This window comes from Ranitomeya variabilis, chromosome 2, assembly GCF_051348905.1.
Source record: "Ranitomeya variabilis isolate aRanVar5 chromosome 2, aRanVar5.hap1, whole genome shotgun sequence".
NCBI classification, from domain to species: domain Eukaryota; kingdom Metazoa; phylum Chordata; class Amphibia; order Anura; family Dendrobatidae; genus Ranitomeya; species Ranitomeya variabilis.
In genome coordinates this window covers 30,769,718-31,346,433 of record NC_135233.1, presented here as the reverse complement: position 1 = coordinate 31,346,433, position 576,716 = coordinate 30,769,718, and positions in this window count along the sequence as shown.

Below are 576,716 nucleotides of genomic sequence, written 5' to 3'. Positions count from 1 at the left end.
TTTTTGGTTTCCAAGGATAAAAAGGGGTGGGGTGTACATGATCTTGCCTATAAAATGTAATTTTTGTGTGTGTTTGGGTCAGGCGGGACCGTGGGCAGGACTAAGGCATCCCTGAATTGCCCAAAACCAATGTTGCTAACGGTGCACAGAGGATGTCGTATGGCGGATGCACGAGGCCCGACACATTAGTAATCGGAGATGGCTGTGTCGCCACCTGGTGTTCACAAGTCATACTGCAGGTCTTGTAGTAATTAAATAGGAACTTTCATAGTTTCTGAGTCATTGGTAAAAGTCCGTTCTGATGAGTGACAGCAGTCAGGAATCTTCAAGAATGTATATAGCAGATTTATATAAAGTTTCACAATAAAAAACAACATTTATTTGCAGAACATCTGTATGTAAAAGAATATCTCACCTTTATGATTCCACCCACAATAAGAAAAACAACCTTTATGATATTTAGGAGGAAGCCGTGCTCCCGATCCACAGTCAGAGGTATAGTAACATGCAAAAATCATTTTCGGACAGTTTCTCCGCTGTCAGCTTGATCCTGTCAGTCACACCTATTCCTGTGTATTATATAATGGCGAAGCAAGAGAAACATAATGAAGTCTTTCATTCCGCAGCGCAGGGAAATGGAAGCAGCTAATGTTCTTTCCACAATAAATGCAGCCAAAAAAAAATTGCACACCTTCCCATTATCCTCCGCGGGGACGTCACCGGCCTGCGAGCTGACAGAATTAAGAAAGACGGGCACCTCATTAGTTTTAATGGGATGTTAGAAATATAGTAATAAAAACTGTATATATGGAGCCCGCTGAGCAGTGACGTGGCCCAGATAGAAAAGAACGGAACATTCACTCTATCAATTGTGTGATCGATCTGTCTATTATATATCTATTATCTATCTATTATCTGTCTATTATCTATCTATTATCTATCTATCCATCTATCTATTATCTATCTATCTATCTATTATCTCTCTATCATCTATCTATCTATTATCTGTCTATCATCTATCTATCTATCTATTATCTGTCTATTATCTATCTATTTATCTATCTATTATCTATCTATCTATTTATCTGTTATCTATCTATGATCTATTATGTATCTATTTATTATCTATCATCTATCTATTATCTATCATCTATCTATTTATCTATTATCTATCTATTATCTATCTATTTATCTATTATATATCTATTATCCATCTATTATCTATCTATCTATCTATCTATCTATCTATCTATCTATCTATCATCTATCATCTCTCTATCTATTATCTATCTATCTATCTATCTATTATCTATTTATTATTATCTATCATCTATCATCAATCTATTATCTATCTATTTATCTATATATCTATTATCTATCTATCTATCTATCTATCTATCTATCTATCTATCCATCTTCCCTCCCTTTTCCTTTGGCCATTCCTCCTTTGCTAGTCCGCACTGGGTTACTGTGGTTGCCCGACTAGCACCACTGATATCATCATCATTCAGGAAACTCAGCACCTTGCTAACATGTAATTTTCCTGGAGGTTGCCTCATCTTCTAGCTGACATTGCTACAGCCAGGTATCTACCGTATTTTTCGGACCATAAGACGCACTTTTTTCCCCACTATCTTTTCAGCTACTCCTGTCTGGAGTTCAGTAACTGGCTACTACTTCCAAGCTCAGTCCTGAGGTTCCCAGTGTTATTCCACTCTACTTTCTACCCTGCTGAGTAATGTTATTAAGCTCATCTCTGCTATTCTGATGCTATGGACATTGGCTAATCTGCTATTCCTGTGAGAAACAGCATCTCTGCAAGCAAGTTATCAATTTGCTTCTTCTATGCCTTTATGTAACTGCTCTTCTACAAGCAAGATACCAGTGTGATTTACATCTCTGCTGCTTCTGTTCTATCCACACATCTGTTTCTGCTGCATCTAGTGCTTCCTGCTCAGCTTGTTCATCTGCAAACCTTTATGCTTTGCTGTACTGGTCTTTATTAATCCGTGCTATTCGGCAAGTCTAGATCAGCTGCATCATGGCCTCTGGTCTGTGCTGCTCGCCCTGACCTGCAGAGCAGAGAATCCACCTCACCAGCTAAGCCCATGTCTACCCTGGGCTACCATATGACTGAGCATAAAAAGGATTTTTTCATTACATGCACCCTCATTAGTGTAGCCCCAAAAATATCCAATGTACTCAACATATTTTTTCTCCTTCTTGAGCAATAGAGAAAACTTTGCAGAAGTAGATAATGGGAAATGTCCTCAAATAACATATTTTTCTATTGTTTTTGTGGTTATTGTAAAAATAATTGCATTTATAAGAATCCACCGCCCTGCTCATTGAGTAAGATATTACAGGAACGGCTATTATTACCATATGTCAGCTCAGCACTGAGAAACTATTGTTTCTGGCGGGAAGTTCCGTACAAATCTATTCAAACCCCTCATATAAATGTCACACAATGAATCGAGATTGTACTTTGATATATTAGATAAATGTTTCCATTGTCCAATCCAGTTTTTTAAATCAGAGTCTGATCAGAAGATTCTGCTCTCCTGGTTAGTCTAGCAGATTGTGGCCTATCAGGATGCAGGCATGTGATGATGTCATGATGACATCACTGTACTTTTTTGCATGGAGCTTCAGAGGGCCAACAAATAGATGTTTTCCAAATGTTTGCTATGGGAGAGAGAATTTGCTATCTACATTCCTGGTAGTCCCTAAAGGTCCAATGTAAATACATAACATTATAGTGGCAGATCCTTATTGCTTAAGGCCCCTGTTGTGAATTCCGTTCTCGGGCTCCCTCCTGTGGTCATGAGTGGTACTGTGTGAGTTTGTTCTTGGGCTCCCTCTGGTGGCCTTTAGCGATATGGCTGGGCTCAGCTGCTTCATTTCCTTCTATGCTGGGCCTATTTAACTCACCTGGACCTTCATTTGTTGCCTGCTGTCAGTGTATTCAGTCCTGATTCTGAGCTCTCCTGAAGATTCCTTGTGACCAGTCTCCTGCTGGAGAAGCTAAGTTTGCTTGTTCATTTTGCTCATTATTTCCTTGAAAACGTTTCTCAGTATATGATGAGTTCAGTCCAGCTTGCTTTTATGTGATTTTTTGCTTGCTGGTTAGTTCTGGGGTGCAGAGTGCGCCCCTCACATCGTGAGTCGGTGTGGGGGTTCTTGTATTCTCTGCGTGGTTTATTTTTGATAGTTTTTGTACTGACCGCACAGACTCCTATCTATTTTCTGTCTATCTAGTGTTAGCAGGCCTCATTTGCTTAACCTGTTTCATTTCTACGTTTGTCTTTTCCCCTTAACTCACCGTTATTATTTGTGGGGGGCTATCTAAAACTTTGGGGTTATTTCTCTGAGGCAAGTGAGGTCTTTGCTTTCTCTCTAGGGGTAGTCAGTTTCTCAGGCTGTGAAGAGGCGTCTAGGTTTTCAGGTAACGCTCCACAGCTGCCTTTAGTGTGTGTGGATAGGATCAGGATTGCGGTCAGTATAGCTTCCACATCCCCAGAACTTGTCCTACTATTCTGGTTATATGTGTCAGGTCAGTTTTTAGATCCTACCACCAGATCATAACAGCACAGCAGGCCACAAAGTGTTAATGCAGCAGAAGAGGGAGAAGAGAAATCCTAAGGTTATTATTTTTTTTTTTTCCTCTGCACTGTGTTTAGCCTCTCTCCTCCCCTTAATCTCTGGGTGGTTCTGAATGCAGTTGCAGATATGGACATTCAGAGTCTGTCTTCTAGTGTGGATCATCTCACTGCAAGAGTACAGGGCATTCAGGATTATGTAGTCCGCAGTCCTATGTCAGAGCCTAAAATACCAATTCCTGAGCTGTTCTCCGGAGATAGATCTAGGTTTTTGAACTTTAAGAATAATTGTAAGTTATTCCTTTCTCTGAGACCTCACTCATCTGGTGACTCTGTTCAGCAAGTTAAAATTGTTATTTCTTTGTTACGTGGTAACCCTCAAGATTGGGCATTCTCTCTGGCGCCAGGAGATCCTGCACTGCTAAATGTGGATGCGTTTTTTCTGGCGCTGGGATTGCTTTATGAGGAACCAAATCTGGTAGACCAAGCAGAGAAGGTTTTGCTGGCTCTTTCTCAGGGTCAGGATGAAGCAGAGATTTATTGCCAGAAGTTTAGGAAGTGGTCTGTGCTCACTCAGTGGAATGAGTGCGCCCTGGCGGCGATTTTCAGAAAGGGTCTTTCTGAAGCCCTTAAAGATGTTATGGTGGGGTTCCCCACGCCTGCGGGTCTGAATGAGTCAATAACTTTGGCCATTCAGATTGATTCGGCGTTTGCGGGAGCGCAAACCTGCGCACCATCTGGCGGTATTTTCTGAGCAGAAACCTGAGCCTATGCAGTGCGACAGGATTCTGACCAGAGTTGAACGGCAAAACCACAGACGTCAGAATGGGTTGTGCTTTTACTGTGGTGATTCTACTCATGTTATCTCAGAGTGTTCTAAGCGCACAAAAAGGTGCGCTAAGTCTGTCACCATTGGTACTGTACAGCCTAAATTTATTTTGTCTGTTACTTTGATTTGCTCCCTGTCATCCTACTCAGTTATGGCTTTTGTGGATTCAGGTGCTGCCCTGAATCTGATGGATTTGTCATTTGCCAGGCGCTGTGGTTTTATCTTGGATAAACCTCAGTACTGGACTCAAGTGACTATGTGTATGACTCCTGCACATCAGGAGGTTATTCGCTTTCTGGTGCTACATAATTTGCATGATGTTGTCGTGTTAGGTCTGCCATGGCTGCAGGCTCATAATCCAGTCCTGGATTGGAAAGTAATGTCTGTATCAAGTTGGGGTTGTCAGGGGATTCATGGCGATGCTCCTTCGGTGTCAATTGCTTCTTCTACTCCTTCTGAAGTCCCTGAATTTTTTTCAGACTACCAGGATGTATTTGATGAGCCCCTTTTTGGAAGTGCATCTGAACAGCAAGGTGGATTGCTGTTGAGGGGAGATAGAGAGAAAAAAAAAAAATCTATAAATCTTCAGCACAGCGAGTGTGAACGAGCTGAGTGTGACCTGAGTGTAAGTGTGAATGGCGGTAAGTGTGTGACTTGTGATTCAGTGACTTTGGAATCAGGGAGTTTCCAAGGAAGGAATTGCTTCTGTTTTTTTTTTTTAAAATTTTTATTAATACTTTGTATTTATTTTTAATTAACGTTTCTGTGTGGTGCAATCCCCATTAGGAAATGTGCTCCACAATTGTTAATGCCATCCAGTGCACATCTTGCCACATGTATGCAGTCCTTGATCAGCCGGTCGAGGGTGCATACTGCTGTGCGAGATGTGAGCACATTGTGCATTTGGAAGCCCAGATTCTGGATCTAAATGTGCAGCTGGCAACACTGAGATCCATAGACAATATGGAGAGGAGTCTTCTGCTCACAGAGCAGACGCTCAATGGGATAGATGAGGAGGGGGATGGTAGGATGGAGCTGCAGGACAGTGTGGCAGTTAGCTGGGTGACAGATAGAAGGCGGGGTAGAGGGAAGAGTGCCAGGGAGGCTAGTCCTGATCTGGCACACCCCAATAAGTTTGCTAAGTTGGCAGATGAGGGGGGTGTCAGTACAGGGGTAGCACTGCTGCAGCCAGGCATGTCCTCTGAAAGCCGGAGGAGTGACTGCTCCAGTAAGGGGGGAAATAGGAGAGCAGGGCAGGCCAGACAGGTGCTGGTAGTGGGGGACTCAATTATTAGGGGAACAGATAGGGCAATCTGTCACAAAGACAGGGATCGTCGGACGGTGTGCTGCCTACCTGGCGCTCGAGTCCGACACATCGCTGATCGGGTGGACAGATTACTGGGAGGGGCTGGTGAGGACCCAGCGGTCATGGTGCACATTGGCACAAATGACAAAGTTAGAGGTAGGTGGAAGGTCCTTAAAGATGATTTCAGGGAATTAGGCTGCAAGCTGAAAGCAAGGACCTCCAACGTGGTATTTTCCGAAATACTGCCTGTACCACGTGCCGCGCCAGAGAGGCAACGGGAGATTAGGGAGGTTAATAAGTGGCTCAAGAATTGGTGTAGGAAGGAGGGGTTTGGGTTCCTGCAGAACTGGGCCGACTTCTCAGTTGGCTACAGGCTCTACGCTAGGGACGGGCTGCACCTCAATGGGGAAGGTGCAGCTGTGCTGGGGGAGAAAATGGTTAGAAGGTTGGAGGAGTGTTTAAACTAGGGATTGGGGGGAGGGTATTCATTTTATAGGAGGGGAAGATAGTGCAGATAGAGACCTGGGCACAAATAAGGAAGTTGGGGGTGGCGGTGGCATGGGGGGTGGGGTTAGAACAGTTAATAATTTAAGAATAGAGGTACAGAGAGTAACATCAAGTGCATGTATACTAATGCCAGAAGCCTCGCCAACAAAATGGACGAATTAGAACTAATGTTGTTGGAACATAATTATGACATGGTGGGGATATCTGAAACATGGCTGGATGAGAGCCATGACTGGGCTGTTAACTTGCAGGGCTATAGCCTGTTCAGAAATGACCGTACAGATAAGCGAGGGGGAGGGGTGTGTCTGTATGTAAAATCGTCCTTAAAACCCATCCTGCGTGATAATATAGGTGAATCTAATGAAAATGTAGAGTCCCTGTGGCTGGAGATAAGGGGAGGGGGAAAAAATAATAAATTACTGATAGGGGTTTGTTATAAATCTCCAAAAATAATGGAAGCAATGGAGAATATCCTCGTAAAGCAAATAGATGAAGCTGCGACTCAAGGAGAAGTCATTATTATGGGGGACTTCAACTACCCTGAAATAGATTGGGAAACAGAAACCTGCAGTTCCAGCAAAGGTAATCGGTTTTTGACAACTATGAGAGACAATTACCTTTCACAACTGGTTCAGGACCCAACAAGAAGGGGGGCACTGCTAGACCTAATATTAACCAACAGGCCAGACCACATATCAAATATAAGGGTTGGGGGTCACTTGGGGAATAGTGATCACAAAATAATAAGTTTTCATGTCTCCTTTAATAAGATGGGTAGTAGGGGGGTTACACGGACACTAAACTTCAGGAGGGCAAATTTCCAACGGATGAGAGAGGATCTTGGTGCAATTAACTGGGACAATATCCTGAGACATAAAAATACACAAAGTAAATGGGAGACGTTTATTAGCATCCTGGATAGGACCTGTGCACAGTATATACCGTATGGGAATAAACATACTAGAAATAGGAGGAAACCAATATGGCTAAATAGAGCTGTAAGGGGCGCAATAAGGGACAAAAAGAAAGCATTTAGAGAATTAAAGGAAGTAGGTAACTGAGGAGGCATAAAATAAATACAGAAAATTAAATAAATTCTGTAAAAAGCAAATCAAGGCAGCAAAGATTGAGACAGAGAGACTCATTGCCAGAGAGAGTAAAAATAACCCCAAAATATTCTTTAACTACATAAATAGTAAGAAACTAAAAAATGATAGTGTTGGCCCCCTTAAAAATAGTCTGGGTGAAATGGTGGATGAGGATGAGGAAAAAGCCAATATGCTAAATGACTTTTTTTCATCAGTATTTACAAAAGAAAATCCCATGGCAGACAAAATGACTAGTGATAAAAATTCCCCATTAAATGTCACCTACTTAACCCAGCAGGAAGTACGGCGGCGTCTAAAAATCACAAAAATTGACAAATCTCCGGGCCCGGATGGGATCCACCCCCGAGTACTGCAGGAACTAAGTACAGTCATTGATAGACCGTTATTTTTAATCTTTAAAGAGTCCATAATAACAGGGTCTGTACCACAGGACTGGCGTATAGCAAATGTGGTGCCAATATTCAAAAAAGGGGACAAAAACTAAACTCTGTAATTATAGGCCAGTAAGCTTCACCTCTACTGTGGGTAAAATCCTGGAGGGCATTCTAAGGGATGCTATGCTGGAGTATCTGAAGAGGAATAACCTCATGACCCAGTATCAGCATGGGTTTACTAGGGACCGTTCATGTCAGACCAATTTGATCAGCTTCTATGAAGAGGTAAGTTCCGGACTGGACCAAGGGAACCCAGTGGACGTAGTGTATATGGACTTTTCCAAAGCTTTTGATACGGTGCCACACAAAAGGTTGTTACATAAAATGAGAGTAATGGGGATAGGGGAAAATATGTGCAAGTGGGTTGAGAGCTGGCTCAGGGATAGGAAACAAAGGGTGGTTATTAATGGAGCACACTCGGACTGGGTCGCGGTTAGCAGTGGGGTACCACAGGGGTCAGTATTGGGCCCTCTTCTTTTTAACATATTTATTAATGACCTTGTAGGGGGCATTCAGAGTAGAATTTCAATATTTGCAGATGACACTAAACTCTGCAGGGTAATCAATACAGGGGAGGACAATTTTATATTACAGGATGATTTATGTAAACTAGAAGCTTGGGCTGATAAATGGCAAATGAGCTTTAATGGGGATAAATGTAAGGTCATGCACTTGGGTAGAAGTAATAAGATGTATAACTATGTGCTTAATTCTAAAACTCTGGGCAAAACCATCAATGAAAAAGACCTGGGTGTATGGGTGGATGACAAACTCATATTTAGTGGCCAGTGTCAGGCAGCTGCTACAAAGGCAAATAAAATAATGGGATGCATTAAAAGAGGCATAGATGCTCATGAGGAGAACATAATTTTACCTCTATACAAGTCATGAACTACACACTTAGAATACTGTGCACAGTTCTGGTCTCCAGTGTATAAGAAAGACATAGCTGAACTGGAGCGGGTGCAGAGAAGAGCGACCAAGGTTATTAGAGGACTGGGGGGTCTGCAATACCAAGATAGGTTATTACACTTGGGGCTATTTAGTTTGGAAAAATGAAGACTAAGGGGTGATCTTATTTTGATGTATAAATATATGAGGGGACAGTACAAAGACCTTTCTGATGATCTTTTTAGACCTGAGACAGGGACAAGGGGGCATCCTCTACGTCTGGAGGAAAGAAGGTTTAAGCATAATAACAGACGCGGATTCTTTACTGTAAGAGCAGTGAGACTATGGAACTCTCTGCCGTATGATGTTGTAATGAGTGATTCATTAATTAAATTTAAGAGGGGACTGGATACCTTTCTGGAAAAGTATAATGTTACAGGGTATATACACTAGATTCCTTGATGAGGCGTTGATCCAGGGAACTAGTCTGATTGCCGTATGTGGGGTCGGGAAGGAATTTTTTTCCCCATGGTGGAGTTACTCTTTGCCACATGGGTTTTTTTTGCCTTCCTCTGGATCAACATGTTAGGGCATGTTAGGTTAGGCTATGGGTTGAACTAGATGGACTTACAGTCTTCCTTCAACCTTAATAACTATGTAACTATGTAACTAAATCCAGTGCCCTACCTCCTCATAGGGATTGTGATTGTGCTATAAATCTGATTCCTTGTAGTAAGTTCCCTAAGGGATGACTTTTTAATTTATCTGTACCAGAACATGCCGCTATGCGGAGTTATATAAGGGAGTCCTTGGAGAAGGGGCATATTCACCCGTCCTCGTCCCCTTTGGGTGCGGGGTTCTTTTTTGTGGCCAAGAAGGATGGTTCTTTGAGACCCTGTATTGATTATCGCCTTCTAAATAACATCACGGTCAAATATCAGTACCCCTTGCCACTGTTGTCCGATCTGTTTGCCCGGATTAGGGGGGCCAGTTGGTTCACCAAGATAGATCTTCAAGGAGCGTATAATCTTGTGCGCATAAAGCAGGGCGATGAATGGAAAACAGTATTTAATACGCCCGAAGGCCATTTTGAGTACTTGGTGATGCCTTTTGGGCTTTCTAATGCCCCCTCTGTGTTTCAGTCCTTCATGCACAACATCTTCCGAGAGTATCTGGATAGATTTATGATTGTGTACCTGGATGATATTTTGGTCTTTTCTGATGATTGGGAGTCTCATGTGAAGCAGGTCAGGATGGTATTTCAGGTCCTGCGTGCCAATGCCTTGTTTGTGAAGGGCTCTAAATGTCTCTTCGGAGTCCAGAAGGTTTCCTTTTTGGGCTTTATTTTTTCTCCTTCTACTATTGAGATGGATCCAGTCAAGGTCCAGGCTATTCATGACTGGACTCAACCTACATCTGTGAAGAGTCTTCAGAAGTTCTTGGGTTTTGCTAACTTTTACCGTCGCTTTATCACTAATTTTTCTAGTGTGGTTAAGCCTTTGACGGATTTGACCAAGAAGGGTTCTGATGTGACGAATTGGTCTCCTGCGGCCATGGAGGCCTTTCGGGAGCTGAAACGTCGGTTTTCTTCGGCTCCTGTCTTGCGCCAGCCCGATGTCTCTCTTCCCTTTCAGGTCGAGGTTGATGCTTCTGAGATTGGAGCAGGGGCTGTCTTGTCGCAGAGAAGCTCTGATTGCTCTGTGATGAGACCATGTGCTTTCTTTTCAAGAAAGTTTTCGCCTGCCGAGCGGAATTATGATGTTGGTAATCGAGAGTTGTTGGCAATGAAGTGGGCATTTGAGGAGTGGCGACATTGGCTTGAGGGAGCCAAGCATCGTGTGGTGGTCTTGACAGATCACAAGAATTTAACTTATCTCGAGTCTGCCAAACGGTTGAATCCGAGACAGGCTCGATGGTCGCTGTTTTTCTCTTGTTTCAATTTCGTGGTTTCATATCTTCCGGGTTCGAAAAACGTGAAGGCTGATGCCCTTTCTAGGAGTTTTGTACCTGACTCCCCGGAAGTTTCTGAGCCGACTGGTGTCCTCAAAGAGGGGGTGATTTTGTCTGCCATCTCTCCTGATCTGCGACGGGTGTTGCAGGAGTTTCAGGCCAATAGACCTGACCGTTGTCCACCGGAGAGACTGTTTGTCCCGGACAGATGGACCAGTAGAGTTATTTCCGAGGTTCATTCTTTGGTGTTGGCGGGTCATCCTGGGATTTTTGGTACCAGGGATTTGGTGGCAAGGTCCTTTTGGTGGCCTTCCTTGTTGCGGGATGTGTGTTCTTTTGTGCAGTCCTGTGGGATTTGTGCTCAGGCCAAGCCTTGCTGTTCTCGTGCCAGTGGATTGCTTTTGCCTTTGCCTGTCCCGAAGAGGCCTTGGACGCATATTTCCATGGATTTTATTTCGGATCTTCCGGTCTCTCAGAGGATGTCTGTCATCTGGGTGGTTTGTGATCGTTTTTCTAAAATGGTCCATTTGGTACCCTTGCCTAAGCTACCTTCCTCCTCCGATTTGGTTCCACTGTTTTTTCAGAATGTGGTTCGTTTACATGGTATTCCGGAGAACATTGTGTCTGACAGAGGATCCCAGTTTGTGTCCAGATTTTGGCGGTCCTTTTGTGCTAAGATGGGCATTGAATTGTCTTTTTCGTCGGCCTTCCATCCTCAGACGAATGGTCAAACCGAACGAACTAATCAGACCTTGGAAACTTATTTGAGATGTTTTGTTTCTGCTGATCAGGATGATTGGGTGACTTTATTGCCATTGGCTGATTTTGCCCTCAATAATCGGGCTAGTTCTGCTACTTTGGTTTCACCTTTCTTTTGCAATTCTGGTTTTCATCCTCGTTTTTCCTCGGGTCAGGTTGAGCCCTCTGACTGTCCTGGGGTGGATTCTGTGGTGGATAGGTTGCAGCAGATTTGGAACCATGTGGTGGACAATTTGACGTTGTCCCAAGAGAAGGCTCAGCCCTTTGCTAACCGCCGTCGCTGTGTGGGTCCCCGACTTCGTGTGGGGGATTTGGTATGGTTGTCTTCTCGTTATGTCCCGATGAAGGTTTCCTCTCCCAAGTTCAAGCCTCGTTTCATCGGTCCTTATAAGATTTTGGAAATCCTCAACCCTGTGTCATTTCGTTTGGACCTCCCAACATCGTTTGCCATTCATAATGTGTTCCATAGGTCATTGTTGCGGAGATATGTGGTGCCTGTGGTCCCTTCTGTTGATCCTCCTGCTCCGGTCTTGGTTGAGGGGGAGTTGGAGTATGTGGTGGAGAAGATCTTGGATTCTCGTATTTCAAGACGGAAGCTTCAGTACTTAGTGAAATGGAAGGGCTATGGTCAGGAGGATAATTCCTGGGTTGTCGCCTCCGATGTCCATGCGGCCGATTTGGTTCATGCCTTTCATTCGGCTCGTCCTGATCGGCCTGGGAGCTCTGGTGAGGGTTCGGTGACCCCTCCTCAAGGGGGGGTACTGTTGTGAATTCCGTTCTCGGGCTCCCTCCTGTGGTCATGAGTGATACTGTGTGAGTTTGTTCTTGGGCTCCCTCTGGTGGCCTTTAGCGATATGGCTGGTCTTGGCTGGGTTCAGCTGCTTCATTTCCTGCTATGCTGGGCCTATTTAATTCAGCTGGACCTTCATTTGTTGCCTGCTGTCGGTGTATTCAGTCTGGTTTCTGAGCACTCCTGAATATTCCTTGTGACCAGTCTCCTGCTGGAGAAGATAAGTTTGCTTGTTCATTTTGCTCATTATTTCCTTGAAAACGTTTCTCAGTATATGATGAGTTCAGTCCAGCTTGCTTTTATGTGATTTTTTGCTTGCTGGTTAGTTCTGGGGTGCAGAGTGCGCCCCTCACATCGTGAGTCGGTGTGGGGGTTCTTGTATTCTCTGTGTGGTTTATTTTTGATAGTTTTTGTACTGACCGCACAGACTCCTATCTATTTTCTGTCTATCTAGTGTTAGCGGGCCTCATTTGCTTAACCTGTTTTAATTTCTACGTTTGTATTTTCCCCTTAACTCACCGTTATTATTTGTGGGGGGCTATCTAAAACTTTGGGGTTATTTCTCTGAGGCAAGTGAGGTCTTTGCTTTCTCTCTAGGGGTAGTCAGTTTCTCAGGCTGTGAAGAGGCGTCTAGGTTTTCAGGTAACGCTCCACGGCTGCCTTTAGTGTGTGTGGATAGGATCAAGATTGCGGTCAGTATAGCTTCCACATCCCCAGAACTTGTCCTACTATTCTGGTTATATGTGTCAGGTCAGTTTTGAGATCCTACCACCGGATCATAACAGGCCCCCCACTGACCTAAAGGCACCAAAAAACATTAGATTTGATTCAGCAGAACCCACTTATATCGTCAATGTTGGTTGACAATTTATTGTGTGTGGGGACCCCCTGACTTACCTCCACCAAACTTGAATGTAAATGCTCTTCTCTTTGGCACTCTGGAGATGACAGGCTGCAGCTTTCTCTGTTTTTCCCTTTAAAAAATACATGAACTCTCAACTGAGCCAATCCTTCATGTATATATCAAGCCAATGTAATGCCTGCTGCAGCGCAGTAGCACACAACCTCCATCAGGGGGTGCAGGTGAAGGAAAACAAGTACACTCACAGAGAAATCACAGAGCAGCAGGCAGAAGCCACTAGGTGGCGAAAGAGTAGTCAGAAAAAGCCAGGTCAGCAACAGAGAGGAAACAAAGTACCAGAGGTCACCGCAATACTTGTGGTCAGAAACAAGCCAAAAAGTCAGAGCTGATCTGGAGCAGGAAAGCCAAAGACGCAAGACTGTAAAACAGGTCAGATGACAAGCCGAATACTAAGGGGTCACAACACGGAGAGCGAGGACTACAACGAGCAAAGTCACAGGGGAATACAGGAATGGGACTTAGGTAAACGGCAGAAGACAAATCTGAGTATGACGGGTCAACTGCTCAAGCCAGAGACAGGAACTATAACTGACACTGCTAGCAGTTAACAGCGGACTGAAATAGCCAGACAGATCCCAAAATGAGGCAAAGAAGATTAACACCCACCAGACCATCCCGGGGAGAGAATAATCAGAAACAAACCCCGGACTGGATCATAACAGCCAATCGGTATCACATGTGTGAACAATTTTTCTCCGACCTTGTTTATTAGAGAAGAACGGATCGATCCGCTGAGGATCAAGTTTGAGTGGAATTTTCTGAAATTCTTTGTTTCATGTCAATTCGAACAATTGTAGATGCAGTTCACAAAAAAATAAAACTTGCTGCGGAACAATCAGAGAGCAGCGAATGTCTTTTTAAATTGCTGCACGGCCTCTCCATAATGCCCTGCAGCTATGACATCTGGCAGATTATTATACCTTGTACAGTGGTGGTCAGTACCGGGGTCATCATAGATCAGGGGTTCCCACAGTTTGTACAGCAGTCATATTCCATCTCCAGAGTCACTGGGTATGTCTCTCCTGCAGTCTAGTGTAATCTCTTATGGTCAGCAGGGTTCTCTCTTTCCTGTAGAGTCGAAACTCTTATGGTCAGTGGGTTGATTTTTCCTCAAAAGTGTAAGTTCTTGTGGTCAGCAGAGTCCTCTTTCTCTTGCCTATAAAGTGTAAGCACTTATGATCAGTAGGGTCCTCTCTCGCTCCTGTAGAGTGTAAGCTCTTATGGTCAACAGGGTCCTCTCTCTCTCTCCTGTAGAGTGTAAGCTCTTATGGTCAGTGGGGTCCTCTCTCTCCTGTAGAGTGTAAGCTCTTATGGTCAACAGGGTCCTCTCTCTCTCCTGTAGAGTGTAAGCTCTTATCGTCAGTGGGGTCCTCTCTCTCCTGTAGAGTGTAAGCTCTTATGGTCAGCGGGGTCCTCTCTCTCGCCTGTAGCGTGTAAGCTCTTATGATCATCAGGGTCCTCTATTTCGTCTATAGAGTGTAAGCTCTTATGATCAGCGGGGTCCTCTCTCCTGTAGAGTGTAAGATCTTATAGACAGCAGGGTCCTCTCTCTCTCCTGTAGATTGTAAGTGTGACACTGAGTGTCACACTCAGTCAAAGAGTCCGAGGTCAAAAGCCAGGAGGTTACGTCATAAGCAGAGGGAAGAGACAAAGGTGTAGTCAGTTAATGGTCCGAGGTCAGGAGGAAAGTGTATCAGAGCAAAGGCAGGCAAAACAGATGGTTAGAATGATGTCCAAGGTCAGGCAGCAAAAGATCCATAAACAGAACACAAGGCACAGAGAGACAAACAACACAGGGCTGAATGTACGTCTGGTAGAGATCTGGGACTGACAGCCCAGCTAAGTATATGGGCAATCACCTGGGACACAGAACACCTGAAGGCAGCCCAGAATCTCTCAGTTTCTGATTGTCTGGCCGAGCTGTCAATCAAAACACGGACAGCTCAGCTTACCCCTGCACCAGACTGTACAACTGAGCTTTCAATCAAAGTACTGAGAGCTTCAGCACACCTCTGCACCAGATTGGACCTCTGAGCTTTCAGTAATTGCATCCAAGATGGTATTGTTACAGTAAGCTCTTATGATCAGTGGGGTTCTCAGTCTCTCTCCTCTTTTCTTCTCCCCATGTATTTTATTAGCCATTACAAGCTTTCCAGTATTGAAATCCACATGATAAGTATGTGTACAAGACTCCAGCACTTATCCATGGAGAACATGATGGCTGTTGCTCCCCAGCTCCCAGGGAGGTATGAAAATTCTGCTTATTCTCCTTGCCCTGTACCTAAATAACATGGTCAATGCAGAGTGACATGAAGGGGCTATCCAGCCCCTAGATTTGTCCTTGTAACCAGAGGCATATCTAGAAGTTCCTGGGCCTGAAAGTAAAATTTGCAGAAAGACCTCTAACTATTATAATCTTCATGTATAGTACTGCTTTCTTCATAAGGGGCAAAGAAACCGTGATAACCCAGGGTCCTGGTCGTCACAGTGGCATTGCTTTCCTCATGGGGAGAGTGATGTTACGCTTGGGAACGATGAAAGATCTTCTTTTTCAAGTACCACAATGCACACAACATGTTCACACTCCAGGCCAGAAGGGGGAGCTCTAAGCCTGGTTTAGGGTGAACTCCCCTATAAATACACTCTGATCTGGAGTGAAAGAGTTCAGTTCAGTCAGACTGTCAGAGACAGAGGAAGAGAGCAGACCGACATAGAGTGTCAGAAGGTCTGAAGGGGCCCTGTAGTTTGAGGTACTACAGCCCCTGGAGAAAGAGAACAGAAAAGGAAAGAACATCGTTCAGTGAGTGTGAAGGAGAGCGAGGCACAGGAGAGTGACATCAGGGGAGGACAGCTGCGAATGAGCCATCTCCCTCTGAAGCGCAGATAACCGGTAGCCGGAACACCAAGGTTGTGAGGGACTCTATGACTTAAGGTACCTTCACACTAAACGATATCGCTAGCGATCCGTGACATTGCAGCATCCTGGCTAGCGATATCGTTGAGTTTGACAGGCAGCAGCGATCAGGATCCTGCTGTGATATCGCTGGTCGTTGGTTAAAGTTCAGAACTTTATTTGGTCGTCAGATCGCCGTGTATCGTTGTGTTTGACAGCAAAAGCAACGATACCAGCGATGTTTTACAATGGTAACCAGGGTAAATATCGGGTTACTAAGTGCGGCCCTGCGCTTAGCAACCCGATGTTTACCCTGGTTACCCGGGGACCTCGGCATCGTTGGTCGCTGGAGAGCGGTCTGTGTGACAGCTCTCCAGCGACCAAACAGCGACGCTGCAGCGATCGGCATCGTTGTCTGTATCGCTGCAGCGTCGCTTAGTGTGAAGGTACCTTTACAGCAGAAACCAGCAGGACAGCTGAACTGCAAGTTACCTGTTCGCCTCAATACCCAGGAGACAAAGTGATGCAGACCCTGTAAAAAGGCTCGAGTCACCTGTCATACGGGTTTGTGTCCTAACCCATATGGGGGACAGAGAAGAACTGTGAGGACCTTATCAGAAGCCATAGGCAGTAAGGGACCACAACACCACCGCGATATAGGAAGGCTTTTAACTCCACCTGGTAAATGGGAACTCTGGATTCACTTCCAAGCTGGCCGGACCCTGCTTGTGCCTGTGATCTGGTGCCCTGGACTGTGGCTGCCTGCTACCATCAGTAAACCAAGTAAAGAGACTGCACCCCTGTGTCCTCTGTTCTTTACTGCAGCATTCACCATCTCCATCTACACACGAGAGCCCTGGAGACCTACTTCACCTGTGGGAAGTTATACCATCTAGCTGTCATACCATCACCCCAGAGGACCCCTTTAAGCAGCGTCGGTCCCTACTGACCGAATACCACAGGTGGCGTCACAAACAAACTCTATTCCTACAACCCCTTTAAAGACTTTCCCTTTACATGGGCGCCCAGGGCCACGGACTGGGTTGCCACCACCGTGACATCCCCCCGTGAGTAACGGACCCGGTACCGAGTACCCCACGGCCCAGGCGGGCGACTCAAAACCTTTCGAGTATGTCAGGATCCCGGACCTGGACTGGTAGGTCCCGGAGGGTAGTGACAGAGAATGGCATAACTAGAGTGGTTGCAGTCGCACCAGGGTCCTAGAGCCAAGAAGCACCCAAAAAGATGCATTTGGCCCATATGAGAGCAATACTGTTAAAGACCTACAATAATTAGTGGCCCTGTTGGAGATTTTGCATTGGGGCTCACAAGCAGGTGACAGACAAAAACAATGTCATCCTGATTTGAGCAGGGGGTTGGACCAGATGACCCAGGCGGTCCCTTCCAACTCTAACATTCTATGATTCTGTGAATGCCCTTTTTTGAACCACACCCCACCAAGACACATAAATGTGAATGCTCCATCCAATTACAGAGCATCCAGCCTCCCGCACAAGAATCCTTCAGGTAGCCCTCCTTTACGGGAGGTTTCTGATGCACAGGAAGGATGTCCTCACTCTTCCAAGAGTCTCTCTCCCCTCTTTCGGGAACATTCACAGGTCCTTAGTATGTATTTATTGACCCCGTCACCTACCACTGAGTCCCATTTTTCTATATGGTGCGTTTAGCATTAAAGGGCTATTCCAATCTTCATAAATGGGTATAGGCGGATACTTCTTGTAAAAACAAGCACTTTTGCAAGTTGCTGCTTAATAAAAATTTTCATCCGCTCTAATTATGTTGACCTTTTCTTTTGCTTACAGATCATTGTCTAGGAGACCGACCACCGCTGCTGCCTAGCTTGTAAATACTGTGCTGAACCTAGCCAGGACTAGGAGGTAACAGAGATCCTGGCCAGTTTCACAACAGTGCTTACACTATCTCAAGAACGGCTGAGAAATTTAATAAACTGGAAATTACAGAATTGCTTGCTTTAACAACTATCTGATAATTCCCATTCATAAAGATGAGAACAACTCTTTAAAACAAGAAGTAATTTTTTCAGTTTTTTTTTTTTTAGGATTTCTGGGATTACATCGTGTAATTACAGACTAGACTTTTCTGAGGTTCATTTAGATGTGTCAGTACAGTTACAATTTTTTTTTATCTATTAGGATGTTTACTTCATGTCCCCTGACTGTGACCGGGAAATCCCAGGAGATTGAAGCTTTTCCCGGGGGGGCAGTTGCTGATTAGGAATTATGCACTTTATACACTGAGGAAATCTGATAATTACAAATAATTAAAAAGAAGAAAAAAACACACTCACCTTGTAACTGGTGTAATAAAACGTATTTAATATTATTGTTGAATTCTATTTTTCATTTTTATTTTTCATTTAAGGGGTGTCTTTGGAAGAATTACTTTTGTGAACTACAACGAAACTTATTCATAGGGATTTCTTATCCGGCATTTGTCTCAAACGTCAAACTAGTGTCTTTTTTTTGTTAATTATATATATATATTTTTTACTATTCGTCCTGCATTTGCTTTTTCTGCTCGTACGGAGGGTGAAAAATAAAATCCCAATTCAGATGATGCAATCTTGTTTTATGTCCGTTTCAGGACTCAAGTTCACTGGAGTTTATTTTGTACATTTATGTATAAATGCTCTTTTAAACTCTATGTATGTCTACAGCCGGAGATCGAATGCTGGTTCTGATTGTTTGTGGGGCTGTGACTGGACAAAGGAATTGGAGGCTTCAGGTGGGCACTGGGCAGTCGAAGGGCACGCATACCAACTGATCCAAATTTGCTTGGACTGTCCTGATTTTGGGAAACAGGCAAATTTGAGGTATCTGGGCAAAAAGGGGTGAGGTTTACATAAAACCTGTCCAGAAATAGGTAATTCTGATGAGACTTGGGTGGTTCCAGTGGAGACAGGTATAGGACTAACACATTGGCTTTACCTTCATAAGGGATGCATGAAGAATTTGCTAGTCCCATTAGAAGTCCACTACAAACTGGGTAGTGCAGTGATGTAAATATGCTGCATTACCATGCTGTAGGTTGGGAGTTGGAGGCCATATTATGAGAAAATTTAGCCCCATTCTGGAAGTGTCTCTGCAGTTCACAATGTGAGGTGCTAGACCTTTGGTTGAGGAATGTTAAGTCAGGATGCTGGTTACTTGGAGTAACAAGAGTATCCCTGTGTGGTGAGACAGAAGATGGCTTGGAATTGTCGGACCCATGTGGAAGTGGTGAACCAGCGTGGAGGTGGTGGACAAGTGGAGAGGTGCTGTACTAGAGCGGAGGTGGTGGACCAATATAGAGGTGAACCAGTGAGGAGGTGATGGATCAGTGTAAAGGTGAAAGACCAGTGTGGAGGAGGTCGACCAGCGTAGAGGTGGTGGACCAGTGTGGAGATGGTGAACCAGAGTGGAGGTTGTGGACCGATGTGGATGTGATGGACCAGATTGGAGGTGATGGACCAGTAAGGAGGTGGTGGAACAGTGTGGAGGTGATGGACAAGTGCGGAGCTGGTGGATCAGTGTGAAGCTGGTGGATCAATGTAGAGGTGGTGTACCAGTGTAAAGGTGATAGACCAACATGGAGGAGGTGGACCAGCATGGAGGAGGTGGACAAGTGGGGAGATGGTGGACCAGCGGCGAGGAGGTGGACCAGTGTGGAGGTGGTGGACCAGAATGGAGGCGGTAGACCAAAGTGGAGGTGGTGTATCAGTGTAGAGGTGGTGAACAAGTGTAAAAGTGATAGACCAGTGTGGAGGAGGTCGACCAGAGTTGAGGTGGTGGATCAGTGTGGAGGTGGTGAATCAGTATGAAGCTAGTGGACCAGTGTGGAGGTGGTGGATCAGTGTAGAGGTGGTAAACCAGTGTAAAGGTAATAGGCCAACAAGGAGGTTGTGGACCAGCATGGTGGTGGTGGACAAGCGGGGAGATGATGGACCAGCAGGGAGGAGGCAGATCAGTGTAGAGGTGGTGAAAAAGTGTAAATGTGATAGATAAGCAGGGAGGAGGTCGACCAGCGTTGAGGTGGTAGACCAGTGTGGAGGCGGTGAATCAGTGTGAAGGTAGTGGACCAGTGTGGAGGTGGTGGACCAGCTTGGAGGTAGTGGACCAGTGTGGAGATGATGGACCATCTTGGAGGTGATGAATCAGCATGGAGGTGGTGGACCAGCATGGAGGTGATGGACAAGTGCGGACTGGTGGACCAGTGTGAAGCTGGTGGATCAGTGTAGAGGTGGTAAACCAGTGTAAAGGTGATAGATCAACATGGTTGTGGTGGACCAGCGTGGAGGTGCTGGACCTTTGTGGAGCTGGTGGACCAGTGTGGAGGTGATAGACGAGTGTGGAGGTGGTGAATCAGTGTGAAGCTGGTGGATTAGTATACAGGGGGTGAACCAGTGTGGAGGTGGTAGACCAGCTTGGGGGAGGTGGACCAGGGTGGAGTTTGTGTACCAGCATGGAGGAGGTGGACCAGTGTTAAGATGATGGACCAGTGTGGAGTGGGCAATAGCTTTTGTCATCATCACCAGTTTGGCTTTTATAATCTCACTTTAGATTATAAAAGCAAAGATTCGTATTTTTAATCCTTAGGACTAATTATTATGTATTGTATGCTTTGATAAATTTGGAACATTTTCCAGACGTTAAAGCCTAACTACTGTCTAATCATCAGCCAAGACCAGTACACCTGTCCCTTCTCCATGCCCCCTGTTCTTTGTGCAAGAAGAATCACTAATTTGACCATTGTTTTGTCTTTGAAGTACTATATTCCCTATTGCGTATATCAGTCTGCAAGGAATCATGATGATTCTACAACTGTATCCCAATCTATTACCACAAAAAGGTGTGACCGACCACATGAAATGATGAAATACCTATCCTAAGCTTTCCACCAGCTGCAGCCGCCTTCTGACAGCGCAGTCTTCTATAATCTTTTTCACAGTAATGTGTGGAGATGTGAAGGTTGCATCAATAACCTGAAACATCTATGAATGCAGTAACTCTCGCCTGACTTCTTTTATACCCGTTACAGGAAACCGATCACATACTACGGAGATTACTTAGAATTTTATCTGATTTTTTTTCTTTACGTTGTATAAACTAAAACCAGTTGTGTTCCGTCACCGAACACATCTACTTGGAACTAGTATTACAGAAGGTATATACTGTATGATGACTTCCATATCTAGAATGTTCTCCAGCATTGATACTTCCGTCTTGTAAATAAATTCCCCAGTCGAGGCAAGGTGGCCTGATGGCATCCCTATACAACCGAGTCACATACCCAACAAAACACACCAAAGCCATACACCTGCCATCTGTAGGGAGGCAGACTGCCTTGCTTGCTAAAGCTCACTGCAACTTCTTTTATTTCATCTGCATAGAACTGCTCTTAACAAAATACTTGTCTTGGGATATTGGATCATACAGCGATGATATAGCCTAGCATTGTATATGTGGTAATATCCTAAATCACTATATCCAAGCCCTGCCACTAGAAATGACTAGGAATGCTCCAAAAATACCTAGGAATTCCATAAAAATGGTCACTTTTGGCCAAGGTTAGCAGAAACCCCATCCCTTTTGCAGTTTGGTTTGCAGTATTGTCCTGGAAAAATGGAGACTGTTGGCACATATGTAATTGGAAACAGAGCTACAAAACCAGTTTTACATTTAAAGGGGCTCTCCACTACTATAAAGGTTAATTTTAAAGGGCCCAGTGTTACGGATCTGCAACATAGGACTAAGGTAGAAGGGGGAAAACTGACCCTGCATTATGACTAGGCTGAAACCCTACGATGGAGTGCGTGACCCATTCCTTGCGAATAGACCCACCAACGATCCTAGGTTAATCTCAAGCGAAGACCTATAGATAAGGGGAAGGGGTACCCTAAAAGAACTAAGGACTGGGTACAAAAACGGGTCACCTCCTAGTAGAAAATACAGAGAAGGCTGCAGAAACCAATAGAAAACAGAAGCTAAGGATAGCAGAACCAGAGGTACCAACACTGCTCTAATAACAAACACAGAACACTAAGCAAAGCACCAAGCTAGAGCTCAAGCAGATACACACTGTTGTCCAGCAAGAACTGGGAGGCAGGTGCTGGTTAATAAAGAGTGAAACAAACACCTGACCAAGGACAAACCCAGCACCAGAGGAAAAAGACCAGCAGCCAGAACTCCACAAGAATATGGCGGATAGTAACAAACTAAACAGATTCTAACACCCAGGATGGTGTATAAGTATAAAAACCATATATCTTCACACTCTGTACCTTTTCCCTCACCAGTCTCCTGGCATCAACTTCTGATGGGGGAGGGTGTGATTTAGGCTTGAATGGCCACTAATCAGCATCAGCCTTCACATTCTGTCAGTACAGAATGAAACTGTTGACCATGCAGCTGATTAGGAGCCACTGCCACATAGTGACAAGGGACTGTGAGCACCTACCGGATCCCTCAAACTAGGGGCACCCTAGGCTAACCTTGTCCCCCGAATTACACCCGGATGGTGGAGATGCTGGAGTCTTGTACCTTTCTATGCTCTTATCCTACCCTTATTTGTTCCCTCCACCACCCAGGGAGGTGTGAGGCTGAAGTGTATAGACAAACACTAACCAGGCAGAACAGACAGGGATAAAGGAAAATTATAATCATAGAAATATAAACACAAAACAACAAAGTGGGAAACAGGGGAACGATATGAAGGAAGGAACCAAATGGGAGAGGATAACCAACACCATGCAGCAATCTCCTGAAAAACTCTCCAACCACGTACTCCAAAACACTGAACTCTCTCCTTCAACTCCAAACCAGGTAGTAGTAACTATCACTGGTAAGGTTAAAAGCAAGGAGAAGGGTTCTTACACCTGCTGGGATTAACAAACTCAGAACAGCTGATACAACCCAAGATAGAGGACTCCAGGAGTCCAACTAAGCAGTATAACTTTAGCAGTACCAGAGCAAAGAAAGCCAGACCTGCTAATAGGATGATGAAGCCATTCTAACTACCGCAGGTGTATGTGTCACCAAAGGCTCTGATCATCTGATCGCACTCTGTCGTGGTATCCCCATGACAGCCACTTCGACAGTCATTTGGTGCTAGAAGTTGAGGCTCGGAGACCGGTAGAGTACACAGTATGGAGTGCAGAGGAGCAGCGCCAGTAGAGTAGGTGTGCGGATACGTTATGTCCTGAAGAAGTTGGATAACTTTGAAACGCATTGACATTGTAGCTACCTAATAAATATTGCTTTTTGAACTCTTTCATCAACTGATTCGATTCGTGGGATCCTACCAGCAGCTCAAGGAAAACTGCATTGTATCCACACAATTTTTCTGATGACCCAAGGCCTGCAGCAGCTAGTCCATGCCTAAAGATTGTTGCAATTGCAGCACTAACAGGTGAGCGAGCACTCGCTGTTTTAATTCATTCTTTATTTTGATAAAACCCTATTTTGTGCTCTCTTTGCTTTCCAGTCCCTTTTCATCAGTAGAGTAGGTAAGTATGGGATATTTTTTCATACACCACCCTTGGCCCATTAAGTTTACCTTTTATAGTAGAGGGAAACCACTTTAATACTATAGACAGAGGTCTACCCTGAAGTTTCTGGACCTCAAGCCAAAGTCAGTTACTGGGAACAAATGGTGGCATACAGGAGAGGGGACTTTGGTGGCCAGGTTCATCTATTGCATCTGCACCCCATATAGCTATGGAATATGGCTCCAGAGTTTCCACCACTTTTCAGGTAGCAGAACATCATAGAAGCTGTGATATTGCCATTTCCTGAATGTCTCTTGAGGAGTTGAATGAAGCCCATTGTTTGTTTCAATGGTAGAGTGGAATAAGTCAGACTCCTAAAATTCAATAAGACCAGACATTCTCCAACATGTACCTTTGGGGAAGAGTCAGGAGCTGCTAATCACAATGCCAGGATCATCAACACGTGGTGTGAGCGGTTGGCTCCATTGGAAACCAGGCTATTACTACCTAATTTTCTGGTGGCTTTTTAAATTTGTGCCATCTTGGACATTATCTCGTTGACTTCTATGACTTCCAGATGCTATGGGGCAGATTTATTTATAGACAATACAGGGTCAGTTTCTTACTCCAGCCTTGGGGGAAGTTGCTGCAGTAAGATGTGACTAGTTTATTAAGAGGTACAAACTCCTTTATGACTTGGCCTCAGTTTTTGGACTGCCTATGCTCCTGAATCTGAATTCTACTCCAATTATGAGCGGGCAGAAATTAAGTGAATCTGTTGGGCTGTGATTGACCAGGTTCCTCTGGTTCAGCCCCGTTTTCTTTTTGGAAAAAGCCCCGAAACAACCCAAAATTCAGAAAAATGTAATGCAACTGAATGTTGGGCAGAAATCATGACATCTTCCGAAATTGCCGTAAAATGGCCCAACGAATTTGCTCTTGTGACTTTTACTTATGCACCGAGCCTACACGGCTATGGGGAGTTCTTTACTTATAATTGTTGGCCAACGAGCATTTTGAAAGTCAATAGACGTCTCTTCTTGGCTCATATCTGACCATGGGTCAGTGATAAATGGAAGGCACACTTTATTGTGAAGTTTCATGTGAAACACGGTTTTCCTGCAGTCCACACATCTCCTTGCAGTGGCAGAACAAATGAAGCTTAATCTCGACATCTCATCACTCGTGCTCTTCATTAGGATCCGCATCCATCACGCTCTCTTGACACTCTCGATAAACATTTCATAAACATGGACGTGTGCCGCGGTGAGGTGACACTCTGCTGTTTTGGATTCTTTGTTCCGTGCTGCCCCATTATTTTCACTGTAGCAAGTAATTTTTTAGCTTAATTTCCTCTGTTGAAGTCTTGGTGTAAGCAGTAACCCGTTGGGGCTTATTTATTTAGCAGAATTTCGGCCGAGCTGGTGTCCATCACGACACAGGTTTATAGTATTCTTCAAAGAGAAATCTAACATGACAATAGGTAAAAACAGTAAGACTGGTAACATTTGGTGCCACCATATATGTCTTTGTTGTCACTGTGACGTGGACACAAGGACTTCTTGTTGGCCCTGTCTGATTTTTAGAAGATACAGCTGCTCTTCTAATCCATCGTCATTCTTCCTTCTTGGCAGGAAATGTAAATAAGAAATATCATCTACAGCCTATCATAATAATCTATAGCAGGGGTGGGCTGTCGAGACCATGACTGTTGTGGAGGGCCAAACCAATAGACTCAAATTAATTCTGCTCAATATTAATGTTAACATATTAATTGTAATTATTATTTTATATTTTTAATTGCATCACTTAATATTGAGCAGAAATAATTATGGAATGTTAACACCCCCCAATATACCCCTATAAGCCCACACACAGTCCCTAATATACAGTATGATTCCACACACAGCCCCCTTTATATGTTATGAACCCCCACATGGCTCCTACATACAGTATATGTCCCCAGATAGCACCCTACATACAGGATGAGCCCCTACATAGCTCCCTATATACAGTATGAGCCCCCCTACAGTCACCCTATATATAGTATGATCCCCCATATAGCCCCATATATACAGTATCAGCTCCCACATAACCCCTTATATGCAGTATGAGCCCCCACATAGCCCCCTATATACAGAATGAGCACTCAAATATCATCCCTATGTAGTATGTCCCCCCACATAGCCTCTTATATACACCATGAGCCTCCATATAGACTCCTATATACAGCACAAGCCCCCACACAACTCCCTCCATACAGTATATACCCAAATATAGCCCCCTACATACAGTATGATCCCCTACATAGCCTTCTATATACAATATGAGCACCCCAGTCACCCTTTATACATTATGAACCCCAACATAGCCCTCTATATACAGAATCAGCCCCAACATAGCCCCTTATTTACAGTATTATCCCCACATTCCTCCCTATATAAAGTATGAGCTCTCAAATAGTCTTCCTATGTACAGTATGAGCCCCCACATAGCCCCCTACATACAGTATCAGCCCTGAAATAGCCTCCTATATATATGTATAAGACCTCACAAAGCCCCTTTATATACAGTATGAGTCCCCTTATAGCCCCCTATGCAGGAACACATCCCATATACATATAGATATACAACAACACATACTCATCTTGCTCCCGTTCCTCCGGCGCTTCGCCCCGCTCCACTGACTGTCCGCACAGCAGATGTGATGCAGTGACATCTTCACGTCTGCTGTGGCAGTTGCGCATGCCGATTGCTGCAAAAAGGAGCCGGTGGCCCTGTCTTAAACCAGTGAATTCAGAGATGATATTGGGATGCGGGTGGCTGAAGGCATAGTGCGGCCCATGGGCCACTGTTTACATCCCTTCAGCTGGCCGGATTGGAAAAGCCAGAGGGCCGGATGTGGCCCATGAGCCACACTTTTTAGGTATGACCTAGAGTTATAGTGTAGATTTTATGGAACCCTGGCCTAGAAGCGTAATGGGCTTTCACCAGTGATGTGACACGGGACTTTACATATTTAAATATTTTTCATTTTCATTTTCAGTGCCTAGACAATAAATATAATCACACCATACATTGCTCAAGCATTATTTCCAAACAGTGCTCACACATGGTAATAAATACAATACACACACACACATTACAGTGGGGAAAATAAGTATTTTATACACTGCAGATTTTGCGAGTTTTCCCACCTACAAACAATGGACAGGTCTGTAATTTTTATCGTAGGTACATTTCAACTTTGAGAGACAGAATTTAAAAATTAAAATGCAGAAAATCACATTGTATGATTTTTACATAATTAATTGGCTTTTTATTTCATGAAATAAGTATTTGATACAAACTTAATATTTGGTGCAGAAACCTTTGTTTGCAATTACAGATATCAGATGTTTCCTGTAGTTCTTGACCATGTTTGCACACACTGCAGCAGGGATTTTGACCCACTCCTCCATACAGATCTTCTCCAGATCTTTCAGATTTCGGTGCGTCGCTGGGCAACATTGAGTTTCAGCTCCCTCCAAAGATTCTCTATTGAGCTCAGGGCTGGAGACTGGCTAGGCCACTACAGAACCTTGAAATGCTTCTTACGGAATGTAGTGCCATGGTAGCACACTTATGCAGTGATGAGGCAATGACCCAGCAAACTTCCAAACAAAAGTTTCTATAATGCGTTTACTTCACAACATTAATGTCCAACTCATATAAACACAGCACACGATATCCTCCAGATCGCAGCCAGGCACATATCCTCTGGATTTAAGTCACTAAACACACCTGTCCACCTCTGACCGGTTGCAGAGGGTGACTGCACTGCTGTATTAATGTGCTACTCACAGCTTTACATGGTACAAAATATCCTTCAGTTTACAGTCACTAAACACATCAGTCCTCCTCTTGAGACTAAACACGCCAGTCCTCCTGTTGAGATTAGTTGCCGTGAGTGACTGCATCACCGTGTTATTATTCTACTCACAGCATTACACAGTACACGATATCATTCAGTTTACAGTCACTAAACATGCCAGTCCTCCTCTTTAGACCAGTTACCGTGGGCTACTGCACCACCGTGTTAGTGTCTCTTTACTCACAGCAACACACAGTACACAGTATCCTCCAGATCACAGCCGGGAACCATGTCCTCCAGTTTACAGTCACTAAACACACCAGTCCTCCTTCAAGCACAGGACAGTCTATCTCCAGTTCACTGCCAGGCCCAAGATAGTCCACCTCCGAGACCAGTTACCGTGGGTGACTGCACTGCTGTGTACGCTGTGGGTGCCAGGCTTCTCAGGCTGCTTGGCTCTGCATGCCCAAACCCTATACTGCAGGGTTTGCAACCTGTGGCCTTGGGCCACATGGAAATCCCGAGCTGCGAATGAAATGGACTGCACCACTACCATACTGCACTGTTTCAAACACAAAAACCCAGAGCAGGTTTTCCCTAAATCTACCTTGGACAACTAGCATGTCCAAGACCTATACTCACTTTAGTCTGCATTGCAACCACAGCTACAGCTACGCCTGTGACTGCAATGCCCTCTTATGGCCTCAATACATCTCCGTGCACATCCAGGGGGGAACATACAGTGACCCCCTCCATGTAAAACCAGTCACTGCCTCACAGGAACCACTCCTTAGTTGCCCTGGCTGTGTGTTTCGGTTCATTGTCATGCTGGAAGACCCAGCCACTACCCATTTCAATGCTCTTACTGAGGGAAGGAGGTTGTTGGCCAAAATCTTGCGATACATGACCCCATCCATCCTCCCTTCAATAAGGTGCAGTAGTCCTGTCCACTTTGCAGAAAAGCACCACTAAAGTATGATGTTTCCCCACCATGCCTCACGGATGGGACAGTGCTCTTATGGTTGTACTCAACATCCTTCTTCTTCCTCCAAACACAGCAAGAGGAGTTGATATACCGATAAGCTCTATTTTGGTCTCATCTGACCACATGACCTTCTCCTATGCCTCCTCTGGATCATCCTGATGGTCATTGGTGACCTTCAAATAGGCTTGGGCATGAGCAGGAGACCTTGCGTGCCTTGCAGGATTTTATTCCATGATGACATAGTGTGTTACTAGCGGTAATGTTTAAGACTGTGGTCCCACCTCTTTTCAGGTCATTGACCTGGTCCTCCTGTGTAGTTCTGGGCTGATTCCTGACCTTTCTCACAATCATCCTTACCCAACAAAGCAAGGTCTTGCATGGAGCCCCAGACTGATTTTAATTGGCATTCACTTTGTGTTTCTTCCATTTTCTAATAATTGTGCCAACAGTTGTTGTCTTCTCACCAAGTTCCTTGTGTGACGCCCGGGGGACCGAGGTACCCAGCACCAGATCAATGAGGTCCGTCTCTTAAGGGGGATGTCACTAGTGGCTTGACCCGGTGCTGTGGCCTCAGGCGATGCACAGTGTAAGGGATATCATGAAGGAACAGACACTTACTTGGTCAGCAGCAGGTCCTCTTAGCTGTGATGGCCCCGATCCTGGACCGATGGCTATTGTCCAAATGAAAGACTGAGGCGTTGAAACGTTTAACCAATTTACTTCAACAAAAAGGGATTTGCTACCAATACTGTCACCGGAGTCTGTATAAGAACCCTGAATTACTTTGACCCTGTCAGGATTTCCACCTCTTATTATGCGCAGTTTCTGTATGGTCCTGCTGCTGTTTGTGAACTGGCTGCCGACCCAATCTGTCCCTTCTGTGCTCTGGTTCGACGGACAACCCGAGTCCCTTTTTGTCGGCTTACCCCCTCTGGGAGTACTGCTGAACTCTGTGTCTGTTGCTGCGTCTTACCCTGGAGAAGCTGATATCACCTCACTTCCTTCCGGTTGCTGTATTATATATAATGAATAAAGCCACGGATCCGGTATCCGTCTCTGCGCCTATTCTGGGTAGAGGTTATTGCTACCCGGTTCTCACAATGTCCTTTTTCTCTATTCCTCTTTTCTTACTATCGGTATTACGGGCCTATAATCCGTTATAGGGCTGTTAGGAGTTCAGTTATACGACCTCTCACTTTCAGCTCCTCAACCCAACTGCCAATCTTTTTCTCAGACCAGAATAGATCAAGGGGAATCTCTGGAGCTCCCCCTTCTGGCCGGAGATGGTAGTGCAGTCTTGCTATTTTAACATTTATTTGTGTCAATAACTATTTTTGTGGCAAATACCCCTAGAGGCGCCACATTCCCCCTTAGTTAAGAACAGTACTCCGGGACTGTGGGACGATAACATTTTGAAATAACAATTGATATATACAGAGTCTTAAAAATGAAAAGTTACAAAAACCACTCAAAGAAACAAAAAAAAAATGGAATTCTGTAAAAAGTCACTTCAAATAGCGTCCGTTAATACAGTTCTATCCTTGAAGGCACTAGGAAGCAAAGTTCACAAAGCAGTCTTTCCGGAGCTTTGATTTAGTGTTTCCGGGCTGATAAAAAGTTCAAGAATATGCAAGAAGTTCATACAGGTAAGTCTCTGTAGGTACTGGGCTTAAACGTTACAGAACAATAACAATGACTATAGTCTTATAGTTGGTAATCCGCATACCTGGCCAGTAATTGACCCCGGGTACTACGCTGGGATCTACGTAATAGCGGTGTCTCTTTATGTGGTGTACTACTGTCTACTGCGGATATAGTATCTGCCCTCTCTGCTAAAGATAATTCCCCCACTATGGGGTTGGCAAGTCCACCGTGAATGGGATCACTCTGATCAGGAATCTGTTCTTCCTGACCTGGAACCTCTTGTAGTACGGGGTCAGCCTCTTCCTGTCTTGGGACTTCTAATATTGGATTCGGTGTTGGATAAAAGGCCACCATGGGAACCACTACTGCACCATGGTATGTTAGTAAGGTTTTAGGAAAGTCTCCTATACAGGTGTGATACATTTCCTCCTCTTTTTCCTTTACTGGTTGAACCTGTATAGGTTGAATAACTTCTGATTCTGGCTGGACAACTTCTGGCTCTTTCAACGTTTCCGGACATAATTTAAGATTGTCTCTTGACACTAGTACAGATGTTAAACCTCCGTTTTTGCTAATGAGACACATTTTAGGATTATCCATTCTTGTTGGTAAAACTGTGTAGGGTACGGCTTCCCATTGATTATCCAGTTTATTGGTTCGACGATTCCTCTTGAGTACTTGGTCACCCGGTCTTAATGGAGTTGCTAGAGCATTCTGATTGAAAGTTCGCTCTTGTCTTTCTCTGGTTTGCTTGAGGCTTCTTTCCACACTCTCTTGCACTTGGCGATACTGCTTTTGCCGTACGACATCCCAATTGGAGTCTTGAACTTCTGCGTCTGGTTTCAGTATTCCCATTTCTAGATTGATTGGTAATTGGCCGGGTCTTGCACGCATAAGATAAGCTGGGGTGCAGTTGGTAGAGCTCACCGGGACATGATTATACAGATCCACCAAGTCAGGCAATTTCTCTGGCCATTGATTCCTTTCCGTTTCAGGTAAAGTCTTTAGTAGGTCTATCGCAATATGGTTCATCTTCTCACATAAGCCGTTTGTTTGCGGATGATAGGCCGTCGTCCGGATCTTTTTGCAACCATACATATTACAGAATTCTCTGAAGATCTCTGATTCAAAGGCTGTACCCTGGTCAGTGAGAACCTGTTCCGGATATCCATGGGGTCTACAAAAGTACGTTTGGAACGCTTTGGCTGCTGTTTTTACAGTCAGATCTTTTACAGGTACTACTACCAAGAAGCGCGAATAATGGTCCACGATGGTCAAGGCATAGACGTAACCGGACCGGCTCGGTGTCAACTTCACGTGGTCCATGGCTACCAGTTCGAGTGGTTGTTTGGTGATTATGGGCTGCAGTGGTGCTCTTTGGCTCTTTTGATCGTTCCTTCTGAGGTTGCACGGGCCACAGTTTCTACACCACTGTTCGATTGATTTTCTCATCCCGACCCAATAAAATCTCTCTCTCAGAAGTACTTCTAGCTTTTTCCAACCAAAGTGACCAGCACCATTGTGGTAAGCCTCGAGGACCATCCTCACATCTTGTTTAGGCACGATAATCTGCCAGACCAATTCATGTGTCTTCGGATTGGTGTATCTTCTACAGAGTTTCCCTTGATACAGGAACATTTTGCCTCTCTCTTTCCAGAGTTGATGCGTCTCTTCTGGGGCATCCTCATCGGGATATGCACTTTGCTCAATCAATAGTTCCTTCACTATCTTCACAGCCGGATTGCTATCTTGGGTGTCAGCCCATCTATGGTGTGCTAACGGATTAAAATTCACTTCTTGTTGTTTCTGATAGGTATTTGGCTGACGATGTTTTGCCTTGGGCTGATGAAAGGCTGGTAGTTCAATTTCTTCAAGCTCCCCTGTTTCTTCTTCTACATCTCTCAAGTGTGGCATCCGGGATAGGGCATCGGCATTTCCATTCTTGCGACCTGCTCGATACTTGATCACGAAGTTGTAATTAGATAACCGGGCTATCCATCGCTGTTCTAACGCACCTAATTTAGCCGTGTCTAGGTGGGTCAATGGATTGTTGTCAGTATAGACAATAAATTCTGCACCGGTCAAATAGTGTTTGAAACGTTCAGTCACAGCCCAAACTACTGCCAGTAGCTCCAATTTGAAGGAACTATAATTTTCAAAATTTCTTTCAGTAGGCCGGAGTTTTCTACTTGCAAAGGCGATGACTTTCTCCCGACCTTCTTGCTTTTGTGACAGCACCGCTCCCAATCCCACATTACTGGCATCGGTGTAGAGGATGAAAGGTTGATGGTAATCCGGGTACGCCAGAACTTCTTCTCCGGTTAGTGCCTTCTTTAGTTGTTCAAAGGAGTCTTCTCTTTCGTCGTTCCACTGAAAAGGAGGGTTTCGGTTTGAAGGTTTCTTCGTCTGCCCTATCAAAGTATCTTCCAAGGGCGCTGCCAATTTGGTAAATCCTTTTATAAATCTACGATAGTAACCCACTAATCCCAAGAATTGCCTCACTTCTTTTGTGTTGGTAGGTCTTGGCCAATCCCTTATGGCAGTTATTTTCTCGGGATCCGGTGCTACTCCCTCCGAACTCACGATGTGCCCTAAGTATTGTACCTTTGGCTTGAGAAGGTGACATTTGGATGGTTTAATTTTCATACCATACTTGGATAAGGCTTCGATCACCTCTGCCAGGTCTGTTAAGTGCTGTTCGTAAGTCTTTGAGTAGACGATCACATCATCTAGGTACAGGAGGACGGTCTCGAAGTTCTTGTGTCCGAGGCAACATTCCATCAGTCGCTGGAAAGTACCGGATGCGTTGCAGAGTCCGAACGGCATGCGATTAAATTCGCTTAAACCCATTGGTGTGGTGAATGCCGTTTTTTCTTTATCTCTCTCAGCCACAGGGACTTGCCAATACCCGCTTGTTAAGTCTAAGGTGGAAAAATAATTAGCAGATTTCAAAGCAGTCAAGGACTCTTCTATCCTAGGCAAGGGTTAGGCGTCTTTATGGGTGATGTTATTAATCCGCCGGTAGTCTACGCACATTCTCATGGTTCCGTCCTTTTTTTTGACAATCACCAGAGGGGCCGCCCAAGGGCTACAACTATCTCTTATTACCCCGGCCTGTTTCATCTCTCTCAGCATGTCCTTCGCGCATTGATAGTGAGCGGGCGGTATGGGCCTATATCTTTCTTTTATCGGGGGATGGTCACCGGTAGGGATTGTATGTTCCACCCCTTCTATCCGTCCGAAGTCCAATGGGTGTTTACTGAAGACCTGTTCATATTCGGTCACTAATCTATATACCCCTTGTCTTTGATGGGTAGGTGTTGAATCTACACCCACGTCTAGCTGTTGGCACCAATCCTCCGATTCTCCATCTGAGCCGTTATTTTCCACCTGACAGGTTGATTCTAAAGGCTCAACGGTTGTGATGGCATTGTTGTCAACAGTATATAACTTTGCCACTGTAGCGTACCTTGGCAAAGTGACCTCTTCCTCTCCACAGTTCAAAAGTCGTACCGGCACCCGTCCCCGGTGTACCTCGACCACCCCTCGTGCCGTGAGTATAGTGGGTCTGCTGTCAGTGTATGATGGTTCTATTAAGGCTTGATAGTCTCGTCCTTTAGTACCAATGGCCGCTCTACACCATACCAGCATTTCTGTTTTTGGTGGGATTACAATAGACGTTGGATCACTCACCCTCACACTGCCAATTTCTCCACCTGCAACTTCTATCTGTTGCCTTAACATTAATACTTTTATTTCCCTCCGGAGAACTCTCTGCTGGCAGGATCGGGTGGTTTCAGCAATTTGTTGTAAGACAGAAATAACTTCGGAAAAGCAGTTCTCTAACACATTCATTCCTATCAATACAGTTGGTTCACAGTTCTGCCGGTCAACATCAACGACAATTATACCCTGTTTCTTCAATTCTGCTTTACCAATCTTTATGGTCATCTCCCTGAATCCTAGTTTCGGTACCAACTTACCATTACTGGCCCATATATTTAGTTCAACATCAGAGGGTCGTTTATCAATATCTACCTCAGCCCAGTACCTCTTATAAAGGATATATGGTATAGATGAAATCTGGGAACCTGTATCCAGCAAAGCGTTGAGGGGAATTCCGTCCAGCACGATAGGGATGATAGGTCGTCCTCCGATGTACCTGTCGTGCCAGGGTGTTGGGCCTTGAAAATTCATTCCTGCGAAGCGGCCCGCATTCCCAGGGGATTCCCGTTTAAATCACAATTTCATGCGAAGTGGCCTGGCTGCTGGCAACGGCGGCAAATGGGCTGTCCATCCGGTTGGTAGCGGTCACGGGGTCGTCCTCTCCATGTCGGGTATCTCCGGGACCTCATCCATGGAACATCCTCTCTACGGTTTTCCAACTCCATCTTGGGTTCTCTCATCTCCTGCATGGTTTTAGCCATTGAAGCAACAACATCAGTTAAAGAGTCAAGCTTTTGCTGAAGAGCCTCATTAGTAATGGGCCCCAGGGACTTAGCACTGACACCGGACGTAGCTGATGTCACTGGCATTCCCCGTTGCTGAAGTGCATCTGCCATGGGTTGTGTGAGATCCTGATCCCGAGGTGCCTCTGCCAGCTGGAGATGTATAGCACTCTCATTTAATTGGGCAAATGTCAATTCACGGTTCTTAAAAACAAGCATACTCACATGCCCCCGGTGAGAAGGGGTGTAGAGTCCCTCAATAAATTGATCTCTTAGCAGTTTATCGGCTCCTGTGTTAAAAATGGGTTCAGCCAGTGTAAGTGATTTAAGGGCTTCCTGCAGGTTTAAGGCAAAATCTCTCACGCCCTCATTAACTTTTTGTTTGCAATTAAAGAATCGTACTTTAGCTTTGCTGCTGGCAGTGGTTTCAAATGTAGCTTTTAATCCAGCAAATATGCGTTCAACAGTACCTTTTAGATCAGTTGCCCATGCCGTGACTTCTCGCTTAGCATGGCCACTTAACTGCATCATCAGGAGACTAACACGCTGAGCTTCACCCACAGGGAACATATCAAAATGAGCCAGCATCTTTTCCCTGAAACCGTCAAGGGTATTAGGTTCACCTTCATACATTGGAAGCCACGGGCCACCCGGGGTATATGGCATCAACACCAGCATGATGGGCGCCACTCCTTGCACTGCTGCGCTGCCAGGCTCTCTATAGACACTCTGTCTTTCAGCTGCATTAGCGTCGCCGGGTGCTGCGGCGTCTCCGTGCTGCGACATACTGTACCCCCTTAGTTAATCCAGACCCCTCCGGTCCCAGCTTCCATCTAGTTAATGTAGATTCGTTCGTCTGTGCAGCAGGATGACAATGACATGCCCCCTGCTGCCTCTAACTGCCGCACGCTCTGTGATGGTGGATTTTGAAGTTTTTCAGTTAGACTGGGGCTTGGGTAATGACGTAACTCGATTAACAGTTTTGTGCCTGACAGTTATGAGATGATTACTTCAGGGGATGGCAGCCATTTTTACCCCATTATAACCAATGGAGAAAAGTCACTTTCAATAGTTTTCAATGGGGAACGGGATTTTCTTTAACAAAGTCAATTTCCAAGATTTTTCATCCAAATTTTCACAGTTTCAGACTCCAATTACGGCACACAATACCCGGTGTACGGGCTGGCTCTATCCTGTTCATGACGCCAGTTGTGACTCCCGGGGGACCGAGGTACCCAGCACCAGATCAATGAGGTCCGTCTCTTGAGGGGGATGTCACTAGTGGCTTGACCCGATGCTGTGGCCTCAGGCGATGCACAGTGTAAGGGATATCATGAAGGAACAGACACTTACTTGGTCAGCAGCAGGTCCTCTCAGCTGTGATGGCCCCGATCCTGGACCGATGGCTATTGTCCAAATGAAAGACTGAGGCGTTGAAACGTTTAACCAATTTACTTCAACAAAAAGGGATTTGCTACCAATACTGTCACCGGAGTCTGTATAAGAACCCTGAATTACTTTGACCCTGTCAGGATTTCCACCTCTTATTGTGCGCAGTTTCTGTATGGTCCTGCTGCTGTTTGTGAACTGGCTGCCGACCCAATCTGTCTCTTCTGTGCTCTGGTTCGACGGACAACCCGAGTCCCTTTTTGTCGGCTTACCCCCTCTGGGAGTACTGCTGAACTCTGTGTCTGTTGCTGCGTCTTACCCTGGTGAAGCTGATATCACCTCACTTCCTTCCGGTTGCTGTATTATATATAATGAATAAAGCCACGGATCCGGTATCCGTCTCTGCGCCTATTCTGGGTAGAGGTTATTGCTACCCGGTTCTCACAATGTCCTTTTTCTCTTTTCTTACTATCGGTATTACGGGCCTATAATCCGTCATAGGGCTGTTAGGAGCTCAGTTATACGACCTCTCACTTTCAGCTCCTCAACCCAACTGCCAATCTTTTTCTCAGACCAGAATAGATCAAGGGGAATCTCTGGAGCTCCCCCTTCTGGCCGGAGATGGTAGTGCAGTCTTGCTATTTTAACATTTATTTGTGTCAATAACTATTTTTGTGGCAAATACCCCTAGGGGCGCCACACTTGCCTATTGTCCTGTAGCTCATCCCAGCCTTGTGCAGGTCTACAATTTTGTCCCTGGTGTCCTTAGACAAGGATTTGGTCTTAGCCTTGGTGAAGAGGTTGGAGTGTGATTGAGGTTGTGGACAAGTGTCTTTTATACAGGTAACAAGATCAAATAGGTGCAATTAATACAGGTAATGAATGCAGAGTAGAAAAACTAACAGGACTGTGAAAGCCCAAATTCTTGCTGGTTGGTACGTGATCAAATACTTTTTTCATGAAATAAAATGCAATTTAATTATTTGAAAATCATCCAATGTGATTTCATGTTTTTTCTATTTTTAGATTCTGTCTTTCGCAGTTGAAGTGTACCTACAATACATTCTTTGTAGGTGGGAAAACTTGCAAAATCGTCAGTGTATCAAATACTTATTTTCCCCACTGTATGTTGCTATATATTGACATATTGTCATATTATGCCAAAAAATACTGCCACAAATACCCTAATGATATTACTGGGGTTGGACACCTTTAGGAACATTATTATGTTTACCCAAATACATATATTTTAGATTACAAATCGTTTTTGCAATTGAATAACATTGAAAATGTTGCACCATTTGGATTTTCCCTTCACATACAACTTTGATGTGGTCTGACAATCTGCCCCTAGAGCTTATTTTAAATAAAAGGGGTCATCATTACTAGTGTGAGCCATATACTGTAGATTAGGAGAGCAGACTGTCAGTCATTACATGTCTCATACTGGTAACTCCTCCTTTTATTTAAAATAAGCTCTGTAAGCGGAGTCTCAGGGATATCTATGTCCGGCCCATAGGTCTTAACAGTTAATTTACATATTAAGAAAAATGCGAACTACTTGGGAATAAAACATTGTATCTCAGATATCATTTTATTCAGCTTCCGATGTTGCCAATATAGACAGCTTAGGGAAGTTGATCTTACTTACAGATTTCCTTTGCTGACATTCACTATATGTTTTGGAGTTGTCCTGCTGCAGAATAAATTTGGAGGCAATCACATGCCTCCCTGATGGTATTGCATGATGGGTAAGAGTCTGCCTGTATTTCTCAGCATTGAAGACACCAAGGAATTGGCAACGTTGAGGACCGTAAATGCAATGGTTGGCCAAAGACACTTAGTGCAGCAGATGAAAGATGCTTCATGCTTACTTGCCTTCAAGATTGGAAGATGTACAGCAGTGCCATCAGCTCAGAACTGGTAGCAACCAGTGATACCAGCTGCACCCATCTACTGGTCAGAGAAGTCTGGCAAGAAGTCACCTTCATGGAAGAATTGCTGCCAAAACCCCTAGACCTTCTACATGGAGGCAAGGCTTAGGGACTCAACTATGCCCAAACACATAGCAATGGTACTCTGGACTGAAGAGTCAAAATGTGAAATATTTGACTGTAGCAGAAGGAAGTTTGTTCCCATAGATCTTGATAATGGCATGTTAATTAGTGTCTACAGAAACAGTGAAGCATGGAGGAAGGTCTTTTGCAAGTCTGGGGCTGCATTTCAGCAAATTAAGTTAAATAAGATAATTTGGTCAGAACTTTGGTAAAATTAATGTAATGTGCCACAAAGTTTGTATAGTCAATGTTTGGTTCAATGGAAGTGATTTCTCCTTGCTATTCTGCTTTTCACAGTCCCCCGGATCTTCATCCCATAAAGAACCTCTGAGACCACTGGCAGACACAGACAGAAAAGGGGCCCGTGGGCAAGAACATTTTGCACACCAAAGACTCATCATAATACACAATTCCACCTGCTTTGGAGCTAGTGGTGGCCTCTTACATCTTCAGCCCCTGTGTGGCTGTACAGGTTGCATCAATGATATGTCCGCCCCTGTTTGGGATGAGGTAGAACGGGTTGTTCTGAGCATCTAAGTTGCGGCAACTGCAAGAAGCTATCCTGCCAAAATTTGCCAATATTCCTGCAGACACTATTTCAAAATCTAGTGGAGCCTAGACCACGAAGAACTGCTGAAATTCTGATGACCAAAGGTGGTCCAATGGTCTACTAGATGGGAGTCTCTAATAAAGTGGCCATTCTGTGTAAGTATCATACCTCCGCCATACTCTGCATATCTAAGAAGAATGTTCCTCATGTTGGCGGCCGCCTATTGATAGAGATTCAGAATTGTTGACTAACTGGGGCTAATGGATTGTCTATTGAGCGGTGATAACCTCGGCTTGTGGACAATTAATTCTCGTAATAAAACAAGATGTTTCCTGTAACAGGCCATTTGTGGTGAAAGATAAAAAAAACTTAATGATTGTGATTCATCGCCGATCCTACTACACCCAAGGATGATTTTCATGAAATGTGTTGTCCTTATCAGAAGATCTTGTTAAAAAAAAATGTCTGCAGATCATCGGCTGGACAATGTGTGGAATGTATACATCCAAGTCCCATCAATGTAATGTAAACGTTTTAACACATGACAGAGTGCAAATCATTTTGGCATTAGGATACGTGAAGGAAAATGAAATAACTTAATGTGGTTTCAACCTTCTGAACCCGTCCATGACCTTCCGAAGCGCTACAGAAGTTGGAACGGTTAAGTGCTAACTAAGCAGTTTAATGTAGTGATAATCTCTTGTAGCTAATGGATATAGTGTTTACATTACCTCTCCGGTCAGGTATACATTGTGGCATCTACAAAGAAGAGCACTGTGTTATAAAGTTCACAGATAGCAACACAAAGACGTTGCTCCAAAAAGGTGATTTCTTCCAGAAATATGTCCAGAAATTCTCATATTAGAACATTCTCTGGTTGAAAGGGGTTGCCCAGAATAAGCGAAACATTGCTGCTCGCTTTCAAAATCAGCACCACCGCTGACCATGGGTTATACCTGGTATTGCAACTGAATTCCATTGAAGTGAGCATGCTTCTCTCATGGCTTATCTGTGAGCATACGTCTGTGAGCATACATCACAGAACTTCTCGGTGGGCGTTTGTTTCTTCTCTGTGCTGCAGGACAGTAAAATCATGGACGCAGCATGCAGGGGAAAAAGCACATAAAAGATCACCATTGCAGCCTGACTCCAGCAGCGCTGGAGAGTCGGAACACAGGACCCACCTGTGCTACAGCCAGTGCACCTGTGCTGTAGCTCTCTGGCGCTGCTGTTTTCCTATACTACTGTTCTTCAATCCTGCTGTTTTCCGGTGCTCCGGCTCTCCGATCCCGCTGTTTTCCAGTGCGCCGGCTCTCTGGCGCTACTGTTTTCCTGTGCTCCGGCTCTCCGATCCTGCTGTTTTCCGGTGCTCCGGCTCTCCGATCCTGCTGTTTTCCGGTGCTCCGGCTCTCTGGCGCTGCTGTTTTCCGGTGCTGGTTTCCTGACCTCCAACATGCCAATAGCAAGGAGGGACAAGAAATGAAAACACACTGAGCCAGTCTGCAGCTTTGACCTATTCTGTTTTATCCCCTCTATGATGTAACCATGCTTTGATTCAGGGCTGCCGTCACCACCCAGTGTACCCAGGTAAGAGCCGAGGCCCTGAGCATACTGGGTTCCACTCGCCATCAGCAGGGGCGTAACTACCGTGGTTGCCACTGTGACCGCCTGAGCCCAGCTGGTAAGGGGCCAGTTAACACCAGCATATAATTCAGCTGGATGTACATCCTGGGGCCGCACATTCAGCTGAAGTGTATTGCAGTGCAATACACGCTGCCAGTCAGTCAGAGGCCAGCAACTGATGTGACATCATGCGCTCCCATTGCTTGCACACTGAAGTTAGCTGCCAACTTCAGAAACGGACACTGCATGGCGGGGGAGCGGAGGGAACGTATTTATTTTTTTTATTTTTAAATCAGTGAGTGCACGTTGGCCACGATACTACATGCGTGACTATTGTGCATTATACTACATGGATGACTATGGGCTGGACACTATACTGTATGGAGGAATATGGGCTGCGCATTATATATGGAGGTGTATTATCCTACATGTAGGACTATGTGGGATGCATTATCTTATATGGAAGACTATGGACTGCATTTTACTATATGGAAGATTATGGGCTGTGCATTATACTATGTGGAGGACTGGACTATGGGATGCATTATATTACATGTATGGCATTGTAGAAATTACAATAGATATTATTCATGTAATTTACGAAGTTAAAATCTTTGGCATTGTACTACACCTATATTTCTCTGTCATATCTGTGCATCAAGAATCATAGTATGTGTTAAAGGGGCCCACTAAGACTAGTTCCCCCAAGGCCAATGAAAACATGGAGCCAGTCCAGTGTTGATTGGCTAGCATCAGATGAGAAGAAACAAACACCCTTACTTCTGATTACTTGTGATTTACCCTTACTTGTGATTTACACTCAATTGGTTGAGGGGACAATTTGCACCATTATTATCAAGGGGTGTAACTTTGGAATGGAGGGGCACAGAACAAAGAGGAAAATTATTCCAGAATTAATGAAGGAACAGAAACTGGGGAGTGTACTCATTTTAAAATAAAATACCCAGTGAAAAGACCTCTTTAAGTCAACCATTGAATGATCGTACATGAAGTTGTGAAGTTAATTGACCAGATATATTCAACGACTAATCATTTTGTTAAATTCCAAAAATATTTCTAATAAGTTGGATGCATGCATAAATAAATATTACCATTAATGGTCATTCTTCCCCATCAGCTCTTGCTAATTATCTCCTTTCTTAAGAAATTCTCCAGAAATCAGTGGCTAGGCACACACCATCACTTCCTTCCCTTTCAGCAGATGGGAGTTCTTTTCTTTGCATTAGAACATTTCATTAGAGGAGATGCAGAAATGTCTTGTTACTTTCTCCTTGAAATTCAAAGTAGTACTTTAGCTGGCCATGGACATTGCATTTTAGGTGGTAACTCAGTAGGCACCACTATGTCACCGAGGTTCTTCAAAGTCTAATGCTGTCCTTGCATGTTCTTCTCATTAGTTCATGGCTTTTCTCTGGGTTGTCCAATTTCCTTGCATATGCCAACATTTTATTGTTAGGTCAATTGGCTTCATCAAGCATGTATTTTTTTGCCGAGATTTTGGAGATTAGATTCTGAACCCCAATGGAGACATAGACCAATGTGAGGAGTACTCAATACTATCTCCAGGTGCTTGTAGGTACAAATTGTAGAAAAATACTGCGAAACAAAAAGAAGAGTAGGGTCTTATCTGATTGTTAAGGGCAATAAGAATCAGGGAATTGCTCATCTGGTACAGCTGTGTATCACGCAACACAAATGGAGCTTGAAATTGTCAGTCCTACCGGTTAAAAACCATTGCAATGGCAGAAGAGAGCAGATTAGGTGGTTCCTCTGTGCTGCTGCTGAAGATCCCAAAAAATAATCCAGGAGACAAAGGTGGATTTAGGCAGTTTTATTATCAACGCGTTTCAATTTTCAAAGTCAGCTGATATCTTCAGCATGATACAACCACACACTGATGAAGAAGTCAGATGACTTCAAAATGCGTTGATATAATACTGCATCAAGTCTATCTTGTGTCCTGGATCATTCTTTTGGATCTCCATCAGCAGAGCAGAGGACCCACCTAATTTGTTTATGCAGGTAATACATAGGCAATTGGCTGACCCCTTGGATTCAACCCATCAAGTAGGCATCATCTTAAGGGATGTAAATGCTCCTTTCCTCTTCCTCTGTAACCTTTGCCCATTCCATCCTTGGATGGCCATCCTTCATGTTTACAGCATTATGTTTTACTAATGTCCACCTCTACAAAAAGGTCTTCAGTGCCTATAGGTAAACTTGGTCATAAATGGGGTGAATAATGCAAAATAAATACTAAAGTTCACAGTCAATGAGACCTTTGACCCATGGACTTTCCATAAGAGAAAAAGAGAATATAACCTGACACTATTGTGTCCCAACCTTCTGCCTGGCAGCTTTAGAAGGCATCTGGCCATTGTCCAGCACCATCGTTCCATTGAAATTACATTAATTTATGAATGCACAAGCAAGGAATTGGGAAAATTGTGGCAGGGACCGTTAACTGTATGATTGCTGATTCGGTATCTTCCTTTGTCACGATTAAATTAAAAAAAGTAGAAAACAAAAAGTTGGGGTTTTGTAAATTTTGCTTAAAACCGTTGAATATAGCAATAACCATGTGACTCTTCGAACCCACCACCGTCCTATCCGCCCGGTTCATCAATGGGCTTCAGTTAAAATTAGAGCAGGAATAATTCATCTTATGAATCTATATAACAGCCGGGGAGATTTAAGAAATGCATCTAGCATCTATAAATTACCGTCCCATGCAAGAATTTATGTATCCTAAAAATGATGGATTCTCAAAATGGCTTGACGCCCAGTTTCTCTAATTTCACTAATTTCCATTTCGGGGTTGAGGTTGAGACTCATAAAAAAGAAAATGTGATGGATCATTGCAACATCTAGGTTCTTTTGTGCGACAGAAAGGGATTAGAGGAGATATTGGGATTTCAGTGAAATGCTTTAAAACACATCTTAAAATATTTAAATAAAAGTAAAAAAAATGTATATAAAATAAAAAGAATAAATATGCGACTCACATTACATCAAGACCTACAGTACGGTTCTATTGACTGGCCGTGTCTTTAACCGTTTTCTTTTTTGCCTATTAAGTCCCATAATTCCCCCGATTAAACATGTTATTCTTTTAGGAGAAGTCCTTTTTGATTTATTTAGAATGTGATTTGGACACATTTTTCTCTGGCTGCAGAGAATTCATAATTTCTGTTCTATGTCTGGAAAGGTTCCATCTTACTCGACTTCCAAACCAAATTAATGTCTTCCAGAATGACCTGTGGAATTAATGAGGTTTTGCTGTTGCTTCTCCCAAATGCAGGGTCAAGTAATTCATTTTTTGGCAGAGCGGGACCTTTTTTTTTATTTAAAAAAAAATAAAAAAAATTGTAATATTTTAACTCTATGTAAAATGATAACAAATGTTGACATCTTCTTTGAAAATACAACATCAATGTCACTCCTAAATATATCACTTGCCCTTTCTGCATCTCTTGCAGCCGCACCCTTTAATGGAGTCAGTCATAGCTGATGGATGGGGTATCTAGGAAATCAATACCCTGTTGGTTTCTTCGATTCCTGTGTGCTGATGTTTGCTACTTAAATTCTCATTTGCCATATATTAAATTATTGCTGTGGTCAATTTTCTTTGCTTTTCTTTTCTGTCTCTTTTGTATTTTTTCTTCTTCCGCTAAACAGCACAATAGTATAAGAAAATATTATTCTTCTAGAATTACAAAATTACTTCCCAAAACCAAATTTATTTTGGAGACAAATAACAGAATCTGGACCATCTCCTGGTCTTTAAGGGGCACAACCTACAATACTTTTATTATAGCTAGATCTTACATGAAAAGTACAGTCCAGGATTTTTTTTTAACCATGATTACAGTATATTCCGAGCTGCAGAGAGATAATCAGTAGGAGTCCTGGGTGTCGGACCGCCATGAATCTTGACCATTCGCCGATTCCTGACCTATTCTTCGGATAAATATTTAACCCCTTCCCAACACGTGCTGTATATGTACGGCTCTGTGGGAGCTGTGTTCCCGCAAACTGCTGTACATATACTTCCTAACAATCACGCAGGCACTCGCTGAGTGTCGCTGTGGTCAAGTGTGGATGTCAGCTCTATATGAGAACTGAAACCCTGCAGCAACACACACGATCGGTGCTTGCATCAATTGCATGCGTTTAACCCCTGTGATGCAGCTGTTAATAGTGATAGAAACATCAATGGGAATCGCAGAAGGAGGGAGCTCCCTCTCTGCCCCCATTTTCACAACACAATTGCAATTGCACTGTGCTGATGGTATCCATGGTGACCCCGGGGCTGAAAGGTGACTGTAGGGTCACCTAGGGATGGTGGCCTGTAAGCTCCTGCTCAGAGCAAGAGCTAACACTATTCTTTCCTGCCTGCGATGCACCGTTCGAATGCCCTGCAATGCAAAAGCATTGCAGAGTATTAGATAAGCGATAAGTCAGTATAAAGATAATGTCCCATCCTGGGACAATGTAAAAAAGTAAAAATAAAAGTTCAAAAAAATTGTAAAAATATATAAAAAAACAAAATAAAGACCCAAAAAAAGAAAAAATATTAATCCAATAATAAAATGTATTTATGTAAAAAACAAAAATAAACAAATAAGTACACATATTTGGTATTGCCGCGTCCTGAAAGACCCGACCTATAAAACTGTCCCACTAGTTAACCCTTTCAGTGAACACTAGAGATGGGCGGAAACCTGGATGTTCAGGTCCGGTGGGTTTGGCCATTTAAAAAAAGTATGGGTTCGGTGAGATCACCGGGAGAATTTCACTGTGATTAATTTGAACTGTGGTGAACTCACCTCTGCACCGTGAGACTTTTTCTCACTGTGCTAATGGTGATCTCGCTGGAGAGAGGTCACCTCAGTTCTTGGCTGGCGCAGATCTCCATTTGCGCATGCACTGCCCCAGCGGCTGTTTTCCCAGAGTCCACCGCAATGTATGGTAAACCATGGAAATGTGAGGGCTCCGGGCTTTCACAAAATGTCAGTGGAGCCACTGCACCACCGAATACCCAGAGAATTCGCACCTCTGAACACCCCTTCCTCTCAACCTGCCTCTGCCATCAGCGACACACTACACCGCAGCCGGTAAGGTATATTCAAATTAAAAGACGTACTCCCATTTTCCCCGCAAATTTTGGGAAAAATACAGTAACTATTTTTTCTTCACTGCCCAATGGTATAAAGTAGTAGTGTCAACTGTAGTGTCAATATGATCACTGCACCCCTAGATAAATTAATTGAGAGGTGTAGTTTGTAAAATGGGGTCACTTATGGGGGAGTTCTGCTGTTCAGGCACCTCAGGGGATGTGCTAATGTGACATGGCACTCTCAAACCAGTCCAACAAACTCTGAATTCTAATATTCCCATCAGAGCTTTGCACTGAGCGAAAGTAGTTTTCGACCACATATGGGGTATCAGTGTAATCAATAGAAATTGCACAACAAATTTTGGGGTCCATTTTCTCCTGCTATTTTTGTCAAAATGAAAAACGTCAAATGACGGTCCTTCCTTTGCGAGCCCTGCTGTGCGCGCAAACAGTAGTTTTCCTCCACATATCGGGTTTTTACGCACTCAGGAGAAATTGCTTGACAAATTGTATGGTGCATTTTCTCCTGTTACTCTTGTGAAAAGGCAAAATTTGTGGCTAAAAGAACATTTTTGTGGGAAAAATGAGATTTTTTTAAATTTTCATGGCTCTATGTTATAAGCTTTTATGAAGCACCTGGGGGTTCAAGGTGCTCACTAGACATTTATATACATTCCTGCAGGGTTCCAGTTTCCACTTGTGTCACTTGTGGGGGGTTTCCACTGTTTAGGAACATTCAAGGGGCTCTCCAAATGCGACATGGCATCCGCTAATTATTCCAGCAAATGGTGCATTTAAAACGTCAAAGGTGCATTTTCTCCTGTTACCCTTGTGAAAATAAAAAAATGTAGGTCTTAAGTAAAATTTTTGTAAAAAAAAAGTTAAATGTTCATTTTTTCCTTCCACATTCCATTAATTCACTTGAAGCATCTGGAGGGTTAATAAACTTCTTAGATGTGGTTGTGAGCACCTTGAGGGTGCAGTTTTTAGAATGGTGTACTTTTGGGTATTTTCTGTCGTATAGGCCCCTCAAAGTCACATCAAATGTGGTCATTAAAAAGTGTTTTTGTAAATATTGTTGTAAAAATTAGAAATCAATGGTCAACTTTTAAGAGAGAGTGGCATGAACGTGCATAGGGGATTAGGAAAGAATAGCAGTCGGTCAAATGAGTCTTCAGTTACCTGTTATTGATGGCATATGGGCACCTCTAGCCCCCAGTGAAATAAAGTGTTGGGTGGAGCGACCTCTTAAGAGGCTCTTACTGGCTATAGGTGCCGCCACTTGGCGCTGGTGGATCTAGATGCCGTTGATTTCACTAATTTCGCAACAATTGGCGATAATGTGCGCAGGTGTAAATCATTGGAATAAAAAACACTCTGCAAGGAATCTGAGACTCATCGCTGGGATCTTGGTTGAAAGAACGGAACGTCAAAAGCCAACTGAGCTGTAATCGTCGGCACAGATACAAAATCCCGAGATATTGATTGAAACACATAAAACTGCTCTTCACGAATGTATAATTACATTCCTCTCGCTGCAGCTTTTATTTACAGATGATACCGTTGGGCTGTAATGGTTTGCAGCTGCAAACGCTGATTTGGTCATTTTTTTATAGGTTAATAACTTTCCAGTATGGCTCATTATCCTAGTGGTATCCACAGGCAACGCAACGAATGTGGGTGATTTTAATACTTGGTGGGATTCTTTGCATTTAGCAATGTGGATTCCATTAAGGAACAAGTCACAAATATACATTCACCTATTATTACTATTAGTATTCTCGAGGTTTGTTTTCCACCTATCTATTATTAAAAGGGAATAGTAATTCAGGACCTTAAAACATGGTTTAAATAGTTCTCAAATTGATCAGAATGACTTCTATAATAGGTTTATCCCATAAAAGTTACCTAAATTAAGACTACTGCCAATTCAATTTTCTCCATCTTTTAATACCCTGTCATTTTTTATAACCAAAAGTATATTTACCAACTCTTCCGGAATGTATAATGAGACCTTCTGGATTCTAGAAAAAAAGGATGGCCTTCTGAATTCCTGGAAGAGTTTGAAACTCCCCTGAATTCACATCAAAAGTTTCTGAAACCTCAATGCTGTAAGGGTCTTTCCTAGTGTGGAGGACATGGCATGATAAATAAAGCATGATCATGGATGAAAAATGTACTATGGCGTTCCACACTCCTCTTGGAAAGTTGACAAGTATGGTGCAAATCAAGAAAATATAGCCTCCACTAGAGGGAGCTAAAGAGCATACTGCATACAGATTTCTTATTTCTCCTGGAGTGATCTTGTGAACCAATCAAGGTCACCTTTCGTTGAATAGTTATGGAAAACTTAACATTCTTAAATGAGCTTTCAATTAAATTAAATTGAAAGCTTATCTTTAGGAAACACCAACAAGATATGATTGGTTGACTTTCACCCAAATAACATTCACTTCCCTCTAATGCACTCCAATCTCTCAAAAAACCTTGATGCTGTAAAGTTCTTTTCTGGTGTGGAGAACATTGCCTGGAAAAGGAGGCATGACCATGGGTAAACATGTTCTGGTAGTGTCCAACACTCTTTCCTCCTGAAAGAAGTTAGAAAAAAGCTGTCAAGAATGGTTCATAAAAAGAAAAATACATTAGTCTCCATATAGCATCCACTAGGGGGAGCTAGAGAACATAATGTATACAGAATTTTTTTTATTTATCATGGATTGATCCTGTGAACCAATTATCATTTTTAAGTGAGTTTTCCAGGAAATTAAATTAAAAGCTTATCTTTCGGAAACTCCAACAAGATACGATTGGTTGGCTTTCACCCAAAGCAATTTAATTTCCTCGAATTAACACCAAAACCTTCAACGCTGTAAGGTTCTTTCCTGGTGTGGAGAACATTGGCTGAAAAAGAAGGCATGACATAGGCGAGCACCTTCTGGAAGCACTTAGAGAAAAGTTGGCAAATATGGTTTATATATATATATATATATATATATATATATATATATATATATATATATATATATATATATATATATATATATATATATATATATATATATGACTACATATAGCACCCACTAGAGGGAGCTAAGGAACTTACTGCATACAGATTTTTACGTTATCCTGCAGTGATCCTGTGAACCAATCAAGGTTGTCTTAGGTGGAAAAGTTATGGAAGACGCACAATTCTTATATGAGATTTCCAGGATATTTGATCCTTATCAGGCTGCTGCAATGCAGGTAGCAGATAGCTCTGTTAGGTGGCGATAGAGTGGAGAGAGGTCATGCACACAGATGAAGCAGACCTACTATGCAGCAGCGAAGCTACCACTAGATGGCAGCAGGCAAATCAAACAAGCCGGGTCAAATCCAAGACAGTAATGCAATACCAAAGGAATAAGCAAACTCAGGGTCAGAGACAAGCCAGGGGATCAGTAACGGTCAGGAGCAAATGTACCAAAGACAAGAGACAAAAGCAGGTCAGGGTCCAAGCCGAGTTCAAGTACCAAGATGTCCAGATACAAAGGGGACACACAGAGACAGGACAGGGAGCAGGGTATAACACAGACACGGGTCGAGTCAGGAATAACAGCAGGACAAGTCAGGGTATAACAGTCAGCTACTCATGCCGTTACAGAACTATGACTGACACCACCTGCAGGACTGCAGGATGCAGCAGCGATAAATAGCAAACCTGAACCCAGACTGAGGCTGAGAGAAGTTAACCCCGACATGACCAGACCGGGAAACGAGGAAGGCAGGACTCAAAAACAGGTCCGGATCATGACAATCCTTAGGAAACATAGGAAACAAAATATATGAACTCCTATTGTTCAGGAAAAAGAAGGGCTGCCAGCATTTACTGCAGAACTTAGCAGAATGACGTCCATATGGTGTTCCAGCTTGACCATGCTTAGCCCCATTCACTTGAATTAGCTGAGCTGCAGTACCAGGTACAGCCACACATCTATGGGTGGCACTATTCCGGAGTACTAAAATAAAGGCCACTTCAGTTGCAGATCTATGGGATCCTAGTGGTGGGATACCATTAATCCCAAGGACTTCAAAGTTATATACAAAGAAGCTCTTTTTCACCCACTCCTATCGGATATAGGATTCTGAAGTTTCATCACCCCATTATTATTTCCTATTTGTGACACTTTTATTTCCTATACTCTGCCCCGTTGTTTATCAGTGAAGCAATTATTATTACCAGTGAAATTACTGGATATTTTCTTTACATAATTTCACAATTCCAGATGTATCCCCTCGAGGCGCGTTGTGTTCCCACCCATATTCCATGAAGATATTATCCCACTGTGTAAAGGCTGCTACGTTCGTGATCACTTTTACACCTGTTCTGTTGTTTATGGGTTCCTGAAACATGTAGAAGAGAAGGACAATGCGTATTATTAGGATTATGGCTGTACAATTGACTTTTTCTAGTTATTTAATTGCATTTTAACAGATCACGAAGACTAGATAAAAGTGTGTTAGAATGTGATGGTCAGGAGAAATCTCACAGTGCGCACTGTGCGTGAGGATTCACAAGTCTGCAGTAACATGTAGTGACTGCAGACATGTACCCAAGGCCGGACAAACCTTCTTAACTTGAGAACAGAAATCGGAAACACTTTGTCAGTAGTTTCTCTAGCCTAACAAAAAACACTTTCTGGTTCTGCACTTTGGTTCTAAGGTCACGGTCACACTTGCGAGAAACTTGCGCGAGTCTCTCGCCTCAATACCCGGCACTGCTACAGGCACTTGGGACCGGAGCATGAGGCTGCATGTATTTCTATGCAGCTGAACGCTCCGGTCCCGAGTGCCGGCGACAGTGCCGGGTATTGAGGCGAGAGATTCGCGCGAGTTCTTCAATACCCGGCACAGCCGCAGGCACTTGGGACCGGAGCGTGCGGCTGCATGTACTTCTATGCAGCTGAACGCTCCGGTCCCGAGTGCCGGCGACAGTGCCGGGTATTGAGGCGAGAGATTCGCGCGAGTTTCTCGCATTGCACTCGCAAGTGTGACCCCGGCCTAAATATGCAGCTTCCAAGGAAAGTAATACAATTTAGAAAGTGACAGGTTCAGATTTTTATACTTAACATATTTTGCAATGTTTTTGAGACAATGTTATACTTGAAAAAAAAAATCCGGAAATATTCACGTTTCCATAGGCGACAATTAGTTCTCACACTGTGACACTTAGTTAATGTTTCCTGCTCTCTTTAAATCACTTGTCAGTTTTGCTGTGTAGACTGGGACTGCATGAGCAGAGACATCTCAATATCATTAGGGGGGGATCAATTTTAATCTACTCAGAAAAGGCAGAATAGAAACACTATACAAACAGAAAAATCTATCTGTGATACCCCTGTCGTTCCCTGTTTTTAGGGGTAGGGGCTATTTTCTTATCACTTCCTGTAACAATCTATGACACTTCCTGCTGTACAGTCTATGCAGGAAGGAAGAGTGTGCCTCAAATATGGCCGCCCCTGTGAGAGTTTTCTAAATGAAGGACAAAAAACTACAACATTTAAAGAAAGATGAAACAAACAATTTGTAATTTATATACTTAAATCTAAATAATAACCTTGAAATTAAATATATGGGAGATTCCCTTTAAATGTCGGGAATATTTCCCGATGACGTCACTAATCTAGTGTTGAGCGATACCGTCCGATACTTGAAAGTATCGGTATCGGAAAGTATCGGCCGATACCGGCAAAGTATCGGATCCAATCCGATACCGATACCCGATACCAATACAAGTCAATGGGACTCAAGTATCGGACGGTATTCCTGATGGTTCTCAGGGTCTGAAGGAGAGGAAACTCTCCCTCAGGCCCTGGGAACCATATTAATGTGTAAAATAAAGAATTAAAATAAAAAATATTGCTATACTCACCTCTCCGACGCAGCCTGAACCTCAGCGAGGGAACCGGCAGCGTTGTTTGCTTAAAATTCGCGCTTTTCTTTCCTTACGTGAAGTCCCGGCTTGTGATTGGTCGCGTGCCGCCCATGTGACCGCAACGCAACCAATCACAGCAAGCCGTGACGTAATTTCAGGTCATTCAGTATTTTAAAATTACGCTCCGGCTTTGTGATTGGTTGCGTCGCAGTCACATGGGCGACGCAACCAATCACAGCAAGCCGTGATGTAATTTCAGGTCCTTAAGGATTTTAAAATTACGTCCCAGCTTTGTGATTGGTTGCGTCGCAGTCACATGGGCGACGCAACCAATCACAAGCCGTGACGTCACGGGAGGCTGGACACGCGCGCATTTTAAAATGCGCGCGAGTCCAGCCTCCCGTGACGTCCCGGCTTGTGATTGGTTGCGTCGCTGTGAACCAATCACAAGCCGGGAAGCCATTTTAAAATGCGCGCGTGTCCAGCCTCCCGGCTTGTGATTGGTTGACCGCGACGCAACCAATCACAAGCCGGGACGTCACGGGAGGCTGGACTCGCGCGCATTTTAAAATGCGCGCGTGTCCAGCCTCCCGACTTGTGATTGGTTGACCGCGACGCAACCAATCACAAGCCGGGACGTCACGGGAGGCTGGACACGCGCGCATTTTAAAATGCGCGCGTGTCCAGCCTCCCGGCTTGTGATTGGTTGACCGCGACGCAACCAATCACAAGCTGTGACGTCACGGGATGCTGGACACGCGCGCATTTTAAAATCACGGCTTGTGATTGGTTGCGTCGCCCATGTGACTGCGACGCAACCAATCACAAAGCCGGAGCGTAATTTTAAAATACTGAATGACCTGAAATTACGTCACGGCTTGCTGTGATTGGTTGCGTTGCGGTCACATGGGCGGCACGCGACCAATCACAAGCCGGGACCTCACGTAAGGAAAGAAAAGCGCGAATTTTAAACAAAGAACGCTGCCGCTTCCCTCGGTAAGGTGCAGGCTGCGTCGGAGAGGTGAGTATAGCAATATTTTTTATTATTTTATTTTAATTCTCTCTTTTACACATTTTTACATTAATGTTGTTTCGATACCGATACCCGATACCACAAAAGTATCGGATCTCGGTATCGGAATTCCGATACAGCAAATATCGGCCGATACCCGATACTTGCGGTATCGGAATGCTCAACACTACTAATGACCCTTAATTGTGTATTTGGTTACCTTTGCACTTATCTCTCTGTGCCCATTACATTTCTGATCCTCTCTGGCGCTGTTATTATCTCTCTGCAGTTCTGATGTTTGTCCCTACGGTATACGTCTTCTATTAGCCAGGGAACTTCATCTCGGCTTATAAATCATCGTGAAACATGTCTCACACTGGACGGGACTAGGCAGCACGAGGTTATCTCTATGTAACTTTCATTTAAAGACTAATTGACCAATTTGTTTTCTCTTAACTAAAGATCAATTCCAGATGTGTTCTCTCCCTTTAAGTGGCCATAAAACAACAGTTGGAGAAAACCGAGGGTCCTACAATAAGGCGCTCATTAGAGTCCCAATGTTCAGCCTGCGAGCTCAATAACAAAAAAAAAAGAAAAACGTTTAGGAAATTATTATTATTTTTTTTAGGCTATTATTATATATGGCCTAGATTTACAGAGCAAATAAAAAGGGCGAGAAAAATGTGAAATTCGATTTAAAACAGAAGTTCCCACAATTCTATAACCCAAAAATGGATTTTCCTAAGTAAAATACTGCACAAATACACAGTTCATATGAAAAAAAAATACCCCTTAAATATATTTTCCACACATCGCAGTGTGGCAGCCAAGTGTGGAGAACGTCAGCCTTCTTCAATACTATGCATAAAAGGGCATCTGACAACCTGTCCAAACACATTTGTGGCATAGTGGTTGTCAGGTTTTCAGCCACCTGAGTTACAATCTAAACCAAGACTGCCCTACACACGGCCCACATGCGGCCCGCCAAGAGTTTTGTTGTGGCTCCGCTCGATCCGGGAGATGCTGGTTCCCTTTTTTGCTTCTTCCTATATTCAAATGTATTTGCCTCTTTCAGACTGAAGGGGACAGTGTGGGTGAGATAATATGGAAAAGGGCAGTTTGGGGGGCTATTTTGGAGAGGAGAAGTGTGGGTGGGGACATTATGGAGAGGGGCAGTGTGGGGAGGGACATTATGAAAAGGGACAGTGTGGGAGATATTTTGTGCAGGAAGCACGAGTGGCAATTATTTATTCAGGGGCACAGCATGGGAGACATTTATTGGGCATTTATTGTCAGGATGTGTTGCTGAAGATGGATAAGAAGTGTAGAGAGATGATCTGTGGGAGTGAAATCTCATCATGGAATCTGTACTACATGGAGACAAAAGGGATGGGAACAACTATAATCAGAAAAGATGTAATCTATAAGGTACCTACCGGGTTCTGTGGTTCCTGTATGGTCCACAATCTGATGATGGCCAACTCCCAGTATCTCCTTACCATTATTAAAGACTTACTGGGAATTGTTGGTTCATCGAATACAATTGTACATGGGGCTGACCTGACATTACAATTGATCACTGTGCTAAGCTTGGTGATGTATTCCTGTACTGACGGTGTTTCTGGTGCTGCATTCATGTACTAATAGTAGTTCTGGTGCTGCATTCATGTGCTGACATTAATTCTAGCACTGCATTCATGTACTGACAGTAATTCTGGTGCTGCATTCATGTACTAATAGTAGTTCTGGTGCTGCATTCATGTACTGACATTAATTCTAGCACTGCATTCATGTACTTTCTGTGCTAGTATGCATTAAGAGAATAAAGGCCTTCAGTAGCTTTTTTTTTAAAAAAATAAGGATATTTTCCCTGTAGTGTTTTTTCTAAGGAAAATGTTACCACTTAAAAGGAGCCTCTCACCAGCATATACTCTTATTAGTTAATAGCATTATTAATCTGTCTGTAATCACACCCCCAGCCCAGACTCTTAGCAAATTTCTGCTCCAAAAACTCAGCAAAAAAACTCAGTGTGAACACATCCATAGAGTTTTTTCTGCTGCAAAAAATGCCACAATCACTGAAAAACTATCCATTTTATTTCTGTTGAAAAACCTCTTTGATTTTAATATGAAGAGTTTTTTTGAGAGCTTTCTTCCGCTTCAGGTTTTGAAAAGTGGATGGTGGAAATATAGAAAGTGCAATTCCTTTCTACGAAGCAGATCCAAATTAGGCACTGTAAAACCAAACGCCTGCGAAAAATGCTCTATGAAAAGACTCTTCCAAAACACTTCAAAATTTGCTTCAGGAAATAAAAAAAGTCTTCTAAAAACTATTCAGAAAAGGAGCACTTTCTGAATTGTTTTCCACTGGAAAAAATAATAGTGTTTCAAAAAACCTTTGTCTGCATGTAGCCTTTAAGGGGTTTTCTGGGACTTTTTTTTCCTTATGAGGCAAATAACTTACTGCCATGTAATTGCTAACTACCTGCATGTTCTGCTTCGCGGCAATCTCTCCCAGCTCAGGCGGCGATTCTCTTGCTTGCTTTGACCTCACGACGATGGAGCATCTCCTCCTCTTCCGCTCTGCTCTGTCAACAGGGCGACACTGTTCACGTCATGGTGATTGTTAGCTGGCTCCAGACAATCAGCATGACATCGGTAGTGATGCCCCAGTGAAAGAACAGAGTGGAAGAGAAGGAGCTGCTTTGCCACAGGGAGCTGGAGAATTGTCGACAGGAGTGGTCGTTGTCTACTCTGAGCTGGGAGAGATCCTCACAGTTCTTAACCCCAAAAGGAAAAAAAATGTCCTGTATAACCTCTTTAAGAAAACTTCCCAAAAAATTGGGGAAAAACCCATTGGTCCTCCTCATTATTACAGTTAAAAGATGCCTCTAAATGAATTTGGTACAACTTACTCCGGTGGCCTCTGCATCGCGACTGGCAAACAAGTGCCACTCTTGAAGAATCGGTCAAAAAATTATTAAATTTTTTTAGGATTATTCAATATTTTATATTTTATATCTTATTTACTGTTTTCAAATTTAAATTTTTAATCTTCAGTTTTTATTCCATTCTGAAAACTTTACGAAATCCTCATGACTTTTAAAACTTTTCAAGTGATTCTACCTTACGATACTTTTCATGTAGAATTGAATTTTGATTTTTTTTATTTTACTCTTTTTAACCTTTCCAATTTTTGTCACAAAAATGTACAGAATTGTTCACGGCTTTCAAACTAAATCCTAAATTCATGGCCCAAAATGATTCTGCCTTATGTTATTCTTCATGTATTTTATGATGTCGCGTAGCCGTCATCCATCAATGTTACAAAATGTTCTCTTTCTCCCTGAATCTGCATTTTTTTTTACATTTTATGGTATCTGTCGGGAGGGTAAAAACACATATTTTTTTATTTGTTTTATTTGAAAAGCCGAGAGACCAACAAGCTAATAATTTGTTATATCCATGTCTGGCTTAATAGACAAATTGTCCGGTGCGAATAAAACTACGAGGCATAAAGTGCTATTCAGCATTTCAGCAGATCCTAAATATACTTCCCCGACCCACAAGAAAAGACGATTCCAGACAGTATTTAGAATATTTATGGACTTGAAACCGAAATATAGGAAGGCTGTGATTACTTCTTTTAACCACATCTTCTTTATTGGGCTATTACTAAATTCAAAATCACTTGCGCAGAGTGTTTGCCGTGCCAGAGCCTCTTTGTGTCCAATCTACGCAAAGAAATATGTACTTCAGGAGGGAAAAAAAAATTCTAGAAATGACTTCTTTGATAGGCGATGACAAGATTTTTTTTTTTTTTTGCCCGGAGACCACATGAATGCATCAAACTTCTCAGACATTGCTTTTTAAGTTAGAAATAAATGGTTTCGCTTACCAGAGAAACCAAACCAAACAAAATGCCCAGTAGGTTCCTGTAAATATTCATAGTACACGACCATAATTGCTGTAGAACATACAAAAATAAGATCCTTTTTATATTTTTCAGTTCTGGATGAAAAACAGCAGTTACTCTTCTATTTTTTTTTCTAACTTTTTTTGAATAGCGTTCTCACAAATGTGAACTTTTAGGAACCAATGTTGATTTACTTGGACATTTGGATTTTTATTTATTTATTTTTTTTTTTTGGTAAGTTATAAAATATTTCACATTTTTCTCAAATCATAAATAAGTAAAAATGCTAAATCAAATTAGTAATTTGCCTTTTAATAAAAAAATCTCTGTTTTATAGTTTTTGATAGGTTACCGGCTACTGGTGATGAGAGAACGTGCTTGGCCAAGGTGTTATCCGAGCATGCTTGTGTGCTAACCGAATGTCTTCGGCGTGCTTGAAAAATATGTTTGAGTCCCTCGGCTGCATGTCTCGTGGCTGATAAAAAAGAGCAACACATGCAGGGATTGCCTCTTTGTTAGGCAACCCCTACATGTGTTGAGCAGCAGCGAGATATGCAGCTGCTTGGACTCGAACATATTTTTGAAGCACGCTGAATACATTTGATTAGCACCCGAGCATGCTCGAATAACCCGTTATCCGAGCATGTTCGCTCATCACTACCGTCTACCTCTGCAGTTTATCAGGATGGCCAGTTTCCAAGGCAAGCTCTTATAGAACTTACAAGATCCAACCAACTTCTGTACTCATCTGAGAATTTGGACCAGCGACGTGACCAAACTGTGCCGCTGGTCCAAAATATCAATCTTCAGGTGCTCACCTCCCACTGTACCTGGCAAGCAGGAAGTCAGGAGGCAGGGGAGCTCTGTGCTTCGGAAGATAGAAGATGAAAATAAATCTATTTTATTTGCTTTTTCTTTAAGGGATGAATACTTTTACTTTTTCTGCTAGGGTGCACAGATCACAGCTGATCGCTGGAGATCTATTATTTTCTTTTCAACTTGATATTAAAATGCAAAAATAGAAAAATAAAGTAATGAATTAGGATGGATTTCCCCAAATGTTATAATATAAATAATTTAGGGTCATCAATTATGATGTTTTCTTCTATCATTTTTTTATTACTTTTTTTAAAAAAAAATCTTTGGCTAACATTATTAGAGATGAGCGAATATATAATAAAATTTAATATTACAAAAATCCGCAATGGCCGAAATGGAGAGTATTTATAATTAGCTTCCATGTGGATTCAGCAAAATGGCGTTCACTGACTGTCATTTTGCTGTACCATGACAGGCCATAAAAAAGCTTTAAAAAAAAACCTAAGAAATTATACTCACCTTACCGCTCACTTCTCCGGACCCTCCACTCCTTACCATCACCCATCTGGTCCTCGTTCCATTTCCTTATCTCCACTGGAAGCGCTAAATCACTGAGCCTCTTCATGCTAGGTTGAGACTTCCGGCAGTGATGAGGCTCACAATGGTTCTGCGCATGCGCGCTCACATGGTTATAGCATATGGCATGACATCATAATGCTGTGACCCCAAATGCACCCGCACAGAAGCGTGCTGCACCTCATTAGAGCTGGAAGTCTTGAAGATGCCAGGGAATTCAGCATGAGCGCCAGTGGTGAGAAGATGCGTTGAGGTCTAGACGTGTGGCAGTGAGGAGCAGAATGCCGGAGATGTGAGTGATAAGGTGAGTTTTTTTATTTTAAATCTTGCATTTATTATGATAAAATGGAGTTTAGAGAGACCGAAGAGCCTAATAAGGGACATTCAATTTGTAAAGAATAACTTCTCTGCAAATAGGAGTTCCCAAGAATATCTGCAAAAACATGTTCATTCGAATTTTGCCAGATCTGCTCATCTCCAAACATTATGAATTCCTAGTAGATCATAAAAGGCCTTTAGTGATCATTAAAACATATATTTTTACGATAACGATTTCCCATCGGGCTGACATGGGAGCCACATTACCAGCAGAAAAGGGCCACCTGTGTCGAAATTAGTCTTCCAAGGCCTAGAAGCCTGGCCATGCACAGGACACTTGGAGATCATGTGATCGAGAAGATATATGGAGAACCTTCACCCTGATGACAGCTGCTCTTCTGTCCTTGGGCCAACACTTGACCAGTGTATTTTTACAATAACGATTTCCCATCGGGCCGACATGGGAGCCACATTATCAGCAGAAAAGGGCCACCTGTATCGAAATTTGTCTACCAAGGCCTAGAAGCCTGGCCATGGATAGGACCTCGGAGATCATGTGGTCGAGATGATATATGGAGAACCTTCACCCTGATCACAGCTGTTCTTCTGTCCTTGGGCCAACACTTGACCAGTGTATTTTTACAATAACGATTTCCCATCGGGCCGACATGGGAGCCACATTATCAGCAGAAAAGGGCCACCTGTGTTGAAATTAGTCTACCAAGGCCTAGAAGCCAGGCCATGCATTGGACACTCGGAGATCATGTGGTCGAGATGATATATGGAAAACCTTCACCCTGATGACAGCTGCTCTTCTGTCCTTTGACCAACATCTCACTAGTGGCAGCATATGACCTGATACCTCAGTGAAATGGAAATATGTCTTCCCTCTCCTTTTAGTAGTATCTCAGAATAAATGAGTTCAGAAGCCATATTGTCTCGTACCTTTGATTTATGAAAAGTTATTTGAGACAACACTATTTACGTCTATCCATTTCTCCTTTACGACAGCTTAGTAGTGTTTTTATACTTTTTATATACTGTTTTTATGTTCATTATCATTACACATTAGGCGTGTTTTGCGCCTTTTAGTAAAAAAAAAATAAAAAGAGAAAGCTATATGTGCATATGATAATTATGAAGCAGGCCAGACGAAATGAGTTGCTTTTCTCAACGCCCCCACACTTTTTTTTTGGAAGCCAGAACCTCTTGAAGGAATTAGGCAACACAGCAGATGCTTTAAAATTATAAGAAATAATGATCTCTTTACCATGGTGACAAAACCACATAAAAGTTTTCTTGGACAACCGCTCGTTTCTACTTTAGGATCTCGAACGTGGGAAAGTGAAACATTTATAGGGAAACGCATGGACTCCTCGTCACCCACAGAATGACGACACTTTTAAGATCAATCAGGATGGAGTGGGCTCGAGTAAATTAAATTGATTTTCAACAAAACATTGTTAAAAAATAATAAAAATTGTAAAATGTTAAAAAAAGTAGGAATATTAGTTTATTTGTTTCATATATAAAGATTGCAAAATATAAAATATTGAGGAAATGTAGGTACACACAAGTCACATTAATCTTATTGACGTTCTTGACTCTCCGAGCCATTGCTCATATTTTTGTGCGGATGTTAATCCCCATCCATACGTATTGTTCTAGAAAATGGCTCGGATTTACTGTCTTCAAAAGTTGTGCTCCAATCTGTAGCAATTCTGCCACGTTTGAGCCTGGCCCAATCGTAAAATTGGCAGAATTGCTGGTAATTCCTCAGCTCCTCAGTTTCTACTGTTCCCTCCATCTGTGTCTTAAAGGGAACCTCTCGCCAGGTTTGACCGATATGAGATAAGGCCACCACCAGTCCTCATATACAGCATTCTATAATGCCCCCAACTTCACCTGTAGGCAGGGCCGGGCTGGCCATCTGGCAATTCTGGCAAATGCCTGTCTGGTCATGTGCTGCCTTATCTGCTACGTTGTTAACAGAGTCAGTGTTCTCAAGATACCCATACTGTTAAGAGTTGTGATGGAGCACAAAGTTGCTGACTCCGTCACTTACCCCAGTAGGCCATGGGTATCATTGGAAATATTGGTTTTGCAGAAAATCTTCCTTTCCTCCATCCAGGGTAATGTCAGTGATATATCCCATCTGGGTCATGGGGACGGGGACAACATGGGCCAGTGTGATTTCAAATGCCAGGGCTGAATTTCAGCCACAGTCCATACCTGCCTGTAGAAGAAGAAAAATAACTTTTATTATACTCACCTGCAGGGCGGTCCGGTTCAAGGGGTGTCGTTCTTCTTGGTCCGGCGAATCCCATCTTCTTGCAATGCCACCCTCCTACTGCTTGCTTTGTGTGGTTGACTGTTGTGAATTTGGATTCTGGGCTCCCCCGGTGGCTACTGGTGGAATTGAACTTGTGACATCATCTTCCCTGTTCACCTGTTCTGATTAGATCTGGGTGTCGCTATATAACCTGGCTTCTCTGTTAGATGCTTGCCGGTCAACAATGTTATCAGAAGCCTCTCTGTGCTTGTTCCTGCTCCCAGACATCTACTAGATAAGTTGGACATTCGTCCATGTTTTGTTTTTGTATTTTGGTTCCAGTTCACAGCTGCAGTTTCGTTACTGTGTCTGGAAAGCTCTTGTTGATCAGGAATTGCCACTCTGGTATTATGAGTTAATGCCAGAGTCCTAAAGTAATTTCTGGATGTGTTTTGTTAGGGTTTTCTACTGACCATGAAAGTATGCTTTCTGTCTTCTGCTATCTAGAAAGCGGACCTCAAATTTGCTAAAACTATTTTCCTGCTGCGTTTGTTGTTTCATCTCATATCACCGCCAATATATGTGGGGGGCCTCTGTCTCCTTTCTGGGCATTTCTCTAGAGGTGAGTCAGGTCTTATATTTCCCTCTGCTAGCATTATTTAGTTCTCCGGCCGGCGCTGGGCATATAGGGATAAAAAGTAGGACATGCTACCTGGCTACTTCTAGATGATGCGGTAGGTTTAGTTCATGGTCAGTACAGTTACATCTTCCAAGAGCTTGTTCCTATTGAGGCTTATGCTAGTTCTCTGGCCATGGAGATCATGACAGTTTGACCGGCCCACTAAAGGGTTAAAATCCTTGGCTGAGAAAGGAGAGAAATAAGAAGTCTGCTGAGAATTTTTTTTTTTTTTTTTTTTTTTTTCTCTAGTTGTGAGTGTGCTCTTAATTGGATCACTTGCCAGTCTGTCTATGCGGCAGTCTTTCTTTTTTTTCTCTCTCCTTCTAATCTTTGCATGGCTCTATGTTCACCTGTCTATAATGGATCTACAGAGTGTAACTGCAGGTTTGAATAATCTCGCCACGAAAGTACAAAGTTTGCAAGATTTTGTTGTTCATGCTCCGGTATCAGAGCCGAGAATTCCTTTGCCGGAATTCTTCTCAGGGAATAGATCTAGCTTTCAGAATTTTAGAAATAATTGTAAGTTATTTTTGTCCCTGAGATCTCGTTCTGCTGGAGACCCTGCACAGCAGGTTGGGATTGTGATTTCCTTGCTCCGCGGCGACCCTCAAGATTGGGCTTTTGCATTGGCACCAGGGGATCCTGCGTTGCGCAATGTGGATGCGTTTTTTCTGGCCTTGGGCTTGCTTTATGAGGAACCTCATTTGGAACTTCAGGCAGAAAAAACTTTGATGTCCCTATCGCAGGGGCAAGATGAAGCTGAAATTTACTGCCAAAGATTCCGTAAGTGGTCTGTGCTTACTCAGTGGAATGAGTGCGCCTTGGCGGCTACTTTCAGAGAGGGTCTTTCTGATGCCATTAAGGATGTTATGGTGGGGTTCCCTGTGCCTGCAAGTCTGAATGAGTCCATGACAATGGCCATTCAGATCGATAGGCGTCTGCGGGAGCGCAAACCAGTGCACCATCTGGCGGTGTCCACTGAGAAGACGCCAGAAAACATGCAGTGTGATAGAATTCTGTCCAGAAGCGAGCGGCAGAATTTTAGACGGAAAAATGGGTTGTGTTTCTATTGTGGGGATTCTACTCATGTTATATCAGCATGCTCTAAGCGTACTAAAAAGCTTGATAAATCCGTTCCCATTGGCACTTTACAGTCTAAATTTATTTTGTCTGTGACCCTGATTTGCTCTTTGTCATCTATTACTACGGACGCCTATATCGACTCTGGCGCCGCATTGAGTCTTATGGATTGGTCCTTTGCCAAACGTTGTGGGTATGATTTAGAGCCTTTGGAGACTCTTATTCCTCTGAAGGGGATTGACTCCACCCCATTGGCTAATAATAAACCACAATACTGGACACAAGTGACTATGTGTATTAATCCGGATCACCAGGAGACTATTCGTTTTCTGGTGCTGTATAATCTACATGATGATTTGGTGCTGGGATTGCCATGGCTGCAGTCTCACAACTCAGTCCTTGACTGGAGAGCTATGTCTGTGTTGAGCTGGGGATGTAAGGGGACTCATGGGGACGTACCTTTGGTGTCCATTTCATCATCTATTCCCTCTGAAATCCCTGAGTTCCTGTCTGATTATCGTGACGTCTTTGAAGAACCCAAGCTGGGTTCATTACCTCCGCACCGGGAGTGCGATTGTGCTATAGATTTAATTCCGGGTAGTAAATACCCAAAGGGTCGTTTATTTAATCTGTCTGTGCCTGAACATACTGCTATGCGAGAATATATAAAGGAGTCCTTGGAAAAGGGACATTTTCGTCCATCGTCATCTCCCTTAGGAGCCGGTTTTTTCTTTGTGTCAAAAAAAGACGGCTCTTTGAGACCATGTATTGATTATCGGCTTTTGAATAAAATCACGGTTAAATATCAATACCCATTGCCGTTGCTGACTGATTTGTTTGCTCGCATAAAGGGGGCCAAGTGGTTCTCTAAGATTGATCTCCGTGGGGCGTATAATTTGGTGCGGATCAGGCAGGGGGATGAGTGGAAAACCGCATTTAATACGCCCGAGGGCCACTTTGAGTATTTGGTGATGCCTTTTGGTCTTTCTAATGCCCCTTCAGTCTTCCAGTCCTTTATGCATGATATTTTCCGCGATTTTTTGGATAAATTTATGATAGTGTATCTGGATGATATTCTGATTTTTTCGGATGACTGGGACTCTCATGTCCGGCAAGTTAAGAGGGTTTTTCAGGTTTTGCGGTCTAATTCTCTGTGTGTCAAGGGTTCTAAGTGCGTTTTTGGGGTTCAGAGAATTTCCTTTTTGGGATATATTTTTTCTCCCTCTTCCATTGAGATGGATCCTGTCAAGGTTCAAGCTATTTGTGATTGGACGCAGCCCTCTTCTCTTAAAAGTCTTCAGAAATTTTTGGGCTTTGCCAACTTTTATCGTCGATTTATTTCTGGTTTTTCGGATGTCGTTAAGCCATTGACCGATTTGACTAGACAGGGTGCTGATGTTGCTAATTGGTCCCCTGATGCTGTGGAGGCCTTTCAGGAGCTTAAGCGCCGTTTTTCTTCTGCCCCTGTGTTGCGTCAGCCTGATGTGACTCTTCCTTTTCAGGTTGAGGTCGACGCTTCTGAGATCGGGGCTGGGGCAGTGTTGTCGCAGAAAAGTTCTGACTGCGCCGTGATGAGGCCTTGTGCCTTCTTTTCCCGTAAATTTTCGCCCGCTGAGCGGAATTATGATGTTGGGAATCGGGAGCTTTTGGCCATGAAGTGGGCGTTTGAGGAGTGGCGCCATTGGCTCGAGGGGGCCAGACATCAGGTGGTGGTATTGACTGACCACAAAAATTTGATCTATCTTGAGACCGCCAGGCGCCTGAATCCTAGACAGGCGCGCTGGTCATTATTTTTCTCTCGGTTTAATTTTGTGGTATCGTACCTACCGGGTTCTAAGAATGTTAAGGCGGATGCCCTTTCTAGGAGTTTTGAGCCTGATTCACCCGGCAACTCTGACCCCACAGGTATTCTTAAGGAGGGAGTTATCTTGTCAGCCGTTTCTCCAGACCTGCGGCGGGCCTTGCAGGAGTTTCAGGCGGATAGACCGGATCGTTGTCCGCCTGATAGGTTGTTTGTTCCTGATGATTGGACCAGTAGAGTCATCTCTGAGGTACATTCTTCTGCATTGGCAGGTCATCCTGGAATTTTTGGTACCAGGGATTTGGTGGCAAGATCCTTCTGGTGGCCTTCCCTGTCACGAGATGTGCGAGGCTTTGTGCAGTCTTGTGACGTTTGTGCTCGGGCCAAGCCTTGTTGTTCTCGGGCTAGTGGATTATTGTTGCCCTTGCCTATTCCTAAGAGGCCTTGGACACACATCTCGATGGATTTTATTTCAGATCTGCCTGTTTCTCAGAAGATGTCTGTCATCTGGGTGGTGTGTGACCGTTTTTCTAAGATGGTCCATTTGGTTCCCCTGCCCAAATTGCCTTCTTCTTCCGAGTTGGTGCCCCTGTTTTTTCAAAATGTTGTTCGTTTGCATGGTATTCCTGAGAATATCGTTTCTGACAGAGGAACCCAATTTGTGTCTAGATTTTGGCGGGCATTCTGTGCTAGGATGGGCATAGATTTGTCTTTTTCGTCTGCTTTTCACCCTCAGACTAATGGCCAGACCGAGCGGACTAATCAGACCCTGGAGACATATCTGAGGTGTTTTGTGTCTGCTGACCAGGATGATTGGGTTGCTTTTTTGCCATTGGCGGAGTTCGCCCTCAATAATCGGGCCAGCTCTGCCACTTTGGTGTCCCCGTTTTTCTGTAATTCGGGGTTCCACCCTCGATTTTCCTCCGGTCAGATGGAATCCTCGGATTGTCCTGGAGTGGATGCGGTGGTGGAGAGATTGCATCATATCTGGGGGCAGGTGATGGACAATTTAAAGTTGTCCCAGGAGAAGACTCAGCTTTTTGCCAACCGTCACCGTCGTGTTGGTCCTCGGCTTTGTGTTGGAGATTTGGTGTGGTTGTCTTCTCGTTTTGTCCCTATGAGGGTCTCATCTCCTAAGTTTAAGCCTCGGTTCATCGGTCCGTATAAAATATTGGAGATTCTTAACCCTGTTTCCTTCCGTTTGGACCTCCCTGCATCCTTTTCTATTCATAACGTTTTTCATCGGTCGTTATTGCGCAGGTATGAGGCACCGGTTGTGCCTTCCGTTGAGCCTCCTGCTCCGGTGTTGGTTGAGGGTGAGTTGGAGTACGTTGTGGAAAAAATCCTAGACTCCCGTGTTTCCAGACGGAGACTCCAGTATCTGGTCAAGTGGAAGGGATACGGCCAGGAGGATAATTCTTGGGTCACTGCATCTGATGTTCATGCCTCTGATCTGGTTCGTGCCTTCCATAGGGCCCATCCTGATCGCCCTGGTGGTTCTGGTGAGGGTTCGGTGCCCCCTCCTTGAGGGGGGGGTACTGTTGTGAATTTGGATTCTGGGCTCCCCCGGTGGCTACTGGTGGAATTGAACTTGTGACATCATCTTCCCTGTTCACCTGTTCTGATTAGATCTGGGTGTCGCTATATAACCTGGCTTCTCTGTTAGATGCTTGCCGGTCAACAATGTTATCAGAAGCCTCTCTGTGCTTGTTCCTGCTCCCAGACATCTACTAGATAAGTTGGACATTCGTCCATGTTTTGTTTTTGTATTTTGGTTCCAGTTCACAGCTGCAGTTTCGTTACTGTGTCTGGAAAGCTCTTGTTGATCAGGAATTGCCACTCTGGTATTATGAGTTAATGCCAGAGTCCTAAAGTAATTTCTGGATGTGTTTTGTTAGGGTTTTCTACTGACCATGAAAGTATGCTTTCTGTCTTCTGCTATCTAGAAAGCGGACCTCAAATTTGCTAAAACTATTTTCCTGCTGCGTTTGTTGTTTCATCTCATATCACCGCCAATATATGTGGGGGGCCTCTGTCTCCTTTCTGGGCATTTCTCTAGAGGTGAGTCAGGTCTTATATTTCCCTCTGCTAGCATTATTTAGTTCTCCGGCCGGCGCTGGGCATATAGGGATAAAAAGTAGGACATGCTACCTGGCTACTTCTAGATGATGCGGTAGGTTTAGTTCATGGTCAGTACAGTTACATCTTCCAAGAGCTTGTTCCTATTGAGGCTTATGCTAGTTCTCTGGCCATGGAGATCATGACAGTTGACGCAACCCTTCATCATCCACACAGTCTCTTCGGCAGGGAAGCACCATCCACAAGAAGCAAGAAGGAGGGTGGCAGTCGTAAGAAGATGGGAGGACCAAGAACATTGACACCCCTTGGTCCAGACCGGCCCACAGGTGAGTATAATTAAACTTATTTTTCTTGTCTTGCAGGTCAGGTTGGGGACAGATGTCCAGCATTATAGAATGCTGTATATCAGCCCTGAAAGGTGGTGGCAGTATCTCTTATCGGTCAAACCTGGTGACAGGTTCACTTTAAGATGCAGATACAGTTAAATATAATGGTGGAGCGGGAATCGTTAGCTCTCTGCTCCACCATTGACCTATGCCGTCTAAGGCTCAGCACAGGAGGCTCGATGACTGCATGGCTTAGCACCAAGTCAAGGTCCACTCCGCTCATCCTGAGAACTTTATGGGGGGCATCATTAAGTGTGATATGGGGAAATCCTACTGTGGGGGGGACACCGAGGGCATGTTAATGGGTTTGGGGGCAATGTGGTAGCATCATTGTGTCCAGAGATATTGTAAGGGCTTTATAATATGTAACGGAGGCATCATACTGTGGGGTCATTATAACGTGAAAGGAATAACTTGTGGGGGGCATCAGACTGTGTGGGAGGCTATTTACATATATGTGTGGCTTCAAAATGTCTAAGTGAGGCATTTTTGGGCACTGTGCTGTGGGGGTGCTTTGATCGTATCAAAATGTGTGTATTAGGGGCCACTGAGAGGACATCATTGAGTGCAGACAATATAAGGTAAAGGGTGACTCTAAGGCCACGTTCACACGTTCAGTATTTGGTCAGTATTTTACATCAGTATTTGTAAACCAAATCCAGGAGTGGGTGATAAATACAGAACTGGTGACGTGTTTCTATTACACTTTTATCAACAAAACTTTTTGCAATGGTTTTATACAAATTAGAAATCTTATAATTTTCACGCAGCTAACGGGATTTTTTAGACTAACTTTAGGTTCTGACAAGAAAGCAGCATGTGCATTAGCAGCAATAGACTGTCTCAGACCCTATCTTTTATATTTTAAGCGTCTAATAAGCGTGTGCAGAGGTCCTGTGGATCCTGTATTATCAGCTCTGAAGGAGGAGGTGAGCAGGGACATTGCGATTGGTGGATCCTGTGTGATCTACTGTATATAGAGGTGTTATCAGTCATTGTACAGGAGGAGGAGGGTGAGCTGTGACATCACCTATTGTGAATGGTGGATCCTGTGTTATCTACTGTATATAGAGGTGTTATCAGTCATTGTACCGGAGGAGGAGGTGAGCTGTGACATCACCTATTGTGAATGGTGGATCCTGTGTTATCTACTGTATATAGAGGTGTTATCAGTCATTGTACAGGAGGAGGAGGTGAGCTGTGATATCACCTATTGTGAATGGTGGATCCTGTGTTATCTACTGTATATATAGGTGTTATCAGTCATTGTACAGGAGGAGGAGGGTGAGCTGTGACATCACCTATTGTGAATGGTGGATCCTGTGTTTTCTACTGTATATAGAGGTGTTATCAGTCATTGTACAGGAGGCGGAGGTGAGCTGTGACATCACCTATTGTGAATGGTGGATCCTGTGTTATCTACTGTATATAGAGGTGTTATCCGTCATTGTACAGGAGGCGGAGGTGAGCTGTGACATCACCTATTGTGAATGGTGGATCCTGTGTTATCTACTCTATATAGAGATGCTACCTGTCATTGTAAAGGAGGAGGTGAGCTGTGACATCACCTATTGTGAATGGTGGATCCTGTGTTATCTACTGTATATAGAGGTGTTATCAGTCATTGTACAGGAGAAGGAGGAGGTGAGCTGTGACATCACCTATTGTGAATGGTGAATCCTGTTATGATCCTTAGTGGTTGAGGATCACAACTTACTCCAGCTAAGTAACAAACATAGGACAAGCTCTAGGGAGGTGGTAAACTGGACTGACCGCAAATCTGAACCTATCCAAACACACTAGAAGTAGCCGGTGAACGTGTCTAAAAATCCTAGACGTCTCGAGCCAGCCTGAGGAACTAACTACCCCTAGAGAGAAAGAAAGACCTCTCTTGCCTCCAGAGAAATAATCCCCAAAGATATAGAAGCCCCCAATATGTAATAACGGTGAGGTAAGAGGAAGGCACATACACAGGGGTGAAAACAGATTCAGCAAATGAGGCCCACTAATACTAGATAGCAGAAAATAGAAAAGGGGTCTGTGCGGTCAGTAAAAAACCCTTACAAAATATCCACACTGAGATTTCAAGAACCCCCGCACCAACTAACAGTGTGGGGGGAGAAACTCAGTCCCCTAGAGCAACCAGCAAGCGAGGAGATCACATTTTAGCAAGCTGGACAAGAAACATGATGAATGCTGATAATCAAAAAATGAACAAACAAAAACTTAGCTTGTCTTGGAGAGACTGGGAGCAAGGTAGTCACAAGGAATCTGAAGAGCACTGAATACATTGATAGCAGGCAAGGAACTGACTATCCAGGTGAGCTAAATAGGAAACCAACCAAGGATAATGAACCAGCTGATGCAGCCAACCTGCAGAAAGACAACACTACACAGTACCGCTTGTGACCACTAGAGGGAGCCTAAAAATAGAGTTCACAACAGTACCCCCCCCTTGAGGAGGGGTCACCGAACCCTCATCAAGACCCCCGGGCGATCAGGATGAGCCGCGTGGAAGGCACGAAACAAATCGGCCGCATGAACATCAGAGGCGACAACCCAGGAATTATCCTCCTGACCATAGCCCTTCCACTTAACCAAATACTGAAGCCTCCGTCTAGAGATACGAGAATCCAAAATCTTCTCCACCACGTACTCCAATTCGCCCTCGACCAGCACCGGAGCAGGAGGCTCAACAGAAGGAACCACAGGTACCACATACCTCCGCAACAAAGACCTATGGAACGCATTATGAATGGCAAACGATGCTGGGAGATCCAAACGAAAAGACACCGGGTTAAGGATTTCCAAGATCTTATAAGGACCGATGAAGCGAGGCTTGAATTTAGGAGAGGAGACCTTCATAGGAACATACCGAGAAGACAGCCATACCAAATCCCCAACACGAAGTCGGGGACCCACACCGCGGCGGCGGTTGGCAAAGCGCTGAGCCTTCTCCTATGACAACCTCAAATTGTCCACCACATGGTTCCAAATCTGCTGCAACCTATCCACCACAGAATCCACCCCAGGACAGTCGGAAGACTCAACCTGACCCGAGGAAAAACGAGGATGGAAACCAGAATTGCAGAAAAAAGGCGAAACCAAAGTAGCAGAACTAGCCCGATTATTAAGGGCAAACTCGGCCAATGGCAAAAAAGTCACCCAATCATCCTGATCAGCAGAAACAAAACATGTCAAATAAGTTTCCAACGTCTGATTAGTTCGCTCGGTTTGGCCATTAGTCTGAGGATGGAAGGCCGACGAAAAAGACAAATCAATGCCCATCTTAGCACAAAAAGTCCACCAAAACCTGGACACAAACTGGGATCCTCTATCAGACACAATATTTTCAGGAATGCCGTGCAAGCGAACCACATTCTGAAAAAATAGAGGAACCAAATCGGAGGAGGAAGGCAACTTAGGCAAGGGCACCAAATGGACCATCTTGGAAAAACGATCACACACCACCCAGATGACAGACATTTTCTGAGATACTGGAAGATCCGAAATAAAATCCATGGAAATGTGCATCCAAGGCCTTTTCGGGACAGGCAAAGGCAAAAGCAAACCGCTGGCACGAGAACAGAAAGGCTTAGCCCGAGCACAAATCCCACAAGACTGCACAAAGGAACGCACATCCTGCGACAAGGAAGGCCACCAGAAGGACCTAGCCACCAAATCTCTGGTACCAAAAATCCCAGGATGACCCGCCAACACCGAAGAATGAACCTCGGAAATAACTCTGCTGGTCCATCTATCCGGGACAAACAGTCTCTCTGGTGGACAACGGTCAGGTCTATCCGCCTGAAATTTCTGCAGCACTCGTCGCAAATCTGGGGAAATGGCAGACAAAATCACTCCCTCTCTGAGAATACCAGCCGGCTCAGAAACTCCCGGAGAGTCAGGCACAAAACTCCTAGAAAGTGCATCAGCCTTCACGTTCTTCGAACCAGGCAGGTATGAGACCACGAAGTTGAAACGGGAGAAAAACAACGACCAACGAGCCTGTCTAGGATTCAGGCGCTTGGCAGACTCGAGGTAAATCAGATTTTTGTGATCAGTCAAGACCACCACACGATGTTTAGTGTTGTGAATTAGACTTTTTGGCTCCCTCTTGTGGTTACTTGTGATATGACTCTGGGATTTTCTTCCCTCAGTTTGCACCCAGCTGCATCGTTAGTTCAGGGGTGTTGCTATATAAACCTCCTGGAACCTTAGTCCAGTGCCTGGCATCGTTGTAACCAGACACATTCTGTTTGCTCCTTTCTGCTGGTCCTGGTTCGTGCAAAATTAAGCTAAGTCTGCTTCTTGTTTTTTTGGGTTATTTGCTTGCTCTCATTTTTGTCCAGTTTATACTAAATGTGATTCCTGACCTTGCTGGAAGCTCTAGGGGGCTGGTGTTCTCCCCCCGGGCCGTTAGACGGTTCGGGGGTTCTTGAATTTCCAGTGTGGATATTTTTGATAGGATTTTTGCTGCTGACCATATAAGTTATCTTTCTATATTCTGCTATTTAGCTAGTGGGCCTCTCTTTGCTAAATATCTAGCTCATTCTTATGTTTGTCTTTTCCTCTTACCTCACCGTTATTATTTGTTGGGGGCTTCTATCCAACTTTCGGGGTATTTTCTCTGGAGGCAAGAAAGGTCTGTCTTTTCCCTTCTAGGGTTAGTTAGTTCTCCGGCTGGCGCGAGACGTCTAGGATCAACGTAGGCACGTTCCCCGGCTGCTGGTATTTGTGGTGCTAGGATTAGATATATGGTCAGCCCAGTTACCACTGCCCTATGAGCTGGTTTTCTATGTTTGCAGACTTAGTAATTATTCCTGAGACCCTCTGCCATTGGGGTCATAACAGTATGCCAGGCCCACATTGAATGTTTAATGCATTGCAGAAGTGGGATAATAAGAAAGGAAATTCTGAGTTTTTTTTTTTTTCCTTCCTCTCTTCCTCCCCTTTACCTTTGAGTGGCTTGTGCTTGCTGCAGACATGAATGTCCAGACCTTGATTACAAGTGTAGACCAGCTGGCAGCTCGTGTGCAGAGTATACAAGATTTTGTTACCAGTAGTCCTATGTCTGAACCTAAGATACCTATTTCGGAATTATTTTCTGGAGACCGATTTAGGTCTAGGAATTTCATGAATAATTGTAAATTGTTTCTTTCTCTGAGACCCCGTTCATCTGGAGATTCTGCTCAGCAAGTTAAAATTGTTATTTCTTTTTTGCGGGGCGACCCTCAGGATTGGGCTTTCTCGCTAGCGCCAGGAGATCCGGCATTGGCAAATATTGATGCGTTTTTTCTGGCGCTCGGATTGCTTTACGAGGAACCCAATCTTGAAATTCAGGCAGAAAAAGCCTTGCTGGCTATTTCTCAGGGTCAGGATGAAGCTGAAGTGTATTGCCAAAATTTTCGGAAATGGTCCGTGCTTACTCAGTGGAATGAGTGTGCTCTGGCCGCAAATTTCAGAAATGGCCTTTCTGAAGCCATTAAGAATGTGATGGTGGGTTTCCCCATTCCTACAAGTCTGAATGACTCTATGGCGCTTGCTATTCAAATTGACCGGCGTTTGCGGGAGCGCAAAACCGCTAATCCTCTGGTGGTGTTGTCTGAACAAACACCTGATTTAATGCAGACTAGAAATGAACGGAAAAATCATAGACGTCAGAATGGGTTGTGTTTTTACTGTGGTGATTCTACACATGTTATATCAGCATGCTCTAAACGCCTAACAAGGGTTGTTAGTCCTGTCACCATTGGTAATTTGCAACCTAAATTTATTTTGTCTGTGACTTTAATTTGCTCTTTGTCTTCTTACCCTGTTATGGCGTTTGTGGATTCAGGTGCTGCCCTGAGTCTTATGGATCTGTCATTTGCCAAGCGCTGTGGTTTTGTTCTTGAACCATTAGTAAATCCTATTCCTCTTAGAGGTATTGATGCTACGCCATTGGCGGAAAATAAACCGCAGTTTTGGACGCAGGTGACCATGTGCATGACTCCTGAACATCGGGAGGTGATTCGTTTTCTTGTTCTGCATAAAATGCATGATTTGGTCGTTTTGGGTCTGCCATGGTTACAGACCCACAATCCAGTCTTGGATTGGAAGGCAATGTCTGTGTCAAGTTGGGGCTGTCAGGGAATTCATGCTGATTCCCCGCCGGTGTCTATTGCTTCCTCTACTCCTTCGGAAGTTCCTGAGTATTTGTCTGATTATCAGGATGTATTCAGCGAGTCCAGATCCAGTGCTCTGCCTCCTCATAGGGACTGTGACTGCGCCATAGATTTGATTCAAGGTAGTAAATTTCCTAAGGGAAGATTATTTAATCTGTCTGTACCTGAGCATGCCGCAATGCGTTCGTATATCAAGGAGTCTCTGGAGAAGGGGCATATCCGTCCATCCTCTTCCCCTCTTGGTGCGGGATTCTTTTTTGTGGCCAAGAAAGACGGATCTTTGAGACCTTGTATTGACTATCGGCTTCTGAATAAAATCACTGTAAAATTTCAGTATCCTTTGCCTCTGTTGTTGGACTTGTTTGCCCGGATTAAAGGTGCCAAGTGGTTCATCAAGATAGATCTTCGTGGTGCGTACAACCTTGTGCGCATTAAGCAAGGTGATGAATGGAAGACTGCATTTAATACACCCGAAGGTCATTTTGAGTACTTGGTGATGCCTTTTGGGCTTTCTAATGCTCCCTCAGTGTTTCAGTCCTTTATGCATGATATTTTCCGGAAGTATCTGGATAAATTTATGACTGTTTATCTGGATGATATTCTGGTTTTCTCTGAAGATTGGGACTCACATGTGGAGCAGGTCAGGATGGTGTTTCAGGTCTTGCGTGAGAATGCTTTGTTTGTTAAAGGCTCAAAGTGCCTCTTTGGAGTACAGAAGGTTCCTTTTTTGGGGTTTATTTTTTCCCCTTCTGCTGTGGAGATGGACCCTGTCAAGGTCCGAGCTATTCATGAGTGGACTCAACCCACGTCAGTTAAGAGTCTTCAGAAGTTCTTGGGTTTTGCTAACTTCTACCGTCGTTTTATCGCTAATTTTTCTAGCGTTGTTAAACCTTTGATGGATATGACCAAGAAAGGTTCTGATGTTGCTAACTGGGCTCCTGCAGCCGTGGAGGCGTTCCAGGAGTTGAAGCGCCGGTTTACTTCGGCGCCTGTTTTGTGTCAGCCTGATGTCTCACTTCCCTTTCAGGTCGAGGTGGATGCTTCTGAGATTGGGGCAGGGGCCGTTTTGTCACAGAGAGGCCCTGGTTGCTCGGTAATGAGACCATGTGCTTTCTTCTCTAGGAAGTTTTCGCCTGCTGAGCGGAATTATGATGTTGGCAATCGGGAGTTACTGGCCATGAAGTGGGCATTTGAGGAGTGGCGTCATTGGCTCGAGGGTGCTAAGCATCGTGTGGTGGTCTTGACTGATCACAAAAATTTGATGTATCTCGAGTCTGCTAAACGCCTGAATCCTAGACAGGCCCGCTGGTCATTGTTTTTCTCCCGTTTTGACTTTGTGGTTTCATATTTACCAGGTTCAAAGAATGTGAAAGCTGATGCTCTTTCAAGGAGCTTTGTGCCTGACTCTCATGGAGTCACAGAACCTGTTGGTATTCTTAAAGAGGGAGTTATCCTGTCAGCCATTTCTCCTGATTTGCGACGTGTGTTGCAGAGATTTCAGGCTGGTAGACCTGACTCTTGTCCACCTGACAGACTGTTTGTTCCTGATAAGTGGACCAGCAGAGTCATTTCCGAGGTTCATTCCTCGGTGTTGGCAGGTCATCCGGGAATTTTTGGCACCAGAGATCTGGTGGCTAGGTCATTTTGGTGGCCTTCCTTGTCACGGGATGTACGGTCATTTGTGCAGTCCTGTGGGACTTGTGCTCGAGCTAAGCCTTGCTGTTCTCGTGCCAGCGGGTTGCTCTTGCCCTTGCCTGTCCCGAAGAGGCCTTGGACACATATTTCCATGGATTTCATTTCTGATCTCCCGGTGTCTCGGGGTATGTCTGTCATCTGGGTGGTATGTGATCGCTTTTCAAAAATGGTCCATTTGGTGCCTTTGCCTAAGCTGCCTTCCTCTTCCGATCTGGTTCCTGTGTTCCTTCAGAATGTGGTTCGTTTACACGGCATTCCTGAGAATATTGTGTCTGACAGAGGATCCCAGTTCGTTTCCAGGTTCTGGCGATCCTTTTGTGCTAGGATGGGCATTGATTTGTCGTTCTCGTCTGCCTTTCATCCTCAGACTAATGGACAAACTGAGCGAACTAATCAGACTCTGGAGGCTTACTTGAGGTGTTTTGTTTCGGCAGATCAGGATGATTGGGTGACCTTCTTGCCGTTGGCTGAGTTTGCCCTTAATAATCGGGCTAGTTCCGCTACTTTGGTTTCGCCTTTTTTTGCAACTCTGGTTTCCATCCTCGTTTTTCCTCGGGACATGTGGAGCCTTCTGACTGTCCTGGGGTGGATTCTGTGGTGGATAGGTTGCAGCGGATTTGGGATCATGTGGTGGACAACTTGAAGTTGTCACAGGAGAAGGCTCAGCGTTTTGCCAACCGCCGCCGCGGTGTGGGTCCCCGACTTCGCGTTGGGGATTTGGTGTGGCTGTCTTCTCGCTTTGTTCCTATGAAGGTCTCCTTTCCTAAATTTAAGCCTCGATTCATCAGTCCTTACAAGATATTGGAAATTCTTAATCCAGTGTCCTTTCGCTTGGATCTTCCGGTTTCGTTTGCCATTCACAACGTGTTCCATAGGTCTTTGTTACGACGCTACGTTGTGCCTGTGGTTCCTTCTGCTGAGCCTCCTGCTCCGGTGTTGGTTGAGGGCGAGTTGGAGTACGTGGTGGAGAAGATCTTGGATTCTCGTCTCTCCAGACGGAGGCTTCAGTATTTGGTCAAGTGGAAGGGCTATGGTCAGGAGGATAATTCCTGGGTGGTTGCCTCTGATGTGCATGCGGCCGATTTAGTTCGTGCCTTTCACGCTGCTCATCCTGATCGCCCTGGTGGTCTTGGTGAGGGTTCGGTGACCCCTCCTTAAGGGGGGGGTACTGTTGTGAATTAGACTTTTTGGCTCCCTCTTGTGGTTACTTGTGATATGACTCTGGGATTTTCTTCCCTCAGTTTGCACCCAGCTGCATCGTTAGTTCAGGGGTGTTGCTATATAAACCTCCTGGAACCTTAGTCCAGTGCCTGGCATCGTTGTAACCAGACACATTCTGTTTGCTCCTTTCTGCTGGTCCTGGTTCATGCAAAATTAAGCTAAGTCTGCTTCTTGTTTTTTTGGGTTATTTGCTTGCTCTCATTTTTGTCCAGTTTATACTAAATGTGATTCCTGACCTTGCTGGAAGCTCTAGGGGGCTGGTGTTCTCCCCCCGGGCCGTTAGACGGTTCGGGGGTTCTTGAATTTCCAGTGTGGATATTTTTGATAGGATTTTTGCTGCTGACCATATAAGTTATCTTTCTATATTCTGCTATTTAGCTAGTGGGCCTCTCTTTGCTAAATATCTAGCTCATTCTTATGTTTGTCTTTTCCTCTTACCTCACCGTTATTATTTGTTGGGGGCTTCTATCCAACTTTCGGGGTATTTTCTCTGGAGGCAAGAAAGGTCTGTCTTTTCCCTTCTAGGGTTAGTTAGTTCTCCGGCTGGCGCGAGACGTCTAGGATCAACGTAGGCACGTTCCCCGGCTGCTGGTATTTGTGGTGCTAGGATTAGATATATGGTCAGCCCAGTTACCACTGCCCTATGAGCTGGTTTTCTATGTTTGCAGACTTAGTAATTATTCCTGAGACCCTCTGCCATTGGGGTCATAACAGTTTAGCTCCTTCGAGCCAATGTCGCCACTCCTCAAATGCCCACTTCATAGCCAACAACTCCCGATTACCAACATCATAATTCCGCTCGGCAGGCGAAAATTTTCTTGAAAAGAAAGCACATGGCTTCATCACAGAGCCATCAGAGCTTCTCTGCGACAAAACAGCCCCTGCTCCAATCTCAGAAGCATCAACCTCGACCTGGAAGGGGAGAGAGACATCTGCCTGACATAAGACTGGAGCTGAAGAAAACCGGTGCTTCAGCTCCTGAAAGGCCTCCACGGCCGCAGGAGACCAATTAGTCACATCAGAACCCTTCTTGGTCAAATCCGTCAAAGGTTTAACCACGCTAGAAAAATTAGCGATGAAACGACGGTAAAAATTAGCAAAACCCAAGAACTTCTGAAGACTCTTAACAGACGTGGGCTGAGTCCAGTCATGAATAGACTGGACCTTGACTGGGTCCATCTCCACAGTAGAAGGGGAAAAAATAAAACCCAAAAAGGAGACCTTCTGTACTCCGAAGAGGCATTTTGAGCCCTTCACAAATAAAGCATTAGCACGCAGGACCTGAAACACCATCCTGACCTGCTTCACATGGGACTCCCAATCATCAGAAAAGACCAAAATGTCATCCAGATAAACAATCATAAATTTATCCAGATATTCTCGGAAGATGTCATGCATGAAGGCCTGAAACACAGAAGGAGCATTAGAGAGTCCAAAAGGCATCACCAAGTACTCAAAATGGCCTTTGGGCATATTAAATGCTGTTTTCCATTCATCTCCCTGCTTAATGCGCACCAGGTTATATGCACCACGGAGATCTATCTTGGTGAACCAACTGGCACCCTTAATCCGAGCAAACAAATCAGACAATAATGGCAGAGGATACTGAAATTTGACTGTGATTTTATTCAGAAGACGATAATCTATACAAGGTCTCAAAGAACCGTCCTTCTTGGCCACAAAAAAAAATCCTGCACCAAGAGGGGAAGAGGATGGGCGAATATGTCCCTTCTCCAAAGACTCCTTTATATAACTCCGCATCGCGGCATGCTCTGGTATAGACAAATTAAAAAGTCGTCCCTTAGGGAATTTACTACCAAGAATTAAATTTATAGCACAGTCACAATCCCTATGAGGGGGCAGGACACTGGACCTGGGCTCATCAAATACATCCTGGTAGTCAGACAAAAACTCAGGGACCTCAGAAGGAGTGGAAGAAGCAATAGACACCAACGGAGTATCGCCATGAATTCCCTGACAACCCCAACTTGACACAGACATAGCTTTCCAATCTAAAACTGGATTATGAGCCTGCAGCCATGGCAGACCCAAAACGACAACATCATGCAAATTATGCAAAACTAGAAAGCGAATCACCTCCTGATGTACGGGAGTCATGCACATGGTCATTTGCGTCCAATACTGAGGCTTATTCTCAGCCAATGGCGTAGCATCAATTCCCCTCAGAGGAATAGAAAATTCCAAAGGCTCCAGGACAAAACCACAGCGCCTGGCAAACGACAAATCCATCAGATTCAGGGCAGCACCCGAATCCACAAAAGCCATAACCGGGTAAGACGACAAAGAACAAATCAAAGTAACAGACAAAATAAATTTAGGCTGTATAGTACCAATGGTGACAGGTTTAGCGATTTTCTTTAAGCGTTTAGAGCATGCTGAGATAACATGAGTAGAATCACCACAGTAAAAGCACAACCCATTTTGACGTCTATGACTTTGTCGCTCAATTCTGGTCAGAGTTCGGTCACATTGCATAGACTCAGGTCTCTGTTCAGAAAATACCGCCAAAGGATGAGCAGATTTGCGCTCCCGCAAACGCCGATCAACCTGAATGGCTAAAGCCATAGAATCACTCAGACTTGTAGGGGTGGAAACCCCACCATAACATTCTTAATGGCTTCAGAAAGACCTTCTCTGAAATTTGCAGCCAGGGCACACTCATTCCATTGAGTAAGCACCGACCATTTCCGAAATTTTTGACAATACACCTCTGCTTCATCCTGACCTTGAGAGATAGCCAGCAACGCTTTTTCTGCCTGATTCTCAAGATTAGGCTCCTCATAAAGCAGTCCAAGAGCCAGAAAAAATGCATCTACATTAAGCAATGCAGGATCTCCTGGCGCCAGAGAGAAGGCCCAATCTTGAGGGTCGCCACGCAACAAGGAGATAACAATTTTAACTTGCTGAGCGGAATCACCAGAGGAACGAGGTCTCAGAGATAGAAATAACTTACAATTATTCTTAAAATTCATAAACCTAGATCTATCTACAGAAAACAACTCAGGAATGGGTATCTTTGGTTCTGACATAGGGCTATGAATAACAAAATCCTGAATACTTTGCACCCGTGCAGTAAGATGATCCACACTAGAAGTCATTGTCTGAATATTCATGTCTGCAGCTGAGCTCAAAACCACCCAGAGTTCAAGGGGATGAAAGAAGCTAAACAGACTGCAGCAAAGGAAAAGCGGGAGGAAAAAAGAAAATGTACTCAGGTCTTCTTTTTATCCCACTTCTGCGATGCATTAAACACTTTTTGGCCTGCTATACTGTTATGATCCTTAGTGGTTGAGGATCACAAATTACTCCAGCTAAGTAACATACATAGGACAAGCTCTAGGGAGGTGGTAAACTGGACTGACCGCAAATCTGAACCTATCCAAACACACTAGAAGTAGCTGGTGAACGTGTCTAAAAATCCTAGACATCTCGAGCCAGCCTGAGGAACTATCTACCCCTAGAGAGAAAGAAAGACCACTCTTGCCTACAGAGAAATAATCCCCAAAGATATAGAAGCCCCCAACATGTAATAACGGTGAGGTAAGAGGAAGGCACATACACAGGGGTGAAAACAGATTCAGCAAATGAGGCCCACTAATACTAGATAGCAGAAAATAGAAAAGGGGTCTGTGCGGTCAGTAAAAAACCCTTACAAAATATCTACACTGAGATTTCAAGAACCCCCGCACCAACTAACAGTGTGGGGGGAGAAACTCAGTCCCCTAGAGCAACCAGCAAGCGAGGAGATCACATTTTAGCAAGCTGGACAAGAAACACGATGAATGCTGATAATCAAAAAATGAACAAACAAAAACTTAGCTTGTCTTGGAGAGACTGGGAGCAAGGTAGTCACAAGGAATCTGAAGAGCACTGAATACATTGATAGCAGGCAAGGAACTGAGTATCCAGGTGAGCTAAATAGGAAACCAACCAAGGATAACGAACCAGCTGATGCAGCCAACCTGCAGAAAGACAACACTACAGGAGGAGGAGGGTGAGCTGTGACATCACCTATTGTGAATGATGGATCCTGTGTTATCTACTGTATATAGAGGTGTTATCAGTCATCGTACAGGAGGAGGAGGTGAGCTGTGACATCACCTATTGTGAATGGTGGATCCTGTGTTATCTACTGTGTATAGAGGTGTTATCAGTCATCGTACAGGAGGAGGAGGAGGTGAGCTGTGACATCACCTATTGTGAATAGTAGATCATGAGTTATTTCCTGTATATAGAGGTGTTATCAGTCATTGTACAGGAGGAGGTGAGCTGTGATATCACCTATTGTGAATGGTGGATCCTGTGTTATCTACTGTATATAGAGGTGTTATCAGTCATTGTACAGGAGGAGGTGAGCTGTGATATCACCTATTGTGAATGGTGGATCCTGTGTTATCTACTGTATATAGAGGTGTTATCAGTCATTGTACAGGAGGAGGTGAGCTGTGACATCACCTATTGTGAATAGTGGATCCTGTGTTATCTACTGTATATAGAGGTGTTATCAGTCATTGTACAGGAGGAGGAGGTGAGCTGTGACATCACCTATTGTGAATGGTGGATCCTGTGTGATCTACTGTATATAGAGGTGTTATCAGTCATTGTACAGGGGGAGGACAGTGAGCTGTGACATCACCTATTGTGAATGGTGGATCCTGTGTGATCTACTGTATATAGAGGTGTTATCAGTCATTGTACAGGAGGAGGAGGGTGAGCTGTGACATCACCTATTGTGAATGGTGGATCCTGTGTTATCTACTGTATATAGAGGTGTTATCAGTCATTGTACAGGAGGAGGAGGGTGAGCTGTGACATCACCTATTGTGAATGGTGGATCCTGTGTTATCTACTGTATATAGAGGTGTTATCAGTCATTGTACAGGAGGAGGAGGGTGAGCTGTGACATCACCTATTGTGAATGGTGGATCCTGTGTTATCTACTGTATATAGAGGTGTTATCAGTCATCGTACAGGAGGAGGAGGAGGAGAGCTGTGACATCACCTATTGTGAATGATGGATCCTGTGTTATCTATTGTATATAGAGGTGTTATCAGTCATCGTACAGGAGGAGGAGGTGAGCTGTGACATCACCTATTGTGAATGGTGGATCCTGTGTTATCTACTGTGTATAGAGGTGTTATCAGTCATCGTACAGGAGGAGGAGGAGGTGAGCTGTGACATCACCTATTGTGAATAGTAGATCATGAGTTATTTCCTGTATATAGAGGTGTTATCAGTCATTGTACAGGAGGAGGTGAGCTGTGATATCACCTATTGTGAATGGTGGATCCTGTGTTATCTACTGTATATAGAGGTGTTATCAGTCATTGTACAGGAGGAGGTGAGCTGTGATATCACCTATTGTGAATGGTGGATCCTGTGTTATCTACTGTATATAGAGGTGTTATCAGTCATTGTACAGGAGGAGGTGAGCTGTGACATCACCTATTGTGAATAGTGGATCCTGTGTTATCTACTGTATATAGAGGTGTTATCAGTCATTGCACAGGAGGAGGAGGTGAGCTGTGACATCACCTATTGTGAATGGTGGATCCTGTGTTATCTACTGTATATAGAGGTGTTATCAGTCATTGTACAGGAGGAGGTGAGCTGTGACATCACCTATTGTGAATAGTGGATCCTGTGTTATCTACTGTATATAGAGGTGTTATCAGTCATTGTACAGGAGGAGGAGGTGAGCTGTGACATCACCTATTGTGAATGGTGGATCCTGTGTTATCTACTGTATATAGAGGTGTTATCAGTCATTGTACAGGAGGAGGAGGTGAGCTGTGACATCACCTATTGTGAATGCTGGATCCTGTGTTATCTACTGTATATAGAGGTTATCAGTCATTGCACAGGAGGAGGAGGTGAGCTGTGACATCACCTATTGTGAATGGTGGATCCTGTGTTATCTACTGTATATAGAGGTGCTATCAGTCATTGTACAGGAGGAGGAGGTGAGCTGTGATATCACCTATTGTGAATGGTGGATCCTGTGTTATCTACTTACTGTGTATAGAGGTTTTATCAGTCATTGTACAGGAGGAGGAGGTGAGCTGTGACATCACCTATTGTGAATGGTGGATCCTGTGTTATCAGCTGTGCATAGAGGTGTTACCTGTCCTCGAAGTCTTGTCTTGGATGAAAAGGAGTCTGGTGAAACCTCTTCTTGAAAGTACAAGATGTATAAGCCTGAAAAAGCCCCAGGAGTCAGTGTGAAAATGGCAAGATTATTAAACACCTTTCAGATCGCAATGTATGTTATTCCTTTCATTGTGTAAACATCCAACTTTCCTTATGATCTAAAAGATATATGGGGCAAGGAATGATTAGAGGGACATGCTTGATTAAACGAAAAACTGATGCATATAATTGTTTTCTCATGAATATTTTGAAGTGTGAGCTAATGATGATATTCATGTGAGATACCTGGCGGTCTAGAGTGGTGCAGTGGTTAATTTCTAGTATCTCGGGTGGTCTAGTGGTTAACATACATGGTAATCTAGGATAGGCGTTGTTTACTCAATTTCCCTGGTGGGCTAGAGGGGTTAAGTAATTAGTATTAACACTTAATATTAGATATGAAACTCAGTGGGAACTTTTTATAGGTCTTAAATGTCCCCCAACTTTGCCAATGTCCCTGGTACATTGGTGGACAAGTCTGACCCTGTAAAAAAGTTTAACATTAGTGCGGATTGCAGAGATTACAAACCGTATTAGCCCTTGAATGGTTAAGGGCTGGTATCAGCAGGTTTTGCTTCCGCCGCTCTGGTTGGACTGGGAATGTTTGCATGTAAGTGTTGGGGTTTCTAGGGTAATATAGTTCTGAAACAAGATGATGTATCATTGGCATGTAATAAAACCATGTTGTCACACTCCCCCTAATCAACAGTCATTTAGTGCATGCCTAATGGAACCAGTGACAGATTAGTTCTCACCAGCTGAGGAATTCCGTAGCGCCGGGCTTTGATCTTTTGTCAGATTCGGGCTTTTATTCCGTGTGCTGCTTTCATTTTATGGCGTTTTGGCTCCGATCCCTGGATACTTTATAGATTTTTCTTAAACATTAATATAAGCAAACACCATGTGCGTGCCACGATTACCCGTCCTCCTGGCGTGACCTCATGTTGGTACCCACCAGGCAATGTTAGATCATTTTACTCCTCAGGTTCAGAAAATCAAGTTTCTGCAATTGTAACATAAAAATGTGCTAACAAAAATTGCAAAGGCTATCCTGAATCCATATCACTGCCCTGATACTGTCAGTCACTGTGACAATAAGAGTACCACTGGTCATATCAGACTCTCCTAGGGTTGCCCTTTCTGCATCCTTGTCAACCCGGCCAGGATGTCTGGTTACTATGATGGTTCCAGAAGAAGCGGAGACTTTCTGGACTCCCAGAATGTTTGGCATTTGATACTGTTAGTCACAATGACACCAAGAGTACCACCAGTCATATCAGATTCTAATAAGGTTGCCCTTTCTGCATCCTGCATCAACTCGGCCAGGATGTCTGGATACTTTGATGGTTCCAGAACAAGCGGAGTGTTGTGAATTCTGTTGTGGGTTCTGCTCTTAGGCTCCCTCCGGTGGTTATAAGTGGTAGTGCTGCTGTTTGACCTTCACAACAGTCATCAGCTGCTTCCACTTTGGACGGGGCTATTTAGTCTGGCTCCTTCCTTTAGTGAGTGCCAGTTGTCCATTGTTTTCTAGGGATCCACATCTCTGCTTGGTTTCTCCTTCTGGATTGTCCAATCATCAAAGATAAGTCCTGGCTGTTTTTGCAGCCCACATGCGGTGGACTTGATAGTTCTGTGAATTGCTATGTTTTTTCTTGTCCAGCTTTGTCTGTGTTAAGATTTACTCAGCCAAGTTGGAAGCTCTGGAGTCACAGAGTTACCCTCCATGCCTTTAGTTAGGTGTGGAGATTTTTGTATTCTCTGTGGTGGATTTTGTAGTATTTTTTATACTGACCACACAGTACTCTTTCCTGTCTTTTCTTTCTAGGTAGCGTGGCCTCCTTTGCTAAATTCTGTTTTCAGTCTGCGTTTGTAATTTCCCTCTCCTCTCACAGTCAATATTTGTGGGGGGCTGCCTTTCCTTTGGGAATTTTCTCTGAGGCAAGATAGTATTCCTGTTTCTTTCTTTAGGTGTAATTAGTCCTCCGGCTGTGACGAGGTGTCGAGGGAGTGACAGGAACATCCCACGGCTACTTCTAGTTGATGTGTTAAGTTCAGGGTCTGTGGTCAGTATAGAGGCCACCTACTCCAGAGCTCGTCCATGCTGCTCCTAGGCCACCAGTTCATAACAGTACAACTGGCCAACAATGAGTTAACCGCATCTCAAAAGAAGGGAAAGAAAGTGCTGAGCCATTTTTTTTTCTGTACTCTGTTGTGTTTTTTTTCCCCTCTTCACTTCTGGGTGGCTCAGGAGTTAGGCGCTGACATGGATGTTCAGGGACTTGCTTCTCGGGTGGATCAACTTGCTGCTAGAGTACAGGGTATTTCTGATTATATCGTGCAGACTCCTGTTTTAGAGCCTAGAATTCCTACCCTCGATCTGTTCTTCGGGGACAGGTTCAAATTTTTGAGCTTTAAAAATAACTGTAAACTGTTTTTTGCTCTTAAGCCCCGTTCCTCTGGTGATCCCATCCAGCAGGTAAAAATTGTCATTTCTCTGTTGCGCGGTGACCCGCAGGATTGGGCATTTTCCCTGGAATCTGGGAATCCGGCCTTGCTTAATGTAGACACCTTTTTCAGGCGCTTGGGTTATTGTATGATGAACCTAACTCTGTAGAGCATGCTGAGAAAACACTTTTGGCCCTGTGTCAGGGTCAAGAAGCGGCAGAGTCATATTGCCAGAAATTCAGAAAATGGTCTGTGCTTACTAAGTGGAATGAGGATGCTTTGGCGGCAATTTTCAGAAAGGGTCTTTCTGAATCTGTTAAAGATGTTATGGTGGGGTTCCCCACACCTGCAGGTCTGAGTGATTCTATGTCTCTGGCCATTCAAATTGATCGGCGCTTGCGTGAGCGCAGAGTTGTGAACACTATGGCGTTGTCTTCCGAGCGGAGTCCTGAGCCTATGCAGTGTGATAGGATTGTGTCTAGAGCTGAACGCCAAGGATTCAGACGTCAGAATAGGTTGTGCCTTTACTGCGGCGATTCTGCTCATGTTATTTCTGATTGCCCTAAGCGTGCCAAGAGAATCGCTAATTCCGTTACTATCAGTACTGTACAACCTAAATTTCTGTTATCTGTGACCCTGATCTGCTCATTATCGTCATTCTCTGTCATGGCATTTGTGGATTCAGGCGCCGCTTTAAATTTAATGGACTTAGAATTTGCCAGACGTTGTGGTTTTCCCTTACAGCCTTTGCAGAGTCCTATCCCTTTGAGGGGCATTGATGCTACACCATTGGCTAAAAATAAACCTCAGTTTTGGACACAGTTAAACATGTGCATGGCGCCAGCCCATCAGGAAGATTGTCGCTTCCTGGTGTTACATAATTTGCATGATGCTGTTGTGCTGGGGTTTCCATGGTTACAGGTACATAATCCGGTGTTGGATTGGAAATCTATGTCTGTGACTAGTTGGTGTTGTCAGGGGGTTCACGATGACGTTCCTCTGATGTCAATTTCCTCCTCCCCCTCTTCTGAAATTCCTGCGTTTCTGTCAGATTTCCAGGATGTTTTCGATGAGCCCAAGTCCAGTTCCCTTCCACCGCATAGGGACTGTGATTGTGCTATTGATTTGATTCCAGGCTGTAAGTTTCCTAAGGGCCGACTTTTCAACCTGTCTGTGCCTGAACATGCCGCCATGCGGAGCTATGTAAGGGAGTCTTTGGAGAAGGGGCATATTCGGCCATCTTCTTCTCCATTAGGAGCAGGTTTTTTTTTTGTTGCCAAGAAGGATGGCTCCTTGAGACCCTGTATTGATTATCGCCTCTTGAATAAGATCACGGTCAAATTCCAATACCCTTTGCCTTTGCTTTCTGATTTGTTTGCCAGAATTAAGGGGGCTAGTTGGTTTACTAAGATTGACCTTCGAGGGGCATATAATCTGGTTCGTATTAAGCAGGGTGACGAATGGAAAACTGCGTTTAATACGCCCGAGGGCCATTTTGAGTATCTTGTGATGCCATTTGGACTCTCTAATGCCCCATCTGTGTTTCAGTCCTTCATGCATGATATTTTTCGGAATTATCTTGATAAATTCATGATTGTATATTTGGATGATATTTTGATTTTTTCAGATGATTGGGAGTCTCATGTGAAACAAGTTAGGATGGTATTTCAGGTCCATCGTGACAATGCCTTGTTTGTGAAGGCGTCTAAGTGCCTCTTTGGAGTACAGAAGGTTTCTTTTTTGGGCTTCATTTTTTCTCCATCATCTATAGAAATGGATCCGGCTAAGGTTCAGGCCATTCATGATTGGATCCAGCCCACATCCGTGAAGAGCCTTCAGAAATTTTTGGGCTTTGCTAATTTTTATCGCCGTTTCATTGCCAACTTCTCCAGTGTGGTTAAACCCCTGACCGATTTGACTAGGAAGGGCGCTGATGTAGCTAATTGGTCCTCTGAGGCCGTTTCTGCCTTTCAGGAGCTTAAGCGCCGATTTACTTCTGCCCCTGTCTTGCGTCAGCCGGATGTTTCTCTTCCTTTTCAGGTTGAGGTTGACGCTTCTGAGATTGGGGCAGGGGCCGTATTGTCTCAGAGGAATTCTGATGGTTCCTTGATGAAACCGTGTGCCTTCTTTTCTCGAAAGTTTTCGCCTGCGGAACGCAATTATGATGTCGGCAATCGTGAGTTGTTGGCTATGAAGTGGGCATTTGAGGAGTGGCGACATTGGCTTGAAGGGGCCAAGCACCGTATTGTGGTCTTGACCGATCATAAGAATCTGATTTACCTCGAGTCTGCCAAACGGCTGAATCCTAGACAGGCCCGATGGTCCCTGTTTTTCTCCCATTTTGATTTTGTTGTCTCGTATCTTCCAGGTTCTAAGAATGTTAAGGCTGATGCCCTCTCTAGGAGTTTCTTGCCTGATTACCCTGGGATTCTTGAGCCGGTTGGTATTCTTAAGGAGGGGGTGATTCTTTCTGCCATCTCCCCTGATTTGCGATGGGCTCTTCAGGAGTTTCAGGCTGATAAACCTGATCGCTGTCCAGCGGGGAAACTGTTTGTTCCTGACAGATGGACTAGTAAAGTGATTTCTGAAGTTCACTGTTCTGTGTTGGCTGGCCATCCTGGGATTTTTGGTACCAGAGATTTGGTTAGTAGGTCCTTTTGGTGGCCTTCTTTGTCACGAGATGTGCGTTCTTTTGTGCAGTCCTGTGGGACTTGTGCGCGGGCCAAACCTTGCTGCTCCCGCGCCAGTGGGTTGCTTTTGCCTTTGCCGGTCCCTGAGAGGCCTTGGACGCATATTTCTATGGATTTTATTTCGGATCTTCCTGTTTCCCAGAGGATGTCTGTTATCTGGGTGGTCTGTGACTGGTTTTCTAAGATGGTTCATTTGGTACCTTTGCCTAAGTTGCCTTCCTCTTCTGAGTTGGTTCCGTTGTTTTTTCAGCATGTGGTTCGTTTGCATGGCATTCTGGAGAATATTGTGTCCGATAGAGGTTCCCAGTTTGTTTCTAGGTTTTGGCAGTCCTTTTATGCTAAGCTGGGCATTGATTTGTCTTTTTCTTCCGCATTTCATCCTCAGACAAACGGCCAAACCGAGCGAACTAACCAGACTTTGGAAACTTATTTGAGATGCTTTGTGTCTGCCGATCAGGATGATTGGGTGGCTTTCTTGCCATTGGCCGAGTTTGCCCTTAATAATCGGGCTAGTTCTGCTACCTTGGTGTCACCATTCTTTTGTAATTCTGGGTTTCATCCTCGTTTTTCTTCAGGGCAGGTTGAGTCTTCTGATTGTCCTGGGGTGGACTCTGTGGTTGACAGGTTGCAGCAGATTTGGGCTCATGTTGTGGACAATTTGGTGTTGTCTCAGGAGGAGGCTCAGCGTTTTGCCAACCGTCGTCGGCGTGTGGGTTCCCGGCTTCGGGTTGGGGATTTGGTCTGGTTGTCTTCTCGTCATGTTCCTATGAAGGTTTCTTCCCCGAAGTTCAAGCCTCGGTTTATTGGTCCGTATAGGATTTCTGAGATTATCTATCCAGTGTCTTTTCGTTTGGCCCTTCCAGCCTCTTTTTCCATCCATAATGTTTTTCATAGATCTTTGTTGCGGAAATATGTGGTGCCCGTGGTTCCCTCTGTTGATCCTCCTGCCCCGGTGTTGATTGATGGGGAGTTGGAGTATGTTGTGGAGAAGATCTTGGATTCTCGTTTTTCTAGACGGAGGCTTCAGTATCTTGTCAAGTGGAAGGGTTATGGCCAGGAGGATAATTCTTGGGTTGTTGCCTCCGATGTTCATGCTGACGATTTGGTTCGTGCCTTCCATTTGGCTCGTCCGGATCGGCCTGGGGGCTCTGGTGAGGGTTCGGTGACCCCTCCTCAAGGGGGGGTACTGTTGTGAATTCTGTTGTGGGTTCTGCTCTTAGGCTCCCTCCGGTGGTTATAATTGGTAGTGCTGCTGTTTGTCCTTCAAAACAGTCATCAGCTGCTTCCACTTTGGACGGGGCTATTTAGTCTGGCTCCTTCCTTTAGTGAGTGCCAGTTTTCCATTGTTTTCTAGGGATCCACATCTCTGCTTGGTTTCTCCTCCTGGATTGTCCAATCATCAAAGATAAGTCCTGGCTCTGTTTTTGCAGCCCACATGCGGTGGACTTGATAGTTCTGTGAATTGCTATGTTTTTTCTTGTCCTGCTTTGTCTGTGTTAAGATTTACTCAGCCAAGTTGGAAGCTCTGGAGTCACAGAGTTACCCTCCATGCCTTTAGTTAGGTGTGGAGATTTTTGTTTTCTCTGTGGTGGATTTTGTAGTATTTTTTATACTGACCGCACAGTACTTTTTCCTGTCTTTTCTTTTTAGGTAGCGTGGCCTCCTTTGCTAAATTCTGTTTTCAGTCTGCGCTTGTAATTTCCCTCTCCTCTTACAGTCAATATTTGTGGGGGGCTGCCTTTCCTTTGGGAATTTTCTCTGAGGAAAGATAGTATTCCTGTTTCTTTCTTTAGGTGTAATTAGTCCTCCGGCCGTGACGAGGTGTCTAGGGAGTGACAGGAACATCCCAAGGCTACTTCTAGTTGATGGTCTGCGGTCAGTATAGAGGCCACCTACTCCAGAGCTCGTCCATGCTGCTCCTAGGCCACCAATTCATAACAGCGGAGACCTTCTGGACTCCCAGAATGTTTGGCATTTGATACTGTCAGCCACAGTGACACCAAGAGTACCACCGGTCATATCAGACTCTCCTAGGGTTGCCTTTTCTGCATCCTTGTCAACCGGCCACGATGTCTGGATACTGTGAGGGTTCCAGAAGAAGCGGTGACCTTCTGGACTCCCAGAATGTTTGGCATTTGATACTGTCAGCCACAGTGACACCAAGAGTACCACCAGTCATATCAGACTCTCCTAGGGTTGCCTTTTCTGCATCCTTGTCAACCCGGCTAGGATGTCTGGATACTGTGAGGGTTCCAGAAGAAGCGGTGACCTTCTGGACTTCCAGAATGTTTGGCATTTGATACTGTCAGCCACAGTGACACGAAGAGTACCACCGGTCATATCAGACTCTCCTAGGGTTGCCTTTTCTGCATCCTTGTCAACCCGTCCAGGATTTCTGGATACTGTGATGGTTCCAGAAGAAGCGGAGACTTTCTGGACTCCCAGAATGTTTGAAATTTGATACTGTCATTCACAGTGACACCAAGAGTAGCACCGGTCATATGAGACTCTCATAGGGTTGCCTTTTCTGCATCCTTGCCAACCCGGCCAGGATGTCTGGATGCCATGAGGGTTCCAGAAGAAGTGGAGACATTCTGGACTTCCAGAAAGTTTGGCACTTGGCTAACTTCACATGCTCTGAAAAAGTTTCCTGAAATCTCCATATAAGCAGGTAAGCAGCACTTCCTGAAGGTTTCATGAATGTGCTGCTTGGATGTTATATCATTAGACTGAACCCTGGTGTCCAGTCGCAGTGAAAAGGTGGGAAATAGGGTGATGGAAAGTGTGACCTGTGAAATGGGGGCACGGTTTCTCAAAACATTTTTAGGTGGAGTATATCACTTGCTTTGCTCTCTAATCTCTATTTAAAACGGCACTTTACTTTCAATAAATTTTATATAAATCAATAGTGCAGGCAAATATAAGAAACTTTGTAATATATTTTATCAGAGAAATCTACTTTTTTTCACCACTTATAAGACACTTTTTCCTTTCTCCCTTGCTTCCTGAACTTGTCATCCACAAAGAAAGAGAAGTACAATAAGGTGTCAGATGAAACAGCCTATTATGTTCTATGTCAGTTGAGCACATGAAGAGGGGATAGGGAGCAAGAGTGAGGAGCAGGGTGAGGAAACAGGCAAAGGAAGACCTATTAAAATCGTGCTGAGCTTTCTAACAAGTCTCTTACCTTAACCTTCAGTTATATTCACATGCACACAGCTCAGTACTGCTGTATATTGTTACCCAAGGATGCTATATCTGAAGATGTGCTACATATAGAGAGGAGAGCAGAAATCCCTCAAGTCTAGGCATATTAAAATAGAGAGATGATGATTCTACGCATCCCTGTCCTCCTTTTTTTTCTGAATTTCACCAGTGGTCAACGGACTTGGATTCCATCTACTCCATCGAGAAGCAACCACCTATATATCACAGGGTGAGGCTATTTTTCACTTTTTATACTTTTTTCTATCATCTTGTCTCCCACCACTAACTCAGAATCAACTGCAAATTAAGAGGTAGATGAGCAGAGAGGAAAGCTGTTGAAAATGCAGGATACAAGTCATCATAATGGCCAGAAAGACTATTATTCTTCATGCACTCACACATGACATCCTATTCTGAAAACTAATATAAGGTACAGTTACCCTTTAAAAAAGTTGGCAAGTACTTTTTTTATTTGCCAACTGGTCAGGGAACCTGCTCTTCCTGTCTTTACTGGCAATCAATTACAATTTAAGAACTATGAGTCTCCATGTCTTCATCCTCCGCAGGGTCATTCTTAAAGGGCTATTCCGGTTTAAGCAACTTATCATCTGTCCATAGACTTGGTATATGATGGACCTACTGCTCAATTTAAGTCCTCCTGGTCACAATCTTGCAGCCCAGGGTCCAATGACTCTGATCACCTTCTTCTAAAAACAACCTGTCCAAAGGTTGTATGTGCAGTGCCCCAGAGTCCTGGTCGTTGCAGTAATGTCGCTCTGCCACTAAGGGGAGCGATGTTACGTCTGATTGCACTAAAGGAGTTCACCTGACCAGGTATCACAGTCACACATTACACTTCACACTCCGGCCACCAGGGGGAGCAAAAGGTTCTATGTATTAGGCCACTCCTCACACTCTGGTAAAACTGGGGGTTGGATAGGAAGTTAGGAAGAAGCTGACTGGGTTTTGCCCAGGTAACATCTAGTGAGAGAAGAGCGTTGCTTGGGAAGATCCAGGGGGGTCCCTGTCAGGGGTGGGATCCTGGCAGAGGCCTAGCGAAAAGGACAGATCGTTACTGAGCCGTGCCTGCACTTCATTGCGGCGGCATCTTAAGAAAGGACACGAAGCAAAGTATATTGTGGAGAAGTGAGAAATGAGATCACAGCACAAAGGCGATAGAACCAGTAGGAGTCGTGCCCCGAGATTGGCAACATTCTACTGAGGCGCGTAGCCGGTGGCCGGAACGCCGAGGAAGTATTGGGCTCTACGCATTACTTCAAACCAACGGCAGGGCAGTTAATTTTAGGTTGGCTGCCTCACCTTAATCACCTAATGAAGACAACGGAGGCAATTGTGGGAGAGGGGCGTCTCTAGGGTCCCTATAAAATAACTCCAGGCCTACCCCGTCATACGGGTGCGTCCTATCCATATCATCTGGGGGACGGAAAGAAAGAACAGAAACACACGACAGTTGTGAGGACTATCCCGTGGTGCTCAGCAGGGAGTTACTACAACACACAGGCACTAGAAGGTAGGCACTGATTTCCACCTGTAAAGGGAACTCTGGATGTGCCTTCGGACCGGCCGGTCTCAGCCAGCCCTGTTAGCAGTGCTCTGGATTGCGGATGCCGAAGCCTTCAGTAAAGAGGTAAAGAGACTGCAACCCTGTGTCCTTGTTATTCACTGCGACCTACACCACCACCTACACCTTTTATTGGGCGCCCCTTAGCAGGACCACGGACCGGGTCGGGCCACCGTGACATCCTCAGAACCGAGAGACCCGGATCCGAGTACCCCATTGTCCTGCGATTGGGGGCCGCTCCATATGCCATTTACTTCAATGACCCAGAGCTACAAGTCCAGACGCAACCCTTGGACAGGGATTGGTGCTGTTCTTGGAAGAAACACTTCCTTTTCTTGGTATTCTGAACAAACCCCTATATAATAAACACTGGATTTCCATGATTGGATTGTTGAGAAATCCAATCTTGAGAAAATGTAATTGCCATCAAACACACTTCTCTGCGCATTTAATGTCTTCCTTCCCGGAGAATCTACTGTTGGTTCAGCTGCAACATCTTAATTTCATCCTATTTTTACACTCGTTGGCCTCATGATATATTATAAAGTGCGATATAATAGGGGTCCCGGGTATTCGGGCAGTGGTGTCCTTCCATCACCATGCAGAATAACACGCGGGGAGCACAGTGCGCCTGTGTCTATTACAGCAAACCACAAGCTCTTAGCTTGATCTATGGCTGCAACGTGCTGCATGGGGCTCAGACCGTGATTTATTAACCCCTTTGTGGCCGTCCTGCATTACAGCTTGGGTTACAGGGGAATATTGTTTTCCGTTTTCTTAAAGCAAAGATCAAATTCTAAACTTCATTTTGCTTACATCGAGGAACTTTGCAAAAACTTAACCCACATTATATCTTCCACGCTCCGTTCATATGCAGAGCTGCATTCAAAATTCTTCCCCTTCCTCGCATTTCTTAGTAGCCCCTACCTGTTCAGCGTCTACAAAAAAATCTCAAGAAGAATTTGTATTATTATATCATTTAGTTGCCGACGTTTGTGTTGGTCATTTAAGGAGATTTTAGTTTCACACAAACCATTTTTGGCCAAGGTTTGTGCAAATCTGACCTCTTAATGCCCCGGGATGCCACAAATTTTCCAAGAATGTTTCTGAATATTTGGGTCAGTTGGCATCCATGGTTTACCTTTCATTACCATTTAGGAGTATGGTAGGAAACTGGAGAACCTCACATCAATACAGGAAGATACAAACTCCAGTCAGATATTGTCCTTGGTTGGATTCGAAACCCAGAAAACCAGTGCTGCAGTGGAACAGTCCTCACTACTGGGAACCAAACTGGGAGTGGGACGTTTACAACTGCTGGAGGCTAACAAGTTGAAGACAATGATGGTGGTCGGTGGTGTGAAAAGTGATACAAATGGCGGAACGAAAGAAGGGTCGCATGCTGTATTCTCTTTAAAAAAAAAACCATACCATAGGAAAATAGCCTCACCAAAACCTTGTCAAATGACAAATGCACTAGCAGGATGCAGCAGGCCCCCCTGATAAAGGCAGGGGCAGCACAGGTGCAAGCTACTAATGAGATCAACCACCCACTCACCTGGCAAATTATGGAGGGATTGGCTGCCTAGTAGCAAAATACACACAAATAGGGCTTGTATAGAACGCCAGTCACACAGGTAAGTGTGATGAAAAGTGTCTGGATAACAGTCTATTGATCATGCCCATAGTATTAGCAGGCGGGCTGCCCACCACTATAAATGCACCACACAGTGACAGACGCCCCAGTACACCAAGTCAACATAAAGGGGCCTAGCTGCTTCCTGCAAAAATTGATAAAAAGTGCAATAAAAGATAAAAAAATGCATATAATAAATAGATTAAATGAGGAATTGGTTAATATTCGCTGACCATAAGAGTTTACACTCTACAGGAGAGAGAGGACCCCACTGACCATAAGAGCCTACACTCTACAGGAGAGAACGGACCCTGCTGACCATAAGAGCTTACACTCTACAGGAGAGAGAGGACCCCACTGACCATAAGAGCTTACACTCTACAGGAGAGAGAGGACCCTGCTGATCATAAGAGCTTACACTCTACAGGAGAGAGAGGACCCCACTGACCATAAGAGCTTACACTCTACAGGAGAGAGGACCCCGCTGACCATAAGAGCTTACACTCTACAGGAGAGAGGACCCCGCTGACCATAAGAGCTTACACTCTACAGGAGAGAGAGAGGACCCCACTGATCATAAGAGCTTACACTCTACGGGAGAGAGAGGACCCCACTGACCAAAAGAGCTTACACTCTACAGGAGAGAGAGGACCCTGCTGACCATAAGAGCTTACACTCTACAGAAGAGAGAGGACCCTGCTGACCATAAGAGTTTACACTCTACAGCAGAGAGAGGACCCCGCTGATCATAAGAGCTTACACTCTACAGGAGAGAGAGGACCCCGCTGACCATAAGAGCTTACACTCTACAGGAGAGAGAGAGAGGACCTCACTGACCATAACAATTACACTCTACAGGAGAGGACCCCACTGACCATAAGACTTTACACTCTACAGGAGAGAGAGGACCTCGCTGACCATAAGGGCTTACACTCTACAGAAGAGAGAGGACCCTGCTGACCATAAGAGCTTATACTCTACGGGAGAGATAGGACCCCGCTGACCATAAGAACTTACACTCTACAGGAGAGAGAGGACCCCGCTGATCATAAGAGCTTACACTCTACAGGAGAGAGAGAGAGGACCCCACTGACCATAAGAGCTTACACTCTACAGGAGAGAGAGGACCCCGCTGACCATAAGAGCTTACACTCTACAGGAGAGAGAGGACCCCGCTGATCATAAGAGCTTACACTTTACAGGAGAGAGAGAGGACCCCACTGACCATAAGAGATTACACTCTACAGGAGAGAGAGGACCCCACTGACCATAAGAGCTTACACTCTATAGGAGAGAGAGAGGACCCCACTGACCATAAGAACTTACACTCTACAGGAGAGGGAGGACCCCACTGACCATAAGAGCTTACACTCTACAGGAGAGAGAGGACCCCACTAACCATAAGAGAATACACTCTACAGGAGAGAGAGGAGCCCACTGACAATAAGAGCTTACACTGTACAGGAGAGAGAGGACCCCACTGACCATAAGAGCTTACACTCTACAGGAGAAAGAGAAGACCCCGCTGACCATAAGAGCTTACACTCTACAGGAGAGAGAGGACTCCACTGACCATAAGAGCTTACACTCTACAGCAAAGAGAGGACCCCTCTGACCATAAGAGCTTACACTCTACAGGAGAGAGAGGACCCCTCTGACCATAAGAGCTTACACTCTACAGGAGAGAGAGGACCTCACTGACCATAAGAGCTTACACTCTACAGGAGAGAGAGGACCTCACTGACCATAAGAGCTTACACTCTACAGGAGAGAGAGGACCCTGTTGACCATAAGAGCTTACACTGTACAGGAGAGAGAGGACCCCACTGACCATAAGAGCTTACACTCTACAGCAGAGAGAGGACCCCTCTTACCATAAGAGCTTACACTCTACAGGAGAGAGAGGACCTCACTGACCATAAGAGCTTACACTCTACAGGAGAAACATCAGGGGACTTGCCTGCTTGGGAGATTAAAGTGCACGAGTGCTATAAGAAGGACAAAAGAAGAATAATACAGCAAGGAGGGTGGCAGGTTCTTTTGAGGCCTGCAAAGAAACGCGTCGGGACACTTCAATAGGGAGAGTGCAGGGCATGACTTTGCTCAGGGGTAGCTGTGGACTGCCCTTGTAAGGGCGGGAGTCTGGGACGCAGGTTTATTGATAGCCCAATAGGGATTGACAGGGTATTGTCTCCCGACATCGCTGACATATGGAACTCTCCGCTTCAGTGAATCATGGGCATCATTTACCTGGTCTGTGGCAATTGGTGAGATCATTCCTGTTTTAATTCTTATGATTTTCACTGTATCTTGTTTTCATCCCGCCTGTTTAAGTATTGAATGTTTGATACTTTTTTGATACTTGTTGATATCTATATAATAGGATTACCTGATTCGTTTTTGCACGTACTGATTATAGGTATCCTATATGTTGGGACAGTGTACGTCACAAGTAGAACTAAAGTTCCAATCATAATATATTAGTGCCATTAGTTGACACATTACCATACAGGCTGTATCAATTGGTACTTGTTTGAGGTGTTTTTGTTTTTTTGTGTTTTTTTGTTATTTTAAATCCCTTTAAAATAAAGGTTAAGTTTTAATTCCTACTATAGCTGTGTTCCTAAAACTGGGGGTTAGGCAGGAAGTTAGAGAGAACGCTGAATGGGTTGGAACCAGGCAACACCTTGTGGCAGAGGGTGTTGTAGGGGAAGATTCGGTAGGGTCCCTGTCAGGGGTGGGATCCTGACAGAGGCCTGGCAATCAGAGAGAAAGCTACGGGACCGCGCCTGCACTTCATAGCGGCGGTGCCCTAAGAAAGGACAAGAAGCGAGATTTATTGTGCTGAGTGAGAAACGAGATCAACGCAACAGGGAGAAATACCAGTAGGAGTCGTGCTGTTAGACCGAGGCAACATCCTACTGAGGCGTAAATAACCGGTGGCCGGAACGCCGAGGAAGTACAGAGCTCTAAGCATTACTTCAAACCAATGGCAGGACAGAGAGCTATAGGCTGGCTGTCTCACCTACATCACCTACGCAGACATAGGGGGCAACCTTTGGAGAGGGGCGACTCTAGGGTCCCGGAAGAGCTCCGAGCCTTCCCGTCATACGGGTGCGTCCTACCATAAGATCTGGGGGACGAGATTCAGAAGAACATCAGAATCGAGTTGTTGTGAGGGAACATGAGAAACAGACACAACAGTTGTGGGGTACTATCCCGTAAGCACAGCAGGGGAGGACCACAACACACAAGCGCTAGAAGGAAGGCACAGATTTCCACCTGCAACGGGAACTCTGGAGGTGCCATCGGACCGGCCGGACTTGCGCAGCCCGGTTAACCGTATTCCGGACTGAGGATACAGAAGCCTTCAGTAAAGAGGTAAAGAGACTGCAACCTGGTGTCCTCGTTATTTACTGCACCGCACCACTACCACCACTACCACCATCCACACCTATTATTTGGGCGCCCCTCAGCAGGGTCACGGACCGGGTCTAGCCACCGTGACAACCCCAGAGCAGAGACTCAGAGGCCCGGTACCGGGTACCCCTCGGCCCTGCGACAGTGGGGGCGCTGCAAACTTGGCGTCACGAACAGGATCTACTTAAGCCTGAAGAATCAGGTCATGTGTGCCTTGGAACTGTGCTTTATTGTACTTGGACTGTGACTTATTGCAAAGACTGTGTATTGCCATTTACCGCCAAAAGTTCCCGCCAAAAGTCGCCGCCATTGCAGCGCCACAGGGAGCGCAGAGGAAGAAGAAGGGCGTGCCATGGGAGGAGACTACCAAAGCGGCGCCAGAAGTAGCGACCGCCCCCTCCGACTCCTGCTGCGAGAGGACGACCTACCCAGCAACAGAGGAGAACCGCCCCCTGATTTGCAACGGCGGGAACGAGGTGAAGAGGGAGCTCGACCTCGGAGAAATGGCGGAGCCAGGTGCATGCGTTGCCGCCGAATGCCAGACAGCGACGATGAGCAGCAAGTGCCCGAGCGACGGCGAGGTGATCCTGGCTTGCCCTCACCCATCAGAGACGGACTCGCGTCCACCGCCGGTGAAGGACCTGAACTCCTTGGAGCCGCCAGTGGAGGAGCCGAACCTACCTATCCCAGCCACGGAGCCATGGAGGGCGGAGCCACATCAAGAGGCCACTCCGGAAGAGCCGCGGTCCGGGCTGCAGCCGATTCCAGTGTCCTCGTCAACGGAACAGATCGACATCGGTGGAATCACATCAGGCGCAGGTATGGACGGCACCCCTACTCCCCTGGCCGATCCGGCTCCCCTGACCGATCCGGCTCCCCTGACCGATCCCGCTCCTGTGACCGCTCCTCACCCCAGCAACAATAACTGCGCCTTTACGGTAGAATGGGTGGCCCTCACCCCCGACGTGATGGGGAAGCTGGTACCTCCCCTACCGACCAAGATGGGGGAACCCATAGATGTGGGCCCAGACGGGGTGATCCTCCGGTGGGACACTCCCTGGAACGAGCCGTATGGAGCTCCGGGGGAGAGCCTCACCCTTGCTGTGCTCACTTGGGAACAGTATAAACAATGTCTGATCCAACACTGGAAAAACCGAGACGAAACAGAACAATCTGATATGCCGAAAACGCAACGCAGGAAGCCTGCGCACAACAGGAAAGACGTGGTAAAGCGCGGGACTGTGCTAGCCTTCCACCTGAAGAGGGGTTGGGGCTCCATACAGGAACCGGGACTACCAACTGACGTCTTCGTTACTAGTTACAACGTAAAAACTCCCTGCTGCAGTCGAGATGGTGACCCATTGCAAAGGGGGGATCAGGTGACCTACACTCGCCGCCGGAATGCACAAGGATGGTGCGCTCGGAACGTCCACCGGTGTGAGCCTGAGGGAGCGTCACCTGTTGCCACGACCCCGATTGATCCAGATTTGACAGATCTCGTTACTATCACCACCGTCCGCCTTGTAGCAGCCACCGAGCTTGCAAGCAGGGTTAGCCTCCAAATCCAGACACCGGCTGATCTGGTGGCACCTGAAAGACCAACCACCAGCACAGACGTTGCATCGGCCGGGGACCAAAGACCACCCCCTGCACAACCACCATCAAAGTAAGCAAAAATGCTTTAATGATTGTAAATAGTTAACTGTTTCTCTGCTATTTTGCTGCTAAAACCCGTACGGGGTTAGTTAGTGAGTCCTCCTAGGAGCCATACAGAGATGGCTCAGTGATCTTAAACTGAAAGAAAAATGATATGTTCTATACTGTGTATAGTAGTGGAAGGACAGTAGGCCCGGGCGGAAAGGGGCGGTCCTGTAACAGAAAGGAGAGGCAGTAGGCCTGGAGCGGTTAGGACAGGCGGTCCCGCAGACTTAAAGTAGGAGAATGTAAAAATGTTCAATAACCTTATAATGTGATTATAAGAAGGTCTTTAGTGGATTCAGCAGGTACGTCCTTAATGGCAAAGTTGGATTAGTGTTCAAAAAATTTTGCACTTAGTAGAATACCCGGTTGGGTAAGAAAAGTTATTTATAGTAAAAGTTATTTAAAAGTATTTAACCATGTTTGTAATGTTCAAGTGTCCTCACCTCCCATAAAGGGAAGCTCTGTTAAAAAAAGTTTACTTGTACTTGCATTTTCAAAATTGTATGTCTTTTTGCTGACATGTATTGTTGTTTTCTTCCCAGTCCAGGAGTACTGGATTTAACCGGGGGGGGGGAGTGCAGCGCCCCAGAGTCCTGGTCGTTGCAGTACTGTGGCTCCTCCGCTAAGGGGGGCTATGGTACGTCTGATGGCACTGAAGGAGTTCATCTGACCAGGTATCACATACACCAATACATTTCACAGTCTGGCCTCCAGGGGAAGCTAAGGGTACTATTCATTAGGCCACTCCTCACAGTCTGGTAAAACTGGGGGTTAGGCAGGAAGTTAGAGAGAACGCTGACTGGGTTGGAACCAGGCAACACCTTGTGGCAGAGGGTGTTGTAGGGGAAGATTCGGTAGGGTCCCTGTCAGGGGTGGGATCCTGACAGAGGCCTGGCAATCAGAGAGAAAGCTACGGGACCGCGCCTGCACTTCATAGCGGCGGTGCCCTAAGAAAGGACAAGAAGCGAGATTTATTGTGCTGAGTGAGAAACGAGATCAACGCAACAGGGAGAAATACCAGTAGGAGTCGTGCTGTTAGACCGAGGCAACATCCTACTGAGGCGTAAATAACTGGTGGCCGGAACGCCGAGGAAGTACAGAGCTCTAAGCATTACTTCAAACCAACGGCAGGACAGAGAGCTATAGGCTGGCTGTCTCACCTACATCACCTACGCAGACATAGGGGGCAACCTTTGGAGAGGGGCGACTCTAGGGTCCCGGAAGAGCTCCGAGCCTTCCCGTCATACGGGTGCGTCCTACCATAAGATCTGGGGGATGAGATTCAGAAGAACATCAGAATCGAGTTGTTGTGAGGGAACATGAGAAACAGACACAACAGTTGTGGGGTACTATCCCGTAAGCACAGCAGGGGAGGACCACAACACACAAGCGCTAGAAGGAAGGCACAGATTTCCACCTGCAACGGGAACTCTGGAGGTGCCATCGGACCGGCCGGACTTGCGCAGCCCGGTTAACCGTATTCCGGACTGAGGATACAGAAGCCTTCAGTAAATAGGTAAAGAGACTGCAACCTGGTGTCCTCGTTATTTACTGCACCGCACCACTACCACCACTACCACCATCCACACCTATTATTTGGGCGCCCCTCAGCAGGGTCACGGACCGGGTCTAGCCACCGTGACAACCCCAGAGCAGAGACTCAGAGGCCCGGTACCGGGTACCCCTCGGCCCTGCGACAGTGGGGGCGCTGCACTTACACTCTACAGGAGAGAGAGGACCCCACTGACCATAAGAGTTTACTCTCTACAGGAGAGGACCCCACTGACCAAAGAGCTTACACTCTACAGGAGAGAGGACCCCGCTGACCATAAGAGCTTGCACTCTACAGGAGAGAGAGGACCCCACTGACCATAAAATCTTACACTCTACAGGAGAGAGACGACCCCACTGACCAAAGAGCTTACTATCTACAGGAGAGAGAGAGGACCCCACTAACCATAAGAGCTTACACTCTACAGGAGAGAGAGGACCCCGCTGACCATAAGAGCTTGCACTCTACAGGAGAGAGAGGACCCCACTGACTATAAGAGCTTACACTCTACAGGAGAGAGAGGACCCTGCTGACCATAAGAGCTTACACTCTACAGGAGAGAGAGGACCCCGCTGACCATAAGAGATTATACTCTATAGGAGAGAGAGAGAGGACCCTGCTGACCATAAGAGCTTACACTCTACAGGAGAGAGAGAGAGGACCCCGCTGACCATATGAGCTTACTCTCTACAGGAGAGAGAGGACCCCACTGACCAAAGAGCTTACTATCTACAGGAGAGAGAGAGGACCCCACTGACCATAAGAACTTACACTCTACAGGAGAGAGAGGACCCCGCTGACCATAAGAGCTTACACTCTACAGGAGAGAGAGGACCCCGCTGACCATAAGAGCTTACTCTCTACAGGAGAGAGAGGACCCCGCTGACCAAAGAGCTTACACTCTACAGAAGAGAGATTTAGGCAGTGACTCTATAGATGGAAAACGACTCTGCCGTACCAACTGTGCTCTACTTGGAACCACTGATCTGTGATGACCCCGGTACTGACCACCACTGTACACGGTGTGATAAGCCGCTAGATGTCATAGCTGCAGGGCATTATGAGGAGGCTCGCGAGGCCTCGTAAAATGACTCTTTGATAATTAAGCAGTGTAAGAAATGGCACCGGGCAAGTTTTTTTTGTGCGAACCCCAAATCAAATCTCAAAATATTCAAAACCTGAAACTGAGATTTTCAGGATCTTCGACAAGAATTTGATCCTTCGCTAATCAATCCGATAATTGGAGCGCCCCCACACCGCCGCAGGGCTGAGGGGTACCCGGAGCCGGGCCTCTGGGTCTCAGTCCTGGGGTTGTCACGGTGGCTAGACCCGGTCCGTGGCCCTGTCTGTCAGTGGGGGACGTCCGGTGCAATAAGTGGTGGTGTAGCGGTGCAGTTGTGGGGTGCAGGTCGCGGTAAATAGCGAGGACACCAGGTTGCAGTCTCTTTACCTCTTTACTGAAGATCTCTGAGTCCTCAGTCCAGAATACGGCTCACCAGGCTGCGCAAGTCCGGCCGGTCCAATGACACTTCCAGAGTTCTCTTCACAGGAGGAAATCTGTGCCTTCCCCCTAGCGCTATGTGTTGTAGTCCTTCCCTGCTGCGCTTACGGAAAGTACCCCACAACTGTTGTGTCTGTTTCTTAAGTTCCCTCACAACTCGACTAGATGATGTTCTGCTAATCCTCCGTCCCTCCCTGAGGTTCGGGTAGGAACGGCACCCGTTTGACGGGTAGGCCTGGAGTTCTTCCGGGACCCTAGAGACGCCCCTCTCCCACAATTGCCTCCCAAGACTTCATAGGTGATTTGAGTTAGACAGCCCGCCTGAGACTGACTGTCCTGCCGCTGTTTGGAGTATTGCTTGAAGCTGAATGTTATTCTACTCCCTCGGCGTTCCGGCCACCGGTAGTGCGCCTCAGTAGGATGTTGCTTCGGTCTTACAGCACGACTCCTACTGGTATTTCTCCTTTGCGTGATCCCGTTTCTCACTCAGCACAATCTATCTCTCTTCTAATCCTTTCTTGGGCACCGCCGCTACCCGGAGCAGGCACGGTCCCGTTACGTTCGTTCTCGTTGCCAAGCCTCTGTCAGGATCCCACCCCTGACAGAGACCCTACTGTATCTTCCCCTGCAACACCCTCTGCCACAAGGTGTTGCCTGGTTCCAACCCAGTCAGCTTTCTGATCTAACTTCCTGCCTGACCCCCAGTTTACCCACTATGGTGGGGAGTGGCCTAATGAATAGCACCCTTAGCTCCCCCCGGAGGCCCGGCTGTGAAATGTATTGGTGTCTGTGATACCTGATCAGATGAACTCCTTCAGTGCCATCGGACGCACCATCGCTCCCCATAGTGGCGGAGCCACAGTACTGCAACGACCAGGACTCTGGGGCGCTGCACTCCCCCCTGGTTAAACACAGTACTCCGGGACTGGGAAGAAAACAACAATACAAGTTTAGCAAAAAGACATACAATTTTGTTGAGTGCAATAACAATAAGTATACTTGAACAGGCTTCCCTTTATGGGAGGTAAGGACACTTGAACGTTACAAACATGGTTAAATAACATAGCAACATGCTATAAATAACTCTTCTTACCCAACCGGGTATTCTACTAAGTGCAAAAATTGCTGAACAATACTTTAACGTTGCCTTTAAGGACATACACTCCGTATCCACTAAAGACCTTCCTATAATCACATTATAAGGTAATCTAACTTTTTCATTCTCCTTCTTTAAATCTGCAGGACCGCCTATCCTATCGGCACCAGACCTATTGCCTCTCCTTTCTGTTACAGGACCGCCCCGTTCAGCCCGGGCCTACTGCCTTTTCAACTACTATACACAGTATAGAACATAACATTCTTTCAATTTAGGACCACTGAGCCATCTTCATATGGCTCCTAGGAGGACTCACCACCTAACCCCTACGGGTTCTGTTGTGAAATTGGATTTTGGGCTCCCCCGGTGGCCACTGGTGGAATTGAACTGGTGTGCATCATCCTCTCTGTTCACCTGTTTCCTTCAGGATGTGGGAGTCGCTATTTAGCCTTGCTCCTCTGTCACTTCCATGCCGGTCAACATTGTAATCAGAAGCCTTTCTGTGCATGTTCCTGCTGCTAGACAACTCCCAGCTAAGTTGGACTTTAGTCCTTGTTTGTTTTTGCATTTTGTTCCAGTTCACAGCTGTAGTTTCGTTTCTGTGTCTGGAAAGCTCTTGTGATCTGAAATTGCCACTCTGATGTTATGAGTTAATACTAGAGTCTTAAAGTAATTTCTGGATGGTGTTTTGATAGGGTTTTCAGCTGACCATGAAAGTGCCCTTTCTGTCTTCCTGCTATCTAGTAAGCGGACCTCAATTTTGCTAAACCTATTTTCATACTACGTTTGTCATTTCATCTAAAATCACCGCCAATATTTGTGGGGGCCTCTGTCTGCCTTTCGGGGAAATTTCTCTAGAGGTGAGCCAGGACTATATTTTCCTCTGCCAGGATTAGTTAGTCCTCCGGCCGGCGCTGGGCGTCTAGGGATAAAACGCAGGCTACACTACCCGGCTACTGTTAGTTGTGCGGCAGGTTTAGTTCATGGTCAGTTTAGTTTCCATCCTTCCAAGAGCTAGTTCTCATGTTTGCTGGGCTATGTTCTCTTGCCATTGAGAACCATAACAGTTTGACCGGCCGAAAAGGGTTAAATTAATTGACAGAGAAAGGAGAGAAAAGAGAAGTCTGCTGAAGATTTTTTTTTTTTTTTTTCCCTTCAGTTCTGAGTGTGCTTGTAATTGAATCTCTTGCAAGTCTGCCTATATTGCAGCCTTTCTCTCTCTCTCTCCTTCTAATCCTGGAATGGCTCTGTGTTCACCTGTTTAAAATGGATATTCAGAGTTTAGCTGCAGGTTTGAATAATCTCACCACGAAAGTTCAAAATTTACAAGATTTTGTTGTTCATGTTCCTATATCTGAACCTAGAATTCCTTTGCCTGAATTTTTCTCGGGGAATAGATCTTGCTTTCAAAATTTCAAAAATAATTGCAAGTTGTTTTTGTCCCTGAAATCTCGCTCTGCTGGAGATCCTGCTCAGCAGGTCAGGATTGTGATTTCCTTGCTCCGGGGCGACCCTCAGGATTGGGCTTTTGCATTGGCTCCAGGGGATCCTGCGTTGCTCAATGTGGATGCGTTTTTTCTGGCCTTGGGGTTGCTTTATGAGGAACCTCAGTTAGAACTTCAGGTGTAAAAGGCCTTGATGTCCCTATCTCAGGGGCAAGACGAAGCTGAAGTATACTGCCAGAAATTCCGTAAATGGGCTGTGCTTACTCAGTGGAATGAGTGCGCCCTGGCGGCGAATTTCAGAGAGGGTCTCTCTGATGCCATTAAGGATGTTATGGTGGGGTTCCCTGTGCCTGCGGGTCTGAATGAGTCCATGACAATGGCTATCCAGATCGATAGGCGTCTGCGGGAGCGCAAACCTGTGCACCATTTGGCGGTGTCTACTGAGAAGACGCCAGAGAATATGCAATGTGATAGAATTCTGTCCAGAAGTGAACGGCAGAATTTTAGACGAAAAAATGGGTTATGTTTCTATTGCGGTGATTCAACTCATGTTATATCAGCATGCTCTAAGCGTACTAAGAAGCTTGATAAGTCTGTTTCAATTGGCACTTTACAGTCTAAGTTTATTCTATCTGTGACCCTGATTTGTTCTTTATCATCTATTACCGCGGATGCCTATGTCGACTCTGGCGCCGCTTTGAGTCTTATGGATTGGTCCTTTGCCAAACGCTGTGGGTATGATTTGGAGCCTCTTGAAACTCCTATACCCCTGAAGGGGATTGACTCCACCCCATTGGCTAGCAATAAACCACAATACTGGACACAAGTAACTATGCGGATTAATCCGGATCACCAGGAGATTATTCGCTTTCTTGTGCTGTATAACCTACATGATGTGTTGGTGCTTGGATTGCCATGGCTGCAATCTCATAACCCAGTCCTTGACTGGAAAGCTATGTCTGTGTTAAGCTGGGGATGTAAGGGGACGCATGGGGACGTACCTGTGGTTTCCATTTCATCATCTATTCCCTCTGAGATTCCTGAATTCTTGACTGAATATCGTGACGTTTTTGAAGAACCTAAGCTTGGTTCATTACCTCCGCACCGGGAGTGCGATTGTGCCATAGATTTGATTCCGGGTAGTAAATACCCTAAGGGTCGTTTATTTAATCTGTCTGTGCCTGAACATGCTGCTATGCGAGAATATATAAAGGAGTCCTTGGAAAAGGGACATATTCGTCCTTCGTCATCTCCCTTAGGAGCCGGTTTTTTCTTTGTGGCTAAGAAAGATGGCTCTTTGAGGCCGTGCATTGATTATCGGCTTTTGAATAAAATCACGGTTAAATATCAATATCCGTTGCCACTGCTGACTGATTTGTTTGCTCGCATAAAGGGGGCCAAGTGGTTCTCTAAGATAGATCTCCGTGGGGCGTATAATTTGGTGCGAATTAAGCAGGGGGATGAGTGGAAAACCGCATTTAATACACCCGAGGGCCACTTTGAGTATTTGGTGATGCCTTTTGGTCTTTCAAATGCCCCTTCAGTCTTTCAGTCCTTTATGCATGACATTTTCCGTGATTATTTGGATAAATTTATGATTGTGTATCTGGATGATATTTTGATTTTTTCGGATGACTGGGACTCTCATGTCCAGCAGGTCAGGAGGGTTTTTCAGGTTTTGCGGTCTAATTCCTTGTGTGTGAAGGGTTCTAAGTGCGTTTTTGGGGTTCAAAAGATTTCCTTTTTGGGATATATTTTTTCCCCCTCTTCCATCGAGATGGATCCTGTCAAGGTTCAGGCTATTTGTGATTGGACGCAACCCTCTTCTCTTAAGAGTCTTCAGAAATTTTTGGGCTTTGCTAACTTTTATCGTCGATTTATTGCTGGTTTTTCTGATGTTGTTAAACCATTGACTGATTTGACTAAGAAGGGTGCTGATGTTGCTGATTGGTCCCCTGCTGCTGTGGAGGCCTTTCGGGAGCTTAAGCGCCGCTTTTCTTCCGCCCCTGTGTTGCGTCAGCCTGATGTTGCTCTTCCTTTTCAGGTTGAGGTCGACGCTTCTGAAATCGGAGCTGGGGCGGTTTTGTCGCAGAGAAGTTCCGATTGCTCCGTGATGAGACCTTGTGCTTTTTTCTCGCGTAAATTTTCGCCCGCCGAGTGGAATTATGATGTTGGGAATCGGGAGCTTTTGGCCATGAAGTGGGCTTTTGAGGAGTGGCGTCATTGGCTTGAGGGGGCTAGACATCAGGTGGTGGTATTGACTGACCACAAAAATCTAATTTATCTTGAGTCCGCCAGATGCCTGAATCCTAGACAGGCGCGCTGGTCGTTGTTTTTCTCTCGGTTTAATTTTGTGGTGTCTTACCTGCCGGGTTCTAAGAATGTTAAGGCGGATGCCCTTTCTAGGAGTTTTGAGCCTGACTCCCCTGGTAATTCTGAACCTACAGGTATCCTTAAGGATGGAGTGATATTGTCTGCCGTTTCTCCAGACCTGCGGCGGGCCTTGCAGGAGTTTCAGGCGGATAGACCTGATCGTTGCCCACCTGGTAGACTGTTTGTTCCTGATGATTGGACCAGTAAAGTCATTTCTGAGGTTCATTCTTCTGCGTTGGCAGGTCATCCTGGAATCTTTGGTACCAGGGATTTGGTGGCAAGGTCCTTCTGGTGGCCTTCCCTGTCTCGAGATGTGCGAGGCTTTGTGCAGTCTTGTGACGTTTGTGCTCGGGCCAAGCCTTGTTGTTCTCGGGCTAGTGGATTGTTGTTGCCCTTGCCTATCCCGAAGAGGCCCTGGACGCACATCTCGATGGATTTTATTTCGGATCTTCCTGTTTCTCAGAAGATGTCTGTCATCTGGGTGGTGTGTGATCGTTTCTCTAAGATGGTCCATTTGGTTCCCCTGCCTAAGTTGCCTTCTTCTTCCGAGTTGGTTCCTCTGTTTTTTCAAAATGTGGTCCGTTTGCATGGTATTCCGGAGAATATCGTTTCTGACAGAGGTACCCAATTCGTGTCTAGATTTTGGCGAGCATTCTGTGCTAGGATGGGCATAGATTTGTCTTTCTCGTCTGCTTTCCATCCTCAGACTAATGGCCAGACCGAGCGGACGAATCAGACCTTGGAGACAGGGGCGTAACAACAGTCCTGCGGGCCCCGGTGCGAACTTTTGAATGGGCCCCCCCCCCCCCCCCCCCAAAAAAAAAAAAATGATATACAGACACACGCATACAATGTTAAACTAAGAAGTAAATATCTATTGCAATTCCTTTATGTATGAGTGGTCGCCTATATACACTGCAGGGGCAGATAGTATAGAGCTTTATGTATGAGTGGTCACCTATATACACTGCAGGGCAGATAGTATAGAGCTTTGTGTGTGAGTGGTCACCTATATACACTGCAGGGGCAGATAGTATAGAGCTTTATGTATGAGTGGTCACCTATATACACTGCAGGGCAGATAGTATAGAGCTTTGTGTGTGAGTGGTCACCTATATACACTGCAGGGCAGATAGTATAGAGCTTTGTGTGTGAGTGGTCACCTATATACACTGCAGGGGCAGATAGTATAGAGCTTTGTGTGTGAGTGGTCACCTATATACACTGCAGGGGCAGATAGTATAGAGCTTTGTGTGTGAGTGGTCACCTATATACACTGCAGGGGCAGATAGTATAGAGCTTTGTGTGTGAGTGGTCACCTATATACACTGCAGGGGCCGAATATCTGAGCTGGAAGCAGTGCATTCTGGGTCTAACAGGGCCAAGGCCGGATATATAATACACGTGGGGCGTCTCCGACAGGGTAAACCAGCTGTAACCCATCCAAGCCCGGTCATCTGCCTGCAGCACAGCACGCCCCTTATGGAGCGGGGCGGACATCCGGCATAAGATGACTAGTAGCCCGTACCTGAGCTGCAGGCCCCTCTCTTCGTCCTCATGGCCGTTCAGGACCCTCCGCAGCTTATCCATGCCTCCCTCTGCACGACACCACGCTCCACCAGTGACAAACCGTACAGCTGGCCACCTTCACGTCCTGTCACGTGATGACAACAGCATGTGACTCGCTTGACGGCAATCTCAGCCTGGTGTACGGAACTGCGACGTGCATGGCCCCTCCCCCACAGCGTGTACGGAAGCCCGTGGGTTCAACCTAACACTGAATTTACAGGACGAAATGTGCAGCGTGCGCTCACGGAGATACCCTGACAAGTTGACCTCAGGTCGCAGAGGTCGCGGCGGCACCGGGCCCTCTTTTGGGCCCGGGCCCTGGTGCAGCCGCGACCTCTGCGACCCCGGTAGTTCCGCCCCTGCTTGGAGACATATTTGAGGTGTTTTGTGTCTGCAGATCAGGATGATTGGGTTGCTTTTTTGCCTTTAGCGGAGTTTGCCCTCAATAATCGGGCCAGCTCTGCCACCTTGGTGTCTCCCTTTTTCTGTAATTCGGGGTTTCATCCTCGATTTTCTTCTGGTCAGGTGGAATCTTCGGATTGTCCTGGAGTGGATGCTGTGGTGGAGAGGTTACATCAGATTTGGGGGCAGGTAGTGGACAATTTGAAGTTGTCCCAGGAGAAGACTCAGCTTTTTGCCAACCGCCGGCGTCGGGTTGGTCCTCGGCTTTGTGTTGGGGACTTGGTGTGGTTGTCTTCTCGTTTTGTCCCTATGAGGGTTTCTTCTCCCAAGTTTAAGCCTCGGTTCATCGGCCCGTACAAGATATTGGAGATTCTTAACCCTGTGTCCTTCCGTTTGGACCTCCCTGCATCTTTTTCTATTCATAATGTTTTTCATCGGTCATTATTGCGCAGGTATGAGGTACCGGTTGTGCCTTCCGTTGAGCCTCCTGCTCCGGTGTTGGTTGAGGGCGAGTTGGAGTACGTTGTGGAAAAAATCTTGGACTCCCGTGTTTCCAGACGGAAACTCCAGTATCTGGTCAAATGGAAGGGATACGGTCAGGAGGATAATTCTTGGGTGACTGCCTCTGATGTTCATGCCTCCGATTTGGTCCGTGCCTTTCATAGGGCTCATCCTGATCGCCCTGGTGGTTCTGGTGAGGGTTCGGTGCCCCCTCCTTGAGGGGGGGGTACTGTTGTGAAATTGGATTTTGGGCTCCCCCGGTGGCCACTGGTGGAATTGAACTGGTGTGCATCATCCTCTCTGTTCACCTGTTTCCTTCAGGATGTGGGAGTCGCTATTTAGCCTTGCTCCTCTGTCACTTCCATGCCGGTCAACATTGTAATCAGAAGCCTTTCTGTGCATGTTCCTGCTGCTAGACAACTCCCAGCTAAGTTGGACTTTAGTCCTTGTTTGTTTTTGCATTTTGTTCCAGTTCACAGCTGTAGTTTCGTTTCTGTGTCTGGAAAGCTCTTGTGATCTGAAATTGCCACTCTGATGTTATGAGTTAATACTAGAGTCTTAAAGTAATTTCTGGATGGTGTTTTGATAGGGTTTTCAGCTGACCATGAAAGTGCCCTTTCTGTCTTCCTGCTATCTAGTAAGCGGACCTCAATTTTGCTAAACCTATTTTCATACTACGTTTGTCATTTCATCTAAAATCACCGCCAATATTTGTGGGGGCCTCTGTCTGCCTTTCGGGGAAATTTCTCTAGAGGTGAGCCAGGACTATATTTTCCTCTGCCAGGATTAGTTAGTCCTCCGGCCGGCGCTGGGCGTCTAGGGATAAAACGCAGGCTACGCTACCCGGCTACTGTTAGATGTGCGGCAGGTTTAGTTCATGGTCAGTTTAGTTTCCATCCTTCCAAGAGCTAGTTCTCATGTTTGCTGGGCTATGTTCTCTTGCCATTGAGAACCATAACAGGGTTCACTTTCTGTCCTCTGTAACACATTATTAACTTTTTCTTTACAATAAACTAACTTTCTATGGAGGACTCAGGGTTTACCTTCTATCCCCACTTTCTATCAACATTATCAATCATTTCTTCACAATTAACTGGTTGGATACATATAACTTTCTCATGTACACATTATCATCACTTTCTTTCATCAAACATTATTGCTACCTGTCTTAAAGCAATATCACCGTTTAAGTGCAACAATTGAACATCCCCTTTAAGAAGGGACCAAGTCTCTATGAGGTAGCATTTCTTCTCAAGCTACCAGTCCTTACTCAGCAAAGGTTCCAGTGTGGTATCTTCACAAAGAGTCCTTCTTTAAGTAAAACCAGTAGGGAGCACCTTTAATAAGGTGCTAACTATTTACAAGAAAAAGTTTGTATCATGCACGGTCCATGATTACTGCAGTTCTGTAAACTTTTGTGCAAACTTGAGAACATAAACAAAACAACAAGGATCCCGGGTCAGCAGAGGGATCCATAAGGAATTAACCCTGGACGGGCTTAGCAGCAACAGTAAACAAACAGTTAAAGAGAGAACTATGTACATTTTCAAAGCATTCATGCTTACTCATTTGGCGCAGCAGGTGGTTTTCTTCCGGGCCTCACCAGGCCAACGGGCCGCGCTGCCTCACCAGGAAGTGGCTCTGGTCCCAGCAACGACAAGATCCCTCGCCGTGATGCTCTTCTCACCGAGGATCCTGCACGCCCCCACGGCACATGGTGGGTCCGGGTTCTCTGCTGCTCTGCCGGGTCAGGTTCTTTGGCCTTTTCGGCAGGAGGTTCATCATCAGATGTTTCAGCGGCGGCCTGGAGCGCAACGCATCGCTGGACGCCCCGTGCCATCCACCCAGCTTCGCCTGTTGCTCTCCTCCACCGGGTATAAGTCACGGCATCACCGGGCCCCAGGTCGCGGGCAAACCTTCCTCCGCAGTGCTCGACCTCCTTCCGGTCCACGTGGACTTGTAGCGGCTCCCCGATCTCCTGTATAACCCCTCGTCCATATCGGGGGTTGAAGGAGACCACTACACCCCAGTGGGACGATGGGACCTCCGCGACGGAGGTCAAATCAATCTGGGCTGCCGGTTGCGGTCGGTTCCGCCATGCAGCCATCAAGCGCCGCAGGTGCTCGGCCTCTGGCATAATCTTCAGGCCTTGTGTTTGCAGTGCACCTTCATCCGCGGCCGGGTCAGGAGGAGCCGGGGACACCGGAGTCAAACGGACCTCCGTGGGTTGGCCCAGCCGAGCGAGCACGCGGGCCTCGGCCTCCACGCGGCGCGCTAGCTGGCGGGTCTCGGCTGCAGCTACACACTCCGCCGACGGCGGCAAGGGGGATCGGCCCATCGGTAGCTCCGTAAGGGTCAGCTCCCGCAACGCTGGCGCATCTGGGGCTGTGTCGGGCGGTGCAGCCTCAGGCTGGATCGGGTCAGTCCCACGCGGTGCTCTCGGTGTCGCCATCTTTTCTCCTCCTTCGGTGTCCTCTTCCCGCGGTCTCTTTCGTGGGCGGCCCCGTCTCCATGGTCTCCACCCTCCAAACAGGATCAGGAGGCGGACCTCGGCCGTTGACGGACACGTCCTCAGGACCAGGAAATGTTTAGACTGGGCGGCCATTGCCCTTCGCGCTCTCTAGCTGGTCTACGCCTACTCCACGCCCCTCTTCTTCTCCTGCGCCTCTCCTCAGCGCTGCAATGGCGGCGGTTTTGGCGGTTAACAGCACAGCACAGTCCACTCAATAAAGTACAGTCCAAGCACAACAAATCACAGTTCCAAGGCACACATGACCTGATTCTTCAGGCTTAAGTAGATCCTGTTCATGACGCCAAGTTGGAGCGCCCCCACACCGCCGCAGGGCCGAGGGGTACCCGGAGCCGGGCCTCTGGGTCTCAGTCCTGGGGTTGTCACGGTGGCTAGACCCGGTCCGTGGCCCTGTCTGTCAGTGGGGGACGTCCGGTGCAATAAGTGGTGGTGTAGCGGTGCAGTTGTGGGGTGCAGGTCGCGGTAAATAACGAGGACACCAGGTTGCAGTCTCTTTACCTCTTTACTGAAGATCTCTGAGTCCTCAGTCCAGAATACGGCTCACCAGGCTGCGCAAGTCCGGCCGGTCCAATGACACTTCCAGAGTTCTCTTCACAGGAGGAAATCTGTGCCTTCCCCCTAGCGCTATGTGTTGTAGTCCTTCCCTGCTGCGCTTACGGAAAGTACCCCACAACTGTTGTGTCTGTTTCTTAAGTTCCCTCACAACTCGACTAGATGATGTTCTGCTAATCCTCCGTCCCTCCCTGAGGTGCGGGTAGGAACGGCACCCGTTTGACGGGTAGGCCTGGAGTTCTTCCGGGACCCTAGAGACGCCCCTCTCCCACAATTGCCTCCCAAGACTTCATAGGTGATTTGAGTTAGACAGCCCGCCTGAGACTGACTGTCCTGCCGCTGTTTGGAGTATTGCTTGAAGCTGAATGTTATTCTACTCCCTCGGCGTTCCGGCCACCGGTAGTGCGCCTCAGTAGGATGTTGCTTCGGTCTTACAGCATGACTCCTACTGGTATTTCTCCTTTGCGTGATCCCGTTTCTCACTCAGCACAATCTATCTCTCTTCTAATCCTTTCTTGGGCACCGCCGCTACTCGGAGCAGGCACGGTCCCGTTACGTTCGTTCTCGTTGCCAAGCCTCTGTCAGGATCCCACCCCTGACAGAGACCCTACTGTATCTTCCCCTGCAACACCCTCTGCCACAAGGTGTTGCCTGGTTCCAACCCAGTCAGCTTTCTGATCTAACTTCCTGCCTGACCCCCAGTTTACCCACTATGGTGGGGAGTGGCCTAATGAATAGCACCCTTAGCTCCCCCCGGAGGCCCGGCTGTGAAATGTATTGGTGTCTGTGATACCTGATCAGATGAACTCCTTCAGTGCCATCGGACGCACCATAGCTCCCCATAGTGGCGGAGCCACAGTACTGCAACGACCAGGACTCTGGGGCGCTGCACTATCACTATTCAGAACTCTTTAAAAGCCCATCTACACATTACATGACAGTGGATGAAGCTGCTGACTTTTTGACCTGCTGGTTGATTATCTAAAGTCTGATTGTTTCCCGACAGATCATGTTGGAGGAGATAAGTATCGAACAGTTTAAATTTCAACCACCTGATCCTTTTGTTTCTAAGGAAGATGAGTCGCTGCCATAGCTTTCTTGCAGTGGCTTTTTCCCCTCTGTCCATTGGAAACACATGAACTCTTGGATGTACTCGGCGTTAATGGGGGAGCCGGGCGAGATATCTGTCAGCCGAATATCCGATGCCTCACATGGATGGGCACCTTAAGAATAGTTTGCCCTTCTGTTTCTTATGTGAGTATGTAAAATTTGTACTTATATGCATATTCGGATGTTGCCTTATCCGACCTCTCGAGGTCCTGCAGTATTATCCCCTAATTTTTGGCTGGCGTTCAGGAGAGAGCCCATATTGACGGTGAGCAGAGGTTATACAATACTGACGATATCCACTCTCAGTAATTACCAGATTTTATTAATCAGCGGCTCAGTATTTAGGATAAGCTTTCGATCATGCACATAATACTTACATTCATTATGGGTTTCTGGAACTGTCAAGGTATAATGAATAGCAGCACCTATGTCTGATGAGAGTTGTATCCGTTACTGGCCTCCAGGGACGACTTATGAATTGAGCTGTAAGTAATATTATTAATGAGTGTCCTGGTGTTAGGACACATGTCATGCTGGCTAGAACATTTCATCTTTACAGTTATTATTTCTATCATTGTTATTATTAAGTCTGATTACAGCCAGATATGACATTTCTTTCATTTTCCTGCTATTCCATACTCTCATCAATAGGGGGCAGAACTACCGTAGTTAAAAGAGTTTGACAGCCATACTTGAACTAGAAAAGTGGTTAGAAAGGTTATTACTCCTTCTAACTCTTCCTGGCGACCTTTCCTGTTCTGTCAGATAGGAGCTGTTCTTCCAACACATGGACAGTTATTCAGTGTACGGAAAAGGTTTCGCCTGACAAGGCTTCATCTTTGCAAAATGAGATGTTTGCCAGGAATGGTGAGAAATGACCTACAGCAGTTTCTGCAAAGTTTTCCAGGATTTTACATTGATGGTCTATCCTTAGGATCAATGTGGGATGGTTTCCACTACCTCAACCAGTTAGCAGAACTTACTTGGCTGCTTGCTGTAGTTTTGATCAAATCACAGTTTTATCACCAGGAGTTTATCACAAGAGGTCTAGTAAACCTACTGCCATACCTCTATATTCATGAACTCTGTGTAACCCAGCCCCCACCACTGATTGGCATCTTTCTGCCTATGCACAGAGCAAAAAGAAAGCTGCCAATCAGTGGTGTGGGCAGGGTTACATAGGGCTCAGCATTCAGAGAACAGGTAGATTGGTAGCAGACAAAACTGCATCAAGCAGCCCAGTAAGTGACACATATCTGGAATCAGAAACTCTGCCCCTACATCATGCTGCTCTCAGATGGGGAAACAAAAACCTGGTGACATATTCCATTCAAGACTACCATAAATAATTGTGCAATCAATAGCTATTTCTCCTGACTCCTCCATACACATTAGATGGTCCGCCTATCCTGCCCGGAATCAGGGGTTTTAGATTACTTTTATCTAACGTGTATGGGGGCTTTAAGTTTTAATAGCTGATGGCTAAGAGATCAATTAACCAAATATCTATACTAAATACCCCCCATACAATGCATGCTCGGTTTGCCTGAGCATGCATATGTTTTCAATAGGGGAAGGGGTATAAGCCGCTGCCAAAGACAATAACTTATTGCCACTATACTGTATTTAGGCACTTAATTTCGGGGGCAGACCAAGACCACCAGTTGAAAGCCGCTATGTAGGACAGGCTGAGCTCATTTTCTCCTGAGATGGGAGGCTCCTTTGTCTCCCGGAGAAGCTCCATCATCACCAGATCTAATGATCATTTTCTGCTGTCAGTATAAGATACTTTTTGCTGCCCATCTGGTTAATAAGAAGTTATCAGAGATGACAAGGTATTCCACATTTTTTTCCGTTGGGTTTATTTCAGAAAATTTGTATTTCGCTCAGATTAAGGATGCAAACCCACAATTAGATGCATTTGGAAAATGTCTCATCTTAAGAGGATTAAACTGAAAAGATCATGTTAAAAAATCATTCTCATCACCGGTTGAGTTTCTTCCGTGAAGACTCTTGGGGTTGGTCATGTCTTCATATTACCAAGAGTTCAATAAATGTTTTATCTTACAGTCTTAGGCTAATAACCTCTACACATCACAATGACTTCGAATTTTCCGACCTAAAAAGACATTTTTTCTCCAAGGAACACTTATGTGTATGATGCATGGTTTGAAATGCTTCTATGAATACATAATTTCCAGAATATGAACATGAACTATGTCCTGTCATGTATCTTAACCTTTTCCTTAGTTATCCTTAGGACGTTGATTCTTTCCCGGTCTAGTCCAGTGATGGTGGAAAGATCAAGAGCAGATTTTACAAATACACAACTGTATACTATTTCTATATCCAACTATACCCAAATACTGGCATACAATGACAAATAATATACCCACACAACACTTTTATTCCCTAATTAATAATGTGATACCATGCCTATACTAAGTCCCACAATATCCAATAATGTAACTATATAGTGTCCACATAGTACAGTGACTATCAACTCATTCCTCAATAAAATTGCCATTCAGTGTTCAAATAATACTGCCTCTTGTCACTCCAGTGATTCGTCCTACTCACTATGTTCACCGCTCTGCTCCTCCCAGTGTCAGGTCGTCTTGCTGAGCTGCCTCTTGCAACATACCCATATCGGCTGCATCCTCTTGTTGCTGGCAACGTCTCTGTATTCACCCTCTGAGCTTAATCTTGTGCCTTTGACTTGTTAGGTCAGCTGCTTCATGTCCGGGCACTGCCCTGGAGTGGAACTTGGTGACTACCCTAATGACCAACCCTAGCCAACCCAGCTCCTCCATCCTTCATTGATTGACAGAGCCAGCTTCAGTTGGGCTTGAATCCTATGCTGTCAGGCCAATTGTTAGTTAATTCGCAAACCAAGCTTGCTCTTGAAGTTTGTCAACTCCCTACTTTGCTCTTCTGCCAATACCGGGCTTGTTGGCGCAACAAAGAATTTCAGGACAATTTGAAGACAGCACTATCAGCTAATGAAGGATGGATGAACTGGGTTGGCAAAAAGACTAAGTGAAGGTGCACCCAACTCAGCTACTCATTCCTTTAATGATAGATAGAGCTGGTTTCAGTTAGGCCAGAAATCCCATTTATGCACAAACAGACTAATTTTTGACTCATGTACAAAGCAAACTTAGTCCTAAAGATTCTTTGCAAGTGCCGATGCCAAACCTATCGTGCACTTGCTTGATTTATGGCCCAATTAACGCAAACGCTATCAATCAAGGAGGTAAGTGGTCAGAATGAAGAGAATGTGCACTGGCCCACAACTGTGCACCAAGCTGTTAATTAGCATATTCGGTAAAAGGTCGAGAGCTGAGAAAGCGAACCCCTTCTTTTCCAATACATGGCGGTTCTTCTCGCGGTAAGCTTCACAAAATGCTGATGAGGTTGGCTCAGGATGGATTTTGCCTAGCCAGATTAATGCCTACAACGTCCAAGGGTAAGACCCTACTAGATCCAAACTCTTGAGTGACACCGTTCAAGATCCATAGTCTAGGGGATGTCTCAATGACCATAAGTGTTAAAAAAAATTGAAAATCTTCATATATGAGAAAAAAACTTGTATAGTGTTTAATAATTGTCCGAAATGCTGATAATTTCCTTTATTTTATGCAATGTGTCTCTCATGAGATGTCAGCTTTTATTAGCTTTGCTCTCTTTCAAGACTGTCAAATTTGGCAGCCATTTTCCCTTGTAGGAAGTAACGAATTGCCTGCCAAATGACTGCTCGAATGTTAAAAGATTTCTAGGGAGAAACTGAAAAAATAAAATAGATGGCGAGGAGAACATTTTAAGAGCAGTGTGATTTCCTAGGAGCTTTGAACATAAATATATCACTTATATATGTTACGGGTGCATCAGCTGCGGCTCATGTGCGCCGGCCTCATATAAGGTCACATATAACCATGACACCATATTACTGAATGTTGTTATTATTGGACCGGTCACTTATGATTATATTGGAAAGTTTCCTTAAAAAAGAACTTCTATTGCATTAAGCAACAGTAAATGTGAACCTTATTTATCCCCTAAGCAAATGATGGAGTCCTTGCCCAAATCACATTATTTTTTTATTTGCTTTATTTGCTGCTTTTTATGGAATTTGCCCAAAATTTTCATATCTCTGGTTCTTCTTCATAGTGTGGCTAATGATTGGGGAAGATGAAATATTACGTGGCAAAGCCCATTGGATATCAACAGAATCTCGCCATTAGCTAGAGGGCATCAGGACAGTCCAACTGTGCCATACTGTCTAGCCTAAGTACTCGTGAGGGAGTGTCCAGAAATGCCAAGAAAACAATCAGAAATGCCTACTTTTGGACAGGATTTGCATAAAATACCACGTGTGCCAGTCCAGCAGTAGGCTTCTTTGGTCTGCATCATTTTTAAAGGATTTTACATTCTTAGGCTGCCGTGAACGTTAAAAACTGCGGAAAAACACAGAACCAGGGTCCTGCAGGGGACGTCTGTTGGTGCAATGCAATCACTTCATCTCCCCGCCTGCGCTGGGCTGCAAAAATGCAGAGGGCAAGAAAGATGCCACCACTGCTCATTGTAGGGGGGTTTATTTGTATTTTTTAGCACCAGGATCATTTAAAGAGGGATTATTATTGTATAGGAGAACAAAATAGACTCTTACTGTACCGGTGCTATTTCTAATATGTAGAATCACAGAGTAGGGCACTATTACTATATGGAGGCATAGAGGGGCAATAATACTATATGATGGGACATTGAGGGCACTATTACTATATAAAGGCAGAATGAGGGTGCTGTTTCCATATAGAGGCAATATTACTATGTGGAGGAACAGAGGGGACACTTGCACTAGAATGGGGAGGCAATATAGGAGCACTATTAATATATGGAGGCACATTGTGGACATTAATAGTAAATGGTGGCACTATTACTTTGTGGAAGCTCAATAGAAGTGCTATTACTATATGGTAGCACTATTAGTATATGGATGCATAAAGGGGGCATTATTACTATATGGAGGCATAAGTGGAGGCATTAGTACATGAGGAACAGCAGGGCGCCCCAATAATATGTGGAGGCACAGCAGGGGCACTATTACTATATGGAGGCACAGCAAGGACACTATTACTATATAGAGGTACAGAGGGGCTACTATTATTATATGGAGGCACAGAGGGGCCACTGTTACTACATGGAGGTACAAAAGGGGCACTATTACTATTTAGAAACAGAGAGGGGGCACTATTATTACATTTTGGTGGTAGTGGTGGAGTCCAGGTTCAATGTTGCCCTAGGATGACTATGACACTAGTTACTCCCTGATGTACCTTCTAATCTGCGTAGCTGCTAACCTTATCCCACTCAGTCTTGATCCAATCCTGTGCTCAGCACTGATTATGTCATGCATCATTTTGCCTTTGGAACAGGGCACCCTGGCATAGCCTTGGCCTATTAATCAAGAAAAAGAGGTCTAGGATAGATGTTGGAATTTCTGCTTCATCAGGTACCAGACGATCACTGCTTCTGGTTACCCGAACTCCTGCACTGGTTAGAAGTGGTTCACAGTCATACTAAACAGTGCAGGCTTTCTTTGTTCTGGCATTGCAAGGGTTAATCAATTCATGTGATCTCCTGGAGCTCTCCATCCTGGATTGCCTTAACTGTTCTGAGTTGGGCACTCCCCTCTGGTATATATGCTTGTTACTAGCATTTGGGAATTGCCAGTGATAGTTCATTTTGCCTGTTTGGAGTTGGAGGAGTTGTTCGGTGCTTGGAGTTGGCAGTTGAAGAGTTGTTCTGGCGATTTCTGCATGTAGTTTGCATGTTCATCCTCATCCTCTCCTATTTGGTTTCACCTATCTTGCCTTCCCTATATTACACCCAATTGTTTGGTCAGTGTATTTTGTATGATTGTAGTTTTTTTTTTTACCCCTTTCTGTCTACCCTTGTCTGTTTGATTAGTATAATCCTATACACTTTGGCCTCACACCATCCTTGGTGGGGGAGGGAACAAATAAGGGTAAGTCAGGAGCATAGCAAGGCATATGACTGCAGTGTCTCCACCTTCTGGGGTAATCCGGGGGACAGGTATAGACACAGGGGAGTGATAACATGGAAACAGACCTGACAAAGAAACAAGGACAATATAAATACTTTTTGAAAGCATTTCTTTAACTGAATTACATTATACAGGGCTGGTTAGGCAGGGTATTTTATCATACGTAGGTGAATGCAGCTGGATTGGAGGGCATGGGGGACCCAAAAGGTTCCCTTTAAAGCAATCCATTTAAAAATAAAATGACTATACAGTTAAGCTCCTATTCACACTAGAAAAAAGTCATCTTAAACCAACTATTTTGGTAGAATACAGCAGTCTGACTGCCATATATTTATTAAAAACTTCCAGCTTCTCCAGTGGTGGCTTATGCCTAGGAAAAGAAGAATTATGCCTTTTGGATTTCAACATACCCAAGTCTTTTTTGCCGGGACCCACAAGTCACCACCAGAGGAGTTTGGCCTCACATTTTTCCCATTGAAAAAACAAAACAAAACAAAAAAAACATGCACACTTGTTTAAGTTGAGCATGCATGTTTATCTTGGAGTAAGGAGTAAAAGTTATTTCACGCATATGGCCAGCCAAAAACCCAGGAAAAGTTTATAGGGAAAATACAGTAATAAGTGTTTAGGGACTTTAAAGAAGTTAACGCATAAAAAAACGAAGAAATGACATCAAAACTGATCTAAAAATTGGCTATAATAATGAATTACAGAACTATAAATAGGAATAATTAACAACAGTGTTTGGGGTAAAGGGTGTCTGCAGACGAACAGATCTTTCCTCAGTCGTACTCTCATCGTTCTATTCTTCTTCCTCTTTTATACGAGGGTGATGTCATCCTTGTTTTGAGGAAAAGCAGATTTTAGATTTTGGCCTCAGTAACTTTGTGATGCCTAATTACTGTCATGTTATGAGAAGTATAAAAAAGATCCAAATACAACATAAAATAGCTTTGATATAATAAATAATACTATCACTGTTTAAAAATGTTACAACTTTCCCCTTATAGTTTCCGAGAAAGATATTGTCCAGCACCACTGAACGCGCTTTGGTATTCCAATATTCGAGATAAGGAGGAACTGAAATTCTTCAGACTTAACTTGATGTAAATCATTTTAGCACAATGATAGCTTTGTGTTTTACATTTCGTCTGGTGATTACAATCATTATCCTCCTTGCGGGTCTTTAATTTTCTAGTGTAAAATGTCATAGATTATTAAGGGGAAAGTAAAGGAAGTCAACGTTTCGTTAGCCGTTGAGATCATTCACTTCTACTGCTTTACATAGATTTTTACAAAACATTACCATTCGGTTTCTGTCTCAACATTTCCTCTAAATTAATGGAGTTGTTTTTCTTGATTCATTTTTTTTGTTAGAATCGTCCACTAAAAATAAGATGATGACTCTCTGGCTCAAGAAACTTCCACCCATCAACTGGAATCTGTTGGTCAGAGTAGTGCACCAGAACGTTCATGCATTTCACGGGGACTGGGCTCTGGCAGCAGCCATCCGTAGCATGAACTGTAATACATGGAAGACATCCGTGGACTAGAACTAGCCATCCAGAACTGTCAAGTTGTAGAGAGGTGACAATTTACCTAGGCTGGATAATACTTTCTGGATGAGAAGTGCCTTGGCTGTTGGGAGAGTAGATCATAGTCAATAGCAAAAAATAGATGTCCGAAGCATCGGATGTTCCCCAAACATTTTCTTTATTGCATCGTCTTATAATAGGACAGGCATTGGTAACGTTCGATCATGACACACATCCAGTGACCATGTCCTACTGCCTAAATTGAAGAATAGCCGTGCCCTAGAAATAATGGATATGGTCCAAACAAAGATGCAGAAAACAATTTAATGTATGAATAGTTATTGATAGAAATGGTTTAGTTGAGTCATCACAATTGACATTCCCATCTCAGTGAGCTTCTTTCTTCTGCCAATTCTTCCACCGGCCACCCACGACCAAACCCCAAATTCAGCTAAAAAAAAAATACAATGATTTACAGGACTTACCTTATTCTGTCCTCTCCATACAAATCTAAACTAATCTCTAGATATCTCCCAGAATGTAATAGCTGTACCTTGTTCCTTACATTCATTCTTAATTTACTGACACCTCCCAACATGTATTCATCCGAGCACATCCCATCCCATCTATACATCCCTAACCTAATGTCTAAATCATAATTTATTTCCTCCTACATCTCTGAGCTAATCTCCCACTACTACCCAGCCATCACATAATCTTCAGTCCGTAACTTGTCTCTTCCACATCTCTGACATATTCATTGCTGCTTTCCCATAGATAGGCTTCAGTCTATATCCTGTCCCATTCTTATACCTCTGACATATCTCTTGCTACCTCCTCACAAATAATCTTTGGTCCAGAACTTGTCCCCTCCATACAACTATTCCCCTGATACTTCATCCTACATTAGTTCCAGTCCATAACATGCCCTCTCCATACATCTCTGCCCAAATCTTCCAATATATCTCCACATATAATCTCCAATCCACAACTTGATCACTCTCTACATCTCTGACCTAATGTCTCGCTACCTTCCCAAAAAATTTTTCTGGCCCGGAATTTACATCTCTGTCATAATCCTCTGATACTTCACGGAACATAATCTCCATTCCATAGCTCTTCCTCGCCATACATCTCTTTCCTGATCTCCTGATATGTCCCGACAAGGCAATCCTGCCAAGACCTCCTTCTTTGGCCTTCTCTTATTGGTACCTCACAAAACCATTTTCTCTTGTGCTTCCCCTATTCTCTGCAACTAACTGCCCCAACTGATCAAACACTTCTCCACACCTGCAAAAACTTCAAAAACAATCAACAATCCCATCTATTAAGAAAAGCTGACAACCTCAAATGACTCCGCTGCCATCACACTGCCATATGAGCAGCTTCTACCATCACCTACTGTCAGATCCTCCCTTCTTTGTAGATTTTACCCCTCGTGGGCAGGATCATTTATCCCTTTTGTACAAGTCATGGATATTGTACTTGCTTTCTAGCATATGTTATTATTAGAGATGAGAGGATCATTTGGCGCAACAGCGGGCCATGGTCCAGGTCAGTGTTCTCTGACATGTCAGGACTTGTGTAATGTCCTTACCCTCTCGAATAGATCTCAGGCTTATGATTGGCCATCTTACACAGATCATGTTACGGCACACCAAGCCATGAAATGAAACGCCGTGTCGGGGAATCGAGAAGCTCAAGAAATTTGCCCAGCTGCTGTCCACAGCCAGAGAACACTGACCTGGACAATGGACCAGGGTTATGATGAGGTCATCTCTAATTGTTATCACGGTATACCTATTATGTTATTATTACTATAAACCCTTTTTTTTTTCTTTTTACATTTTCTTGGATTAGAAGCACTGAAATTACAATATGGGCACTTTGAAACAAATAACAGTAATAAATAATAATAAAAACATTAACAAGTAAAAATCGTGGCATCTTTACAATCACTGAATCTTTTTTCTAATGCCTGCAAAGTACATAAAAATACCAATGAATCAGAGAAAAAATATGCACTGGTAAATGAGCCCGAGAGGATTTCACATATGACAAACACATTAAACATGAATAGGGTCATTTCTCTTTCCAGAATTAAGCTTCCATTGTTAGAGATATAATTGAAAATACACAAAAGAAATACGTAAGTAATCATCACGATGACGTTATTTACTACCAGCAGGAAGGTTACACAGAAATACAAGAAGCAATTCAATTGTATTGTATGATGTAAACTGTAAAATATGTAATAGAAATTCCTATGCAAAGATATAATGCATTCATACACAAGGAAAGGAATGTCATAGACATGTGTAAGGTGTGAAAACTGTCGAATATATACCATGTTGGCAGATTAGATGGTCCAGAAAAGGAGGAACTGGACTTCTGTGCCTCTGATTCCTCTACTCCTTTTCCTCTTCGAAGAGCCATCATCATGTTCTTATTTCATAGCCACTGATATTGTTGATCTTACTCTGTACAGGATGTTCAATGTACAAATGACTCTAGGGTAAAGTATAGAAGGGCCGAGATTATAGGTGCTGTTTTTTTTATATTTGGTTGTGGAGAGGTAAACTTACAAAAGAACAGTAGGATGACCCTACAGTACCCTCCTCAGCAAAGTATGGTGACCCCTACACAGTATGATGCCCCAACCATAACCCCAAAACAGCTCTTTACACAGTATAATGGCCCCAACACAGGCCTCCATAGAGTATAGTGACCCTCAATACAGTGTAATTGTTTACACACCCCTCCATACTAGAATATAGCTAATATAATATGGCCCCTATGTACAAGAATATAACTGCTATAATACTGCCCATATGTACAGGAATATACCTACTATAATACTGCTCCTTATGTACAATAATATAACTACTATAATACTACCCTATGTACAAGAATATAACTACTATAATACTGCCCCTATGTACAACAATATAACTACTATGATACTGCTCCTATGTACAAGAATATAACTACTATAATACTGCCCCCTATGTACAAGAATATAACTACTACAATACTGCTCCTTATGTACAAGAATATAACTACTATAATACTGACTCCTATGTACAAGAATAAAACTACTTTAATACTGCCTCTATGTACAAGAATATAACTACTATAATACTGTTCCTATGTACAATAACATAACTAATATAATACTGCCTCTATGTACAAGAATATAGCTACTACAATACTGCTCCTTATGTACAAGAATGTAACTACTATAATACTGCCCCTATGTACAAGAATATGACTACTATAATACTGCTCCTATGTACAAGAATATAACTACTATAATACTGCCCCTATGTACAAGAATATAACTACTATAAGACTGCCCCTATGTAAAAGAATAAAACTACTTTAATACTGCCTCTATGTACAATAATATAACTACTGTAATACTGTTCCTATGTACAAGAACATAACTACTATAATACTGCTCCTATGTGCAAGAATATAACTGCTATAATTTTGCCCTTATATACAGTAATATAACTACTATAATACTGCCCCCTATGTACAAGAATATAACTACTATAATACTGCCCCTATATGCAAGAAAAAAACTACTATAATACCACCCCTATGTACAGGAATATAACTACTATAATACTGCCCCTATGCACAAGAATATAACTACTATAAAACTGCTCATATGTACAATAATATAACTACTATCACACTGCCCTCTTTGTACAAAAATATAACTACTATAATACTGCCCCTATGTACAAAAATAAAACTACTATAATACTGTCCCTATGTACAAGAATATAACTACTATAATACTGCCTCCTATGTAAAGAATAAAACTACTATAATACTGTCCCTATGTACAAGAATTTAACTATTATAATACTGCCTCTATGTACAAGAATATAAATATTTAATACTGCTCCTGTGTACAAGAATAAAACTACTATAATGCTGCTCCTATGTACAAGAATATAACTACCATAATACTGCCCCTATGTTCAAGAATATAACTACTATAATACTGCCCCTATGTAAAAGAATAAAACTACTATAATACTGCCTCTATGTACAAGAATATACCTACTATAATACTGTTCCTATGTACAAGAACATAGCTACTATAATACTGCTCCTATGTACAAGAATATAACTGCTATAATACTGCCCCTATATACAGTAATATAGCTACTATAATACTGCCCCCTATGTACAGGAATATAACTACTATAATACTGCCCCTATATACAAGAATATAACTACTATAATACTACCCTTATGTACAAGAATATAGCTACTATAATACTGCTCATATGTACAAGAATATAACTACTATCATACTGCCTTCTATGTACAAAAATATAACTACTATAATACTGCCCCTTTGTACAAAAATAAAACTACAATAATACTGTCCCTATGTACAAGAATATAACTACTATAATACTGCCTCCTATGTAAAGAAAAAAACTACCATAATACTGTCCCTATGTACAAGAATTTAACTATTATAATACTGCCCCCTACGCACAAGAATATAATTACAATAATACTGCCCCTATGTACAAGAATATAACTATTATAATACTGCCCCTATGTTCAAGAATATAACTACTATAATACTGCTCCTATGTGCAAGAATATAACTACTATAATGCTGCTCGTATGTACAAGAATATAACTACTATAATACTGCCCCTATGTACAAGAATATAACTACTATAATACTGCCCCTATGTAAAAGAATAAAACTACTATAATACTGCCTCTATGTACAAGAATATAACTACTATAATACTGTTCCTATGTACAAGAACATAGCTACGATAATACTGCCTCTATGTACAAGAACATAACTACTATAATACTGCTCCTATGTTCAAGAATATAACTGCTATAATACTGCCCCTATATACAGTAATATAGCTACTATAATACTGCCCCCTATGTACAAGAATATAACTACTATAATACTGCCCCTATGTGCAAGAATAAAGCTACAATAATACCACCCCTATGTACAGGAATATAATTACTATAATACTGCCCCTATACACAAGAATATAACTACTATAATACTGCTCCTATGTACAAGAATATAACTACTATAATACTGCTCCTATGTACAAGAATATAACTACTATAATACTGTTCCTATGTACAAGAACATAACTACTATAATACTGCCCCTATGTACAAGAATATAACTACTATAAGACTGCCCCTATGTAAAAGAATAAAACTACTTTAATACTGCCTCTATGTACAATAATATAACTACTGTAATACTGTTCCTATGTACAAGAACATAACTACTATAATACTGCTCCTATGTGCAAGAATATAACTGCTATAATTTTGCCCTTATATACAGTAATATAACTACTATAATACTGCCCCCTATGTACAAGAATATAACTACTATAATACTGCCCCTATATGCAAGAAAAAAACTACTATAATACCACCCCTATGTACAGGAATATAACTACTATAATACTGCCCCTATGCACAAGAATATAACTACTATAAAACTGCTCATATGTACAATAATATAACTACTATCACACTGCCCTCTTTGTACAAAAATATAACTACTATAATACTGCCCCTATGTACAAAAATAAAACTACTATAATACTGTCCCTATGTACAAGAATATAACTACTATAATACTGCCTCCTATGTAAAGAATAAAACTACTATAATACTGTCCCTATGTACAAGAATTTAACTATTATAATACTGCCTCTATGTACAAGAATATAAATATTTAATACTGCTCCTGTGTACAAGAATAAAACTACTATAATGCTGCTCCTATGTACAAGAATATAACTACTATAATACTGCCCCTATGTTCAAGAATATAACTACTATAATACTGCCCCTATGTAAAAGAATAAAACTACTATAATACTGCCTCTATGTACAAGAATATACCTACTATAATACTGTTCCTATGTACAAGAACATAGCTACTATAATACTGCTCCTATGTACAAGAATATAACTGCTATAATACTGCCCCTATATACAGTAATATAGCTACTATAATACTGCCCCCTATGTACAGGAATATAACTACTATAATACTGCCCCTATATACAAGAATATAACTACTATAATACTACCCTTATGTACAAGAATATAGCTACTATAATACTGCTCATATGTACAAGAATATAACTACTATCATACTGCCTTCTATGTACAAAAATATAACTACTATAATACTGCCCCTTTGTACAAAAATAAAACTACAATAATACTGTCCCTATGTACAAGAATATAACTACTATAATACTGCCTCCTATGTAAAGAAAAAAACTACCATAATACTGTCCCTATGTACAAGAATTTAACTATTATAATACTGCCCCCTACGCACAAGAATATAATTACAATAATACTGCCCCTATGTACAAGAATATAACTATTATAATACTGCCCCTATGTTAAAGAATATAACTACTATAATACTGCTCCTATGTGCAAGAATATAACTACTATAATGCTGCTCGTATGTACAAGAATATAACTACTATAATACTGCCCCTATGTACAAGAATATAACTACTATAATACTGCCCCTATGTAAAAGAATAAAACTACTATAATACTGCCTCTATGTACAAGAATATAACTACTATAATACTGTTCCTATGTACAAGAACATAGCTACGATAATACTGCCTCTATGTACAAGAACATAACTACTATAATACTGCTCCTATGTTCAAGAATATAACTGCTATAATACTGCCCCTATATACAGTAATATAGCTACTATAATACTGCCCCCTATGTACAAGAATATAACTACTATAATACTGCCCCTATGTGCAAGAATAAAGCTACAATAATACCACCCCTATGTACAGGAATATAATTACTATAATACTGCCCCTATACACAAGAATATAACTACTATAATACTGCTCCTATGTACAAGAATATAACTACTATAATACTGCTCCTATGTACAAGAATATAACTACTATAATACTGTTCCTATGTACAAGAACATAACTACTATAATACTGCCCCTATGTACAAGAATATAACTACTATAAGACTGCCCCTATGTAAAAGAATAAAACTACTTTAATACTGCCTCTATGTACAATAATATAACTACTGTAATACTGTTCCTATGTACAAGAACATAACTACTATAATACTGCTCCTATGTGCAAGAATATAACTGCTATAATTTTGCCCTTATATACAGTAATATAACTACTATAATACTGCCCCCTATGTACAAGAATATAACTACTATAATACTGCCCCTATATGCAAGAAAAAAACTACTATAATACCACCCCTATGTACAGGAATATAACTACTATAATACTGCCCCTATGCACAAGAATATAACTACTATAAAACTGCTCATATGTACAATAATATAACTACTATCACACTGCCCTCTTTGTACAAAAATATAACTACTATAATACTGCCCCTATGTACAAAAATAAAACTACTATAATACTGTCCCTATGTACAAGAATATAACTACTATAATACTGCCTCCTATGTAAAGAATAAAACTACTATAATACTGTCCCTATGTACAAGAATTTAACTATTATAATACTGCCTCTATGTACAAGAATATAAATATTTAATACTGCTCCTGTGTACAAGAATAAAACTACTATAATGCTGCTCCTATGTACAAGAATATAACTACTATAATACTGCCCCTATGTTCAAGAATATAACTACTATAATACTGCCCCTATGTAAAAGAATAAAACTACTATAATACTGCCTCTATGTACAAGAATATACCTACTATAATACTGTTCCTATGTACAAGAACATAGCTACTATAATACTGCTCCTATGTACAGGAATATAACTACTATAATACTGCCCCTATATACAAGAATATAACTACTATAATACTACCCTTATGTACAAGAATATAGCTACTATAATACTGCTCATATGTACAAGAATATAACTACTATCATACTGCCTTCTATGTACAAAAATATAACTACTATAATACTGCCCCTTTGTACAAAAATAAAACTACAATAATACTGTCCCTATGTACAAGAATATAACTACTATAATATCTGCCTCCTATGTAAAGAAAAAAACTACCATAATACTGTCCCTATGTACAAGAATTTAACTATTATAATACTGCCCCCTACGCACAAGAATATAATTACAATAATACTGCCCCTATGTACAAGAATATAACTATTATAATACTGCCCCTATGTTCAAGAATATAACTACTATAATACTGCTCCTATGTGCAAGAATATAACTACTATAATGCTGCTCGTATGTACAAGAATATAACTACTATAATACTGCCCCTATGTACAAGAATATAACTACTATAATACTGCCCCTATGTAAAAGAATAAAACTACTATAATACTGCCTCTATGTACAAGAATATAACTACTATAATACTGTTCCTATGTACAAGAACATAGCTACGATAATACTGCCTCTATGTACAAGAACATAACTACTATAATACTGCTCCTATGTTCAAGAATATAACTGCTATAATACTGCCCCTATGTGCAAGAATAAAGCTACAATAATACCACCCCTATGTACAAGAATATAACTACTATAATACTGCCCCCTACATTAGAACACAGGTTGGGGATATGGTTATACGCTCCCAATATCTAGATTTCCCTGTATCTTATCAATGACCTCACTGACAACGTGCTGCTCTGCCGTGCAACAAGTGAGGCTACCACCCATTGTTTGACTCCAGGCCATTGTTTTTATGATACAGAAAACACATGTCTAATGAATCTTTCTCTGAGTTTGCTGTAAAAGTCCATACAATAAATAAGTCAGTGAAGCATGTGTTAATTAAGTCCAGGATAACGTCTTATAGACTGTAGATCTTGTAATAACGGCTTGGTGTCCCAACTCTGCCATAAATATTTGGTCAGTTGCCTCTGTTGGTGCTGAAGATTAGCAGCTGTCTGATGGAATGTGAGGACGAACCGAGTGCAATTTCCTATGAGACGTTTAATCTCCCATTTTATGAGCTCTGTTGTGCACACAGCGGCCATATTGAGGGGAATAAATTCTCTGCTTAGTTGATAATATGTTAACACTCTACATGATAAGATCAAGAAATATTCCAAATTCAAGATATTTCCACATAAAAAAGACTCATCTCATCTCATTTGATGGAAGTCTTAATTTTTTTTTTCAAAACCATCAATAATTCAGATAGAAGACCAGATTTACACTTTTCTACTTTGGTCTAGGTTTTAGAACACCACCTTGTTTTTTAAGGGTTTTCCAGGTTAAAGTGATTTATAAAAATAATTTTTCAACCCAATTAGGGAATTGTAAATTATTAGAAGGATCCCGCTTATCTGTCAGAACAGAGGCTGCAAAATAACCTCTCAATCTGGAGGACCCACCAAGTTAGGACATTACTCAGACAGCCCATAGATTTCAGTGAATACACTGTAATGCTTTATTTCCCCTGTGGGGGCACTGCAGGGAATCTGGTCTCTTCTTTCAAGGTTTTCACAAAGCTTACTTCTGGTTGACGGAGGTCAAGAGTTGGTTAACACTCTGGTCAGCCTATTTCCAGGGAGAGCTCCTGAAGTGGACGAGGGCAAGGCCGCCCATGCATATCCATGATCTGGCCCAGCAAAACTTCCACACTCAGATTCCACTTTAACAAACGTATCTTTACTGTTATACATTTTCTTAACACAGCGGAACACAATTGTAGACAATACAAAATATGCCTATTCACAGAATTAACGTGTAATAACAAACTGTCCCTCACTGTCCCTATCCACACGTTACCAGTTCCTTTACTCCAGGAGGTTATCTTCCCACGTCGCAGGCCTGTCTGTCACTGCAGGGAGACGCTCCAGCCAAAGAGGAAAACAACAGGGAGTAAACAAAACTCTGTCTCTCAGGTCCAGACTGTAATCCTTGGGGGGTCAGCAGGTAAGGGTGGTATGTTCGGCCTCTCAACAGAGGACCCGCTTACAGTTCATGGGCTCCAGGATCTGTGAGGATGTCACCGCTGGGTGCTCCGCAGTGTGGGAGCTGGGAACAATCTGGATGTCAGCTTCCAAGAGAGGGGAATCGTCCAGGCAATCTCCTATGTCGCATCTACAGGAGGGCGCCAGCATACACAGACTTCTCTCTGCACAGAGAAGTTTCCCGGGCTCTTTTTCTTCTTTCCCTCCTTCCTGGTCACATGACATAACAGGGGGGAGCTTAGCCAATACAGTTTGTTTCTCTGTAATCACATTCGGCATAGGTATAACTTCTGGCCACACGGGGGCAGTGTCTGTCACAGATTCTATGTCAATGATAACAGAACAGTCACAGCCGGCCAGCTCATTACACGCCCCCCCCACTTGAAGGTTGGCAGTCCCTGTCAACGTCTAACTCCAGGGCGGCGATGGCTGTGGAGGTTGTAGGACCCGGCTGTGAAAAGGGCCACACATATTGGTCTCTGTAGGACTGTCCCGGGGCACTCCTGCGGTGGTCCTCACTGTCCGCCTAACGGGTGCTAGTCTCTCTCCCCGATCAGTCACTCCACTCTCCGCCCCAGTCGGTAAGTCAGTCAAGGAGGTAAGGGTATCAGACGTGTCAGTCAGGCGAGCAGGGGTAGGTATGTCTTCTACCTCTACATCCCCTGTGTCGGTGTCTCCCACAGTATTAGTGATATCCATCTCTCTAGGTATCACAGGAGGGGAGTCAGGCTGAGAACGGCAGGGGCGCAACATGTTAAGGTGCAGGGTGTGGAGGCTGCCGCTGTCTTCGCCTTGTACTTGATAGACGGGGACATCAGGGTACGGGTGTACAATTATTCGATAGACTTCGGTCTCCCACTTGGGCCGGAGTTTTCCTTGCGGTTTCTTTATACGAACTAGGACTAGTTGACCCACACTCAGTAGGTCTTCTTGTACTGGAAGTGGATCAGTGTGGACCTGGTCCTGGATCTGCTGTTCCACCAGCTGGTATACAGTTTCCATCCTTTGACGGTGTGCTTGTAGCCAGGAAGGATAGGTACCACAGGTGTCTTCATCAGAGTTAGACAGGTGTAACTCATGGATGCCTTTGCCTGGGCGGCCAAAAAGGAGGGTGAAAGGCGTGTATCCGGTGACAGAATGGACTTGATTGTTATAGGCCCACAGCAGTTCTGGGAGGAATCGAGGCCAGTCGGGCTTTTTGTCTTCTGCTAAGGTTCGGATCAGTTGTAAGAGAGTCCAGTTGAAACGTTCACACGCGCCATTCCCTTGTGGATGATACGGGGTGGTCCTGGACTTCTTGATTCCATACATCTGCTGAAGTTCTTCAATGACTCGCCCTTCGAAACACGCCCCCTGATCCGAGTGAAGCCGCTCCGGACACCCGTAGACCCGAACGAAGTGTTGACAGATGGCCTGTGCAGCTGATTCGGCAGTCTGATCTTTGGTAGCAACAGCGACGGCGAATTTCGTGAAGTGGTCCACCATCACCAGACAGTACTGGTAGCCACCATTCGCCGTTCCGATCAACAGATAGTCCACCATCAACAACTCGAGGGGCCTGGATGTGCTAATGGTCTGGACGGGTGCACGCTGCTCAGTAGACTTGTGGAGTTCACATGTACGACAGCTTAGGCAGACGTTTTCAACCAGCTTACGGAGTCCTGGGCAAAAAATGAATTGCTGGGTCCACCGGAGGGTCTTGTCTATGCCGAAGTGGCCGTTCCTTCTGTGGGCTTCAGCCACCATCTCATGGACTAGCTGCACCGGGACGACAATCTGCAAACATTCTTCCAGCATATAGGATAAAAGGACCCTGCGATACAAGACTCCATCCTTCACGATCAGCCGATCCCATTGGGCAAGTAGGGCAGAGGCCCTGGTTGATAGTCGGGCTCTTACTTCGGAGGGTGGTTTTCTCTTGTGTCTTCACATACTGTTTCAGTAAGACGTGTTCCGGGTCTCGATCTTGAAGCTTGGCCCATTCTTGTTGGGACAGGGGGGACCCCACTACGGCTTTGATTCCACCTACAGCATACTGGCGGCTATCTTCTATTTGTTTAGCTAGCCGGGCAAAGTCGGGCAGTTCATCTCCCTCCAACTCTTCATCCCGGTCCCCCACTGGCGGGGATGATGTCACTCTGGAAAGGCTGTCAGCATTCTGATTCTCTGTCCCCGCTCTGTATTTAATTTTGTATTGGAATCTAGAGAGCCTTGCCATCCAGCGCTGTTCCATTGCCCCTAGTTTGGCATTTTCTAGGTGAGCAAGAGGATTGTTGTCTGTCACGACCAGCACCTCCGCTCCTGTCAGGTAGCCAGCAAATTTCTCTGTCATAGCCCAGGTCAGGACCAGGAGTTCCAGGCGGAAAGAGCTGTAGTTGACGGGGTTCTTTTCGGTGTCACGGAGGGATCTACTGGCATAGGCTATTACGCGTTCCTTGTTATCTTGGACTTGGGAGAGGACCGCCCCGAGACCTTGAAGGCTGGCGTCGGTGTATAACTGGAACGGCAAGGTGTAGTCTGCAAATGCCAGAATAGGGGGTGATGTCAGAGCAGCTTGAAGCGCCCGGAAGGATCTTTCTTGGTCGGGCCCCCAGCTGATGCGTCGTCCTCTGGGACTGTTCGCGGTCCCTCGGAGGGTCTCATGCAGTGGTTCCGCAAGCCGGGCAAAGTCCTTGACAAATCGGCGGTAATAGCCCGCTAGCCCCAGGAAAGCCTGGACCTCTTTGATGGTAGTTGGTTGTGGCCACTCTCGGACAGCTGCTATCTTCTCTGGAGAGGGTTGGACACCTTCGGCTGAGATCCGGTGTCCCAGGTAATCGATCTCCTGCTGGAATAGACGGCACTTGCTGGGCTTCAACTTCAAGCCGTGTTTCTTCAAGCGCTGGAACACCTTGCCAAGCTTGTGAAGATCATCCTCAAAGGTGGCGGAGTATACCACTATGTCATCAAGGTATATCAGCGTGAATTCGAAGTTAAAATCTCCCAGACAGCATTCCATCAGTCTCTGAAAGGTCCCTGGTGCGTTACTCAAGCCGAATGGCATCCGGTCAAACTCGTACAGGCCCATAGGAAGGATGAAGGCGGTCTTTTCTCTGTCTTTCTCACTCATGGGGACCTGCCAATATCCACTGGCCAAGTCTAGAGACGAAAAATATTTGGCCTTTTTCAGGGCGGTCAGTGACTCTTCGATCCGGGGGAGTGGGTAGGAGTCCCGGATCGTGCAAGCATTCAGCCGACGGTAGTCTACGCAAAATCTCAGGGATCCATCTTTCTTTTTGACTATCACCACGGGTGCAGCCCATGGGCTCTGGTTTTCCCGCACCACTCCGGCGTGTAGCATAGATTCTAAGAGGCTTTTCACCTCCTGGTATTGTTGAGGTGGTATTTGTCGGTACCTCTCGCGAATAGGGGCAGCATCACCCGTGGGAATCTCGTGTTGGATACTGGTGGTGTACCCGAAGTCAGTGTCATGCTTTGCAAAGGAGTCTTGGTGTTCTCGCAGTAGTTTCTCCATTTGAGACACTTCCTGTTTGGTGTACTGGGACGGGTCCAGTTGCACTTTTTCCAGTAGTTTTCACCCAATGTCTTCATCATCTGCTTGAGCATTTATGGCTGAGACAGTTACCGTCCGGCCATCTTCTGTAGACGGGGTGCATTGTAAGGGTCCCATGGGGTTCACTTCTGTGGGTAGAGCATATACTCGGGCAAGTTGCGTGCCAGCCTCGAGAGCTACACCTACGTCTGCGGTGTTGTTTAGCCTGACAGGGACTCTTCCGTTCCTCACGACGGCTAGGGTGCGGGCGACTAGTGGGTTTAGCTTACCCCCACTTGGAGCCCTCGGCTCGATTAACACTTCAACTCCTTCAAGCTGTCGGTTGGTGTTAAGAGGCAGGGAAATGACTGTCTCTTTTTCAGCGGGCAAAGTAATCCGAGTACAGCGGGGCACTTTAATGGCTGCTAGGGGTAGTTGTTCCTTTGCCATCTGTTGAAGTCCAACGGTCCGGATTACGCGCTGGAACGCCAGACGAGTCGGTTTATGTTTGGTAACTTTCTGCCAGTACTTGGGCCCTTTTCTTGTCAACAGCATAAGATCCAGGTCTTTCAAGATATTCATTCCAATTATTACTGGGGTCTCGGAGCCAAAGCCTTCCTTGACAATGACGATTCCTCGTTTCCCTAGGTCTTGTCCACAGGCCTTCGTATCCATCCAGGCGACTCCGGTTACTGGAATGGGTAGGTTATTAGCCGCAATTATCTTAATGGTGGTATCTGGATCACAAGCAGTTCTTGGTTTGAGGTACTTTTCATAAAACTGTTCAGAGATCGTGGTCACTTGCGACCCAGTGTCCATCAATCCTTGCACCGCAATTCCCTCCAGAATAACTTCAAGTATAGGACAACTCGAGGCAAGAGTACTCCGTTGCTGGTTCTGTTTTTCTACACCCCGTTCTCTGTCCCCCCCTGCTGCTCGAACCTCAGCTGCAGGGGTGTCTAGTTTAACGGCGGCCATTGTGGTGAGACCTGGCGTGGTGGCTCTGCTTGTGGATGTAGCCGATATTCTGTTCGTCGTGGTAACGGATGGTTTGTTCGTTGAGGACAACGATTCGCCCTGTGGCGAGGGTCACCACATGACCAACACGGTCCCGCGGGATGGCTAGGTCGTATCCGCTGGTCTCTCTGTCGTTCTAGTGTTAACTGTGACACCTGTTGCTGTAAATCTGCTACCATCTGTTTCAGCTCCTCGGTGTCACTGTTGGGCTGTTTACTGTTTAATATGGATCTGCACGCAGCGCTCTGAGTCCCCACATCCATGACGGGTCCCCTAGAACGTTCTATGGCTTCCTGCTTGACTTCAGCGAAGGTGAGAGTCGGCATCATCCGAATCAAGTCCTGTAGCGTACGGTTAAGATACTGGTCTCTCAGTCCTATAACGAATTGGTCTCTCAGTACCAGGTCACGAGGAGCCATAGTAGCCAGTTGTTCCCCTTTTGCACAGACTTGTTCAAGGAGTACCTGAAGGGCATTTGCATATTGGGGAATGTCTTCCCATTCAAGCTGTGTCCGTCTAAAGAACAGGTATCGCAGTGTTCCCTGGTACGTAGTAGGTCCATAGGTCTTTTCTAGCACCCGCACCAAATCCTCCAACACACGCTGCCCCCTGACCGTCTCCAGTCTGACTGTCGTCCATGCCTCCCCCTCTAGCGTCAGTACCGCCATTTCCGCCAAGGTCTTAGGGTCAATATTATACATTTCTCCCAGTATCCGCACTTGTTCCGCCCACTCTGGTACGGGGTAGTTTCGCCCGCCAAATTTCCTGACCTGGTTTACAATGGACACCGGCGGCGGTTTCTGACTGTATACTGGGCCTGGGTGGGAATCCTGCTGGGCACAGATCCTGCCGACTACGCCAGATGAAGTGGACGAGGGCAAGGCCGCCCATGCATATCCATGATCTGGCCCAGCAAAACTTCCACACTCAGATTCCACTTTAACAAATGTATCTTTACTGTTATACATTTTCTTAACACAGCGGAACACAATTGTAGACAATACAAAATATGCCTATTCACAGAATTAACGTGTAATAACAAACTGTCCCTCACTGTCCCTATCCACACGTTACCAGTTCCTTTACTCCAGGAGGTTATCTTCCCACGTCGCAGGCCTGTCTGTCACTGCAGGGAGACGCTCCAGCCAAAGAGGAAAACAACAGGGAGTAAACAAAACTCTGTCTCTCAGGTCCAGACTGTAATCCTTGGGGGGTCAGCAGGTAAGGGTGGTATGTTCGGCCTCTCAACAGAGGACCCGCTTACAGTTCATGGGCTCCAGGATCTGTGAGGATGTCACCGCTGGGTGCTCCGCAGTGTGGGAGCTGGGAACAATCTGGATGTCAGCTTCCAAGAGAGGGGAATCGTCCAGGCAATCTCCTATGTCGCATCTACAGGAGGGCACCAGCATACACAGACTTCTCTCTGCACAGAGAAGTTTCCCGGGCTCTTTTTCTTCTTTCCCTCCTTCCTGGTCACATGACATAACAGGGGGGAGCTTAGCCAATACAGTTTGTTTCTCTGTAATCACATTCGGCATAGGTATAACTTCTGGCCACACGGGGGCAGTGTCTGTCACAGATTCTTCTATGTCAATGATAACAGAACAGGCACAGCCGGCCAGCTCATTACACTCCCATCTCACAAAAGGGATTGTCGAAAACCCACAACTGTAGTAAAGGATTTTTTATAGAACCCCAGACAGAACCATTCACAATTATGAGGTCAATTTAGTCATTTTGGTCTACATCTGCCCTCCCAGCAATATCTGCCTTTTTTATATGTGCACAATTGCATTGTAGACTACTGTTTTGTGCACATCTAAGTAAGAAGGACATTGATGGGTCGGAGGTCAGAAGGAGTCCAAAATGACTCCATTTTGCTCCATCAGGGCTCTGTTTGGGTTTCTGTTGGAATCCTGTTTTTTTGGCAAACCCCAATGCTCCGTTGTGGGTCTGCTAGGGCTTCCGTTGATCTCCTGTTTTTCGGGAATTGCGATTGAAACCTCAACGTACCGTGTTGATCACTCATAAGTGTGAACATAGCCTTTCCCAACCCAGTTTAGCCATGAAGGCTGTAGACTTTCATAGTCAGATGGGAGGCAATTCTCAATATGGGAGAAAGTCATTTTTTAATGGAACACCATGAATAGATGTAAAATTCTTCTATATATATTGAGCTTTTTTTCTGACATATTTCTACCTCTATTTACAGATCTCAGTTCAGATCTGTCTGTCTGTAAGGCAACTATTCGTAGCAAGTAGCTCTACCCCACTTATGATTCAAATGCCCCATAAAGTATGATGCCAAAAAATTGGCCCAAAACCAAGTGAATTCCTCCGAAGTACCCTCCACAAGCACAGTATGATTACCCTACAGTACCCACCACTCCTTGCTCAGAAAAATATGGTGACCCTAACACAGTATTATGCCCCAAATGCAAACCCAACACAGCTCCCCATACAGTATAAAGGCCCAAACACAGACCTCCATACTGGCGTATAATGGCCCTCCATACAGTGTTATGGCAGCCCACCTGTCCGCACAGTATGATGGTCTCAACACAACCTTCCACACAGTATGATAGTCCCAACACCCTCCACACTGTATAATGGCCCCCACTAGCTTTTTAAACAGTAAAATGGCCCACACATACCCCTCCAAACAGTATAATGCCCCCACACATAGCCTTTCAAACAGTATAACGGCCCTAACATAGCCCTTCATATAGAACAATGGGCCCCATATAACTCTCCAAACTGCATAATGGGCCCCACATAGCTTTCCAAACAGTAAAATGACCCCCCATGTAGTCCTCCAAACAGTATAATGGCCCCCACATAGCCCTCCATATTGAAAAATAGGCCCCACATAGTCCTCAAGACTGTATAATGGGCAACACACAACTCTCCACACAGTTTAACGGCCATCATCTATATATATAATTGTCTAAGGGTTTTTCCGTCTGTCTGTCTGTCTGTCTTTCTGTCTGTCTGTCTTTCTGTCTGTCTGTCTGTCTTTCTGTCTGTCTGTCTTTCTGTCTGTCTGTCTGTCCTGGAAATCCCGCGTCTCTGATTGGTCGAGGCCGCCAGGCCTCGACCAATCAGAGACGGGCACAGCATGGGGACGATGATGTCATAAAGGTTGCCTCGACCAATCAGCGACGGGCACAGTCTTGTTGTGAATTAGACTTTTTGGCTCCCTCTTGTGGTTACTAGTGATATTACTCTGGGAGTTTCTTCCCTCAGTTTGCACCCACCTGGGCCGTTAGTCCAGGGGTGTTGCTATATAAACTTCCTGGATTCTTAGTCCAGTGCCTGGCATCGTTTTAATCAGATCCTTTCTGTTTGCTCCTATCTGCTGGTCCCGGTTCGTGCTAAATTAAGCTAAGTCCTGCTTCTTTGTTTTTTGGGTTATTTGCTTGCTCTCATTTTTGTCCAGCTTGTACTAAATGTGATTCCTGACCTTGCTGGAAGCTCTAGGGGGCTGGTGTTCTCCCCCCGGGCCGTTAGACGGTTCGGGGGTTCTTGAATTTCCAGCGTCGATATTTTTGATAGGGTTTTTGCTGACCATATAAGTTATCTTACTATATTCTGCTATTAGCTAGTGGGCCTCTCTTTGCTAAATACCTAGCTCATTCTTACGTTTGTCTTTTCCTCTTACCTCACCATTATTATTTGTTGGGGGCTTGTATCCAACTTTTGGGGTCTTTTCTCTGGAGGCAAGAAAGGTCTTTCTTTTCCCTTCTAGGGTTAGTTAGTTCTCCGGCTGGCGCGAGACGTCTAGAATCAACGTAGGCACGTTCCCTGGCTGCTGTTATTTGTGGTGCTAGGATTAGATATATGGTCAGCCCAGTTACCACTGCCCTATGAGCTGGTTCTAGTGTTTGCAGACTTAGTAAATATTTCTGAGACCCTCTGCCATTGGGGTCATAACAGTATGCCAGGCCAACATTGAATGTTTATGCATTGCAGAAGTGGGATAATAAGAAAGGAAATTCTGAGTTTTTTTTTTTCCTCTCTTTCTCCCCTTTACCTTTGAGTGGCTTGTGCTTGCTGCAGACATGAATGTCCAGACCTTGATTACAAGTATAGACCAGCTGCTGCTCGTGTGCAGGGCATACAAGATTTTGTTACCAGTAGTCCTATGTCTGAACCTAAAATACCTATTCCTGAACTGTTTTCTGGAGATCGATTTAGGTTTAGGAATTTCAAGAATAATTGTAAATTGTTTCTTTCTCTGAGATCCCGTTCATCTGGAGATTCAGCTCAGCAAGTTAAAATTGTTATTTCTTTTTTACGGGGCGACCCTCAGGATTGGGCTTTCTCGCTAGCGCCAGGAGATCCGGCATTGGCAAATATTGATGCGTTTTTTCTGGCGCTCGGATTGCTTTACGAGGAACCCAATCTTGAAGTTCAGGCAGAAAAAGCCTTGCTGGCTATTTCTCAGGGCCAGGATGAAGCTGAAGTGTATTGCCAAAAATTTCGGAAATGGTCTGTGCTTACTCAGTGGAATGAGTGTGCTCTGGCCGCAAATTTCAGAAATGGCCTTTCTGAAGCCATTAAGAATGTGATGGTGGGTTTCCCCATTCCTACAAGTCTGAATGATTCCATGGCGCTGGCTATTCAAATTGACCGGCGTTTGCGGGAGCGCAAAACCGCTAATCCTCTGGTGGTGTTGTCTGAACAAATACCTGATTTAATGCAATGTGATAGAATTCAGACTAGAAATGAGCGGAAAAATCATAGACGTCAGAATGGGTTGTGTTTTTACTGTGGTGATTCTACACATGTTATATCAGCATGCTCTAAACGCCTAACAAGGGTTGTTAGTCCTGTCGCCATTGGTAATTTGCAACCTAAATTTATTTTGTCTGTGACTTTAATTTGCTCATTGTCTTCTTACCCTGTTATGGCGTTTGTGGATTCAGGTGCTGCCCTGAGTCTTATGGATCTGTCATTTGCCAAGCGCTGTGGTTTTGTTCTTGAACCGTTGGTAAATCCTATTCCTCTTAGAGGTATTGATGCTACGCCATTGGCGGAAAATAAACCGCAGTTTTGGACGCAGGTAACCATGTGCATGACTCCTGAACATCGGGAGGTGATTCGTTTTCTTGTTCTGCATAAAATGCATGATTTGGTCGTTTTGGGGCTGCCATGGTTACAGACCCACAATCCAGTCTTGGATTGGAAGGCAATGTCTGTGTCAAGTTGGGGCTGTCAGGGAATTCATGCTGATTCCCCGCCGGTGTCTATTGCTTCCTCTACTCCTTCGGAAGTTCCTGAGTATTTGTCTGATTATCAGGATGTGTTCAGCGAGTCCAGATCCGGTGCTCTGCCTCCTCATAGGGACTGTGACTGCGCCATAGATTTGATTCCAGGTAGTAAATTTCCTAAGGGAAGATTATTTAATCTGTCTGTACCTGAGCATGCCGCAATGCGTTCGTATATCAAGGAGTCTCTGGAGAAGGGGCATATCCGTCCATCCTCTTCCCCTCTTGGTGCGGGATTCTTTTTTGTGGCCAAGAAGGACGGATCTTTGAGACCTTGTATTGACTATCGGCTTCTGAATAAAATCACTGTTAAATTTCAGTATCCTTTGCCTCTGTTGTCGGACTTGTTTGCCCGGATTAAAGGTGCCAAGTGGTTCACCAAGATAGATCTTCGTGGTGCGTACAACCTTGTGCGCATTAAGCAAGGAGATGAATGGAAGACTGCATTTAATACGCCCGAAGGTCATTTTGAGTACTTGGTGATGCCTTTTGGGCTCTCTAATGCTCCCTCAGTGTTTCAGTCCTTTATGCATGATATTTTCCAGAAGTATCTGGATAAATTTATGATTGTTTATCTGGATGATATTCTGGTTTTCTCTGAAGATTGGGACTCACATGTGGAGCAGGTCAGGATGGTGTTTCAGGTTTTGCGTGAGAATGCTTTGTTTGTTAAGGGCTCAAAGTGTCTCTTTGGAGTACAGAAGGTTCCCTTTTTGGGGTTTATTTTTTCCCCTTCTGCTGTGGAGATGGACCCAGTCAAGGTCCGAGCTATTCATGAGTGGACTCAACCCACGTCAGTTAAGAGTCTTCAGAAGTTCTTGGGTTTTGCTAACTTCTACCGTCGTTTTATCGCTAATTTTTCTAGCGTTATTAAACCTTTGACGGATATGACCAAGAAAGGTTCTGATGTTGCTAACTGGGCTCTTGCAGCCGTGGAGGCGTTCCAGGAGTTGAAACGCCGGTTTACTTCGGCGCCTGTTTTGTGCCAGCCTGATGTCTCACTTCCCTTTCAGGTCGAAGTGGATGCTTCTGAGATTGGGGCAGGGGCCGTTTTGTCACAGAGAGGCCCTGGTTGCTCGGTAATGAGACCATGTGCTTTCTTCTCTAGGAAGTTTTCGCCTGCTGAGCGGAATTATGATGTTGGCAATCGGGAGTTGCTGGCCATGAAGTGGGCATTTGAGGAGTGGCGTCATTGGCTCGAGGGTGCTAAGCATCGTGTGGTGGTCTTGACTGATCACAAAAATTTGATGTATCTCGAGTCTGCTAAACGCCTGAATCCTAGACAGGCCCGCTGGTCATTGTTTTTCTCCCGTTTTGACTTTGTGGTCTCGTATTTACCAGGTTCAAAGAATGTGAAGGCTGATGCTCTTTCAAGGAGCTTTGTGCCTGACTCTCCTGGAGTCGCAGAACCAGTTGGTATTCTTAAAGAGGGAGTTATTTTGTCAGCCATTTCTCCTGATTTGCGACGCGTGTTGCAGAGATTTCAGGCTGGTAGACCTGACTCTTGTCCACCTGACAGACTGTTTGTTCCTGATAAGTGGACCAGCAGAGTCATTTCCGAGGTTCATTCCTCGGTGTTGGCAGGTCATCCGGGAATTTTTGGCACCAGAGATCTGGTGGCTAGGTCCTTTTGGTGGCCTTCCTTGTCACGGGATGTGCGGTCATTTGTGCAGTCCTGTGGGACTTGTGCTCGAGCTAAGCCTTGCTGCTCTCGTGCCAGCGGGTTGCTCTTGCCCTTGCCTGTCCCGAAGAGGCCTTGGACACACATTTCCATGGATTTCATTTCTGATCTCCCGGTGTCTCAGGGTATGTCTGTCATCTGGGTGGTATGTGATCGCTTTTCAAAAATGGTCCATTTGGTGCCTTTGCCTAAGCTGCCTTCCTCTTCTGATCTGGTTCCTGTGTTCTTTCAGAATGTGGTTCGCTTACACGGCATTCCTGAGAATATTGTGTCTGACAGAGGATCCCAGTTTGTTTCCAGGTTCTGGCGATCCTTTTGTGCTAGGATGGGCATTGATTTGTCGTTCTCGTCTGCCTTTCATCCTCAGACTAATGGACAAACGGAGCGAACTAATCAGTGGAGGCTTATTTGAGGTGTTTTGTTTCGGCAGATCAGGATGATTGGGTGACCTTCTTGCCATTGGCTGAGTTTGCCCTTAATAATTGGGCTAGTTCCGCTACTTTGGTTTCGCCATTTTTCTGCAACTCTGGTTTCCATCCTCGTTTTTCCTCGGGACATGTGGAGCCTTCTGACTGTCCTGGGGTAGATTCTGTGGTGGATAGGTTGCAGCAGATCTGGAATCATGTGGTGGACAACTTAAAATTGTCACAGGAGAAGGCTCAGCGTTTTGCCAACTGCCGCCGCGGTGTGGGTCCCCGACTTCGTGTTGGGGATTTGGTGTGGCTGTCTTCTCGATTTGTTCCTATGAAGGTCTCCTCTCCTAAATTTAAGCCTCGCTTCATCGGTCCTTACAAGATATTGGAAATCCTTAATCCAGTGTCCTTTCCCTTGGATCTTCCGGTGTCGTTTGCCATTCACAACGTGTTCCATAGGTCCTTGTTGCGACACTACGTTGTGCCTGTGGTTCCTTCTGCTGAGCCTCCTGCTCCGGTGTTGGTTGAGGGCGAGTTGGAGTACATGGTGGAGAAGATCTTGGATTCTCGTCTCTCCAGACGGAGACTTCAGTATCTGGTCAAGTGGAAGGGCTATGGTCAGGAGGATAATTCCTGGGTGGTTGCCTCTGACGTGCATGCGGCCGATTTAGTTCGTGCCTTTCACGCTGCTCTTCCTGATCGCCCTGGTGGTCTTGGTGAGGGTTTGGTGACCCCTCCTTAAGGGGGGGGTACTGTTGTGAATTAGACTTTTTGGCTCCCTCTTGTGGTTACTAGTGATATTACTCTGGGAGTTTCTTCCCTCAGTTTGCACCCACCTGGGCCGTTAGTCCAGGGGTGTTGCTATATAAACTTCCTGGATTCTTAGTCCAGTGCCTGGCATCGTTGTAATCAGATCCTTTCTGTTTGCTCCTATCTGCTGGTCCCGGTTCGTGCTAAATTAAGCTAAGTCCTGCTTCTTTGTTTTTTGTGTTATTTGCTTGCTCTCATTTTTGTCCAGCTTGTAATAAATGTGATTCCTGACCTTGCTGGAAGCTCTAGGGGGCTGGTGTTCTCCCCCTGAGCCGTTAGACGGTTCGGGGGTTCTTGAATTTCCAGCGTGGATATTTTTGATAGGGTTTTTGCTGACCATATAAGTTATCTTACTATATTCTGCTATTAGCTAGTGGGCCTCTCTTTGCTAAATACCTAGCTCATTCTTACGTTTGTCTTTTCCTCTTACCTCACCGTTATTATTTGTTGGGGGCTTGTATCCAACTTTTGGGGTCTTTTCTCTGGAGGCAAGAAAGGTCTTTCTTTTCCCTTCTAGGGTTAGTTAGTTCTCCGGCTGGCGCGAGACGTCTAGAATCAACGTAGGCACGTTCCCTGGCTGCTGTTATTTGTGGTGCTAGGATTAGATATACAGTATGGTCAGCCCAGTTACCACTGCCCTATGAGCTGGTTCTTGTGTTTGCAGACTTAGTAAATATTTCTGAGACCCTCTGCCATTGGGGTCATAACACAGTCTGCCGCCAGGCCTCGACCAATCAGCGACGGGCACAGTATCGACGTAGATGTCATAATGGTTGCCATGGTGACGATGATGTCATAAAGGTTGCCTTGACCAATCAGCGACGGGCACAGTCTGCCGCGAATTCTGGAATCATCATTGTCCATATACTACGGGGACATGCATATTCTAGAATACCCGATGCGTTAGAATCGGGCCACAATCTAGTATAGTATAATGGCCCGCACACAGCCCTCCATATATGATAATGAGCTCCACATTGCACTCCATATAGTATAATGGACACCACATAGTCCTCAAAACTGTGTAAAGGACCCACATAGCCTTCTGTATTGTATGATGGGCCCATAATAGTTTTATACCATTGTCCTCCATTCAAAAAAACAGACTAAACATTCTAAGTCCCACCCCATAATGAAGTCCAACCCCCACTTAGCCATCTGCTAAACAAAACTGGAGGTTTTGAGTAGAAAAACTCAATAACATGAAGAAAGTGTAAAATGTTACAGAAATATTGACTTCTTATTAATTTTCACATTCCTGCAGTCAATTCTATACAAAATAAGCTTAAAGCATAGCATGGGAAATAATTTCTTTAAGACGCAGGGAAGTGACACATGGTATCTATGTTCTCTTCTGGTACGTGAAGTCCTATTCTCTCACACGTAATTGTTCATGAGTCTCGGGGTGAATCTCCGGTTAATATGCACTTTGGAAGCTGGCATGTAACTGAGCCCAGTGCCGAAAATCTGGAGAAATACATAAATATATGCAAAGTAGATAAAGCCGCTCATTTTCTGATATTGCAGCCATTCAACGAGAGATCTCTCCATCCATAAAACAAAGTTGTCATGGCACGTCAGGACAATGCACAGCCGAATGGTGAAAGTCAAAAAGTATAAAGTTAATGTGATTTTTCTCATAAGAAAGCAAGATAATGAAAATTTCAGAATGCAAAAATGTAATGGAAAAGAAAACATTTAGTAGACTGGCGAGAGTATTAGATGCTAATAGTTTTTTTTATAAGGCACAGTATCATAGAAGTTGTGTTTTTGCAAATAGACGGCAGTATTAAACTAGTTTTTATGGTCACCGATGGGCAGCATTAAAGCTGAACTGTCCCTGATTTCAAACATAGCTTACACCAGATACATGTACTTATTTCCTAAAGGGAACCTGTCATCTTCAGAAAAGCTGTTTACCTGCAGATATAGCGGTAATCTCCAGGTAAATAGCATTTAAATCAAGACTAGTGTTGAGCGATACCGTCCGATACTTGAAAGTATCGGTATCGGAAAGTATCGGCCGATACCGGCAAAGTATCGGATCTAATCCGATACCGATACCCGATACCAATACAAGTCAATGGGACTCAAGTATCGGATGGTATCCTGTATGGTTCCCAGGGTCTGAAGGAGAGGAAACTCTCCTTCAGGCCCTGGGATCCATATCAATGTGTAAAAGAAAGAATTAAAATAAAAAATAGGGATATACTCACCCTCCGACGCAGCCTGGACTTTACCGCCGTAACCGGGAGCCGTTGTACCTAAGAATGCGCGCTTGAAGGGCCTTAGATGACGTCACGGCGCTCTGATTGGTCCGTAGCGGTCGCGTGACCGCTACGCGACCAATCACAAAGCAGTGACGTCACCTAAGGTCTTTCAAGTGCTTGAAATACCTTAGAAGACGTCCGTATCTTCTGATTGATCACAAAGCAGTGACGTCACCTAAGGGTCTTTCAAGCGCTTGAAAGACCTTAGGTGACGTCACTGCTTTGTGATTGGTCGCGTAGCGGTCACGCGAACGCTATGGACCAATCAGAGCGCCGTGATGTCATCTAAGGCCCTTCATGCGCGCATTTTTAGGTACAACGGCTCCCGGTTACGGCGGTAAAGTCCAGGCTGCGTCGAAGAGGTGAGTATATCCCTATTTTTTATTTTAATTCTTTCTTTTACACATTGATATTAATCCCGATACCGATTCCCGATACCACAAAAGTATCGGATCTCGGTATCGGAATACTTGCGTTATTGGAATGCTCAACACTAATCAAGACTGCTTGCCTTACCGGAGCCCTTATATGCAGGGAAAAAATAAGTTATATTCTCCCTGCAGCTGATTACTTCCAGTCATCCATGCGGTGGAAAGAGCTTTAGCATTCACCGCTTGCTAAACAGCCATCACTCTCCTGCATATTGATGGACAGCCTGCCCTGCTCAAACACATGATGGAGAGCAGGCTGTCAAACATTGGGCCATTGGCTGGAAGTGAGTGGCTGCAGGGAGAATATAATTTAATTTTCTCCCTATAGCCGTGACTCCAGTAAACCAGTCAGACATTGTTTGCATATTATTTACGTACAGTTTACCACCAGATCTGCAAATAAACAATGTTTCTGGAGGTTATTCGTTCCCTTTAAATCCATATAAAATGGCTCAATAATCCTCTTTGAAGGTTTAAACACAATTGTTACCCACCTAGCCAAAATGATAATGCCTCAGAATCCCTCCTCCCTGCTGCTGAATCTCTGTCCACCTAGCCAGAATGGTACCCGGACCCAGACCCCAGACCTGATGAAAATCCGTTATTTGTCACGCTGTCACCTGCTAAATCGTAGTAAGATCACTACTTTCGGTCACAGAGCTGTGGTTCCTACACTGTCAGTTGACAGCGTGAGCCAGCAGCTGTTTATGGCAGTAAAAAATTTACCTCCAGTTACAAGCGTTGGCTGATAAGAGACTACTATTCCCATCAGCCTAGGCCTGCTGTCGCTGAAAAAAGCAAAAGCAGATGCCGCTGATGGCAATATCTATCAGACGGCGCCTGTGCTATAAATAAATAAATAATTTAAAAAAAATGACATGGGGTCTCTTCTATTTTTGATAACCAGCGTGGCAAAACTGACAGCTGCTGGCTGCAACCCTCAGCTGTCAGCTTTATCATGGCTGGTTATCAAGAATTGAGTGGTCACACACTGTTTTTTAAAATAATTTATTTAAAAAAAGGGTTGTGGTTCCCCCCCCATTTTTTGCAATCAGCCAAGCAAAAGCAGACAGCTGGGGGCTAATATTTTCAGGCTGACTTGACAATACAAAGGTGACATCAACTTCACAAATATGAACCCCACTTGTCACCGCTACAGGGCAAGTGGGAAGAGTCGGGCAAAGCGCCAGAATTGGCGCATCTAATAGATGCGCCTTTCCTGGGTGACTGCAGGCTGTTATTTTTAGGCTGGGGGACCAATGTCCTTGGCCGCTTACCAGCCTGAGAATACCAGCCCCCAGCTGTCTGCTTTAGCAAGGCTGGTTGTCAAAAATTTGGGGGGACCCCACTCTGTTTTTTTTAAATAATTTATTTAAATAATTAAAATAAACAGTGTTGGGACCCCTCTATTTTTGATAACCAGCCTTGCTGAAGCTGACAGCTGAGTGTTGCAGCCCTTAGCTGTCAGTTTTGCCTAGCTAGATACCAAAAATACAGTGGAACCCAAGCGGGGTTTTTTAACTATTTATTTAGAGCACAGGCGCTGGCTGATGAATACTCCCATCAGCCACATCCTCCTCTCTGTTTTTAGCACCAGCAGAAGGCTGATGGGAGCAGTAGTCTCATTAGCCTATGCTAGTGACCGAATGTAAACTTTATACGTCCGATCACAGCTGCGGGCTCACACTGTCATTTGACAAAGTGGAACCGCAGCTCTCTGGCTGGTGATAATGGTTTTACCACTGTTCAGAAGCAGTGTTTGCCGCGCTGTCATGCACATGACAGCATGGCAAACACTGGATGTTCGGGCCCCCCATTCAAGTGAATAGGGTACAGTTCGGAAAAAGTCCGTGTAGTGTTCTGGTACCGAAGCTTGAACTTTTTTTAACTATTCGGCTGAACTTCCAGGGGTCCAGCCATCTTTACGTAGGAGCAGTGTTATAGTGTTTATATTCTTGTACAGAGGTACAGTAATATAGTAGTTATATTCTTGTATATTCTTGCACATAGGAGCAGTATTATAGTAGTTATATTCTTGCACATAGGGGGCAGTATTATAGGGGTTATATTCTTGTACATAGGGGCAGTATTGTAGTAGTTATATTCTTGTACATAGGGGCAGTATTGTAGTAGTTATATTCTTGTACATGGGGCAGTATTATAGTAGTTATATTCTTGTACATAGGGGCAGTATTATAGTAGTTATATTCCTGTAAATAGGGGCAGTATTATAGTAGTTATATTCTTGTACATAGGAGCGGTATTATAGTAGCTATATTCTTGTACATAGGGGCAGTATTATAGTAGTTATATTATTGTATATAAGAGCAGTATTATAGTAGTTATATTCTTGTACATAGGAGCAGTATTATAGTAGTTATTTTCTTGTACATAGGGGGCAGTATTATAGTGGTTATATTCTTGTACATAGGGGCAGTATTATAGTAGTTATATTCTTGTACATAGGGGCAGTATTATAGTAGTTATATTACTGTACAAAGGAGCAGTATTATAGTAGTTATATTCTTGTACATAGGGGCAGTATTATAGTATTTATATTCTTGTACATAGGGGCAGTATTATAGTAGTTATATTCCTGTACATAGGAGCAGTATTATAGTAGCTATATTCTTATACATAGGAGCAGTATTATAGTAGTTATATCCTTGTACATAGGTGTAGTATTATAGTAGTTATATTCTTATACATAGGAGCAGTATTATAGTAGTTGTATTCCTGTAGATAGGGGCAGTATTATAGTAGTTATATTCTTGTACATAGGGGCAGTATTATAGTAGTTATATTCTTGTACATAGGAGCAGTATTACAGTAGTTATATTCTTGTACATAGGAGCAGTATTATAGTAGTTATATTCCTGTACATAGGAGCAGTATTATAGTAGCTATATTCTTATACATAGGAGCAGTATTATAGTAGTTATATCCTTGTACATAGGTGTAGTATTATAGTAGTTATATTCTTATACATAGGAGCAGTATTATAGTAGTTGTATTCCTGTAAATAGGGGCAGTATTATAGTAGTTATATTCTTGTACATAGGGGCAGTATTATAGTAGCTATATTCTTGTACATAGGGGCAGTATTATAGTAGTTATATTATTGTATATAAGAGCAGTATTATAGTAGTTATATTCTTGTACATAGGAGCAGTATTATAGTAGTTATTTTCTTGTACATAGGGGGCAGTATTATAGTGGTTATATTCTTGTACATAGGGGCAGTATTATAGTAGTTATATTCTTGTACATAGGGGCAGTATTATAGTAGTTATATTACTGTACAAAGGAGCAGTATTATAGTAGTTATATTCTTGTACATAGGGGCAGTATTATAGTAGTTATATTCTTGTACATAGGGGCAGTATTATAGTAGTTATATTTTTGTACATAAGAGCAGTATTATAATGGTTATATTATTGTACATAGGAGCAGTATTATAGTAGTTATATTCTTGTATGTAGTAGCAGTATTATAGTAGTTATATTCTTGTATGTAGTAGCAGTATTATAGTAGTTATATTCCTGTACATAGGGTCAGTATTATAGTAGTTATATTCTTGTACATAGGGGCAGTATTATAGTAGTTATATTCTTGTACATAGGAGCAGTATTACAGTAGTTATATTCTTGTACATAGGAGCAGTATTATAGTAGTTATATTCCTGTACATAGGGAGCAGTATTATAGTAGTTATATTCCTGTACATAGGGTCAGTATTAGAGTAGTTATATTCTTGTACATAGGAGCAGTATTATAGTAGCTATATTCTTATACATAGGAGCAGTATTATAGTAGTTATATCCTTGTACATAGGTGTAGTATTATAGTAGTTATATTCTTATACATAGGAGCAGTATTATAGTAGTTATATTCTTGTACATAAAGGCAGTATCATAGTTTTTTTCTTGTACATAGGATGCAGTATTATAGAAGTTATATTAATTTTCATTGATGGTTCCTACTAAAATCGTTTCATGATGTATTATAGTTTAATTGGGAACATACTGACACATTTCTAGTAGTTACTTCCCTTTTTCTACCCTTGCGATCACAGGATAAACTTATGTCATGGTTAAGATAGAAGCACAATACATAGCTGATGGTCCATACAGAAGAACAGTGACTACAATGATATTTTCCAATAACATTGGGATTTTTTATCATAAAGGATTTGTCCTTTAGCAGAATTCCAGGAACAGCGCAGCTCCTGTCCAGTGGCTGTTTTTATTATTGCATTCCAATTATGGTAAAGTAAATGTGAACGATTTGCTGAACCAGATACAACCAATGGACGAGCATGGAACTGTTTCAATAAAAGATCCTGTTTCTTGAGGAAAATACCAATGTTATTCCTGGACAACCCCTTTAAAATTAACTTGTGTAAACGCCAAAAAACACCAAGAAATCAATGATTTACAGAAGGATTTATTTTATCTAAGGACCATCATAAATTTTATAGATCTGAATACAAGATGTTATGTGAACTTTTATGAAAGGGTATTTTGTACAGATCCTAAATAAACTGTATAGACATAAAAGTGAAATGAACTTGAAATGTTTGACTTTGGTTTTCTAATGTCCAAGCTGCAGAAATACAAACTATGACTTTCATTTTCTTATAAAGGTCAATGAAAAAAATAATTTTAACTGTAGGAAAGTGCCTCGAAGAGCACCGTCATCGGCTGTTTGGTGGCTATGTTCAGGTGTAGACCAAAAGAAACTTGGCTATTGATAGTATATTGAAATTTATTTTATTTTGTGCTTTTTTTCCCTGTTTTCTCTGAGTTGGAAATGAAAATTGACGAAATATGCAAGTAGGCATCACTTTTATGCTGAAGGACTCACTGTGTACATACATTACATTACTGATCCTGAGTTACATCCTGTATTATACTCCAGAGCTGCACTCACTATTCTGCTGGTGCAGTCACTGTGTACATACATTACATTACTGATCCTGAGTTATATCCTGTATTATACTCCAGAGCTGCACTCACTATTCTGCTGGTGCAGTCACTGTGTACATACATTACATTACTGATCCTGAGTTACATCCTGTATTATACCCCAGAGCTGCACTCACTATTCTGCTGGTGCAGTCACTGTGTACATACATTACATTACTGATCCTGAGTTACATTCTGTATTATACTCCAGAGCTGCACTCACTATTCTGCTGGTGCACTCACTATTCTGCTGGTGCAGTCACTGTGTACATACATTACTGATCCTGAGTTACCTCCTGTATTATACCCCAGAGCTTCACTCACTATTCTGCTGGTGCAGTCACTGTGTACATACATTACATTACTGATCCCGAGTTACATCCTGTATTATACCCCCAGAGCTGCAGTCACTATTCTGCTGGTGCAGTCACTGTGTACATACATTACATTACTGATCCCGAGTTACATCCTGTATTATTCTCCAGAGCTGCGCTCACTATTCTGCTGGTGTAGTCACTGTGTACATACATTACATTACTGATCCTGTACTGATCCTGAGCTACACCCTGTGTTATACGCCAGAGCTGCGCTCACTATTCTGCTGGTGCAGTGGCTGTATACACTGTGTTCCAAATTATTATGCACATAGAGTTTCGGAGTGATAAGGTTAGAATTTTTTTGTTTGTCATTTAAACTCATTGATGGTGATGTGTGTCAGGGCTCTTTATATCACTGAAAGCAATTGCAGATACCTGTGCACATTAGTTTGGCAGGTGTGTCCAAATAAAGGCAAGACTACTTAAGAAGGCTGTTCCACATTATTAAGCAGCCTACATTTTTTGCCAAAATGGGAAAGAAAAAGGATGTGTCGGCTGCTGAGAAGCAACAAATTGTGGAGTATTTAGGTCAAGGCATGACTACAATCAACATTGCCAAGACACTTCATCGTGATCATCGCACAATCAAGAAGTATGTAGCTGATTCCCAGCACACACGTGTGCGCGCTGATAAGGAAAAATTGAGGACTCTTTCCAACAGGCAATTGTGTAAGGTTAAAAGAGCAGCTGCAAAACTACCTTGTCATAGCAGCAGACAAGTTTTTGAAGCTGCTGGTGCCTCCAACGTCCCCAGAACAACAAGATGCAGGGTCCTTCAGAGGTTTGCAGCTGTGCGTAAGCCATCCTGTCGACCACCTCTATCCACTGCACACAAGTAGAAACGGCTCCAGTGGGCCAAACGATACATGAAGACTGACTTCCAAACTGTTTTGTTCACCGATGAGTGCCGTGCAACGCTCGATGGTCCAGATGGATGTAGTGGAGGATGGCTGTTTGATGGACACCCCATGAAAACACGGCTAAGGTGCCAACAAGGAGGAGGTGGAGTAATGTTCTGGGCTGGAATCATGGGGAGAGAGATTGTCGGCCCCTTTATGATCCCTGAAGGGGTAAAGATGAACTCCATAATCTATGTGGAGTTTCTAAAACAACACTTCCTGCCATGGTTCAAGAGGAAGAACCGTGCTTTCCGCAGCAAGACCATTTTCATGCATGATAATGCACCGTCTCATGCTGCCAAAAAGACATCTGCATCTCTGGCTGCTATGGGCATAAAAGAGGACAAACTTATGGTGTGGCCACCATCTTCCCCTGACCTCAACCCCATTGAGAACCTCTGGAGCATCATCAAAAGGAAGTGTCTACGATGGCGGGAGGCAGTTCACATCTAAGCAACAGCTCTGGGAGGGGATTCTGTCCACATGCAAAACAACTGAAGCAGAAACCATCCAAAAACTGACAAATTCAATGGATGAGAGACTTCAGAAGCTTCTTTTGAACAAGGGGTCCTATGTGCAAATGTAACATCACCTAGAATAAAGTATTCACTTGAAAACTGTTTGATTTCATTTTGTAATAAGCTGACAATGCTTAGAACTTCACAATTGACCATTTTTTTGTTCAAAATAAAAAAAAAAGGTTGAGAACTCTGCTGTGCATAATAATTAGGAACATGCATTTTGAGCGTTTATTTTTTTTAAAAAAGATCCTGTTTTCATAGGCAGTTTGTTCCAAAACATTGCAATTATACTAGAATAGTAGATGACTGGAAAATAACAATGACTGCAATTCAGATAGGTAATTTAGAGAAAATATGAGGAAATATTATTTGCATAATAATTTGGAACACAGTGTACATACATTACTGATCCTGAGTTACCTCCTGTATTATACGCCAGAGCTGCGCTCACTATTCTGGTGCAGTCACTGTGTACATACATTACATTACTGATCCTGAGTTACATCCTGTATTATACTCCAGAGCTGCACTCACTATTCTGCTGGTGCAGTCACTGTGAACATACATTACATTACTGATCTTGAGTTACATCCTGTATTATACCCCAGAGCTGCACTCACTATTCTGCTGGTGCAGTCACTGTGTACATACATTACATTAATGATCCTGAGTTACATCCTGTATTATACCCCAGAGCTGCAGTCACTATTCTGCGGGTGCAGCCACTGTGTACATACATTACTGTTCCTGAGTTACATCCTGTATTATACTCCAGAGCTGAACTCGCTGTTCTGCTGGTGCAGTCACTGTGTACATACATTACATTACTGATCCTGAGTTACATCCTGTATTATACCCCAGAGCTGTACTCACTATTATGCTGATGCAGTCACAGTGTATATACATAACTTTACTGATCCTGAGTTACATCCTGTAATACTCCAGAGCTGCACTCATTATTCTGCTGGTGCAGTCACTGTGTACATACATTACTGATCCTGAGTTACATCCTGTATTATACTCCAGAGCTGCCCTCACTATTCTGCTGGTGCAGTCATTGTGTACATACATTACATTACTGATCCTGAGTTACATCCTGTATTATACTCCAGAGCTGCACTCACTATTCTGCTGGTGCAGTCACTGTGTACATACATTACATTACTGACCCTGAGTTACATCCTGTATTATACTCCAGAGCTGCACTCACTATTCTGCTGGTGCAGTCACTGTGTACATACATTACTGATCCTGAGTTACATCCTGTATTATACTCCAGAGCTGCACTCACTATTCTGCTGATGCAGATATTCTGTACATACATTACATTACTGATCCTGAGTTACCTCCTGTATTATACTCCAGAGCTGCACTCACTATTCTGCTGGTTCAGTCACTGTGTACATACATTACATTAATGATCCTGTACTGATCCTGAGTTACCTCCTGTTTTATACTCCAGAGCTGCACTCACTATTCTGCTGGTGGAGTCACTGTGCACATACATTACATTACTGATCCTAAGTTACCTCCTGTATTATACTCCAGAGCTGCAGTCACTATTCTGCTGGTGCAGTCACTGTGTACATACATTACATTACTGATCCTAAGTTACATCCTGTATTATACTCCAGAGCTGCATTCACTATTCTGCTGGTGTAGTCACTGTGTACATACATTACATTACGGATCCTGAGTTACATCCTGTATTATACTCCAGAGCTGCACTCACTATTCTGCGGGTGCAGTCACTGTGTACATACATTACTGTTCCTGAGTTACATCCTGTATTATACTCCAGAGCTGCACTTGCTGTTCTGCTGGTGCAGTCACTGTGTACATACATTACATTACTGATCCTGAGTTACATCCTGTATTATACCCCAGAGCTGTACTCACTATTCTGCTGGTGCAGTCACTACACACAGCACCAAAAACGCAGCTCCGAAACGTCCAGTAATTACAAATATAGAAAAACTTTATTAAAGAATAAAAACAGATAGGTATACAGCATGGCAGGAGACATCCCCTAAACAAACCCGCACACACTTGTCCCAAAAGGACCCGAGTGAGGTGCGTATCCGATATACATCACTGATAATGTAGGTAACAGTCCAAGATGGAAAATCCTAATATTGCTGATCATATAGAGCGGTACCGGTAATTATATACATATATAATATAAGGGAGGAAATACCCACCATAACAATCAATCCCGGCACCTACGCACGGCACTCGAGTCCACCCCGACGCGCGTTTCGGCGATTTGCCTTCCTCAGGGGGAAGATGCAAGAGGTAGCCATCAGCAAGCCCCATGGCCTTCTGTAGTTTTCTTACGTGAAGTTGCTCAATATTCTATTCAGTAATATTAATTTGTTTATGTGAAATTACTGTAAAAACACTATGGCTGCCATTGGTACAAGCATAGGGGTTGTCACTCAGTTTCCATGACTCATGTGCCAAGTGCTCCTAGTTCTACAGAAATACATATGAATAGATGAATCACTATCTATTAAACGTGGATTTTGGAAGAAGTTATAAATAAAAAGTTGAGTAACATAGTTAATGCGTTACCTCATCTATTATACTCCAGAGCTGCACTCACTATTCTGCTGGTGCAGTCACTGTGTACATACATTACATTACTGATCCTGAGTTACATCCTGTATTATACCCCAGAGCTGCACTCACTATTCTGCTGGTGCAGTCACTGTGTACATACATTACATTACTGATCCTGAGTTACATCCTGTATTATACCCCAGAGCTGCACTCACTATTCTGCTGGTGCAGTCACTGTGTACATACATTACATTACTGATCCTGAGTTACATCCTGTATTATACCCCAGAGCTGCACTCACTATTCTGCTGGTGCAGTCACTGTGTACATACATTACATTACTGATCCTGAGTTACATCCTGTATTATACCCAAGAGCTGCACTCACTATTCTGCTGGTGCAGTCACTGTGTACATACATTACCGTATTTTCCGGCGTACAAGACGACTTTTTAACCCCTGAAAATCTTCTTAAAAGTCGGGGGTCGTCTTGTACGCCGGGAATCGCCTTGTACGCCGGGTGTATATGGTGGGTGGGGGGGGGAGTGATCCTGATGACGACGAGGGGGCGTCTCACAGGAAAGTGAGTATCCCCCATTACCTTATCATAGCGCTGCAGCGTGGGGTCTCTGTGCTGGGAGCGGCGGCTGCTGTGCTGTGCTGTGCTGTGGCGGCTCCTCTTCTGCAGTGTGGGGCCTCTGGTGCTGTGGGGCGGTGGCAGCGGTGGCGTATCTTCATGCAGTCGGGGCTCCTCCGGCATCTCAAAGCCTAGAAGCCCCGCCGGCAACTCCATCGGTGTAATGCGCTGGCCTCCGGGAAAATGGCCGCTGCTTAGATTCAGATCTCGTGTCCCGAGATTTCGGGACGAGATCTGAATCTGAGCATGCACAGCCCCCAGCGGCCGGGCCACCGCATCGCACCTATTGAGCTGCCTCCGGGAAAATGGCCGCTGCTCAGATTCAGATCTCGTCTCCCGAGATCTCGGGACGAGATCTGAATCTGAGCAGCGGCCATTTTCCCGGAGGCCACCTGACCGCATTGTACCGATGGAGTTGCCGGCGGGGCTTCCAGGCTGAGATGCCGGAGGAGCCCCGACTGCATGAAGATACGCCGCCGCCACTGCCCCACAGCACCAGAGGCCCCACACTGCAGAAGAGGAGCCGCCACAGCACAGCAGCCGCCGCTCCCAGCACAGAGACCCCACGCTGCAGCGCTATGATAAGGTAATGGGGGATACTCACTTTCCTGTGAGACGCCCCCTCGTCCTTATCAGGATCACTCCCCCCCCCCCCCAAAAGGCACATATTCACCGGCCCTATAAGACGACATACGGTGTATAAGAAGACCCCCAACTTTTAAGAAGATTTTATTTTTTAACTGGTAAAGTTGGGGGGTCGTCTTATACGCCCAGTCGTCTTATACGCCGGAAAATACGGTACATTACTGATCCTGAGTTACATCCTGTGTTATACTCCAGAGCTGCACTCACTATTCTGTTTTCCTGTGTATGCAGTGCAGTGGGTGAGCCCCATGTGGTAGAGCCCTATGTTCACTTCCAGGTTGTTTCCTGGAGAAGATACTCCTCTTTGGTGCTTTATCACAAGTCTCTGTCCTGACTCTCCAGTCTCTGAATGAATTTGCAGCTTTGTTTCTGCAGGAGACCCGTCTGGGTAATCGCGCACCTTCTGCCATACAATGTTATGACACTTTTGTGAATTTATGTCACTATTACAGAATCTCTAGTTTTCGCGGGATTACGTCTGTTGCATAAACATAAATTTTTCGTTTGATCTTTGCATCATGTCTAAATGTAACGTGATATTCTGTTTACATAGGACTGCAGCTGAAACCTAGAGAAGTCTTCTATGTAGGGTGGGGAATGCCGAACATCACTTACCATGTACAGCTTAGATTCAAGCTGCATTCACCCTCCCAAATCCATATTCACATCTTTTTTCTCTCATGTGACATCTGTTTTGCCTTAAAATCAGTACCATTCAGTGCCCTAATAACACTACCGTACAGTGCCCCAATAACAGTACCATACACTGCCCCAATAACAATACCATACAGTGCCCCAATAACAGCACCATATAGTGCCCCAATAACAGTACCATAAACTGCCCCAATAACAGTACCATACAGTGCCCCAATAAGAGTACCATACAGTGCCCCAATAACAGCACCATACAGTGCCCCAATAACAGTACCATAAACTTCTCCAATAACACTACCGTACAGTGCCCCAATAACAGTACCATACACTGCCCCAATAACAATACCATACAGTGCCCCAATAATAGCACCATACAGTGCTCCAATAACACTACCATACAGTGCCCCAATAACAGTACCATACACTGCCCCAATAACAATACCATACAGTGCCCCAATAACAGCACCATACAGTGCCCCAATAACAGTACCATAAACTGCCCCAATAACAGTACCATAAAGTGCCCCAATAAGAGTACCATACAGTGCCCCAATAACAGCACCATAGAGTGCCCCAATAACAGTACCATAAACTTCTCCAATAACACTACCGTACAGTGCCCCAATAACAGTACCATACACTGCCCCAATAACAATACCATACAGTGCCCCAATAATAGCACCATACAGTGCTCCAATAACACTACCATACAGTGCCCCAATAACAGTACCATACACTGCCCCAATAACAATACCATACAGTGCCCCAATAACAGCACCATACAGTGCCCCAATAACAGTACCATAAACTTCCCCAATAACAGTACCATACAGTGCCCCAATAAGAGTACCATACAGTGCCCCAATAACAGCACCATACAGTGCCCCAATAACAGTACCATAAACTTCTCCAATAACACTACCGTACAGTGCCCCAATAACAGTACCATACACTGCCCCAATAACAATACCATACAGTGCCCCAATAATAGCACCATACAGTGCTCCAATAACACTACCATACAGTGCCCCAATAACAGTACCATAAACTGCCCCAATAACAGTACCATACAGTGCCGGAATAACACTACCATAGAGTGCCCCAATAACAGTACCATAAACTTCTCCAATAACACTACCATGCAGTGCCTGTTGTGAATTCTGTTGTGGGTTCTGCTCTTGGGCTCCCTCCGGTGGTTATAAGTGGTAGTGCTGCTGTTTGTCCTTCACAGCAGTCATCAGGTGCTTCCACTTTGGACGGGGCTATTTAGTCTGGCTTCACCCTTTAGGGAGTGCCAGTTATCCATTGTTTTTCTGGAGGATTCACTTCTCTGCTTGGTTTCTCCTGTTGGATTGTCCAAATCATCAAAGATAAGTCCTGGCTTTGTTTTTGCAGTCCACATGCGGTGGACTTTATAGTTCAGTGAATTGCTATGTTTTTTCTTGTCCAGCTTTGTCTGTGTAAGGATTTATTCAGCCAAGCTGGAAGCTCTGGAGTCGCAGAGTTACCCTCCATGCCTTTAGTTAGGTGTGGACATTTTTGTATTCTCTGTGGTGGATTTTTGTAGTATTTTAATACTGACCGCACAGTACTCTGTCCTGTCTTTTCTTTCTAGGTAGCGTGGCCTCCTTTGCTAAATTCTGTTTTCAGTCTGCGTTTGTAATTTCCCTCTCTTCTCACAGTCAATATTTGTGGGGGGCTGTCTTTCCTTTGGGGATTTTCTCTGAGGCAAGATAGTTTTCCTGTTTCTTTCTTTAGGGGTAATTAGTCCTCCGGCTGTGACGAGGTGTCGAGGGAGTGACAGGAACATCCCACGGCTACTTATAGTTGCGGTGTTAAGTTCAGGGTCTGCGGTCAGTATAGAGGCCACCTACTCCAGAGCTCGTCCATGCTGCTCCTAGGCCACCAGATCATAACAGTACAACTGGCCAACAATGAGTTAACCGCATCTCAAAAGAAGGGAAAGAAAGTGCTGAGCCATTTTTTTTTCTGTACTCTGTTGTGTTTTTTTTTCCCTCTTCACCTCTGGGTGGCTCAAGAGTGAGGCGCTGACATGGATGTTCAGGGACTTGCTTCTCGGGTGGATCAACTTGCTGCTAGAGTACAGGGTATTTGGGTGATTATATCGTGCAGACTCCTGTTTTAGAGCCTAGAATTAATACCCCCGAACTGTTTTTTGGGGACAGGTCCAAATTTTTGAGCTTTAAAAATAACTGTAAACTGTTTTTTGCTCTGAAGCCCCGTTCCTCTGGTGATCCCATCCAGCAGGTAAAAATTGTCATTTCTCTGTTGCGTGGCGACCCGCAGGATTGGGCATTTTCCCTGGAATCTGGGAATCCGGCCTTGCTTAATGTAGACACCTTTTTTCAGGCGCTTGGGTTATTGTATGATGAACCTAATTCTGTGGATCATGCTGAGAAAACCTTGTTGGCCCTGTGTCAGGGTCAAGAAGCGGCAGAATCATATTGCCAGAAATTTAGAAAATGGTCTGTGCTTACTAAGTGGAATGAGGATGCTTTGGCGGCAATTTTCAGAAAGGGTCTTTCTGAATATGTTAAAGATGTTATGGTGGGCTTCCCCACGCCTGCAGGTCTGAGTGATTCTATGTCTCTGGCCATTCAAATTGATCGGCGCTTGCATGAGCGCAGAGTTGTGCACACTATGGCATTGTCTTCCGAGCGGAGTCCTGAGCCTATGCAGTGTGATAGGATTGTGTCTAGAGCTGAATGCCAAGGATTCAGACGTCAGAATAGGTTGTGCTTTTACTGCGGCGATTCTGCTCATGTTATTTCTGATTGCCCTAAGCGTGCCAAGAGAATCACTAATTCCGTTACCATCAGTACTGTACAACCTAAATTTCTGTTATCTGTGACCCTGATCTGCTCATTATCGTCATTCTCTGTCATGGCATTTGTGGATTCAGGCGCCGCTTTAAATTTGATGGACTTAGAATTTGCCAGACGTTGTGGTTTTCCCTTACAGCCTTTGCGGAGTCCTATCCCTTTGAGGGGTATTGATGCTACACCATTGGCTAAAAATAAACCTCAGTTTTGGACACAGTTAACCATGTGCATGGCGCCAGCCCATCAGGAAGATTGTCATTTCCTGGTGTTGCATAATTTGCATGATGCTATTGTGCTGGGGTTTTCATGGTTACAGGTACATAATCCGGTGTTGGATTGGAAATCTATGTCTGTGACTAGTTGGGGTTGTCAGGGGGTTCATGGTGACGTTCCTCTGATGTCAATTTCCTCCTCTCCCTCTTCTGAAATTCCTGAGTTTCTGTCAGATTTCCAGGATGTTTTCGATGAGCCCAAGTCCAGTTCCCTTCCACCGCATAGGGACTGTGATTGTGCTATTGACTTGATTCCAGGGCTAAGTTTCCTAAGGGCCGACTTTTCAACCTGTCTGTGCCTGAACATGCCACCATGCGGAGCTATGTAAAGGAGTCTTTGGAGAAGGGGCATATTCGGCCATCTTCTTCTCCATTGGGAGCAGGTTTTTTTTTTGTTGCCAAGAAGGATGGCTCCTTGAGACCCTGTATTGATTATCGCCTCTTGAATAAGATCACGGTCAAATTCCAATACCCTTTGCCTTTGCTTTCTGATCTGTTTGCTAGGATTAAGGGGGCTATTTGGTTTACTAAGATTGACCTTCGAGGGGCATATAATCTTGTTCGTATTAAGCAGGGTGACGAATGGAAAACTGCGTTTAATATGCCCGAAGGCCATTTTGAATACCTTGTGATGCCATTCGGACTCTCTAATGCTCCATCTGTGTTTCAGTCCTTCATGCATGATATATTTCGGAATTATCTTGATAAATTCATGATTGTATATTTAGATGATATTTTGATTTTTTCAGATGATTGGGAGTCTCATGTGAAACAAGTCAGGATGGTATTTCAGGTCCTTCGTGATAATGCCTTGTTTGTGAAGGGGTCTAAGTGCCTCTTTGGAGTACAGAAGGTTTCTTTTTTGGGCTTCATTTTTTCTCCATCATCTATAGAAATGGATCCGGTTAAGGTTCAGGCCATTCATGATTGGATCCAGCCCACATCCGTGAAGAGCCTTCAGAAATTTTTGGGCTTTGCTAATTTTTATCGCCGTTTCATTGCCAACTTCTCCAGTGTGGTTAAACCCCTGACCGATTTGACGAGGAAGGGCGCTGATGTAGCTAATTGGTCCTCTGAGGCTGTTTCTGCCTTTCAGGAGCTTAAGCACCGATTTACTTCTGCCCCTGTGTTGCGTCAGCTGGATGTTTCTCTTCCTTTTCAGGTTGAGGTTGACGCTTCTGAGATTGGGGCAGGGGCCGTTTTTTCTCAGAGGAATTCTGATGGTTCCTTGATGAAACCGTGTGCCTTCTTTTCTCGAAAGTTTTCGCCTGCGGAACGCAATTATGATGTCGGCAATCGTGAGTTGTTGGCTATGAAGTGGGCATTTGAGGAGTGGCGACATTGGCTTGAGGGGGCCAAGCACCGTATTGTGGTCTTGACCGATCATAAGAATCTGATTTACCTCGAGTCTGCCAAACGGCTGAATCCTAGACAGGCCCGATGGTCCCTGTTTTTCTCCCGTTTTGATTTTGTTGTCTCGTATCTTCCGGGTTCTAAGAATGTTAAGGCTGATGCCCTCTCTAGGAGTTTTTTGCCTGATTCCCCTGGGATTCTTGAGCCGGTTGGTATTCTGAAGGAGGGGGTGATTCTTTCGGCCATCTCCCCTGATTTGCGACGGGTTCTTCAGGAGTTTCAGGCTGATAAACCTGATCGCTGTCCAGCGGGGAAACTGTTTGTTCCTGACAGATGGACTAGTAAAGTGATTTCTGAGGTTCACTGTTCTGTGTTGGCTGGCCATCCTGGGATTTTTGGTACCAGAGATTTGGCTAGTAGGTCCTTTTGGTGGCCTTTTTTGTCACGGGATGTTCATTCTTTTGTGCAGTCCTGTGGGACTTGTGCGCGGGCCAAACCTTGCTGCTCCCGCGCCAGTGGGTTGCTTTTGCCTTTGCCGGTCCCTGAGAGGCCTTGGACGCATATTTCTATGGATTTTATTTCGGATCTTCCTGTTTCCCAGAGGATGTCTGTTATCTGGGTGGTCTGTGACCGGTTTTCTAAGATGGTTCATTTGGTACCTTTGCCTAAATTGCCTTCCTCTTCTGAGTTGGTTCCGTTGTTTTTTCAGCATGTGGTTCGTTTGCATGGCATTCCGGAGAATATTGTGTCCGATAGAGGTTCCCAGTTTGTTTCTAGGTTTTGGCGGTCCTTTTGTGCTAAGCTGGGCATTGATTTGTCTTTTTCTTCCGCATTTCATCCTCAGACAAACGGCCAAACAGAGCGAACTAACCAGACTTTGGAAACTTATTTGAGATGCTTTGTGTCTGCCGATCAGGATGATTGGGTGGCTTTCTTGCCATTGGCCGAGTTTGCCCTTAATAATCGGGCTAGTTCGGCTACCTTGGTTTCACCATTCTTTTGTAATTCTGGGTTTCATCCTTGTTTTTCTTCAGGGCAGGTTGATTCTTCTGATTGTCCTGGGGTGGACTCTGTGGTTGACAGATTGCAGCTAGTGTTGAGCGATACCGTCCGATACTTGAAAGTATCGGTATCGGAAAGTATCGGCCGATACCGGCAAAGTATCGGATCTAATCCGATACCGATACCCGATACCAATACAAGTCAATGGGACTCAAGTATCGGACGGTATCCCTGATGGTTCCCAGGGTCTGAAGGAGAGGAAACTCTCCTTCAGGCCCTGGGATCCATATTAATGTGTAAAATAAAGAATTAAAATAAAAAATATTGATATACTCACCTCTCCAACGCAGCCTGCACCTTACCGAGGGAACCGGCAGCCTTCTTTGCTTAAAATGCGCGCGTTTACTGCCTTCCGTGACGTCACGGCTTCTGATTGGTCGCGTGCCGCCCATGTGACCGCGACGCGACCAATCACAAGCCGTGACGTAATTTTCAGGTCCTGAATGCCTAGAATTAGGCATTCAGGACCTGAAAATTACGTCACAGCTTGTTGTGATTGGTCGCGTCGCGGTCACATGGGCGGCACGCGACCAATCACAAGCCATGACGTAATTTTCAGGTCCTGAATGCCTAGAATTAGGCATTCAGGACCTGAAAATTACGTCACGGCTTGTGATTGGTCGCGTCGCGGTCACATGGGCGGCACGCGACCAATCAGAAGCTGTGACGTCACGGAAGGCAGTAGACGCGCGCATTTTAAGCAAAGAAGGCTGCCGGTTCCCTCGGTAAGGTGCAGGCTGCGTCGGAGAGGTGAGTGTATCAATATTTTTTATTTTAATTCTTTATTTTACACATTATATCGATCCCGATACCGATTCCCGATACAACAAAAGTATCGGATCTCGGTATCGGAATTCCGATACCGCAAATATCGGCCGATACCCGATACTTGCGGTATCGGAATGCTCAACACTAGTTGCAGCAGATTTGGGCTCATGTTGTGGACAATTTGGTGTTGTCTCAGGAGGAGGCTCAGCGTTTTGCCAACCGTCATCGACGTGTGGGTTCCCGGCTTCGGGTTGGGGATTTGGTCTGGTTGTCTTCTCGTCATGTTCCTATGAAGGTTTCTTCCCCGAAGTTCAAGCCTCGGTTTATTGGTCCTTATAGGATTTCTGAGATTATAAATCCAGTGTCTTTTCGTTTGGCCCTTCCAGCCTCTTTTTCCATCCATAATGTTTTTCATAGATCTTTGTTGCGGAAATATGTGGTGCCCGTGGTTCCCTCTGTTGATCCTCCTGCCCCGGTGTTGATTGATGGGGAGTTGGAGTATGTTGTGGAGAAGATCTTGGATTCTCGTTTTTCAAGACGGAGGCTTCAGTATCTTGTCAAGTGGAAGGGTTATGGCCAGGAGGATAATTCTTGGGTTGTTGCCTCCCATGTTCACGCTGACGATTTGGTTCGTGCCTTCCATTTGGCTCACCCGGATCGGCCTGGGGGCTCTGGTGAGGGTTCGGTGACCCCTCCTCAAGGGGGGGGGTACTGTTGTGAATTCTGTTGTGGGTTCTGCTCTTGGGCTCCCTCCGGTGGTTATAAGTGGTAGTGTTGCTGTTTGTCCTTCACAGCAGTCATCAGGTGCTTCCACTTTGGACGGGGCTATTTAGTCTGGCTTCACCCTTTAGGGAGTGCCAGTTGTCCATTGTTTTTCTGGAGGATTCACTTCTCTGCTTGGTTTCTCCTGCTGGATTGTCCAAATCATCAAAGATAAGTCCTGGCTTTGTTTTTGCAGTCCACATGCGGTGGACTTTATAGTTCAGTGAATTGCTATGTTTTTTCTTGTCCAGCTTTGTCTGTGTAAGGATTTATTCAGCCAAGCTTGAAGCTCTGGAGTTGCAGAGTTACCCTCCATGCCTTTAGTTAGGTGTGGAGATTTTTGTATTCTCTGTGGTGGATTTTTGTAGTATTTTAATACTGACCGCACAGTACTCTGTCCTGTCTTTTCTTTCTAGGTAGCGTGGCCTCCTTTGCTAAATTCTGTTTTCAGTCTGCGTTTGTAATTTCCCTCTCCTCTCACAGTCAATATTTGTGGGGGGCTGTCTTTCCTTTGGGGATTTTCTCTGAGGCAAGATAGTTTTCCTGTTTCTTTCTTTAGGGGTAATTAGTCCTCCGGCTGTGACGAGGTGTCGAGGGAGTGACAGGAACATCCCACGGCTACTTACAGTTGCGGTGTTAAGTTCAGGGTCTGCGGTCAGTATAGAGGCCACCTACTCCAGAGCTCGTCCATGCTGCTCCTAGGCCACCAGATCATAACAAGTGCCCCAATAACAGTACCATACACTGTCCCAATAACAGTACCATACAGTGCCCCAATATCAGTACCAAACAGGGCCCCAATAAAAGTACCATAAACTGCCCCAATAACACTACAATACAGTGTCCCAATAACAGTACCATAACCATCCCCAATAACAGTAGCATACAGTGCCCCAATAACACTATCATAAAGTGCCCCAATAACAGTACCATAAACTGCGCCAATAACACTGCCATACAGTGCCCAATAACAGTACCATACACTGCCCCACTAACAGTACCATACACTTCCCCAATAATAGTACCATAAACTGCCCCAATAACAGTCCCATACAGTGCTCCAATAACAATACCATACACTGCCCCAATAATAGTACGATACTGTGCCCTAATAACACTACCATACAATTCCCCAATAACAGTACCATACAGTGCCCCAATAACAGTACCATACACTGCCCCAATAACAGAACCATACAGTACCCCAATAACAGTCCCACAAAGTGCCCCAATAACAGTGCCATACAGTGCCCCAATAACACTACCATACACTGCCCCAATAACACTACCGTACACTGCCGCAATAGCACTTTCATACAGTGCCCCAATAACAGTACCATACAGTGCCCCAATAACACTACCATACACTTCCCCAATAACACTACCATACAGTGCCCCAATAACAGTACCATACAGTGCCCCATTAACAGTACCATAAACTGCCCCAATAACACTGCCATGCAGTGCCCCATTAACAGCACCATACACTGCCCCAATAACAGTACCATACAGTGCCCCAATAACACTACCATACAGTGCCCCATTAACAGTACCATAAACTGCCCCAATAACACTACCATACAGTGCCCCATTAACAGTACCATACACTGCCCCAATAACAGTACCATACAGTGCCCCAATAACACTACCATACAGTGCCCCAATAACAGTACCATACAGTGCCCCAGTAACAGTACCATACAATGCCCCAATAACACAACCATACAGTGCCCCAATAACAGTACCATACAGTGCCCCTATAACACTACCATACACTGCCCCAATAACAGTACCATACACTGCCCCAATAACGGTACCATAAACTGCTCCAATAACACTACCATACAGTTCCCCAATAACAGTACCCTACAGTGCCTTAATAACAGTACCATACAGTGCCCCAATAACAGTACCATAAACTGCCCCAATAACAGTACCATACAGTGCCCCAATAACAGTACCATACACTGCCCCAATAACAGTACTATACACTGCCCCAATAACGGTACCATAAACTGCTCCAATAACACTACCATACAGTTCCCCCATAACAGTACCATACAGTGCCTTAATAACAGTACCATACAGTTCCCCAATAACAGTACCATAAACTGCCCCAATAACAGTACCATACAGTGCCCCAATAACAGTACCATACACTGCCCCAATAACAGTACCATACACTGCCCCAATAACGGTACCATAAACTGCTCCAATAACACTACCATACAGTGCCCCAATAACAGTACCATACAGTGCCCCAATAACAGTACAATACAGTGCCATAATAACAGTACCATACACTGCCCTAATAACAGTACCATACACTGCCCCAATAACAGTACCATACAGTGCCATAATAACAGTATCATAAACTGCCCTAAAACAGTACCATACAGTGCCCCAATAACAGTACAATAAACTGCCCCAATAACAGTACCATACAGTGCCCCAATAACAGTACCATACACTGCCCCAATAACACTACCATACTGTGCCCCAATAACAGTACCATACACTGCCCCAATAACAGCATCATACACTGCCACAATAACAGTACCATACAGTGCCCCAATAACAGTACCATACAGTACCCCAATAACAGTACCATACAGTGCCATAATAACAGTACCATACATTGCCCCAATAGCACTATCATACAGTGCTCCAATAACAGTACCATACAATGCCCCAATAACACTACCATACAGTGCCCCAATAACAGTACCATAAAGTGCCCCTACAACACTACCATACATTGCCCCAATAACAGTACCATACACTGCCCCAATAACAGTACCATAAACTGCCCCAATAACACTACCATACAGTGCCCCAATAACAGTACCATACAGTGCCCCAATAACAGTACCATAAACTTCCCCAATAACAGTACCATACACTGCCCCAATAACAGTATCATACACTGCCATAATAACAGTACAATACAGTGCCCCAATAACAGTACCATACAGTACCCCAATAACAGTACCATACAGTGCCATAATAACAGTACCATACACTGCCCCAATAACAGTACCATACAGTGCCATAATAATAGTATCATAAACTGCCCTAAACACAATACCATACAGTGCCCAATAACAGTTCCATGCAGTGCCCCAATAACAGTACCATAAAATGCCCCAATAATAGTACCATGCAGTGCCGTAATAACAGTACCATACAGTGCCATAATAACAGTATCATACAGTGCCCCAATAACAGTATCTTACACTGCCATAATAACAGCACCAAACAGTGCCATAATAACAGTATCATACAGTGCCCCAATAACAGTACCATACACTGCCCCAATATTAGTACCATACAGTGCCCCAATAACAGTACCATACACTGCCCTAATATCAGTACCATACAATGCCTTAATAACAGTCCCATACTGTGCCCCAATAACAGTACCATACACTGCCCCAATAACACTACCATACAATGGCTTAATAACACTACCATACAGTGTCCTAATAATAGTTCCATACAGCACACTAGTAATAGATTGTAGATTGTGAGCCCTCGCGGGCAGGGTCCTCTCTCCTCCTGTTCCAGTTGTGACTTGTATTGTTCATCGCTGTCTCATACAGTGCACAAGCAGTTGTATGCCCATATAGTGCGAATAACGGTGCCACACAGGGTGCAACCATTATGCCCATGTAGTGCCCAAATAATAAACCTGTAGTGATCGCGGTATGTCTGGCCCCAGCTTTCTGTGCAATAGAATATAGTTTTCTATTGAGTCCCTTAGAGTTTGGGTTTGTTCTCCGGGTCGGTGGTCCTGCTCTCTAGTGTATAAGCGTTGCTGATTGTAGTGATAACACCATAATATAAGTTAATAATACTATGACCACTACTGGCTGAACCCATCCCAAAACCTCCGATCTGGGGTAAGATGGCGCCCTCTAGGGAGTCGTCTCACACAGATCTTTTAACCGCTCCCCCACCCAAAATAGATATTTCACTTTGAAACTATGAGAAACTCTTTAAAAATGTAGAGTTTTTCCGAGAGCGACCTTATCCAAACACAATATTTCACCCTCTGCAGATACATTTACTCAATACAGTATATCACAGAGATAAGTAAGGACTGGAGGTCCATTCATCACGACTAATGTTCCTTTTCCATGTGAGGATCTGGGCCAGCACTAAGCTGTAAAGTAGCCTGATACCAGGGGCTGTAATACTGATATATGGGGCAGCGTAAAGTACTGGGTGGAGAGTGCGGCACAATATATAATGAGGCAGGGAGTAAATCACTACCACTCTTATCTTTGGGTTTTATGTCTGGCTAAAGTTTGGAAACCATGTTATTTAAGACTTTCCTTCACTCTCATGTCAGGGATGTGGACTGTGTATTAGTCAAGGGTAATGTTTCCCAATTCCAGTCCTCAAGAGCCACCAGCAGATAATGTTTTTAGGATTTCCTTAGCATTGCAGAGATAATGAGATTATCACCTGGGCAATATACTAAGGAAATCCTGAAAACATGATGGGTTGGTGGCTCTTGAGGACTGGAGTTGAGCAACACTGGTCTAGGACTTCAACGAGAGTTCTGATCATATGACTGTCGTGGAAAACGTTTAATTTTACCTCTTGACAGTGATGAGCGAACGTGCTCAGATAACGTCTTATCCGAGCATGGTCGGGTGTTATCCAAGTTTCTTGGGCGTGCTCGTATATAATCCTATATTTCTAAAATCCAATCTTTATTGTGACGATTTAAAACATCTTTAGGGGTGTAGAACGGGAAGAAAAAATCGGACGACGTTTGTTTGGCGCTCCCTTGCGCTTCTTGGGTCCTGTTGTGCTTGTATATTATGTTTGAGTCACTGCGGCTGCATGATTTGTGGCTGTAGACAACCTCAACACATGTCGCGATCCTTTAACAAACAGGCAATCTCCACATGTGTTCAGGCTGTCTAACAACTGCAAATCATGCAGTCGCGGGGGCTCGAACATATTATACAAGCACTTCCAAGATACTTGGATAACATAAGACTTATCCGAGCATGTTCGTCCATCACTGCCCCTTGACCATTTATTGAGCAACCAAAAATCTCCTTCGAGCTTTGACTAAATTGTTTAGAAGAGTGAGTGCAGAAAAGGATCTGATATACTTATAAGTAAGTAAATAATACAAGTAATCTCTCAGGGGATGAATGAATGAGAAGACACACAGTAATGACTAAACTGAATGTCTGCAAGTGAATATTGCTATGTGCAGAAAAAGGTGATAAAGGAGAAGGCGGCAAGAACTACGTTAGTAGGAACTGAAGAAGGAAGTATATGTTCCTTGAGGGAAGAGATTGGCAGAGATGGCAGGTCAGGTGAAAGCTGTGGTGTAGTTAAAAATTCTAAAAGGCCTGGGAAGGCGGAAAAAGGGAGGAGTTGGCACCTGGACCTGAAGAAGGAGTATGCAGTGGAGTTGGCTTATAGCTGCCATTTAGGAGAGACAGACCCGAGTGAAGACCATATGGCTCAACTCCAATGACAGTGATCAGAAAGTTATCACCTATTTGGGACAAACCCTTTAATGATATGTCCAATGTGTCCAATGATAACATTAATTGTGAGCATGCACATGATGTGTATATATGTCAAGGATTGACCTAAAGAATGAACCAACATCTTCAATGGTTGGACCAAGGAACCTCAGTCCAATGTTGTCATGTCCTAAGTTCTGAGTAATTAAACAGGTTGATCCCGGTTGACAAAACAAGCGCATCATCTTTTATTCCAAATTGCCTTTTGTAGATCACAACTCAAACTTGGCAAATCAATTAGCTGTAAAGATATATCCAAGCCCAGAAGCTCAAGACAGTGTCCATCCTCCTATTTCTTTTTCTTAGTAGTAGATATGTCAGTTGTAACTTTGTTTTAACTATCACTTCATGGTTTTTTATGTTTGTTTTTGCTTAACCAAAATGTTTTGAAATTCTTCCAATAGAGGAAAACTATTTGCAAATGATTATAAAAAAAATCTTCTGCTCTTATTTCTAGTTATCATGTTAGAGCTGAGCCACAAGGAGAGAGAATAACTTCAACTTTTCTAAAAATAAAAAAACAAATCAGCAAATGCAAATCAGACTGAGGAGAAGCCAAAAAAAAGAAGTGACATTTTTAAGTATCGAATCGGGTGAAGTACAAAATTAGGACTTGAGGATCCGAGATCTAACTCTAATTGGCTATAGTACAAATATTTATGTTCCACTGTGGAAAGGACAAAGTCAAACTTCTTCTTTTACAGTACATTCTCACTAAAATGAGATTTTAATAGGCCATGGTTACCTATTTTCTCCAAAAAATTGGAGTTAAAGACTATACTATTTTGTTACCAGGACCTCCAACCATAAACCGATTTCAGTGTGTCTTACTGTATATCTGGAACTCCCAGTGATCATCAGCAATCTATGGTAAAATCCAGCAGCAAGTACTCAATTTCCCTTCAGCATCTCTACAGGTAAAATGAAGTACTACACCTTTCTATTTAATATCATGGGCTGCCTAGTAATGCATGGACACTAAGAGTTCTCCAGGCTGAAGATACTCCTCGCAGCTGCTCTTTGTAGAGTGGAAAGTAGTATGTGCCACGCAAAACTTCATGTAGGGATTCATCATTGAGTGTTATCACCTGCTGGGGATCAACTTCATTTCTCAACTTCTCAGTCTAATTTTTAGAGTAGCTTAAATGATCACTGTACAATACAACAATTCAACCTTAGTTGAAAAATAACTGTACAAACCAGAAAGTGATGTTGTTTTACACCCTAAAATTCACTCCAAAGTGCCGGCCACTAGGTGTTCCCCTCCTGTGTAACTTACTGTTCACTGCCTTTTATTAGAGGCAGTCTATTCTAGCAGCAGAGACAGCTCTTTGTCTCTCTACAGGAAGTAGGGATGGGTCTTTGTCTCCATACAGGAAGTGAGGATAGTTCTTTGTCTCCATACAGGAAGTGAGGACAGTTCTTTGTCTCTCTACAGGAAGTAGGGATGGGTCTTTGTCTCCATACAGGAAGTGAGGATAGTTCTTTGTCTCTCTACAGGAAAAAGGGACAGGTCTTTGTCTCCATACAGGAAGTGAGGACAGTTCTTTGTCTCTCTACAGGAAAAGGGACAGGTCTTTGTCTCCATACAGGAAGTGAGGACAGTTCTTTGTCTCTCTACAGGAAGCGAGGACAGTTCTTTGTCTCTCTACGGGAATAAGGGACAGGTCTTTGTCTCCATACAGGAAGGGAGGACAGTTCTTTGTCTCTCTACAGGAATAAGGGACAGGTCCTTGTCTCCATACAGGAAGGGAGGACAGTTCTTTGTCTCTCTACAGGAAGTAGGGATGGGTCTTTGTCTCCATACAGGAAGTGAGGATAGTTATTTGTCTCTCTACAGGAAGTAGGGATGGGTCTTTGTCTCCATACAGGAAGTGAGGATAGTTCTTTGTTGTGAATTCCGTTCTTGGGCCCCCTCCTGTGGTTGTGAATGGTACTTTTGTGAGTTCTGCCCTTGGGCTCCCTCTGGTGGTTTCGAGTGGAACTGCTGCTCCTTGAGTTTAGCTGTAGCAGCTGCTTTCACTGATCGTCTCTCCTGGCTTTGCTATTTAAACTGGCTCTGGTCTTCGGTGCATGCCAGCTGTCAATGTTTCTGGATTGGATTCAGATCTCTCCTTGGATTTCTCTTATGGCCTGTCCATTTCAGCAAAAGATAAGTTTTTGCTAGTTCTCTTGTTGTCCATTTGCTGTGGACTTATTGCTCTGCTCATGTTATGTTTCTTTTTGTCCAGCTTGTCATTATGATATATTCAGGCTAGCTGGAAACTCTGGTGAAGCAGATTTGCCCTCCACACCGTGAGTCGGTGTGGAGATCATTTTTGTAAACTCTGCATGGATTTTTAGTTTTTAATACTGACCGCACAGTATCCTTTCCTATTCTGTCTATTTAGATTAGTATTGGCCTCCTTTGCTAAAATCTGTTTTCATTTCTGTGTATGTCATTTCCCTCTCCACTCACAGTCAATATTTGTGGGGGGCTATCTTTCCTTTGGGGGTTTCCTCTGAGGCAAGATAGTTTTCTGTTTCCATCTTTAGGGGTAGTTAGTTCTCAGGCTGTGACGAGGTGTCTAGGGAGTGACAGGAACATCCCACGGCTATTTCTAGTGTTGGTGTTGGGATTAGGAACTGCTGTCAGTAGAGATACCACTTCATCAGAGCTCGTCCCATGTTGTTCTTTAACCACCAGGTCATATCAGTGTTGCTCCTTAACCACCAGGTCATAACAGTACAGCTGGCCCACAATGTGTTGAATGCATCTCAAAAGAGGGGAAAAAAAGTTCTGAGTCATTTTTTTTTCCTTTGCAGCCTGTTTTGTCTTTTTTTTCCCCTTAATCTCTGGGAGGTTCAGGATTCTGGTGCTGACATGGAGGTTCAGGGCCTGTCCTCGCATGTGGATCAACTCGCTGCAAGGGTACAGAGTATCCAAGATTATGTTGTTCAGACTCCGGTTTTAGAGCCTAGAATTCCTATTCCTGATTTAATTTCTGGGGATAGTTCTAAATTTTTGAACTTTAAAAATAACTGCAGATTGTTTTTTGCTCTGAGACCCCGTTCCTCTGGTGACCCCATTCAGCAGGTGAAGATTGTCATTTCTCTGCTGCGTGGAGACCCGCAGGACTGGGCATTCTCCCTTGAGCCAGGGAATCCTGCATTGCTCAATGTAGACGCATTTTTTCAAGCGCTCGGATTGCTATATGACGAACCTAATTCTGTGGATCAGGCAGAAAAAATCTTGCTGGCTCTGTGTCAGGGTCAGGAAGCAGCAGAAGTATACTGCCAGAAATTTAGAAAGTGGTCTGTGCTCACAAAATGGAATGAGTATGCCCTGGCAGCGATTTTCAGAAAGGGTCTTTCTGAAGCCCTTAAAGATGTTATGGTGGGGTTCCCCACGCCTGCTGGTTTGAACGAATCAATGTCTTTGGCCATTCAGATTGATCGGCGCCTGCGCGAGCGCAAGGTGGTGCACCATATGGCGGTGTCCTCTTGGCTGAGTCCTGAGCCTATGCAATGTGATAGGATTTTGACGAGAGCAGAACGGCAGGAATTCAGACGTCAGAATGGGCTGTGTTTTTACTGTGGTGACTCTACTCATGCTATTTCTGATTGCCCTAAGCGTACTAAGAGGGTCGCTAGGTCTGTTAAGTCTGTTAGTACTGTACAGCCTAAATTTCTCTTGTCTGTTACCCTGATTTGCTCATTGTCGTCCTTTTCTGTTATGGCGTTTGTGGATTCTGGCGCTGCCCTGAACTTAATGGACTTGGAATTTGCCAAACGTTGTGGCTTTTCCTTGGAGCCTTTGCAGAGCCCTATTCCCTTAAGGGGGATTGATGCTACGCCATTGGCCAAGAATAAACCTCAGTACTGGACACAGTTGACCATGTACATGGCTCCAGCACATCAGGAAAATATTCGCTTTTTGGTGTTGCATAATTTGCATGATGTTGTTGTGCTGGGTTTTCCATGGTTACAGGTACATAATCCAGTGCTGGATTGGAAATCTATGTCTGTGACTAGTTGGGGTTGTCAAGGGATACATAGTGATATTCCTTTGATGTCAATTTCCTCTTCCCCCTCTTCTGAAGTTCCTGAGTTTTTGTCGGATTTCCAGGATATATTTGATGAGCCCAAGTCCAGTTCCCTACCTCCTCATAGGGAATGTGATTGTGCTATTAACTTGATTCCTGGCTGTAAGTTCCCTAAGGGTCGACTTTTCAATTTGTCTGTGCCAGAACATGCCGCTATGCGGAGTTATGTAAAGGAGTCTTTGGAGAAGGGGCATATTCGGCCATCTTCTTCACCATTGGGAGCAGGTTTTTTTTTTGTTGCCCAGAAGGATGGCTCCTTGAGGCCCTGTATAGATTATTGCCTTCTCAATAAGATCACGGTCAAATTCCAGTACCCTTTACCTTTGCTTTCTGATTTGTTTGCTTGGATTAAGGGGGCTAGTTGGTTTACCAAGATTGACCTTCGAGGGGTGTATAATCTTGTTCGTATTAAACAGGGTGATGAATGGAAAACAGCATTTAATACGCCCGAAGGCCATTTTGAATACCTTGTGATGCCATTCAGGCTCTCTAATGCTCCATCTGTGTTTCAGTCCTTTATGCATGATATCTTCCGGAATTACTGTATCTGGATAAATTCATGATTGTATATTTGGATGATATTTTGGTTTTTTCCGATGATTGGGAGTCTCATGTGAAGCAGGTCAGGATGGTATTTCAGATCCTTCGTGCTAATGCGTTGTTTGTGAAGGGGTCTAAGTGCCTCTTTGGAGTTCAGAAGGTTTCTTTTTTGGGTTTCATTTTTTCTCCCTCAGCTATTGAAATGGACCCTGTTAAGGTCCAGGCCATTCATGATTGGACTCAACCGACATCTGTGAAGAGCCTTCAGAAATTTTTGGGCTTTGCTAATTTTTATCTCCGCTTCATTGCTAATTTTTCCAGTGTGGTTAAGCCTCTGACCGATTTGACGAAGAAAGGCGCTGATGTGATGAATTGGTCCTCTGCGTGTTATGGTTACCCCAATGACCATGGGAAAAAAATACAAAACGGACTAGCTCTCGGGTGATGGAAACTAAGGTCGACCGTGACCTGAACCTGACCCAACACTTACAGTAGCTGGGGGATGTACCTACGATGCCCTAGACACCACGCGCCAGCCGGAGATCTAACTACCCCTATAAGAGGAACATACAGGCCTGCCTTACCTCCAGTGAGGAACCCCAAAAGATGATAGTAGGCCCCCACAGATATTGACGGTGAGTTCAGAGGAAATGACATACGTAGGATGAACAGCAGATTTAGCACAGTGAGGTCCGCTTACTAGATAGCAGAAGGACAGGAAAGAGTTACTTCACGGTCGACCTAAAAATCACTATTCAAAAACACCATCCAGAAATTACTTTAAACTCCAGTGACAACTCATGCCACTGGAGTAGTAATTTTCTGTCCACAAGAGCTTCCAGCACTGAAGAGTCACATTGCAGATAGCTGGACAAAAATAGCAAAACAAGAAACAAAATTCAACTTAGCTGAACTGGAACTTGAGGCAGGTGAATGCAACAGAATGCTACTAGCACATTGTTGGCTGGCATGTGACTAACAGCCAAGCAGCCTTAAATAGGAAACTCCCCAAGAGGGTGGCGACAGGTAATCAGAGATGGAGGAAGGCACATAAGAGACACTACCATAACAGACCACCGGGGGAGCCCACAAACCGAATTCACAACAGTACCCCCCCCTTAAGGAGGGGGCACCGAACCCTCACCAGAACCACCAGGGCGACCTGGATGAGCACTATGAAATGCACGAACCAAATCGGGAGCATGAACATCGGATGCTGTCACCCAAGAATTATCCTCCTGGCCATAACCTTTCCACTTAACCAGATACTGAAGTTTCCGTCTGGAAACACGGGAGTCCAAGATCTTTTCCACCACATACTCCAATTCACCCTCAACCAACACAGGAGCAGGTGGATCAGCAGAAGGAACAACCGGTACCTCATACCTCCGCAATAATGACCGATGGAAAACATTATGGATATTAAAAGATGCTGGGAGGTCCAAACGAAAGGACACAGGATTAAGAACCTCCAGAATCCTATAAGGGCCGATAAACCGAGGCTTAAACTTAGGAGACGAGACCTTCATAGGAACAAATCGAGAAGACAGCCACACCAGGTCCCCAACACAAAGACGAGGACCAATACGCCGATGACGATTAGTGAACTGTTGAGTCTTCTCCTGGGACAACTTCAGATTGTCCACAACCTGTCCCCAAATCTGATGCATCCTATCAACCACAGCATCCACTCCAGGACAATCCGAAGACTCCAATTGACCGGACGAAAACCGAGGGTGAAACCCTGAATTACAAAAAAATGGAGAAACCAAAGTGGCAGAACTAGCCCGATTGTTAAGGGCAAACTCTGCCAATGGCAAAAAGTCAAGCCAATCATCCTGATCAGCGGACACAAAACACCTCAAGTAAGTCTCCAAGGTCTGATTAGTACGCTCAGTCTGGCCATTAGTCTGAGGATGGAATGCAGACGAAAAAGACAAATCGATACCCATCCTGGCACAGAACGTCCGCCAAAATCTAGACACAAACTGAGTACCCCTGTCAGACACTATATTCTCAGGAATACCATGCAAACGCACCACATTCTGAAAAAATAGAGGAACCAACTCAGAGGAGGAGGGCAATTTGGGTAAAGGTACCAAATGAACCATCTTGGAAAAACGGTCACAAATCACCCAGATGACAGACATCCTACGAGAAACCGGAAGGTCAGAAATAAAGTCCATAGAGATGTGCGTCCAAGGCCTCTTAGGAATAGGCAAGGGCAACAACAACCCACTGGCCCTAGAACAGCAGGGCTTGGCCCGAGCACAAACATCACAAGACTGCACAAACATGCGCACATCTCGAGACAAAGAAGGCCACCAGAAGGACCTAGACACCAAATCCCTGGTGCCAAAAATTCCAGGATGACCTGTCAACGCGGAAGAATGAACCTCCGAGATAACTCTACTGGTCCAATCATCAGGGACAAACAGTCTACCAGGCGGACAGCGATCAGGCCTATCCACCTGAAACTCCTGCAAAGAACGCCGCAGGTCTGGGGAGACAGCTGACAATATCACCCCATCCTTCAGGATGCCGGTAGGTTCGGAATCACCAGGCGAGTCAGGCTCAAAACTCCTAGAGAGGGCATCCGCCTTCACATTCTTGGACCCAGGCAGATATGACACCACAAAGTTAAATCGGGAGAAAAACAACGACCAGCGCGCCTGTCTAGGATTCAGACGCCTGGCCGACTCAAGATAAATTAGATTCTTGTGGTCAGTGAGGACCACCACCTGGTGTCTAGCACCCTCAAGCCAATGACGCCACTCCTCAAACGCCCACTTCATGGCCAGAAGTTCCCGATTTCCCACATCATAATTTCGCTCAGCGGGCGAAAATTTTCGGGAGAAAAACGCACATGGTCTCATTACTGAGCAGTCAGGATCTTTCTGCGACAAAACTGCACCTGCTCCGATCTCCGAAGCATCCACCTCAACCTGGAACGGAAGTAACACATCAGGTTGGCGCAACACAGGAGCGGAAGAAAAGCGGCGCTTAAGCTCTTGAAAGGCCTCCACAGCCGCAGAGGACCAATTAGCAACATCAGCACCCTTTTTGGTCAAATCAGTCAAAGGTTTAGCAATGGCAGAAAAACCCGCTATAAATCGGCGATAGAAATTAGCAAAACCCAAGAACTTTTGCAGACTCTTCAAAGAAGTAGGTTGCATCCAATCACAAATAGCCTGGACCTTGACAGGGTCCATCTCCATAGATGAAGGGGAAAAAATATATCCCAAAAAGGAAATTCTCTGAACTCCAAAACTACACTTTGAGCCCTTTACAAAAAGAGAATTAGCTCGCAAAACCTGAAAAACTCTCCTGACCTGTTGAACGTGAGATTCCCAGTCCTCCGAAAAAACAAGAATATCATCCAAATACACAATCATAAACTTATCCAGATATTCACGGAAAATATCGTGCATAAAGGACTGAAAAACGGAAGGGGCATTTGCGAGACCGAAAGGCATTACCAAATACTCAAAATGGCCTTCAGGCGTATTAAATGCGGTCTTCCACTCATCCCCCTGCTTAATCCGCACCAAATTATACGCACCACGTAGATCGATCTTAGTGAACCACTTAGCCCCCTTTATACGAGCAAACAGATCAGTCAGTAAAGGTAACGGGTACTGGTATTTAACTGTAATCTTATTCAAAAGTCGATAGTCGATACAAGGTCTCAATGAACCATCCTTTTTACCTACAAAGAAAAATCCTGCCCCTAGTGGAGACAACGAGGGGCGAATATGACCCTTTTCCAAGGATTCTCTGATATACTCCCGCATAGCAGTATGTTCAGGTACAGACAAATTAAACAAGCGACCCTTAGGAAACTTACTACCGGGGATCAATTCAATAGCGCAGTCACACTCTCTGTGGGGAGGGAGAGAATCAACTTTAGGCTCTTGAAAGACATCATAAAAATCTGACAGAAATGCTGGGATCTCAGAGGGAGTAGATGAAGAAATAGGAACCAAAGGTGCATCCCCATGAATACCCCGACATCCCCAGCTCAACACAGACATAGATTTCCAGTCCAAGACGGGATTATGAATCTGTAACCATGGTAATCCAAGCACTAAGACATCATGTAGGTTATATAATACAAGGAAACGAATAATCTCCTGATGGTCTGGGGTAAGACGCATAGTCACTTGTGTCCAATATTGTGGTTTATTGCTAGCCAAAGGTGTAGAATCAATACCCTTCAGGGGAATAGAAACTTCCAACGGCTCCAAATCAAACCCACAACGCTTGGCAAAGGACCAATCCATGAGACTCAGAGCGGCGCCAGAATCCACATAAGCATTCACAGTCACAGATGATAAGGTACAAATCAATGTCACGGACAAAAGAAATTTTGACTGCAAGGTACCTGTAGAAAAAGATTTATCAACCTTTTTATCAACCTTATTTATACGTTTAGAGCATGCTGATATAACATGAGCTGGATCTCCACAGTAGAAGCACAATCCATTTTTGCGCCTGTAATTTTGACGTTCGCCTCTAGACAAAACAAGATCGCATTGCATATGCTCCAATGCCTTTTCAGAGGTCACCGCCAAATGGTGCACAGGTCTTTGCTCAGAAGACACCGCCATATGGTGCACAGGTTTTTGCTCAGAAGATACCGCCATATGGTGCACAGATTCTTCCTCAGAAGATACCGCCATATGGTGCACAGATTTTTCCTCGGAAGACACCGCCATATGGTGCACAGATTTGCGCTCCCGCAAACGCCGATCAATCTGGATAGCCAATTTCATGGCATCATTCAGACCTGTAGGCACAGGGAACCCCACCATGACATCCTTCACGGCATCAGAGAGACCTTCTCTGAAATTAGCTGCTAAAGCGCACTCATTCCATCTAGTAAGCACCGACCATTTACGGAATTTCTGGCAGTATATCTCAGCTTCATCTTGCCCTTGGGAAAGAGCTATCAAGGCTTTCTCAGCTAAAATCTCCAAATTAGGTTCTTCATAAAGCAACCCCAAAGCCTGAAAAAACGCATCTACATTTAACAACGCAGGATCCCCTGGCGATAATGCAAATGCCCAACTTTGTGGGTCGCCGCGCAGTAGAGAGATAACAATTTTAACTTGTTGAGTCTGATCACCAGCAGAGTGAGATCTCAGAGACAAAAACAATTTGCAATTTTCTCTGAAACTCAAAAACCGGGATCTGTCTCCGGTAAAGTATTCAGGCAGAGGAATCTTAGGTTCAGACATTGGAGCACGTATAACAAAATCTTGTAGGTTCTGTACTTTTGTCGCAAGGTTATTCAAACCCGCAACTAAACTCTGTGGATCCATGTTTCAAATGGGTGTAACCCAAGCATTCAGAGGTTAAGAGGAGAGGAGAAAAAAAAAGGCTGAAGACTGCAGTTTAAGCAAGGAATACAAATGATCAAACTAAGGTGCACTTTCAAACACAGAAAAAAAAAAAAACCTTTTCTTCTCCTTCCTACTTTAGTGCATATTTTAACACATAGATTTTTTACGGGCCGGCCAAACTGTTATGGTTACCCCAATGACCATGGGAAAAAAATACAAAACGGACTAGCTCTCGGGTGATGGAAACTAAGGTCGACCGTGACCTGAACCTGACCCAACACTTACAGTAGCCGGGGGATGTACCTACGATGCCCTAGACACCACGCGCCAGCCGGAGATCTAACTACCCCTATAAGAGGAACATACAGGCCTGCCTTACCTCCAGTGAGGAACCCCAAAAGATGATAGTAGGCCCCCACAGATATTGACGGTGAGTTCAGAGGAAATGACATACGTAGGATGAACAGCAGATTTAGCACAGTGAGGTCCGCTTACTAGATAGCAGAAGGACAGGAAAGAGTTACTTCACGGTCGACCTAAAAATCACTATTCAAAAACACCATCCAGAAATTACTTTAAACTCCAGTGACAACTCATGCCACTGGAGTAGTAATTTTCTGTCCACAAGAGCTTCCAGCACTGAAGAGTCACATTGCAGATAGCTGGACAAAAATAGCAAAACAAGAAACAAAATTCAACTTAGCTGAACTGGAACTTGAGGCAGGTGAATGCAACAGAATGCTACTAGCACATTGTTGGCCGGCATGTGACTAACAGCCAAGCAGCCTTAAATAGGAAACTCCCCAAGAGGGTGGCGACAGGTAATCAGAGATGGAGGAAGGCACATAAGAGACACTACCATAACAGACCACCGGGGGAGCCCACAAACCGAATTCACAACACTGCGGCTGTTGAGGCCTTTCAGGAGCTTAAACGTCGTTTTACTTCTGCCCCTGTGTTGAGTCAGCCAGATGTTTCTCTCCCTTTTCAGGTTGAGGTTGACGCTTCTGAGATTGGGGCAGGGGCCGTTTTGTCTCAGAGAAGTTCTGATGGCTCTTTGATGAAACCGTGTGCTTTCTTCTCCAGAAAGTTTTCGCCTGCTGAGCGTAATTATGATGTCGGCAATCGGGAGTTGTTGGCTATGAAGTGGGCATTTGAGGAGTGGCGACATTGGCTTGAGGGAGCCAAGCATCGCGTTGTGGTCTTGACCGATCATAAGAATCTGATTTACCTTGAGTCTGCCAAGCGGTTGAATCCTAGACAAGCTCGATGGTCTCTGTTTTTCTCCCGTTTTGATTTTTTTGTCTTGTATCTTCCGGGATCTAAGAATGTGAAGGCTGATGCCCTTTCTAGGAGTTTTTTGCCTGATTCTCCGGGAGTCCTTGAGCCGGCTGGTATTCTCAAGGAGGGGGTGATTCTTTCTGCCATCTCCCCTGATTTGCGGCGGGTGCTTCGGGAGTTTCAGGCTGATAAACCTGACCGCTGTCTAGTGGGGAAACTGTTTGTTCCTGATAGATGGACTACTAAGGTAATTTTTGAGGTTCATTGTTCAGTATTGGCTGGTCATCCTGGGATTTTTGGTACCAGAGATTTGGTTGCTAGGTCCTTTTGGTGGCCTTCCTTGTCGCGGGATGTGCGTTCTTTTGTGCAGTCCTGTGGGACTTGTGCCCGGGCCAAGCCTTGCTGTTCCCGTGCTAGTGGGTTGCTTTTGCCTTTGCCGGTCCCTGAGAGGCCCTGGACGCATATTTCCATGGATTTTATTTCTGATCTTCCTGTTTCTCAGAAGATGTCTGTCATCTGGGTGGTTTGTGACCGGTTTTCTAAGATGGTCCATTTGGTACCTTTGCCTAAGTTGCCTTCCTCCTCTGATTTGGTTCCATTATTTTTTCAGCATGTGGTTCGTTTGCATGGCATTCCGGAGAATATTGTGTCTGACAGAGGTTCCCAGTTTGTTTCTAGGTTTTGGCGGTCCTTTTGTGCTAGAATGGGCATTTCATCCTCAGACAAATGGCCAAATGGAGCGAACCAATCAGACCTTGGAAACCTATTTGAGATGCTTTGTGTCTGGTGATCAGGATGATTGGGTGACCTTCTTGCCGTTGGCCGAGTTTGCCCTTAATAATCGGGCTAGTTCGGCTACCTTGGTTTCGCCTTTCTTCTGTAACTTTGGTTTTCATCCTCGTTTTTCTTCGGGGTAGGTTGAGCCTTCGGACTGTTCTGGTGTGGATTCTGTGGTGGACAGGTTACAGCAGATTTGGACTCATGTGGTGGACAATTTAACGTTGTCTCAAGAAAAGGCTCAACGTTTTGCTAACCGTCGTCGGTGTGTTGGTCCCCGGCTTCGTGTTGGGGATTTGGTCTGGTTGTCTTCTCGTCATGTTCCTATGAAGGTTTCTTCCCCTAAGTTCAAGCCTCGCTTTATTGGTCCTTATAAGATTTCTGAACTTATCAATCCGGTGTCTTTTCGTTTGGCCCTTCCAGCTTCTTTTTCCATTCATAATGTGTTCCATAGATCTTTGTTGCGGAGATATGTGGTGCCCATGGTTCCCTCCGTTGATCCTCCTGCTCCGGTGTTGGTTGAGGGGGAGTTGGAATATGTGGTGGAGAAGATTTTGGATTCTCGTTTTTCGAGGCGGAAGCTTCAGTATCTGGTCAAGTGGAAGGGTTATGGCCAGGAGGATAATTCTTGGGTTGTTGCCTCCGATGTCCATGCTGCCGATTTGGTTCGTGCTTGTCACTTGGCTCGTCCTGATCGGCCTGGGGGCTCTGGTGAGGGTTCGGCGACCCCTCCTCAAGGGGGGGTACTGTTGTGAATTCCGTTTTTGGGCCCCCTCCTGTGGTTGTGAATGGTACTTTTGTGAGTTCTGCTCTTGGGCTCCCTCTGGTGGTTTCGAGTGGAACTGCTGCTCCTTGAGTTTAGCTGTAGCAGCTGCTTTCACTGATCGTCTCTCCTGGCTTTGCTATTTAACCTGGCTCTAGTCTTCAGTTCATGCCAGCTGTCAATGTTTCTGGATTGGATTCAGATCTCTCCTTGGATTTCTCTTATGGCCTGTCCATTTCAGCAAAAGATAAGTTTTTGCTAGTTCTCTTGTTGTCCATTTGCTGTGGACTTATTGCTCTGCTCATGTTATGTTTCTTTTTGTCCAGCTTGTCATTATGATATATTCAGGCTAGCTGGAAGCTCTGGGGAAGCAGATTTGCCCTCCACACCGTGAGTCGGTGTGGAGATAATTTTTGTAAACTCTGCGTGGATTTTTAGTTTTTAATACTGACCGCACAGTATCCTTTCCTATTCTGTCTATTTAGATTAGTATTGGCCTCCTTTGCTAAAATCTGTTTTCATTTCTGTGTATGTCATTTCCCTCTCCACTCACAGTCAATATTTGTGGGGGGCTATCTTTCCTTTGGGGGTTTTCTCTGAGGCAAGATAGTTTTCTGTTTCCATCTTTAGGGGTAGTTAGTTCTCAGGCTGTGACGAGGTGTCTAGGGAGTGACAGGAACATCCCACGGCTATTTCTAGTGTTGGTGTTAGGATTAGGAACTGCGGTCAGTAGAGATACCACTTCCTCAGAGCTCGTCCCATGTTCTTTAACCACCAGGTCATATCAGTGTTGCTCCTTAACCACCAGGTCATAACAGTTCTTTGTCTCTCAACAGGAAATAGGGATGGGTATTTGTCTCCATACAGAAAGTGAGGACAGTTCTTTGTCTCTCTACAGGAAAAAGGGACAGGTCTTTGTCTCCATACAGGAAGTGAGGACAGTTCTTTGTCTCTCTACAGTAAATGAGGGAAGGTCTTTGTCTCTCTACAGGATATAGGGTCAGGTCTTTATTTCTTTTCAGGAAGTGGGGATGCATCTTTATCAGAGCCACCCCTATCTCCTGTTAAGAGACCAAGACTAGAGTGGATCAATTCGTGGGACACCGGCCCAGCATCCAAGTCAGTGGTACTTTGCTGCTAGACAAGAGATTCATGAAGCTTGTCCCCAGCATGGCATTTGGTTCGACTTGTCAGGGCTGGCACAATGTTTTCTGTGTGACGTGATGCACAGATGATGTCACCCCAGCCCTTCATAATCAAAAGCCACTGTGGGATGCCAGAAGATAAGAGATTCACAATTCTCCAATCTAGCAGCCAAGTACCACTGACCTGGACACTGGACCAGAGTCCAATGAATTTATTTGCTCAACTCTAGTCTTTACCGCTCAACAGGAAGTGGGGGCTGTTCTATGTCACTATACAGGAAATTGGGGCGGGTCTTTGTTTTTCTACAGGAAGTGGAGGTGAGTCTTTATCTCTCTTCAAGAAGTGTGAGAGATGGTATTTCTCTCTACAGGAAGTGGGTGCAGCTCTTTGTCAAACCTCATTCACAAATATCAGAGAGCTGGTCTTTCGTCTCAGTGATGGCAAGCCATTGATCAATGGTAGGCACCATGTATTCTGGAATATGAAGGAAAAAAATTTCCCCCGAATAGTGCTGGCAGAATGCTGATAAAAAAGCACAGCATTCAAAAAGAGTGAATGGTAAGTTATTAATGTATGAGGGCAGCAATTTCATGTTTTTCTATTGATTTTGTGTGAAAGAACAGCTAAGAGTATGTAAGCTTATACAAGTAACTCTTATAAAATAAACCCTTTATATTTTTCATATATGCATGTTGCAGTTTCAATCATTTTATATTTTGATAGATTGGACTTTTTTGGACACGGTAATAGCAAATATGTTTATTTATTTATTTTTTTAATGGAGGTAAAAGGGGGTGATTTGAATGTTTGCTTATACAACACATTTTTTATTACTTTTTTAATCAATTTACTTTGTTTTTACTTTATTTGTAAGTCCTCTTACAGATCTTGAACATGCGATCACACTATATTTTACAATACCATTGTATTACATAGCAGTACAGTATATATAGAAATCGTGGTTTCCCTCAACTGCAGGCTGAGCGTCACTGGAGGACAAAGATGGCAGTTTTGGGATCTTCATCAGTGCCCCCAGCTGCCATCAGTGCCCCCAGATCCATAAGCATTGGATCCTTCAAGCTGCGGGGGCTGATGGGACCCAATCAGGTATGGACTGGGGCTGAAATTCAGCCCTGGCATTTGAAATCACACAGGCCCATGTTGCCCCATCCCCAATCACCAGATGGGATATATCACTAATATTACCCTGGATGGAGGAAAGGAAGATTTTCTACGAGACCAATATTTCTAATGATACCCGTGGCTGCTGGGGTAAGTGACGGAGTCAGCGACTTTGTGCTCCATCACAACTCTTAACAGTATGGGTATCTTGAGAACACCAATTCTGTTAACTACATAACAGACAAGGTGGCCCATGACCAGACAGGCCCTTCTAGCATTTGCCAGAATTGCCAGATGGCCAGTCCGGCCCTGGAGCCGATGCATGCAGTGTTTAAATGGTAAAACTGCCACAATCGGTGCTCAGCTACACAGTAGTTACACCCAGCATCTGTCTTACATGAAGCAGGCCCAGGTCCTGAGCCAGCATCATACCTTCCTTAACGACCTATTTACATCAACGGTCATTAACTTGTGAAAAATTATTTTAAAAGTCATTTTTATTTTCATTTCCCCTTTCTAAAAAAGTCATATTGCTGATATGGTTATCCAAAAATGATACCAAAAATATATCACTTACCCGGCCATAACAGAAGACCTCAAAAAGTTAATTAGTCATAGAAAAAAATAACAATATGGCTGAAAACTGTAAAAAATGTTCTTGGTCTTTGAAGGGAACCTCCAGTTAGGAGGTCAGTATCTATACCGCATGATTTCCTACTGTTCCCATCCTCAGATCTTGTTCTTTGCCTGTTTTTTTTCCAAGCTCTGTTTTATTAAAGTAGAGCTGAAATCTATGACTCCAGCTTAGCTACAATGCCTATAGGGAGTCTAAGGTAGTCTGAGTCACACTCCTTCTATTAGCATTGGTGCAAGCCATTGGCAAAATTGGCTCGGTTCTTACGTGGATAAAGGTTTATTAAGAAAACAATCGGCAAATAATTTTGATCATCTTTGAAATGATGTCTTTCACGAATGTAAAACTTTATGGAAAAGTAACACTTTATAAAACTGGCCAAAATCTAAATTGTATTTTTTTTTTTATTACGCCTGAAGTTTCATTTTACAAAAACGTAAATTTATTTAACAGAAAATTATCTCCTATGCTCGAATGATCCCAGTTTTTACAGTTATAGCATTAAATTACTATTTATTTTCCGCTCCTTCTCCAATAATCAAAAAAACTTTCATTCACCAGACACTTTCCATTGCCAAAAATAAAAAAAAGAATGTACAAAAAAAAATAAATAAAAAGAACAATAAGCTAATAAAACCTGCAAGGCTTATTTTTTATGTATTCTGACTATTAAAATATATTGTAGGTTTGGCCTCCGGGTCGATGTTTGTGCTTCAGTTCATAAAAGTTGGAAAATTCTAATATTTGACGGAGGCGTAATGGCTTTAATCGCTTTTTCAGTGGCGCTCTGCAGAGCCCACAACCACCAGTATGACCCGTAACCATGAAGATGATGGAAAATATAAGTGAGATTAATGCCGATTGTTGTCACAGAGGATATCCCAACAAAGCCGCACAATTTCGCTGTGTTGTACATACCGGGTGTATGGTTACAGATGGATTTTCCAGGATGTCTCTAGTTCCTCTATTATTTTTCTAATAGTGATAAAGTAAGAATTGTGGAAGAACAAATGCGATTTCCTCTTTTAAAATGCTATTTGTCATCTAAGCTGCATTGTAGCAATTTTTGACAGAAACCTTGGGCCGATCTGCCTCGTATTGGTCTAAAAACAGAATGAGATGGATGCTTAGGACTAAATTAATTGCTATCATGTGTATCATAGGAAGCTTGGCTTGGTTAATCCCTACAGCCAGTAAAGTAATTAGAAGAAAAGTCAAGTTATTAAAGATGTCTGTATTATTAGTATAAATCAAGTTGATTAAGTAAAAATGTAAAGAGCTTCTCCACTTTTGGAGGACCTCCATGGTCACACAACTCCAATTCTGGGAACAGCACTACCTAACTCTTGCTCTACTGGGTGACATGACCCTCAGGTCTACTTTCACTCTTGCTCTACTGGGTGGCATGACCCTCAGGTCTACACTCGCTCTTCGTCTACTGGGTGGTATGACCCTCAGGTCTACTCTCACTCTTGCTCTACTGGGTGGCATGACCCTCAGGTCTACTCTCACTCTTGCTCTACTGGGTGGCATGACTCTCAGGTCTACTTTCACTCTTGCTCTACTGGGTGGCATGACCCTCAGATCTACTCTCACTCTTGGTCTACTGGGTGGCACGACCCTCAGGTTTACTCTCACTCTTGCTCTACTGGGTGGCATGACCCTCAGGTCTACACTCACTCTTCGTCTTCTGGGTGGCATGACCCTCAGGTCTACTCTCACTCTTGCTCTACTGGGTGGCATGACCCTCAGGTCTACACTCGCTCTTCGTCTACTGGGTGGTATGACCCTCAGGTCTACTCTCACTCTTGCTCTACTGGGTGGCATGACCCTCAGGTCTACTCTCACTCTTGCTCTACTGGGTGGCATGACTCTCAGGTCTACTTTCGCTCTTGCTCTACTGGGTGGCATGACCCTCAGATCTACTCTCACTCTTGGTCTACTGGGTGGCACAACCCTCAGGTTTACTCTCACTCTTGCTCTACTGGGTGGCATGACCCTCAGGTCTACACTCACTCTTCGTCTTCTGGGTGGCATGACCCTCAGGTCTACTCTCACTCTTGCTCTACTGGGTGGCATGACCCTCAGGTCTACTCTCACCTCCTCATCTTAATTTTCTAATCTTTCAGTGCTTTAATGGAAGAGGTCCACACAGGTCCATAGCACCATGAGGAGATAGGATGACGCAAAGTAGTCAGTAAAAAGAAAGCGTGTAAGAAGCTGCTCAGATGAGAACTGTCTGAGCACAGAACCTGCTCCACCTCACTAGTGAAGCATCTGGTGGCCACTACCATGTTATGTCACACCATAAAGATGCAGAATAACAGTTGTTATCTTATTATATACTGGACCTTTAAGAAAATGAGTTACTAAGTGAGCCTGTATATACAACCAATATTATTGATGCTGATGTTGTATTCTAGAAATCTTGGAAGTGTTTTAATTTTTATTTTTATACTATGCCTTTATGGCTATTGTATATGGCTAGTCCTGGGCATGCCAATTGGCACAAGAGGTTCGAGATCAGATTCAGAGGTCATGTCTGGATACTGAGAATTGTGCCACACAGGATCTGTTCCAGGTGGGAACAGAATACGATAGAGGAGCTTGTAGCATCTGGTGGACAGACTGGAGATGACCCGTCAATGAGCCAGAGGGTGTGTATTGGGCAGAGTGCAGCTATTCTGCACCTGTATTGAGTTAGTGGAACAGGAGGATCCAGATTTGGAGATGGGTCAACTATGAGGTGACATCCCTAATATCATACAGGTTGTTTATGGACCACAGCCTATGTCATCAATCTGCTCTACACTACTGTATATTTGGCCTTGTTGCAGTATACACTCCGAGTTTATAAGTGGCCTTGAACGTTGCAAGTGGCATACGCTGTGCTGTACAACAATAGACTGTTTCTGTTGCTGAAGGCTATCTCCTGCTCTTGCTACCATAAGTAACCGACAAGCTCTCTACCATAAGTATTATGTGTAACCATGAAGCTCTGTGCCTCAACTCTGATGTGTAACTGCCAATCTCTATGTCTCAACTCTGATGTGTAACTACTAAGCTCTGTACCTAAGCTCTGATGTGTAACTGCCTATCTCTGTACCTCAACCCTGATGTGCAATCGCCAAGCTCTGTGTCTCAACTCTGATGGGCAACTGCCATGGTAATTGCCTCAATGCTGATGTGTAACTGCCAAGCTCTTAACCTCAACTCTAATGTATAACTGCCAAGCTCTGTACCTCAAATCTGATGTATAACTGCCAAGCTCTGTACCTCAAATCTGATGTATAACTGCCAAGCTCTGTACCTCAACTATGATGTATAACTGCCAAGCTCTGTACTTCACCTCTGATGTGTAACTGCCAAGTTCTGTACCTCAACTCTGATGTGTAACTGGCAAGCTCTGTACCTCAACTCTGATGTGTAACTGCCAAGCTCTGTACCTCAACTCTGATGTGTAACTGCCAAGCTCTGTACCTCAACCCTGATGTGTAACTGCCAAGCTCTGTGACTCAAATATGATGTGTAACCCCCAAACACTGTCCCTCAAGGCTGTGTTTGTACCCTCATTAAGAGGGTAACTGCTATACAAGTACCATCAGTTCAAACAAACATCTGCTTGCTGTTCCCTGCCAGTTAATGCACCATCGTCGATTAAGGTACCATCATAAGGGTCAAAACCAATACAACCCTAACTGACCTTTTTTTCTTACATGTTGTAACAAAGTAATTATCTGTCACAAATTCTAAATGGCTAACAATCCAACATGGAACAGGTTAGAGAAGAGAAATAATGTATAGTGTCCTAATCCAATCAATATTATAACATACATTATCTTAAAGGGAACCTGTCACCCCGTTTTTTCCGTATGAGATAAAAATACTGTTAAATAGGGCCTGAGCTGTGCATTGCAATAGTGTATTTTGTGGACCCCGATTCCCCACCTATGCTGCCGAAATACGTTACCAAAGTAGTCGTTTTCGCCTGTCAATCAGGCTGGTCTGGTCAGATGGGCATGGTGTCTTCCCCCAGATCTTGCTTATTTTTCCGTTGGTGGCGTAGTGGTTTGCGCATGCCCAAGGTCCCGAATCCACTGCACAGGGGAGGGAAAAGAGCACGATCTGCGCTATTTCCCTGGTGATCGGTGGGGGCGGCCATCTTCCTGTGGCCGCGCGTGCGCAGATGGAGCGCTCTGCTGCCCGCGGCTTCAGGAAAATGGCCGCGTGATGCCGCTCGTGCGCAGATGGAGATCGCCCCCACCGATCACCAGGGAAATAGCGCAGATCGCGCTCTTTTCACTCCCCTGTGCAGTGGATTCGGGACTTGGGCATGCGCAAAGCACTACGCCACCAACGGAAAACTACGCAAGATCTGGGGGAAGACACCACGCCCATCTGACCAGACCAGCCTGATTGACAGGCGAAAACGGCTACTTTGGTAACGTATTTTGGCAGCATAGGTGGGGAATCGGGGTCCACAAAATACACTATTGTAATGCACAGCTCAGGCCCTATTTAACAGTATCTTTATCTCATACGGAAAAAACGGGGTGACATGTTCCCTTTAAGGAGAGCAGGACTCTGCCTAAAAAATATTGTTCTTGGGTTTTACATACTGTAAAGGTGTGTTGGTTCCTGTTCTGTTTGATATAGACCTGATTTGCAATTTTGACCACATCTTCATGACTGCTACCCATCTTGACTTTGATTTGTCTACCATTTATGGAAGAACTTTGCCTATCTTGACCCGTGCACTGTGTGTCTGTGATTTCTGCCTTGATACTATGACTTGGTGTCTGTATATACCGTATTTTGCGGATTATAAGACGCACCAGATTATAAAACACACACCAAATTTTGAGGAGAAAAATAGGAAAAAAACTTTTTTTATATAAAATGGTGGTGCTTCTTATAATCCATGCGTCTGATTGCATACCAGGGGTGTTGGCTGCGGTGAAGCGGGGTCCCAGGGTCGCTGCTGGAGGAGGCAAGAGTGGAGCGTTGCTGCATGGCCGCAGGCTGGGATGAGGGGGTGTTCAGATGTGTGGCGCGCCGCTGCAGGTTTCAGTGCTGCCGGGGTTCTGCTGACATTTTGTGAAAGCCTAGAGCCCCCGCACTTACATGGCTTCCTATGCGGTGGACTCTGGGAAAATGGCTGTCCGGGGCCGCACATGCGCAGATGGAGATCTCAGCACCAAGATCTTGAGAGTTGAGATCTCAGAGTTGAGATTTTCACAGTAAGCATACCAGGCTCAGCAGTTCTAAGAAATCCATTAACTAATGTGTTTGCAGCTTATAGTGTAAAATCAGGAAATTTCCATACCATTTATACAGTAATCTCATTATCTTAACTACTGAGCCAGTTATAAAGGACAAGTTCACTTTAAATCATTTTAAATTGCAGAAAATGAGATTCTGGTACCAATAACAAGATTTTCTTTTAATTCCACATATTCCAACAAATAAATGCCCCTGACAGTATTTCTCAGGTCCAGCAACTCTGCACAAATTCACAGGTTTTTACAGAAACATTTATTTTCGTGCCAAACATGCTATTTTAATGTCGATTGTAGGAAGCCAAACATCTGCAGGTTTATTGGAAGTCAAAGATGCATTTGTGAGGGGTTTGTAACCCGCAGACACAGGTTATATAAAGTGCTCTGCTGTGTGCGCTCAGCTGGACAACGTCACTAAGTGCTTAGAAGCTGCGAAGTACAAGAAAGGTTTTTTCCCCTAAAATATCCCAAATTTCAAGTTGCTAAAAAGTAATTTCACCCAACCTGTTGAGCAAGCAAAAGAGTGAAAACTAACAAGTTGGGTCTATGATTAGGGGGGCTTTGATTCGAGAAACACATCCGATCTTTGTCTTTTTTATGGCTTGCTAAATAAAATCTTTGTTTTTTTTGCAAGAGGATTTGCTCAATAATATTTATTCCCTTTTTTTTGGTAGTCTTACAGTAAAAAATTCCAGAACACCAACATAATCCATGATGGTCGTGATTAAAAGGATGGTGTTTCAGATGGCCGTGCCAATGTGTGGACTTAAAATGTTCACTTTTTTTCCTCCACATTGTCCATATAAATTTCACAATGCATAACAGCTTATATCTTACAATGATTTGTATAGGGTAGATCCAATGTGTTGATGTCACAAAGATGTTGTGACTTTGGGCGCTAACCAGATCCCTAGAACTAGGGGCGCCCTGGTCTATCCCTGTCCCCTGGATTACTCCTGAAGATGCAGATGTCATGATATGTACTTTTGCCCTGACCTGTATTTGAATAGTATGCCATTTGATGTATATAACTGTTCTCTGGTTTCTATTAGCTGTAATATATGTATTTTCTTGTGCCTTGAGTTAATCTGTAACAAAATGTCTCCTTCCCCCAATACTTGCAGCCCTAAGCTATAATGTAATTAAGCTTTGTCAACATCACTAGGAAGGAATAGCCATTCTTCCTCACAGCAGGTGGCTAGTCAAATGTACATACTATGGAGTCGACTAGTCTGGAATCTTCTGGTGGACTCAGCCATAGAATAGAATGTGTGACCCCTACCCCCCTTCATGGGTGGATCCCAGGAGCTCAGACAATCCATTCTTATTTTAAGTTCAGATGTGAGTTGATGCTGGAAGGAGAAGGAGTGGGGATTCTTAGCTGAGGCAAGACCCCACGTACATCTGTGACTGCGGAAGCGAACGGGACAAGACTTGAGCTGAGGACATATCTCGTCGTTCGTGAGATTGTTTGGGATCTCTTGGACTAATTGTGGACTCTGTAGATCTACCTGCATGTGTTGTTCCAGCGTTCTTGATAATAAATCTGTGGAATCATCCCTTGGCCTGTTGTCCCTTCTTGCTCTGCCGTACACCCCGTCACAAACTGGTGGCAAGCAGCGGGATCAGAGCAGAAGGAATGGAGGACAATGGCCCAACATCGGGAACCAGCACCGCAGAGTACAAGAACTGGAGTTTGGGGAGCCTACAATCAAAGGCCCGTGAAGTAGGAGTCCATTTTAAAGGACTCTCCAAGGAGCAGCTAATTGAGGCTTTGGAAGGAGTTCGCCTGCAAGATGACGCTGAGGAAGGATCCTCGCAGCAAATGGAGGAAAGACTGCAGCCGGAGGTAAATACCCAAAAGAGTCAGTGGGTTGTGTGGTACGAGGAGGAGTTGGCATTGCTGGGAGAGGAGGCCACAATAGATGATAAGAGAGAGGCCATTCACAGAGCTCAGGAGAGGGAGAGGGAGGCCATTCACAGAGCCGAGGAGAGAGAGAGGGAGGCCATTCACAGAGCTCAGGAGATGGCATTGCTGGAGAGGCAGATCGCTTTGGAAGCAGCTAGAAGCTCCAGACAGACTATAACCCCAGCACCCACCATGAGGGAACTCCCCAGAGTGTCCCGCAAAGACTTCAAGCCGTTTAATGAGGCTGCAGGCGACATTGAGAGCTTCTTCCAGGACTTTGAGCATCAGTGTCGATTAATGGAAGTCCCGGACAGGGAGCGAGTCCGACATCTGGTGGGGCTCTTAGAGGGTGGAGCTGCCGCAGCCTATAGAGCTATGGGCCCTCGAGAGAACTGTGAGTATGCGGAGATTAAACTGACTATTCTAGAACATTATGCTGTGATGCCAGACACTTACAGGACTCAGTTCCGTACTTTAGCCTGCAATGAGGAAGTGTCTTTCAAGATGTATGCCCACAGACTCAAACAAATATGTAATCGCTGGCTGGAAGCAGAGGAGGCCTTAACCTGGGAGACCTTTCTCCAGGTTATCCTAAAAGAGCAGTTATACTTCAAGTGCCCTGCTGAGATCCGGGAATGGGTGCGTGAGAGGAGACCAGCCACTGTGGAGGAAGCTGCAGCTCTAGCTGATGAGGTTCTCACCATCAAGCCTCAGTGGAGGGTTCTGTTAGAGGATCGAGAGAGGCCTACCAGCCCCACAACCCCGGTGGCCCCCAGTTCTTCTGTCCCCATTGTTCCCCGTTCCTCTAAGCCACCACCTCATGCTGATACCCGTGTAAATGTCCCTCCAGTTGCTTCTACTGCGTTTTCTGGAATACGACGAGGAGAGGAAGTAGCAGAGCGCAGGTGTTATGGCTGTGGGCATCCGGGGCATCTGCAGGCCTCATGCCCAGCCAGCTCATGGAGGAGTCCTCAAACCCCTACAGCACCTTCAGGTGGGGGCCGGCCTCCAGGTTCCCTTACCCCTCACCCAAGAGGACGCCTTGGATGGAGTGAGACCCAGCACAGATGCTATCGATGTGGGCAGCCGGGGCATCTGCAAGCCTCCGGCCCAGCTGTTCCAATGAGGATTGATCCTGTACCCAGTCATATTATTAATTATGTACAGCCAAGTGCCATGGAGGAAGACGTGTTACCACTACGTGAGGACCGGCCTAGTGCCTCACCCACCCATGTTGCACCATTAGGAGTTTATGGTGTGCGACCTGCAGCTATGATGACGTCTGCTCATCGAGGTAAGCACTTGCAGGAGGTCGTGCTGGATGGACAGAGACTTATTGGATTTTGTGACTCGGGGGCTTTCCTCACACTGGCTGATCCCCGAGTGGTTCGGCCTGAGGCAATCCATAGAGGACCTGGGATTGTTATTGAACTGGCTGGTGGACATTGGAGGACTATTCCCACAACCACTGTGGATCTGAACTTTGGTTTTGGGGTCAGGTGATGTGTGGTTGGGTGTTATGGTTCTCAATGGCAAGAGAACATAGCCCAGCATACATAGGAACTAGCTCTTGGAAGGATGGAAACTTAAACTGACCATGAACTAAACCTGCCGCACAACTAACAGTAGCCGGGTAGCGTAGCCTGCGTTTTATCCCTAGACGCCCAGCGCCGGCCGGAGGACTAACTAATCCTGGCAGAGGAAAATATAGTCCTGGCTCACCTCTAGAGAAATTTCCCCGAAAGGCAGACAGAGGCCCCCACATATATTGGCGGTGATTTAAGATGAAAATGACAAACGTAGTATGAAAATTGGTTTAGCAAAATCGAGGTCCGCTTACTAGATAGCAGGAAGACAGAAAGGGTACTTTCATGGTCAGCTGAAAACCCTATCAATACACCATCCTGAAATTACTTTAAGACTCTAGTATTAACTCATAACATCAGAGTGGCAATTTCAGATCACAAGAGCTTTCCAGACACAGAAACGAAACTGCAGCTGTGAACTGGAACAAAATGCAAAAAACAAACAAGGACAAAAGTCCGACTTAGCTGGAAGTTGTCTGGTAGCAGGAACATGCACAGAAAGGCTTCTGATTACAATGTTGACCGGCATGGAAGTGACAGAGGAGCAAGGTTAAATAGCGACTCCCACATCCTGATGGGAACAGGTGAACAGAGGGGATGATGCACACAAGTTCAATTCCACCAGTGGCCACCGGGGGAGCCCAAAATCCAATTTCACAACAGTTGGGGTGATGGGAGGTCTGCCTGCAGATGTTCTCCTGGGCAATGATGTGGGAGAGCTACGATGCCAATTCGTGGCTGCATGAAGCCACCTGTACGTTACGCTCTGCCTCTGTGTACTTAACCAGCGACCTGTAGAGGTCCCTGGTACGTACACAAATTGGGAGGGGAAGGGATTGTCATGATATGTACTTTTGCCCTGACCTGTATTTGAATAGTATGCCATTTGATGTATATAATTGTTCTCTGGTTTCTATTAGCTGTAATATATGTATTTTCTTCTGCTTTGAGTTAATCTGTAACAAAATGTCTCCTTCCCCCAATACTTGCAGCCCTAAGCTATAATGTAATTAAGCTTTGTCAACATCACTAGGAAGGAATAGCCATTCTTCCTCACAGCAGGTGGCTAGTCAAATGTACATACTACGGAGTCGACTAGTCTGGAATCTTCTGTTGGACCCAGCCATTGAATAGAAGGTGTGACCCCTACCCCCCTTCATGGGTGGATCCCAGGAGCTCAGACAATCCATTCTTATTTTGAGTTCAGATGTGAGTTGATGCTGGAAGGAGAAGGAGTGGGGATTCTTAGCTGAGGCAAGACCCCACGTACATCTGTGACTGCGGAAGCGAACGGGACGAGACTTGAGCTGAGGACATATCTCATCGTTCGTGAGATTGTTTGGGATCTCTTGGACTAATTGTGGACTCTGTAGATCTACCTGCATGTGTTGTTCCAGCGTTCTTGATAATAAATCTGTGGAATCATCCCTTGGCCTGTTGTCCCTTCTTGCTCTGCCGTACACCCCGTCACAGCAGATGCCGGGTTCTTGTGCCTTGCTATGTTCCAATATCTACCCTGATCTGTCCCCTTCACCACTCAGGGTAGTGGGAAGCAGAAGTGTTTAAGAACACACAAACCAGATAAACAATGGAAGACGTAGAGGGATTAATGAAAATTCCAACCATACAAAATACACACACCAAATAAGGCTACGTTCACATTTGCGTTGTGCGCCACAGCGTCGGCGCCGCAACGCACAATGCAAACAAAACCGCAGCAAAACCCATGCACAACGCTGCGTTTTGCGCCGCATGCGTCCTTTTTTTGATTGATTTTGGACGCAGCAAAAATGCAACTTGCTGCGTCCTCTGCGCCCGGACGCGGGCGCCGCAGGGATGCATGCGGCGCAAAACGCAAGTGCGACGCATGTCCATGCACCCCCATGTTAAATATAGGGGCGCATGACGCATGCGGCGACGCTGCGGCGCCCGACGCTGCGGCGCAGACCGCAAATGTGAACGTAGCCTAACAGAGTGGGACACAGGGAAGATTAAAGGAAGGAGATACCAAATAGAGAGGATGAGGATGTGCACACAGAGAAAACTCCAAGCAACAATCTCCTGAATATTTTCCAAACACTAATGTCAACCACGAACTACACCTCCAACTCCAGAACCAGGCAGCAAGAACTTACAATAGGAATCACTAAGAGATGAGTATATATAGCAGAGGGGAGTGTCCAACACTGAACAGCTGATCCAATCCAAGTAGGAAAGTGTCACCCTGTGACGGTGTTAGGTAGGGGAGGGAGGCCTCAAACTGTCTCTGGAACTGGGACCCTAACTATCCCTATCCCATGGGTACTCTTAATGGTAGAGAGGGTCGAGTCTTCGACCTCACTATGCTCTTGTTAATCCTTGGTCTGTCCCCTCCCCTACCTCATGGAGCCTGAAACAGAAATTTAATGTGAACAAGACACAAAAGACAAAACAGGGATAGCAGAGACCCTCTGTCGTGCAAAAGCACAAACCAACAATAGGAAGAAGGCTAGAGACAGGGAGGAATAAACTAAACAGAAAACAGGGTCCAGGAGATAAACACACATGTACTACAGAACACCTCAACAACAACTTCTCTCCAAAACACTTAGCTTAAGCACAGGAAGACAAATCTCCAATAGCAATAATAAACTCTTTTTCAGCACAGTCTCTCCTGAGAGCAAGGAAGCAAAGCTTTCAGTGGCAAAACAGAGAGAGTCTGGCCAGATTTTATAGGAAAAGTTAAGGACCAGATGAGAAGCAGCTAAAATGGAGTTGCATGCTTCTGACCAGCATAGAAAGGGTCATTAACCTCTTCAGCACCAAAGGAAACCAAATTCATTTAATATGGAATCCAAACACACAGGTAAATGGAAGATGTGCAATATACTGTACAATATGTAGTGATCTTCTACCCCCAGATCTCCCAGGTTGGCGTGACATACTCTTGACAAAAGCTCCAGGAGCTTCAACTGAATAGATTAACCCTTGCACTGCCAGCAAGGAAAAAACCTGCAGTGTTTAATACGATGGTGAAGTACTTTCAACCAGTGCAGGAGTGGATGAAACCTGACACCGTGGTCTTCTGGACCTTCCCTATCTCAGTATCCTTGTGACAGGTGAGTTATTGTGGACGCCTTATGGCTTCATTGAGAAGTGGACCCACCAAGGCATTAATGGGCTTGGCTTATGGCTAAACGAAAGGGTGAAGTCTACGGAATTGTGAGTTATCTACACTTCTCAAATAGCTGCGATCTTCCCTCAAGAAAGCCCCAGGTTTCTTGGACTAGAGTAGTCTCATATAGAAATGACTGACATAGTTGGGCAAAAGACACCAATACTTAGTATCATGGCAGGTTAGGCAAAAATCAAAGACCTGGAGTCACAGGTCAGAGCAAGAAGGGCCACTTTAAAAAGTTGGGTGTCAGTGTATGCTTGATACAGGAAAGATAAATATCTTGGTACCGTGTTATTAGCCAGTAGATAGAAAAATATTTAGAATTGAGAGTCCTCAGTGGTTGATACCTTTTAATGGCTAACTGAAAAGATGGTAACAAATTGCAAGCTTTCGAGACTACACAGGTCTCTTCATCAGGCATAGACTAAAGCAAATTCTGAAGAATCACATGTGTATAAATATGTGATTCTTCAGAATTTGCTTTAGTCTATGCCTGATGAAGAGACCTGTGTAGTCTCGAAAGCTTGCAATTTGTTACCATCTTTTCAGTTAGCCATTAAAAGGTATCAACCACTGAGGACTCTCCATTCTAAATATTTTTCTAGTGTATGCTTGAGACATTGTGGACCTGAACAGGAGAGTGAAAGTGTCTGGGAGTGAGAAGCTGATCTTGGGAGGATGAGAACAGGTGGGACACAACCCAGGTGAGAAGACAGACAATGGTGGAGTCGAACAAATCACGAGCCATGAAGCAAAGTGAGCTGATGGGAAGTGATTTCATGCAAACTCCATGTATAATAATGCGATATCGTAAGAGGGCTCAATAATGTAGTGGAATTGTGTGTAAGGTTCCTAAGAAAGAACAATGGGAATATTACTCACCTGTTCAGTAATCCTCTGTAAAGGTAGAGACTTTCTTGAACATTCAGATAATCTTGTAAATTCTACGTTTTCGTTTTTATAATCCAAAATTGTTGAGATTTAATAACCTAATAACCTTTTCTCTCGACACTAAAGCTCAACATTTGGTCAATTGATTGTTCTGTTTTGATGTTTTCTGTCTTAGAGATCTATAAAAAAAATGAACTCCAGTGGTAAACAGAACGTTGAATTCCAGACAAGTATACTAGCCTAACTCATAAATGAATTCCTCCACGCCGCCTTGTGCCAAAAACATTCAACCTCTCAAAACCACTTGGCAGCAACGATGAGATGAAAATTCGTACAGATTGTTTTATTTAGTTTGCATTTAAAACATTACTGAAAGTCAAATTCTTTACACAAAAGTTTTCTTTGAAATTTTAGGACACGGGATGGAAGCATCTATAGACAGATTGTGGGATGATTGGTAAAAGAAACCAAAGGAAACATTCTGGCTTCATGGTTGAATCATTAGTTTGTCCACAGTAGACATTTTCATTTCCAGGTATTTTACAATTATGTTCCTGTAGGTCTCAAGATGAGAATTGTATTATGTAAGTTAGTGGAATTTCAGTTCTTGGAAATAAAATCTTCTTACATAGGCTACAGGAAGAATGTTGGACTTTATGGACCATTGAAAGATTGACCTACAAAAGTCATCCAACTTTCCAAAGAAACCTTTTAAGAAATTTAACAATTACGTTACAGACACGTTAGGGTTCCGTTTCGCTTTCATCCATATTTAGAATGTCCAGTCTCAGCTTCAAACTAGCAAATAGAGTTATATCACTATTTTTGTTCCTGGATTAGTGCAAATTCCTCCATAAAACAAAGATCAAGTTGACAAGCTTGATGAACCTTGATGAACCATGTTTCAGCTACATGCACATATTTATATAGCAATGAATTGGGCAGATTGTTAAATGAGAGTGGTTGAAAATTCCTGCACAGGGGCCCACCAGAGGATTCACCTGCTCTGTGGTGGGCCAGTCCAAGCCTATCCATGCACACTGCATTGAATGTTTAGGATCTAAAATGACTTCCAGCGACATAAATTATGTAGCTGTAACTAAAATTTCCTAATAAGAGCACACTCTGATGATGTACAATATGTGGGTGTTTACTGTGCCTACCATAACTTTTGACTTAGAGGTTTCAACTTGTACCTCCAATGAAGTAACTAAAAGTGCTATTGGGGAATGTGTCTTGGGGTTGGATGCCAAAAAGTAATTATGCGTCTTTGGGATAGCTGAGCTTTTGACCTTAGTGAATTTTCACCTAGCTATACCTTTAAATGCCTCCTTTACATAAAAAAGGGGTAAGCGCCAAATATAGGAACTAGCTTGGCCACTATGATAAGACTTAGGCTGGGGCTACATGCAACCAAAGATTGCTATGTGTAGCTGCAAGTGGATAGGGTCGCATTGCGACACCTAAGGAAGTCACAAAAAATCCGACCCGGTTGGAGTTTTTCCACCTGCTTACTGAGGCCACAGAACCCAGACGTCGCAAACCAACGCAAGTCACTTGTATAGAGCAGTGATGTCCCAATTACACATAGCAATCCTTGGCTGCACTACCTGTGTCACGGCCAAAGTCATAATGTAGCCCTTGCCTTACTCCTGTACCACCTCCTCTTCAATAATGGGCTTTTAGTTGTGTAGTCCCTTGGTAAGTCAGATGTGCTCCTTCCTTCATTTGGAGGTAGTACTTTGTTATGAACCTCCTTTTAAACATTGTGCAAAATTCTCATTTTGCAGTTTGTGGAGTCATAATCGGGCACAGATGGCATCCACTAACTGAACTTTCTCTTTTAGATTTGGAAAAACTTACTCTTTTACTAGAATTAAAAAAAAGTGTGCTCTGTGTGTAGTTATTAGTTACTTGGCATGGCATCCCCCTGTAAGGACAGAGCTCATTATCGCACATGCTCAGAAGCACAGTCCTATAACCCAGATCTTTGTGTATACCGGCAGTGACTGATAAGTGTCTTCCCTTGTAACCTTCATCTTTCTAATGAGTTTTCTCATCAAGTAGTGATTTATCATTAAACGCATCCGCCGTGGTGAACCTTGCCATTAACATAGCACTATTGGGAAGGGCACCCACTGTATCTTCAGAACAGAATCATCCTGTGGATATACTGCACATTTCTGTGACTATGTCTTTTAATATAAAACAGTATCTTCATGTTGGTATCACAACACCTAGGAAATGAACCCGTCCATACATCCTTCTTAGTGGCTAAGTATTGACTTTATTTTTGTATTATTAAAATGTTTTCCAAAAATGGGATCTTGAAGACCTATCATCAGGATAGTCCATCAATATGAGATCCGAGTGGGTTGGACTTCCAGCACCTCCACCAATCAGCTATTAGCTTTACCCAGATGTACAGTGGGTACGGAAAGTATTCAGACCCCTTTAAATTTTTCACTCTTTGTTTCATTGCAGCCATTTGGTAAATTCAAACAAGTTCATTTTTTTCTCATTAATGTACACTCTGCACCCCACCTTGACTGAAAAAAACAGAAATGCAGTAATTTTTGTAAATTTATTAAATAAAAACTGAAATCTCACATGGTCATAAGTATCCAGACCCTTTGCTCAGTATTGAGTAGAAGCACCTTTTGAGCTAGTACAGCCATGAGTCTTCTTGGGAATGATGCAACAAATTTTTCACACCTGGATTTGGGGATCCTCGGCCATTCCTCCTTGCAGATCCTCTCCAGTTCCGTCAGGTTGGATGGTGAACATTGGTGGACGGCCATTTTCAGGTCTCTCCAGAGATGCTCAATTGGGTTTAGGTCAGGACTCTGGCTGGGCCAGTCAAGAATGGTCACAGAGTTGTTCTGAAGCCACTCCTTTGTTATTTTAGCTGTGTGCTTAGGGTCATTGTTTGTTGGAAGATGAACCTTCGGCCAAGTCTGAGGTCCAGAGCACTCTGGAAGAGGTTTTCATCCAGGATATCTCTGTACTTGGCCGCATTCATGTTTCCTTCAATGATAACCAGTCATCCTGTCCCTGCAGCTGAAAAACATCTCCATAGCATGATGCTGCCACCACCATAGTTACATAGTTACATAGTTATTAAGGTTGAAGGGAGACTGTAAGTCCATCTAGTTCAACCCATAGCCTAACCTAACATGCCCTAACATGTTGATCCAGGGGAAGGCAAAAAAACCCCATGTGGCAAAGAGTAACTCCACCATGGGGAAAAAAATTCCTTCCCGACTCCACATACGGCAATCAGACTAGTTCCCTGGATCAACGCCTTATCAAGGAATCTAGTGTATATACCCTGTAACATTATACTTTTCCAGAAAGGTATCCAGTCCCCTCTTAAATTTAATTAATGAATCACTCATTACAACATCATACGGCAGAGAGTTCCATAGTCTCACTGCTCTTACAGTAAAGAATCCGCGTCTGTTATTATGCTTAAACCTTCTTTCCTCCAGACGTAGAGGATGCCCCCTTGTCCCTGTCTCAGGTCTATGATTAAAAAGATCATCAGAAAGGTCTTTGTACTGTCCCCTCATATATTTATACATTAAAATAAGATCACCCCTTAGTCTTCGTTTTTCCAAACTAAATAGCCCCAAGTGTAATAACCTATCTTGGTATTGCAGACCCCCCAGTCCTCTAATAACCTTGGTCGCTCTTCTCTGCACCCGCTCCAGTTCAGCTATGTCTTTCTTATACACCGGAGACCAGAACTGTGCACAGTATTCTAAGTGTGGTCGCACTAGTGACTTGTATAGAGGTAAAATTATGTTCTCCTCATGAGCATCTATGCCTCTTTTAATACATCCCATTATTTTATTTGCCTTTGTAGCAGCTGCCTGACACTGGCCACTGAATATGAGTTTGTCATCCACCCATACACCCAGGTCTTTTTCATTGACGGTTTTGCCCAGAGTTTTAGAATTAAGCACATAGTTATACATCTTATTACTTCTACCCAAGTGCATGACCTTACATTTATCCCCATTAAAGCTCATTTGCCATTTATCAGCCCAAGCTTCTAGTTTACATAAATCATCCTGTAATATAAAATTGTCCTCCCCTGTATTGATTACCCTGCAGAGTTTAGTGTCATCTGCAAATATTGAAATTCTACTCTGAATGCCCCCTACAAGGTCATTAATAAATATGTTAAAAAGAAGAGGGCCCAATACTGACCCCTGTGGTACCCCACTGCTAACCGTGACCCAGTCCAAGTGTGCTCCATTAATAACCACCCTTTGTTTCCTATCCCTGAGCCAGCTCTCAACCCACTTACACATATTTTCCCCTATCCCCATTTCTCTCATTTTATGTAACAACCTTTTGTGTGGCACCGTATCAAAAGCTTTGGAAAAGTCCATATATACTACGTCCACTGGGTTCCCTTGGTCCAGTCTGGAACTTACCTCTTCATAGAAGCTGATCAAATTAGTCTGACATGAACGGTCCCTAGTAAACCCGTGCTGATACTGGGTCATGAGGTTATTCCTCTTCAGATACTCCAGCATAGCATCCCTTAGAATGCCCTCCAGGATTTTACCCACAGTAGAGGTTAAGCTTACTGGCCTATAATTACCGAGTTCAGTTTTTGCCCCTTTTTTGAATATTGGCACCACATTTGCTATACGCCAGTCCTGTGGTACAGACCCTGTTATTATGGAGTCTTTAAAGATTAAAAATAATGGTCTATCAATGACTGTACTTAGTTCCTGCAGTACTCGGGGGTGTATCCCATCCGGGCCCGGAGATTTGTCAATTTTAGTTATTTTTAGACGCCGCTGTACTTCCTGCTGGGTTAAGCAGGTGACATTTAATGGGGAATTTTTATCACTAGTCATTTTGGCTGCCATGGGATTTTCTTTTGTAAATACTGATGAAAAAAAGTCATTTAGCATATTGGCTTTTTCCTCATCCTCATCCACCATTTCACCCAGACTATTTTTAAGGGGGCCAACACTGTCATTTTTTAGTTTCTTACTATTTATATAGTTAAAGAATATTTTGGGGTTATTTTTACTCTCTCTGGCAATGAGTCTCTCTGTCTCAATCTTTGCTGCCTTGATTTGCTTTTTACAGAATTTATTTAATTTTCTGTATTTATTTAATGCCTCCTCACTACCTACTTCCTTTAATTCTCTAAATGCTTTCTTTTTGTCCCTTATTGCGCCCCTTACAGCTCTATTTAGCCATATTGGTTTCCTCCTATTTCTAGTATGTTTATTCCCATACGGTATATACTGTGCACAGGTCCTATCCAGGATGCTAATAAACGTCTCCCATTTTCTTTGTGTATTTTTGTGTCTCAGGATATCGTCCCAGTTAATTGCACCAAGATCCTCTCTCATCCGTTGGAAATTTGCCCTCCTGAACTTTAGTGTCCTTGTCACCCCCCTACTACCCATCTTATTAAAGGTTACATGAAAACTTATTATTTTGTGATCACTATTCCCCAAGTGACCCCCAACCCTTATATATGCTATGCGGTCTGGCCTGTTGGTTAATATTAGGTCTAGCAGTGCCCCCCTCCTTGTTGGGTCCTGAACCAGTTGTGAAAGGTAATTGTCTCTCATAGTTGTCAAAAACCGATTACCTTTGCTGGTGTTTCACTGTTGGGCGTGTATTTGGCAGGTGATGAGCAGTGCCTGGTTTTCTCCACACATACTGCTTAGAATTATCACCAAAAAGCCTATATTCGTCTCATTAGACCAGAAAATCTTATTTCTCATAGTCTGGGAGTCCTTCATGTGTTTTTTAGCAAACTCTATGCGGCTTTCATATGTCTTGAACTGAGGAGAGGCTTCCGTCGGGCCACTCTGCCATAAAGACCTGACTGGTGGATGGCTGCAGTGATAGTTGACTTTGTGGAAGATTCTCCCATCTCCCTACTGCATCTCTGGAGCTCAGCCACAGTGATCTTTGGGTTCTTCTTTACCTATCTCACCAAGGCTTTTCTCCCACGATTGCTCAGTTTGGCTGGACGGCCAGGTCTAGGAAGACTTCTGGTGGTCCCCAACTTCTTCCATTTAAGGATTATAGAGGCCACTGTGCTCTTAGGGACCTTGAGTACTGCAGAAATTCTGTTGTAACCTTGGCCAGATCTGTGCCTTGACACAATTCTGTCTCTGAGCTCCTTGGCCAGTTCCTTTGACCTCATGATTCTCATTTGGTCTGACATGCACTGTGGGCTGTGAGGTCTTATATAAACAGGTGTGCGCCTTTCCAAATCAAGTCCTATCAGTTTAATTAAACACAGCTTGCCTCCAATGAAGGAGGATCACAAGGAAATAGACAGCATGTGACTTAAATATGAGTATCTGACCAAAGGGTCTGAATACTTATGACCGGTTTTTCTTTTTTATTAAATTAGCAAAAATTTCTACATTTCTGTTTTTTTCAGTCAAGATGGGGTGCTGAGTGTACATTAATAAGAAAAAAAAATGAACTTTTTTGAATTTACCAAATGGCTGCAATGAAGTAAAGAGTGGAAAATTTTAAGGGGTCTGAATACATTCCGTACCCACTGTAACAGAGTCCTGAGTGGAACATCACAGCTCCATACACTATCTAGTGGCCATTCTCAGGTACTGTGGCTAAGATCCATCCTTATCAAAATAAGTTGATCAGAGCTGTAGTATCGAGAATGGCAGCTACACAGTGTTAGGAGCTGCAATGTTTCTGGTTTGAACGTTGAGTATATATAGCTAGTGAAGGACCGGCAAGAAGGTAATTGTGGGGTTGTAAGACCCACATGGATCTGATATTGATTACCTATCCAAAGGTATAATCTGATTTGGATGACCTATCCAAAGGATAGGTCATCAATACCGGAGACCTGGAAAACCAATTTAGAATATAATTTTATTAGTCATTTCACAACTACAACCATTGAGTTGGGTTCTACATCTTGTAACACAATTCTAAGTATCGAGTTATAATAAATTTGACCTTTTGATATTTGATATTTTTTGGGCTATGAGGACTCAAAAACCCCAAATGAGACAACGTCTGAGAAGTCTCATAAAGTGAAGAAAAACACAAGAGAGGAGCATATAGTCGTATCCAGTTTCTGTGTTATTACACCAGAGTGACAAGTTCACAAATTAGATTGGGAGCATTTAGCACATGTTGAGACGTTCCTCTCCATAGAGCTGATACATATCCCGGGGTAGGAATGCGAAATGTTTGCAGCCATTGCACTGAGTGGAGAATAAGTAAATCGTGAAGTCATCTCAGATTAGGAAAGGTCCAACCTGACATAGACAAGCACCATAAAATCGATGTATGTCAGGAAATTGGACTGTCGAATGTTAACTCTTTGATATTTCCCTACGGTGACGTGAGAACACAAACATTTATCCAGCGGTTAAAGGGTGACTGTTAGCTAAAACCGATCAGACGCTGTTATATTTTGTTCATATGAGTAAAAAGTGGCCGATAATGTGACATTAATGTGACTATGAAGATTCACTTAGCGTTAGGTGATGATGGGCAAACCTGGTTCCCATTATGGTGCCCATTATTACACATAAGCAAATATATGTGCTCCAAATAATAATCAGTTCTTGTCCGACTTCTCTTATATCTACCAAACTATATTGTATGGCATGGGAGACACTATTCTCTTTTTTTTCAACATTAGTTGGTATTCTGCTTGGAAAAACCATACAAGTCTTTTAGAGATGACCAAGGAAAACTGAATTTGCCTGTAATTAAAAAAAAAAAAAAAAAAAAAAATCACCCAAATCCAATTTTTTTGTGTGACATGCTTGGCAAATCCAGCTAAATTAGCAGCCACCGGTGCCAAGATCTCAATCAGGGTATCTCTATTTGCAGAAGGCCACTGCATTGCAGCAATGGATATGCGGGAGCTCCAAGCTTTCACAAAATGTTTGCAGATCCCCTGTGCCACCGAGCACTGCCAAACCTGCCGCACCAGTCTGGGATAGGAGTCATATCATCGCCGGACCACCGAACGTCCCCTGTGACCCCACTCCACCAGCGCTGCCGATCCCTCGGTAAGCTGAATTCAGACTGTAAGACGGACCCCCATTTGACGCATTAATTTTTTTCCCTTATTTCCTTCTGAAAATTTGGAGTGCATCTTATGATCCGGAAAATACGTTTGTCAAAACTGAAAAGATACAAAAATAGCCCGCTCCCTACATCTCAACTTTTTCAATTTCAATGTGTTTCCTGTATCATGAAGTTGACTTCCTTTTTCTTGTGCTGCAATATCCTAATGTTCTATATTATTTCTAGGAGGTTTTTATTGTGTAAAGGTGAAAAAAAAACCTCAGAAGGAATTGGGCAGAAAATGTAACTTTGGGGTTACAACAGTCTTATAACATTGCCACAACCTCCTGCCAAAAATATTTGCGACCCTGGGTCATTGATTATAACAAAACCGTTAAGACCAATCCTGAATCTGAGCAACCATTTACTTCCACCTCCACCACCTTGATTGTTACCACTATAGCTTGTATGGGGGTGATTGTGTTGCAGACAATAGTATCAGGCAGGTCGAAATCTAGTAATTGCACAAAGTTGTAGAATATATCACCATTACTTCTCCATGGATCTGTTCTTTACAAATCAGTTCCCTTGCTCTCTCCATGCTTGGACGCGTCATACTCACCGTGTGCAAACACTCCTACTCCTCTTCCTTCCCCTATGCACTCTGCACTGTCTTCTGGCCATGCGTCTAATGCGGGCGCTCTTAAAACGGTAGCATGGGCACCTGCAAAAATTCCCCCAATCAATAGCTGGGAGGCATCTTTTATATAAGGCACCATCCCCAACTGGGAGGTGCCTGAGCAACCTCTATAGTTAGTTTGTAGTGATAGTGTGTGCAACTGTATGTTGATAGGTCCCCATTTCTTAGTCTATTATGTATATTCCCTATAGCCCTGTGCAGGCTGTACATGGTATTGTGGCAGCCCCGGAGGTGCAAGAACCCTGAAACCGCGTTTTCCTGATAAACTGCATGTCTGAAAGTGAACCTATCTCCAAGATCTATGTTATCTACATTGTCCGTCAGTATCTGAATCCTGCTCGCCAGTGACCCAGGCTCAATACCCCGTCCTGAGGACCCTACCCTTTGGCAGGGCCGGCGTTAGGGGCAGGCAGACCAGGCAGCTGCCTGGGGTTGCCGCTCCCCCAGGGGCCCCCAGCTAGCGGCAAGTCACGCATTTGCTATGGGGCCCCTGTGAGGCAGAGGGGCCCGCCTGCCACCAGCGCCGACTCCCCTGCCGCATGGAACTATACCGGCGTCTGCATCACATGATGCTCCCTCTCCCATCATTCCCCGCTCTGTCTCTGACACTGCGGGTGCGCATCATCGTGCACTCACTGTGTGCTAGGCAGTGCGGTGGCAGACACAGGAGCAGGGGGCAGCGCGGGCACGAGGAGAGGTGAGGAGCTTGTGTTTTTTTGTTTTTTTTACTGGACTGTGGGGCCATTCTCGGGGCAGTGATGTATACTAATGTGTGGGCAGTGCTGTATACTACTGTGTGGGCAGTGCTGTATACTACTGTGTGAGCAGTGCTGTATACTACTGTATGGGCTGTGCTGTATACTACTGTGTGGGCTGTGCTGTATACTACTGTGTGGGCTGTGCTGTATACTACTGTGTGGGCTGTGCTGTATACTACTGTGTGGGCAGTGCTGTATACTGCTGTGTGGGCTGTTCTATATACTACCTTGTGGGCTGTGCTGTATACTACTGTTTGGGCAGTGCTGTATACTACTGTGTGGGCAGTGCTGTATACTACTGTGTGTGCAGTGCTGTATACTACTGTGTGGGCTGTGCTGTATACTACTGTGTGGGCTGTGCTGTATACTACTGTGTGGGCAGTGCTGTATACTACTGTGTGGGCAGTGCTGTATACTACTGTGTGGGCAGTGCTGTATACTACTGTTTGGGCAGTGCCGTATACTACTGTGTGGGCTGTGCTGTATACTACTGCGTGGGCTGTGCTGTATACTACTGTGTGGGCAGTGCTGTATACTACTGTTTGGGCAGTGCTGTATACTACTGTGTGGGCGGTGCTGTATACTACTGTGTGGGCTGTGCTGTATACTACTGTGTGGGCTGTTCTATATACTACTGTGTGGGCTGTGCTATATACTACTGTGTGGGCTGTGCTATATACTACTGTGTGGGCTGTGTTATATACTACTGTGTGGGCTGTGCTCAGTAGCATAGCTATCAGGGGGCAGAGGGTGCGGACGCCCCGGCCTGGTGCTCAGAGGGGGCCCACCCAGAGCTACGCTACTGTAACTGTATCGGCGCGAGCAGCTGTACCCAATAAGGTTTTGTATTGCCTTTGAAAAAAAAGTACCTTTTTCCATCTGTGCTAGTGTAAGGGACGGCCAGGGTGCTAGTCGTGGCTGAGGACCCCCGCTCCATCGCACCCTGGCCTCCTCTCACATAAACACGATGCTCCTTAGCCAACATACCTGTGTATTCAGGTCCAGCATCATCAGGTTCTCCTCTGCGCCACTTGAGGCTGTCAGCAGATGATTTCGGAAGAATTGAGACACTGTCCATTCCAACTTGATACTGAACATTCTTTACTGTTTCCATTTCTAAGCACATTCAAGTTATTTCTAGCATCCACATCAAGTTTCAGAAAAGGCAATACCTCTTCTGTCCCTGTCCTTTTTTCTCTGTCGCTAAGCCCGCTGCCGGGACGAACTGTACTTTTAGATCCCTCAGCGTCCTCACTTTTCAGCTCTGTCACGGTCAGGCATCCTGCAGTCTGTTTCACCCCAGACACAAGAACTTCAGCCCCCGAAGTCAGCTGCAAAATGGTGAGCAACCTGCATGTACTGCTTAGCCTTTTCTAGCAACTGCAGTCCCACTTATACTGCACCGCTAGCACTGTTGCTGTTGCTCCTTCTGATGCGGTCCTGTCCAGGGATGCTATATGGCTGGGCCTAATATTTCTTCAACATTGAGTGGCTCAGTATCGCTCAGGGCTACAGAGCCCTTCTGAGCTCCATGGGTACCCTGGCCCTCTCTGACTCTACCAGGAAGTATTCCCTGCCTTATCCACCTTGCCCCTCCTATTTTTAGCTATTTAATAGACTGTGTCCTATCTTATATATGTACACTAAAATGCCTCCATCTAGTGGCTAACCTCAGCACTACGCTTTCCCTATAATAACATATACATGAAGGTCATATGCATACACAGCAACACTTGTAATGGCATAACATTATACAAATAATTACCCAGGACATATTTAAAGGGGTGGGGCATACACCAGTTTCTGCCACCCCTTACACTAGGTCAGATTTTTTTTACTTTTGGTCTGTTTTCTTTCTTTTACCATCAGTGTAGCACTTTCTTGTCTGCACAAAAAAAACAAGCGTTTTTACTCATTCAACAGTAAAAAATGGAGAGCAGTCTGGTGACACATGGATGGCATCTGTGTGCTTATCGTTTTTTTTTTATCGACCCATTGATTTGAATTAACGAGTTTTAGCCATAACTTGGATCAAAAATGATCTAAGTTTAATTTTTTCCCAGGCCAAAAAACTAAAAACCACAAAGAAAAAGAAACGAAAAACCCCCAAAATCAAGCAAAACAACAACAACAAAAAAAAAACACCCAAAAAACACAAAAAACAAACAAAAAACACAAAAAACAAACAAAAGAACAGAAAAAAACAAAAAACACCCCAAAAACACAAAAAAACAAACAAATGAACAAAAAAACATAAAACACCCCAAAAAACAAAAGAGGTGATCGTGTGACACAACAAATCTCAGAAAGTTCTGGCCCTCGAAAGTTGAGCCGTACAGTTCATACCTTTTTCAGGTCTTGATGGGGTTAACCAGTTGAGGACCCCCGCTCTGTGAGGGTTTTGAAAAATATGATGTAATTTACGATAGGGCGCAGTCGATTTAATAGCGTTTTAGGAACCGATTGTGAGTTTGTGTTCGCGGTTGATTTATAGGACGACAGTTTGATCCCCTAAAATGTATTTAAGACGCAGAAATGAAAATGTAATTTATTAGACGTAGGCTAGAAAGTAAGACGAGAGCGCTCCCTAAATGAATAGACAGATGCTCGCTAAAAATACTCTGTTTGTGAGGCCTTGTTTTCCTAAGGATCGGAGCTGAGCTAATGCGCTCGCAATGTTTTTAAAAAAACATTTTGCAACAAAAAACCCTTTTGCAAGAACACACACTTAAAACTTCCTTTCGGGCTAACCATATTTATAAATCAAAATTATGTGCCCGCGGGGAACGGGAAGTTAAAACTATTTTCAAATGTAAAAAAAAAAAAAGTTTAAGTGATTCATTCCAGTTCAAATCATAATTGAAAATGCAGAAACGAGAGAATTATTCACTTCCATCCGAAAGCTGATTTTATTTTTCGTATTTACTTCTGTTACACAGAATATGAGATCGGTTAGGACGATGAAAGCTATAAATTTACTGCTTCAAATCTGTAAAATAAGTGGAAAATAATAAGCTTAAACCAGATTTAAGATCTACACTTCCTCCTCGGCCAGAAACCCCAAGGTTCTGTTTTACTTTAGATGTCACAGATTCACCATGTGTGAAGAAAATGCAGGTTTAAAGGGTCTTAAGGAGCCATACAAGTCTCACATCGCTGTTCTTGATTGAATGGATACTCGATTTGCATTTTTAGTTTACAAGGTGTTTGTGGGCTGTCATGTGGATGTCACTGACATGTCTTTACCTAGATTCTGATACCAAATTGACGGACATTAAATGAAGTTATCCGAGCTTTATGAAATAAGTGCTTTCACATATTATTGGTATCATTTACAGGTAAAAACGCCATATCGACCTTCTAATTGACATGCACATTCAATCTCATAGCCCCGATAACATCCGGCCCCTTGCCCCCAGTGTATAATATCCAGCCCCACTGACCCCAGTGTAAAACCTCCAGCCCCGTTGTCCCCGATATATAACATCCAGCCCCTCGCTCCCAGTGTATAATATCCAGCCCCTCGCTCCCAGTGTATAACATCCAGCCCCTCGCCCCAGTGTATAACATCCAGCCCCTCGCCCCAGTGTATAACATCCAGCCTCACTTACCCCAGTGTAAAACCTCCAGCCCTATTGTCCCCGATATATAACATGCAGCCCCTCGCCCCCAGTGTATAACATCCGGCCTCTCGCCCCTGATGTATAACATCCGGCCCCTTGCCCCAGTGAATAACATCTGGCTCCATTGCCCCTGGTGTATAACCTCCAGCCCCGTTGTCCCCGATGCATAACATCCAGTCCCTCACTCCCAGTGTATGACATCTGACCCCTCGCCCCTGATGTATAACATCTGGCCCCTTGCCCCTGGTCTAGAACATCCGGCTCCATTGCCCCTGGTGTATAACCTCCAGCCCCATTGTCCCCGATGTATAACATCCAGCCCCTCACTCCCAGTGTATGACATCCGGCCCCTCGCCCCCTGATGTATAACATCTGGCCCCTGGTGTAGAACATCCGGCTCCGTTGCCCCTAGTGTATAACCTCCAGCCCCATTGTCCCCGATGTATAACATCCAGCCCCTCGCTCCCAGTGTATGACATCCGGCCCCTCGCCCCCTGATGTATAACATCTGGCCCCTGGTGTAGAACATCCGGCTCCATTGCCCCTAGTGTATAACCTCCAGCCCCGTTGTCCCCGATATATAACATCTGCCCCCCATGTATAACATCTGGCCCCTTGCCCCTGGGGTAGAACATCTGGCTCCATTGCCCCTGGTGTATATCCTACAACTCCATTGTCCCCGATATATAACATCTGCCATTTTACTGCCGGTTTATAACATCCGGCCACTGACCCCCAGTTTATAAGATCAGGTCCCTCACCCCCAGTGTATAATATCCAGCCCCTCACCCCCATTGTTTAACATCAGGCCACATTGCCCTTGGTGTAGAACATCCACTCCCATTGCCCCTGGAGTACCTCATCCAGCTCCATTGCCTCTTGTATATAACATCCAGCCCTCACCCCCAGTGTATGACATCCAGCCCCTTGTCCCCAGTGTATAACATCCAGCCCCTTGTCCCCAGTGTATAACATCCAGCCCCTTGGCCCCAGTGTCTGACATCTGGCCCCTCACCCCTGGTGTATAAAATCCGGCCCCATTTCCCCTGGTGTAGAACATCTGACCCCTCGCACCTGATGTATAAAATCCACCCCCCTCCGATGTATATTATTATTATATTATGATCTTTATGATATTATTGAGAAGTGGAAGGAACTGCAGCAACTCAGCCACAAAATTGAGACCCCGTAACATTACAGAGTGGGGTCAGAGACTGCGGAGGAGCAGAGGGCAGAAAAGTCATAAATGCTTTACTGACCCCATAACTGCAGAGTCCAGACCTCTTCTGGTATTAACATCTGCACAAATACTGTTCCCCAGCCAGGAGTTCCATGCCAGAGCGGCTGCATGTAGCCTTACATCACCAAGCACAGTGCCGAGCATGGGATGGTGTAAAGCTGTGCACTGTGGAGCAGTGGAAGTTTTTAGGTGGAGTGACGGATGAGACTACTCTATCTGGCATCTGATGGACTAATCTTATTTTCAAAAAATGCAGGACTGGTAGTAATAGAGACATATGTTGCCGTAGCAACTCAGTGTCATGAAGGTAAATGTAGTCATGGATTTTGGTTACTATACAGTAGCTATCTTTTGCATTTAAAAGAGATTGTTATTCACTTGTGCTGGTTCAGCTGCCGGCTCTTGGTCTATTCCCATGAGGACAGTTCTCTCTGCATAAGTCACCAACAACTACCTTTGACATCATCACTCAGAGTCTTTTAACGCTATGTGCTGTCTGGATATCCAGTAAGCTTCAAATTCAGTTCCATTCTGTAGTTTGCCTCATCCTACATCTCTCTCAACTTACTAATAATCTCTTCAGCAAACCCTTTGCTTGTTTATCATTTATCTGTATTTACTTCTTGGTTCAGACCTGCAGTTGGTCATTTGTCTGTTGTAAGCATTACAAACACTTCTCTTAGACACTGTTACTTTTCACACTACAAGAATGCTGCAAAAGTGTGTAATCTTTTTCTCCAACAATTATTCTGTTTGCATGTTCATCATTGCTGACCGCTGTTAACCATTTCTTTTCTGACTGTCTATGTCTTTGCCATTGACCATCTCTCTTCTGATAACATATAATGCTGACATTAAATATTTGTTTGCTGGACTCATGGTGTATCTGTAAGGAGGAAGACCGGGCTGCGGGCATCTGTACTGCGCCGGGTCCAGAACTGTCGAGGCTGCATCCCATGTTGTCCAGGGGAAAGAATAGGGAACCGAACAGACTTCTTCACCCAGAAGCAGGGGGCATCACAGACAGAGAAGCGTGCGCAGCGATGGGCAGTTTCCCGCCGGCGGCGTCAGAGCAGGTGTACGTGCAGCATGCTCCGCTTAGTGTGCAGGAGCACCGCAACGTATCGCGGTGGGCTACGCATGAACTCGCCACCGGAATTAGCAGCAGAAGAAGGACCATGAGCTCCGCTAAGCTCAATGCCACGCGTGGGCATATGAACGTGAGCCGTGCGCAGGACTGGTCGTTGTGGCCCTCTTTGCCACGTAGCACACCGCAGCCTTCTTCGGACAGCAGACTGTACGCAGCCCCCTTGAGTTTGGCTGCACAAGTTTGTGGACTAGGGGCAACAGGTAAAACCAGAGACCACCCGTTGCCGCCAGAAGATATACCATGAGCTGTGGAATCTCCTCTGAAGACATTGCACCAGTCGTCGCTGGGACTACAACCCTCACCGGATCATCTGCGGCCAAGGAAACCACCGGTACGATAAGTTTATTGAGTAGACTGCTATCACGTTGTTGTTTATTTCCTTTCATTGCCATTTAGCTGTTTATCTCCATGTTTGGAGTATCTTTACTGTTCAATTAAATTGTTAACCCTTGCTCTGCCTGTTCTTGCGTCACTGCATCCCGCAACCTACTTACATATCTATAGCTCTTGTGTATATCCACACTCCTGACTGAGTCCTGCTTACTCTGCTGTCCTAATCGTCACTGATCCATGTGCCGTCCTGCCCACTGGATGAGCAGCTTTTGACCAACAAGTTGGTAAGGTCAGGGTGACATACTGTTGAAAATGTAAGTGCTAGAGGTGAGCAGAACTAGAAACATTCGAATTTGCCTGTTTGCTCTCATTTTCCCCAAAAATTTGATTCATATTAAAATTATGCCATGTGAATTTAATGTCTCTTATTAGATCTCGGTTCTTTCTAAACCCCCAAAAATAATAACATAAGAATTAACAAAGAAAATTACTTATATTTGCCTCTCGGCTCCTCACCGTCCCCTGTCTGATCCTTGTCACATCTTCTTATCGCCACTGACGAGGTATAAATCTTCAGGCATCTTCACGATAGGCTATGATTTCTTACTTTGATGAGTCTTGGGACTTTTCATGACATCATGAAATGTGCCATCATCTTGGAGGGATCCAGTTCTTGGCAGTGGTAATAAGAAAATGTGCCAAGAACAAGACTGGTGATGGTGAGGAGCGGAGGTGAGGGGTATGGTGAGTATAAGTAATATTTTTTATTTTTTACTTTTTGCATTTATTATGCTCTGGGGTCTGGAGAGCACACAACGGTGAGTATACATTTTTTTTAACCTCTTGATGGTACTCTACAGTTAAGCAAAATGGCAGCCATTGGTATCTACTCTATGGCAATAGAATAGATACTGAACCGTTATATAAGACCTGGGACAATGACTGGAACAACAGAATCGTATCAGCAGTGGTTGATGACCCTATTAGTGTGAAGTTTCCCGAAACCTGAACTACCGGTGAGTTAATCGACCTGGCAGGGTGATGTCACTGGAGAGAATCGAGTTACCTAACAGGAACAGAGGAAGGAGGACGCAGTGGACAATATTGGAGACAGGAGAAGCAACAGATAGCTAGAGCAATATAGAACTCAAATTCAAAGACAGTTGGAAAATTTAGTAAAATGTAAATAAAGCAAGAATGCAGTGATGTGAAAATCTCTTAGAACTGTACTTTATTCACAACAGATTAAAGAACAGAGATCAGAAGGTGAACGATGGACATTTTTCCATTTCATTTACAAAAAAATTAACTAATTTAGAAATTGACGGCAAGAACACATTTCAAAAAGGTTATGACCGAATTGTGTCCACCATTGTGTAGCTTGCCCGCTTTTTCTTAAAATAATCACAAAACATCTAGAAGGTGGGAAGTCAATTGCTGGAGTTTTGGGAGAAGAAGGTTGTCCCGTTCTTGACTCATGTAGGATTCTCGATGCTCCTCAGTTCGGGACTTTTGCTGAATTTTTCATTTAATAGTGCGCCAAATGTTTTCTACTGGTGAAAGGCTTGGACTGTACGCAGCTGGTTCATCACCAAAGCTGTTATTCTGTGAAGCCGAGCTGTTGCGATAAACATAGTATTTGGTTTATCGTTGTCTTGCTAAAATATGCAAGGTTTTCTCTGAAATAGACATTGTCTGGATGGAGCAGATGTTGCTTTGGCACCTCCATATTTCAGCATTCATAGCACCTTTTATGTGTGCGCTACACCTGCCATAGGAACTATTGCAGCCCCAGCCACCAGAGATGCAGGAACTGTGTGCTGATAACAAGCTGGGTGGTCCCTCTCCTCGATAACAAGCTGGATGGTCCCTCTCCTCCTAAGTCTGCAGGAAATGACGAGCGTGCTCTCCTTAAATAATTAATTTCACACTTTGATTCATCCGAGAGAGAAGAGAAGATGGCAGCATTTCTGGATTGCGTTTATACTTGGCTTCTTTGCATTATAGAGCTTTCAATTGTATTTGTCGACTGCAGAGCAAACTGTGCTCACAATGATTTCTTGAAATATTCCTTAATCATGCCTGTTTTTATTGTTACGCTTCCCGAGGGTCCGTGGATCAAGAACGTCCAATATTGGCCATTCGCAGGCCAAAAACGATTGTATGTGACATGGGGAAGAAAAAAAGAAGAGGAACGCAGGACCAGATGGTGTGCTGCAGGGGCAGCAGGCAGGCGAGCGGTGAGGGGAGTATTAATTTTTCCTAAGTTTAACATGCACCAGAGTTTGGATAGAGCACTCCATTTGCATCGAACAGCTTGGCAGACGCGATCATCTCTACAAGCGACTATATAAAGTTTTTACATTTCTGGTTTAATCCTTTTTAGGAGGAAAGGAATGATGTGAATTATCACTTTCCCCTACTGTCCATCATACTACAGCTATTCTGTGCTGCTGCTGCCAAAGCTGCCGGTGCTCACATGGCAGAACCAGATAACTCCTTGCTTGTGCCATCATATTCTATATTGCGCAGTTGCAGCCGCTACCATATCCATTGTCACTGCCAAAAGACAACCACACATCTTCTGAAGTGTTCTGCAGTTATACCGTACGTATGCGGGGAACCTTACTCTGTACAGAGTAAATTAACCTGAAAATGCACCCAAAAAGGGATAATTTTTAGAAAGTTCTTCTTCACTTTCCAAACAAAAAACCTGTTCCTACTCTCCAATGAGGGATAATTTTTGGACCACACCTCGTCAAAAAGCCAAGGCTTCTTCTGTGTACACTTCTTGCATATAATCTCAGGTACACCAGTTACATGCCCTCCAAAAGGAATAATTTTTGGACAAGCGTATAAGGTCTGACAGTGCAGGTTGTTATTAAACAAGCTGTTAGGTACGACCGTTTACCATCTGGTGTTTTCCCATAGACATATCCTGTAATTTCAGGTTACTTGTATATTAGTAGGGCTGCATTTGTGTTAAAAAGCTTGCAAGGGGTTGCATACAGTCCTAGGAGACCTCAGAGTGTTACACACTCCTATTTCAGGCAATTGGAAGCTTTTCAGTATTTACCATTTGTGGAAAATAAAAATATTTGACCATGCTGGTGAATTAAAATTCTAAAAGATTCACTCATTTCTAGTAGGAAGGTTTCCAAAACCCTGTCCTTTTTTTTATTCAGATCACTTCTATATCACCCAGCGCTGCCTCTAAATTATCACCAAGACTTTCCTACACGTGACACTGGCACCGAGAAAACCGTTAGCAATGTTTGTTAGAACTGTCTCGGGGTTGTTAATGGGCTGAGAATATTCATCGCTGACATCGCTGCGAACCTTTCATCTGTTGCTCTGATGTCACCGACAAAACATTTTAATAGTATGAGAGCGCGTAGGAATCGCTGGATGTCTTTACATAAAAGGAAGAACACAGAGCAAAAAATAAACATGTCCTCTGTATGGAAAGTCCCTCTATCTGCTCGCAGCACTGTAATTACCAGGAAAAATGACGTTCCGTGACTTTCACTTTCTAACATACAAGATACGGATGATTGTAACATAAAGTTCCATATTATTAAGAAAATGGATTAGTAAAGACAAGCAGATATGGAACGTACTCAGATTTCATGATCACATATGGGTCTCTGTGTTCTAGACATTATTGGTGGAAAGTATAAAGGGTTTTGCACCAGTATTTATTTAGTAAAGAATTTGCAACTTGTGCTGTGAACCATATTTACATCATTTTGCTATTTTGAACCACTTTGACAAAGTGATGCATAAACAAAACAAAACAAAAAAAACCTTGCGGCTTTTCAAAAAGTCTTACTCTAGAGATGTGGTGGTCGAAGAGTGGAAAAAGTGAAAAAATAGCTTTAGGCTATGTGCACATATGCAAACTGAGCAGAAACTCCAGAAATCCTCCAAATCTAAAAACTAATCAAAAAGTTTGAGCTTTCTAATACATCATGTACACATAGCCTAGAAAGAAATGTGTATCAAACATTTTCAGATTTGGAGTATAAAATGCAAAACAGTCACAAGCAAAACTCATTTAGAAAATGTATTAATCATATCAGTTATATTCTTGTACATAGGGGCAGTATTATAGTAGTTATAGTCTTGTACATAGGAGCAGTATTATAGTAGTTATATTCTTGTACATAGGGGCAGTATTATAATAGTTATATTCTTGTACATAGGGGCAGTATTATAGTAGTTATATTCTTGTACATAGGGGACAGTATTACAGTAGTTATATTCTTGTACATAGTGGCAGTATTATAGTAGATATATTCTTGTACATAGGAGCAGTATTATAGTAGTTATATTCTTGTACATAGGGGCAGTATTATAATAGTTATATTCTTGTACATAGGGGCAGTATTATAGTAGTTATATTCTTGTACATAGGAGCAGTATTATAGTAGCTATATTCCTGTATATAAGGGCAGTATTATAGTAGTTATATTCTTGTACATAGGAGCAGTATTATAGTAGTTATATTCTTATACATAGGGGCAGTATTATAGTAGTTATATTCTTGTATATAGGGAGCAGTATTATAGTAGTTATATACTTGTACATAGTGGCAGTATTATAGTAGTTATATTCTTGTACATAGTGGCAGTATTATAGTAGTTATATTCTTGTACATAGGGGCAGTATTATAGTAGTTATATTCTTGTACATAGGGGCAGTATTATAGTAGTTATATTATTGTATATAGGGGCAGTATTATAGTAGTTATATTCTTGTACATTGGGGCAGTATTATAGCAGTTATATTCTTGTACATAGGAGCAGTATTATAGTAGTTATATTCTTGTACATAGGGGCAGTATTATAGTAGCTATATTCCTGTATATAGGGGCAGTATTATAGTAGTTATATTCTTGTACATAGGAGCAGTATTATAGTAGTTATATTCTTATACATAGGGGCAGTATTATAGTAGTTATATTTTTGTATATAGGGAGCAGTATTATAGTAGTTATATACTTGTACATAGTGGCAGTATTATAGTAGTTATATTCTTGTACATAGTGGCAGTATTATAGTAGTTATATTCTTGTACATAGGGGCAGTATTATAGTAGTTATATTCTTGTACATAGGGGCAGTATTATAGTAGTTATATTCTTTTACATAGGAGCAGTATTATAGTAGTTATATTCTTGTACATAGGGGCAGTAGTATAGTAGTTATATTCTTGTACATAGGGGCGGTATTATAGTAGTTATATTCTTGTACATAGGGTCGGTAGTATAGTAGTTATATTCTTGTATATAGGAGCAGTATTATAGTAGTTATATTCTTGTACATAGGGGCAGTAGTATAGTAGTTATATTCTTGTACATAGGAGCAGTATTATAGTAGTTATATTCTTGTACATAGGGGCAGTATTATAATAGTTATATTCTTGTACATAGGGGACAGTATTACAGTAGTTATATTCTTGTACATAGTGGCAGTATTATAGTAGATATATTCTTGTACATAGGAGCAGTATTATAGTAGTTATATTCTTGTACATAGGGGCAGTATTATAATAGTTATATTCTTGTACATAGGGGCAGTATTATAGTAGTTATATTCTTGTACATAGGAGCAGTATTATAGTAGCTATATTCCTGTATATAAGGGCAGTATTATAGTAGTTATATTCTTGTACATAGGAGCAGTATTATAGTAGTTATATTCTTATACATAGGGGCAGTATTATAGTAGTTATATTCTTGTATATAGGGAGCAGTATTATAGTAGTTATATACTTGTACATAGTGGCAGTATTATAGTAGTTATATTCTTGTACATAGTGGCAGTATTATAGTAGTTATATTCTTGTACATAGGGGCAGTATTATAGTAGTTATATTCTTGTACATAGGGGCAGTATTATAGTAGTTATATTCTTTTACATAGGAGCAGTATTATAGTAGTTATATTCTTGTACATAGGGGCAGTAGTATAGTAGTTATATTCTTGTACATAGGGGCGGTATTATAGTAGTTATATTCTTGTACATAGGGGCAGTATTATAGTAGTTATATTATTGTATATAGGGGCAGTATTATAGTAGTTATATTCTTGTACATTGGGGCAGTATTATAGCAGTTATATTCTTGTACATAGGAGCAGTATTATAGTAGTTATATTCTTGTACATAGGGGCAGTATTATAGTAGCTATATTCCTGTATATAGGGGCAGTATTATAGTAGTTATATTCTTGTACATAGGAGCAGTATTATAGTAGTTATATTCTTATACATAGGGGCAGTATTATAGTAGTTATATTTTTGTATATAGGGAGCAGTATTATAGTAGTTATATACTTGTACATAGTGGCAGTATTATAGTAGTTATATTCTTGTACATAGTGGCAGTATTATAGTAGTTATATTCTTGTACATAGGGGCAGTATTATAGTAGTTATATTCTTGTACATAGGGGCAGTATCATAGTAGTTATATTCTTGTACATAGGAGCAGTATTATAGTAGTTATATTCTTGTACATAGGGGCAGTAGTATAGTAGTTATATTCTTGTACATAGGAGCAGTATTATAGTAGTTATATTCTTGTACATAGGGGCAGTAGTATAGTAGTTATATTCTTGTACATAGGAGCAGTATTATAGTAGTTATATTCTTGTACATAGGAGCAGTATTATAGTAGTTATATTCCTGTATATAGGGGCAGTATTATAGTAGTTATATTCTTGTACATAGGGGCAGTATTATAGTAGTTATATTCTTGTACATAGGAGCAGTATTATAGTAGTTATATTCTTGTACATAGGGGCAGTATTATAGTAGTAATATTATTGTATATAGGGGCAGTATTATAGTAGTTATATTCTTGTACATTGGGGCAGTATTATAGCAGTTATATTCTTGTAGATAGGAGCAGTATTATAGTAGTTATATTCTTGTACATAGGGGCAGTATTATAGTAGTTATATTCCTGTATATAGGGGCAGTATTATAGTAGTTATATTCTTGTACATAGGAGCAGTATTATAGTAGTTATATTCTTATACATAGGGGGCAGTATTATAGTAGTTATATTCTTGTATATAGGGAGCAGTATTATAGTAGTTATATTCTTGTACATAGGGGCAGTATTATAGTAGTTATATTCTTGTACATAGGGGCAGTACTATAGTAGTTATATTCTTGTACATAGGGGCAGTATTATAGTAGTTATATTCTTGTACATAGGGGCAGTATTATAGTAGTTATATTCTTGTATATAGGAGCAGTATTATTGTAGTTATATTATTGTACATAGGGGGCAGTATTATATAGTCGTTATATTATTGTACATAGGAGCAGTATTATAGTAGTTATATTCTTGTATATAGGAGCAGTATTATTGTAGTTATATTATTGTACATAGGGCAGTATTATAGTAGTTATATTCTTGTACATAGGAGCAGTATTATAGTAGTTATATTCTTTTACATAGGAGCAGTATTACAGTAGTTAATTTCTTGTACATAGGGAAAAGTATTAAATAATTATTCTCATATGTCGGGGCAGTATTTTTTGCTAATTATACTCTTGTACACAGGGGACAGTATGATGTCATTTATGGTCTTGTATTATTGGTGCAGTGTTGCAGTAGTCATATTTTTGAACATGCGGCAGTATAGTAGGTAACTAGTTGCACATATGAGTAGTAATCTGCATAGCAGTTATAGATATGTATATAGAGACAGTGTATAGTGGTCATATATAATTACTGTATTTATTGCTGTAGAGATATAATTTATAATAACTACAGTAATCTGTTAGAAAGAAAAGACGCCACAAGTCTTCACATTTATGGGTCAATTTTTAACGTTAGGTATATATAAATGTTTCTCCAGGTAATGATAACATTTTTCTCTTTGAGCTGTTTTCTTTTGTATTCTCCATGGACAGTGTAACCTGAACAAACTGCGGCCATACTGCTTTAACCATGGACATGAGAGGTTGATTGATCCAGACTGAGGTCTATTTTCTGGCACAAAAGTCGACAAACGGAGTCTTTTACCGTCATATACTGTTATACTGATGAATGTTACTGGCAGATGAGACAGAGATTCTGACTTTGCAAACATTTACCTTCCTGTATTCGGAAAAAGTATACTACATGGAGGAGTCTAGGTCTATGAAGATGGACACATCTAGGAACGAGCCCGTCAGTGCTGCTTATTCTGGAGGTATCATTAAAGAACGGCTCACATTTTATAACTCTCATTTTTACTTTGTGAGGATGAGGCAGGGAGGGAGCACGGACCCTCGACATTCACAGTCACGTGTTGGCGCTCTGCACTGGATTTCCAGTCTTTGATTTTATATATAGCATCCAGAAAATGGATCTTGGGTGGGTGACATGAGGAAAAGTTGATTTTTTATCTTGGCAGAGGGGAGAGGCTCCTGCTGCAGCCAGTTTTCTTAACTTGATAATATTTTTTGTTTTAAGTGTTTCTATAAGGCACAATTCAATGGCAGAAGGTGGTTTGAAGGCACCTGCAGTACTTCAGAACTGTTGTGCCCTGCATCTTGAGGAAACGTTGATTATTTATGCATAGTAAGAAAAAGAACAAGAAAAAGCAAAAATGAGCACATACCCTACAGCAATTAGTAAGTCAATAGTACTGTACATGTAAATAGCATAGGGTACTTAGTTAACGCTATTTTGATCATAAATAGCCATCCGACCACGTCAAGGTGACTCATCAGGATGGTACTCACCTGTCTCCAAAATTAAAACCTTACTATGGGTCAATGTGAATAAGGGCAGGCAGGGTGTTATGGCCTGGTGGTTACGGAGCAGTACTGAGATGACCTGGTGGGTAAAACCAATCATGGACAAGCTCAGCGGAGGTGGCAGCTCCACCGACAGTAATCACTGTTCTGACCTAGTGATTACGGAGCAGAACTGAAATGACCTGGTGGGTAAAACAAATAAAGTACTAGCTCTGGGGAGGTGGTAGCTTTACTGACCGCAATCCCTACTCCTAACACCAACACTAGAAATAGCCGTGGAGCGTGCCTATCTCTGCCTAGACGCCTCTTCACAGCCTAAGAACTAGCTACCCATGAAGATGGAAACGGAAAACTATCTCGCCTCAGAGAAACCCCCAAAGGAAAGATAGCCCCCCACAAATATTGACGGTGAGTGGAGAGGGAAATGACAAACTCAGAAATGAAACTAGATTTAGCAAAGGAGGCCAAAACTATCTAAATAGACAGAGACAGAAAAGGCTACTGTGCGGTCAGTATAAAAACTAAAAGTCCACGCAGAGTTTACAAAAAATAACCTCCACACCGACTCACGGTGTGGAGGAGCAAATCTGCGACCCCAGAGCTTCCAACTAGCCGGAATAATTCATAATGACAAGCTGGACAAAAGAGACATAACTTAAACTGAACAGAAGGTCATAAGCAGGGAAACACCCAAAAAGTAGCAGAACTTATCTTAAGCTGAAATGGACTGGCCAACAGAGAACTTCCAGGAAAGAACTGAATCCACAGGAAGAAACATTGACAGCTGGCATCAACTACAGCCTAAAGCCCAGTTAAATAACAAGGCCAGGGCACCGATTAGTGAAAGCAGCTGCTAAGTTCCACTTGAAACCACCAGAGGGAGCCCAAGAGCAGAACTCCCAAAAATACCATTCATGACCACAGGATGGAGCCCAAGAACGGAATTCACAACAGTACCCCCCCCCCCTTGAGGAGGGGTCACCGAACCCTCACCAGAGCCCCCAGGCTGATCGGGACGAGCCAAATGAAAAGCATGTACCAAATCGGCAGCTGGACATCGGAGGCAAAAACCCAAGAGTTATCCTCCTGGCCATAACCCTTCCACTTGACCAGATACTGAAGTTTCCGCCTTGAAAGACGAGAATCCAAAATCTTCTCCACCACATATTCCAGCTCCCCCTCAACCAACACCGGAGCAGGAGGGTCAACAGAGGGAACCATGGGCACCACATATTTCCGCAACAAAGATCTATGGAACACATTATGAATGGAAAAAGAAGCTGGAAGGGCCAAACGAAAAGACACCAGATTGATAATTTCCGAAATCCTATAAGGACCAATAAAACGAGGCTTGAACTTAGCAGAAGAGACCTTCATAGGAACATGACGAGAAGACAACCAGACCAAATCCCCAACCCGAAGCCGGGGACCAACGCACCAACGGCGATTAGCAAAACGTTGAGCCTTTTCCTGAGACAATGTTAAATTGTCCACCACATGAGTCCAAATCTGCTGCAACCTGTCCACCACAGAATCTACCCCAGGACAGTCCGAAGGCTCAACCTGCCCTGAAGAAAAACGAGGATGAAAACCGAAGTTACAAAAAAAAGGCGAAACCAAAGTAGCCGAACTAGCCCGATTATTAAGGGCAAACTCGGCCAACGGCAAGAAGGTAACCCAATCATCCTGATCAGCAGACACAAAGCATCTCAAATAGGTTTCCAAGGTCTGATTGGTTCGCTCCGTCTGTCCATTTGTCTGAGGGTGAAATGCCGAAGAAAAAGACAAATTAATGCCCATTCTAACACAAAAGGACCGCCAAAACCTAGAAACAAACTGGGTACCTCTCTCAGACACAATATTCTCCGGAATACCATGCAAACGAACCACATGCTGGAAAAACAAAGGAACCAAATCTGAGGAGGAAGGCAACTTAGGCAAAGGTACCAAGTGGACCATTTTAGAAAACCGGTCACAAACCACCCAGATGACAGACATCTTCTGAGAAACAGGAAGATCAGAAATAAAATCCATGGAAATATGCGTCCAGGGCCTCTCAGGGATAGGCAAAGGCAAAAGCAACCCACTAGCACGAGAACAGCAGGGCTTAGCCCGGGCACAGGTCCCACAGGACTGCACGAAGGAACGCACATCCCGTGACAAAGAAGGCCACCAAAAGGACCTGGCAACCAAATCTCTGGTACCAAAGATCCCAGGATGACCGGCCAACACCGAACAATGAATCTCAGAAATCACCTTACTAGTCCATCTATCAGGAACAAACAATTTCCCCACAGGACAGCGGTCGGGTCTATCAGCCTGAAACTCCTGAAGCACCCGCCGCAAATCAGGGGAGATAGCAGAAAGAATCACCCCCTCCTTGAGAATACCAGCCGGCTCACGGACTCCCGGAGAATCAGGCAAAAAACTCCTAGACAGGGCATCAGCCTTCACATTCTTAGATCCCAGAAGATACGAGACCACAAAATCAAAACGGGAGAAAAACAAAGACCACCGAGCCTGTCTAGGATTCAACCGCTTGGCAGACTCAAGGTAAATCAGATTCTTATGATCGGTCAAGACCACAACACGATGCTTAGCTCCCTCAAGCCAATGTCGCCACTCCTCAAATGCCCACTTCATAGCCAACAACTCCCGATTGCCGACATCATAATTACGCTCAGCAGGCGAAAACTTTCTAGAGAAGAAAGCACACGGTTTCAACACAGAGCAATCAGAACTTCTCTGAGACAGAACAGCTCCTGCCCCAATCTCAGAAGCGTCAACCTCAACCTGAAAAGGGAGAGAAACATCTGGCTGACGCAACACAGGGGCAGAAGTAAAACGACGCTTAAGCTCCTGAAAGGCCTCCACAGCCGCAGAGGACCAATTCACCACATCAGCATTTTTCTTGGTCAAATCGGTCAGAGGTTTAACCACAGTAGAAAAATTTGCAATGAAGCGGCGATAAAAATTAGCAAAGCCCCAAAATTTCTGAAGGCTCTTCACAGATGTGGGTTGAGTCCAATCATAAATAGCCTGGACCTTAACAGGGTCCATTTCAATAGCCGAGGGAGAAAAAATGAACCCCAGAAAAGAAACCTTCTGAACTCCAAAAGGCACTTAGACCCCTTCACAAACAGTGTATTAGCACGGAGAATCTGAAATACCATCCTGACCTGCTTCACATGAGACTCCCAATCATCGGAAAAAACCAAAATATCATCCAAATATACAATCATGAATTTATCCAGATACTCCCGGAAAATATCATGCATAAAGGACTGAAACGCAGATGGAGCATTAGAGAGCCCGAAAGGCATCACAAGATATTCAAAATGGCCTTCGGGCATATTAAATGCTGTTTTCCATTCATCACCCTGTTTGATGCGAACAAGATTATACGCCCCTCGAAGGTCAATCTTGGTAAACCAGCTAGCCCCTTTAATCCGAGCAAACAAATCAGAGAGCAAAGGCAAAGGGTACTGGAATTTGACCGTGATCTTATTGAGAAGGCGATAATCTATACAGGGCCTCAAGGAGCCATCCTTCTTGGCAACAAAAAAGAACCCCGCTCCCAACGGTGACGAAGACGGGCGAATATGCCCCTTCTCCAAGGACACCTTTACATAACTCTGCATAGCGGCATGCTCCGGCACAGACAGATTGAAAAGTCGACCCTTAGGGAACTTACAGCCAGGAATCACATTAATAGCACAATCACAGTCCCTATGAGGAGGCAGGGGACTGGATTTAGGCTCCTCAAATATATCCTGGAAATCCGACAAAAACTCAGGAACTTCAGAAGAAGGGGACGAGGAAATTGACATCAGGGGGATGTCACTATGTATCCCCTGACAACCCCAACTAGTCACAGACATTGATTTCCAATCCAGCACTGGATTATGTACCTGTAACCATGGAAACCCCAGCACAACCACATCATGCAAATTATGCAACACCAAGAAGAGGATATTTTCCTGATGTGCTGGAGCCATGTTCATGGCTAACTGTGTCCAGTACTGAGGTTTATTCTTGGCCAATGGCGTAGCATCAATCCCCCTCAAGGGAATAGGGCTCTGCAAAGGCTCCAAGGAAAAACCACAGCGCTTGGCAAATTCTAGGTCCATTAAGTTCAGGGCAGCGCCAGAATCCACAAATGCCATTACAGAAAAGGACGACAATGAGCAAATCAGGGTAATAGACAAGAGAAATTTAGGCTGTACAGTACTGATGGTAACCGACCTAGCAACCCTCTTAGTTCGCTTCGGGCAGTCAGAGATAGCATGAGTAGCGTCACCACAGTAAAAACAGCCCATTCTGACGTCTGAAATCCTGCCGTTCTGCTCTCGTCAAAATCCTATCACATTGAATAGGCTCAGAACTCTGCCCAGAGGACAGCGCCGTATGGTGCACCATCTTACGTTCACGTAGGCGCCGATCGATCTAAATGGCCAGAGACATTGATTCATTCAAACCAGCAGGTGTGGGAAACCCCACCATAACATCTTTAAGGGCTTCAGAAAGACCCTTTCTGAAAATAGCTGCCAGGGCATCCTCATTCCATTTTGTAAGCACAGACCACTTTCTAAATTTCTGACAATATATCTCTGCTGCTTCCTGATCCTGACACAGAGCCAGTAAAAAATTTTCTGCCTGATCCACAGAATTAGGTTCGTCATAAAGCAGTCCAAGTGCTTGAAAAAATGAATCTACATTGAGCAATGCAGGATTCCCTGGCTCAAGGGAGAATGCCCAGTCCTGCGGGTCGCCACGCAGCAGAGAAATAACAATCTTCACCTGCTGAATGGGGTCACCAGAGGAACGGGGTCTCAGAGCAAAAAACAATCTGCAATTATTTTTAAAGTTCAAAAACTTAGATCTATCCCCAGAAAACAAATCAGGGATAGGAATTCTAGGCTCAGAAACAGGAGTTTGAACAACATAGTCTTGGATACTCTGTACCCTTGCAGCGAGATGATCAACACGCGCAGACAGACCCTGAACCTCCATATCAGCACCAAGCTCCTGCACCATCCAAAAATCAAGGGGAAAAAAAAGACAAAACAGGCAACAAGAAAAAAAAAAAACAATGACTCAGAACTTTCTTTTCCCTCTTTTGAGATGCATTTAACACATTGTGGGCCAGCCGTACTGTTATGGCCTGGTGGTTACGGAGCAGTACTGAGATGACCTGGTGGGTAAAACCAATCATGGACAAGCTCAGCGGAGGTGGCAGCTCCACCGACAGTAATCACTGTTCTGACCTAGTGATTACGGAGCAGAACTGAAATGACCTGGGTAAAACAAATAAAGTACTAGCTCTGGGGAGGTGGTAGCTTTACTGACCGCAATCCCTACTCCTAACACCAACACTAGAAATAGCCGTGGAGCGTGCCTATCTCTGCCTAGACGCCTATTCACAGCCTAAGAACTAGCTACCCCTGAAGATGGAAACGGAAAACTATCTCGCCTCAGAGAAACCCCCAAAGGAAAGATAGCCCCCCACAAATATTGACGGTGAGTGGAGAGGGAATTGACAAACTCAGAAATGAAACTAGATTTAGCAAAGGAGGCCAAAACTATCTAAATAGACAGAGATAGAAAAGGCTACTGTGCGGTCAGTATAAAAACTAAAAGTCCACGCAGAGTTTACAAAAAATAACCTCCACACCGGCTCACGGTGTGGAGGAGCAAATCTGCGACCCCAGAGCTTCCAACTAGCCGGAATAATTCATAATGACAAGCTGGACAAAAGAGACATAACTTAAACTGAACAGAAGGTCATAAGCAGGGAAACACCCAAAAAGTAGCAGAACTTATCTTAAGCTGAAATGGACTGGCCAACAGAGAACTTCCAGGAAAGGACTGAATCCACAGGAAGAAACATTGACAGCTGGCATCAACTACAGCCTAAAGCCCAGTTAAATAACAAGGCCAGGGCACCGATTAGTGAAAGCAGCTGCTAAGTTCCACTTGAAACCACCAGAGGGAGCCCAAGAGCAGAACTCCCAAAAATACCATTCATGACCACAGGATGGAGCCCAAGAACGGAATTCACAACAGCAGGGCAGTTCCGAATGAGACACCCACCCATGAAAAGCTATACAGATGGAATACTCAACTCAAAAAGTGAACGTGCTCTTACACTTTTCACGTATAGCAGCTTATAGTCCAGCTCAGTTTTTTGTTTTTGTTTTTATGCATAGTAATCAATCACTGCCCATTTCATAGCTCAACCATAGGGCAGGATTGTATATATCAATCCTGCAAAGCACAAATGGGTTAATCTCCTACTGAACCTTTCTAGGGGGCAGGGTTTAGTTAACTTCGGTGCTACTGGAGATGTCAGAAGTGGCAGAGGGGAGAGGCTCCTGCTGCAGCCAGTTGGTTTAATTTGATGCTATTTTTTTACATTTAATGTTTCTGTAAGGCACAATTTAATGGTTGAAGCTGGTATGAAGGTGTCACGCTGCTGCAATGGAGGTAAAAGCCAGCTCCACTAGATGGCAATAGAGTGGAGAGAGGACTGCACACAGCAAGAGCAGACCTGCAGCGCAGCAGCGAGGCCACCACCAGGTGGCAGCAGAATAGTCAAACAAGCAGTGTCGATATTAGACTGTAGTGCAGTACCAAAGGAATAATCAAGCACTGACTCAGAAACAAGCCAGAAAGGTCAGTACTGGTCAGGAGCAGATAACCCAAAGATAAGAGACAAAACAGCAGGTCAGAGTCCAAGCCAAGTCAAATACCAGGGAGTCCAAACATGAAAAGGGAACACAGATTAGGAACGGAAAGAGGGGAATAAACAGACATGGGTACAGTCAGCAAAAGCAGCAGGACGAATCAGGGTATGCAGAGTCAGCTAAACTATAACAGACACTGTCTGCAGGATGCAGTGGAGAGAAATAGCCGACCTGACACCAGAACGAGGCAGAGAAAAGTTAACCCTTGACATGATCAGACCAGGAAATAGACACAGGATACAAAACCCCGACTGGATCATGACAGTAGGCACCTGGAAAATCTTGTCTAAAGCATTTTACGTGACCCATAGACTTCTATATATGCCATTTTATAGCTCCATATCACTGAGAGGTTGCGATAAGCCATAACATGATAGTGTGTATAACACCAATCGAGCATGATACTAGAAGGTCAGACAACTCATCTATTACCCTCACAAGGTAATTAGTGAACCTTTTCTCACTTTGATAATTCATGATGAGACGGGGTTCTGTCCACAACTCCACACTTCTCAAGAACAATACAATTTATATCTTTAAGGGATGGCACGATTATTTTCACAATAGTATTTGATTTTCTAGAAATCATGAGGGAATCTAAGAAAGAACCTAAGAAATAAAAAATACAACTTTGATTTGTCATTTCGATCCATTATTTATTCCACCGATGTTTTGCCACTCAGCCCATTAGTTCACGGCTGGTGAAGCCATGAGTGATATTTCTGTCTGACCTCCTGTGTTAAAGGATGTACGGATTGTTAACTGCAAAGAAGACATATGACTTTCCGGTGTTCCCAGAACATGTTCCTTTTCTGTTTCACCTCTCAATGGAGTTCTACCAAATGTTTAGGAATTAGGATTAGGAACTCTCTAGTTTGATTTATGGTTTTCTTCCAAGGACCTGTCATTTATGGCTGCCTCTCTGTATACGGAGAAGTATAAGTATAACTTATGGATATATTTTTGGTTTATGAGTTCCTTGGTCAAAAGGAAGGAAAATACACTACAATTATGCACCTGCCGGAACATCCGAGATGATGATGACTGTCTAGGGGTCGCACAGAAGGAAGGGTTTTCATTCATGGTGTTATCAGATGGTTTTACCATCACATCAATGATATATCGTTGAAAAGGACAATTCTAAAAAAAAGGTTTTGCTTGATACAAATTCAAAAATATAAAGTGAAGCACTTTGACTTAATTTAATCTGTCCACCAGCAACAAGAGAAGTTGAAGGCACTTACCACTAAATAAAATCCGGTGTTCCGGTCACGGTGTCATCATGTGCCTCCCTTTGCTTATTGACTATTAGGTATATTTACTGAAATAAACACGATGGATTGTATTACTGGTGATTGTCTTCTACATCTTATTTTTATGGTTTGTATTGACCACTGATACAAAATAATCACAATAATAAATCACAAATGTATAATTCAATAGTGTTGTATCTGTGAGATGTCTCTATCTTAGCCTAGTCATCTAAAGCAGCTACTTGGATACCACCAAGTTTAGTTCCTTAAAATTGGTTGACGTGATTTTAGATGATGTCAAGCCCTCATCCTTGGATAGGAGGAGCTGATTCTTGTTTCCAACCTATCCTACCATGGTCGTTGTCAAATAGGACAATGTCATGCCCCTTTTACTGTTTCCAGTCCAAACATCATCTCAGAACTTATGAACATGATCATCTAGGATCTTATGCATGAGGAAAGAGTCCAATAATTACACTTACTGTATTTAGTCTTGAGAAGAGACGTCTAAGGTGAGACAGGATTGACTTGTACTAGTACATAATTGGCCCACACAAAAAATATGATCAAAAACTGTTTCATATAAAACCCCCTCAAAAGATAAGGGTTCACTCTCTCCACCTGGAGATAGAAAGGTTCAATCTCCAGAGGAGACAAAGCTTCTGTGCTGTGAGAACTATGAATCTGTGGAATAGTCTACCTCAAAAGTGGAAACCATTGAAGGTTTCGAAGAAGATCTAGATCCTTTTTTTAGAGGAAGATAACAAATACTTATGTACAGCCATGGCCAAAAGTATTGACACCCTTGAACTTGTTCTAGAAAATGAAGTATTTATCCTAGAAAATTATTGCAATTACACGTTTTGTTATAGACATATTTATTTCCTTTGTGTGTACTGCAACAACACAAAAAAAAAAACAGAGAAAAAAAAGCACAGTGGACATCATTTCACACAAAATGGGCCAGACAAAAGTTTTGGCACCCTCAACTTAATATTTGGTTGCACAGTGCACCCTTTGGAATAAATAACTGCAATCAATTGCTTCCTATAACCATCAACAAGCTTCTTACGTCTCTCATCTGGAATTTTTGACCACTCATCTTTTGCACACTGTTCCAGTTGTCTCATATTTGAAGGAGCCTTCTCCCAGTTGTAATTTTAAGCGCTCTCAACAGGTGTTCAATTGGATTTAGATCCGGTCTCTTTGCTGTCACATCTCCACCAGAACCTGCCCCCGAGACTTCTACTTCTGTCACCAGGCACCGCCATATTCACTCTGTAGGTGGCGCTGGTGATAGAAATGTCAGAGCCAGAAGCTCTGAATGGCGGGCTCTAAGGTTAGAGTGGCTGGGACCTGTGGTGCCCTTGGTCTGGCAGTATGGGTGTGTCTGTTTCCAGCTGAAGTTATCAGCTCCAGCTATTTGAAGAGCACCACACCCTACTAAGGCTTCCAGCTTGCTGCTAGAAACTGCCAGATATACTTTAGTTTTCACTGACTTGGTTTGTGTCTTCTGCTCCTGTTTAGTTTGTCCTTGACATGACCTTTCAGCTCTGACCCTGCTTGGCGACTATTTCTACCCCTGGTCAGCAGCCCTTTCATGGTAGCATTCCACTAGGTCCTATTGTAAAACCTTTTGTAAAACCAGATCCCTGTACAGGGGTTAAAGGGTATTGGGATTTCTCTGGAGTCTGTTAGATGGAGTGGCTTGTGCCAAGTCTGTGGCCTGTGGCCTCAGGCAGACATTACAATTGCTGACTACTTCAGAACTCTCCTGTACCTTGTTTCCATCCATTTTTGGTTATTTCTAGGAAGTATGTTTCGGGTCATTGTCCTGCTGGAAGACCCATGACCTAGGATGCAAACCAAGCTTTCTGACACTGGGGACATTGTGACCCACAATCCTTTGGTAATCTTCAGATTTCATGCCAGAGGCAGCAAAACAACCTTCAAACATCTTTGAACCTCCATCATATTTGACTTTAGGTACTGTGTTTTTCTTTGTAGGTCTAATTCCATTTTCGGTAAACAGTACAATGATGTCTCCTGCCATAATGTTTCATTTCATTCAAATGTCAACGAATAGTTCATGCTGACACTGATGCACCTTAAGCCTGCAGGACAGCTTGAATTTCTTTGGAACTTGATTAAGGCTGCTTATCCACCATCTGGACTATCCTGCGTTGCAACCTTTCATCAATTTTTCTCTGCCGGCCATGCCCAGCTAGATAAACTACAGTGCCATGGGTTGTAAACTTCATGATTATGTTACCCACCGTGGACAAAGGAACGTCAAGATCTCTGGAGATGGACTTGTAACCTTGAGATTGTTGGTATTGTTCAACAATTTGTGTTCTCAACTCCTCAGACAGTTCTCTTCTCCTATTTCTGTTTTCTATGCTTAGTGTGGCACAGAGACACACAATGCAAATATTGCATCAACTTCTCCCCTTTTTATCTGGTTTCAGGTGTGATTTTCATATTGTCCACACTTGTTACTTGTCACAGGTGAGTGTGAACGAGCATCACATGAAACAAAGTTGTTTACCTACAAACTTGGGAAGGAGCTAACAATTTTTTTCCTACCAATTTTGGGGGTTTTGTGTGAAAAGATGTCCAGCTTTCTTTTTTTCTTAGTTTTTCTGTGTAGTTCCAATACACACAAAGAAAATAAACATGTGTATAACAAAACATGTATAATTGCAATAATGTTCTGGGAGAAATACCTCATTTTTTGGAACAATGTCAAGTGTGCCAACACTTTCGGCCATGACAGTACATGTGTAAATGAATGTTGATGTTGATCCAGCTGATCGACACTTAGGATGAGGATGAAAAAACTTGCTCTTTAGGGCCGACTGGATCATAAATGATTGGTGAACACATACCTTGATACATTTATTCTTTCCCATCCATCGGCTGAACCTGATGGACTTTTTTTTCACTTGTAACACTAACTACGTAACTAAGTATCAATAAACTATCAAGACAGGGAATGAAGTCAACATGAGTAGAGCATAAGGGCTTATAATGTAGATAATCACTCTGACATGATCGGACTTCATGAACCTCCAATGTAAAAAAAATAATGTGGATCTGCCTTAATCAATAAGGAAAAAGTAATCACTGGCAAAAAATGGTCACCAAGTGAGTCATCCCAAAGGATCAAAGTAGAGCCATCAGTAGGCTTTCGCTGCAAAGGTTCAATCTGCTTCAGCTATCTGTGTAGCAAAAGGCAAGGAAAGGCCAAGGGTTGGCACTCAGTACTCAGGGTACATTCTTCAGGTAAAAGAGAGAGGATCCAGCTGACCATAGGAGCTTACACTCTTCAGGAGAGACAGGAACCCACTGACCAAAGATCTTACACTAACCTAGCGGACAAATGTTATTTTGTGTTGCCATGTCGGCCTCCCTATAATGCCCAGAAGCTATAACATCTAGCAACTTATAACTAGGAATAAGCAAGCCCAAACTGTAAAGTTCAGGGTACATACCAGACACCTAGTACCGATACCGAGCCCCTAACACGGACTTTTAACAGGATGTCCGGTTTTCCATTAGGGTTCGGAGGTCTAATAAAGTTTGTTGAAAGCCTGCAGAACAGCCAATCAACAAGCTTTTAGGCTGTAGGTCCTTCCATAGCTCTCACAAGCATGCCAAGTAATGTCCCGACCTGTATAAAAGCCAGATTACGAGTGCAGCCGCCATTCTGCTCTGATTAGAGAAGAGACAGTACATAGCTGGAGTGAGGTACAGAATTAGACTGCGTACTTTGCCAAAGAACCGCTATATGTACTATGCACGTGTCTGAGTGGGAGTACTGTGCTAAAAATCTGCTGTATGTACTCTGCAGCCATATCTGCGAGAGTACTGTACCAAAAAGCCAGTGAGTGTACTCTGCAACCTCGCCTGTGGGAGGACTGTGCCAAAAAGCCTCTGTGTGTACTGTGACAAAAAGCCTGTTTGTACTGTGCCAAAAAGCTTCCATGTTTATGCAGCCATGTGTGTACGAGTAGTGTGCCTAAAAAATAATTATATTCTGCTGCTGTGTCTGTACGAGTTGTAGTCCTAAAAAAGAAGCATACCCGTGTCTGTAGGAGTACTGTGCGTAAAAACACATTTTTTCGAATCTACAGCCGTGTTTGTGAGAATATTGTGCCAAAAACCCTGTGGGAGTGCTCTGAGAAAAGCCTCTGTGTGGGTATTCTGCAAAGCAGCCTGTCTGAGTATACTATGCAAAACACCCGCTTTTTTTTATTTAATTTTTTTTTTTATTTGGGTAGGCCCCAGAACATTGTGAATGGAAAATAGAACAAACTGCTGTGGAGTATAACAATGGTTGCGTGCATCTGTTATGCTTCTATCAGAATTTTTACAAGAAAAAAAAGTTTTTGATATACCCATAGTCTGCCTTCGGGAGCCTAATGACCGTGACCGGAACTGTGGAGTCAGGGAGCCATTCAGCAGAAATGTATTGTGGCTGAGTTGTTGGTTCCCAGCACCACAACTAGCTATACATGCCGCCGACTAATCAGGTTTCTGGCAGCTGATTTCAGTGTGCCTGTCATGGGCGGCACATGATGTCATTACTGTGCTCTACCTGCCCCCCTGCATCAGCTATGGAGCAGGAAGAGGACATCAGGGGACAATATTACAGGATAGGGGTCCTAATGGAGGACATTGTTACAGGATTGGGGCCAGGATGGAGGACATTATTACAGGATGGGGGCCAGGATAGGGGACATTATTACAGGATGGGGCCACTATGGGGCACATTATTACAGGATGGGGGCCACTATGGGGCACATTATTACAGAATGGGGTATATTATTGTTCTGTCCTTCTAACAGGACAGGGGTTCGTTTCAAGCATTAAAAGGTTAACTATTATTATAGTTCTGGTTTTGTTGTGTTATAGCACCACCCAGTGGTGGATAAATTTATAACCTGTGTTTTCCATGAATAATAGAGTGTTGCATTGTGGGTTTCAGCAAAGCATCATGGGATTGGGAAATTCCCCAGCCTTTTCTCTTGTATTTCCTGTTCACTCTGTTATTCAGCTGTGTTGGAACTACTTCATTTACCTGCCACCCTGGTTAGTTTATCCGGTAAGATTGCTATCCTTGTTTTTGTAATATATTGTTCTATAGAATCTGATTACTGTATAGCAACTAGTACCCGGGAAATCTATTATCTGTGAGTTACTGTATGTAGCTGCATGTAGAAGTTGCATCATCCTGTATGCTTTCCCTGTTAGTTATAGTATCAGTTGTGCTGTTATGTGCCCAATACTTACTCAAATCATTTGTATTCTTATAGTTTTACCGCATTTCAATACCTGTTACCAATAAACAAGTTAGACTACAGAAAACAGTCTGCTTACTTTGGAAGACATAAGTGGTTTATGCTGTATGTTGGATCACACACCGTATCAACGTGTATGAAGACAGAACAGTAAAACGGGTGCTAAATACCAGCGGAGGCCAGTAAAACGGAAGCTAGGCGCCGGGATTACAGTAAAGGGAGGCTAGACACCAGCGATAGCAAATAACTCTTACGGAGCCGCTTGTACCATACCGCACTGCCTGCAGATACCGCAGCGGCCGCTATACAGTCACAAGTACCGAGAGTGCAGCCCACCAAGCATGACACGTCTCAGTCCACGCTGAAGTCATTCCTACCCGCTCTGAGACATCCTACAGCCTGCAAACGGACACAAAATGTCTGCAAGTCGAGCATCTTCACTCAGGACGAGGTCCCAAACAAGCCGCTCTAGCAAGTCTTCCTCGAAAAGGTCTGTCACCCTCGCCCGAGCAGAAGCTGAGGCGGCGAAAGTAAGATCCTCCTTCGCTGCACAAGAGATGCAGTTAAAGCTAAGACAAGCAGACCAAGAAGTAGAAAGCGCCCGCCTGCAAGCAGGGCAAGAAGCAGAAAGAGCCCGCCTGCAAGCAGAGCAAGAAGCAGAAAGAGCCCGCCTGCAAGCAGAGCTAGAAGCAGAAAGAGCCCGCCAAGAAGCAGAAAGAGCCCGCCTGCGAGCAGAGCAAGAAGTAGATAGAGCCCGCCTGCAAGCGACCTTAGAAAGGCTTTCCGCTGAAAAAGAAGCAGCAGCCGCAATAGCCAAAGCTGAGTTTTTAGAAGCCGTGGAGTTTCCTGAATCCGAGCGAGGCAGCGACATACGCGGACCAGAACTTGATCATCAGGACCCTGCTCAACGCGTCTCAGAATATGTCCGCCAACATCCCAAAGTGGAAGACGACTCTGATCCGTTACACCAACCAGCCTATACAGATTACCAGAGATCCTTCCTCCAAACACCGTACTGGAAGCAGGAAAGTTTACTGCGAAACGACATTGATCACCACTACCGTCCTACGGAACAGAAGGTACGGCCTCCGCCCAGACTGACAGGGACACCCTTCGCCACTGAACGGGTTTATACAGACTTTCCTATGCCAGAAGCTCCTACCAGGTATGAGGATGCACCACAAACACCGCATAACAACAGCACACCAGCTCACGTCGGCACAGACTCAGCCACTATGAACTTTGCAAGGTTCTTTACCCGCCGGGAGCTGGTGACCAAGGGACTTGTAAAGTTCACTGATCGAGCTGAAAGCTACAGAGCATGGCGAGCTTCTTTTCAGAATGCCATCAGAGACTTGCATCTTTCCAGTAGTGAAGAGTTAGATCTGTTGGTTAAGTGGCTTGGGAGCGAGTCAGCTGAACATGCCAAAAGAATCAGGAACATTAACATAAAGTACCCACACACAGGACTTCGTATGGTGTGGGAGAGACTCGAAGAATGTTATGGGTCAATAGAAGCTATAGAAAATGCTTTGTATAAAAGAATTGATGATTTCACCAAGATAGCAAATAAGGGTTATCAAAAGCTCAGGGAACTGAGCGACTTGTTAATGGAGGTACATGCTGCTCAGGCAGAAGGTGATCTACCAGGGTTGGCATTCCTGGACACTGCCAGAGGTGTCAACCTGATTGTCCAAAAGCTCCCTTACAACTTACAAGAAAAGTGGGTCAGTCACGGGTCCCGTTACAAACAGGCTCATAAGGTACCATTTCCTCCCTTTGGGGTGTTTGTAGACTTTGTTGCTCAGCAGGCTAAAGTTAGAAATGACCCTAGTTTCGATTTCACTATGTCATGTACCACTGCCTCTGGTGTAAAACCCAGTAAAACACCAGTGGCAGTCCACAAAACTAATGTTACCTCCAAAGGTTTTCCTTACAGGGCAAGTAAGTCCTCTCCAGAAGAGGACACACCGCAGGATCTCAGCAAATACTGCCCCCTACACAAGAAACCTCATCCTCTCCTAAAATGTAGAGCCTTCAGGGAGAAGTCTCTAGAAGACCGTAAGAGTTTCCTAAAGGAAAACAAGATATGCTTCAGATGCTGCGCGACAACCTCACACTTCGCCAAGAACTGTGAAACCAGTGTGAAATGCACAGAATGTAGTAGTGTGGAGCACAACACGGCCTTACATCCTGGACCACCCTCAGGGGTATCGTCACGAGTAGAAGAGTCTGCCGAAAAACAGACGGACCCCGACGTGGACACCCCAGTGGTCACTTCTCGGTGCACAGAAATCTGCAAGGAACTCGTAGCAGGAAGATCCTGCTCAAAGATCTGTCTTGTCAGAGTATTCCCAGCGAGCCAACGGGATAAGGCGATCAAGGTATATGCAATCTTGGATGATCAGAGCAACAGGTCTCTAGCTAAATCCTTTCTCTTCGACACCTTCAACATTGCTGGTCCCGGCTCTCCGTACTCCTTGAAGACATGTGCAGGTACTGTCGAGACGGCGGGGAGGAGAGCAACTGGATTCAAAGTAGAGTCTATAGACGGTCAAACCTGCTTATCCTTGCCATCAATACTGGAGTGCAACCAGATTCCAGACAACAGGTCTGAGATACCTACACCAGAGGTAGCAGCTCATCACACCCACTTGAGATGTATAGCTCACCTGATACCAGAGCTCGACCAAGGAGCTCCTATTGTCTTACTTCTCGGAAGAGACATACTACGGGTCCACAAGGCTAGAGGACAGATCAACGGCCCACAAAACGCCCCATATGCTCAGAGACTTGACCTAGGATGGGTCATTGTGGGAGATGTCTGTTTGGGTGGAGCACACAGGCTGACATCAGTCAACAGCATGCTCACCAATACCCTTGAGAATGGATGCCCGTCTCTCTTCCAGCCATGCGAGAGTAGTTTCCTGATTAAAGAATTGCCACACCACACCCCTCCACCTTGTCCGTTAGCTGATCCTTCCTGTGAAGACCATGCATGCGACGGTGAGCAAGATCATATAGGGTGCACAGTTTTCCACAGGAAAAGAGAAGACAACCAGGTAGCAATGTCCATAGAGGACAGACTGTTCTTGGACATCATGGAGCGAGAGATAGTAAGAGATGAATCAAAGAGTTGGGTCGCACCTTTACCATTCAAACCACAGAGGTAACGCTTACCCAACAACAGAGAACTTGTCTACAGTCGATTTGTTTCCCTTACGCGCAAACTGCAGAAGGCACCAGAAACAAAACAACACTTCTTTACCTTCATGGAGAGAATATTCCAGAGTGGCCACGCGGAAATTGCACCTGTACTTCAAGATTCCGAGGAATGTTGGTACTTACCTATTTTCGGCGTGTATCATCCGAAGAAACCAGGTCAGATAAGAGTGGTATTTGACTCAAGTGCCAGATACGAAGGGGTTTCTTTAAACGACTTCTTCCTGTCTTGTCCAGACCTCAACAACAGACTTCTGGGAGTACTTCTTCGTTTCCGCAAAGATGCAGTAGCATTTATGGCCGACATACAACAGATGTTTCACTGCTTCCTTGTTAAAGAAGAACACAGAAACTACTTGAGGTTCTTCTGGTACCGCAATAATGACCCATACAAGGACATCGTGGAATATCGTATGAAGGTTCACATCTTCGGGAACAGCCCTTCCCCTGCTGTCACTATCTATGGCCTTAGACATTCGGCCAGAGAGGGTGAAGCAAAGTATGGATCGGATGTAAGATCTTTCGTGGAAAAGGATTTCTATGTAGATGACTGCCTGAAATCCACACCCACAGAGGAGTCAGCAGTCAGTCTCCTGAAAAGGGCACAAGAAATGCTCGCTTCATCCAATTTGAGGTTGCACAAAATTGCTTCCAACAGCCAGAAACTAATGGCAGCCTTTCCCTCTCAAGATTACTCAACCAATTTAAAAGACTTGGATTTAAGCACGGACTCCCTTCCCATGCAGCGGAGCCTGGGTCTACTCTGGGATTTGAAAAAGGATGCATTCACCTTCCAGATCAGTGAAGAAGAGAAACCCTTCACGCGTAGAGGCGTCCTGTCCATTGTGAACAGCTTGTACGATCCTCTGGGATTTGTAACCCCTGTAACTATCCAAGGTAAAATGATGTTGAGAGACTTCACCCAAGAGACATCCGATTGGGATGATCCGCTTCCCAGCGATAAAAAAGAATTGTGGGAAAGATGGAAACATTCTTTAGAAGCCCTGTCAAGTCTCTACGTGGCATGACCATATGCTTCTGTGCCTTCATCAGAAATCAAGGTGCAAAGGCTTTGTATCTTTTGCGATGCTTCAACCAAGGCAATTGCAGCAGTGGCGTATTTGAAAACAACTGACATCAATGAACAATGCCACGTAAGGCTTGTTATGAGCCGGACAAAATTGGCCCCACTCCGTGAACACACAGTACCCAGACTGGAACTCTGTGCAGCTGTGCTGGCAGTAGAGTTAGCTGAGCTTATCTCGACAGAAATGGACCTGGAAATCAAAGAAGTCGAGTTTTACACCGACAGCAAGGTAGTGCTGGGGTACATCTGCAATGAAACTCGTCGCTTCTATGTCTATGTCAGCAATCGGGTGCTAAGGATCAGGAGATCCACCGAACCTAAACAGTGGCACTATGTGTCCACGCACCACAATCCGGCGGACCACGCAACCAGATCCGTTGAAGCAAGACAACTTAAGGACACAACCTGGTTCAACGGCCCTACATTCTTATACCGTTCGACGCCATATGTGGACGAGTCAAACATCTTTGAATTGGTGGATCCAGAGGCAGATGAGGAAATCCGCCCTCAGGTATCCGTTCTACGTACGGTGACTAAAGACAATCACCTCAAATCCCACCGCTTCAACAGGTTCTCAACTTGGGACTCACTTGTTCGTGCCCTCGTTTGTTTAATTCATGTGGCTCAATCCTACAAGTCAACGTCACCCGCCATCCAGAAACCTTGCAAAGGTTGGCACCACTGCAAATGTGCCTTTACCGTTCCAAGCATGGAAAATGCCAAGAACGTTATAATTCGTACCATACAACGTGAATGTTACGCCAAAGAAATAGATAACCTTAATAAAAGCCAACCTGTTTCCAGAGATAGTGTCTTGAGGAAGCTTGATCCAATCATTGACCAGGATGGGCTGTTAAGAATTGGAGGTCGTCTTCAAGAAGCTGAAGTGGAATTCGGGGAGAAACACCCTATAATAATTCCTGGACATCATCATGTCACGACCCTGCTTGTGCAACACCACCACGTCTTGGTGAAACATCAGGGACGGCTGTTTACTGAAGGAAATCTACGAACTGCTGGACTATGGATAGTCGGAGCAAAACGATGCGTGAGTAAACTCATTTACAATTGCGTGATTTGTCGCAAACTCCGTGGCGGGGCTCAAAAGCCGAAGATGGCCAATCTCCCACCAGACAGACTTAGTACAGAACCTCCCTTTACCAACGTCGGACTGGACGTATTCGGGCCATGGTCTGTGGTTGCACGGAACACTAGAAGAGTCCAGGCCAATGCCAAACGCTGGGCTGTTATGTTCACCTGTATGTGCATTAGAGCAGTCCACATTGAAGTAATTGAGTCCATGGACACTTCAGGGTTTATAAATGCACTCCGACGTTTCATCGCCATCAGAGGTCCCGTGAAGCACATACGCTCCGATAGAGGTATCAACTTTGTAGGAGCAGTGAAAGAACTTCAAATTCCTTCCAACCTAGACACCACCGGTGTGGAAAGATACCTTAGTGAGCAGGGATGTACCTGGACTTTCAATCTACCACACTCTTCTCACATGGGAGGCGCTTGGGAGAGGATGATAGGAATAGCACGCAGAATCCTTGACTCCATTTTCTTGCAAGCAGGTAGTGCAAGACTCACACATGAAAGTTTGACCACATTCCTAGCAGAAGTTTCGGCCATTATTAATGCCAGACCTTTGACTTCACTTTCTAGTGACTCTGAGGATCCGACCATTCTCACTCCTGCCATGTTACTTACTCAGAAGGCCAGCGTTCTCAGCGCTCCACCTGGAGAATTTAGCAACAAGGACCTCTACAGACGACAGTGGAGACAAGTCCAAAGTCTCTCCAATACCTTCTGGGACAGATGGAGGAAGCAGTACCTCTCCACCTTACAACCAAGGAGGAAGTGGCAGACCGACAAACCAAACATCAAAACCGGTGATGTCGTTCTCATGAAAGACAGCCAGTCACACCGTAATGAGTGGCCACTAGGCCTCATCACTAAAGTATTCCCAAGCAAAGATGGGAAGATCCGTAAGGTCGAGGTCAAAGTAGGCAAGTCCGGGGAAAGCAAACTATTCCTCAGACCAATGGCGGAACTTGTCTTACTGTTTTCGCCAAAAGAACCTGTAGGTGGCATCGGTTGATGCCAAGCGGGGAGTGTTCTGTCCTTCTAACAGGACAGGGGTTCGTTTCAAGCATTAAAAGGTTAACTATTATTATAGTTCTGGTTTTGTTGTGTTATAGCACCACCCAGTGGTGGATAAATTTATAACCTGTGTTTTCCATGAATAATAGAGTGTTGCATTGTGGGTTTCAGCAAAGCATCATGGGATTGGGAAATTCCCCAGCCTTTTCTCTTGTATTTCCTGTTCACTCTGTTATTCAGCTGTGTTGGAACTACTTCATTTACCTGCCACCCTGGTTAGTTTATCCGGTAAGATTGCTATCCTTGTTTTTGTAATATATTGTTCTATAGAATGTGATTACTGTATAGCAACTAGTACCCGGGAAATCTATTATCTGTGAGTTACTGTATGTAGCTGCATGTAGAAGTTGCATCATCCTGTATGCTTTCCCTGTTAGTTATAGTATCAGTTGTGCTGTTATGTGCCCAATACTTACTCAAATCATTTGTATTCTTATAGTTTTACCGCATTTCAATACCTGTTACCAATAAACAAGTTAGACTACAGAAAACAGTCTGCTTACTTTGGAAGACAGAAGTGGTTTATGCTGTATGTTGGATCACACACCGTATCAACGTGTATGAAGACAGAACAATTATAACAGGATGGGGGCCAGAATGGGGGACATTATTATAGAATGGGGGCCAGGATGGGTCACATTATTCCAGTATGGGGGCCAGGAGAGGGGACATTATTACAGGATGGGGGCCACTATGGGGCACATTATTACAGAATGGGGTATATTATAACAGGATGGGAGCCACAATGGGTCACATTATTACAGGATGGGGGCCAGGATGGGGAACGTTATTACAGGATGGGGGCCAGGATGGGGCACATTATTACAGGATAGGGGCCAGGATGGGGCATGTTATTACTGGATGGGGGCCAGGATGGGGCACAATATTGCAGGATGGGGACATTATTACAGAATGGGAACCAGAATGGGGACATTATTACAGAATAGGAGCCAGAATGGGGACATTATTACAGGATGGGGGCCACGGTGAGGGACATTATTACAGGATAGGGGACATTATGAAAGGGGCCATGATGGGGGCAATATTACAGGTTGGGGCAAGGAAAGAGAACATTTTTACAGCAACCATGCATCTGCTTTTAGGGGCCTATGCCCAATTTTTACATGGAAGCCCATAAGAATCTAGTTATTCCAATGTAAGCCTGTGTTTTTCAGATTTTTCTGGTTGGGCTTAATCTCTTGTCTTACCCCTTGGAATTTCCTCCTTCTCTTTGTTAGAAATTTTGGAATGCTACCTCATATGGTAATAAAAAACACACATAAAAATTACATAAAATAAGACAACTATAGTTATATGTGATGTTGAAGTAGTTTCTTCTGCCATAATAAAAATGAGCCAGAAGTTTAATAGTATGATTGCCCTTTCTCAAAATACCAACGAAACAATAATAGTAACAGTAATTCTCCTAAAAATTCTAAAAAAAATGAATAAAGTTTTAGGAACAAAATAAGCAAAGAACTCTTTTCTTGGTTTACTATGTCTTAGACTTTTGTTTTCGAGAAGTTCTGCCTTCCTGTTTTACATCTAATATTTTGGGTCATGCTCTTATGGTGTCAAAAATATAAAAGCCATGGACGAAACATCACAAAAATAACATAGAATAAGACAAGTATTGTTATACTGTTCTTTTTGGGCGTCAAAACACTTTCTTTTACCATAATAATTGGCCACTAGTTGTGCAGCCTTAACATGCCAAAGAAATAATAATAATTGAAAAAAGAAAAAAATTCCAAAAAGTTGAAAGTTGTTTCATATTGGACGAGGTACCAGTAACAAGCGCAGAACTGTAATCTTGGCTGAATGAGAAGGTGTTGGGTTCTGTTCTCATTTCCAGCCCGAATTCCCTTCCCTCTCAGGACAGCGCTTGCTGGAACACGGTCTCGCACATGATCGTCCATGCCCCGATCCTTGGCCGAGTTCATGCTGTGATCATGTTATTGTTTTCATTAAGGAGCTGATGTCACCGTGTCGTAGGGGAGTCGTTGGCTTTGATTTAGACCTGGCCGTATAGAGAACATTTATGGACTCTGATTTATACGTCCTCCTAATTAAGTTGTAGTAATTCTCATTGGGGATTTCAATAGAAGTTGTCTCTTTTGTTTTTTATTAACTTTTCCCATTATTTCCGTACTGAAAAGTTTCAATGTTACCGATATGTAATGAGGCCGCCATGATAAGCAAAGCCTGTCGAGAAATTACTGTAAGTGTAAGATGACATTACATGACATTAATCTCATTAAAGGGATTTTCTGTCAAAGCCTTTTTATTATCTGTTAGTCGGACATGTCGTAAAGCTTTGATATGTTGAGTTCTTGTGGTACTTGTCATTAAAACCGACTGCACTGATGGAATCCTACCACTTGTATGTTACTATTGACTTTAAATTCCCGTTACAAAGATTCTATCAGAACACAGAGATCATGTGACCAGCAGCAGCCTATCACTGTCTGAGATGGATCTCCACTACAGCCAATGATTGGTTGAGCAGTCATTTCCTGTGCACCAAGAGGGTCAGGAAGAATAGACCGGCGGAGGATCCCAGAAGAAGACAGATTGGTAGTAGCAGGGAAATTGGGAAATATTAGTATTTTTTTAGACCATTCTGACCCTTAGTAAAAAAAAAAAAATTCCAATGAGGACAACCCATTTAAATCTTGGCTCTAGAAGGATGCCACTCTATAATATGTGCGACCAAAGGATTTCAAATTGAAGTCCTCTAGCTATTAAAACAAAAAAAAGTTAAAATAAATAAATAAATGTGTAATTGATTATTAAAAAAAAAGAAAAATGAAATCACAAAAAAATCAATTTAAACCAATAAAGATGCTTTAATATGTAAAAATAAATAGATAAATGAAAAAGACACATAAATGGAATTTAAGTATCCTAATTGACCCAAACTAAGTGATCACATTAGTTACCCTATGGGGCGACTGCTAAAAAAATTGCATTTTGAATTTATATAAATGTTTCGATACCTAAAAATAAATACAAATTGTCAAGCAAAGAATTAAGCTCCAATAAAGTTAAATCAGCCGAAGGGAAAAAAGAAAAGAAAAGTGTCACGGAAAAGGGGGGGATCAAAAAGAAAATTAAAGTGTCAATCATGAAAGAAAACAATATGACTGTGACAGAATGGTGTTGGGGTTATTACAAAGTTTCCTTAACGTGTCTCATGGGTGATCAGCTGTTATCATTGCTGGAGGTCATGCTCAGCATGCAGAAGAAACGAAGCATTGAGAGCCGGCCATACGAATGGATGGATGACCATGCGACAACGAGACTGTGTAAAACGGAGACCTGCACTGGAGGTGACGACTGCCTCCATCTTTGACTGAGCTCCTCCCATCAGTCTAAGGCGGTTTTTAATTAGTCCTGATTCCTACCTGCCCTTTATATTTTTAGATTTTACCCCAGGAGAGGCATGTCTGATACGTATTAGGTTTAGAACCCCATTAGAAATCGGAACGCCTTGTCGTGGCTGGTGGGTTCTTATGAATTGGCTGATTTTTGTGCTAAGAACCCTTATGTTCTAAGTATATTCTATATAGCTGTAATGTGGTCCAAATTCCATGTAGTCAATGTTTGCAGACATCTTAGTGCTCAGAGGCTGCTGCGCTCTTTATTTGGTATCTATCCATCAATTTATCTATCTACAGTGATGTTTGAAAGTTCATGAATCCTTCAGAATTTTACATATTTCTGCATAAATTTGACCTAAAACAACATCAGACTTTCTATACCAAAAGTAGATCAAGAACCAAATCAAATAATAGGCAAATTGTCTCTTCATAGAGAAAGTGGACTTAAACTCTATAGCGCCACCTGTTGGAAGCAGCGATCCTACAAGTCACTATCGACCCTTTAACGAGTCTTGCAATATGACTTCAAATAAAAGAAAATCAAATAATTTAAATCAATGATTCCAAACTATGAGGCAGCTTGTTTATGTAAAGAGCAGTGATTTATCAAAGTATTATCTTCACAACACATTTGTGAAAGTTTATCATGACATGAACAAATAAGATCTGTGAGGATCTTAGAAGAAGAGTTATTCTTGCTCATCATGCTGGAAAAGGGTGCAAAACCACCTCTAAAGAGGATGAATTGTGTATAAATGGAGGAAATTGGAGACCATTATTGCTCCCCTTCAGGGGTGGTCGATCAACAAAGATGACATCAACAGCAAGGTGTATAATAGTCTGCAACGACACAAAGAGACCCAAGGTATCATTTAAGCAACCAAAGGCCTTTGTCACATTAGGTAACGTTAATGTTCATGAATCCACATCAGCATACACTGAACAAAAATGGTGTACATGGAGAAAACCACTGATTTCCAAAAAGAACATTCCTGCTCGTCTGCAGTTTGCTAACGTTCATCTAGACAAGCCAGAAGGTTATTGGAACAATGTTTTCTAAATTGATGAGACCAAAATACAGCTTTTTAATGTTAATGATAAGCGTTACGCTCGGAGAAAGAAAAACACTGCATTACAGTATGAAAATCGCATACCACCTGTGAAACACAGTGGCGCTAGTATCATGGTTTGGGTCTGTTTTACTGCATTTGGGACAGGACTTGATAGAACAATTAATTCTTAATTTTATCAGCAAATTCCAAATGAAAATATCAGGACATCTGTCCATGAGCTCGATCTCAAGAGAATATGGGTCATGCAGCAGAACAACCACCCAAAGCCTTGAGTCGTTCTACAAAAAAAGGTTAAAGGAGAATAAAGCTAAAGTTTTGGAATGGCCAAGCCATAATCCTGGTTGTTTCCCGAGGATGAGGTTGGAGCACCGCGAAACGCGTAGATCCATACCACAGAATAAACAAATGCTTTATCCTATTGATTCTCCGCTGGCCCTTGTGGGTTATTGATAGCAGCACAGGAAAGCCGCCTAACTCCACGTGTCACAATCCTGACCTTAATCCTATAGAAATGTTGTGGAAGGACGTGAAGTGAGATGCTCATGGAATAAAACCCACCAGCAAAACAGAGTTGAAGCTGTTATGTACGGAGGAACGACCTAAAAATCCTTCAACCCGATGTGTAGGTCTAGTCAAAAATGAACGAAAATGTGTAGCTGAAAATACAAATATACAAAGGGTCACACCAGATACTGAAAGCAAAGTTTGCCACTCACAGACTTGATATTGGATCGTCTTCCTTATTAAGAACATAACAATGTCTAATTTTTTTTTATCTTTGTTTGATATGGTTCTTTATCTACTTTTAAGACGTGTGAAAATCAATTGTAGTCTTAAGTAAAATTTATGCAGAAATAAGGAAAAATTTGAAGAGTTTACAAACTTTCAAGTACTTTATCTATCTATCTATCTATCTATCTATCTATCTATCTATTATCTATCTATCATCTATCTATTATCTATCATCTATCTATCTATTATCTATCTATATATCTATCTATTATCTATCATCTGTCTATTATCTATCTATTATCTATCAATCATCTCTTATCTATCTATTATCTATCTATTATCTATCTATTATCTATCTATTATCTATCATCTATCTATCTATTATCTATCTATATATCTATCTATCTATTATCTATCATCTGTCTATTATCTATCTATTATCTATCAATCATCTCTTATCTATCTATTATCTATCTATCTATTATCTATCTATTATCTAACTATCATCTATCTATTATCTATCTATCATCTCTTATCTATCTATTATCTATTTATCTATTACGGTATCTTTCTATCTATTATCTATCTATTATCTATCTGTTATCTATCTATCTATCTATCTATCTATCTATCTATCTATCTATCATGTATCTATCATCACAGTCATGCACATATGTTTTAAAATATTCCCTCTTACCTTCAACCCAATTTCCTCATCCAGAACAGATTATTGTTTGGTAATTTTACCACACTTGTCCAACAACATAAAAAAAACATGTTTAAGATCCCTCAAGGGCTGCGCTCACTCGGAGATGAGGTTATAGTAGTAGACATAGTCAAGTTATGCAGAACATTATATTAAAAGTTAGGGGGAAAAAAACCTTGAGTGCGACGTGGTAAAGTATGAAATGTCTATGTTTTTATGACTGTACATATGCCCTTTATTAGGTATCTTATTAATTCTGCGCTCTGTAGTCAGGCCCCATCATAAAACCCTAAACTAGAACTGATTTCCCTCAATTCTGGAGCCGTTAAAAGTAATTACATAAAATCAAATATTGAACGCGCCATTTCATAGTTTACTTTGTTTCCAAGTTTCGCAGATTTATGCTGCCCATTTCATATAATATTATTAGGAGAATTTATTTTAATTGCGTTCCGTCAGGCAGAAACATTGTAAGTATTGTGGTTGTGTCTTCACACTTGTTCGCGCCGTTCTTAATGGTCGGGTAATTTACGATGGATTTAAAAATCTCACTTATTGTTTTATCGTGAATTTACGTTCAGTACGGTTGGCTGAGAAAATACAGAATTTAATGCAAGTTAGAAAGTGGCGGTCAAAGAATCCCAAGAAACTTTTTGTAATTTGCATCAAACCTAGTTTGCTGCTTATATTATTGTGCTACCGTTTCCTGTGGGGTGTTATTGTTATTAGTTTCTCAATGATTATATTGCACCAACATATTCCACAGTTCGGTACAGACATCTCTACTAGGTCTTCCTCATACCTGTCCCACAGCCACCGCTCCTACCCAGTCCTTTAATCGGTCCCTCTTTGATCTTCTCCTTCCTTTGTTTCTCTTGGCAGGTACCGCCATTGTTGACCAGACCTTATGCTGTCACTTTCCCGGACTTCTATAACCAGCAACATCTATTGTTCATCCTTTTTTTTAGTTGTTTCTGATTATTTGATACTGGCACATCATAATGTCCCCGAGCAGTCAGATCTGGCTTACTACCACCACGTCTTGCTACCACCATGTCTTACAACCACTAGGTCTTACCTCTATCACATCTTACTACCACCACGTCTTACAACCACCACATCTTACTACCACCATGTCTTACTACCACCACATCTTACAACCACCACGTCTTACCTCCACCACGTCTTACCTCCACCACGTCTTACTACCACCACATCTTACAACCACGTCTTACCTACACCACATCTTACTACCACGTCTTACAACCACCACGTCTTGCAACCACCACGTCTTACTACGACTATGTCTTACAACCACCACGTCTTACTACCAAGTCTTACAACCACCACGTCTTACTGCGACCATGTCTTACTGTGACAATGTCTTTCAACCACCACGTCTTACTACCACCACGTCTTACAACCACCAGGTCTTACCTCTACCACATCTTACTACCACATCTTACTATCACCACGTCTTACAACCACGTCTTACTGCGACCATGTCTTACTGCAACCATGTCTTTCAACCACCACGTCTTACTACCACCACGTCTTACAAGCACCAGGTTTTACCTCTACCACATCTTGCTACCACCACATCTTACTACCACCACGTCTTACAACCACCACGTCTTACAACCACCACGTCTTACTACGACCATGTCTTTCAACCACCATGTCTTACTACCACCACATCTTACTACTTTTCTCTATAGCATTTTGTAAGTGGTTCACTGGTTGTTTGGCCATTTTGGAGATGCTCTAATAGAGTAGTGCTATCATTGTTTGACTATTGTCACCATTGCTCAGCTCTTACATTTGTCCATTTTTTTATCTTTCAATACAATAAAGGGGTTGTCTTAAAATGTAGCCTCGGGAATAGTGACAAGTTCACATGCTTGGATAAGGTGCTGACCGAGTGTCTTTGGCGTGCTCGAAAAGTAAGTTTGAGTCCCCACGGCTGCATGTCTCATGGCTGTTCGACAGCCGAAACACATGTAGGGATTGCCTAAAAAACAGGACCATTCCTGAAAGTTTTGCAGCTGCCGAGCAACTGCGGGCACTCGAATAGATCATATTTTTTACGCCAAAAACCCTCAGCTATCACACGAGCATATTCGAATAACACCTTATCCCAGCACGTTCACTCATCACTACTCAGGAACACTCCGCTCCTGGCTTTCCGCGTTTGTCAGAGGGGGCAGTACAATCCTAAAGATTGACAGTTCAGACCAGTAGCATGGTTCTACCTCTAGACTGAACATTGCTCTATCTAGCAGGGGGACTACGATCTGGCCAACTTTAGAGTGCTGAAAGCAGACGGTGGAGCCTACTTGTGCCCTACACTCTTTGCCAATGTAACTGGCCAGAATGGCACTTCCAAGGTGCCGCTAACCTAGGCAACAAGCTGTACATTATAAAATTAAGATTCCCCTTTAGTTCCTGAGAATGGAGAGGACTTTTAATAAGGAGAAAGTTGCAAAGTTGCTTGTTCTTACAAGTACGTTGCAATACTACCCATTTCTGAACTTGAGACAACCCCCAAGAACTCATTGTATCCTATTCCTCACAAGTACCATTTTAATGGCTGATCCGTGTACAAACTCCTTGCCGATGATGTCCTTGGTCAGATTTGACCCCAAAAGCTGTCATTAATATCTATTGTTTAAGAAAATTCCCTTAAACATTTGAGTAATACAAAAGCAATAAAAGCAAAACGTATCCTATAAAATAAAAAAAATACCAATATTGTACATCTCAGACCACACAAATGCCCCAAGTCTTATAAACAGAATATCAGAATGTTTTATGACATAATAATGCTAAGACCTCGCAGCTTGTAAATTCTACACCGCTTTACAAAAACAGACGAATTTACATTTCCTTTACCAAAGCTTTGTTTTTCTAAACAAAACAAAAAAAAGTCAAACTTAACAAAATAATTGACGAAAACATTTTTCATAAATATTTATTCATCTACCGTAAGTTTAAATTTGAAAATGTCCTTCTAATCAGAATTTTATTTTACTTTTTTTTTTTTTTTTTCTAGGAACGTTCTCTTGAATATTACCCCCGGACCAAACCTGACATATTTATGAAGTGGCAAATGCGGTTCATAGACTGTCATGAGAATCTTTGTTTATGAGGTCAGGGTTCTCACGCTTAGGTGACACCTGACTTACAGTCTTTGTTTTAAGTGAACGAGCCCCGAAAATTCAATTGAGATGCAATTTTTAGTCATTATGAGAAATAGGCTTACCAAATCCTAAATTCAAGATAAGCTCTTTTTATTGTTTTGCATGGCTTCGGAACACTCCAAGGATTCGAACAGGTGTTCCATATACTTTATGAACTCATCGATATTAAATCTTCCCCCAAATAAATCAGACATGTTATTTAAGAGAAGTTAAAATATCCCCGGCCTCGATGTCCAGGGCTTTTAATGATGTCTCCATTATGTAGGGATCATTAAATGGGACTTAACTGAATCAGGATGATTGTAGGGTTTGCTATGATTTTATATGGATGGTTGCATTTTAATAAAAGGCCAGCAAATGATACTTTCTTATGCTCTTTTTGTGTCATCCAAACATTTTTTTTTTTTTAAATTCAATATTATCCAAGGAGGCCTTGCATTTTTTTCGGCGCTGAGATAAGCACAAGTAACAAATCAGTAAAAAACAGAAAGTACAAAAAAAGTTGAAATACAGGAAAAAATAAAAACCATGAATTTTTCGATAACTCGCTATCCTTAAAATTGCATTATCATTGGACAATGTGTCACGCAGCACTGATGTATTGTCTGTTTTATGAGAAGCTTTTGCATTAGGGACGGGAGGGAAATTTCAGCAATGCTCAATGCTACGGATAAGAAGTTGGCTGTGGCTCATAACCACATTGACCCTTAGGGATAGAAGAGAGCACTTTGCATATATAGACACGTTATTCTGCAGGATCAGGGAAAATCCATTTAGATATTTGAGACCAACAATTTGCTATTACCATGAGGAAAACAGCAAAAGTGGATGAAAAGGGGAAGATGGGATGGATGGAGTTTTTTTTGGGTGTGTGCGCTTTATGGCAGCTGCAATGAATGGGAGTCAAGTGATCAAGAAGTGTCATAAAATATTACAGTCACTCCCAGAGATTCCAAAAAGTGACGAAGGAGCAGCATACAATGCTTATCTATGACTAGTCTGCCTTATTTCAGCAGTACAAAGAAGCTGTAATTGACCATCCTCTATGAGATGACTCTGCTAATCTTGTCCTAGTCTATACAGCAAAGCTGAAGAACTACAGTAAAGAAGAAATTTCAGTCAATTGTGTCTGCTCTAATGGCCAGTGTAACAACTGCACAATTTCTAGCTTTTTTGTGACGATTAGTGTTGAGCATTCCGATACCGCAAGTATCGGGTATCAGCCGATACTTAGCGGTATCGGAATTCCGATACCGAGATCCGATACTTGCCGCGTATCGGATACCGGAATCGGAAGTTCCCAGGATTCAAACTGCACAAATTTGCACAAATTCAGCCAATGAGAATGATTCCAAGTGTGGGCACATCCTGTTCAGCATGGAGGGCATGAAACTACTGGCAAGGCTGTGATTGGCTGCTGAAATGATGTCATGATGCAGTTTAAAAGTCGCTGGCGCCATTTTGCGCTCACTCTGCTGTGAATTCAGTTAGTGACAGGACGCTGTTTGCTGACTGAGGGCCAGTTTAGAGATAGCGATTTGCTTCATTGTTCTTTTCCAAGGCTAATTTAGCAACCGCTGTGTTCACCTACTAATCACCTTGCTTTTGCCTTGCAGCGCTGTTTTCACAGCGATCTGCAAGGTCTGTGTATGTGTGTGTGTGAGTGCAGCCCACTCTCTAGTCTGAGTGCAGCCATAGGCCATCCATAGCTGGTTGTATTCAGTTCAGGGAGGGTGGTCCATTGCCTCATACTGTTCTATTTATTTTTTTTTTTTCAAGTAGTGTAGTCTGCTGCTCATTTTTTCTAATAATTCCTATTAGTAACTTTCCACCCGTATCCAGCTAACTTGTGGAAAAACACTACATAGGATAAAGTAGAGGAGGGTTTTTGGGCCTTGCAGTGCCGTTTACGGCTGTCTGCACGGTCTCCGTGTGACTGCAGCTCGCCCTGTAGTCTGTGAGCAGCCATAGCCTGGTTGTATCCAGCTCAGGGTTCTTCACTGCGTCATACCGTCAAATCAATTTTCCTTTTGTTTTAAGTAGTGCAGGCTGCTGCACATTTTTTAAAAAAATTCCTATTAGTGTCTTTCCACCCGTATCCAGCTAACTTGTGGAAAAACACTACATAGGATAACGTAGAGGAGGGTTTTTGGGCCTTGCAGCGCCGTTTACGGCTGTCTGCACGGTCTCCGTGTGACTGCAGCTCGCCCTGTAGTCTGTGAGCAGTCATAGCCTGGTTGTATCCAGCTCAGGGTTCTTCACTGCGTCATACCATCAAATCAATTTTCCTTTTGTTTTAAGTAGTGTAGTCTGCTGCTCATTTTTCTAATAATTCCTATTAGTGTCTTTCCACCCGTATCCAGCTAACTTGTGGAAAAACACTACATAGGATAAAGTAGAGGAGGGTTTTTGGGCCTTGCAGCGCCGTTTACGGCTGTCTGCACGGTCTCCATGTGACTGCAGCTCGCCCTGTAGTCTGTGAGCAGCCATAGCCTGGTTGTATCCAGCTCAGGGTTCTTCACTGCGTCATACCGTCAAATCAATTTTCCTTTTCTTTTAAGTAGTGCACGCTGCTGCACATTTTTTAAAAAAATTCCTATTAGTGTATTTCCACCCGTATCCAGCTAACTTGTGGAAAAACACTACATAGGATAACGCAGAGCAGGTTTTTGGGGCCTTGCAGCGCCGTTTACGGCTGTCTGCACGGTCTCCGTGTGACTGCAGCTCTCTCTGTTGTCAGTTCAGCCCCAAAAAAATAAATGTGTAGGCCACATTAGCTCATATTAAAGTCTAGTCCACACTTTAGAAAATTATTGTTTCTTATACCTGTTAGGAGCTGTTCAGGAATAAGCACACAAAGCCGTTACCCGTTACTTTTCTGCTTATCTTTATCAGTCAACCAAGATGAAGAAGGCAGGGAGTAAGGCACGTGGGCGTGGGTGCAGAGCAGGGAGAGGACGTGGGGATTCTGTGCCTGCTGCGGGCACCGGTGACTCCTCAGCACCCAGTTTCACCAGGGAACAGTCCTTCATGCGCAGCTTTGTCGCAGAGCGCCGTACACCGCTGCTGCGTGAAGAACAAATTGAAGCCGTTGTCGGATGGATGGCAGCTAATGCATCAACTTCAATTAGTGCCACATCCTCTCAGACACAGAGCACTGGAGAGCAGCCATCTGTCTCTTCACCACCTGCCAAATTGCCCAGGCAGACAGAGAGCCCAGGACAGGAGCCGTCTCTACTTCTGTTCTCTGAATCTCTTGGCTTGGAAACAGGGGGCCAGCCAAGCAGCATTGGAGAAATGGAAGAAGAGGCAGGATGCAGTGATGCCCAACCGCTTTTTCTCTCTTCCTCTGAAGAGGCGGGTGGGCCAGTGTCTCCGGTCACCACATCGCAGGACGCATCCGCTGATGACACTCAGGTGCCACTTTCTGGTGCGTGCTCTGCTGCTGAGACTACCCAGGAGGAGCAGTTGGTGGCAGAGGGTAGTGTAGATGATGAGGTCCTTGACCCATCTTGGCGTGAGGGACAGGAAGGTGGTGGGAGCAGCTCTGAGGAAGAGATTCCCCGTACGGCCCAAAGAGGGAGAGGGAGGGGGAAGACTGCGGATCCTGCAGCCTCCGCTTTGGCACCCGTTCGGAGCATGTCTCTTCCAAAAGCCAAAAAGTGCGCTCCCAAGACTTGCAGTGCCTGGTCCTTTTTTGACACAGTTGCAGATGACATTTGCTATGTCAAATGCAAGGTGTGTCATCACAAAGTTAAAAGAGGGCGAAATGTCAGCAACCTCAATACCTCCAACATGTGGAAACATGTGCGCACCAGGCACGTGGCGGAGTTAGAAAAACACACTGAAGAGCTAGGCCAACCAACAGCGGCAGCTACCACCTCTTCAGCTCGTGTTGCCTCTTCCTCCAGCTCACACGCAGCTGGTTCGGCTTCCTCCCAGGATCGCCGTGGAAGAACCTCTGGCCCTGTTGTCCAGAGTCCCACTGTAATTCCACCCACAGCACCACGTTCCCAGTTATCCACACACTCCCAGCCCAGTCTACAGCCATCGGTAGTACAGGCATGGGAGAAAAGGCGGCCTTTCTCGTCAAACCACCCACGAGCACAGGCTCTGACTGCAGGCATTGCCAAACTTCTGTCACTGGAAATACTGTCATTCAGGCTGGTGGAGACTGACAGCTTCCGTGACTTGATGTCATTGGCAGTCCCACAGTACAATGTGCCCAGCCGCTTTTGCTTCAGCAGGCAAGCTGTCCCTGCCCTGCACAAGCATGTGGAGGGACACATAAAACACGTGCTACTGAACGCCGTCAGTAGCAAGGTCCACCTCACCACCGATGCGTGGACCAGTCAACATGGACACGGGCGATACCTTTCCCTCACTGCCCATTGGGTTAATGTTGTTGAGCCGGGTACAGATCGCGCGAGTGGCTCAGGACGTGTCCTGCCCACTCCAAGGATTGCAGGAATCCATTCTGTACGCATTGACTCCTCCTCTTACACCAGTTCCTCAGAATCATCGCTGCAGGAGCCGTCACAGTCCACCTCCACATGGACCCGTGATGAACGTTTACCTGTTATGACCGACATGAGCACAGCCGTGGCCAAACGTCAACAGGCCGTCTTGAAATTAATTTCTTTGGGGAATCGAAGCCACACAGCGCAGGAGCTCTGGAATGCCATCAAGCAGGAGAGCGATGTGTGGTTTGTGGCAGCGAATCTCCAGCCAGGCATGGTAGTGTGTGATAATGGCCGAAATCTGGTGGCAGCTCTGGGCCTCGGCAACCTCACTCACATCCCATGTCTGGCACATGTGCTCAATTTGGTTGTGCAGAGTTTTTTGAGGGACTATCCGGATCTTGATGCACTGCTGCACAAGGTCCGCCTAGAGTGTGCTCACTTGCAGCGTTCCAGCACGGCAAAATCGCGCATTGCGGCTCTGAAGCGCCGACACCGCCTGCCGGAACATCGCATCATATGTGACCTACCTACCAGGTGGAATTCCACGTTACATATGTTGGAGCGGTTGTGTGAGCAGCAGCAAGCTGTAATGGAGTACCAGCTGCATCAGGCGCAAAGAAGTCGCACTCCCCGCCGTTCAGACTTCACAACCACAGAGTGGGCCACTATGAAGGACGTCTGCCAGGTTTTGCGTCCCTTCGATTATTCCACGCGGATGGCGAGTGCAGATGATGCACTAGTCAGCATGACTGTCCCCCTTATCTGCCTGCTTGAAAAATCACTGCAAGCGCTAAGGGATGATGTTGTGGAAGTGGTGGAGGATGAGGATTCACCATTTTCATCATCTTCTGGACAGTCAGCGCCACGTGGTTCCTCACAAACGCGTAGGCAGGGGACACTTTGTGAGGAGGATGAGGAGGAGTCAATGGAGGAGGAAGACATCCGTCCAGAGGAGGGAGTTACACAATTGTCCAGTACTCAGTGTGTACAGCGAGGGTGGGGTGATGACGAGCGGGCAGAGATCACGCCTCCAGCAGGGGACAGCGTTTCTTGGCCAGTTGGCAGTCTGCAGCACATGGTGGATTACATGCTGCAGTGCCTGAGAAATGACCGCCGCATCGCCCACATTCTCAACATGTCTGATTATTGGGTGTTCACCCTCCTCGATCCTCGCTACCGGGACAACGTAGAAAGCCTCATCACTAGTGTTGAGCGATACTGTCCGATACTTGAAAGTATCGGTATCGGAAAGTATCGGCTGATACCGGCAAAGTATCGGATCTAATCCGATACCCGATACCAATACAAGTCAATGGGACTCAAGTATCGGACAGTATCCTGTATGGTTCCCAGGGTCTGAAGGAGAGGAAACTCTCCTTCAGGCCCTGGGTGTTGTGATTTTGCTTTTTGCTCCCTCTAGTGGTCATTAGTGATTTGACTCTGGAGCTTCTGTCTTTTCCTATATCCTCACCTGGGCCGTTAGTTCAGGGGCGTTGCTATATAAGCTCCCTGGACCTTCAGTTCAATGCCTGGCATCGTTGAAATCAGAGCTAATCTGTTGTGCTCTTGTCCTATGATCCGGGTTCCTGTATTTCAAGCTAAGTCTGCTTCCTTGCTTTTTGCTTTTGTTTTGTTTGGTATTTTTGTCCAGCTTGTTCCAATCTGTATCCTGACCTTTGCTGGAAGCTCTAGGGGGCTGGTGTTCTCCCCCCGGACCGTTAGACGGTTCGGGGGTTCTTGAATCTCCAGCGTGAATTTTTATAGGGTTTTTGTTGACCAGATAAGTTATCTTGCTATATTCTGCTATTAGTAAGCTGGCCTCTCTTTGCTGAACCTGGTTCATTTCTGTGTTTGTCATTTCCTCTTACCTCACCGTTATTATTTGTGGGGGGCTTGTATCTTGCTTTGGGGTCCCTTTCTCTGGAGGCAAGAGAGGTCTTTGTTTTCTTCTCCTAGGGGTAGTTAGATTCTCCGGCTGCGCGAGTCATCTAGCGATCACCGTAGGCATGATCCCCGGCTACTTCTAGTGTTGGCGTTAGGAGTAGCTATTTGGTCAACCCAGTTACCACAGCCCTATGAGCTGGATTTTTGAATCTCGCAGACTTACACGTTCCTCTGAGACCCTGTCCACTGGGGTCATAACAGTATGCCAGGCCAGTATTAAATGTTTAATGCATTGCAGAAGTGGGATTATAAGAAAGAAAATTTTGAGTTTTTTTTTCCCTCTCTCTTTTTTTTTTTTTTTTTTCTTTTCCCCTTTACCTCAGAGTGGCTTAAGCTTGCTGCAGACATGAATGTCCAGACCTTGATTACAAGTGTGGACCAGCTTGCCGCTCGTGTGCAGGGTATACAAGATTATGTTACCAGAAATCCTAATTGTAAATTGTTTTTGTCCCTGAAACCTTGTTCGTCTGGAGACTCTGCTCAACAAGTAAAAATTGTTATTTCATTCTTACGGGGTGACCCTCAAGATTGGGCTTTTTCGTTGGCGCCAGGAGATCCGGCATTGGCTGATATTGATGCGTTTTTTCTGGCGCTCGGTTTACTTTATGAGGAACCCAATCTTGAGATTCAGGCAGAGAAAGCCTTGCTGGCTATGTCTCAGGGCCAGGACGAGGCTGAGGTGTATTGCCAAAAATTTCGGAAATGGTCCGTGCTGACACATTGGAACGAGTGTGCACTGGCCGCTAATTTTAGAAATGGCCTTTCTGAGGCCATTAAGAATGTTATGGTGGGTTTTCCCATTCCCACAGGTCTGAATGATACCATGTCCTTGGCTATTCAAATTGACCGGCGGTTGCGGGAGCGCAAAACCGCAAATTCCCTCATGTTGTTGTCTGAACAGACACCTGATGTGATGCAATGTGATAGAAAAACCGCAAATTCCCTCATGGTGTTGTCTGAACAGACACCTGATTTGATGCAATGTGATAGAATCCTGACTAGAAATGAGAGGGAAAATTCATAGACGCCGGAATGGCTTGTGCTACTACTGTGGTGATTCTACACATGTTATCTCAGCATGCTCTAAACGTATATCTAAGGTTGTTAGTCCTGTCACCGTTGGTAATTTGCATCCTAAGTTTATTCTGTCTGTAACTTTGATTTGCTCACTGTCATCTTATCCTGTCATGGCGTTTGTAGATTCAGGTGCTGCCCTGAGTCTTATGGATCTCTCATTTGCTAAGCGCTGTGGTTTTATTCTTGAACCATTAGAAAATCCTATCCCTCTTAGGGGTATTGATGCTACGCCATTAGCAGAAAATAAACCGCAGTATTGGACACAGGTTACCATGTGCATGACTCCTGAACACCGCGAGGTGATGCGTTTTCTCGTTCTACATAAAATGCATGATTTGGTTGTTTTGGGGCTGCCATGGTTACAGACCCATAATCCAGTCCTTGACTGGAAGGCTATGTCAGTGTCTAGTTGGGGCTGTCGTGGTATTCATGAGGATTCCCTGCCTGTGTCTATTGCTTCTTCTACGTCTTCGGAAGTTCCTGAGTATTTGTCTGATTATCAGGATGTCTTCAGCGAGTCCAGATCCAGTGCATTGCCTCCTCATAGGGAATGTGACTGTGCAATAGATTTGATTCCAGGCAGTAAATTTCCTAAGGGAAGACTGTTTAATCTGTCGATACCTGAACATACCGCTATGCGTTCATATATCAAGGAGTCTCTGGAGAAAGGACACATCCGTCCGTCTTCTTCCCCTCTTGGTGCGGGATTCTTTTTTGTGGCTAAAAAGGACGGATCTTTGAGGCCTTGTATTGACTATCGGCTTTTAAATAAGATCACTGTCAAATTTCAGTATCCTTTGCCGCTGTTGTCTGACTTGTTTGCCCGGATTAAAGGTGCCAAGTGGTTTACCAAGATAGACCTTCGTGGTGCGTACAACCTTGTGCGCATTAAGCAAGGGGATGAATGGAAAACCGCATTCAATACGCCCGAAGGTCATTTTGAGTACTTGGTGATGCCTTTTGGGCTCTCTAATGCCCCTTCAGTTTTTCAGTCCTTTATGCATGACATTTTCCGGAACTATCTGGATAAATTTTTGATCGTTTATCTGGATGATATTCTGTTTTTTTCTGATAATTGGGACTCGCATGTGGAGCAGGTCAGGATGGTCTTTAAAATTTTGCGTGAAAATTCTTTGTTTGTCAAGGGCTCAAAGTGTCTTTTTGGTGTACAGAAGGTTCCCTTTTTGGGGTTCATTTTTTCCCCTTCTGCTGTGGAGATGGACCCAGTCAAGGTCCGAGCTATTCTTGATTGGACTCAGCCCTCGTCAGTTAAGAGTCTTCAGAAGTTCTTGGGTTTCGCTAACTTCTACCGTCGTTTTATCGCTAACTTTTCTAGCATTGTGAAACCTTTGACGGATATGACCAAGAAGGGCTCCAATGTGGTTAATTGGGCTCCTGCTGCCGTGGAGGCTTTCCAGGAGTTGAAACGTCGGTTTACTTCGGCGCCTGTTTTGTGCCAGCCTGATGTCTCGCTTCCCTTTCAGGTTGAGGTGGATGCTTCAGAGATTGGAGCAGGGGACGTTTTGTCGCAGAGAGGCCCTGGTTGCTCTGTTATGAGACCTTGCGCCTTTTTCTCTAGGAAGTTTTCGCCTGCGGAGTGAAATTATGATGTGGGCAATCGGGAGTTGTTGGCCATGAAATGGGCATTTGAGGAGTGGCGTCATTGGCTCGAGGGTGCTAAGCATCGTGTGGTGGTCTTGACTGATCACAAAAATCTGATGTATCTCGAGTCTGCTAAACGCCTGAATCCTAGACAGGCCCGCTGGTCATTGTTTTTCTCCTGTTTTGACTTTGTTGTCTCGTATTTACCAGGTTCAAAAAATGTGAAGGCCGATGCTCTTTCCAGGAGCTTTGTGCCTGATGCTCCTGGAGTCGCTGAACCTGTTGGTATTCTTAAGGATGGTATTATCTTGTCAGCTATTTCTCCAGATCTGCGACGTGTGTTGCAGAGATTTCAGGCTGATAGGCCTGATTCTTGTCCACCTGACAGACTGTTTGTGCCTGATAAGTGGACCAGCAGAGTCATTTCCGAGGTTCATTCCTCGGTGTTGGCAGGTCACCCAGGAATTTTTGGCACCAGAGATCTGGTGGCCAGATCCTTTTGGTGGCCTTCCTTGTCTAGGGATGTGCGGTCATTTGTACAGTCCTGTGGGACTTGTGCTCGAGCTAAGCCTTGCTGTTCTCGTGCCAGCGGGTTGCTCTTGCCCTTGCCTGTCCCTAAGAGACCTTGGACACATATCTCCATGGATTTCATTTCTGATCTTCCGGTGTCTCAAGGCATGTCTGTTATCTGGGTGATATGTGATCGCTTCTCCAAGATGGTCCATTTGGTTCCTTTGCCTAAGCTGCCTTCCTCTTCCGATCTGGTTCCTGTGTTTTTCCAGAACGTGGTTCGTTTGCACGGCATCCCTGAGAATATTGTGTCAGACAGAGGATCCCAGTTCGTTTCCAGATTCTGGCGATCCTTTTGTAGTAGGATGGGCATTGACTTGTCGTTTTCGTCTGCTTTCCATCCTCAGACTAATGGACAGACGGAGCGAACTAATCAGACTTTGGAGGCTTATTTGAGGTGTTTTGTCTCTGCTGATCAGGACGATTGGGTGACCTTCTTGCCGTTGGCTGAGTTTGCCCTTAATAATCGGGCTAGTTCCGCCACCTTGGTTTCGCTGTTTTTCTGCAACTCTGGTTTCCACCCTCGTTTTTCTTCGGGTCATGTGGAACCTTCTGACTGCCCTGGGGTGGATTCTGTGGTGGATAGGTTGCAGCGGATCTGGAATCTTGTGGTGGACAACTTGAAGTTGTCACAGGAGAGGGCTCAGCGCTTTGCCAACCGCCGCCGCGGTGTGGGTCCCCGACTACGTGTTGGGGATTTGGTGTGGCTTTCTTCCCGCTTTGTTCCTATGAAGGTTTCCTCTCCCAAATTTAAACCTCGTTTTATTGGTCCTTACAAGATATTGGAAATCCTTAATCCTGTATCCTTTCGCCTGGATCTTCCTGTGTCGTTTGCTATCCACAACGTGTTTCATAGGTCCTTGTTGCGGCGGTACGTTGTGCCTGTGGTTCCTTCTGCTGAGCCTCCTGCTCCGCTGTTGGTTGAGGGCGAGTTGGAGTACGTGGTGGAGAAGATCTTGGATTCTCGTCTCTCCAGGCGGAGGCTTCAGTACCTGGTCAAGTGGAAGGGCTATGGTCAGGAAGATAATTCCTGGGTGGTCGCCTCTGATGTTCATGCGGCCGATTTAGTTCGTGCCTTTCACGCCGCTCGTCCTGATCGCCCTGGTGGTCGTGGTGAGGGTTCGGTGACCCCTCACTAAGGGGGGGGTACTGTTGTGATTTTGCTTTTTGCTCCCTCTAGTGGTCATTAGTGATTTGACTCTGGAGCTTCTGTCTTTTCCTATATCCTCACCTGGGCCGTTAGTTCAGGGGCATTGCTATATAAGCTCCCTGGACCTTCAGTTCAATGCCTGGCATCGTTGAAATCAGAGCTAATCTGTTGTGCTCTTGTCCTATGATCCGGGTTCCTGTATTTCAAGCTAAGTCTGCTTCCTTGCTTTTTGCTTTTGTTTTGTTTGGTATTTTTGTCCAGCTTGTTCCAATCTGTATCCTGACCTTTGCTGGAAGCTCTAGGGGGCTGGTGTTCTCCCCCCGGACCGTTAGACGGTTCGGGGGTTCTTGAATCTCCAGCGTGGATTTTTATAGGGTTTTTGTTGACCAGATAAGTTATCTTGCTATATTCTGCTATTAGTAAGCTGGCCTCTCTTTGCTGAACCTGGTTCATTTCTGTGTTTGTCATTTCCTCTTACCTCACCGTTATTATTTGTGGGGGGCTTGTATCTTGCTTTGGGGTCCCTTTCTCTGGAGGCAAGAGGGGTCTTTGTTTTCTTCTCCTAGGGGTAGTTAGATTCTCCGGCTGCGCGAGTCATCTAGCGATCACCGTAGGCATGATCCCCGGCTACTTCTAGTGTTGGCGTTAGGAGTAGCTATTTGGTCAACCCAGTTACCACAGCCCTATGAGCTGGATTTTTGAATCTCGCAGACTTACACGTTTGTTATGATTTTCCCAATGGCAGGGAAATCAAAAATAACAAACGGACTAGCTCTCGGGTGATGGAAACTAAAGTGACCGTGACCTGAACCTGACACAACACTGGAAGTAGCCGGGGAGTGTTTCCTACGATGCCCTAGACACCACGCGCCAGCCGGAGATCTATCTACCCCTATCAGAGGAATATACAGGCCTGCCTTACCTCCAGAGATGAACCCCAAAAGGAGATAGCAGGCCCCCACAAATATTGACGGTGAGTCAAGAGGAAAAGACATACGTAGGATGAACAGCAGATTTAGCACAGTGAGGTCCGCTTACTAGATAGCAGAAGTACAGGAAAGAGTTACTTCACGGTCAACTTCAAAACACTACTCAAAAACACCATCCTGAAATTACTTTAAAACTCCAGTGACAACTCATGCCACTGGAGTGGCAATTTCAGTCCACGAGAGCTTCCAGCTGCAGAGAGTCACATTGCAGATAGCTGGACAAAAAATAACATTAACTAGGAACAAAATTCAACTTAGCTGAACTGGAACTTGAGGCAGGAGAATGCAACAGAATGCTACTGATACATTGTTGGCCGGCATCGGACCAGCAGCCAAGCAGCCTTAAATAGGAAACTCCCCTAATGGGTGTCAACAGGTGATCAAGGATAGAAGGCAAATAAGTGGCAATACCATAAAACACCACCGGGGGAGCCCACAAACAGAATTCACAACAGTACCCCCCCCTTAAGGAGGGGGCACCGAACCCTCACCAGAACCACCAGGGCGATCTGGATGAGCACTATGGAATGCACGAACCAAATCAGGAGCATGAACATCAGATGCTGTCACCCAAGAATTATCCTCCTGACCATAGCCTTTCCACTTAACCAGATACTGAAGTTTCCGTCTGGAAACACGGGAGTCCAAGATCTTTTCTACCACATACTCCAACTCACCCTCAACCAGCACAGGAGCAGGAGGATCAGCAGACGGAACAACCGGCACCTCATACCTCCGCAATAATGACCGATGAAAAACATTATGAATAGTAAAAGATGCTGGGAGGTCCAAACGAAAGGACACAGGATTGAGAACCTCCAGAATCCTATAAGGGCCGATAAACCGAGGCTTAAACTTAGGAGACGAGACCTTCATAGGAACAAATCGAGAAGACAACCAAACCAGGTCCCCAACACAAAGACGAGGACCGACACGCCGATGACGATTAGTGAACTGTTGAGTCTTCTCCTGGGACAACTTCAGATTGTCCACAACCTGTCCCCAAATCTGATGCATTCTATCAACCACAGCATCTACTCCAGGACAATCCGAAGATTCCAATTGACCGGACGAAAAGCGAGGGTGAAACCCTGAATTACAAAAAAATGGAGAAACCAAAGTGGCAGAACTGGCCCGATTGTTAAGGGCAAACTCTGCCAATGGCAAAAAATCAAGCCAATCGTCCTGATCAGCGGACACAAAACACCTCAAGTAAGTCTCCAAGGTCTGATTAGTACGCTCAGTCTGGCCATTAGTCTGAGGATGGAATGCAGACGAAAACGACAAGTCGATGCTCATCCTGGCACAGAACGCCCGCCAAAATCTAGACACAAACTGAGTACCCCTGTCAGAAACTATATTCTCAGGAATACCATGCAAACGCACAACATTCTGAAAAAATAGAGGGACCAGCTCAGAGGAGGAGGGCAATTTGGGCAAAGGTACCAAGTGAACCATCTTGGAAAAACGGTCACACACCACCCAGATGACGGACATCCTACGAGAAACAAGAAGGTCAGAAATAAAGTCCATAGAGATGTGCGTCCAAGGCCTCTTAGGAATAGGCAAGGGCAACAACAACCCGCTGGCCCGGGAACAGCAGGGCTTAGCCCGAGCACAAACATCACAAGACTGCACAAAAATACGTACATCTCGAGACAAGGAAGGCCACCAGAAGGACCTAGACACCAGATCCCTGGTGCCAAAAATTCCAGGATGACCTGCCAACGCGGAAGAGTGAACCTCCGAAATAACTCTACTGGTCCAGTCATCAGGGACAAACAGTCTACCAGGCGGACAGCGATCAGGCCTATCCACCTGAAACTCCTGCAAAGAGCGCCGCAGGTCTGGGGAGACAGCTGACAATATCACCCCATCCTTCAGGATGCCAGTATGTTCGGAATCACCAGGCGAGTCAGGCTCAAAACTCCTAGAGAGGGCATCCGCCCTCACATTCTTAGACCCAGGCAGATATGAGACCACAAAGTTAAATCGAGAGAAAAACAACGACCAGCGCGCCTGTCTAGGATTCAGACGCCTGGCTGACTCAAGATAAATTAGATTTTTGTGGTCAGTCAAGACCACCACCTGGTGTCTAGCACCCTCAAGCCAATGACGCCACTCCTCAAATGCCCACTTCATGGCCAAGAGCTCCCGATTTCCAACATCATAATTTCGCTCAGCGGGCGAAAACTTTCGAGAGAAAAACGCACATGGTCTCATCACTGAGCAGTCAGGACCTTTCTGCGACAAAACTGCACCTGCTCCGATCTCGGAAGCATCTACTTCAACCTGGAACGGGAGCGAAACATCAGGCTGGCGCAACACAGGAGCAGAAGAAAAGCAGCGCTTAAGCTCCCGAAAGGCCTCCACAGCCGCAGAGGACCAATTAGCAACATCAGCACCCTTCTTGGTCAAATCAGTCAAAGGTTTAGCAATGGCAGAAAAACCCGCTATGAATCGGCGATAGAAATTAGCAAATCCCAAGAATTTCTGAAGACTCTTTAGAGAAGTAGGTTGTATCCAATCACAAATAGCCTGAACCTTAACAGGGTCCATCTCCATAGATGAAGGGGAAAAAATATATCCCAGAAAGGAAATTCTCTGAACCCCAAAAATACACTTTGAGCCCTTCACAAATAGAGAATTAGCTCGTAAAACCTGAAAAACTCTCCTGACCTGTTGAACATGAGATTCCCAGTCCTCCGAAAAAATCAAAATATCATCCAAATACACAATCATAAATTTATCCAGATATTCACGGAAAATATCGTGCATAAAGGACTGAAAAACGGAAGGGGCATTCGCGAGACCGAAAGGCATTACCAAATACTCAAAATGGCCTTCAGGCGTATTAAATGCGGTCTTCCACTCATCCCCCTGCTTAATCCGCACCAAATTATACGCACCACGTAGATCGATCTTAGTGAACCACTTCGCCCCCTTTATGCGAGCAAAAAGATCAGTCAGTAAAGGTAACGGGTACTGGTATTTAACAGTAATCTTATTCAGAAGTCGATAGTCGATACAAGGTCTCAATGAACCATCCTTTTTACCCACAAAGAAAAACCCTGCCCCCAATGGAGACAAAGAGGGGCGAATATGACCCTTTTCTAAAGATTCTCTGATATACTCCCGCATAGCAGTATGTTCAGGTACAGACAAATTAAACAAGCGACCCTTAGGAAATTTACTACCGGGAATCAACTCAATAGCGCAGTCACACTCTCTGTGAGGGGGGAGAGAATCAGTTTTAGGCTCCTGAAAGACATCATAAAAATCTGACAGAAATGCTGGGATCTCAGAGGGAGTAGATGAAGAAATGGGAACCAAAGGTGCATCCCCATGAATCCCCCGACATCCCCAACTCAGCACAGACATTGATCTCCAGTCCAAGACTGGATTATGAATTTGTAACCATGGTAATCCAAGTACTAATACGTCATGTAGATTATATAACACAAGGAAACGAATAATCTCCTGATGGTCTGGGGAAAGATGCATAGTCACTTGTGTCCAATATTGTGGTTTATTGCTAGCCAAAGGTGTAGAATCAATACCCTTTAAGGGAATAGAAACCTCCAGAGGCTCTAAATCAAACCCACAACGCTTGGCAAAGGACCAATCCATGAGACTCAGAGCGGCGCCAGAATCCACATAAGCATCCACAGTAACAGATGATAAAGTACAAATCAATGTCACGGACAAAAGAAATTTAGACTGCAAGGTACCCATAGAAAAAGATTTATCAACCTTTTTATCAACCTTCTTTATGCGTTTAGAGCATGCTGATATAACATGAGCTGGATCTCCACAATAGAAGCACAACCCATTTTTGCGCCTGTAATTCTGTCGTTCGCCTCTAGACAATACACTATCGCATTGCATATGCTCTGGTGCCTTTTCAGAGGTCACCGCCAAATGATGCACAGGTTTTTGCTCAGAAGATACCGCCATATGGTGCACAGGTTTTTGCTCAGAAGATACCGCCATATGGTGCACAGGTTTTTGCTCAAAAGATACCGCCATATGGTGCACAGACTTTTGCTCAGAAGATACCGCCATATGGTGCACAGATTTGCGCTCCCGTAAACGCCGATCAATCTGGATAGCCAATTTCATGGCATCATTCAGACCTGTAGGCACAGGGAACCCCACCATGACATCCTTCACGGCATCAGAGAGACCTTCTCTGAAATTAGCTGCTAGAGCGCACTCATTCCATTTAGTAAGCACCGACCATTTACGAAATTTCTGGCAGTATATCTCAGCTTCATCTTGCCCTTGGGAAAGAGCTATCAAGGCTTTCTCAGCCAAAATCTCTAAATTAGGTTCTTCATAAAGCAACCCCAAAGCCAGAAAAAACGCATCTACATTTAATAACGCAGGATCCCCTGGCGACAATGCAAATGCCCAACTTTGTGGGTCACCCCGCAGTAGAGAAATAACAATTTTAACCTGTTGCGCAGGATCACCAGCAGAGTGAGATTTCAGAGACAAAAACAATTTACAATTCTCTCTGAAATTCAAAAAACGGGATCTGTCTCCGGTAAAAAATTCAGGCATAGGGATCTCAGGTTCAGACATTGGAGCACGTATAACAAAATCTTGTAAGTTCTGGACCTTTGAAGCCAGGTTATTCAGACCTGCAACCAAACTCTGTGGATCCATGATTCAAACAGGTGTAACCAAAGCCATTCAAAGATTAAGAGGAGAGGAAAAAAAAAAAAAAAAGGCTGAAGACTGCAGTTTAAGCAAGGAGTACAAATAAGCACTAAGGTGCACTTTCCAAACACAGAAGGAAAAAAAAAACCTTTTCATATCCTTTCCTGCTTTAGTGCATAGTTTTAACACATGTGGCCGGCCAAACTGTTATGATTTTCCCAATGGCAGGGAAATCAAAAATAACAAACGGACTAGCTCTCGGGTGATGGAAACTAAAGTGACCGTGACCTGAACCTGACACAACACTGGAAGTAGCCGGGGAGTGTTTCCTACGATGCCCTAGACACCACGCGCCAGCCGGAGATCTATCTACCCCTATCAGAGGAATATACAGGCCTGCCTTGCCTCCAGAGATGAACCCCAAAAGGAGATAGCAGGCCCCCACAAATATTGACGGTGAGTCAAGAGGAAAAGACATACGTAGGATGAACAGCAGATTTAGCACAGTGAGGTCCGCTTACTAGATAGCAGAAGTACAGGAAAGAGTTACTTCACGGTCAACTTCAAAACACTACTCAAAAACACCATCCTGAAATTACTTTAAAACTCCAGTGACAACTCATGCCACTGGAGTGGCAATTTCAGTCCACGAGAGCTTCCAGCTGCAGAGAGTCACATTGCAGATAGCTGGACAAAAAATAACATTAACTAGGAACAAAATTCAACTTAGCTGAACTGGAACTTGAGGCAGGAGAATGCAACAGAATGCTACTGATACATTGTTGGCCGGCATCGGACCAGCAGCCAAGCAGCCTTAAATAGGAAACTCCCCTAATGGGTGTCAACAGGTGATCAAGGATAGAAGGCAAATAAGTGGCAATACCATAAAACACCACCGGGGGAGCCCACAAACAGAATTCACAACACACGTTCCTCTGAGACCCTGTCCACTGGGGTCATAACACCTGGGATCCATATCAATGTGTAAAAGAAAGAACTAAAATAAAAAATAGGGATATACTCACCTCTCCGATGCAGCCTGGACTTTACCGCCGTAACCGGGAGCCGTTGTACCTAAGAATGCGCGCTTGAAGGGCCTTAGATGACGTCACGGCGCTCTGATTGGTCCGTAGTGGTCGCGTGACCGCTACGCGACCAATCACAAAGCAGTGACGTCACCTAAGGTCTTTCAAGAGCTTGAAATATCTTTGAAGACGTCCGCAGCTTCTGATGGGTCGCGTAGCGGTCGCGTGACCGCTACGCGACCAATCACAAAGCAGTGACGTCACCTAAGGTCTTTCAAGCGCTTGAAAGACCTTAGGTGACGTCACTGCTTTGTGATTGGTCGCGTAGCGGTCATGCGACCGCTACGGACCAATCAGAGCGCCGTGACGTCATCTAAGGCCCTTCAAGCGCGCATTTTTAGGTACAACGGCTCCCGGTTACGGCGGTAAAGTCCAGGCTGCGTCGGAGAGGTGAGTATATCCCTATTTTTTATTTTAATTCTTTCTTTTAAACATTGATATTAATCCCGATACCGATTCCCGATACCACAAAAGTATCGGATCTCGGTATCGGAATTCCGATACCCGCAAGTATCGGCCGATACCCGATATTTGCGGTATCGGAATGCTCAACACTACTCATCACACCGTTGAACCGGGAGCAAAAAATGCGGGAGTACCAAGACACACTGGTGAATTCCATCATCTTCTCCAGTCCAACTGAGAGAAGTGCTGCTAGTGCATTACAAAGCAGCTCAGTGCGTCCAGGCAGTGGAGGAGGCTCTGCACAAAGAGGGAGCAGAAGCAGTGCCTCTGCCCAAGGCAAGACCAGTATGGCCCAACTGTGGAACAGCTTTGTGTGCCCGCCACAAAAGTCTACACCATCACAGACGGCTCCAGTCAGCAGGAGGCAACGGTTCCGTCAGATGGTGACAGACTACATGTCTTGCCCTCTTGCTGTACTCCCAGACGGCTCTTCCCCTTTGAAGTTTTGGGTCTCAAAGCTGGATACATGGCCAGAGCTAAGCCAGTATGCATTGGAGGTGCTGGCTTGCCCTGCGGCTAGTGTATTATTGGAACGCGTCTTTAGTGCTGCAGGTGGTGTACTAACTGACCGTCGCATGCGACTATCCTCCGATAACATTGACCGGCTTACTTTCCTGAAAATGAACAAGGCCTGGATCTCGCAGGAATTTGCCACTCCTCTTCCTGATTAAATAATTAGGTGACTGTCTACAGTATCCAGGTCTCCTGTTGTGTTCATCTTTCTACCACCTGAACTTAAAATCCTGGGCTCCAACACCGCCAGTTGAGGCTCAGAAGTGCCGTCTGCACAGTCAAAACATACGACCCAGTGTTATTGGGTTTCAGTAACGTCAGCTGATCCCCAGCTGTGTAGCCGGCAATGTGTCCTGCGACCGCCACGCTGACACAACAACTTAAATGTAAGGGAACCTGTCCCCCCCCCAAGGCGGTTGTTACTGAAAGAGCCACCTTGTGCAGCAATAATGCTGCACAAGGAAAAGGTAGCTATTTTTGTTTAGCTCCTTGCACACGCAGAACTTAACACTTATAAAATGTGTCCACTGATACCATAAAACCGTCCCGTAGGTGGGACTTTCCTTCATAATGTGACGCAGCACAGCCGTCATTCCTACCCCCTTGGCGCCGTGCGCCGGCTCCTCAGCGTTGTTTGATTCTGTCCCGGAGCCAGCGCTGTTATGTTATCCCTTGGCCAGGCACACTTAGCGCTGCCCCTCTTCTGACATCATTTGGTGTCAACCTGACTGCACCTGTGCATCCGCGCTGGCCGAGATCCCGCCTCGCAGTGTCTTCTGATTTAATCACACTGCGGGCCTGGGATCCATATGCGCAGTGCATATCTTCACCTCCGCCTCTCACTCATCTCCCTTCGCCTTCTTCAGACTGTGCGCCGTCAGCTGATCCCTAATAGCATGCCACGGCCGTGACACCGCACAGTCTGAAGAAGCCGGAGGGAGGGGAGTGAGAGGCGAGGATATGCACTGCACATGGCCACGGATCCCAGGCCCGCGGTGGGATTACATTAGACGACGCTGCGAGGCGGGATCTCGGCCAGCGCGGACGCACAGGCGCAGCCAGACAGACACCAAATGATGTCAGAAGATGGGCAGCGCTAAGTGTGCCTGGCCAAGGGATAACATAACAGCGCAGGCTCCGGGATGGAATTAAACAACGCTGAGGAGCAGGGGCACGGCGCCAAGGGGGTAAGAATGACGGCTGTGCTGCGTCATATTACGAAGTTAAGTCCCACCTCCGGGACGGTCTCACGGTATCAGGGGACACATTTTATAAGTGTTTAGTTCTGTGTTTGCAAGGAGCATAATGAAAAGAGCCACCTTTTCCTTTTGCATCCTTTGTGCTGCACAAGCTGGCTCTTTCAGCTACAAACGCCTTGGGGGGGGGGGGGTTAAAGGTTCCCTTTCGACTTTCTCCAATCAGGCTTCGGCCTACACTGTGTTCCTCTGCTCCTCCTGCTGTCCCTGGGCTCCAACACCGCTAGTTGGTGCCTGGAAGTGCTGTCCGCACAGTCAACACTTGCTGCCGTGTTATTGGGGTTCAGTAACGTCAGCTGTTCCCCAGCTGTGTGTGTGGCAATCCCTCCTCTCTCCTCCACCTCCTCCTCCTTCTGTCCCTGGGCTCCAACACCGCTAGTTGTTGTCTGGAAGTGCTGTCCGCACAGTCAACAGTCGCTCCTCTGTTATTGGGGTTCAGTAACGTCAGCTGTTCCCCAGCTATGTGTGTGGCAATCCCTCCTCTCTCCTCCACCTCCTCCTCCTCCTTCTGTCCCTGGGCTCCAACACCGCTAGTTGTTGTCTGGAAGTGCTGTCCGCACAGTCAACAGTCGCTCCTCTGTTATTGGGGTTCAGTAACGTCAGCTGTTCCCCAGCTGTGTGTGTGGCAATCCCTCCTCTCTCCTCCACCTCCTCCTCCTTCTGTCCCTGGGCTCCAACACCGCTAGTTGTTGCCTGGAAGTGCTGTCCGCACAGTCAACAGTCGCTCCTCTGTTATTGGGGTTCAGTAATGTCAGCTGTTCCCCAGCTGTGTGTGTGGCAATCCCTCCTCTCTCCTCCACCTCCTCCTCCTCCTTCTGTCCCTGGGCTCCAACACCGCTAGTTGTTGTCTGGAAGTGCTGTCCGCACAGTCAACAGTCGCTCCTCTGTTATTGGGGTTCAGTAACGTCAGCTGTTCCCCAGCTGTGTGTGTGGCAATCCCTCCTCTCTCCTCCACCTCCTCCTCCTCCTTCTGTCCCTGGCTTCAACACCGCTAGTTGTTGTCTGGAAGTGCTGTCCGCACAGTCAACAGTCGCTCCTCTGTTATTTGGGTTCAGTAACGTCAGCTGTTCCCCAGCTGTGTGTGTGGCAATCCCTCCTCTCTCCTCCACCTCCTCCTCCTTCTGTCCCTGGGCTCCAACACCGCTAGTTGTTGCCTGGAAGTGCTGTCCGCACAGTCAACAGTCGCTCCTCTGTTATTGGGGTTCAGTAACGTCAGCTGTTCCCCAGCTGTGTGTGTGGCAATCCCTCCTCTCTTCTCCACCTCCTCCTCATTCTGTCCCTGGGCTCCAACACCGCTAGTTGTTGTCCAGAAGTGCTGTCCGCACCGAGCCAAACACCTCGCCAATGTGTTAGTGGGGTTCAGTAATGCCTGCTGCTCCCCTGCTGTGTATACGGCAACGTGTTATGCGACCGCCACGCAGGCACAACAACTTAAATTTAAGGGAACCTGTACCCCCCCCCCAGGCGTTTGTTACTGAAAGAGCCACCTTGTGCAGCAGTAATGAGGCAAAAGGAAAAAGTGCCTCTTTTTGTGGTGCTCCTTGCACATGCTGAACCTAACACTTATGAAATGTGTCCCCTCACACCGTTAAACCGTCCGGTAGGTGGAACTTTCATTTGTCATGTGACGCAGCACAGCCGTCATTCTTACCCCCTTGGCGCCGTGCGCCGCCTCCTCAGTGTTGTTTGAATCTGTCCCGGAGCCTGCGCTGTTATGTTAGCCCTTGGCCAGGCACACTTAGCGCTGCCTGTCTTCTGACATTATTTGGTGTCAGGCTGGCTGCGCCTGTGCGTCCGCGCTGGCCGAGATCCCGCCTCGTAGTGTCTTCTGATTTAATCCCACTGCGGGCCTGTGATCCATGGACATGCGCAGTGCATATCTTAACCTCCGCCTCTCACTCATCTCACTACGCCTTATTCAGACCGTGCGCCGTCAGCTGATCCCTAATAGCATGCCACGGCCGTGACGCCGCACAGTCTGAAGAAGCCCTAGGGAGGGGAGTGAAAGGCGAGGATATGCACTGCTCATGCCCATGGATCACAGGTCCGCAGAGTGATTAAATTAGATGACACAGCGAGGCGGGATCTTGGCCAGCGCGGCCACACAGGCGCAGCCAGCCTGACACCAAATGATGTCAGAAGACGGGCAGAGCAAAATGTGTGCATGGCCAAGGGCTAACATAACAGCGCAGGCTCCGGGACAGATTCAAACAATGCTGAGGAGGCGGCGCACGGCGCCAAGGGGGTAAGAATGATGGCTGTGCTGCGTCACATGACAAATGAAAGTTCCACCTACCGGACGGTTTAACGGTGTGAGGGGACACATTTCATAAGTGTCAAATTCAGCGTTTGCAAGGACCATAATTAAAAGAGCTAAGTTTACTTTTTTCAGCATTAGTGCTGTACAAGATGGCTCCTTCAGCTACAAACGCCTTGGGGGGGTGTTAAAGGTTCCCTTTCAACTTGCTCCAGTGCAGGCTTCGGCCTACACTCTGCTCTTCCTGCTGACCCTGGGCTCTAACACCGCCAGTTGGCGCCCGGAAGTGCTAGCTGCACAGAGCAAAACACCAGCCAATGTGTCAGTGGGGTTCAGCACCGCCAGCTGTTCCCCTGCTGTGTAGCTGGCAACGTGTCCTGCAACAGCCACGCAGACACAAAGCTGCCGCCAGTGCAGGCTTCGGCCTACACTCTGCTCCCTCTCCTCCTGCTGACCCTGGGCTCTAACACCGCCAGTTGGTGCCCGGTACTGCTAGCTGCACAGAGAAAAACACCAGCCAATGTGTCAGTGGGGTTCAGCACCGAGAGCTGTTCCCCTGCTGTGTAGCTGGCAACGTGTCCTGCAGAAGCCACGCAGACACAAAGCTGCCTCCAGTGCAGGCTTCGGCCTACACTCTGCTCCCTCTACTCCTCCTGCTGACCCTGGGCTCTAACACCGCCAGTTGGGGCCCAGAAGTGCTGTCTGCACAGAGCCAAACACCTCGCCAATGTGTCAGTGGGGTTCAGCACCGCCAGCTGTTCCCCTGCTGTGTAGCCGGCATCGTGTCCTGCAAAAGCCACGCAGACACAAGAACTGAAATTGAAGGGAACCTATCCCCCTCCCCCAGGTGTTTGTATGTATAACAGCCACCTTGTACAGCAGTAATGCTGCATTTGTACAAGGTAGCTCACTAAGTTATTCTCCTTGCACACGTGGAACGAAACACGTCTAAAATGTGTCCCCCGAGACCATTAAAATGTCCCTGAGGTGTAACTTTCCCTTGTAATGACACGCAGCGACCCCCTTGGTAGCGCAGCCCTTCTTCTGACATCATTGTTTGTCTGGCTGCGCCTCTGCGGGCGCCCTGCCAGACACAACGCCCCTCGGTGTCTTATTTATTTTGACTGCGAGGGTGTGATTGACGGGCATGAGCAGTGCATATCTTCGCCAGGCTGTCACTCATGGCCGTGGCATGCGATCAGGGATCAGCTGACGCCGCACAGTCTGAAGCAGGTGTAAGGACCCGAGCGAGAGGTGAACATATGTACTGCGCAAGGCCATGAATCCCAGCCCCGCAGTGTGAAACACTGTAAAGGCACCGCGGGACTGGGATTCATGGGCATCGTGAACCGCACCGGCCGACATTAAATGATGTCAGAAGACGGGCAGCGCTAACAGCGTAAGGCCAAGGGATAACACGACAGCGCAGACTCCTGTACAGCAAATAACGACGCTCAGGAGGCCGCGCCCAGCACCAAGGTGGGATTCTTGACATCTGTGCTGCGTCTCATTAAGAAGGAAACTCCCGCCTCCAAGACAGTTTTGATTGTTTAAGGGGCTAAATGTCATACGTGTTTCATTCAGCGTGTGCAAGGCACAGAATTTAAAAGAGCAACCTTTGACTTGTGCAGCATTACTGCTGCCCAAGGTGTGGCTCTTCTAGTTTGTAACCCCTGAGGGGGGGTTAAAGGTTACCTTTAAAATTGGTTCAATTAGGCTTCGGCCTACACTCTGCTCCTCCCGCAGAGCCTGGGCTCTAACACCGCCAGTTGGTGCCCGGAAGTGCTGGCTGCACAGAGAAAAACACCCGCCAATGTGTCAGTGGGGTTCAGCACCGCCAGCTGTTCCCCTGCTGTGTAGCCGGCAACGTGTCCTGCAACAGCCACGCAGACACAAAGCTGCCGCCAGTGCAGGCTTCGGCCTACACTCTGCTCCCTCTCCTCCTGCTGACCCTGGGCTCTAACACCGCCAGTTGGCGCCCGGTACTGCTAGCTGCACAGAGAAAAACACCAGCCAATGTGTCAGTGGGGTTCAGCACCGCCAGCTGTTCCCCTGCTGTGTAGCCGGCATCATGTCCTGCAAAAGCCACGCAGACACAAGAACTGAAATTGAAGGGAACCTGTCGCTCCTCCCCCAGGCGTTTGTATGTTTTACAGCCACCTTGTACAGCAGTAATGCTGCATGTGTGCAAGGTGGCTCATAAACTTATTCTCCTTGCACACGTGGAACGGAACACGTCTACAATGTGTCCCCTGAGACCATTAAAACGTCCCTGAGGTGTGACTTTCCTTTGTAATGACACGCAACGACCCCCTTGGTAGCACAGCCCTTCTTCTGACATCATTGTTTGGCTGGCTGCGCCTCTGCGGCCGCCCTGCCCCACACAACGCCCCTCGGTGTCTTATTTATTTTGACTGCGAGGGTGTGATTGACGGGCATGAGCAGTGCATATCTTCGCCAGGCTGTCACTCAGCTCCTTCCGCCTTCTTCAGACTGTGCGGCTTCATGGCCGTGGCATGCGATAAGGGATCAGCTGACGCCGCACAGTCTGTAGCAGGTGTAAGGACCCGAGCGAGAGGCGAACATATGTACTGCGCCAGGCCATGAATCCCAGCCCCGCAGTGTGAAACACTGTAAAGACACTGCGGGGCTGGGATTCATGGGCATCGCAAACCGCACCGGCCGACATGAAATGATGTCAGAAGACGGGCAGCGCATGGCCAAGGGATAACGCAACAACACAGACTCCTGTACATCAAAATGCGATGCTCAGGAGGCAGCGCCCAGCACCAAGGTGGTATTTTTGCCAGCTGTGCTGCGTCTCATTACGAAGGGAACTCCCGCCTCCAAGACAGATTGACTGTATAAGGGCCAAAATGTTGTACGTGTTTCATTCAGCTTGTGCAAGGAACAAAATTAAAAGAGCAACCTTTGACTTGTGCAGCACTACTGCTGCATATGGCGTGGCTCTTCTAGTTTGTAACACCTGAGGGGGGGTTAAAGGTTACCTTTAAAATTGGTTCAATTAGGCTTCGGCCTACACTCTGCTCCCCCTGCAAAGCCTGGGCTCTAACACCGCCAGTTGGTGCCCGGTACTGCTAGCTGCACAGAGCCAAACACTTCGCCAATGTGTCAGTGGGGTTCAGCACCGCCAGCTGTTCCCCTGCTGTGTAGCCGGCATCGTGTCCTGCAAACGCCACGCAGACACAACAGACCTACAAATGCCTCCAGTGCAGGCTTCGGCCTACACTCTGCTCCCCCTGCTGACCCTTTGCTCCAACACCGCTAGTTGGGGCTCTAGGAAGACAAGCTTGAATAGGTCCCCATCCTGGTTCCAGCACCGTCAGCTGGTTCCGGGCAGAGCCTTTGGCTTAGGTGCCTCCTTCTGGGTATCCGAGTTCCACCAACGTCAGGTGGTCCTTGGTAGTGCTTTCAGGCACGGGTACCTCCTGCTTAGCAACCGGGTTCCAGTAACGTCAGCTGGTCCTCGGTAGTTCCATTGGCTCTTGGACCTTCGGCTACCCATCCAGGTTCCAGTACCGTCAGCTGGTTCTCGGCAGTGTCTTTTGCTCTTGTACCTTCTGCTCCCCATCCTGGTTCCAGTACCGTCAGCTGGTTCCGGGCAGAGCCTTTGGCTTAGGTGCCTCCCTCTGGGTATCCGAGTTCCACCAACGTCAGGTGGTCCTTGGTAGTGCTTTCAGGCACGGGTACCTCCTGCTTAGTAACCGGGTTCCAGTAACGTCAGCTGGTCCTCGGTAGTTCCATTGGCTCTTGGACCTTCGGCTACCCATCCGGGTTCCAGTACCGTCAGCTGGTTCTCGGCAGTGTCTTTTGCTCTTGTACCTTCTGCTCCCCATCCTGGTTCCAGTACCGTCAGCTGGTTCCGGGCAGAGCCTTTGGCTTAGGTGCCTCCCTCTGGGTATCCGAGTTCCACCAACGTCAGGTGGTCCTTGGTAGTGCTTTCAGGCACGGGTACCTCCTGCTTAGTAACTGGGTTCCAGTAACATCAGCTGGTCCTCGGTAGTTCCATTGGCTCTTGGACCTTCGGGTAGCCATCCGAGTTCCAGTTCCATCAGCTGTTTCTCGGCATTTTCTCAGCCTTCTTGTACCTTCTGCTACATTTCCAAGTTCAAGACCCTAAAGACGACGACCCGGAAGACCACCCCTAAGATGACGACGACACCAGAGACGACAACCACTGAGATGACGACGACCCTGGAGACGATGACCCTGAAGAGCACCCCGATGACGACGACCCCGGAGACGACGACCCTGGAGACGACGACGACCTGGAAGACCGAGAAGCAGAAGAACAAGAGGCTGCAGAACAAAGAGCAGAAGAACATTAAGCATAAGACTAAATATCAGAGCAAAAGATATTATCTAAATTATAAGCAGAAGAAGACTAAGCAGTGTATGGGGGTGAGTCCGTTCCTCCTCGTGGTGCCCCTGGATAAAGCCTGATGCTGCAGGCCAAACTGAACGCGGACAAATGTAACTTTTTTGTGACAGGCAGAACGGAAGGTGTAATCTTCAAACTTTTATAGATAACAACTACGGGAATGCCTGTCACAAATAAGAATATGATGAAGAAGTTGAATATGAAGAAGATAATAGTTAAATAAAAAGAATATGAACAATGTAACAAAAAAAATAATAGGTAGAAGATGAAGAAGAAGATGAATAAGGTGAAGAAGTTGATGTCAAAGAAGCTGATGATGAGGATAATGAAGAAGAAAGTGTGGGAGAAGTAAAAAAGAAGGTGAAGGGCGTGGAAGTAGTGAAACATCAATATCTGACAAAATAAAAAAAATTAACATAGTCAAAATCTTTCTAACGCCGAACGTCATAAAAAACAAAACAAAATCCTGCTATTCTATTTGATTGGGCTAAACCTCTGTGCCTTTAATGTCTCCGCCACCTGCCCCAATACATCCTACATTATTCTTAGTTGTTTTCCTTCATGTAGAATGAACCTACAAGGAAAGAAAGGGTTTATTTTAATTCCGATATTTTCGTCCCATTGACTTGCATTGGGATCGGGTATCGGTATCGGATTAGATCCGATACTTTGACGGTATCGGCCGATACTTTCCGATACCGATACTTTCCGATATCGGAAGGTATCGCTCAAAACTAGTGACGATACATTCCTTTCAAAGACTTGTTGCACTACTTTTTACTGAGCTAATTAACTACAGAATGCTCCATCCCATTGTGATACTTTTTTATTTCCAGATATTTTCAGATCATGTTATATGACCTAACTGAATGCAACCTTTACTAATGTAATGCCGTATTTAAAGAGGTCACTACCTCCTACAACAAAAAATCACTCAACTCCACTGCTGCATCACTGACTCAAGAACATTTTTTATGTCTGTCCACTTGATAACAATTCTCGTGATACATGCATTGAATGGTCATTGTACTTTCCACACATTTTGCCTAAATTAATATTAAAAGCAAATAAAAGAAAATTTGCAATATATCTTATCAGAAAATTCGGCTTCTTTCTCCACTTATGAGCCACTTTCTCTACACCTGCCTCTCGAACTCACAATAAAATCTGAAAAATCAGGATTTTAGTTAAATGATGTTATAATTCATACCCCCTGTATTTAGGGGGTCTCAATTTAAGTCTGAATTTATTTAGGGTGCTCTGGGTTTAGAAGCTTTGGTCTGGATAATGACTTTATTTAGGAGGGTCTGGCCTGAGATTGTAATTAGGTGAGTTTTTCTGAAGGACTGTAATAGCTTGATTTGGTCTGGGGTTTGTATTTTTTCTGGGATCTGGTTTAAGTCTCATCTCAACCTTAAATTTCTTTAAGAGTTTGGTGTGGGGTCCAAATTTATTTGGGGTCTTGATCTGGAGTCATAGCTTATTAGTGTTGCTGTAGAAGGTGGAAAATGGTGGTTTCACAAATGAGGGGCAATACACGCAAGAAAATCTGCAGTCGTGAAGAGAAGTTGTCGTGGTGTTATGGGCTGGACGGAGAGGATAAGAAAACAGAACAACTAAAATCAGAGACGTCAGCTCGGAGTCTTTGCATTTAGAAAAGAGTATTGCGCTCTTCTGACATGGCTGTAACAGAAAAGCACCTAGTCTCCATGTGGCGGAAGTCTGATTGAGAACTGGATCTTACCATTCATCTTGTTAGTACAGTGTGGCCATAAGTAGTCTGATACGAAGAGCAATAATTGCCAGTGAGTGGAGTACACCCCTTTGTGAAGGGGAACGACCACTCCTATTGGTCGATATTAGCACAGAAAGGGGGTGTTGATTATAGGCATGGTCTGCAAGGTGGCGAAGGCGAAGATGTAGAGCAAGGTTTGGGAAGAGCTCTACTTATAGGGAGACTGTTACCCCCAAAATGTTTATTAAACTAGCTGTACGGTGATATATAATCATACTAGCACTGTCCATTTTAATGGTATTGTGCTTGAGAAAACTACTTAAAATTCAAATGCTAGAGAGGAGGCTTCAGTGCCCCTTGATGTGGCCAAGCGATCAGTGCTCCGTCATGTGGTCAGGAGCATTTAGTACACTGATATACCCGGACGGGTAGCGAGTTAGTGGTTTCATTGTGTTTACGCCAGCACTGTGTGCAGATGTCCGGGCTAAGGCAGTGTCAGTGCGCAAACGCAGACATGCGGGCTCATTTTAGGCAGCATTCTCTCTGGGCAAGTCCCCAACATGCTAATTGAGGGGGCACAACGATGGATTATGGAGGATGTAAGTCTTAGATCAGTTGCAGAAAGGTGAGCACGGGTAGGATAATAGAAAGAGAAGAGGGAGGAGATGTATGGTACAGAACTGTGGAAAGCTTTATGGGTGACTTATATTGTACTCTGTAGTGAGTGGGTAACCAGTGCAGTAACTGGCACAGGATGGAGGCAATGGTGTAGCAGCTGGAGAGACAATGGTGTAGCGGCTGGACAGAAGTTGCAGTAAGCTACAGAATGTGCTGTACCCATTAATTTACAGTTACTAGCCAAGAAATGTAGTCCTATGTTCAATAACAATATCAAGTGGATGGACAGGTCACTGCTGCCCAACAAGATCAGAATATTCTGCTGCTGTAAAACTATGTGTTGTTCTCACAACTGCTAGTACAACAGTCAGTGATGTCTGACTTTATTTTCATCACTTGATGTGATTTTCCCTAATCCCATACAGCCCTGTCCTCAATAAGAGAACCCTATAAATGGACTGGTCACTGCCCTCCACAAGAACAACACAGTACTCCCCTGCTGCGAATATTCTCAAGGTTTCTGTCTGTCCCACATCAGAGCAAGATTCACAAAGACAAACAGGAAATGACCTCAGAAAGTGGTTTGAACAATCTCATCAAAAGTATTTTGTTAAATGTTACCTGTATGTTTTTTGAATATATTATTATAGGATTTTTTTACATTATTAATATTATTTTTACTATATTTGCAAATATGCTTTTGGTCAAATCTAACCAACGATTCCAAGTTTTATTTAAGGATATATCCATAATGAAAAAGGAAAAAAAAAGTTGGCCAAAGCTCCTCTAATAAGTAATATAACTCCATCCACCCTCGCTCCTTTCTCGGTCTTCTCCACCCAAACACTTTTTGCATTACCCTCATGTTTTCATATAATCCCAGTGTTGGCTATATTCTTCTATTACTTGAAGTACAGGGTGACACTTACTTCTACAGTGTTTCTATGAGCTAAGCGTGTTGTCTTCCCTAAGCTGGAAGGTTGAAAATAAAAACTCTCGAGAAGCTGAGCTGTTTCTCCTGCTGTGAGGTTACATATTACATAGTCCTGGATATTTTGGTTCTTTCCCTTGGATACGGCTGAGTTATTATTATGACCTCTTTTGCTTGTAACTGGTAAATTATAGTAAAGAGCAGCATGGTGGCTCCGGGAATCCAGGGTTCATACCCCTAGGAGACCATCAGCATCGAGTTTGTATATCCAGTCCATGATTGTTCTGGGCTCCTACTTACAGTCCAAGTCACTCTGATAGTGCCGAGCGGCAATGCGTGAGCTTTCTTGCCAACTATCTTGAAATGTCAGACAAGATCCTGTAAAATGGGCAGATCTTCTGGACTCTCAGGCACTAGGTGAATATTCAGGAGAAAGAACATCAGAGTATATAGGTTTAAAAAACTAATTTTTATTATTAGTCAACATAGCCATAAAAATAGTAAAATTGTAAGAACAAGACATACAGCCAATTATAGGACTCCACGGTGAATATTAACACGTTAGTACAAAACATGAAATAAACCATTAACCAGGGGAGTGATGACAAATTGTAGAGACCAAGGGAATACCACTATAGTCTATGTCTGCAAGATGCCATTAAAATATCCACAAGTGCCCCCTGTAGTCAAAAAAGGTATATAGGAGAGTCACCACATCTTACCCAGAATGGAAAGAAGAGATCAGGAGACCAAAGAATCGGGTGCACAAATCCCCATCCCCGACGCACGTTTCGCGTGGATATTGTCTTTGCTTGCTCAAGGGGAGGTGTATAATACAGGTGAGCAGGATCATAGACTTTAATTACCAGGTGCAAAACCTGAGGACCGCGTCTACCTGCGGAATCTCTGTTGCTTGTTCTGATGAACAGGAACAGTTCTGCTCTAATACATTCCCTCATCTCTAGTCAGTAGTGCAAGAGATTGAGCATTGAAGAGAAAGAAAAGATGAGGCACATAAGGATCTAAGAGGATTGTGACGTTTTCATTTTCTACATATGGTATGCTTTAAAAGAGGAAGTCTGGGAATAGAAAAGTCGAGCTTCCCCTCCCCCCCCCAAAAAAAAAAATAGCTCCCCTCTTTTCCATAGGTTGTAACTGGTATTACAGCGCAGCTCCAATAAGTGACACATACACTGTATATTGAAAACTGTCAGGAGGAAGCTTTACTAAGTTAAGACCTGTACATGCAAGATTCTGTACAGGTACTTAGTTTAGATATTATTCCTAGAATTATTCCTAATTGCGCAGCTTTGGTTTAGTTGTATACAAAGGAACAATAACAATTTTAGGAAAATGCGATATTATCAGATTTTGCACCGATGAATGTCCGGCTGAAGAGAAGTGACTCAGAGGTCTTGTAGGTAACAATAGTGCATGATCTGCTCTTACTGGAAGTTATGAAGGGGGCATCCCAGTAATGGCTCATTTCCCCGTAGATTATCAGTGTGCGTCACTGTCAGATAATACATGACTGGGGAGTGAATGGGAATGGATAGCAAATATCTATAGTCACCTAATAACCATACAACCTCCTAAATAACCACTTATCCACAAAAACGGGGCCTCCACGTTCTCTGTATGAATGGCACAGTGTGTGACCACCGCTACATTCATCCAATCATAGCAGGACAGGTCACAGTATACGAGACTGCAGGAGATGAAGAGCCTCTTCACTAAACATCGATGAAGACAATCCGAGATCCTGAAAATGAACAGAAAGGAAGATTTATGAACTAAGCTTTGAAATGCAAAAGAGGCCATATGCAACGTGACTCAGGGCATTAGCTGTGAGTGAGGTTCTCATCTTCCAAAATGGGGACCCTGGCTGTGTGTGTGTGTGTGGCGCCCCTGAGGGTCCAGTCACCACTAGTGTTGAGCATTCCGATACTGCAAATATCGGGTATCGGCCGATATTCGCTGTATCGGAATTCCGATACCGAGTTCCGATATTTTAGCGATATCGGGAATCGGGATCGGGATTCATAATCATGTAAAAAATAAAGAATAAAAATTAAAAATATGGATATACTCACCCACCGATGGCCCCTGGCTCGCAGCGGTGCAACCGGCAGCCTCCGTTCCTAAGAATGCAGTGAGTGTAGGACCTGCGATGACGTCGCCGTCTTGTGATTGGTCGCGTGACCGCTCATGTGACCGCTCACGTGACCGCGACGTCATCGAAGGTCCTTCACTCTCTGCATTCTTAGGAACGGAGGCAGACGCTTGCAGCGGTGACAGCCAGGGCTCGTCCGAGGGTGAGTATATCCATATTTTTTATTTTCATTCTTTATTTTTTACATGAATATGGATCCCAGGGCCTGAAGGAGAGTTTCCTCTCCTCCAGACCCTGGGAACCATCCAGGATCACTTCCGATATTTGTGTCCCATTGACTTGTATTGGTATCGGGTATCGGTATCGGCGATATCCGATATTTTTTGGATATCGGCCGATCCAATCCGATACCGATACTTTCAAATATCGGAAGGTATCGCTCAACACTACTCACCACAGAGATACTTCACCTCACCCAGAGGTGTGGTACTTCACTCTCAGGTAAGGAGGGGGCACTGCACAGAACCCTACACCTGCATCCAACATTAGACAATTCTGTCAGGGCACCTGGACGTACCCTTAGGGAGGATGGCCTCATCCCAGGCTGCATAGGAAAGGGTGTTGGGGAGTGGGTGGGGAAGGTGGAGTAGGGGAGGAGCTTATGCGGCGCCCCAGTGTCCTGGTCGTCGCAGTGATGTCATTATCCTTTCAGGGGAGAAGTGATGTCATGTCTGAAGGCAATGAAAGACAACCACATTCAGGTATCACACACATACAACATGTTCACACTCCAGACCAGAAGGGGGGGCTCTAAGCCTGTTTAAGGTGAACTCCCTTAGTTAACATCCTGATCTTGAGGGAAAAGGGGTTCAGAGTTCAGTTCTTGTCAGGCAGAGAGAAGGAGAGGAGCTCTGTTGGCATGAAGTGCTGCAACTCCTGGGAAAAGACACTAAAAGGTGAACATACTGCAGAGAGTGTGCAGGAAAGCAGAGCACAGGAGAGGAATACCAGAGGGAGATCAGCCAGGAACAAGCTGCTCCTTTCTGAGGCGCAGAAGCCGGTAGCCAGAAACACCGAGGGAGCAACTGTCTCCAAGCCTTGCTCCAGAGACCGGCAGGACAGTCAATTCCTCGTTGGCTGCCCCACCTTAATACCTAAGAAGACACAGTGGCAACTTGTGGGGGCCGGGGCATCTCTAGGGTCCCTATAAAAAGCCTCAGGCCATCAGTCATACGGGTTTGTCCTATCCATACCATCTGGGGGACAGAGAGGAAGAAATAACATCTAGAATATCTACAAAGGTTGTGAGGACCTTACCAGGAAGCTCAGCAGGGAGGTACTACAACACACAGGCGCTAGTAGGAAGGCTACTGATTTCTACCTGGATAAGGGGACTCTGGATTTGCCTTCAGACTGGCCGGATTCTGCCTGCCCTGTCATCTGGCGCTCCGGGCTGAGGATACCATCTGAAGTCTTCACTTCAGTAAACAAGGTAAAAGACTGCAAACCTGTCTCCTCGTTCTTTACTGCACCTTGCCCATATATAAACTCTTTTACTGGACACCCCTGAGGGCCACGGACCGGGTCAGCCACCGTGACATTCCCCGAACCGTAGGACCCGGTGCCGCGTACCCCATTGCCCTACTCTGGGGGCGATCCATTTTTGGCGTCACGAACAGGATGTACTTAAGCCTGAAAAATCGGGTTATGTGCGCCTAAGAACTGTGCCAGAACTGTATGTGAACTGCGATTTGCTTAAAGACTGTGTGTTGCAAATTGCCGCCAAAATCCGCCATTGCCACGCCGTGTGGAGCGCGAGGGGAGGTGCAGCGCCCCAGAGTCCTGGTCGTTGCAGTACTGACGCTCCGCCGCTAAGGGGAGTGATGGTACGTCTGATGGCACTTAAGGAGTTCACCTGACCAGGTATCACAGACACCAATACACTTCACAGTCTGGCCTCCAGGGGGAGCAAAGGGTACTATGTATTAGGCCACAATCTGGTAAAACTGGGGGTTGGATAGGAAGTTAGTTAGAAGCTAACTGGGTTGGAACCAGGCAACATCCTGTGGCAGGGGGTGTTGCAGGGGAAAGATTCAGGGGGGTCCTTGTCAGGGGTGGGATCCTGACAGAGGCCTAGCGAACAAAACACAGCGTTAAGGAACCGCGCCTGCACGACATTGCGGCGGTATCTCAAGAAAGGACAAGAAGCGAGGTTTATTGTGGAGAGTGAGAAACGAGATCACAGCAAAAAGGAGATAACACCAGTAGGAGTCGTGCCGTAAGATCGAGGCAACATCCTACTGAGGCGCCTAGCCGGTGGCCGGAACGCCGAGGAAGTATTGGGCTCCAAGCATTACTTCAAACCAACGGCAGGACAGTTAATTATAGGTTGGCTGTCTCACCTAAATCACCTAAGCAGACATAGGGGGCAACTGTGGGGGAGGGGCCTCACTAGGGTCCCGGAAGAACTCCAGGCCTACCCGTCATACGGGTGCGTCCTAGCCATATCATCTGGGGGACGGAGAAGAACATCAGAACAGATATAAGTTGTGAGAAAGAACATCAGAAACAGACACAACAGTTGTGAGGACTATCCCGTGGTGCTCAGCAGGGAAGTACTACAACACACAGGCGCTAGAAGGTAGGCACAGATTTCCACCTGCAAAGGGAACTCTGGAGGTGCCTTCGGACCGGCCGGTCTCAGCCAGCCCTATTAACAGTACTCTGGATTGAGGATCCTGAAGCCTTCAGTAAAGAGGTAAAGAGACTGCAACCCTGTGTCCTCGTTATTTACCGCGACCTACACCATGCACCACCATCACACCTTTTCATTGGATGCCCCTTAGCAGGGTCACGGACCGGATCTAGCCACCGTGACAACCCCAGGACCGAGACAGAGAGGCCCGGTACCGAGTACCCCGCGGCCCTGCGTCTTGGGGCGCTCCAAACTTGGCATCAAGAACAGGATCTACTTAAGCCTGAAGAATCAGGTCATGTGTGCTTTGGAACTGTGTTTGAATTGTGCTTGAACTGTGATTTATCGCAAAGACTGTGTATCGTCACTTGCCGCCAAAATGCCCACCAAAACTGCCGCCATTGCAGCCCCACGAGGAGTGCAGGAGAAGAAGAGGGGCATGGAGTGGGCGTACATGAGTTGGAGAGCGCGAAAGACAATGGCCGCCCAGTCTAAATATTTCTGCATCTTGAGGACGTGTCCGTCAGCAGCGGAGACCCGCCTCCTGATCCTCTATGGCGGGCGGAGACCAAAGAAACGAAACTATGACTCAGGTGAGGTGGGACTGGAGACCAGAGAAGGCCTAAGGAAAAGGATGGCCCCGCACCGACCCCCGTCACCTTAGGATTACCCAAACATGCCCCCGTTGGAGGATTTGGATCCATGGGAGCCGTCGATGGGGCATCCTGTACCTGAACGGTCCCCAGTCCATACGCCTCCCTCAGGAGAGTGGAGTGGCGCCAGAGGAGTTACCTCAAACGAAGGTACTCAGTGCCATGACCCCCAGGGAGGTCACCTCACCTCCGCACCAGACCCGGCCAATGCTGCGACCACTGGTGCCCCAGTGTCCCTGCCGCTTGGCCCCAAAGCACCGGGGGGACATGACCTCGGGCCCTTCCCATGGGGAGATACAGGAACCACCTGATTGCGGAGTTCCAGCGGGAAGTGGAGCGGGAAGCACGAGGTGAGCTGTTGGAGGGCTCCATGCCAAAATGGGGCATGGTGATTGTCTACCTGCCCCAGGAGGGGAAAGGCTTAGTCCAGGAAATTGGAGCGGCCCTGAGAGTCCGCATCACCCGGGACGAGGTGGAGCCCTGCCTGTGCGGAGATGGTGCAAAGTCCCTCCTGAAACCTGGAGACGTGGTGACGTATCGCCGGCGCCTGAAAGGGAGCAGCTGGTGGGCCCAGGACATGCAGCGCTGTACAGCCGTCCTGGCGGTATCCAGAACCGAAGGGGGGGAGTTTGCTGCTGAAGCAGCTGCCGCAGCCACTGCCGCCGCCGGCATCATCCACCGGCCCACGCAGACACTCATCGTGGCGCACGACCTGGTCGTGCAGAAGACCCAGACCCATGGGGTACACCTGGCAGCGGGAGTAGACTTGGAGTCGAGCCTACCTGGGCTGCAGAGGGCCACCTGTCAGGTAAAACCTCGGTGGAGACCGCCAGAACCAGAGTAAGATACTAATGCTCTGCAATTGTATATAGTTAACTGTTTATTTCCTTGCGTTTTGCTGCTAATACCCGACCAGGGTTGTTCTTAAAGGGGATCCCTTTGTTTACCCGGGATCCCTATTTTTTTATTTTTGCTTTTATTTCCCTTTTAGCTTTTTGGTTCACCCCTGTTGCAAAGACTACCGAATCATGGACGGTGAATGGTTCACAAACTGTAATGTAAATAGTTCGCACCCTATTAAGGGTGCCCCCTACTAGTTTTACAAGAAAAAAAAACTCTTTTTGAAGAAACTGTTCCTGGAAACAGTACAGGAGTTCCTGCCGTACACGGACTTGCAACTTGAGAAGTTGCACTACCTCAAAGAGACTTGGTTCCCTCTTAAAGGGAAGGTTCACCAGTTGCACTTAATGTATAATGTTGCCTTAAAAGAAAGTGAATAGTAATAATGTTTTACATAGGAGTATTATGTAGTTAGCTAGACGGTTATAGAAAATGTTTGATGATGTTGCTAGAGATTGAGGACAGGAAGTAGACCCATAGGGGTTAGTGGGTAAGTCCTCCTAGGAGCCATAGAGAGATGGCTCAGAGATTCTGTACCAAAAGAAGAGGCAGTAGGCCTGGGCAGATAGACAGGCAGTCCTGCATAAGACAAATCAGAGAGTAAAAAGAAAATGTTGCACTTAGAGGAGAAAAATAAAGAAAAAGTTAATTTATACTTTAGAGTTTTATAGTAAGCCTTTAGTGGATCCAGCTTATACCTCCTTAAAGGCAAAGTTAAATTATTGTTCAGAATTTGCACTTAGTAGAATACCCGGCTGGGTAATAGAAGTTATTTATAGTATGTTATTTAAAATATTTAACCATGTTTTGTTTGTAACGTTCAAGAGTCCTCACCTCCCATAAAGGGAAGCACTGTTATTATTACTTGTTTATTGCATTTCAAAAATTTGTATGTCTTTTTGCTGATATGTATTGTTGTTTTCTTCCCAGTCCGGGAGTACTGGATTTAACCGGGTGGGAGTGAAGTGCCCCAAAGTCCTGGTCGTTGCAGTACTGACGCTCCGCCGCTAAGGGGAGTGATGGTATGTCTGATGGCACTTCAGGAGTTCACCTGACCAGGTATCACAGACACCAATACACTTCACAGTCTGGCCTCCAGGGGGAGCAAAGGGTACTATGTATTAGGCCACTCCTCACAATCTGGTAAAACTGGGGGTTGGATAGGAAGTTAGTTAGAAGCTGACTAGGTTGGAACCAGGCAACATCCTGTGGCAGGGGGTGTTGCAGGGGAAAGATTCAGGGGGGTCCTTGTCAGGGGTGGGATCCTGACAGAGGCCTAGCGAACAAGACAGAGCGTTAAGGAACCGCGCCTGCACAACATTGTGGTGGTATCTCAAGAAAGGACAAGAAGCGAGGTTTATTGTGGAGAGTGAGAAACGAGATCACAGCAAAAAGGAGATAACACCAGTAGGAGTCGTGCCGTAAGATCGAGGCAACATACTACTGAGGCACGTAGCCGTTGGCCGGAACGCCGAGGAAGTATTGGGCTCCAAGCATTACTTCAAACCAACGGCAGGACAGTTAATTATAGGTTGGCTGTCTCACCTAAATCACCTAAGCAGACATAGGGGGCAACTGTGGGAGAGGGGCGTCACTAGGGTCCCGGAAGAACTCCAGGCCTACCCATCATACGGGTGCATCCTAGCCATATCATCTGGGGGACGGAGAAGAACATCAGAACAGATATAAGTTGTGAGAAAGAACATCAGAAACAGACACAACAGTTGTGAGGACTATCCCGTGGTGCTCAGTAGGGAAGTACTACAACACACAGGCGCTAGAAGGTAGGCACAGATTTCCACCTGCAAAGGGAACTCTGGAGGTGCCATCGGACCGGCCGGTCTCAGCCAGCCCTGTTAACAGTACTCTGGATTGAGGATCCTGAAGCCTTCAGTAAAGAGGTAAAGAGACTGCAACCCTGTGTCCTCGTTATTTACCGCGACCTACACCAAGCACCACCATCACACCTTTTGATTGGATCAGTAATGTAATGTATGTACTCAGTGACTGCACCAGCAGAATAGTGAGTGCAGCTCTGGGGTATAATACAGGATGTAACTCAGGATCAGTAATGTAATGTATGTACACAGTGACTGCACCAGCAGAATAGTGAGTGCAGCTCTGGAGTATAATACAGGATGTAACTCAGGATCAGTAATGCAATGTATGTACACAGTGACTGCACCAGCAGAATAGTGAGTGCAGCTCTGGGGTATAATACAGGATGTAACTCAGGATCAGTAATGTAATGTATATACACAGTGACTGCACCAGCAGAATAGTGAGTGCAGCTCTGGAGTATATTGCAGGAGGTAACTCAGGATCAGTAATGTAATGTATGTACACAGTGACTGCACCAGCAGAATAGTGAGCGCAGCTCTGGGGTATAATACAGGATGTAACTCAGGATCAGTAATGTAATGTATGTACACAGTGACTGCACCAGCAGAATAGTGAGCGCAGCTCTGGGGTATAATACAGGATGTAACTCAGGATCAGTAATGTAATGTACGTACACAGTGATTGCACCAGCAGAATAGTGAGTGCAGCTCTGGAGTATAATACAGGAGGTAACTCAGGATCAGTAATGTAATGTATGTACACAGTGACTGCACCAGCAGAATAGTGAGTGCAGCTCTGGAGTATAATACAGTAGGTAACTCAGGATCAGTAATGTAATGTATGTACACAGTGACTGCACCAGCAGAATAGTGAGTGCAGCTCTGGGGTATAATACAGGATGTAACTCAGGATCAGTAATGTAATGTATGTACACAGTGACTGCACCAGAAGAATAGTGAGTGCAGCTCTGGAGTATAATACAGGATGTAACTCGGGATCAGTAATGTAATGTATGTACACAGTGACTGCACCAGCAGAATAGTGAGTGTAGCTCTGGGGTATAATACAGGATGTAACTGGGGATCAGTAAAGGATCAGTAATGTAATGTATGTACACGTGACTGCACCAGCAGAATAGTGAGTGCAGCTCTGGGGTATAATACAGGATGTAACTGGGGATCAGTAAAGGATCAGTAATGTAATGTATGTACATGTGACTGCACCAGCAGAATAGTGAGTGCAGCTCTGGAGTATAATGCAGGATGTAACTCAGGATCAGTACAGGATCAGTAATGTAATGTATGTACACAGTGACTGCACCAGCAGAATAGTGAGTGCAGCTCTGGGGTATAATACAGGATGTAACTCAGGATCAGTAATGTAATGTATATACACAGTGACTGCACCAGCAGAATAGTGAGCGCAGCTCTGGGGTATAATACAGGATGTAACTCAGGATCAGTAATGTAATGTATGTACACAGTGACTGCACCAGCAGAATAGTGAGCGCAGCTCTGGAGTATAATACAGGAGGTAACTCAGGATCAGTAATGTAATGTATGTACACAGTGACTGCACCAGCAGAATAGTGAGTGCAGCTCTAGGGTATAATACAGGAGGTAACTCAGGATCAGTAATGTAATGTATGTACACAGTGACTGCACCAGCAGAATAGTGAGTGCAGCTCTGGAGTATAATACAGGAGGTAACTCAGGATCAGTAATGTAATGTATGTACACAGTGACTGCACCAGCAGAATAGTGAGTGCAGCTCTGGAGTATAATACAGGAGGTAACTCAGGATCAGTAATGTAATGTATGTACACAGTGACTGCACCAGCAGAATAGTGAGTGCAGCTCTGGAGTATAATACAGGATGTAACTCAGGATCAGTAATGTAATGTATGTACACAGTGACTGCACCAGCAGAATAGTGAGTGCAGCTCTGGAGTATAATACAGGAGGTAACTCAGGATCAGTAATGTAATGTATGTACACAGTGACTGCAACAGCAGAATAGTGAGTGCAGCTCTGGAGTATAATACAGGAGGTAACTCAGGATCAGTAATGTAATGTATGTACACAGTGACTGCACCAGCAGAATAGTGAGTGCAGCTCTGGGGTATAATACAGGAGGTAACTCAGGATCAGTAATGTAATGTATGTACACAGTGACTGCACCAGCAGAATAGTGAGTGCAGCTCTGGGGTATAATACAGGATGTCACTCAGGATCAGTAATGTAAAGTATGTACACAGTGACTGCACCAGCAGAATAGTGAGTGCAGCTCTGGGGTATAATACAGGATGTCACTCAGGATCAGTAATGTAATGTATGTACACAGTGACTGCACCAGCAGAATAGTGAGTGCAGCTCTGGGGTATAATACAGGATGTCACTCAGGATCAGTAATGTAATGTATGTACACAGTGACTGCACCAGCAGAATAGTGAGTGCAGCTCTGGGGTATAATACAGGATGTAACTCAGGATCAGTAATGTAATGTATGTACACAGTGACTGCACCAGCAGAATAGTGAGTGCAGCTCTGGGGTATAATACAGGATGTCACTCAGGATCAGTAATGTAATGTATGTACACAGTGACTGCACCAGCAGAATAGTGAGTGCAGCTCTGGGGTATAATACAGGATGTCACTCAGGATCAGTAATGTAATGTATGTACACAGTGACTGCACCAGCAGAATAGTGAGTGCAGCTCTGGGGTATAATACAGGATGTAACTCAGGATCAGTAATGTAATGTATGTACACAGTGACTGCACCAGCAGAATAGTGAGTGCAGCTCTGGGGTATAATACAGGATGTAACTCAGGATCAGTAATGTAATGTATGTACACAGTGACTGCACCAGTAGTATAGTGAGTGCAGCTCTGGGGTATAATACAGGATGTCACTCAGGATCAGTAATGTAATGTATGTACACAGTGACTGCACCAGCAGAATAGTGAGTGCAGCTCTGGAGTATAATACAGGATGTCACTCAGGATCAGTAATGTAATGTATGTACACAGTGACTGCACCAGCAGAATAGTGAGTGCAGCTCTGGGGTATAATACAGGATGTCACTCAGGATCAGTAATGTAATGTATGTACACAGTGACTGCACCAGCAGAATAGTGAGTGCAGCTCTGGAGTATAATACAGGATGTAACTCCGGATCAGTAATGTAATGTATGTACATAGTAACTGCACCAGCAGAATAGTGAGTGCAGCTCTGGGGTATAATACAGGATGTAACTCAGGATCGGTAATGTAATTTATTGAACCAAAGTGACTTCTTTTCCATAAGTATGAACCATTCCTAGTTCTTCACTTGCTTTCCATTACCAGCTGCCATGTGTAGTAAGCAGCCCGGTCTGTAAAATGTCTGGTTGTAAACATCAGATCATAGAAAGGTCAGTTCTTCAGATGGATAAATCACTATTGTTTGCAGCTTCCTGTTTTTTTGTGAAACGATTCTGCTCATTTGTATCTGAGACAACAAAACCCAAGGTTTGTTTTATCTCCGTCACATTGTGCAGATCGCAGATTGGTTGCGGATCTCGTTTTATCGTTTGTTTTCCTTGTAATGCACATATTTGTTGTTTCGGGGGTGGGGACCGAACATTACAGGACGCACTTGAGATAAACTGATACAATAAATGTTATTTTTAGAACAAAAACATTTGTACTTTCATTGTTGCCATTCATCATTCAAAACATATTTATTTTTACATTGAACTTCGTTACAGATTTTTTAAGCACCTCCTATGTCTCTCAGAGCGACGTAATTTACACCACACGGTCAAAAAACATTTATTAGTTTACAATTTTCTTTTTTTTCTAATGGATTTAATTAAATGACTGAATAATTATAAAAAAATATCACTTTCATATTCACAATTTCAGGTTTAGTTTGCTTTATTTTCTTTTAGCATTGTTTTGTTTTCGGCTGCTTTCGCACTAGCCTCGGCACGGGGCCGTCGCTATGCGTTGGCCCGACGTGCCGACGCGCGTTGTGAAAATAATGCCCGATGTGGGCAGCGGAAGCAGGTTTACGACGCTTCCGCTGCCCCATTGTAAGGTCTGGGGAGGAGGGGGCGGAGGTTCGGCTGCGCATGCGCGGTCGAAAATGGCGGACACGACGCGCAAAAAAAGTTACATGTAACTTTTTTTGTGCCGACGGTCCGCCAAAACACGACGCAACCGTCGAACGATGGTTGCGACGTGTGGCTAAACGTCACAATGCATCGCTAATGTTAGTCTATGGGGAAAAAACGCATCCTGCAGACAACTTTGCAGGATGCGTTTTTTCTCCTAAACGATGCATTGCGACGTACAGCCAACAACGCTAGTGTGAAAGTAGCCTTCTCCAGATAACGTACAGTTGTGGCCAAAAGTATTGACACCCCTGCAATTCTGTCAGATAATGCTCAGTTTCTTCCTGAAAATGATTGCAAACACAAATTCTTTGGTATTATTATCTTCATTTAATTTGTCTTAAATGAAAAAACACAAAAAGAATTGTCCTAAAGCCAAATTGGATATAATTCCACACCAAACATAAAAAAGGGGTGGACAAAAGTATTGGCACTGTTCGAAAAATCATGTGATGCTTCTCTAATTAGTGTAATTAACAGCACCTGTAAATTACCTGTGGCACCTAACAGGTGTTGGCAATAACTAAATCACACTTGCAGCCAGTTGACATGGATTAAAGTTGACTCAACCTCTGTCCTGTGTCCTTGTGTGTACCACACTGAGCATGGAGAAAAGAAAGAAGACCAAAGAACTGTCTGAGGACTTGAGAAACCAAATTGTGAGGAAGCATGAGCAATCTCAAGGCTACAAGTCCATCTCCAAAGACCTGAATTTTCCTGTGTCTACCGTGCGCAGTGTCACCAAGAAGTTTAAAGCCCATGGCACTGTGGCTAACCTCCCTAGATGTGGACGGAAAAGAAATATTGACAAGAGATTTCAACGCAAAATTGTGTGGATGTTGGATAAAGAACCTCGACTAACATCCAAACAAGTTCAAGCTGCCCTGCAGTTCGAGGGTACAACAGTGTCAACCCTTACTATCCGTCGGCGTCTGAATGAAAAGGGACTGTATGGTAGGAGACCCAGGAAGACCCCACTTCTTACCCCGAGACATAAAAAAGCCAGGCTGGAGTTTGCCAAAACTTACCTGAAAAAGCCTAAAACGTTTTGGAAGAATGTTCTCTGGTCAGATGAGACAAAAGTAGAGCTTTTTGGGCAAAGGCATCATTATAGAGTTTACAGGAGAAAAAAAGAGGCATTCAAAGAAAAGAACACGGTCCCTACAGTCAAACATGGTGGAGGTTCCCTGATGTTTTGGGGTTGCTTTGCTGCCTCTGGCACTGGACTGCTTGACCGTGTGCATGGCATTATGAAGTCTGAAGACTACCAACAAATTTTGCAGCATAATGTAGGGCCCAGTGTGAGAAAGCTCGGTCTCCCTCAGAGGTCATGGGTCTTCCAGCAGGACAATGACCCAAAACACACTTCAAAAAGCACTAGAAAATGGTTTGAGAGAAAGCACTGGAGACTTCTAAGGTGGCCAGCAATGAGTCCAGACCTGAATCCCATAGAACACCTCTGGAGAGATCTAAAAATGGCAGTTTGGAGAAGGCACCCTTCAAATATCAGGGACCTGGAGCAGTTTGCCAAAGAAGAATGGTCTAAAATTCCAGCAGAGCATTGTAAGAAACTCATTGATGGTTACCGGAAGCGGTTGTCGCAGTTATTTTGGCTAAAGGTTGTGCAACCAAGTATTAGGCTGAGGGTGCCAATACTTTTGTCTGGCCCATTTTTGGAGTTTTCTGTGAAATTATCAATGTTTTGCTTTTTGTTTCATTCTCTTTTGTGTTTTTTCATTTAAGACAAATTAAATGAAGATAATAATACCAAAGAATTTGTGATTGCAATCATTTTCATGAAGAAAATGAGTATTATCTGAAAGAATTGCAGGGGTGTGAATACTTTTGGCCACAACTGTATAGGGTGGGCTGGATTTCCACACTGCCTGTGACATGCACGCTGCTGCGCGGGGCAGTCTGCAGCCTCTCCTGTGCCTTGGAGCCCTGTCTGCATCTCTCCAGCCTCCTGCTTTTAATATGGATACTTAGGATACAATTTATACTAGAGATGCGCAGATCAGCTAAAATTCTAGTCTGCCTGTTCTCGTAGATTTTCCTATGAAATTTAATTTGCAGAGAAGTTATTCTCCGCAAATGGAATGTCCAGTATTATGCACTGGAATTTTTCCAGAACATAATAAAATTAAATATAGTATAAAAGTATAAAATAAAATAAAATACTTATGATTACCTTACCACTGACCTCTATGGAACCTCACACTCACCCGCACTATTCTCTCTCCATCTTTTTATTATCGCCTCTTGTGAATACCTGAGTCTCTTCATTAGTTCTACAAAAATCATGGAGTTTAGGTCCACAAAAGAGTAAAAAGTAATTTTTTTAAATAATAAAGCATAGGAATAAAACACAAAACGTATAAGCAAAGTCAAAAATACAGAAAAAGGCTCAGGTATGAAGGACATAAACACATCACTCATGTGAACAGGATCAGGGAAAAGCTATGCCCTCTTGTCCAGGGTAACTAAAGGGTGACAAATTTAGCCCTAAGCTGTATGTAGCAAATACGCACCCCTATAGATAACAAGTAATATTAACTCCCTGTTATGTGAGAGCATGCGTGATATAAATGAAAGCACAAGCAAAGTCAAATATAAGGCAAAATTGTAGTTAAGGCCAGTTTATCCATCAGCTTGCCTGTGTGATGTAATGTCCAGTGCAGCCTCGATGCGCGTTTCGAGTGGGCATCCTCAGGGGCTGTCTCTTCATGTTGGACTGGGACTTCCATCTCTGATGAGGTCTGGGACAGTTCTGTGAAAGAGCGTGTAAGGTCACAACATCATGACGTCACAACATACGCCACGAGATTATTGCACTTGCATGTGCAGAACCTAGGATCAGATGATGAGACAAGTACCGGATGGGTGACAGTGAGGAGTCAAAGGTGGGCGGTAAGGTAATTATAAGTTTAACGACAATGATGGGGTCTCTGCGTGGTCCCTCTCCCTCCACCCTTCACGGACACCAACATTCTCCCTGCAACAGGCGTGCAGCAGTGTCCCCATTTCTTGCTGTGGTTTGTGCTTCTCTGAGCCTGCGCACACCGCACAGGTCTCCTGATAGTAAATTTAGTGCGAACGTGCTATCCCCAATTCCTAAAGAAGCAGTGCGCGCACTTTGGAAATGTCCCCAGCCAATAGCTGCAGGCATCAGGCATATAAGGCACCTTTCCCAGTAGAGAGGTGCCTGAGGAACCCCTGTAGTTTCCCTACTTAGTTTGTGTGCAACTAGTATATTGCCAGGTCCCAGTCCTTTTGTCCTGTGTTGTCTGACCAAGAACCTGTTCCTGAGCCTCGTGTCGTCTGAACCACAACCTGTTCCTGAATCCCGTTTTGTCTGACACAAAACCTGTCCCTGAAACCTATGTTGTCTGCACTAGGACCAGTGTCAATGAAGTCTGGTGATTCAGAATCTGTACCGCCTCTGATATAGCAGAATCTGAATCCTGTCCTGCCAGTGACTCCATGACTGTGTCGGTGACTGCAATCCTAACCCTTGGGGTCAGCTGCTGCAGTTCCAGAGACTACCCAGTGGAATCTGGTGGCTACCTGCAGCATAAGCCTATCTCCACCAACAGGAGCTCTAGCAAAGACCAGGTAGTCACTTAGGCACGCCCTTCCTGGTTAAGCATGGCTTGTGGCACAGTGGATCCACAATCCACGTGTGACAATAAGTATATATTTTTTAGTTTTAGGGAATAGGTTAAGTTAATTCACAGGGTACTGATGTAGAGGAGATATACTCCTCCATGATGTCACCTGTCCTGGCTCAGTTTCTTTTTTTCCTGTGGCCAGTTCTCTTTTGTATAAGTCTGTGTCAAGTTTCTGAATGCAGAGGATAGTGAGGAAAACTCCAAAAGTATAAGTAAAAAATTAATGTAATGGTTACTGAATATTCAGATTGCACACAACTGTCTGAGTTGGCCTTCAAAGTCCATTGATGATGATGTCAATGATAGAGGCCGAGTCACAGCCTCGGCCTCTATCATTGACATGATCATCAATGGACTTTGAAGGCCATCTCAGACAGTTGTGTGCCGTCTGAATATTCAGTAACCATTACATTAATTTTTCACTTATACTTTTGGAGTTTTCCTCACTATCCTCTTCACTCGGTTGGCTAATAATCTCATTTGCAAGTATTTATTTGCTGCTGGACAATGTTTCTGACATTGACCATTTACTTGCTGATAACATACAACTGTGCCATTAACCATTTGATGCTGATAGCCATGCGCTGACTATACATCTTCAGTACCTGAGTATTTTGACTCCTGTATCTATGCCTTCTGGTGTTTCCTGCTTTACTTGTCTGCCTGCTGTCCTGCATTCCCTGCTGTTCTTATTCGCATTGATCGATGGCTACACTGTGCCATCGTCTTCAGTCCATATTGCTCGCCCTGTCCTATGGCTTAGAGAGTCCACCTTAACAGATGAGCCCATAACACATTCTTTCTTGATAGGACTTGGAGAAAAGCCAATCACATAGATAATGAAACGTTTGAAGGTGCGAATGCTCGACCTCTACTCCATTCAGAGCTCCATTCTTGTAAATGGTTGGGGTCACAGCAATCAATAAGATATCTCCTTCCTTCCAAGGTAAAAGGTAAAACTCCTTTAATGTCGAGCCTTCACATCTGTACATGTGACTTTATAAAACATTTAATAATTTTGTTTTTCAGTATTCTAGAACTGTTTTTGTAATTTTTCACATTTCACGTTGAGTAACCTGAATAAATGATATTCTTTTTTTTTTTCGTACATGAGTTTTTTGGAAAAATTCTCTCAAAGTGCGGATGTGCTGAGACTTTAGTACAGACTTAGCATTTATGTCTTACGTCTCACTTCATCTGCTCGGAGGTGTAAAAAAGTTTCAACAAAGTCAACGGCTTTGGAAAAACAAGGCACACGGCCTTCATCTAATCCCGCACATGTGTTCATCAAAGTACAAAGGGGTAATAACTCATTACTTAAACAGGTCCGCTATTCAAGACCATCACTGCGGCTTCCTCTGCACTTCCACCTTCAAGGCGGCCGTTTGCGTAAAAACAATAAGCTAAATGGAAGCCTCCACTTTACTAGAGAGCCCTTAATGACATGGGACTTCCTTCATCGGCTGCCATGAAACATGGCTCCTTATAATGGCCTGTGATAATAATATCAGGTTTGGGAAAGTCAAGTATTAGATCCACAGGGAAGGAAGTGGCCTGATCAACTTCTGAGGAATGTTGAGTATTCGACAAGGACACGTAGGCCGGGGATGTTTTTTGTTCCTCCTAACACTTCTCTAATTATACAGTGGTGTCAACACAAATTTTGTAAAAAAAAGGCAACCCCACCCAAATTTAAAAAAAAATAAATTAGAGACTATATCTTTTTATTTTAATATTTTGGAAATATTGATAACCACTGGAAAAAAACATAAAAAGGTTTGGAAACACAAAAAAAAATAATAATTACAGTTTGCATACGATGATTATTTTTTCATCCTCGTAAACAGTCCAATCAGCACTTTTCTCGCCTGTTTGACGATCAGTGGTATGTTTACTTGCGCAGATCATTGGAAAAGTGATCGCCAGCCCATATTAAAGACCCTTAAGGGTATACGGACACCAGATTATGATAGCACTTGCTCAAGACACCCTTCTATGAGCCAAAATAGAAACCACCATGGCGAACTTGGCATTTTTTATAGCATATTATGTTTGCAGTGAATGTTATCGGTTCCTCGGGGGTGTGGCTCCCAGATTAAAGAATTGTCTGTGCTGAGAAAATTAATTTAATAGAGTCATCAGCGTGCCCGCTTTATCAGTGACATCCACCTAAGCATCTATGATATTTATTCGCAAGACCTCCATAGTTATAATGATGGTTACATGACCCCATCAATACCAGTATCAGTCAAAGAGCTCCCATAGGGCCACCTAAAATATCACAAATAGCCCCAATCTCAATGGCAGCCTAATTACCCCCAATAAAGATAACATGTTGAGGCGTGAAAGACTCTGATAATTCATGACAGCTGCAACAGGCTTGTACTATACTTGTGATGTAACTTTGGTGTATGGTGGGAAAGCTCTGGATACAGATGCTAAAAGTGTCCACCACAGGGTACACCTCCGTCTGCCTGATGTACATCAGTAAAGGCGCCCTGAAAGTGTTTCCATCCAGAATTTATCTGTTTTGTTTTTTTTTACATTTGTGAGTACCTCTTTACTGCCACCATTGAATACAGGACATCAGCGGTATTACAGTCCAGAGATATTTTCTCTTCCAGAAGTTTTAGCTTTCCCAGTATACCACTTTGTCTTATTGGCAAAGATGGGCCCTATAAAACATGCATTTAGTAAAATTGAAGTAAGTGAAGTCAAACAGACTTATAAATATGGGAACGGCATGACAATTTCATATTTTTTCCTTTCTCTTGTATTAAAAAATAATTTAATAAGTGGGTCCTAGTTCTCCGAATTCACCTCTTTGAGTGATACATATACGGCCCGTCCTTAAACCTTTCCAGGTGCTCTAGTAGGACAATAACACCAGATACACTGCAGTAAAGCTACGTAAACCCTTTTCAGCTGGCTCAGCTGGGAGACATTGTTTGATATTTTTAATAGTATAAAATTTTGAATGGGCCGGTAATCTGCTGTGAAATATACAGGATTCAGGAAATCTGGCTGCTCGCTTTTTTTTTTTTTCTTATTCATTAGTATGAAGTACAACTGCAAAAAAAAGTAAAAACGAATCTATTCCTTTCGTAAAGATTTTATTTTTGTAATTAAAAGGCATAGTTAAAACAGTGTAAAGAACGGCAACATTCTCCGATATTCTTCTTATTGTTAGCTAGAAAAAAAAAACTTTAAAAAATGTTCACATTTTGAAAAAATGTCAATAAATTGGAAGGAATCCAAGTTTAATCTGCAACTAAATCTATATCTAATTTTTCCATTCATACTGAGCAATTATAGCTTTACGTGAATCTCAATCCCAATAGTTTCCTTCGAGGGAAAAAGTACAGAGACACCTAAAATTATCTAAAAAATTCCATCGCAGAATCTTTTGGAATCTTTTGGAAAACAAAGAGGTTCTGTGCAAATTGCAGTCATCTCTAATTTTTACTGGTATCAAAGGGGGGTCAAAAGCGTCTAATGCTCTTGCCTGATCAAAAGTTAAAAATAAAAAAAATCTAAAAAGAGACTGCTCTGTGATATACACAAAACCCCGTTTTCAAACCACGCTTTTCCCTCAAGCTAAAAGTCTAATTTTGGAAAGGAACGTTTCCAATACAATAGCGTGCGATTAAACAGAATGGTAGCACATAGATCACAGAATGTCAACGCAATGCTTTGTAATTTTTTTTGGCCATTAGAACAAAATTGCATTCCAGAGAAAAATTGGATTTAACCCTAGTTTTAACGTTATTCTGAATAGGCTCAAAGTGGTGTAATAAAAAACAACATTGGGAGTATCTAGCAGACTGGCACCACTACTGTCACCGGTTTACTATGACCGAGAGGAGCCAGAAGACCACAGCGTCTGATTTCTCCTACTCCTGCACTGATTAGAAGCACTTTACCTTCTTATTAAACGGAGTAAATTTCTTTCAGCAGTGCAGGGGTTAATCTGCTCCGTTGAGAGCTCCTGGAAGCTTTCCTGCATTAAAGCTCTCAGCTGTTCACTGTTAACCACTCCCATCTCTTATATAATCTGGGCCCTGGCTAGCACTCATTGTCAGAGATAGCTTATGCTAGATCGCTGGAGGTTGTTGGTGGTTATTATTGTAGAAGGCATTTGGTGGATTTATCTGTGACTGTTGCTAGGTTTTGAGTGTGTGATTATTCCCTTTCTTCTCCTACTTTGGATTAACCCCATCCCCCACTTCCCAGTGCATTCCTCTGTTATATGTGTGAGTATATTTGTATGATTGGTATTTTCCTTTATCCCTGTTTGTATTACCTTGTTATTCTGGTTGGTGTACTACGGTACACTACTATTCCCCTCTTCCCTGGGTGGGGGGAAGGGTACAGACTGAGGGCGCATTCAGGAGCTAAGGCAAGGTACATGGCCCCGGCATCTTCACCACCAGAAGGAATCTGAGGAACAGGGCAAGCTAGGGCACCCCTAGCGTTATGGACAACTACTGTGAACCCACTAATGTATCCCTATTAATATGCAGATGGAGTGAAACAAACCAGATCAGTTGATAGAAAATGTGGAAAAGAAGCAATCAGCTCACCTGTCGAGGTGCATGGCAAAATACTATAGCAACAGTCCAAACGATAGCTGGCCCGGCACTCACATTTTTTTAAAATAACAACTTTATTGATCCAGTAGTATAAAAGACAAAAAAATTATAGAGGCAGAAAAGAAACATCCACTGCGCTCGCAGGCAACATGCTTGAGACCTACATGGCCCTTTGTCAAACCTTTGTCAACAGATATTTCTTTTCTGCCTTTTACATTTTTGCGCTGTTGTGTTCAACTATTTTTTGTTCCTTTTACACTAATGTATCAATAAAGCTATTCTTTTAAGAAGATGTGAGTGCCAGCTATCGTTCGAACTGTAACCCAGCTGCAGACAATCAGCATCGGTTGATCGGCTGCAGCCTTCACATTTCATCTGAGCAGGAAACCAGCACGGGTTTCTTGTTCGGATGACATGTGAAGGTTGCAGTGGCCACGTGACGCCCCTTTCCAGATGTTGATGCCCAGAGACAATCAGGGGACAAAGTAGCAAGTGCGGAGGTATAGCACCCCCTACTAGGGAAGTATAGTTTTGCTTTTTATTATCACATCAAGTATGTGAAAAATATCAAGGCCACACTAAGCTGAAATGGCGAAAGCCTGAGGGTGCCCAAAGATCCCCCTGCCACATTAGATTTCCAATGACACGTGGTAGGTTAGACAAACTGATTTCCTCTTGGGGCAAAAAATTTGCCAAAATTTTCACCAGCATCTTGTTTTACAGGTTGTAGTAAATAGCCACAGAGACACACTTATTTGCACAAGAACTCTATATGCTAAACGGTAAGAAATCTTTTACTTAAGATTATTTTTGGGTGAATTTCAGCCAATTAATCCTGGTTGGTTCCATCCCTTCACCGGTGAAGGATCACCCTCTCCAACCCATTACTAAGAAATAAGGGGTCATTCAATTGACTCAAAGATCTTGGAAAGTAGGGTTGGGATGATAAAAAAATATTCTCAATTAGTTTGTTTTAGGTGGCACAATCCAGGACCACATTGGGGGGGGGGGGGGCAATTTTATCTTTCCTATGGGTTTCTATAATGCAAAACCCAGCCAAATGTTTAGGTGCCCTCTAAACTGCTTCTACGCCCCTCTAGATAGGATTTATGGCGGTGCCGTAACACCAACTGTCTTCCAATCAATGATACAATATACCAAAAAAACCAGTGCCCCTAGAGTAACATTTTTTAATATGGGGGTGTACAATTTTACCAGTCAATATTTACTGGTTTCACGTTGATACAGATTGTGTAGAACTCAACATTTCCATTAGGTCCAGATTTATTAAGGGAAAAGTCATTTTCTGCTTCTGAATCCAGCAAATTATATCACGGCAATAGATTTTTCTGTATTATAGTTTTGTTTTTTTTTCAGTTGCATACTCCGATTGCATATAAAATTTCCCCCATAAATCGTACAGGGACGGTGAACGAAACGTTTTTTTCCATATGAAACCCAATTCCTAAATCGACCGTATAGATTTCACATTCATACTAACTAAACACCGTCTCTCTTTCTAAGACATTCTCTATGGGGATCCATTACTACCGAGAGTCTATCTGACGTTTCCAAATTTTTGTGCTCTTCTACAAAAGCCTCAGGATGAGGGTTTAAATGGATGAAGTGGAGAAATTTACACTTCCTTAGGAAAACATATAGCATTTCCTTCCATGTGTCAAATGCAACAACACAAAATAAAATAAATTAAAGCGCAGTGTCATTATATTTCCTATTAGAAGTCTCGGGAGCCTAATTTCCCTGCTAATGAGTACCATGTTGTAACTTTAGGCTCCTCGTGCATTACTTTCAACAGCTTTAACAGCCATGACTGGTCATTTTTATTTTTACATGTTTTATGCATTTGTTACATGGTATTTTATATGCTTGCAGTAATTTTTTTTTTATATCGCTCACTGGTGTGAAACTACTTAGCTCCCTCTAATGACATTTTTCCTTCCGTTACTGTGTTAAATTTAATGATTCTATATTTTTTCTTTTATTGACTTTTTTCTTTACAATATATGTTTTTACATTCATTTTTTTCTATTCGTTTTTATTTATTTCTTTTCTTTTATAAATGCTACATTTTAATTTTCAGCTACCATAAAGGTTTTTTCAGTTCTTTTCATCTATTTTCTTTAATATTATATATAAATAAAGAGATTATTATTATTATTATTATTATTATTATTTAAAATGCATTATTTTTATATCTCAACTTTTATTTGTTTTTACCTTTTTTTATTTATTTTTTTAATAAATGTATGCCTTTTTTTGTATTACAACTTATGCACCACTTGGAAATATGGCATTTCTATTAGCTTCCTAATCTAGTATGAAACTTTTTTCGGCTACTTTTTTTTTATATAACATACATAATACTACTGGTGCCTTTGTTTTAAGAATTAGTTTAGAACCTTATTTTTCTTTTTAATTTTACAATACATAAAACAATATTTTTTTTTTTAATGAAAAAGTCAGGAAAATTGGTTGCTATATAACGCCAACATTTTTTTTTCTTTTCCACTTCATAAAAATATATTTTTATTCTCTGAAATTCTCTGTTGACTTTCTGTAATTTCAATGTGTTACATGGAGTAAAATATAATTTTCTAAAATTCTGATATAAAGGAAAGAGAAAAATTTTTTTTTTTTGTCCTAATTGAATATAAATATATTCATTATTTATTTCTACATTTTACATTTAATCATATTAGGGACAGTTCAAACACATACAGAACTTGCAAAAACAGTTATTTTTGGGTGAATAACAGAAATTTTAACCACAAAAAAAATATTTTTTAGATATTTTTGTTGTACAATTGTGTGAATTATTTGGAAACAGAGAGAATATAGGAATAGATAGATACTGTAGAAACATATTAGATACCAAAAAAGTTTTGCAAGATATATGTAAAAACTGAAGATATGAATTGTAAACTACATTACTGCCCTATACTGTAGACTAGAGTTAGAAAATTGAGGAACTTAGTGCCAAATTGGCCATTTTGTGTGTGCCCACCAGCCACAACAAGGCGACCTTTCTTTCATAGTTGGCTGAGCTTTCCTTCCATTAGTCTAACATTGTTAACAATTAGAGCTGTATCCTACCTGACTTTTCAATTTGTAGGTTTCTGGCTTGAAAGAAGTATATCTGATAAAAAAAAATAAGGATGCTGTCCCATCAAAGATGGAACATCTTGACATGGCTGGTGAGCACCAAATACCTTAATCTCTGAAAATGAATTCAGAACCAACACTACACCTGCACATTAATTTATGAAAAAAAAAATATTCAGATCTGTTGCTGGATCATTTCGTATACTTAGGGCCAGCGTCGGACTGGAGCACCTTGGGCCCACCAGAGAAAATCATTCTTGGGGCCCACTATGTAGCTACATAGAAATAGATACAAGACCACCAATTGTGTGGTAAAAAGCGCTAATATCAGGGTATAATATAAGGTAATTCAAGTCTTAATTATGTAGCTGGGGTAGCCCCCTCACAGAATATAATTTACCCCCCTCATAAAATATAACGCAGTCCCTCTCATAGAATATAATGCAGCACCCCACAAAATATAATGCAACCCCCTCAGGTATAACACAGTCCCCACCATAGAATATAATGTAGCACCCTCATAGGGTATAATGCAGCCCCCCTCATATAGTATAATGCAGCCCCACCACAGAATATAATTCAGCCCCCCATAGAGTATACTGTAGCCCCCTCACATAGTATGATGTAGCCCCCATAATATAATGCATTCCCCTGAGAATAATGCAGTCCCCCCACAGAATATAATGTAGCCCCCTCATAAAGTATAATGCAGCCCGTCTCCACCCCCATCATTGTCCTCATCACCACCTGCATCATTGCCTCCTCCCCCACCATCATTGTCCAATTCATCACCTCCATCATTGCCTCCCCCCCACCACCATCATTGCCCATCACCTCCATCATTGCCTCCGCCACCACCATCATTGCCCATAACCTCCATCACTGCCTCCCCACCACCATCATTGCCCATCAACTCCATCATTGCCTCCCCCACCACCATCATTGCCCATTTCATCACCTCCATCACTGCCTTCCACCACCACCATTGCCCATCACTTTCATCATTGCCTCTCCCCCACCACCATCATTGCCCATCACCTCCATCATTGCCTCCCCACCACCATTGCCCATTTCATCACCTCCATCATTGCCTCCCACCACCATTGCCCATCACCTCCATCATTGCCCATCACCTCCATCATTGCCTCCTATACCATCATTACCTATCACCTCCATCATTGCCTCCCCCACCATCATTGCCTCCCCTCACCCTCATTGCCCATCACCTCCATCATTCCCTCCCTCATCATGATTGCCCATCGCCTCCATCATTGTCTCCCCCACCATCATTGCCCATCACTTCCATCATTGCCTCCCCTCACCTCCATCATTGCCTCCCCACCACCATCATTGCCCATCACCTCCATCATTGTCTTCCCTCCCACCATCATTGCCCATCACCTCCATTATTGTCTCCCCCCAACAATATCATTGCCCTTCACCACACATACTCACACCCACTCACACAGACACACTCTCACATACTCTCACACTCTCTCACACACACTCTCACACACACACTCTCACACACACACACACACACACACACACACTCTCACACACACACACACACACACACTCACACACACTCTCTCTCACACACACACACACACACACACTCACACACACTCTCTCACACACACATACACACTCTCACACACACACTCTCTCACACACACACACTCACACACACACTCACACACACTCACACACACACTCACACCCACACACACTCTCTCTCTCACACACACACACACACACACACACACATGGATCACCCCCACGTCAGGGCAATGGGGTACTCGGTACCAGGTCCTTCTCAGTTCTGGGGATGTCACAGTGGCCTGACCCGATCTGTAGCCCTTTGAGGGGTGTCGAATTAAAGGTGTAGTTTGTCTAGTGTTCATGACGCCACCTGTGGTATTTGGTCAGGATGACCGACGCTGCTTAGGGGTCCGCTGGGGTGATGGAGTGGCAGCTAGATGGTATACCTTCCCACAGGTGAAGTATGTCCCCAGGGCTTCCCAGATGGGTAGGTGGTGATGGTGGGTGATGTAAGGCACGGAGAATAACGAGGACACAAGGTTGCAGTCTCTTTACCTTTTACTGGAAGCTTCAACATCCACAGTCCAGGGTGCAGACCACAGGGCAGGCACAGTCCAGTCGGTCCGAAGGTAAATCCAGAGTCCCCTTATCCAGGTGGAAATCAGTAGCCTTCCTACTAGCGCCTGTGTGATGTAGTACTTTCCTGCTGAGCACCACAGGATAGCCCTCACAACTTTCATGGATGTTTCTGATGTTCTCTCTCTGTCCCCCAGATGGTATGGCTTGTTTATAGGGACCCTAGAGATGCCCCGACCCCACAATTTGCCACCGTGTCTTCTTAGGTATTAAGGTCAGGCAGTCAACTTGGAATTGACTGTCTTGCCGGTCTCTGAAGTAATGCGTAGAGTCAATTACTCCCTCGGTGTTCTGGCCACCGGCTATGCGCCTCAGAAGGAGGCTGCCTGTCTCGGGGCAGAACTCCTCCCGGTATTATCTCCTTGTGCTGTGACTTCGTTTCTCACCCTCTACAATACACTTCTCTTCGTGTCCTTTCTTAGGATGCTGCCGCACGTAGGGCAGGCGCAGCTCCGTGTCCTTCTGTCTCACTAGGCCTCTGTCAGGATCCCACCCCTGACAAGGACCCTCTCTCTGCAGCTCCGATGTTCCTCCTTTCCCCCTGTCTGCCTGACAGGTGTTGCCTGGGCAAAGCCCAGTCAGCTTCTCCCTAACTTTCTATCCAAACCACCAGTTTTACCCTTCTGTGAGGAGTGCCCTACTAGATAGGAGCATGGCTCCCCCTGGTGGATTGGAGTGTGAAGTGTGGTGTGATGCTGTGATACCTGGAAAGATGGACTCCTTTATTACCTTCAGACGTAATATCACTCCCCCTGGTGGAAGAATAACATTACTGCAGCAACCAGGACTCTGGGGCACTGCACACACACACACACACACACACACACACTCACACACACACACTCTCACAGACACACACACTCACACACACACACGCAGGCACGCAGCACAGCTCACCTCCCTGCAGCAGCCGCTAACCCCAGCAGCCTCTTCCTCGCTGGATTCCTGGAAGCTTTCTGAGACAGCAGCATGCTGGATGATGAAGTCATCTAGCTGGGCTGTCTCAGACAGGAAGCAGGATGCCGGGAGGTGAGCTGCTCTGTGAGTCTGTGTGCCTGCGTGTGTATGTGTGCGGTGCGGTGCTGTGTGTGTGTGTGGGTGTGCGGTACTTTGTGAGTGTGTGTGTGTGGTGCGGCTTTACATGCGGGCAGTGTTAGCTGCCCCCTGCGGCTAATGCTGCCCACTATTAAAGAGAAATGGTATTCACGCCTCTCCACGCCCATAGGGGCGTGGGGAAGCGTGAATATTCATTTGGCTTTAGCAGCGGGGACAGGATCCTGTCTCCAGCTGCTGCTACTGGCACAGGCCGGGCCCCCTTGACTCAGGGGCCCTATAGCCACTGGCAAGGGGCCCCTGGAGCAGTGGGGGCCCTAGGCAGCTGCTGGCCAGTATGCCAGCAGGTGTCAGTGCCTGGGCCCACCGGAGAATTCTCCGGTTCTCCAGTGGGCCAGTCCAAGCCTGCTTAGGGCTCATGTACAAATCATTGATTTTCTTGTATGAGTTTCATCAGTGTTTTTGATCAGCGTTTCATCGGAAGTTGGTCAGAGTTTCATCAGCTTTTCTCTGATGGAAAACCACATTTTTTCAACTTCTACAAAATTCACAACATGATAAAGTGGTAGTGAAAATCCCGGATAGCACTCATACGTGAAAAAGTGACGTGCGAATGAGCACATACCGAGAACAACAGGACCCAGTGAAGGACCAAGCAGAGGTGGATAGTGATAAGGATTTCTGCAGTTTTACACTTTTCAGCTACACACAAATTTGACATTATCCTCATTTAATAATAATAATAATAATAATAATAATAATTTTATATATACAGTACAGACCAAAAGTTTGGACACACCTTCTCATTTAAAGATCTTTCTGTATTTTCATGACTATGAAAATTGTACATTCACACTGAAGGCATCAAAACTATGAATTAACACATGTTGAATTATATACTTCCAGCTCATCCCAAACCATCTCGATTGGGTTCAGGTCTGGTGACTGTGGAGGTCCAGGTCATCTGGTGTAGCACCCTACCACTCTCCTTCTTGGTCAGATAGCCCTTACACAGCCTGGAGGTGTGTTTGGGGTCATTGTCCTGTTGAAAAATAAATGATAGTCCAACTAAACACAAACCGGATGGAATAGCATGCCGCTGCAAGATGCTGTGGTAGCCATGCTGGTTCATTATGCCTTCAATTTTGAATAAATCCCCAACAGTGTCACCAGCAAGCACCTCCACACCATCACACCTCCTCCTCCATGCTTCACGGTGGGAACCAGGCATGTAGAGTCCATCCGTTCACCTTTTCTTCGTCGCACAAAGACACTGCGGTTGGAACCAAGGATCTCAAATTTGGACTCATCAGACCAAAGCACAGATTTCCACTGGTCTAATGTCCATTCCTTGTGTTCTTTAGCCCAAACAAGTCTCTTCTGCTTGTTGCCTGTCCTTAGCAGTGGTTTCCTAGCAGCTATTTTACCATGAAGGCCTGCTGCACAAAGTCTCCTCTTAACAGTTGTTGTAGAGATGTGTCTGCTGCTAGAACTCTGTGTGGCATTGACCTGGTCTCTAATCTCAGCTGTTGTTAACCTGCGATTTCTGAGGCTGGTGACTCGGATAAACTTATTCTCAGAAGCAGAGGTGACTCTTGGTCTTCCTTTCCTGGGGCGGTCCTCATGTGAGCCAGTTTCTTTGTAGCGCTTGATGGTTTTTGCCACTGCACTTGGGGACACTTTCAAAGTTTTCCCAATTTTTCGGACTGACCTTCATTTCTTAAAGTAATGATGGCCACTCGTTTTTCTTTACTTAGCTGCTTTTGTCTTGCCATAATACAAATTCTAACAGTCTATTCAGTAGGACTATCAGCTGTGTATCCACCAGACTTCTGCACAACACAACTGATGGTCCCAACCCCATTTATAAGGCAAGAAATCCCACTTATTAAACCTGACAGGGCACACCTGTGAAGTGAAAACTATTCCCGGTGACTACCTCTAGAAGCTCATCAAGAGAATGCCAAGAGTGTGCAAAGCAGTCATCAAAGCAAAAGGTGGCTACTTTGAAGAACCTAGAATATAAGACATAATTTCAGTTGTTTCACACTTTTTTGTTAAGTATATAATTCCACATGTGTTAATTCATAGTTTTGATGCCTTCAGTGTGAATGTACAATTTTCATAGTCATGAAAATACAGAAAAATCTTTAAATGAGAAGGTGTGTCCAAACTTTTGGTCTGTACTGTATAGCGCCAACATATTCCGCAGCGCTTTACATTATAGAGGGGACTTGTACAGACAATAGACATTACAGCATAACAATAAACACAGATGAAAACAGATACCAGGAGGAATGAGGGCCCTGCTGCTCGCAAGCTTACAATCTATGAGGAAAAGGGGAGACACGAGAGGTGGATGGTAACAATTGCTTTCGTTATTTGGACCAGCCATAGTGTAAGGCTCGGGTGTTCATGTAAAGCTGCATGAACCAGTTATCAGCCTAAGTATGTAACAGTACAGACACAGAGGCTATTAACTGCATAAAGCGTATGAGAACATGATACGAGGAACCTGATTATGGTTTAAAGGGAAGGTGCCATAAAAAAGAAAAAAAATTTTTTTGCTCATAATTTAGTAAAATATGAAAAATAATTTGAAAAGTTTTGGCATTTCCACTTTTAAACACTAGGGGGAGCAGCTGCTGAAATTTCACAAAAACCTAGTGTACAACTATCTCACATTACTGCACTGCAGTAATTATGGGCGGAGTCTGCTGACGTGTGTGATGTCTCCTCTCCTCCCCTCCTGGGTGTTTGCTAAGGGATAAGAGAGGATGATATTCAGGAACCCAGTGAGCAGCCATTTTGTTGGTGACTGCAGAGATATACTGACAAGTAGACAGTCACCGAGGATGGCAGGCAGCAAGGATTCTGGGAGATATATGGTGGAGGGAGCAGGGTGACAGCAGCACAGAGTATTTCAGGAGAGCAGTGTGCTGGTCTATGAGCGCACCATGTTTAGTGCGCGGAGCAGCCAGGGATTTACATAGAGCACTGTCTTTTATACACATGGATGGACCGTCTGCTTGTCTGCTCCACAGGAATCCAGGAAACATTTCTGCGGATTGATGGCCTGTGCTGATCCAGACTTTGCATGCAGACCCCATTCCACTCCTCAGATCCTGTCTTCTCCATCCTGTCCTGGCGATGTGTGAAAGCGAGGCGACAGGCGCAGTCCGGGGTGACGCTGGGAAGGAAATGTAGCCATATAGTAACGATAAACATGAGACCCCTCTCTTCAGCTGCCTCACCAGCCCTCCCCTGACTGCACCTAACTGGAGGTCATGCTGCCCCTTCTATGACCCCAGACCCGTGTGCAGGTGCTCAGCCAGGACCACCATAGAATGGGTCCCCTTTCTGAAGATAATACTGCATAGTGTTCTCACATAATACCGCTATATAGATCACACATAATACCGCCATATACATCACACACAATACAATCAAATAGATCACACAATACTGTCATACAGTTCTCACATAATACCACCATATAGATCACACAATACCGCCAGTGTTCTCACATACCGCCATATAGATCACACATAATACCACCATAGTGTTCTCACATAATACCACCATATAGATCACACATAATGCTGCCAGTGTTCTCACATAATACCGCCATATAGATCACACAATACTGCCACATACTTCTCACAATGCCGCCACATAGATCTCACATAATACCACCATATAGATCACACACAATACCACCATATAATTCTCACAATACTGATCAAGCATAATACCACCATACAGATCACATATAATACCGTCATATAGATCTCACATAATGCCATAATACAGCATGACCCCTGCAGCTCCTGTTATCGCACGCATTGAGTTGTGTGTGCAATGGGGAAAGACATGCAGGGGGGAGAGGAGTGCATAGGAGAGGATTAGATACACGGTTCACCAGACAGTATCACACAGGATAGGATTAGATACACAGCTCAGCATAGTATCACACTGGAGGATTAGATACATGGCTCAGCAGTCAGTATTCCACAGGAGGATTAGATACACAGGTCAGCACAGTATCACACAGGATAGGATTAGATACACGGCTCAGCATAGTATCACACTGGAGGATTAGATACACGGCTCAGCATAGTATCACACAGTATAGGATTAGATACACGGTTCACCAGACAGTATCACACAGGATAGGATTAGATACACGGCTCAGCATAGTATCACACTGGAGGATTAGATACATGGCTCAGCATAGTATCACACAGTATAGGATTAGATACACGGTTCACCAGACAGTATCACACAGGATAGGATTAGATACACGGCTCAGCATAGTATCACACTGGAGGATTAGATACATGGCTCAGCAGTCAGTATTCCACAGGAGGATTAGATACACAGGTCAGCACAGTATCACACAGGATAGGATTAGATACACGGCTCAGCACAGTATAGTGATAGATACACGGTCTGATGTCCTGATGAGGAGCCACAGTGAGAGGCAGGGTCGGAGCAGCACAGAGAGCCTCCCCTCCCCCGTGTTACCTCTGCAGCTCCTGATAGAGGACATCAGACCGCAGCACTTCATCCTCTCTAGCGATTCTAGAGATTAGAGCCAGGGCACCAGGCAGCAGAGCAGAGGACAGGGAACAGCCGACTGCTGACAGTGTGAAAGGGGGAGACAGATGGAGCTGTCCCTCCTATAACAGCGCAGCTCTGGCAGCTCTCAAGTCACAGTGGAGCTCACAGACACACTGTGGGCTGAAGAAAGATGGCGCTGATCTCCTGCTTCTGCTGTGATGTGTGGACAGCCCAGGGGACGTGACCAGATCACAGCAGGGAGCAGCACAATGATAGGTATGGGGTCGGACGCCGACTGCTGACTCCTATGCCCAAGGCTGCCGTATTTGCAGAGTGTAAGTGTCGTGCTGGGACTCTTACACTCCTGCAAAGGAAAATGGCGGCGCCCAGTGGCTGCAAAAATAATAATAAAAAAGATATTAAAGTTAAAAAAAATAATTTTGTAATAAAAATAATTGTTTATATAAACAATCATTTTGAATAAAAAAACTAAATTGCGGCACCTTCCCTTTAAGTTTTTTGAATGGGCCACACAGGGATAGCTAGGTTAATGCATTGAGGCGGTAGGCCAGTCTGAACAAATGTGTTTTTAGGGCACGCTTAAAACTGTGGGGATTAATCGTATTAACCTGGGTAGTGCATTCCAAAGAATCGGCACAGCACGTGAGAAGTCTTGGAGACGGGAGTGGGAGGTTCTGATTATTGAGGATGCTAACCTGAGGTCATTAGCGGAGCGGAGGGCACGGGTAGGGTGGTAGACTGAGACCAGAGAGATGTAGGGTGGTGCTGAGCCATGGAGTGCTTTGTGGATGAGAGTAATAAGTTTGTACTGGATTCTGGAGTGGATGGGTAGCCAGTGTAATGACTGGCACAAGGTAGAGGCATCGGTGTAACGGTTGGTGAGGAATATGATCCTGGCAGCAGCATTCAGGACAGATTGGAGCAGGGAGAGTTTGGTAAGAGGGAGGCCGATTAGTAGAGAGTTACAATAGTCCAGACGAGAATGAATAAGAGAAACAGTAAGAGTTTTTGCAGAGTCGAAAGTAAGAAAAGGGCGAATTCTAGAAATGTTTTTTAGGTGCAGATAACAAGAGCGAGCCAGTGATCGGATGTGGGGGGTGAATGAAAGCTCGGAATCAAGGATGACCCCAAGGCAGCGGGCATGTTGCTGGGGAGTACACATTCAAAAATGTATATAACAATGATCTGGGTAGATTAGTAAATGAATAAGATGCCGCCTCTGTCTGTACATAGTGATTCTGGTATATTGTGCCAAGTACTGCTCATATAAGAGGGTGGTGGCCACCAGAGGATTCTCCTGTTCTCCTGTGGGCCAGTCCAAGCCTGTGAAGGAGACATTCTGAAGTGATGAAGCAGTTGCACATAAGTCTACGTTCACATTAGCATTTGGCGCCGCAGCGTCGCCGCATGCGTCATGCGCCCCTATATTTAACATGGGGGCGCATGGACATGCATTGTGCTGCGTTTTGCGACGCATGGCCGCAAGCGTTGGGCGCAGAGAACGCAACAAGTTGCATTTTTTTTGCGTCCAACTTTCGGCCAAAAAGGACGCATGCGTCGCAAAACGCAGCGTTTTAGTGTGCGTTTTGTTGCGGTTTTGTTTGCGTTGTGCGTTGCGTCGCCGACGCTGCGGCGCACAACGCAAATGTGAACGTAGCCTTAGTGATGCAGGAGTGATTTGGTAGATGCTGAAGCAGTGGTGCACTATTGTTACAGGGTGAGTTGGTAGTGGTAAAGCAGTGGTGTATTTATGATGCAGGAGTGATTCTGTCAGGGTTAATCAGTGGTATAAAATGAAGCAGTGGTACATCAATGCTGCAGGAGTGACTCAGTAATGAACCAGGGGTATATTAGAGCTGCAGGAGTGGCTCAGTGGTGAAGCAGGGGTACATTAGTGCTGCAGGAGTGACTCAGTGGTGAAGCAGGGGTACATTAGTGCTGCAGGAGTGACTCAGTTGTGAAGCAGGGGTACATTAGAACTGCAAGAGTGACTCAGTGGTGATGCAGGGGTAAATTAGTGCTGCAGGAGTGACTCAGTGGTGAAGCAGGGGTACATTAGTGCTGCAGGAGTGACTCAGTGGTGAAGCAGGGGTACATTAGTCCTGCAGGAGTGACTCAGTGGTGAAGCAGGGGTACATTAGTGCTGCAGGAGTGACTCAGTGGTGAAGCAGGGGTACATTAGTGCTGCAGGAGTGACTCAGTGGTGAAGCAGGGGTACATTAGTGCTGCAGGAGTGACTCAGTTGTGAAGCAGGGGTACATTAGAACTGCAAGAGTGACTCAGTGGTGAAGCAGGGGTACATTAGTGCTGCAGGAGTGACTCAGTGGTGATGCAGGGGTACATTAGTGCTGCAGGAGTGACTCAGTGGTGAAGCAGGGGTACATTAGTGCTGCAGGAGTGACTCAGTGGTGAAGCAGGGGTACATTAGTCCTGCAGGAGTGACTCAGTGGTGAAGCAGGGGTACATTAGTGCTGCAGGAGTGACTCAGTGGTGAAGCAGCGGTACATTAGTGCTGCAGGAGTGACTCAGTGGTGAAGCAGGGGTACATTAGTGCTGCAGGAGTGACTCAGTGGTGAAGCAGGGGTACATTAGAGCTGCAGGAGTGGCTCAGTGGTGAAGCAGGGGTACAATAGTACTGCAGGGGTGACTCAGTGGTGAAGCAGGGGTACATTAGTGCTGCAGGGGTGACTCAGTGGTGAAGCAGGGGTACATTAGTGCTGCAGGAGTGACTCAGTGGTGAAGCAGGGGTACATTAGTGCTGCAAGAGTGACTCAGTGGTGAAGCAGGGGTACATTAGAGCTGCAGGGGTGACTCAGTGGTGAAGCAGGGGTACATTAGTGCTGCAGGAGTGACTCAGTGGTGAAGCAGGGGTACATTAGAGCTGCAGGAGTGACTCAGTGGTGAAGCAGGGGTACATTAGTGCTGCAGGAGTGACTCAGTGGTGAAGCAGGGGTACATTAGTGCTGCAGGAGTGACTCAGTGGTGAAGCAGGGGTACATTAGTCCTGCAGGAGTGACTCAGTGGTGAAGCAGGGGTACATTAGAGCTGCAGGAGTGGCTCAGTGGTGAAGCAGGGGTACATTAGTGCTGCAGGAGTGACTCAGTGGTGAAGCAGGGGTACATTAGAGCTGCAGGAGTGGCTCAGTGGTGAAGCAGGGGTACAATAGTACTGCAGGGGTGACTCAGTGGTGAAGCAGGGGTACATTAGTGCTGCAGGGGTGACTCAGTGGTGAAGCAGGGGTACATTAGTGCTGCAGGAGTGACTCAGTGGTGAAGCAGGGGTACATTAGAGCTGCAAGAGTGACTCAGTGGTGAAGTAGGGGTACATTAGAGCCGCAGGAGTGACTCAGTGGTGAAGCAGGGGTACATTAGAGCTGCAGGAGTCGCTTAGTGGTGAAGCAGGGGTACATTAGAGCTGCAAGAGTGACTCAGTGGTGAAGCAGAGGTACATTAGAGCTGCAGGAGTGACTCAGTGGTGAAGCAGGGGTACATTAGTGCTGCGGGAGTGACTCAGTGGTGAAGCAGGGGTACATTAGAGCTGCAGGGGTGACTCAGTGGTGAAGCAGGGGTACATTAGTCCTGCAGGAGTGACTCAGTGGTGAAGCAGGGGTACATTAGAGCTGCAGGAGTGGCTCAGTGGTGAAGCAGGGGTACATTAGTCCTGCAGGAGTGACTCAGTGGTGAAGCAGGGGTACATTAGAGCTGCAGGAGTGGCTCAGTGGTGAAGCAGGGGTACATTAGTGCTGCAGGAGTGACTCAGTGGTGAAGCAGGGGTACATTAGAGCTGCAGGAGTGGCTCAGTGGTGAAGCAGGGGTACAATAGTACTGCAGGGGTGACTCAGTGGTGAAGCAGGGGTACATTAGTGCTGCAGGGGTGACTCAGTGGTGAAGCAGGGGTACAATAGTGCTGCAGGAGTGACTCAGTGGTGAAGCAGGGGTACATTAGAGCTGCAAGAGTGACTCAGTGGTGAAGTAGGGGTACATTAGAGCCGCAGGAGTGACTCAGTGGTGAAGCAGGGGTACATTAGAGCTGCAGGAGTGACTCAGTAGTGAAGCAGGGGTACATTAGTGCTGCGGGAGTCACTTAGTGGTGAAGCAGGGGTACATTAGAGCTGCAGGAGTGACTCAGTGGTGAAGCAGGGGTACATTAGTGCTGCGGGAGTGACTCAGTGGTGAAGCAGAGGTACATTAGAGCTGCAGGAGTGACTCAGTGGTGAAGCAGGGGTACATTAGTGCTGTAGGAGTGACTCAGTGGTGAAGCAGGGGTACATTAGTGCTGTAGGAGTGACTCAGTGGTGAAGCAGGGGTACATTAGTGCTGCGGGAGTGACTCAGTGGTGAAGCAGGGGTACATTAGAGCTGCAGGGGTGACTCAGTGGTGAAGCAGGGGTACATTAGTGCTGCGGGAGTGACTCAGTGGTGAAGCAGGGGTACATTAGAGCTGCAAGAGTGACTCAGTGGTGAAGCAGGGGTACATTAGTGCTGCGGGAGTCACTTAGTGGTGAAGCAGGGGTACATTAGAGCTGCAGGGGTGACTCAGTGGTGAAGCAGGGGTACATTAGTGCTGCGGGAGTGACTCAGTGGTGAAGCAGGGGTACATTAGAGCTGCAGGAGTGACTCAGTGGCGATGCAGGGGTACATTAGTGATGGAGAAGTGATTCGGCAGCGATTCATCTCCCTTGTCCCCTCGTACATTGCTCGTGAACATGCGAACGCACCCTGACGGCTCATTTTCCCTGTTCACTGTCTGTATTCATTATGTGGAGATTGGATTTCAGTCGTTAAGCAGAAACGACAGATATAACCCTGACTTTAGTGCAATAAATATCCGCCTGGCGCTGCAGTTACAGCCGCTGCTTGTGCTCCTAATATAACACTTACATATGTAAGCCATCTGCACGCCGACCATCGCGCACTACAAGAATCATGGACTTTATGCTTGTGTCCATTAAAAATAATAGGGCCTGCACATGTGAGGCTTTATCCCCTCCAAGAAGACGAGGCTTAGCATCTGGACTACCGCTGCTCCCCGCAGCACACAAGATTTGTGCTTCCCATAATCTGACCACTGCTAGTGATTGAAATGTCGACCTCTGGGGGGATTTTCATGTAGATGGATTTATCAGGACCCATTATATAATAACGACTCTCTAACAATGGTGTGGAAGGAAAATACCGTCAGTGTATGTTATACCTGACTGCAGAGGGATTCACGTTACTGCCGAATATTTGCATAATAAGGAAAAACTTACTTATAAGGTTAATTTACCTATTATATGACCAGGGGGCAGGAGGCAAAAAAACATAGAACGTTATTTGTTCAAATTATTCATTCACTGAGCAGAGAAAACACAAAAATACAGAAAGAAATCAGTAGTAGTTACTGTATATACTTGTACATAGTGGCAGTGTTATAGTAGTTATATTCTTCTACATAGGAGCAGTATTATAGTAGTTATATTCTGGCACATAGGGGGCAGTATTATAGTAGTTATATTCTTGTATATAGGGGGCAGTATTATAGTAGTTATATTCTTGTACATAGGGGCAGTATTATAGTAGTTATATTCTTGTACATAGGGCAGTATTATAGTAGTTATATTCTTGTATATAGGAGCAGTATTATAGTAGTTATATTCTTGTACATAGGAGCAGTATTATAGTAGTTATATTCTTGTACATAGGGCAGTATTATAGTAGTTATATTCTTGTACATAGGAGCAGTCTTATAGTAGTTATATTACTGTACATAGGGGCAGTATTATAGTAGTTATATTCTTGTATATAGGAGGCAGTATTATAGTAGTTATATTCTTGTACATAGGAGCAGTATTATAGTAGTTATATTACTGTACATAGGGGCAGTATTATAGTAGTTATATTCTTGTAGATAGGGGGCAGTATTATAATAGTTATATTCTTGTACATAGGAGCAGTATTATAGTAGTTATATTCTTGTATATAGGAGCAGTATTATAGTAGTTATATTCTTGTATATACTGGCAGTATTAGAGTAGTTATATTCTTGTACATAGGAGCAGTATTATAGTAGTTATATTCTTGTACATAGGGGGCAGTATTATAGTAGTTATATTCTTGTACATAGGAGCAGTATTATAGTAGTTATATTCTTGTACATAGGGGGCAGTATTATAGTAGTTATATTCTTGTACATAGGAGCAGTATTATAGTAGTTATATTCTTGTACATAGGGGGCAGTATTATAGTAGTTATATTCTTGTACATAGCAGCAGTATTATAGTAGTTATATTCTTGTAGATAGGGGGCAGTATTATAATAGTTATATTCTTGTACATAGGAGCAGTATTATAATAGTTATATTCTTATACATAGGAGCAGTATTATAGTAGTTATATTCTTGTACATAGGAGCAGTATTATAGTAGTTATATTCTTGTAGATAGGGAGCAGTATTATAGTAGTTATATTCTTGTACATAGGAGCAGTATTATGGTAGTTATATTCTTGTATATAGGAGCAGTATTATAGTAGTTATATTCTTGTACATAGGAGCAGTATTATAGTAGTTATATTACTGTACATAGGGGCAGTATTATAGTAGTTATATTCTTGTAGATAGGGGGCAGTATTATAATAGTTATATTCTTGTACATAGGGGCAGTATTATAGTAGTTATATTCTTGTACATAGGAGCAGTATTATATGTTGTGAATTCTGTTCTCGAGCTCCCTCCTGTGGTTATGAATGGTACTTCGGCGAGTTCTGTTCATGGACTCCCTCTGGTGGCTGTGAGTGGAGCTGCTGGTTCTGAGATTCATTCTCCAGCTGATCTCGTTGAGGCCTTGGCTGGCTGCTCTATTTAACTCCACTCAGATCGTTACTTGATGCCAGCTGTCAATGTCCTAGTACTGGTTCAGTTCTCTTGGATCTTTCAGATGACCTGTCTACTTCAGCAAAAGCTAAGTCCCTGCTAGCTTATTTGTTACCACTGTTTTTTTGTCCAGCTTGCTATCATGATTTTGTCCTGTTAGCTGGAAGCTCTGGGATGCAGAGTGGCACCACCGCGCCGTGAGTCGGTGCGGTGGTTTCTTTTGCACACTCTGCGTGGTTTTTTGTTAGTTTTTATGCTGACCGCAAAGATACCTTTTCTATCCTCAGTCTGTTTAGTTGAGGCTGGCCTCCTTTGCTGAAACCTATTTCATTCCTGTGTTTGTGACTTCCATCTTAACTCACAGTCAATATATGTGGGGGGCTGACTATTTCTTTGGGGAATTTCTCTGAGGCAAGGTAGGCTGTATTTTCTATCTTTAGGGGTAGTTAGCTCTTAGGCTGTGAAGAGGCTTCTAGGCAGAGTCAGGAACGCTCCACGGCTATTTCTAGTTGTTGTGATAGGATTAGGACTTGCAGTCAGCAGAGCTCCCACTTCCCAGAGCTCGTCCTGTAATACTAGTTTGCTCATCTGGTCATTTCTAGTGCTCCTAACCACCAGTTCAATCATAACAATTATAGTAGTTATATTCTTGTATATAGGGGCAGTATTATAGTAGTTATATTCTTGTACATAGGAGCAGTATTATAGTAGTTATATTCTTGTACATATGGACAGTGTTATAGTAGTTATATTCTTGTACATAGGGGCAGTTTTATAGTAGTTATATTCTTGTATATAGGCAGTAGTATAGTAGTTATATTCTTGTATATAGGGGCAGTTTTATAGTAGTTATATTCTTGTATATAGGGGCAGTATTAAAGTAGTTATATACTTGATCATAGCCATTTGAAAATGAATAGGGAACTGAATGCATTACAGATGGAATACATGACTGCACTCTATTTCACTTCTCTGTGACTTTACATATCCTGGAGCTATTGTAGCAATTACTGCATGTAATTTAGGGAAGTTGCAAAACTTTTACAAGAGCAATAATGTGCTTATTAACTTTGCACGTATTGCACAGTGATTTAAAAGCTTAGTAACCGTCTGTGGCCTAATGTCACACTTATGAAAGGAGAATTTCTTAAACCACAATAGGCAAATTTTTCTTTTTATTCTTTTTTTTTATTTTGTTGTGTCAGCAGAATTATCCTATTTACATTTATCTTTTATGAGACTATTACTGGATTAGATGCCAAGGTCTCTGATGTGTGGTTGGGTGGTCCATGAGATCAAGGAGGCACGAGGATTATTAAAGAAGTCGTCCACTACTTGGGCAACTTCTTGTCATGCCCCATGCTCTGACCTGATGAAATAAATAAACTTATACTCCCCTCTCGCGGCGATGCCGTTCCAGGGGTGTCGGCACTAGCGGTCCGAGGCCCCCGTGTGGTTTTTGTGACAAGTGAGCCCATTGTCCAATCAGCACTTGCTGACGTCACTGTCCCCGCCTTCTGTCGAATTGACCATGAAGAGGAAGTCAGAGATCAGCTGCGGCCTGGACTTCCTTATCATGTTCAATTCATATGAAGGACAGTGACGCCAGTCCTAATTGAACGCCGGGGTCACGTGTCACAACAACTGCAGGAGAGTCTCGGACCACTAGTGCCAACACAGCTGGAACGGTGCTGGCCCAGGAGGTGAGTATAAGCTGTTTTCTTTTATTGGGGGCAAACATTTAAATCAAGAAGAGGTTGTCCTAGTAGTGAACAATCCCTTTAAGTAAAGGGGCCACAGTTCTGGATGGTCTCATGCAATTTATTGTTGGCTGGCGGGAACCTATACACGGATCCGCATTAGGATAAACTGCATTTAGAGCAGCAAAGGGTTGGAAAATGTGTGGAAGACGGAAATACAGGGCCTGAGGCAGAACTCACAGGCTTTCTGGATTAGTTGATGGTGAAAGCACTACTAACCAACTTTCTTAACTGTCCAGGAAACCAAAGATTTACTGGCATACTCTTTTAATAGTCAGGTATGCAGGGCTCTCAGGCTCTCTCTATGAGTGGGTGGGGGAAGCAGGACTCACAGGCTTTCTCTTTCAGTGGGCGGGGGAAGCAGAACTCACAGGCTTTCTCTTTCAGTGGGCGGGGGAAGCAGGACTCACAGGCTTTCTCTTTCAGTGGGCGGGGGAAGCAGGACTCACAGGCTTTCTCTTTCAGTGGGGTGGGGAAGCAGGACTCACAGGCTTTCTCTTTCAGTGGGCTGGGGAAGCAGGACTCACAGGCTTTCTCTTTCAGTGGGCGGGGGAAGCAGGACTCACAGGCTCTCTCTTTCAGTGAGCGGGGGAAGCAGGACTCACAGGCTCTCTCTTTCAGTGAGCGGGGGAAGCAGGACTCACAGGCTTTCTCTATGAGTGGGTGGTGGAAGCAGGACTCACAGGCTCTCTCGTTCAGTGAGCGGGGGAAGCAGGACTCACAGGCTTTCTCTATGAGTGGGTGGTGGAAGCAGGACTCACACTCACAGGCTTTCTTTCAGTGGGTGGGGGAAGCAGAACTCACAGGCTTTCTCTTTCAGTGGGCAGGGGAAGCAGGACTCAAAGGCTTTCTCTTTCAGTGGGGTGGGGAAGCAGGACTCACAGGCTTTCTCTTTCAGTGGGTGGGGGAAGCAGAACTCACAGGCTTTCTCTTTCAGTGGGCGGGGGAAGCAGGACTCACAGGCTTTCTCTTTCAGTGGGGTGGGGAAGCAGGACTCACAGGCTTTCTCTTTCAGTGGGCTGGGGAAGCAGGACTCACAGGCTTTCTCTTTCAGTGGGCGGGGGAAGCACGACTCACAGGCTCTCTCTTTCAGTGAGCGGGGGAAGCAGGACTCACAGGCTCTCTCTTTCAGTGAGCGGGGGAAGTGTTATGACCCCAGTGGACAGGGTCTCAGAGGAACGTGTAAGTCTGCAAGATACAAAAATCCAGCTCATAGGGCTGTGGTAACTGGGTTGACCAAATAGCTACTCCTAACGCCAACACTAGAAGTAGCCGGGGATCATGCCTACGGTGATCGCTAGATGACTCGCGCCAGCCGGAGAATCTAACTACCCCTAGGAGAAGAAAACAAAGACCTCTCTTGCCTCCAGAGAAAGGGACCCCAAAGCAAGATACAAGCCCCCCACAAATAATAACGGTGAGGTAAGAGGAAATGACAAACACAGAAATGAACCAGGTTCAGCAAAGAGAGGCCAGCTTACTAATAGCAGAATATAGCAAGATAACTTATCTGGTCAACAAAAACCCTATAAAAATCCACGCTGGAGTTTCAAGAACCCCCGAACCGTCTAACGGTCCGGGGGGAGAACACCAGCCCCCTAGAGCTTCCAGCAAAGGTCAGGATACAGATAGGAACAAGCTGGACAAAAATACCAAACAAAACAAAAGCAAAAAGCAAAGAAGCAGACTTAGCTTGAAAAACAGGAACCAGGATCAGAGGACAAGAGCACAACAGATTAGCTCTGATTTCAACGATGCCAGGCATTGAACTGAAGGTCCAGGGAGCTTATATAGCAACGCCCCTGAACTAACGGCCCAGGTGAGGATATAGGAAAAGACAGACGCTCCAGAGTCAAATCACTAATGACCACTAGAGGGAGCAAAAAGCAAAATCACAACAGTACCCCCCCCTTAGTGAGGGGTCACCGAACCCTCACCACGACCACCAGGGCGATCAGGATGAGCGGCATGAAAGGCACGAACTAAATTGGCCGCATGAACATCAGAGGCGACCACCCAGGAATTATCTTCCTGACCATAGCCCTTCCACTTGACCAGGTACTGAAGCCTCCGCCTGGAGAGACGAGAATCCAAGATCTTCTCCACCACGTACTCCAACTCGCCCTCAACCAACACCGGAGCAGGAGGCTCAGCAGAAGGAACCACAGGCACAACGTACCGCCGCAACAAGGACCTATGAAACACGTTGTGGATAGCAAACGACACAGGTAGATCCAGGCGAAAGGATACAGGATTAAGAATTTCCAATATCTTGTAAGGACCAATAAAACGAGGTTTAAATTTGGGAGAGGAAACCTTCATAGGAACAAAGCGGGAAGAAAGCCACACCAAATCCCCAACACGTAGTCGGGGACCCACACCGCGGCGGCGGTTGGCAAAGTGCTGAGCCCTCTCCTGTGACAACTTCAAGTTGTCCACCACAAGATTCCAGATCCGCTGCAACCTATCCACCACAGAATCCACCCCAGGGCAGTCAGAAGGTTCCACATGACCCGAAGAAAAACGAGGGTGGAAACCAGAGTTGCAGAAAAACGGCGAAACCAAGGTGGCGGAACTAGCCCGATTATTAAGGGCAAACTCAGCTAACGGCAAGAAGGTCACCCAATCGTCCTGATCAGCAGAGACAAAACACCTCAAATAAGCCTCCAAAGTCTGATTAGTTCGCTCCGTCTGTCCATTAGTCTGAGGATGGAAAGCAGACGAAAACGACAAGTCAATGCCCATCCTACTACAAAAGGATCGCCAGAATCTGGAAACGAACTGGGATCCTCTGTCTGACACAATATTCTCAGGGATGCCGTGCAAACGAACCACGTTCTGGAAAAACACAGGAACCAGATCGGAAGAGGAATGCAGTTTAGGCAAAGGAACCAAATGGACCATCTTGGAGAAGCGATCACATATCACCCAGATAACAGACATGCCCTGAGACACCGGAAGATCAGAAATGAAATCCATGGAGATATGTGTCCAAGGTCTCTTAGGGACAGGCAAGGGCAAGAGCAACCCGCTGGCACGAGAACAGCAAGGCTTAGCTCGAGCACAAGTCCCACAGGACTGTACAAATGACCGCACATCCCTAGACAAGGAAGGCCACCAAAAGGATCTGGCCACCAGATCTCTGGTGCCAAAAATTCCTGGGTGACCTGCCAACACCGAGGAATGAACCTCGGAAATGACTCTGCTGGTCCACTTATCAGGCACAAACAGTCTGTCAGGTGGACAAGAATCAGGCCTATCAGCCTGAAATCTCTGCAACACACGTCGCAGATCAGGAGAAATAGCTGACAAGATAATACCATCCTTAAGAATACCAACAGGTTCAGCGACTCCAGGAGCATCAGGCACAAAGCTACTGGAAAGAGCATCGGCCTTCACATTCTTTGAACCTGGTAAATACGAGACAACAAAGTCAAAACGGGAGAAAAACAATGACCAGCGGGCCTGTCTAGGATTCAGGCGTTTAGCAGACTCGAGATACATCAGATTTTTGTGATCAGTCAAGACCACCACACGATGCTTAGCACCCTCGAGCCAATGACGCCACTCCTCAAATGCCCATTTCATGGCCAACAACTCCCGATTGCCCACATCATAATTTCGCTCCGCAGGCGAAAACTTCCTAGAGAAAAAGGCGCAAGGTCTCATAACAGAGCAACCAGGGCCTCTCTGCGACAAAACGGCCCCTGCTCCAATCTCTGAAGCATCCACCTCAACTTGAAAGGGAAGCGAGACATCAGGCTGGCACAAAACAGGCGCCGAAGTAAACCGACGTTTCAACTCCTGGAAAGCCTCCACGGCAGCAGGAGCCCAATTAACCACATCGGAGCCCTTCTTGGTCATATCCGTCAAAGGTTTCACAATGCTAGAAAAGTTAGCGATAAAACGACGGTAGAAGTTAGCGAAACCCAAGAACTTCTGAAGACTCTTAACTGACGAGGGCTGAGTCCAATCAAGAATAGCTCGGACCTTGACTGGGTCCATCTCCACAGCAGAAGGGGAAAAAATGAACCCCAAAAAGGGAACCTTCTGTACACCAAAAAGACACTTTGAGCCCTTGACAAACAAAGAATTTTCACGCAAAATTTTAAAGACCATCCTGACCTGCTCCACATGCGAGTCCCAATTATCAGAAAAAAACAGAATATCATCCAGATAAACGATCAGAAATTTATCCAGATAGTTCCGGAAAATGTCATGCATAAAGGACTGAAAAACTGAAGGGGCATTAGAGAGCCCAAAAGGCATCACCAAGTACTCAAAATGACCTTCGGGCGTATTGAATGCGGTTTTCCATTCATCCCCTTGCTTAATGCGCACAAGGTTGTACGCACCACGAAGGTCTATCTTGGTAAACCACTTGGCACCTTTAATCCGGGCAAACAAGTCAGACAACAGCGGCAAAGGATACTGAAATTTGACAGTGATCTTATTTAAAAGCCGATAGTCAATACAAGGCCTCAAAGATCCGTCCTTTTTAGCCACAAAAAAGAATCCCGCACCAAGAGGGGAAGAAGACGGACGGATGTGTCCTTTCTCCAGAGACTCCTTGATATATGAACGCATAGCGGTATGTTCAGGTATCGACAGATTAAACAGTCTTCCCTTAGGAAATTTACTGCCTGGAATCAAATCTATTGCACAGTCACATTCCCTATGAGGAGGCAATGCACTGGACCTGGACTCGCTAAAGACATCCTGATAATCAGACAAGTACTCCGGAACTTCCGAAGGCGTAGAAGAAGCAATAGACACAGGCAGGGAATCCTCATGAATACCACGACAGCCCCAACTAGACACTGACATAGCCTTCCAGTCAAGGACTGGATTATGGGTCTGTAACCATGGCAGCCCCAAAACAACCAAATCATGCATTTTATGTAGAACGAGAAAACGTATCACCTCGCGGTGTTCAGGAGTCATGCACATGGTAACCTGTGTCCAATACTGCGGCTTATTTTCTGCCAATGGCGTAGCATCAATACCCCTAAGAGGGATAGGATTTTCTAATGGTTCAAGAATAAAACCACAGCGCTTAGCAAATGAGAGATCCATAAGACTCAGGGCAGCACCTGAATCTACAAACGCCATGACAGGATAAGATGACAGTGAGCAAATCAAAGTTACAGACAGAATAAACTTAGGATGCAAATTACCAACGGTGACAGGACTAACAACCTTAGATATACGTTTAGAGCATGCTGAGATAACATGTGTAGAATCATCACAGTAGTAGCACAAGCCATTCCGGCGTCTATGAATTTTCCTCTCATTTCTAGTCAGGATTCTATCACATTGCATCAAATCAGGTGTCCGTTCAGACAACACCATGAGGGAATTTGCGGTTTTTCTATCACATTGCATCACACCAGGTGTCTGTTCAGACAACAACATGAGGGAATTTGCGGTTTTGCGCTCCCGCAACCGCCGGTCAATTTGAATAGCCAGGGACATGGTATCATTCAGACCTGTGGGAATGGGAAAACCCACCATAACATTCTTAATGGCCTCAGAAAGGCCATTTCTAAAATTAGCGGCCAGTGCACACTCGTTCCAATGTGTCAGCACGGACCATTTCCGAAATTTTTGGCAATACACCTCAGCCTCGTCCTGGCCCTGAGACATAGCCAGCAAGGCTTTCTCTGCCTGAATCTCAAGATTAGGTTCCTCATAAAGTAAACCGAGCGCCAGAAAAAACGCATCAATATCAGCCAATGCCGGATCTCCTGGCGCCAACGAAAAAGCCCAATCCTGAGGGTCACCCCGTAAGAATGAAATAACAATTTTTACTTGTTGAGCAGAGTCTCCAGACGAACAAGGTTTCAGGGACAAAAATAATTTACAATTATTCCTGAAATTCCTAAACTTAAATCGGTCTTCTGAAAACAGTTCAGGAATCGGAATCTTGGGTTCAGACCTAGGATTTCTGGTAACATAATCTTGTATACCCTGCACACGAGCGGCAAGCTGGTCCACACTTGTAATGAAGGTCTGGACATTCATGTCTGCAGCAAGCTTAAGCCACTCTGAGGTAAAGGGGAAAAGAAAAAAAAAAAATGAGAGAGGGAAAAAAAAACCTCAAAATTTTCTTTCTTATAATCCCACTTCTGCAATGCATTAAACATTTAATACTGGCCTGGCATACTGTTATGACCCCAGTGGACAGGGTCTCAGAGGAACGTGTAAGTCTGCAAGATACAAAAATCCAGCTCATAGGGCTGTGGTAACTGGGTTGACCAAATAGCTACTCCTAACGCCAACACTAGAAGTAGCCGGGGATCATGCCTACGGTGATCGCTAGATGACTCGCGCCAGCCGGAGAATCTAACTACCCCTAGGAGAAGAAAACAAAGACCTCTCTTGCCTCCAGAGAAAGGGACCCCAAAGCAAGATACAAGCCCCCCACAAATAATAACGGTGAGGTAAGAGGAAATGACAAACACAGAAATGAACCAGGTTCAGCAAAGAGAGGCCAGCTTACTAATAGCAGAATATAGCAAGATAACTTATCTGGTCAACAAAAACCCTATAAAAATCCACGCTGGAGATTCAAGAACCCCCGAACCGTCTAACGGTCCGGGGGGAGAACACCAGCCCCCTAGAGCTTCCAGCAAAGGTCAGGATACAGATAGGAACAAGCTGGACAAAAATACCAAACTAAACAAAAGCAAAAAGCACGGAAGCAGACTTAGCTTGAAATACAGGAACCAGGATCATAGGACAAGAGCACAACAGATTAGCTCTGATTTCAACGACGCCAGGCATTGAACTGAAGGTCCAGGGAGCTTATATAGCAACGCCCCTGAACTAACGGCCCAGGTGAGGATATAGGAAAAGACAGACGCTCCAGAGTCAAATCACTAATGACCACTAGAGGGAGCAAAAAGCAAAATCACAACAGGGAAGCAGGACTCACAGGCTTTCTCTATGAGTGGGTAGTGGAAGCAGGACTCGCAGGCTTTCTCTATGAGTGGATGGTGGAAGCAGGACTCACAGGCTCTCTCGTTCAGTGGGTGGGGAAGCAAGACTCACAGGTTCTCTCTATGAGTGGGCAGGGGGAAGCAAGACTCATAAGCATTCTTTATGAGCAGGATGAGCAATCAGGACTCACAGACTTTCACTATGAGTGGGAGGGGGAAGCAGGACTCACAAGCTTTCTTTTTAAGAGGGCAAAGGAAGCTGGACACACAGGCTTTCCCTATGAGTCAGGGAAGCAAGACTAACAGGATTTATGAGTGAGTGAGTGAGTGAGTGAGTGAGTGAGTGAGTGAGTGAGTGAACAAGACTCGCAGGCTGCTTCTATGAGTTGAGGGTGTTTTCTATCAAAGGCTGGAGAAAGTAAAACTGGGCAAAGGAAGCAGGACTCAAAGTTTTTTCCTGTGAATGAGTTGGGAATCAGAACTCATAGGATTTCTCTATGAGTAAGAGGAGGAAGTTGAACTCTCATACCTTATGAGTGAGTCGTTGAATAGGACGCATATGTTCTCTATGATTAGGAGTGGAAGGCTGAACTCAGGTTTTCTCTATGTGTAGCCAGAGAAAGCAGAACTTACAGGCTTTCTTTATGGGTGGGTGGAGTAAGCAGGCTAACACTATACATAGCAAGAGAGGATGCTATGTAATAAAAGACAGCATTATACAAAAAAAATAGGGATGATATGTAATAAGTAGTGTTGAGCATTCCGATACCGCAAGTATCGGGTATCGGCCGATATTTGCTGTATCGGAATTCCGATGCCGAGATCCGATACTTTTGTGGTATCGGGTATCGGTATCGAAACAACATTAATGTAAAAATGTGTAAAAGAGAGAATTAAAATAAAAAATATTGCTATACTCACCTCTCCGACGCAGCCTGCACCTTACCGAGGGAAGCGGCAGCGTTCTTTGTTTAAAATTCGCGCTTTTCTTTCCTTACGTGAGGTCCCGGCTTGTGATTGGTCGCGTGCCGCCCATGTAACCGCAACGCAACCAATCACAGCAAGCCGTGACGTAATTTCAGGTCATTCAGTATTTTAAAATTACGCTCCGGCTTTGTGATTGGTTGCGTCGCAGTCACATGGGCGATGCAACCAATCACAGCAAGCCGTGACGTAATTTCAGGTCCTTAAGGATTTTAAAATTACGTCCCGGCTTTGTGATTGGTTGCGTCGCAGTCACATGGGCGACGCAACCAATCACAAGCCGTGACGTCACGGGAGGCTGGACACGCGCGCATTTTAAAATGCGCGCGTGTCCAGCCTCCCGTGACGTCCCGGCTTGTGATTGGTTGCGTCGCGGTCAACCAATCACAAGTCGGGAGGCTGGACACGCGCGCATTTTAAAATGGCTTCCCGGCTTGTGATTGGTTGACAGCGACGCAACCAATCACAAGCCGGGACGTCACGGGAGGCTGGACTCGCGCGCATTTTAAAATGCGCGCGTGTCCAGCCTCCCGTGACGTCACGGCTTGTGATTGGTTGCGTCGCCCATGTGACTGCGACGCAACCAATCACAAAGCCGGGACGTAATTTTAAAATCCTTAAGGACCTGAAATTACGTCACGGCTTGCTGTGATTGGTTGCGTCGCCCATGTGACTGCGACGCAACCAATCACAAAGCCGGAGCGTAATTTTAAAATACTGAATGACCTGAAATTACGTCACGGCTTGCTGTGATTGGTTGCGTTGCGGTCACATGGGCGGCACGCGACCAATTACAAGCCGGGACCTTACGTAAGGAAAGAAAAGCGCGAATTTTAAGCAAACAACGCTGCCGGTTCCCTCGCTGAGGTTCAGGCTGCGTCGGAGAGGTGAGTATAGCAATATTTTTTATTTTAATTCTTTATTTTACACATTTTTACATTAATGTTGTTTCGATACCGATACCCGATACCACAAAAGTATCGGATCTCGGTATCGGAATTCCGATACAGCAAATATCGGCCGATACACGATACTTGCGGTATCGGAATGCTCAACACTAGTAATAAGGGATGGTGCTATATTTAACAAGAGAGGACAATATGCAATAAGGGATAGGATTAAATATAATAAGAGAGAACGCTATGTAATAAGGGATGGCACTATATATAACAAGTGTAGATGGTATGTAATAAGGGATAACACTTTGTATAACAAGAGTAGACGTTATGTAATAAGGGATAGCACATTATATAACAAGAGTGGACACTATATAATAAGGGATGGCACTTTATATAACAAGAGAGGATGCTGTGTAATCCAGGATGGCAATATTATTCAAAAGAGAGAGCACAATGTAATAAGGGATGGTGTTATAAATAACAAAAGAAGACGCTACGTAATACGGGATAGCACCCTATATAACAAGCGATGACGCTATGAAGTAAGGGATGACACTATATATTGCAAGAGAGGACACTGTGTAATATGGGATGGCACTATATATAGCAAGAGGACGATGTGTAGTACGGGATAGCACGATATATAACAAGAGAGGACGCTGTGTATTACAGGATGGCACTATATATAACAAGAGGACGATGTGTAGTACGAGATGGCACTATATATAACAAGAGGATGATGTGTAGTACGGGATGGCACGATATATAACAAGAGAGGACGATGTTTAGTACGGGATCACACTATATATAACAAGAGAGGACACTGTGTAATACAGGATGGCACTATACAGGATATAACAAGAGGTTGATGTGTAGTACGAGATGGCACTATATATAACAAGAGGATGATGTGTAGTATGAGTATGCACTATATATAACTAGCAAGGACGCTGTATAATACAGGATGGCACGAAATATAACAAGAGAGGGTGCTGTGTAACAAGGGATGGCATTATAGATAACAAGAGAGGACGCTATGTAGTAACGCTCGTTCATTAGGTGAAATGATCTTTTGCACAGCAGAGCATCATTCCGTGTAAACAGGATTTGCACTGCCGAGAACTATAGCAGTCTATTACAGATCGCTCAGCAAGCATTGCTTACCTCGGTCTGCCTGTGTAAACAGGCCTGCCATAAGTAAAGGTTTACCTGTAGTTGGTCATATCGTGCTGCAGGTTAGTCCATAATCCATCACACTGCGCCGCTGAAGACAGATATGCACCACACTATTATAATAATAATAATAATAATAATTAATTGATTAATGATTCATTGTGCAACCCATCATTCAAAATATAAATTGACAAGCTAGCACTATAATTAAACAATTATCCCCTCCCAAATATACATTAATTAGCCATTGTAATCTTTCTCTCATTACCAGTCACTCTCCTGTGTCCTCAATCTGCCAACCCTGTGCTCCTCTCACCCCAATTCATTATAATAAGATGCCCCCAATTCATTATACTTTCATGTCCTTTCTCCGACCCGGATCACCATTCTGCCTTTTATTTTCCCACTCACTTCTCCCAAAAATCTCTAGTATAGGCCGGGTAGTAAATTTAAATCGGTATGCAGAGTAATTAGAATCTCTCCTCTCTCTTCTCCTACCGAATTGCCCGTATATCAGTCTTCACTGGTGGTCTCAGAGACGACATTATAATAAAGAGACATCCAAACCTGGACATCCGTTGACTTTTTAGACTTCCAGATACAAAGCAAAGTTTTCCACTCTGGTTCTCACTAACCTAAGTTGGCAGAAGACACAAAAATTATGTCTAGAAGATTTAATTCATTGGTCCAACTAACCACATGCCATTGATCATGTGGAAATGAGACCGGGAAGTTCTGTGGAGTCGGCCAACAAGGATTTTCTGTAATAGGCAGTTCTGCTGATGGTTGGTGGTCCGCAGTTCTTGGGAGACATTGCCACAGTTTTCAATTAGAATGTGTAAGCAAAAGAAAAAAAAAACTCGATCTTCATAAATCACTTAGAAATTTCTCGGAGGAATGAGACGTATGGATGAAGGAATTTTTTTTTTCAACATTTCCAAATGTTCCGAAAGTTCCATCTTTAATTGACATCATAAAATCCACTATCGTCGTGATACTTTTTCTTTAGCAATTTTCCCATTTTCACTTTTTGAGACATTTATTCTGTTCTATGTGGAAATATAATGTGTTGATATTTGGAGACAGTCAGTAAGCAGGCTAGTGGCTGAATCTCATTAGAGTTTTATTTTAAACTATGGCTTATATATATGCCAAGAGGAGCTCAATATGAACACTCACATGTTTCAAATTTGCTGAAGCTGTCCCAAATTTTCAGATACAGTCTGAGCGAACCAACAGGCCATCCCAGGTCAAAAGGTAACAGTGAGGGAGTTGTGTGCAAACCCTGCCCAAATGTGGGCCGACCCATGCAGAGATGGCTTTTCTTGGGAGGTTCAGTGGCCATTCTAGGGCAGGACTAGGGGTAGGACTTAAATGTCCCTTTTCTCCCAATATTAATGATGGAAACTATAATGGACCACAAGTAATACCTTAGGGACTTCGTCTTCATCTGACTAACTGATAAGTGAAACTAGTTGTACAGTTCTTCGGAGTTTCAGACAGGATGCTGTATCTCTAAGTGTAATGATATAGTGTTTCTGAGTGTTGCACCGTGTGTAGTGCTTCTGAGAGTGAGACTACAAATAGTACTTTAGAGAGTGGGACATGATGCCGTGTTTTAAAGTACGAGAGAGGTTTCAGTGTTTCTGGATAAGGGACAGGTTACAGTGCTTCTGAGTGTGGAGCAGGGTGCAGTGCTTCTGAGTGTGGAGAAGGTTGCAGTGCTTCTGAGTGTGGAGCAGGGTGCAGTGCTTCTGAGTGTGGAGAAGGTTGCAGTGCTTCTGAGTGTGGAGCAGGGTGCAGTGCTTCTGAGTGGGGAGCAGGGTGCAGTGCTTCTGAGTGGGGAGAAGGTTGCAGTGCTTCTGAGTGTGGAGAAGGTTGCAGTGCTTCTGAGTGTGGAGCAGGTTGTAGTGCTTCTGAGTGTGGAGCAGGGTGCAGTGCTTCTGAGTGTGGAGAAGGTTGTAGTGCTTCTGAGTGTGGAGAAGGTTGCAGTGTTTCTGCAGCGCCCCAGAGTCCTGGTCGTTGCAGTATTGTCGCTCTTCCACCAGGGGAGTGATGGTACGTCTGATGGTACTAAAGGAGTTCACCTGACCAGGTATCACAGTCACACACTACACTTCACACTCCGGCCACCAGGGGGAGCAAAAGGTTCTATCTATTAGGCCACTCCTCACACTCGGGTAAAACTGGGGGTTGGATAGGAAGTTAGGGAGAAGCTACCTGGGTTCGACCCAGAGAAGACCTGTCAGGCAGACAGGGGGAGAAGGAGGAACATCTGAGCTGCAGACAGAGGTCCCTGTCAGGGGTGGGATTCTGACAGAGACATAGCAAGAGATACAACGTTACAGAGCTGCGCCTGCACCCATTGCGGCAGCATCCTAAGAAAGGACAAGAAGCGAAGTATATTGTGGAGAAGTGAGAAACGAGATCACAGCACAAGGAGATAACACCAGGAGGAGTCCTGCCTTAAGATCGGCAACATCCTTCTGAGGCGCGTAGCCGGTGGCCAGAACACCGAGGGAGTAATAGGCTCTACGCATTACTTCAAACAACGGCAGGACAGTTAATTCCAAGTTGGCTGCCCAACCTTTAACCCCTTCACCCCCAAGGGTGGTTTGCACGTTAATGACCGGGCCAATTTTTACAATTCTGACCACTGTCCCTTTATGAGGCTATAACTCTGGAACGCTTTGACGGATCTTGGCGATTCTGACATTGTTTTCTCGTGACATATTGTACTTCATGTTAGTGGTAAAATTTATTCGATATAACTTGCGTTTATTTGTGAAAAAAATGGAAATTTGGCGAAAATTTTGAAAATTTTGCAATTTTCCAACTTTGAATTTTTATGCCCTTAAATCACAGACATATGTCACGCAAAATACTTAATAAGTAACATTTCCCACATGTCTACTTTACATCAGTACAATTTTGGAACCAAAAATTTTTTTTGTGACGGAGTTATAAGGGTTAAAAGTTGACCAGCAATTTCTCATTTTTACAACACCATTTTTTTTTAGGGACCACATCTCATTTGAAGTCATTTTGAGGGGTCTATATGATAGAAAATACTCAAGTGTGACACCATTCTAAAAACTGCACCCCTCAAGGTGCTCAAAACCACATTCAAGAAGTTTATTAACCCTTCAGGTGTTTCACAGGAATTTTTGGAATGTTTAAATAAAAATGAACATTTAACTTTTTTTCACACACAATTTATTTCAGCTCCAATTTGTTTTATTTTACCAAGGGTAACAGGAGAAAATGGACCCCCAAAGTTGTTGTACAATTTGTCCTGAGTACGCTGATACCCCATATGTGAGGGTAAACCACTGTTTGGGCGTATGGCAGAGCTCGGAAGGAAAGGAGCGCCATTTGACTTTTCAATGCAAAATTGACTGGAATTGAGATGGGACGCCATGTTGCGTTTGGAGAGCCCCTGATGTGCCTAAACATTGAAACTCCCATTTTGGAAAGTAGACCCCCTAAGGAACTTATCTAGATGTGTGGTGAGCACTTTGACCCACCAAGTGCTTCACAGAAGTTTATAATGCAGAGCCGTAAAAATAAAAAATCATATTTTTTCACAAAAATGATCTTTTTGCCCCCAATTTTTTATTTTCCCAAGGGTAAGAGAAGAAATTGGACCCCAAAAAATGTTGTGCAATTTGTCCTGAGTACGATGATACCCCATATGTGGGTGTAAACCATTGTTTGGGCGCATGGCAGAGCTTGGAAGGGAAGGAGCGCCATTTGACTTTTCAATGCAAAATTGACTGGAATTGAGATGGGACGCCATGTTGCGTTTGGAGAGCCCCTGATGTGCCTAAACATTGAAACTCCCTACAAGTGACACCATTTTGGAAAGTAGACCCCCTAAGGAACTTATCTAGATGTGTTTTGAGAGCTTTGAACCCCCAAGTGTTTCACTACAGATTATAACGCAGAGCCGTGAAAATAATTTTTATTTTTTTTCTCAAAAATGATTTTTTAGCACCCAGTTTTGTATTTTCACAAGGGTAACAGGATAAATTAGACCCCAAACGTTGTTGTCCAATTTGTCCTGAGTACGATGATACCCCATATGTGGGTGTAAACCATTGTTTGGGCGCATGGCAGAGCTTGGAAGGGAAGGAGCGCCATTTGACTTTTCAATGCAAAATTGACTGGAATTGAGATGGGACGCCATGTTGCGTTTGGAGAGCCCCTGATGTGCCTAAACATTGAAACTCCCTACAAGTGACACCATTTTGGAAAGTAGACCCCCTAAGGAACTTATCTAGATGTGTTTTGAGAGCTTTGAACCCCCAAGTGTTTCACTACAGATTATAACGCAGAGCCGTGAAAATAATTTTTATTTTTTTTCTCAAAAATGATTTTTTAGCACCCAGTTTTGTATTTTCACAAGGGTAACAGGATAAATTAGACCCCAAACGTTGTTGTCCAATTTGTCCTGAGTACGCTGATACCCCATATGTGGGGGGGAACCACTGTTTGGGTGCATGACAGAGCTCGGAAGGGAAGAAGCGCCATTTGGAATGCAGCCTTAAATGGATTGGTCTGCAGGCGTCACGTTGCATTTGCAGAGCCCCTGATGTACCCAAACAGTACAAACCCCCCACAAGTGACCCCATATTGGAAACTAGACCTCCCAAGGAACTTATCTAGATGTGTTGTGAGAACTTTGAACCCCCAAGTGTTTCACTACAGTTTATAACGCAGAGCCGTGAAAATAAAACATCTTTTTTTTCCCACAAAAATGATTTTTAGCCCCCCAAATTTTTATTTTCCTAAGGATAACAAGAGAACTTGGACCCCAGAAGTTGTTGTTCAATTTGTCCCGAGTACGCTGATAACACATATGTTGGGGTAAACCCCTTTTTGGGCGCACGGGAGAGCTCGGAAGGGAAGGAGCACTGTTTTACTTTTTCAACGCAGAATTGGCTGGAATTGAGATTGGACGCCATGTCGCGCTTGGAGAGCCCTTGATGTGACTGGACAGTGGAAACTCCCCAATTCTACCTGAAACCCTAACCCAAACACACCCCTAACCCTAATCCCAACGGTAACCCTAACCACACCCCTAGCCCTGACACACCCATAATTCTAATCCCAACCCTAATCCAAACGTAAATGTAATCCAAACCCTAACCCTAACTTTAGCCCCAACCCTAACTTTAGCCCCAACCCTAACTTTACCTCCAACCCTAGCCCTAACCCTAACCCTACCCCTAACCCTAACCCTAAACATGACTGAAATACGTGGCACTGAATTACGTGGCACTGAAATACGTGGCACTGAAATACGTGGCACTGAAATACGTGGCACTGAAATACGTGATACGTGGCACTTAAATACGTGGCACTGAAACACGTGGCACTGAAATACGTGATACGTGGCACTGAAATACGTGGCACTGAAATACGTGGCACTGAAATACGTGGCACTTAAATACGTGGCACTGAAATATGTGATACGTGGCACTGAAATACGTGGCACTGAAATACGTGGCACTGAAATACGTGGCACTGAAATACGTGGCACTGAAATATGTGATACGTGGCACTGAAATACGTGGCACTGAAATACGTGGCACTGAAATACGTGGCACTGAAATACGTGGCACTGAAATATGTGATACGTGGCACTTAAATACATGGCACTGAAACACGTGGCACTGAAATACGTGATACGTGGCACTGAAATACGTGGCACTGAAATACGTGGCACTGAAATACGTGGCACTGAAATACGTGGCACTGAAATACGTGGCACTGAAATACGTGCAACTGAAATACGTGGTACTAAAATATGTGGCACTGAAATACGTGATACGTGGCACTGAAATACGTGATACGTGGCACTGAAATACGTGATACGTGGCACTGAAATACGTGGCACTGAAACACATGGCACTGAAATACGTGGCACTGAAATACGTGGCACTGAAATACGTGGCACTGAAAAACGTGGCACTATGACTGTCAGAAAATGTTCATTAAACGGTTAGGGGTGAGGTTAGGTGTAGAGTTAGGGTTAGGGTTTGGATCCCTTTATCACCTTGATGGTGGTGGGTGGCTTTTCAGTGTGTTTTCTGTTTTTTTTCGATAAAAATGCATGCGTTTTTAACGCAAACAAACGCATGTGCTTAAAAACGCAAGAAAATACTGCAGGTTGTATTTCTGAAAATGAACGCATGCAGAAAAAAACCACATGCGTTTGAAAACGCGACCAAACGCGTACAAAAAAACCGCATGCGTTTTCAATGTTAAATATAGGGAAAAAACGCATGCGTTTTTTTGTGCAAAAAACGCTGCAGACAAAAACGCAAGTGTGAAACCAGCGACGCTTTTTGTAGCAAAAAAGTTTTTGCGTCTCCACATTTTGAGACCTATAATTTTTCCACATTTTGCTCCACAGAGTCATGTGAGGTCTTGTTTTTTGCGGGACGAGTTGACGTTTTTATTGGTAACATTTTCGGACACGTGACCATTTTTGATCGCTTTTTATTCCGATTTTTGTGAGGCAGAATGACCAAAAACCAGCTATTCATTAATTTCTTTTGGGAGAGGCGTTTATACCGTTCCGCGTTTGGTAAAATTGATAAAGCATTTTTATTCATCGGGTCAGTACGATTACAGCGATATCTCATTTATATCATTTTTTTATGTTTTGGCGCTTTTATACGATAACTAAAATATAGAAAAAATAATTATTTTGGTATCGCTTTATTCTCAGGACTATAACTTTTTTATTTTTTTGCTGATGATGCTGTATGGCGGCTTGTTTTTTGCGGGACAAGATGACGTTTTCAGCGGTACCATGGATATTTATATCAGTCTTTTTGATCGCGTGTTATTCCACTTTTTGTTCGGCGGTATGGTAATAAAGCGTTGTTTTTTGCCTCGTTTTTTTTTTTTTTTTCTTACGGTGTTTACTGAAGGGGTTAACTAGTGGGGCAGTTTTATAGGTTGGGTCGTTACGGACGCGGCGATACTAAATATGTGTACTTTTATTGTTTTGTTTTTTTTATTTAAAGAAATGTATTTATGGGAATAATATATATTTTTTTTTTATTATTTATTTAGGAATTTTTATTTTATTTTTTTTACACATGTGGAAAAATTTTTTTTTTACTTTTTTACTTTGTCCCAGGGGGGGACATCACAGATCATTGATCTGGCAGTGTGCACAGCACTCTGCCAGATCGACGATCTGCTGTGCAGGGCTGCAGGCTTACCAAGCGTCTGCTCTGAGCAGACACTCGGTAAGCCACCTCCTTCCCTGCAGGACCTGGATGCCGCGGCCATCTTGGATCCGGGACCTGCAGCCAGGAAGGAGGTAGGAGACCCTCGCAGCAACGCGATCACATCGCGTTGCTCCGGGGGTCTCAGGGAAGCCCGCAGGGAGCCCCCTCCCTGCGCGATGCTTCCCTATACCGCCGGTACACTGCGATCATGTTTGATCGCGGTGTGCCGGGGGTTAATGTGCCGGGGGCGGTCCGTGACCGCTCCTGGCACATAGTGCCGGATGTCAGCTGCGATATGCAGCTGACACCCGGCCGCGATCGGCCGCGCTCCCCCCGTGAGCGCCGCTGATCGGTGATGACGTACTATCCCGTCGGCGGTCATACGGGCCCACCCCACCTCGACGGGATAGTACGTCTGATGTCAGGAAGGGGTTAACCTAATGAAGACAAATTAACCTAATGAAGGCAAATTGTGGGAGAGAGGCGTCACTAGGGTCCCTATAAAATAGCTCCAGGCCTACCCCATCATACGGGTCGTCCTATCCATACCATCTGGGGGACGGAGAGAAAGAACATCAGAAATATACACGACAGTTGTGAGGACTATCCCGTGGTGCTCAGCAGAGAGGTACTACAACACACAGGCGCTAGTAGGATGGCTACTGATTTCCACCTGCAAAGGGAACAATGGATGTGCCTTCGGACCGGCCGGACTCAGCCAGCCCTGTGAACGGTACTCTGGACTGTGGACGCTGAAGTCTTGAGTAAAAGGTACAGAGACTGCAACCTTTGTGTCCTCGTTATTCATCGCACCTTACAACATCCACCATTGCCACCTACTCATCAAGGGAAGCCCTGGGGACATACTTCACCTGTGGGAAGGTATACCATCTAGCTGCCATTCCATCACCCCAGCGGACCCCTAGCAGCGACGGTCACCCTGACCGAATACCACAGGTGGCGTCACGAACACTAGACAAACTACACCTTTAATTGGGCGCCCCTTAGCAGGGCCACGGACCGGGTCAGGCCACCGTGACATCCCCAGAACCGAGACAGAGGAACCCAGTACCGAGTACCCCACTGCCCTGCGCTTGGGGGCGATCCACTTCTGAGTGTGGAGCAGGGTGCAGTGCTTTTGAGTGTGGAGCAGGGTGCAGTGCTTCTGAGTGTGGAGCAGGGTGCAGTGCTTCTGAGTGTGGAGCAGGGTGCAGTGCTTTTGAGTGTGGAGAAGGTTGTAGTGCTTCTGAGTGTGGAGCAGGTTGTAGTGCTTCTGAGTGTGGAGCAGGGTGCAGTGCTTCTGAGTGTGGAGCAGGGTGCAGTGCTTCTGAGTGTGGAGCAGGGTGCAGTGCTTCTGAGTGTGGAGCAGGGTGCAGTGCTTCTGAGTGTGGAGAAGGTTGTAGTGCTTCTGAGTGTTGAGCAGGGCGCAGTGCATTTGAATGTGGAGAAGGTTGTAGTGCTGAGTGTGGAGCAGGGTGCAGTTCTTCTGAGTGTGGAGCAGGGTGCAGTGCTTCTGAGTGTGGAGCAGGGTGCAGTGCTTCTGAGTGTGGAGCAGGGTGCAGTGCTTCTGAGTGTGGAGAACGTTGTAGTGCTTCTGAGTGTGGAGCAAGGTGCAGTTCTTCTGAGTGTGGAGCAGGGTGCAGTGCCTCTGAGGGTGGAGCAGGGTGCAGTGCTTCTGAGTGTGGAGCCAGGTGCAGTGCTTCTGAGTGTGGAGCAGGGTGCAGTGCTTCTGAGTGTGGAGAAGGTTGTAGTGCTTCTGAGTGTGGAGCAGGGTGCAGTTCTTCTGAGTGTGGAGCAGGGTGCAGTGCTTCTGAGTGTGGAGCAGGGTGCAGTGCTTCTGAGTGTGGAGCAGGGTGCAGTGCTTTTGAGTGTGGAGAACGTTGTAGTGCTTCTGAGTGTGGAGCAAGGTGCAGTGCTTTTGAATGTGGAGAAGGTTGTAGTGCTTCTGAGTGTGGAGCAGGGTGCAGTGCCTCTGAGGGTGGAGCAGGGTGCAGTGCCTCTGAGGGTGGAGCAGGGTGCAGTGCTTCTGAGTGTGGAGAAGGTTGTAGTGCTTCTGAGTGTGGAGCAGGGTGCAGTTCTTCTGAGTGTGGAGCAGGGTGCAGTGCTTCTGAGTGTGGAGCAGGGTGCAGTGCTTCTGAGTGTGGAGCAGGGTGCAGTGCTTTTGAGTGTGGAGAACGTTGTAGTGCTTCTGAGTGTGGAGCAAGGTGCAGTGCTTTTGAATGTGGAGAAGGTTGTAGTGCTTCTGAGTGTGGAGCAGGGTGCAGTGCCTCTGAGGGTGGAGCAGGGTGCAGTGCCTCTGAGGGTGGAGCAGGGTGCAGTGCTTCTGAGTGTGGAGAAGGTTGTAGTGCTTCTGAGTGTGGAGCAGGGTGCAGTTCTTCTGAGTGTGGAGCAGGGTGCAGTGCTTCTGAGTGTGGAGCAGGGTGCAGTGCTTCTGAGTGTGGAGCAGGGTGCAGTGCTTTTGAGTGTGGAGAACGTTGTAGTGCTTCTGAGTGTGGAGCAAGGTGCAGTGCTTTTGAATGTGGAGAAGGTTGTAGTGCTTCTGAGTGTGGAGCCAGGTGCAGTGCTTCTGAGTGTGGAGCAGGGTGCAGTGCTTCTGAGTGTGGAGCCAGGTGCAGTTCTTCTGAGTGTGGAGCAGGGTGCAGTGCCTCTGAGGGTGGAGCAAGGTGCAGTGCTTCTGAGTGTGGAGCAGGGTGCAGTGCTTTTGAATGTGGAGAAGGTTGTAGTGCTTCTGAGTGTGGAGCAGGGTGCAGTTCTTCTGAGTGTGGAGCAGGGTGCAGTGCCTCTGAGGGTGGAGCAGGGTGCAGTGCTTCTGAGTGTGGAGCCAGGTGCAGTGCTTCTGAGTGTGGAGCAGGGTGCAGTGCTTCTGAGTGTGGAGCCAGGTGCAGTTCTTCTGAGTGTGGAGCAGGGTGCAGTGCCTCTGAGGGTGGAGCAGGGTGCAGTGCTTCTGAGTGTGGAGCCAGGTGCAGTTCTTCTGAGTGTGGAGCAGGGTGCAGTGCCTCTGAGGGTGGAGCAAGGTGCAGTGCTTCTGAGTGTGGAGCCAGGTGCAGTGCTTCTGAGTGTGGAGCAGGGTGCAGTGCTTTTGAATGTGGAGAAGGTTGTAGTGCTTCTGAGTGTGGAGCAGGGTGCAGTTCTTCTGAGTGTGGAGCAGGGTGCAGTGCCTCTGAGGGTGGAGCAGGGTGCAGTGCTTCTGAGTGTGGAGCCAGGTGCAGTGCTTCTGAGTGTGGAGCAGGGTGCAGTGCTTCTGAGTGTGGAGCAGGGTGCAGTGCTTTTGAGTGTGGAGCAGGGTGCAGTGCTTCTGAGTGTGGAGCAAGGTGCAGTGCTTCTGAGTGTGGAGCAGGGTGCAGTGCTTCTGAGTGTGGAGCAGGGTGCAGTGCTTTTGAGTGTGGAGAACGTTGTAGTGCTTCTGAGTGTGGAGCAAGGTGCAGTGCTTTTGAATGTGGAGAAGGTTGTAGTGCTTCTGAGTGTGGAGCAGGGTGCAGTTCTTCTGAGTGTGGAGCAGGGTGCAGTGCTTCTGAGTGTGGAGCAGGGTGCAGTGCCTCTGAGGGTGGAGCAGGGTGCAGTGCTTCTGAGTGTGGAGCCAGGTGCAGTTCTTCTGAGTGTGGAGCAGGGTGCAGTGCCTCTGAGGGTGGAGCAAGGTGCAGTGCTTCTGAGTGTGGAGCCAGGTGCAGTGCTTCTGAGTGTGGAGCAGGGTGCAGTGCTTTTGAATGTGGAGAAGGTTGTAGTGCTTCTGAGTGTGGAGCAGGGTGCAGTTCTTCTGAGTGTGGAGCAGGGTGCAGTGCCTCTGAGGGTGGAGCAGGGTGCAGTGCTTCTGAGTGTGGAGCCAGGTGCAGTGCTTCTGAGTGTGGAGCAGGGTGCAGTGCTTCTGAGTGTGGAGCAGGGTGCAGTGCTTTTGAGTGTGGAGCAGGGTGCAGTGCTTCTGAGTGTGGAGCAAGGTGCAGTGCTTCTGAGTGTGGAGCAGGGTGCAGTGCTTCTGAGTGTGGAGCAGGGTGCAGTGCTTTTGAGTGTGGAGAACGTTGTAGTGCTTCTGAGTGTGGAGCAAGGTGCAGTGCTTTTGAATGTGGAGAAGGTTGTAGTGCTTCTGAGTGTGGAGCAGGGTGCAGTTCTTCTGAGTGTGGAGCAGGGTGCAGTGCTTCTGAGTGTGGAGCAGGGTGCAGTGCTTCTGAGTGTGGAGTAGGGTGCAGTGCTTCTGAGTGCGGAGCAGGGTGCAGTGCTTCTGAGTGTGGAGCAGGGTGCAGTGCCTCTGAGGGTGGAGCAGGGTGCAGTGCTTTTGAATGTGGAGCAGGGTGCAGTGCTTCTGAGTGTGGAGCCAGGTGCAGTGCTTCTGAGTGTGGAGAAGGTTGTAGTGCTTCTGAGTGTGGAGCCAGGTGCAGTGCTTCTGAGTGTGGAGCAGGGTGCAGTGCTTCTGAGTGTGGAGCAGGGTGCAGTGCTTCTGAGTGTGGAGCAAGGTGCAGTGCTTCTGAGTGTAGGATAAATAAGTGAAGCCAGTGACCTCCCCTTCTGAAGCAGATGAGATCTCATCAAACTTAAAAAACAGATTCCCAAAAAAGAAGCTTGTTGATGGTTTCCAGGTAGATACTACTCAAACTCAGACTCTTTCTGTGTATATGAGTACTGCATTACTAGTCAATCCATGGAATCTGCCCCCTTCTTCACCTCTGCGCTCCATTTCTGCTGGTCTTGAAGTGATGATGACGCCATCACCACCAGTGACCCTACCATTCCAGGCGGCTACTGATTGGTTGCAAGGTCAAGTGATGGATGTCACTCCAGTAAGCACCCTCGGATATGCAGTGCTGGAGTGATGGGCAGATTCTGCTGGTAAGTATGGCTTCTTTTTGTCATTTTCATTTGATGGATCACATGTAAACTCTAATTTTACTTTACTATACTTTTTTTTGTACATTTCATATATACAGTATATATACATGACAGTCCATTGGCTCCGGTGCCAAAAAGTTACTCATTAAAACCCTTTAAAAGATCTTCTCTCTCCTCACACCTGTTTAAGGATTTGCTATAGACATAAGTTGCAGAAATCCATTTTCTTTTCTTCCAAGCCCAGAGGAACACGCAATTAAACCGCGGAGAGGAGAGAAAGCCTCCCCTTCACTGCGCCGCGCTTATGTCAAATCCATCTTCCTGCCGTCTTCCCCCCTCCAGCCACCGCTCCCCGGGGGCCGCAGAACATTCTAATCCATTCACTTTATATGAATGGGCACAAACAGATTTTTTCACAATTTCAATATGTCTACATTTACAGGCATATCCTGTAGGCCGACCGACACAGCCTTATTTTCAATTTAGCGTATCCCAGAGGAACGTGCCATTTTTCTGAATGTGGAAAAATTCTACAAGCGTTCGTTTTCCAACTTAACATCTCAACTGGAAGCAGAAGAAAAAAAAGAGAAAAGAAAAAGGAAGATGAATGAACCGAGGTTCTGATGTTTATAACAGGTCACCGGCCGTCTAAGAGGTCCATCGGAGGCCCGGTGGGATGGACATCTGCGGTGATGGCGTCTCGGAGACATCAGAGTGTATCCAATTCACAAATACGTAATATTCTGAATTTGTGATGGATTTTCCAGGGTGATCATTGGTTTTGAGCTAATATTAGATGATTTGTGCTAAAAATACTAGATGAAACTAAATCTGTAGGAAGAATAAAAGTAGTATCTGTATTTTTTATCTACCGTACTGTATATTATACCCAATTCTTCCATTTTTGTCCAAATTGGAACCTGATAGGAAACATGAGGGTATTAACTCTTTACATTTTTTGTGTTTTCAGTTTTTTTCCTCCCTTTTCAAAAAGCCGTAACTTTTTTTTATTTTTCCTTGTTCTTTTAATTCCTGGGACGAGTTGTAGTTTACCATGCAATGCATGGGAAGATAATAAAAAAAGAAGTGAAAGAAATTGGAAAAAATAAATAAAGGAAACTGGAAAAAAAATTCAAGTGCATTTTAATGATGAAAAAAAACCCCACAAAACTATTTTGCCATTTTTTTTGTGTTTCACTTTCTACAGCATTACGGTACTTGTGCTGTAAATATGACTTGGCACCATGATTCTTCAAGTCAGTGCGATTATGGAGATACTAAATATAAATATATAGAGGGCTTTTTGTTTTACTAATTTAGTAACTTAAAAAAAATCTGAACTTTGTAAAAGAAAAAAAAATTGGATTTGTGTCTCCATTTATCAACTTTGAAACATGACTCTGTGGGCCAAAATATGGAAAAATTATAGCTATCAAAATATGGTGATGCAAGAACTATTTTTTTTCAATAAAAAGTGTCTTTTAGTGTGTGACAGCAGCCAAACATAAAAACTCGATGTAAATCTGGTGTCGCTGTAATTGACCTGAAGAATAAAGTCGCCTAATCACTAAAAATATTGCACGAGGTACGGTTTAAAAAATAAATAAAACCAATTCTTCACCTGCTGTTGATTTTTTCATTCTGCCTCCCAAAGATTGCAGTAATGCTCGGCGCACATTTATCCTGTGCTCTGCGCTGAGCGCTTTTACCGGGGTTTCCATGTAAATCTCTGAAATACGTGATTCAGGTGTAGCCTCAAGTGGAAGATTCCCTATAATGAAGCAGATGGAGACACAGTGGACACCATCAGACCTGAGATACGGCGGTGTCCGTCTTTTTAGGATTGCATAAAAGTGCCATTGGCCACGTCACTCAGAGATTAAGATGGAAACCCCAAAGTAAGTGCTCAGTGTAGAGCGCCGGATAACTGTGATCCCAAACATTATGTAAAATGTTCCCAATAAAAGCTTCAACTCAATGCACAAAAAAAAAAAAACCAAGCACATCCTCACTCAGGTCTGTCATTTGATAATGGAAATATAGGGGGGATTCCACGTTACTGATAGTACAAAGCTTCTGGAAAAGTGAAATGGTTCCTCACCCACCAAAAGAAATTAAGCGAATTCTCCGCTCTCAAATCCAAATTACCTCCTCCCTTCTGAGCCCCACAGAGTACCTAAACCACGTTTGGCATTTCTGAAGCAATGACAGCCTGCCTAACTTACGGATGCGTGTCTACAGAAGCACGGGCTGGGCATAACATACTGGTTACTACAGCGTACTGGTCACTACAGGGTACTGGTCACTACAACGGCAATTTGCAATTTTCACTCTGCAACATTCATTGCTGCTTGCTTCTGGAAAACACCCATGGAGTCAAAATCATAACTACACCTGTAGATAAATCCCCGAAGGGGTATAATTTCCAAAATGGGGTCACTTGAGAGTTGATTCTTCTCTTCTAGCAATTAGGGGCTCTGTATATGAAGTCTGCAAACTCTTCTCGGAAAATCTGCGCTCCAGGAATCAAATAGCGCTCTGTTCCTCCCGAGTCTCTCTGTATGGCTAAGTAGTACTGTACAGCGACATATGGGGTATTGCTACTTCTTGAGTGAAAATGTAAAATCGGGGCTAAAGCTAAATTTTGGTGGTAAAATGTAGTTATTTTTTCTTCACTGCCCAATGGTATAAAATTATGTGACATACCCATGGTGTCAATCTGGTGCTCCTTGCCTTCTCAGCTTTGCATTGTGCCTGAAAAGTATTTCCCAATTACATGTAGGGTATTGGCGCACTCAGGAAAAAATGCAACTCAGTTTGTTGTAAAAAAATTTCTTATTAGCCCTTAGAAAAATGAAAAACTTGGGGCTAAAACAACATTTTAGTGGTAAAAATGTAATTTATTCTTTCTTCACCGCTCAATGGTATAAAATTCTGGAAGGCACATGTGGCGTAAATATCATCACTGCACCAATAGATGCTTTCATTGAAGAATGTGGTTTGTAAAATGAGTTCACATATGGAGGTTTCTGTTGTTCTGGCACCTCAGGGGCTCTGCCAATGTGACATGGCACCTTCCAACCATTCCAGCAAAATCTGAACTCCAATATGGGGCCTCTTCCATTCTGAGCTTAGCACTGTGCCTCAAAAGTAGTTTTCCCCCACATATGAGGTAAGGAACTCAGGAGAAATTGAACAACAAATTCTGTGGTGCAATTTCTCCTGGTACCTTTATGAAAAAGCAAAATTTATGGCTAAAATAACATTTTTGTGAGGAAAATGTGATTTTATTATTTTCACGGCTCAACGTTATAAACTTCTGTGAAGCACCTGGGAATTCAAGGTGCTCACTACACATCTAAATACATTCCTTGAGGGGTCTATTTTCCAAAATGGAGTCACTTGTGGGGGGTTTCCACTGTTTGGGCACATCAGGGGCATTCCAAATGTGACATGACGTCCGCTAATGATTCCAGGAAATTTTACACTCAAAAAGCCAAAGGATGCTCCTTCCCTTCTGAGCCTTGTCGCTGCCCAAACAGTAGTTTTCTCCCTCATATCGGCGTACAAAGAAGAAATTGCACAACAAACTTCGTGGTGCAATATCTCCTGTCATCCTTATAAAAATGCAAAATGTGGGGCTAAAATATCTTTTGTGAGGAAAATTTGATTTTTTTAGATTTTGACTGCTCAACATTATGAATGTCTGTGAAGCACCTGAGAGTTCAATGTGCTCACAACACATCTTGATCAGTTCCCTGGGGGGTCTAGTTTCCAAAATTGTGTCACTTGTGGGGGGCTTTCATTGTTTAGGCACATCAGAGGCTGTACAGGAGGAGGAGGTGAGCTGTGACATCACCTATTGTGAGTGGTGGATCCTGTGTTATCTACTGTATATAGAGGTGTTATCAGTCATTGTACAGGAGGAGGAGGTGAGCTGTGACATCACCTATTGTGAGTGGTGGATCCTGTGTTATCTACTGCATATAGAGGTGTTATCAGTCATTGTACAGGAGGAGGAGGTGAGCTGTGACATCACCTATTGTGAATGGTGGATCCTGTGTTATCTACTGTATATAGAGGTGTTATCAGTCATTGTACAGGAGGAGGAGGTGAGCTGTGACATCACCTATTGTGAATGGTGGATCCTATGTTATCTACTGTATATAGAGGTGTTATCAGTCATTGTACAGGAGGAGGAGGAGGTGAGCTGTGACATCACCTATTGTGAATGGTGGATCCTGTGTTATCTACTGTATATAGAGGTGTTATAACTTATCAGTCATTGTACAGGGGAAGGAGGTTAGCTGTGACATCACCTATTATGAATGGTGGATCCTGTGTTATCTACTGTATATAGAGGTGTTATCAGTCATTGTACAGGAGGAGAAGGAGGTGAGCTGTGACATCACCTATTGTGAATGGTGGATCCTGTGTTATCTACTGTATATAGAGGTGTTATAACTTATCAGTCATTGTACAGGGGAAGGAGGTTAGCTGTGACATCACCTATTGTGAATGGTGGATCCTGTGTTATCTACTGTATATAGAGGTGTTATCAGTCATTGTACAGAAGGAGGTGAGCTGTGATATCACCTATTGTGAATGGTGGATCCTGTGTTATCTACTGTATATAGAGGTGTTATCAGTCATTGAACAGGAGGAGGAGGTGAGCTGTGACATCACCTATTGTGAATGGTGGATCCTGTGTTATCTACTGTATACAGAGGTGTTATCAGTCATTGTACAGGAGGAGGTGAGCTGTGACATTTATTGTGAATGGTGGATCCTGTGTTATCTACTGTATATAGAGGTGTTATCAGTCATTGTACAGGAGGGGGAGGTGAGCTGTGACATCACCTATTGTGAATGATGGATCCTGTGTTATCTACTGTATATAGAGGTGATATCAGTCATTGTACAGGAGGAGGTGAGCTGTGATATCACCTATTGTGAATGGTGGATCCTGTGTTATCTACTGTATATAGAGGTGTTATCAGTCATTGTACAGGAGGGGGAGGGGAGCTGTGATATCACCTATTGTGAATGGTGGATTCTGTGTTATCTACTTTATATAGAGGTGTTATCAGTCATTGTACAGGGGAAGGAGGTGAGCTGTGACATCACCTATTGTGAGTGGTGGATCCTGTGTTATCTACTGTATATAGAGGTGTTATCAGTCATTGTACAGGAGGAGGTGGTGAGCTGTGACATCACCTACTGTGAATGGTGGATCCTGTGTCATCTACTGTATATAGAGGTGTTATCAGTCATTGTACAGGAGGAGGTGAGCTGTGACATCTATTGTGAATGGTGGATCCTGTGTTATCTACTGCATATAGAGGTGTTATCAGTCATTGAACAGGAGGAGGAGGTGAGCTGTGACATCACCTATTGTGAATGGTGGATCCTGTGTTATCTACTGTATATAGAGGTGTTATCAGTCATTGTACAGGAGGAGGAGGTGAGCTGTGACATCACCTATTGTGAGTGGTGGATCCTGTGTTATCTACTGTATACAGAGGTGTTATCAGTCATTGTACAGGAGGAGGTGAGCTGTGACATCTATTGTGAATGGTGGATCCTGTGTTATCTACTGTATATAGTGGTGTTATCAGTCATTGTACAGGAGGAGGAGGTGAGCTGTGACATCATCTATTGTGAGTGGTGGATCCTGTGTTATCTACTTTATATAGAGGTGTTATCAGTCATTGTACAGGAGGAGGTGAGCTGTGACATCTATTGTGAATGGTGGATCCTGTGTTATCTACTGTATACAGAGGTGTTATCAGTCATTGAACAGGAGGAGGAGGTGAGCTGTGACATCACCTATTGTGAATGGTGGATCCTGTGTTATCTACTGTATACAGAGGTATTATCAGTCATTGTACAGGAGGAGGTGAGCTGTGACATCACCTATTGTGAATGATGGATCCTGGGTTATCTACTGTATATAGAGGTGTTATCAGTCATTGTACAGGAGGAGGAGGTGAGCTGTGACATCTATTGTGAATGGTGGATCCTGTGTTATCTACTGTATATAGAGGTGTTATCAGTCATTGTACAGGAGGAGGTGAGCTGTGACATCTATTGTGAATGGTGGATCCTGTGTTATCTACTGTATATAGAGGTGTTATCAGTCACTGTAATTCTGCCACTGATGATGAGACTTCTGAAAACTTTTCTATAAAGAACAGGAAGTGGTAAATGCAATGGGGCAACTGCCCAAGGGCCTCCACCATGCTGGGGATTTAAAGGGGTTGTCCAGGATGTATAATAAACCTCTTTGTTTTCTTTGCTGCAGCGATCTCCTGCCGTAAGTTATGTTCACGTGTTCTTTGCAGATAACTGCTTTAAGAGGTTATACTTGGACACTTGGCACGACGCCACTGATGCCAGTAAATAAGAGGATATGGATATATGTGATATCATCACAGCAGGGAAATAAAGAAAGACCGGCAGTGACAAGCGGAACCTTAGTCTTGGAATTACATTTTTTATTCTCTTAAGTTTTGAAATTTGTCTCGGAAATGCATTTTTTTGTCCCAAAAATTTACAGAAAAATTCTCAAAAGTCAGCAATGGCCAAAGTGACCTGAGAAAATGCGGTCACCGTCCCATGTAATCTGATGTCCATCGTTCCTCCACTCGCTCACCCAATGTGTGTCTGCTAGAGTACTTGAGCGCAGGCGAATACCAGGAGGTCTGGGGGCTTTAGTGGTCTGATAACTGCTCTCTATATTATAGCAGATTACAATACATTCCAGAAATCACTGGGGGCAAATCTGCAGGAGTATGTGAGATCAGTCACGGAGGTCTCACTCTTATTTTTTGGCTTCAATATTTTGGCACGTTGTATATCTGCATCAGGAATGGAGCAGGAATTATACAAAGTGTCATTTTTATACATTTTGCATCAAAATATTTGCAGAAATGTAACCATTTATCTCAGATATTATTAGATATATGAGTATTTTAGACAGTCGGAACATTTCTATTACCATAAAGAGCTATAATTTCTGTTATTGCTGTAAATGCTCAGGATATAGTCAGTGACCAGACGTAGCTCAGCTTCTGTATTACAGAATATTACCACTGAGTATGTTTGTAAAAGTTTTGTCAGCCTGCTGCCGCCACCAGGGGCCGATCTGTATGCACCTACTATGGAGATTAATAGGGGCAAACTGTGCCCCTAGAGGTGGCAGCACGCAGTTATGATTTCAGCCTGTGGGGGTATGTGAATTCGAAGGTCAACTTTAAAAAAAGACACAAAAATCTCTTTAAAAAATACTCCTCCTAAACCCTCTTCGCTGTTCATGTGTTCATTGTGTTTTTTCCAATTCAGCTTCTTCACCTGGTGGAAGAATAGAGCTTGAAAGTAGGCACTGTCCAATCAAAAGGCTACAAAAAAAGGTTGAGGAATAAAATTCTTTGAAAACTCTTCCAAAATTCTCCCAAAACTCTTTAAAAACTCTTTTAAAACTCTTCCAAAACTCATTGAACGGTGTAGCATTTCCCCCACTACGGGTCTTGGGGAACACTCGCTTGGCATAGGAATCAAGCACTCAGGCACGGTACCTCACACAAATCTGTCCATGTGGTTTATTTAAACTCCGCATAAACCAGACAGAGTACAGTCCGTTTCATTACAGCCACGAAACATTATAGGACATCAGACAGTTCATATAGCAGATAGGCTTCTCTGCCGTATATTATAATCCCCTTGTCCGGGGTTACCTTTCAGGAGTTCCACTCCTCACGCTGACTTCACGTCAGTCCCAGGTCCTCAACACAGACCGTCCAGGTCTACGGTCTCTAGGTGTTTCCAGGACGACTCCACTCCCAGGAGCCTCCAACACTGACCGTCCAGGTCTACGGTCTGTAAGTGTTTCCAGGACGACTCCACTCCCAGGAGCCTCCAGCACTGACCATCCAGGACCTTGCACAGGAACAAATGGCTCCATACACAGGAACCTCCCAGGACCATGTGACCCACACCCTGGTCACATTATCTACCTGTAACTACTCCCATGGGTGGGAGTGAGGTTGTGTGGCTAGTTTGTCCCGCCCATCTCACACAACTAGCCTAGTAAGTCTCCCTTGACTATTATACAACATTACACAAAATCTTGAGGGACTACAGGTTCCAGAACAACCACATTACATCAGACTTACCACGCAGACTCCCTCTGCGACACATATCGGCCATTCACAATACTGCCAGTCACTGTTTCATCACAACTATGCCTCCAAGTGCATCTTGAAGTGCACACACAGCGCCCCCTGGCTGTAACATTGGTCACTGCACCACAACGGCTTAAAGAAAAGAAAAAAAATCTCCAAAAACTTCCCAAAGAATGAGGATTTTGATGCATGTCACGGACCCATGGACTTGCATTTTCAATTTTGATCCAACCCTACGATCAAAATCGGATGTGTCTCCAAAATCATCTGGGGATCATTTGATCTGCGAAAAATCATGGACCTTGGGAATGCGTGAAAATCCCAGATGATCTCATTTATCATTAACTGATGCTAAGTAAAGTGGTGTTTTCAGGGGTGGATTAAGGGTAGCCAGGGCCTGGGCTGTTCGGACTGTGGGCCCCCGGTCATGTGATGGGGTCATGGGATGGGGTCATCATATACGTGAACCAGATTATTGCAGAAAAATAGTTGCTGAGTGAAACGCCACTTCTCACCTATCACACATTAACAGTTCCCATCACCAGATCACACATATAACCGGCAGCTTTTGTTTTGGCCAAAAGATCTTTCAAGCCACCACCATAACACGGTAGACACTTTTGGTTAGGCCCTACTCTACTGTAACCTACTAAATATTTGTTAAAATATGCAATACAATTTAGGTATATACTTATTTATTTTTCAATTTTTAAAATGACCAATAGTAATTACATACAAGGAACAAATATCACCGGACCATGACCAGACCACATATTACCACCAGTGACCGAATAATATCACATACAAAGAACAAATGCCACCGCACCATGTCCAGACCACATATTACCACCACAAAGTGACCAAATAGCACATACAAGGAACAAATACCACAACACCTTGTCCAGATCACATATTACCACCAGTGACCGAATAATATCACATACAAGGAACAAATACCACAACACCATGTCCAGACCACATATTACCATAACATAATGACCTAATACTGAAATACTGATCAGTAATAAAAAAAACACAATACTATCACCATAAGTGCCATTATACACAGGAGATCTGTACTTAGTATGCAGTGTCTGTGTACAGGTAACACAGTGATCACTGGTGATATTATACACAGGACCTCTGTATATAGTATACAGTGTATAGTGTCAGTGTATAGGTAACTGTTATGACCCCAATGGCAGAGGGTCTCAAAAATAATTACTAAGTCTGCAAACACAAAAACCAGCTCATAGGGCAGTGGTAACTGGGCTGACCATATATCTAATCCTAGCACCACAAATACCAGCAGCCGGGGAACGTGCCTACGTTGATTCTAGACGTCTCGCGCCAGCCGGAGAACTAACTAACCCTAGAAGGGAAAAGAAAGACCTTTCTTGCCTCCAGAGAAAAGACCCCAAAAGTTGGATACAAGCCCCCAACAAATAATAACGGTGAGGTAAGAGGAAAAGACAAACGTAAGAATGAGCTAGGTATTTAGCAAAGAGAGGCCCACTAGCTAATAGCAGAATATAGTAAGATAACTTATATGGTCAGCAAAAACCCTATAAAAAATATCCACGCTGGAAATTCAAGAACCCCCGAACCGTCTAACGGCCCGGGGGGAGAACACCAGCCCCCTAGAGCTTCCAGCAAGGTCAGGAATCACATTTAGTACAAGCTGGACAAAAAATGAGAGCAAGCAAATAACCCAAAAAACAAAGAAGCAGGACTTAGCTTAATTTTGCACGAACCAGGACCAGCAGATAGGAGCAAACAGAAAGGATCTGATTACAACGATGCCAGGCACTGGACTAAGGATCCAGGAGGTTAATATAGCAACACCCCTGGACTAACGACCCAGGTGGGTGCAAACTGAGGGAAGAAAATCCCAGAGTCATATCACTAGTAACCACAAGAGGGAGCCAAAAAGTCTAATTCACAACAGTATCCCCCCCTTAAGGAGGGGTCACCGAACCCTCACCAAGACCACCAGGGCGATCAGGATGAGCAGCGTGAAAGGCACGAACTAAATCGGCCGCATGCAAATCAGAGGCAACCACACAGGAATTATCCTCCTGACCATAGCCCTTCCACTTGACCAGATACTGAAGCCTCCGTCTGGAGAGACGAGAATCCAAGATCTTCTACACCACGTACTCCAACTCGCCCTCAACCAACACCGGAGCAGGAGGCTCAGCAGAAGGAACCACAGGCACAACGTAGCGTCGCAACAAAGACCTATGGAACACGTTGTGAATGGCAAACGAAACCGGAAGATCCAAGCGAAAGGACACTGGATTAAGGATTTCCAATATCTTGTAAGGACCGATGAAGCGAGGCTTAAATTTAGGAGAGGAGACCTTCATAGGAACAAATCGAGAAGACAGCCACACCAAATCCCCAACACGAAGTCGGGGACCCACACCGCGGCGGCGGTTGGCAAAACGCTGAGCCTTCTCCTGTGACAATTTTAAGTTGTCCACCACATGATTCCAGATCTGCTGCAACCTATCCACCACAGAATCTACCCCAGGACAGTCAGAAGGCTCCACATGTCCCGAGGAAAAACGAGGATGGAAACCAGAGTTGCAGAAAAATGGCGAAACCAAAGTAGCGGAACTAGCCCGATTATTAAGGGCAAACTCAGCCAACGGCAAGAAGGTCACCCAATCATCCTGATCTGCCGAAACAAAACACCTCAAATAAGCCTCCAGAGTCTGATTAGTTCGCTCCGTTTGTCCATTAGTCTGAGGATGAAAGGCAGACGAGAACGACAAATCAATGCCCATCCTAGCACAAAAGGATCGCCAGAACCTGGAAACAAACTGGGATCCTCTGTCAGACACAATATTCTCAGGAATGCCATGTAAACGAACCACATTCTGAAAGAACACAGGAACCAGATCGGAAGAAGAAGGCAGCTTAGGCAAAGGCACCAAATGGACCATTTTCGAAAAGCGATCACATACCACCCAGATGACAGACATACCCTGAGACACCGGGAGATCAGAAATGAAATCCATGGAAATGTGTGTCCAAGGCCTCCTCGGGACAGGCAAGGGCAAGAGCAACCCGCTGGCACGAGAACAGCAAGGCTTAGCTCGAGCACAAGTCCCACAGGACTGCACAAATGACCGCACATCCCGTGACAAGGAAGGCCACCAAAAGGACCTAGCCACCAGATCTCTGGTGCCAAAAATTCCCGGATGACCTGCCAACACCGAGGAATGAACCTCGGAAATGACTCTGCTGGTCCACTTATCAGGAACAAACAGTCTGTCAGGTGGACAAGAGTCAGGTTTACCAGCTTGAAATCTCTGCAACACGCGTCGCAAATCAGGAGAAATGGCTGACAAGATAACTCCCTCTTTAAGAATACCAACTGGTTCTGCGACTCCAGGAGAGTCAGGCACAAAGCTCCTTGAAAGAGCATCAGCCTTCACATTCTTTGAACCTGGTAAATACGAGACCACAAAGTCAAAACAGGAGAAAAACAATGACCAGCGGGCCTGTCTAGGATTCAGGCGTTTAGCAGACTCGAGATACATCAGATTTTTGTGATCAGTCAAGACCACCACACGATGCTTAGCACCCTCGAGCCAATGACGCCACTCCTCAAATGCCCACTTCATGGCCAGCAACTCCCGATTGCCAACATCATAATTCCGCTCAGCAGGCGAAAACTTCCTAGAGAAGAAAGCACATGGTCTCATTACCGAGCAACCAGGGCCTCTCTGTGACAAAACGGCCCCTGCCCCAATCTCAGAAGCATCCACTTCGACCTGAAAGGGAAGTGAGACATCAGGCTGGCACAAAACAGGCGCCGAAGTAAACCGGCGCTTCAACTCCTGGAATGCCTCCACGGCTGCAGGAGCCCAGTTAGCAACATCAGAACCTTTCTTGGTCATATCCGTCAAAGGTTTAACAACGCTAGAAAAATTAGCGATAAAACGACGGTAGAAGTTAGCAAAACCCAAGAACTTCTGAAGACTCTTAACTGACATGGGTTGAGTCCACTCATGAATAGCTCGGACCTTGACTGGGTCCATCTCCACAGCAGAAGGGGAAAAAATAAACCCCAAAAAGGGAACCTTCTGTACTCCAAAGAGACACTTTGAGCCCTTAACAAACAAAGCATTCTCACGCAAAACCTGAAACACCATCCTGACCTGCTCCACATGTGAGTCCCAATCTTCAGAGAAAACCAGAATATCATCCAGATAAACAATCATAAATTTATCCAGATACTTCCGGAAAATATCATGCATAAAGGACTGAAACACTGAGGGAGCATTAGAGAGCCCAAAAGGCATCACCAAGTACTCAAAATGACCTTCGGGCGTATTAAATGCAGTCTTCCATTCATCACCTTGCTTAATGCGCACAAGGTTGTATGCACCACGAAGATCTATCTTGGTGAACCACTTGGCACCTTTAATCCGGGCAAACAAGTCCGACAACAGAGGCAAAGGATACTGAAATTTTACAGTGATTTTATTCAGTAGCCGATAGTCAATACAAGGTCTCAAAGATCCGTCCTTCTTGGCCACAAAAAAGAATCCCGCACCAAGAGGGGAAGAGGATGGACGGATATGCCCCTTCTCCAGAGACTCCTTGATATACGAACGCATTGCGGCATGCTCAGGTACAGACAGATTAAATAATCTTCCCTTAGGAAATTTACTACCTGGAATCAAATCTATGGCGCAGTCACAGTCCCTATGAGGAGGCAGAGCACTGGATCTGGACTCGCTGAATACATCCTGATAATCAGACAAATACTCAGGAACTTCCGAAGGAGTAGAGGAAGCAATAGACACCGGCGGGGAATCAGCATGAATTCCCTGACAGCCCCAACTTGACACAGACATTGCCTTCCAATCCAAGACTGGATTGTGGGTCTGTAACCATGGCAGACCCAAAATGACCAAATCATGCATTTTATGCAGAACAAGAAAACGAATCACCTCCCGATGTTCAGGAGTCATACACATGGTTACCTGCGTCCAAAACTGCGGTTTATTTTCCGCCAATGGCGTAGCATCAATACCTCTAAGAGGAATAGGATTTACCAACGGTTCAAGAACAAAACCACAGCGCTTGGCAAATGACAGATCCATAAGACTTAGGGCAGCACCTGAATCCACAAACGCCATAACAGGGCAAGAAGACAATGAGCAAATTAAAGTCACAGACAAAATAAATTTAGGTTGCAAACTACCAATGGCGACAGGACTAACAACCCTGGTCAGGCGTTTAGAGCATGCTGATATAACGTGTAGAATCACCACAGTAAAAACACAACCCATTCTGACGTCTATGATTTTTCCGCTCATTTCTAGTCTGAATTCTATCACATTGCATCAAATCAGGCGTTTGTTCAGACAACACCACCAGAGGATTAGCGGTTTTGCGCTCCCGCAAACGCCGGTCAATTTGAATAGCCAGCGCCATGGAATCATTCAGACTTGTAGGAATGGGGAAACCCACCATCACATTCTTAATGGCTTCAGAAAGGCCATTTCTGAAATTTGCGGCCAGAGCACACTCATTCCACTGAGTAAGCACGGACCATTTCCGAAATTTTTGGCAATACACTTCAGCTTCATCCTGGCCCTGAAAAATAGCCAGCAAGGCTTTTTCTGCCTGAACTTCAAGATTGGGTTCCTCGTAAAGCAATCCGAGCGCCAGAAAAAACGCATCAATATTTGCCAATGCCGGATCTCCTGGCGCTAGCGAGAAAGCCCAATCCTGAGGGTCGCCCCGTAAAAAAGAAATAACAATTTTAACTTGCTGAGCTGAATCTCCAGATGAATGGGGTCTCAGAGAAAGAAACAATTTACAATTATTCTTGAAATTCCTAAACCTAAATCGGTCTCCAGAAAACAGTTCAGGAATAGGTATTTTAGGTTCAGACATAGGACTACTGGTAACAAAATCTTGTATGCCCTGCACACGAGCAGCAAGCTGGTCTACACTTGTAATCAAGGTCTGGACATTCATGTCTGCAGCAAGCACACGCCACTCAAAGGTAAAGGGGAGGAAGAGAGGAAAAAAAAAAAACTCAGAATTTCCTTTCTTATTATCCCACTTCTGCAATGCATTAAACATTCAATGTTGGCCTGGCATACTGTTATGACCCCAATGGCAGAGGGTCTCAAAAATAATTACTAAGTCTGCAAACACAAAAACCAGCTCATAGGGCAGTGGTAACTGGGCTGACCATATATCTAATCCTAGCACCACAAATACCAGCAGCCGGGGAACGTGCCTACGTTGATTCTAGACGTCTCGCGCCAGCCGGAGAACTAACTAACCCTAGAAGGGAAAAGAAAGACCTTTCTTGCCTCCAGAGAAAAGACCCCAAAAGTTGGATACAAGCCCCCAACAAATAATAACGGTGAGGTAAGAGGAAAAGACAAACGTAAGAATGAGCTAGGTATTTAGCAAAGAGAGGCCCACTAGCTAATAGCAGAATATAGTAAGATAACTTATATGGTCAGCAAAAACCCTATAAAAAATATCCACGCTGGAAATTCAAGAACCCCCGAACCGTCTAACGGCCCGGGGGGAGAACACCAGCCCCCTAGAGCTTCCAGCAAGGTCAGGAATCACATTTAGTACAAGCTGGACAAAAAATGAGAGCAAGCAAATAACCCAAAAAACAAAGAAGCAGGACTTAGCTTAATTTTGCACGAACCAGGACCAGCAGATAGGAGCAAACAGAAAGGATCTGATTACAACGATGCCAGGCACTGGACTAAGGATCCAGGAGGTTAATATAGCAACACCCCTGGACTAACGACCCAGGTGGGTGCAAACTGAGGGAAGAAAATCCCAGAGTCATATCACTAGTAACCACAAGAGGGAGCCAAAAAGTCTAATTCACAACAGGTAACACAGTGACTCACCAGTGACGTCTCTAGATGAAGTCCTTCATCTTTCATCCAGCACAGACCGCCATCACTTCATCCAGCCAGGGCTCGTCTCTGCAGGAGATAACACAGTTATCTCAAGCTCCGCTTGCAGAACACATTACTTAATTTTTCCCAACTTGTATATTACACCACATGAAGAAAAAGAGGCAACATAGTGTCACTCTACACAGTAACAGGCCTGCCCCCTCATTTAAAACAGTATACTCAAAAAATAAATTCATCACTGCAGTAATAATATCCCTAAATTAGTCCCTATTGTAATAATATCCCTCATCCTAGCCCCCGTGTGTCTCATTCCTGGCATCAGCCATATGTTCTCCCATCCTGCCCTCATGAGTATCCATTCTGCCCCATATGATCTTCCCATCCTGCCCCATCTGTCTCCATCGTATCCATCCTGCCCCATGATCCAATCCTGCCCCATGATCCAATCCTGCCCCATGATCCTGCACGATCTGTCTCCAATCCTGCCCACAGTGTCTCCAATCCTGCCCCGTATCTCCATTCTGCCCATGTCTCCAGCATTCTGCCCCCAATGTCTCCAGCATTCTGCCCCGTGTCTCCCGCATTCTGCCCCATGTCTCCAGCATTTCTGCCCCCAGAGTGTCCAGCATTTCTGCCCCCAGAGTGTCCAGCATTTCTGCCCTCAGTGTCTCCAGCATTCAGCCCCCAGTGTGTCCTGCATCTCTGCCCTATCTGTGTCCAGCATCCAATGTGTCCAGCATCTCTGCCCCCAGTGTCCAGCATCTCTGCCCCCAGTGTCCAGCATCTCTGCCCCCAGTGTCCAGCATCTCTGCCCCAATGTGTCCAGCATCTCTGCCCCCAATGTGTCCAGCATTTCTGCCCCCAATGTGTCCAGCATCTCTGCCCCCAATGTGTCCAGCATCTCTGCCCCCAATGTGTCCAGCATCTCTGCCCCCAATGTGTCCAGCATCTCTGCCCCCAATGTGTCCAGCATCTCTGCCCCCAGTGTCCAGCATCTCTGCCCCCAATGTGTCCAGCATCTCTGCCCCAATGTGTCCAGCATCTCTGCCCCCAATGTGTCCAGCATCTCTGCCCCCAATGTGTCCAGCATCTCTGCCCCCAATGTGTCCAGCATCTCTGCCCCCAATGTCCAGCATCTCTGCCCCCAATGTCCAGCATCTCTGCCCCCAGTTTCCAGCATTCTGGCCCGGATCCCCCAAATTGTCGCTCTCAATAAAAAAACGAGTTCTTCTCACCTGACCGCACTCCTTCGGCAAAGCTCCCTCCTCGCAGCTGAAGCGCGCACTCGCCGGCGACTGAAAATGACATCAGACGCTGGCGACGTGTGCGCTACGGCTGACGTCAGCTGCCAGCCTCTGATTGGCTGGTGGCTGTTAACTATTGACGTGCGGGCGCGGGCCCGCATGTCAATAGCGTTAAACTGCCGCAGTGCCGGTAGGGGCCCGGTGAGCAGATTAGATAGGGCCCGATGTGGGCCCCCTCTGCCCACCTGGCCAATACGCCAGTCAGGGCAGTAATGCCCTGATGGTGGCCGTCAATCTGAGTGGTAGCCCAGGGCCCCCCACACCACTGGGCCCTGGGCTACTGCCCAGAATGACCTCATTATAATCCGCCCCTGGGTGTTTTACTGAATAATATTTATTACATAGGTATAATGAATGGGGATCCTTAATAAGGGTACTGTGGTATTATTGGAGGTATATAACTTCTATGTTATACACCCTTTACCAGTGGAAAAGGGTGTATAACATAGAAGTTTCCACCATCAGAAATTTCTGGTTCCAAAACAATCAAATTGTCAGGTGTCCTATGGGACCTTCAACTATTGGCAGCAAATAAAATAGAACATTTTATTTATATGGAACATCTCTCTGGGTTCTGTGCACAAATATATACCTGTAGCTAATAAACCGCACAAGTAAATTTATACTGCCAGTAAAAGGTTGAACTTGATGGACCTAGATCTTTATTCAATGTACATAACTATGTAAACTATGTAACTATGAATAAACCGCACACATAAATATATACCGGCAGTGAATAAACCACACACATAATTATATACTAGCAGTGAATAAACTACACGCATAAATATATACAGGGTCGGACTGGCCCACCGGAGAACCGGAGGATTCTCCGGTGGGCCCAGGCTCTGACACCTGCTGGCATACAGTGCCAGCAGTGCCTAGGGCCCCCGCTGCTCCAGGAGCCCCCAGCAAGTGGGGTGTCGCTAATAGCGCACACCACGCAGCTGCTATGGGGCTCCCGGGACCAACGGAGAAGCAGCGGGTGACAGGAAGCCTAAGCCTGTTCCCGCTGCTAAAGTGAAATGAATATTCACGCTTCCCCACGCCCCCATGGGCGTGGAGAGGAGTGAATTCATCTCACTATAATAGCAGGCAGCGTTTGCCCGCTATGCAGAGCCTGCAGACCAGGCCCCCCCCCCCGCTCCCACAGGGGCCCCCAGCTCCCCCAGGGGCCCCCAGCTCACATGGTCGCTATGGGGCTGTAAGCCAGGGGTCCCGGCGCCAACGCCGCCCCCAGCGCTCGTTAATGGGGAGAGAGCTTCAGATGACGCTCCCTCTCCCATGATTCCCCTCGCCGCTGACACACAGCAGGGGCGCGATGACGTCACTTCATCGCGCACCTGCTGTGTGAGGCAGACAGCAGCGCAGCTCCTGACATCGGAGCAGAGCTACTGCTGGAGTCAGCGTGGGAGCTCGGAGGAGAGGTGAGTATTGTGCTTTCTTTTGTTATTGAGTCCTGGTTGTTGGTGGGAGGTGTATGGGGGGGGGTGCTGCATGATGCCCTATGGGGCCAGTGGGTGGGGGAGGATGAGCTGCATGATGCCCTATGGGGCAAGGGGGATGGTGAGCTGCATGATGCCCTATGTGGCAAGGGGGGGATGGTGGGCTGCATGATGCCCTATGGGGCAAAGGGGAGGGTGAACTGCATGATGCCCTATGGGGCAAGGGAGAAGGTGAGCTGCATGATGCCCTATGGGGCAAGGGTGTACTGCATGATGCCCTATGGGGCAAGGGGGAGGGGGGGTGAGCTGCATGATGCCCTATGGGGCAAGGGAGGAGGGTGAGCTGCATGATGCCCTATGGGGCAAGGGTGTACTGCATGATGCCCTATGGGGCAAGGGAGGAGGGTGAGCTGCATGATGCCCTATGGGGCAAGGGGGGGTGAGCTGCATGATGCCCTATGGGGCAAAGGGGAGGGTGAGCTGCATGATGCCCTATTGGGCAAGGGGGGGGGGTGAACTGCATGATGCCCTATGGGACAAGGGAGGGGGTGAGCTGCATGATGCCCTATGGGGCAAGGGGGGGTGAGCTGCATGATGCCCTATGGGGCAAAGGGGAGGGTGAGCTGCATGATGCCCTATTGGGCAAGGGGGGGGTGAACTGCATGATGCCCTATGGGGCAAGGGAGGGGGTGAGCTGCATGATGCCCTATGGGGCAAGGGTGTACTGCATGATGCCCTATGGGGCAAGGGGGGGGTGAGCCGCATGATGCCCTATGGGGCAAGGGGGGAGGGTGAGCTGCATGATGCCCTATGGGGCAAGGGAGAGGTGAGCTGCATGATGCCCTATGGGGAGGTTGAGCTGCCTGATACCCTATGGGAGGAGTGAGCTGCCTGATACCCTATGAGGGTGAGCTGCATGATACCCTATGAGAGGGGGCAGCGTGATACCCTATGAGGGGGCTACATTATATTCCATGAAGGGGCTGCATTATACCTTATGGAGGGGGGTTGCACTATACTCTAAGGGGGCTACATTATACCCTATGGGGGGCTGCATTATACTCTGAGGCTGGATGCATTATATTCTATGGGGGGCTACATAATAGTCTATAGGGGGCTGTATTATATCCTGTGAGGGGGATACATTGTACCCTATGAGGGAGCTACTTTTATTTTCTATGAGGGGGCTACGCCAACCCCTGCTACATAATTAAGACGTGTACTACCTTATATTATACCCTGATATTAGCGTGTTTTACCGCACAATTGCTGCTCTTGTATATATTTGTATGTAGCTACATATTGGGCCCCAAGACTGATTTTCTCTGGTGGGCCCAAGGTGCTCCAGTCCGACGCTGAATATATACCTGCAGTTAATAAACTACACACATAAATATATACTAGCAGTGAGTAACCTGTGCACATACATATATACTGGCAGTGAATAACCTGTGCACATAAATATATACTAGTGGTGAATAAACCGCATACATAAATATATACCGGCAGTGAATAAACCACACACATAAATATATACCTGCAGTGAATAAACTACACACATAAATATATACCTGCAGTGAATAAACTACACACATAAATATATACTAGCAGTGAATAACCTGTACACATACAGATATACTGGCACTGAATAACCTGTGCACATAAATATATACTAGTGGTGAATAAACCGCATACATAAATATATACCAGCAGTGAATAAACCGCACACTTGAATACACCTCTGCTTTAGAAAGCAGGGATAATATCCACGCGAAATGTGCATTGGGGATGGAATAATCTGATTTTTGACCACTGTTTCCTTTCCAATTACAGCGTAACATGTCCTGATATTATGTATACTTGCCCTGACCAGTTGTGATGTCGCACTATATATGGTATTGCAATATTACAATTACTCAGATATTTATTGACAACAAAAAAGAAAGACAGGGGGGCGGCACCACTGCCAACATGAAGCTGCAGACCACTGATAACCACAGGTACGGCTTCAAAGCCGGTATGATAGAACGCTATGTTCCAAGATCTCGCGTGCTATATCCAGAAAAAACAAATCCGTCCACTTGTACAATAGAAAAAAGAAAAGCACTCACCGATCTGAAAAATCCTTAGCTTTATTGAGTCTTCATTAAAAAGAGTCCATGGCCGGGAGAGTGCGGAAAGGAGTTAGCCCGAGCAGGTCAGAACGACGGCCGTTTCGCGCTATGCTAGCGCATCTACGGGTGGACCCATAGAACGGCCGTCGTTCTGACCTGCTCGCAATATCTCCTTTCCTCACTCTCCCGGCCATGGACTCGTTTTAATGAAGACTCAATAAAGCTAAGGATTTTTCAGATTTTTCAGATCGGTGAGTGCTTTTCTTTTTTCTATTGTACAAGTGGTCAGATATTTATTGTGTGACGTTTCACTGGTCAGTACACTTCAAAGCTCATGACCAATGACTCTACCTTGCCTCCCTGATATCTGAACAATATATAATTGGAGATGACTTTCTGATTGTTATACTTGTCTGTATATTTTTATAAATTTTGGCTACTTTGTCCACTTATACAAATTAGCATTTTAACCATTATACATCGTTTCATATGTGACTTTTTGGCACTCGATTGGTGCCTAGTCTCATAGATTAATATGGTACTGGGTTTTGTTTTCTTAATAAATATATACCACCAGTTAATAATCTGTACATAAATATTTACCAGCAGTGAATAAACTACACACATAAATATATAGCAGGAGTGAGTAATCTGCACATAAATATATACCAGCAGTGAAAAATACACATATAAATATATACCAGCAGTGAATAATCCACACATAAATATATAGATTTAGTTTTCATCGCCTCAGCTGAATGATTTACAGCTATTAGCCAGCTTGTTTACATGTGGGGGTTACCTAGCAACCAGGCAACCCCCACATGTACTCAGCCTGGCTAGTAGCTGTAAATCATTCAGCTGAGGCGATGAAAACTAAATCTCCGAGCAGTCATAAATACTCGGAGGTCACCCGAGCGTGCTAGGGAAAACCTGAGCAACGAGTATACTTCGCTCATCACTAGTCAGAACTCTATGATAAACTGAAAACTGAGATGCTTTATCACAGGTGCGGTCCTTATGTTTATTGAAATAGACAAGCCCCATATTACAGTTCTATTTGCGCTGACCTAATGGTGGTCCTGGACTACAGAGAGCAAATAGAAAGAATAATAATATAAAATTTAAAAAACCAGTAAAATTGTCTTGTGATATACATGTCACTCATCATTATACTCTATGAAATAGTCACTTCTCTATCTCAGAAAACATGGAATATTACTGATTCCAGCCACATACAGGGCAAAACTGCAGCTTTAATAATGAAGTCATACACAAATTCTCCAGCTGGTCCAGACCCTGTAATGTGCCCTCATCACCCCGGGGCAATGACTTCATACAGTCTGCACTAAATAAAGGTTAATTGTAACTTTGCACTTAGGTACCAAGTGGCTGACACACTGGAGAAGGACAAGCGCAGACAGTTGGCAATCACTGATACCTTTTAATTGAGCATTTCCAGTTAGACAACTGTCATTGGGTCTTAATCAGCAAGAAGCTTTTGCTGATCTCATATCATGAAATCTGATCGAGTGAGTTATTATAGTGGAGAATATGTCGCATACCTAATAAATGCCAGGACAAGCTGGACTATAAGAGGCTCGCTTGGCTACGATGGGTGGCATTTACAAGGTCTCGCAGAGATGACATCTGAGCTATGTCTAGGATCAAGACACTTTACACCCTTTTATTGACATATATAGTGAGAAAGTCGCTGGTAATGTAATAGAGGGGAGATATGTGTCACTGCGCTTAATGGCGTCTGTGATATGAAACTAGAGTACTTTCCTCCAGCACACTATGTGCTGTGAGGGTTAATCTAAAGTTGCATAATGCGCTGATTTTAGTGGACCTTCATAGAGCGGGAGGGAGGAGGTCCACCATATCTCCACATGCAGAGCCGACAGGACCTGTGTGATGTCATAATCAGGTGGTCAGTCACATGATGGAAAGAGTCACATGGACTGGGGTTTAAATAACTGGGCTCTAGAGGCAGTCTTTGGTCAGAAAGACTGGAGAGAGGATTCTCCAGTGGTTTTGTGTCTTGTGGAAAATGACTGAACCCGTGTTGCTCCAGATCGGGATGTTACCTGCATAAGTATGGACTGTGTTGCAGCGTTTTTGTTTTTCTTTATCGTTTTCCTGTTTTAGGTGGAAAGGCTGTGTTCATTTTTCCCCTCTTGTTGGTTTATGCCGCATAATAATAAACCAACCAAGAATTTAAAGAGTCAGTGTTCCTATTTTCTACCTCAAGATACTGTCACATGAGATGATCTACCACAATATATATACTGTATACTCACACATTATATATTCATGCGTACATTACGCAGGGTCCTTTTCTTTGACATTCTGACTAGACATTATTGAATCCGTTTATTGCAAAAAATTAGAATTCACCTGAATTTTTCATGATTTGCTTCGGGCGGAAACAGCAAAATGTCAGACAGCTGGGAGAGCTAGGAAAGGGTTCAATATATACAGTTGAAACCAGAAATTTCCATCCACTATATAAAAAGACACATCTGCATGTTTTTCTCAATATCTGACATGAAATCAGAATAAACCTTTCCTGTTTTGGGTCAATTAGGATTACCATAATTATTCATATTTGACAAATGCCAGAATAATGAGAGAGAGAGAGAATGTTTCAGGCATTTTTATTACTTACTGCAAAGTCAAACGTTTACATACATATTTCATTAATATTTACCATTGCCCTTAAACTGAAGGACTTGGGTCGAACGTTTGGGATATCCTTCCACAAACTTCTCACAATAGTTGGTCGGAATTTGGGCCCATTCCTTTTGACAAAACTGGTGTAACTGATCCAGGTTTGTAGGTCGCCTTGCTCACACTGGCATTTTCAGCTTCGCCCATAAATTTTCAATAGGATTGAGATCGGGGCTTTGTGATGGCTCCAAAACATTGACTTTGTTATCCTTAGGCTACTTTGCTACTATTTTGGCAGTATGCTTTGGGTCACTGTCCATTTGGAAGACCCATTTCTACCCAAGCTTTAACTTCCTGGCTGATGTCTTGAGATGTTTCTTCTGTGTTGCCATATAATCTTCTTTTCTCACGGTGCCATCTATTTTGTGAAGTGCACCAGTCCCTCCTGCAGCAAAGCAACCCCACATCATGATGCTGCCACCTTCGTGTTTCACAGTTGGCTTTTCATTCAGCAATGGAGTCTTATGTGGTGAGCATGCATACCAAAAATGGTCAAAGAGTTAAGGGGTTAAACAATTGTACCTGCTGCTTCTAGGTCTTTCTCCAGCTCTCCACAGGTGGTCCTTGGTTCTTGAGTGAGCAAGTTACGGGATACAGTGACGGACAGGAGGCAGAGTTAACAGATTTATTAACGGAGGAACAGTTGTGGCCAAAAGTATTCACACCCCTGCAATTCTGTCAGATAATACTCAGTTTCTTCCTGAAAATGATTGCAAACACAAATTCTTTGGTATTATTATCTTCATTTAATTTGTCTTAAATGAAAAAACACAAAAAGAATTGTCCTAAAGCCAAATTGGATATAATTCCACACCGAACATAAAAAAGGGGGTGGACAAAAGTATTGGCACTGTTCGAAAAATCATGTGATGCTTCTCTAATTAGTGTAATTAACAACACCTGTAACTTACCTGTGGCACCTAACAGGTGTTGGCAATAACTAAATCACACTTGCAGCCAGGTGACATGGATTAAAGTTGACTCAACCTCTGTCCTGTGTCCTTGTGTGTACCACACTGAGCATGGAGAAAAGAAAGAAGACCAAAGAACTGTCTGAGGACTTGAGAAACCAAATTGTGAGGAAGCATGAGAAATCTCCACTGTATACTCCACGCAGGGAGGTAATGGGTTAAGCAGGGGGTATGGGAGGTGAAATTAGCATGGTATGAGTGCGGGGTGAGGTAAAAGATAAAAAACTGTTTATGAAAGGGTTAACTTATCAGTCCGCCGGCTTCCTGGCTGCAGAGCCTTGAGTTCCAACGGTGGCGCACAGGCAACTGGTGCGTGATGACTCCGGTGTCATCCTGAAGAAGCTGGAGGTCCGGTTCCTGGGGATGGTGGTGAATGCTCGTTGTACCAAGAGGTTCTGGATCCAAGGTTCGTCATACAGGGGCAGCACAGTCTGTAACACTGCCGGAGCGTGACTCAGCTCAGCAGTAGTATGCGGGTGAGGAATGATACAGTTCTAGATGAGTCACCCGGTCTGTCTTAGGCGGCACGCGCACAGTAACTGCTGGCCCGGAGCCTCTGTAACTATTGGTTACGGGAGACAACGGGCAGATCTCTGTCCACAGTCAGTGTACCTGGACACAGGGAATATACAGAGCGGGCCTGTGCTATCTCGATGTTCAGAGGATGGAGCACCAACTTTTCCATGCTGCGCGCTCTGTCTTCCCGCCAAGTCTACCCCCTCTCTCCCGTGCACAGGACCATTTATCATAGTCACGCTCCCTGCTGCCCAGTGCAAAGGTTGGTCCGGGTTGGAAAGCTTTCCCCCGGACAACAATGGTGACAGCCCCGACAGTTCCGGAACCGGCGCAAGAGAGGTACCCCCTATCCCATCCATCTTCTTACACTTGGATAACTCTTCTGATTATTCTTTTCAATTCTCTGTCTGAAATCTTGCACCTGATCATGTCTGGTTCATTGTGAAACTATGTTCTTTCCACTCCTGGATTATGACTCCAACAGTTGTCTTTGGAATGGTCAGTAGTGTAGTGATGGCTGAACCCCCCGATTTTCGGGATCGGCGGGTTCGCCAGAGTTTTTTTGTAAAGTTTGAGTTCAGGGCCGGAGATGACACGAACTTGGACTTTACATATATGGGATGGGGATGGGGAGCTGTAAAAAAAAAAACAACAGAAAATTAATAATAAACATTATAATTATACTTACCTGCCCAGCGACGTGTCCTCCCGTCCCGCTGTCTCCCGGCTGCATCTGGTTCCAGGGCCGCTCATTAACTGCCGGCAGTGACTTCACCGCAAGAACACTGCCGGAAAAAGACAAAGACTGCCGAGTGCAGTGAATACTGCCGGCAGTTAATGAGCAGCCCCGGAAGCAGATGCGGGACGGGAGGACGCGTCGCTGGACAGGTAAGTATAATTGCAATGTTTATTATAAGTTTTCTGCTTTTTTTTACAGCCCGAACTGGACCCAAACTGTAACACGGTTTTCCAATGAAAACCCGTGTTCGGGACCGTGTGACCGAACACTATGTGTTCAGTATGGTCCCGAACTTTGCAGTTCGGGTTAGCCCATCCCTAGTCAGTAGTTTAGAAATTACCAATGCCATCAGTTTGTTTTGCAACAATAAGGTTGTGAAGGTCTTGAGACAGCTCAATGGTTTTACCCATCATGAGATGTTTCTTGAGTGACACCTTGGTAATGAGACACCTTTCTATAGGCCGTCAGTTGACCAACTGATATTATTTTTCATTAAGTGGCAGGATTGTTTACTAATTACTGATAGGTTTCAGTTGGTGTCATAACTTTCAATGGATTTTTGCACCTCTCTTTCTTCACGTGTTCAATGCTTTCCCCTGTGTCATTTCTCATTATTAGAACTTGATTTATCGACATTTATGGTTTAATTTCTTTGTGTTGATTGGATGAGTTGATACCGACATCTGGTGAAATAGATAGATTTACTTAGACAATTGGTGATGTGGCCTGATCTGGCCACTTTGGTCCAGTGATATTATTCGGTCTGGTGCAACCTCTTTTTTCGTTATGGTGTGATCCTTTTTTGTGAATCCTGGCATCTATGGCACTGTTACTTCAGCATAGGACTTGCAACATTGTGATGTGTGATGTCTAGATCACAGAGGAGTTACCAAAAATGCCCAGCACAAGATGAAAAGACCACACTGGACCCAGAAGCTACAGTGGACAAAGATAAAACATTTAGTTTTATTTATGTTTAATATTCTCTATGGTCTGGAGGTAACTCGGAGCATTGCTATTCCCATTCAATTTGCATCTTATAAATTCTATGCAAATTGAACTTCCTGGCCTAATTCAAGAGAATTGGATGAACTCAAATTTCTGCAGATTACCTCATCCTTCATCCTTAAAGAGGATGTTACTTGCTCAAAACAAATGCTTGAAATATCTTGTAAAATTCCCTGACCTTCCCTGATTCTGATTTTCTCAATTTTGAGCTGTGTAACTCCATTACAGAGATATTCACATTTGTTTCTTATGGAGTGCAGTATCTGAAATCTCCGTTTTGTAGTCCAACTGGGAGTTTCTTCAGAGTCTGTTCTGTGGGCAGGCAGTTTCATCGCTCCCTCGAAGACGCTGGCGATCACAGTTCAACAGCTGATCTATCAATCTTAGACGATGACGAGCAATGATTGGCAGTGACTCTGAAGAAACTCATAGTTGCAGTACAAGCAGAGATTTCACATACTGCACTCCAAAAGCAACAAATGTGAATATCTCGGCAGTGGAGCGATGCAGCACAAAATAGAAAAGAGTGGCAGATTCAGGGAAACTCAAGGATTTTTACACGGTATTTACCTATGAGTACAGTTGTATCGCTCATTGTTTATGGTACTAAAGAAAATAGATAAGCATTATACTTGGCTATGGCAGTAACTTAACATTCTTGTTGTCTTAAAAGGATATTCTCAACATTGAAAGTCATCCCTTAACCACGGGACTCCCAAAGATACTAACAACAGCACTAAGAAATGCTCTGTGGCAATGGAACTGAGGTTCCGTTCATGCTCTATGGTACTGCTGAAGACAGCCAAATAAAGCAAAGGTTTTTTCAGTTGTCCTATAGTAAATGAATATAGTGTTTGGTGCACATGTGCGGCCACTGCTCTATTCCTATAGGGCATGTCAGAGTCCAGTTTTTAGGATTGGTGCGGTCAAACTCACACGGAACAGAAAGTTATCACACATCCCTACATGGACTGGTGATAACTTTAATGTCTTTTGAAGTAATCCAGCCCTGTTGCCCTTTCATTCTTAGAATCTGTGAAAGTCTCAGCAGTTGGACTTCTGTCAATTATAAAGTTATGGCAAACCATCCCATCCCAAGATGGGAAGACCTCTCTAATGCTCTAGTACTGTGCAAAAAAATTATACTGCCCCCCTGGCTTCTGCTGATAGTGTAAAGCTCAGCTTATGAAGTGCACGTGCCAATCCCTAGGTCTGGATGGGTAAACTGGGGCTTTGACGCTGCTGGCAGGATGGAACGTGGGCACACACAGGAGCCTTGGGAGGATGTATGAAGCATGCAGGAATGGAAGCAGGTTAACCATTATGTGCAGATGAGGTAGGGTACACGACACTACGGTCTTGATCTAACAATCTGAAGACACAGGGGTGTGTGTCTTAATGGGCCTTGAAAGGCCTAGGGAGACGAGCCTAGCCAGGCAACCTGCAAACCCTGACGTGGAGCACAACAGAGGGCAGCAGACCGAGGAGAAGGGAGCAGAGGCGGGATCCGGGACAGATGTGTTACAGGTAGAACTAGCTATATCTCATTGATAGTACTAATTTTACTGTATCACCATAGTGTAAGGAACACAAATCTTTACAATGGTGCTATTATTTCTAACAAATGGATAGGCCTAGTGTCAAGGGGCGTAAATATAATAGGTGCAAGGGTTGTAAATGCACCCAGTTCCTGAAGCCTAGGGGGGGGGGGGCAAAAAGGCCCTTTAACCCCTATGAGAATACCAAGACTATTATAGACCCCAGATAGGGGCCTGAGAGAGATGTTGCATTGGGGCCATAAGCTTCAAGTTACTCCTCAGCCCAGAGAATGTGAGCACAGACTGACAGATCCTCCTGAAAACCACAGAGGACAGTTTCCTATGTCTTATTTAATTTCTTACTTTTTGCTGAGGATTTTTTTTTAAACTTTAAAAAAAAAGGAAAAAAAAAAAAAGGAAAAAGTTCAGCGAAGAGTTGAATATCGGAGAGCTGAATGTGAGTCATGCAATTACGAGGCCAGGGACTGACAAGCAGGTTCCTGTATTTAGTAAGGGCAGGTGACTCCGAAATGTGATCCATAACAGCTGTGTGATCGGGTCGCCCAATTTGCAGCACGGAGCCGAAGCCGGTGACCTTTCATAACTGACATCTTTCTGCACTTCCTTCGAGGAGAGCGTCATTTAACCACAACATTTTTTTTATTATTTTTTGTTCTACATTTTAACTTTTAACTTTATTGGGCCAATATTTCCTTGGAAAGAAGTAAATCACTTTTATATGACCTTTCCAATAAAACAGGAGTTGGAGGCATTAAAGTAAAATTAGCAGAATTTCGAAGCTCGCAACGCGCTTTTGGGCTGGATCTCGTTGGCGGAGGACTTTTTTTTTTTTTTTCGTGAAGTTCATAAACCTAATTATTTTTGAGTGTTTAAGGCTTTGTTTAGATCATCATTTGTTCAGGATCCCAGTTCGGAAACCCGATCTGACCATGTGTGATATTACCGCGTGACCTCTGTCCTCCGGGCTGGGGAGGGCGGTGGAGTTATTGCAGTTGATTAACACCAGTTAAGGAGGAATGAACTGCCAGTTTTCTGCGCAGCTCTCTGATCACGTAACATGTGGTCGTCTTTCCTTCATAAGTCGTCTAAGATAATTTGTTTTGTTTCCTTGACTTTAGAACTTTTCTCTTTAGCTGTTCCCCTCACTTGGGGCTGCCAAAATGTCAGTTCATGGGAATAAATCTATACTGTATATAAAAATTTTCACGCTCCGTTCACATCTAGAGCTGCGGCTAAAATCTTGCAGGGTTTAATCTCTGCTCCACTATAAAAACGGCAATTGATTAATTTTGCTTAACTTTACGAAAACTCCCAATATGCGCTAGGTCAGGTGCAAAAATGTTCAAAATTTTAGTTTTTGGTGTGAAAAGAAAAAAGGAAATAATCACAAAAAAGTGAAGTATATAAGTTTCTGAAAAAATGTTATTTAGATTGCAAGTTACTTTTTGACCATGTCTACATTTAGACTTAGGGTTTTTTTTCAGATGGGTCGATTTCTGCCCATAAGCAGGGGTCAGATCCATGACTGTTAATTGCAGATGGGAGGTATTTTCCATAACTCAGCGTAACTGTGCATTAACGTATGAGTTTTTCTTTATCCTTAAACATAAAATATGGAGTTGGCTCCTCTGCAAATATGATGGCTCCCACTCTTCTTGGAAGACTTTCTCCAAGATTTTAGCTCACAATCTTCGATCTAGTTGTTGTATGGGGCTGGTGTCAGGGTTCTGTGTGGCCGATCATGTTCTTCCACCAAACTCAAATTTTGTATGTAGCTTCTGCATTGGGCAAAGTCATAGGGAACCTTCTCCAAACGACATCCACAAAGCTGTAGCTACAATTGTCCACAATGTCTTGTTCACAATGTCCTCCTACTCCACCATCTGTACAGCGGGCACAGTGCGGTCAGGGGGTATCGTCCTCCTGGAATCACCAAACCCAGACTCCTCCAGACACAGATAGAAAAGTGTGATCCATTACTGCACAGAACACGTCTCCTCCAGAGTCCAGTGGTGGCGACTTTACACCACTCCATCAGACACTCGGCATTGGACATTGTGCTTGGTGATATATGGCTGCATGAAGCTGCTTGGCCATGAAGCTCCCGACAGCAGTGCTTCTGCCGATGCTATACTAGAGGAGGTCTGGACTCTGCAGTTATGGGGTCAGCAGAGCGGTGGTGCCTTTTCTGCCCTCTGCTCCTCAGCACTCACCCCCCCCCCCGCGCTCTATGACATTATGGGGAGTTGCTGCGGTTCCTTCCACTTCTCAATAATATCAGTCACAGGTGATGGTGGAAGGTTCAGGAAGAAATGTCATGGATGCACTTGTTACCCCGGTGGCTCCTATTACAGGACCGTGCTGATATCAGTGAGCTCTTTAATAACTAGTTAGCAACTGGTCTGACCACTGAGTCAGCTAGCGGATGGATTTTGTACATATGTAACAATGGCAGATCACCTGGAAATAGCTGGAAATGAGGATATTTGCTTTATCGCTGTGTTAGTGAATGGGAGATGCCTGGAACTGAATGTACAGTGAAGCTGAAGTAAATGAACATCGCCGTCTATCGGCCAGAAATTATAAGAAGAGGAATGAAAAGAGAGAAAGCAGGAAGTGGGAAGTGAATGGGAGTTGCAGGTAGGAAGTGGGAAGTGAATGGGTGTTGCAGGTAGGAAGACGAATCAAGGGGAACAAGTTCATGTGACAAGCGGTGTCGCAGTTAGAAAATATAAAAGCCCCTGAGGCCAGGGCAGAGGAGCAGTCATCACCTGGACCGGTGTCAGGTGAGACTGAAGACCTAACTGGCCTACAGCCATATCCGATAGCGTTAAGAACAGCAGAACAAGATCTCTGGCCCTGACTAAGAAGAAGCCCGGTTAAAGGCTGGAAGCCTACTTAACTCCTTTACCCCCCAAGGCTGTATTCGCCGTCCTGACCAAGCCAAATTTTACAATTCTGACCAGTGTCGCTGTATGTGGAAATAACTCTGGAACACTTCAAGATGTCCCACTGATTCTGAGATTGTTTTTTGTGACATTTTGTACTTTATGATAGTGGTATAATTTCTTCTATATGACGTGTTTATTTGTTAAAAAAGAAAAAGGAAATACGGCGAAAATTTTGTACATTTTGCAATTTCCAAACTTTTATTTTTACATCCTTACATCAGAGAGAATGTCAGGCCATTTGTTTGTGACCTCAAACTGAAGCTCACTTGGATAATGACCCAAAACACACCAAGTCCACCTCTGAATGGCTTAAGAGTAGTGTTGAGCGATACCGTCTGATACTTGAAAGTATTGGTATCGGAAAGTATCGGCCGATACCGGCAAAGTATCGGATCCAATCCGATACCGATACCCGATACCAATACAAGTCAATGGGACTCAAGTATCGGACGGTATTCCTGATGGTTCCCAGGGTCTGAAGGAGAGGAAACTCTCCTTCAGGCCCTGGGAACCATATTAATGTGTAAAATAAAGAATTAAAATAAAAAATATTGCTGTACTCACCTCTCCGAGGGAACCGGCAGCGTTGTTTGCTTAAAATTCGCGCTTTTCTTTCCTTACGTGAAGTCCCGGCTTGTGATTGGTTGCGTGCCGCCCATGTGACCGCAACGCAACCAATCACAGCAAGCCGTGACGTAATTTCAGGTCATTCAGTATTTTAAAATTACGCTCCGGCTTTGTGATTGGTTGCGTCGCAGTCACATGGGCGACGCAACCAATCACAGCAAGCCGTGACGTAATTTCAGGTCCTTAAGGATTTTAAAATTACATTCGCAGTCACATGGGCGACGCAACCAATCACAAGCCGTGACGTCACGGGAGGCTGGACACGCGCGCATTTTAAAATGCGCGCGAGTCCAGCCTCCCGTGACGTCCCGGCTTGTGATTGGTTGCGTCGCTGTCAACCAATCACAAGCCGGGAGGCTGGACACGCGCGCATTTTAAAATTCGCGCGAGTCCAGCCTCCCGTGACGTCCCGGCTTGTGATTGGTTGCGTCGCTGTCAACCAATCACAAGCCGGGAAGCCATTTTAAAATGCGCGCGTGTCCAGCCTCCCGGCTTGTGATTGGTTGACAGCGACGCAACCAATCACAAGCCGGGACGTCACGGGAGGCTGGACACGCGCGCATTTTAAAATGCGCGCGTGTCCAGCCTCCCGTGACGTCACGGCTTGTGATTGGTTGCGTCATCCATGTGACTGCGATGCAACCAATCACAAAGCCGGGACGTAATTTTAAAATACTGAATGACCTGAAATTACGTCACGGCTTGCTGTGATTGGTTGCGTCGCCCATGTGACTGCGACGCAACCAATCACATAGCCGGAGCGTAATTTTAAAATACTGAATGACCTGAAATTACATCACGGCTTGCTGTGATTGGTTGCGTTGCGGTCACATGGGCGGCACGCAACCAATCACAAGCCGGGACTTCACGTAAGGAAAGAAAAGCGCGGATTTTAAACAAAGAAGGCTGCCTCTTCCCTCGGTAAGGTGCAGGCTGCGTCGGAGAGGTGAGTATAGCAATATTTTTTATTTTAATTCTCTCTTTTACACATTATTACATTAATGTTGTTTCGATACCGATACCCGATACCACAAAAGTATCGGATCTCGGTATCGGAATTCCGATACAGCAAATATCGGCCGATACCCGATACTTGCGGTATCGGAATGCTCAACACTACTTAAGAGCCCTCAGGGAAATTATGTAGATGTGAGCACCTTGAACGCCCTGGTGCTTCTCAGAAGCTTATAATGCTGAGCTGTGAAAATAAAAAAAATCACATTTTTACCACAAAAATTTTATTTTAGACTCAATCTTTTTTTATTTTTACAGGATTAACAGGGGAAAATTGAACTCAAAATTTGTTGTGCAATTTCTCCTGACTACTCGGATACCCCAAATGTGGGGGAAAACTATTGTTTATGCACAGAGCAGGCCTGAGAAAGGAAGGAGTGACGTTTTGGAATGCCAACTTTGATGGAATGGTCTGCGGGTGTCGTGTCGTGTTTGGAGAGCCCCTCATGTGACTAAACAGTGAAAACCCCCACAAGTTACCCTATTTTGGAAACAAGACCCCTCAACAAATGTATCTAGATGTGCGGTGAGCAACTTGAACCCCCAGGTGCTTCACAGATGTTTATAACGTAGAGCTGTGAAAATGAAGAAAATCACACTTTTCCCACAAAAATGTTATTTTAGTCCCAATTTTTTTATTTTCAGGGTAACAGGACAAAACTTTTGGGGAAGAAGCGCTATATTGGAGTTCAGATTTTGCTGGACTGGTTTGAGGGTGCCATGTCACATTGACAGAGCCCCTGAGATGCCAGAACAGCAGAATCCCCCCCCCCCCATAAGTAACATCACTTTACAAACTACACTTTGGCAATTAATTCATCTAGGGGTGCAGTGATCATTATGACAGCATAGGTGTGTCACTGAATTTTATATCATTGTGAAGTGAAGAAGAAAGAATTATATTTTTACAGCCAAAATTCAATTTAGTTTTAGCCCAAAATTTTACATTTTCAAAAGGGTAAATGGGCAAAAATTGCATGTTATCCCACAATTTCTGCTGAATGTACAAATACCCCATATGTGGCTGTACAGTACTGCTTAGCCATACATCGGGACTCCGGAGGAACGGAGCGCTATTTGCCTCCTGGAGCCCAGATTTTCCTAGAATAGTTTGCAGACTCCATATACAGAGCCGCTAAATGCTAGAAGTTCAGAATCCCCCCTCAAGTGACCCCATTTTGGAACTTATGCCCCATTGAAAATGTATCTACAGGTGTAGTGATGATTTTGTTGACTAAGTGAAAATTGCAAACTGCCATTATAGTGCTGTGCGCTGTAGTGGCCAGTACACTGTAGTGACCAACTCTGGAGACACGCACCCGTCAGTACGATTACAGCGATGCAACATTTATATAGTTTTTTATGTTTTGACTCTTTTACTCAGTGAAAATGATTTTATAGAAATAAATAATTATTTTTGAATCGCTTTATTTTGAGAGCTATAACTTTTTTTATTTTTCTGTTCATTGAGCTGTATGGCAGCTTCTTTCTTGCGGGACAAGATGACATTTTCAGCAGTACCATTTTTATTTATGTGGCACCCCTGAGGGTCCAGTCGCCACAGAGTACTGTATCTCAGCCAGAGGTGTGGTATTCTGCTCTCAGGTAAGGAGGGGACACTGCACATAATCCTACACCTGCATCCAACATTAGACAATTCAGTCAGAGCACCTGGATGTACCCTAAGGGAGGATGGCCTCATCTCAGGCTGGATAGGAAAGGGTGTTGGAGGAGTGGGGTAGGTAGAGTAGGGAGGAGCTTAGTAAGCAAGAGTCAGGAAACATCTAGAAGGTTAGTCAATTGGTGAGAGGAGTGGAGCTGAGCAGACGTGAGGGTCTGACAGACAGAAGAGAGAAATGAGTGGGAGAAGCAAAAAGAAGCTCCCAGAAGGACAGAAGGGGTCCTAGGGGCACGGATAGTGAGAGATCCATCCGTGGGGCCCGTATTGGTGGAGGGACCAGGTTGCAGTTAGGGGACCCGCCCCATTCTAGTGGAGAAACTAAGGACTCAGCTAGCTAACCGGAGGCTGTGGTATCTGTATGTGCCACAACCACATCTGCACACATTCGCTGAAAAAGCAGCCATATGGGATCCAGGGGGATTTAGCGCACACCGCCCGACAAGATCCGAAGCTGCTGGCTTGGGACACTGTGTGGCACAGGGCAGGAGAGGCGAAGCAAGCGCAGAGAGACGGCCAGGAAGGGAACATAAGAACGGGATCCTGGCAAAGTGCACGCCAAATTACCTGAGAGCTGGCTGGACCACAAACCCCAGCTGGAGACTGCATCTAAGAACTATGATTAAAGCATTGGAAACTGCACCACGCTGTGTCCTCCTATTTATTTACTGCGCCATCCACCCTGCACCACATCCACCATCAGTATAACCATCATTTACAACCAAAGTGCCCTGGGACTAAAGCGCTACCTGTGGAGAGCTGTATCAACTCTGCTGCATCACCATCAGCCCCAGCGGTCTCTTCAAGCAGCGTCAGCTAACATCTCACATTTGCCGAATACCACAGGTGGCGTCACAAACATTTAATCCCATAAACTTTATTCCATTTATTCCCCTTTTGTTGGACGCCCAGGGCCACAGACCGGGTCACTGCTGCCGTGACCACATCCCCTTTACGAACTGTCCGACCCAGCCCAAGTATCCCTTGGCGGGCGCTCCATTTACATTAATCTTTTAGATCGTGTTTTATTCGACTTTTTGATCAGTGGTATCAGGGCCGGCGTCAGCACCCGGCGCACCCGGGCAAGTGCCGGGGCCCTGACAAGACAGGGGGGCCCACTCACGCAGTCATAGATCCATCTGGCCGCTTTACCCTTTCCACCCTTTCAATTTGCGCTGCCTGGCACAAGCATCTTCTCAGTCAGTGCAGGGCCAGGCACATAGGGGTTAAGGACACAGCCAGCGTGACATTGTGGGCGGAGAGAGCACGTTCTCCTGCTCTGCTCTCCTGGCTGCTTGCAGTGCTGAACTTATCAGGCACAGGCAGATTCCGGACTGGAGGATCTCCTACCGGCGCCTGAGTGAGTGCCATGCTATCGCTGTATATTCTGACAGTCTGGGTGACCTGGGGCGGCCATGGGCAGCCCAGGCCCCCAGCACAGCCTGTATAGATACAGTGTATATAATATATATACAGGACAGGTGCTGGGGGCCTGGGCTGGGCGGCTGTTGAAGTATATACACTGCACAGTACCTCTCCCCTGTATATATACACCGTACAGTACCTCTCCCCTGTATATATACACCGCACAGTACCTCTCCCCTGTATATATACACTGCACAGTACCTCTCCCCTGTATATATACACCGCACAGTACCTCTCCCCTGCATATATAAACCGCACAGTACCTCTCCCCTGTATATATACACCGCACAGTACCTCTCCCCTGTATATATACACTGCACAGTACCTCTCCCCTGTATATATACACTGCACAGCACCTCTCCTGTATATATACACTGCACAGTACCTCTCCCCTGTATATACACACTGTACAGTACCACTCCTCCTGTCCTGTATATATACACTGCAGAATTTACAATAGCTTTCACTCATGTAAGAAGTGAAATCTGGCATTGTACTATACCTATATTTCTCTGCTGTATCTGGGCATCATGAATCGTGGTATGTGTTAAAGGGGGGGGGGCCCACTGAGACTCTTTCGCCCGGGGCCCTCAAAAACCTGGAGCCGGCCCTGAGTGGTATGATAATAAATCATTGTGTTCTGACTCGTTTTTTTTGCGATGTTCACTGAAGGGGTTAACTAGGATAGTTTTATAGGTCGGGTCATTCCGGACTCAGTAATACCAAATGTGTACTTTTATTGTATTTTCTTTTTCTGCAAAAATATTTATTTATGGGTACAATATATTTTTATTGTTGTAATTTAAAAAATATATTTTTTCAACTTTTTTCAAATTTTTTTTACTTAGGCTGCTTTCACACTTGGGTTTTTGTCTGCAGCGTTTTTTGCACAAAAAACGCATGCGTTTTTTTTTCCTATATTTAACATTGAAAACGCATGCGTTTTTTTGCACATGCGTTTGGTCGCGTTTTCAAACGCATGCGTTTTTTGACTGCATGCGTTCATTTTCAAAAATGCTACCTGCAGTATTTTCTTGCGCGTTTTTTTGCCGCGAAAAAACGCATGCATTTTTTCGCGGCAAAAAAATGCATTGCTGTCTATGTAAACGCATGCGTTTTTAAGCACATGCGTTTGTTTGCGCTAAAAACGCATGCGTTTTTATAGAAAAAAAACAGAAAACACACTAAAAAGTCACCCACCACCATCAAGGTGATAAAGGGATCCAAACCCTAACCCTAACTCTACCCCTAACCTCACCCCTAACCGTTTAATGAACATTTTCTGACAGTCATATTGCCACGTATTTAAGTGCCACGTATCACGTATTTCAGTGCCACGTATGCCACGTATGCCACGTGCCACGTATTTAAGTGCCACGTGCCACATATATAAGTGCCACGTGCCACATATATAAGTGCCACGTGCCACATATATAAGTGCCACGTGCCACGTATTTAAGTGCCACGTATTTAAGTGCCACGTGCCACGTATTAAAGTGCCACGTGCCACGTATTTAAGTGCCACGTGCCACGTATTAAAGTGCCACGTGCCACGTATTAAAGTGCCACGTATTTAAGTACCACGTATTTCAGTTGCACGTATTTCAGTGCCACGTATTTCAGTCACGTTTAGGGTTAGGGTTAGGGGTAGGGTTAGGGTTAGGGTTTTCTTGTTTTTTCTTGTTTTTTCTTGTGTTTTCTTGTGTTTTTCTATAAAAACGCATGCGTCTAAAAAACGCATGCGTTTTACCGCGTTTACATGCGTTTTTCACACATGCGTTTTTTTAAAAACGCATGCAGACAAAAACGCAAGTGTGAAACTAGCCTTAGTCTCACTATGAGACTTTCACTTTTTGCAGTCTGATCGCTGTTATAAAGCATTGCAATGGTTGATAACCTGACAGCCCAGCAATCACAAGTTAGTGAGATCATGCACTTCGCATGATCTAACTATCTTGCTAGTGCCCGGTGACCCGGATGTCATCATGATGACATCGGGTCATCATGGACACAATTTGGTCTCAGCGATGGTGTCGTGGGGAGCCGATAGGAGGGCAGAGTGGGCTCTCTCCCTCTGTCTGCTTTCTAAATATTGATCGCAGCATTTAGGGGGTTAAAGTGCACCGCTCCTGGTATTGAGTGCTGAGTGTCAGCTATCAGTATCAGCTGAAACCAAGCAGCGGTAAGTACCAGCTAACATGGATGTATGGATACGTCCAAGGTTGTAAAGGGGTTAAAGGATATGGACAATTGAGTGATCGGTGGAAGATTTGGATGACCCGGTGAGCTGCATCTTGGAGATCTAAGAGAAGATATGTTGAGGACCAGAACTGCGGTCTAGGAGACAGAGGCAGCCGGAAAGACACGCTGGTGAAGTGACTCATCAGTATACTACGGCAATAGAGTCGTGGTCTAGTGGAGAAATAGAGCTGACCCCTGTTGAGGTCTGTTACAGTGACTACCATGACAGACTTAGCGTTTAGGCGATGGCGGTGACGACCAACACCACGGACTTGGACATATCGCTGTCTAAGATACCAGTAGAAATGTCTACTTTGCTATATTAGTCAATTTTGTGATTCAAAACTATGTTGTGAAACAAAGATACTGTTTATATACCTAGAACATAAACCAGTTCACAATTCTGGGGGTTTCTGGTAAATCACTAAACCTTTAGACATTTACTTTCTGTTCATCTAAATTGCCTGTTGTAAATAAATAATCATTTGGTTCTTCTTCTTCGCCGTTGCATCCGGGTACCTTTATGGACATAACTACAAATGAAGGGGACTGTATGGCCCATCGGGCCGTCCTCTGGGATGACTGTTATATAGTGTTGAGCGATACCGTCCGATACTTGAAAGTATCGGTATCGGAAAGTATCGGCCGATACCGGCAAAGTATCGGATCTAATCCGATACCGATACCCGATACCAATACAAGTCAATGGGACTCAAGTATCGGACGGTATTCCTGATGGTTCCCAGGGTCTGAAGGAGAGGAAACTCTCCTTCAGGCCCTGGGATCCATATAAATGTGTAAAAGAAAGAATCAAAATAAAAAATATCGCTATACTCACCTCTCCGACGCAGCCTGGACCTCAGCGAGGGAACCGGCAGCGTTGTTTGTTTAAAATTCGCGCTTTTACTTGGTTACGTGAAGTCCCGGCTTGTGATTGGTCAGGGCGGCCATGTTGCCGGGACGCGGACCAATCACAGCAAGCCGTGACGAAATTACGTCACGGCTTGCTGTGATTGGTCCGCGTCCCGGCAACATGGCCGCCATTAACCAATCACAAGCCGTGACGTCACGGGAGGCTGGACACGCGCGCTTTTTAAAATGGGCGCGTGTCCAGCCTCCCGTGACGTCACGGCTTGTGATTGGTTGCGTCTCCCATGTGACTGCGACGCAACCAATCACAAAGCCGGGACGTAATTTTAAAATCCTTAAGGACCTGAAATTACGTCACGGCTTGCTGTGATTGGTTGCGTCGCCCATGTGACTGCGACGCAACCAATCACAACGCCGGAACGTAATTTTAAAATCCTGAAGGACCTGAAATTACGTCACGGCTTGCTGTGATTGGTTGCGTCCCGGTCACATGGGCGGCACGCAACCAATCACAAGCCGGGACTCACGTAAAGGAAAGAAAAGCGCGAATTTTAAACAAAGAACGCTGCCGCTTCCCTCGGTAAGGTGCAGGCTGCGTCGGAGAGGTGAGTATAGCAATATTTTTTATTTTAATTCTCTCTTTTACACATTTTTACATTAATGTTGTTTCGATACCGATACCCGATATCACAAAAATATCGGATCTCGGTATCGGAATTCCGATACAGCAAGTATCGGCCGATACCCGATACTTGCAGTATCGGAATGCTCAACACTACTGTTATAGCATTACTTAAAGGGAACCTGTCAGTCAATTCATGCTGCCCAAACCACAGGCAGCATGAATCAGATCCTAGCTGGCGTGATTTCAGACAGGTATGTTTCTCTTTAAAAGGCTCTGTCAATCAACCTGAGCGATGCGGAGGTGGCACCTGACTAGTCTCATCTATTTCTATAGTCAGTCTGTTTCAGAGAAAATATATTCACAAATATTTGCTCAAAATAACTAAACCCCTCTATCTAGAGGGCACTGCACCACTAAATAACATAACATCTCACAATCGGGTGACCAAACATAAAATTATCTCCACAGTGGTACTTGAATAAAATCAATTTTATTTTTTATTATTAAACCAAATTAAAATGCAAATTGTAGATTACAATAGTACATAATCCAGAAAAGGAGGGACTACACTTCCATAGGATATTTCAAAAACAGTGGCTGTATACATGAGAACCAAATACGGTACTTAGTTACTCCCAATTGAATACCTGAATGAATGGCAGGTACAGTTACGTCCATATATATTTGGACAGAGACAACATTTTTCTAATTTTGGTTATAGACATTACCACAATGAATTAAAAAAAAAACAATTCAGATGCAGTTGAAGTTCAGACTTTCAGCTTTCATTTGAGGGTATCCACATTAAAATTGGATGGAGGGTTTGGGAGTTTCAGCTCCTTAACATGTGCCACCCTGTTTTTAAAGGGACCAAAAGTAATTGGACAATTGACTCCAAGGCTATTTCATGGACAGGTGTGGGCAATCCCTTTGTTATGTCATTCTCAATTAAGCAGATAAAAGGCCTGGAGTTGATTTGAGGTGTGGTGCTTGCATTAGGAAGGTTTTGCTGTGAAGTAAGCATGCGGTCAAAGGAGCTCTCCATGCAAGTGAAACAAGCCATTCTTAAGCTGCGAAAACAGAAAAAACCCATCCGAGAAATTGCTACAATATTAGGAGTGGCAAAATCTACAGTTTGGTACATCCTGAGAAAGAAAGAAAGCACTGGTGAACTCATCAATGCAAAAAGACCTGGGCGCCCACGGAAGACAACAGTGGTGGATGATCGCAGAATAATCTCCATGGTGAAGAGAAACCCTTCACAACAGCCAACCAAGTGACCAACACTCCCCAGGAGGTCGGCGCATCAATATCCAAATCTACCATAAAGAGTAAATATAGAGGGTTCACTGCACGGTGCAAGCCACTCATAAGCATCAAGAATAAAAAGGCTAAAAAACATCTAAAAAAGCCAGCACAGTTCTGGAAGAACATTCTTTGGACAGATGAAACCAAGATCAACCTCTACCAGAATGATGGAAGGAGAAAAGTATGGGGAAGGCGTGGTGCAGCTCATGATCCAAAGCATTCCACATCATCTGTAAAACACGGCGGAGGCAGTGTGATGGCTTGGGCATGCATGGCTGCCAGTGGCACTGGGTCACTAGTGTTTATTGATGATGTGACACAGGACAGAAGCAGCCGAGTGAATTCTGAGGTCTTCAGAGCCGCCATACTGTGTGCTCAGATCCAGCCAAATGCAGCCAAACTGATTGGTCGTCGTTTCATACTACAGATGGACAATGACCCAAAACATAAAGCCAAAGCAACCCAGGAGTTTATTAAAGCAAAGAATTGGAATATTCTGGAATGGCCAAGTCAGTCACCTGATCTCAACCCAATTGAGCAGCATTTCACTTGTTAAAGACTAAACTTCAGACAGAAAGGCCACAAACAAACAGCAACTGAAAACCACCACAGTGAAGGCCTGGCAGAGCATCAAAAAGGAGGAAACACAGCGTCTGGTGATGTCCATGAGTTCAAGACTTCAGGCAGTCATTGCCAACAAAGGGTTTTCAACCAAGTACTAAAAATGAACATTTTATTTAAAATTATTTAATCTGTCCAATTACTTTTGGTCCCTTTAAAAACAGGGTGGCACATGTTAAGGAGCTGAAACTCCTAAACCCTTCATCCAATTTTAATGTGGATACCCTCAAATGAAAGCTGAAAGTCTGAACTTCAACTGCATCGGAATTGTTGTGTTTAAAATTCATTGTGGTAATGTCTATAACCAAAATTCGAAAATGTTGTCTCTGTCCAAATATATATGGACGTAACTGTATATGTCATACAATGGCAGTTAATTTTCTTTTCTGGACTATGTACCCTTCTTGTAATGTACAATTTGCATTTTAATCTGGTTTAATAATAAAAAAAATTGATTTTATTCAAGTACCACTGTGGAGATCATTTTATGTTTGGTCACCCGATTGTGAGATGTTATGTTTCAGAGAAAAGCATAACTTTCTGCAACCGTGCAGCCAGGTTCAGATTGATGCTGCCTGGGGTTTGGGCAGCATGAACTGACTGACAAGTCTTTAAAGGGATTGACTCATCATAATGACCATTTTTAAACTGAAATCTGCTTGGCAATCAGACATTTAGTGTAATGTAGGTAAAGTCTTTGATGTTCTCTATGATGGGGATGGTGTCAGTTGGTGGAAGTTGCCAGGACCATTTGGGCTTATATGGCCATTAGCAAACTGGGTAAATGTTCTGCACACTTTTGAAGTCAAAAGAAAGGTGGACAGAGAGCCCTCTCGTCACCTAAGAGCTCATGTCCACCTGAATTCAGTCCAGCTCTTAGACAATATGTTATGGCTTCCAATCCATAGTCAGAGTCATTCCACGGAAGAAACTGGCATGATAATGCGATGAGTTGCACTTCACTGACAAAATACAATTCTATGGAAAGCCAGAGGTCACGGTGAAGGTTATAAATACTTCTACATCTGTATTTCCAGCTTTAGACACCACATTTTTACAGGAAACTCTTTCTACATGACTCTAGACAAAACATGTAAGTCATCGCCTTACAGATCCTCAGTTGCGCTGCCCATGGAAGATGGAAAATAGAGCCATTGTCTATTCAATTACTGGGAGGAAGATCAATCAATAATGGTGGAAAGTGTAGAACCTTAAAAGTGGATGAAAATGGTGCAAAATAAATCAGGAGCAACTGAGCAGACATTGAAGTCACTTTTGATGGCTGATGTACATTTGTCTCTTTATGGAGCGCCTGCTCGGACCGTGGGAATACTCTGTACCGGGCCGGTTCTTTAAGGGGATGTGGTCACGGCAGCGGCCCTGGGCGTCCAATAAAAGGGGAATAAAGTTTATGGGATAAATGTTCGTGACGCCACCTGCGGTACTCAGCAAATGTGAGATGTTAGCTGATGCTGCTTGAAGAGACCGCTGGGGCTGATGGTGATGCAGCAGAGTTGGTACAGCTCTCCACAGGTAGAGCTTTAGTCCCAGGGCAATTAGGTGAAATTGTGAGATGATGGATGTTGTAGTAGCTGTGGTGCAGGGTGGATTGGTAACCAATGTAATGACTGGCACAAGGTAGAGGCATCGGAATAATGGTTGGTGAGGAATAAATGTGAAGACAGAGCTTGGTTCAGTTGCCAGCTTTACTTACAGTTCTCCAGTGCACAAACGCCAGTCGGTGGCTGTGTTCTCCGGGTGAGTGGTCGTGCAAACTGCCAGGTAGTTTAGGGTGCACCTTTCCAAGACTCCTTTCATATGCCTTTCTCTGGCCATCTCACTACACTGGCTTCCACTTCTCCTGCCCAGAGTCTTTCCCCACGGTGTCCCAAGCCAGCAGCCGTGGACCTTGTCGAGCGACCTCCTCTGAGTCCCCTTGCTCCTATATGGCTGCCTTTTAGGCGAAGTATGGGTGGATGTGGTTGTGACTCTTGCAAAGCCACAGCCTCCGGGTTTCTTAGCTGAACTTAAAGTCTCTCACTAAATTGGGGCAGGTCCCCTGACTGCGACGAAGTCCCTCCACTTCTGGATACGAGCCCCACAGGTGGACGTCTCACTACCCGTGCCTCTAGGACCCCTTCTGTCCTCCCGGGAGCTTCCTTCCACTTATCTCTCTCTGTTCCTTCTTTAGTTCTATTCTGCAATGTCTTTCTCTTTTGGTCTCCTCTGGACCAACTGCTGTCACACGTCTGCTCTGTTCTCCTTCTCCCTGCATATTCACTGTCTCTTCAACTAACTTTCTAGACTGTTCTAACTCACTAGTAAGCTCCTCCCCTTTTCCTACCTTCCCCACCCATTCCCCAACACCTTTTCCTATCCAGCCTGAGATGAGACCTTCCTCCCTTAGGGTACGTCCAGGTGCCCCGACTGAACTGGAGAGTGTTGGGTGCGAGTCCTGGGTGGTGTCCTCTCCTTACCTGAGAGTGGAATACCACACCTCTGGTTGAGGTGCAGTACTCTGTGGCGACTGAACCCTCAGGGGTGCCACATTTACACCACCTCAAAGGGATCGTCCACCAATAACTTGTACCAAAAACAATGCCTAAAGTGCCAAACATGAATAATATGGAGTAAACAACTGATTTATCTCCCGAGGTGATCAGACATCGTGGCGCAGGTTTACTAATTCTGGCTAATTTTAAGACAGTGTAAGCTTAGACCGAGCAGTGTGAAAATTCATCAAAGGTATCTAAGTTTACCCCATCTATTGGCTAGCTTACTTTGTGCCAATATTTTATGCCAATGTTTTGCTGCACTGTATAACATTTGTGTAATTATTCTTTGTGATAAACCAAACCCCTTCTTCACTCAATCCATGTCTTTTTTTTTTATCCAGGTCACATCCCTTTACAAGAGTGCTAAAAAAAGGGTTTGAAACAATTAAAAGGGTTGTCTCATGTCATCATAAATGGTCAAAATTGCAAAATGTTTGTAAAAAGTTCTCAAACAGAAAGATTTATATTTCTATTGCTGTAGTGCAGCGGTCTCCACGCTGTGCAGTGATGAGGCAGTGACCCAGGAAAGTTCCAAAACAAAAGTCTCTTTAATGCTGAACACAGAAAAATACACAGCACACGATGTCCTCCGGATCGCAGCTGGGAAACATATCCTCCAGATTGCAGCCGATTAACACGCCAGTCTACCTCCGTGACCAGTTGCCGAAGGCGACTGCACCACTGTGTACGCTGTGGGTGCCAGGCCTTTCAGCTCCCTTGGCTGTTTGGCTCCGCTTGCCTGTGTTGCCTCACACAAGTGGAGCTCTGCAGAGCCTTCTGCTCTACACTCTTGCACAAACCAAACCAAAGTGACAGACACTGACCCTCACACACCCAAACCCTTTATTGCAGGGTTTTAAACTAGAATCTGTGGCCTTGGACCACATGGAAAACCCAGGCCGGAGGAGGAAACGGACTGCCCCACTACCATCCTGTAGTTTCTCTAAAAAATAAATGCACAGCAGGTTTTCTTAAATCTGCCTTGGACAAATAGTTGGCCCAAGACTAACACTTACTTTTATTCTGCAATCACAGCTACGCCTGGGACTGCAATGCACCCCCATGGCCTCAATATGCCTCCGTGCGCATCCTGGGGGGGAACACACAGCGACCCTCACATGTAACATCGGTCACTGCCTCACATATCTCCTCCCTCTGTTCAAACCTGTGGGGTTGAACACTTTCACCCTACATGGGCGTGTGACAGGGTATCCACATGACCCTGTGACACCCACGCCCGACACTGTACTGAGAAACCAAAGTAGGGATCGGAACCATCAGTTGACGCAAGCATCACTCCTTTTTGTGGTTCTTCTCCATACTTTGTTACCCAACCAACCACCTCCCCATTTTCTGTTGCAGATGACATACCCCCTTTCCTGACTGACAGCAGTCTTGGGGCAGTTTTGGCTGGCTTTGACCCGGTTTATTTGGGGTTCACTAACCCCACAGCTTATCCCTTAACCTAAGTGCCTTCGGGCACTTGGTGCCGTTTCCTCTGTATCTTTACCCTTACCTCGGTGACTACTTTTATTCTGCATTGTAATCACAGCTACGCCTGTGACTGAAATGCACTCCCATGGCCTCAATACGCCTCCATGCATATCCTGGGGGGAACACACAGTGACCCTGACATGTAACACTGGTCACTATCTCACACTTCTCATTGCTTAGGTTACCGGTCACTGCTGCAGTCTATCAATGGTGGCTGGTCTCGTAGGCAAGGAGTGCAGCGCTAACAAGCTAATGTTAAGGACAGGTGCAGACAAGCTTATTTTAGGTTTGAGTATGATCATACTAAACATCGCATCCCCTTTAGTCCAATATTATTCTGTGGGGCTGTGCACATGCCTAACTATTTGCTCGGACAGAGTTGGACAGAGGAAAAAAAAGCTGCACGAACGATTTGCTTCCAATAATTGGATCGCATTCAACCATGCAAGTCAATGAGTAAGACAAACTGAGTGGACTGCACTCGGATGACATCTGAATGCAGTTCAATTTCCGACAACTGACAGAATGAAGAAAATCCAAGAGAATCGGATCACACTTTGCTCACACTCTGATCAGAGTGTGATATGAACTGATTCCCTCATATGAGAAAATATATGGTTGTCTGCACCTGTCCCTAATAGATCTTGTAAGTGATTGATGGATCTGGCACACTTCAGGGCCATTGCGCTCCTCTGATGCAACAGATGGAAAACTGTCTCTGACTGCTGCTTTGGAGAATACACATAATGGGCCATCGGCTCAACCAAGAGGACACCACTCTAAGGCAAGAAAAAAGCCAGTAGGCAGGGGATCCGTGCACCCCTGAATATTGATAGGAAAACCCCTTTTTTAAATCTGGTGCACACCATGTACAGTATGCTAGTTTTGGGTTCAATATTCAGCAAAATTTTATCAGATTTAGTATAGTAAATCTTACTCAATGTTTCATCTGCAATATATAGCTGGTACGTTTCCTTATGGTGCCATGCTGTACATGAATTTAGTGCATGCTGTCATACTACAAAACTGTCAGATATGCCAAAAACTGGTTGCTTGATAAATACAAGTGATCTTTTTTTTTAGGTCCCAAAGTTTATTAATGCGTAAAAATATCAAACAAAGAAATTCGTTTTGAAAAACTTGGTAAAGAAAAAGGATATATGCACTCAATGTCAGGCAGCTGCTGCAAAAGCCAATACAAGTTTAAGCATGGAGGAAATATGATCAAATTAATTGCCAGTTGTAGTAAGCACTGGTAAAGACCCCATTTGCTGCCCAACAGGGTCTATAGGATGCACTGACCTTAGAGAAATACTGAGATTATCTAATTTCTCAATATCTACAGAACTACTCGGTACCTGAGCAAATGTGATAAAGTGAGAGTCGCACTGGGATATACAGTATGTTGAGAAAAACTCAACGTGGTCTATTTACAGTGCTTGTAGGTCTATATTTGTCCCTTTTCCGAACTGGATCATATGAGAAAATTCCCTCAGTGTTTACTTAGCTGTAATGGTTTTTATGTGTGCGCCTGTTTATTTGCTAACGGGTACATGGATTTTAGCTCCATCACTGCATGAAGTTTTGTGAATGTGTCCCGCGAGAGCAAAGCACAACACGCATGGTCAATTAAAATGTAGGTAGTGCCCCAGCGAATAAAATCATGGATGAGAGCGCACAGATCAGGGAAGACTGGTTACTACATCTACAGGGGTACTGCTATCTCGGTAAGGGACTGTATATCACTTCTATATGCCATCACTTAAAGGGTATTCTCAAGTTTTTAAGTTATCCGGCCGCCGAGACCCCGATCGATCCTGAGCATCGGGGTATCCAAAGAGTCACATGTGAAAGGAGCAGTGATCATCACCTTTCATTCTCATGGGAGTGCCAAAGACCAGCCGAGAGCAACCTTCTGCTATCTCTGGTGTTCCCATCATTAATGAACAGTGTGGCAGTACACATGATTGGCCATCACTCTCTTTACAGCCCCAGTTTTTGGGATTGTTTGGGGTCCCAACTGTTGGACCCCAAGCGATAGGGAAGTTATCTCCAATCCCAAGGATAGGAGATAACTTCCAAACTCAAGAGTACCCCTTTAATTATAGCTCAGCCTCCTATTTCAAGGATCCTCAGTGATGCTGAGAATGAAGGGCCCAACCACACTTCTGGTGTAGTGGTGTTGTGTCTATTTTCCATTTTTTTCCTGCACAGCAGAACTCCCGGTTGACTGCAACATGGCCCCATTTGCTTAAACTGAGCATTATTTGAGTGGGTGGCCAGGAACATCCCTGTTCAGAGGAAAAGCCAAGCGGACCCTTCACTTTTAGGAAAGGTAATAGTAACAGAGGTCCTTAATTAAGTGATAGTCCCAGCAATTTACCACCACTTACTGAGATGGTATATTTTTAGGACAGGCTACGTTTTTGTTGCTTTTTTGTGACAGTCTTAGGCTCGATCTCGAGCCATGGTGACTTGATGGATGAACGATCTGTAGGAAAATCCATCTTGTGCAAGCCTAGATAGGTCTACCAGAATTTTCTTGGCAGTTATCTTGATTGTATCAAGCCATCGGGTTGCTGGTCTTCCTCTTCGCCTTGTTTCTTTTATTCTTCTGACCATGATGTCCTCCTCCATTGATTGCTCTCTTTGCATGATGTGTGCAAAGTAGGGAAGTCGTAGCTTGATGATCCTTGCCTCTAGTGACATGTCTGGCTTGATTATTTATAAAATTGATTTGTTTGTTCTTCTTGCCATCCATGGTATTGATAACCTCCTTCTCCAGCACCACATTTCGAAGGTGTTGATTCTTCTTCTGTCTTGTTTCTTTATCGTCCAGGTTTTGCTTCTGTATTTTACCACAGAAAAGACCAGACCATGTACGAGCCATGTCTTCATTGCCAGTGAAATGTTCCTGTATTTCAAGACCTTGTTCAGTGACTTCATTGTTGATTTGCCCATAGCTATTCTCCTATTGACTTCCGGTGTCATCGCTGCATCTGGAGTGATCATGGAGTAGGTTGAAGTACTTTATTGTTGACACACATAAAAATACTTTTTACAGTAAAATCTTTCCAATAGACTATCTTTATGGGAAGACCCCTGTCATCAAGATCTTGTTCCTTCATTCATCCTTTTCAACCCATTTTCGATTACACTGTGATTTAATAGAGTGGTGGTCCTATTGAGGACCTATAACTATTGCCCAGTTAGAAGAGGAAATAGTAGTGGAGGAGTTTCTCAGTGGTACCGCCTCTGGGCACCATGTTGCAAACTCCATTACCGCCAGGATGTATTTGTGACACCTGGCAGACTTAACTAAGGGCCCGACAAAGTCCATGGCAATCCGGTCAAATGGGCCATCTATTATGGGCAATGGCACTAGGGGACAGCAGAAGTGGGATACGAGAGCAGTTAGCTAACAGGTAAGGCAGGATCTGCAGAAATTAACAATGTCTCAGTGACATCCAGGTCTGTAAAATCTCTGGACCCGCACTTGAGTTTTGTCTACTCCCAGATGCCTACCCAAGACCTGAGAATGGGTCAGATCTAATACTCTAGGCCTATAGTGACCCGGCACCAACAACTGCTCTATCACTTCCCCTCTCAGTTTAGTGACCCGATAAATGAGCTCTTCATTTAAAGTAAAATATGAAAACCTGGTGTCGGCCCCTGGCTCTTGAGCAACCCCATTTATTACAGTTACATTGTAAAAATGCATATTTTAAATAAGATCCTGCATTTGGACAGTCCCAAAATTCCCCCTAGAAAACCCTAACTCAGGAATCTCGGTCTCATTGGTCATGAAGGACACACAAGGTGAACTAATCTACCTCTGACTGTGGTGAGGATTCATCATGGTTGACCTGGCTTCTGTCTGAGTCACTTGGGATCCCCGCCTTCTGCCGTAAGACCCAAAACAGACTAAAGTCCCGCCCTATTATCACCAAGTGTAGCAGGTCCTTAACCACCCTGACCTCATGCGACTCAGCTCCACAGTTAGTTTTTATAGTAACTCTGGCAATTGAGTAGTCTTTGGCATTCTTGTGAATACAACAGACGGGAGTATGGCCCTTATCAGGGTCCACAAACTCCGAGTCCAAGAGTCCCCACATAAGAACCCTGTTTATTGTCCCAGGACATGACTGCGGCTCCTCAGCGGGCTGATAGTCCACACTGCAGGTGGGAAGGGCATACTATGAACAGTGCTGCAGTCCATCTGCTCAGAGGATATAGAAGAACAGGCGACTATGTGTCCAGGACTATGACATCTCCAGCAGACTAGGTCTTTACCAGCAGCCTTTGGCAACTCTTCAGCCATCCCTTCGTACCTTGGACTCCCTCCAGTGGTGGCTCTACTACCCCTCTTAGATTCTGGCCTCTTTGGGGTACCCCATTACAGGGATGCCTCCCCGCCTGGCTTCCTTAGGGATCACTCAACCACCTGGTCCTGTTGCACTAGGCCCACTAGTTCATCCACATTCCAGGGGGTCTCCTTGAACAACCCGCTCAACCATCTGGGCTAGAGTGGAAGATTCCGGCTGCATCCACTTCCGGCTGCATCCACAAAGTTAAACATTTGGGAGCTAGGGGGTTTGTCACTATAATACTCTCAGTAGTGAACCCTTTGTGTTCTGACCGATGCAGTGACTCCCGCGAGTGCTAAACTTTCTGTTTTTAATTTGGCATATTGATGTGCATCCTGTAATGCTAAATCAAAATAAGCTTTTTGGGGCTTGCCAGTTAGATAGGGGCCTAGCGCCTCAGCCCACTGCTCTGATGATAGCTTCTCATGCTTTGCTACCTGCTCAAAAACAGTCAAAAATGCCTCCACATCATCCCCTGGAGTCATCTTTTGTATGGCTTGTCTTACCTATTTCCGGATGCATGGGTAATCACCTAGGGAAGGGTGTTATGATCCGGTGGTAGGATCACCAAACTGACCTGATAGGTAAACCTGAATAGTAGGACAAGCTCCGGGAATGTGGAACTATACCGACCGCAATCCTGATCCTATCCACACACACTAAAGGCAGCCGTGGAGCGTTACCTAAAAACCTAGACGCCTCTTCACAGCCTGAGAAACTAGCTACCCCTAAAGAGAAAGCAAAGCCTCACTTGCCTCAGAGAAATAACCCCAAAGTTTAGACAGCCCCCCACAAATAATAACGGTGAGTTAAGGGGAAAATACAAACGTAGGAATGAAAAACAGGTTTAAGCAAATGAGGCCCGCTAACACTAAATAGACAGAAGATAGCAGGGATCTGTGCGGTCGGTACAAAAACTATCAAAAACTATCCACGCAGAAAGTACAAGAACCCCCACACCGACTCACGATGTGAGGGGCGCACTTCTGCTCCCCAGAGCTACCAGCAAGCGAAAAATCACATATAAGCAAGCTGGACTGAACACATCATATACTGAGAAACATATTCAAGGAAACAATGAGCAAAAAGAACTAGCAAGACTTAGCTTCTCAGAAATAGACAGGTCACCAGGAAAATCCAGGAGAGGTCAGAACCAGTACTGAATACAACGACAGCAGGCAACAAGTAAAGGTCCAGGTGAGTTAAATAGTAACCAGCATAGCAGGAAATGAGGCAGCTGAGCCCAGCTCCAGACCCGCAATATCTCTAAAGGCCACCAGAGGGAACCCAGACGGAATTCACAACAGTACCCCCCCTTGAGGAGGGGTCACCGAACCCTCACCAGAGCCCCCAGGCCGATCAGAACGAGCCGAATGAAAGGCACGAACCAAATCGGCCGCATGGACATCAGAGGCGACAACCCAGGAATTATCCTCCTGACCATAGCCCTTCCATTTAACTAAGTACTGAAGCTTCCGTCTCGAAACACGAGAATCCAAGATCTTCTCCACCACATACTCTAATTCTCCCTCGACCAAGACCGGAGCAGGAGGGTCAACAGAAGGAACCACAGGCACCACATATCTCCGCAACAATGACCTATGGAACACAGTGTGAATGGCAAATGATGCTGGGAGGTCCAAACGAAATGACACAGGGTTGAGGATTTCCAAAATCTTATAAGGACCGATGAAACGAGGCTTGAACTTAGGAGAGGAAACCTTCATCGGAACATAACGAGAAGACAACCATACCAAATCCCCCACACGAAGTCGGGGACCCACACAGCGACGGCGGTTAGAAAGGCGCTGAGCCTTCTCTTGTGACAATGTCAAATTGTCCACCACATGGTTCCAAATCTGCTGCAACCTATCCACCACAGAATCCACCCCAGGACAGTCAGAAGGCTCAACCTGACCTGAGGAAAAACGAGGATGAAAACCAGAATTGCAATAAAACGGCGAAACCAAAGTAGCAGAACTAGCCCGATTATTGAGGGCGAACTCAGCCAATGGCAAAAAAGTCACCCAATCATCCTGATCCGCAGAAACAAAACATCTCAGATAAGTCTCCAAGGTCTGATTAGTTCGTTCGGTTTGGCCATTCGTCTGAGGATGGAAGGCCGATGAAAAAGATAATTCAATGCCCATCTTAGCACAAAAGGACCGCCAAAATCTGGACACAAACTGGGATCCTCTGTCAGACACAATATTCTCAGGAATACCATGCAAACGAACCACATTCTGAAAAAACAGTGGAACCAAATCGGAGGAGGAAGGCAGTATAGGCAAGGGCACCAAATGGACCATTTTAGAAAAACGATCACAAACCACCCAGATAACAGACATCTTCTGAGAGACTGGAAGATCCGAAATAAAATCCATGGAAATATGCGTCCAGGGCCTCTTCGGGACAGGTAAAGGCAAAAGCAGTCCACTGGCACGAGAACAGCAGGGCTTGGCCCGAGCACAAATCCCACAGGACTGCACAAAGGAACGCACATCCCGCGACAAGGAAGGCCACCAAAAGGACCTAGCCACCAAATCCCTGGTACCAAAAATCCCAGGATGACCCGCCAACACCGAAGAATGAACCTCGGAAATGACTCTACTGGTCCATCTATCCGGGACAAACAGTCTCTCCGGTGGACAACGGTCAGGTCTATTGGCCTGAAATTCCTGCAGTACCCATCGTAAATCAGGGGAGATGGCAGACAAAATCACCCCCTCTCTGAGGACACCAGCCGGTTCAGAAACTCCCGGAGAGTCAGGCACAAAGCTCCTAGAAAGAGCATCAGCCTTCACGTTCTTCGAACCCGGAAGGTATGAAACCACGAAATCGAAACGGGAGAAAAACAGCGACCATCGAGCCTGTCTAGGATTTAGCCATTTAGCAGACTCGAGATAAGTCAAATTCTTGTGATCCGTCAAGACCACCACACGATGTTTGGCTCCCTCTAGCCAATGTCGCCACTCCTCAAATGCCCATTTCATTGCCAACAACTCCCGATTACCAACATCATAATTCCGCTCGGCAGGCGAAAACTTTCTTGAAAAGAAAGCACATGGCCTCATCACAGAGCCATCAGAGCTTCTCTGTGACAAGACAGCCCCAGCTCCAATCTCAGAAGCATCAACCTCGACCTGGAAGGGCAGAGAGACATCCGGCTGACGCAAGACAGGAACCAAAGAGAACCGACGTTTGAGCTCCTGAAAGGCCTACACGGCCGCAGGAGACCAATTCGTCACATCAGAACCCTTCTTGGTCAAATCCGTCAAAGGCTTAACCACACTGGAAAAATTAGTGATGAAGCGACGGTAAAAATTAGCAAAACCCAAGAACTTCTGAAGACTCTTTACCGATGTAGGTTGAGTCCAGTCATAAATAGCCTGGACCTTGACTGGATCCATCTCAATGGTAGAAGGAGAAAAAATAAAGCCCAAAAAGGAAACCTTCTGGACTCCGATGAGACATTTAGAGCCCTTCACAAACAAGGCATTGGCTCGCAGGACCTGAAATACCATCCTGACCTGCTTCACATGAGACTCCCAATCATCAGAAAAGACCAAAATATCATCCAGGTACACAATCATAAACCTATCCAGATATTCTCGGAAGATGTCGTGCATGAAGGACTGGAACACAGAAGGGGCATTAGAAAGCCCAAAAGGCATCACCAAGTACTCAAAATGGCCTTCGGGTGTATTGAATGCTGTTTTCCATTCATCGCCCTGCTTTATACGCACAAGATTATACGCTCCACGAAGATCTATCTTGGTGAACCAACTGGCCCCCCTAATCCGAGCAAACAGATCGGACAACAGTGGCAAAGGATACTGAAATTTGACCGTGATGTTATTTAGAAGGCGATAATCTATACAGGGTCTCAGAGAACCATCCTTCTTGGCCACAAAAAAGAACCCCGCACCCAAAGGGGACGAGGATGGGCGAATATGCCCCTTCTCTAAAGACTCCTTGATATAACTCCGCATAGCGGCATGTTCTGGTACAGACAAATTAAAAAGTCGTCCCTTAGGGAACTTACTACCAGGAATCAAATTTATGGCGCAATCACAATCCCTATGAGGAGGTAGGGCACTGGACTTGGGCTCATCAAATACATCCTAGTAGTCCGACAAAAATTCAGGGACTTCAGAAGGAGTAGAAGAAGCAATAGACACCAAAGGAGCATCGCCATGAATCCCCTGGCAACCCCAACTTGACACAGACATTGCTTTCCAATCCAGGACTGGATTATGAGCCTGCAGCCATGGCAGACCTAACACGACAACATCATGCAAATGATGTAACACATGAAAGCGAATCACCTCCTGATGTGCAGGAGTCATGCACATGGTCACTTGAGCCCAGTACTGAGGTTTATTCTTGGCCAATGGCATGGCATCAATTCCCTTTAGTGGAATAGGGAATTGCAAAGGCTCCAAGATAAAACCACAGCGCCTGGCAAAAGACAAATCCATCAAATTCAGGGCAGCACCTGAATCCACAAAAGCCATAACTGAGTAGGATGACAGAGAGCAAATCAAAGTAACAGACAAAATGAATTTAGGCTGTACAGTACCAATGGTGACAGACTTAGCGAAGTTTTTTATTCGCTTAGAACAATCTGAGATAACATGAGCAGAATCACCACAGTAAAAGCACAACCCATTCTGACGTCTGTGATTTTGCCGTTCAATTCTGGTCAGAATCCTGTCACATTGCATAGACTCAGGCTTCTGCTCAGAAAATACCGCCAGATGGTGCACTGGTTTGTGCTCCCGTAAGCGCCGATCAATCTGAATGGCCAAAGACATTGACTCATTCAGACCCGTAGGCGTGGAGAACCCCACCATAACATCCTTAATGGCTTCAGAAAGACCCTTTCTGAAAATCGCTGCCAGGGCACACTCATTCCATTGAGTGAGCACAGACCATTTCCTAAACTTCTGACAGAAAACTTCTGCTTCATCCTGACCCTGGGAGAGAGCCAGCAAAACCTTTTCTGCTTGGTCTACCAGATTAGGTTCCTCATAAAGCACTCCAAGCGCCAGAAAAAACGCATCCACATTTTGCAATGCAGGATCTCCCGGCGCCAGAGAGAATGCCCAATCTTGAGGGTCACCACGCAACAAAGAAATAATAATTTTAACTTGCTGAACCGAATCACCAGAGGAACGAGGTCTCAGAGAAAGGAATAATTTGCAATTATTTTTAAAGTTCAAAAACCTAGATCTGTCTCCGGAGAACAGCTCAGGAATAGGTATCTTAGGCTCTGACATAGGACTGCGGACTACATAATCCTGAATGCCTTGTACCCTAGCAGTGAGATGATCCACACTAGAAGACAGACTCTGAAGGTCCATAGCTGCAGCTGAATTCTGAACCACCCAGAGATTAAGGGGAGGAGAGAGGCTAGACACACTGCAGAGGAAAAAAAAAAAAAGAACTCAGGATTTCTCTTATCCCTCTTTTGCGATGCATTAACTCTTTATGGCCTGCTGTACTGTTATGATCCGGTGGTAGGATCACCAAACTGACCTGATAGGTAAACCTGAATAGTAGGTCAAGCTCCGGGAATGTGGAACTATACCGACCGCAATCCTGATCCTATCCACACACACTAAAGGCAGCCGTGGAGCGTTACCTAAAAACCTAGACGCCTCTTCACAGCCTGAGAAACTAGCTACCCCTGGAGAGAAAGCAAAGCCTCACTTGCCTCAGAGAAATAACCCCAAAGTTTAGACAGCCCCCCACAAATAATAACGGTGAGTTAAGGGGAAAATACAAACGTAGGAATGAAAAACAGGTTTAAGCAAATGAGGCCCGCTAACACTAAATAGACAGAAGATAGCAGGGATCTGTGCGGTCGGTACAAAAACTATCAAAAACTATCCAGGCAGAAAGTACAAGAACCCCCACACCGACTCACGATGTGAGGGGCACACTTCTGCTCCCCAGAGCTACCAGCAAGCGAAAAATCACATATAAGCAAGCTGGACTGAACACATCATATACTGAGAAACATATTCAAGGAAACAATGAGCAAAAAGAACTAGCAAGACTTAGCTTCTCAGAAATAGACAGGTCACCAGGAAAATCCAGGAGAGGTCAGAACCAGTACTGAATACAACGACAGCAGGCAACAAGTAAAGGTCCAGGTGAGTTAAATAGGAACCAGCATAGCAGGAAATGAGGCAGCTGAGCCCAGCTCCAGACACACAATATCGCTAAAGGCCACCAGAGGGAACCCAGACGGAATTCACAACAGAAGGGGCTCTTAAACTCTCAAAAACTGCCTCTGTGAGGAGTTCCATCTGGCGTGCAAGCACCTCCTGTTGCTGTTGGAGCTGCTGAACCAACAGTTTATTTGTTTCCTGTTGGCCAGCTACTGCTGTTTATGCTGCTGCTGCTGTTGGACCTGGACTAAGTGCTTGAAATGCTCCTCCATGCTATCTGTTGTCGCTACCCATGTTCCTGGAACGTTGCCCACATTCGAAGCATCACCTGTGGTAAATTGGCTCACTAAGCTGTACATGAAGGTAGACATGGGAACACTTGTTAAAAAGAAAAAATAAATTAATATTAAATGGATAGAGGGGGCATATCTAAAGAATAATATAATGCTGTCTGCAGGGAATGCAGTGGAAGAGTTAGAAGAGCTAATGCCAGTAATGAAGTAAGGCTTGCAAGTAAGACCAAAAGCAATAAAAAAGGATTTTGGGGGTATGTCAAAAGCAAAAGAAAAGTCAATGATGCTATTGGATTTTTACAAAATGAAAAGGGTGAAGTTGTCAAAAATGATGCTGAGAAGGCCAAACTTTTAAATTCCTATTTTGCATCTATCTTCTTTGAGAAAGCACATTTAACATCAACACTTCACTGTGCTATTGAATGAATAAAATAATCCACACTATCCATAAACAAAGAGATGGGGAGAGAACACTTAGCTAATTTACAAGAATTTAAATCTCTGGGTCCAGATGAATTATATCCTAGGGTACTGAAGGATAGCAGAGGAAATTGCAGAACCACTAGCCAGAATCTTTGAAATATCCTGGAGAACAAGAAGAAGTCCCAGGAGATTGGAGAAGAGTAAATGTTGTCCTTATCTTCAAAAAAGGAAAGAAGATGGAGCCTAGAAATTACAGGCCAGTGAGCTTTACTTCTGTACCAGGAAAGATATTTTAGCAAATAATTTAACAGCATGTATGTAAGTACTTGGATAAGAATACAGTAATAAACCAGAGCCAGCACGAATTTGTAACAAACAAGTCATGCCAGACTAATTCAATTTCCTTCTATGATGGAATCACTGACTGGGTGGATCTGGGAAATGTGAAAGCTATAGTATATCTCGACTTCAGCAAAGCATTTGATCAAGTATCTCATACTATCCTTATTGAAAAAAATGACCAAGTACGGAATTGATATGTCTACTGTTAAGTGGATTCATAACTGGCTCTGTGATCGGACCCAAAGAGTGGTAATAAATGGTTTCGCATCCAATTTGAAGAGAGTTTTATGTGGAGTACCACAGGGCGCTGCCCTGGCCCCAGTGTTGTTCAACATTTTTATAAATAATCTAGATAAGGGAACTGAAGGTCAACTAATCAAATTTGTAGGCGATACAAAGCTAGGAGGGATAGCTAACACTATAGAAGATTGAAAAAGGATTCAGAAGGATCTAGATAAGCTTGAACAATTGGCAGTGACCAATAGAATGCTATTTAAAAGGGAGAAATGCAAGATCCTACATCTGGGCATGAAAAACGAAAATTACATCTACAGAATGGGAAGAATAGAACTAAGCAACAGCATGTGTGAAAAAGACTTGTGTATGCTAATAGATCTGCACATCTATTCAAGTCAACAGTGTGAGACAGCAGGAAAAAAGCGAAACACAATTCTGGGATGTATTAAGAGAAGCATAGAGTCTAGATCATGTAAAGTTTTTATTCCCCTCTATTCCTCCTTTGCCAGGCCTCATCTGGAATACTTTGTCCAGTTCTGAGCACATTTTAAAAAAGACAATGAAAAATTGGAGCAAGTTCAGAGAAGAGCTACTAGTATGGTGAGTGGACTGCAAACTATGTCCTACGAGGAATGTTTAAAGGATCTCGGAATGTTTAGCTTGCAAAAAAAAGGCTAAGAGGAGACTTAATAGCTGTCTACAAATATCTGAAGGGCTGTAACAGTTACTAATCCTTAGTCTCATTTGCACTTGGAAACGAGAAGCAATGGAAGGAAACTGAAAGTGAGAAGATACAGATTAGATATTAGAAAAAACTTTTTGACAGTGAGGCTGATCATTGAGTGGAACAGGCGGCCACGAGAGGTGGTGGATTCTCCTTCAATGGAAGTCTTCAAACAGAGGTCTATGTCGCTCACTTCCCATCACCATCTCTTTTTTATTTGCATGTTTGCATATTTTCACTTGAAATAAAACCCTGCAAATCTGGAATAAAGATGTGCGGTAAATTTCGTACTCCTGTTACCATAGGGTTCATACCCTATTCCACCGGTACCTCATTACTTGGATTGGATGAAATCCAATCTTCTCTTCTTTCAAACAGAGGCTGGACAGACATCTGTCTGAGATGGTTTAATGAATCCTGCATTGAACAGGGGGTTGGACACGATGACCCTGGAGGTCACTTCCAACTCTAACATTGCATGATTCTAAGAGAGTGGCCACAAAGAGTTTCTCTTATTCTGGAAGACCCTGTCTATCCATACATTACATTTACAGTCCATTACATGTCCAGGAAAATCATGTAATACCTGTTTTCTCCTGCAGAGGCACTGCAGAAGAATTGAACACAGGCTTCCTAGTTCTTCCACCACTAAGAACATGATTATCCAAAGTGGACAAGCCATTGAAGCTATTGCACTGCCAAGACCTGCTCAGGTCCATGGTCAAAAAAATGCCAAAGGTCCTGAACTTCACAGCTCGGGACAGGTGACACCACAGAGCAGCCATTTGCCTTGAAAAACTCATTATCACTAGTGTTTAAGTGAAACCTTAGATCAATAGATCTCTCATCAAACCTACAAAGAGATCCTGTCTGCAGGCTCCCAGTAGACACCATATGAGCTCTCCTCATTAAACCACGTCCATTCTTGTAAATATCATTCATCTCAATCTCTTAACGATGACTATTGTTATCAGTCTGGCTCTTGTTTTTTCTCAGTGTGTCAACAATATATCAATTAGGAAGTGTTTTGGAATAAATGGTGAAAGAAACATAGAAATTACAAGAAAATTTAGTGGAACCTAGGACCAAGCAACGTCCATCCAGTTAACCCTGCAGAACTCCAGTTCCCTAATGTGACTTGTGAACAAGTAGTAACTTTACTTTTTCTTCATTTTTATGGAATTATTTGCACTAACTTTGCAGCGTGGTGCAACCAACCGAGAAAGCAAAGTTGCAGATATATTTTTGATCGCACCCAAGTCAATGCATGTATGTAAAGGAACTGAGCAGTGGCTTAAAATGTATCCGAAGTCTTAATAGCCTTGGACACAGTAATATTTTTCAATAATGTACAGATACGTCTGGTCTCATGCATGTATTAAAAGTGTACTTGTCAGAATAAGCTTTGGGGTGTATACCTGAGCAGTAATATTTCTTCCCATTCCATGACTTGTATCCTGCATTTTTCATCAGTTTGCCCAAGTGCAGGCTTTATCTCTAATATTTAGTTGTCTCTGAGCTAGTGGGTACAGACTACCTACTATGATGTCTCCTATACACCACACACACACAGACATGAAAGATTCCTGCTCTTCCTTCTCTAGGTAGCACATGTTAAGAAGCAGAAGCAGCATGAAATAGAGTTTCCAGAAGTACTGAGCAGTGTAGCTGTGAATCCATTGTTAAGGTGAAATAAAACACCTATTAGAAAGCTGCAGCAAGATATGCATGTCTATCTGCTTCACTCTGCTCTTCCACCTCTATAGATTAAATTATTCAACTGTAACTGTCATGATCTCAATGGCAAGAGAACATAGCATAAGCATATATAGGAACTAGCTCTTGGAAGATGGGAACTGAGCTGACCATGAACTAAACCTAACGCACAACTAGCAGTGGCCGGGTAGCATGCCTACGTTGATTCTAGATGCCCAGCCCAGCCGGAGGACTAAATAAAGCTAGCAGAAGAAAATATTAGTCCTAGCTCACCTCTAGAGAAATACCCCGAAAGGAGACAGAGGCCCCCCACATGTATTGGCGGTGAGTTGAGATGAAATAACAAACGTAGTATGAAAATAGGTTTAGCAAATTTGAGGTCCACTTACTACATAGCAGAAGACAGAAAGGACACTTTCATGGTCAGCTGAAAACCCTATCAAAAATACCATCCAGAAATTACTTTAAAACTCTGGCATTAACTCATAACACCAGAGTGGCAATTCCCGTTCACAAGAGCTTTCCAGACACAGTAACGAAACTACAGCTGTGAACTGGAACAAAATGCAAAAACAAACATGGACAAGAGTCCAACTTATCTAGTAGTTGTCTAGGAGCAGGAACAAGCACAGAGAGGCTTCTGATAACATTGTTGACCGGCAAGCAACTAACAGAGCAGCAAGGTTATATAGCGACTCCCACATCTTGATGGGAACAGGTGAACAGAGAAGATGAAGACACCAGTTCAATTCCACCAGTAGCCACCGGGGGAGCCCAGAATCCAAATTCACAACAGTACCCCCCCCTCAAGGAGGGGGCACCGAACCCTCACCAGAACCACCAGGGCGATCAGGATGGGCCCTATGAAAGGCACGAACCAGATCGGAGGCATGAACATCAGATGCATTCACCCAAGAATTATCCTCCTGGCCGTATCCCTTCCACTTGACCAGATACTGGAGTCTCCGTCTGGAAACACGAGAGTCCAAGATTTTCTCCACAACGTACTCCAACTCACCCTCAACCAACACCGGAGCAGGAGGCTCAACGGAAGGCACAACCGGTACCTCATACCTGCGCAATAATGACCGATGAAAAACGTTATGAATAGAAAAGGATGCAGGGAGGTCCAAACGGAAGGAAACAGGGTTAAGAATCTCCAATATCTTATACGGGCCGATAAACCGAGGCTTAAACTTAGGAGAAGAGACCCTCATAGGGACAAAACGAGAAGACAACCACACCAAATCCCCAACAGAAAGCCGAGGACCAACACGACGGTGGCGGTTGGCAAAAAGCTGAGTCTTCTCCTGGGACAACCTCAAATTGTCCACCACCTGCCCCCAGATCTGATGCAATCTCTCCACCACAGCATCCACTCCAGGACAATCCGAAGATTCCACCTGACCAGAGGAAAATCGAGGATGAAACCCCGAATTACAGAAAAACGGGGACACCAAAGTGGCAGAGCTGGCCCGATTATTGAGAGCGAACTCCGCCAATGGCAAAAAAGCAACCCAATCATCCTGGTCAGCAGACACAAAACACCTCAGATATGTCTCCAGGGTCTGATTAATCCGCTCGGTCTGGCCATTCGTCTGAGGATGGAAAGCGGACGAAAAAGATAAATCTATGCCCATCCTAGCACAGAATGCCCGCCAAAATCTAGACACGAATTGGGTCCCTCTGTCAGAAACGATATTCTCAGGAATACCATGCAAACGAACAACATTTTGAAAAAACAGAGGAACCAACTCGGAAGAAGAAGGTAACTTGGGCAGAGGAACCAAATGGACCATCTTAGAAAAACGGTCACACACCACCCAGATGACAGACATCTTCTGAGAAACAGGCAGATCAGAAATAAAATCCATCGAGATGTGCGTCCAAGGCCTCTTAGGAATAGGCAAGGGCAACAATAATCCACTAGCCCGAGAACAACAAGGCTTGGCCCGAGCACAAACGTCACAAGACTGCACAAAGCCTCGCACATCTCGTGACAGGGAAGGCCACCAGAAGGACCTTGCCACCAAATCCCTGGTACCAAAAATGCCAGGATGACCTGCCAACGCAGAAGAATGAACCTCAGAGATGACTCTACTGGTCCAATCATCAGGAACAAACAGTTTATCATGTGGGCAACGATCAGGTCTCTCCGCCTGAAACTCCTGCAAGGCCCGCCGCAGGTCTGGAGAAACGGCTGACAATACCACTCCATCCTTAAGGATACCTGTGGGCTCAGAGTTACCAGGCGAGTCAGGCTCAAAACTCCTAGAAAGGGCATCCGCCTTAACATTCTTAGAACCCGGTAGGTATGACACCACAAAATTAAACCGAGAGAAAAATAATGACCAGCGCGCCTGTCTAGGATTCAGGCGCCTGGCGGTCTCAAGATAAATCAAATTTTTGTGGTCAGTCAATACCACCACCTGATGTCTGGCCCCCTCAAGCCAATGGCGCCACTCCTCAAAAGCCCACTTCATGGCCAAAAGCTCCCGATTCCCAACATCATAATTCCGCTCAGCGGGCGAAAATTTACGGGAAAAGAAGGCACAAGGCCTCATCACGGAGCAGTCAGAACTTTTCTGCGACAACACTGCCCCAGCTCCGATCTCAGAAGCGTCGACCTCAACCTGAAAAGGTAGAGCAACATCAGGCTGACGCAACACAGGGGCAGAGGAAAAACGGCGCTTAAGCTCCCGAAAGGCCTCCACAGCATCAGGGGACCAATCAGCAACATCAGCACCCTTCTTAGTCAAATCGGTCAATGGCTTAGCAATATCCGAAAAACCAGCAATAAATCGACGATAAAAGTTAGCAAAGCCCAAAAATTTCTGAAGACTCTTAAGAGAAGAGGGCTGCGTCCAATCACAAATAGCTTGAACCTTGACAGGATCCATTTCAATGGAAGAGGGGGAAAAAATATATCCCAAAAAGGAAATCCTCTGTACCCCAAAAACACACTTAGAACCCTTCACACACAAAGAATTAGACCGCAAAACCTGAAAAACCCTCCTGACTTGCTGGACATGAGAGTCCCAGTCATCCGAAAAAATCAGAATATCATCCAGATACACAATCATAAATTTATCCAAATAATCGCGAAAAATATCATGCATAAAGGACTGGAAAACTGACGGAGCATTAGAAAGACCAAAAGGCATCACTAAATACTCAAAGTGGCCCTCGGGCGTATTAAATGCGGTTTTCCACTCATCCCCCTGCCTGATTCGCACCAAATTATACGCCCCACGAAGGTCAATCTTAGAGAACCACTTGGCCCCCTTTATGCGAGCAAACAAATCAGTCAGCAACGGCAAAGGATACTGATATTTAACCGTGATTTTATTCAAAAGCCGATAATCAATACATGGTCTCAAAGAGCCGTCTTTTTTTGACACAAAGAAAAAACCGGCTCCTAAGGGAGATGACGATGGACGAATATGTCCCTTTTCCAAGGACTCCTTTATATATTCTCGCATAGCAGCATGTTCAGGCACAGACAGATTAAATAAACGACCCTTTGGGTATTTACTACCCGGGATTAAATCTATGGCACAATCGCACTCTCGGTGCGGAGGTAACGAACCAAGCTTGGATTCTTCAAAGACGTCACGATAGTCAGACAGGAACTCAGGAATTTCAGAGGGAATGGATGATGAAATGGAAACCACAGGTACATCCCCATGAGCCCCCTTACATCCCCAGCTCAACACAGACATAGCTCTCCAGTCGAGGACTGGGTTGTGAGATTGCAGCCAAGGCAATCCTAGCACCAAATCATCATGTAGATTATACAGCACCAGAAAGCGAATAATCTCCTGGTGATCCGGATTAATACGCATAGTTACTTGTGTCCAGTATTGTGGTTTATTATTAGCCAATGGGGTGGAGTCAATCCCCTTCAGAGGAATAGGAGTCTCCAAAGGCTCTAAATCATACCCACAGCGTTTGGCAAAGGACCAATCCATAAGACTCAAAGCGGCGCCAGAGTCGACATAGGCGTCCGTGGTAATAGATGACAAAGAGCAAATCAGGGTCACAGATAGAATAAATTTAGACGGTAAGGTGCAAATGGAAACAGATTTACCAAGCTTTTTAGTGCGCTTAGAGCATGCTGATATAACATGAGTAGAATCACCACAATAGAAACACAACCCATTTTTCCGTCTAAAATTCTGCCGCTCGCTTCGGGACAGAATTCTATCACACTGCATACTCTCTGGCGACTTCTCAGTGGACACCGCCAGATGGTGCACTGGTTTGCGCTCCCGCAAACGCCTATCGATCTGAATAGCCATTGTCATGGACTCATTCAGACCCGCAGGCACAGGGAACCCCACCATAACATCCTTAATGGCATCAGAGAGACCCTCTCTGAAAGTCGCCGCCAGGGCGCACTCATTCCACTGAGTAAGCACAGACCATTTACGGAATCTTTGGCAGTAAATTTCCGCTTCATCTTGCCCCTGAGATAGGGACATCAAAGTTTTTTCTGCCTGAAGCTCCAAATGAGGTTCGTCATAAAGCAACCCCAAGGCCAGAAAAAACGCATCCACATTGAGCAACGCAGGATCCCCTGGTGTCAATGAAAAAGCCCAGTCTTGAGGGTCGCCCCGGAGCAAGGAAATCACAATCCTGACCTGCTGTGCAGGGTCTCCGGCAGAGCGAGATTTCAAAGACAAAAATAATTTGCAATTATTTCGAAAATTCTGAAACCCGGATCTATTCCCCGAGAAAAATTCCGGCAAAGGAATTCTCGGCTCAGATACAGGTGCATGAGAAACAAAATCTTGCAAATTTTGTACCTTCGTGGCGAGATTATTCAAACCTGCAATTACACTCTGAAGATCCATTACAAACAGATGGACACAGAGCCATTCAAGGGTTAAGAGGAGGTAAGAAGCAGCTAGACAGCAATTAAGGGCTAGGCAGCAAAACTCTGAGGGGAAAAAAAAAAAAAAAAAAAATTTCCCTTCAACACTTCTTTTTCTCCTGCTTCAGCCCAAACATTTAACACTTTGTGGGCCGGTCAAACTGTCATGATCTCAATGGCAAGAGAACATAGCATAAGCATATATAGGAACTAGCTCTTGGAAGATGGGAACTGAGCTGACCATGAACTAAACCTAACGCACAACTAGCAGTGGCCGGGTAGCATGCCTACGTTGATTCTAGATGCCCAGCCCAGCCGGAGGACTAAATAAAGCTAGCAGAAGAAAATATTAGTCCTAGCTCACCTCTAGAGAAATACCCCGAAAGGAGACAGAGGCCCCCCACATGTATTGGCGGTGAGTTGAGATGAAATAACAAACGTAGTATGAAAATAGGTTTAGCAAATTTGAGGTCCACTTACTACATAGCAGAAGACAGAAAGGACACTTTCATGGTCAGCTGAAAACCCTATCAAAAATACCATCCAGAAATTACTTTAAAACTCTGGCATTAACTCATAACACCAGAGTGGCAATTCCCGTTCACAAGAGCTTTCCAGACACAGTAACGAAACTACAGCTGTGAACTGGAACAAAATGCAAAAACAAACATGGACAAGAGTCCAACTTATCTAGTAGTTGTCTAGGAGCAGGAACAAGCACAGAGAGGCTTCTGATAACATTGTTGACCGGCAAGCAACTAACAGAGCAGCAAGGTTATATAGCGACTCCCACATCTTGATGGGAACAGGTGAACAGAGAAGATGAAGACACCAGTTCAATTCCACCAGTAGCCACCGGGGGAGCCCAGAATCCAAATTCACAACATGTAACCAGATAACTTAAAGGGGTTATCCCGTTTTTTTCTTCTTCTACGGGGTTAAGCACTTATCAGTAAGTGGTTGTGAACTACCTGCTCTCCCGGCTCAAAGCAATTACAGAACTATTTCCAGTGGCGATTACCCCATTTGCTGTGATGTCGGCAGAGCAGAAGAGACGTTACAGCTCTGTTGACGTGATGTAACAGAAATTTGGAGACTCACCACCAAGATTGGTTCTGTGACTGCTCTGAGCCATATGGCAAAACAGGAAAGCAGTTAGCTACTACCTACCAATAATTGCTTAGCCCCATAGAGGTTAAAAAAAGTACTGGATAAACCATTTTAAGTGAGCTGAGAGCTTGACTTTAGATTTTGATTTGAACTTTTTTTTCAGAGTGAATGATGAGTACAGGAGGCAGAAGGGAGTGAAGTGGCTCATAAGTGGAGAAAGGGAACTATTTCTCTAGTTGGATATATTACAAAGTTTCTTATATTTTCTTTTAGTGTTGATTGAAGCCACGTTTGTTGAAATGACCATTTGGAAATTGACAAAGTGCCACGGATTCTAATACCAATGTTCAATGATGGAATTCTAAATTAAGCCGATCACATTATCTTGAACTTCCAGCGATCAGCTGTGATCTTCGCAGGAAATGTGGCAATAAGTGTTCATTTTCCCTGCAGTGCCTCCACAGGAGAAGTGAAGAATTACACAGTGAAATCACTAGGCAATGTAATGTATGGCAGGGCTGGATCTTCCAGTTTGAGAGACGCTCTTTGTAGCCGGTTTTGCCAGACAACCCTCGTAAGGCCCCAAGTCCTCGAAGCGAAGGTGCCAGGAACACCTTACAGTATGTAACTGATCCTACGTGGCCATAGAACTACTGTATTTATTGCTAAATTAAGATCTCCTAGCCTCTGTCCAAGCCAAGTTAAGTGCTGCCATAAGCTTAGTTTCACATGGAAGTAAATATCATGCCTGATGGTTTTCTCTTGTCTGTAAGTGGCCCCTTGGGAGCAGGAGAAGTCCTTGCAAAAAAGCTTAAAGCAAAGTTAAGAAAACAGGAACAAAGGAAGCAGCTGTTACAACTGCAAAGAGCTGGACCTGCACACCGAGACGGTACCTGCAAGAGTCATTATAGGCCGGGCCCGGCGCAATGTCAAATGTTTATCCTGAAACACATGTTCCTGCAGCGATCCTATGAGGAGACGAGACCTCCTGGCTCTCCGTTTCCCCCTCTACCCAAACATCTGTAAGACACTGAAAACATTGTAAAACATGAACGGCTACTTCTACAAATTACATTCAGATCGAAACCAACGCCAGCTCCCGGTGTGGGGGCGGAGGACACAAATGATATGCTTCAACACTACTAAAGATTTTTCCTTTTCTTCGTTTTGAAGAATTTTTTTTTAATATTTTCTTTTGTGTTTTTTTCTTGTTATGTAAATTAGCACTCATCTAAAAGGAAGAAAGCGGTCTCTCCAGTGCCACCTACTGTTCGTAGTAAAGATGAGCGGAACGATCGGCGGAGGATCGAGTTTGAGTTGAATTTCCTGAAATCTGCGGTTTCACACAAATTCCAACAATCTGCGTTAAGATATACAGTTTACAAAAAAAAAACCTGCTCGGTACCATTCCTTTACTGTTGAAGCCTCAGAGAACAGACTAATGTCACTGCAGTGTCCCATGGACCTCCCCATTATGCCCTGCAGCTATGATATCTAGCGGGTTATCACATCTTGTACACTGTTGGTCAGTACTGGGATCATCACAGATCAGTGGTTCCAAGCGGAGCACAGTTTGTATGGGGTCCTCTCTCTTCTGTAAAGTGTAAGCTCTTATGATCAGTGGGGTCCTCTCTCTTCTGTAAAGTGTAAGCTCTTATGGTCAGTGGGGTCCTCTCTCTCTCCTGTAGAGTGTAAGCTCTTATGGTCAGTGGGGTCCTCTCTCTTCTGTAAAGTGTAAGCTCTTATGGTCAGTGGGGTCCTCTCTCTCTCCTGTAGAGTGTAAGCTCTTATGGTCAGTGGGGTCCTCTCTCTCCTGTAGAGTGTAAGCTCTTATGGTCAGCGGGGTCCTCTCTCTCCTGTAGAGTGTAAGCTCTTATGGTCAGTGGGGTCCTCTCTCTCCTGTACAGTGTAAGCTCTTATGGTCAGTGAGGTCCTCTCTCTCTCCTTTAGAGTGTAAGCTCTTATGGTCAGTGGGGTCCTCTCTCTCCTGTAGAGTGTAAGCTCTTATGGTCAGTGGGGTCCTCTCTCTCCTGTAGAGTGTAAGCTCTTATGGTCAGCGGGGTCCTCTCTCTCCTGTAGAGTGTAAGCTCTTATGGTCAGTGGGGTCCTCTCTCTCCTGTACAGTGTAAGCTCTTATGGTCAGCGGGGTCCTCTCTCTCCTGTAGAGTGTAAGCTCTTATGGTCAGTGGGGTCCTCTCTCTCCTGTAGAGTGTAAGCTATTATGGTCAGCGGGATCCTCTCTCTCCTGTAGAGTGTAAGCTCTTATGGTCAGTGGAGTCCTCTCTCTCCTGTAGAGTGTAAGCTCTTATGGTCAGTGGGATCCTCTCTCTCCTGTAGAGTATAAGCTCTTATGGTCAGTGAGGTCCTCTCTCTCTCCTGTAGAGTGTAAGCTCTTATGGTCAGTGGGGTCCTCTCTCTCCTGTACAGTGTAAGCTCTTATGGTCAGCGGGGTCCTCTCTCTCCTGTAGAGTGTAAGCTCTTATGATCAGCGGGATCCTCTCTCTCCTGTAGAGTGTAAGCTCTTATGGTCAGCGGAGTCCTCTCTCTCCTGTAGAGTGTAAGCTCTTATGGTAAGTGGGGTCCTCTCTCTCTCCTGTAGAGTGTAAGCTCTTATGGTCAGTGGGGTCCTCTCTCCTGTAGAGAGTAAGCTCTTATGGTCAGCGGAGTCCTCTCTCTCCTGTAGAGTGTAAGCTCTTATGGTCAGCGGAGTCCTCTCTCTCCTGTAGAGTGTAAGCTCTTATGGTCAGCGGAGTCCTCTCTCTCCTGTAGAGTGTAAGCTCTTATGGTCAGCGGAGTCCTCTCTCTCCTGTAGAGTGTAAGCTCTTATGGTCAGCGGAGTCCTCTCTCTCCTGTAGAGTGTAAGCTCTTATGGTCAGTGGGGTCCTCTCTCTCTCTCCTGTAGAGTGTAAGCTCTTATGGTCAGTGGGGTCCTCTCTCCTGTAGAGAGTAAGCTCTTATGGTCAGCGGAGTCCTCTCTCTCCTGTAGAGTGTAAGCTCTTATGGTCAGCGGAGTCCTCTCTCTCCTGTAGAGTGTAAGCTCTTATGGTCAGCGGAGTCCTCTCTCTCCTGTAGAGTGTAAGCTCTTATGGTCAGTGGGGTCCTCTCTCTCTCCTGTAGAGTGTAAGCTCTTATGGTCAGTGGGGTCCTCTCTCTCCTGTAGAGTGTAAGCTCTTATGGTCAGCGGAGTCCTCTCTCTCCTGTAGAGTGTAAGCTCTTATGGTCAGTGGGGTCCTCTCTCTCTCCTGTAGAGTGTAAGCTCTTATGGTCAGTGGGGTCCTCTCTCTCCTGTAGAGTGTAAGCTCTTATGGTCAGTGGGGTCCTCTCTCTCCTGTAGAGTGTAAGCTCTTATGGTCAGTGGGGTCCTCTCTCTCTCTCCTGTAGAGTGTAAGCTCTTATGGTCAGTGGGGTCCTCTCTCCTGTAGAGAGTAAGCTCTTATGGTCAGCGGAGTCCTCTCTCTCCTGTAGAGTGTAAGCTCTTATGGTCAGCGGAGTCCTCTCTCTCCTGTAGAGTGTAAGCTCTTATGGTCAGCGGAGTCCTCTCTCTCCTGTAGAGTGTAAGCTCTTATGGTCAGTGGGGTCCTCTCTCTCTCCTGTAGAGTGTAAGCTCTTATGGTCAGTGGGGTCCTCTCTCTCCTGTAGAGTGTAAGCTCTTATGGTCAGTGGGGTCCTCTCTCTCCTGTAGAGTGTAAGCTCTTATGGTCAGTGGGGTCCTCTCTCTCTCTCCTGTAGAGTGTAAGCTCTTATGGTCAGTGGGGTCCTCTCTCCTGTAGAGAGTAAGCTCTTATGGTCAGCGGAGTCCTCTCTCTCCTGTAGAGTGTAAGCTCTTATGGTCAGCGGAGTCCTCTCTCTCCTGTAGAGTGTAAGCTCTTATGGTCAGCGGAGTCCTCTCTCTCCTGTAGAGTGTAAGCTCTTATGGTCAGCGGAGTCCTCTCTCTCCTGTAGAGTGTAAGCTCTTATGGTCAGTGGGGTCCTCTCTCTCTCCTGTAGAGTGTAAGCTCTTATGGTCAGTGGGGTCCTCTCTCTCCTGTAGAGTGTAAGCTATTATGGTCAGCGGGATCCTCTCTCTCCTGTAGAGTGTAAGCTCTTATGGTCAGTGGAGTCCTCTCTCTCCTGTAGAGTGTAAGCTCTTATGGTCAGTGGGATCCTCTCTCTCCTGTAGAGTATAAGCTCTTATGGTCAGTGAGGTCCTCTCTCTCTCCTGTAGAGTGTAAGCTCTTATGGTCAGTGGGGTCCTCTCTCTCCTGTACAGTGTAAGCTCTTATGGTCAGCGGGGTCCTCTCTCTCCTGTAGAGTGTAAGCTCTTATGATCAGCGGGATCCTCTCTCTCCTGTAGAGTGTAAGCTCTTATGGTCAGCGGAGTCCTCTCTCTCCTGTAGAGTGTAAGCTCTTATGGTCAGTGGGGTCCTCTCTCTCTCCTGTAGAGTGTAAGCTCTTATGGTCAGTGGGGTCCTCTCTCCTGTAGAGAGTAAGCTCTTATGGTCAGCGGAGTCCTCTCTCTCCTGTAGAGTGTAAGCTCTTATGGTCAGCGGAGTCCTCTCTCTCCTGTAGAGTGTAAGCTCTTATGGTCAGCGGAGTCCTCTCTCTCCTGTAGAGTGTAAGCTCTTATGGTCAGTGGGGTCCTCTCTCTCTCCTGTAGAGTGTAAGCTCTTATGGTCAGTGGGGTCCTCTCTCTCCTGTAGAGTGTAAGCTCTTATGGTCAGTGGGGTCCTCTCTCTCTCTCCTGTAGAGTGTAAGCTCTTATGGTCAGTGGGGTCCTCTCTCCTGTAGAGAGTAAGCTCTTATGGTCAGCGGAGTCCTCTCTCTCCTGTAGAGTGTAAGCTCTTATGTCAGCGGAGTCCTCTCTCTCCTGTAGAGTGTAAGCTCTTATGGTCAGCGGAGTCCTCTCTCTCCTGTAGAGTGTAAGCTCTTATGGTCAGTGGGGTCCTCTCTCTCTCCTGTAGAGTGTAAGCTCTTATGGTCAGTGGGGTCCTCTCTCTCCTGTAGAGTGTAAGCTCTTATGGTCAGTGGGGTCCTCTCTCTCCTGTAGAGTGTAAGCTCTTATTGTCAGATGTATTATTGAGCAAAAAAAATAAAATTGTGATGTAATTTCTTGTCCAACCTCCTCTTTTACATTTGCCCAACCCACACTCCATTACACACACAGACAGATAGATAGATAGATAGATAGATAGATAGATAGATAGATTAAGAAAGGTCCACATCCTGGACTGAAACTTCGCACATGGGCCAATATATTACACCTATTTTTTCTATTGGAGTGCTGCCTTCGTTTTTCTGGATAATAGATAGAGCTTTAGATATATGAATAGATAGATCTATAGATATATGAATAGATAGATCTATGTATCTGGAGCGGCCCCACACCGCCGCAGGGCCGAGGGGTACCCGGTACCGGGCCTCTGAGTCTCTGTTCTGGGGTTGTCACGGTGGCTAGACCCGGTCCGTGACCCTGCTGGTCAGTGGGGGACGTCCGGTGATTGAGTGGTGGAGAGTGGTGTAGTTGTGAAGTGCCGGTCGCAGTAAATAACGAGGACACCAGGTTGCAGTCTCTTTACCTCTTTACTGAAGATCTCTGGGTCCTCAGTCCGGATCCTGGATAACCAGGCTGCGCAAGTCCGGCCGGTCCAATGGCACCTCCAGAGTTCTCTTTGCAGGTGGAAATCTGTGCCTTCCTGCTAGCGCTATGTGTTGCGGTCCTTCCCTGCTGTGCTTACGGAAAGTCCCCACAACTGTTGTGTCTGTTTCTTAAGTTCCCTCACAACTCGATTAGATGATGTTCTGCTAATCCTCTGTCCCTCCCTGAGGTTCGGGTAGGAACGGCACCCGTTTGACGGGTAGGCTCGGAGCTCTTCCGGGACCCTAGAGTCGCCCCTCTCCACAAGTTGCCCCCCAAGACTGCATAGGTGATTTAGGTGAGACAGCCCGCCTGAGACTGACTGTCCTGCCGTAGGTTCGAAGTATTGCCTGAAGCTGTATATAGAAATACTTCCTCGGCGTTCCGGCCACCGGTTGTTTGCGCCTCAGTAGAATGTTGCCTCGGTCTTACAGCACGACTCCTACTGGTATTCTCCTTGTTGCATTGATCTCGTTTCTCACTCAGCACAATCTATCTCGCTTCTAATCCTTCCTTGGGCACCGCCGCTATGCTGAGCAGGCACGGTCCCGTTACGTTCTGTCCAGTTGCCAAGCCTCTGTCAGGAACCCACCCCTGACAGGGGCCCTACCGAATCTTCCCCCCGCAACACCCTCTGCCACAAGGTGTTGCCTGGTTCCAACCCAGTCAGCTTTCTCTCTAACTTCCTGCCTGACCCCCAGTTTTACCAGTATGTGAGGAGTGGCCTAATGAATAGAACCCTTAGCTCCCCCTGGAGGCCCGACTGTGAAATGTATTGGTGTCTGTGATACCTGGTCAGATGAACTCCTTCAGTGCCATTAGACGTACCATGGCTCCCCTTAGTGGCGGAGCCACAGTACTGCAACGACCAGGACTCTGGGGCGCTGCACTCCCCCCCCGGTTAAATCCAGTACTCCGGGACTGGGAAGAAAACAACAATACAGGTTAGCAAAAAGACATACAATTTGTTGAGTGCAAATAACAATAAGTATACTTGAACAGAGCTTCCCTTTATGGGAGGTGAGGACACTTGAACGTTACAAACATGGTTAAACATTATAAATTACAGGCTATAACTAACTCCTGTTACCCAACCGGGTATTCTACTCAGTGCAAATTTTTTTTTTTTTTTTAACAATACTTCAACATTGCCTTTAAGGACGTACACTCAGTATCCGCTAAAGACCCTCTTATAATCACATTATAAGGCAATTTAACTTTACATTCTCCTTCTTTAAGTCTGCAGGACCACCTGTCCTAACGGCACCAGACCTTCTGCCTCTCCTTTCTGTACAGGACCGCCCCTTTCAGCCCGGGCCTTCTGCCTTTTCAACTACTATACACAGTATAGAACATAACATTACTTTCAATTTAAGAGCACTGAGCCATCTCTATATGGCTCCTAGGAGGACTCACTGACTAACCCCTACGGGTTCACTTTCTGTCCTCGTTCTGTAACACATTATTAAACTCTTTCTATAAAACATTAAACTTCCTTCATTACTTTCTTACTGACAGGTATGCAGGACACTACTTCTACCCCTACGGGTCTACTGCATCTTTCTTCTAGCTTTCACTTTCTTTCGGGGAACATTATCAGCATTCCTTTACAATTAACTAGTTGGATACATATAACTTTTACATGTAAGCATTATCATCACTTTCTTCTTTTCAGGACATTATTGCTATCTATCAGTCTTAAAGCAATACCGTCCCTTTAAGTGCAACACGTGAACATCCCCTTTAAGAGGGGACCAAGTCTTTATGAGGTAGCATATCTTCTCAGGCTACCAGTCCGTACTCAGCAAAGGCTCCGGTGCGGTATCTTTGCAAAGAGTTTCTCTTTAAGTAAAACCAGTAGGGTGCACCTTTAAGAAGGTGCAAACTATTTACAAGCAGTTTGTATCATGCACTGTTCATGATTTCAGCAGTTCTTAATAACGTAGATGAAAAATAGAAAATAACCAAAAACAATAGGGATCCCGGGTCAACAAAGGGATCCCTTTAAGAGTTAACCCTGGACGGGTTTAGCAGCAAAATCGGGAAACAAACAGTTTGAGGAACTATTTACATGTTCAGAGCATTAATATCTTACTCAGGAGGCAGCCCCCACCGAGGCTTTACCTGGCAAGTGGCTTTCTGCGGACCGGATAAGCTGGACTCCAAGTTTACTCCCGCGGCCAGGTGTACCCCGTGGGTTCGGGTCTTCTGCACGACCAGGTCGTGCGCTGCGATGAGGGTCTGCGTGGGCCGATGGATGATGCTGGCAGCGGCGGCGGCAGCAGCAGCAGCTTCAGCGGCAAGCTCCTTCCCCTCGGTTCGGGATACCGCCAGAACGGCGGTGCAGCGCTGCATATCCTGGGCCCACCAGCTGTTCCCCTTTAGGTGCCGGCGGTATGTGACCACATCCCCTGGCTTCAGGAAGGACTTGGCGCCGTCTCCGCACAGGCAGGGTTCCACTTCATCCCGAGTGATGCGGACTCTTAGGGCTGTCCCAATCTCCTGCACGAAGCCTTTTCCTGTCTGGGGCAGGTAAACAATCACAATGCCCCACTTCGGCAAGGAGCCCTCCAGCAGTTCGTCTCGCGCCTCCCGCTCCACTTCTCGCTGGAACTCCGCGATCAGGTGGTTCCGATATTCCCCCCAGGGAAAGGGCCCGAGGTCATGCCCCCCCCGGTGCATTAGTGCCAGACGGCGGGGACATTGGGGCGCCACTGGTCGCAGCAGTGGCCGGGTCGTGTGCAGAGGTGAGGTGGCCTCCCCGGAGGTCGCGGCATTGGGTACCTTCACTCGCGGTAGCTCCTCCGGCGCCGCTCCCCTCTCCTGCGGAAGGCGTACGAACTGGGGACCATTCAGGCACAGGATGCCCCATCGGCAGCTCCCAAGGATCCAAATCTTCCAGCGGGGGCATATCGGAGTAATCCTCTGGTGACAGGGGTCGATGCGGGGCCATCCTTTTCTGCAGGCCTTCTCTAGTCTCCAGTTCCACCTCATCTGAGTCATAGTTTCGTTTCTTCGGTTTCCGCCCGGCATAGAAAATCAGAAGGTGGGTCTCGACTGCTGACGGACACGTCCTCAGGACACAGAAATATTTAGACTGGGCGGCCATTGTCCTTCGCGCTCTTCAGCTTGTTTACGCCCACTCCACGCCCCTCTTCTTCTCCTGCGCTTCTTCTCAGTGCTGCAATGGCGGCGGTTTTGGCGGCAAATGGCACAGCACAGTCCTTGCAATAAAGTACAGTCCAAGCACAATAAATCACAGTTCCAAGGCACACATGACCCGATTCTTCAGGCTTAAGTAGAATCCTGTTTGTGACACCAAAATGGAGCAGCCCCACACCGCCGCAGGGCCGAGGGGTACCCGGTACCGGGCCTCTGAGTCTCTGTTCTGGGGTTGTCACGGTGGCTAGACCCGGTCCGTGACCTTGCTGGTCAGTGGGGGACGTCCGGTGATTGAGTGGTGTAGAGTGGTGTAGTTGTGAAGTGCCGGTCGCAGTAAATAACGAGGACACCAGGTTGCAGTCTCTTTGCCTCTTTACTGAAGATCTCTGGGTCCTCAGTCCGGATCCCGGATAACCAGGCTGCGCAAGTCCGGCCGGTCCAATGGCACCTCCAGAGTTCTCTTTGCAGGTGGAAATCTGTGCCTTCCTGCTAGCGCTATGTGTCGCGGTCCTTCCCTGCTGTGCTTACGGAAAGTCCCCACATCTGTTGTGTCTGTTTCTTAAGTTCCCTCACAACTCGATTAGATGATGTTCTGCTAATCCTCCGTCCCTCCCTGATGTTACGGTTAGGACGGCACCCGTTTGACGGGTAGGCTCGGAGCTCTTCCGGGACCCTAGAGTCGCCCCTCTCCACAAGTTGCCCCCCAAGACTGCATAGGTGATTTAGGTGAGACAGCCCGCCTGAGACTGACTGTCCTGCCGTAGGTTCGAAGTATTGCCTGAAGCTGTATATAGAAATACTTCCTCGGCGTTCCGGCCACCGGTTGTTTGCTCCTCAGTAGGATGTTGCCTCGGTCTTACAGCACGACTCCTACTGGTATTCTCCTTGTTGCGTTGATCTCGTTTCTCACTCAGCACAATCTATCTCGCTTCTAATCCTTCCTTGGGCACCGCCGCTATGCTGAGCAGGCACGGTCCCGTTACGTTCTGTCCAGTTGCCAAGCCTCTGTCAGGATCCCACCCCTGACAGGGGCCCTACTGAATCTTCCCCCCGCAACACCCTCTGCCACAAGGTGTTGCCTGGTTCCAACCCAGTCAGCTTTCTCTCTAACTTCCTGCCTGACCCCCAGTTTTACCAGTATGTGAGGAGTGGCCTAATGAATAGAACCCTTAGCTCCCCCTGGAGGCCCGACTGTGAAATGTATTGGTGTCTGTGATACCTGGTCAGATGAACTCCTTCAGTGCCATTAGACGTACCATGGCTCCCCTTAGTGGCGGAGCCACAGTACTGCAACGACCAGGACTCTGGGGCGCTGCATATCTATCTATAGATATATGTATGGATAGATATATCTTTAGATAGATGTAGATAGATATATGGATAGTTAAGCTACTTTCACACATCATTTTTTTTCCATCAGGCTGGATCCGGCTAATTTTGAAAAAAACGGATCCGTTGCAAATAGTAAAAAACTGATGCAACGGATCCGTTTTTTTGAGAGAGAAAGAGAGACAAGGGAAAATGTGCATGGTTTGAATGGAAAAATGCATTAAAAACCGGATTCGGAGGCCGGATTCATCATTTCTAGTGTTGAGCATTCCGATACCGCAAGTTTCGGGTATCGGCCCATACTTAGCGGTATCGGAATTCCGATACCGAGATCCGATACTTGCCGCGTATCGGATACCGGAATCGGAAGTTCCCAGATTCAAACTGCACAAATTCAGCCAATGAGAATGATTCCAAGTGTGGGCACATCCTGTTCAGCATGGAGGGCATGAAACTACTGGCATGGCTGTGATTGGCTGCTGAAATGATGTCATGATGCAGTTTAAAAGTCGCTGGCGCCATTTTGCGCTCACTCTGCTGTGAATTCAGTTAGTGACAGGACGCTGTTTGCTGACTGAGGGCCAGTTTAGAGATAGCGATTTGCTTCTTTGTGCTTTTCAAAGGCTAATTTAGCAACCGCTGTGTTCACCTACTATTCACCTTGCTTTTGCCTTGTAGCGCTGTTTTCACAGCGATCTGCAAGGTCTGTGTGTGTGTGTGAGTGCAGCCCACTCTCTAGTCTGAGTGCAGCCACATAGGCCATCCATAGCTGGTTGTATTCAGTTCAGGGAGGGTGGTTCATTGCCTCATACTGTTTTTTTTTTTTTTTTCAAGTAGTGTAGTCTGCTGCTCATTTTTTCAAAAAAATCCTATTAGTGTCTTTCCACCCGTCTCCAGCTAACTTGTGGAAAAACACTACATAGGATAAAGTAGAGGAGGGTTTTTGGGCCTTGCAGCGCCGTTTACGGCTGTCTGCACGGTCTCCGTGTGACTGCAGCTCGCCCTGTAGTCTGTGAGCAGCCATAGCCTGGTTGTCTCCAGCTCAGGGTTGTTCACTGCGTCATACCGTAAAATCAATTTTCCTTTTGTTTTAAGTAGTGCAGGCTGCTGCACATTTTTTCAAAAAATTCCTATTAGTGTCTTTCCACCCGTCTCCAGCTAACTTGTGGAAAAACACTACATAGGATAATGTAGAGGAGGGTTTTTGGGCCTTGCAGCGCCGTTTACGGCTGTCTGCACGGTCTCCGTGTGACTGCAGCTCGCCCTGTAGTCTGTGAGCAGCCATAGCCTGGTTGTCTCCAGCTCAGGGTTCTTCACTGCGTCATACCGTAAAATCAATTTTCCTTTTGTTTTAAGTAGTGCAGGCTGCTGCACATTTTTTCAAAAAATTCCTATTAGTGTCTTTCCACCCGTCTCCAGCTAACTTGTGGAAAAACACTACATAGGATAACGTAGAGGAGGGTTTTTGGGCCTTGCAGCGCCGTTTACGGCTGTCTGCACGGTCTCCGTGTGACTGCAGCTCTCTCTGTTGTCAGTTCAGTCCCCAAAAAATAAATAAATAATAAAGTTCACCAAACACACCAGTGACACCACTTAACATTTGTGTAGGCCACATTAGCTCATATTAAAGTCTAGTCCACACTTTATAAAATTAGTGTTTCTTATACCTGTTAGGAGTTGTTCAGGAATAAGCACACAAAGCCGTTAGTACGTTTCTGCTTATCTTTATCAGTCAACCAAGATGAAGAAGGCAGTGAGTAAGGCACGTGGGCGTGGGCGCGGAGCAGGGAGAGGACGTGGGGATTCTGTGCCTGCTGCGGGCACCGGTGACTCATCAGCACCCACTTTCACCAGGGAACAGTCCTTCATGCGCAGCTTTGTCGCAGAGCGCCGTACACCGCTGCTGCGTGAAGAACAAATTGAAGCCGTTGTCGGATGGATGGCAGCTAATGCATCAACTTCAATTAGTGCCACATCCTCTCAGACACAGAGCACTGGAGAGCCGCCATCTGTCTCTTCACCACCTGCCAAATTGCCCAGGCAGACAGAGAGCCCAGGACAGGAGCCGTCTCTACTTCTGTTCTCTGAATTTCTTGGCTTGGAAACAGGGGGCCAGCCAAGCAGCATTGGAGAAATGGAAGAAGAGGCAGGGTGCAGTGATGCCCAACAGCTTTTTCTCTCTTCCTCTGAAGAGGCGGGTGGGCCAGTGCTTCCGGTCACCACATCGCAGGCCGCATCCGCTGATGATGACACTCAGGTGCCACTTTCTGGTGCGTGCTCTGCTGCTGAGACTACCCAGGAGGAGCAGTTGGGGGCAGAGGGTAGTGTAGATGATGAGGTCCTTGACCCATCTTGGCGTGAGGGACAGGAAGGTGGTGGGAGCAGCTCTGAGGAAGAGATTCCCCGTACGGCCCAAAGAGGGAGAGGGAGGGGGAAGACTGCGGATCCTGCAGCCTCCGCTTTGGCACCCGTTAGGAGCATGTCTCTTCCAAAAGCCAAAAAGGGCGCTCCCAAGACTTGCAGTGCCTGGTCCTTTTTTGACACAGTTGCAGATGACATTTGCTATGTCAAATGCAAGGTGTGTCATCACAAAGTCAAAAGAGGTCGAAATGTCAGCAACCTCAATACCTCCAACATGTGGAAACATGTGCGCACCAGGCATGCGGCGGAGTTAGAAAGACACACTGAAGAGCTAGGCCAACCAACAGCGGCAGCTACCACCTCTTCAGCTCGTGTTGCCTCTTCCTCCAGCTCACACGCAGCTGGTTCGGCTTCCTCCCAGGATCGCCGTGGAAGAACCTCTGGCCCTGTTGTCCAGAGACCCGCTGTAATTCCACCCGCAGCACCACTTTCCCAGTCATCCACACACTCCCAGCCCAGTCTACAGCCATCGGTAGTACAGGCATGGGAGAAAAGGCGGCCTTTCTCGTCAAACCACCCACGAGCACAGGCTCTGACTGCAGGCATTGCCAAACTTCTGTCACTGGAAATGCTGTCATTCAGGCTGGTGGAGACTGACAGCTTCCGTGACTTGATGTCATTGGCAGTCCCACAGTACAATGTGCCCAGCCGCTTTTACTTCAGCAGGCAAGCCGTCCCTGCCCTGCACAAGCATGTGGAGGGACACATAAAACACGCGCTACTGAATGCCGTCAGTAGCAAGGTCCACCTCACCACCGATGCGTGGACCAGTCAACATGGACAGGGGCGATACCTTTCCCTCACTGCCCATTGGGTTAATGTCGTTGAGCCGGGTACAGATCGTGCGAGTGGCGCAGGACGTGTCCTGCCCACTCCAAGGATTGCAGGAATCCATTCTGTACGCATTGACTCCTCCTCTTACACCAGTTCCTCAGAATCATCGCTGCAGGAGCCGTCACAGTCCACCTCCACATGGACCCGTGATGAACGTTTACCTGTTACGACCGACATGAGCACAGCCGTGGCCAAATGTCAACAGGCCGTCTTGAAATTAATTTCTTTGGGGAATCGAAGCCACACAGCGCAGGAGCTCTGGAATGCAATCAAGCAGGAGAGCGATGTGTGGTTTGTGCCAGCGAATCTCCAGCCAGGCATGGTAGTGTGTGATAATGGCCGAAATCTGGTGGCAGCTCTGGGCCTCGGCAACCTCACTCACATCCCATGTCTGGCACATGTGCTCAATTTGGTCATGCAGAGTTTTTTGAGGGACTATCCGGATCTTGATGCACTGCTGCACAAGGTCCGCCTAGAGTGTGCTCACTTGCGGCGTTCCAGCACGGCAAAAGCACGCATTGCGGCTCTGCAGTGCCGGCACCACCTGCCGGAACATCGCATCATATGTGACCTACCTACCAGGTGGAATTCCACGTTACATATGTTGGAGCGGTTGTGTGAGCAGCAGCAAGCTGTAATGGAGTACCAGCTGCATCAGGCGCAAAGAAGTCGCACTCCGCGCCGTTCAGACTTCACAACCACAGAGTGGGCCACTATGAATGACGTCTGCCAGGTTTTGCGTCCCTTCGATTATTCCACGCGGATGGCGAGTGCAGATGATGCACTAGTCAGCATGACTGTCCCCCTTATCTGCCTGCTTGAAAAATCACTGCAAGCGCTAAGGGATGATGTTGTGGAAGAGGTGGAGGATGAGGATTCAACATTTCCATCATCTTCTGGACAGTCAGCTCCACGTGGTTCCTCACAAACGCGTAGGCAGGGGACAGTTTGTGAGGAGGATGAGGAGGAGTCAATGGAGGAGGAAGACATCCGTCCAGAGGAGGGAGTTACACAATTGTCCAGTACTCAGTGTGTACAGCGAGGGTGGGGTGATGACGAGCGGGCAGAGATCACGCCTCCAGCAGGGGACAGCGTTTCTTGGGCAGTTGGCAGTCTGCAGCACATGGTGGATTACATGCTGCAGTGCCTGAGAAACGACCGCCGCATCGCCCACATTCTCAACATGTCTGAATATTGGGTGTTCACCCTCCTCGATCCTCGCTACCGGGACAACGTAGAAAGCCTCATCACACCGTTGAACCGGGAGCGAAAAATGCGGGAGTACCAAGACACACTGGTGAATTCCATCATCTTCTCCATTCCAAGTGAGAGAAGTGCTGCTAGTGCATTACAAAGCAGCTCAGTGCGTCCAGGCAGTGGTGGAGGCTCTGCACAAACAGGGAGCAGAAGCAGTGCCTCTGCCCAAGGCAAGAGCAGTATGGCCCAACTGTGGCACAGTTTTCTGTGCCCGCCACAAAAGTCAACACCATCACAGACGGCTCCAGTCAGCAGGAGGCAACGGTTCCGTCAGATGGTGACAGACTACATGTCTTGCCCTCTTGCTGTACTCCCAGACGGCTCTTCACCTTTCAAGTTTTGGGTCTCAAAGCTGGATACATGGCCAGAGCTAAGCCAGTATGCATTGGAGGTGCTGGCTTGCCCTGCGGCTAGTGTATTATCGGAACGCGTCTTTAGTGCTGCAGGTGGTGTACTAACTGACCGTCGCATGCGATTATCCTCCGATAACGTTGACCGGCTTACTTTCCTGAAAATGAACAAGGCCTGGATCTCGCAGGAATTTGCCACTCCTCTTCCTGATTAAATAATTAGGTGACTGTCTACGTTATCCAGGTCTCCTGTTGTGTTCATCTTTCTACCACCTGAACTTAAATTCCTGGGCTCCAACACCGCCAGTTGAGGCTCAGAAGTGCCGTCTGCACAGTCAAAACATACGACCCAGTGTTATTGGGTTTCAGTAACGTCAGCTGATCCCCAGCTGTGCAGCCGGCAATGTGTCCTGCGACCGCCACGCTGACACAACAACTGAAATGTAAGGTAACCTGTCCCCCCCCCCCAAGGCGTTTGTTACCGAAAGAGCCACCTTGTGCAGCAGTAATGCTGCACAAGGAAAAGGTAGCTATTTTTGTTTAGCTCCTTGCACACGCAGAACTTAACACTTATAAAATGTGTCCACTGATACCGTAAAACCGTCCCGGAGGTGGGACTTTCCTTCGTAATATGACGCAGCACAGCTGTCATTCCTACCCCCTTGGCGCCGTGCCCCGGCTCCTCAGCGTTGTTTAAATCTGTCCCGGAGCCTGCGCTGTTATGTTATCCCTTGGCCAGGCACACTTAGCGCTGCCCATCTTCTGACATCATTTGGTGTCAGGCTGGCTGCGCCTGTGCGGCCGCGCTGGCCGAGAGCCCGCCTCGCATTGTCTTCTGATTTCATCCCACTGGGGGCCTGAGATCCATGGACATGCGCAGTGCATATCTGAACCTCCGCCTCTCACTCATCTCCCTACGCCTTCTTCAGACTGTGCGCCGTCAGCTGATCCCTAATAGCATGCCACGGCCGTGACGCCGCACAGTCTGAAGAAGCCGTAGGGAGGGGAGTGAGAGGCGAGGATATGCACTGCGCATGGCCACGGATCCCAGGCCCGCGGTGGGATTACATTAGACGACACTGCGAGGCGGGATCTCGTCCAGCGCGGCCGCACAGGCACAGCCAGCCTGACACCAAATGATGTCAGAAGATGGGCAGCGCTAAGTGTGCCTGGCCAAGGGATAACATAACAGCGCAGGCTCCGTGACAGATTCAAACAACGCTGAGGAGCCGGGGCACGGCGCCAAGGGTGTAGGAATGACAGCTGTGCTGCGTCATATTACGAAGGAAAGTCCCACCTCCGGGACGGTCTCACGGTTTCAGGGGACACATTTTATAAGTGTTTAGTTCTGTGTTTGCAAGGAGCATAATGAAAAGAGCCACCTTTTCCTTTTGCATCTTTTGTGCTGCACAAGCTGGCTCTTTCAGCTACAAACGCCTTGGGGGGGGGGGTTAAAGGTTCCCTTTCGACTTTCTCCAATCAGGCTTCGGCCTACATTGTGTTCCTCTGCTTCTCCTGCTGTCCCTGGGCTCCAACACCGCTAGTTGTTGCCTGGTAGTGCTGTACGCACAGTCCCAACAGTCCCTCCTCTGTTATTGGGGTTCAGTAACGTCAGCTGTTCCCCAGCTGTGTGTGTGGCAATCCCTCCTATCTCCCCCACCTCCTCCTCCTCCTCCTGTCCCTGGGCTCCAACACCGCTAGTTGCTGTCCAGAAGTGCTGTACGCACAGTCAACAGTCCCTCCTCTTTTATTGGGGTTCAGTAACGTCAGCTGTTCCCCTGCTGTGTGTGTGGCAATCCCTCCTATCTCCCCCACCTCCTCCTCCTCCTCCTGTCCCTGGGCTCCAACACCGCTAGTTGCTGTCCAGAAGTGCTGTACGCACAGTCAACAGTCCCTCCTCTGTTATTGGGGTTCAGTAATGTCAGCTGTTCCCCAGCTGTGTGTGTGGCAATCCCTCCTATCTCCCCCACCTCCTCCTCCTCCTCCTGTCCCTGGGCTCCAACACCGCTAGTTGCTGTCCAGAAGTGCTGTACGCACAGTCAACAGTCCCTCCTCTGTTATTGGGGTTCAGTAATGTCAGCTGTTCCCCAGCTGTGTGTGTGGCAATCCCTCCTATCTCCCGCACCTCTTCCTCCTGTCCCTGGGCTCCAACACCGCTAGTTGCTGTCCAGAAGTGCTGTACGCACAGTCAACAGTCCCTCCTCTGTTATTGGGGTTCAGTAATGTCAGCTGTTCCCCAGCTGTGTGTGTGGCAATCCCTCCTATCTCCCCCACCTCCTCCTCCTCCTCCTGTCCCTGGGCTCCAACACCGCTAGTTGCTGTCCAGAAGTGCTGTCCGCACAGAGCCAAACACCTCGCCAATGTGTTAGTGGGGTTCAGCACCGCCAGCTGTTCCCCTGCTGTGTATACGGCAACGTGTACTGCGACCGCCACGCAGGCACAACAAGTTAAATTTAAGGGAACCTGTCCCCCCCCCCAGGCGTTTGTTACTGAAGGAGCCACCTTGTGCAGCAGTAATGATGCAAAGGGAAAAAGTGCCTCTTTTCGTGGTGCTCCTTGCACATGCTGAACCTAACACTTATGAAATGTGTCCCCTCCTACCGTGATACCGTCCGGTAGGTGGAACTTTCCTTTGTGATGTGACGCAGCACAGCCGTCATTCTTACCCCCTTGGCGCCATGCGCCGCCTCCTCAGCGTTGTTTGAATCAGTCCCGGAGCCTGCGCTGTTAGGTTAGCCCTTGGCCATGCACACATTTTGCGCTGCCCGTCTTCTGACATCATTTGGTGTCAGGCTGGCTGAGCCTGTGCGGCCGCGCTGGACGAGATCCCGCCTCGTAGTGTCTTCTGATTTAATCCCACTGGGGGCCTGAGATCCATGGACATGCGCAGTGCATATCTGAACCTCCACCTCTCACTCATCTCCCTACGGCTTCTTCAGACTGTGCGGTGTCAGCTGATCCCTAATAGCATGCCACGGCCGTGACACCGCACAGTCTGAAGAAGCCGTAGGGAGGGGAGTGAGAGGTGAGGATATGCACTGCGCATGGCCACGGATCCCAGGCCCGCGGTGGGATTACATTAGACGACACTGCGAGGCGGGATCTCGGCCAGCGCAGCCGCACAGGCGCAGCCAGTCTGACACCAAATGATGTCAGAAGACGGGCAGCGCAAAATGTGTGCATGGCCAAGGGCTAACCTAACAGCGCAGGCTCCGGGACTGATTCAAACAACGCTGAGGAGGCGGCACATGGCGCCAAGGGGGTAAGAATGACGGCTGTGCTGCGTCACATCACAAAGGAAAGTTCCACCTACCGGACGGTATCACGGTAGGAGGGGACACATTTCATAAGTGTTAGGTTCAGCATGTGCAAGGACCATAATTAAAAGAGCTAAGTTTACCTTTTCCAGCATTAGTGCTGTACACGATGGCTCTTTCAGCTACAAACGCCTGGGGGGGGGGGGTTAAAGGTTCCCTTTCAACTTGCTCCAGTGCAGGCTTCGGCCTACACTCTGCTCCCTCTCCTCCTCCTGCTGACCCTGGGCTCTAACACCGCCAGTTGGGGCCCAGATGTGCTAGCTGCACAGAGAAAAACACCAGCCAATGTGTCAGTGGGGTTCAGCACCGCCAGCTGTTCCCCTGCTGTGCAGCCAGCAACGTGTCCTGCAACAGCCACGCAGACACAAGAACTGAAATTGAAGGGAACCTGTCCCCCCTCCTTCAGGTGTTTCTACGTTTTACAGCCACCTTGTACGACAGTAATGCTGCATGTGTGCAAGGTGGCTCAGAAACTTATTCTCCTTGCCCATGTTGAACTGAACACATCTAAAATGAGTCCTCTGCGACCATTAAAACGTCCCTCAGGTGTGATTTTCCTTTGTATTGACACGCAACAAGCTCCTTGGTAGCGCTGCCCATCTTCTGGCATCATTGTTTGGCTGCCTGCGCCTCTGCGGCCACCTTGCCCCACACAACGCCCCTCGGTGTCTTATTTATTTGGACTGCGAGGGTGTGATTGATGGGCATGAACGGTGCATTTCTTCGCCTGTCCCTCGTCTCCTTCCGCCTTCTTCGGACTGTGCGTCTTCATGGCCGTGGCATGCGATAAGGGATCAGCTGACGCCGCATAGTCTGAAGCGGGTGTAAGAACCCAAGCGAGAGGCGAACATATGTACTGCGCCAGGCCATGAATCCCAGCCCCGCAGTGTTTTAACAATGTTAAGACACTGCGGGGCTGGGATTCATGGTCATCGCAAACCGCAACAGCCGACATTACATGATGTCAGAGGATGGGCAGCGCTAACAGCGCAAGGCCAAGGGATAAAACGACAGCGCAGACTCCTGTGCAACAAATAACGATGCTCAGGAGGCCGCGCCAAGCACCAAGGTGGCATTTTTGCCAGCTGTACTGCGTCTCTTTACGAAGGGAACTCACGCCTCAAAATCAGTTTGACTGTGTAAGGGCCTAAATGTTATACGTGTTCCTTTCAGCGTGTGCAAGGAGAAAAATTAAAAGAGCAACCTTTGACTTGTGCAGCACTACTGCTGCATAAGCTGTGGCTCTTCTAGTTTGGAACACCTGAGGGGGGGTTTAAGGTTACCTTTGAAATTGGTTCAATTAGGCTTCGGCCTACACTCTGCTCCCTCTCCTCCTGCTGACCCTGGGCTCTAACACCGCCAGTTGGTGCCCGGTACTGCTAGCTGCACAGAGAAAAACACCAGCCAAAGTGTCAGTGGGGTTCAGCAACGCCAGCTGTTCCCCTGCTGTGCAGCCGGCAATGTGTCCTGCAACAGCCACACAGGCACAACAGACCCAAAGCTGCCGCCAGTGCAGGCTTCGGCCTACACTCTGCTCCCTCTCCTCCTCCTGCTGACCCTGGGCTCTAACACCGCCAGTTGGGGCCCAGATGTGCTAGCTGCACAGAGAAAAACACCAGCCAATGTGTCAGTGGGGTTCAGCACCGCCAGCTGTTCCCCTGCTGTGCAGCCAGCAACGTGTCCTGCAACAGCCACGCAGACACAAGAACTGAAATTGAAGGGAACCTGTCCCCCCTCCTTCAGGTGTTTCTACGTTTTACAGCCACCTTGTACGACAGTAATGCTGCATGTGTGCAAGGTGGCTCAGAAACTTATTCTCCTTGCCCATGTTGAACTGAACACATCTAAAATGAGTCCTCTGCGACCATTAAAACGTCCCTCAGGTGTGATTTTCCTTTGTATTGACACGCAACAAGCTCCTTGGTAGCGCTGCCCATCTTCTGGCATCATTGTTTGGCTGCCTGCGCCTCTGCGGCCACCTTGCCCCACACAACGCCCCTCGGTGTCTTATTTATTTGGACTGCGAGGGTGTGATTGATGGGCATGAACGGTGCATTTCTTCGCCTGTCCCTCATCTCCTTCCGCCTTCTTCGGACTGTGCGTCTTCATGGCCGTGGCATGCGATAAGGGATCAGCTGACGCCGCATAGTCTGAAGCGGGTGTAAGAACCCAAGCGAGAGGCGAACATATGTACTGCGCCAGGCCATGAATCCCAGCCCCGCAGTGTTTTAACAATGTTAAGACACTGCGGGGCTGGGATTCATGGTCATCGCAAACCGCAACAGCCGACATTACATGATGTCAGAGGATGGGCAGCGCTAACAGCGCAAGGCCAAGGGATAAAACGACAGCGCAGACTCCTGTGCAACAAATAACGATGCTCAGGAGGCCGCGCCAAGCACCAAGGTGGCATTTTTGCCAGCTGTACTGCGTCTCTTTACGAAGGGAACTCACGCCTCAAAATCAGTTTGACTGTGTAAGGGCCTAAATGTTATACGTGTTCCTTTCAGCGTGTGCAAGGAGAAAAATTAAAAGAGCAACCTTTGACTTGTGCAGCACTACTGCTGCATAAGCTGTGGCTCTTCTAGTTTGGAACACCTGAGGGGGGGTTTAAGGTTACCTTTGAAATTGGTTCAATTAGGCTTCGGCCTACACTCTGCTCCCTCTCCTCCTGCTGACCCTGGGCTCTAACACCGCCAGTTGGTGCCCGGTACTGCTAGCTGCACAGAGAAAAACACCAGCCAAAGTGTCAGTGGGGTTCAGCAACGCCAGCTGTTCCCCTACTGTGCAGCCGGCAATGTGTCCTGCAACAGCCACACAGGCACAACAGACCCAAAGCTGCCGCCAGTGCAGGCTTCGGCCTACACTCTGCTCCCTCTCCTCCTCCTGCTGACCCTGGGCTCTAACACCGCCAGTTGGGGCCCAGATGTGCTAGCTGCACAGAGAAAAACACCAGCCAATGTGTCAGTGGGGTTCAGCACCGCCAGCTGTTCCCCTGCTGTGTAGCCGGCATCGTGTCCTGCAAAAGCCACGCAGACACAAAAACTGAAATTGAAGGGAACCTGTCCCCCCTCCCCCAGGCGTTTGTATGTTTTCCAGCCACCTTGTACAGCAGTAATGCTGCATGTGTGCAAGGTGGCTCATAAACTTATTCTCCTCGCACATGTGGAACTGAAAACACGTCTAAAATGTGTCCTCTGTGTGACCATTTAACCGTCCCAGAGGTGTGACTTTCCTTTGTAATGACACGCTGCAACCCCCTTGATAGCACTGCCCGTCTTCTGGCATCATTGTTTGGCTGCCTGCGCCTCTGCGGCCGCCCTGACCCACACAACGCCCCTCGGTGTCTTATTTATTTGGACTGCGAGGGTGTGATTGATGGGCATGAGCAGTGCATAAGTTCGCCTGTCCCTCATCTCCTTCCGCCTTCTTCAGACTGTGCGGCTTCATGGCCGTGGCATGCGATAAGGGATCAGCTGACGCCGCACAGTCTGTAGCAGGTGTAAGGACCCGAGTGTGAGAGGCGAACATATGTACTGCGCAAGGCCATGAATCCCAGCCCCGCAGTGTGAAACACTGTAAAGACACTGCGGGGCTGGTATTCATGGGCATCGCGAACCGCACCAGCCGACATGAAATGATGTCAGAAGACGGGCAGCGCATGGCCAAGGGATAACGCAACAACGCAGACTCCTGTACATCAAAATGCGATGCTCAGGAGGCCGCGCCAAGCACCAAGGTGGTATTTTTGCCAGCTGTGCTGCGTCTCATTACAAAGGGAACTCCCGCCTCCAAGACAGATTGACTGTATAAGGGCCAAAATGTTGTACGTGTTTCATTCAGCTTGTGCAAGGAACAAAATTAAAAGAGCAACCTTTGACTTGTGCAGCACTACTGCTGTATAAGGCGTGGCTCTTCTAGTTTGTAACACCTGAGGGGGGGTTAAAGGTTACCTTTAAAATTGGTTCAATTAGGCTTCGGCCTACACTCTGCTCCCCCTGCAGAGCCTGGGCTCCAACACCGCCAGTTGGTGCCCCGAAGTGCTGACTGCACACAGAAAAACACCTCGCCAATGTGTCAGTGGGGTTCAGCACCGCCAGCTGTTCCCCTGCTGTGTAGCCGACAACGTGTCCTGCAACAGCCACGCAGACACAAAGCTGCCGCCAGTGCAGGCTTCGGCCTAGACTCTGCTCCCTCTCCTCCTGCTGACCCTGGGCTCTAACACCGCCAGTTGGTGCCCGGTACTGCTAGCTGCACAGAGAAAAACACCAGCCAATGTGTCAGTGGGGTTCAGCACCGCCAGCTGTTCCCCTGCTGTGTAGCCGGCATCGTGTCCTGCAAAAGCCACGCAGACACAAGAACTGAAATTGAAGGGATCCTGTCGCCCCACCCCCAGGTGATTGTATGTTTTACTGCCACCTTGTACAGCAGTAATGCTGCATGTGTGCAAGGTGGCTCATAAACTTATTCTCCTTGCACACGTGGAACAGAACACGTCTACAATGTGTCCCCTGAGACCATTAAAACGTCCCTGAGGTGTGAGTTTCCTTTGTAATGACACGCAACGACCCCCTTGGTAGCACAGCCCTTCTTCTGACATCATTGTTTGGCTGGCTGCGCCTCTGCGGCCGCCCTGCCCGACACAACGCCCCTCGGTGTCTTATTTATTTTGACTGCGAGGGTGTGATTGACGGGCATGAGCAGTGCATATCTTCGCCAGGCTGTCACTCATCTCCTTCCGCCTTCTTCAGACTGTGCGGCTTCATGGCCGTGGCATGCGATAAGGGATCAGCTGACGCCGCACAGTCTGTAGCAGGTGTAAGGACACGAGCGAGAGGCGAACATATGTACTGCGCCAGGCCATGAATCCCAGCCCCGCAGTGTGAAACACTGTAAAGACACTGCGGGGCTGGTATTCATGGGCATCGCGAACCGCACCAGCCGACATGAAATGATGTCAGAAGACGGGCAGCGCATGGCCAAGGGATAACGCAACAACGCAGACTCCTGTACATCAAAATGCGATGCTCAGGAGGCCGCGCCAAGCACCAAGGTGGTATTTTTGCCAGCTGTGCTGCGTCTCATTACAAAGGGAACTCCCGCCTCCAAGACAGATTGACTGTATAAGGGCCAAAATGTTGTACGTGTTTCATTCAGCTTGTGCAAGGAACAAAATTAAAAGAGCAACCTTTGACTTGTGCAGCACTACTGCTGTATAAGGCGTGGCTCTTCTAGTTTGTAACACCTGAGGGGGGGTTAAAGGTTACCTTTAAAATTGGTTCAATTAGGCTTCGGCCTACACTCTGCTCCCCCTGCAGAGCCTGGGCTCCAACACCGCCAGTTGGTGCCCCGAAGTGCTGACTGCACAGAGAAAAACACCTCGCCAATGTGTCAGTGGGGTTCAGCACCGCCAGCTGTTCCCCTGCTGTGTAGCCGACAATGTGTCCTGCAACAGCCACGCAGACACAAAGCTGCCGCCAGTGCAGGCTTCGGCCTAGACTCTGCTCCCTCTCCTCCTGCTGACCCTGGGCTCTAACACCGCCAGTTGGTGCCCGGTACTGCTAGCTGCACAGAGAAAAACACCAGCCAATGTGTCAGTGGGGTTCAGCACCGCCAGCTGTTCCCCTGCTGTGTAGCCGGCATCGTGTCCTGCAAAAGCCACGCAGACACAAGAACTGAAATTGAAGGGATCCTGTCGCCCCACCCCCAGGTGTTTGTATGTTTTACTGCCACCTTGTACAGCAGTAATGCTGCATGTGTGCAAGGTGGCTCATAAACTTATTCTCCTTGCACACGTGGAACAGAACACGTCTACAATGTGTCCCCTGAGACCATTAAAACATCCCTGAGGTGTGAGTTTCCTTTGTAATGACACGCAACGACCCCCTTGGTAGCACAGCCCTTCTTCTGACATCATTGTTTGGCTGGCTGCGCCTCTGCGGCCGCCCTGCCCGACACAACGCCCCTCGGTGTCTTATTTATTTTGACTGCGAGGGTGTGATTGACAGGCATGAGCAGTGCATATCTTCGCCAGGCTGTCACTCATCTCCTTCCGCCTTCTTCAGACTGTGCGGCTTCATGGCCGTGGCATGCGATAAGGGATCAGCTGACGCCGCACAGTCTGTAGCAGGTGTAAGGACACGAGCGAGAGGCGAACATATGTACTGCGCCAGGCCATGAATCCCAGCCCCGCAGTGTGAAACACTGTAAAGACACTGCGGGGCTGGGATTCATGGGCATCGCGAACCGCACCAGCCGACATGAAATGATGTCAGAAGACGGGCAGCGCATGGCCAAGGGATAACGCAACAACGCAGACTCCTGTACAGCAAAATGCGATGCTCAGGAGGCAGCGCCAAGCACCAAGGTGGTATTTTTGCCAGCTGTGCTGCGTCTCATTACGAAGGGAACTCCCGCCTCCAAGACAGATTGACTGTATAAGGGCCAAAATGTTGTACGTGTTTCATTCAGCTTGTGCAAGGAACAAAATTAAAAGAGCAACCTTTGACTTGTGCAGCACTACTGCTGCATAAGGCGTGGCTCTTCTAGTTTGTAACACCTGAGGGGGGGGTTAAAGGTTACCTTTAAAATTGGTTCAATTAGGCTTCGGCCTACACTCTGCTCCCCCTGCAGAGCCTGGGCTCCAACACCGCCAGTTGGTGCCCCGAAGTGCTGGCTGCACAGAGAAAAACACCTCGCCAATGTGTCAGTGGGGTTCAGCACCGCCAGCTGTTCCCCTGCTGTGTAGCCAGCAACGTGTCCTGCAACAACCACGCAGACACAAAGCTGCCGCCAGTGCAGGCTTCGGCCTACACTCTGCTCCCCCTGCTGACCCTTTGCTCCAACACCGCTAGTTGGGGCTCTAGGAAGATAAGCTTGAATAGGTCCCCATCCTGGTTCCAGCACCGTCAGCTGGTTCCGGGCAGAGCCTTTGGCTTAGGTGCCTCCTTCTGGGTATCCGAGTTCCACCAACGTCACGTGGTCCTTGGTAGTGCTTTCAGGCATGGGTACCTCCTGCTTAGTAACCGGGTTCCAGTAACGTCAGCTGGTCCTCGGTAGTTCCATTGGCTCTTGGACCTTCGGCTACCCATCCGGGTTCCAGTACCGTCAGCTGGTTCTCGGCAGTGTCTTTTGCTCTTGTACCTTCTGCTCCCCATCCTGGTTCCAGTACCGTCAGCTGGTTCCGGGCAGAGCCTTTGGCTTAGGTGCCTCCTTCTGGGTATCCAAGTTCCACCAACGTCAGGTGGTCCTTGGTAGTGCTTTCAGGCACGGGTACCTCCTGCTTAGTAACCGGGTTCCAGTAACGTCAGCTGGTCCTCGGTAGTTCCATTGGCTCTTGGACCTTCGGCTACCCATCCGGGTTCCAGTACCGTCAGCTGGTTCTCGGCAGTGTCTTTTGCTCTTGTACCTTCTGCTCCCCATCCTGGTTCCAGTACCGTCAGCTGGTTCCGGGCAGAGCCTTTGGCTTAGGTGCCTCCTTCTGGGTATCTGAGTTCCACCAACGTCAGGTGGTCCTTGGTAGTGCTTTCAGGCACGGGTACCTCCTGCTTAGTAACCATGTTCCAGTAACGTCAGCTGGTCCTTGGTAGTTCCATTGGCTCTTGGACCTTCGGGTAGCCATCCGAGTTCCAGTTCCATCAGCTGTTTCTCGGCATTTTCTCAGCCTTCTTGTACCTTCTGCTACATTTCCAAGTTCAAGACCCTAAAGACGACGACCCGGAAGACCACCCCTAAGATGACGACGACACCAGAGACGACGACCATTGAGATGATGACAACCCTGGAGACGATGACCCTGAAGACCACCCCGATGACGACGACCCCGGAGACGACGACCCTGGAGACGACGACCCTGGAGACGACGATGACATGGGAGACCGAGAAGCAGAAGAACAAGAGGCTGCAGAACAAAGAGCAGAAGAACATTAAGCATAACACTAAATATCAGAGCAAAAGATATTATCTAAATTATAAGCAGAAGAAGACTAAGCAGTGTATGGGGGTGAGTCCGTTCCTCCTCGTGGTGCCCCTGGATATAGCCTGATGCTGCAGGCCAAACTGAACGCGGACAAATGTAACTCTTTTGTGACAGGCAGAACGGAAGGTGTAATCTTCAAACTTTTATAGATAACAACTACGGGAATGCCTGTCACAAATGAGAATATGATGAAGAAGTTGAATATGAAGAAGATAATAGTTAAATAAAAAGAATATGAACAATGTAAAAAAAAAAATTAGAGGTAGAAGAAGAAGAAGATGAATAAGGTGAAGATAGTTGATGTCAAAGAAGCTGATGATGAGGATAATGAAGAAGAAAGTGTGGGAGAAGTAAAAAAGAAGGTGAAGGGCGTGGAAGTAGTGAAACATCAATATCTGACAAAATAAAAAAAAAAAATAACATAGTCAAAATCTTTCTAACGCCGAACGTCATAAAAAAAAAAAAAAAAAAAACCTGCTATTCTATTTGTTTGGGCTAAACCTCTGTGCCTTTAATGTCTCCGCCACCTCCCCCAATACATCCTACATTATTCTTAGTTGTTTTCCTTCATGTAGAATTAACCTACAAGGAAAGAAAGGGTTTATTTTAATTCCGATATTTTCGTCCCATTGACTTGCATTGGGATCGGGTATCGGTATCGGATTAGATCCGATACTTTGACGGTATCGGCCGATACTTTCCGATACCGATACTTTCCGATATCGGAAGGTATCGCTCAACACTAATCATTTCACATCTCAGTTTCATATGTTTTTCGCCGGATCAGTGACTGAGCGTTTCTTCGCCAGACAGAAAAAACGTTCCTCTGTACGTTTTCTCTGTAAGCCGGAAACATCTTTTTTGACGGGTCCGGCAAAAAACGGATGAAATGTGTGGCCATCAGGCACAATCCGGCGCTAATACAACTGTATGAGAAAAAAATGGATCAAAACTTGCCGGATTGTGCCTGACGGCAAAAACCTGATATGTGAAAGTAAACAGATAGATATATGGATAGATATATCTATGTATCTATAGATATATCTATCTATCTATAAATATATCTATAGATAGATATAGCCATAGTTATATCTATAGATATATCTATAGTTATCCATCTATAGTTATATAGATGTATCTATAGATATATCCATAGACATATAATAGCAAGGCCGATGTTGATAAATGAACATGTTTAATTAAAAAAAACGGAAAAAAATGGTGTGGGCTCCCGCACAATTTTCTGCCTCAGAGGGGGAAAGCTGATGGCTGCGGGCCAATATTTGTAGATTGGGAAGGGGATAATACCCATGGCCCCTTTCCAGGCTATGAATATCAGCCCGCAGCTGTCTGCGTAGCCTTTACTGGCTATTAACCCCTTAAGCCCCGAGGGTGGTTTGCACGTTAATGACTGGCCCAATTTTTTAAAATTCTGACCACTGTCCCTTTATGAGGTTATAACTCTGGAACGCTTCAACGGATCTTGGCGATTCTGACATTGTTTTCTCGAGACATATTGTACTTCATGATAGTGGTAAAATTTATTTGATATAACTTGCGTTTATTTGTGAAAAAAATGGAAATTTGGCGAAAATTTTGAAAATTTCGCAATTTTCCAACTTTGAATTTTTATGCCCTTAAATCACAGAGATATGTCACTCAAAATACTTAATCAGTAACATTTTCCACATGTCTACTTTACATCAGCACAATTTTGGAACCAAAATTTTTTTTTGTTAGGGAGTTATAAGGGTTAAAAGTTGACCAGAAATTTCTCATTTTTACAACACCATTTTTTTTTAGGGACCACATCTCATTTGAAGTCATTTTGAGGGGTCTATATGATAGAAAATACCCAAGTGTGACACCATTCTAAAAACTGCACCCCTCAAGGTGCTCAAAACCACATTCAAGAAGTTTATTAACCCTTCAAGTGTTTCACAGGAATTTTTTGGAATGTTTAAATAAAAATGAACATTTAACTTTTTTTCACACAAAGTTTATTTCAGCTCCAATTTGTATTATTTTACCAAGGGTAACAGGAGAAAATGGACCCCAAAAGTTGTTGTACAATTTGTCCTGAGTACGCTGATACCCCATATGTGAGGGTAAACCACTGTTTGGGCGCATGGCAGAGCTCGGAAGGAAAAGAGCGCCATTTTACTTTTCAATGCAAAATTGACTGGAATTGAGATGGGACGCCATGTTGCGTTTGAAGAGCCCCTGATGTGCCTAAACATTGAAACCCCCCACAAGTGACACCATTTTGGAAAGTAGACCCCTTAAGGAACTTATCTAGATGTGTGGTGAGCACTTTGACCCAACAAGTGCTTCACAGACGTTTATAATGCAGAGCCGTAAAAATAAAAAATCATATTTTTTCACAAAAATTATCTTTTCGCCCCCAATTTTTTATTTTCCCAAGGGTAAGAGAAGAAATTGGACCCCAAAATTTGTTGTGCAATTTGTCCTGAGTACGCTGATACCCCATATGGGGGGGTAAATGACTGTTTGGGCGCATGGCAGAGCTCGAAAGGGAAGGAGCGGCGTTTTTCAATGCAAAATTGACTGGAATTGAGATGGGACACCATGTCGCGTTTGAAGAGCCCATGATGTGCCTAAACATTAAAACCCCCCACAAGTGACATCATTTTGGAAAGTAGACCCCCTAAGGAACTTATCTAGATGCGTTTTGAGAGCTTTGAACCCCCAAGTGTTTCACTACAGTTTATAACGCAGAGCCGTGGAAATAAAAAAAAATTTTTTTTCACAAAAATGATTTATTAGCCCCCAGTTTTGTATTTTCCCAAGGGTAACAGGAGAAATTGGACCCCAAAAGTTGTTTTCCAATTTGTTCTGAGTACGATGATACCCCGTATGTGGGGGGGGACCACTGTTTGGGCGCATGGCAGAGCTCGGAAGGGAAGGAGCGCCATTTGGAATGCAGACTTAGATGGATTGGTCTGCAGGCATCACGTTGCATTTGCAGAGCCCCTGATGTACCCAAACAGTAGAAACCCCCCAAGAAGTGACCCCATATTGGAAACTAGACCTCCCAAGGAACTTATCTAGATGTGTTGTGAGAACTTTACAGTTCATAACGCAGAGCCGTGAAAATAAAAAAAAAAATTTTTTCCACAAAAATTATTTATTAGCCCCCAGTTTTGTATTTTCCCAAGGGTAACAGGAGAAATTGGACCCCAAAAGTTGTTGTCCAATTTGTCCTGAGTACGCTGATACCCCGTATGTGGGGGTGGAACCACTGTTTGGGTGCATGGCAGAGCTCGGAAGGGAAGGAGCGCCATTTGGAATGCAGACTTAGATGGATTGGTCTGCAGGCGTCACGTTGCATTTGTAGAGCCCCTGATGTACCCAAACAGTACAATCCCCCACAAGTGACCCCATATTGGAAACTAGACCTCCCAAGGAACTTATCTAGATGTGTTGTGAGAACTTTGAACCCCCAAGTGTTTCACTACAGTTTATAACGCAGAGTCGTGAAAATAATTTTTTTTTTCACAAAAATGATTTTTTAGCCCCTAGTTTTGTATTTTCACAAGGGTAACAGTTGAAATTGGACCCCACAAATTGTTGTCCAATTTGTCCTGAGTACGCTGATACCCCATATGTGGGGGGAAACCACTGTTTGGGCGCATGGCAGAGCTAGGAAGGGAAGGAGCGCCATTTGGAATGCAGACTTAGATGGATTGGTCTGCAGGCGTCACGTTGCATTTGTAGAGCCCCTGATGTACCCAAACAGTAGAACCCCCCACAAGTGACCCCATATTGGAAACTAGACCTCCCAAGGAACTTATCTAGATATGTTGTGAGAACTTTGAACCCCCAAGTGTTTCACTACAGTTTACAACGCAGAGCCGTGAAAATAAAAAATCTCTTTTTTCCCACAAAAATGATTTTTAGCCCCCCAAATTTTTATTTTCCCAAGGATAACAAGAGAACTTGGACCCCAAAAGTTGTTGTCCAATTTGTCCCGAGTACGCTGATACCCCATATGTTGGGGTAAACCCCTGTTTGGGCGCACGGGAGAGCTCGGGAGGGAAGGAGCACTGTTTTACTTTTTCAACGCAGAATTGGCTGGAATTGAGATTGGACGCCATGTCGCGTTTGGAGAGCCCCTGATGTGCCTGAACAGTGGAAACTCCCCAATTCTACCTGAAACCCTTATCCAAACACACCCCTAACCCTAATCCCAACGGTAACCCTAACCACACCCCTAACCCTGACACACCCCTAATCCTAATCCCAACCATAAATGTAATCCAAACCCTAACCCTAACTTTAGCCCCAACCTTAACCCTAACTTTAGCCCCAACCCTAACCCTAACTTTAGCCCCAACCCTAACCCTAACTTTAGCTCCAACCCTAGCCCTAACCCTAGCCCTAACCCTAGCCCTAACCCTAACCCTAACCCTAGCCCTAATCCTAATGGGAAAATGGAAATAAATACATTTTTTTAATTTTATTATTTTTCCCTAACTAAGGGGGTGATGAAGGAGGGTTTGATTTACTTTTATAGCGTTTTTTTATATCAGATTTTTATGATTGGCAGCTCACACACTAAAAGACGCTTTTTATAGCAAAAAAGTTTTTGCTTCTCCACATTTTGAGACCTATAATTTTTCCATATTTTGGTCCACAGAGTCATGTGAGGTCTTGTTTTTTGCGGGACGAGTTGATGTTTTTATTGGTAACATTTTCGAGCACATTACTTTTTTTATTGCTTTTTATTCCGATTTTTGTGAGGCAGAATGACCAAAAACCAGCTATTTATGAATTTCTTTTGGGGGAGGCGTTTATACCGTTCCACGTTTGGTAAAATTGATAAAGCAGTTTTATTCTTCGGGTCAGTATGATTACAGCAATACCTCATTTATATCATTTTTTTATGTTTTGGCGCTTTTATACGATAAAAGCTATTTTATAGAAAAAATAATTATTTTTGCATCGCTTTATTCTGAGGACTATAACTTTTTTTTTGCTTATGATGCTGTATGGCAGCTTGTTTTTTACGGGAAAAGATGACGTTTTTCAGCGGTACCATGGTTATTTATATCCATCTTTTTGATCGCGTGTTATTCCACTTTTTGTTCAGCAGTATGATAATAAAGCGTTGTTTTTTGGCTCGTTTTTTTTTTCTTACGGTGTTCACTGAAGGGGTTAACTAGTGGGACAGTTTTATAGGTTGGGTCATTACGGACGCGGCGATACTAAATATGTGTACTTTTATTGTTTTTTTTTATTTAGATAAAGAAATGTATTTATGGGAATAATATATATATATTTTTTCTTTATTTAGGAATTTATTTTTTTTTACACATGTGGATTTTTTTTTTTTTTTTACTTTTTTACGTTGTCCCAGGGGGGACATCACAGATCGCTGATCTGACAGTTTGCACAGCACTCTGTCAGATCAGCGATCTGACTGACAGCGCTGCAGGCTTTCCAGCGCCTGCTGTGGACCTGGAAGTACTCCCTGCAGTACCCGGATGGAGCCCCGTGGCCATTTTGGATCCGGGGACTGCAGGGAGGAGACACTCGGTACAAGGTGAGCACATCGCCTTGTACCGATCGTCTCAGGGAAGCACGCAGGGAGCCCCCTCCCTGCGCGATGCTTCCCTGTACCGCCGGTACACTGCGATCATGTTTGATCGCGGTGTGCCGGGGGCGGTCCGTGACCGCTCCAAGCACATAGTGCCAGATGTCAGCTGCGATAGTCAGCTGACACCCGGCCGCGATCGCATATGACGTACTATCCCGTCACTGGTAATTAAGTCCCAGGTCACCTTGACGGGATAGTACGTCATATGGGATTAAGGGGTTAAAATAGGGGGACCCCCCAAAAAAATGACGTGGGGTCCCCCTATATTTTATAGCCAGAAAGGCTACGCAGACAGCTGCGGGCTGATATTCATAACCTGGGAAGGGGCCATGGATATTTGTCCCCCCCAGCTACAAATACCAGCCCCCAGCCACGCCAAAAATGGCACATCTGTAAGATGCGCCAATTCTGGCCCTTAGCCCCTCTCTACCCACTCCCCTGTAGCCGTGGGATATGGGGTAATAAGGGGTTATTGTCACCTTGCTAATGTAAGGTGACATTAAGCCCGGTTAATAATGGAGAGGCGTCAATAAGACGCCTATCCATTATTAATCCTATAGTAGTGAAAGAGTTAAATAAAAAAAACACACAGCCAGAAAAAAGTATTTTAATATTGTTAATTTCACCATACTTACCATTCTCGATCGCCTGCAAAAAATTAAAAATAATAAACCAACCGTATACTCACTTTCTGCCGTAGTCCAATAAATAACGTGTCCCACGACTATCTCCCCTATAGAACAGTGACATCGGGTGATGTCACCACTCTATAGGGCTTCCAGTGACACACTGACAGGAGACAATGGCTCCTGCAGGGCATCACTGAAGAGGTTACCTGAGTTCAGGGTCTCACTTTATGGCAAAGCTGCTTGGGAATTTTCCCACACAGCAGCGCCACAAGTGAGAGTAGGAACTCTTTCTCACAGAGGCGGAGGGATACAGTGCGGAAGGATACCTTCCGTCATTGTATCCTAGAGCCCCTGGAGAGCTGTCACATCAGCTGATGTGGCTGCTTTCCACGGGAGATCGTCGTGGGACACTCGTATTAATTGGATATCTGCGGACACAGGGAGTATATTGTTTGTTTATTATTTTAATATTTTTTACAGGTGAGGAAGGGCTTCGGGATCAAGGTGATGGTGAGTATGTACTGTATGTCTATATGTGTATGTTTTATGTACTGTATGTATGTACTGTATGTTGTATGTTATATGTACTGTTGTATGTGGTATGTACTGTATGTCATGTGTTGTATGTACTGTTGCATGTTGTATGTACTGTATGTCAAATGTATGTACTGTTGTATGTTGTATGTGATATATGTTGTATGTACTGTATGTCATATGTTTTATGTACTGTTGTATGTTGTATGTACTGTATGTCATGTTTTATGTACTGTTGTATGTTGTATGTACTGTTGTATGTTGTATGTACTGTATGTCATATGTTGCATGTTGTATGTACTGTTGTATGTTGTATGAACTGTATGTCATATGTTGTATGTACTGTTGTATGTTGTATGTACTGTATGTCATATGTTGTATGTACTGTTGTATGTTGCATGTGCTATATGTTAGATGTTCTGTTGTATGTTGTATGTACTGTATGTCATATGTTGTATGCTGTATGTACTGTTGTATGTTGTATGTACTGTTGTATGTTGTATGTGATGTATGTCATATGTTGTATGTACCGTATGTCATATGTTGTATGTATTGTTGTATGTGCTATATGTTTTATGTACTGTTGTATGTTGTATGTTCTGTATGTAATATGTTATATGTACTGTATGTTGTATGTTATATGTACTGTATGTTGTATGTTGTATGTACTGTATGTTGTATGTTGTATGTACTGTATGTGTGCATGTGTTTCTTTTTATTACATTCAACACATTAGCCGGATGATGGGACTACTACTGTCCCATCATTGGCTAATGTGTCAATCACTGTCACTATAGCAGGCATAACTCGAAGGGACTTGTAGTCCCATTGGATGCTGCCTGCACGCACACACATACACACACACACCCAAAGACCCCCCGGCAGCCCCACACAGACCCATGACAGCCCCATACAGACCCCTGACAGCCCCGGCAGACCCCTGACAGCCCCGCACAGACCCGGCAGACCCCAGACAGCCCCTTCACAGACCCCTGGCAGCCCCGCACAGACCTCCGACAGCCCCGCAGATGCAACGGCAGAACCCCGCAGACCCACTGACAGCCCGCAGACCCCACCCGCACACACATACACGCACACAGTCTCCGCCCACATACTCCCTCCTCCTGATCTGCAGCATTTCATCCGCAGCTAAACTGCAGATCTTTTTTACATCCGTGCCTGACTCAATGCAAGTCAATGGGTGCAGAAACGCTGCAGATCCGCACAAAGAATTGACATGCTGCGGAATAAAAACGCTGCATTTCCGCACGTTTTTTTCTGCAGCATGTGCACAGCGGATTGGGTTTTCCATAGGTTTACATAGTACTGTAAACATCATGGGAAACTGCTGCAGATCCGCAGTGTCAAAAACGCTGCGGATCTGAGGTAAAATCCACACCGTGTGAACATGGCCTTAAGGGGAATTGGAATAAGTCTATTGTTCGTGACGCCACCTGTGGTTTTCAGTCAGTAGGGACTGATGCCGCTTAAAGGGGTCCTCTGGGGTGATGGTATGGTGGCTAGATGGTGATGCTTCCCACAGGTGAAGCGGGGTCCCCAGGGTTCCCAAGGTGAGGGCGGCAATGATGGTGTATGCTGATAAATAACACAGGACACCGTAGGATAGTTTTTACCTGGTTTACTGATGGTAGCAGTCCATCTCAGTCCAGAGTACCAGGTACAGGTGTAGCGGTGGCCCGGCCGACCTGGAAGCAATAGATGAATCCCCCTATCCAGTTGAGATCCGTGAGCCTTTCCCACTAACGCTGGTGTGTGAGGTCCCTGCTGCCTGAAGCTTGCTGGCAAGGTACCCCTTCTTTCCCCTGTCCTGGGACAGGTACCTGTATGGCGGGCAGCTTGAGACGTTTTACCGGGTCTCTACCATGACCCGGTCTCTTCAGGTGCTGCTGCGTCTTCAGGTGTGGTGTGGGCAAATCACATACAGTTCTTAGCCCTCTGGTTCTGTCGTGCATCCTGGAGAGCGACACAACCTCAGGCTCCCGGTGCCCGGTTTCTGCGTTCTGGCTCTGAGGGTGCCCGGTCACAGTTCCCCTCTGAGCCCTTTATCTCTTCTCTGCTGCTTCCCTCAGTAGCTCCACCACATTTAACCCTTAAGGTTATCTCTCTTTACAGAGGCTGCAGCTCCCATGTGGCTGCTCGGCCTCTCAGTCTGTTCCAGACGTCCTTCTCCTATCTCTCCCTCCTGGAGACTGCCTAGCTCCTCCTCCAGACCAGGATGCCTATAGCTCAGGGAAGCTCCCCTGAGTCCGGGTCCTGAGCTCCCCCTTCTGGCCTGGATTTGGAATGTGTTGTGTGCGGGTGCCTTACCTGGTAAAGGGAATTCTCCTTGCCTCCAAGCATGATATTACCCTCCCCGAAAGGAAGGCAATATCACTGTAACAACTGGTCACCTGGGGTGTTACAGATGTGTAGGACTGGGAATTGAATCCAGGCAGCACTTGCTATGGTTGAGCGACGACTGTTAATCAAGCTAAGGTGCAGTGAGGTTTGTACGTCATTCTAACTGAAAAGGTGGTACAGTATACCTACCGGACCCCTGTTGTTCCATGCTCCTTCTGCCCTTGCTCATGTCTCATGCTTGTTTCCTTCTTTACTTTTCCAATGGGGAAAACTGACTGCAGCGGTCATGTCCTTCCCTAGGTCGAAGAGACAGTGTTATTGGTTCCAACTAGTTAGCTAGCGATCAACTGAAATCTGTTTGGAAACTTGATAGTGAGTGTTTATTGTTTCCCTACAGCGCCACCGCAGGAAAAATAAGGCATTACACAGTGATCAATTCAAATTACTAGTGTGTCTGTATAATTCCAGACAGAGCGGGTCCTCCACAGCAAGGGACACCCTTTACAACTGACCAATCTAAGAGATGAGGATGCAAAAAAATGGCTCTCCTTTATCAAAGTCTCTAAACAGCTGTATAAAAATAGTTTTCCTTACCCAAACTCCTCAAATGTGCAGAGAGAATAGCAGATCAAGGACTCGGGCATAGACACAAGAGTACATGCCTGATTGTCGTCTTAGCTTACAAATGGAAAAATGCATATTTCATACAAAATTTCACAATCTTATTACAAAATTCCATCCAGGAATAAAAACAGACAAATAGTAACGATCATTAGATTATTCCCTTTTGTGGTTTGCACCATTCAGTCCGTACAGAAGAATTCCCAGCTATTTCCTTCCATTTGTGTGAGCCGCGTCCACAGGAGATAGCAGCAACTGTCTCTTCAAAGTAAAGACAGACAAAAGATTAGAGAAAATGGGTTTTGGCCAAGAAGTATGAAAAATATAAAAGAGAAATAATAATGGTGTGAAAGTGAGGTAGGAAACCGCGGCTCTGCCAAAGGTCGCATCAGATGAAGGATCCAGATGAGTCTCAGCAGGATCACATCTGGTCTAGCGGTGAATGAAGTCCTAACAAGGTAAAATGTGCAGATCTATCTCTCCGCTGAGTAATTATCTGTGAAAATCCTTTGCTTGTTACTTTATTGCTGAGGAAACAGCAACACGTGCCTGCGTTCCAGCTCTGCATAGTGATGGTCGTGCTCCTCCTTGACCAAGGAGGTACACAGTGGTCTATCATCAGCCCAATATGACAACATTGGGGCCCCAGGCTCAATACGGGTCCCCATGAATCTGGTGTGATGTATCATTTTAAGCTGTTACTTTTTAAAGCTTTCTCACCATTAGTTACAATGTAGCAACCAGAGAATCTGCCAAAATTTAAATTCTGGAGATCTGCTCAATTTTGGAAAATATAATTTATTTGATGCAAACTAAATGTTTCTTATTATGCACTGAGGTCTCTTCAGAAGTCAGAGAATAATAAATGTAGGATAATAAAAAAAATATATACTTGCCTCACCCTGGTCCTCCATTGTCATGCCACATAGCCTGCTCCAGTCCGGTCTAAGCTGAGAAATGGTTAAAAAAAATTATACTCGCTTTGCCCAAGCCCTATACTTGCCCCACTCTGAACTAGCATTCAGTCTTCAAACTTCTTCGGTGCCTCCAGTGCTGACTAAGCCTCACGACATTATGAAGTCCCTGGGTGATGAATCTTCTTCAGTTTGTCTTGTGACATCATCTGCATCCAAGTCACAGACTAGCCGTACAACAACACAACATCGTGAAGCCCAGTCGGCACAAGAGGCACCAAAGATGCTACCACGTAGAGTCTTTCAGAAGACCAGACCAGATTGATGTTTACATGGTGGGACAGGTGAGGAATTGGGTGGGGTGAGTATAATTTTTTTTTTTTTAATTCAACCCCTTCCTAATTCATGAATTGCAAAAAAATAATTGGATTCTGGGGAATCAAATTCAATTTGCCTTGAAGTGATTTGCTCATCTCTAGTAGAAACCATACTAAATTCTAGCAGGACAAAGCCTTTACCATGTCTAGATATTAAAACTATATTGTACCAATGCCATAGGACAGATGATTGTTAGAGATGAGTGACTAAATTCACAGGACCGTGGTACAGTGACCACATCACTATTACGTGGTTGTTGAGCAGGAGCCATGTGAACCTCCTTCTTACCTACCGGAAACCCTGACTCCTCTTTTGATTAGCCAACCTAGTGCAATGTCATCGTTGAATTTCTCACCCAGCCAGTTAATTAAAAGAGGAGTCAGGGATGCCGACAGATAGGAGGTGGCTTGCAGGGCTCCTGTCCAGTGGCCATTGGACCAGGGTCCTGAGAATCAGTTCACTCATCTCTAATGATTACGTCTTTATTAAACTGGATTTAGAAGGTTGTTTGGTGTACCTTGCGATTATAGTAGAATGGTCACTACTATTCAGATCTGAAAGGGTCCTCAAAGAGCTTCTTTTAGTCTTGAGGACCTGATGTGAGCAACCATTACAGAGTCAACATATTTAAATGCAACCTGTTATCACATCTGTCAGAGGCCACAGGCTCAAAAAGGCTACCTCAGAGAGACTTGGAGTAAGCCACTCCACCTGGCAGATTTCAGAGAACTCCAATTTTCACACATTAACCCTTGTACAGGGATCTGGTCTTACAACATGGTCCAATGGATTACTTCCATGGAAGGACAACTTCCCGGAAGAGTGAACCAGGGGAAGGAAGGGTCTCCAAGCAGGATCAGAGCCAAGACGTCCCATCAGGAATAGAATTGTAAAACAAGAGGATGGTCAAAATTCACACCGAGGTCAAGAAAACAACACAAGTAATGACAGGAACACAAGCCAGGCAGCACAACTAATTGACTGTCAGTGGAGATCAGAGACCCTGGGGCTTAAATGGTAGACAGCCCCACTCAGGGCTCTCAGAAAGGAGCAATCAAAATCAGACTACATGTTATGACACAGCCGGGGCCCCTGCAGGGACGCCTGTGTGTACTTACCCATCCGTGCTCCCTCAGCATCTGTCTGTTTCCGGGACATGTGCATGGCACACAGGCCTTCAGAGAGTAGGTTTAGGGCCCGCACACGCGCCTTGACTCTTAAATCTACAGCGTGCGTTCTGCTAAAATGTTCCAATAGCTGGGAGATATCTTGTATTGTATCCTCTATTTGGAGGTGCCTTAGCAACTTAGTTCTAGTGTTTTCTGCTTGTCTTTTGTATGGCCCCAGTGCTCCTGATCCGTTCCGCCTTGTCCATTCCAGTCCCAGTCCACCCTGCTATTCCCATACCCGAGTCCGTCCTGCCTGTACCTAGACCCGATCCTGATCCGTCTCTCCTGTACCTGTGGCACTTGTCTACCCTGTCTGAACTTGCAAATGAGAATCTGCATCTGTTATCCCGTTTTATGGCAGTTCCATGTTTGCGTCCTGCTGTGCTATACCAACCCGCTAATCAGTTGCTGGTCGGACCTGCTTCCTTGTCCCACGTGGGGGTCAGCTGCCATGACTCTATGGGTCCATCTTGGAGTAGCACCTGGCATGCACCTGGAGCCAAGTTTAACCCCACCATCAGGGGCTCTAGCATCGAGCCAGGGCCTCTAGCATCGAGTCAGGTGCATGCTTAGTTTCGCCCCTCCAGGCTCTCCCCAGACCGTGGCACAGTGGTTCCACAACCATGTGCGTAACACTACCCCATAGTTCCCTGATCTCATGGCACCGAAAGTCCCAGGAAAAAACAGGACTGATGCTGTCAAGCATCATCTACAAAAATGATGCGTTGGCACCTAGAGGCCAAAGCGGACATTGGCACAGATTTTACATCTCTGTAACACTTCATTTTTTCTACAGAGGCGCTCCTATGCAGATTACATCTGATCGTTGAAGGTTTCAGCAGCAGGGACATCTGTGGTCAATGAATCACTAGATAAAAGGGATTATTCAAAGTTAACAAACTCTATAAGTTTTTATGTATATCTTAATAGTATAGCCACAATTATGTACACTGTTTTGCTCTAAGAACTACTGGTTTGGGTACACTTCTTCCTGATTCTCTTCAGTAAACATCTGAAGACAATGACTCCCAAACCACTTATACAGAAACCTAGCTCCCAAACAGAGACCGACGAGGGCAGTGCTTGGTAAGACCACGCCCATGAGGATCTCATTGTTGTGTCCCTTATATTAGGGTTTTTTTTTCTCCAAGAATGTGATGCTACAAAAACAAAAATTCACAACATTGGATATAGACTGGTAAGTTCCAGGTTTAAACTGTAGAAAAAGTCGTCATATCACAGACAATATTTCATGATAATATATACTCGTCATTTCTAATTCCAGGAAAACATTCTTCATAACATTTACTAGGACTACACTCCAGAATAATGAAAGCCCCCACTTACTGCCCTTCTTCGTTACCCCATAATGTATCTTTATCTCACAATTATCATATATAAGTATTTTTCAAATCTTACTTTTATGAAAAAAAAAATACATATGGAGTTTTCTCAAGTGGAAACTAATTTCTTACAGATTTTATTTTGGACTCTTATTTCTTAATGACTGATGATGTTCTGGTTATATCTTTGTTTTCTATTTAACTTGAATTTAAACATTTTTTAAATTTTTGAATATTTGATTAAAATTGAAAAAATAATAAATTCCAAGTTAAAGGGGTTCTTACAAACATTACAAAATTCATTAAAAATGCAATATGATGTGTCATTTACTATAGTACTCATTAGCAGGAATGTCTGTCGATGACAGTCGTAGGTCGGTTTCACACATCTGACATTCATGGTTCTATTTCAGGTCACAATGTCTGGACTGACTATGGGTCTCCTGGACTGGCCGATGACATTAATCGTACCATGAATGTCTGATGTGTAAAACCAGCCTTACGTGCAATTACATGGCCTTTTATTTAGGGAGTACAAAGATACATAGGGTGACAAAATACACAAGTCCATCAAGTTCACCCATTCTCCACCAGTTACACATTCTCTATAGCAAGATTATTTATAACCCACGCTTCCATTTGTTGTGAGAAAAGCCGCCAGTCATTCTATAAATGCTGCTATACTGTCGGCCATTACCACCTCTTGTGGTTGACATTCATCGTCTGACAGCTCTAACTGTAAAGAACTCTTTCCTACTTAGCTGCCGGAATCCTCTTTCCTCCATACGTGATGAGTGCCCCCTGGTCCTTTGTATTGGCCACACATGTATTTATACATATAAAAATCTTGAAATTGTACCCAAGGATGAGCCAGACTTGTGCAAGTCCACAATTCTCTTCCTGATATCTTGGCTAATTTCTTGAGACTTTCCCACGATGCTACACAAAGAAGCAGTGTGTTTCAGGTGTGCATTAAAATACATCCACAGTTGTGTCTCTAATTAACTCAGTTGTTACCAAAAAACCTCAGAAGCTTCCAAACACATGACATCATCATATGGGCAGTCCAGAATTGTTTAAAGGCATAGTAATCCTAGAGTATGTAAACTTTTGACTTTGCAGTAAGTAATAAAAATGACTTAAAACATTCTCTCTTTCATTATTTTGGCATTTGGCAAATATTAATAATTATGCTAATCCTAACTGACCTAAAATTGGAAAGGTTTATTCTGATTTCATGTTAGATATTGAGAAAAACGTGCCTTTTTATATAGTGTACGGAAACTTCTGGTTTCAACTGTATGCACAACAACTTTAATTGGAAAATGTCGTGACATCTAAGGTGTCACTGGCGCTGCTTATGGGTCACGAATAAATGTAGTGAGTGCAGAAACAAGTCACGCCGAACTCAAGGACCTTACGCTAATGCAGTGAGCACAGGACCTGGCACAGAGCAGTCACGTGACCAGGGGGCGGAGCCACAGCACGTGAGTGTAGGGAATGACACTGAACACACAGTGGGCAGGGCCCAGACAGAAAATGTAGTCAAATAGGGCCGAAGGTCAAAGCCAGGAGGGAGTCATGTACCTTAGGGATAAGACAAAGAGTATACAGGGACAAGCCAAGGGGTCTGATAACCAGGAGAGACAGAGTAGTACAAAGCAGAATGCAAAGACCGAAGTCAGAGAACAAAGCCGAGTCATACACAGCAAGGCACACTAGCACAGAGGCACAACGTTTACAGACGAGAACCTTGGTCAGCAACCACAAGCCGAGTATACGGACGTATCACCAACACACAATCCAGGAACTGCCAACTTTAAATAGAACCAAAGAGAGGCGGACTAAGATTAACCCTGACCTGACCAGGACAGAGGCGGCAACATCCTGTCCAGAGTCATGACAGAAAATATTTAAAAAGGGGGATTATTAAATAATGAAATAGGGATAGGTCACCTACATGAGCAGAAGGGATAATGGCCCTAGTTTCGGCCTAGTGGTTACCCTACCTTGCCGCGGAGGTTAGCACCCTAGTGAACGATATGGCGCCCCCACACAGCATCGGCTTGCCCTCACTGACACTAATAATCCTTGCGAAAAGAAAACAGCACTGTGAAAAAAAAAACAGGTATATGTGATCGTAAAAACCATAAGAGTGTAAATACAATAGAAATATTTGTGTCAAAAGACGGTAAATACATGTCAACCCTGCTTCATAAATTATAATAGAGAACAGTTCACATACATCTCATCACTAACATCCCGGACATTGTTTGGTAGAGATAAGCAGGAATAATGTCTAGTATATCAAATACGGACAGAATGGAATCCTGACAGAGTGGGACACTGACCCTTTTTTGGCCTAGAAGTGTCCCTTTCTTACTGCGGAGGTTGGCAACCTAAGAAGCGATATGGTGCCCCTGCTCAACGTCGGCTCACGATCAGTAACCCTGATAGACACCTATAAAGAAAGGAGAGGTCTGTAATTTTTATCGCAGGTACACTTCACCTGTGAGCGGCAGAATGCAATAATATGCAATTTAATTATGTAAAAATTATACAATGTGATTCTCAGAAATCCCCTCTGCATATATGACTGATCATATTCATATTAATAGCCCAAAGTTGATTCCATGTCAAATGCACAAATCAATGTCAGTCATTGGCCAATAATCCATTAATAATTCACAGACACCTCTACGGAACAGAATCAGTGTTGTGAGAAAATATTTAAGAAACAAGATCCACATGATATCTGGACTATGATCCTGTGTAATCCCCTTGGTGATATATAGACATGTCTTGCACAAACCTGATTGGCCCAAGTTGGTAACATCAAATATACCTTGAAGTATATAGTTAATCTAATTATGTTATTCAAAAACAGTAAGACAATCAATCAACCCACTATATGTACTGGTCTATTGCAGAAGCCCAGTCAACCTAGCAGACAGTTAGATAATCAACCTGCCCAATGGTCCCACCATATCAACATAAGGACATAGACAGCATATAATAACCCATAGCCCATGGGAGCACACTGGGACATAATCACACATGATTATAAGACACATATGTCTTATAAGGTACTTATCGTAAATATATTCACTTCCGTTAAAAAGCGTTTCGCCTCTCATTTCAAGGCTTCATCAGGGGGGCAGTGTACCAGAAAGCATTTTCCATGTGGACACTCTCAAAAGTTGATGAAATGGTGCATTAATGTGGAGCGCACTTACCATGAGCCCAGAGCTCACTATTCCCACATGATCATGTGATTCTAATATATCGTTTAAATATTTTCCAAATACGGTAAACTTCCGAATATCCTTTTCAAAATGCCCAAAACTGGATTCCATATTCCAAATGTAGTCTTACAAATTATTTATAGAGGGGAAACAATACATTGGGACAACAGGATTTTATCGCTCTTTTTATACACTCTAAAATCTTGTTTGCTTTTGCGGCTGCTGCCTGACATTGAGTGCTGATGCTCAGCTTATTTGTAACCAGAAGTCCCAAGCCCTCTTCAAAACTACGCATTTGCATACATGCGCATGTCCTGCGTACCCATTGTTAAAGGTAGGTACGCAGGACGCATGCAGAAGTGGGTGGGCCTAAGCAGAAGTAGGCGGAGCTTAACTGAGGAAGTACGCAGCCCTCTGCAGCTCAGCTGAACGCTAATGTGAACTTAGCCTTAGATATTTTTCTGTAAATTTTGAAAAACTTGGATTTTTTTTTTATTTTAAATCAACCATTAGAAAGAAATTATTCTGTTATCATTGAGAGCTTTAAAGGGTTGTTCACTACACGGATCACCCCGTTTTAAATGAAGTAGTCCCCCTTGTAAAAAAAAAAGATATATTCCGCACCAGCGCCATTCCAACGATTTCATTGGGATCACATGGCATTGTTATATTATTCCAAAAGAGCCCTGCAGCCAATCAGTGGCTGTTTTTGGATTATTGCGTTCTCAGGCTATGTGCACCCTGAGTCTTTTGGCTGGGCAGAAAATTGAGTGCAAACTCTTTTTAAGAATTTTTTGAAATTTGGAAGGAAATTTTTGAAAGTTGTCGCTCAGTTTCCGCATACTTTTTACTCCCCCCAATAAACACCTCTGTGTGCACATGGCCTCATTTCTTACCAACAAGCCTTGAACAAGCGGAAAAAGTGACAGCACAGCAGTCCAATAGTGGTCGCTGATTGGCTGCAGGGCTTGAATGGCATAACAATCTCACCCGGCGCCGACACAACGCTGGGGCAGGAGGCGAACATCTGTTATTTTTGTTATACAAAGGGATTGACAGCATTTTAAAAGAAGCTGCCCAGGTAATGGAAATCCCCTTTAAATTCTCAATAAAGGATATACGCAAACTGGCATCTACTTTTGTATTATTATTATTGTTATAATGTATCTAGAAAAAATTTACAATACAGTATAACTACAGAATCAGACTACACAGGGTTTGTTTGTAGTCTGTAGCCATGGAGACACCTAAGTCTGCATTGGATCTGCATTTACAAAACGTCAGGGAATGTATTTTTCGTAAAGACTTTGCTCAAAGTTTATTTTTTAAACTTTGGTATCAGACATACTTCTTAACTTACCTGTTACATTTCCTAATTTTTGTACATTTTTAAATTAACAGGAGTAACATTTAGTCGTGTCCTGGAGGTAGAAGAATAATCCTCCCTTATGCAGTGTCAGCACTTGTGCACATAGACTAAGCCGGTGGTAGAGACTCGAGACAACTGACTTAACCTCGAGGTATCTTCAGATTTACGGTCCATTTTACAGCAGAAAGTCCCTCTATAATCCCTACACAGAGGATCCCTAATTATCTGTTTATGGACGAAGACCAGAGCTGCAACACTCCCTATGTAATGTCACGGCTTCAATTCTTACAAGCAAATTCCAATATTTTATCCTTGATTTCTACACATTCATATACTTTTTTATACTTTATCCTGAATATTCCGCTGTTTATCAATTTTATAAATTACCGTAAGCCTTACTCTACAAAATTAGGTGATATACTGCAAAAACAGTACAACTACAGTATGTGACCTACTTTTAAGCTTTTTGAAACACATTTGAAATGTGAAATTTTTTTTTATGAATCTCCTATTTTTATACTGTAAATCACTTGAAATGATAAACCCGAAGGCTAAGGCCGGACTAACAAGAAGTGACAACTTGGCCTTTGCGGATTTCTTTCTCATCATAGCTTCGTCACCTTTATAATCAACATACGGGGATAAATCTGTGGATATTGATATAAATGGCGATTTGCTAGCTTCCACCAGCTCAGCGTCGATTGCAAATTAATTGATGCCTTGCAAATATAACAAAATCCATAACTCAATATTACTGGTGAATATATTACTTTGCAATATATCTTATCACAGAGCTCAGCTTCTTTCCAAACTTATCAGACACTTCTCACCCTCCCAGCTTGCCTCCCAAACTTGCAATCCGCTGTGAAAAAAAACTACTTAAATCCATCTTGCTCAGACAAGATGGACACCAGACTCAATGTGGTGTCATATCACGCAGCCCACTATACTCTATGGAAAGGGTAGATTGGGACTAACCAGGCAGAGGGAGAAATGGAAAGATTGTAGTGAGACTTCTAACAAGTCTTTTACCTCACCCCAGTGCTGAGTTCACATCCACACAGCTCAATATTGCTGCTATTGTGAGATGAAAATAAATGAAGACCAGGAATCTATATCTGAGTGTTCTGCAGTGTATGGGAGACATCACAGCAGCCAGTTTCCTCCCACCAACTCAGAGTCAATTGAAAATTTAGAGATAGAACTCAAATTAGTCTTGCTCACTGAGGTTCTAGATTACACCTCTTATTATACTTTTTGGAAGCTGAAGGAGACAGGAGCAGAGAGAGAGACACTAAAAGATCATGCTGAACTTTCTAACAAGTCTTCTGTTTCACCTCAGAGCTGGATTTACCACTACACTGCTTAGTGGTGCTATATATTGTTCTCCATGCTGCTGCTTCTGTCTGTGTGCTACCTAAGGAATGAAGAATAGGATTCCCTCTCTGTGTACTGATACAAATAGTGTTATTCCTCAAGTACACACACAAAACTGTAAAGCACTGCGGAATATGTTGGCGCTATATAAATAAAGATTATTATTATTATTCTTGAAAGTTACTTGACTGTACGGTTACTCTTTAAGGCTACATTCACATTTGCGGTGTGCGCCACAGCGTCGTCGCCGCAAGAAAACGCATGCGTCGTGCGGCCCTATCTTTAACATTGGCGCCGCATGGAGCCGCATGTACATGCGTTGTCATGCGTTGTGTTGCGTTGTACGCCGCATGCGGCGTTAGGGCGCACCTGTCAGGGCGCGGCAAACGCAACATGTTGCATTTTTGGGGCGGCGCCGACCTTTTAAAAAACGCATGCGTCGTGTTTGCGTCGTGTTTGCGTCGTCGATGCGCCTTATTCCCCATTGAATTGTATTGACAACGCAGACGACGCAAGTACTTGCGTCGTGATGAGTTGTACGACGCATGCGTTTTCAATAAAAAAAATGCAAAACATTGTCTAGACTTTGTCTAGACACTAAAAAACACTATATATATATATATAAAAAAAAGGGGGGGTTGCCATTGTCTTTCACAAGGCTATCAGAGAAGACAGAGAGAGGATCAGAGAAGACAGAGAGAGGAGCAATCTGCTTTCAAAAACTGTAAGTATATAATTTCTCTTTGCATTTTTTTTATTCTGTGTTTTATTTCTTGATTTTGATTACATTTTTGCAATGTTTGGTCTGCTATTGTACGGTTATGGCACTGTGGGTTGTTATTGAAAAATTGTGTTTTTTAATCTGGTTCTGATGTACTTCTGGCGTTATATGATGGCGTTTCTTGTCTTCGGCCTTGCTTGGTTTTGGATTGGTTTTGGATTGGTTTTGGGTTGTTCTGGTGTCATGCGGTTGTTCAATGTCTTTTTTTTGGCTCATATTTTATTGTTAAATTTCTGGTGCATGTCTTTTTCTGGTTTCTATTGTTGGGGGTAACCGTATGGCGTTTTCTTGGCTTATGTCTTGCTGTGTTTTATTATGCTGTTGGCATTTTTTTTTTCTTTCCTTGAGCATCTTTTCTTGCTGGTGGGGGGGGGCTACATTTATGATGTTTCATTTGTATTGTATTGTTCCGTGCGGCTATATGCCATTCTATTTTCAATTGTATTTTTTTTTTTTTCTTTTTTATCTCTGATGGTTTTACGTCGTTTTCCGTATGGCATATATCTCCTTCCTTGACTGTTTGCATTGCCAAGTGTGTAGTATGGATGTTTTTTTTTTTTTGGTGGGGCCCTTTTTTTTTAGTTTCATGGTTTTTTTTTTCTATTTGACTATGGTTTATCTTTTGGGTTGCTGTATATTGTAAAACAGCGGTAGTTCCGTAATGTTTATTGCTTATTATCTAGAATAGTATTTATCGCCTTTTTCTGATGTATTTCTGTGGTTATATGTCACCAGATGGTGTTGTTTTGGATCATGTCTTGTTGTAATTGTAAAGTATGGCCTTCATTAGTTTGCTATTTCATTGTGCTTTTTTTTTTTCTGTATAAATAAAGGTTGTTTTTTTTTCAGTTTTTATTTTTTTAAATTTGGACATAGGTGTCTATTTTTGCTTAATTTTGTTTGGGTCTATTCTGGATGAAACTTTTTCATACTCTGAATTGTGTTGTATCTGCTATTGTATTCTCTTGCAATGTATGGCGTTGTGGTGTCGCTTGTTGAGTTTGCATTGTCCTATCAGTCAACAGTCCATTGTGGTTGTTATTTTTTGGGGGGGGCTATTTTATTGTATGTGGCATTGTTAGCTTTGGATGTGATTTTTTGCTCATTTTTTCATTGCAGAACAAACTTGCAAGAATGCCAAGTTCAGCATCTAGCCAATCGGCGCGGGGGAGTGCGGTGAGTAATTATGTCCAGTTGCTTACTATTCGCTGTCATTTGTAGCATTGGCAATAATTTTTGTCTACAATTTTTACAGGCTTCTTCAAGTGAGGGAGAAGGGAATCAGCGGGAGCAGAGAGCTCGGGGCCAAGGTGTGGCGTCAAGACGGCGAGTGAGTATTTTTTTTTTTTTACATTTTTTTTCTTGACTAGCATCCTGCTGTGAGGAACAGTACATTTGAGGAGCATCCTGCTTTCACTATGGATGTTTACAAAGCTTAATTACATTATAGCTTTTAAGGGCAGCAAGTATTGGGGGAAGGTAACATAAAGTTGAACTCCCTGCACAAAACATACCTAAATACAGGTGTAGAAACCAGAAATATACATACATCAAATGGCAAAGACAGGACAGGGCAAAGGTACATATCATGACAGGTGCTGGTGGTTGTTAATATTTGCATATTTGTAACCTTAATGTTTTCTAATTTTTCTAGGTTTCACAAGGGGACCAAGGAGATAGTGGGATTGATGTGGACCTCCTTATCACCTACATACAGGAGCGTGGCCCGTTGTGGGACAGCCGTGACCCCCGGCACATGGACCAGGTGGTGTTGAGGCGTTTGTGGGTTGAGGTGGCAAAGTCGCTGTGGGATGGCTTTGAAAGCGCTTCAAGCAGTGACAAAAGCAACTTTGGTGAGTATTGCTGATACGCCGTGCTGATACGCTGCTATGACCCATCTTACCAGGATAAACACAACCGTGTGTGATGCGATCATCGCCTAAACTTTGCATCGCACACGGTTGTTTTATCCTTTTTAAATGCTAAATATGTAACCTTTTTTTTTTTCTTTGCATTCACAGTTAAAAAGTTGAGGACCAGATGGCGATCCATGAAGGACCATTTCAATAAGGGGCTCCGTAATGAGGAGGAGCAAGCTCGGAGTGGTGCTGCTGCGGCCAAGTCTGTGCCCTATAAGTACAACAGGGCACTACAGTTCCTAAGACCGGTCCTTGGCCGCCGACAGTAAGTATTTTGTCCACATACCATATTGCACAGCCACATTGTACATTGCCCAGACACATAGCATATTGCACAGCCACATTGTACATTGCCCAGCCACGTACATTGTGCATCCACATAGTATATTGCCAGGCCACTATATCGCAGCCACATAGTACATGCTCTAGCCACGTATCCACATAGTATATTTCCCAGGCACATAGTGTATTGGCCATCCATGTAGTCAGCGTAGCATATTGGCCATCCTTTTAACTTTTTCCCTAGTGGGATGGTATATAGGCCATTAGTAATTTTTTTGGTTAAGCGTGAGTCCTTGTAGTCCATGACAGGTTACATTCTGAGTCAGGGTAGTTCTGATCGCAGGAATAAATGATGATGTCTCGATCACATGATCCTAACGTCATGGCCGTTCCTGCGATCAGATCAGCAAAGTCACTGTGTATATATATATTTTTTTTTTTAAGTTTTATCTTGACTTTAAATTTTATACTATTTTTTACGGCATAGGCAGCGTCAAGAAAGAGTTTTTGACAAAAAAGTTTTTTACCGATGACAGTGGTATGCGGTCAAAAGGCTTTGGCAGCGGGAATGAGCAGTCATTTTCTGCCGTTGGTATGTCCATGATTGTTATCGTCAGCCATAACGGTCAGCTGGCGATAACAATCAGCAATTTATTATAGGCCACACAGACTGAGAGACAGAGGATTTGTATTGTTGTGTCATGTAATGTTAATTTTATTACAGGAGTTGGCGTAGGTTATTAATTGAAGACTAATTTTTCCCTTATCTTTTCACAGAACACACAGCAGCACCCTCGAGCGAGCTCGCCCCTCAGGAGCGGACCTTCATGAATCGCCATCTGACCCGTCACAGCCCTCCCACAGCGACTGCAGGCTTGCACCACCATCTTGAGAAGCGGCAGCCAGTCCATCAGGTGTTCCCCTGCCCGAGGCCTCTGGCGCTCTTTCGTTCGGGAATTCCCGACAGCGCTAGCGGGCCTCGGACAGGCCAACCATGCCCGAATTTTTGCATTTGAGCACGGTCTTCCAGAACTGTTTCAAGGCGTTGGGCGATAGAATGGACACTGCTCTGTCCAATATCGACCGGCGCCTTGAAAATATGGAATCCAAGCTCTCGAGGCCAGCCAAACATTTTTTTAGTGCCATTGCTAAGGGCATGGTGGAACACCTTACGCTGGAACTCCAGATTTCGGTGATGCAGGCCTGTAACACTGCCTACGTAAGGGCTCTGCAGCAGGCTCGGGTCATGCAGTCAGCGACAATGCCCGTAGTGCCGTCGCTGGCTAGCATGACTCCGACTCCTGCTGCAGAGCCACTCCAGCCACCCCACCGAGGTCCACGTGCGGAGCGACGCCACCACAGGCACCATAGCATTGTGCCGCCGACTCCTGCTCCTGCCAGGCCCTCATCCTCCCGTAGCCGTCATCATGCTGTGGGAGCTGCCGCGGGAGAACAGAGGAGGAAGAGGAGGAGGACACACACTGCGGCTCTGGCTGCTCCAATGATACAGACACCAACTTCGCGGCAGGGGTCTAGCCGCAGCAGGAGCAGCCAGGGCCATTCAAGAACCAGGGCAAGACTGGTTTTGCCTCCTCCCTCCCCTACAGAGGTGGCGGTTTTGTCGCCAGTGTACCCTGAGGAGGGATTGGAACTACCATCGAGCCTATTGGACTCTGGCTCATCATCCTCCTCTTCCTCTCCCCATTCCCAACCAGAGACTTACCACTCCCCCATGGTGGCTGAGGTTGATACCCCCTAAGTTTATTTCCCCTTTTTTTTCTGTTTCCCCAATAAAAATTGTTATTTTTAAAACAACAATATTTGTTCTTATTTTCCAGTATACTTCTCGGCAATTCACGCCGTGCGCCGTCTACACATATATTGTGCTTCAAACACCTCATATATGCAATGTCAGACAGTATTTTTACAATTTTTATTTTGCCTTTTTTTGTGTGTCTCTCATTGCTGTATGAGGTGTTTACAAACACTAAGGGTATGTGTCCACGCTCAGGATTGCATCAGGATTTGGTCAGGATTTTTCATCAGTATTTGTAACCCAAAACCAGGAGTGGGTGATAAATACAGAAGTGGTGCATATGTTTCTATTCTACTTTTCCTCTAATTGTTCCACTCCTGGTTTTGGCTTACAAATACTGATGAAAAATCCTGACCAAATCCTGATGCAATCCTGAACGTGGACACATACCCTAAAGGTACCTTCACACTTAAGCAACGCTGCAGCGAAACAGACAATGATGCAGATCACTGCAGCGTCGCTATTTGGTCGCTGGAGAGCTGTCTGTGTGACAGCTCTCCAGCGACCAACGATGCCGAGGTCCCCGGGTAACCAGGGTAAACATCGGGTTGCTAAGTGCAGGGCCGCGCTTCCGATGTTTACCCTGGTTACCAGTGTTAAATGTAACAAAAACAACAGTACATATACTCACAATCACGTCCCCCGGCGTCCGCTTTCCTGCACTGACTGAGTGACGGCCCTAACAGCAGAGCGGTCACATCACCGCTGTGCTGTGCATTCACTTTACGGCCGGCGCTCAGTCAGTGCAGGAAGCGGACGCCGGGGGACGCGAAGGTGAGTATATGTACTGTTGTTTTTTTTACATTTAACACTGGTAACCAGGGTAAATATCAGGTTACTAAGCGCCGCCCTGCGCTTAGTAACCCGATATTTACCCTGGTTACCATTGTAAAACATCGCTGGTATCGTTGCTTTTGCTGTCAAACACAACGATACACGGCGATCTGACAACCAAATAAATATGTTATATGGTATGGTATAAACATGTTCTTTGAAGCAGGGTAGAAAACTTAGAAAAATTTTTTATTAAACAACAACATTTTAAAAACAAAGGGTTCCAAGTTTTTTGATAAGGCACATTACATTTGTGAAGTATAGGTAGATGCAAAATTTGACCTAACAAAACCAACCTAAACGGATTACATTTATTGCACATTTACTGGAGAATTAGTTTATTATTATATTACATTTTTAGCACAGTCACAGTAGAGGTATTTATTGGTGTAGTTAAAACCAGAATACAATCCAACATTAACACTATACCATTTGATCTTGCCATGACATACGGCCAACATCTGACACAAAATAGGCCGCAAAACGATCCCTCATCTGCGCAATTTCCACACTTGTCCTCAGAGGATGATCATGGTAATCGGGCAATGTGTTGGCTATGGGTTCATCGAGTTCCACATTCAGTCTCTCTTTGGCCATAATGTAATTGTGGAGAACCACACAAGCCTTCACCACCTCATCCACTGTTTCAATTTTAAGATTAATGGCGGATCCTAATATCCGCCATTTGGAGACAAGGATGCCAAAGGCGCACTCCACAGTCCTTCTGGCCCTGGACAGTCTGTAATTGAAAATCCTTTTTGTATGGTCCAAGCCCCAACTGGAGTAGGGTTTCAATAGGTTGGCAGACATTTGGAATGCCTCATCCCCAACCACAACAAATGGCATCGCAGGGCCTTCGGTGTGGGGAAGAGGTCGTGGCTGTGGGAAATTAAAATTGTTCCCATATAATTTTTGGCCCATATCCGACTCCTTAAATGTGCATGAGTCATTTGCACGGCCAAACGCACCAATGTCCACTGCGAGAAACCTGCAGTCCGCACCGGCAATTGCCATGAGCACAGTTGAAAAGTATTTTTTATAATTATAGGAAAGGGATCCACTTTTCCCTGGCTTGGTAATCCGAATGTGCTTTCCATCCACTGCGCCAATACAGTTTGGAAACGAACACACTTGCTCAAATTTCTGTGCGTTGGCCTCCCAGATTTCACTTCTAGGGACGGGTAAAAATTCCTCCCGGAGATTATCCCACAAAGCGCGGCATGTCTCAGCAATAATTCCGGAGAGAGTGGAGACTCCAATCCGGAACTGAAAATGAAGGGATCTCAAGGTCTCTCCGGTAGCCAGGAAACTGCCAAGAAGATAAAGAAATTACATTAAAGTACATTGCAATTTATAAAAGTACATTGACCATACCAAACCCAAAAAAAATAAAAAAAAATAAAAAAAATAAAAGGGAAGAACATATCACAGTCATTCAAACAGCTACGTACCGTAGAGTCACCAGCAGCCGTTCCTCTGCGGAAATTGATCTCCGGAGCTGCGTGTCCTGCCTGCTAATGGCTCCTTCCACCCGACGCAGAAGATAGCGGAAGCTGTCTTGAGACATCCTGGTATACTCTAAATATTTTTCCAGGTTGTCATTGAGTTCGCCAAACAAGCAATGGTAGGCTCCACGGCTCTCCCGGACTTCCACGATAGGGTGTATCCAAAAGCGGCGACGACTCCATCTCCGTTTTTCCCTTTCCCTTTGATGAAAACAGGCGAGAGCATAGGCATTAGCCAAGGCAAATTCCATCTCCATATCCATGTAGATACTGTCCATGGGATGCTCCATCATGAATACCAGCAAAATGGGAGGAATTCATCTTTGCCAGGGTATATATACACAATTACATTACACCAACCCTCTTCTAGCCATTGGTGGTCCTTATCTAGTGTGTAGACACTTTTTTTTGGGGGGGGGGGATGAAGAATGACTCACTGTAGAAAAACGCATGCGTCGAAAAACGCTGCGTTTTTTGGTCAAAACGCAACTGCGTTTCCGAAAAACGCTGCGTTTTTTGGAAACCATGCGTTTCTATTGCGTTTTTGTTGCGTCGTGCGTTGCGGCGACGACGCTGCGGCGCACACCGCAAATGTGAACGTAGACTAAGTTTGATAAGATACAACCTATTTAGGTGTGGAAATGCGGTAAAGGAGACCATACTGGTTGGGGCAGAGCCAAGGTCAGACTTTGGGGTGTGCAGCATGCGTGATTGCACTGGACATATCAGCCACATGTGACCACTGTGGATCTTAATATTCATTCCACAGCAGCTTTATAGTTATAGAGCTGTTAACTGGTTACTGTGTGGTGGTTTTACACTGTATGGTGCGGTCTACTGTACTATGGCCATTGTATGGTATTGCTATTTAGGCACCGTACAGTATTTTGACAGCACTATATCACATCTTTATTAGGTAGCTGCAGTAAATGATAGCAATATTTTGACAAAGTATTTGGGTATCATACTTTATCTATGTGGCACGGTCAACTTGCTACTGTATGTTGCATTCTATAAAAAGAAAAAGTGCCAGCATAAGAAATCCAGCACAGCTCCATTCTGCACCCATTTTTTACCTACCTGAGAACCTCCATACCCATTAATGGTGGCCAAGCCATGTAATGTTTATGGAAACTTCTCAACTTCCCTTGGACAGATGGTGGGGAAAGAAGGATAGCACATGCAGAATTACAATGTCTGATCCTTTGTCTGATCCTTTGGTTTCCCGGATGGTTTATTCAGGTTTCACTATTAAAAACACATGCACACTAGGCCAAACTAAGCGTGATGGTCTATGGGGAAGTCAGTAGAGATCATAGTCTAAGGCCCTGTTTACATCACATTTGGGCCTACCATAAGTATCTCCATTCGTTCCGCTTAAAACCCCCGAATAACAGAATTCAGACATTTGCCCTACTAAGTCACTTTGTACTCAACTGGTCTCCTTTCTGGTGGTGATCAACTTCTAAGAGAGATACAAAAGTGTAATCTACCAAACTCGTAAGTTTAAAAAATGGAGGCCGGATAAGTACGAGATCGAGTCCATCTACCTATTTATTTATTGTGACGGGGCAAATCTGAATCCCATTTTTGGTGTTCAAAAAAGTACTCCTGATGGAGTAACGAATGTGTAGCTGGAACGTGCTGTGATCAAGGCCTAATGTGTAAGAGCTCCATTAGGAAACAAATGAATAGAATTCTTAGAGTAATACTACATTCTAAAAAGTGATCCATTGTGGCAACATTGCCTGGGCAGGGCCTAAAGGATGGTGTGACCCCCCGGATTCACTCATAGGAGCGATGCGCCTCCCCTCTTGAGTATAACACAATGTTTCACTGTCTTTAATAATCGAAGGTATAAAATACAATTTCAGAACTGAACACGGGGAGGAATCGTAGACAGCTCTAATGATCCCATCTTTCTAGACCCACTTCCTGAGCCCGTCTTAAGCACTTATGGTCTTCTTTCTCCATGTGCTTATTAAGAGTGTCTTAGCTTCCCCCCGGGGATTGGGGCCTCTATCCGGCAGGTCACTCTGAAACTATTTTCACCGAGACTAATAGCTAAACTTTACCAAATCCCTGGGAGAGAATCAAGTGAACCTGTTAATGAGCAGCGAGAAAGTGAAGGATGTAAAATGTGTAGGAAAACACATGTCATGTCTGGAGCAGGCATCGTCCAGGAGGGAGCGCACAGGGCCGAGCATTCACCGTATCTCACGGCCGGATCAGATGTTTTACTTCTTCAGCTTTGTTTTGTCTGGATACAGAATCATAAAAAAACCAAACCAGAATGGTGGAATATATTAGGGATGCTCAATAATGGGCCACAGGCAGCATGGATGGGGAAACGCGCATTCTCCATACTTACTAAGAGGCTTCTGTGAGGAATCCTGGGGCAAAAGTTCCCAGTTTAGGTCGAATGGTGAGAATCTGGGCAGAATGCCAGATTTTTACAAAATTATCAAACGAGAATTGGGGGCAAACGAGAACCCAACTTTTGCATCGAAGTTGAGGTGTGTTGGGGTATATTCTATCAACACAGTAACAAGGGTCTTATTCATTTCATAAATAGACACATTTATTTTATGACTTATTCTGTAAGATCTAAGAAAACTAAAGGAACCCCATTTTCCAGTTTGGGGTTTACTGCTTTCTCTACAGCTATGAATAAGGGTTACTAAGGCGAAGAGCGTAAGCTTAAGGATCCTTAATTTTTGTAATCTTTTTTTTGTTAATTTTTCTCACCATGTTTTTAATTACACAGTAAAAGTTAATATTTTAATATTTTCTCATTGGTGCTGGAGCCTCAAGTCCTCATGGACCCTGTTTTCTCACAAGGATTTAGACATGTCTACCCATACAGAGGTGTCCGTACCTCTCCACAAGTTTCTTTGGGAACTTTAGTGTCTTATAATACTATTATTATTATTGTAACATGATTGCAAAACAATTGGCTGCAAACCACAGCACATCCGCTGGGTGGCCCCACAAAGACACATGGAGCGTAATCATCTCCCGACAGAGTATCCTGAAATCTGGTTTCTTTTCTGAGTCGGACATTCTCACACTATATATACTGAGCCAAGAGGAATGGTAATGAAGAACACATCCATATCTGCGGTGATCCGGATCAATAGGCTCCTTACATAGAGGTCTCTTTCTATTTCTCTAGGCAGGGGTGGAGAAAGTGCTCTTGGAGCACAAATTCGGTGTGGAATGTGTCCAATCATTAAAGTTCAGCTGTTGAAAGCCCAATTAATTGCACCTAAAGGCCAGTGGTCGTCCTGCATATTGAAGACGTATCCTCGGACCTCGGGATAGGTCATCAATATCAGGTTCGTGGGTGTCAAACACTCGGTGCCTCCACCAATCTGCTGTTTTCAGTAACCGATGTGAATGGAGCTAAACTCCACGGCTCCGTACGCTGTGTAGTGATCGTTCTCAGATTCTGCAGCTTAACTCTTATAGACGTTAATAGGACCTGAACTTCAGTACCCAATACCAGACATTGTGAAGTGTATAGAGCTGTGGTATCCCTGCTCTGCACAGTAAACCTGTCAATAGGTCAAAGTGACCAGTTTTGATCTGATTTTATTCCTGTTGGTCCTCTGAATATTTTGTTGTTTTTTTTGTTTTGCTTTTAAATCCACCATATGATTCCAGAAATATGAGTCTTTTTATTTAGTGCTTACTTTTATGGCATTTACTAAGGAGGCGTGACCTATAGGATCCTCAGGGGCGAGTGTTGGGGCTCCTCTGCATAATTATCCTGTGAGCCACAACCCTTTAGTGAAGGCCACAAAAATTAGTTCTAAATAAAGGATCCATATCTCTGTCACCTTATTGTGTATTTAAAAAAAAAAAAATGAATATTCAAGGGAACAGCGGAAATAAAATAAGAGTAAAAAACTGACTACTTTTGACCTGGTGATAGGTCTTCTTTAACTTCTTCCCATCCTTAGACATATCCATGCATCCAGGTTGGTTAGGCCTTCATGACCTTGGACGCATTGATACGTTCTGGCGATTTTGCGGGCACAGGCAGTTCCTCTGCCCTCCAATCTCTGCCAGAATGACGTCATCGCAAGGGCCCGATCATTGCCATGGTGACATGGTCACGATGACATCTGGGTCACCAGGGTAGCAAGCTTGTCACACCATTTCCTGAGCATGGTCTAAGAAGCTTGTGTGTCAGTGCAGCACTGACAGGTATAAAGCATAGCAAGAGTGATCGGACTGCAAAAAGTTAAAGTTCCATAGATGGACTACGTTAAGTAAAAAAGTCTAAAAAAAAAAGTAAAAAAAAAAAAGTTAAAATATGTTTTAAAAATCACAAAATTATATATATATATATATATATATATATAGAGAGAGAGAGAGAGAGAGATATATATAGAGAGATATATATTGTACCCATAAGTAAGTATTTTTATGTAAAAAATAAAATAAAATAAACAAAAAAAAGTACATGTTTGGTAATGCTGAGTCCTGGAAGACCTGACCTATAAAACGGTCATACTAGTCAACCCGTTCAATGAACACCAAAAAAAAATGAATAGAACATAAGGCAAAAAACGATGCTTTTTCATCATACCGCCAAACAAAACGTGGAATAAACAACGATCAAAAAGGCAAATTTAAATTAGAATCCCTGAAAATGTCACCTTGTCCAGGAAAAAACAAGCCATCACACAGCTCTATCAGAGGAAAAGTAAAAAAGTTACATCTCTCAGAATAAAGCGATGCAAAAATAATTATTTTTTCTATGAAATAGTTTTTATTGTGTTCACAATAACAGTAATTTTGACCAGGGGTTCCCAAACTTTTACATACCACTGTAGTGAATGGATCCCTCAGGGAATTCATCTGAATCCCATCATTTGGAGTTTTAGGTGGACACTCTCATGTAAGTGCTCAGCGTAAACGCCAGATAAATGTGATCCCAAACGTTATGTAAAATGCTCCCAATAAAAGCTTCAACTCAATTCATAAAATAATTCCATCTATTCATGGAAATGTAGGGGGCTTCCACATTACTGGTAATATAAAGGCTCTGGAAAAGCACTATGGCTCCCTACCCACCAAGAGAAATTCAGCGAATTCTGCACTCCCAGATTCAAATGCCTCCTTCCTTCTGAGCTCCAGGGTGCCTAAGCAACATTTAATGTCCACATGTTTTCCATTTCATTAGCGGTGAGAGCTTGCATGTCTCCAGAAGCATGAGCTGGTCATAATGTACTGGGCACTACAATGTACTGGGCTCTACAATAGTAGATTTGCAATTTTCACTCAGAAACATCCACTGCTGCCTGTTTCTGGAAAATACCCATGGAGTAAAATCATCACTACACCTGTAGATAAATTCCCAAAGGGGTATAATTTCCAAAATGGGGTCACTTGAGGGGGTTCCTGCTCTTCTAACACTTAGGGGCTCTGTATATGGAGTTTGAAAACTGTCCTAGGAAAATCAGCACTCCAGGAGTCAAGTAGCGCTCTGTCCTTGGTGTCATTTTTACACATTTCCCCTTGTAAAAATGTAAAATCTGGGGCTAAGAAAAAGTTTTTGTGGTAAAAATCTCATTATTTTTTATTCTTTCTTCACTGCTCAATGGTAAAGATTTCTGTGACACACTTATGGTGTTAATATGATCACTGCACCCCTATATGATTTCATTGAGCGGTGTAGATTGTAAACTGTGGTCACTTATGGGGGTGTTTGCTGTTCTGGCACCTCAGGGGCTCTTCCATTGGGTCACGGCACCAGCAAACCGTAACAGTAAAATCTGCACTAAATTATGGCCCTCCCTCCCTTCTGAATCTTGCACTACGTCTCAAAAGTAGTTGCCGATTACATGTAGAGTATTGGCGTACTCAGAATAAATTTCAATGCAAACTGAGTGATCCGTCTTTTCTATTAGTTCTTATAAAAATTTAAAATTGGGGGCTATAACATCATTTTTTGAGGTAAAAATGGAATTATTCTTTCTTCACCACCCAATGATATAAATTCCTTAAGGGGTTTAGTTTCCAAAATGAGGTTACTTGAGGGGGGTTTCTACCGTTTAGGCATATCAGGGGCTCTCCAAATGCGACATGGCATCCACTAATGATTTCAGCAAATTTTGCGTTCAAAAAGTCAAATGATGTTCCTTTCCTTCTGAGCCCTGCCGTGTGCCCAAACAGTAGTTCTCCCCCACATGTGTGTATCGACATACTCCGGAGGCATTTCACAACAAAACTTGGGGTCAATTTCCCCTGTTACCCTTATGAAAATAAAAAAAAATTGGGGATAAAGTATAATATTTGTGAAAAAAAAGCAAATATGTCCATTTGTTCCTTCCACACTCCAGTAATTTCTGTGAAGAACCTGAAGAATTAATAATAAACTTCAAGAATGTGATTTTGAGGACTTTGAGGGGTGAAGTTTTTAGAATGGTGTCACTTTCTGTCGTATAGGCCCCCCAAAGTCACTTCAAATGTGATGTGGCACCTGATAAAATGGTTTGTCAAATTTTGTTGGAGAAATTGCTGATCAACTTTGAACCCTTCCAACTTCCTAACAAAACAAAATGATGTTTAAAAAATGATTCAGATGTAAAGTAGACATGTGGTAAATGCTATGTATTAACTATTTTAAGAGCACAAGAATTAAAAGTTTGAAAATCGTAAAATTTTCAAAAGTTTTGACAAGTTTACGATATTTTCACAAATAAACGCAAATCATATCAAACAAATTTTACCACTATTGTGACATACAACATGTCACGAAAAAAGAGTCTCAGAATCAGTGGGATCCATTGAATTGTTCCATTGAATTGTTCCAGAGTTATAACCTCATATAGGGACAGTGGTCAGAATTGTAAAAATTGAACCAGTTATGAAATTGGTGGGGAAAACAAAATCAATACGAAGATGTTGGCCTGATTGTTATGAACCAAAGACCCCAGAGATGACATCATTTCTGCCATAGTTTATTGGGTTTTATTCAACTTGTTAAACTGTATAAATGACAAATTAATTTTATGTAGTTGGTCAGTACAATTACCAAATATTTATAGTTTGTAGTTTGCATAATGAAACAGTTAAAAAAATGTTTTTGGGTTGTCGCATTCAAAATCTAATTTTTCAAAGACATTTCAGTTTTGTTTTGTTTTTTTACGGGACAAGCTTTTGTTTTCATTGGAGCCATTTTGGAATATTTTTAAATTTTTTAACACTTAATTTATGTTTTTTTGGGAGATGAACTGAAAAAAAAACTCTTGGAAAACTCTTCCTATCATTTCTATGGGAAACCTGTTTTTGCTGTTCATACAAGGAGTTTAAGAGCTTCGTTTTATCGCAAAGAGATTTTGAAAAACATCTGGTGAGAAAAAAAAAGCTCATATCACTTCTTTGAAGCAAATCTAGAAGGAAACTTCTCCAAACTAAGCGCTTTCTAATCAAAAGGCTGCAAAGAACGCTCCAAGAAAAGAAAAAACAATACTCTTCACAAAAAGAAATTCCTAACAGCAATTTCTGCTTGAAAAACTCTTTAGCCCTGATTCATCATTTGGGATTTTTTTTAATGCACTTTTCTTTTTTCGACTTGTGGTATTCACGTAGGTTTTTGGGGTTAAATTCTTCAAAATGCTCTTTCTTTTTATTAGTTTTTGGGAATTTTAGTATCAAAAATGGCAAAGCCTTTCAAAAGTTGTCCATTAGTCTAAAAATACACCAAATTGAAAACACCGCCAAATAACTGACTCCACGTAGGGACTGGAGTGAGAGGTGCCAAGAAAAGCGTCATTTGGTAAAAGTTACATTTTAATAATCTGGTTAAGCCGAAAAATATATAAAAAAGAATTCAAGAGGTTGATAACTACTTTTCTTTATTGACCTATCGGTAGAACAGGTCATCAATATCTGATCGGTGGTGGTGTGACACCCGGCAGAACCACCGATCAGCTGTTACCAGTGGTGGTCGGATGTTCTCAGATGCCACCAAAACACAACAGCTCTGTCAAAACTATAGTGGTCACGGCTGAAACATTAGAAATGTTGGCGCTGCTGTGTGCCAATAGCATCCGAGAACTCTGAGCCGCCAGTGCCGATAACAGCTGATCATCGGGGGTGCCGGGTGTCGTACCCCTACCTTTCTGTGTTGTCTTTGGATGTAGAACATGACCAGATGTCAAGCAGAAACCGTCCACCGAGTCGTAATAAATGGCCGCATTTTATATATTTAGTATATTATTTCTCCCTAATAAACAACCGTCCCGACCTGCCAAGAACAATCACATGTGACATTACTTGGACGTAATCGTTTTCATGATCTCAACACTCTTTGCTTCAAACACTCAGAAATTCCATGTTCGGCTTCGAGAATGGAAACTGAGATTTAATGACCTGTTAATTCACATTGTTACCCAGAGAAAGAAAAGAGAGAGGAGAAAAAAAAATGAAAAGCTCCGAGATCCGTAACTTCATCACACGAGTGTGTATATAAACTAATCGTCCATACGGGAAGCGTCTGGAAACCTGCGCTCTGTAATGATGTGGCGCTGACCTTTTATTTCCTCAGTTAGAGTAGATATTTCCACCTAATCCAAGCACTACCGGGTCACAGAAGACATGGGACTTATTGGAGCAAATCCCTACGTGACACCAAGTATTTATGGCCTTAATATCTACAAACTGATCTGTATACAAATTGTGCAAAATTACAAAAGCTTCATCCACGGGGTAATGAATACGAAATACATCTGCCATGCTCCTGACACAAGTGTTTTATGGACAGCTGTATATTCCAGTGTATTTCCAGAAATTCCCTCAATATTTCTTATAGAGTTATACCTATAGAGTTGTTCTTCTGCTGGATGTTCCTAGGGTACCGTCACACAGTGCTATTTTCATCGCTACGACGGCACGATCCGTGACGTCGCAGCGTCGTATGATTATCGCTCCAGCGTCGTAGACTGCGGTCACACTTTGCAATCACGGCGCTGGAGCGATGCCGAAGTCCCCGGGTAACCAGGGTAAACATCGGGTTACTAAGCGCAGGGCCGCGCTTAGTAACCCGATGTTTACCCTTTTTACCAGCGTAAACGTAAAAAAAACAAACAGTACATACTTACATTCCGGTGTCTGTCCCCCGGCGTTCTGCTTCTCTGCACTGTGTAAGCGCCATAGCCGGAAAGCACAGCGGTGACGTCAGACGTCACCGCTGTGCTCGCTTTCTGGCTGGCCGGCGCTCACACTGCAGAGAAGCTGAGACGCCGGAGGACAGACACCGGAATGTGAGTATGTACTGTTTGTTTTTTTTACGTTTACGCTGGTAACCAGGGTAAACATCGGGTTACTAAGCGCGGCCCTGCGCTTAGTTACCCGATGTTTACCCTGGTTACAAGCGAACGCATCGCTGGATCGCTGTCACACACAACGATCCAGCGATGTCAGCGGGTGATCAAGCGACGAAAGAAAGTTCCAAACGATCTGCTACGACGTACGATTCTCAGCGTGGTGTCTGATCGCAGTAGCGTGTCAGACACTGCGATATCGTAACGATATCGCTAGAACGTCACGAATCGTGCCGTCGTAGCGATGAAAATTTCACTGTGTGACGGTACCCTAAGAGAACTGACAAGAACAACAAAAAAGACTTCATGTGACCATACCCTGGAGCAATTTATGGACCCATACTACATCGAAGTGCATCTCTCATTTCATCTGCAAAATTTGGACCTGGGCCCCCACCAACATGTTTGTCAGATGCAAGAGCCCCTGTAATAATGTCCTCAGCTCTGGCGCCTATCCTATAATAATGTCCAACATTCTGCAATAATATCCCCCATCCTGGAAAACAACCTGTAATAATGTCCCCCTTCCTGACCTCTTTCTTTAATATTGTCCACCATTCTAACCCCTTTCCTGTAATAATGTCCCTCATCCTAACCCCTTCCTGTAATAATGTCCCCCTTCCTGACTCCTTTCTTTAATATTGTCCACCATCCTAGCCCCTTTCCTGTAATAATGTCCCTCAACTTGCCCCTTTCCTGTAATAATGTCCCCCATCCTAACCCCTTCCTGTAATAATGTCCCCCTTCCTGACCTCTTACTTTAATATTGTCCACCATTCTAACCCCTTTCCTGTAATAATGTCCCCCATCCTGACCCCTTCCTGTAATAATGTCCCCCTTCCTGACTCCTTTCTTTAATATTGTCCACCATCCTAGCCCCTTTCCTGTAATAATGTGCCCAATCTTCGTCCATTTCCTGTAATAATGTCCCCCATCCTGACTCCTTCCTGTGATAATGTCCCCATCCTGACACCTTCCTGTAATAATGTCCCCCATCCTGACACCTTCCTGTAATAATATCCTCCATCCTGACCCCTTCCTGTAATAATATCCTCCATCTTGACACCTTCCTGTAATAATGTTCCCCATCCTGACCTTCCTGTAATAATGTTGTCCATCCTGACCTCTTTCCTGTAATAATGACCCACATCCTGACCTCTTTCCTGTGATAATGTCATCCATCCTGACCCCTTTCCTGTAATAATGTCCCCCATCCTGACCCCTTCCTGTGATAATGTCCCCCTTCCTGACCCCTTTCTGTTAATATTGTCCACCATCCTATCCCCATTCCTGTAATAATGTCCCCAATCTTCATCCCTTTCCTGTAATAATGTCCCCCATTCTGACACCTTCCTGTAATAATATCCTCCATCCTGACCCCTTCCTGTAATTATATCATCCATCTTGACCCCTTTCCTGTAATAATGTTCCCCATCCTGACCTTCCTGTAATAATGTCATCCATCCTGACCCCTTTCCTGTAATAATGTCCCCCATCCTGACCCCTTCCTGTAATAATGTCCCCCATCCTGACCCCTTCCTGCAATAATGTCCTCCATCCTGACCCCTTCCTGTAATAATGTCCTCCATCCTGACCCCTTCCTGTAATAATGTCCCCATCCTGACCCCTTTCATATAATGTCACCTATCCTGACCCCTTTCTGTAATAATGTCCTCCATCCTGACCCCTTCCTGTAATAATGTCCTCCATCCTAAACCAATTTTTTTTTATAATCATCCACTGCCTGGACCCCCATTCTCTAATAATGTCCCCCATCCTAGACCCTCATTCTATAATATAATCCACTACCTAGACCCCTATTCTGTAATAATGTACCCAGTCCTGGCGCTCTTCTCCAACACATAAAAATTATAAAAATAAGTAATTTTTCTTACCTGTCCACACTCCCGCAGTGAGGAGCATTTATTTTCCTGCTCCATAGGAAGAGGGGCGGGTGGCGCATGTCACTGGGTAAGCCGACATCAGCTGCCGGTGTGCGTAACTATTGCTGTTACGGGACTCAGCATCTCTGCAATGAAATATATCCGTGGACACACATTCAGCTGAAAATGGCACTTACGTTGGCGGTTGCGCCTTCTTTGATCACGATCATAACACCCCTGGCTGCTCCTCATCCTCTACCGAGTAATTGCTGAACCTTCTCAGTGTGAAACATTAAAGGGAACCTGTCACCTGAATTTGGCGGGACCAGTTTTGGATCATATGGGCGGGGTTTTCGGGTGTTTGATTCACCCTTTCCTTTCCCGCTGGCTGCATGCTGGCCGCAATATTGGCTTGAAGTTCATTCTCTGTCCTCCGTAGTACATGCCTGCGCAAGGCAATCTTGCCTTGCGCACGCGCAGTATGCTTTGCCCAACTGCGGGCAAAACCGAAAAGCATTAGTGCGCATGCGCCGGCGCACTATGTCCCAGAACGCAGCTAAATACTTCCGGGACATTGTCTAGAAGACTGGAATCCATTTCTGTCTTAATTTATTCCACTCTTAATTGTAAATTACAATGAATTTATTGGGTCATGTTCATTCATGCCACGTCCTGCTAAGCGCTGTCGTTTTTTCACGGCATTAATGAACATAACCCAACAAAGTTGGTGGAACTGGCTTCAAAAACACCAAAGGACAAAATATTTTTGCACAAATATGAGGGGTAGAAGAACATCATGATTGGAAGAATAGAAGGCTTGATACAATTAAAATAATGGCGGAGAAGATCCTGGTGGACCTATCTAGGCTTGCACAAGATGGACCTTCCTACAGATCGATCATCCACCAAGTCTCCATGGCTCGAGCTCGAGATAGAATCTGATAAAATAAATAAAATGAGGAGTGGTAGAAATTTTGAATCTTTTCAAACTATGTGTAAAAAAGTGAAACGTCATATGGCCACCACACATTTACGGACGACACCATTGGAGTGCCCAGTTTCAGCACTCATGTGCTGAAGTCATGATTCTGCTGTAGAGAATACTTTGTTTTTCTACGAGAAAGGCATAATGCACAGTCCAAGTCCTGGCTCCTAAATGTTTATAAACAGTCATGGCAAAACTGTCTGAGGCATCATGATCTGGAATTTCACTACTTTCTGATCTGTTGGGTTTGAATTATGTGACCCCATTGATTTGGGTACTAAAAGAGGCAAAAAGCTGGTTTTCTACGGTGTCCCCTACGTTTTCCTTTCACAGTGGTACATTTTTTTTTGGTGGGGGAACTGCACAACCAGGGGGTTAGGACATCTCTATCCAAGAAGCATATAGTAAAGGGGATGAAAGGCTAAACTTTCCATTCTTAAGATTGTTGGAGACACCTGAAGTTAGACCCCCAATGTGTAAACGTATGGTAGATATTTAGTTTGGACTTCAGCACTATTTCTTAAGCAAAATAAGCCCAATCCCAAACAAGCCATTTCATTTGGGTTATTTTTCGGATGTTCGGTTATGTTCACATTATGCTTTACCCTCCATCTGAGAAGCTGTCAGGGGCCTTTCATGCTTTTGTATCCACCTAGAAAAACTAGCATTGCACAAAGTGACTCCGTCTGCTTCACTGTAGTGAATGGCTCTGCTGTGGCTCCCATCCAAATACAGCTATTTGGGGCCTCAGTTGTTTGCTCCTCATGGAGGGAAGTGATAACCTAAACCTCAGAAGAAGAACCCAAGAGCACCTCAGTTACCCACCATAGCCACCCATAATAAATTGCAATGTGTTTGAACATACACCTAGATCAGGGGCGGACACAGACTGCAGAGGGCCCCTGTGCAAGAAATTTTCCTGGGCCCCCCCCCCCCATACTGCAACAAAGTTATGTAAACATATAGGTTGTAATATTTATTATCTGTTTAGAACACAACTATCAAATCTAAATAATAAATTCACGTTCAATATTACACAACTGAATATAACACAAAGCAGTCATCTATAAAGCTGTGCCGCCACATATAATGCTCCATACAATTCATTATGGCCCCATAGATGCTCCATATAACGCTGTGCCGCCACATATAATGCTCCATAGTCCATACAATTCATTATGGCCCAGATGCTCCATATAATGCTGTGCCGCCACATATAATGCTCCATACAATTCATTATGGCCCCATAGATGCTCCATATAACGCTGTGCCGCCACATATAATGCTCCATAGTCCATACAATTCATTATGGCCCAGATGCTCCATATAATGCTGTGCCGCCACATATAATGCTCCATACAATTCATTATTACCACATAGATGCTCCATCCATAATATGGAGCATCTATGGGGCCATAATGAGTAATGGAGCATTATATGTGGCGGCACAGCTTTATATGGACTCCCTCCCTATAAAGCTGTGCCGCCAGATATAATAAATGCTCCAATTCATTATGGCCCACATAGATAGATGCTGAGTGTCTGATGCTCCGTCCATATATAACGCCTGTGCCGCTCCAATTCATTATGGCCCCGGGCCCGGCCCCCAGGGCCCCATAGATAGATGCTGAGTGATGCTGCTCCGTCCATATATAACGCCTGTGCCGCCACATATAAATGCATACTCACCTCGGCTCGACTCTCGTCTCTGCCCGCCCGCTGGTCCTCACCGTCCCGTCTCTCCGCACTGACTGATCAGGCAGAGGGCGGCGCGCACACTATACGTCATCCGCGTCACCGCGTGCCCTCTGACCTGAACAGTCAGAGCGCAGAGACGGGGCGGGAAGATGGAGCGGCGCGTGGATCATGGACAGGTAAATATACTCACCTCCTGCTCCTGGCTCCTTCTCCCAGACCCGGACTGTGGACAGATCATGGTCTCCGCAGACTCCGGGCAGTGGCGGGCGCCGGGCACGGCAGCTTCTGAGGCTGCTCCAGCGGTCATGTCACTCGCCGGCCCGGCGCTCATTACAGCAGGAAATTCAGGAATGATGATGCAGCAGCACAGTCACGACTCACGAGTCACAACAATTGTCGATTGCCGACGTGCCGTGCATGTCCGTCGGGTCGGGCCCCCTCCCCGCTCTGGGCCCCGGTGCGGCTGCACCGGTTGAACCGGCGGTATGTCCGCCCCTGACCTAGATCACAAATACCACCTGTCTCCAATTTGCTGGAATTATCTTGATTTTTTTTTCCCCGAAACAATCCTGGCAAATGTTTGGCCAATTCCAGTGAGGTAAAGATGAAAATGCCCCTAAGTTACCACTAGTGATGAAGAGACGGTTCTTACATAGTCTGTTTTTTTCTGTAGTAACCTATGGATGTGAAACCTGGACCTGGACGATAAAGAAACAATACAGAAATAGAATTGACGCATTCAAAATGTGGTGATGCACAAAAATGTTATCAATACCATGGATGGCAAGAAGAACAAACAAATTTATTTTGGAACAAATCAAGCCAGACATGTTTGTCAAAGTATGGATCACCAAGCTATGATTTGTCTAATTGTCTACTTTGGAAACATCATATGAAGAGAGAAATCACTGGTGAAGGACATCATGGTCAGAAGAATAGAAAGAAGACCAGTTGATACAATCAAAATTACGGCGGAGAAGACATTGGTGGACCAATCTAGACTTGCACAAGATCTGTCTTCCTACAGATCGTTCATCCATCAAGTCACCACGGATTAAGATTGAGCCAAAGGTTGTTATAAAAAAAAGCTGCCACCAGTATTGATGTTGGTAACTATGGCTTAGACAACAAGGTCACATCTATGGAACCTAGAATTCATTTCAAAAGGTTTTTCCAAATTTCGAAGACACAGCGTTAACTTGAGATGCAAGCTTCAAGACAAGTTGATGCCAACTACGTTTGTAGGTGTTGACCCCTCCAGATGCCCCCAAGGCTAGGTACCAGATACATTTAATTATTTGCCAAAAGGAACAGCCGTATGAACCCCATCTGAAGGTTCCTCTGCTCCTGGAATACGTTCTTGTGGTGAGACGCGACGTGCGCCAGCTTGACTTCGTTGGCTAACTGCCAGACGAGGGAGTATGAAGCCGGGCTTTGAGCTGACACGAGTTCAATGGGATAATTAGACAGCATTTTGCTCCAGTTTGTTGATACAATAGTCTTGTAGATTAGCCTTTTAGGCCGAGCGGAGAATAATGATCCGGATTAACAGGTGGTAGAGCTAATGGAGGAACATGAAATGAATACTTCGCTTCCTGTGCCCTACTTTGTTTCTTTTTTTTCTGTAGAGGATTTCGAGTGCTCGGAGCTCGTTTCTAACACCTTAGTGCTTTATTTGACGTTTCATTAAGCTCCTTTTTACCCTAATAGGTGAAAACTACAAGATTTCTACACAAATTCCCCTGTCGGAGACGATGTAAGAGCAGCTTTATGGGAAATGAGTAGGAAGTGAGGATGGGCGGATGATGGGTGCGCAGAGGATCATTAATCACGGAGTATTTTACCTGGCCGTGATGAAGTCGCCCTTAGTGTCCAACTAATAACTGAATGCAAACTGTGGCATTCTGGAGAAAATAAGGCTCAGCTGCAAGTCTGAACAGCTGCAAAGACAAAGTCAACACATCATGGAAGCGCAGCTGGAGCGTAATAAGAATCTCTTGTTTTCCCACATTTACAATATTTGCATGAGGTTAATGAGCTTTTGCATTTTCCCGGGTGGCAATGATATAATTAATGCTTTTCCGTAATTGGTGCTTTTCTGATATTTCTTGGGAAATCGGATTCTCCACTTTCTAATTTTATTTAAAGGGGAACTCCACTTGCAAATGTTTTGGGGTTTAGTTTTACTATTTGCATTTGACATTGGACATTGTAGCTACTGATATTCCATAAATGGCTTCATCTGTCACAAATAGTCTCTATAAACCTTGCCCCATTCATTGGCTTAGCCTCAGATCTCACCACAAGGCCATGAAAGACATAATGGATGATGTCCTTTACATGTAAGGAGGAAGTGTCACTTACTTGGAATTCCTTTATCTGGTGTAAACGCCGCTGTTCTCCTGAGTCCAGAGTTGTCTTTTTTTACTTCTTGCGCCTCTCCATTCCTGAGATATTGCCACTTTTTCTCTGTATATAAATTTATTCTATTTAGCCAAGTGGGCATGGTCCTCTGCTGTGTGGGCGTTTTCTTGAAGACCACGCCTTATTGGTTAAAGAGACATTTTGGGAACAGGAAGCCATATCTCAGGAACGGAGAAGCACAGGAACAAATGAAGAACATCGCCGGATTCAGGAGAACAGCGGCGTTTATACCAGGCCATTTACATTCATGGTGAGTGATAAGTCATCCTTAAAAGGGGTTGTCAATCTTAAATAAAATTCATACAATGGTATAATATAACAAATAAACAAATACCACTCTTTTGGTTTATGTCAGGAGCAGCAGCATCGAGGATGACGTCCATTCTTCAGTCAACTGATTGGCTGCACCAGCAAAGTGACAGAAATAGGAAGTCATCCACTGCGCATCTGATAACATAATTTATACAGAGAGGGACCCAATAAGCAAAGCAAACCAGAAAGAGGGAAAAAGGCCAATAAGGGGAGCACTGTTTTCTTTCTGGTTACATCTGATAGCATCCCATGCTGGTTACCTGACCGATGCAGTCAGTCATAAGCCTCCGGGGTCAGGTGACCAAAGAATAGAATGTCTTCACTTTTGTCTCTGGAGTAAAAAAGCAAAGGAATAATCCCAACCTAGAGCAATGGGGAGTCTGATTTATAGGTCTTTCTTTCTTTCTCATTTTCTTTCAGTCTTTCTTTCCTTCTTTCTCTCTTTCTTTATTACTTTCTTTATTTCTCTTTCAATCTTTCTTTCTTTCTTTCTTTCTTTCTTTCTTTCCTTATTACTTTCCTTATTTATCTCTTTCTTTATTTCTCTTTCAATCTTCCTTTCCTTTTTCTTTCTTTCTTTCTTTCTTTCTCATTTTCTTTCTTTCTTTCTTTCTTTCTTTCTTTCTTTCTTTCTTTCTTTCTTTCCTTCTTTCTCTCTTTCTTTCTTTCTTTCTTTCTTTCCTTCTTTCTCTCTTTCTTTATTCCTTTCTTTATTTCTCTTTCAATCTTTCTTTCTTTCTTTCCTTATTTCTTTCCTTATTTCTCTCTTTCTTTATTCCTTTCTTTATTTCTCTTTCAATCTTCCTTTCCTTCTTTCTTTCTTTCTTTCTTTCTTTCAGTCTTTCTTTCCTTCTTTCTCTCTTTCTTTATTCCTTTCTTTATTTCTCTTTCAATCTTTCTTTCTTTCTTTCTTTCTTTCTTTCTTTCTTTCTTTCTTTCTTTCTTTCTTTCTTTCTTTCTCTCTTTCTTTCCTTCTTTCTCTCTTTCTTTATTCCTTTCTTTCTTTCTTTCTTTCTTTCTTTCTTTCAGTCTTTCTTTCCTTATTTCTCTCTTTCTTTATTCCTTTCTTTATTTCTCTTTCAATCTTCCTTTCTTTCTTTCTTTCTTTCTTTCTTTCTTTCTTTCTTTCTTTCTTTCTGTCTTTCTTTCCTTCTTTCTCTCTTTCTTCCTTTCTTTATTTCTCTTTCAATCTTCCTTTCCTTCTTTCTTTCTTTCTTTCTTTCTCTCCTCCTTTCTTTCTTTCCTTCATTCTTTCTTTCTCTTGATACCCTCTATATGCTAGACTGTCATATTGTGCAGAAATACTAATACCATACTAATTATAAGCTCCATATAGTGCACTGCACCACTTTCTGGGAAAATGGGATCTTTGAAACTCAGGGTGGAGCTCATAAGTCTGAGGAAGCAGGAGATCTAGTGACGCGCCTGTTGCATTATTGGCACTAGTCTGGATCCTTTCTTCATATCTACCTTTTGCTATAGGGGCAGTGATTCCTGTTTAGAGTCTACAATTCTTGAGCCATATGGTATATAACAGTGCAATATGGTATCCTGATATCTCCTCATGGGCTGGGCCTATTTTCCGAGGAGCAGCGTGCACGTCATCATCATGGGCAGAGCAGTGGAACAGAACAAGTGTCCGATAGCACCTATAGCTCCATAGTATAGGATATAGGATGTTGGTGCGCTGCTGTAAAGACCCTGCATATGTTTGTGGATACATACATGGGGCCTAGGGTTCTGTTGATTTTAATGTGGATTTTTCTGGCTGAAAAATTAAAATCTAAAAATCGCTTAAAAAAAAACATTATTTTTTGTTGTTGTTGTAGTTTTGTAATAACACTTAGTATTTGATGCTGTTTTGGTGCATTTTTCCAATTAGTTTTTGACACATTTTTAAATGGAAAGCTACGTTACACAGAGTTTATTTTGCCGAGGGTTTTTGAAGCAGACGCACTCTAAAAGCCACATCAAATGCTATTTGATATTGATTTTGGAGCAGATGTGCTTCACAATCCACATAAAAAATTATCCATGTTTTCCTATCCTAGTAAAGCGTGCAGCAATATGGTGACTTTGTTTGTGTATTATTTTGCTGCAAAGTCCTAAAAAAAACATTAAAAACCACAATAAAAACCATGGCAAAAAAAACACCACAATTTAACATCAGAAAAACATTGACATGACGCATTTCCGAAACCCGCAATAAAAAAGCAACAAAATTTTTTTGCGAGCAGATTGAAAAGAGTTTTTTAGTGTGACTTTTGGCGTGGAAACTGCTCCAAAAATCATGTAAAAAAACCTTAGTGTGATCATACCCTTAAAATAGTAACATACGGTATGAATTCTTAGGACATTTCTGATTGCGTAAAAGAACACTTTTGAACGTATTGATGCTGAAAAAAATGCTCAAAACACAAAAATAGCATAAAAAAATAATAATGTACTTAACGTTTTTGAACTTTTTTCTTTTACATGACATTTTCTGCCAGAAAAATCCACATTAAAAAAAACTCTATATGGACATAGGCTAAAGATCCTCACTACCCAAATATTGTAGACAGTTGTCCCGACTCGTCCATACCCATGGAGATTTGCCTTGGCTGAGTATTCACGTGTTTTCTATGGGGAGAGTGGAGTGTCTGTGAGCAGAACAAAAGGATGGGATGAAAAAAAAATCATCGGGACTGTTCTGTATGTCCCCTGACATGATCTATCCAGGTGGAGCGTCCCTTTAATATTGCGGAATTTATCATCTCAGCCGTGACGATCGGGGCGTCCTACAGGGGTCATAAAGCGTGGCCGGGTTCTGCCTGTGAGACGATTGTCAGCGAGTTTCACCATTAGTCATTCCAATAAAAGATTAAATGGATTTCATCTGATTGAAGGAGTTCAGTTCCACTTCTGAATTGTGTTACACGGCCGGACGAGCACCGGGGGCCTGGGAATAAGAAGCACGCAGACGCAGCCATCGCCTACGCTCTCGGCTATTTCAGATTTTTTTTATTTTTGCATTGGATGTGCCAGACCATTGTATAAGCCTTGTCAAATGTGCAGGTGCAGGCGGATCACGTGCTCCCGGCACTCCGGCTCCTATAAGTCATGACGGCTTTCTGCTCCCAGAAGAATCATATTTTTTTCCTCTTTATGTTCCCCGTTATAACATAATAAGACACTGCGCATAATTCTCGACACAAGCGACTGCATTAGGCAATAGTGCTGATTTACGGCTTTATTGCCGACCCTCGGGGAGTGCACCGGCAGTCCATTCTCAACCTGGAAAATAAGAAGAGACAGCACAAAATGGCTTCTTACAAATCCCAGCAATGATCGGCTGAAAAAAGTCCACTAGTCATTTTTTTTTTCAATTAAAATCAGGTCCAGGGGGTGTTAAAAAAAAATTAAAGATACCACTGGATCCCTCCCATTCTTGCAGAGCATTGTCCATGTCCCCTGCTTCCACTTCTGGTGGTTTATGCCACGTGATCGCTGCAGCCAATCTCTGACTATAGATTAGAAGTAGCGGTGATGTCCAAGACAAGCTGACAGAGGCAGCCTCCTAGCTGAATGTTGCAGCCAGTTAGTGGCCAATGACAGTGGCATAACTAGAGTCCCATGGGCCCAAACTTTGGACCTTTCCCATCCACCCCCGCACGTTGGTCAGTTGTATGGGTCCTTGTAGTGTTCTAAATCCTATAAGGACATACAAGTTGCACCCCCATTATGTAGTAATGTCCTCTATCCTAGGACCATCCTGGTATATGCACCCTTATACTGGGCTCCTTCCTGGTATATATATATCCCATCCTGATATATATGTCCCTCATCCTGGACCCCATCCTGGTATATATATCTATTATCCTGGGCCCCTTCCTGGTATATAAATCCCTTATCCTGGGCCCCTTCCTGGTATATAAATCCCTTATCCTGGGCCCCTTCCTGGTATTTATATCTATTATCCTGGGCCCCTTCCTGGTATATATATCTATTATCCTGGGCCCCTTCCTGGTATATATATCTATTATCCTGGGCCCCTTCCTGGTATATATATCTATTATCCTGGGCCCCTTCCTGGTATATAAATCCCTTATCCTGGGCCCCTTCCTGGTATATATATCTATTATCCTGGGCCCCTTCCAGGTATATATATCCCTTATCCTGGGCCCCTTCCTGGTATATAAATCCCTTATCCTGGGCCCCTTCCTGGTATATATATCTATTATCCTGGGCCCCTTCCTGGTATATATATCCCTTATCCTGGGCCCCTTCCTGGTATATATATCCCTTATCCTGGGCCCCTTCCTGGTATATATATCTATTATCCTGGGCCCCTTCCTGGTATATATATCTATTATCCTGGGCCCCTTCCAGGTATATATATCCCTTATCCTGGGCCCCTTCCTGGTATATATATCCCTTATCCTGGGCCCCTTCCAGGTATATAAATCCCTTATCCTGGGCCCCTTCCTGGTATATATATCTATTATCCTGGGCCCCTTCCTGGTATATATATCTATTATCCTGGGCCCCTTCCTGGTATATATATATCCCTTATCCTGGGCCCCTTCCTGGTATATATATCCCTTATCCTGGGCCCCTTCCTGGTATATATATCCCTTATCCTGGGCCCCTTCTGGTATATATATCTATTATCCTGGGCCCCTTCTGGTATATATATCCCTTATCCTGGGCCCCTTCCTGGTATATATATCCCTTATCCTGGGCCCCTTCCTGGTATATATATCCCTTATCCTGGGCCCCATCCTGGTATATATGTCCCTTATCCTGGGCCCCTTCCTGGTATATATATCCCTTATCCTGGGCCCCTTCCTGGTATATAAATCTATTATCCTGGGTCCCTTCCTGGTATATATATCTATTATCCTGGGCCCCTTCCTGGTATATAAATCTATTATCCTGGGCCCCTTCCTGGTATATATATCTATTATCCTGGGCCCCTTCCAGGTATATATATCCCTTATCCTGGGCCCCTTCCTGGTATATAAATCCCTTATCCTGGGCCCCTTCCTGGTATATATATCTATTATCCTGGGCCCCTTCCAGGTATATATATCCCTTATCCTGGGCCCCTTCCTGGTATATAAATCCCTTATCCTGGGCCCCTTCCTGGTATATATATCTATTATCCTGGGCCCCTTCCTGGTATATATATCCCTTATCCTGGGCCCCTTCCTGGTATATATATCCCTTATCCTGGGCCCCTTCCTGGTATATATATCTATTATCCTGGGCCCCTTCCAGGTATATATATCCCTTATCCTGGGCCCCTTCCTGGTATATATATCCCTTATCCTGGGCCCCTTCCAGGTATATAAATCCCTTATCCTGGGCCCCTTCCTGGTATATATATCTATTATCCTGGGCCCCTTCCTGGTATATATATCTATTATCCTGGGCCCCTTCCTGGTATATATATATCCCTTATCCTGGGCCCCTTCCTGGTATATATATCCCTTATCCTGGGCCCCTTCTGGTATATATATCTATTATCCTGGGCCCCTTCTGGTATATATATCCCTTATCCTGGGCCCCTTCCTGGTATATATATCCCTTATCCTGGGCCCCTTCCTGGTATATATATCCCTTATCCTGGGCCCCATCCTGGTATATATGTCCCTTATCCTGGGCCCCTTCCTGGTATATATATCCCTTATCCTGGGCCCCTTCCTGGTATATAAATCTATTATCCTGGGCCCCTTCCAGGTATATATATCCCCTATCCTGGGCCCCTTCCTGGTATATATATCCCTTATCCTGGGCCCCTTCCAGGTATATATATCCCTTATCCTGGGCCCCTTCCTGGTATATATATCTATTATCCTGGGCCCCTTCCTGGTATATATATCCCTTATCCTGGGCCCCTTCCTGGTATATATATCCCTTATCCTGGGCCCCTTCCTGGTATATATATCCCTTATCCTGGGCCCCTTCCTGGTATATATATCTATTATCCTGGGCCCCTTCCTGGTATATATATATCTATTATCCTGGGCCCCTTCCAGGTATATATATCCCCCATCCTGGTATATGTGTCACTTTTCCTGGGCCCCTTCCTGATATATATGATATATATATCTATTATCCTGGGCCCCTTCCTGGTATATATATCCCTTATCCTGGGCCCCTTCCTGATATATATATCTAATATATAAAGCTGAATGTGTGTGTGTGTGTATGTATGTATGTATGTATGTATGTCCGGGATTGGCATCTGAACCGTAGCAGCTACAGCCACAAAATTTTGCACAGTCACACGTCTGGACCCCGAGAGCGTCATAGGCTATGTTGTGAGGTGAAATTTTAACCCCGCGCTTTCCAATTCACCAAACAATTTTGCCCCTATCTACATAATGGGGAAAAAGTGAAAGGAAAAGTGTTGGAGGCGTCGCAGCTACAGGCACAAAATTTTGCACAGTCACACGTCTGGACCCTGAGAGCGTCAAAGCTATATTGTGAGGTGAAATTTTAACCCCGCGCTTTCCAAGTCACCAAACAATTTTGCCCCTATCTACATAATGGGGAAAAAATGAAAGGAAAAGTGTTGGAGGCAAATTAACAGCTGCCAGATGTGAACAAGGGGGACTTAAAGAATGACAGCGATGGCACCAAAGAGTATATACTGTACAGTTGCTAAGGTGGGGCCCCAACATGGGATAATCACACCACCACGGGGATATGAACACACACACAAAATGCGCCACACACTACCACGTGCTCGAACACATATACCACCCTCAGTGCACATTTCACCACACATACACCAACCTCGCCACATAAAAGTAGAAACACAAAAGTCGCCGCTCAAAACTCGCCACGCGCAAAACTCTCCACATGCAAAACTCGCCACACGTGCAAAACTCGCCACACGCAAAACTTGCACACGCAGAAAAATTGCCACACGCAGAAAAATTGCCACATGCACAAAAGTTGCAACACATGCAAAAGTTGCCTCACACAAAACTTGCACATACTCAAAAGGCACCACACATAAAACTCGCCACGCGCAAAACTCGCCATGCGCAAAACTTGCTGCACACAACTTGCTACACTAACCTGTCACATGCAACTCGACACACAAAAAGTTGCTACACGCATGTCGCCACACAAAACTCATCTCACAAAAGTCCCTACATGCATGTCGCCACACGCAACTCAACACACACAACTTGACACACGAAACTCGCCCTAAAACACACACAAGTCTGGTATCCTTCAAAAATAAAAATCAGATTAATAAGCAGACAAACTACAAGAGCAACAAATGTACCATATAGGAATCCGGCAGCTGTCAGTCACATGACCAGTCTATTATGTGTATGTGTGAGCTAATATATACTGCCAGGGGGTGGGCTTACTGTTGGCTGGGGATTTATCAGGCTGCCATTTTAGCTTACAAATACTGAGGTAAAAATACTGACCAAATAACGTGTGAACGAGGGCTAATACAGGAGGAGATGGCATACAGCTATATACTATATACAGGAGATGACACACAGGTATATACTATTTACAGGGGAGATGACACACAGGTATATACTATATACAGGAGGAGATGACACACAGATATATACTATATACAGGAGAGATGACACACAGGTATATACTATATAGAGGAGGAGATGACATACAGGTACATACTACATACAGGAGGAGATGACATACAGGTATATACTATATACAGGAGGAGATGACACACAGGTATATACTATATACAGGAGCAGATTACCTACAGGTATATAGTATATACAGGAGGAGATGACACAGGTATATGCTATGTATAGGAGGAGATGACATACAGGTATATACTATATACAGGAGATGACACACAGATATATACTATATATAGGTGAGATGACACACAGGTATATACTATATACAGGAGATTACATACAGGTATATCTAATATATAAAGCTGAATGTGTGTATGTATGTATGTGTGTATGTCCGGGATTGGCATCTGTACCGTCGCAGCTACAGCCACAAAATTTTGCACAGTCACACGTCTGGACCCCGAGAGCGTCATAGGCTATGTTGTGAGGTGAAATTTTAACCCCGCGCGTTCCAATTCACCAAACAATTTTGCTCCTATCTACATAATGGGGAAAAAGTGAAGGGAAAAGTGTTGGAGGAAAATTGACAGCTGCCAGATGTGAACAATGAGGACTTAAAGAATGAGAGCGATGGCGACAAAGAGTATATACCGTACAGTTGCTAAGGTGGGGCCCCGACATGGGATACTCACCACACACGGGGATATGAACACAAACACAAAATGCGCCACACACTACCACGTGCTTGAACACATATACCACCCTCAGCACACATTTCACCACACACACACACCAACCTCGCCACATAAAAGTCGAAACACAAAAGTCACCACTCAAAACTCGCTACATGCAAAACTCGCCATATGCAAAACTAGGCTCACGCAAAACTCGCCACACGTGCAAAACTCACCTCATGGAAAACTCACCTCATGCAAAACTTGCACACACAGAAAAATTGCCACATGTACAAAAGTTGCACCACATGCAAAAGTTGCCTCACACAAAACTTGCACATACTCAAAATGCACCACACATAAAACTCGCCACGCGCAAAACTCGCCATGCACAAATCTTGCTGCACACAACTTGCTACACTAACCTGTCACATGCAACTCAACACACAAAATGTTGCTACACGCATGTCGCCACACAAAACTCATCTCACAAAAGTCGCTACATGCATGTCGCCACACGCAACTCAACACACACAACTTGACACATAAAACTCGCCCTAAAACACACACAAGTCTGGTATTGTCCTTCAAAAATAAAAATCTGATTAATAAGCAAACTACAAGAGCAACAAATGTACCATATAGGAAATACGGCAGCTGTCAGTCACATGACCTGTCTATTATGTGTATGTGTGAGCTAATATATACTGCCAGGGGGGAGGGCTTCCTGTTGGCTGGGGATTTATCAGGCTGCCAATAGCAACCAATCACAGCTCAGCTTCTATTTTGCTACAGTTAATTAACCTGAGCTCTGATTGGTTAATATAGGCAACAAAGACATTCTCAGTATAACAAAGCTAATATATGTTGTGAAATGCTTCTATTTGCTTAGTTTTTGCCTTTTAATAATTACATTTCTATCTATTTGTTTTGTGGTTTTTGTGTGCAGAATAAATTTTTGTTAACACATTCTATTTTGCTAACAGCAGTCATTAACCCGGGCGAAGCCGGGTAGTACAGCTAGTATATATATATATATATATATATATATATATATATATATATATATATATACTGTATATATATATATATATATATATATATATATATATATATTATCCTGGGCCCCTTCCTAGTATATATATATCCCATCCTGGTATATATGTCCTTTTTCCTGGGCCCCTTCCTGGTGTATATATATCTATTATCCTGGGCCCTTTCCTGGTATATATGCAGCGCCCCAGAGTTCTGGTCATTGCAGTAATGTAATTCTTCCACCAGGGGGAGTGATATTACGTCTGAAGGCAATAAAGGAGATCTCTTTACCAGGTATCACAAACCACACAACACACTTCACACTCCAGGCCACCAGGGGGAGCTACGCTTCTATCTATTAGGGCACTCCTCACAGTTAGGTAAAACTGGTGGTTTGGTTAGAAAGTTAGTCAGAAGTTGACTGGGCTTTACCCAGTCAGAACCCGACGGAATTTGGCAGAAGCTGGCTTGAGTGACCTCCAGCCAGATCCAGACTTTGGTCTGAGGAGGACGAGGGTCCACGGAGCTGCGCCTGCCCCATGTACGGCAGCATCCTAAGAAAGAGACATTGAAGAGAAGTGTATTGCAGTGAGTGAGAAACAAAGTCATAGCAAAAGGAGAGGAAACCAGAAAGGAGTTCTGCCCTGTGAGAGGCTGCCTCCTTCTGAGGCGCAGGAATACCGGTGGCCAGAATACCGAGGGAGTAAGGATCTCTACGCTTTACTTCAGAGACTGGCAGGACAGTCAATTCCACGTTAGCTGCCTGACCTTATACCCAGGAGGCACGGTGGCCACTTGTGGAGGCCGGAGTGTCGTAGGGTCCCTGTAAAAAGCCTCAGGCCACCAGTCATACGGGTTTGTCCTGTCCTATCCATTGGGGGGACAGAGAGAAAGAGACTTAACATCTCCAATAGTTGTGAGGACCTTACCAAGAAGCTCAGCAGTAAGGTACTACAACACCCAGGCACTAGAGGAAGGCTACTGATTTCCACCTGGATAAGGGGACTCTGGATTTGCCTTCATACCGGCCGGACTCCGCCTACCCTGTGGTCTGTACCCTGGACTGTGGACACTGAAGCCTTCAGTAAAGGTAAAGAGACTGCAACCTTGTGTCCTCGTTCTTCACTGCGCCTCACACCATTCATCTACATTCTGGGAAGCCCTGGGGATACACTTCACCTGTGGGAAGGTATACCATCTAGCCAGTGGCGTAACTACAAAGTTATGGGCCCCGGTGCGAACTTCCAAATGGGGCCCCCCCGCCATACAATTCAATGTAACCCCCATAGAATACAATGCAGCCCCCCTCATAGTATAATGCAGCCCCTCCATACAGGGGCAGTGAGAAAGACACGAGCAAATGGTGACGAGGGGGCAGGGGAGAGGGCAAGGAAGACAGGCACAAGGGGACACATGGGGGCTAGGAGGCAGGGGAGAAGGTTACAAGGGGACTAGTGGGCAAGGGAGACTGACACAAGGGGACTAGTGGGCAAGGGAGCCTGACACAAGGGGCACACGGGGACAAGTGAGCAAGGGAGACTGACACAAGGGGCACACGGGGACCAGTGGACAAGGGGGACTGGCACAAGGGGACACAGGGACTAGTGAGCAAGGGAGACTGGCACATGGGGACAAGGGACACAAGCATAACGGAGACAGGCTCAAGGGGACACACGGCCCCCTGACCTGCCAGAGCCGCTTGCAGCTGCGACCGTGGTAGTTACGCCCCTGCCTCACACACACTACAGATATCACACACACACTACAGATATCACACACACACATCATACTACAGATATTACACACACACATACTACAGTTATCACACACACACTACAGATAACACACACACACACATACTACAGATATCACACACACACACACCAGATACCAGCTCATATACACAACTCACAATCTCCTCTCTGGTACAGGGGTGGCTGATGTAAACCGGCTGCGGCTCCTCAGCTTCTCCTGACTAAAGCGGCTCTGTCCCGCACCTCCCCCCTGCTCTCGCCTTCTGTCCCGGGGTTATTTTGGCTTTCTCTTAAATACGATCTCATTCAGACGTACATGAGATGTATGAGGGGGGGAAAATACAGACTGAGAAGCTGTCTCATCGTGATGACTGGAGCTGCTTCCTGTCTCTCACGTGCCCCGGCTGCCCCCTTCCCCTAGATACGCCTCGGACTGTTGCCGTGCAGGAGGAATCTCCTGCACTGCAACATGGTGTTGGGTGCCAGCACAGCCCGCACAGTGGTCTATCCAGCACAGCCCGCACAGTGGTCTATCCAGCACAGCCCGCACAGTGGTCTATCCAGCACAGCCCGCACAGTGGTCTATCCAGCACAGCCCGCACAGTGGTCTATCCAGCACAGCCCGCACAGTGGTCTATCCAGCACAGCCCGCACAGTGGTCTATCCAGCACAGCCCGCACAGTGGTATATAGAGCACAGCCCGCACAGTGGTCTATCCAGCACAGCCCGCACAGTGGTCTATCCAGCACAGCCCGCACAGTGGTCTATCCAGCACAGCCCGCACAGTGGTCTATCCAGCACAGCCCGCACAGTGGTCTATCCAGCACAGCCCGCACAGTGGTCTATCCAGCACAGCCCGCACAGTGGTATATAGAGCACAGCCCGCACAGTGGTATATAGAGCACAGCCCGCACAGTGGTATATAGAGCACAGCCCGCACAGTGGTATATAGAGCACAGCCCGCACAGTGGTATATCCAGCACAGCCCGCACAGTGGTATATCCAGCACATCCCGCACAGTGGTATATCCAGCACAGCCCGCACAGTGGTATATAGAGCACAGCCCGCACAGTGGTATATAGAGCACAGCCCGCACAGGGATATATACAGCACAGCCCACACAGTGGTATATACAGCACAGCCCACACCGTGCTATATACAGCACAGCCCGCACAGTGGTATATATAGCACAGCCCGCACAGTGGTATATCCAGCACAGCCCACACAGTGGTATATACAGCACAGCCCGCACAGTGGTATATACAGCACAGCCTGCACAGTGGTCTATCCAGCACCACTGTGCGGTATATACATACCACTGTGCGGGCTGTAAAATAAAGAGGAGAAATCACGCTGCAGCCGATCACAGCTATGGGCCCCAGGGGCCCGAGCTCCTGCCGCACTGTGCCCCCGTACCTGTCCCTGGTGGTCGATGTAGTAGAAGTACTCCTTGGTTTGGGGGTCGGGATTCTGGCCCTGGACATAATGAAGGCTCCTGAGGGCCGGGGACAGGCGGCAGAGTCGGAGCCGCAGTGCGTGACAGGACATGGCTAGGACGGCCGCGGGTCACTATGGAAACAGGTGCTGCCACTTCCGGGCACCGCCGGAAACATGGCAACTGAAGAAAGCATCCGCACGCGAGAGCTGGAAGTGCCGGGACGCCTCACCAGTCTGTGTAGTGGGCGCGTCAGGGGCGTGACGGCGGATACAGAGAGCCACCCCCTGCTATGGATGGAAGGAGCCGCTCTGCAGCGTCACTGAGCCTGCGCACTGCTGCTTATCTATAGATAGAAGTAAGTGACGGAAGTGTGCGGGAGCAGGAGGCGGACATAGTGCGGTGACCAGGGGCGTCTGACCTGCCGGCCCTGGGCCCCTGACCTAGCGGGCCCGGTCGCAATGGCGACCGCTGCGACCGCGGTAGTTACGCCCCTGCATCTAGCTGCCATCACATCACCCCAGCGGACCCCTAAGCAGTGTCGGTCATCCTGACCGAATACCACAGGTGGCGACACGAACATTTCCCATTTAAAGACCTATCCCTTATTTTACAACGGACGTCCCTAGGGCCACGGACCGGGTCAGCCACCGTGACATCCCTGCCGAGAACCGACGGACCCGGTACCGAGTACCCCACTGCCCTACTGGTGGGGGCGCTCCATATATATATCCCATCCTGATATATATGTCTGTTATCCTGGGCCCCTTCCTGTTATATATATTGCCCATCCTGGTATATGTGTCCCTTTTCCTGGGCTCCTTCCTGGTATAAATATTGCCCATACTGGTATATGTGTCCCTTTTCCTGGGCCCCTTCCTGGTATATATATTGCCCATCCTGGTATATGTGTCCTTTTTCCTGGGCTCCTACCTAGTATACATATTGCCCATCCTGGTATATATGTCCCTTTTCCTGGGCCCCTTCCTGGTATATATATATATCTATTATCCTGGGCCCATTCCTGGTATATATATTGCCCATCCTGGTATATGTGTCCCTTTTCCTGGGCTCCTACCTAGTATATATATTGCCCATCCTGGTATATATGTCCCTTTTCCTGGGCCCCTTCCTGGTATATATATATCTATTATCCTGGGCCCATTCCTGGTATATATATTGCCCATCCTGGTATATGTGTCCCTTTTCCTGGGCCCCTTCCTGGTATATATATTGCCCATCCTGGTATATGTGTCCCTTTTCCTGGGCCCCTTCCTGGTATATATATTGCCCATCCTGGTATATGTGTCCCTTTTCCTGGGCCCCTTCCTGGTATATATATTGCCCATCCTGGTATATGTGTCCCTTTTCCTGGGCTCCTACCTAGTATATATATTGCCCATCCTGGTATATATGTCCCTTTTCCTGGGCCCCTTCCTAGTATATATATATCTATTATCCTGGGCCCATTCCTGGTATATATATTGCCCATCCTGGTATATGTGTCCCTTTTCCTGGGCTCCTACCTAGTATATATATTGCCCATCCTGGTATATATGTCCCTTTTCCTGGGCCCCTTCCTGGTATATATATATCTATTATCCTGGGCCCATTCCTGGTATATATATTGCCCATCCTGGTATATGTGTCCCTTTTCCTGGGCCCCTTCCTGGTATATATATTGCCCATCCTGGTATATGTGTCCCTTTTCCTGGGCCCCTTCCTGGTATATATATTGCCCATCCTGGTATATGTGTCCCTTTTCCTGGGCCCCTTCCTGGTATATATATTGCCCATCCTGGTATATGTGTCCCTTTTCCTGGGCTCCTTCCTGGTATATATATTGCCCATCCTGATATATGTGTCCCTTTTCCTGGGCTCCTTCCTGGTATATATATTGCCCATCCTGGTATATGTGTCCCTTTTCCTGGGTCCCTTCCTGGTATATATATATCCCATCCTGATATATATGTCTGTTATCCTGGGCCCCTTCCTGGTATATATATTGCCCTTCCTGGTGTATATATATATATATTATCCTGGGCCCCTTCCTAGTATATATATTGCCCATCCTGGTATATATGTCCCTTTTCCTGGGCCCCTTCCTGGTGTATATATATATCTATTATCCTGGGCCCATTCCTGGTATATATATTGCCCATCCTGGTATATGTGTCCCTTTTCCTGGGTTCCTTCCTGGTATTTCTGTCCCTCATTCTGCTGCTGTTCTTTAATGCATAGAAAAAAAATGATTCTACACACCTTCCCTGCACTCCCCCACCACGCCGCAGCATCCTTTTCTGAAGCCGGCAGCTGACTTCAGCATGCAAGCGACGGGAGTACATGATGTCACTACATTTGCCCCCAGTCACGAGCACATCAACATCAGCTGCTGGCCTCTGATTAGTCGACCTTATGTATGGCAGCGCACGGACCCATGCACCACAATGTACTTCAGCTGAATATCTGTCCATGGACGCACATCCAGTTAAAGTTTGCACTGGCTTCGGCAGGCCCTTCTACCGCTTGGGCCCGGTCTCGGCCGCGACCTCTTTACGCCCTTGGACACTGACTGATTGGCTGCGCCATTCGTGTGATGTTCCCCATCTGAAGAGAAATTGGAGAGGCCGACGGAGAATTGGGGCAGCACCGTAGAGGTAAGGCAAAGATCATGTGGGTGAGGACCTGCTCTTTCTTTCTCTTTTACCCTCATGGACATAAGTTTAACACACAAGTTACCAGTAGACGACCCCTTTCCTAGCTTCCTCATGACTTTTATTTTTACATCTGTGATGTGTTCTAGAATTCCCAGACGGGGTGGTGGAGACTTCATGTTTCGAGGGTCTTTCTGCTTCATATTGGTTGCCACAAGGTACAGTGTGTACACAGCTATGGAGATATGCAGAGGTCTGAATGTGCCGAACTGTCCACATCTCCACAAGAATGAAGGAACAGCACGGCAAATTTCTGGTGATGTCACCGAGGAAGAAGGTCCCGGCCGGGCTTTCCAGCTCCCATCGCAGAACGTAAGGACTAATTTATGCAATTTATAACATAACTTCCAGGTATTTCTGATTTTAGGTTTATAGGATGAGCACTACATATAGGTAAGAAAATTAACTTTCTGCTAATAAAATTCAATTTTTTATGTTTTGAAGCATTTTTAATGGTGGAAACCTCAGCGGGGGTCCAGGTTGTTCATGTAGAGCTGCCAGGAGCTGCGACGTCTTGAAATCTCGATTTTTCTCTGGGATTTTGGGTCTTGGCTCGGTAATAGGCACGTGAAGTGAAAACAGGTTTGACGTGCTCATTAAGTGATGGAGTCACCTTCTCGGTAAAGCGGGGTCAGTCTGGTTCCCTTTAACCTCCTGGAAGATTTCACGAGGCCGTTTAGCTGTGGCACCTCCACGGCTCATTGAAACTGTAAAGAAAATACATGAATTTCGACAAGGACTCTTTAAAGTTTCCCATTAGTTGCGCTGCCTATAAAAGCTGCTGGTAGTCTGGACCCGCTCAGTGATAACGCACAGGTGCCACATGGCGAGCAGCTGCTGCCCGTAATGGGGAGTCTGAAAGGAGCCGGTAGGAAGGGGATTTACTGGGAGATCGCAGCAGGTACGAGGTGGGACAGAGTCGCTTTCTGTTTGTTCTCAATCCCTACGTGGCAGTGTAAAGGCTTCATACTATATAGTGCATCCATAGAGAAATGCCATGGACACCCTGTATATGTAAGAGTCAGGAGCTCAGCTGCTGCAGAACCTCATAATACACCTCAGCTGCTGCAGAACCTAATAATGTACCTCAGCTGCTACAGAACCTCATATTACACTTCAGCTGCTGCAGAACCTCATAATGTACCTCAGCTGCTACAGAACCTCATATTACACCTCAGCTGCTGCAGAACTTCATAATACAGGTCAGCTGCTGCAGAACCTCATAATACACCTCAGCTGCTGCAGAACCTCATAATACACCTCAGCTGCTGCAGAACCTCCTAATACGCTCCTCAGCTGCTGCAGAACCTCATAATATACTTCAGCTGCTACAGAACTTCATAATACATCTCAGCTGCTGTAGGACCTCGTAATATAGCTCAGCTGCTACAGAACCTCATAATACACCTCAGCTGCTACAGAACCTCATAATACACCTCAGCTGCTGCAGGACCTCATAATATACCTCAGCCGCTACAGAACCTCATAATACACCTCAGCTGCTGCAGAACCTCATAATACACACCTCAGCTGCTGCAGAACTTCATAATACACGTCAGCTGCTACAGAACCTCAAAATACACCTCAGCTGCTGCAGAACCTCATAATACGCTCCTCAGCTGCTGCAGAACCTCATAATACACACCTCAGCTGCTGCAGAACTTCATAATGCACGTCAGCTGCTACAGAATCTCATAATATACCTCAGCTGCTACAGAACCTCATAATACACCTGAGCTGCTGCAGAACCTCATCATATACCTCAGCTGCAGTAGAACCTCATAATACTCAGCTGCTGCAGAACCTCATAATACACCTCAGCTGCTGTAGAACCTCATAATACACCTCAGCTGCTGCAGAACCTAATAATGTACCTCAGCTGCTACAGAACCTCATATTACACTTCAGCTGCTGCAGAACCTCATAATGTACCTCAGCTGCTACAGAACCTCATATTACACCTCAGCTGCTGCAGAACTTCATAATACAGGTCAGCTGCTGCAGAACCTCATAATACACCTCAGCTGCTGCAGAACCTCATAATACACCTCAGCTGCTGCAGAACCTCCTAATACGCTCCTCAGCTGCTGCAGAACCTCATAATATACTTCAGCTGCTACAGAACTTCATAATACATCTCAGCTGCTGTAGGACCTCATAATATAGCTCAGCTGCTACAGAACCTCATAATACACCTCAGCTGCTACAGAACCCTTATAATACACCTCAGCTGCTGCAGGACCTCATAATATACCTCAGCCGCTACAGAACCTCATAATACACCTCAGCTGCTGCAGAACCTCATAATACACACCTCAGCTGCTGCAGAACTTCATAATACACGTCAGCTGCTGCAGAACCTCAAAATACACCTCAGCTGCTGCAGAACCTCATAATACGCTCTGCAGCTGCTGCAGAACCTCATAATACACACCTCAGCTGCTGCAGAACTTCATAATGCACGTCAGCTGCTACAGAATCTCATAATATACCTCAGCTGCTACAGAACCTCATAATACACCTGAGCTGCTGCAGAACCTCATCATATACCTCAGCTGCAGTAGAACCTCATAATACTCAGCTGCTGCAGAACCTCATAATACACCTCAGCTGCTGTAGAACCTCATAATACACCTCAGCTGCTGCAGAAACTCATAATACACCTCAGCTGCTGCAGAACCTCATAATACACCTCAGCTGCTGCAAAACCTCATAATATACCTCAGCCACTACAGAACCTCATAATACACCTCAGCTGCTGCAAAACCTCATAATACACCTGAGCTGCTGCAGAACCTCATAATACACACCTCAGCTGCTACAGGACCTCATAATACACCTCAGCTGCTGCAGAACCTCATAATGTACCTCAGCTGCTACAGAACCTCATAATACACCTCAGCTGCTGCAGAACCTCATAATGTACCTCAGCTGCTACAGAACCTCATAATACACCTCAGCTGCTGCAGGACCTCATAATACATGCTTCAGCTGCTGCAGAACTTCATAATACACGTCAGCTGCTGCAGAACCTCATAATGCACCTCAGCTGCTGCAGAACCTCATAATACACCTCAGCTGCTGCAGAACCTCATAATACGCTCCTCAGCTGCTGCAGAACCTCATAATATACCTCAGCTGCTAAAGAACCTCATAATACACCTCGCTGCTGCAGGACCTCATAATATACCTCAGCCGCTACAGAACCTCATAATACACCTCACCTGCTACAGAACCTCGTAATACACCTCAGCTGCTGCAGGACCTCATAATATACCTCAGCCGCTACAGAACCTCATAATACACCTCAGCTGCTGCAAAACCTCATAATACACCTCAGCTGCTGCAGAACCTCATAATACACACCTCAGCTGCTACAGGACCTCATAATACACCTCAGCTGCTGCAGAACCTCATAATGTACCTCAGTTGCTACAGAACCTCATAATACATCTCAGCTGCTGCAGGACCTCATAATACACCTCAGCAGCTACAGCACCTCATAATACACCTCAGCTGCTGCAGAACCTCGTAACACACCTCAGCTGCTGCAGAACCTCATAATACACCTCAGCTGCTGCAGAACCTCATAATACACCCCAGCTTCTGCAGAACCTCACAATATACCTCAGCTGCTACAGAACCTCATAATACACCTCAGCTGCTGCAGAACCTCATAATACACCTCAGCTGCTGCAGAACCCCATAATACACCTCAGCTGCTACAGAACCTCATAATACACCTCAGCTGCTGCAAAACCTCATAATACACCTCAGCTGCTGCATAACCTCATACACCTCAGCTGCTGTAGAACCTCATAATACACCTCAGCCGCTGCAGAACCTCATAATACACCTCAGCTGCTGCAGAATCTCATAATACACCTCAGCTGAGCTGCTACAGAACCTCATAATACACCTCAGCTGCTGCAGAACCTCATAATGTACCTCAGCTGCTACAGAACCTCATAATACACCTCAGCTGCTGCAGGACCTCATAATACATATCAGCAGCTACAGAACCTCATAATACACCTGAGCTGCTGCAGAACCTCATCATACACCTCAGCTGCTGTAGAACCTCATAATACTCAGCTGCTGCAGAACCTCATAATACACCTCAGCTGCTGTAGAACCTAATAATACACCTCAGCCACTGCAGAACCTCATAATACACCTCAGCTGCTGCAGAACCTCATAACACACCTCAGCTGCTGCAGAACCTTATAATACACCTCAGCTGCTGCAGAACCTCATAATAAACCTCAGCTGCTGCAGAACCTCATAATATACCTCAGCTGCTACAGAACCTCATAATACACCTCAGCTGCTGCAGAACCTCATAATACACCTCAGCTGCTGCAGAACCCCATAATACACCTGAGCTGCTACATAACTTCATAATACACCTCAGCTGCTGCAGAACCACATAATGCATCTTAGCTGCTGCAAAACCTCATAATACACCTCAGCTGCTGCAGAACCTCATAATACACCTCAGCTGCTGCAGAACCTCATCATACACCTCAGCTGCTGTAGAACCTCATAATATGCTCCTCAGCTGCTGCAGAACCTCATAATATACCTCAGCTGCTACAGAACCTCATAATACATCTCAGCTGCTGCAGGACCTCATAATATATCTCAGCAGCTACAGAACCTCATAATACACCTGAGCTGCTGCTGAACCTCATCATACACCTCAGCTGCTGTAGAAACTCATAATACTCAGCTGCTGCAGAACCTCATAATACACCTCAGCTGCTGTAGAACCTCATAATACACCTCAGCCGCTGCCGAACCTCATAATACACCTCAGCTGCTGCAGAACCTCATAACACACCTCAGCTGCTGCAGAACCTTATAATACACCTCAGCTGCTGCAGAACCTCATAATACACCTCAGCTGCTGCAGAACCTCATAATATACCTCAGCTGCTACAGAACCTCATAATACACCTCAGCTGCTGCAGAACCTCATAATACACCTCAGCTGCTGCAGAACCCCATAATACACCTCAGCTGCTACAGAACTTCATAATACACCTCAGCTGCTGCAGAACCTCATAACACACCTCAGCTGCTGCAGAACCTCATAATACACCTCAGCTGCTGCAGAACTTCATACACCTCAGCTACTGCAGAACTTCATAGTACATCTCAGCTGCTGCAGAACCTCATAATACATCTCAGCTGCTGCAGAACCTCATAATACACCTCAGCTGCTGCAGAACCTCTAATACATCTCAGCTGATGCAGAACCTCATAATATACCTCAGCTGCTGCAGAACTTCATAATACACCTCAGCTGCTGTAGAACCTCATAATACACCTCAGCCGCTGCAGAACCTCATAATACACCTCAGCTGCTGCAGAACCTCATAACACACCTCAGCTGCTGCAGAACCTTATAATACACCTCAACTGCTGCAGAACCTCATACACCTCAGCTGCTGCAGAACTTCATAGTACATCTCAGCTGCTGCAGAACCTCATAATACATCTCAGCTGCTGCAGAACCTCATAATACACCTCAGCTGCTGTAGAACCTCATAATACACCTCAGCTGCTGTAGAACCTCTAATACATCTCAGCTGATGCAGAACCTCATAATACATCTCAGCTGCTGCAGAACCTCATAATACACCTCAGCTGCTGTAGAACCTCTAATACACCTCAGCTGCTGCAGAACCTCATACACCTCAGCTGCTGCAGAACTTCATAATACATCTCAGCTGCTGCAGAACCTCATAATATACCTCAGCTGCTGCAGAACCTCATAGTACACACCTGGTTTCTCTCATTTACACCTGTATACAGGATGACTTCCAGTATAAAGCACCACTTATATGCAGAGCGTGTGCAGAAATAAAGGGCCGGCACTGATGGAATTGCACGTGGCGCGGGGTCAGTCCGGTGTGAGCAGACGACCTCACTTCTAATACGACTCCTATCGAGAAGCCATAAAATATCACAATGATTGTGCACCAATAAAAACGCGTAATCGCCGGCCGGTGCTCGCTCTGGACGCAGCTGAGAGGTTTTGCAGATGGAAAACATCTGATTGAAAAGTATCAGGTCATTATTCACACATGGGATAAATAGCTTCCATCTCAGCGAGCAATTTCCAGCACGGAATATATTAGTGGCTTTAAATATTACAATGGCGTACAGAAATGTCGCAGCCGGGGATTTACTGTATTCTCCCGTCGTCGCTGACGGTGCGTCAGCCGTTACTGGCGGGGGATATTACATTTTATTCATTGTATGCGGTGAGGGTTATTTACAGAGGGGCAGACTTTATTGAAGCGCATAATTCAATTCATGTCGAGTTATTCAAACCTCCACTGGGGAAAGCAGAGTGACCGTACGGCGCCATTACCGGCGGGGCGTGGGTTTTACCCATGGAGTTATCACCTTCTGTTTGTGAAGATTTCCATTCAGAAGCTCCAAGAGTTGTCTGGTTTAGCCAAGGCAAAGGGACAAATGTCCAGGAGTCTCAACCATCCTCTTAGCAGGGTCTTATCTGTGTGCTGGTATATAAGCAGGGGAGGGGCTATTCGCAGGCATAGCTTATATGCGTGCAAGTATTTAAGCAGGGGAGGGGCTATTCATAGGCAGAGCTTATCTGTGTGCTGATATTTAAGCAGGGGAGGGGCTATTCATAGGCAGAGCTTATCTGTGTGCAAGTATTTAAGCAGGGGAGGGGCTATTCAAAGGCAGAGCTTATCTGTGTGCTGATATTTAAGCAGGGGAGGGGCTATTCATAGGCAGAGCTTATCTGTGTGTAGGTATTTAAGCAGGGGAGGGGCAAGTCGTAGGCAGAGCTTATCTGTGTGCAAGTATTTAAGCAGGGGAGGGGCTATTCTCAGGCAGAGCTTACCTGTGTGCTGGTATTTTAAGAGGAGAGGGGCAAATCGTAGGCAGAGCTTATCTGTGTGCTGGTATTTAAACGGGAGGGGCTATTTGTAGGCAGAGCTTATCCATGTGCTGTATTTAAGCAGGGACAGGGCTATTCATAGGCAAAGCTTATCTGTGTGCTGGTATTTAAACAGGAGGGGCTATTCGTAGGCAGAGCTTATCTGTGTGCTGGTATTTAAGCAGGGTAGGGGCTATTCTCAGGCAGAGCTTACCTGTCTGCTGGTATTTTAGGAGGGGAGGGGCAAGTCATAGGCAGAGCTTATCTGTGTGCTGGTATTTAAATGGGAGGGGCTATTTGTAGGCAGAGCTTATCTGTGTGCTGTATTTAAGCAGGTGCAGGGCTATTCATAGGCAGAGCTTATCTGTGTGCAGGTATTTAAGCAGGGAAGGGGCAAGTCATAGGCAAATCTTATCTGTGTGCAAGTAATTAAGCAGGGGAGGGGCTATTCATAGGCAGAGCTTATCTGTGTGCTGATATTTAAGCAGGGGAGGGGCTATTCATAGGCAGAGCTTATCTGTGTGCTGATATTTAAGCAGCGGAGGGGCTATTCATAGGCAGAGCTTATCTGTGTGCTGGTATTTAAGCAGGGGAGGGGCAAGTCGTAGCAGAGCTTATCTGTGTGCAAGTATTTAAGCAGGGGAGGGGTTATTCTCAGGCAACACTTATCTGTGTGCTGGTATTTTAGGAGGGGAGGGGCAAGTCATAGGCAGAGCTTATCTGTGTGCTGTATTTAAGCAGGGGCGGGGCTATTCATAGGCAGAGATTATCTGTGTGCTGGTATTTAAGCAGAGGAGGGACAAGTCGCAGGCAGATCTTATCTGTGTGCAAGTATTTAAGCAAGGGAGGGGTTATTCATAGGCAGAGCTTATCTGTGTGCTGGTATTTAAGCAGGGGAGGGGTTATTCTCAGGCAGAGCTTACCTGTGTGCTGGTATTTTAGGAGGGGAGGGGCAAGTCAGGCAGAGCTTATCTGTGTGCTGTATTTAAGCAGGGGCGGGGCTATTCATAGGCAGCTTATCCATGTGCAAGTATTTAAGCAGGGGAGGGGTTATTCGTAGGCAGAGCTTATCTGTGTGCTGGTATTTAAGCAGGGGAGGGGCTATTCATAGGCAGAGCTTATCTGTGTGCTGGTATTTAAGCAGGGGAGGGGCAAGTCGTAGGCAGAGCTTATCTGTGTGCAAGTATTTAAGCAGGGGAGGGGTTAATCATAGGCAGAGCTTATCTGTGTGCTGGTATATAAGCAGTGGAGGGGCAAGGCATAGGCAGAGCTTATGTGTGCAGGTATTTAAGCAGGGGAGGGGCTATTCATAGGCAGAGCTTATCTGTGTGCTGGTATTTAAGCAGGGTATGGGCTATTCTCAGGCAGAGCTTACCTGTGTGCTGGTATTTTAGGAGGGGAGGGGCAAGTCATAGGCAGAGCTTATCTGTGTGCTGGTATTTAAACGGGATGGGCTATTTGTAGGCAGAGCTTATCTGTGTTCTGTATTTAAGCAGGGGCGGGGCTATTCATAGGCAGAGCTTATCTCTGTGCTGGTATTTAAGTAGGGAAGGGGCAAGTTATAGGCAGAGCTTACCTGTGTGCTGATATTTTAGGAGGGGAGGGGCTATTCATAGGCAGAGCTTATCTGTGTGCTGGTATTTAAGCAAGGGAGGGGCTATCTGTAGGCAGAGCTTATCTGAGTGCTGGTGTTAAAGAAGGGGAGGAGCTATTCATAGGCAGAGCTTTTCTGTTTACTGGTATTTAAGCAGGGGAGGGGATATTCATAGGCAGAGCTTATCTGTGTGCTGTATTTAAGCAGAGGAGGGGCTATTCTCAGGCAGAGCTTACCTGTGTGCTGGTATTTAAGCAGGGGAGGGGATATTCATAGGCAGAACTTATCTGTGTGCTTGTATTTAATCAAGGGAGGTTCTATTCGTAGGCAGAGCTTACCTGTGTGCTGGTATTTAAGCATGGGAGGGGCAAGTCATAGGCAGAGTAGGCAGTCACCTAGGGTGGCATTGGAGGGGGCACAATTTATTGGAGACTGAGAATACTATTGTTAGTATCAATGTTTACTATTCTCTGAGGTCCCTCCAGACCCCAAACCTTAATAAACAGAGGGGTTAAAAAATACCAACATATTATACTCCCTTATCCTGTCACTTCATCTCCTGCACGGTCCTCTGATCGCTCCCTCTGCTCTTCCGGCTCCAGATACAACACTGATGTGTGATCAGAGGACCTGGTGTGGGGCTATGGCGGCAGGGCCGGAGAGGGCGAGGCGAGTATATTTTCTTTTTTTTTACCCCCATTCTCTGCCTGGAGCAGCTGGCTGCCATTTTGTGTTCTGGCAAATCTGATGTTTATGTATTTATTTTTTTAATCAGTATTGAATCAGATTCTCTTCAAATCGATTCACTCATCTCATAGTAGGCATCTCTCTATCCAATAAAGCATAAGAGCGGTACCGAGATGCCGAGTCAAAAGCGAGAGAAGACACCTTTCTAATTAAACAAATTAATGAGGGACCTTCAAGGTGCCCAATGTGGCATGTTCTCCAGGAAATGCGACTCAGGTGGCCCCCCGATGACACATACCAACCATCTTAAAAGAGTATTCCCATCTTCAAGATCCTATCCCAATATGTAGTATGTGTAATAACAATAATAATAGCACAGACCTCCAACGAGAAATGTAGTATAGTTCATCTGATAAGCTATGTCACTTACCCATTGCAGTAGGTTAGGGGTCCATGGTTACGACCAATAACAACTAGCTTTCACTATATTAGCGGTCGTAACCATGGATACCTAAGCCACTGCAATTCCCTGCACAGCTTATCAGAATAACTATACTTCATTTCTAGTTGTAGGTATTTGCTAATATTATTATTATTTCACCTACTACCTATTGGGGTCTTGGAGATGAGAATACCTCTTTAAGAGGTTCTTGAAGGTTTACTTACAGAAACAATAAGGCTCGCTGAAGGCCGGGACGTGTTGTACCTCATTTTCATGTTCAGTTGTTGGAGGGTAAGAGCCATTCCTCGCGTTGGTCATTTTTTCCTTTCTGATAGAGAAGTCGAGTCGTAAAACACCCAATTAACAAGCCACATCTGGAGGGCCGTTTTGCGAGCGCTCCGAGGCCGGTAAACGATTTTTATTGTTATTACTTACACAATATAGAACCGATAATTTACAGGCGCAGAGAAGCCAAACGGCCCCATAAAATTAACAAACGCTGATTTCCTTAATTCCTCACGATTAATAATCCGGCGGAGTTATTGGCTCAGTTCTGGAGGCCACAATAGGAAGAGGATTACGTTACATTTACATAGGACTGCGGAGTATGCTGCCGATATATTATTATTACACATCTGTCCATAGTATCATGGACAGATGTGTAATATCGTGGATTGTACACGATGACAGAAATTGGTGCGCATTCAGGATATAGAGGAACAACTTTTAGTACCTCCAAATCTTTATGGAAGTCATATTTCCATTACGTAGACTTTGATTGATAAAAAAATACATTTTGTCTTTCTGCAGTCACCACTAGGGGGAGCTCACTGCATACTGCTTATACATTGAACTCAGTAATAGCTCTGTATGCAGAGAGCTCACCCTAGTGGTGGCTGCAAGCAGATACTTAGTAGAGAAATGAAGTTTTGGATTGCACTGGTTGACCTCAGGAGTAAAGTCCTGGTCTTCTCCCTTAATTCCAGCAGGAAGGTATGGTCTTTCTACAAGTGGACCGCCAGCTTGTGTTCTTCAATATAGTCATGGCTTGGCAGCAACTGTGCTAGTCTGTCATGTCGGAAGCTGTTCAGACCAGGTCGTCCGACAGACAGCGGTAATTCCGCTTTTGACCACCATTTGCTCATTGGCGTCTGCTAGATTTTATCTAGCTGTTCCGGGGTTGATTGACCTAATCCTCGGATTGGAAGCTGGGCCATTCCCATGGCCTTTAAATAGTTCTCCTGATCATTGGGCGTTGCCAATTATAGCTTCTGTCTTGTGCGTTGTTATCTCGGTCTGGAGTGGAGAGCTGGTTGTTGGAGATTCGTTGCTGGTGGTGTATTTTCCTCTGTCTTATTTACTCCTTCCTATATTTGTATTTATTTTGCCCTGCACATTTATAGTGTATTCCTGAGTGACTGCGGCGTGGTGTATATTTTCCTTTATCCTTGTCTGTGCTAACTGTGGGTATTGGAATATAACCTCTTCACTGGGTGGAGGGCGGAGGTATCAGCCTAGGGTTAAAACAGGAGTTAGGGCGAGGGTCGAGGCCTGGACATGCACACCATCAGTGTAAACTCCAGGTAGAGGGTCAGTCAGGATTTCCCTAGTCTGAGGGAAACTGCAGGGGCCCGGGTTTTTAGCTCGCTCACCTAGTCTCCCCGTGAAATTATAATCGGCCCAACAACAAAAAAAAAGGGGTTTCTTTTTTTGTGTGTTTTGTCATGGATCCCATGACTTCCATAAGGCTTCCCGTGACATTATAATCGGCCAACATTATTTGAATTCCATGGATTCCATGACTTCCGTAACCCACCAGTTGAGTGCGCTGTCCCTACAGGTCACTGAGTTGAGGGGGGCAGTGCAGCAACAGGGACTAGCAGTATCTAATGTGCAGGCTGGAGCGACAGGAAGAGTTGCTGAGCCTAAATTTCCTTTGCCTGAAAGATTTACTGGGGAACGCAGTAAATTTGTTTCTTTTCGTGAAGCTTGCAAACTATTTTTCCGCATGCGCCCGATCTCCTCGGGTAATGAGGCTCAGCGTGTGGGCCTGGTGTTGTCATAGTTAAGCGGGGATCCCCAAGCATGGGCGTTTTCTTTGCCATCTGATTCTGTTGCATTTGACTCTGTGGAGAGTTTTTTTTCTTCTCTTGGGAAAATCTATGATGAACCTGACAGAATGGCTCTAGCAGAATCTAAGATACGCACTATTCACCAGGGGGAGCGAGTTGCAGAGGATTACTGTTCTGAATTTCGTCGCTGGGCGATCGATACACAATGAAATGATCCAGCATTGCGGAGTCAGTTTATACATGGGATTTCTGGAAGGGTTAAAAAAGCCCTTCTGATGTACGAGACTCCTGCTTCTCTAGATTCCGCCTTGAGTCTGGTTGTCCGCATTGATCGTCGTTTGCGTCAGGGGGAGCATGAGACGCCGCCTGTGGGAGAAGGTTTAGGTTCACGTAAGGTTGCTGTAGGTGAGCCCACGGAGCCTATGCAAATCGCAGGGGTGTCACATGTCAAGCGTCAAGCCCCTGAGCTCAGGAAGCAGGGAGCCTGTTTTTACTGTGGTAAAACTGGTCATTTTATTAACATCTGTCCTCTGCTGTCTAAGAAAAACGCACCGGCGGAAAACTTCTAAGTTCAGATGGTGTGGAGGAGACCAATCTGAGCTTATGTATATCCTCCATGGTGGTTTCTCAATGCATGCTCCCTGCTAAGGTTTTTATTGCTGGCAGTGAGCTGCCAATTTCTGTTTTTGTGGATAGTGGTTCAGCCACAAATCTCATTGATGAGGAGTTTGCGCGCACAGCAGGTTTTAGGATTGAAAAACTGTCTCATCCTATCCGCGTGGTCACCATCAATGCTGCTCCTCTCTCTCAGGGGGAGATTACTGAATTTGTGGCTGAGGTGAAACTCCACATAGGAGTTCTACATTCCGAGCGGGTTACATGTAAGGTGCTCAGGAATCTTCCTGCTCAGGTGGTTTTGGGTTTTCCTTGGTGGTCTATGCACAACCCGGTAATTGACTGGAAAACTCAGGACATAATTCGCTGGAGCGAGTTCTGCCAGGAGAATTGCCTGACCACATGTGTGGCTGCGGTGACTTCAAGCGTTCCGGAGTCACTTCTGGATTTTGTGGATGTGTTCTCTGAGATGGGTTGTTCAGAGTTGCCGCCACATCGTCCTTATGACTGTTCTATCAGGTTTAAACCAGGGGCCAAATTGCCTAAAGCAAGGATGTTTAACATCTCCGGTCCGGAGAGACAAGCGTTAAAAGATTACATTGCTGAAAGCTTGAGCAAAGGGCACATCAGGCCGTCATCCTCGCCGGTGGCAGCAGGGTTCTTCTTCGTGAAGAAGAAAGATGGCGGATTACGCCCGTATTTGGATTTCAGGGAGTTGAACCAGATTACGGTTCGTGATCCATACCCGATGCCTCTGATACCAGATTTGTTCAACCAGGTGGCAGGTGCTAAGTGGTTTACCAAGTTTGACCTCAGGGGGGCGTACAACCTCATAAGAGTCCGTCAAGGTGATGAGTGGAAGACGGCTTTTAATACCCCTGAGGGTCATTTTGAAAATTTGGTGATGCCGTTTCGGTTGACTAACGCACCCGCAGTGTTCCAACATTTCATCAATGATGTGTTCTCGCATGTTTTGGGGAAATTCGTTATCGTGTACCTAGATGATATCCTCATATATTCTTGCGACCGTGATGCTCATTTAGATCATGTCAGGCAGGTGTTACAGCTTCTCAGAGAGAATAAGCTGTATGCTAAACTTGAGAAATGTGTATTTTCTGTTCAAGAGTTGCCTTTCTTGGGTTATATTGTGTCTGCTTCTGGGTTTAAAATGGATGCCGCTAAGGTGCAGGCGGTGCTGCATTGGGAACGTCCTGATAACCTGAAAGCACTTCAGCGGTTTCTTGGGTTTTCTAAATACTATAGGAAATTTATCAAGGATTTTTCCATCATTGCTAAACCGCTAACTGACATGACTAAAAAGGGTACCAATTTCTCCGTTTGGCCTGAGACTGCTGTGCGCGCACTTGAATTTCTTAAGAACAGTTTTGTTTCAGCCCCCATTCTTGTGCAGCCAGACGTGTCGAAGCCTTTTGTTGTGGAGGTCGATGCGTCTGAGGTTGGTGTGGGGGCGGTACTATCTCAAGACTCATCTTTGAGTAGTTTGCGTCCGTGCGCCTATTTCTCCAAGAAACTGTCGTCCGTCGAACGTAACTACGATATCGGCAACAGGGAGTTGTTGGCTATTAAGTTGGCCTTTGAGGAATGGCGACACTTCTTGGAGGGGTCGGTACATCAGGTTACTGTTATTACCGATCATAAGAATCTGCTGTATTTGGAGTCAGCCAAGCGTCTGTCCCCCAGGCAGGCTCGCTGGGCATTGTTTTTCACGTGGTTCAATTTTGTGGTCACTTACAGACCGGGGTCTAAAAACACTAAGGCGGATGCTCTGTCCAGGTGTTTTCCGGGAAGAGAACCTCGGGAGGATCCAGTACCCATCCTCCAAAAGGGTGTTGTGGTTTTGGCTCTCACTACCGAGGTAGAGGCTGAGATTGCCGAGGCTCAGGAGGAGGTACCATCTGAGCTTCCCGTCAACAAATCTTTTGTACCGCTTCATCTCTGCCTAAAGGTTTTGGCGGAGCATCATGATGCTGTCCTGGCTGGCCACCCAGGGGTTAGAGGTACCTTGGAGTTGGTGTCACGTCGGTTTTGGTGGCCCAAGATCCGACAGGACGTGGTCTCATACGTGTCAGCTTGTACCACGTGCGCTAGGGCTAAGACGCCTCGCTCCCGTCCTGTTGGCACACTACTTCCTCTTGAGGTACCTAGTAAGCCTTGGACGGAAATCTCCATGGATTTCATCACTGATTTGCCCTCATCAGCTGGGAACACGGTCATCTTGGTGATTGTTGATCGGTTTTCGAAAATGTCGCACTTTGTGTCTTTGCCTTCGTTGCCTAACGCTAAGACTCTGGCTCAGGTATTTGTGCAGGAGGTGGTCAGACTTTGTGAAGGGACAAATTAAAAAAGATTCTCCATTTTGTGCTTTTCGACTCCATTTTGTTGTTTTGATATAAATTTTGTTAGTAGGCTTAATTTTACAGCTGTTATGAGACCTTGATGAGACCTTGATTGTTGCAATCTAAACAGAACATGAGACTGAGGGTGCATTGTTCTAGGAGACTTTGACGTCCAAACCGTTCCTGTATTCTTATAGGTTAAGAACTGTGAGCGTGTTCTTATGCTGATTGGTTGAAGTACAATTTCTATGACTATGAAAAGTCATACACAATAAACGGGGGCCAGAGAGATCAGCTTCATCCCCCCCAAACAGAGACACACGTCTCCGTCTGGTCATTTTCAGTTGCCGGCAACGCCCTGTAGATTAATTTGGAAATCACTGAGTTAACCGTGAAGGATCACTTTAGATCCTACCTCAACAGTTGGCGCCCGAAACGTGGGGCCCCAAGCAGGAACGCCTCTGCCCCCCAGAGTACAACAAGACAAAGGACCCTCGGACCGGACACAGGCACTGGAAAATTGGGACTGATCATCCCCCACAACAACCACGGTAAGTTGGCAGTTATACTGTCCAGACTGACCGTTTGGTGTGGTTTTCCTGTGTTTGTTGCTGCAAAGAGGATCTGAGGTTTGTCCCCGATGGTGGGGTGATTCTTGGGTGGAATCATATAGAGGTGTAGTTCCATTGGGAGCCCAGTGCTCGAACCGTACCTCATAAGGGACGGACACCCCGGATTGACCAGTGATGTAATTCTCTTTATAGTCAAAATATCCTGAATTCCTGATCACTGTTAGAATCAGGCATGGTGAGGTGATCGAAGATGGGTAGGATGCGTAACTCAGGAATATATAGATATATATGTGTATTTCCAGAGGTGTCCGGAGGGAAAGTCTGAGACGCCCTCCTCCTTTCGCCGAGTACCGCGATTTTGGGTTGTCCCAGCGGGGGACAGGTAAACCTAGTGGAATAGACTATACGGCCGTTCTAGTACTATGCACGACAAAGTAAGGATATTTAGCTCTAAAGGAGAATCAGTTTCTGTGGAAGAAGAAGACGACTTTGAATTTGTGTAATGAATTTGATATTGTTAGCCCAAAGACAGGGAAAGAAATCTGTCAGGAATGCAGGGAAAATATTCTCAATCTGGCATGTGAATTGTGTGATGAAGGTTTTGTAGAAATTAATTAATTCTGAGAACTGCTGTATTCCGTTTCTGTGTGAAATTTCTAAGATACCAAATGGGAGGGGTCAAACAGCTGCGCTATTGCTTTCTTCTTTCTGTGCTGAGGAATGCTGCGATTTTCTTATCTCTGTGTCTCTGGTGTGGAGGGGGCACGTGGCTGCATTCTAAGTTTCTCTGTATTTTCTTGGTGTAGTACGTGCTGGAAGATCTGTGTTTTGTTTAAAGCACCTGCTTCAAGTTGAGTGGTTGATATATAGCAAATTGAGGATCAACAGAGGATGTGAATTCTGATTGTTTTTGGGACGTTGAAAAAGGAAAGTTGTCTATTACTATGACAAAAAACTAGATGTTTTGTGGTACTAGAAGGAACTGAGAAAGTGACTGATATTAATGTGTCAGGAAAGCAAACAATCAAAAATTTTGGACAGGGGTCTCCCTGCTAGATAATATGGTCCCTTCCCAGGAAATTAAGCCTCTACTCCCGACTGTAAGCCTTATGCCCCTTAACCCCAAGGCACCAATATATCCTGGACTGCCGAGAAGTTCTATGGGCATCTTATCGTAGTATTTAAAGATCTGGGATTCTCATTGTAAAATAAAGCCCATTCACACATTTTTGTGGCAGCTTTAATGTCCGGCCTTAAATCTGAATTGAAAGAGGCAATAATGTCAGTCAGACCCGATATCGAGACTTCCATTCCAGATGATGCATTAAAAGTAGTAAAAAAGGTTTTAAGAACTTACCCCACTCTGCATCAGCAGGGAAATTAAAGGTTAAATCAGTAGCCGCAGCGAATTCTGCTCTAATTCCAGCCCCCACCGCAGCTACAAGCTACAAGGACACAGCTCCGTTTCTTATCAGTGGCCCAAGTAACAGACTCCAGCTCCTGCCCTCCTCCCACCATACACAAATCCAGACTCCAATATTTTTTTTTAACCCTATGTCTGGGAATCTCCCTCCCAAGCCCCGCCATGTCAATTCTCAGACCAAGAGCTTGTTTTAATTAGAGTAGATGGCAGACCTAATAAATATACTCTTACAAAACCCATTGGGACCCTTCCCTGAAGTTACTGCTCAGTTCCTAATCTCTCCCTCATGTCCGGTAAATTTACTGGGGGCAGATTAATTATCACAGTTCCGCTCCAGAATACAATTCCAAGATGATGGTCAGATGTTCCTTACGTTATATAACCCCTATGCAGATGAATATAAGGAGATCTGTATCTTACACGCCCTTCCCACAGTGATGATGGCCCTGATAAGCCCAGATCCACCCCCAATAATGTCTGTAGAACCAGTGTTTCTCAAACCTGGTGCCCCTTTTTCCAAAGTCCATCAATACCCTTTGAAATATGATCAGGAGCAGGGTCTCAAGGGGCAAATACAAATGTTACTCGATAATGATACCGTGTTTCCCCATGTAACATGCCCTTGTTTCCCGTTAAGAAAAGCCCCCACCCGGCTAACTCCCTGTGTACCGGCTGGTACAAGATCTACGGGCAGTTAATGCAGCTACTGTTCTGGAATCTCCGGTGCCTAATCCACATACTCTTTTGTCCCAGATACCTCAGGATGCTGCTTGGTTCACAGTCATCGACCTCGCCGATGCCTTGCCAGTTTCTGTTTGCATTCACTTATCAGGGACGACAATTGACGCGGACAGTTATGCCACAAGGGGCCCAAAACAGTCCCAATCAGTTTGCAAAAAATATGGGCGAGTGTCTTTTTACCCTGTCAGTTAAATCACCCCTATGTCACGCTGCTTCAGTATGTGGCTGATCTTTTGTTGTGTGCACGAACAGAGCAGGAAGCCATTGCTGCCACTGTTAGCCTCCTCAAGTATCTGGCAGATCTGAACTGTCGGGTTTCGGCCTCGAAACTTCCGTTCTGCCTTGGTCAAGTGATATTTTTGGGTCACTGTCTCCTTCAGGGTGTCAGACACCTCACAAAAGAAAGAAAAATAGCCATCAGCTCCCTTCCTTTTCCGAAAGATGAGACTGAACTCCAGCGTTTTCTTGGACTATGTACCTATTTTCGTCAGTGGATACCGGACGCATCCCGCATAATGCAACCTCCCTACAATGCCCTGAAAGACGGTTCAAGATATGCTGATGATTTTGGCAGATTCCACACCGGATATGCTGTTACTACGGAAGATACTGTAGTGCACGCAGCTGCACTCCCTCCCTCCCTCACTGTCAGCAAAAGAAGCAGAACTTCAGGCTCTGTCTACTGCATGTGTTCTGGCCAAAGACAGGCGGGCTAATATATACACGGACTCACAGTATGCATTTGGTACTGCTCATGATTTCGGAGCCCTATGGGCCAATCGAGGGTTTATTACCACCACTGGGACTCCAGTGAAGAATGCTGAAGCTGTTAAAACCCTCATGGACTCAATCAAATTACCTACCCAGGTGGCCATTATCAAAGTTAAGGCGCACGGTCCTAGGAACAGTCCACAGACTGTTGGTAATGCCTTTGCGGATATGGAAGCAAAAGCTGCTGCTCTCCTACCCATTGACCTGACCATACCAGCTATGGTGACCACACGCTCTCAGCGTAAACAGTTACAAGAAATACTGACTCTACAGGAACCTGATGATCCACGACAGACTGAGGTTTTCTGTCGGACCCCGCGAGACCGCTTAATGACGATGCAGAGAATGTCCCCAAAGGAAGAAGTGAAGCAGTGGAAGGCTGATGGAGCATGTATGGACAATGGTCTCTGGAAAAAGGACCATCTTGTGTGTCTCCCTAAGCGGATGTACTCTGCTGTTGCCATGTAGGCACATGGGCCCACACATCGAGGAAAAAACCAGGCCCTAGCCCTGGTACAAAAATTCTACTGGGCTCCAGGTATTTCTACAGTCCTGACAGCACTCAACCGTGCATGTAATATGTGTCAGACCTGCAATCTCGGTCAACTTCAACGTGTACCCCCGAAGCACCTTGCTAAGCCCGACAATCCTTTCCAAAGGCTCCAAGTGGACCATATCACGTTGCCTTTAGTCTGGAAGGTATGAATATTGTCTGGTGGTTGTCGACATGTTCTCCAGTTGCCCAGAAGCATTCCCCGTTACCAACATGACTGCAAAGACTACAGCAAAGAAACTGGTGATGGAAGTCATATGCAGATATGGTGTTCCAGAAGTCATCGAACGTGACCAAGTTCCGGCCTTTTCTTCTCATGTGTATCAGGAGGTTCTGACAATGCTTGGATCCACTGTAGCCCTCCATACTCTGTACCATCCACAATCCAGTGGGAAAGTTGAGAGACTGAACGGCACACTGAAGGGACAATTGACCAAAATGATGCAGGAGACTACGGCTCCATGGCCAGAGCTCCTACCCATTGTACTGTACCATATTCGTACTACCCCTAAGGCAAAACATGGCCTGTCCCCATATGAGATATTGTTTGGTGCTAGGCCCCCAGTTGAAAATTTCCAGCCTCAGTAGTTATCAGAAAAAACTGACTGTACTGTTCAATATGTTATTCAGCTTAGTAAAAATCTTGCTAACACCCATGTTTTAGTTTCTTCTTCCCTTCCAGATTCAGCAGAAACCGACACTTGTCACAACTTAAAGTCTGGTGGTTTTGTGGTCGTGAAAAGCCATGTCAGAAAACACGGACTAGAACCCTTGTATGACGGTCCCTACCAAGTCCTCAGTATCATTTCTATGTCAGTAAAGCTGGAAGGAAGGCCGACGTGGATCCACGTATCGTGATGCACGCTGGTCAAACAGACTAGTAGCAAATAAGGGGACATAATGTTTTGGTTTTTCGTATTTCCATATAATAATATTGGTAACCGCATGGGACAGCCTAAATTCCCCAACTTTCTTGAATAATAAGTTTGTACAATATCATGAAAGATTAGTAGTACAGATGGGTATAGCTAATAAAATTGTCAGTTCTATCTCCATTTACCCTACGATTACACAAATGTGGGATAAATTGCTTAGGGCCACAGATTATTTAGATGATCAAATTTGGGATATATTGGATATACTTAATACTACTGTTGCTGTTCAAAACCAACTTATCATAGTTACTAATCAATACACTGTAGTTCTGAATTATTTAACAGCAGCACAGGGTGGTACGTGTCAGGTTATTGGACCCGCATGCTGTCATTATATAGATCCCAATAGCACTATGAAGTTAAAGTTAGAAGACATTCAAAGACTCAGAGATCAATATAATAAAGACAATGACTGTAATAAGGACAGTTGGTGGGCAGACACCTTCTCCTTTTTTTAATCCAGCCAATTGGTTTGAGGGACTTGTGGGCTGGATAGCTGGAATCTTGCAAAGTTTGTTATATATTGTTGCCTTTATCCTTGTTATGTACAGTATGTAATACTAAAACTTGTTCTTTGGTGTATTTCTGTATGCATTAGGAAATTCTGCACTAAGACAACTAATGATGAAACCAAAAGCGTTGCCACCCCTGCTCTTCTCTACACCGATTTCACAAAGTTATCTGATGAAGATGTTGAAGCCAAGCGCATGGCTATCTTCAAAAGATCCCCTCCACTGTTATCAATAATTGTTATTCGTAAATTCTAGTATATAGGGGGACGGGTACGCCGCAACAGCCATGGCTGGTAACAAGGCACCAGCCATGTGAAGACCAGTACCCCTCGAGCTTATAGCTTGGGATAGTACCTCTGATGCTGGACATTAATTAACAAAATTTATCTAGGGGCGAATGTGAAGCGACAAATTAAGAAAGATTCTCAATTTTGTGCTTTTCGACTCCATTTTGTTGTTTTGATATAAATTTTGTTAGTAGGCTAAAGTTTACAGCTGTTATGAGACCTTGATGAGACCTTGATTGTTGCAATCTAAACAGAACATGAGACTGAGGGTGCATTGTTCTACGAGACTTTGACGTCCAGACCGTTCCTGTATTCTTATAGGTTAAGAACTGTGAGCGTGTTCTTATGCTGATTGGTTGAAGTATAATTTCTATGACTATGAAAAGTCATACACAATAAACGGGGGCCAGAGAGATCAGCTTGATCCCCCCCAAACAGAGACACACGTCTCCGTTTGGTCATTTTCAGTTGCCGGCAACGCCCTGTAGATTAATTTGGAAATCACTGAGTTAACCGTGAAGGATCACTTTAGATCCTCCCTCAACAACTTCATGGGGTTCCGTCTGACATCGTGTCTGATAGGGGGTCTCAGTTTGTGGCAAAATTTTGGAGAGCATTTTTCTCACGGCTGGGGATCAAGTTATCTCATTCTTCGGCGTTTCATCCTCAGTCAAATGGTCAGACTGAGCGTATGAACCAAAATTTGGAACAGTACTTACGCTGCTTTGTCTCTGATAACCAGGAGGAGTGGTCTACCTTTCTTCCTTTGGCTGAGTTTGCCATTAATAATCACCGCCAGGAGTCGTCTGGGGAGTCTCCGTTTTTTTGTGTTTACGGGCTACATCCTCAATTTTGTACCTTGAGTCAGGGGGGCTCTTCCGGCGATCCGGAGGAGGACCAGTTGGGGACTCAATTGTCATCAGTCTGGAGGAGAGTTAAACAGCGCCTGTTGAGTGTGGGTGCTAGGTACAAGCGTGTGGCTGACAGTAGGCGTGTGCCAGGTCCAGACCTGAGTGTGGATGACTGGGTGTGGTTATCCACAAAAAACATTAGACTCAAAATACCGTCCCTTAAATTGGATCCACGGTTTATTGGTCCATTTAGGGTCACCGCCGTCATTAACCCAGTAGCGTACCGATTGGAGCTCCCTACGGTGTATAAGATACACAACGTGTTCCACAGGTCTCTTATAAAGAAGGTGGTGGGTTCTGTGGACGCAGCGCCTATGCCACCTCCAGTCTTGGTGGATGGTAATTTGGAGTTTGAAGTCTCCAAGGTGGTTGACTCTCGTGTAGTGCGTCGCACTTTACAGTACTTGGTGCACTGGCATGGTTATGGGCCTGAGGAGAGGTCCTGGGTACCAGCCTCCGACATTCATGCGGATCGGCTGGTCAGGTTTTTTCATCGTCGCCATCCAGACAAGCCGGGTCCTATAAGCCGTGAGGGCCCTGGGGTCCCTCGTAGAAGGCGGGGTACTGTTATGTCGGACGCTGTTCAGACCAGGTCATCCGACAGACAGCGGTAATTCTGCTTTTGACCACTATTTGCTCATTGGCGTCTGCTAGATTTTATCTAGCTGTTCGGGGTTAATTGACCTAATCCTCGGATTGGAAGCTGGGCCATTCCCATGGCCTTTAAATAGTTCTCCTGATCATTGGGCGTCGCCAATTATAGCTTCTGTCTTGTGCGTTGTTATCTCGGTCTGGAGTGGAGAGCTGGTTGTTGGAGATTCGTTGCTGGTGGTGTATTTTCCTCTGTCTTATTTACTCCTTCCTATATTTGTATTTATTTTGCCCTGCACATTTATAGTGTATTCCTGAGTGACTGCGGCGTGGTGTATATTTTCCTTTATCCTTGTCTGTGCTAACTGTGGGTATTGGAATATAACCTCTTCACTGGGTGGAGGGCGGGGGTATCAGCCTAGAGTTAAAACAGGAGTTAGGGCGAGGGTCGAGGCCTGGGCATGCACACCATCAGTGTAAACTCCAGGTAGAGGGTCAGTCAGGATTTCCCTAGTCTGAGGGAAACTGCAGGGGCCCGGGTTTTTAGCTCGCTCACCTAGTCTCCCCGTGACATAGTCAAGCAGTAGTAGCATTGTCAGGAATTAATCTGGGGGTCGTCACCAAGAAAGGACATGATAGACCAAAGGATGAAACAAGAGCATAGTCAGGGACAGAGTTAGGGTCACCAGGAACAATGGCACAAGAATGAGTGGCAAGATAGGAAATGAACCTCAATCATCAGACAGGGTATGGAAGACGATCCCTCCACCCTTCCCTTTAAATAAGCAGAGGCCGGATCCAGCAGAGTCATAGCAGGAGACAGAGGCAGGAGCAGAGGAGGAAGAAGTGTCTGGTTACCAAACAGGTTGTTATGGCCATTGGCCAGATGTTGTTCATGTGGCTCCTTTGCTGAGGCACGGTATTGGAAGAGTGTGAGTTGACAAATACTATATAAGAGATTTAAAGTAAAACTTTAATTATATATATTTTTTTAAGTTTACACAGTTCCTCCTCCAATTGCCCCTTCTTCACCGATTCTGGAACAGTTTTTATTTTTCTTCTGTGCCCCTCCATTCCAAAGTTATACCCCCCGGAAATATAGGTGGAAATTTTCCTGTCTACGAACTGGGCGTGTACACCAGAACTTCTCTGTGGGCGTTTTCTTTTTCTCCTCTTATGCTGGCCAATCAAAACATGGCCACTCCTACAGAAGTTCTGTGGTATACGCCCAGTTGGCCGAAAGAAAAATCTTTATAATCAAGGGTATAACTTTGGAAAGGAGGGGCACAGACGAAAAAGAAAAACTGTTCCAGAATCAGTGGAGCAGCGGTAATTGGAGGAGGTACCTGGTTTAAAAAGCAAAACAGTAGATTGGTCCAGTATTGGAAAAACTGGATATATTAAGAAATTAGTCAGCATGGAATGATTAGTTGAGCTGGTCACACATTCATTCAGATGGATCGGGAATTACGGAGATGGGACACCGGGTAGAGTGTGAAGCTTAAATCTATAGAGCCTTGTTCACACTTACACTTACACTTGGTTGTATGAGCCAGCCAGTCTGATTTCAGGTCACACGGGTGGGAAATGACTGTGAAAACCAGGGAAGATGGCGATCGGTAAGTATTCGAATACACTTGCTCAACATTAAATAGATAATTAGGTCAGATCCCGGAATAAAAGTTTTGCCAAGTCTTCTGACGGTTACAGAAGTAAAGACCGGCTGCCATGGAGGATAGGACTGGACCACTGGTGGACACAGACAGAAGAAGACCTCTGTGCAAGAACGATATATGGGCCCTTTGAAGTCCAATAGCTCATCATAATGCAAAATTCCACCTGCTTTGGAGGTGGTAGTGGACCCGTTACCTCTTGGGCCCTTGGGTGGCTGCCCAGGTTGCACCAATGGTATGTTCGCCCTTGGACTGGATGCCGGATCTGAGATGGTTCATTAGGACCAGATTTAGACACTGAATCAGATGAATCTACAGGAGGTTGGGATATTGCGTCTATACAAGTGGCCCCAAAAAAGCTAAACCTTGATGGTGGCCAATGACTATTCTGGAGCTTACCCTATTCCATAAAATATCATGGAGGTGACCCATAGCCCCATCGGCCTGTAATATTCCTTCCGCTATAAATAACCCTAATGAGTTTATGTAAAATTCAAAGAGTCGTCGGTGTCCGAATCATATTCGCTTGCCGTTAAAATAGAAGAAAGGAACATCAGTCATCACAATTTATAACTTAAAAGGTAAAATAACAAGGGCGTGCGCCTGATGAAGACGATTAGCAGCCAGCGCCGTACACAAACTTTCCTCGGTAAACACGCTGGAACAATATCATTAGCCGGGTTGGACTTCCTCCAAGTCCCGCGGGTAGGAAGCCTCCTGAAATGTCAAGGCCCCACGTAGCAGATGCTTCGGCTGTTATTATTTTCCTTGGTCGGCCTGTTTACGTCAAATAAAAGGATGAAAAAAAGGGCCCTCGAAGGAAAATGAGTCACGATATCGAGGCCGTAATGTCAATCTCCAGAGGAAGCCGACAGGAAACAGCGGGGAAAGGTATCAGCTCATGAGATTTTATTATGCTCCTCATTAGGCCTCATTAATTAATCCTCTCGATGCCCGACTGACGTCTCCGACTTTCTGACCGGAAAAAAATATTTTTGATGGCCAAGTTAAATAGACAATTACAGGAAAAGCAAATTATGCATACGGAGCATACCCCCAGGGCCCAGGGCCAAGTTCATGTCAAATCAATATAAGGCCGAATATCCTCACTAAAAACAGCTTCTGAAAACCGACGTCACAAGCATTCTCCAAGCAGGGCAGAGGATGTGCTCAGATGTCTGCAGCTTCCTTTCTCATATGCTCTCAGGAACAAAGCATGTAGACAATGCGGAGCAGCGAGAATCCCGCCGCTCTTGAAAGGACCTTCGGAAAGACCCATTACTATATTATCAGGGTTACGTTATATGGAATTTAATGGGTTTATTGGGACATGAGCCATAGGACGATGGGTTGTGTAATGTGGAGAGGGGCTGTAGCAATAGGCAAAGTATTTACGCCCCGGCATGTTGGGGGTCCAAGCTGGGTGGGTGGACTTGCGCTGTGAGGGTGCTACGCCCATGAAGGCCGCATGTAACCGATGTTGCTGGTTAGCCAGGACCAGATGTTTAGCAGTTCAAGGAGGGAGACCACCAGTTAAAAATAAACTTTTTTTATTGAACATTAACTTGAGGAATGTTACACACAGTAGATAGCAGGTATGTATCTTACCAAACGTTTTCTTTCAAATTGCAGGATTATAGCCCAAGAGAGACAGGCATGTCCATTATTGTAGGTGTTTTAGCCTGAAAGGGGCATGTTCAGTAGGATAGCCCAGTTTTATGTGTAAACATTTTTTAAAAAGTTTGTTTGAAAAAGGAAAGAATAGGACCCATCAGAGAAGTGTCACCTTGTAGTAGTTGATGAGCACACATGAAATGGCCAATTTATACGCTATAAACCTTCGCTTTTTTTTGTAAGTACTGTTGTGAATTTACTTTTTGCTCCCTCTAGTGGTTACTAGTTTTTTGACTCTGGTTTTTCTGTCATTCCTTTTATCCGCACCTGGGTCGTTAGTTAAGGGTGTTGCTATTTAAGCTCCCTGGACCTTCAGTTCAATGCCTGGCAACGTAGTTATCAGAGCTAGTCTGCTGTGCTCTTGTCTACTGATCCTGGTTCCAGTTATATCAGCTAAGTCCGCTTTTTGCTTTTTGCTATTTTGTTTTGGTTTTGTATTTTTGTCCAGCTTGTTCCAAATATATATCCTGACCTTTGCTGGAAGCTCTAGGGGGCTGGTGTTCTCCCCCCGGACCGTTAGACGGTTCGGGGGTTCTTGAATTTCCAGTGTGGATTTTGATAGGGTTTTTGTTGACCATATAAGTTACCTTTCTTTATTCTGCTATCAGTAAGCGGGCCTCTCTGTGCTAAACCTGGTTCATTTCTGTGTTTGTCATTTCCTCTTACCTCACCGTTATTATTTGTGGGGGGCTTCTATCCAGCTTTGGGGTCCCCTTCTCTGGAGGCAAGAAAGGTCTTTTGTTTTCCTCTACTAGGGGTAGCTAGATTCTCCGGCTGGAGCGTGTCATCTAGAATCAACGTAGGAATGATCCCCGGCTACTTCTAGTGTTGGCGTTAGGAGTAGATATATGGTCAACCCAGCTACCACTGCCCTATGAGCTGGATTTTTGTATTCTGCAGACTTCCACATTCCTCTGAGACCCTCGCCATTGGGGTCATAACAAAGTACATCTTACTGAGTAACAAGACAGCTTGGAATTAATGTTTCCAGTGTTTCTGTACATCTTGGCCCTTATATAGTGTGCTGTGTTTTCTATTTAGATAGAAGATAGACAGATGGATAGATGATGGACAGATAATAGATAGATAATAGATAGATAGATTGATGATAGATGATAGATAGATAGATAGATAGATAGATAGATAGATAGATAGATAGATTAAAAAAAGAAAAAATTAGCACAGCACAGTAAAAATAGGGTGCAGGGCTTCATAGGCACATATCAAACCTTATGAATACAGACACAAAAAGTTGAAGCAGCACTCCATGATGCAGTGATAAGTTGCTCTTTATTGGCCCATGTGGCGACGTTTCTGTCCTGTGTGCAGACCTTTCTCAATCTTGATGATGATGATTATTATTATTATTTATTATTATAATAGATATATAGACAGATCACAGAATTTTCCACTACAATGACATTATTCCTCTTGTTGAATATTCGGGGTTGCCCAGTATCTCGCACATAGGTGTATTTTGGTCTCAATATCTTTGTGTTTACATAAATCAGGACATTGTGTCATTCTCAGCCACTAACTGTTGGGGGTCCCGCAGTCCAGATAAGGGGGCACAGACAGACCCTTCATTCTGCGAGGTGAGTTATCCAGGGGATGATGATTAGCTTCATTATTTGTATATAAAGAAATGTCTTTTTAGCACCTAATTAGATGCTGACACACCGGATATATCTGCGCACATCCCTCCGCAGCATAGATAACGCGGCTATGAGGCCATATAAGCAGAGCACCGGGGGAAGCAGCCATACAAGGTTGTGCTTCTCGTGAGGCACCGACATCCCCCTCACCAGAAAGATCAGGTGATAATATAGTGAAGAAACATAGGATGTTATATAAAGGGGCTTCATTGTCACCATGGGAGGGGGTCTGCCCAAATCGGCCCCACAAGGCCAAATCCCTAATACAAATCTCATAAGCTTGTTTTACCGAATGGCTGCACCCAGTGGAGAGGTTTGGATTCTCTATCGGATCTACTAGTACAGATTGTTATCGATCCCGGGCAATAAAAATACAATAAATCCTTGACAAGCTGCAATACCTATCACCGCCACTAGACTGCGACATGTAAACACAGTATAAACATCTCTCAACAGAGTATCTCAAAATCCATTTCTTAAAAGCTCTCTACCAAGGCCCCGTCCGTACAGAACATGTGAGCTTTAGTTTTTTTCTGCAATAATTTTAGGTGGAATTCCCATTTAAAACCTAATATTGCAACTACTACATGTTAGAACTGGGGGTCGGTGTATTGTAAGTGTAAAATATCTAAATATTAAATGGGTCTACAGGCCGCCCAGTCCTGTCCGCACAGAGACCCTATAATAATGACAATGCCACTCACATGAACATTTTGTTTGCCCTGCCATTATACTGAGTGGGGGCATAATACTGTGTGGAGGGCATCAACCGTATGTGGGGACTGTGGAGGTGATCAAACTGGGGGTGGGGTTTTAGGGGCCATCATTGTGTATGTGTGTGTAGCGTGCTGTGGGAGTGATCATACTGTGTGGGGAGCCATTATACTGAGTGGGGGCATAATACTGTGCACCCCTATCACCCCTATGTGTGGACTGTGTGCGTGTGCATGTGTGCTGTGGGAGTGATCATACTGATCCATTACACTGTGTGGAAGGTATCATTTTACGAGCAAGGTTTGTGTTGAGGACATGAGGATGCCCCCAGAAATATGATAACTACAGTGACTGACCAAAACATGGAGCCCACGTAAAATCAGAAAAGTGTTATTTGTTGCGTTCTTTAGCTACTGCTTAGCTTTGATCATGTGATGCTGAGTCCCTACTTACAGACAAGCCATGAGACAAGGTAGTCAGGAGGTCCAGGGTCAGATACCAGGAGACAATGTCAAGACAAGGGAGTAAGATAAACGGATGGTCAGAGGCCACGTCCGGGGTCAGTTACCTGCAGTCAGGGAGCGTCAAGAGCAGAAGGGATAATCAACACAAATGGTCACGACAAATCCTAGGGCAACAAGATCAGAGAATAAGACACAATCAGACACAAATCCAAGCACACAACAAAGCTAAGCTACAGCTGACACTAGACTGCTCACAGCCAGCCAGTTAAATAGCTAGCAAATCACCAAGGATGGGAGGCACCTGGGGAAACGCCCGCAGGCTAGGCCTAATTGTGCAGTAAGGCTGTCAATGAAAATGCTGACAGCCAAGTACATCCCAGCACCAGATTGGATGGGTGGAATGTCACTTATAACACTGACGGTCCCGCACACTCCAAATCCCATAGGGCGGCTGAGCCGTCACTCACAGCGTCCCTAGGCCACAGTAAAGATGAAACCGTGACAGAAACAAATCAAAAATAGAAAGAAAATACAATAAAAACAGAAGGAAACTGATTTGGGTGTTCCAAGAAATTACAAAGCTAAGGTAATCAGAGAGGTTGTCTGCTTCTATGAGGCTGAGGATAGATCTTCAGTATCAGATCAGTAGGGGTCTTGAACCTGGCACCGCCACTGATCACCGACCCCCCACCGATTCACTGGAATAGTTGTCCAACATCAGACACCAGGATGAATTTTCTCAATGTCTAAATAGAAAATCTGCTCCATTGAGTTTGTGGTAATGCAGATTTTTTTTGCCGTCATCCAAAAAGAAGCTTCATTACCATCAAAAGTTTCTTAGGATTAAGGACTGAAACGCGTGAGGTTAAGGGGTTAATTCCGCCAGAACTGACCTAACACAAAATATATGGAGCAAATAACACCATCGGATCTCCCAGTGGAGCAATTAGAGGGAAACCGCCCAAAGTTTTACATGGCCAGGGTCTATTTTCGAATAGATGGCTCCAGAATCTGCAGATATCTCTCGCATTTCACACAAAGTTCAAGCATGAACCCAGGTCACAAACACTGAATATTTTCGGAGGTCCGATCATTCCATAATCTGAGCTAAAGAGCTGGCGCATAGTGATGCAGACATATTTTTACTTAATGACACAACTGCAGTTTTTTATTGGTTGAGGAATAAGAAACAGAGATAAGTTACTTGGTATCTTCAGTTGGGGTCATGATTTCTGTGAAAAACTGCATTCTATATTGTGTCGTGGGCGACATCTAGTGGTCACCTCATGAGCTGCAAATATGAAGAAATCAAGTGTATATGTGTGTAATACTGAAATCAAGAGGGGTAGCACAAGAATTTTACTGGAAATTAAGAGCTTTGAAGGTGATGGAAGGCACACCTAGTGACGTGGGTTATCTAAGCCATAAATCACAGTGAGCAGCACGGACCGGAGGCGCTGACGCAGCGGAGATGGACATGCAAGATGGCACGAGGAACAGTGATCATGGACGGACACCTTGAGCTGCAGAACCGTGGTTGCAGGTTGTACCTTGGTGTAGCAGAGCCCAATGTGAAAATAACATCTTGGAATAACATAGCTGGAATGGCAGCTTGATGTAGTGGAGTAGAGAGTGTGGACAGCAAAGCCATGTAGACAGACAAGATCACTGTGTGTATTATCCCTGTACTGTGACATCACTGTGTGTATTATCCCTGTACTGTGACATCACTGTGTTTATTATCCCTGTACTGTGACATCACTGTGAATATTATCCCTGTACTGTGACATCACTGTGTGTATTATCCCTGTACTGTGACATCACTGTGAATATTATCCCTGTACTGTGACATCACTGTGTGTATTATCCCTGTACTGTGACATCACTGTGAATATTATCCCTGTACTGTGACATCACTGTGTGTATTATCCCTGTACTGTGACATCACTGTGTGCATTATCTCTGTACTGTGACATCACTGTGTGTATTATCCCTGTACTGTGACATCACTGTGTATATTATCTCTGTACTGTGACATCACTGTGTTTATTATCCCTGTACTGTGACATCACTGTGTGTATTATCCCTGTACTGTGACATCACTGTGAATATTATCCCTGTACTGTGACATCACTGTGTGTATTATCCCTGTACTGTGACATCACTGTGAATATTATCCCTGTACTGTGACATCACTGTGTGTATTATCCCTGTACTGTGACATCACTGTGAATATTATCCCTGTACTGTGACATCACTGTGTGCATTATCTCTGTACTGTGACATCACTGTGTGTATTATCCCTGTACTGTGACATCACTGTGTATATTATCTCTGTACTGTGACATCACTGTGTTTATTATCCCTGTACTGTGACATCACTGTGTGTATTATCCCTGTACTGTGACATCACTGTGTGTATTATCCCTGTACTGTGACATCACTGTGTATTATCCCTGTACTGTGACATCACTGTGTGTATTATCCCTGTACTGTGACATCACTGTGTTTATTATCCCTGTTCTGTGACATCACTGTGTATATTATCCCTGTACTGTGACATCACTGTGTGTATTATCCCTGTACTGTGACATCACTGTGTATATTATCCCTGTACTGTGACATCACTGTGTATATTATCCCTGTACTGTGACATCACTGTGTGTATTATCCCTGTACTGTGACATCACTGTGTGTATTATCCCTGTACTGTGACATCACTGTGAATATTATCCCTGTACTGTGACATCACTGTGTGTATTATCCCTGTACTGTGACATCACTGTGTGTATTATCCCTGTACTGTGACATCACTGTGTGTATTATCTCTGTACTGTGACATCACTGTGTGTATTATCCCTGTACTGTGACATCACTGTGTTTATTATCTCTGTTGTTGTGAAATTGGATTTTGGGCTCCCCCGGTGGCCACTGGTGGAATTGAACTGGTGTGCATCATCCCCTCTGTTCACCTGTTTCCATCAGGATGTGGGAGTCGCTATTTAACCTTGCTCCCCTGTCACTTCCATGCCGGTCAACATTGTAATCAGAAGCCTTTCTGTGCATGTTCCTGCTGCTAGACAACTCCCAGCTAAGTTGGACTTTAGTCCTCGTTTGTTTTTGCATTTTGTTCCAGTTCACAGCTGTAGTTTCGTTTCTGTGTCTGGAAAGCTCTTGTGATCTGAAATTGCCACTCTGATGTTATGAGTTAATACTAGAGTCTTAAAGTAATTTCAGGATGGTATTTTGATAGGGTTTTCAGCTGACCATGAAAGTGCCCTTTCTGTCTTCCTGCTATCTAGTAAGCGGACCTCAATTTTGCTAAACCTATTTTCATACTACGTTTGTCATTTCATCTAAAATCACCGCCAATATATGTGGGGGCCTCTGTCTGCCTATCGGGGAAATTTCTCTAGAGGTGAGCCAGGACTATATTTTCCTCTGCCAGGATTAGTTAGTCCTCCGGCCGGCGCTGGGCGTCTAGGGATAAAACGTAGGCAACGCTACCCGGCTACTGTTAGTTGTGCGGCAGGTTTAGTTCATGGTCAGTTTAGTTTCCATCCTTCCAAGAGCTAGTACTTATGTTTGCCGGGCTATGTTCTCTTGCCATTGAGAACCATAACAGTTTGACCGGCCCAAAAAGGGTTAAATTAATTGACAGAGAAAGGAGAGAAAAGAGAAGTCTGCTGAAGATTTTTTTTTTTTTTTTTTCCCTTCCCTTCAGTTCTGAGTGTGCTTGTAATTGAATCTCTTGCAAGTCTGCCTATATTGCAGCCTTTCTCTCTCTCTCTCTCCTTCTAATCCTGGAATGGCTCTGTGTTCACCTGTTTAAAATGGATATTCAGAGTTTAGCTGCAGGTTTGAATAATCTCACCACGAAAGTTCAAAATTTACAAGATTTTGTTGTTCATGTTCCTATATCTGAACCTAGAATTCCTTTGCCTGAATTTTTCTCGGGGAATAGATCTTGCTTTCAAAATTTCAAAAATAATTGCAAGTTGTTTTTGTCCCTGAAATCTCACTCTGCTGGAGATCCTGCTCAGCAGGTCAGGATTGTGATTTCCTTGCTCCGGGGCGACCCTCAGGATTGGGCTTTTGCATTGGCTCCAGGGGATCCTGCGTTGCTCAATGTGGATGCGTTTTTTCTGGCCTTGGGGTTGCTTTATGAGGAACCTCAGTTAGAGCTTCAGGCGGAAAAGGCCTTGATGTCCCTATCTCAGGGGCAAGACGAAGCTGAAATATACTGCCAGAAATTCCGTAAATGGGCTGTGCTTACTCAGTGGAATGAGTGCGCCCTGGCGGCGAATTTCAGAGAGGGTCTCTCTGATGCCATTAAGGATGTTATGGTGGCGTTCCCTGTGCCTGCGGGTCTGAATGAGTCCATGACAATGGCTATCCAGATCGATAGGCGTCTGCGGGAGCGCAAACCTGTGCACCATTTGGCGGTGTCTACTGAGAAGACGCCAGAGAATATGCAATGTGATAGAATTCTGTCCAGAAGTGAACGGCAGAATTTAAGATGAAAAAATGGGTTGTGCTTCTATTGCGGTGATTCAACTCATGTTATATCAGCATGCTCTAAGCGTACTAAGAAGCTTGATAAGTCTGTTTCAATTGGCACTTTACAGTCTAAGTTTATTCTATCTGTGACCCTGATTTGTTCTTTATCATCTATTACCGCGGATGCCTATGTCGACTCTGGCGCCGCTTTGAGTCTTATGGATTGGTCCTTTGCCAAACGCTGTGGGTATGATTTGGAGCCTCTTGAAACTCCTATACCCCTGAAGGGGATTGACTCCACCCCATTGGCTAGTAATAAACCACAATACTGGACACAAGTAACTATGCGGATTAATCCGGATCATCAGGAGATTATTCGCTTTCTTGTGCTGTATAACCTACATGATGTGTTGGTGCTTGGATTGCCATGGCTGCAATCTCATAACCCAGTCCTTGACTGGAAAGCTATGTCTGTGTTAAGCTGGGGATGTAAGGGGACGCATGGGGACGTACCTGTGGTTTCCATTTCATCATCTATTCCCTCTGAGATTCCTGAATTCTTGACTGAATATCGTGACGTTTTTGAAGAACCTAAGCTTGGTTCATTACCTCCGCACCGGGAGTGCGATTGTGCCATAGATTTGATTCCGGGTAGTAAATACCCTAAGGGTCGTTTATTTAATCTGTCTGTGCCTGAACATGCTGCTATGCGAGAATATATAAAGGAGTCCTTGGAAAAGGGACATATTCGTCCTTCGTCATCTCCCTTAGGAGCCGGTTTTTTCTTTGTGGCTAAGAAAGATGGCTCTTTGAGACCGTGTATTGATTATCGGCTTTTGAATAAAATCACGGTTAAATATCAATATCCGTTGCCACTGCTGACTGATTTGTTTGCTCGCATAAAGGGGGCCAAGTGGTTCTCTAAGATAGATCTCCGTGGGGCGTATAATTTGGTGCGAATTAAGCAGGGGGATGAGTGGAAGACCGCATTTAATACGCCCGAGGGCCACTTTGAGTATTTGGTGATGCCTTTTGGTCTTTCAAATGCCCCTTCAGTCTTTCAGTCCTTTATGCATGACATTTTCCGTGATTATTTGGATAAATTTATGATTGTGTATCTGGATGATATTTTGATTTTTTCGGATGACTGGGACTCTCATGTCCAGCAGGTCAGGAGGGTTTTTCAGGTTTTGCGGTCTAATTCCTTGTGTGTGAAGGGTTCTAAGTGCGTTTTTGGGGTACAAAAGATTTCCTTTTTGGGATATATTTTTTCCCCCTCTTCCATCGAGATGGATCCTGTCAAGGTTCAGGCTATTTGTGATTGGACGCAACCCTCTTCTCTTAAGAGTCTTCAGAAATTTTTGGGCTTTGCTAACTTTTATCGTCGATTTATTGCTGGTTTTTCTGATGTTGTTAAACCATTGACTGATTTGACTAAGAAGGGTGCTGATGTTGCTGATTGGTCCCCTGCTGCTGTGGAGGCCTTTCGGGAGCTTAAGCGCCGTTTTTCTTCCGCCCCTGTGTTGCGTCAGCCTGATGTTGCTCTTCCTTTTCAGGTTGAGGTCGACGCTTCTGAAATCGGAGCTGGGGCAGTTTTGTCGCAGAGAAGTTCCGATTGTTCCGTGATGAGACCTTGTGCCTTTTTCTCGCGTAAATTTTCGCCCGCCGAGCGGAATTATGATGTTGGGAATCGGGAGCTTTTGGCCATGAAGTGGGCTTTTGAGGAGTGGCGTCATTGGCTTGAGGGGGCTAGACATCAGGTGGTGGTATTGACTGACCACAAAAATCTAATTTATCTTGAGTCCGCCAGACGCCTGAATCCTAGACAGGCGCGCTGGTCGTTGTTTTTCTCTCGGTTTAATTTTGTGGTGTCCTACCTGCCGGGTTCTAAGAATGTTAAGGCGGATGCCCTTTCTAGGAGTTTTGAGCCTGACTCCCCTGGTAACTCTGAACCTACAGGTATCCTTAAGGATGGAGTGATATTGTCTGCCGTTTCTCCAGACCTGCGGCGGGCCTTGCAGGAGTTTCAGGCGGATAGACCTGATCGTTGCCCACCTGGTAGACTGTTTGTTCCTGATGATTGGACCAGTAAAGTCATTTCTGAGGTTCATTCTTCTGCGTTGACAGGTCATCCTGGAATCTTTGGTACCAGGGATTTGGTGGCAAGGTCCTTCTGGTGGCCTTCCCTGTCTCGAGATGTGCGAGGCTTTGTGCAGTCTTGTGACGTTTGTGCTCGGGCCAAGCCTTGTTGTTCTCGGGCTAGTGGATTGTTGTTGCCCTTGCCTATCCCGAAGAGGCCCTGGACGCACATCTCTATGGATTTTATTTCGGATCTTCCTGTTTCTCAGAAGATGTCTGTCATCTGGGTGGTGTGTGACCGTTTCTCTAAGATGGTCCATTTGGTTCCCCTGCCTAAGTTGCCTTCTTCTTCCGAGTTGGTTCCTCTGTTTTTTCAAAATGTGGTCCGTTTGCATGGTATTCCGGAGAATATCGTTTCTGACAGAGGAACCCAATTCGTGTCTAGATTTTGGCGAGCATTCTGTGCTAGGATGGGCATAGATTTGTCTTTCTCGTCTGCTTTCCATCCTCAGACTAATGGCCAGACCGAGCGGACGAATCAGACCTTGGAGACATATTTGAGGTGTTTTGTGTCTGCAGATCAGGATGATTGGGTTGCTTTTTTGCCTTTAGCGGAGTTTGCCCTCAATAATCGGGCCAGCTCTGCCACCTTGGTGTCTCCTTTTTTCTGTAATTCGGGGTTTCATCCTCGATTTTCTTCTGGTCAGGTGGAATCTTCGGATTGTCCTGGAGTGGATGCTGTGGTGGAGAGGTTGCATCAGATTTGGGGGCAGGTAGTGGACAATTTGAAGTTGTCCCAGGAGAAGACTCAGCTTTTTGCCAACCGCCGGCGTCGGGTTGGTCCTCGGCTTTGTGTTGGGGACTTGGTGTGGTTGTCTTCTCGTTTTGTCCCTATGAGGGTTTCTTCTCCTAAGTTTAAGCCTCGGTTCATCGGCCCGTACAAGATATTGGAGATTCTTAACCCTGTGTCCTTCCGTTTGGACCTCCCTGCATCTTTTTCTATTCATAATGTTTTTCATCGGTCATTGTTGCGCAGGTATGAGGTACCGGTTGTGCCTTCCGTTGAGCCTCCTGCTCCGTTGTTGGTTGAGGGCGAGTTGGAGTACGTTGTGGAAAAAATCTTGGACTCCCGTGTTTCCAGACGGAAACTCCAGTATCTGGTCAAATGGAAGGGATACGGTCAGGAGGATAATTCTTGGGTGACTGCCTCTGATGTTCATGCCTCCGATCTGGTCCGTGCCTTTCATAGGGCTCATCCTGATCGCCCTGGTGGTTCTGGTGAGGGTTCGGTGCCCCCTCCTTGAGGGGGGGGTACTGTTGTGAAATTGGATTTTGGGCTCCCCCGGTGGCCACTGGTGGAATTGAACTGGTGTGCATCATCCCCTCTGTTCACCTGTTTCCATCAGGATGTGGGAGTCGCTATTTAACCTTGCTCCCCTGTCACTTCCATGCCGGTCAACATTGTAATCAGAAGCCTTTCTGTGCATGTTCCTGCTGCTAGACAACTCCCAGCTAAGTTGGACTTTAGTCCTCGTTTGTTTTTGCATTTTGTTCCAGTTCACAGCTGTAGTTTCGTTTCTGTGTCTGGAAAGCTCTTGTGATCTGAAATTGCCACTCTGATGTTATGAGTTAATACTAGAGTCTTAAAGTAATTTCAGGATGGTATTTTGATAGGGTTTTCAGCTGACCATGAAAGTGCCCTTTCTGTCTTCCTGCTATCTAGTAAGCGGACCTCAATTTTGCTAAACCTATTTTCATACTACGTTTGTCATTTCATCTAAAATCACCGCCAATATATGTGGGGGCCTCTGTCTGCCTATCGGGGAAATTTCTCTAGAGGTGAGCCAGGACTATATTTTCCTCTGCCAGGATTAGTTAGTCCTCCGGCCGGCGCTGGGCGTCTAGGGATAAAACGTAGGCAACGCTACCCGGCTACTGTTAGTTGTGCGGCAGGTTTAGTTCATGGTCAGTTTAGTTTCCATCCTTCCAAGAGCTAGTACTTATGTTTGCCGGGCTATGTTCTCTTGCCATTGAGAACCATAACACTCTGTACTGTGACATCACTGTGTGTATTATCCCTGTACTGTGACATCACTGTGTGTATTATCCCTGTACTGTGACATCACTGTGTATATTATCTCTGTACTGTGACATCACTGTGTGTATTATCCCTGTACTGTGACATCACTGTGTGTATTATCCCTGTACTGTGACATCACTGTGTGTATTATCCCTGTACTGTGACATCACTGTGTGTATTATCCCTGTACTGTGACATCACTGTGTGTATTATCCCTGTACTGTGACATCACTGTGTGTATTATCCCTGTACTGTGCCATCACTGTGTTTATTATCCCTGTACTGTGACATCACTGTGTGTATTATCTCTGTACTGTGACATCACTGTCTGTATTATCCCTGTACTGTGACATCACTCTGTTTACTATCCCTGTACTGTGACATCACTGTGTTTATTATCCCTGTACTGAGACATCACTGTGTTTATTATCCCTGTACTGTAACATCACTGTGTGTATTATCTTTGTACTGTGACATCACTGTGTGCATTATCCCTGTACTGTGACATCACTGTGTTTATTATCCCTGTGCTGTGACATCACTGTGTGTATTATCTCTGTACTGTGCCATCACTGTGTTTATTATCCCTGTACTGTGACATCACTGTGTGTATTATCCCTGTACTGTGACATCACTGTGTGTATTATCCCTGTACTGTGACATCACTGTGTGTATTATCCCTGTACTGTGACATCACTCTGGTTACTATCCCTGTACTGTGACATCGCTGTTTATTATTCCTGTACTGTGACATCACTGTTTATTATCCCTGTACTGTGACATCACTGTGTGTATTATCCCTGTACTGTGACATCACTGTGTGTATTATCCCTGTACTGTGACATCACTGTGTGTATTATCCCTGTACTGTGACATCACTGTGTGTATTATCCCTGTACTGTGACATCACTGTGTGTTTTATCCCTGTACTGTGACATCACTGTGTGTATTATCCCTGTACTGTGACATCACTGTGTGCATTATCCCTGTACTGTGACATCACTGTGTGTATTATCCCTGTACTGTGACATCACTGTGTTTATTATCCCTGTACTGTGACATCACTGTGTTTATTATCTCTGTACTCTGACATCACTGTGTGCATTATCCCTGTACTGTGACATCACGGTGTGTATTATCCCTGTACTGTGACATGACTGTGTTTCTTTTCTCCTGTACTGTGACATCACTGTATTTATTATCCCTGGACTGTGACATCACTGTGTTTATTATCCCTGGACTGTGACATCGCTGTGTTTATTATCCCTGTACCGTGACATCACTGTGTGCATTATGCCGGTACTGTGACATCACTGTGTTTATCACTGTTTGTATTATTATCCACATATCCAAACAATCCATATTATTATTCACAGATAATTGTGAAGTATGTTCCTATTCCAGACTTTTCTATGTGGCTCCATAATTACCTAGTTATACTCCATGAGGGGTTTACTTGTCTTTTTGTCTATAATAATAGGAGACACAGATTACTTATTAGAAAAAACATTTTTGACAGTGAGGGTGATCAGTGAGTGGAACAGGAGGCCACGAGAGGTGGTGAGTTCTCCTTCAATGGAAGTCTTCACACAGAGGCTGGACAGACGTCTGTCTGGGATGATTTAGTGAATCCTGCATTGAGCAGAGGGTTGGACACGACGACCCAGGAGGTCCCTTCCAACTCTAACATTCTATGATTCTATGATATACTGAAGTTTTTGGAACTACTATTTTTTTTTTGCATGTTCCGGACCATTATAACTTTACTTTCTTTGCTGCTACATCATAACTTAATTCTTGTTTTACTGCCAACTGAGATATTTTATCATATGTTCTCTGAGACTGACAGCAATATCTGGAGATCACATCTAGAATATTAGAATGATTAGTTTATTGCTACAAATCCCTGGCCGGCCGAGCCTTCTCCTCCATCAGTGATATATAGAAGCCCATCAGGCCTCTTTCCTTAATGAAATTAATACTGGCTTTTAAAGGAAATCCAGGATCCATTAAGGAACATCTGTAATATCTGCAAATGACGTCATCAATCAGCACGCTTCACGGCTTCCAAACTTTGGGGGGATTTTTTGTTACCTATTAGAGCCAATTAAAGGGATCATTTGCATTAAAAGCTATTCCTGCTTTCATAGATCCTTGTAATATTAGCAATCAAGGAGGTAATTATATGTTTCTCCCTGAATTAGAATATTAGCCTTGTGACCTTTAAAAGACTACAGGACAATCTATATTAAAAATGTGCAAAAAGGAAAATATCTTGTTTCCACGTTGAGTTATCATCGGTTAAAGTTACAGGCCACCTGTGAGAAGAGTCCAGGGCTGGGACAAAGTCTTTGGTGACCTATGGGCTATGCGTGTATTGAAGTCCAATGTTTTTTTGGACGACAGAAAAAAGAGTGCATCTTCCCTGTACTAATAATTAATGATACCAAAAAGTGCCACTTGGTGCCCCACAACAGTACCATCCACTGAACAGTACCATCCATTGAACAGTGCCATACAGTGCTGAAATAACAATACCAATAATGAAATCTCAAAAAAGTAGACTCTTTAAGATGCAATCTTCTTGACGCAGACTTAACAGGGAACCTGGTGTCTAAAGGATCGGAACCTGGTGTCTAAAGGATCGGAACCTGGTATCTAAAGGATCGGAACATAGTCAAGGTCATCTTCAGGAGCAACGTCAAGATTCCACAGGGATGAACCCAGAGTATAGTCCTTTCCAAGCCAGAGGTCAGGTACAGGAGCAGCGCTATATTCACCAGTTGTAATATCCAATGGTCAAGGCATGAATGAAAAAGTATCCGGGAGTCCAGGCTAGGAGAACCATAAGCACCTGGCAAAAAATACAATGGTTGATGCAAGAGATTAGTCAGGAGTCAGTAACAAGGTTAGTAACAATCGTGGTCACTAGGGTTGAGCGAAACGGGTCGTTCATTTTCAAAAGTCGCCGACTTTTGGCAAAGTCGGCGTCTCATGAAACCGAGCCGATCCCAGCGTTGCATCGGCCATGCGGTACGCGACTTTCGCGCCAAAGTCGCGTTTCAATGACGCGAAAAACGCCATTTCTCAGCCAATGAAGGTGAACGCAGAGTGTGGGCAGCGTGATGACATAGATCTCAGTCCCCACCATCTTAGAGAAGGGCATTGCAGTGATTGGCTTGCTTTCTGCGGCGTCACAGGGGCTATAAAGGGGCGTTCCCGCCGACCGCCATCTTACTGCTGCTGATCTGAGCGTAGGGAGAGGTTGCTGCCGCTTCTTCAGAAGCAGGGATAGTGATAGGCAGGGTACATAAAGCTGCAAACCGCTTGTGCTGTAGCGATTTCCACTGTCCAACACCACCTTTTGTTTGCAGGGACAGTGGAAGCTACATTTTTTTTCCCTCAGCGCTGTCGCTCATTGGGCTGCCCTAGAAGGCTCCCTGACCCTGATAGCTGCGTTGCTGTGCCTGTGTGTGTACGACGCTGTGCAAACCAACTGCTTTTTTCAAAGCACAAATCCTCTTGTTCCTTCCTTTCTGCACAGCTATCTTTTTTGTTTGTCCACACTTTTTATTTAATTTGTGCATCAGTCCACTCCTTATTGCTGCCTGCCATACCTGGCTGAGATTACTGCAGGGAGATAGTAATTGTAGGACAGTCCCTGTTTTTTTTTTTTTTTTGTGGGAGATTAAGATTGGCATTTCTGCTAGAGTGCCATCCCTGTGTGTGCCATCTCTCACTCAGTGGGCCATAGAAAGCCTTTTTTTTATTATTTGGTTTCTAAAGTCTCCCTGAAAAAAAAAAAAAAATCAAACAGTAGGAGATTAATATTGCCCTTTCTGCTTGTGTGCCACTCCTGACTCCTGTGTGTGCCATCTCTCACTCAGTGGGCCATAGAAAGCCTTTGTTTTTTTTATTATTTGGTTTCTAAAGTCTCCCTGAAAAAAAAAAAAAAATTCAAACAGTAGGAGATTAATATTGCCCTTTCTGCTTGTGTGCCACTCCTGACTCCTGTGTGTGCCATCTCTCACTCAGTAGAAAGCCTATTAATTTTTTTGCTTGATTTGGGTTCTAAAATCTACCTGAAAAAAAATCACTACATCAATCAGTGGGAGAAAAATATTGGCCTCAGTCAGGGCTTATGTGCCACTCCTGACTCCTGTGTGTGCCATCTCTCACTCAGTGGGCCATAGAAAGCCTATTAATTTTTTTGCTTGATTTGGGTTCTAAAATCTACCTGAAAAAAAATCACTACATCAATCAGTGGGAGAAAAATATTGGCCTCAGGGCTTGTGTGCCACTCCTGACTCCTGTGTGTGCCATCTCTCACTCAGTGGGCCATAGAAAGCCTTTTTTTTTTTTTGCTTGATTTGGGTTCTAAAATCTACCTGAAAAAAAAACACTACATCAATCAGTGGGAGATTAATATTGCCCTTTCTGCTTGTGTGCCACTCCTGACTCCTGTGTGTGCCATCTCTCACTCAGTGGGCCATAGAAAGCCTATTAATTTTTTTGCTTGATTTGGGTTCTAAAATCTACCTGAAAAAAAAACACTACATCAATCGGTGGGAGAAAAATATTGGCCTCAGTCAGGGCTTGTGTGCCACTCCTGACTCCTGTGTGTGCCATCTCTCACTCAGTGGGCCATAGAACGCCTATTAATTTTTTATTATTTGGTTTCTAAAGTCTCCCTGAAAAAAAAAAAAAATAAAACAGTGGGAGATTAATATTGCCCTTTCTGCTTGTGTGCCACTCCTGACTCCTGTGTGTGCCATCTCTCACTCAGTGGGCCATAGAAAGCCTTTGTTTTTTTTATTATTTGGTTTCTAAAGTCTCCCTGAAAAAAAAATAAAAAATTCAAACAGTAGGAGATTAATATTGCCCTTTCTGCTTGTGTGCCACTCCTGACTCCTGTGTGTGCCATCTCTCACTCAGTGGGCCATAGAAAGCCTATTAATTTTTTTGCTTGATTTGGGTTCTAAAATCTACCTGAAAAAAAAACACTACATCAATCGGTGGGAGAAAAATATTGGCCTCAGTCAGGGCTTGTGTGCCACTCCTGACTCCTGTGTGTGCCATCTCTCACTCAGTGGGCCATAGAACGCCTATTAATTTTTTATTATTTGGTTTCTAAAGTCTCCCTGAAAAAAAAAATAAATAAAACAGTGGGAGATTAATATTGCCCTTTCTGCTTGTGTGCCACTCCTGACTCCTGTGTGTGCCATCTCTCACTCAGTGGGCCATAGAAAGCCTTTGTTTTTTTTATTATTTGGTTTCTAAAGTCTCCCTGAAAAAAAAATAAAAAATTCAAACAGTAGGAGATTAATATTGCCCTTTCTGCTTGTGTGCCACTCCTGACTCCTGTGTGTGCCATCTCTCACTCAGTGGGCCATAGAAAGCCTATTAATTTTTTTGCTTGATTTGGGTTCTAAAATCTACCTGAAAAAAAATCACTACATCAATCAGTGGGAGAAAAATATTGGCCTCAGTCAGGGCTTATGTGCCACTCCTGACTCCTGTGTGTGCCATCTCTCACTCAGTGGGCCATAGAAAGCCTATTAATTTTTTTGCTTGATTTGGGTTCTAAAATCTACCTGAAAAAAAATCACTACATCAATCAGTGGGAGAAAAATATTGGCCTCAGGGCTTGTGTGCCACTCCTGACTCCTGTGTGTGCCATCTCTCACTCAGTGGGCCATAGAAAGCCTATTAATTTTTTATTATTTGGTTTCTAAAGTCTCCCTGAAAAAGAAAAAAAAATAAAACAGTGGGAGATTAATATTGCCCTTTCTGCTTGTGTGCCACTCCTGACTCCTGTGTGTGCCATCTCTCACTCAGTGGGCCATAGAAAGCCTATTTATTTTTTATTATTTTGTTTCTAAAGTCTCCCTGAAAAAGAAAAAAAAAAGAAAACAGTGGGAGATTAATATTGACATTTGTGCTTGAGTGACAGTCCTGCGTGTGTGGTATCTCTGTGATTTGGTGCCACAGAAAACAGAGTGTGTAACATTGTGCCTGATTTTCCTTGTGGTCTCACCAACCTGTTAAGGGATATTGAAATCATACTGAAGTTATAGCTCACCGTGTAAGTTGTTTGACAGCAACAAATAAAGTTACTTTGGTTAAGATTTTAAAACAATGAGGAAGTCTGGTGCAAGAGGTCGTCGTGGGCGTTCATTGTCAGCTGGTAATGATGGTAGTGGTAGTGGAGCATCAGGTGGTCATGGGGATAAAAATATTCCACCTAAGTCTGGAGCTGTGGAGCCAGTTTCGTCGTCTGGCTACACAAGGCCTCGAACGCTCTCTTTTCTGGGAGTACGAAAACCGCTTTTAAAGGCGGAGCAGCAACAGCAAGTTTTGGCTTACATTGCAGACTCAGCCTCTAGCTCTTTTGCCTCCTCTTCTGAAACTGGTAAATGTAAAAGCAGCGCGTCGCTTGTGGATGTTCACGGTCAGGGACAAGTCGCTTCCTTGTCCTCTTCAGCAAAAACTACAACAAGAGAGAAGGATGCAGCAGGCGACACAACGGGTTACTCCATGGAGCTCTTTACACATACCGTCCCTGGCTTAGAAAGTGAAACACTTAACAGGCCATGCCCATTACAAGTAGATTCTGACATGGAGTGCACTGATGCACAGCCACAGCCAGAGTACTATGCTGCTCCTTTGACTCAGAACACCACATTGCCCTCTCAGGGTACTGATCCACAATCAGACCCTGATGAGACTATGTTGCCCCGCCACGAACGCTATACCACCGACCGATACGGTGACACAGACGAAGTTGCACACGAGCTCGAAGAGGAGGTAATAGATGACCCAGTTGTTGACCCCGATTGGCAGCCATTGGGGGAACAGGGTGCAGGCGGCAGTAGTTCAGAAGCGGAGGTGGAGGAGGGGCCGCAGCAGGCATCAACATCGCAACAGGTTCCATCTGCCGGGCCCGTATCTGGCCCAAAACGCGTGTCAAAGCCAAAACCTGTTGGAGGAGAGCGTGGCCATCCGGTTAAAGCTCAGTCTGCAATCCCTGAAAAGGGATCCGATGCTAGGAAGAGTGCAGTCTGGCATTTTTTTGAACAACATCCAATTGATCAGCGCAAAGTCATCTGTCAAAAATGTTTAACTAGCTTAAGCAGAGGTCAGAATCTGAAAAGTCTAAATACTAGTTGCATGCATAGACACTTAACCACCATGCATTTTCAAGCCTGGACTAACTACCAAACGTCCCTTAAGGTTGTAGCACCCTCGGCCAATGAAGCTAGTCAGCAACGCAACATCCCTTCCGTCACTGTAAGGCCACCATTTTCCGCACCACCGGCAGTATCTGTGCAGGTTTCTTTGCCAGCCAAAAGCAGTCAGGGTCAGGGAATCACCAGTTTTGTAGGAGGAAATATTGCATCTAGGGCACCGGCGGAAACAATACCGTCTCCAACCGTCTCTCAGTCTGCCATGTACACCGGCACACCTGAAAGTTCCACGATCTCCAGCTCTCCAGTCCAGCTCACCCTACATGAGACTCTGGTTAGAAAAAGGAAGTACTTATCCTCGCATCCGCGTACACAGGGTTTTAACGCCCACATAGCTAGTCTAATCTCGTTAGAGATGATGCCCTACCGGTTAGTTGAAAGCGAAGCTTTCAAAGCCTTGATGGAGTACGCTGAACCACGATACGAGCTACCCAGTCGACACTTTTTTTCCAGTTTTTACAGTTGGCTGTAGGCTTTCGCACCCCCTCCTACTCCTCGTCCTCCTGCAGAAGCTACAGCTCTTCCACAGACCGCAGTCGGCCAACCACTCCATCGGCAGATGACACTGTTGCACACCAGTTGTCCCATTATGGGCCAGCTACTGGCAAGCGTCAGCAGGCTGTATTGGCTATGAAGTGTTTGGGCGACAACAGACACACCGCGGAAGTTCTGTCCGAGTTCTTGCAACAAGAAACGCAGTCGTGGCTGGGCACAGTAGATCTTGAGGCAGGCAAGGTAGTGAGTGATAACGGAAGGAATTTCATGGCTGCCATCTCCCTTTCCCAACTGAAACACATTCCTTGCCTGGCTCACACCTTAAACCTGGTGGTGCAGTGCTTATTGAAAACTTATCCTGGTTTCTCCGACCTGCTCCTCAAAGTGCGTGGACTTTGCTCACATATCCGACGTTCGCCTGTACACTCCAGCTGTATGCAGACCTATCAGCGGTCTTTGAACCTTCCCCAGCATCGCCTAATCATAGACGTTGCAACAAGGTGGAACTCAACACTGCACATGCTTCAGAGACTGTGCCAACAGAGGCGGGCTGTTATGTTTTTGTGGGAGGATACACATACACGGGCAGGCAGTAGGATGGCAGACATGGAGTTGTCAGGTGTGCAGTGGTCAAAGATACAAGACATGTGTCAAGTCCTTCAGTGTTTTGAGGAATGCACACGGCTGGTTAGTGCAGACAACGCCATAATAAGCATGAGCATCCCCCTAATGCGTCTGCTGATGCAAAGTTTGACGCACATAAAGGATCAGGCGTCTGCACCAGAGGAAGAGGAAAGCCTTGATGACAGTCAGCCATTGTCTGGTCAGGGCAGTGTACAGGACGAGGTAGCGGGCGAAGAGGAGGTGGAGGACGAGGAGGATGATGGGGATGAGTATATTTTTAATGCGGAAGCTTTCCCGGGGGCACTGGAAATTGGTTGCGTGGCAAGGCCGGGTTCTGGTTTTTTGAGGGACACAAGTGACGTAGATTTGCCTGAAACTGCCCCTCAACCAATCACAACGGGAGATTTGACAACTGGAACTTTGGCCCACATGGCGGATTATGCCTTACGTATCCTAAAAAGGGACACACGCATTACGAAAATGATGAACGATGACGATTACTGGTTGGCCTGCCTCCTCGATCCACGCTATAAAGGCAAATTGCAAAATATTATGCCACATGAGAACTTGGAACTAATATTAGCAACCAAACAATCAACTCTTGTTGACCGTTTGCTTCAGGCATTCCCAGCACACAGCGCACGTGATCGTTCTCACACGAGCTCCAGGGGGCAGCAGACTAGGAGTGTTAGGGGTGCACACATCAGAAGTGGCATTGGACAGAGGGGTTTTCTGACCAGGTTGTGGAGTGATTTTGCTATGACCGCAGACAGGACAGGTACTGCTGCATCAATTGAAAGTGACAGGCGACAATATTTGTCCAGTATGGTTACTAACTATTTTTCATCCCTTATCGATGTTATCCCTCAACCGTCATTCCCATTTGATTACTGGGCATCAAAATTAGACACCTGGCCAGAATTGGCAGAATATGCATTGCAGGAGCTTGCTTGCCCGGCAGCAAGTGTCCTATCAGAAAGAGTATTCAGTGCTGCAGGTTCAATATTAACCGAAAAAAGGACTCGTCTGGCTACCCAAAATGTTGACGATCTAACATTCATTAAAATGAACCACAACTGGATTTCGAAATCTTTTGCCCCACCTTGCCCGGCCGACACCTAGCTTTCCTATGAAAAGCTCTTGCCTGTGGACTACTGTGAATTACTTTTCTAATGTCTAATTTTCTGCAGCTGATTGTCCAGCATACGACATGTTTACACCTCCCTAAATGGCCAAACTCCCCACACGGGGCCGTGGTATAGCGACTTGGCGCAAGCACCCGTGAGACTGCTGTTTGTCTGAAGAGGTGGGTGTGCTCGCTTTTGGTCGACGGCATTGCTACTGGGTCCCTCATAGTACAATAAAGTGTCTCTGGCGGTGGTGGTGCGCACCCAACGTCAGACACACTGTTGTAACATGAGGGGCCCTGGGCCTGTACCGCCGGCCACAAGAGAGTTCACCCACCCCCAGGTCAAACATTGCTCTACCACTTCCACAGTTATCTCTCACACTTCCACCAATGTTTAGTCTATGCGATGACATCCTTCCACACCTGCCACTGACAATACCATTGTGTTGACATGTATGATGGTACTTAACATAGTCAGGGGCAGGGCCGGCTCCAGGTTTTCATGGGCCCTTGGGCGACAGAACCTCAGTGGGCCCCCTTGTGGAGCAAATCATGTGGCGACAGTAAAACAGCAGGGACCACAGAGACCCAAATATTTTATTTAGAAAAAAACTATGTAAACTTTATAAAAACACTAGTGCAAAATAGAGAAAGTGCAATATATCAGGGAAACTTTTGATAAATTTGCTTCTCTGTAAGTTGTAAAAGACTTTTTTGACTTTTTTGTAAAAGACATTCAAAGACTGCCGCAAGGAACACGGACATGCTGCGATCTTAAAAGAAGCGCCACATGTCCGGAGTCGCAGGGCCGCCGGGTGCGTGTTACCACGCATAGCGGAGACGGGATTTCATAAAATCCCCTTCACTATGCTGGAACATCTGGACGCTGCGTGTTTGACGCTGTGGCCCCACGCAGCGTCAAACACGCAGCGTTTACTTAACGTGGACACATACCCTAACCGTTCCCATCACCAGATCACACATCTAGCCGGCAGCTTTTGTTTTGGCCAAAAGATTTTGTAAGCCGCCACCATAACACGGTAGACTCTTTTGGTGAGGCCCTACTCTGCTGTAACCTATTAAATATTTGTTAAAATATGCAATACAATTTAGGTATATTTTTATTTATTTTTCAATTTTTAAAATGACCAATAATATCACATAAAAAGAACAAATACCGCTACACCATGACCAGATGACATATTACCACCACAGTGATCGAATAATATCACATACAAAGAACAAATACCGCTACACCATGACCAGATGACATATTACCACCACAGTGATCGAATAATATCACATACAAGGGACAAATACCGCAACACCATGTCCAGACCACATATTACCACCACATAGTGACTGAATACTACAATTCTGATCAGTAATAAAAAAAAAGCACCACACTATCACCATCAGTGCCATTATACACAGGAGATCTGTACTTAGTATGCAGTGTCTGTGTAGAGGTAATACAGTGATCACTAGTGAGATTATACACAGGAGCTCTGTATATAGTATACAGTGTATAGTGTCAGTGTATAGGTAACACTGACTTACCAGTGACGTCTCTAGGTTAAGTCCTTCATCTTTCATCCAGCACAGACCGCCATCATGTCTTCCAGCCAGGACTCGTCTCTGCAGGAAATAACAGAGTTATCTCGCGCTCCGCTTGTAGAACACATTACTTAATTTTTCCGAACTTCTACATTACACCGCATAAAGAAAAAGAGGCGACATAGTGTCACTCTACACAGTAACAGGACCGCCCCCTCATTTAAAACAGTGTCCTCAAAAAATAAATACATCACTGCAGTAATAATATCCCTTAATTAGTCCCTATGGTAATAATATTCCCCATCCTGGCCCCCGTGTGTCTCATTCCTGGCGTCAGCCATATGTTCTCCCATCCTGCCCTCATGAGTATCCTTTCTGCACCATATGATCTCCCCATCCTGCCCCATCTGTCTCCATCGTATCCATCCTGCCCCATGATCCTGCCCCATCTGTCTCCAATCCTGCCTCCAGTGTCTCCAATCATGCCCGTATCACCATTCTGCCCCGTCTCCAATCAGGCCCCCATTTCTGCAATCATGCCCCCTGTGTCTCAATTCTGCCCCATCTGTTTCCATTCCTGCCCCAGTGTCTCCAGTCATGCCCCAGTGTCTCCAGTCATGCCGCCATGTCTGTCATCCTGCCCCTTGTCTCCAATCATGCCGTTTCTCCTTTCTGCCCCCGTGTCCAGCTTTCTGCCCCCGTGTCCAGCGCTCTGCCCCCTCCTGTGTCCAGCGCTCTGCCCCCTCCTGTGTCCAGCGCTCTGCCCCCTCCTGTGTCCAGCGCTCTGCCCCCTCCTGTGTCCAGCGCTCTGCCCCCTCCTGTGTCCAGCGTTCTGCCCCCTCCTGTGTCCAGCGTTCTGCCCCCTCCTGTGTCCAGCGTTCTGCCCCCTCCTGTGTCCAGCGTTCTGCCCCCTCCTGTGTCCAGCGTTCTGCCCCCTCCTGTGTCCAGCGTTCTGCCCCCTCCTGTGTCCAGCGTTCTGCCCCCTCCTGTGTCCAGCGTTCTGCCCCCTCCTGTGTCCAGCGTTCTGCCCCCTCCTGTGTCCAGCGTTCTGCCCCCTCCTGTGTCCAGCGTTCTGCCCCCTCCTGTGTCCAGCGTTCTGCCCCCTCCTGTGTCCAGCGTTCTGCCCCCTCCTGTGTCCAGCGCTCTGCCCCCTCCTGTGTCCAGCGTTCTGCCCCCTCCTGTGTCCAGCGCTCTGCCCCCTCCTGTGTCCAGCGTTCTGCCCCCTCCTGTGTCCAGCGTTCTGCCCCCTCCTGTGTCCAGCGTTCTGCCCCCTCCTGTGTCCAGCGTTCTGCCCCCTCCTGTGTCCAGCGTTCTGCCCCCACCTGTGTCCAGTGTTCTGCCCCCTCCTGTGTCCAGCGTTCTGCCCCCTCCTGTGTCCAGCGCTCTGCCCCCTCCTGTGTCCAGTGCTCTGCCCCCTCCTGTGTCCAGCGCTCTGCCCCCTCCTGTGTCCAGCGTTCTGCCCCCTCCTGTGTCCAGCGTTCTGCCCCCTCCTGTGTCCAGCGTTCTGCCCTCTCCTGTGTCCAGCGTTCTGCCCCCTCCTGTGTCCAGCGTTCTGCCCCCTCCTGTGTCCAGCGCTCTGCCCCCTCCTGTGTCCAGCGTTCTGCCCCCTCCTGTGTCCAGCGCTCTGCCCCCTCCTGTGTCCAGCGCTCTGCCCCCTCCTGTGTCCAGCGCTCTGCCCCCTCCTGTGTCCAGCGTTCTGCCCCCTCCTGTGTCCAGCGTTCTGCCCCCTCCTGTGTCCAGCGTTCTGCCCTCTCCTGTGTCCAGCGTTCTGCCCCCTCCTGTGTCCAGCGTTCTGCCCCCTCCTGTGTCCAGCGTTCTGCCCCCTCCTGTGTCCAGCGTTCTGCCCCCTCCTGTGTCCAGCGTTCTGCCCCCTCCTGTGTCCAGCGTTCTGCCCCCTCCTGTGTCCAGCGTTCTGCCCCCTCCTGTGTCCAGCGTTCTGCCCCCTCCTGTGTCCAGCGTTCTGCCCCCTCCTGTGTCCAGCGTTCTGCCCCCTCCTGTGTCCAGCGTTCTGCCCCCTCCTGTGTCCAGCGTTCTGCCCCCTCCTGTGTCCAGCGCTCTGCCCCCTCCTGTGTCCAGCGTTCTGCCCCCTCCTGTGTCCAGCGTTCTGCCCCCTCCTGTGTCCAGCGTTCTGCCCCCTCCTGTGTCCAGCGTTCTGCCCCCTCCTAAAAGTAAAAAAAAAAAAACACTACATACTCACCGTCTGTTGCCCGTCACGTCCCCTGGAGCTTGCCGTACTGACTGTCTCAGCGCCGTCCGGCCGTAAAGCAGAGCCCAGCGGTGAACCTGCAGTAACAGCGGTTCACCGCTGGGCACCGCTGTTACGGCCGGCCGGTGCTGAGACACAGTCAGTGCGGCAAGCGCCGAGGGACATGAAGGACGACAGAAGGTGCGTATGTAGTGTTTTTTTTTTTTTTACATGGGGACTTCGGCATCGCTGAAGACAGTTTCAGCGATGCCGAAGTCGCTTGGTCGCTGGAGAGAGCTGTCTGTGTGACAGCTCCCCAGCGACCACACAGCAACTTAGTAAGATTCAGCCTGAATCCCACCCCTGTGGGCGGGGCTTTCAGCGGGGACTCCGTCTCCTCCGTCCCCTCTGTCTCTGGATCGGCGAGTCGGCGGCCAGTCCCAAGTAAGAAAAAAAAAATAAAAAAAAATTGCCGTCGGATCCTAGGGGGGCCCCCAGAAGTCAGGGGGCCCCGGCATCTGCCCGACCCTGCCGTCCGCTGACGCCGGCCCTGGTCAGGGGCAGTGTCCTCTATTTACCACAGTAAATACTTTGCGCTAAATTAGTAGGTCTGAAACAACGCAGAGGATCCCACCCCTGAACCTAATGATTGCACCCTTTAGTGTTTTTGTTTTGTTTTAATGCGAGACATTCACATTTAATTGTTGTTTTGGACTACTAACTGGCAGACACTCATTACAATCGGCCTCCGTTGACCAGACCACTGCTGCCCGTGTACCCCTGGAACCAATTATAAAGTGCCTACAGCCAGCCCATTTTATTGTGTTAGGCCTTCGAAGCCTGTCTGCGGTCCCTCCTTCCACTAGGCCTACACTGACAAAGGTACACCTGACAACAGACACATGGACCTGTAGGCATGGCCACGGAAGGTTACGTGTCCTTTGTGGCTCAATGGGTTAATGTATTGGATGCATGGTCCACACAGGGGACAGCCTGCTAATTCTGTCTGCAGTCCCTAATTCAAGTTGTCCTCAACTGAATAAAGCTGAGCTTCTACCTTCCGGCTCTGATTAACTGCTGTTTTTAAACACATTGGTGGTTCCGGCCTACTAACGGTGTCTGCCCCTGCCTGGTGTTGTCCTCAACTGAATAAAGCTGAGCTTCTACCTTCTGGCTCTGATTAAGCTTTTTTTTTTTTTTTTTTTTTTTTTTTTTTTTTTAATTGCTGGATGGGGCCTAATACCTCTGTTTGCTGCTCCCTGGTGTTTGTCCTCAACTGAATAAAGCTGAGCTTCTACCTTCTGCCTTTGATTAACTGCTGTTTTTTTTTTTAAAAATGGTGGTTCCGGCCTACTAATGGTGTCTGCCCCTGCCTTCTGTTGTCCTCAACTGAATAAAGCTGAGCTTCTACCTTCTGTCTCTGATTAACTGCTGTTTTTAAAAAAAATTGGTGGTTCCGGCCTACTAACGGTGTCTGCCCCTGCCTTCTGTTGTCCTCAACTGAATAAAGCTGAGCTTCTACCTTCTGGCTCTGATTAACTGCTGTTTTTAAAAAAAAATGGTGGTTCCGGCCTACTAACGGTGTCTGCCCCTGCCTTCTGTTGTCCTCAACTGAATAAAGCTGAGCTTCTACCTTCTGGCTCTGATTAACTGCTGTTTTTAAACACATTGGTGGTTCCGGCCTACTAACGGTGTCTGCCCCTGCCTTCTGTTGTCCTCAACTGAATAAAGCTGAGCTTCTACCTTCTGGCTTTGATTAACTGCTGTTTTTTAAAAAAAATGGTGGTTCCGGCCTACTAACGGTGTCTGCCCCTGCCTTCTGTTGTCCTCAACTGAATAAAGCTGAGCTTCTACCTTCCGGCTCTGATTAACTGCTGTTTTTAAAAAAAATTGGTGGTTCCGGCCTACTAACGGTGTCTGCCCCTGCCTTCTGTTGTCCTCAACTGAATAAAGCTGAGCTTCTACCTTCTGGCTTTGATTAACTGCTGTTTTTAAAAAAAATGGTGGTTCCGGCCTACCAACGGTGTCTGCCCCTCCCTGGTGTTGTCCTCAACTGAATACAGCTGAGCTTCAACCTTCTGCCTCTCATTAACTGCTGTTTTTTTTTTAAAAAAATGGTGTTTAGGGCCTACTAACGGTTTCTGCCCCTCCCTGGTGTTGCCGTCAACTGAATACAGCTGAGCTTCAACCTTCTGCCTCTCATTAACTGGTGTTTTTTTTAAAAAAAATGGTGTTTAGGGCCTACTAACGGTTTCTGCCCCTCCCTGGTGTTGTCCTCAACTGAATAAAGCTGTGCTTCAACCTTCTGTTCCAAATTAAGATTTTTAAAAAAGAAATTGGGTGTTTAGGGCCTACTAACGGTGTCTGCCCCTCCCTGGTGTTGTCCTCAACTGAATAAAGCTGTGCTTCAACCTTCTGGCTCTTATTAACTGCTGTTTTTTAAAAGATTGGTGGTTCCGGCCTACTAACTGTGTCTGCCCCTCCCTGGTGTTGTCCTCAACTGAATAAAGCTGTGTTTCAACCTTCTGTTCCAAATTAAGATTTTTAAAAAAGAAATTGGGTGTTTAGGGCCTACTAACGGTGTCTGCCCCTCCCTGGTGTTGTCCTCAACTGAATAAAGCTGTGCTTCAACCTTCTGGCTCTTATTAACTGCTGTTTTTTAAAAGATTGGTGGTTCCGGCCTACTAACGGTGTCTGCCCCTCCCTGGTGTTGTCCTCAACTGAATAAAGCTGTGCTTCAACCTTCTGTTCCTGATTAAGATTTAAAAAAAAAAAAATAATGTTTAGGGCCTACTAACGGTGTCTGCCCCTGCCTGGTGTTCTCCTCCACTGAACAAAGCTGAGTTTCCACCTTCTGGCTCTTTTTTTTTTTTTTTTTTTTTTTTTAAATTGCTGGATGGGGCCTAATAGCTCTGTTTGCTCCTCCCTGGTGTTTGTCCTCAACTAAAAAAAGCTGAGCTTCAACCTTCTGGCTTTCGGCCTATAGTATCAGATATTAAACTGCATTTGGCCTTCAACTTTGGTTCCGGCCTACTAACGGTGTCTGCCCCTGCGTGGTGTTTGTCCTCAACTGAATAAAGCTGAGCTTCAACCTTCTGGCTTTTGGCCTACAGTAGCAGATATTAAACTGCATTTGGCCTATTAGTGTGTTTGGGCCCTTAAAACAGTGTCTGCTGCTCCTGGGTTTGCTACTCCACTCAACAAAGCAATGCCGCCTGTTTAGTCCTGTTACCAATTTTGAACTGCATTTAGCCTACTTTATTCTTTGGCCCTATATCTGTTTCCTCCTCATCCTGCCCACTGCCCAGCCACTGCTACATGAGTCTGCTGGTACATTGACCTAGACCACTACATTCCCCTTGCACTCTACACAGCCAGAATCTGACCCTGCTGAAAGTAAGGTTCCCCTTCCCGCATGTTATACCACCTTACACATGGACAAAGAGGAAGGTGCAGATGAAAGTGCAGGTTCCTTCATCAGGTGGGGGGGGCATACTCGTTGGCGACGTCACTGGCACAGGGCCCCTCAGAGTACGCAAAAGTGTCGCTGCTGGTGGCAGGCGCCCCCGCCATGCAAACACACATCGCTGTACTTTGAGGGGCCCTGTGCCAGTGCCAATGCGAACGAGTGGGCCCCCCTGCTTGCTCAGGATCACAGCACTTGCAACGTTGAAATACTTACCTCTCCCTGCTCCACCGCCGTGACGTAGTCCACGTTTCCTGGGCCCACTAAAACCTTGAACCAGCCCTACCCCCCACAACTTTTGCCAAATGACCCCCAATTTCCAGTGCCCAACTATTATTATAAAGTTAATTAAGATTGACAAGCTTCAGAAAACAAGAATGGATGTTTTTGGCATTAAAATGGGCACTGTAGGTGTTTTCCTGGCCTCCACTCACTGCCGACTATGCTTCCCCATTGACTTGCATTGGGTTTCGTGTTTCGGTCGATCCCCGACTTTTAGCGATAATCGGCCGACTGCACTCGACTCGACTCTGGACTAAGTCGGGTTTCACAAAACCCGACTCGATCTTAAAAAAATGAAAGTCGCTCAACCCTAGTGGTCACAACAGAGAGTGTGACTATGATCTACAACTGAACCCATGGAGTCAAGGGTCCCAGAGACACCAGCGCTATTTTCAACTACATGTGTGTGTCCTCGAATACACATTCAGCTAAAGTGTATCGCAGCACAGAGCTGCTGGTTCCCTGCATCCCAATAGCTAAACAACCACTGGCCAATCAGGCGCCAGCAGCTGACGTCGGTGTGCCCCTTGTGGATGGCGCATGGCGTCACTAACATGAACCGCCCGCCTCCCTTTCTGTGGAGCACGAATAGGATGCTGCTCTCCGTGGGAGTGTGATCAGGTAACAATAATTGTTCAATATTTTTTTTTTAAGGTGTTAGCGAAGATCGCAAGGGGACATTATTACAGCAAGGGGCCCAAGACAGAGGACATTTTTACAGGAAGGGTCCAGAACAGGGAACATTATTACAGGAAGGGGCCCAGGACAGGGGACATTTTTACAGGAAGGGGCCCAGGACAGTGGACATTATTACAGTAAGGGGCCCAGGACAGGGAACATTATTACAGGAAGAGGCCCAGGACAGGGGACATTGTTACAGGAAGGGTTCCAGGATAGGGGACATTATTACAGGAAGGATCCCAGGACAGTGAACATTATTACATGAAGGGGCCCAGGACAGGGGACATTATTACAGGAAGGGGTCCAGGACAGGGAACATTATTACAGGAAGGGGCCCAGGAGAGGGGATCTTATTACAGAATAGGGGCCCAGTACCGGGGATATTGATACAGAATAGGAGCCAGAATCGGGGTCGAGAGCAGAGGAAATTATTACAGAATAGGGATAGGAAGAGGGACATTATTACAAGACAGATGACATTATTACAGAATGAGGTCCCAGGACAGAAGACATTAATTACTATAGAAAGGGGCCCAAGACAGGGTATTTTATTACAAAATGGGGGCCCAAGACAGTATATAATTATACATTGGGGGCCAAGGATAAAGTATATTATTACAGACTGGAGGTCCAAGACAACGTATATTATTATAGAATTAGGACCTAGAGCAAGGGATGTTATTACGGAATGGGAGCTCAGGATGGGGGACATTGTTACAGGATAGATGCCAGAATGGAGGACATTATTACAGGGACCCGTACATCTGACCAACATGCTGGTGAGTGCTCGGGACCAAATTTTGCATCGGGGCCCATAGGACTCTAGTAACGCCAATGCTCCAAGGCCAGGCATAGTGTAAGAATCCATGCACAAACTCAGTCAGGAGTCGGTAGCAGGAGTAGTACATGAAGTACCGGGTATAGTGTCTAAGGGTACCGTCACACATTGAAATTTTCATCGCTGCGACGGCACGATCCGTGACGTCGCAGCGATCGTATGAATATCGCTCCAGCGTCGTAGACTGCGGTCACACGTTGCAATCACGGCGCTGGAGCGATGCCGAAGTCCCCGGGTAACCAGGGTAAACATCGGGTAACTAAGCGCAGGGCCGCGCTTAGTAACCCGATGTTTACCCTGGTTACCAGCGTAAACGTAAAAAAACAAACAGTACATACTCACCCGTCGGTGTCCTTCAGGTTCCTTGCAGTCTGCTTCCTGCTCTGAGTGCAGCTGTACAGTGAGAGCAGATCGCAGCACCGCTGTGATCTGCTCTCACTTTCCGGCCGGCACTCAGAGCAGGAAGCAGACGGCAAGGGACCTGAAGGACACCGACGGGTGAGCATGTACGGTTTGTTTTTTTACGTTTACGCTTGTAACCAGGGTAAACATCGGGTTACTAAGCGCGGCCCTGCGCTTAGTTACCCGATGTTTACCCTGGTTACAAGCGAAGACATCGCTGGATCGCTGTCACACACAACGATCCAGCGATGTCAGCGGGTGATCAAGCGACGAAAGAAAGTTCCATACGATCTGCTACGACGTACGATTCTCAGCAGGATCCCTGATCGCTGCTGCGTGTCAGACACTGCGATATCGTAACGATATCGCTAGAACGTCACGAATCGTAACGTCGTAGCGATGGAAATTTCAATGTGTGACGGTACCCTAAGAGTTAAGGCCAGAGCTTAATCAGGAGTCAGCAGCAGGGGTAGGTACCTCAAGTACCAGGCATAGTGTCTAAGAATCAAGACAAGAGCTTAGTTAGGAGTCAGCAAAATATCCAGTGGTCAAGATAAGAGCTTTGTCTGGAGTCAGTACTTGGGGTAAAACCTCAGGTACCAGGAATACGATCTAAGAATTAGGCAAGAGCATAGTCAGGAACTGAAACTAGTGTCAAAAACAGGAGTGACAAAATAACAATCCAAATGATGGGAACAAGGAGTCAAGAACTCAGGACTTTAATCGCCTATTGTAGCCTAGGGGCGGTGTAACTCCTGAGCCATAATATAAAGCCTGTAACTGGGCCTCAAACGACAAATGTGGGTGTTTTCTTATATGCCATGGGGTTTGAGGGCTCCTTCATGGGTCAAGGCCTAGACAGAACTGTTGTCTAGATACCTTCAAATGCTTATCTTGCCTATATGATAATCCCGCATTTTATAAGTCCCTATGGGAATCATCTGTGTCTTTACTTGCCTGCTCTCCCACAAAATCCAGGAGGTTTCCTAAGAAGAGGAGACCCCCCCCTAAGACCATGGGATGAATTGGAGAATCTTCTTGGTGGCAATCAAGCCTTTGGGAAAGCCATGGTTCTATAAGGCTTCCTTTGACTGATCCCGGGATGCCTCATCATAAGACCCAGCATCAAATTGTACTTTAAATGGGTGGGGGATAGAGTATGGAAGGTACGGTGAAAAAGCTCAAAAATGGGGGCATGGGCATCAGTAAAAATGTACACATACCAAGAACATCTATGTCCTGGAAACTGGCTCTAAAAATTGGTATGTATAACGTTTTCCCTAGACAATGGGTTCCAAAGTGGCCAAACAGAGCTGTTCTTTCCTTTTTCTTACCTGGAAAAATAAAAGGTGCACTTTGGATTCTATGTGGCTCAGTGGTCTTTGTGGGGTGATTTGGTGATGGTTATTATCAAGAAAATTGAATCTTTTTTTTTTATTTTTGCACTCTGATTTTTTTTTTAAACTACTACCATTCATACATTTTTTATTTTTCAATCAATATAGCTGTATAGGGCTTTTTTTGTAGTTGTAGTTTTGAATGACCCCATTCACCATACCATATAATTTACTGAAAATTAAGAAAATATTTTAATTGCGGTAGAAAAAAAAAACACAATTGCGCCATTATTTATTGGGTTTTGTTTTCACAGCATTCATTGTGTTGTAATATTGACTTGGTAGCATAATTCTCCATGCCTATTTGATTACACCGATACCAAACTTGTATTTTTTTTTCATATACCAGTACTTTAGTAGCTAAAAAAAAATTAAACTTAGTAAAAAAACTATTTTTGGTTTATGTCTTCAATTACTTAGACCTGTAGCGTAATTTTTCCATAAAGTGAGCTGCGTCAGGACTTGACTTTTGTGTGTTGAGCTGTCATTTTTGTTCACACCATTTTAGGGCACCTGCCATGTTTTGATAATTTTTTATTGCGTTTTTTCTGAGCAATGAGGACACTAAAAAACAGCAATTCTGGCATTGCTTTTCTCTATGGTGTCAACCATTTGGGTTAATTTATTTTCTATTTTAAAAATTTGGACTTTTGCTGATGTAGAAATCCCAAACATGCTTATTATTATTATTTTATTTACTTTTTTAAAACTGGAGGGGGGGACTTAAACTTTCATAGTTTTTGTACTTTTTTTACATTTTGAATCCATTTTATAGTCTTTGTAGGGACTTGAACCCTCTATCGTTTGATTGCTTGCACAATATACTGAAATACAACAGTATCACTGTATGTAGAAGACTTAAAAATCTTCTATGAATCCCAGACTGTGGATGGGCTTTTTGGGAGTGACGCGCCCACAGGGCAGTGGGATACTCGGTACCGGGTACCAAAGGGGGATGTCACGGTGGCTGCGACCCGATCCATGGCCCTGGGCATCAACGTTAAAGGAGTTAAATGTTGAAAGGTTGTCGTGACGTCATCTGTGGAGTTCGGTCAATTGGGGGACCGACGCTGCATTAGAGGGGTACCCTGGGGGATGTTGCGGCAGCCCAGATGTTACACTTCCCACAGGTGAAGCGGGGTCCTATGGTGTGTGGCGTAGATGGTAAGGCCGGTGAATAAATAGAGGAGACAGGTTGCAAGTCTTTACCTGGTTTACTTGTGGGTGACAGGCCACAGTCCAGGGCACCGGCAACAGGCGAATTAGAAGTCCGGGTAGTCCAGAGACAAGTGGAATCCCCTTGGTAGGTCAGGTAGGAGCCTTCCACTATGCACTCACTGTGTCTGAGGTCCCTGCTGCCACTAAGTGTCCTAAGAAAAGTCCTTATTCATTCTGCTGTCCAGGGACCGGTTCCTGTATGTCAGGCAGCTTGAGCCATGCCTACTGGGGTCCTTTCACGGTGACTCCAGGCTCCAAGGTGCTGCTGTGCCACAGATCCATGTAATTCAATGCCCTCCGGTTCTGCTCTATGTCTTATAGTCCACAAAAGCCTCGGGTGTTATGATCTGGTGACCTTGGAGCCGCATGAGAGACTTTCTCAGGAGTAGGTGGTACCTGTACTGACCGCAAACCCTAATCTAACACCACAACTAGAAGTAGCCGTGGGATGTACCTAACACGTCCTAGACATCTCAACACAGCCGGAGGACTAAATACCCCTATAGATGGAAATGGGAATTCTATCTTGCCTCAGAGCAGAACCCCAAAGGATAGGCAGCCCCCCACAAATATTGACTGTGAGTATAAGAGGAAAGACACACGCAGGCAGAAAAACAGGATTTAGCAAAAGAGGCACTTCTAGCTAAATAGAAAATGATAGCACAGAATTCTAAGCGGTCAGTATTAAAATCCTAAAAACATCCACAGCAGATAATACAAATATTCCACATCTAACTAAAGACATAGAAAGTATATCTGCATCTCCTGAGAATCCAGCATGACTGAAAAATCCAAACAAAGTCTAAGCTGGACAAAAACACATTAAATTGCACTGAATTGCAAATCACACTGCATGTGTGCACAGAGACAAAAAAAACAGACACTTACCTTAGCTGAATTTGCAGCAGGGCATGAGGAGCCAGAGAGAGATGCAATCCCTCCAAGTACAATGGACAACTGGCACAGACTCATGGATCCTGCACACCTAAATACCTAATAGAGCTGCAATCAGCAGAAACACCTGCCCGGATTACAACCCCAAGACAACTGCACTACCACTAACAACCACCGGAGGGAGCCCAAGAGCAGAATTCACAACAGTACCCCCCCTTGAAGAGGGGTCACCGAACCGAACCCTCACCAGAGCCCCCAGGCCGATCAGGACGAGCCAGATGAAAGGCACGGACCAAATCAGCAGCATGGACATCAGAGGCAAAAACCCAAGAATTACCCTCCTGGCCATAACCCTTCCATTTGACAAGGTACTGAAGCCTCCGCCTCGAAAAGCGAGAATCCAAAATCTTCTCAACCACATACTCCAAATCCCCATCAACCAACACAGGAGCAGGAGGATCAACAGAGGGAACAACGGGCACCACATATTTCCGCAATAAAGATCTATGGAAAACATTATGGATGGCAAAAGAGGCCGGAAGGGCCAAACGAAAAGACACCGGATTGATAATCTCAGAAATCCTATAAGGACCAATAAACCGAGGCTTAAACTTAGGGGAAGAAACCTTCATAGGAACATGACGGGAAGACAACCAGACCAAATCCCCAACCCGAAGCCGGGAACCAACACACCGACGACGGTTAGCAAAACGCTGAGCCTCCTCCTGAGACAACACCAAATTGTCCACCACATGAGCCCAAATCTGCTGCAACCTGTCAACCACAGAATCCACACCAGGACAATCAGAAGGCTCAACCTGCCCCGAAGAAAAACGAGGATGAAGACCAAAATTACAAAAGAAGGGCGAAACCAAGGTAGCAGAACTAGCCCGATTATTAAGGGCAAACTCGGCCAATGGCATGAAAGCCACCCAATCATCCTGATCAGCAGACACAAAGCATCTCAAATAAGTTTCCAAAGTCTGATTAGTTCGCTCGGTCTGGCCATTTGTCTGAGGATGAAACGCGGAAGAAAAAGACAAATCAATGCCCAGCCTAGCACAAAAGGCCCGCCAAAACCTAGAAACAAACTGGGAACCTCTGTCAGACACAATATTCTCCGGAATACCATGCAAACGAACCACATGCTGAAAAAACAACGGAACCAAATCAGAAGAGGAAGGCAATTTAGGCAAAGGCACCAAATGAACCATCTTAGAAAGCCGGTCACAAACCACCCAGATAACCGACATCCTCTGGGAAACCGGAAGATCTGAAATAAAATCCATAGAAATATGCATCCAGGGCCTCTCAGGGACTGGCAAAGGCAAAAGCAACCCACTAGCACGGGAACAACAAGGCTTGGCCCGCGCACAAGTCCCACAGGACTGCACAAAAGAACGCACATCACGTGACAAAGAAGGCCACCAAAAGGACCTACCAACCAAATCTCTGGTACCAAAAATACCAGGATGGCCAGCCAACACAGAACAATGAACCTCAGAAATCACTCTACTAGTCCATCTATCAGGAACAAACAGTTTCCCCACTGGACAGCGGTCAGGTTTGTCAGCCTGAAATTCCTGCAGAACCCGTCGCAAATCAGGGGATATGGCAGAAAGAACCACCCCTTCCTTCAGAATGCCGACCGGCTCAAGTGCCTCAGGAGAATCAGGCAAAAAACTCCTAGAGAGGGCATCAGCCTTAATATTCTTAGAACCCGGAAGATACGAAACCACGAAATCAAAACGGGAGAAAAACAGGGACCATCGAGCCTGTCTAGGATTCAGCCGTTTGGCAGATTCGAGGTAAATCAGATTTTTATGATCGGTCAAGACCACAATACGGTGCTTGGCTCCCTCAAGCCAATGTCGCCATTCCTCAAACGCCCACTTCATAGCCAACAACTCCCGATTGCCGACATCATAATTGCGTTCAGCAGGCGAAAACTTACGGGAAAAGAAGGCACACGGTTTCATCAAGGAACCATGAGAATTCCTCTGAGACAAAACGGCCCCTGCCCCAATCTCAGAAGCGTCAGCCTCAAACTGAAACGGAAGAGAAACATCTGGCTGACGCAACACCGGGGCAGAAGTAAATCGGCGTTTAAGCTCCTGAAAGGCAGAGACAGCCACAGAGGACCAATTCGTTACATCAGCGCCTTTCTTCGTCAAATCGGTCAGGGGTTTAACCACACTGGAGAAGTTAGCAATGAAACGGCGATAAAAATTAGCAAAGCCCAAAAATTTCTGAAGGCTCTTCACGGGTGTGGGCTGAATCCAATCATGAATGGCCTGAACCTTAACCGGATCCATCTCTATAGATGAGGGAGAAAAAATGAAGCCCAAAAAAGAAACCTTCTGCACTCCAAAGAGACATTTAGACCCCTTCACAAACAAAGCATTGTCACGAAGGATCTGAAATACCATCCTGACCTGTTTCACATGAGACTCCCAATCATCGGAAAAAATTAAGATGTCATTCAAATATACAATCATGAATTTATCAAGATAATTCCGGAAGATATCATGCATGAAGGACTGAAAAACAGATGGAGCATTAGAGAGCCCGAATGGCATCACAAGGTATTCAAAATGGCCTTCGGGCGTATTAAACGCAGTTTTCCATTCATCACCCTGCTTAATACGAACAAGATTATATGCCCCCCGAAGGTCAATTTTAGTAAACCAACTAGCCCCCTTAATACGAGCAAACAAATCAGAGAGCAAAGGCAAAGGGTATTGGAATTTGACCATGATCTTATTCAAGAGGCGATAATCAATACAGGGTCTCAAGGAGCCATCCTTCTTAGCAACAAAAAAAAATCCCGCTCCCAACGGTGGAGAAGATGGCGGAATATGCCCTTTCTCCAAAGACTCCTTAACATAACTCCGCATGGCGGTATGTTCCGGCACAGACAGGTTGAAAAGTCCGCCCTTAGGAAACTTACAGCCTGGAATCAAGTCAATAGCACAATCATAGTCCCTATGCGGAGGAAGGGAACTGGACTTGGGCTCATCGAATACATCCTGAAAATCAGACAAAAACTCTGGAACTTCAGAAGAGGAGGAAGAGGAGATTGACATCACAGGAACGTCATTATGAACCCCCTGACAACCCCAACTAGTCACAGACATAGACTTCCAATCCAACACAGGATTATGTATCTGCAACCATGGAAACCCCAGCACAATAGCATCATGCAAATTATGCAACACCAGAAAACGACAATCTTCCTGATGGGTTGGGGAAACCACAACGCCTGGCAAATTCAAAGTCCATTAAGTTCAAAGCGGCGCCTGAATCCACAAACGCCATGACAGAAAATGATGACAATGAGCAGATCAAGGTCACAGATAACAGAAATTTAGGTTGTACAGTTCCGATGGTAACTGAACTAGCGATTCTCTTTGTACGCTTTGGGCAGACTGAAATGACATGAGAAGCATCGCCACAATAAAAACACAACCTATTCTGACGTCTGAATCCTTGTTGTTCCGTTCTAGACAGAATCCTATCACACTGCATAGGTTCAGGCATCTGCTCTGAGGACAACGCCACAGCGCGCACAGTTCTGCGCTCCCGCAAGCGCCGATCGATCTGAATGGCCAGAGACATAGAATCACTCAGACCAACAGGCGTGGGAAACCCCACCATAACATCTTTAACAGATTCAGAAAGACCCTTTCTGAAAATTGCCGCCAAAGCATCCTCATTCCATTTAGTAAGCACAGACCATTTTCTAAATTTCTGACAATACAATTCTGCCGCTTCTTGACCCTGAGACAGGGCCAACAAGGTCTTCTCCGCTTGATCCACAGAATTTGGTTCATCATATAATAATCCTAGAGCCTGAAAAAAGGCATCTACATTAAGCAAGGCCGGATTCCCAGATTCCAGGGAAAATGCCCAATCCTGAGGGTCGCCACGCAGCAGGGAGATGACAATTTTAATCTGCTGAATGGGATCACCAGAGGAACGAGGCTTCAGAGCAAAAAACAGTTTACAGTTGTTTTTAAAACTCAAAAATTTGGACCTGTCCCCAAAAAACAAATCAGGAGTAGGAATCCTAGGCTCTAAAAGCGGAGTCTGCGCAATATAATCAGAAATACCCTGTACCCTAGCAGCAAGCTGGTCTACACGAGAAACTAATCCCTGAACATCCATGCTAGCACAAGACTCCTCAGTCACCCAGAGGAAAAGAGAGAAGAAAAGACAAAACAGGCTACAGAAAAAAAAATGGCTCTTTCTTCCCTTCTTCTGAGATGCATTTAACTCATTGTTGGCCAGTTGTACTGTTATGATCTGGTGACCTTGGAGCCGCATGAGAGACTTTCTCAGGAGTAGGTGGTACCTGTACTGACCGCAAACCCTAATCTAACACCACAACTAGAAGTAGCCGTGGGATGTACCTAACACGTCCTAGACATCTCGACACAGCCGCAGGACTAAATACCCCTATAGATGGAAATGGGAATTCTATCTTGCCTCAGAGCAGAACCCCAAAGGATAGGCAGCCCCCCACAAATATTGACTGTGAGTATAAGAGGAAAGACACACGCAGGCAGAAAAACAGGATTTAGCAAAAGAGGCACTTCTAGCTAAATAGAAAATGATAGCACAGAATTCTAAGCGGTCAGTATTAAAATCCTAAAAACATCCACAGCAGATAATACAAATATTCCACATCTAACTAAAGACATAGAAAGTATATCTGCATCTCCTGAGAATCCAGCATGACTGAAAAATCCAAACATTTCTAAGCTGGACAAAAACACATTAAATTGCACTGAATTGCAAAGCACACTGCATGTGTGCACAGAGACAAAAAAAACAGACACTTATCTTAGCTGAATTTGCAGCAGGGCATGAGGAGCCAGAGAGAGATGCAATCCCTCCAAGTACAATGGACAACTGGCACAGACTCATGGATCCAGCACACCTAAATACCTAATAGAGCTGCAATCAGCAGAAACACCTGCCCGGATTACAACCCCAAGACAACTGCACTACCACCAACAACCACCGGAGGGAGCCCAAGAGCAGAATTCACAACACTTGGGCTCCTGGTACCCGGCTACTGCGCTCTGACTCCCTGGAGGCCTTCCTAGTCCCCTCCTGGAGTCCTGTATCTCCACTGTGCTCCGTCCCTGTCTGTCCTCACACACAGACTGTCTGTACAGACTAACCTAACTCCACCTCCAAACCAGGATCTTTATCCAGGGAAGCTGCCCTAAATCAGGGTTTTGAGCTCCCCCTCCTGGCCTGGATTTGGAAGGTGTTGTGTGTGATAACCTACCAAAGGGAATCTCACTTGTCTCCAGACATAGCACTACCTTCCCCGAGAGGAAGGCAGCACTACTGTGGTACCCGAACTCCTGGGGTGCCACAGGAGTGCAAAGAATGCCGAATCCTTGGGCCATTGGGCTTTCGACATGACGCCCCATGAGGTTTACGCTACTTAAATACTCTTGACAGATATTTTACTGGTTAAACGGCTGTGATCGGAGCTAGCTCCGGTCACTGTTGCTAGAGGTGGATACCTGCTCTTTATGTAGTGGCCTCGGTTGCTTTCTCCTGACCATGACATGGAATGTACCACTACCCCCTATGTTGGTATAAGGGGTTTTCTGGGATGAGAGAGAAGGAGAATTCCATTTTTTTCTAAAAACAGCGTCATTCCTAACCTCTTACCAGACACAGCCACGGACAAGAGTGGCACTGTTTCTGGGGAGAAAAAAAAAGAAACAAACCTTTTCAGTTCTCCTTTAAAGAGCCAAAAATGAATCCATTGTGTGGTCTATTCTGGGTTGAACCTCATCATGCATCCTCAGGTCACATTACGTTTAATGAACCTCAGACAATTACTTATCCCGAGCCTAATGAGTGACATTCGGAGAGAGTGTCGCCCGGGTTCACGCAACATAAAACCGCTCTTAAGTCAAGTGCTTCACATGGACTTTGTTTTAATATCACATTACTATCTGCTCAGCTATATTCGTCCTCACCCAAGAGCCAAGATGGGAGTATCGAATGCTGTAATATGGAAATTCCTTACTAATATACTCCACAGTATTACTATACGAGGGCTGACATTCATCCAGCCAAACAAATACGATTTCCCTGCCAACTGCCTTATAAACTGTGCCGCTCGCTAGGCGACGGGTCTACACAACGGCTCCGAGACCGGTGTCAACTTTCCTTGGACTGAACGATTATAACTACGGGTTTTTCGATCGTTACATCACTGGGGTCAGGGTAATATTTCAATCATTGTCATCCGGACCTATCATCGTGACTGATGGGCCGAGACCATGGCCTGAAACACGGCTTGGAGCCAGCAACCGAAAACCGCACAGGGAAATAACAGGGATTGAAAATATATTTGCTCGAGACATTTTATTTTGGTCAGATGTTAAAGGCATTAGCCTGCGGTGCATAACGAGGAGCGTTTAGTGGTTTTTAAAATGAGGTGTAAAATACCCTTTCAGAATCTAATACCCCTGATAGCTAAATCAGTGATCTGTCCTGCAAGTCTTCATTCACAATGTTTCATTCTTTTTTTGCAATATTTCCTAAAATTGCTGATTGTTTTAAAGATAGGCCTCGATACTAACAACTGACGTGACTGCAGGAGCCCCAGGAGGGAGCGAGGGTCTCGCTACTGGTTATATGGACAATCGCTATCATTTTCTTTGTCTGGAACTATTAGGTAACCAAAACAAGAGAAAAGGATCTGGATTTTTTGCTCTTAGAGGTTTTTAATGTTTTTTTTTCATACACGTGGCCTTAAGAGCTCCCAAATTTTTTTTCTAGGTTATTCATATAAAGTTTTCCTTTCACAGGGAATCTTTCTTATTAAAGTTTTGTATTTGTATTTCTTTTTCTTTTTGCTGATATTGAGAGAAGTGGAAAAAAAGAATCTTTTTAGTTTTCACGTTTGTAAAAAAAAATGTATTATTATAGAAGACAGCTAAAATATATTTCAAATTGTATTCCCCCTTCCATAACATTTATTTTTGTATGTTGGAAACGTTTTGTTTTTTGTTTTTTTTTGGCGGCAGACCAGAAAACAACCTTTCTTTCTTTCTTTCTTTCTTTCTTTTTCTTTTTTTTTTTTTTTTTTCTTTCTTTTTCTTTTTTTTCCTTCTTTCTTTCTTTCTTTCTTCTCTCCTTCCTTCATGCATTCTTTTCTATCTTATTTCCGTCTTTCTCTTCTCTCTTTCTCCTGTATTTCCTTCCTTTCTTCTTCCCTTCCTTTTCTCCTTCCCCCTTTTAATTTCTCTCCTTCCTCCTTAACTTCTGCCCTTCCTTATTTCCGATCTCCTTTTCTTTTTTCTTTTCTTCCTTAATCCATCCTATCACTCTGCCTCTCTTCCTTCTTTCTTTCCTTATTTCCTTCCTCCCTTCCTTCTTTTTTTCTTCCTCTTCTCTATCTTTCACTGTGGCTTATTTCCTTCCTTCTTTTCTTCCTTCCTTCTTTTCTTCCTTAATTCTCTCTTTCCTCACTTCCTTCCTCTTTCCCTTCCTGCATTCTTTTCTCCCTTCCTTTCTTCCTTCCTTTCTCTCTTCCTGTCTTTTTTTTCCTCCCTTCCTTTTCTCCTTCCTCTCTTTCTAATTTCTCTCCTTCCTCTGTACCTTCTGGCCTTCCTTATTTCTGTTCTCCTTTTCTTCCTTCTTTTCTTCCTTTATCCATCCTTCCACCCTGCCTCTATTCCTTTCTTCCTTCCTTCCATCCTCCCTTCCTTCTTTTTTTCTTCTTCTTCTCTACCTTTCACCCTTCCTTATTTCCTTACTCCTTTTCTTCCTCCCTTCCTTTTTTCTTCCTTCATTTTTTTCTTTCTTCCTTCTGTTGCTTCACTCCTTACTCTTTCCCTTCCTGCACTTTTCTCTCTCTCCCTTCCTTCCTTTTCTCTTTCCTTTCTCTCTTCCTCCCTTTTTTCCTTTCGTCCTCCCTTACTTTTCTCCTTCCTCCCTGTCTAATTTCTCTACTTCCTCCCTACTTTCTGTCCTTCCTTATTTCCTTCCTCCCTTTCTTACTCCCATCTTTTCCTTACTTCCATCCTCCCATCCCTTATAGCTAAGCCTGGCATATGAACACTAGTAGCAGAGCCAATTCAGCTTCTTGACTGCACTACAGAGTTGATCTGAGTTTGATAAGATCCAGCAGCTCTTGCTCCTTCCTGACACCCAGTGATCACTGAGGCAAGAGTTGAAAGCACAATTACTGCTTCCTATACTATATGCACTCTGCTCTGTCAGTGCATATGCAGCGCCCCAGAGTTCTGGTCATTGCAGTAATGTCATTCTTCCACCAGGGGGAGTGATGTTACGTCTGAAGGTAATAAAGGAGATCTCTTTACCAGGTATCACAAACCATACAACAGACTTCACACTCCAGTCCACCAGGGGGAGCTATGCTCCTATCTAGTAGGGCACTCCTCACAGAAGGGTAAAGCTGGTGGTTTGGATAGAAAGTTAGTGAGAAGCTACCTGGGGTTCACCCAGGCAGCACCCTGTCAGGCAGCCAGAGGGGAAGGAGGAACACCAAAGAGCTGCAGACAGAGAGGTCCCTGACAGGGGTGGGATCCTGTCAGAGGCCTAGACAGAAGGCCACGGAGCTGCGCCTGCCCCACGTGCGGCAGCATCCTAAGGAAGGACACGAAAGAGAATTGTATTGTAGAGGGTGAGAAACTAAGTCATAGCACAAGGAGAGGAATCCAGAAGGAGTTCTGCCCTGAAAAAGGCTGCCTCCTTTCTGAGGCGCAGAATCCGGTAGCTGGAACACCGAGGGAGTAATCGTCTCCAAGCCTTGCTCCAGAGACCGGCGGGACAGTTAATTCCACGTTCCATGCCCAACCCATACCCAGGAGGCACGGTGGCAACTTCTGGGGGCTGGGGCGTGCTAGAGTCCCTGTAAAAAGCCTCAGGCCACCAGTCATACGGGTTTGTCCTATCCATTCCATCAGGGGGACAGAGAGAAAGAGAAATAACATCTAGAACACCAACATCAGTTGTGAGGACCTTACCGAGAAGCTCAGCAGGGAGGTACTACAACACACAGGTGCTAGAGGAAGGCTACTGATTTCCACTTGGATAAGGGGACTCTGGATTTGCCTTCAGACCGGCCAGACTCTGCCTGCCCTGTGGTCTGTACCTTGGACTGTGGATGCTGAAGCATTCAGTAAAGGTCAAGAGACTGCAACCTTGTGTCATGTGGGGGTTGCCTGGTTGCTAGGGAATCCCCACATGTAATCAGGCTGGCTAATAGCTGTAAATCATTCAGCTGCTGCGATGAAAACTAAATCTCCGAACACTAACAAATACTCGATCACCCGAGCGTGCTCGGGAAAACCTAAGCAACGAGTATACTCGCTCATCACTAATTCTAACACATCATTGTAGAGTCATATGTGGACCAGCCTGACATTTTAAGTCAATGTCTTCAAGTAGTTAAAAGGGTATTAGGCACAGTTAAAAAAAAATATATATATATATATATATATAATAATTTTACGCAGACCCACAGACCCTTCTGCCACATAAGAAAACATAAAAAATACAATAAATGATGCATGAAAGATAGGAATACCATGATACAAATATGAAATAAGGCTCTTGGAGCTCTGATTTACACATTTCCCTACAGTATAAAATAACATAAAATCCCACTTTCACGTTTTTACTTTTCACATTGATTTTCTGCAGCTCGCTTCTCAGTTCGGCTGTGTAGCCTGGGACAGATGAGCAGAGTCATCTCATTATCATAAGATGGTGGATAAGTTAATGACAGCTCTATTGTACAGCTGGAGATGGCCTAAATAATGTAGGAAGTGTATACGGTATATACTCTGTATGCAGTCACTCTGTGGTCTTTGGGGAGGGTCTGTACATTACTTCCTATAGAATGTTATAGCCTACGACATTTCTCAGTCAATTAACTACCATTCATTTCAGCTGCCAAAAAGCGCACACCCCCTGTCACAACCCATACTGGTAGTCATACGTATTGGTAAATTCAGGATTCTTAAGCTCCCCCGCCCCACCTACCCCCCAGGAATGGATGGCACCACCCCCAAAGATCAATTATGGACAGTGCAGTTATGTTGTATACTGAAAGGGGAATGTGAAGTTTTGCAATCTCCTGACTGACCCTTCAGCAGGTCATTTAGCAGATGTCATATCACACTATTTTAGGGTTTTTAATGTAAGGGGCCTCCCATGGAATAATGATCCCTATAAAAAGGTTTTAAAATAAAGATATATTTCTTACTTAGTGACAAATACTTAGGTTGTGTATTTCGGCCATATGTTGATGGCAGCTGCTCCATCAGTGGTATATTCGGTTACATCATGCTTCATCCATACGGAAAACCATTTGTGTAAATGATGAATATAATGAATCCTCCAATAAAGTTTTTGTGAATCGTTGAAAAACGTAGATAGACAGAAGGATAGAGCTTTCATTTTGCCAGTAGGTGCTGGTCAGTTTTGTTTTGTTTTTTTTGTTAGAAAAATAGAAGATCGATAATGGCTGATACTCACACCACATGGTCACTATCGGGCCCTGAGTTAGGTGGACCGCTACTGTCGTCTCATTCTCAACGATATCTGCATTCTTAGGGGGTAGATACCGTTGAATAAAATGGTTCCGCTTTTTTCACCGTTCAGTCCGTGCAGCTGAGTCTCATTACAGCGGGCGCCATGACTTCACTAGAACGCACCTGCTGTACGGGACAGGAGTCCAAAAACTGCACAGACAGGAGGAGCGTATCAGGGGAACGGGCTACGCGAGTAGTTTTTATTTTTTTGTTTTATCAGTAGTCCCTTGTAGATGTCCATCATATTGTGTGGTGATGATTGTGGGGTCCATCATATTGTGCGCTTGTGGGGGGTATGAGGACTATGAGGCCATTATACTGTGTATGGGGGATGTCAGGGTCATCATACTGTGTGGGGGCATTATACTGTGCAGTCTAAGAGACTGTGTGAGGGGCTGCAAGGGCCATTAGACTGTGAGAGGGGGCAGTGGAGATTATTATAATGTGTCGTGGGTAGTGTTGAGCGATACCGTCCGATACTTGAAAGTATCGGTATCGGAAAGTATCGGCCGATACCGGCAAAGTATCGGATCTAATCCGATACCGATACCCGATACCAATACAAGTCAATGGGACTCAAGTATCGGACGGTATCCCTGATGGTTCCCAGGGTCTGAAGGAGAGGAAGCTCTCCTTCAGACCCTGGGATCCATATTAATGTGTAAAATAAAGAATTAAAATAAAAAATATTGATATACTCACCTCTCCGACGCAGCCTGCACTTTACCGAGGGAACCGGCAGCCTTCTTTGCTTAAAATGCGCGCGTTTACTGCCTTCCGTGACGTCACGGCTTCTGATTGGTCGCGTGCCGCCCATGTGACCGCGACGCGACCAATCACACAAGCCGTGACGTAATTTTCAGGTCCTGAATGCCTAGAATCCATCTGTCCCCTCCTCTAGCCCTGAGGGCCCTCTTATCTCCTCCCTGAGGTTAGGTCTACCTACTAAAAGTACTTATCGACCCCCCAAAGGATCACACGCTGTAGAAACCTTCATTGAATTTGTAGATCAGGCATTTTACAAACTCCGTCAGGACATTGAGACACATAAATTACATACTTCTCCTAATCTCAGTGCCCTTGACTTTCAAGCCCTGCAATCACTACGTAATGACAAAGATATAATTATCAAGCCAGCCGATAAAGGCGGAGCTATTGTAGTTATGAATAAGTCTGATTACACCAAGGAGGTCTACCGACAACTTAATGACAGCAGTGTCTACAAACGTCTGCCAGCGGACCCCTCCACCACAATTAGGGATCTCATCAGGGACACCCTCGTACCCTATACAGATGAGGGTGTCATTGATGTAAAAACATGCGAATACCTGACCAAAACCCATCCCATCATACCGGTATTCTATATACTGCCCAAGATACATAAGAACCTTGAGCATCCCCCAGGCCGCCCAATCGTGGCTTCCACAGAATCGATACTCTCTCCACTCGCTATTTTTTTGGAGAAGATACTGACTCCTCTTATACGAAAATTACCATCCTTTCTATTAGATACAGGGGACTTCTTACACCAACTACAAGGATTGACCTCCCTTCCAGGAGATCTCCTATTAGTCTCTTTAGACATGAAAGATCTCTATACCTCAATCCCGCACTCTCAAGGGATTCTTAGCATAAAACATCTCCTAAATGCCTCACAACTGAACCCTTGTATCATTGATCTCTGTCTCGATCTACTAACTATAGTTCTGACAAAGAATTTTTTTATGTTTGAGGACCAATTCTTTTTACAAACCAAAGGTACCGCTATGGGCTCAAATGTAGCCCCGCCCTATGCAAACAGTTACATGGCCCTATTTGAAGAGGAAATCGTGTACCCCGATCCATTATTTCAGGCTTTTTGCCCCTTCTGGAAACGTTACATCGATGACGTGTTCTGTCTATGGACCGGTACACCACAAACCTTAGATCTCTTTTTCCATACTCTTAACACAGCTTGGCCGGGTTTATCCTTTACCATCACAAGTAGCACAGAGCAGGTTAATTTTCTAGACACCTTGGTCATAAAGGATGAGTTGGGAATTCTAAAAACTGATCTATACACTAAACCCACTGATAGAAATAGTCTCTTACATTTTCAAAGTCAACATCCTATTGCTACCAAAAAATCCATTCCTTGGTCCCAGTTCAAGAGAATACAGAGAATTGTTACAGAACCCGATCTCCTGAAAGTCAGGACAGATGAGATGTATTCTAAATTTAGGGAACGCGGCTACCCCCCCACCCTACTGACGGAGGCTATCCATCCCGTCACTAACCTGCGCTCACCGGCCAACAAAAGAGTTCCTTTTGTCCATGTCTATCACCCGTACGTTAATATTCTACACCATACGATCAGACGTCACTGGAATATATTACGTACAGCTCACCCGGGCGTCCCTGAATTTCAGGAACACTTTCTACCATGCTACAAACGCTCCACTAATATCCGTGATTCCCTAGTCAGAGCAGACCTCGGTGGCAGTAAACAGGACACCTCACAACGGTTTCTACACAGACCCAAACATGGCACCTTCCCATGCCTGCACTGCAACCAGTGCAACAATGTCATTAAGGGGGATCACTTCTACCATCCCCACTCCGGCAGAAGGTACAAGATAAAATGTTATTCGACTTGTGACACCACCTTTGTGATTTATGCTATAAAATGCCCTTGCGGTCTTTTATACATCGGGGAAACTACCCAACCAATTAAATCCCGCATTTCCAAACACAAGTCAACTATACGTTGTCAAAACATGCTACTGCCCCTCCCACATCACTTTATCTCCAAGGGACACAATATATCACAACTTAAGTTCCAGGTCCTTGAACATATCCCGGCCCCTAGGCGGGGAGGAAACAGAATAGATCTCCTGAAAAAGAGGGAGGCATACTGGATCCATGAATTACAGACTCTAGCACCGAAAGGCCTGAATAGGGAATATGACCCCCTAGCCTTCATCTAATGTGACTCATATTATTGACATTTGATAAATGTAATATAAAACATAACTCCTTCATCAAGTTATTACAAGTATGTTTTATGATGTACGCTAATTCATTTATCTCTCTTTACAGAGTCGCCTGTATTGACTACTTCACGCAAGTCACCTCCTGACCCCTTCCCTCCTTTGGACTTTCCCTCCTTGTGACCCCTACCCGACTGTTTTTTGTTTATAAGACCTCCATGAGGTGTACAGTCCACAAGTTTAGGGCTATTTTCTCATTTTAGGAAGCAGCGCACAGCTTTCTTCATTACATTGCCTAATGTTTTTCAATACTTTTAGGCTTAATATATGACCAGCACTGCACCTTCTATTTTATGTAGCTACACTAGCCATACATAGTTTATGCACTCAGATTGTGCTGATCCTTCAGTTATGGAGGCTTGCGTTACATTTAGCTAGGTTTCCGTATACAGCGATACTAGTTACGCCCTCCACATGCTACCATGTTAGGTGCCCATAGCCCCACCTACATTGCGCTTGTTGTCTGTCTCCATGACAACATTCCGTTCACTGATTACCGGAGGTCCGCGCCGCAATCTGTGACGCGCATCCGGCCACGGATTAGGTATGTATGGCTAGCGCTGAGCTTGTTGTCTGTATCCATGACAACAGCCGGTGCTAGGCATTACCGGAAGTACGCGTCACGCACTGTGACGCACTTCCGGTATCGGACACAGACTTTGTCCCGCCCCACAGCCATTTAAACCCCTCACACTACACATATGCCATTCAACTAGCGGCGGATACCGCGTTGAGGCATACCAGCGTCACACCACATACGGGTAAGTCCCCTCTACACCAGGGCACATCATACATACCTTCTATGATATGTTACTTACTTTATATTATGACATCACAGGCAGCCGGTTTTTTACCCCAAGCGCGCCTATCACACCAGACTACTTTGTACTACAAATAGTAGGTGAGATTCTGCTATTAACATGTTTATTTTTTATTTTTGGTTTTTTCTTCCCTCCTCCCCTTTCCATGTTATTATACCCATCCGGTATTTCCCCCTCTTTTCTTTAGATACCTACAATTTTCCTAATCGTCTGGCACCTGAGGCCACAATACATGGTTCTGGCTCTCTATTATGGTGAGGTACCGTGTTTCCTTTATTTGCAGTATGCTAGGGGCTAACACCTACGTTGTACCACATTAATATTAGCCACACTTGTCTTCCAGCTGGTTATTATCAACATTTCCTATGATACCACAGTGGATTTAAAACCATATACTGAGCTTACAACAAGCTACCTATATTTGGTAGGTTTTCTACTATCCATCTCTTGTCTACCCCTCTTTCCTTAAGCCATTTTCTAATAGCTACATCCATACTCTTTATTTTACCACAGTTGCAGTGGTTTTTCTAAACCTGGATCACCAGGCCCATATACTATCCACCTCTCTGGTATCTTATTCGGTTAGTACATCATATTTTACGTTCTTTTATTATACAGTACACTGTACTATATAGTCTCTGTTACCATTGTAGGGCTGTTACCATACCCAGACAGGTCCACACGAAACCATAATCTGGGACCCACTCCATGCCTAGAGACATCTTCCATTCCTGTTACATAAGCAGTCGGGTATGTTAAAAAGATACTTCTTACCCATTCCTCACCTCTCCTACCCTCTTGTCCATCACATTTTGCACATTATGAGGTTTATCTTTATTTATATTTATTTTTTGACTTATTGTATCCTTGTATATTTACAATTGTTTATATTCTGTTATGAATTTGCAATGCAGTTTACTGAAGAAGGTCTAATGTTTGACCGAAACGTTTATTTTGGACTGCCATCTGAATAAAAAACCATCACCATTCTCTGAAGTTGAGTGCCAAGTTACTTACTTATTAGCGGTCACATGGGCGGCACGCGACCAATCAGAAGCTGTGACGTCACGGAAGGCAGTAAACGCGAGCATTTTAAGCAAAGAAGGCTGCCGGTTCCCTCGGTAAAGTGCAGGCTGCGTCGGAGAGGTGAGTATATCAATATTTTTTATTTTAATTCTTTATTTTACACATTATATCGATCCCGATACCGATTCCCGATACAACAAAAGTATCGGATCTCGGTATCGGAATTCCGATACAGCAAATATCAGCCGATACCCGATACTTGCGGTATCGAATTGCTCAACACTAGTCGTGGGCTGTGAAAGCCATCATTATGTTTAGTGTGGGGATTCGGGAACATCATGCTGTAAGAGAGGTGCCATCATACTGTATGGGGTGGGGCTGTGAGGTCATTAAGCTATGGAGAGGCCTCAAACTGTGGATGAGTTGGCATCATACTGTGAGGGGTGTCTAGGGACAACATACTATATGGGTGGGTCACAGTGGGGGCATTATACTGTGTTGGGGGCACTATGTAGGAATCCTACATTTGTGGAGGAAGTATGGAGGAATGCACTGTGGCGAGCATTATATTGTGTTGGGGGCACGCTTGGGGAATCATGCTGTGTTGAGGGAGTGTGGGGGAATTCACTGTGGAAGTGTTATTTTGTTTGTAAGCATTTTTAGTGGCATCATAATCTATGGGGGTTATGAAAGGGGTATAGTAGTGAGTGAGAGCCCTAAGAGTCTTCAATAGGGGCAACAGTACTGCATTGCATGTACCTCTACCTGTCTTTAAAGGTTGGGAGGTATGCCCTCCTGTGACTGCACCTTTGCAGATAGATAGATAGATAGATAGATAGTAGTGATGAGTGAATATACTCGTTACTCGAGATTTCTCGAGCACGCTCGGGTGTCCTCCGAGTATTTTTTAGTGCTCCGAGTTTTAGTTTTTCTTGCCGCAGCTGAATGATTTACATCTGTTAGCCAGCATAAGTACATGTGGGGGTTGCCTGGTTGCTAGGGAATTCCCACATGTAATCAAGCTGGCTAACAGATGTAAATCATTCAGCTGAGGTGAGGAAAACTAAATCTCCGAGCACTAAAAAATACTCGGAGGACCCCTGAGCATGCTCGTGAAATCTCGAGTAACGAGTATATTCACTCATCACAGATAGATAGATAGATAGATAGATAGATAGATAGATAGATAGATAGAAAATAGACTGATAAATAGGACCTCTGCTACCTGTTCCTGATCTCCTTTCCACCCACAATCTCCAGGACCTCTGCTACCTGTTCCTGATCTCCTTTCCACCCACAATCTCCAGGACCTCTGCTACCTGTTCCCAGTCTCCTTTCTGCCTACAATCTCCAGGACCTCTGCTACCTGTTCCTGATCTCCTTTCCACCTACAATCTCCAGGACCTCTGCTACCTGTTCCCTGTCTCCTTTCTGCCAACAATCTCCAGGACCTCTGATACCTGTTCTCAGTCTCCTTTCCGCCTACAATCTCCAGGACCTCTGCTACCTGTTCTTGGCCTCCTTTCTGCCTACAATCTCCAGGACATCTGCTACCTGTTCCCAGTCTCCTTTCCACCTACAATCTCCAGGACCTCTGCTACCTGTTTCTGATCTCCTTTCCACCCACAATCTCCAGGACCTCTGCTACCTGTTCCTGATCTCCTTTCCAACTACAATCTCCAGGACCTCTGATACCTGTTCCCAGTCTCCTTTCCTCCTACAATCTCCAGGACCTCTGCTACCTGTTCCTGATCTCCTTTCCACCCACAATCTCCAGGACCTCTGCTACCTGTTCCTGATCTCCTTTCCACCCACAATCTCCAGGACCTCTGCTACCTGTTCCCAGTCTCCTTTCTGCCTACAATCTCCAGGACCTCTGCTACCTGTTCCCAGTCTCCTTTCTACCTACAATCTCCAGGACCTCTGCTACCTGTTCCCAGTCTCCTTTCCGCCTACAATCTCCAGGACCTCTGCTACCTGTTTCTGATCTCCTTTCCACCCACAATCTCCAGGACCTCTGCTACCTGTTCCTGATCTCCTTTCCACCTACAATCTCCAGGACCTCTGATACCTGTTCCCAGTCTCCTTTCCGCCTACAATCTCCAGGACCTCTGCTACCTGTTTCTGATCTCCTTTCCACCCACAATCTCCAGGACCTCTGCTACCAGTTTCTGATCTCCTTTCCACCCACAATCTCCAAGACCTCTGCTACCTGTTCCTGATCTCCTTTCCAACTACAATCTCCAGGACATCTGCTACCTGTTCCTGGCCTCCTTTCTGCCTACAATCTCCAGGACATCTGCTACCTGTTCCTGGTCTCCTTTCTGCCTACAATCTCCAGGACCTCTGCTACCTGTTCGCAGTCTCCTTTCTGCCTACAATCTCCAGGACCTCTTTTACCTGATCCCAGTCTCCTTTCTGCCTACAATCCCCAGGACCTCTGCTACCTGTTCCTGATCTCCTTTCCACCTACAATCTCCAGGACCTCTGCTACCTGTTCCTGATCTCCTTTCCACCTACAATCTCCAGGACCTCTGCTACCTGTTCCTGATCTCCTTTCCGCCTACAATCTCCAGGACCTCTACTACCTGTTTCTGATCTCCTTTCCACCCACAATCTCCAGGACCTCTGCTACCTGTTCCTGATCTCCTTTCCACCTACAATCTCCAGGACCTCTGCTACCTGTTCCCAGTCTCCTTTTCACCCACAATCTCCAGGACCTCTGCTACCTGTTCCTGATCTCCTTTCCACCTACAATCTCCAGGGCCTCTGATACCTGTTCCCAGTCTCCTTTCTGCTTACCATCTCCAGTACCTCTTCTACCTGTTCCCAGTCTACTTTCTGCCTACAATCTCCAGGACCTATTCTACTTGTTCCCAGTCTCCTTTCAGCCTACAATCTCCAGGACCTCTGCTACCTGTTCCTGGTCTCCTTTCCATCTACAGTCTCCAGGACCTCTGCTACCTGTTCCTAGTCTCCGTTCCTCCTACAATCTCCAGGACATCTGCTACCTGTTCCTGGTCTCCTTTCTGCCTACAATCTCCAGGACCTCTGCTTCCTGTTCCTGGTCTCCTTTCCACCTACAATCTCCAGGACATCTGCTACCTGTTCCTGGTCTCCTTTCTGCCTGCCATCTCCAGGACCTCTTCTACCTGTTCCAAGTCTCCTTTCTGCCTACAATCTCCACGACCTCTGCTACCTGTTCCTGGTCTCCTTTCCACTTACAATCTCCAGGACATCTGCTACCTGTTCCTGGCCTCCTTTCTGCCTACAATCTCCAGGACCTTTGCTACCTGTTCCCAGTCTCCTTTCCGCCTACATTCTCCTGGACCTCTGCTACCTGTTTCTGATCTCCTTTCCACCAACAATCTCCAGGACCTCTGCTACCTGTTCCTGATCTCCTTTCCACCTACGATCTCCAGGACCCCTGCTACCTGTTCCCAGTCTCCTTTCCACCCACAATCTCCAGGACCTCTGCTACCTGTTCCTGATCTCCTTTCCACCTACAATCTCCAGGGCCTCTGATACCTGTTCCCAGTCTCCTTTCTGCCTACAATCTCCAGGACCTCTTCTACTTGTTCCCAGTCTCCTTTCCGCCTACAATCTCCAGGACCTCTTTTACCTGTTCCCAGTCTCCTTTCTGCCTACAATCTCCAGGACCTCTGCTACCTGCTCCTGGTCTCCTTTCCACCTACAGTCTCCAGGACCTCTGCTACCTGTTCCTAGTCTCCGTTCCACCTACAGTCTCCAGGACATCTGCTACCTGTTCCTGGTCTCCTTTCTGCCTACAATCTCCAGGACCTCTGCTACCTGTTCCTGATCTCCTTTCCACCTACAATCTCCAGGACCATTGCTACCTGTTCCCAGTCTCCTTTCCGCCTACATTCTCCTGGACCTCTGCTACCTGTTTCTGATCTCCTTTCCACCAACAATCTCCAGGACCTCTGCTACCTGTTCCTGATCTCCTTTCCACCTACAATCTCCAGGACCTCTGCTACCTGTTCCCAGTCTCCTTTGAACCCACAATCTCCAGGACCTCTGCTACCTGTTCCTGATCTCCTTTCCACCTACAATCTCCAGGGCCTCTGATACCTGTTCCCAGTCTCCTTTCTGCCTACAATCTCCAGAACCTCTTCTACTTGTTCCCAGTCTCCTTTCCGCCTACAATCTCCAGGACCTCTTCTACCTGTTCCCAGTCTCCTTTCTGCCTACAATCTCCAGGACCTCTGCTACCTGTTCCTGGTCTCCTTTCCACCTACAGTCTCCAGGACCTCTGCTACCTGTTCCTAGTCTCTGTTCCACCTACAATCTCCAGGACATCTGCTACCTGTTCCTGGTCTCCTTTCTGCCTACAATCTCCAGGACCTCTTCTACCTGTTCTCAGTCTCCTTTCTGCCTACAATCTCCAGGACTTCTGCTTCCTGTTCCTGGTTTCCTTTCCATCTACAATCTCCAGGACATCTGCTACCTGTTCCTGGTCTCCTTTCTGCCTACCATCTCCAGGACCTCTTCTACCTGTTCCCAGTCTCCTTTCTGCCTACAATCTCCAGGACCTCTGCTTCCTGTTCCTGGTCTCCTTTCCACCTACAATCTCCAGGACATCTCCTACCTGTTTCCGGTGTCCTTTCTACCTACAATCTCCAGGACCTCTGCTACCTGTTCCTGGCCTCCTTTCTGCCTACAATCTCCAGGACCTCTTCTACTTGTTCCCATTCTCCTTTCTGCCAACAATCTCCAGGACCTCTGATACCTGTTCCCAGTCTCCTTTCCGCCCACAATCTCCAGGACCTCTGCTACCTGTTCCTGATGTCATTTCCACCTACAATCTCCAGGACCTCTGCTACCTGTTCCCAGTCTCTTTTCCGCCTACAATCTCCAGGACATATTCTACCTGTTCCTGGTCTACCTTCAGCCTACAATCTCCAGGACATCTGCTACCTGTTCCCAGTCTCCTTTCTGCCTACAATCTCCAGGACCTCTGCTTCCTGTTCCTGGTCTCCTTTCCACCTACAATCTCCAGGACATCTCCTACCTGTTTCCGCTGTCCTTTCTACCTACAATCTCCAGGACCTCTTCTACCTGTTTCCGATGTCCTTTCTGCCAACAATCTCCTGGACTTCTTCTACCTGTTCCCAGTCTCCCATCTGCCTACAATCTCCAGGACCTCTGTGTTACAGAACCCCCCAGCACCCAGAATATGTTGTGCAGTTATTTGTATATATAATAGGTTCCATGTGAGATATATGTCCCTAATGCATCAGCCCACAGGCTGCGCCCCTGGGCAGAGGAGACAAGATATCCCCCTTCTGACCTCCCCCACCTTTGTAATTCCCACAGTAAATATCAGCAGGCTCCGGCCCCCTGCAGCTATTGTAATGTATATCTGGCCTGCCGCTTTTGAATGGACCTGCCCTCTGTATCTGTTGTTACATATATTCTGTGTTCTGTGAATAAAGTGTTGTGAGACTGGAAATACGTGGAGAAGCAGTCAGCTTTTATATGCTCTCATGTAATCAAAGAATTCCAGCCAGCGTCCTTCATTCAGACTCCAGCCAATCCAAAGTGGACCTCCTGAAACACGGGGTGGTACTGAAAGAGGTACCCCAGCTTGGTAGACCCCGTTACACTGGTGGCAGACAGCGGGATCTGATACCCCTTCTACAGGAGGAAAGGAATGAATGGAAAACAACTACCAGAAGTTAAAGAGAACTACATTAAAAGATCTGGTGGAAGCCCGAGGGTTAATCGCCAGCAACAAAACAAAAGCGGATTTGATAGCAGCCAACGTGGAACACGACGGTGCAGCGCCCCCCAATGTGAACGTGGAGGAGACTGAATTCCAGAGGGAGGTAAAGAACAGACTGGCGTTCTATGGCCCAAACCCTGCAGTAGAGATCATACGAGAGGTGATGGCTGATGTGCGTACTGATCTGAAGGAAAAGATGACCGAGCGGACCAGGATAGAGCTAACCAAGATGGAGATGGCAGAGCGGACCAAAGTGGAGCTGGCCAAGATGGAGATGGCAGAGCGGAGAGAGGAGAGTCAGCGAGTAGGGGGAGCTCTGGCCACCTACCAGGTACCTTCAACAGTAAGCCACAAAAAGATCCAGTATAATGCCTTCCGACAGTTGGGGGAGGCAGAGGAAGACATTGATGGGTTTCTGCAGGACTTTGAGCGGCACTGTGCCCTTCATCAAGTGAAGCCGGAGGAATGGGTTCAGATTCTGGCCAGCAAGCTGACCGGCCGGGCAGCGGACGCCTATCGCACGGTACCTGATGAGGACTGTATGGACTATGAGTGGATCAAAGAAGTGATCTTGGCCCGGTATGCGCTGACACCAGAGGCATACCGCCAAAAGTTCCGCGGACTTATAAAATGAGTAACCGATACCCACGCTGAATGGGCCTGTAAATTACGGCGGTCACTGCTACAGTGGGTACAAGGGAGCCAAGCAACCACTAAGGAGGACGTCCTCCAGCTCTTCTTGTTAGAACGATTCTTTAATGGACTAACCCCCGAGACACAGGAATGGCTTCGGGACAGGCGGCCAATGACTCTTGAGGAAGCCGCTCGTCTGGCCTATGAACATCATGACGCCAGGAGGCCTCAGTTGTCTGGATCAAAGATGGTCACTAAGGGTCCGCCCATGGACCTGGAGGGCCCCAAACAACCGAAGATTGTAGGGGGACAAGCTAGAAACCTGGCCTACCACAGTTCCCCTGGGGCGCGATGCCACACCTGCCGTCAGCTGGGCCACCTGCAAAGACAATGTCCCAACCGGACTCAGCATACCCAGTGGCCAAAGGCGGGAACAGCTACCTTCAGCCGGGCTGCTGTACACTACTACCAAGGCAAAGCTGACCCGGCATTGGGGGCTACAACTAACCAAGGGGTGGAAGAAATGGAGGAAGTGCTGCATGAAGTGCGTGCAGGCAGCCCGGGCAGATAATCGACAACAGCATAGACAGGTCGTGTGGGTTAATGGGAAATGCATGCAGGGACTAAGAGATTCCAGAGCAACTTTGACCCTTGTGAAGCCTCATCTCGTCCGGGACCAAGAGAAGACGGATCGGACAGTGGCAGTCCGTGTAGCAGGGGGAGCCATACATCGACTGCCCACTGCCAGGATTCACCTGAACTGGGGAGTCGGGGATGGCCTTGTTGAGGTCAGTTTGATGGAGGATTTGCCTGCAGACGTCTTGCTGGGAAATGACTTGGGGCCCATGTTGTCTGCCTTCTCGGTTGCCCCTCTGGCTGAGACATATCCTGTGACCACCCAAAGACAAACTCGAGCTGCGGAGGCGGAATCACACTCAGAGGAGGCCCAGGTAAGACATCCCAGCCCTACACGTATTCCCATAGCCAGACACATTTCTTGGGCCACCCCAGATGAATTTAAGAGGGAGTTACTTGAGGATCCTTCATTGGAGGGATATCGTGGGAAGGCACAGGAGGGGAGAGGGGTACTGGAAGGGGAACAGTTTATATGGAAGCAGGGACTCCTCTACCGGATCACAGAGCAGCACCACACAGGGACGAGCCCCACTATAAAACGACAGCTGGTAGTTCCCAAGAAGTATAGGCAGGAGTTACTGCGAATCTCTCATGACATACCCTTGGCCAGGCACTTCGGCATTTGTCGCACCAGGCATCGTCTGACACAAAACTTCTTTTGGCCGGGGGTAACCTATGATGTTTGTCAGTACTGCCAGACTTGTGACAGTTGCCAGCGCATTGGCAAGAGGGGAGATCGATGCAAGGCCAAATTACGCCCCCTCCCCATTGTGGAGGAACCATTTAGCCGAGTAGCGGTCGATCTGATAGGGCCGTTAGCCAAACCCAGTCCGTCAGGGAAAAGGTATATATTGACAGTGGTAGATTATGCCACACGGTATCCAGAGGCGGTTGCGTTACCTAACATACTGGCAGAGATGGTGGCGGCTGCCCTGCTCCAGGTTTTCTCACGGGTTGGATTTCCCCGGGAGATTATCTCGGACCAGGGTACCCAGTTTACAGCAGAGGTGACCAACCAACTGTGGAAGCTGTGCGGCGTAAAGTCCATTAGAAGCGCCCCGTACCACCCGCAAACCAATGGGTTGTGTGAACGCTTTAACGGGACATTAAAACAACTCATTGGGACTTTTACCAGGACCTACAGGAACTAGGAGAAATTCTTGCCTCACCTTCTGTTTGCCTATCGGGAGGTGCCCCAAGAATCCACGGGGTTCTCCCCATTCGAACTGGTATACGGGAGATGGGTAAGGGGACCCCTAGACTTAGTGCTAGACCACTGGGAAGGGGAGGGCACCATAGAAGGTACCTATTGTACCCTATGTGCTGGAATTCTGGGACCGCCTACAGGAGCTGACCCAGGCTGTACGTGGGAACCTGCAGGTGGCCCAACGGCGCCAGCGCGTATGGTACGATCGGAGGGCCAGAGAACGCACCTTTGAGATAGGACAGAAGGTCCTGGTGTTAGAACCTACTAGGCAGAACAAGTTCTAAGCTGCATGGCAGGGGCCCTA